General features: G+C 45.7%; 2 protein-coding genes across 7 annotated transcripts; both read left to right on the forward strand.

Annotated features, from left to right (window-relative positions):
- Positions 1-204,623: 204,623 nt before the first annotated feature.
- LOC121288199 (nesprin-1-like) lies at positions 204,624-285,710 on the forward strand. The gene is made up of 32 exons (XM_041206633.1): positions 204,624-204,698; positions 206,690-206,833; positions 209,887-210,051; positions 211,435-211,607; positions 215,319-215,472; positions 220,178-220,321; positions 223,969-224,133; positions 224,681-224,998; positions 226,401-226,556; positions 229,232-229,402; positions 230,538-230,864; positions 232,925-233,077; positions 233,656-233,823; positions 235,380-235,556; positions 236,300-236,446; positions 238,010-238,135; positions 241,186-241,362; positions 242,747-243,012; positions 243,772-245,932; positions 253,069-253,406; positions 257,710-257,854; positions 259,236-259,454; positions 261,504-261,766; positions 265,791-265,956; positions 268,446-268,601; positions 272,687-272,839; positions 275,528-275,710; positions 278,497-278,634; positions 278,776-278,961; positions 282,950-283,072; positions 284,779-284,961; positions 285,609-285,710. The coding sequence occupies exons 2-32, from the start codon at positions 206,705-206,707 to the stop codon at positions 285,708-285,710; spliced, it is 7,632 nt and encodes a 2,543-aa protein (XP_041062567.1). The 5' UTR covers positions 204,624-204,698; positions 206,690-206,704.
- Positions 285,711-285,721: 11 nt separating this feature from the next.
- On the forward strand, positions 285,722-484,543 carry LOC121275411 (nesprin-1-like). 6 transcript variants are annotated; one of them, XM_041182983.1, is made up of 56 exons: positions 285,722-285,844; positions 291,993-292,187; positions 292,575-292,709; positions 298,478-298,651; positions 301,370-301,531; positions 301,747-301,941; positions 304,762-304,935; positions 307,366-307,557; positions 308,890-309,024; positions 309,917-310,041; positions 311,976-312,138; positions 312,905-313,045; positions 313,133-313,288; positions 313,592-313,798; positions 316,402-316,503; positions 318,549-318,668; positions 319,771-319,971; positions 320,367-320,540; positions 322,750-322,881; positions 325,630-325,826; positions 330,478-330,610; positions 333,637-333,819; positions 334,741-334,890; positions 340,945-341,121; positions 343,126-343,281; positions 343,841-343,996; positions 345,114-345,284; positions 348,631-348,764; positions 353,472-353,676; positions 358,025-358,207; positions 359,153-359,299; positions 361,772-361,926; positions 364,292-364,439; positions 366,795-366,889; positions 368,472-368,709; positions 371,323-371,517; positions 394,552-394,677; positions 394,884-395,039; positions 406,805-406,963; positions 408,584-408,750; positions 430,535-430,697; positions 433,607-433,794; positions 435,917-436,067; positions 437,648-437,830; positions 442,760-442,897; positions 446,036-446,227; positions 454,137-454,470; positions 458,118-458,263; positions 460,760-460,886; positions 462,854-463,065; positions 465,166-465,366; positions 466,231-466,359; positions 470,561-470,773; positions 472,238-472,330; positions 474,720-474,778; positions 483,392-484,543. In XM_041182983.1, exons 1-56 carry the CDS (start codon positions 285,737-285,739, stop codon positions 483,633-483,635), a joined length of 9,195 nt encoding a protein of 3,064 aa, XP_041038917.1. In that variant the 5' UTR covers positions 285,722-285,736; the 3' UTR covers positions 483,636-484,543. The 6 variants fall into 6 exon arrangements, with proteins under 6 accessions (XP_041038917.1, XP_041038918.1, XP_041038919.1 ...); XM_041182984.1 differs by lacking the exon at positions 292,575-292,709 and adding an exon at positions 457,605-457,670; XM_041182985.1 differs by lacking the exon at positions 474,720-474,778 and adding an exon at positions 457,605-457,670 and having other exon boundaries at positions 483,392-483,563.
- The last annotated feature ends 3,044 nt before the right edge of the window (positions 484,544-487,587 follow it).

A 487,587-nucleotide genomic window follows, 5' to 3' on the forward strand; every position in this document is an offset into this window, starting at 1 on the left:
GGTACAGTGGTATTGTCCCTACCTCTGGGCCTGAAGCTCCGGGCTTAAGTCGCATTTCGGGACTTGATGGCCATGTTTGTAATGGGGCCAAAAAGGTTGATTATCGGCCTGTACATTCTTCCAATATGCCAGATGGCAGGTGGTAAGAGCAGGAGAGTTTCCTGGTCAGCTATACTGTAGAAGGCAGTGGCAAACCACGGTCGTAATTTGCCAGGAATAATTGTGGACCAATCCAATGGAAGTTCATGGTCGCCAATGCCCTCTTGAGTGCATGGTATCTGAAGGAGGGGGAGAATTACGCCTTCATGACCTCGGGACATCCCAAAGCACTTCACACCCGATGAACCACTTTTGGAATGTGGTCACTGTTGTAATGTAGGAAACAAGACAGCCAATTTACGCACAGTAAGCTCCCACAAGGAATAATGTAAATCTATTTCTGGGGATATTGGTTGAATCGGAGGAATGATTTTGGTCAGGGTACCTGGAGAATTCCCTGCTCTTCATCAGATAGCATTGTGGTATCTTTGACTGTCAGGGCTCTCTTTGCTTAAATATTTCATTCAAAATCCACCTCCGACAGTGAGGCATTCCCTCGGTACTGCATGGGAACATCAGCCTAGATTATGTGCTCAAGTCCCTGGACTTGATTCAGAGGTGAGTATGTTACTCACTGACGCTGAATCTTGTATTTCCCTTTCTTGCATTGCCTTGTAACATTTACAAAGCAGCAGAGACACAAGACTCAGGGATTTCATTCAAACGTGACCTTCTGACTCAGAGGCTAGAGTATTACCTTTCAACCAAATGTTTGCTGGATTATAAATATGGCTTTTTGCTACAGGCATGGGCCTGTATGAGCTGAAAGCAGGTTGCAAAGAAGATTTGAGAATTTTGGCCGGTTTTGTGATAATTGGCCTCTCGTTCTTGATCAGTAGTGGGAGCAATTGAATACTTGAGCAAGTCCAAAAGGATTACTGAACAAATCCTCGTTATTTAAAGCAATTATTGGAGGATGACAGGGTAGATTTAAAGTGTGACATTCAGATTTTAAATGTGACGCACAGATTTAAAAGTGCGACTGATATCAAGTACAATGTGACAGGCTGGATAAGCAGACTTTTAATTATGTAGGCAGTTAGACAGGCGAACAACATTGGAGCCTATTCAATGTTCCACCCATTCACTGAGATAGAGTGAAAACTGGGCAGGCTTATTACAAGTGTGTAACCCTTTCCTCTCTGTGTTAGCCCAGATGGTTCCTACCCAGCACCTATAGATGTTCCAAAGGCTGACTGCATGTACCTTTTGGCCCAGGAAAACAAAACGTACGCACGCCTTCCACCATGTATGTAAACAAAAACAGGCACCGTCCACTTGGAACTTGTCGTGGGGAATCTCCAACCCTCCCCTCAATTCATGAGAGTGACAGTGAGCAATCTTCACAAGAAAGGTCTTGAATACACAGTTACAAACCCCGTGGAGTGCATGGTGATCAGTTTACAGGAGGTCTGGGCCTGGATTTTTGCCAAGATCACTGGGATGCAGCATCGGGCTCGATTCTGAGTCAGGAAGCCGCATTTGTAAAATATAAAAAGTCAGTGTGGCTACAGCTGCTAAGTCATCAACATGGAGGGGGAATCCTTCCAAGGGATGGCCTTCCAAGGGATGGCCACAGCGATGGTCCTCTGGTACCCACTAGGAGGGGTGGGCTTCCGGAGCACTTCCTGGCAGTGGCTGGGCTCCGACCTCAGTGGGGTGTTGGGGACGGGGAGAGCTCTCCCCACTTCAATCCCGGAGATCTGGTGGCATCACCAATTTGACCCCAAGTGGAGACTTAATTGAGCTGAATTCGCTGCCTGCCACAGCTGGAGAGTAGCTAGTGCTGGTGAGATGCTGCCTTCAGCAGGATTGCTTGGAGATGTGATGGTGCAGGGGAGCTGCCCCACTGTGAGATTCTCCAGTTTTGTTCCTGCCTTTGCAGGACCCAGAAAATTCATTCACTGAGGTCTCGAGGAACCCGGTTTGATTCAGATGTATTGTTTGATGGAACCCAACTCAGTCAAAACCTATGGCACTCAGAGCCATAATTCAATCAGTCCCATCTCCCAGCATGGCAGATTTTAATGGATAGCAAACCAATTAAGGGGCAGCAACCAATCCAAATCCTTTGCTTGGTTCTCACGGAATTTCACTTGCCTCCGTGATGCCCAAGGCTCCATCAATCCTTGAAGCAGGAAGTAGCACACTTCCTTAGGGCAAAGTCCAAAAAAAAATGTCTAAATAGCAATTTTCAAAGGGGTTTGGGATTATTGCCGCTTGAGTTATTTTCTCCTGTCTTTCAGGAGGCCTCTTTCTCATGCACACGTTAACTGACCATCACATATTACGATCAACCTTCAGAGGGAGCTTATCGACTAAGGCTAGAAACACAGTCAGGGCTTAGATACTCCACAATCCCCAAATGTCTCAGTGAGTTTAGTGCTCCCTTTGGGAGTGGGATCAAGTTAGAATGAATAGTGTTACATCCCTATCTCTAATCTGTCCTTGTTTTGGACATAGATCATTGTTGGGTCAGTGAGTGAACAAAGTTATGTTCTGTTCTAACCTTGGTGAATAAGCTTCTTCTAAAAGTTGATAGCAATACATGATGGTCAGTTAATACATGCTAGAAAAAGAGTCCTCTTGAAAGACAGGAGAAAATAACTCCAAATGGGAATAATCCCTAATCCCTTTGAAAATTGCTACTCAGACATTCTTTTTTTGGATGTTGCACTAAGAAAGCATTCTATTTGCATCTCTATTGCATCTTTAACAGCCTCTGTACATCTGGAAGAACTTGCCAGCCAATTTTGAAGTGCACTCACTGTTGTAGTGTAAGAAAATATGGTAGCCAATTCGTGCACAGCAAGCTTCCACAGACAGGAATGAGGTGAATGATCATATAATCTGTTATTAGTGATGTCGGTTGAGGGGATAAATGTTGGCTGAGTTGCTGGGACAGCACCTCCGTTCTTTAAAATGGTGTTATGCGACCTTTTGCCTTGGAGGACAGAAGGGGCTCCAGATTAACATCTCACCTGAAAGACGGTAATTCTGACAGTGCATCACTCCCTCAGGGCTGTGCTGAAGACGCTGGAGTGGGGCTTGAAGCCACAACTGTGTGATTCGGAGGCAAGATTAGTACCCACACCTTATTGGAAATGATTCTGTGCAGGTTCTTTGCTGCTGAGCCCACCCTCTTCATAGGAACAGACTTGGTAACAACGTATGTGTGGTTGTTCAGAAATTGTTAATGCGCATGCATCTTACATGTATGGGGATTGGGCAGCTGTCTGTGCCAGTCTGGCAGTGCAAGGCATCAAGATAACCTCCTCTGATAGGAAATTGTAAAGAGGCAGATGTATGTATGTATCAACTGATACATGCTCTTGAGGGGCAGGGCGTTGTTAGGTTAGGTCATTGTGGTGGTGTTGAGCCTCACCACCTGTGTTTTCCTTCACCTTCCTGATTATGGGTGGGATCATAAACAGGGGCAGCTTCATAGAGTGAGCAAGACTCCATTCTGGAGTAAAAATGATCCCCATAGTCTAATTCTGGAAGGTAAGTTAGTGTAATATCTTTGCAGAAAACATCCCTCTCCGCCTGTTGTAAAAGATTAGAGGTTCTGGCACTGAGCTGCCTCTCATTCTGATACTGTGCCCGTAAATAAGAAAAGCACTGTTCAGGAAATAGAAACTGCCAGCCGGAAATGAGTTGGCAGCCGTGAGCCTTTTGAAAATCCTGTGAGCCTCTATTGGAAGGTCTCAGTGGCCATTTGTGTGCAGACTGGGAGCGCTTTGAGATTCCTGCCCTGTTAACATTGCACATAACTCAGAGATTCCAGGTAGAACATTAAGGAACGACTTCAGGGTCTCTGAGTCAAGCTACCGAGAAGCCCATGCCTACCTGCCCAACGTTCGGCACGATTCTCTGCCCACAGAGACTTACCCACTTACTTCAGTCCAGGGAGTGCAGGCTAGCTGGGACTAGACTGACCATTAGGAATTTAGTTTGCAGGAATATCTGGAGTCGAGCCGGAAGATTCCCAGCCCCTAGCAGCTTCCTGTGAGAAGGAAAGAACTTGCATTCATATAGTGCCTTTCACATTCACAGGCTGTCCTAAAGCATTTTACAGTCAATGAGGTACTTTTGAAGCTCAGTCACTGCTGGCTGTACTGTAGGAAATGTGGCAGCCAATGTGTGCATAGCAAGCTCCCACAACCAGCAACGTGATAATGACCTGATAATCTCTCTAAGGGATTTTGGTTGAGGGATAAACATTGGCCAGGACTCTGGAGGAAACTCCCCTGCTCTTCTTCCAATCGAGTCATGGGATCCTAAATGTTGACCTGAGAGGGCCTCTGTTTAATATTTAAGGAAGATTCCTCCAAAGGTACAACAGCTCCCTCAGTACTGCAATGAAGTGTCAGCATGGGTGATGTGTTCAGGCCTCTGGAGTGGAGTTTCAACCCACAATTTTCTCACTCAGATGTAAACACACCACGATTAAGCCAAGGCCATCGCATGATAGAACCCCCCCAACCCCACTCTTAAATGATTGCAAAGTTTTCACCGCCACTGCTCTATCTGCAAGGCTGTACCATGTAATAGTCACCTTGTGTGAAGAGGTACTTAATGTAATTCCTAAATGTGCTGTGTATTAATTTGACCTGCATCTCTTTTCTTCCATGACTCTTCATAAGGTTGACCGATGGAGGTGGCCATCAGTGCCAATGCCTGAGACATCACAGCATTCGTGGCCACAATAGACTCCACCTTCAGAGCACCAAGCTGCTCCACAAGTACCTATTCAGTGTCTGATCCCTGAAATTCAGCATCTGTGCCCAATGAGCAGAGCTTGGAGTGTCCTGCACCCTCTGATGGGGACTCTCCACGTCTGCTGCTGCTCACATGTGATGTGCTCCTCACCATTAGCCACTCTTTCTCTCTGTGACGCTGAACCCACCGTGGTGTGTGTATCCGCAGTGGTGGAGGGTGTGCATGTGTCATGCAGTGGTGTTTACTTAATGTTCTCCTCCTTTGAGGACTGCCTCCCCCCTGATTCAGCAGCATCCACAGGAAAGTTACGGTGTAGAAAGAGGCCATTCAGCCAATCATGTCTGCACCAGCCAAAAAAAAAAGAAGAGAAGAAAAGACACTAACCCCTCATTTTTAATCCCACTTTCCAGCACCTGGTCTGTAGCCTTGCAGGTTACAGCACTCCAGGTGCAGATCCAGATACCTTATAAATGAGTTGAATGTTTGAGTCTCAACCACAAATTCAGGCAGTGAATTCCAGACACTCACTATCCTCTGGGTGAAAAAGCTTTTCTCATGTCCCCTCCAATCCTCCTTCCAATCACCTTAAACCTCTGCCCCCTGGTAACTGACCCCTCAGCTAGGGGAAACAGGTCTTTCCTATCTACGCCCCTCATAATTTTGTACACCTCAATTAGGTCACCCCTCAGCATCCCCTGTTCTAAAGAAAACAATCCAAGCCTATCCAATCTTTCTTCATAACTGCAAATTTCCAGCCCTGGCAACATTCTTGTCAATCTCTTCTGTACTCTGGACAACCAAAAGATAACCCAGTGAGGCAGGCAGCATTGAAAATGCTTCGGACAGTGAGATGAGTGTGATGGATGAAGGTTGGTGAAACATTTACAGTGCTGGATCCATGTCCTCAGCACCACATTCCAGATGCTCACCTCCTCTGCAACCTCCAGCTGATCCTGTTTGGTGAGGCTGGCTGGCCCCCTCCTGTCGTCCCCTGGAAAGAGGACTTCTCTCAGTGCCCTGGCTGCTGTCAGCATTCTCTCCAGGGAAGTGTCCGTGAACCAGGGTGGGGGTGGTAAGGGCAGACTTTTGTGCCTTTTATCCATTTTTCTCCTCTTTAGTTATGTTAGCTGTGGCTCAATTAGTAGCACTCACCCATGAATCACAAGGTTCTAGGTTCAAATCCTACTTGAGTGCAAAAATCAAGGCTGACAATGTAGTGAGGGAGTGTTGCATTGTTGGATGTGTTATCCTTTGGAATAGGATGTTAAACTGAGGCACTGTCTGCCTGCTTGGGTGGATATTAAAGATCTTATGCCACTGTTTTGAAGGAGAGTAAGAGAATTATCCCCAGTGTCCTGGCCAATATTTATCCCTCAATGAACATCACAAAAACAGATTATTTGGTTATTATCACATTGTTGTCTGTGGGAGTTTGCTGTGTGCAAATTAGCTGCTGCATTTCCTACATTAAAACAGTGACTAGGCTTTAAAAGCACTTCATTGGCATGGAGCGCTTTGAGACATCAGGTCGTTGTGAAAAGTGCTATATGAAGTGCAAGTGTTTTTTTTTTCTGTCTCACACTAAGTGACTCACACCACACGGTGCTGTCACTGTGAGTGCTGCCGGGGGTCTCTTTAAATGGATGTCCTGCATTGCTGGTTTAGACTTGACATCCTGCCAGATCTCCCTAATTGGATGGCAACCCAGAAGTGAACTGTTAATTGGTTTGTTCTGAAAATGAGCGACCCGAAAGCCCGCTAATTGGGAATCAGGTTTGCAACACTGAAATAGACTGGCCATTCCATTGCTCCTGAGGCTAAGGCAGTAAGATTCCACACACAACATTTGTTTAACGTCTCTGACGTTTCCCTATTCCCCCTTATAATTTCTCCTGTTTCAACCTCAAAGGAACTCAAAGGATTTGGCTAATCTTTTGCTTTTTACATAGCTGCCAAAGATGTTGCAATCTGTACTTTTATATTTCTTTCTCGTTTATGCTCGTATTTGATTTTCTCCCTCTTTCTCGATTTGGACAGTATCTAAAACTCTCCCGATCCTCAGGCTTACTACTCTTCTTGACAATGTTATAAGCCTTTTTAAAAAATCTGACTTCTTTACTTATCCACAGGTGAATCACTTTTTCTTTCTCAATGGAATGTAGATTCATTGAGAAGCATAAAACGTTCATGATTGCTAATCTACCATTATCCTTTTTAATCTAATTGCTCTACCTACCTTAAGAAGCTAGCCATTCCTACCCATGTGATTGGCTATAATTAAATTCAAGACTCTGTTTCCAGACTTATGTATAGTACTCCCAAACTCAATGTGAAACTCTATCATATTATGATTGCCCTTTCCCAGAGGATCTCTTGGTATGAAATTACTAATTAACCCTGTCTCATTACACAAAGCAAGATCTAAAATAGCCTGTCCCCTGACTGGCTCCACAACATAATGCTCTAGGAAATTGTCTCGAATGCATTCTACAAACTCCTCCTCCAGACTACCTCTGCCAATTGGATTTGACCAAGCCACATGAAGATTAAAGTCTCACATGATTATTGCTTTGCCTTTGTTAAAAGCTCCTCTTATTTCTTCGTTAATACTCTGTCCAACAGTTTAGTTATTGTTGGGAGGCTTAAACTACTCCCATCATTTCCTGACCCTTATTATTTCTTATATTCACCCACACTGATTCTTCTGAGTCAAGATCCTTCCTCACTCCTGGTTTTATGCCATTCTCTATTATCAAGATAACTCTCAACTTTTCCATTTTCTCTGTCTTTTCAAAGCATCAAGTACCCTGGAATGTTTATTTCCCAACCTTGGTCTCCAAGCCATCACCTCTCTGTAATGGTTATTAGGCCAAACCCTCCTCCTACTCCTTCAGGTACCATTACCTAAGAGGACATTGGTGACCACAGACTTCTATTGGATTGGTCCATGATTATGCTTGGCAAAGTACTGCAGTGGTTTGCCATTGCCTCAGCAGTATGGCTGACCAGGAAACTCTCCTGCTCTTGCCGCCTGCCATCAGGCGTATTGGAAGGGATTACAAATCAACCTGTTTGGGCATGTTATGGACGCACATTCCATGGTCATCAAGTCCTGAAGTGGGACTTGAACCCAGAGTTTCAGGCAGGGATGCTACCATTGCACTGCAAGACCTCCTCATCGGCCATACCCATTTATCTCTCTTTGTGCCATTAATTTGTCTGTCCTGTTACGAATGCTTGGTGCATTCAGGTAAAGCACCTTTAATTTGAAATTTTTCCAATTTTTTTTCTTGATTTGGCTTGATTCACTGACTGTCAGATGTGATTATTGCTGAAAAAGAGACATGCTGCAGAAGCTTTTTGTCTTGCATTCATCAGGATAGACACAAGAATACCAAATTTCAAAGGGAGCAGCAATCTGTATTGCATCAGAAAAGATGATTGGTTGGCAAGTCAGTTCTGATTGTTCCAGTTGTTGCCATAGAGAATGCATCAAACTTTTTGTCCCTTCCTGTCAAAATCTGCATATCTGTATTCAAATTGTTACACTACTTAAAGGCCTTAAAGTTTCTCTTTATAAGTTTCCCTTCACTTGAATTTTCCCCTCACATTTTACTTTAAAGCTCTAACTACTATAGAACCATAGAAAAGTTACAGCACAGAAGGAGGCCATTCGGCCCATCTTGTCCATGCCAGCCCGAGGACACCCAGGTGCCCTTTCTAATCCCACCTTCCTGCACCCGGCCCATAGCCCTGCAGCTTACAGCACTTTAGGTGCAGATCCAGGTACTTTTTAAAACAGTTTAGAGTTTCTGCCTCTACCACCAACTTGGGCAGCGAATTCCAGACAACCACTACCCTTTGCGTAGAAAAGTTCTTCCTCATGTCCCCCCTACACCTTCTGCCACTTATCTTGAATCTATGTCCCCTGGTCTTAGAATTCTCCATCAAGGGAAAAAATTTTATCCTGTCCACTCTATCTATTCCCCTCATAATTTTGTACACCTCAAACAAGTCACCTCTCAGCTTTCTTTGTTCTAAGGAAAATAACCCCAACCTATTCAATCTTTCCTCGTAGCTACACTTTTCTGACCCTGGCAACATTCTTGTAAACCTCTTCTGCACTCTCTCCAGAGCTATTACGTCCTTCCTGTAATGTGGTGACCAGAACTGCACACAATACTCCAGTTGTGGCCTCATCAGTGTTTTATACAATTCCAACATTATATCCTTATTTTTATATTCTATACTTCTGCCAATGAAGGAGACCATTCCATATGCCTTCTTTACAACCTTGTCTACATCTCTAGTTATTCATTTTTTCCAGGACACCAGCTGCCCAGTTTAAGTGGAGCCCATCCCAACGGAACAGCTCCCTCTTGCCCCTGTACTGGTGCCAGTATCCTATCAATTGAAGCCCATGTCTCCCATACCACTCTTTGAGCCACGCAATTAATTCTCTGATCTTTTTGACCATATGTCAATTTGTGCGTAGCTTGGGTAGGAATTCAGATTATTACCTTTGAGGTCCTGCTTTTGAATCTGGACCTTGGCTTTGAAAACTCCCTCACTAGAACCTCATTCCTCCTTCACTGATTCCTTCACTGGACCCCAACAACTAAATCCTCCTTTTTTCCACTCCAGCCATGAGGAAATATCTTGAACCCCTGGCACTGGGCAGGCAATACAACCTTCCGAAATCTTGGTCGCAACTGCAGGGAACAGTATTTGTCCCCCTGACTTTATTGCACCCTACCACTATCATATTCTTTCACACCCTTTCTACTTAAATAGCCTCCTGTGCCATGGTGCCATGGTCAGTTTGCTCACCCAGCCCGCAGACTTTGCCTTCATCCACGCAGTTAGCAAGAACCTTGGACATCTTTTATAAGAGGAACCTCATCCAGCGGTAAAATCTCTAGGCACTCTGAGGACACGGGTTGGATCTAAGTGTCAGATTCCTAAACGCTGGTTCAAAATTTTGCAATTTGCGGCATGTCTGCTGGTTGGCTTTTGTGTTTTCAACCCATCAGCTGGAGGTAGCCTGGGATTGACCAGGTCAAGGATGAAACTTGGGACCTCTTTGATCTTTGTGGTTTTAAATTCTTGCTGCATACGATGACAAGTCCAGTACATCTACCTACACTCGGATAGTTCATATGGTAATGATTGAGAGTTGTGTGCTGCATGTACCATGATATACAGGGAGCTTATAAAGTCCTGGAGCAACTTTAATAACTTTGGATAGAAACAAACTGTAAGTGGCATATGAAGGCATAATTCATAAAGGTTTTTTGAATGTGAATACTGTTCATTTTGATTATGGTATTCTGTTCTGCTAGCCGTAACACACAGTCACCTTTTCTTCTAATGTGGCATTTTTAGCCCATTTCAGCATCTGAGATAAAATTAAAATATTGACAAAATATTAACAATGGCATTGACGTTAAAAAATTTGAATGAAGCTTTCATATGCCATTTACAGTTTGCTTTTCTTTGTGTGCACATTTTATTTATTCATTCATGGGATGTGGGTGTTGCTGGCTAGGCCAACGTTTATTGCCCATCCCTAATTGCCCTTGAGAAGGCCCTTGAGCTGCCTTCTCGAACCGCTGCCGTCCATGTGGGCATCGCGGACCCCTGCTCCTGAACCACCTACCTCGTAAACTTAAGATAAAAGCAAAATACTGCAGATGCTGGAAATCTGAACTCAAAACAGAAAATGCTGGAATGACTCAACAGGTCTGGCAGCACCTGTGGAGAGAGAAACAGAGAACAGAGTTAACGTATCGAGTCCGTAGGTACGGACTCAAAACATTAACTCTGCTTCTCTCTCCACGGATGCTGCCACCTGCTGAGTTATTCCAGCATTTTCTGTTTTTACCTCATTAATATCCCTCGCTTTGCATCCCACTGGGGGAGCCGCTTCAACTTTAATAAACATCCAAAGTTTATTAAAGTTGAATGCTGCACAAAGACCTTATAAACATCCTGTATATCTAAATGAAACTAAATGGGCGCGCTGACATAAATTGATGCCAAAGCTATCGATTGTTTTCTGCACTGCTCCCGGCAGATGTAGCTCTCTACAGTGACGTTTGGAGAAAGTTGCCTGTGCTTGTTGAATTGCTTGAACCCAGTGAGTCTGAGTTGGGCAAATTCCTAGTTGGGCCTCGGCACCGACTTGCCGGGTTATCCGTTGTTTCCTATGGTCCAGTGGATCAGGGCCCTGAGCAAAATCTCTTCGAATAAGCTTGGGAATAGGGATGAAACAGATGTTCATTGCTCCATCCATTCATTTCAACCACGTTGACATATGAATTTACAATGGTAAACGTTGACCAAAGGAATATAACCAAAAATTGTGACAATAGGAAGTGGGCAAACTGTGCAAGATTTTTTAATGTTTGGATGTGGGAGGTGACATTAAATGGAATTGCCACTGAACCTTATGCACGTGTGTTTTAAAAACTGCAGTGTGGGGATTTGGTGTCTGTGCCCTCTAGCGGGCAGGGGAACCATGCTTAAAGAGAGCAAAGGTCAGAAGTTCTCTGACCCTCTTGCTCCATGACATGGCTCCCCAATGGCACGTGAAGCAAGGGAAGTTCGTGAGGTAAGGGGTTTGGGAGCAGGGGTCCGCACTACCCACACGTGGAGGAGATGCATCGGGACTGCAGCCGCTTTCAGAATATTTAATAACACGATCAGACTTGGCACACTATAAGATTAACCACAGGGAGCACTTTACTTCTGTCCACGACCCCCTCCCCACCACACCTTGCAGTTCTCTTCCGTCACGTTTTGCTAAGTCTCCCTCTCTCAACTGTAGGGAAATCCTGCACTTTTTAACATTAGGTCGCCAACTCTGCTTGTGTGGATTCCTGGAGGTTTCATCACATGGCTGACCCCTCACGCTCCCACCATTGGCTCCCCATCATGGGTGTCTTCATAGTGCCCTGCCTTCCCACACCATTGAGACCGTGTTCAGACTCTGTTATCCAATTGGATGATTGCTGACTGTCAATCAACAGCTTTTTCTTCCCAACTCCAATACTTTTATAAGGAAACTGTTTTTAAAAAAAAAAATGAAGAAAAACACAACGGGCTGAGTTTTTAGGTCCAATGAGAGTGAGCAGGAAGGTGGGTGTGAATTTAAACTGCCACATGACATTCCCATTTGCCAGCTCCATTCCATGTAAATCTCCCACCCCCAACCCCCCGGCCATTTTCCCCGCGGTGGGATGGAAGGACTGTGGCAGGGCTACATGCCCCCAAGTGGCGGGTAGCCAGTTGACCTTGTTAAAGTCAGCCCAGGAGACCAGTGCTCCAGGCAGACATTGAGACCCTCCTGCCTGCTCGGCTTCAGCTGCAGCAGCAGCAGGCCCCTCACCAACACCCCCATGTGGAAGGGATTGCCCCTCCACAATGGTGGCCCAGTAACTGAGATCACCTTTCAATTTAAAGTTTAAAAAAAGTTGGAGAGAGGGTGCCTCCATTTTGGCACACCCCCTCTCTCTCACTTACCCAAAAAGGCAGCCTGCTGCTTCCTCAGTGCTGGAGAACGTACTGCTGGTCCTCCAGCTCCAAAAGCCCGCTCACCCACCCTTTAATTGGATGGCAAGAGGCCCCCCCACCCTTCCCCAAACATGGTCACCTATTGGACAATTTGGTGAAAATGACTGCTGGGTGACTTTCCCACCCCTCCCCTAACAGTGCGGGGTTTCTGGCCCCATTTGACTCTGACGGCAGCATCCTGAAGCAGGGGGCTGGGGGTTGGTGCGGGGAGGGTGTGTTGCGGGGAGGAAAACCTTCCCGATATTTTCTCCTGGCCTGCTTGTACCAGGTGTGCTGGAGACCCATCTTCAGTTGCTGGCCAATTCTGGAGGGTCAGCAACCGCACTGGACATGGACGCTGTGAGGAGTTGGTCATGTTGTTCCATTCAGTGACTCCCACCTGACCTACAACGTCCCCTACCCGTTATTGTGTGGTGGCATGGGCCAGCCGATGTAGCTGGGAACGTCAAGGGTGAAGATTGAAGTAAGAATGGGCGCTGCCCTCCTCCTTGGCTCAGTCCCACATTGATTGTGTTAGGGTGACATTCCCGCTCACTGTGGCTCATTTAATTGCAATACAGAAGTAAAGCCAACCCAAAACAATATTAAACAGGATCCCGTTTAAAAGGGCATGTCTAGACAAGTTTATTTATCAAGACCTGCAAACACAATTACAATCAGTAGGAGACCCAAATAACTTTCTGTCACTGAAGGATAGAGCAAATATAAACACATTCTTCCTTTTCTGTGCTGGCATTTTTTTTTAATATTCTTTACTCTGCAGGCATCTGGATGGGACATTGGGTGGGAATTTTTATGATTTGTGCCAAGCTTAGCTGTAGTGGGAAGAAGCCGGGCAGAATTCATTTCTTTAAGCGGGCAGTGTTAGAGGCTGAGGGCTGAATTTTCAGCAGCAGGGAACAGGAGCCGAGGCTGATTCCGGATCTCGAACCCAACCTCCAGTGATGGGGGTGGGGTAGTGGGGTTAAAGGGTCACTCTTTGATACGCCCCTTAATTGGCACGGAGACAGGTTTCCTGTGCAATTAAGGGCAGCAGGTGAGCGCTCAAAGCTGGAGGGCCAATCAGAGGTCTTCCAACTTGAGAGGAGCAGCAACCTGCAGTAAAGAGTAAATAACTGAGAGGCTGTTCCAAGATGAAGGTGTCGTCTCACCAACTTCTTTAAAAACTCAAAAAAAAATAGAAGAAGGAGCATGACCACCACTGCAGGTGGGGTGAGAGGGAATCCCACACTCACTCAGGCAAAGAGGGGCTGTAGGCCTGCCTGGAGCACTGTTGTCACCACACCCCCCAGCCTGCCTCTGACTACCCTCCTCCAGGCAATTAAACTGTCCCCCACCACTCCAGGAAACTGGAGGCTGACTGGAAATCCCTCGTCGTCTTCTTTTAACTGCCTTCAGCGAACCTAACTGCCTGCTTCCCCTAAAATGGCCAACACTGGGGCTACTGACATGCTGGCTGGCACCGCTAAATTTTGGCCTTCATTCGTCTCATTTCCTGACCTTGGCGGGGTCCAATAATTCTGCCCCAAGAGTTTGTAATTCTCTTTTTTCTTTTGTTGTTCATTAAGATCAATGCTGGAGAACTGGAAATCCTCACATTTCAGGCACCCAATGTCCGCATTGAGCGCACCCATATCTCTAATACCGCATTGATGCTGTCAATGTCTTACTCGTTTTGGGGGAACCTTCTCATTCTATTGCTGTCTATGTAAGTGACATTGTTTGCCCTGGAGAGAATGTCAGTCACCAGCTTGATACACCTGCTTGAACTGCAGATTCACGAATCTCATTGCTCCTACTGGGAGGTCTTGTGATGCAGTGGGGTAGGGCCCCTGCCCCTGAACCAGAAGCTCTGGGTTTGAGCCCCACCCCAGGATTTAATGGTGAAACCAGTTTGCAATCATCCATTTCACACGTCAATGGTGGGCTGCTTTTCCCACTGCCACAAGTCGGGAATGCATCTACATGTAATTATAAGCCCTGCTCACCGGAATCATCACCCCCCCCAACTCCACCTCACGCTGGATCATCCAGGCACATCGGCAGGAAAACACACTGGCCCAGAATGCATCTTGACAAGTGTGACGCGCAGAAGTCGGGACTTATCATTCGGGCCTTGCTCATGTCACAGACACCTGAGGAGTAGGCGATACTGGAGCCCAACAGCTACCAGACTCTGGAGGAACACGTGCTTCATGTGCTGGGTGGATTCTGATGGACATGGCTTTGCCCCGAAGCAGCTCAGGGAAGGTGGAAAGTCATCGTTGATGCTTCGCGACATCAGGGGCCTGGCCATGAGCTGCTATAGATGATTGTCGAGGGGGTGGAGAGGAAGGTCTAGGTTTGACTCGGGAGAGGAAGGTTTATCAGGGAGGGTGGGAGAAGAAGGTCTAGGTTTGACTGGGAGGGGAAGGTGTACTGGGTGGGGGAGGGGGGGGTGAGGTTGGGAGGGGAGGGAGTATGGGGGAGAATGTTTTAATGGGGTAGAATGCGGCAACTTGGAGGTAGGTGTAGGGGTTGGGGGAAGGTGTAAGGAAAGGAGTTTGGAGGGGGCAGGTGGAGGACGGAGTAAGATTGGGAGAAGAAGTAAGTGTGGAGGAAGGAGTAAGGGGGAGTGGGGGGTGGTTAACCAGGTGAACATGCAAGGGAGGCTTCTGTGGGGTTGATGACTGCCTCCTGGGGAGCGAATTGAGGATGGGCATGGCCGGAGGGAATGGTGAGTGAGTGAGAGAGGGCAGAGTGAGGCGGGAGAGTGAGGGAGCAACGGTAATGGTAGGAGGAACTGCGAAGATGGTTGGTGGGGACACAGAGGCAGACATGGACCCTGGGTAGGAGGATGTTGGGGAGAATATTGTGGATGGGGGTGGGATTCTCGGGAAGATAGGGAACGTGAACATTCATCTGGATGTTCTGGAAAGAAAAGAGTTCTGGTTGGTAGGTGACGGTGGGGAGGCAGAAGGTGATGCCGGGGGGGTCAACAGGGGAAAGGACATGGGTGATTGGGGGAGGGGAAAGTATGGGTGAGCTGAAAACATACTTTAAAACCACCATGTTTCTGACATCAAAGTGAGCAGGTGGGCACAGGTGCTGTTGGGAGTGTGATCAGTGGGTGAACGGAGATGCAGCTCAGATGGACAACTGAAAGAGAATCCCAGCAGGCAGCATTGGAAATGCTCGGGACATTGAGATGAGCGTGATGGAGGAAGGCTCCGCATGCATGAGAGAATGCTTGCACAAGGCTCCGAAAGGCCCTGACATACAGACACACAGACACACAGACCCTCCAGAATCACTTGTGGCCCGGCTACGTGCAGCTGCACTGCTAATGGTGGGGTGGGGGTTTGGGGGGTGGGGGGTTGGGGGGTTGGGGGGGGGGGGTGGAATACAGTGGGAAGACTTGCAAAGCCTGTAACTGAAGCTGAAAGACAATGTTACATATTATTCAGTGAAAGTGAATATATTTTCAGATTATCAAGTGACAAAATGTGTTCACCCATGCAACCACATGTGATCAGAATTTCTTAACTTTTCTAGGCCTACCACTTCTTTTCGGTGCTGCCCTGACATCCGCAGCAAGGGTGGAGACAGCCTGTGCAATGGTTGGCCCTGTTGCCTCTGATGATTTTGATGTGGGTCTTCTGGGGAGCCAATGTCTTTGGGTCCTAGTTTGCTTTGGCTGCCCTCCTGTGGGCCAGCAGCTCTCTCTGCGGTGACAGAGGACGAGGTTGAGGGGGTGACAGGCAAAGGGGACATGGAGGGAGAGGACAGCCTCTGAGATTCTTGAGTGGATGACCCAGGGGTGCCAGCTGCTGCTCCTCCTCCCTTTGGGTGCCCGAGGGCCCCGGCCTGACTCCTTGAGGGGAAGGAGCACCCGGGTGGATGTTGGGGTGCCTCATTTCCATCTCACATTGCCAGTGCAGGAACTTGTCCATGGCGACCGTGATGGAGTGCACGTCTGTGTGCATCTCTGTGTACTGCTGGAACAGGGTCTCCAGGGCGTTTGCCATCCTTCCCATGGAGACTCCATGTGCACACATGTGGGCACCACTTCATCGGAGAGCAGGCGGATGCACTCCTTCGACTCGCGTGCCACTCTGTTGAGGGCTTCCTACAGCTCTGCATGATGTTCCCCACCTTCTGCTGACTCTCCACAATGAGTTGGAAGTCCGACTCCAGAGGCTCGTCGCCTGACTCGGACCTCACAAATCTTTCTTCCCCAGCAGTCCCCTGAGAGTCGGGGAGCTCGGCTGAACCTGCCTCCTCCTGCTGCGGACATGTGTCCGTGTGGTGACCACCAGATTGTGAACCCGAGCCTGCTCTAGATCTAGGTCCCACCAGGGTGTGTGTCTGCATTGGTGAAGAGTGTGGGTAAGCGCTGTGACAGTCTTCCAGGCTGCTTATTTCCAGCTCTTCAATGGAGGAGGAGTCCTCTTGGCTGGAGGTGAGGACCTGGATGGAGCTGAGGGACTGGCTGGCTGAGGGTATCAGTCACTTGGCAGAGCTCCCTGTGAACCAAAGTAGAGATAATAAGTGTATGGCAGCAGAGTCAGAAGCAGGAGAGGAAGCACTTACATTTGCGTTCAGAGAGGGATGGTGTGGTGCAGGATCCTCACGTGGGTGTTCACCATCGACCTCACTGTCGTTGCAGGTGTAGTCCACATCCTCACCAGTCAGCACGATGGTACACGGTCAAAGTGAGTGAGGGACCTAATATGGGCCACTCCACCCCCGGTCTGGGACCTCTACCTACTGTTGTGAGTCAGCTTGTCCTGCATGAAAACAGATGGAGAGAGAGTGAGCAGGACACAGGGCACTGAGTGGAATGTTTGTGTGGTGAGCAGAGGCATGGACAGGATGAGGATGTGAGCTCCAGAGGATATGAGCCTAATGGAGATGTGAGGGTGTGTGTGACAGTTAGTGGTGTTGTCCCTTGAGCTGTGAGACCCTTGTGGATATGCGATGAGTTTGTGAGTGTGTGAGTTAAAGAGTGATGAGAAGAGTGACTTACCCTGGTAGAACGGTTGAGAGCATTCATCCTCTTCCTGCACTGGGTAGCTGTCCTCTTTTGCAGGGCATTGGCACTGACTACCACTGCCACCATCTCCCGTGTTGGATTAGTGACCTTGCTTGCTGGTCTTCACCCAGAGCGGGGTACTGGACTTTGCAGCAGGCTTCCAATGTTTCTTGAAGGAGGCATCACTAAATCTGGGGACAGCCTGTTTGCTCCCTTTGGCAGCTTCAGTCCCCAGCAGCTCCCTATGACTTGAAGAGTGCTAGCTCTGTGCAGGGCCGGTCTTTAAATATGGCAACTGATTTACTGCAGGCCTGAGGTGACGGCGGGGCGGGCGAATCAGATGCTGCTCCGCCAGTGACCCAGTATGTTTCCCAGGAATGCGTAATTACTGAGATAAGAATGGGACAATACGGTGTGAAAAGCTGCCATTGCAGCCCGCCCCCTACCGCACTTAGTGCAAAGCTGGGATGATTCCGCCCTTGGTGAGTTACTGCAGTGCATCTTGTAAATGGTACATATTGCTGCCACTGTGCATTGGTGGTGACGGGAGTGAATGGTGAAGGCAGTGGATGGAGTGCCCATCAAGCGGGCTGCTCAATGCCTAACAGCAGGCTGCTCCTGATACATTCAGACCCCTCTTCCAGCACACTTTTCCCCTTCTTCACACCCTATTCCAATTCTCCTTTTAACTCCCTTCTTCATCCTCCAAAGAAAGAAATCCCCATTGGGAATGCCTGTTTACAAAACTAGAATTGCAGCAACTAAAAATGTGGTAACTGAAACTATCGGGCTGAAAACCTGCCAGTAAATCCTGACAAAATCAGCATTGAAAATAACACACAACTTAAGATGAACTCCATCTTCATGTGTTCTCCTTCAACTACCGGCTGTCCCCTTTAAATTCTGACTGGCTGTCTGCTCAGAATATGTCACCCAGCCCAACCTACATAGCAGCATAGGAACCTAAGACTTAGGAGCTGGAGTAGGCCATTCAGCCCTTTGAACCTGATCCCACCATTCAGTAAGATCATGGCTGATCTGTTTGTCATCTCAATTCCATTTTCCAGCCTGATCTCCCCCATAACCTTTGACTCCCTTGTCTATCAAAAATATGGCAAACTCTGCCTTGAATAAATTCAGTGGTCTGTTGTATATGATTAAATTCACTGTGTCCCCAGTGTGAATCATAGGAAATTGGCCACATTCTCATGAGGAGGTCATTATAATAGTTTAACGTAGAACTCTCAAGGCCCAAAGGCAAGGTCGTAAAGTGACCCTCTCCCTCGTGCATTTGTTCCATTTCTGTGTTCCTAGCGATGGAAAATCAAATAATCCACCCTGCCATGGACTCTGTGTTCTGGTTTTGGGTGGGGATTTTCACTGATTAACTCTAATATGAAAATCCTCAGTGGGGATGAGATGCTTTTACACAGGAAGTCATTGTAATCTAAAATGCATTACCTGAAAGGGTTGGTGGAATGAGAATGAGATATATATCTGAAATGGGGGAAAGAAACAATTGCAGGTCTGTGTGCGCAAAGCAGAGGAGTAGGACAAATTGGGTAGCTCTTTCAAAGAGTTGGCACGAACATATTGGGCCGAATGGCCTCCTCCTGTGCTGTATGATTCTATGGTAGCTGGGTTCAACAGTTGATGCTGTTTAGAACAATCAAACTTCCAGCAAAATCTGCGTCAGTGGAAGAAAGCAAATTAATTCCATGTAAGTGACAATTATTGAATACCAAGGAGTGATGCACACACTCAGAGAACGGATTAGTCACTTTGGAGTTGCTCATTAAAAAATAAATCGTTCTTCGAATCTCAGGAGGCGGGTATTTCATTTTTCCACATTCAGGTTTCTTCTGTGTGAAACGTTTGGCCATGTTTTATTGGCTCATTAAGGGGAGCATTGCTGATGAGAGGTGCAACTCTTTCATCTTCCAGTGTTGGCCATGAGCATTCTGATGTCAGGAATGCCACAGCCAAGGTGTGGAATCCGGCTGAGGAAAGACATTCCATTCACAATCTCAGGGCAGTTCAAAGCACTTCATAGCTGATGAAGCACTGTCGACGTGTAGTCACCGTTGTCATGTAGAAAATATGCCTGCTAACCTGTTCGCAAATCCCCACAAGGAGCAATAAGATAATGATCAAATAATCTGTTTGAGGAGCATTCGTTGAGGAATGAATACTGGTCAGAAGACCATGCATTTTTTTCCCTGCTCACCTTTGAACTAGCACAATGTGATCATTTGCGTCCTTCCTGGGAGGGCAGACTCGGTTTAATGTCTCATCCAAAATACTGTGCCTCCGACAGTACAGCACTCCCTCAGTACTGCACTGGAGTATCATAGAATCAAATAAAATTGCTGGACAGAAGGAGGCTATTCAGCCCATTGTGTCTGTACTGTCTCTTTTTTATATAAACCATGCTCACATACCTGACCAATTCCGTTTTAAAATTATTTATGGAATCTGGTAGATCAATCCAGATTCTGACGACTCTCTAAATGAAAAAAAATCCTCCTCTACTTACCTTTTTGAACTTTTGTGAATTTTTTTTTTCTATGATCACTGGTTATAGACCCATTCACAAGAGGGGATAGTTTTTCTCTATCTCCTTCTTTCGGCTTCTCCCATTTCACTTAGCGTCACCACAATGCTGGTTGATCACCCTTGTCCACCTCCTCCTGTCAGTCACACATTCCTCATCCAATCCTGCTGCATTTGAGTCTCTCACCACTGCATCTTTCCATTGGGTCTTAGGCCTTCCTGTTTCCTTCTCCCTGGCAGTCTCATCTTCATCACTCACTTCCCCATGTTTCCCCTCTTCTACAACAGATGACCATACCATTTTCAAAGTCTTGTCAGTTACTGTCTTTGATGCTCCCACAAGCTTCACTGTGCCCCTGATGTACTGGTTCCTGATTTTATCCTTTCTCATTACTCCACACATCCATCTCAGCATTTGCATCTCATCAGGATCCAGTCATTGCCCCTCTCATCTTGATGTTGCTCAAGTTTCTGCACGATATAACAAGGCCGGTGTCACAACTGTCTTGTAGATTCTTCCTTTCAGTTTTAGTGATACTTTTCTATCATGTAACACTCCACTGCATTTCTCCCAATTACTCCAACCAGAGCAAGTTCATTGCTTAACTTCCACCCCATACGTCCATCTTCTGCCACCCCTGACCCCAGGTATCACTCACTTTCTCCAAATCTTCACCCATATTCTCTACACCTTAACTCTGATCATCTTCTCCAGGTTCAAACTGACCCATATATTGGGTCTTTGATCTACTGGTCTTCATACCCCTGAATAGTTTTTCTCTCTCTCCTTGATCAAAATCTCTCATCATCTTGAAAACCTAACTTTCTCTGTTCCGAGGAGAACAGTCCAAGCTTTTTCAACCTCTCTTCAAAATTTAATGTCACTTTTTATTGTAACATCCTGCTAAACTTGCTTTGTATCCTTTTTAATGTCTTGACACTGCACTTAAGCAAAGATGTACACAACACTCCAACTGAGATCTAACCAGTGGTTTACGAAGTTAGCATAATCTCCTTGCTTTCACACTCTATTCTCCTATTTATGAATCTAAGTAACCATATACTTTCTTAACTTCTACCAACTTGCCCTACTACTTTTAAGGATTTGAATGCCAAAGTCTCCATTTTCAATTGTGCCAGTTGTAGTATGCTGTCTTTCTATGTTAGTCCTTCCAAAGTGCATCACTTCACACTTCTCCACGTTGAACTCCATCTGCCACACTTCTGCCCATTTCACCATCCTGAAGTCTACAACTACCCTCATCACTATTTACACTACCAAGTTTTGCACAAACTTCACAATGCAGCTCCCCACACCTGAGTCTTAGGCCATTGATAAGAATTGAATGGAGTCCCACGGACCCAAAACTGACCCTTGGTGAACACCACTGCAAACCACCTCCCAGTCTGAAAAACATCCATCTACCTCCACGCTCTGCCTCCTGTCACTGGGACAATTCTAGATCCATACTGCCACTTCCCCCTTAATTCCATGTGGCACTATTTCAAAAGCATTCCGAAAGTCCATATATGCGACACCTACTTGATCAATCTTCTTATGAATGAATTCATGGGGGGAATGGTGGCAAGGTGGTAATGTCACTGGACTAGCCATCCAGTGGCCCAGGCTAATTCTCTAGGGTTCAAATCCCACCACGGCAGCTGGTGGAATTTAAATTCAATTAATTAATAAAAATCAATAATAAAAAATCGAGAGCTCGTCTCAATAATGGTGCCATGAAATTATCATTGGTTGTTGTAAGGTCATTTAGGAAAGGAAATCTGCTGTCCTTACCTGGTCTGGCCTACGTGTGACTCTGGATTGACAGCACTGTGGTTGATTCTTAACTGCCTTTGGAAATCACCTAGCAAACCGCACCACTCACTAATACAGATCCAGATGGACTGCAGCTGTTCAAGAAGGTGCTGATCTACCACGTTCTCGAGGGCAATTAGGAATGGGCGACAAAAGAATAAAAAGAAATAGGTTAGTCAGACATAATTTGCCTTTAGCCACTGCATGCTGGCTTACTTTGATTAACCCATGCTTTTCCAAATGAAAATTTATTTTGCCCCAAATAAAGGTTTCCAAAAACTTCCCCACCACTGACTAGGTTGACTAGCCTATAGTTTCCTGATTTATCCCTCACCCCTCTCTTGAAAAGTAGTATAACATTAACATCCCTCCAGCACTACTCCTGTATGCTTCGAGGAATGAAAGATTGCGACCACTACCGCTGCTATTTTGACCTTTGCTTCCTTTGGCCTGGATTGGGTGCTCAAAATGGGGCTTGTGCTCACAAGCACCTCATCCAGAGATAAGAGTGCTCCCTCTGAGCCATGGCTGATGCATTGAATTTGAACAGGTGGCCTGTGAAAAAGGTGGTTTGTTGCCTTGGGGCCTACATTGCTGGTCATTCTGTGGATGCCTAGTGTTATTCCTGCTCTTCCTATGCAGTGCCCTTTTATCTAAAGCGCATAAGATTACACCAAATGAGACCAAAATACCAATAAATAGTAGTGAGAGCATTGTTCTATAATCAGCCTGTAGGACTGAGCCATATGTTGACTGGACAATCACTGCTTCGTGAAGTGAGACTGTGAATATTTTCACTGCGCTCCAGGAAGTGTTTTTATTCAAACGAAAAGACTCCTTTCAATTTTTATCAATTCAGTGTCGTCCTCAGAACCTCCTGTTAGAGATGTTCTGTTCCATTCCAATAGCCCAGCAGCGAATGGAGAGATTTGTGAGGCTCACTACATTTCTCAACTACTTAGAAATTCAGGGACAGGCCCAGGTGCTTTGGCCCTCTGCAGACAGACTGAGTGCAGAGGTGTGTCTGTCACCAAGGCTGCTTTCTGCAAGGAAGCTAAAAATGGGCATTATCGACTAAGTGTTTAGTAAGCTGTTGCAACGTCAGCTTCCTTCCCCTCCCCCCTCCCCCCACCACCACCACCGCCACCACCACCACAATGGATGAGCATCTTTAATTCTTGGTAATGATGTGGAAGCCAAGCCAATCACCGCCTGCAGTTGGGAGGCATGCAATTTCTAACTGAGTTTTTAACTCAGGAAGTGAGACACTTGGTGGTAATGTGGCTCCTCCTCTGGTACATGACAGCTTCAAAGTGCTAAGCTTCCACTTCTGGACCTGCTGCACATACTCAAGGCCTGGTGCACAAGTTCAGTTTGTTAAAAGCCAGAGGTGGTTTTGCTCTGCGAGTATCAGAAGATGCTGGAAAACATTCCGCCAGTCAGGCAGCGCCTGCTGTATACGGAAACTGGTTAATGTTTTAAGGTCAATGATATTTCCTCAGGACTGGGAGATGCCTGAGACGAACAGCTTGTCAGCAATTGCTGACTCAGAGAAAAGGGGTGTGTGAAGAAAGAACAACTGGGAACGTCTGTGATAGAATGGAGGGTGGGTGTGATTAAATGATGGAAGTGATGATGGTGTGAGGCAACAGGGGCCGGTAATGGGACAAATATAGAAGCGAAGATGGGTCGAGAGGAGGTGTAAATGATTATATTGGAAGCAATAATCTACTGCACACTTACTTGATTTGGAAGCTATTCAGAGTGGCAGAAGGCAGAAAATGTGGTTCGAACAACAACAACTTGTATTTTAAATAGCGCCTTTTAATATAATAAAATGTCCAAGGTTTCATAGGAGTGTTACAAAGCAAAATTTGACACCGAACCACACAAAGCAATATTTTGGCAGATGATCAAAAACTTGGTCAAAGGGGCAGGCTTAAAGAGTGTTTTGCTGGAGCAAAGAGAGGCAGAGAGGGGGAAAGAGGGTTAGGGGGGGAATTCCAGAGCTTGGGTCCTAGGCAGCTGGAAGCATGGAAGTCAATGTATTAAAACCAAGGATGCTGAAGAAGCCAGAATTAGATGAGAGCAGATATCTTGAAGGGTTGTAAGGCTGGGGGAGATTACACAGATGGGCAGGGCTGAGGCCATGGAAAGATTTGAAATTATGGATAAGAATTTTCGAATGAAGATTGACCAGGAGGCAATTTCAGTAAGTGACAGGAGTGATGGGTGAATGGGACGGCGTAAATTAGGACACAAGCAGCGGAGTTTTGGAGGATCTCAGGTTTATGGAGATGGAATGTGGGGCAAAGAATGTGTTGCAATGGCCAAGTTTAGAGGTGTCAAAGACCTGAATGAGATGAGGTGAATGAGCTGGGCCAGTGCGAACTTGGGTGATGTAATGAAAGTAGAAATAGGTATTCTTAGTGGTAGTGTGAATATGTGGTCAGAAGATTAGGAAGAGAAGGCCGAGGCCATAGACAGATTTGAAATTAAGGATGAGAATTTTAAAGTCCAAGGTGTGGCTTAACTGGGAGGCAATGTAAGTCAGCGAGCATGGTAAGCAGGAATTAGTGCGGTTAAAGACACGGGCAGTGTGGATGACCTCAAGTTTACAAAGAATGAAAAGTGGGAGGCCAGTCGGAAGTGCATTGGAATAGTCAAGCCTAGAGGTAACAAAGGTATGGATGAGGGTGTCAGCAGCAGAAAACTAAGGTAGAGTCAGGCAATATAAGAAAGGTGGAATTAGATGGTCCTGGTGAAATAGTGCTCATCTGGAGGTCAAATATAACTTCACAGTTATGGGTAGTCTGCCTGTTACCAGGAAGGGGATGGAGTTGGTAGCTAGGGAACAGAGTTTGTAGCAGGGACCTAAGACAATGGCTTTGGCCTTCCCAATGTTTAATAATTGATCCCAGAACTGTGTGGTTATATGTATCAGGGAAGGATGAACGGGCTGAGTCTCTTTCTCTTGGAAAGGGAAGGCTGAGGTGTGACCTAATGGAGGTTTTTAAAATTATACAGCAATTTGTATTTATATAATGCCTTTAATAAAACATCCCACAGTGCTTCACAGGAGCATTAAAAAAAGTATCACACCTAGCCACATAAGGAGATGTTAAGTCAAATGACCAAAAGCTTTGTCAAAGAGGTAAGTTTTAAGGAATGTCTTAAAGGAGGCAAGTGAGGTAGAGAAGTGAGAGAAGGCTATAATGGAGCTTGGGGCCTATATTATGAGAAGTTTTGATGGAGGGGAGAATCTTTCCACTTGTGGGGAGGAGCAAAACAAGAGACCATCAATATAAGGCAGTCACCAAGAAATCCAATAGGGAATTCGGAAGAAAGTCCTTTATCCAGAGAGTGATGAGAATGTGGAACTCGCCACCACAGGGAGTGGTTGAGGCAAGTGGTATAGATGTATTTAAGGGGAAACTAGATAATCATGTGAGGAAGAAGGGAATAGAGGGTTATGATGGCATAGTCAGATGAGGCAGAATGGCAGGACGTTTGAGTGGAGCAAAAAAACCAGCATGGACTGGTTGGACCGAATGTAATTTTGCTGTGACTGAGAAAGTGGTTTATATGGAATGACATGGAAATTAAGTAAAATTTTGTAGCTGGCAAATGGACCATTGTGTCCAACAGGTCTACTCTGGCATTTATGTTCCACACAAGCCTCCTCCCACCTTGCTTCATCTCACCTAATCAGGATAACTTTGTATTCCTTTCTTCCCTACTGATACATCCAGCTTCCCCTTAGATGTTTGCCATGTGGTCCACGTTCTCACCACTTGTTTAATTTTTGTAAGGAAGTGGGGGAGATTTGGTTGCCAGCAGTGAACACCAGTTCCGTTTGATTCCATATCTTTCTACAGAATGTAGATGAAATTCAGCCTGTGCTCTTGAAAGCCTCCGATGAATCTACCACATGCATCACGCTCAGTCTCACACCTCAGTTCTGACGCAAGGTCATTCTATTGAACTGTTGGCTCTCTTTCTTGTCTCCACAGGATGATGTTTCTCTGTCTTTGCTCAATCACATCTTCTTCCGTCTGAAATGTCAACAGCAATGTACTTCCATCAGGCACTTGTTCGAGAGTTCAGATTCGAGGGGGGTTCCTAGAGTCATCACCATTCAGCGAGTTAGCAGAAGCCCTCAGCCTACATTTGTGCCCTTAACTCGGATTTTTAAAATTATGATTCATATCAAGATTGGCCATTCTCAGTGTGCCAATACTTGCTGTTTATAAATCCCTGACCCCATCTCCAATCTCACATACACTTGGAAATGTATATTACGACTGGTACGGGAGGAATTTGCGGTTAATTCTAGCCCCACTTCTCCATAGGTCATAACAATGGATGTAAATGTTTAATTCACTCACTAAACTGGCCAGTTGTTTACTTTGCTACCATTCTACCCCTCATAAAAAGACTTCAACCAGGTTTCTTTCAATAAACACAAAATAATTGATTTATTATAAAGCAAGCTTTGATAAAGCCCAGAAATTTGAACTTGTAGACTTTTAAAACAAGTTGCAAACTGGTTAACATACAATTTGTAATTTGATGTTGTAATGATTTTCCCTTTTTTTTTGAAAAAGGAATTCCAACACCTGTACAGACACACATACAAACACAACACAGGATGAGACAAACAAGGTCTTTGTAGAGGTTGGAGTGAGGCAATGTTTTAAAAGGATTAAGTTCGAAAAGGTCTCGACTCTGTAGACCTGACAGAATTCTGGTCACAGTAGATCTGTAAGTCCTTTCAGATGGATCTTTGGTGAAACCCTGTCTTTGATAACTCTCGCTTTTCACAACTTTGCAGACTTTCAAAGTACAGATGAGTTATTCTGATGAGAAGTTTCTGACTGAGGGTTAACTCAATTCAGACTGCGTGCAATACAAGGGGGAGAGTGAGAGAGAGACAGAGAGAGTCTTCCTTTGCAGCCTGCTCTCAAAGCACACACTCACCGACTCCGACAAAATAAAATGGTTAGAGGACGCTCTTAGGCCAAGTATTTTCAACCAATCAACAAGAGTCTCTAGCCTGGCAACAGCAGTTTTTCTTTACCTCAGATAAACAAAGTTTACCTTCTCTCTCATCAGGTGTCTGTTGATTAAGGGATAAATGTTCTTCTCTCCTCAGGTGTCCGGCTGGTCAGCTAGTTGTTGACCTGTGGTTTCTTGGGGGGAAGAAAGCTTGTTCACAGCCCAGAAATTTGAACTTATAGACTTTTAAAACAACTCAGGAGGGAGAGTATCCGAAACATAATGTCCTTCCAATTTTCCAAAAAGCCAGTCCCTCACACATACGACAGAAGAACCTTCCACAGTTTAAAACCATTTTACAGGCAGTGAATATAACTGGAAATGTTTTGTGCATTCACTGGGTTCCTGATTAGCTTCTAATCAGTCACCTCTTTGCTATTTCCAGCCCTGCATCACGTCCCGTCTAACATTTACTTTCTACACATAATGCCTGAGATCAAGCTGACAGAAATAGGCTTTTTTGGATAAAATGGACATGTGGGTGCTGGTGTCACCCATGGTTCAGTGGGTAGCACTGGGTCAGAAGATTATGGATTCAAGACCAGTTTCACAGATTTGAGCCCATACTCCAGAGTGACAGTCCAGTGCAGTGTAGAGGGTGTGCTGCACTGGACCAGACAATGAACCAAAATACCGACTGCACTCTAAGATGGATATGTCAGATTCTGTTGTACTAACAGAAGATGAGCAGGGAAGCTTTCCCTAGTGTTCTGGTCAATATTTACCCCATAATCAACATGACAAAACCTGATAATCAGGTCATTATCAAATTGCTGTTTCAGGGACCTTTCCATACACAAATTAGCTTCTACGTTTCCGTAAATTACAACAGTGACCGCACTTCAAAAGTACTTCAATGACTGTAAAGCACTTTGGGCATCCTGAGCGCTATATAACTACATTCCCTTTGCTTAAAGTCGGTGGGTATGTGACACAATGGCTAGATTTAAGACTCAGATACACCTGGTCTTTGGGATGAGGAAAGTAGGACCCAGAGCAGGTTATGACCCAGGACGGTGTGGGAGTAAGCCCAGTGTGGGGGCGAGCCCAGAGTGGGGCCCAGTGTGGGGGCGAGCCCAGAATGGGGCCCAGTGTGGGAATGAGCCCAGAGTGGGGCCCAGTGTGGGAATGAGCCCAGAGTGGGGCCCAGTGTGGGAATGAGCCCAGAGTGGGGCCCAGTGTGGGAATGAGCCCAGAGTGGTGCCCAGTGTGGGAATGAGCCCAGAGTGGGGTCCAGTGTGGGAATGAGCCCAGAGTGGGGTCCAGTGTGGGAATGAGCCCAGAGTGGGGCCCAGTGTGGGAATGAGCCCAGAGTGGGGCCCAGTGTGGGAATGAGCCCAGAGTGGGGCCCAGCACTGTGGCTCATCTCCTGGAAGAATTGAAAGTCAGATTTTTGAAAGTAATTGTTTAAGTGGCTCTATTCCAACAGGGCTTTTTTAAAAAATCGTTCATAGGATGTGGGCATCACTGGCTAGTCCAGCATTTTTGCTCATCCCTAATTGCTCTTGTTCAGAGGGGCATTTTAAGAGTCAACCACATTGGTGGGGGTCTGGAGTCACATGTAGGCCAGACCAGGTAAGGATGGCAGATTTCCTTCCCTAAAGGAAGTTAGTGTACCACTACAACAATGGTTTCATGGTTATCATCAGACTTTTAATTCCAGATTTTTATTGAATTCAAACTTCACCACCTGCTATGGTGGGATTCCAATCCAAGAGCACTATCCTGGGTCTTTGGGATACCAGTCTGGTGACAATACCACTATGCCACTGCCTCCCCCTCTACACTTGTCTCAGCTCTAACTTGCAAGGCGGGGTGGGGGGGGGTGGGTGGGGGGTGCTGAGATTGATATAGTTGTGTCAGATTAGGATATCTAAGGTCATGGAGCAAGGCTGTGTAGATGGAGTTGAGGTACAGATCACCCATGAGTGGTTGAATGGTCTACTCCTGTTCCTTCCATCCTGGTCTGCAGAGCTGCAGTCTGCATTGGACAAACCTGTTGTGGCATGGGAGGGGAGTCACCCATCATCTGGTGATGAAGTCTGACAGGAGATGATGCTATTCACTTCCACACCTTTGCAGCCGTGAATGAATTTACCCTGATGTTACTTAGCACAACCTTGAATCTGTGTGATGAGTAGGCGGGAGTGTTCACTACTTCTCAGGCGAGATAATTGTAGCATGCTCTGAGTCAGATCTAACAGCTATTTTCAGAAGCCTTGCCTTGTGATGAGAGAACTTAATACGGAGCGTGAGGCCCTTGATTAACATGAGGATGTGTACAACGCACTCAAACTAAATCCCAGGAGGAATTTATTTACTGTCGGAGATTAATACTCCGTGGCCTAATATATTTTTCTCTGGATTATTGAGTGGATTTTCAGCAGTGCTAACTGGGTGTGCAATCTTGTTCTGATTTAGGCTGGAGAGAAAGGCCATTTCAGTTCATCTGCCCAATGTCTCCTGGCCTGACTCGCTTTAGGTTCTTGAGTCAGTCATGAGAGGAGAGTAAGGGAGATGGTTTCCTGTTGCCTTCCTTAGAGTTTTTACCGTTGGCGTGCCTGACGTACTTCGGCTGTACCCGAGGCTAAAGATTCTCACCCACCCTTCACCATGTGGGGTGGGTTTTTTGCCCCCCCCCCCCCCCCAAACAAACGCCGCTGGGCACCACCAAGCCAGTGTTCGGAAATGCCACTATGAGCTCTGCCTGCTGGGGCGGAACGCGAACCCAATCCTGAAAATCAGAAAATGTTGGAAGCACTCAAGCAGGCCAGGCAGCATCTGTAGGGAGAGAAAACAGGATCAACAGGCTGAATTCGAAAACCCAAAAGCACTTGGGTCGGGGGGTCAGGGTCAGGTCACATGATACAATTATGTCATTCTGAAACCTGATCCCAGCTTCCTACCAACCCGCCCACATCCAGGTTTGAAAGAGGCCAGAAATTGGGAGACAGACCGACAGCCAATCAGCTCCTAGGAAGCAGGTTGGCAATTTAAATATGTTAAGGAGGTTGGCAGCCTCGGGGTTAACAGCTGCTAGCTGGCTTCACCAGGCGAGGGAAACCCAACAGCTGAAGGGAGACGAGGACAGCTTCAGGGTAAAGGTATCTTTATAGCGCTGCTTGTGGGCCAAGAGGAGCAAGAGAGCTTCTCCCTGACCCCCTCCTCCCCCACTACAGCAGCTTTCCCACCTCCCATATAAAGAGCATGGGGGTTGGGGGTTGGACTCCATCCCCCACACCCTGGGACCAAGCCCAATCCAAGATCAGGCCCATCCCCCCCCAATCCCCCCCACCCCCCTGGGGTCATGCATGGGACCTTCTGATGGCTGTGGGCTGCTCCAGAGTCCTGCTTGCCCCATGAATCCAAGCCTGTCGATCAGGCTGAGTTCTGGGAGGGGAACCTGTCAAGTACAACAGGCACATGCTGTGAAGTTAAAACTCCACAATTCCTGTTTGAAACTCTGACCCTTCTATGATACATCCCATCCTTATTAATATCCAAACCAATGGCTGCAGAACCCCGACATTGAGACCGTTTGGGGGTCCCGAGCCTGCATTTGACAACAGCGAATCTGGCAACGCAATCTTCCAGGAGATGACCTCCTAATTGGCTGCCTATTAGGATGGTAGGTGGGCTTTCGATGCCCCTGGTCCAGTCAGAGGGCCAGCAGCTATGTAGTCCCAACAGCCCCACTAGGAGGGCCGGGTGCTGCTGAGGAAGGTCAGTGATTGCGAGGGCTCATCAACATGGAAGCACACTTGAAGACATGGATCCAAATCAAAAATGATGAGGGCCAAAGCCAGTATGTTCCTCGGAACAGAGGGAGGAGCCGTTTAGGCTATAGGTGTGGCCTTTCAAGCTTGTGGCCCTGTCAATGGGGCATGGGGCCTCTGACTCCCATAGCCCTCCAGGGAGGTCACCACCATTGAGTCGTAGCCTCCGCACATAGTGGGGGTGAGCAGCCGACCCTATTCCCAGCCTGCCCCGGAATGTTCCATGATGACAGCAATATGTTGGAGAGACATCCCGATGTGGCTACCCCGCTATTTTCCCAAGTACCCAACTACCCCATCTCCATGTCCACCACTATCAGGCGAGGAAAATCCAGCCCCATGTATCAGGCCAATGACCTTTGGACTCAGAAGTGGGATCACTCCCCCTGAGTCACTCTGTCCTTATGCGCGTTCCCCACTGTCTGTCAGCTCAGTATTTACAGATCCTACTCTGCTGTCCACCTGCCAAACCTGCTTGGAGTGAGACATGAGACCTTCACCGTCTGCCCCTGAGGCAGGAATGCTACCATTAGGTCAAAGGCTCCCGCCTCCATTTATGTAACACAAGGGAAATCGGGTGCCCTTTGCTTGCAGCTGCGTGACCCTCCTTATCTGATTTTTCTGTTAACGCTTCCTCCAAACAATGTCCAACACGCAGGAATGGAATCCACCCCACCGGGCGTCTGCCAACACCTTGTGGTCCGATCTTCTCAGGGAGGGAATTCCAGAGACTCTCAGTCAATGGAGGCTTGTTTTCAAAAATTGAGACGAGGTCAGCACGCTTATGGCTCTGGGACTGCCCCGGTTTTCCTCGCAATTGCACCGATTCCCCGGGTAATTGGGAATGTTGGGAATTGAGCAAACCCAACTGTGCCCTTGCTTAGTGCTCCTACTAAGTGGAGGGTTGCCAGTCCTGCAGGCCTGTCCTTACGGTTCCAGATCCTGAAGTCTGCACGACATGTTTTAGCAATATCATGCAGCCAACAGGGAGGAGCATGAGATTGTAAAATGCACACAGGAATATTACTGCCCAGCACGTGTGAACCACTTGCACTGAAAGGTTTCGATTTAAAACAGAGATGTTCCAAGATCCTTTATTGCTCTGAGAGGGTCTGGATGGGACCTAAGCACCCGACAGACTTGAAGATATTTTTATGATTTATTTTTCGTGCTAGGTGCCTTATATTTTTTTCTTGAATTATAATGGAGATTTCCCCCCTTTCTCTTTCTTTTTAACCTCATTGCTACCAGCTTTGCTCCCTGCATTTCACTCTGCATTCTGACTGGTGTAAAATGGATCCATCTCAGCGTAACCATAGCAATGGTGGATTTACAGCCTTCTCTCCATCTGTCACTTGCTATGCTTTGAGCTGCACTGTGGGCATTCCAAGCCAGGGCTCCATTTCTTTGCTCCCCGGGCAATTTGGCCTGGGTTTTTCATCTGTTTTTTCTCTTCACCTTCCTCAGGAGGTTGTGTGTTTCTGGATCGGGTGAAGGAACATATATATGTACATATATACACATACATACACACAACGTATCGCAGTTGTTTGGGACTGGCTGGATGAACTGGAGAATGTTTTCCTGTCCGTCCTTATGTCTGTGTAAGCTATCCTATGCCAAATATTGCAGGTTTCCGATGCTGCAATGTCCGCCTTGGCCAATCTGCAGGGTGTTTTATGCCGAGCAGCAACTCCCAGATTAGGAGCAGCTCCCAGCACCCGACAAATACGCCCACTCATTTTCAGTTTAACACCCGCACGGTTTTCCTAGTGGAATTCTGTGGCCACGAGTACAGCACGGTGCTAGTGACTAAAGAAAAATCGCTCACCCCGTGCCGAGTGCCATTTCCACCTCACATGGTGACTCTCAAGAGTCCAGCCTCAGTACGACTGACTTCAGAAAACAATCCAATCTACCAGCACTCCAAAGAGGGAAGCCTGTTCTAGGGCTTGACCAGAAAATTCTGGCTGACACTGTAGTATAGTACCGAAGGAGTGCTGCTCTGCCAGAGGTGCCATCTTTCGGATGAGATGTTAAACCCAGGCCACATCTGCCTGCTCGAGTGGATGTAAAAGATCCTGTGACACTACTTCGAAAAAGAGCCGGGGAGTTATCTTTGCTGTTGTAGCCAATATTTACCCCTCAATCAACCTCACAAGGACAGGATACCTGGTCATTATCACATTGTTGTTTCTTCCCCTCCTCTCCTGTAAGTGCAGACTCATGTTAGGACACTGCTTCAAGTGGCGTTTCTCCTTGTGCGCCAGCACTGACTTTCAACTGTGGAGGAATCGCCAGTGCCCATGCTCTTTTTCCCATTTAACTGGACTGATATGGATCACTGGATGGTGAGCAGGAAGCATGATGGATTTCTCTGTCACCTCTCCACCCCCTGTTCAGGGCACTGAATTGCACTGACTTGGCTCAATTTACTCAGCACTGTTGTGAACTTGCTGCAATCTCATCTGTCTCCCGCTAACCTCAGTGGGAGTCACAATTTGCTCATCAGTATCTGTAAGTCAAGTTGCTATCTCCTTTTAGCTAGTGCAGAATGCTGGGGTGGGAAGGTAAATTAAAGGCATCTAAACTGACACGCACATGGAATCAGGTTGCAGCTTAGCTTAACGATCGATAGAGGTAGCTGCCCCTGGTTGGGGATTAAGGAGGGTAGAGTGGTACAGTTGGCTGTATTCTTGGCCCTCAAACATCACAATAGAAAGAAAGACTTCCATTTCATGATCTCAGGATGTCTCAAACATTTTGCAGCCAATGAAATAATTCTGAGATGTAGTCACCTTTTGTAACGTAGGAAACACAGCAGCCGATTTGGGCACAGAAAGATCCCACAAACAGCACTGTGATAATAATCAGATATTTAGTTGAAGTGACGTTGGTTAACGGATAAATATTGGTCAGGACACCGATTCTTTGAATAGTGCAATGAAATCTTTTACTTCCACCTGAGAGGGCCTTGGCTTAAAGTCTCATGGAAAGATGGCACCTCTGACATGCAGTGTTGCACTGGGCATGTCAGCCTAGCATTAGGAGCTCATGTCTTAGTGTGGAACCTAAACCAACGACCTTCTGATTCAGAGGCAAGAGTGGTACCAGCTGAACCATGGCTGACTCCGTTAAGTTGAAATTTAAAAATGTGCCTTTTTACTTCTTCGTGCTTCTGAGTAAAAGGGATGCTTTGCTTTGAGAAGCATCCATTCCTGAGTTAGCTGATGTCAGCTGTTAGGAGGACAAGTCCAGTCCTGTGCCTATGGGTCAGAGAGTGTCCAGGCAGGTTGCTGATGATCATGGTCCAGTGATTCCTGGGGGAAGTGTGTTTTAACATTGGGGAAGACTGGATCAGTCATGGCTTCAATGCACCTAGGCTCCTTTGACAGCACCTCCCAAACCCACAACTGCTAGCATCTAGAAAGACAAGGACACATGGGAACACCACCACCTGGAAGTTCTCCTCCAAGACAATCACCATCCCGACTTGGAAATATATCGCCATTCCTTCACTGTCGCTGGGTCAAGATCCTGGAGCTCCCTCCCTAACTGCACTGTGGATGTACCTACATCTCGTGGACTACAGCGGTTCAAGAAGGCAGTTCACCACCTCCTTCCCAAGGGCAGTTAGGGATGGGCAATAAATGCTGGCATAACCAGCGACCCCCACATCCCATGAATGAATAAAAAAAGCCCATAGTCAAACAACCTGATGACGAATGTCACAATTAAAAAATGATCCCCGCTGTGAGGCACAGGACATAGATCAGCCACTGCAGAGGGGAAAAAATTATGAAAAATATAGGAACCAACTTTTTGCTTCTAAAATTAAAGCTAAATGCTGCAGATGCTGGAGATCTGAAGTAAAAACAGAAAGCGTTGGCAAAACTCAGGTCTGGCAGCATCTGTAGAGAGAGAAGTGGAGTTAATGTTTCGAGTCCAAATGACTCCTCTTTGGAACTAGAGGGAGGTAGGAATGTAATGGGTTTTCTGCTGTTGAGAAAGATGGGATGGTCAGGTGGAACGAAAAGGAAAGGTCAATGAAAGGCTCAAGAGCAGGGGAGATTAAATTACAAAGATGTCATTGGTACAAAAGGCAAAGAGAGTGGGAATTGTAGTGGTAAAGGAACAAAGCATTGGTTCAGGGTAGGTGTTAATAGCAGAATAGAGCAAAATGGCAGAATGTGTTAATGGCAGAATAATAATTCCATCTAAACCAAGCCACCGACTTTGGGTATGAACCAATGATTATAAATGGAGAATGGTGTCGGGTTTGATTGAGTTGGGGCCCGAGGTTCACAGCCTCAATGTCTAGACTTGACCATTCCAACACTCTCCTGGCCACTTTATGCCATTTGTAAACTTGAGGTCATCCAAAACTCTGCTGCCCATACTCTAACTCGCACCAAATCTAATACACCCATCACCCCTGTTCTCACTGACCTACATTGACTCCTGGTCAAGCAACACTTTGATTTTCAAATGCTCACACTTGTTTTCAAATCCTTCCATGGCCTCACAACCCCACTCCCTTATCCTCCTTTGGCCTTCCAATAATTGTGCCCTTCTCTAATTCTGGCATCTTTCCCATCCTCGATTCATCATCGGCAGTTATGCCTTCAGCTGTCTAGGTTCTTAAGCTCTGGAACTGCATCTCTAAACCTTTGTGCCTCCCTGCCTTTCTCTTTCCTGCTTTAAGATGTTTCTTGAAACCTACAACTCACCTGCCCTAATGCCTCCTCCTTTCGTTTGGTGCCAAATTCTGTTTGATTCCACTCTGGTGAAGGATGTAATACTACTTTAAAAAGACTTGCATTTATAAAGCACCTTTCATGACCTATGGATGTCCCAAGGCACTTTGCAGCCAGTTAAGTATTTTTAAATTGTAGTCACTGTCGTAGTGTTGGAAACACGGCAGCCAGTTTTGTGCAGAGCAAGATCCGGCAAGCAACAATGTGATACTGACCCGATAACCTTGTTTCTGTAGCATTGATTGAAGGCGAAATCTTGGACAGGACATGGGGGGATAACTGTTGCTCGACATCTTTTATGGATCTTTCATGCCCAGTTGAGAGGGCATATGGGGGTCTCAGTTTAACTTCTCAACCGAAAGACGGCACCTCCAACAGTGCCGAATCCCCTCAGCACTGAACTGGAGCGTCAGCCTTGACTTTTGCGCACAAGTCCGAGAGTGGGACCTCATCACAGGCGCTATGCAAAAGCAAGTTGTTGTTGTAGGCTGTTCACCCGCCAATTATACACACACCAGTTGATCTCCTTTGGAGTTGCTTATGGGAATTAAGAGTAACTGTAGTCTTCAAATAGAGCACTGATTCAGGGCTGGGAGATCAAGGCGCAGATGTAATTTAGTCTTCATTTTAAAATCTAACATTCTACCCGTATTTTTATGGCCTGAATTTTTCAATTGGCGTGCGGGGGTGGGCCCAACACGCCGATGTGTGAAATGATGCGCGATGACATCGGGTGTGTGTCCTGACGTCATTGCGCTGTCTCGCCATGTTTTGTTCGGCAGGCGCGCACTGGAGTCGGCTGCGTGCCCGCCGATATCTAAACAGCCTATTAAGGCCATTAAGGAAGTAATTAATGTAATTGTTAACGCTGTCCCGTCCAACTTTAAGGCTGGAGGGCCGGCAAAAAGGCCAAGCGGCCTTCCCGTTTTTTTTAGGAAACCTCATCCACAAGCGGGATGAGATTTCCTAAAGCTTTTATTAATTAAATGAAAAAAAATTTCTGAAAAATAAAAATATGTGACACAGTCACATGAGGGGACATGTTTAAATAAATTTTTAATCCATTTATTTAATAATTTCGAGGGCGACACAATCTCCCTGAGGCAACTCCGTGCCTCAGTGAGATTGAAGTACTCTTTTGCGCGCATGTGTCAAAAAGCGCTGGCCCCAACTATCTCTCTTCCCTCCGCCTGCACAAGTAGCACCGAGCGCTACGGCTCGCTTCTTACCCCCCTCCCCCCGTGTAAAATGGCGGCGCGGAGCCGATTGCGGGCGATGCGACCACCCCCGCCCACTCCCACAGAGCCCGCCCACTGACTGAAAAATTAAGGCCCATACTTTCATTATAAACTTTCCTATCCACAATGCAAATTGTCACATTGTAATTGCACTCTCCCACCATTGGTGGGAGGATGTAATTACAGCGTGACCAGTTTACATCGGCGGTTTCCATTATAACATGAGGATAGGAACTTAGAAGGGGAAGAAATTGTCAGAAAATGTCTGTAGAGGTAAGATATTTGAACTGTTGTATATCTGGACATATGTGAGTGTTAAAAAGATCAAAAGTTCGATTTGGAGCGGAGAGCTCTACAAAGTATTTGTATTTTGTTTCAACGCACAAGTCCACTGAAAAGGCTGGTCACGGCTGAAGCTGAGAAGTCTAAAATCATCACTTTGGGATTGGGAAGATGTCATCTTAACCCCCCCTAGTTGCCCCTATACATTTTTAAATTAGGTTTTTCACTGGTTTTCTGGAACCTTCTTCGTGTGCACTTGGCATTGCTCATAACATTTGGCACAGGTAATAATTTCAATCTGTGGTTCCACTCAGTTCATTCTGTTACCATGTCAGCAAAAACTGATTCTTCCCAGTGGCATTGAGGGTTTCAGATGGAAATGAATGTTAAGAATAGGGACAGGAAGAATCGAGTCGTTAGGAGAACAGTTGCCATGGCGACGAGTTGACGGATAATGCAGCTTGGGTGGGAGTTTCCTTGACAAAACAGTGTTTGTTGTGGCATACAGCTTGTGAGAAGCTATGGTTACTACATGGAGACAGCCGAGGTGCTGGAAAGCCAATCCAAGTGGCCTTGGAAAGATCAGGGAAAACACACGAATTATACACATATCTGATTTGTCTTCCAGAATTGCTAGAAAATTACAGGTTCCAAACACTTAGCATCAATCAAAACAGCACGATAGTTTCAGGAAAGCTCGGGGCTGAACACTTTCTGATACAGAGAGTCGAAGCTTCCCCAAAAGTGCCTGTTAACCGGACCAAGAATAACCTCTTCCGTTCCTTTGGACTGACTGGCTTGGACTGATCATCTTGTTTGCACAGTGTACTCCTGATTGGCTGTTTCTGAAGTTAGAGGATTTTGCAAAATTGCCTGTCATGGAAAATCTCACCCCCCCCCCTCCCCCCGCCTTTCTCCCCACTCCTCCCTCTCCACCTGTCCCCCCTCCCTCCTCCTGCCGTCCTCATTCCCCCCCCCCTTCCCCCTCCTCTCCCGCTGCTGTGATGATCACTGAGATCAGGTGGTTAAAATTCATCTCTCTCGCATGCTGGTTAGCACTCTTGCATCAGATTCCTCTACATTATTTTAACAAAACTATTAAGCCTTAAAAATCAATTAGAATTAGCTAGCAGTGAAAGTTTAAACCCCCAAATTACCACAGGAGGCGATTCTCATCTTCCTGTTAAACCATGAGTGAAAGGATAGAATTGAAAAGCAGGGAAGTTATGTTAAATTTGCATCGAACGTTGGCTGGCCCACACTAAGAATAACGTGCACAATTCTGACCTTATAAAACGGACATATAGACAGTGGAGAAAGTGCCAAAATGGTTTACAAGGAGGATACTAGAACTACGAGGTTGTGCCTACTCAGGCTGGAACAGGCTGGGCCTCTTATCCCTTGAAGAGAGAAGGCTGAAAAGGTTTTGATAGGGTGGACGTAGAGAGTGTATTCCCATTTGTAGGGGCTATAAGTATGTAATCATGAAAAAAATGCAATAGGGAATTTAGGAAAAGCACCTTTACTCAAGAGCGTGGTGAGAAATTGGAACTTGCTGCCACATGGAGAGTGGTAAAGGCAAATAGCATGGATGCATTTAAGGTCATCTTAGGTAAACACATGAGGAAGAACAGAATCGAGGATGGGGTTAGATGAAGTGCGTTGGGATGAGGCTTGCGTAGAGCATATGCACACCAGCCTGAACAATTTGGGCCAAATGGCCTCTACATTCTATGTAATACAGCATCAGGAGTTAATACAGTCGTGAGCCCCAGAGCACCATGAGCACTCTCCTAAGATTAGGCTTTACTCAAAGTTGCTCTTTAAAAGTTAACCTCAGGGATGTATAAAGTTAGTTGTCCTTTGCTGTTAATCTTTAATGTGATTCTGGTAGCAAGACCCCCTCTTCAATAGACCTTCTTGCATAGAGATTGAAAGAGCAGTCACCAGTTTAACATGCCACACAATTGCTTGCTGTTTGCTCAAGTTCAAAACTGAACTTTAGTGCTGAATGATATCAGTGTAACATGAACAAAAGGCTATTGAAACGGCTGTAACGTCTTAATATACTACAACAAGTAGAAAGGGCTTGTTGTTCACTAACTGTATGGAAAAAGTGACACTCAATCTCCTGCCATTTATTCTTAGTTTCCTGTTGCTTTACCTACTTAAATCATTGTTGCACTCAGGGAGTGTTTAAGTTGTGTTCATACAGATATATTTACTTTGGAACAAAGTATTAAATGAAGGGCGCGATAAACAACTGTTCCAGACCCCCCAAGTTCTTGTTCAGAGTTGGAAATGCCTCTCCCTTTTCCATAATAATTTGGGAGGGGTGGCAGGCTGGGAGGAGGAGAGAAAGTGATGATGGGAGCAGTGCCTCTTGTGCACATACAGAAAAATAACTCCCACAGGAATAGCTCCCTGCCTACGGCTTGGTGTCAGGGTTCATTCACTCACAGATGAAACGTTAACTGAAGCTTCACCTGCCTTCCTACAGCACTATTTCGAAGAACAGGGGTGATACCTCCAGTGCCCTGGCCAATTTGTAGCCCACCATCAACATCACAAAAACGATCTGGTTATTTTGGCATTGCTATTTGGGGGACCTTGTGTGAAGTGATTTCCCTAAATTACAACAGTAACTTTGAGAGTACTTCATTTGTTGTGTATAACATTGGGATGTCTTAATGTTCTGAAAGGCTATATGAATGCCAGTTTTTCTTTTATTCAGTGTAAGAGTACAGAGTACTCCCAGGGGCAAAGTAGCTGTCAGTGATCTACAAGGCTATTCTCCTCACTGTTCAGTGTTTCTTGTTCCCCTGTCCTTCTGTTGCCATTAGCTAACGAGCCAAATTTAAAACCTCCCAGCATCTACCTGAAGCTCTAGATCCCTCACCCTTCTCACCTGAGAACCTTGTTCTTCCACCCTTCCTCCTTTAGGAATCCCATCCCCCTCCCACCCAAGGACCTTGCTCCCCACCCGTAGTCTGCCGTGAAATGTGTGATGCCACATCCTGTGCTTCTCCCAGAGTGAAGCTACAATCGGTGTGAGCAGTGGTAGGTGTGAGCAGTGGTAGGTGTGAGCATTGGTAGGTGTGAGCAGTGGTAGGTGTGAGCAGTGATAGGTGTGAGCAGTGATAGGTGTGCGTGTTTGGCATCCTGGACTTCATCCCCACTTTGGGACCTTACAAGACGACTCGTGCCAAAATTCATCATTTCCTCGACCCGACCCAAAGACTGCTCCGAGCTGCCCTCTCCTCACCTGCCAATATTCCCTATTTATCCCTTCGGGTGTTTCCGAAGGTGAAAGTTGAGAGTCCATTGGCCGAACATTCCTTCCACTTCCCCTCCCCCTTAATCATTGTAAACTTTAGAATGAACTGGGGAGAAGTTAATTATCTAGAAAAGCACAATCAATAAACCAAAGGCAGTATGGGATGGTGCATGGATGGAATGAAGAGCTGGGAGAAAAAAGCTACAATCAAGTGGATAACAAAATGAACCTAATTTATTAACACTTTTACAGGAGAGAAGAGCTTGAGGCAGAAATATGTTGACCGCGAGTCACCATGTGATATTTTTGTCTTGATCTGTCAGGATGAGGTAGGGAAAAAGCAGGCTGATTGGGACTAGTTGGTTAGCTCTTTGAAAGAGCCAGTACAGGCTCAATGAGCTGAATGGCCTCCTTTTTCTTTGCTGTAAGATTTTATGCACAGCCTGTGACTGTAAACCCCCCATCTTGGAATTGTCAGGTGCTCCTCATTCTGCAATGGCTTCTTTCACTGTGGCCCTACTCCCTATTTCCAGCACTTTCCATGAGGAAGTTGGTGGTTTCACTGAGGGGATATTGGGGTTGGGTAAACCGAGGAGCCTTGTCTTCCTCCCACCGCCGCAAAACAGGCCTGTGAGAAAGGCCAGAGGTCCTGAGCAACTTGTTGGAAAGGAGCTTGCTTTTGTGCGTCTCCTGTAATTTTTTCACAGGCCATTAATATAACAAGTAGGCGGTGGTTTGAGGATTCATGTTGTGGGCTTCTCACACCGAAGTGCTCAATAAGGAGATGACGATCCAGGCCTCCGGATGTGGGTGGGAATGTTTTTTAACACATGGGATCTGATCCTTCCCCATCTGGGTGGAAATCTGGCCTCCCACCACCCCACTTCCCTCCACCCCCAGCCGCCCCTCAACTAACAGGCCAGTAGACATCCACTCGGTGTGATACAGCTGCCCCCCCTCTCCATTACCCTCAACCCCAGGGAGAGTCTCTGAGAGCTCCTGCAATTTTCCAATGAGGCAGGACAAAGTGTCCAATTTCTACCCGTGCTTAGGCCTCAGGCTCTCCAGCAACCAGAAGGCCTCAGCACCAGTTACTAGGAGTTGATCCAGCCAGCTTGGGGGGGGGAAGGGCCTTGTGCAGAGAGTGTGTCTGGGCCTGGGACGGTGGGCACCCCACCCCTTTGGTACGCTGGGACACTCAAACTTAAAATCGGCCCCATTGCATCTCAGTGTAGATACTAACTCGGAGACAGGGAGGGCAAGCTAGCTGTCAGGTCAGGTCGGGAAATCTGGGAGAATGGGTGCTCTGCAGGTCCTGCTGAATTTAGTGGCAGGACCAGATTGAGAGGCTGGCTGGTTGTCAGCCAGCAACAGGAGGCAGCCGGCAGGCGGAGAGGAGAGAGAGAGTAATCGGAAGCCTTGGTGGTGATGGTAAGGGGTGGGGGCGGTGGGGTGATGGGGAGCAGTGGAGGGAGTGATTGGAAGACTTGGGGTTGTGGGGGGGAGACATAAAGGCTGGAAGGGAGTTTGGAGGCCTCAGGAGGAGAGTGGGGGTGGGGGCGGGGGGAAGTAGCGGTTGCTGCCTGATACAATCTTCCTCTCTGAACTGGGGACAGTTGGGGAATTGCAAGTGATTCCCGCTGGGGCTGGGGACAGGATGGCTGAACACGCGCTATCTTGCACTGTTCAGCTCATTTACTTAAGTGTCCGAATCTTGTGGCGGGGTGGACAGGAAGTTACCGTCTGCGCTGTTACCTCACGGGCTCGAGGGTCCGGGCGCCACATTTAAAGGACAACTGGAACAGCCCCGCCCCCCCCACCCCACCCCACCCCACTCAGCCTGCCTCCCAGGTCCAGCCACCGTTTTGCCCTTCCACTCCACCCAACCCCCCCCATTGCGGCCTTCGCGCTGCTTGTGCTATCGGCACTGGTAAGAGTCAAGACGTGAGCAGTCCCCAAGAAGGTGAAAGCAGCATCTCCGGACCTCACAGTTGTGGAAGAGGTGACGCTCACCCGGTGCACGCCACTTTTTTACAATTGTAAGAGTGGATGTTCCTAATTTCTCACTGACGGCAACTTAATTACTTAAATTGGAGGGGGATCTTAATCCTGGTGAGGTGGCCTTTTAATGAACGTGCATGACTTGCAAATGCCTTGTCAAAGGGCTTCCTGACACTGTTCCTCAGGAAGCTCGATCCCCCTTTAAACCTGCCTTTAAAGTCCCGGGAGCAAAATTCCAGAAGTTCACCCTGAAGTCGGGAAACTGGTTTTTGGCCTCACGCCAAATCAAGCTCCTTCATTTCGCCAAGCTTCCTGCTGCTGACGGGATTGGAAGATGCCGCCCATGTTGTGTGGGTGAAACACACATACTGGATCCGGCAGTCCTCGTCTCCCTTTAGCTGCCGGCCCAGGTAACTCAGCCGGCCAGGGTTCAACTTAAAATGCTGGCTAAGTATAAGGCACGGAGCCGCATCATAATATTTAAATTGACAACCCTCCCCTTCTGAGAGTGGGTAGACTGCATGCCCCCCTATCCTGTCTCTGTTAAAGTTGAAAGGCTGGGGGTTGGGGGGGTGGGGTGATGTTGGAGTCAGGATTCAGATTTTTAATATTCTAACATCTGCACCTGACCCAAACTCACCCATCTTGCAGGAGTTAAAACCTGCCTCTGCCCACCAACAACCCCCCACCCCCCACCGCACTATTTCTGTATATTTGGTTTGTGAAATGCTGCAAACATACCCTGGACCGTTCACCTCTGGCACAGCGAGTCGGAAGTTTAAATAATCGATCACAAGCTTTCTCGTTTTATTGAACGCAGGCAGGGTAAATGGATTTGGACTACAGTTAATCATGATCTAATTGAATGATAGGACAGGCTCGAGGGGCTGAACGGCCACCTGTTCTTAGTCTGTTAGAGCATTACAAACGTGAGGTAGAATCGCGAGCGCACAGTGAAGACAGGCTGCAAATTGCTCCTCTGATCACTATTTTCATCAGATCATTTTCTTTAACTGCGTGCTGAAGGGAAAGTGGACAGTTTGCATTCCAGTCAGTTCTAACTGTTTCTGGATTATAAACACTAACCAATACAGGGGCCCCAGTTTAAATTCCTAGTCTGTGAGCTGAATTCAAGCCTTGCGTTTGTGCCATGCCGGGTTTGGATTTTAAAAAAAAAATAGATGACAGTGCTGCATCATTTTTCTTATATGTGTCTATGTGGAAATGCATTCAGCACTCACTCTGCATTCCTGTAGCAGGAGGAGCACAGTGGAAGCTACGTGAGGGGTGAATTCTGTAGCTAATCTTCTCTGAGATGTTCTGTATGCTTGAGCGTAGCTATCACTGCAGCAGGAAACAAGTTTGCTGTCAGTCTGTGCTTAGGCTGTACGCCTGCATGTGTCTCTGTACAATGTCTGCTGAGAGGCCATCTGCTGCTGTGTTTGATCGCTGGAGCTCTTCACTCTGACTGTCACGGTTACAAGGGCAGCACTTCTTCCTGAAAGCTGGATCAGCGCCTGTTGCCTGCCAAGCTAACCCTCCACACGGGGGAAACTGCAGCAAGGTTGTGTCAGTGGGAAGACTCATGGCCCTGGCCTGCTTTGCAAGCGGTTAGCTTCACAGGGCGCACATCGTTGACAGGAGGAGAGAGCGAGAAGGAGTTGTGCTCTGGTCACGCACCCTGGGGATACTCTGCATTCTCATCCAGAGCCACACTGCACTTTCAACAGTGGAGGATATTCCCGCAGAATCAAATACCCTCAGGGATCAGCAGGACCCGCATAAAAACTGGTTCATTCCAAGATGCGTCACACATAATGGCCAGCTGCAAGGGAGTCTCTGGGAAGCAGGTGACATCGCTGAACCTAGTGACTGGATTCTTTCAGTACCTCCAAAGTAAGTTGTCAATAAAGCACAGACCCCTTTTGATGTCCGCGAATGAGCGACTTGTTTGAACGTGGTGTCCTGTCAGCTGGAGCATTGAGAGCACAGGGCAGAAATTCCCTGTTAACTGAGCACACACTGGCTCTCGCAGTTCAGTGCTGCACAGTGTTCTCTAATCAGCTGGCCTGCACCGTGAGGGCTCCAGCAGAATTGTGTTTTTGCTGTCTTAATCCGTGTCCTGGAAAATACAATACCCCATTGTGGGCTATAGATTGGGAATGGGTTGGTGGTTAATGCTGTAGCTTTGATTTATTTTATAACAGCCCCTGTCAACAGCCCGATTCCTTCTGATTGAAAGAAAAGTGCAAATTGAAACAGGAATCAGTTGTTGAAATCAGGAGGTAAAAATGAACCAGTGGATATTTTACTTCTGGGTATGGCGGTTGCAGTCATAGCTTCATGTTTGAATATAACAGAAACCTCACTAACATGGGGTGAAGGCTTTTGTATTTGTGCTTAATTTTCAGTAATTCATTGTGGTACCAGTGCAGTCTCAGAATAATCTCTGCCAAGGTGTACTGGGTCACAGAGCAGCTATAAGGTCACCTTGCTGTGTGTCTTGTAGTCACTTGTGCTATTTATATGGCGCCCCTGGACCAGGAGGATGCACTGTTTCGTTGCAACATTAAAGTATTTCTCATGTTTTAAATGAAGGGTCGGCCAGAAACCAGACTCCTTTCCAATCTCATCCAAAACTCTGCTGTCCGTATCCTAACTTGCACCAAGCCCCGTTCGCCCATCACCCCCTGCGTTCGCTGACTTACATTGGCTCCTGGTCTGACAGCGCATCGATTTTAGAATTCTCATCCTTGTTTTCAAGTCCCTCCATGCCCTGTCCTCTCCCTATCTCTGTAATCTGCTCCAGCCCTGCAACATTCCGACAAATCTGCACGCATCTAATTCTGGCCTCTTGAGTTTCCATAATTTTAACTGTTCCACCAAGGATGGCCCTTAGCTGTGGAATTCCCTCCCTTAACCTCTCCGACTGTCTGTATCTCTCTTCTTTCAGATGCTCCTGCACTAACGTCTCCCTATGTGGCTCAGTGACTAACCTTGTCTGATTTTAAACTCCTGTGAAGCTCCTTGGGATGCTTCACAATGTTAAAGGTGCTTTATGAATATAAGTTGTTGAACCTACACAGTGATGGAGCCAGGAAGGGCTGGTCATGACCCCTCCAGTAATTTTGAAGTTGACCAAATGGGTTTTTGAGGACCCCCCCCCTGCATCCTGCTCCCAGGAACCTTTGATACTCACTTGTAAAAATCTCCAAATGGCTGTGAGGAAAAAACATGTTGCTTGCTGCAGTCAAAGATCTCTGTAACAAGAATTAATTCTGGGCCTGTTATTAATATCTCCTGCTATCTTGCTGCCTTATAATCAAGGAACCCACCGGCACTTTTATTTTTTGCTTACTACCTGTGTCCAAAAGGAAATCTTTTCACGCTTCCGGTGTCTCTGTAATATATTTTTCTAATGTCTCTTTTGATCATGCATCAGACTTTGGTAGCAGTTTAGATTTAAAATGTTTTTTTACTTAAACCTTTGCTGTTTCCTTAGCATTTAATAAGCGAAAGGGAGCCAGCTCAAAACTGATCTCTGAGCAAGTGGTCAATCTATGGAACAGGCTCCCTTGGGAGACAGTAGAAGCTGATGGTGTTGATTCATTAAAATGCTAATTAGGTAATTTTCTCCCAGAAAATAGTCTTTTGGGCTACAGAATATGAGCAATTTCAGACATGACTGAGAAATAAAGAAAGAAAGGCTTCCGTTTATGTAGCCCCATTCGCAACCTCAGGGCACCCCAAAGTACTTTACAACTAATGTAGTACTCTTGAAGTGCAATCGCTTGTAATCTAGGGAAACAAGGCAGCCAATTTGCACACAGCAAGGTCCCACAACCAGCAGTGAAAAAAATGACCTGTTTTAGGTATTCTTCAAGGAATTAATATTGAACTGGACATTATTGCTCACTTTTGAAGAGTGGCGTGGGGTCTTTACCGTCCATCTTAGCTGGGGGGAATGCGGCTTGGTTTCACATCTCGACGGAAGGACGGCATCTCCGACAGTGCAGCCCTCCCTCAATACTGCACAGGAGTGTCAACCTAGATTGTGGGCTCATTGCTTTCGACTAGTGTTTGAACCCACGACTTTCCGCCTCAATGGCGAGACTGAGCCAAAGCTAACAATCTGAAGAAAGAATGCTTTTGGGTGTTCATATGGTGAGCGTAGCATGGCTTGAGAGGAGCGAGTGAGTTTGGACCTATGGTTCTCAAAGCTCGCCACCAATGGGGCTTTCCTCACTGCATGTCCATATGTCTTGTAGACTAATTGCCGTGATGAGTCAACAACTCCAGGATGGGAGAATGTGAGCTCGATGCATCTTAGTCTTTTTCACCTAGCAATTCCTTTGTTCATTAGTTCCTGCTGGTTGACCAGATTGTGTTGGAGTATCTAGAGGTGGTTATGTAGAGCATATCAGATTATTATATGCATTAATTGTATTGCTCTTCTGTTATTATTTTTGTTTTTCTTTTTGGTAGAAGTGTATAGAAATTCTAGCCCATAACAATGGGCAGGATTTTAACCATCAAGGCGGGGGTGGGGGGGGGGGGTGGTGGGGGGGGGGGGGTGGTGGTGGTGCTTGGGGGTTGGGGGCGGCGGAGGTGGGGGGTAGCCGTGTGGTGGGGTGTTGGGTCCAGGTGGGGTTTAAGGCCTTGAAAAGTGGCATCAGGTTGGGATCCCAACATGATCCTGCCCAATTCCGGATTTAACTGGGTGGGTTTACAGGCAAGTGGGAAAGCCCCATGAAGCTGCCGGGTAATGTGCATAAGTGCAGCTCCAACAACACCCGAGGCTTGACACCATCCAGGCAAAGCAGTCCACTTGATTGGCACCCCATCCACAAACATTCACTTCCTCCACCACCGACACACAGTAGCAGCAGTGTGTACCATCTACAAGATGCACTGCAGGAAGTCACCAAGCCTCCTTAGGCAGCACCTTCCAAACTCACGAGCACTACTATCTAGAAGGCCAAGGGCAGCAGACACTTGGGAACACTACCACCTTGGAAGCTCCCCTCAAAGCCACTCACCATCCTGACTTGGAAATATATCTCCCTTCCTTCACTATCGCTGAGTCAAAATCCTGGAACTCCCTCCCTAACAGCACTGTAGTTGTACCTACACCACATGGACGCCAAGAAGGCAGCTCACCACCAGCTTCTCAAGGGAAATTAATGATGGCCAATAAATGCAGGCCTAGCCAGTGATGCCCACATCCCATGAATGAATAAAAAAAAAAGTAATTTCAATATTGAAATAGCCAATTAATTGTGAATTTAACCCAGCATTCTGCTTTAACAGCCAGCTGATGAGTTTCCTGACCTGTGTGGAATTCACCTGGGTGGACAAGATGAGACCAAGGAGGTTGAGGGGATGGGGGTGGAGTTTGATGAGCCATTGATCACTGAAACCAACAGGCCAGAAAGCCTTTAAACAGTGAAACTGGATAGCTGCTGCCCTGCCTGTGTGAAAGGCTCATACTCAAAGCACTTATTCAGACAGCCAGATTTCACTGCTTCACAGGTGATTCCCACCTTTATGGCAGTCATTTCAGCTGCCTTGGATTTTACTGATCTTCCCTGTTGCCAGCGCATGGGATCAGCTTCTGCCTCTGAGCTTCAATGCCTCAGGTTTTCACAGCAGGTCATTGCTGACATCTGTAGCCTCCCAGAGTAAGGCTTCCTTCACTGTGGACCAGCTGGGTACGCATTACTAATGGCTGTGAAGATGGCTATCACTGCAAGGCCTCCCACAGTTCTGTCTCTCTCACTCTGGAGTCTTGCACTTTCTTCCACGGGGAGAGAAGCAGGGAGCTATGCGTGTGAGAAACGGATTGTAGGGAAGGGAAGGAATTGCAGCGATGGTGAAAGGTGACTGTGAGGAATGGGTGTGATGAGACGTCAATCAGATGAAGATGAGTGTGAGTGTTGGCTGTTCACAGGGGGATGTGAGGAGGTGCCTGAAGAGAGAGAGAGAGATGAGTGGAGCTGCAAAGTGTGTTGGTCTGAGTGTTGTGCAGGAGGATTCTGGGGAAGTCAGACTGTGGGCACTACTACCTGACAGTGGGATGCTACTTACCTTTGCTGCCCTCATGAGGTCCTTGAACCTCTTGTGGCACTCTCTCTAAAAGACCACATGCCTGCTGCTCACTTCCTTGGCCACTTGCATCCTCACTTGCTTGGTTGGAGAGGCTAGCCTCTCCCTCTCATTTGTGGGAGACAGTGTCTCACTTGGGTCCCTCAGATCCCGCAGCAAGATCTCCAGGGAAGAGTTGAGACCCCAGGAGGTAGCCTTTCCTCGTTTCCATCCCATATCTGTGTTTGCTGAAACTTCAGGAATCAATGTTACTGTTCAACCATTCTGAGCTCTACTGGGGCTTCATTAAGAACAAATTGACAGATGCAGGTCGGTCAGCATGCATGGCCATTATGATTGCTTGGAAATCTGAAAGTGGAATGCTAATGCCGTGGTTTGTCTAAACAGTCAAGGTAAAGGCATCTTCAATGATAAACAGGTTCTCGACCTGTTACCAGTCTCCCCACTGTGAGCAGGTCTGTTATGTCAAAGTTCCGCCCAACGTCCCTAATTTCCTGTTTCATACATTACTGCACTACAGACATTTTGATCTGTGTTGATCTGCGTGGCTAGTTTAACATGGAACCTGTAGTGTTAACTGTTCACACGCAAACAACAGATGTAGTTAATAAATGTATTGAGAGGGGGAAAAAAATGTGGTGAACCAAGATTGGCGATTAAAACAGAAAATGCCAGAAATCCATGACAGGTTCAGCAGCATGAGTGAATAGAGAGGAGCAGATTGAAGATGCATTTTAACAGGGGCCTCTGCCTAAAGCAATTATTAAACTCCCTCCTCCTTTCTCAGTACCTGTTGTGTATTTGCAGTTTATATTTTTGTTAATGCAAATTAGTTTGCTGAATTTAACTTTCCCTGCATGAATTCTTTGTTTGAATTCTCTGAATATGAATGCGTGCTAACCAGTCAGTGGTTAAATTTACAAACGGCTGTAATGTTGAGTTGTGTGTTCTGATTTTAATTTTAGTTCTGATCCATTCAGAGTGGGTGAGGAAAGGATGATTCCTCTTGTGGGAGAATCTAGAACTAGGGGGGTCAATGTTTAAAAATAAGGGGTTGTCAATTTAAGACAGAGATGAGGAGAAATTTTTTTTCTCTCAGAGGTTCGTGAGCCTTTGAAACTCTCTTCCTCAAAAGCCAGTGGAAACAGAATCTTTCAATATTTTTAAGGCAGAGGTAAATAAATCCTTGCTAAGCAAGGGGGTGAAAGGTTATCGGGGGTAGGCGGGAATGTGGAGTTGAGGTTATAATCAGATCAGTCATATATTACTGAATGGCGGAGCAGGCTCGAGGGGCCAAGTGGCCTACTGCTGCTCCTAATTCATATGTTTGTATGTTCATTCAAACAAGGATGAAAGATACGTCTATGTACTTCACATTCTGTGAAGATAGAAAGCAAAATTGTTCTTATTTAAACAGCACTTTGACACTTTCTCAGGAGACTCTGTAATCTTTCTTACATACTAGTTACCTCCAAAGTGTAGTCACTGTTAATTTGTAGGTGAACACAACAGCACAGCAAGATCCCACAAATTAGATGAATGACCAATTAAGTTGGTGGGTGAAGGATAAATATTGACCAGAATATCAGGGATAACTCTGCTACCATTCTTCAAAATAGTGCCATGGGATCTTTTTCATCCAGTTGAAAGGGCAGGTGGGGCCTCGGTTTAACATCTCGTCTGGAAGATGGCACTTCTGCCCGTGTAGCAGACCCTCAGCATTGTACTGGGAGTGTCAGTGGATTATGAGCTCCAGTTCTGCAACTGATACCTCTTGGTATATTTCCAACTCGTCACCATGGCAACGTGCATTCACTGCCCATTAGAGAAAGTATCTGATTCTCATTCCCATTGGGTGACCATTCAGCAAACTTTCCCATATCTGTGGTGGCGGATGATGGAAAAATAACTCTGGATGGTGGGGACTGGGAAGAGAGATCCCACGATTAATCTCGTTGGGAGCCCCAAAATCCTAAGTCTGCCAGTCGTGGGGAGCAGTTGCCGTGAAGCTTTCCTCTACCTTTTGCACCACACATGAACCTCATTGCAGCTCCTGCTCCCTCTTTTGTCCACCTTGATTTGCTTTGTGTGAACACTCGCTGTTTTGAAACCTTGCAGACAAGTGTCGGCATAACGGTGCTTCCTTGCTTCTGTGTAAATCTTAACAATTCCCTCCTGCATTTCTTACATATGTTCTGTCAATGTTTTGCAGATGAGCAGGAAGCTGTACAGAAGAGAACTTTCACTAAATGGATCAATTCTCATTTGGCCAAGGTAAGGAGCTTTTAATTGCCATGATATATTCTAGGGCACTCTACGCACCGTGAGGGTTGTTTTCCCATGACTTTGGGGTGCTGGAGAGGGGAGTGTGCCTCAGTAACAACCTGTGGGTATCAAGCATCCCCAAACCCTGCCAAACATTCCCTCAAAGTTTGGGTAACTAACCATGTCTGTGCTTGTATTTCCCGCTTGCTGGTTTGTCCTGGTAGAAGTTCCTGGCCTGGAAGGTTGGTTTTGGTGCTGTTGCCTCATTGATGGATAAATCCCAAATCAGAACACCATGATCACTTTGTATCAGCAATCAGCCATATCCGCAAGTTAATAAGAATAGGAGTTTAACCCGTGTGTGTGTCCCCTGAGGATCCATGGTGCGTGCAAAGCCCATGCACTCCAAGAGGTTGGACACTCCTACCCTAAGATGATTGCAGGTGTGCAGGCGGAATCTGTCTGGAAACAAATAATGTCCAGCTTCATAAACCTACAGCAGAACCATGCTCGCCTCCTTCTGAGCACCATTGGCCTCATGAGTATAGCGTTTGGAGTGAGGGGAAAATGTTACATGCTCGTCTTGTTACAATGCCGTCCCACTCAAGTGATGCATTGTTTTGCAATATGGTTTATTCATAGAATGGTACAGCACAGGAGGCTATTCAGTCCATTTTGCCTGTGTTGGCACCTTAAAAAGAGTTATCCAATTAATCCTATTCCTCCTGCTCTTTCCCCACAGCCCCCCAAATTTCCCCCCAACCACCCTTTTAAGTATTTATTCAATTCACTTTTGTAAATTACTATTAAATACAATAATCCTGGAGGAATTAAATCTGCATATAGTCCAATTGGCAAAGGTAGTTTGGAGGATGAGTTCATAGAATGCATTGAGACAGTTTCCTAGAACAATGACCGTGGAACTAACCAAGGAAGAGGCTATTTTAGATCTTGTTTTGTATAATGTGATAGGATTAATTAGTGATCTCATAGTGATGAACTTAAAGCAATTAATATCAGCACATGAAAAGATCTGGAGAGTCTAAAGGCACGAAAAGCCGACAAATCCCCTGGGCTTTATGGTCCACATCCTAGGGTTCTAAAAGAGATAGCTACAGAGACAGTGAATACATTGGTCGTGGTCTTCCAAAATCCTCTAGCTTCTAGATCAGCCCTCATGGATCGGGAGGCAGCAAATGTCACACCGCTGTTCAAGAAAAAAGGATAGTGAAAACAAGAGACCACAGGCCAGTTAACCTGACAACAATCATCAGGAAATGCTAGAACCTATAATTAAGGAAGTGTTAACTAGGCACTTTGAAACCATAGCATGATTAAGCAGAGTCAACGTGATTTTATGAAAGGAAAATCATGTCTGACAATTTTTTTGAGGATTTTGAGGATGTAACTAGCAGAGTAGATGAAAGTGGAATGAGTGGGTGTAGTAAATTTGTATTTTCAAAAGGCATTCAGCAAGGTGCCACCTAAAAGGTTATTAAACAAGTTAAGGGCTCATGGGGTTGGGGTTGATTTATTAGCATGGATAGAGGAACGGTTAACAGGCAAAAAGCAGAGAATGAGGATAAGTGGGGCATTTTTCAAGTTGGCAGGCTATAACTAGTGGAGTGCCGCAAGGATCAGTGCTGGCACCTCAATTATTTATAATTCATCTAGATGAGGGTACCGTGAGTAATGTATCTAAGTTTGCTGACAGTACAAAACTTTGTGGTAATGTAAGCTGTGAGGAGGACACAAAGAAGCTGCGAAGAGATACCGTCAGGTTAAATGAGTGGGTAATAAGGTGACAGATGGAATATAATGTGGGGAAATTTTAGGTTATTCACTTTAGTAGGAAGAATTGGAAAGCAGAATATTCCTGAAGTGATGCAAAACTTTTAATATGCATGTTCAGAGAGATTTGGGCATCCTTAAAGAAACACAGAATGTTAGCATGATTGTACAGCAAGCAATTAAGAAGGCAAATAGTTTGTTGACCTTAATTATAATGGGGATGAAGTACAAGAGTAAGGAAATCTTGCTCCTATTGGCTTTGGTGAGACTACAACTGGGGCACTGGGCACAGTGTTGGTCTCTTTATTTAAGGAGGTAGATGCAGTGCAACACTAGATTGACTTCTGGAATGAGAGGGTTGTCCTATGAGGAGATATTGAATAGATTGGACCTATACAGTCTGGAGATTAAAAGGATGAGAGATGATCTTATTGAAACTTATAAGATTCTGAGGGGCTTTGACAAGGTAGATGCTGAGTGGTTGTTTCCCCTGCCTGGAATCTAGAACTAGGGAGTGTAGATTCAAGATGAGGGCCTATCATTTAAAACTCAAATAAGAGGAAATTTATTGACTTAGAGGGTTGTGAATCTTGAGCATTCTCTATCCCTGAGGGTTATGGCTGCTCAGTTGAGTATACTCAAGGCTGAAATAGGTCTTTGGATACTAAGGGAATTATGGGATATGAGGGTTGTGCGTAAAAGGGGAGTTGAAATCAAAGATCAGCCATGATCTTATTGAACCTGGAACAGGTTCTTTGGGGCCGGATGACTTATTTCTGCTCCTATTTCTTATTTTCTTATAAAATCTGATTCCTCTATCCTTTCATGCAGTGCATTCTGGATCACAACAACTTGCTGTGTAATGTTTTTTCTCATGTCACCGCGCTTCTTTTGCCAGTGATCTTGAATTTGTGTCTTCTGTTACTGATCCTCTGCTCCGGAAACAGATTCTCTTTACTTAATCTATCCAAACCCTTTACAAGGTTGAACACATCTCTCAAATCTCCCTTTAATCTTCTCTATTTGAAGGGGAATAACCCCAGCTTCTCTAGTTTCTGCCCTTAACTGATGACCTTCATCTCTGATACCATTCCAGTAAATTTCCTCCCTAAAGCCTTGACATTGTTCCTAAAGATGACCAGAATTGCCTACAATTCTCCAGGTTTACCATAATGTATACATTTAGCGACTCTTTGTATTTAGTTCATAAACACTTCTCCGGAAGACATTATGGATCCTGTATTGGAGCGCAAATCAGGAGTTCAGATATGGAGGTTGATGTGCCTGAGTTGCCACCTGCAGTTTTCTCCCCATTAAATTGGAGAATTAAGTATCAATTCAGATGAGAGTTCCCATCACACACAAATTTGTGTGGGGAATGCTAAATGATAATAGTTACCCCGGTGCCACCTCAGAGAGTGGATTGTGTAGGATTTTGAAGGATTTCTGAAATGAGACTTTAATGCGCTGTTAAGGGTGATAGTCAAACCAAAGTTTGCACACCGCCATCATCAATGATTCGATTAGGTACTTAGACTTAGAAAATTCCCGCATCTAATGATGCACGAGACAGACAAAGCACATTTGTTTCCATGGCTAGCTTTTATTTGGAACAGGTTGTCTGACTGCTGCCAAAGGCTATAGCTTGAGGGGTTGAGGGGTACCACTCCACATCAAGCATGGCTGACCAGGGGGTCTTTCCCACTCTTACCGCCTGTCACAGATGTATTGGCAGGATCTGCAGGTTGATGATCAACCTGTTTGGCCACATTATGAAAGCACATTCCATGGCCATCAAGTTCTAGAATGGGACTCAAACTCTAAACTTTTGGCTCGGAGGCAAGTGTGCCATGAGGCCTCCACCAATTAGATACTGGCTACTTGAAAATGCAGTGACTCGGCTATTCATTGCCTTAAGCTTGATGGTATTGCAGGCAATAAATATCATTAGAAGCGAAGAAGTTGCTGGACAAAAGAAGACCAAAGTGTATTTAATAAAAACAGTAAATGCTGGAAAAACTTAGCAAGCCTGGCAGCGTCTGTGGAGAGAGAAACAACTTTAATATTTCGAATCCAGTATGACTTCTTCGGACGAGGCATATTAGACTCTAAGACTTTCCAAACAGGTTGGTTATCAACCTACAGATCCTGCCAATACATCCATGACAGGCGGTAAGAGTGGGAAAGACCCCTGGTCAGCCATGCTTGATGCGGAGTGGTATCCCTCTGGTGACAGGCTGGCAACTTGTTCCAGAAAAAAACTAGCCATGGAAACAGATGTGCTTTGCTTGCCTCATGCGTCATGCTGTCAGACCTGTTGAGCTTGTCCAGCATTTTCTGTTTTTATTTCATATTTCCTGCATCCACAGTATTTTGCTTTTGCCAAAGTCTATTTTGTTTGCTGTCTACCATCTTAGTCACGTGTTGCAACAATAATAGAGTTGTTGACTAGTCACAACAGTTAATCTCCAACAATTAGTTTATAACAAACCCAAACATGAGGTGAGGAAAATCCCCCAGAGATGGAAAGCTTTGGAAACCATAGATCCAAAGTTGCCAATTCCTCCTAAGCATGCTGCATTTACCATGTATGTCACATCTCAATTTACTCGTGCACTGTACATAACCCTCATAATTGTGGCAATTACAGAATGACAGAACCAAAAATTTTGTTTTAGACTTTTCAATGCAAGTCCAATGTTTGGAATCAGAGTCCTGATAGTTCACTCTACTCCGTGAGCATTGTCGGGTCTCGTTTTTTTTGGAGTATGTGGACAATTTGTTTAAGCCCATGGCCCCCTTATGTTTTTTGGCACAGGCCATGAATGTGACTTAAAGGTGACGACCTGTGTGCAGCATATGTGGGGCTGTGCAGTTTCAAGGAAACGTTTGTCAAGGAGCAGCTACAAAGTCAATGGTTCCCAGTCCCCTTACACCTCTGGCATTCCAAATTAGAAACCAGGAGATAATCTGTGTAAACCTGAAGGCTCCTATTTTGCATTAAAAATTTGGAGTTTCGAGTGGAAATGTTTGTTATCCTGGGGATGGGAGATATGAGATTTGGTAGGATTAACTCTCCCAACCTTTCCTGAGAAAATTCTGCACAGTGTGTCGGAACATCTCTCTTTTTCACTATGTTGCCACTTAACACAGAAATGCGTTTGTGTGTGATCTTCCACTATTGGGGTGATCATTACATAGGCTAGTTAATTAAAAACCTACAGCTGATAGGAAGTCACATACAGTACACCTACAATGTGAGAATTGTGCAGTCAAAAATTGGCATTCTTCAGGACATGAGCTAGCTCCTGGGAATCTGGGAGTTGATTAGGGTGAAGTGCAAGTAAATGGGGGAGGACTCCACTTTAAAAGATGGATTTTGCATTCAGCAGGTAAAGAGAGACTTGACAACCAATTCAGAATTGTCAGTTAACTGCTGGGCCAATACAGGTATGGGATTTATATTCTCTTGTGTGAGTTGCCATGGAAACCGTTGCCTCTGCTGCGATTGCCGTTACCGTGGAGATCATTCCCACAAGAGAATGCAGCACAGTGCAATTTTAATCTTCAAACACACCAAACAGAAAGTGGGCTTCTTGACTTAAATCTGCTGGCGTCATCTGCAATGACCAATTCAACCCTGGTTCTGATTTCCCCAAGGACATTTCTTTTGGGTTTTATTCCTCCACACCCTTTAGCCCTCCCTGCCCAATATTTCCCTTCACAACCTGAAGGTGATTGTTGCATATCTTACTCAAGGTCACCCAGATATCGAGGTTTAGTACCTCAGTTGTGCATTGACGGACCTCACAGGGTAACCTGATCATCGTCTACACATCACGCATGCTCTCCAGTTGGACAGTGGTCAAGGAGCTCCAATCCTTGCTGATGTTTACCCCACGCCCTGGTGATGTCCAGTCCAGGGTGCAGCTCAGACAAATGTAGCCCAAACATTCACGGTTTCAAAAACAGAAATATGATAATGACCAGATAACTTGCTTTGGTGATGTTAGTTGAGGGCTAAATGTTGGCTAGGGTATCAGGGAGAACTCCTCAGCCCTTCTCCCAATTATTTCAGTTATGGCTCTGTTGGCAGCACTCTCGCCCCAGGGTCAGAGGTTGTGGATTCAAACCCCACTTCAAAGACTTGAGCAAAATATCTCAGTTGACACTCCAGTGGGGGAATGCAGCTCTGTCAGAGGTACTGACTTTCAGATAAGATTTTAAACTGAAGGCCCATCTTCCCTCTCAGGTGGGCATAAAGGATCCAATTGCACTATTAGAAGAAGAGCAGGGGAGTTCTCCCTAGTGTCCTGGCCAATATTTATCCTTCAAACAATGTCGCTAAAACAGATTATCTGGTCATGATCACCATGCTGCTTGCGGGAGGTTGCTGTGCACAAATTGGCTGCTTTGGTCCCTACAGAGAGAACAGTTCAAAAGCACAGGCTGTAGAGGCCTTTAGGGAGGCCTTGCGGCCATGAAGGCTGCCATATAGACGTAAGTCTTTCTTTTAATGCCATGAGTTATTTATATCCACCCGAGGGCAGACAGCTTGGTTTAACACCTCATTCAAAGAATGTCACCTCCAAAAGTGCTGGAGTCCTGCACTAGCGTGTTTGTCTGGATGATGTGCTAAGACTCACTGCCGATTGGAAATTGCATTTTGGATGCCCCTGGTTTAAATGGCTTCAAGATACAGCAGGCATTCATAGTGCTCCATAAGCTATCAGGAAGCTAATGAAACCTCCCCCAGGAGCACCAATGGATTTGCAGGAAACTTATTCAATAGTATCTGTTGGTCTGGATCTTTTGCCTTTACTGTCACTACCTGACCTTTAATTATTTCCTTTACAGCATATTTCTCTAATTTAAAAAAAGAAACATTTATTAATATGTATATGATACAATATTAATATATTAATAAACAACAGTTTGCATTTATATAGCGCCTTTAATGTAGTAAAGCATTCTAAGGCACTTCACAGGAGCTTTGTCAAACAAATACAAAAGCAAAATTCTGCGGATGCTAGAAATCTGAAATAAATGCTGGAAAAACTCAGCAGGCCTGGCAGCATCTGTCCAGCAAAAAACGTTTGAAGAAGATGTTTGAAAGTTCATCGACCTGAAAGTTTCATTCGCTTCTCCTTCCACTGATGCTGCTTTACCTGCTGGGTGTTTCCAGGATTTTCTGTTTTTTATTATCAAACAAAATTTGACACCAAGCCACATAAGGAAATATTGGGACAGATGACCAAAGCTTGGTCAAAGAAGTAGGTCTTGAGGAGCAGCTTAAATGGGGAGAGAAAGGTAAGGTTGAAGTCTGGGGAGGGAACTCCCAAGCCGAGATCATAGACAACTGAAGCTACTGCTGCCAATGGTGGTGTAATTAAAATTGTGTTATGTGCAAAAGGCCAGAATTGGAGGAATGCTGAATTCTCAGAGTGTCGTAGGGCTGGAGGAGATCACGGAGATAGGGAGGGATGAGGCCATGGAGGGATTTGAGCACAAGGCATTTTGAAATTGAAGGGGTTGCAGGACTGGGGGCCAATGTAGGCCAGTGAGCGCAAAAGTGATGGATAAATGGGTTTTGTGTGTGAGTTAGGATAGGGGCAGCAAAAGTTTGGATGAGCTAAAGTTTGAATTTGCTCAAACCTTAAGCATGGTTCACAACCTAAGTTGCTGCCAACTTGTTGCACTTCAGTCCCCCTGTAGCCTTGAGAACAATGCTCCTCATCTGATCAGTTTTTGTTGGATTTAACACAGGGTTAGACAGGTAGCTGACCCATTGCATTACTGAGCCTCTGTGGGAGAAACCACTTAATGACCCTGTGAATAAGATGCATTCTCTCCTTTTGCAAAGTCATTTCAGGAAAAGTGGTCATTATGGTGTAATTTAGCGAGATCCTGCCCTAACAAGCAGGCCACAATCCAGCCTTTCACAAGAATGCGGGTAGGTCTTGCGGGAAGTTGTAGCCTGTGGATCAAGGCCGCTGTGCTATGCATGAAACGAACTTACATACATCTTGTCATAGAAACCTTGGCATCATCAGATGCTCCACTGGTCGAATGTAAGAGGAAGTGAGTGGTTTTGCTGCGGGCTCCGAGAATTGCCGTGGAACATTTTATTTAGCTCATGAAGGCTTGATAAATTCTAGGTGCCTGATTTATCCTGATTGCTGTGGGATCAGTCCAGCTCATTCCAGTTTTCCCTTCCAAAGACTAGTGCTGGAATTGTGTTTTATTTTTCATCGCACTGTGCAATTCCCATATGGCAGTGCTGTCAAAAAGCAATTTTATTTGGTGTTCCAAAGTGCTGTTTTTTGTCTCTCAATCAGCTTTAATCACTTCATGTTCATCCATTTCAACTGTGCAGTTGACCAGAATTGCAGAATTCCATTGAGATAATTATGAAACAACAAGCTGCCTTGATATTGGCAGAGAAGAACGCAGAGAAATAGAAGTATAGTGGAGCATTTCAGTTAAAGAGATATAATGCGCTGAATGATTCTATGTTTTTATATTAGATATCCCAGTTTAATTTGTATGTTATTACAATCACCTGGTCTGATGCTAATAAAAAAAGAATTGCGATATGAATGAGAAGAAGGGAAGAGAACCTTGAGAATAAATAAAGTGTTCTTAAAAGTACTTTAGCTGTTGAAACACTGGCTTTTGTGGAGGCAGTGGATATTGGATTCTAATTGTCAAATATTTTAAGTCAGATTCTGTATAAGGGGTGCGCTGTATACCCTTTGAATATAACATGCATAATTGTTCATTATGGGATAATGAGCCCTGAATTGTGCTTGGTGCCAGCAGTTTTACTCAAGGATTGCTTATGCGATGTTAAACAAAGCATTTGAATGCTTTACAAGAGAAGAGTGAAGACAAATAGATCCTTCTGCTGTAAAATAGATAAGATTGAGGCTGCCAGTATCGGCATCTGAAAATCTCTGGTGAAAATCTCCAGGAGGATTGGGGTTTTAAAAAATTCATTCATGGGATGTGGGCGTCGCTGGCTGGGCCAGCATTTATTGCCCATCCCTAATTTCCCTTGAAAAGGTTGTGATGAGCTGCCTTCTTGAACCGCTGCAGTCCATGTGGTTTGGGTACAACTACAGTGCTGTTACGGAGGGAGTCCCAGGTGTTTGACCCAGCAACAGTGTCACGGCTCACTGGGGACAGTGAGCTGCAATATCAAGCCCCACTGCTCCCTGAGCTGCGACAAATGTGAAAAAGGTTTGATCAACCCACCTAATTGTTTAATTTAGGTTAACAGAATACAAGCACCAGATTTATAAACTTAATAAGTAAATAACTGTTTTTTGAACAAATTGTCTTTAACCTGTGGCAAGAAAATGAGCTGCTAACTTCTAACTCTACAACCTAAACTCTACCCCTTCTTAAATACCTAAACACACACATACAAGACACACAAAGACATGGATTTTAAGGCTCGGATAAAACAGTTCAATAGCAGCAATTCCGGAGTACAGAATTTGATGGGTTGATTTTGATCGACGTCTTCCAAATTCCTTTCAGTTCCTTGTTGATGACACGAGGTTGTCTTCTAGCACTTTCAGTCTTTAGTTCACTGGTTGAGCACCTGCCTTTCAATATGTCTAACAGTGATTTTCCCCTTTGCCTCTTGACAGGGGTTTTCAGAGAGAGAGCAGGTTATAGAGACATGAGGAGAAAAAGCCAGCCAGCTATTATTGTAGAATTACTGGAATCTTACACACACAGGAAAGAGAGGTTTTAGGTCTGTTTCCTTTTAGGCTAGGAGCTATTCTCTGCTGCATTGCTCTCACACAAATCCTGGTCATCTGGTCAGGAGTCAATTAAAACATTGTTGTCAGACAGTTCCCCTTTAGACCAGACTCCTCTTCTGCACCATCCTCTCTTTCATGAAACACTCTGTTCCAGGACAGCAACATTGTATATATCCCTCACACTGTTCCAGTGGACATGTCCTTCAAACTGCAGCCATTGTAATTTTAATCCACAGTCCAACAAAAATAAAAAGATATGTTATTTACAACAGTGAAGGAATGGTGATATATTTCCAAGTCAGGATGGTGAGTGGAAGGAGAACTTCCAGGTGGTGATGTTCCCATGTGTCTGCTGCCCTTGTCTGTCTAGATGTTTGCGGTCATGGGTTTGGAAGGTGCTGTTGAAGGAGGCTTGGTGAGTTCCTGCAGTGCACCTTGTAGATGGTACACACTGCTGCTACTGTGTTTCTGTGGTGCAGGGAGTGAATGTTTGTGGGTGGGGTGCCAATTAAGCAGGCTGTTTTGCCCTGGATGGTGTCAAGCTTCTTGATTGTTGTTGGAGCTGCTCTCATCCAGGCAAATGGATAGTATTCCGTCACACTCTTGATTTGTGCAGGCTTTTGGGAGCCAGGAGATGTGTTACTCACCGTAGGATTCCTCGCTTCTGACCTGCTCTTATAGCCACAGTATTTATATGGCTAGTCCAATTCAGTTTCTGGTCAATGGTAACATACAGAATGTTGATAGTGGGGGATTCAGCAGTGGTACCGCCATTGAATTTCAAGGGGCAATGGTTAGATTCTCTCTTGTTGGAGATGGTCATTGCCTGGCACTTTTGTGGCGCAAATGTTAATTGCCACTTGTCAGCCCAAGCCTAGATATTGTCCAGGTCTTGCTGCATTTGGACATTCAGTATCTGAGGAGTCGCGAATGGTGCTGAACATTGTGCAATCATCAGCGAACATCCCCACTTCTGACCTTATGGTGGAAGGAAGGTCATTGATGGAGCAGCTGAAGATGGTTGGGCCTAAGACACTACCCTGAGGAACACCTGCAGTGATATCCTGGAACTAAGATGATTGACCTCCAACAATCACAACCATCTTCTTTTGTGCTGGTTATGACTCCAACCAGTGGAGAGTTTTCCCCTTGATTCCCGTTGACTCCAGCTTTTCTGGGACTCCTTGATGTCACAATTGGTCAAATGCGGCCTTGATGTCAAGGGCAGTCACTCTCACCTCACCTCTGGCGTTCAGCTGTTTTGTTCATGTTTGAATCAAGGCTGTAATGAGGACAGAAGCTGAGTGGCGCTGGCAGAACCCAAACAGGGCATCTGTGAGCAGGTTATTGCTAAGCAAGTGCCACTTGGTAGCACTGCTGATGGCACCTTCCGTAACTTTACTGATGATGGAGAGTAGACTGATGGGGTGGTAATTGGCTGGGTTAGATTTGTCCTATTTTTGTGTACAGGACATACCTGGGCAGTTTTCCACGTTGCCGGGTAGATGCCAGTGTTGTAGCTGTACTGGAACAGCTTGGCTCGGGTGTGGCAAGTTCTAGAGCCCAAGTCCTCTGTACTATTGCTGGAATCTTGTCAGGGCAGAAAGCCTTTGCAGTATTCAGTGCCTTCTTTTTCTTAATATCACGTGGAATGAATTGAATTGACTGAAGACAGGCATCTGTGATGCTGGCAACCTCTGGAGGAGGCCAAGATGGATCATGCACTTGTTACTTCTGGCTGAAAATTATTGCAAATACTTCAGCCTTCTCTTTTGCGCTGATGATCCTCCTCCCCTATGAGTTGTTTAATTGCCCACCACCATTCACGACTGGATGTGGCATGACTGGAATCGTTTAGCCCTGTCTATCACTTGCTGCTTATGCTGTTTGGCATGCAAGTAGTCCTGTGTTATAGCTTCACCAGGTTGACACCTCATTTTTAGGTATGTCTGGTGTTGCTCCTGGCATGCCTTCTTGCACTCTTCATTGAACCAGGGTTGATCCCCTGGCTTTGTGGCAATGGTAGGTTGCAAATTGTGTTCAAGTACAATTCTGCTGCTGCTGATGGCCCACAGCCCCTCATGGTTGCTCAGTCATGAGTTGCTAGATCTTTTGAAATCTATCCCACTTAGCACAGTGGTAGTGCCACACAGCACAATGGAGGGTATCCTCAGTGTGAAGACGGGACTTGGTCTCCATACCAAATGTAATATTTCCAAGTTTGCTGATGACACAAAACTAGGTGGGAATGTGACTGGTGAGGAGGATGTAAAGAGGCTTCAAGATGATTTAGACAAGTTGAGTCAGTGGGCAAATACATAGCAGATGCAGTATAACGTGGATAAGTGTGAAGTTATCCACTTCGGTTGGAAAAACAGAATGGCAGAGTATTACTTAAATGGTGATAGTTGGAAATGTTGAAGTACAAAGGGACCTGAGTGTCCTTGTACACCAGTCACTGAAAGTAAGCATGCAGTTGCAGCAAGCAGTTCAGAAGGCGAATGGTATGTTGACCTTCATTACAAGAGGATTTGAGTGCAGGACCAAAGATGTCTTACTGCAGCTGTACAGGGTCTTGTAAGATCACACCTGGAGTACTGTGTGCAGTTTTGGCCTCCTTACCTAAGAAGGAATGTACTTGCCATAGAGGGAGTGCAGCGAAGGTTCATCACACTGATTCGATTCCTGATACGGCAGGATTGTCGTAAGAGGAGAGATTGGATCAACTAGGCCTGTATTCACTGGAGTTTAGAAGAATGAGAGGGGATCTCATTGAAGTATAAAATTTTGACAGAACTGGACAGACTGGATGCAGGGATTATGTTTCCTCTGGCTGGGGGTGGGTGCGGTGCGGCTAGAACAAGGGGTCGGTCTCAGGATACAGGGTAGGCCATTTGGTACTGAGATGAGGAGAACTTCTTCACCCAGAGGGTGGTGAGCCTGTAGAATTCTCTACCACACAAGGCAGTGGAGGCCAAGTCACCGAATATATTTAAGAAGGAATTAGATAGATTTCTGGACTCTAAAGGCGTCAAGTGATATGTGGAGAGAGCGGGAGTACGGCATTAAGATAGAGGATCAGCTATGATCATATTGAATGGCGGAACAGGCTCAAAGGGTCAAATGACCTACTCCTGCTCCTGTTTCCTATGTTTCTATGTTACCACAAGGGCTGTGCGATGGTCACTCCTACCAACACTGTCATGGACAAACAGTAACATCTGGGGCTGGCAGGTTGGTGAGGATGGGGCCAAGTATGTTTCTCCCTCTTGTTGATCCCTTCACCACCTGCCGCAGACCCAGCCTAGCAGCTATGTCCTTTAGGATTCAGCCAGCTTGGATTATACTGACGCTACCGAGCCAATCTTGGTGATGGACATTGAAGTTCCCCCACCCAGAGTATGTTCTGTGCCCTTGCCACCCTCAGCTGTTCCTCGAAGTGTGTTCAACATGGAGGAGCACTGATTCATCAGCTGAGAGAGGACAGTATGTGGTAATCAGCAGGAGGCTTCCTTGCCCATGTTTGACCTGATGCCATGAGACTTCATGGGGTCCGGTGGGACAGGACATACCCAGGGATGGTGATGGTGGTGCCTTGGACATTACCTATAAGGTATGATTCCGTGAGTATAACTACGTGAGGCTGATGCTTTACTGGACTGTGAGACTGCTCTCCCAATTTTGGCACAAGCCCCAGATGTTACAAAGGAACACTTTGCAGGGCCAACAAGGCTGGCTTGAGGGGATTGTCAGCCCTGGTTTATTGGTAAGTACTTTCACCTTTGAGCCAAAGGGTCATGGGTTCATATGCTGCTCCAGATACTTGGGGACATCATCCTAGCTGATAGTTCCAGTGCAGTACTGAGGGAGTGCTGCACCTTTGGGCATGCCAGCTCTCAGACGAACTGTAAATTGAGGCCCCGTCTGTCCTCTAACATGGATGTAAAAGATCACATGATGCAAGTCACGGAAGAACAGAGTGGTTATCCCTGGCTGATATTTGAACCTCAACCAACACTGTTTAAAAGCGGATTATCTGGCCATTGCCTCATTGCTGTTTTGGGACCTTTCTGTGAGTAAATTGGCTGCTGCGTCTCCTACACTCCTACACTGCTTCTGACTACACTTCAAGATAAATATGTCCCTTTATTTGGCTGTAAAGCACTTCGGGATGTCCTGAGGTTGTGAAAAGTTGCCATGGAAATGTGAGTTTGTTCACTCATTCTTTTCTGTTGCTGGTAAGTTTGATATACAGAGAGCTGAGTGGTAATCGTGTCTAACGGCAGGGTGGATGAGCAGCACAGACTTTGCTGTTTGTGAGCGGTTTCCTCAGCCACTTTGACCAAAATAGGCACATTTCACGGTGACTTGGATCAAATGCTTGAATGGTTGGTGTTTATTCGAGGCTGAACAATTGACTGATGCTTGTCACCCTCCACCACTCTGACAGTAGAAGCATGTTTACTGCCAGGGTCACAGGCTGCTGCTGAAATGTTATCCTTACGTCCGTTACTCACTTGCTGTGATTCGAATTGCTTCGACGGTTCCATTGTTTCTGCTGTCGTTATGTTTCCTGTGTGATTTGAGCATGCTTAGAGAGGTGGTTCATTGCAATTGATATTGAAACCCCATGTGGTCCCAAACACATTAGATTAGGACTACCTGATCTCCTGTGGTTTTTCTCATAGGTAGGCAATTGAGTGTGGGATATGGGCTGGGGAGATTGGGGGAGCGTGAGAGGGAAGGGCAGGAGCAGGCTGTATTTAAACTGGTTTGATCCTGCCTCAGGCACTCCCTCTGGATTTGTAACTCTTTCAAGTACAAACCCGTTTCCATCTGTTTCAGATGAAGTTACATTGTTTCATAGTTTGCCATTGTGAGATTTGAACTCTTGATACTCTTTTGAGTAAACCTGTTTCCATCTGTTTCAGATGAAGTTACATTGTTTCATAGTTTGCCATTGTGAGATTTGAACTCTTGATCTTGGGGTTACAAACCCAGTACCATAACCACTTGGCTATTTAGGCCAAGCTTTACAAACATGTTTCCATCTGTTTCAGATGAAGTTACATTATTTCATAGTTTGCCATTGTGAGATTTGAACTCTTGATCTGGGGGTTACAAACCCAGTACCATAACCACTTGGCTATTTAGGCCAAGCTTTACAAACATGTTTCCATCTGTTTCAGATGAAGTTACATTGTTTCATAGTTTGCCATTGTGAGATTTGAACTCTTGATCTTGGGGTTACAAACCCAGTACCATAACCACTTGGCTATTTAGGCCAAGCCCCCCTCTGGATTTGTAGTTCCAGAAAACCAGATCAGGGGTCAATTATAAATTAATTATAAATTAATTACTGGCAGCACAATGTAATCCCTTGTTCCATTCCCCTTTGATGGAAAGCATGATCAAAGCCTGAAAGAAAAACAGCATGAGGTGACTGGATTTCTTCTTTTTTTTGTCCTGACATACTTTTTATACATTTGTTGAGACCGCTAGTCAAAAGGAAGTGTAGTCTTCTGGTTACTTTAATTATTAGTTAAACCGTGAAACATAGGGCAGTTTGAGAAGTAGAGTTATCTGTGAGTAAATTGGCTGCTGCGTCTCCTACACTCCTACACTGCGTCTGACTACACTTCAAGATAAATATGTCCCTTTATTTGGCTGTAAAGCACTTCGGGATGTCCTGAGGTTGTGAAAAGTGTAGGAGTTTGTCTCCATTACCAGGCTGAGGAGGCTGAAAGACTGAAGTACTATAGAGCCACCTATGGTGTGAAGGTATAATTGCAGTGTAACACATTTACATAGGCAGTTTCCATTATAAATTTATGGGGAGATGGTGGCATAGTGGTAATGTCACTGAACCAGTAATTATAGAGGTCCAGGCAAATTTTCTGGGGACACAGGTTCAACCATGGCAACTGGCGGATTAATAAAAATTAATAAAATCTTGGAATTGAAACCTAGTCGCAGGAATGGTGACCGTGAAACTGCCATCTGGTTCACTGAGGACTCCTGCCATCTTTACCCAGTCCCGGCCTACATGTGGCTCCAGACCCACAGCAGTGTGGTTGACTCTTAACTGCCCTTGGAAATGGCCTAGTGAGCCTCGCAGTTCAAGGGAAGTTAGGGATGGGCAACAAACACTGGCCTTGCCAGCGATGCCCGCATCCACGAAACAATCAAAGAAATAAATGTGTTAGTAGAAATTTATAATGGAGAAAAATGGGCATACTCAGTATCAGAAACACGACGGCAAGAAATATGGTTTTGTAGACCTGGGCCGGGATTTTCCGGACCTGCCGCGGGTGAGGTGGCACCCCAGCCAGAAGCCCGTTGACTTGTGGCAGCACCGGGAAGATCCCGACCGTGGGCGGGTGTGGAAAATCCCGCCATATTGTAGCTATGGATGGATTGTTTCCCTTTTGCCAGGCAATTAGAAGACTGCTTCTTCAGATTTAAGTTGCACCTTATGATTTGAAAGTGAACAGCGCCGCACCATCACATGGGAAGGGTGTCACAGGAAAGGCAAACTCTACATTTAAACAAAAGTTGTGCCATGACCACATGGCATTGGCAGCTCTCCCCTAGCTCATTTCCTTTGCCCGTACACTGTGTGTCTCCCTTTGAGCTCAGTGGACAAAGGGCAGCCGGCAACCCTTGAAAAGCTGCTGGGATTCAGTAATGTGTATCGTGAATTATGTGCCTAGAGCATCATTAAATTATATGTGAGCTGACTTGGCTTTACACGGGATTTAGGGGGCTAGTCTGTGTTAGCGCCCCTACCCAGGAGATGGTCACTAGCCGTTTGCTAATGATTATCCTGATCAACTCTTTGCAACTCGTTCATTGCAATATGAAAACCTAGCGCCAGAACTTTAAACTGCAGAAATTATTTTAAACTGAAGTTTTTTTTTGCACCAGTTCTTTTTAAGAATGATCAGTCTGTCACGCATAAAAGAAAAAGACCAGTGAGTGGCTAGGTAATAAGAATGGCACATGGTCAACAGGCAAGCTTCAGGCCTGTAGCTGCAGTGGACCCTGAGTGAACTGCTGCAGTCCATGTGGTGTAAGTACATCCACAGTGCTGTTCAGATGGGAGTTCCAGGATTTTGACCCAGCGACAGTGAAGGAATGATGATATATTTCCACGTCAGGGTGGTGAGTGACTTGGAGGGGAAGTTACAGGTGGTGGTGTTCCCATGTATCTGCTACCCTTGTCCTTCTAGATGGTAGTGATCATGGGTTTAGAAGGTGCTGTCTAAGGAGCCTTGGTGAATTCCTGCAGTGCATCTTATAGATGGTACACACTGCTGCTGTGCGTTGGTGGTGGAGGGAGTGAATGTTTATGGATGTGGTGCCAATCAAGCGGACTGCTTTGTCCAGGACGGTGTAAAGCTTCTTGAGTGTTATTGGAGCTGCACTCATCCAGGCAAGTGGAGAGTATTTCATCACAGGCTTTGGGGAGTCAGGAGGTGAGTTACTCATCATAGGATTCCTAGCCTCTGACCTGCTCTTGCAGCCACAGTATTTATATGGCTAGTCCGGTTCAGTTTTGTGTCAATGGTAACCCCCAGGATGTTGATAATGGGGGATTCAGTAATGGTAATGCCATTGAGTGTCAAGGGGCGATGGTTAGATTCTCTCTTGTTGGAGGTGGTCATTGCTTGGTGATTTTTTTGCCGTGAATATTGCTTGCTACTTGTCAGCCTAAGCCTGAATATTGTCCAGGCCTTGCTGTAATTGGACATGGACTGCTTCAGTATCTGAGGAGTCGCGAATGGTGCTGAACATTGTGCAATCATCAGCGAACATCCCCACGCCTGACCTTATGGTGGAAGGAAGGTCATTGATGAAGCAGCTGAAGATGGTTGGGCCAAGGACACTACCCTGAGGAATTCCTGCAGTGATGTCCTGGAGCGGAGGTGACTGACCTCCAAAAACCACAACCATCTCCCATTGTGCTGGGCATGACTCCAACCAGTGGAGGCTTTTCCCCCAATTCCCATTGACACCAGGTTTTTTAGGGCTGCTGATGCCACAATCAGTCAAATGCGGCCTTGTTGTCTAGGGCAGTCACTCTCACCTCACCTTAGGAGTTCAGCTCTTTTGTCCATGTTTGAACCAGTGCTGTAATGAGTTCAGGAGCTGAGTGGCCCTGGTGGAACCCAAACTGGGCATCAGTGAGCAGGTTATTGCTAAGCAAGTGCCGCTTGAACCGAACTGCCATGATTAACAATAGGGATGAAGGGCTCCCTGCCTAGACAGAGTGAGCCTCCCCATAAGTCCCATTGATCCATTTGAGCACAGACTATGGTGTTCCATGGTTTAATAGATCTGTGTTTGCTTGTGAGTCTGATAAAATCTCTATGCTCACTGCACTTGATTGGTTAAGCCTGGGTGTGGGCTCAGCGAAAAGTAAACAGACAATATAGAAAGAGCTGGAAGCTGCTGGAAGCATGGGAACAGCCATTTTAAGGTTTGTATAAAACTCTGTAAATAAAGTTCCGGCATACTTAGAAACTAGTGTCATCTCAGCATTGCCCTGACGCAAATCAAGTGCATTGAATATACAACTGAGAGCAATGGACCCCTCCTGGAGGAAACCAGCATTGGAGGGATTCTGAGCAAGTCAAAGCCAGCCATCACTGCAGGATGAAGATTTATCTCAACATCTTCATGTAGCCCCTAAAATATTTCTGGATGTAATCCTGAAGACTGCACCAGGATCATATTCTCCAGCACTGACCCTGCTAAGCTAAATCAGGACAGCAGATCGGCAGTGGACATGCAGGCGCTGTGAATTCCACAGGCTCATCGTTGGTACTTGGCTGGTTGGGAGATTGGGGACTGTCCTATGGGCCTGATCCGTGGAGTTTCTTTGACATAAATAACTTGAAGCTACTTGGGTGTCTGTGCCACTAGCTGCAGAGTGTAAACCCTTGCTCCCAGCTCTCCCCCTTGCCTGTCCTTTACCTCATAAAGGATGGATGGAGTTCTCAACCTTTGCGAGGCATTGAAGAAACATTCCAAAGTGCTTCTGGGGGCCGCAGGGTGTCTCTTACAGGAGCATCAGCCACACAATACAAAGAGATTCTCATTTTTGGCACACCATCAAAGAGGCTGCACAGTAGAACAATCTAAATTTGGTCGCATTGATTGCCTGGCCTTCAACAAAAGCCAGGGGAAGCATTACTCAAATCTGCGCAGCCTGTCTTAAACCTAACTGCATCTCCTGTCATCTCAGCACATTGTAATTCCGAAACACAGGTGATCTAAAGCTTTCCAAATTAAATTGTCAGCCAGGGGAGGTTTAATAGAGGTGTTCAAAATTGTGAGATGTTTTGATTGAGCAGATAGGGAGGGACAAAGCTGTTTCCACCAACAAGAGAGTGAGTAACCTGAGGACACAGATTGAAGGTAATCAGCAAAAAAACCAAGGGCATGAGAACTTCTTTTTCATGCAGTGAGTTGTGAGCAGACAGGATGTGTGAAAGCTGATTTACTTTCAAAAGGGAATTGGGTATACACTTGAAAAGGAAAAGTTACCAGGGTTATGGGGAAACAGCAGTGGGACTAACTGGCTAGCCCTTTCAAAAAGCACCACAGAGACAATGGGCTGAATGGCCACCTTCTGTACTGTAAGATTCCATGATTCTTTATGATGAGAATGATTCCATGAAAATACTCATACAGTATTGGCGGAAATAATACGAGGTCACAACTAATAACCAGTGTTTCAGAGCTGAAACCTCCTCGGGATTGTGACTTCTCGCAATGGTTGCACGTAGCAGTGTCATGGCTGAGAAAAACAACGCTGTACGTGGTGACATTATAGAACAATCGCATTTACTGAGCTTCCCACTAGCACTGCTGGTGGGGGGAGGTGGAGTTGTGTTAGGATGCTAAGTAGCATGTCACTGCAACATTGTAAGACTTCTCTTGCTCAGAGAATTCGAAGAAGGAATGCGTTAGGAATGACCTGACCTCCCACCCCCTGATGGGCATGAAACTGTGTTATGCAACATTGGATTGTCCTCTGTCTTAGTGGGGGAATCTGCCACGTGCCCATGTGCGCGTGTGTGTGGTGCGTGTGTACGTGTGTGTGCGGGTCCATGCATGTGTGTCTGCATGTGTGTGTGTGTGTGTGTGTATCTGCTTGCGTGTTTGTGTCATGTGCGTGTGTGTCTGCTTGTGTGTTAGTATAAATAGGGAGGTGTCCTTCAATAACTTTGAAACACTGCACTGGACCCTAACCAGTTCAACAAATGTCTTCCCCTCCCCAGACACTAATTGCCATTTAAAATAATTCTAGAGCGATGCAGGAAAATAAACCCCAAGATACATAGCTTTTTTCAGTCAAAATGTAGTGGAGACATATTTTTACATTATACGAGGGTGCTGCTCTTAAAAATTAGGCTATGGGTGGAAGAGAGACCTACTGTTAGCTTCAGTTTACTGTCAAAATTGTGCTCCTGCAGTCTCCCATTTGCATTTTGTTCAGACTTCATTATAATGAATGGAACATGAGTGCAGCGTGGGTAAGCTCCCTCTGTAATATGTATTGGAGTACCATGTACTTAACCTTTTGTAATAGGGCCTTTTATAGTTTTCTTATTTACTCACGAGATACAAAAAGTTATCATCGCTGCCCCCTAGTGCACTCCTCCTTGTATAGCCTCAGTCTTTGTGGTAATAGTGTTCACACAAACGTGAGAGCTTGGGAGCCTTCCATGATGTTGATCCAGCAATAATGAAGGAAAGGCAATATGTGTTCCAAGTCAGGATGGTGTGTGACTTGGTGGTGAACTTGGAAGTGATGTACGGCTTTTTCCTGTTAATGTAAATAAATAATTAATAAAGTAACACACATCAGATGATGTAATTCAGGGTATGTCTTCGGACCTCTAACCATGTGACCGGCTTCCTGGTTTCATCGCTACCTAAGTGACAAACATCCACGCTTGCCAAATTTTAACGGGCTGAAAATCAAGACCAAGCGACCTAGAGCTCCGTTTCCACCTGATTCGCGGCCCTCAGCGGCGACTTTTTCGCCGCCCTTGGCTGTGGTTTCCTGGAGTTAAAAGGACTCCATCCCATTCTCTCAGTTCCTTTGCCTCCGTTGCATCTGTTCCGATGATGCTACCTTCAAAAACAGTTCCCCTGACACGTCCTCCTTCTTCCTTAACCGAGGTTTTCCACCCATGGTCATTGACAGGGCCCTCAACCGTGTCCGGCCCATCTTCCGCGCATCCGCCCTCACGCCTTCTCCTCCCTCCCAGAAACATGATAGGGTCCCCCTTGTCCTCACTTATCACCCCACCAGCCTCTGCATTCAAAGGATCATCCTCCGCCATTTCCGCCAACTCCAGCATGATGCCACCACCAAACACATCTTCCCTTCACCCCCCTTATCAGCATTCCGTAGGGATCGCTCCCTCCGGGACACCCTGGTCCACTCCTCCATCACCCCCTACTCCTCAACCCCCTCCTATGGCACCACCCCATGCCCACGCAAAAGATGCAATACCTGCCCCTTCACTTCCTCTCTCCTCACCGTCCAAGGACCCAAACACTCCTTTCAAGTGAAGCAGCATTTCACTTGCATTTTCCCCAACTTAGTCTACTGCATTCGTTACTCCCAATGTGGTCTCCTCTACATTGGAGAGACCAAACGTAAACTGGGCGACCGCTTTGCAGAACACCTGCGGTCTGTCCGCAAGAATGACCCAAACCTCCCTGTCGCTTGCCATTTTAACACTCCACCCTGCTCTCTTGCCCACATGTCTGTCCTTGGCTTGCTGCATTGTTCCAGTGAAGCCCAACGCAAACTGGAGGAACAACACCTCATCTTCCGACTAGGCACTTTACAGCCTTCCGGACTGAATATTGAATTCAACAATTTTAGGTCGTGAGCTCCCTCCCCCATCCCCACGCCCTTTCTGTTTCCCCCTTCCTTTTTTTTTCCGATAAATTATAAAGATTTTCCTTTTCCCACCTATTTCCATTATAAAAACAAAAAAATACACCCCCACTAGAGCTATACCTTGAGTGCCCTACCATCCATTCTTAATTAGCACATTCGTTTAGATAATATCACCAACTTTAACTTTAACACCTATGTGTTCTATTGTACTATTGTCGTTGACATCTTTTGATGATCTGCTTCTATCACTGCTTGTTTGTCCCTACAACCACACCCCCCCCCCCTCCACCTCTCTCTCTCTCTCTATCTCTCCGACCCCCCACACACACACCTTAAACCAGCTTATATTTCAACTCTTTCTTGGACTCGAACTCAATTTCTGTCGAAGGGTCATGAGGACTCGAAACGTCAACTCTTTTCTTCTCCGCCGATGCTGCCAGACCTGCTGAGTTTTTCCAGGTAATTCTGTTTTTGTTTTGTATTCCTACAATGTTGTTCCTCATGTCCTTCTCAGTGATACCGGTCTCAGGGGAGGGAGGCACTGTTGAATCCTTGCATGTACTGACACCAGAGATTTGGGAGCTCAGTGCCTGTGCCCAGCTCCTGGTGTTTGTCATAATAAATCCTATTCTTGAAGCCAGGCAGCAAACCTGTAGACCCAATTTTACACGGGATTTACCAATGTAAGTGTGAGAACCTGACTCTCGGAGGCCAGAACACGATCAACACAATGTTGGTATCAGAGTTTATTTTTTAAAGTGGTTGCTGAAGAAAATTGCCCATCGCTTGTTGATTATCCTTGGACCAGGGCAGAACCATTCTCTCGGTTAATGGGTAGCCCACTCATCCCTGAATCAGAAGGTCGTGGGTTCAAGTCCCACTCTGGGGACTTGAGCACATAATCGAGACTGACATCCAAAGGAGAAAAAAGACTTGCATTTATATAGCACTTTTTGCAACCACTGGATGTCTCAAAGTGCTTTACAGGCAATGAGTTACTTTTGAAGTGTAGTTACTGTTGTAATGTGGGAAACGTGGCAGCCAAGTTTCGCACAGCAAGATCCAACAAACTGAAATATGGTAATGATCAGATAAGCTTTTTTTGTGTGATGTTGATTGAGGGATAAATATTGACCAGGATACCAGTGTTAATTCCCCTGTTTTCATTCAAAATAGTGCTGTGGGATCTTTTACATCCATCAGAGCAGGCAGGACCTTGGTTTAACCAAAGTTTTTATCCAACAGTTGGCACCTGACAGTGTAGCACTCCCTCAGTATTGTACTGGAGGGTCAGCCTTGACTTTTGTGCACTCGCCCTGGAGTGGGACTTGAAACCAGAATCTTATGACTCCAAAGCAAGAGCACTACCCACTGAATCATGGCTGACACTGTTGCCTAGTACTGAGGGAGTGCTGCACTTTTGGACAAGCTGGGCCTATTAAATTTAATTGGCTAAGAATTTCAAGGACCATAAAGCAAAGTCCTGTGAATGGAACTGAAATACAGTTCAGCTACCATGTAAATGAATGGTGCAACAGGCTCAGAGTGCAGAATGACCTGCCCTGGTTCCTAAGTTCCCATTGGCGGCTCAATAGGTAGAATGTGTGTGGCATGTTCCTGCCATTAACTAGTTGGCCTTGGTTGTCATGTTGGCAAGTGGATGTCTGTCAGTGATGGATTATAATATTTGAGCATTTCATCAAGGACCACAAGGTGTTCAAAGTTGTGGAGAACAGTTCAGAAAGTAACTGGACTTTTATTGGTTTGTTAAAGATGTTGGGTGATTGCCTGAAATATAATTGATAAAATCATTTGTGCTTGCACATTGCCCGTTTAGTTTCACTTTGACTAATACCTGATTTAGTATTGTATATAATTTGAGGGATACATTCCGACAAAACTTTGTTTCTCTGCCACTTAGTTGATGAGAGCACTAAATGTCTAGAAATATTTTCTAGTGAGTTTACTAGCACCTTGTTCACCTGGAGCATCTATCTCTCAGATTTGTTCATCATAAGGCTGTGTTTGGTTTATAGGTTGGTCGACTTACCTTTGCTCTGGTCACAAGGGAATGTATCAGGAAAGTGTTGGACTCTTAAAGTTAAAACTTCATACTGCATTTTCTTATTTGAAATGACATTCCAGGAGCACTTGGTGTTTAACAGAAACTGGATAAGGGGTGGGCAGCCAATCTACTCCTAGGAAGTGGGTTGGCCAGTTAAATATTTTAACAATGTTGGTAGTCTCTGAGTTAACCTGCTTTGCAGGTTTATCAATGGTCAGCTGGGTTTCCCAGGCCTCAGAAATCCTGGCAGCTCAAGGAAGACAGCTTTGGGGGAAAAGCTAAGTGACTTTACAGCACTGCTTGTGGGCCAGAAGAAACAGGAATGCCTCCTCCCAGACCAGCAAACTTACCCTCCCACTATCCTTCCCCCACCACCCCCCCCCCATGCTATAATCCAAATGTCCACCCTTTAATTGGGGATCGGACCTCCCCTGGGGTTGGAGATTGGATCCCTCTCCCTGCTATCAGATCATCCCCTGGGGTTAGGAATCAAACTCTCCTTGTGAGCCGTCCCTACCTGACTGGAAACCAAGCCTGTCGATCAGACTGACATCTTGGTTTCCCATCCAAAATCCTACCCCCCTCACACACCCCACCCCAACCCCTACCTATGTAATCCACCCCTGTTAATATCCGGTCCTAAATGTTCTTCTCTCTTATTCTTGTGTTTCAGCGCAATCCCCCGATTATTGTCAATGATCTATTTGAAGATATCAAGGATGGCGTGATGCTACTTGCCCTGTTGGAAGTTCTGTCTGGACAGAATCTGGTGAGTTTATCAGCTTAAATCAGCACGAAACTTGTGGTCTCCCATCACCCCTCCTGCTGATGGGTCAGGCAGCAGCTGAACAATGTAGATCAGAAACAATGCTAAAGTTGACCTAAAATGGGATTGTGATACGAATGTTAAAGTTAATCTCAGTGCCCCTGGGTTAAGAAGGGAAAACTCAGAATCAAACACTTAATAAGGATAGAAGGAGGCTATTCAGCCCATCACATCTTTGCCTGCTCTTTGAAAGAGCTACCCAAATAGTCCCACTGGCTTGGTCTTTTCTCACGCACATTTTTCCTTTTCAAACATTCCATTTTGAAAGTTACTGCTAAATCTGCTTCCCCCACCCTTTCAGGCAGTGCATAATTACTCACTGTGTAGAAGGATTTTCCTCAACTACCCCCTGGTTCTTTTGTCAATTATCTTAAGTCAGTATCCTCTGGTTATTGGCCCTGCTGCCTGCGGAAACTAATTCTCCCTATCTACTCTATCAAAACCTTTTTGAAAACCTAATTTTGAGCACTTCTATTAAATCTCCCCTTAACCTTCTGTGCTCTAAGGAGAACAATCCCAGCTTTTCCAGTCTCTCCACAGAACTGAAGTCCGTCCTCCCTGGCACTGTGCCAGTAAATCATCTGTGCTCTAAGGCTTTGATGTTCTTTCTAATGTTTGGCACACAAAATGGACACAGTACCCCAGCTGAGGATAAGCAGTGGTTTGTAAAGCTTTAGCATAACTTCCTTGCTTTTGCATGCTGCCTCTTTTTATATACAGAGGTGCCTCAAAGGAGATTTCTGTGCCCTTTAGCACGCATGCGCAAAAGAGCGCACTCCCGACTCAGGGAACCTCTCCCCCACCGCCCACACAGGGAGCGCTCAGCGCTTCCGGGCATGCGTCACGCTAAGGCCCGCCCACGTAAAATGGTGGTGCCCAGCCAATCGTGGGCGCCGATCGGGTCCGCACCTACCCCCTCCAACGGGGGGAACTTTCTCTCTATAAAGTCAGCCAGCAGAGCCTATCTTTTTTTTAAAAGCTTTCTCAACCTACCTTGTCACCATCAAGGATTTGTGTATATGAACCTCCAGATCTCTCAGTAGCTGAATGCCTTTTAAGATTGTACCAAAGTTCCTACACATGCTAGGCTTTCCGATAATCACCATTGGATGTACTTGCATGGATATTAAAATGAAGATATGGTTGGGTTTTGGTTGCAGTGAACAAACAGCCACTGGACGCTGGCTACCAAAGCTCATACGTGAATGATCTGGTCCTCAGTGAGGAGCTGACGCCCTCAGGAGGGATAGTGAGAGGATGGGAGAGAAGCTGTATGACAGTCTTACAGCCTAGGCTGCCGATGACTCTCTTAACTTTTGCGGGCCAATTCCACAATTAAAGGGAGTGCGACTTGTAGAGTTGGGGCAACAGACCTGCCACTGATCTATGAGCTCGGCTCCCCCTGGATTGCATAATGGCAACGAGCCCCCTTTGACCTCATTGGCATCTGATGATTGTGTCACAGCCTCATAAAGCACCGAGAAGTCCGACTTCTCAAAAGATTCATTCTTGGGATGTGGGCACCACTCTTCTGGCCAGCACTTGTTGTTGCTCTTGAGAAGGTGGTGGTGAACTCCCTCCTTGAACTGCTATAGTCCATGTAGTGAAGATGCTCCAGGGTAGGACATTCTAGGGTTTGACCCAGCAATGATGAAGGTTAGGCAATATATTTCCAAATTTTGATGGTATGTGACTTGGAGGAGAGCTTGAGGGTGGTGGTGTTTCCATGCATCTACTATCCTTGTCCTTCCAGATGATAGAGATAGTGGATTTGAGAGGTGCTATCACAGAAGCCTTGGTGAATTGTTGCAATCTGTCTTGTAGATAGGAACACACTGCAGCCATGGTACATTGCTGGTGGAGGGAATGGATCTTTAAAGGGGGTGGGTAGGCTGTCAGCCAAGTGGACTGCTTTGTTCTGGATGGTTTTGAGTTTCTTGAATGTTGTTGGAGCTGCACCTTTCCAGACAAGTAGAAAAGTATTCCATCACACTCTTGGCTTATGCCTCCCAGATGGTGGAAAGGGAGTCAGAAGATGAGTTACTCACCACAGAACATTCAGATTCTGGCTTGCTCTTCTGGCATGGTATTTACGTGGTTAGTCCAAATGAGTTTCTGCTCAGTGGCAAGTCCCTCAGGATATTGATAGTGGGGGACTTTTGGCGATGGTAGTGCCAATGACTTTCAATGAGAAATGGTCAGGCTTTCTGTTGTGTAACCAAAGGACACAGTGCCAGATTAAGGGGTAGGCCATTTAGGACCAAGATGAGGAGGATTTCCTTAAGTCAGAGGGCAGTGAATCTGTGGAATTCTCTAGCCCAGAGGAATGGAGGCTCAGTCACTGAGTATGTTCAAAGCCGAGGTTGATAGATTTCCAGCCTACATGGCCTTGAGAAGGCAGTGGTGTTCTAGTTAAATGGAGGAGCAGGCTTGAGGGTCTGAATAGCATACCCATGCTCCTATGTTCTTATGTGGAATGGGGGTTGGGTTTGGAGGATTAAGAAGAACTGATGAAAGCCACTATTTCTCCAAATGCCTCACTGTCCCAGGAGTTTGCAGAGGTGAAGAGAAAGGCCAATGACTCTTTGAACCTACTGATTAAAACATTTAAATGTACAGCTTGCAACTTAAGTATTTTGAAGTAACAGTTTGAGGGGGAAAATGTTTTTGCAATTAACTTGTGATCCATTTTTGCAGCCTTGTGAACAGGGCCGTAAGTTAAAACGCATCCACTGGTTGAGCAACATTGGAACAGCTTTAAAGTTTCTCGAGGGCAGACGGGTAAGTGCTAATATCAGTGTTACGTCTTTCTGGAGTGTCGAGCCTCTGTGTTAAATCCTTCTCTTCAGGACAGTTTTTCAGCGATCACAAGTACACCCAGTTGTGGCTAAGCGAGCGCTCATCCAAACTGGAAGTATTACCTAAAATGTAGCTATTTGGACTGGGTGTGATATTAGTGGCAATGGATAAGTTTGCGGGTGTGTCAAACATTCTGAGACCCTTTACCTAACACTCTTTGATGGTTAGTGATCTGTTGGCACAGAGACATCTCACTGATGTTCATACCTGAGGACTTTCACTTGTGTAGAGATGGGCATCATGCCAGGGCGTGGATGGAAAGGGTGATTGCTATTTTTCTCACTGGTCAGTTGGATGTAAATATCTGCCTGGTTTTGTGATAAGTCTGACATTTCGAGTAATGCTTTGCTGTTCTATTGGAGTGCGGGTGGGTGGGGGAGGACAGGTGGGGGGAGGGGTTAGGCCAGTCTGGCCAAACTGGTCGAAGAATGAATTTTATGCTGTTCTGAAGTCTTTCTTGGTACAGTTGCTAATTTCCAAATATCAGTCTCTGTGATTGAAACCTAAAGGGAATAACACTGTGTGCCCATTCTGACCTGTTGTGCATCTGCCTCAGAGTATCCTCTCCACCTTATTGGAATTCTGTCTTGGGGTGGGATGGGGTACAGGATCTGCCACACTTTCCCACTTTGGCCCGTCCAGATTCCGGCACCAGGAAGGACGAGGGATTTGAATCTTTGTGTCTCCACTGGTGTTGATTTACTGCCTCACATTGTTGGGCTTAACATTATCTTGAAGGCAGTTTCCTTGGTAACATGCTGACTATATGGAATAAATTGTGCAAAATTTAACAGATAGAAAATAGAGAAAATAACAAAAAAATGTTAAAGCGCTTTGTTCCTGTTCAGAAATAAAGTTGGGTCTTAATAATTACTTGTTAAAATTATATCAGGAATTCAAGGTTATATGACAAGCACAATAAAGCGGAATGCCAGAAATGTGCAGTGAAAACAGAAAATGCTGATTATTGACCTGAAATTTTGGGATGGACATTAGCTCGTAACGGGGGATGGAACTGGGAGCTGCTTGATGGTCGGGAAGCTGGAAGAATGGGTTTCCTGCTGAGCTTAGCGACAGGACCTGATTCCTATCATTTTGTCTCTGTTTCCTGGCCACAACCAGCCAGATGGAGGGGCTGCTTGGCTGACTGGCAGGTGGGTGGATACAAATTCAGCGTCAAGCTGTAGTCGGGGAGCAGAGAGGAGCTGCAGACGGTTGAGGCAGCCGGTGGTGGTGGTGGTGGTGGTGGGGGTGGGGTGGGAGTGGAGGGGAGGGGGTTGGATGCCAGGGGCGGGGGGTAGGGTGGGCTGTGGAGGAATATCGGAACCTGCTTCGGGGCAACATTGGGGAGGCCAGAATTGGTTTGATCGGAGGCTAGAGGCAGATTGGAGGCCGGAGAGATCGGGAGCTAGAGGCAAATCTGGGGCCAAGGGGGGAGATCAGATGCCTTGTGGAGGCAGTAAATCAACACCAGTGGAGACACAGGGATTCAAATCCCTAGTTCTTCCTAGTGTCGGTATCTGGACGGGCAAAAATGGGAAAGTGTGGCAGATCCCGCACCCCATCCCACCCAGAGACAGAATTCCAGTAAGGTGGAGAGAATACTCTGAGGCAGATGCCCAAGAGGTCAGAGGAGTGAGGGAGAGATTGGAAGGGTATGGGGTGAGGAGGGTGGCTTGGTCAATAGGAAGGGTGTTGGTGAAACAGGTAAAATAGCCTCCTGGATCCAGCAGTCCCCACCTCCCTTTATCTTCCCTATTTCCTGCAGCCCGGAAAATTCATCCGGCTTAGGTTAAATTTAAAAAGATGGTTAAAATGTTGGCAAAGCCAGAGCACGCTCCCTGGGCTCTCCACGTTTTATGTTTAAAGTCTTAACATTTTATTCTGAAGGTCAGAATGTTACAAGGGCTTAAAGGGTTAAGTTCTGAAGAAGGGATGCAGTCGCATGGCTGGTATTTCATTGTGTTGAGAAGATTGAAAGATTGATTGAGGTGTTTAAAATGGTTTAAATATAATGGAAGGGTGGATGCAGAGAAACTATTTCCTTTGGTGGGGGGAATCCAGGACAAGGGAGCATAGCTTTAAAATTAGAACTAGGCTAGTTGGCAGTAAATTCAGGAAACACACATTCATGCAAAGGCTATTGGAAATCTGGACTTTTCTCCACCAAAAGGCTGCAGCTGCTGGGTTGGGAGGAGGAGGACGGGGGTGGGGTGGTCAGTTGAGGCCTTCAAGACAGAGATCGATAGATTTTTTTGTAAGGCTGGGGAATCAAGGTGTGTGGAGCAAAGGTAAAGTAAGTTGAAATACAGGTTAACCACGATCTAATTGAAGGACAGAACAGGCCTGAGGGGCTTACCGGCCTGCTCCTCTGCTCTGCTCTTGGCTTCCTGCAGGTTAATGCAGCGCTTTTAAAGCAAACAGGTTAAGGCCTGACTTCAAATCATGGACAAAGGAATATCCTAAGAAGCCGTTAAGTGTTTGTGAGTTGACATTGCTGACAGGGGGCCATGAACTGAAAAGGTTGTAAAGTGAAAAGGCTTGCATTGCGAACTGACAGGGGTGCTCCGGAACTCACTAATTCCTATGTGAAATTTATGTTTAAGGTATAGAATTTGTAAATAATTGGGGCAGAATTGGATGGAACGGCTGACAGTTTGTGCTTTGCATTGCGTGGAAAGGGAGTGGAGCACAGTAATTAACCAAACGCAAAATTCTCTTTAATTCCTTTGTCACGCTGTCACCTCCCAGTCCTTATACAGAGGATCACCGGTCAGTAGTTTCGACATCATTAAATCTCATTTTACAGCATGGTTGTGCTTCTGTTATGTGCTGTTTGCTGATTTATACTCTCCATCTATGGAACAACATCAAGACGAATGCATTCTTTCCCTGCTCTTTGCCAAATAGAATTTCCCATGTGTGATGGTCTTTCCCAGTGGAAACATATATGTACTCTGAAATTCAGCATGAAATTTTCACTACCTACACCCCGCCCCCTGGAATTCCCTCCATAGACCCCTCTGGCTCTCCCCTCCCTCTCCTCCTTTCAGACCCCTCTTAAAACCCACCCCTTTGACCACATTTTTGGCCATGCTTGCTCATACCTCCACCTCTGGCTCAGTGTCCTATTTTTTATATTGCACTTTTGGATGTTTTTCTACTTTAAAAGCGCTGCATAAATGCATGGTTTATTGACTGCTGAGTGCACTTTCAGATATAGCTTCTTTCAACATCCCTCGCTTGATGTTGGAGCCATGTCAACAGATTCCATTAGCAGAAACAAGCCTCCTACTCACTGAGACCTTCCTCATTAATTTAATACCTTTTTTTGATTGATGCCTTCAAACAACCTAGGACACGGTGCTCTGAATTTGTGTTGTATTGGCATTTTTCCCATATTTTTATTCTGTTGATTGGAAGTAGGGACTGGAAGGCTGATACTGTTGGGAAGATGGGATATTGGAAGGTAAGTATTTTAAAAATAACTCTAGTTAGGGGATAAATAGAAAGAGCCTGTGTTTATAGGACTGGCATTTTTTACAGCACCTTTTACCACCTTGGTCCTAAAGCCAATGCAGTACTTCTGAAGAGTAGTAATGTAGCAAATGGACCAGCCAATGTGTGCATAGCAAGCTCCCATAAACAGCGATAAGATAAGGACCAGTTATCGGCTTTAATGATTGGCTGGCCAGGACACCAGTCTGAACTCCCCTTGTCTTCTTCCAGTAGTGCCAAGGGATCCTTTATATTGACCTCAGAGGGCAGGCTACCCTTCTTTGATTGTGAAGTGCTTTGGGATGCCCTGAGGTTGTGAAAGGTGCTATATAAATGAAAATTGTTTATTCTATTTCTCGACAATGGCTTGGGGAAGCAGGGCTATTTCCCACCTCCATAACAGTTTACTAGTATGTGAAGAAACTATAATGCCAAGGGTTTGCAGGTGTGGAGAAAGTTTGATAAGACTGAAGGACTGCACCATACAGTGTGTTACCAACTTGTGGATTTGTAAAACATGGAATAAGATATTGAAAACAAGCTATGCTTTTCTTACAGATTAAACTGGTCAACATTAATTCCACCGACATCGTTGATGGAAGGCCATCTATTGTGCTTGGTTTGATCTGGACCATCATTTTGTACTTCCAGGTTGTACTTCCCATCTTTTTACACCATCTGCTCTACAATTATGCAGCTGACTGTGTATTCTACTACAGCCATTGTTTTCATTGGTTTGTCTTCCGGCCCACAGATTGAAGAGCTGACCAGCAACCTGACGCTGCTCTCCTCGCTGTCCAGCAGCACCTCCTCGGTGGACAGCGTGGCAAACTCTGAGACTGGGAGCCCCCCGTCCAAGAGAAAGGTTGTCACCAAATTTAAGGGAAGTGCCAAGAAGGCTCTCCTGAAATGGGTGCAATACACTGTAGGAAAGTGAGTTCCACTTCAAACCTCCTACCAGTAAAAGAGGGCAAGATGTGCATTGGATTTTCCAACGTTTTTGCATTGATTTTGTTGTTGTGTCTGAGCTGGAGTTATGGCTCCCACTGGGGTGGGGTTCAAAAGCCATTTTTGGAGAGTTGGGATTAGGGGCTGGTAGAGCCACCTGCCTGGCAGGTAGTTGATTGACGTCAGTAATGACCACTTAAGGCCAATTAAAGGAGGCCGACTAGGGTTTTCCAGGTTCCTGCAGAGGTGGAGGCCAGTTTAGGGGCCTGGTGGTGGGCACCTGGGCTGCAAACCAAGAGACCACTGCTTCAGGTCGGCCTACAGGTGTTCCCTGCCTCCCTGGGTGCAGGAGCAGCCCCAGGCTACCATGTAGAGGGCCTCCACCACCCGCGGTGCTGGCCTTGCTGCTGAGTCATAGAGTCATAGAGGTCTACAGCACAGAAAAAGGCCCATCGGCCCATCAAGTCTGCACTGGTCAAACAAGTACCTAACTATTCTAATCCCATTTTCCAGCATTAGACCCATAGCCTTGTATGCCATGGTATCGCAAGTGCACATCCAAATAGTGCTTAAATGTTATGAGGGTTTCTGCCTCTACCACCCTTTCAGGCAGTGAGTTCCAGATTCCCACCACTCTCTGGGTGAAAAAATTCTTCCTTACATCCCCTCTATACCTCCTGCCCCTTACCTTAAATCTATGCCCCCTGGTTATTGATCCCTCCATCAAGGGGAAAAGTTCCTTCCTGTCTACCCTATCTATGCCCCTCGTCATTTTATACACCTCAATCATGTCCCCCCTCAATCTCCTCCGCTCCAGGGAAAATAATCCCAGTCTATCCAATCTCTCCTCATAACTAAAACTCTCCAGCCCAGACAACATCCAGGTAAATCTCCTCTGCACTCTCTCTGGTACAATCACATCCTTCCTATAATGTGGATTCCAGAACTGCGCGCAATACTCTAGCTGTGGCCTAACCAGCTTTTTATACAGTTCCAGCATAACCTCCCTGCTCTTATATTCTATGCCTCGGCTAATAAAGGCAAGTATCTCATATGCCTTCTTAACCACTTTATCTACCTGTCCCGCTACCTTAAGGGACTGGTGGACATGCACACCATGATCCCTCTGATCCTTGGTACTTCCCAGGGTCCTACCATTCATTGTGTATTCCTGTACCTTGTTTGTCCTGCCCAAGTGCATCACCTCACACTTATCTGGATTAAATTCCATTTGCCACTGATCAGCCCATCTGACCAGCCCGTCTATATCCTCCTGTAATCTAAGGCTATCCTCCTCACTATATACCACTCCACCAATTTTCATGTCATCTGCGAACTTACTGATCAACCCTCCTACATTTAAGTCTAAATCATTTATATATACCATAAACAGCAAGGGACCCAACACCGATCCCTGTGGAACCCCACTGGACACAGGCATCCAGTCACAATTTTTAACTACAGATTTTGAAGTGCCCTCTCTCTTCCATCAGAGCCCACTTACCCTTTTAAGCTGGAGGGCCTCTGATTGGTTCTTTAGCTTTGAGAGCTTGCCCACTGCCCTTAATTGGACGGAGAACCTGTCCCCATGCCAATTAAGGGGTTATGACTCATGGAGGTGTCCCTCTACACTTTGCTCTCTGCCTTCTGCTCCCTGCCCCACGGCCTACGCCCCATGCCCCCTGTAGGGTTCTGTCTCAGTATTTTAATATAATGTGGCTGCAGTTATGGCTTCTCATAGACACACGCTGTCTCTTTTGAAGGCGTATTGGCATCGAGGTGAAGGATTTTGGTCAGAGCTGGAGGACTGGACTCGCCTTTCATTCTGTTATTCACGCCATCCGTCCAGACCTGACAGACTTGGAGAAGGTCAGGAGCCGGTCAAGCAGGGAAAACTTAGAGAGTGCTTTCACTATCGCTGAAACTCAACTCGGAATTCCAAGGATCCTGGATCCTGAAGGTATCTGATATTGGTTGTGGGTTAGTTTTAAGAATGCTAATGTACGTTTGGCAGTGTTATTGTCATGGGATTGTCCTGACATTTGTGGTGATTTAGGAAGGACATGGAGGTTTTGAAGAGGGTGCAGAAGAGATTTATTAGAATGATTCCAAGAAGATGAGGTATTAAAGTTATGTGAATAGACTGCTTGGTAGGGTGGGGGTTGCTCTCCTTAGAGCAGATAAGGCTAAGAGATCTGATAAAATATTTAAAATCATGCAGGGCTTAGACAGAATAAATAAGGAGAAACTGTCTCCAGCAGGTGATGGTCAACCACCAGAAAGCACAGATTTAAGGTGATTGGTTAAAAATAAAACAGAGGCAACATGAGGAAAAGTTTTATCACATAATGAATAATTAAGATTTGGAATGCATTGTCTGATAAATTGTGGATGTTAATTCCACAGGAGCCTTCCAAGACAATTGGATAAGCACTTGAAGCAGAGAAAATTGTAGGGAAAAAGGAAAAGAACTGGAGAGTGGGACTAATTAGATTATACTTTGAAAGAGCCCATGCAGGTTTGATGGGTCATGGGAGCTGCTCAACTATTCTATGATTCCCCCAATCACCCACTGTGAATCCAGTGGGAGTCTGGATTCACTCGAGGGAGCTTCCAGGTGTAGTCAATGCAAGTAACTGGGGAAAATCCCTGCCGAATTTCAGGGCACTTCACTTTCTTCAAGGAGATGAGCACCTTGCCAGCACCAATATTGAGGGAGTGCTGCATTGCCGGAGAGGCTGTTTTTCAGATGAGGCATTAAATCAAGGCCCCATCTGCCCTCTCAGGCAGACATAAAAGACTCCATGACACCATTCAGAGAAAAGCAGGGAATGCCTCTCGATGCCCCAGCCAACATTCTATCCTCAACCTACGCCACCCTCCCAAAAGATGAGGTAGTCATTCATTTCTGTAGCCATTGTGGAATCTTGCTTTGCACACTTGGCTGGGACCAATGCTTCAATCCGTAATTAGTTGTCTGGGAAGTGATTTGGGATACCCTGAGGGTACGATAGATGCAGTAGAAATGCACATCCTTTCTTAAAGTGTATTAAAGGGACTTCCTTTCAAGTCCATGCGCTTTATCAAGCACTCCATATAACCAATAGTATCCATCACAACTAAAGACAGTAGATAAACATCTCTCATCCCTCACAGCTATAAGGATCCTGGGTGAAGTGGGTTTGAGATCTCACTTTGAATCTGAGTCTTCTCTAATGTGTATGGCTGACTTACAAATTCAGAGTCACCTGGAGACTTGCAGGGATTTGTGCTGATTGATTTTACATAGAATTATGTAAAACTTACAGCAAAGATATAGGCCATTCGGCTCAATAGGTCAATGTCGGTGTTTATGCACAAGTGGAAACATCTTCTCTAAACCTACCCTATCAAGTCCCTGTATAATTTTTAGCATCACTATCAGGTTATAATATCTGCTGTCCTAATATCTGCTTAGTGGCTTGGTGCCAAATCTTGTCTGGTGGTGCTCCCATGAAACAACTTAGCAACTTTAACACAGTAAAATGTCCGATGTAAAAGCAAATTTAGAACCACAGCACTGAAAGAGGCCATTCAGCCCAGTCTTGTTAGGGACATATATCCACTGTCATCAGAAACCACAACGTACACCTGCACCAATAAGTAGACCTGGAATGTACAATGACTTCGCCGACAAGCAGGACATGGCTCGCCAGTAAAAGAGCACAAATAATTGTATAGTATTTCAGAAGAGGAACAGAACCCAGTTTTCTAACAGAATTTATGTGCTTTATGTACAGATGTGGATGTTGACAAACCTGATGAGAAATCAATCATGACCTACGTAGCTCAGTTCCTGAAACATTATCCAGATCCACGGGAGACAGAAAACGAACCTGTTGAGGAAGAGGTAAGTCCTTTCAATTGTTACCCTTTTGGCTCACTATGGAATCAAAGAATGATACAGTAGAGCCATCCAATTAGTATCAGTCCCACAGCTGCATCAATTTTTTTCTCTTCAAATATTTATCCAATTCCCCTTTGAAAGTTACTGTTGAATCTGCTTCCATTATCCTTTCATTCAGCATGTTGCAGATCAGAGCAACCCACTGTGTAAATTTTTTCTTCCACGTGTATACCTCTGGTTCTTTTGCCAATCACCTTCAATCTGTGCCCTCTGTTTACCAACCCTTCTGTCACTGGGAATAAGTCCTCCTTTTTTACTCTATCAAGACGATTCATGATTACGAACACTTCAGTTATGTCTCTTAACCTTCTCAGTCCCAGGAAGAACAACCCAGCTTCTCAATTCTCTTCACATAACAGATGAGCCTCATCCTTTGTACCACCTTAATATATCTTTTTTGTACCCTTTCTGAGGCCTTGAAATCCTTCTTAAAGTCTGATGCCCATAATTGAACATAATGCCCCATCTGAGGTCTAACCTGGGTTTTGTAAAGATTTAGCGTTACTTCCTTGCTTTCTTTGTTTCAAATTGAAATGAAATTGGGAAGCCTCCTTGTCTCGGTAAATGTACCACTATCTCCCTGAGTAAATGCATCGCTATCTGCAGTGTTAAAGAAAGAACTTGCATTCGTACAGTGCTTTTCCAACTTCAAGACCTCCCAACACATTTTACATTGAAACACAGAAGCTAATTTCTGCACAACAAGGTCCCAAAAACAACAATGTGATAATGGTCAGATAATCTGCTTTAGAAGGAAGGTCTTGTGGTGCAGTGGCAGCTCCCCTAACTCTGGGCCATGATGGCCATGGTGCGTTCATAACATGGCCAGTCAGGTTAATTATCAGCTGGTAAATCTTTCCAATAAGCAGGCAGTAAGAGTAGGAGAATTTCCTGGTCAGCCAAAGTGCAGAAGGCAATGGCAAACCACTGCAGTACTTTGCCAAACATAATCATGGACCAATCTGCTAGAAGTATCTGAAGGAGGAGGAGGAGGAGGAGGAATCTGCTTCACTATAGTATGCTCAGGAACAGATATTGGCCAGGCGTCCCCTGCTTTTCTTTGAAAAGTGGCATCTCCCACAGTGTGGCACTGCACTTTGAGGTCTGCTTGGATTGTGTACTTAACGCCTCTGGAGTGGGGATTGAACCCACACCTTCTGACACAGGTGAAAGTGCTGCCACTGAGTCGTGCCTGATATTGTTCAGATGTAGGTCTCTATGCTAATTGTTGACGGGCCACCTAACTGACGGGAGCATCTTGGCAGATCCTGATCCTGTTCTTCCCTGTCACCCATAGACGTATATTTCTGCCAAAGTTACGGAAGAGCGATCAAGTCTCTTCAGTTCACATCAGGTGAACTTCCCCCGGGTGAAGAAGCTAGTTGTCGTGTCACACCAAGAGTATGATTCAGCATCTGAACCAAACCCAGTCAAGGACAGGACTGAACAGTGATAATACTAAAAATCAATCCTATGGTCACTCTTATTTGTTCCCATCGGGGCCCAGCCATATTTTAAACATATTGGGCAGAATTTTACGAGTTGGCGAGCGGGGGTGGGGCGCTCACTGATGTGTAAAATGACGCGCGGTGACGTTGGGGGAATCTCCCGATGTCACCATGCTTGATTTATATTTTCAGGAAGGCGGGAGCGCAGCCAAATCAATTGAGGCCATTGTCAGGATCAATTAAGTAATTAAAGGACCTGCACGTCCAACCTTAAGGTTGGTGGGCAGGCCAGGAGCCCCAGCGGGCAATAGGAAAAACATGAAACCTCATCCACGGGCAGGATGAGGCTTCATGTAGGCTTTAAAAAATGTAAATAAAGATTTTGTAAAAATTATGGACATGTCCCAGCCCATGTGACATTGTCACACGAGGGGACATGTCAGGGAATTTTTTTTTTCTTATTTTTAATATTTTTGAGAGCAGAGCTGATCACCCTGAGGCTGCACTTAGCCTCTGCCCGCACAGGGAACACGTAGCACTTCCCTGCGGACATCACGCTGGGCGGGCCTTCATTGGGCACGTAAAATGGATCGGAAGCGTGCCCATACACGCCTGCCCATCAACTCCCCCTCCCCACCCACACACACACACACCACCACCACTCGCCCCCCCCCCCCCGCCCAAAACCCCCACAACGGGGGGAATATTCAGCCCATTGTGCCTACCAATCTCGGCTTCTTTCATCTGTCTGAAGCTGATTGTTGATGAGACAGTTTAGAGCATTCCCTCTCTGATGTAAGCCTTAAAATCACTGCAACTGTCCAAAATCCTTATCAATTTATCTGTCCTGAGTTTTATATCTGGAGTCTAAAACATTTTATTCATGCAGCATTTTAAAAAAAAAGCTCCAACAATATTTTTGATGGTTTGGACTTGAAGTCTAAGTGGTTTATAAATGGAGCACTTTTCCACAGTTAACCTGGACCCTCAAGCTTTATACTCAAGTAGATTACTTCCTTAAACTTGAGCTTATCCAAAACTGCTGCCTGTATCCTAGCTTGCAGCATCATCCCATTCGCTCAGTACCCCTCTACTCGCTGGCCTACATTGGCCCCTGGTTTTGCACTGCCTCAAATTTAAAAATATCATCCTTGATTTCAAATTCCTTCAAAACCTTTCCCCTCCCTATTGCTGCAACCCTCTCCAGCCCAACACCTCCAAGAATTCTTGTTTTCCTCCAATTCTGACCTCAATTTCTTTCATCCCACAATTGGTGGCTGTGCCTTCAGCTGCCAAGGCCCGAAACTCTCTACCCTTCTCTCCTCTAACATTCTCCTTATAACCTACCAAGCATTTAGTCATCATTAAGTGACTTGGCGTTAAATGTTTTCTGATAATGCTCCTGTGAAATACCTTTGGGACGCTTTACTGCACTAAGGCTTTATACAAGTGCAAATTATTGTTGCTGAAGTGTGTAAGAACTTGAGCTCATGAGACTTACGGGCACCATCCTGTACTTGGCATTATTCTTGCACAGTAGCATGCAGCTTTCCAAATTTCTGGTATTATTTTTGTGTGTTTGCACTGCAAGACTGATGAATAATATCCTGTCAGAAAGCATTGATACTAAAATGTGTACATTTTGAGAATTTTTTTTCTTTCATGGGATGTGGGCGTCGCTGGCTGGGTCATCATTAGTTACCCATCCCTAATTGCCCTTGAGAAGGTGGGGATGAGCTGCCTTCTTGAACCGCTGCAGTCCGTGTGGTGTAGGTACACCCACAATGCTGTTAGGGAGGGAGTTCCAGGAATTTGATCCAGTGATAGTGAAGGAACGGCAATGTAGTTGCAAGTCAGGAGGGGAGCTTGCAGGTGGTGGTGTTCCCATGCGTCTGCTGCCCATGCCCTTCTAGGTGCAAATCTATCAAGACATGGGGCCTAAATGCAGGATCAAGCACTCTAGATGTGTCACCTGGACTGGCTTTCCTGTTTGCTGTGCCACATATGCTTAGACTGGTGCCAAGTTCTCTCGATATCTTTGATCATTCTCATTGGTAAATGTTTCTGAAATCCTCTCATGAAGTTGCATCTATTATGACAGAGCCGATGAGTTGCTCAAATCCCACAGGGAAACTTGAAACAACTGTCATAACCCATTTTTTGCAATTTGTATGTTTCGAGATGCAGGGTTTGAATTCAGTAGTAATAAGACCACCGAGTCTCAAGAGGTTTTGTATAAAACTAAATTAAACATTTATTAATACAAGAAGGATTGTAACCACATACATATGTCTACAAAATTACTGTAATAACTACATAAATCCCCTAATTAATCTGACTCTCAATTACACCCCTCGTAAGGCAACAGTAAAACTCATAGATTTAACAGACCTCTGGCAAAGCACATCCTGGACATTTGCAATCAAAATGAGTTTCTTTCAGCTCTGGGTCCTTGCAGGCAGACTTGAGGCTCACAGGCTGGAGCCTTCTCACACTTGTTGGATCTTAAAATGCCTCTACCTTACATACAATCTCCTTTCTCCTTTATACATATCTTTCTCCTTGAATGTAAATTGTCCATTGTATCACTAGGCTTTTAACTTTACTTCCTCTAACAATAACATCCTTTCATCCCATCAATTCTATTAGTAAACTGAAAAAAAAACATTGCTTGGCGTCTTCTGGATAGGTGCAAGATTTCACCCGCAGTCTTGAATGGATTCTAACAAATGCAAATTTACACTTTACCTTCTACCCTCCTTACATTTATCTAATTAGCATCTCAAAACTACCGTACATCAAAGCACCCAGACTAGCTGGTTTTAATCCAGATAAAACACACACGTGGGCACAGACCCCACCAGAACTCTATTTTAAAAAATAATTTCCAATAACATTATAGACAATAATATCTCTTCATGACAGCATCTGTGTCATTCACAATAATCAGTGAAGTTTACCTATGGCTCCACAAAAGGATTATGCAACATTGTGAATTTAGGTTTGAGTGAATGCAACTGGGAATAGACAGTAACAAAAACAGAAAATGCTAGAAATACTCTGCAGGTCTAGCAGCATATGTGGAGAGAGAAGCAGAGTTAACGTTTCAGGTTGGTGACCATTTGTCAGAACTGGGAGTGCTTTAAGATGTTTAAGCAAGTCAGGGAAAGGAGGTAGGGTGAGGAAAGAAAATGGAAAGGAAAGGGTGGAAGTCAGCAGAGATTAAGTGATGAGAGGGATGAAGATATGAGGCAAAAAGAAACAAAAGATGTGTCTAGAGGAGGTATAAATGGGAATGGCAGATTCACCGCCAACTGCTGCCACCCCAAAAAAGGGGCAGCGACTATGATCTGAAAATGCTGAACTCAGTGTTGACTCTGGAAGTCTGTAAAATGCCTAGTTAAAGATGAGATGATGTGCCTCCAGCTTATGTTGAGCTTCATTTTAACAGTGTAGGAGACCGAAACAGAGAGGTCAGAATGGGAGTGGAGTGGAGAATTAAAATGACAAGTGACCATAAGCTTGGGATCACACTTTCAGATTGAGTAGTGGTGCTCTGCGATGCTGTCACCCCATCTCTGCTGAGCCCCTCAATGCAGGGATGAGGTGGGGGGGAGATGCGGAGTTGCGGAGATGACATTGTGAGCAGCGAACAAAGTACATAAAATGGAAAGAAGTACTAGGAAATCGCCTTTTCACCTGAAAGGATTGTTTGGAGCCTTGTGTGGTGAGAAGGGAGGAGGTAAAAGGGCAGGTGTATCATCTCTTGAGTGTGCACAGAAAGGTGCCGTGGGGACGACAGAGGGTGCTGGGGCTGATTGAGGAGTGGACCAGGATGTCAGGGAGGGAATGGTCCCTTTTGAAGGCTGAGAGGGGAGGGGAAGATGCGCTTGGTGGTGGCATCATGCAGGAGGTGGCGGAAATGGCAGAAGACGATCTGTTAAATGCGGAAGATGTTGAGGTGGAAAGTGAGGACAAGGGGAACCCTATCATGATTCTGGAAGGGTTGAACATTTTGCTTCTGCCCTTGTTCAGCCTCTAATTACTTACAGCATCATCTTTCACCATTTTGTGTTCTGTCAGCGAGAGGACAGACTGATGTTGAGGGAGGCAAAAGCTTGGCTGGAACAGTTTGAACGAGACATCACAAGGATGCAAGTAGCTGAAGGAGGACTGCAGGAACGATACCGGGTGAGTTTGAATCTTCCACCCCCTTTTGAGGGGTAACCCAATCAATTCCTTTTGAACCTTGTCAGGCGAGATGGGGAGAAACAGTTTCCCCATGAGAATCCTGAATTGCGGGGGGTGGGGAGGGGGGGGGGGTGCATAACCTTAAAATTAGAGTTAGGTTAGGTGTGAAACCAGGAAGTACCTTTTCATTCGAAGGTAGGAATTTGCAACCCTCTCCCCCAAATGGCAGTGGATTTTGGAGCTCAGTTAAAATTTCAGAGACTAAGATCCATAGATTATTGTTGGGTCATGGTATCAAAGGATATGGCAGCTAAATAGAGCTGATGTACAAGTCAGCCATGATCTAACTCAATTTTGGAGAAGGCTCAAGGGGCTGAGTGGCCTCATGTCCCTAAAGTTTTTGCCAGTTTTCTCTCATTCCCCTTGATGGGTGTTATCTCCTTGCTGGGCCACAGTGGACCTTCAACATCTCCCCCCCACCCCATCCGTATGGTCATTATTCCTGTGTTTATCTTGGTGCTGAGTGTCCTCAGGTTAGTTGACCATGAGATGGGGAGAGCCATTGACAGCCACGTCTACCTGCTAGAAACTGATCTGGAGTGGGAATTCCCTATCCAAAATGTCAGCTCCTTGATCCAGGGGTTGTTGAGGACAGATGTAGCACAGCACCAGCTGAGACCAGTCAACTCAGACCAGGACTGAGCTCACTGGATGAACCCTGAAAGAACCCTCCCCTTTTCTGTACATTTATTTGTGATGGACTACACTCCACTTTCCTGTATGTGTGCAGCTGCAACAAGGCTCGAACAACTCGACATTCTCCAGGGCATAGCAATTTGCTTAGCTGACCAATTTGCCATCATAACCATTGACTCTCCCTCCACCACTAATGCACTGTGGCGGCAGGATGCACAGCAACAACTCGCCAAAGCTTCTTTGGTAGTTGATCCCAAACCCGTGATCTACATCAGCTAGAAGGACAAGGGCCTCAGGCTGATACGGACATCATCAGCTTTACGTTCCCCTCCAAGTGACATATACCGTCCAACTAGGACATATATCATTCTTGGTCAAAATCCTTGGATTCCCAACCTAATAACTCTCTGGGAGCATCTTCGCTACACAGACTGTAGTTGTTCAAGAGGAAGGCCTGCCATCACCTTCTCAAGAGTAACTGGGATGGACTCTAAATGCTGGTCTTTTCCTGAGATTGAATTTGAAACATATCCCCATCACCTCTGACCACCCAATTATTCTGCAGTGAGAGGTGTGGAGGGAGGGGAGTACGGGAGGGGTGGAGAGGTGGGAAAGGTACGGGAGTGAAAGATAGGCTTTTATATCAATGGTTGGCTGTTGCAGTTTTATTTTTGACTGGTAGAGCTATTGCTGATTTAACAAGCCAACCTTGAATAATTACAAAACCTGCTCGAGAATGGCTGCTAAGCAGGAAGTCAGACTGAGTGATCTTAGCAACTGTTTCACTCTGGATATATATTTTTGGGTATGGTATCATTGCTCTGTTTTATGTATATAATTTTGTACATATTTTTCCTTAGTTGTTTAAAAGTTTTCGAGGTCAGTATGAAGTTAAAAAGAAGCATGTTGAAGCGATAATTCAGCCCGCACAGAAAGATGGGAAACTGTCCCTGGATCAGGTTACAGTGAAGCAGATATGGGAGAGAGTGTCGGCCAGAGTAAGTTATCAGAGTGACTCTGCAAAGTCTCACTTACGTCAGTCTTTCCCTTTTTCTACTGCTTTTGTTGTATTTTGTTTGTTATGCTGTGTGATGGTTCCCCGTTAGGATAAGTGCATTAAATGTGGCCCTTTTTGAGATAGGTGTTAGTTATGTAACTCGCACCCCTCTAGATGGTCCTAGACTTTGCATACATGTTGCCATGTGAACCGCTGCTATTGAATTTTCATTCTGTCCTCACATTGGAGCTAGTTCCTGGAGTTGGATGAATGAGAAGCAGGAGTAGGCCATTCAGCCCCTTGAACCTGCTCCACCATTCAATAAGATCATGGCTGATCTGATTGTGGCCTCAACTCCACATTCCGCCCACACCCAATAACCTTTGATTCCTTTGTTAGTTAAGAATCTATCTACCTCTGCCTCAATGCCTCAAAAATATTCAATGACTCTGCCTGCACCACTCTCCGGGGGAAGAGAGTTATAAAGACTCACAACCGGCTAAGAGAAAAACATTCTTCTCATCTCTGCCTTTAATGGGAGACCTCTTATTTTTTAACTGTGTCCCTTAGTTCTAGTCTCCCCTACAAGGAGAAACATCCTCTCAGCATGCGCCCTGCCAAGTCCCCTCAGGATCTTACATGTTTCAATAAGATATCACCTCTCACTCTTCTTGAACCCACAACCTCCTAGCAAGAGTGCCCCCCACTGAGCTAAGCTGAAATGAAATTACCAGCCTCTCTGATGTCGATTGTTTAGAATATATGTGACTACAAAAGTGGGAAAGAACTCTTTCTCCCCACATTTATTTCTCATTGTGATTGAGCTTCTTCCACCAAGCAGACAGTCGGAGTTGTTCCCCCATTATTGGCAGGGCTGGAGTTTTGAAAATTCTCTTTCTCGCCGCCTTTCACATACTTCACAATGTACCTTTAGTCTCTCCCAAGCAAGTACATCTTCTAAATATCACCATGAGTTACAGCAAAGGGTTGTAGTCAGGGGCTATGTCTGCTGCCCATGGGCGACAAGGTTATACTACCTACACAGAACCAAGTCACACTTCATCTGATTGCAATGATTCATTTGATATCTAATAGGAAGCAAGTCTAATGTTTGCTTTGTCTTCCTCAGCTTCTTGATTGGCACATCATTCTGGACAAATCACTCCCTGGCCCTCTGGGCACCATTGGGGCATGGCTGCACAGAGTGGAGGCTATTCTCGGGGAAGAAATTATAATTCAGCAAGCGCACGACGAAACGGCCAACATCATCCACAGGAAACTGGAACAACATAAGGTGAGAGGGTAGTGGGGAAGGCGGGGGTGATGGTGGTGCTGGGGTGTTTGTTGGGATATGTCGCTGGGCAGTGCCAGGTCTCCCTCCATGGGAGCACCCGTCAGACAACCCGCAATCCCAATTCCCTGGTGGTTCACTACCATTAATCATAAAATCTTATCCGAACCAGACTTGTTCAGGACTTCCTGAATAATGATTGCAGAGTAATATATAGTGTGGAATATTATGGGAAAGGCAGAGCCATTCCTATTGGATATAACTGGGATGACAGTCATTACACTCTGATGAAGAGCTATTGATCAGAATTGTTGGGTTATATTTAACCTAGGGGTTTCAGGACCCCTCTGTCATGCTTAAGTGGGGGTCAGCAGCTTGCACTGTGAGGGGAACACTCGCTTACTTGTGATCTTACCCAAATTAGTCAATGGCCAAAGGACAGGCTCGCTCCCCAATTAAGGATGGATAAGACACTAGTTAGGCCTCATCTAACTAGTTCTAGGTGCCATACTTGAGGAAGGATGTGAAGGCATTGGAGAGAGCACAGAGGAGATTGACAAGAACAGGTCCAGGGATAAAGAACTGTAGTTATGAGGATAGATTGGAGAGGTTGGGACTGTTTTCCTTGGAGGAAAGAAGGCAGAGAGGAGACTTGATAGAGCCATTCAAGATCCTGAGGGTTATGGACAGGGTAAATAATGAGAAAATGTTCCCACCCAAGCGAGCATCAAGAACTAGAGGGCACAGATTCAAAATAATTGGCAAAAGAAGTAAATGTGATGTGAGGAAATCTTTTTTCACCCAGAGGGTGGTTGGAGTCTGGAATGAATTTTCTGAGAGAGTGGTGGAAGCAGGTTTGATCAAGGTATTCAAAAAAGAATTGGATTGCTATCTGAAAAAAGAGAATGTGCAAGGTTACAGGGATAAGGCAGGGGAGTGGGATTAGATAGAAGGGTCTTTCAGAAAGCCAGTGCAGACTTGATGGGCCGAATGGCCTCCTTCTGCACTGTAAAGATCCTGTGATGATGGGTGGACTCTCGAAGGTGGAGGGCCACTAGGAGGCCCTCCAGCACTGAAGCAGTAGCAGGATGCTATTCAAGGTAAGTGAGGGAGAGGGTGCCCCAAAATGGAGGTGCATCCTCTCCAGATTTTTAAATCTAAACATAATAAAAGACCTTATTCGCAGCCCGGCCACCGCTGAGGAGTTGGTGGGGTACCCTTCCACAGAGTGGCCTGGGGTTAATGCGGAAGCCAGCCAGGGAGGGCACCAAAGCTTGCCTGGAGCCTGGTCCCCCATTCTACTGCCTCAGAAACCTGGAGGTTGACTGGAAAACTCTAGCCGTGGCCAATAGGCCTCAAAAAGCCTTTGCACACTTTGATAAGCTACCTGCTACTTGTGGGTGGCTAGCCCTGCTTACCCCATCGCACCTTGGGGAAAATGGACAATTGGGGTTTAAAAATCCAATACGTTGACTCTTTTCTCTCTGCACAGATATTATGAGATCTATTGAGTATTTCCAGCATTTTCTGTTTTCCTTACATTCCACTGTTTGTGTGTATCACAGGGAATGTGAAAGTTGGGTACATTTTGTTACCAGTTGCAAGTTGGCATTGGGTTAAATTAAACTAGTACTGGCCCCTCCAGACACATTGATCATTTACACTTGGAACAACAGATCTCATGCGTTCAATCTTTGTCAGGTCACAAGACTGGATTTAAGTTGTTTTTACATCTGCAGTTTTAGATTGACGAAAATGGTTCCAGGGATGAGGAACTTCGGTTATAAAGATGGATTGGAGAAGTTAGGACTGCTTTCTTTCGAGAAAAAGAGATAGAAAGGACTTTTGATAGAGGCTTTAAAAATCATGAAGGATCTGGACAGAGTAGGTAGGGGAAAAACTGTTCCCACTTGTGAAAGGATTGAGAACGAGAGGGCACAAATGTAAATTAATTAGTAAAAGAAGCAACAATGATAAAAGGCAGCCAGTGGTTTGGATTTGGAATGCTCTGCCTGAGAATGTGATGGAGGCAGGTTCAATTGAAGCATTCAAAAGGGAACTAGACTCTTATTTGAAAAGGAAGAATGTGCAGGGTTATGGGGGGAAGGCGAGAGAATGGAACTAAGTCCGTTGCTCATTTGGAGAGCCAATGCAGACACGATGGGCCAAATGGCCTCCTTCTGAACTGTAATGGTTCTGTGGAGGCCTGTGTTGCACAGAATTTAAAGCCCAGAATCAGGCCATTCAGCCCAATAGGTCTAGGCTGATGCTAACTGCAGAGACAAAGGGGGGTGGGGCGGGGGAGGGGAAATCTGCTTTGTGTTGTTACCTCAAGTGAGCTAGTCTTCTAAAACATACTGAGAGTGCATTTTTCTAGTGGGAAAATATCACCTGATGGTCATCCCAATTGAGTCAACAGTGCAGGTGACTCTGGCTCTCTCTAGTCAGGGCAGTTCCTTTGGTAACTTTAGAGGCTGAATTTGTATTTGTTTAGAGTCTTTCACATTATCAGAATGACCCAAAGTGTTTCACAGCCAATGAATGGCTTTTGAAGCAAAGTCACATTATTTTGTAACCAAGCACAGCAGCCAATTTGTGCAGAACCAGGTCCCACAAGCAGCAGTTTAAGCTGTCTTTGGTTGAGAGATAAACCTTGGCCAGGAGGCCAGCTCCTCTTTGACATAGTGCCCTGGGGCCTTTATATTTGCAAGAACAGACTGGGCTCCAGTTTAACATCTCACCTCTGACAGTGGAGTGCTGCACTAGACTGTCATCCTCGATTATATGCTCAAGTTTCTGGAGGGGGGCCTGAACCCTCACAACCTCCTGACTCGGAGGTGAGAGTGTTATCACTGACAATAACCTCACAAAGGTCTGGAGGATCTCTCAGTTGCAACTTGAGAAGATGCTATCTGGTAGCAGTTGAAGATATTCCACTAGCCAGCGTGGAGCCCAGGTCTAGTCTGAGACTAGCCCACCTTCTTAAAGTGTAGTCACACCTGGAGTCGCATGTGGAGTCACACCTAGAGTCAAATCTGAAGCGATAGTTTACTAACAAATTTGGCAGCTGCTTGATCCTATTAATGAGAACTAATGAGTGACTATCAAATTTGTGCTTTGATAATTTCTCAGAATTAACGCACTGACTTGTATCTGTTTCCTCCCCAGGATGTGATAAAGGCGTTAGAAAGTCATAAACAAATATTCCGCCAGATCCACAGGGCAGGATCTGTGAATGGGATACCCATCCCGGTGGATCAGCTAGCAGATGCTGCAGAACGGTGAGCACAATATCAAGTTAGGTAAATCCACATCAACTCAATGGTTGAAAGCCAGTGCACCTGGTTAAATACTGGGAATCTTAACCTTCTCTTTTCAATTACTGTGGCCTTTTCTATATAAATTTCTCACAACCTGAGTGGGCAATTACACTGAAATTTCAAGTATGTTATTTACTGGGAGACTGAAGCGTGTCCTGGAGTGTCTTTGTGGAATTTGACATTTTGAACCAGCACTGTGGCTGATTTAAAGACTTTGGGTATATGGTGATAGCTAACTGATGTCTCCTGAAAAAAGGAAGGTGCGATCTTGTATAGCATGCTATAGGTCCTCAAGATGTCTCAAAGTCTCGCGACCAATGATACTTTTGAAGTGTTGTCTCTCTTGTAATGTTGACAAACACAGCAGCTAATTTGCACACAGCAAGATCCCACAGGCAGCAGTGAGATAACAGGCTGATAACCCGTTGTTTTTTTGAGGGATGAATGTTGACTCATCCAAATGATGTTGAGACAAGATGGTAGTCGGTTCTTATTTCGATTTATCCTTTGCAATATCAGCACTAGTGTAAATTGGAAACCACATCGCTCTCTGATTTAGACAGCCCATGGTGCTTCCTGGTGGCCGCTTCCTACCTACCTCCAGTGTTGGGTAGATTTTCCTTGAGGCTGGTAGGTTGAACCTATGACAACACTCTCACCTTTGAGTCTGTAGGTTGTGGATGTCGAGCCCCACTCCAGAGACTTGAGCACAAAATCTAGGCTGGTACTCTAGTGTAGTAGTTAGGGAATGCTGTACCGTCTCAGGTAGCATCTTTCAGAAGAGAATTAAACTGAGCCTCCGTCTTCCCTCTCAGGTAGACGTCAAAGATCCCACGGCACCATTTTGAAGAAATGCAAAAGGAGTTGCCCTTACTGCCCCCTGCCCTGGTGTCTTGGCCAATATTTATCCCTCAGCCAAGAGCACAAAACCAGGTGGATCTATCATTACTACGTAGCGGTTTGTGGGATCTTGCTGTGTGCATATTAGCAGCTGCGTTTCCTACATTATGACAGCAACTACACCTCAAAATGTACCTAATTGGCTGTAAAGAGATTTGGAACATTCTGAGGTCGCAAAAGGCACTATATAAATGTAAGTCTTTCTTACTTTTTCCTTTAAGAAAACAGTGATATTAATTGTTCACCTTCATGCATCTATACCATTGCCTGTGGCCTGTTTCTAGCATTAACCTCACATATGCTCCCTCTTTCCAGGTTTGATTTCATTACAACTGCATCCAAGCTCCATTTAACAAGGCTGGACTTCCTAGAGTTGAAGTATCGTCTTCTGGCGTTCCTGGTCCTTGCTGAAACCAAACTCAAATCGTGGATCATCAAATATGGCAGGAAAGAATCAGTTCAACATCTCCTCCAAAATTATATTGTGAGGAGTATTTCAGTGAAATTACATAATCAGGAATACATCAGTGAAATTATACGATCAGGAATATTTCCATGCAATTATATTATCAGGAATATGTCAGTGAATTTTTATTATGCAGAATATTTCACTGATATTGTATTAAGGGAGGAGGTCTTGTGGCGCAGTGGATAGCCTCCCTGCCTTTGAGCCAGAAGCTCCAGGTTTGAGTCCCATTCAGGACTTGATGGCCAAGGCAGGTGTGTTCATAACGTGGCCAAACAGGTTTAGTATCAATTTATGGAGGCTAATGGAATGCTATCCTTTACTACGAGAGGGATTGAACATAAAAGTAGGGATAAAAACAAAAAAACTGCGGATGCTGGAAATCCAAAACAAAAACAAAAACAGAATTACCTGGAAAAACTCAGCCGGTCTGGCAGCATCGGCGGAGAAGAAAAGAGTTGACGTTTCGAGTCCTCATGACCCTTCGACAGAACTTGAGTTCGAGTCCAAGAAAGAGTTGAAATATAAGCTGGTTTAAGGTGTGTGTGTGGGGGGTGGAGAGAGAGAGAGATAGAAGTGGAGTGGAGGTGTGGTTGTAGGGACAAACAAGCAGTGATAGAAGCAGATCATCAAAAGATGTCAACAACAATAGAACAAAAGAACACATAGGTGTTAAAGTTAAAGTTGGTGATATCTAAACGAATGTGCTAATTAAGAATGGATGGTAGGGCACTCAAGGTATAGCTCTAGTGGGAGCGGGGAGAGCATAAAAGATTAAAAAAAATTTTAAAAAAAAAAAATAATGGAAATAGGTGGGAAAAGGAAAATCTGTATAATTTATTGGGAAAAAAAAGGAAGGGGGAAACAGAAAGGGGGTGGGGATGGGGGAGGGAGCTCACGACCTAAAGTTGTTGAATTCAATATTCAGTCCGGAAGGCTGTAAAGTGCCTAGTCGGAAGATGAGGTGCTGTTCCTCCAGTTTGCGTTGGGCTTCACTGGAACAATGCAGCAAGCCAAGGACAGAGACATGGGCAAGAGAGCAGGGTGGAGTGTTAAAATGGCAAGCGACAGGGAGGTTTGGGTCATTCTTGCGGACAGACCGCAGGTGTTCTGCAAAGCGGTCGCCCAGTTTACGTTTACAGACCAAACGTAAACTGGGCGACCACTTTGCAGAACACCTGCGGTCTGTCCACAAGAATGACCCAAACCTCCCTGTCGCTTGCCATTTTAACACTCCACCCTGCTCTCTTGCCCACATGTCTGTCCTTGGCTTGCTGCATTGTTCCAGTGAAGCCCAACGCAAACTGGAGGTACAACACCTCATCTTCCGACTAGGCACTTTACAGCCTTCCGGACTGAATATTGAATTCAACAACTTTAGGTCGTGAACTCCCTCCCCCATCCCCACCCCCTTTCTGTTTCCCCCTTCCTTTTTTTCCAATAAATTATAAAGATTTTCCTTTTCCCACCTATTTCCATTATTTAAAAAAAAATTTAAATCTTTTATGTTCTCCCCACCCCCCCACTAGAGCTATACCTTGAGTGCCCTACCATCCATTCTTAATTAGCACATTCGTTTAGATAATATCACCAACTTTAACTTTAACACCTATGTGTTCTTTTGTTCTATTGTTGTTGACATCTTTTGATGATCTGCTTCTATCACTGCTTGTTTGTCCCTACAACCACACCCCCACTCCACTTCTCTCTCTTTCTCTCTCTCTCCGCCCCCCACACACACACCTTACACCAGCTTATATTTCAACTCTTTCTTGGACTCGAACTCAATGTCTGTCGAAGAGTCATGAGGACTCGAAACGTCAACTCTTTTCTTCTCCGCCGATGCTGCCAGACCTGCTGAGTTTTTCCAGGTAATTCTGTTTTGTTTAGAACAAATTCTAATTTGTTTTTATAAAAGTAGGGATGTTATGCTCCAGTCATACAGGGCATTGGTGAGACTGCACCTCGAATACTGTGTGCAGTTTTGATCTCCTTATTTAAGGAAGGATGTAAATGCATTGGAGACGGTTCAGAGGAGGTTTACTAGATTGATACCTGGAATGAGTGGGTTGTCTTATGAGGAAAGGTTGGACAGACTGGGCTTGTCTCCACTGGAGTTTGGAAGAGCGAGGGGTGTTTGATTGAAGTATACAGGATCCTGAACGGCCTTGACAAAGTGGATATCGAAAGCATGTTAACTCTTGTGAGTGAGTCCAGAACTGGGGGCACTCTTTTAAAATTAGAGGTCACCCTTTAGAACTGAGATGAGGAGAAATGTTTTCTCTTGGAGGGTTGTGCAACTTTGGAATTCTCTGTCTCAGAAGATGGTGGAGGCAGGGTCATTGAATATTTTTAAGGTAGAGGTAGATAGATTCTTGTTAGGCAAGGAAATCAAAGGTTATTGAGGGTAGTTGGGAATGTGGAAATCGAAACACAAGAAGATCAGCCATGATCTTAATGAATGGTGGAGCAGGCTCAAGGGGCTGAATGGTCTACTCCTGTTCCGATTTCTTATGTTCTTATGTTGTAAATCCTTCAAATACGCCTATGGCAGGCGGTAAGAGGGGTGGAGACTCCTGGTCAGCCATGCTTGATGTGGAGTGGAACCCCTCAAGCAATAGCCACTGGCGACAGGCTAGTGACCTGTTCTAGGAGAAAACAGCTATGGAAACAGACATATGCACATGCTTTGACTGACTCTTGAGCGAGTTGGCATGGGAAGAGAAAAGATAAAATGAGAAAGTAGATTATATTAAGGTGTAGTCCAATTGCTGACATGTACTATATAGCATTGTTAATGGCTGTGCTAATTGGATAAGTAATCATGAGTTCAGTCAGTTACATAAACTCTTGTTAGATCCTATCTGGAGAACTGCGTTCAGTTCAGGGCATTGCACCTCAGGAAGGATACAGTGACCTCGGAGAGGGTGGGGTGTGGATTCACCAGAATGATATTGGGGCTAAAAATGTTAAATGATAGGACAGATTGCATAACAACTTGTATTCTTGAGCATAGAAAATTAAGAGGTGATCTATTCAGTTGTTTAAAATCATCAAAGGATTTTAATAGGTGTTACAGACAGGAGGGGGATTAATTTAAACAGCCCTGATTTCTTCTCCTCACCACCCGTCCGGAAACAGAAAAGTGTTTTTGATTTTTGATTTCCCCCTTTACATCTGCTGGCATATTTTCCCAACCCCTCAGTTTTGCTGTGATCCAATCCTCTATTAATAACTCCACAGCAAACTCAGGGTAGGGTGAACTAAAATTAATTTTACAGCCACTCAAAAATGTGGGAGGGGCTATCACTACGTATCCCCCCAGTACATTCATACAATAAAAGAGGGATAAGGGAAAGAAAGAGGTACAGGGCAAAGACCACAGAGAAGATAAGAATTATTGTTTCACGTGAGCCCAGAGTCCAGAATCAAAGTCCAAGGGTGTATCCCTTCATAGAATCAGCCGGTTGAGGACTGATGCTGAATAATCCACTCTTCGCAATGACTTTCATGATGGGAGAGGCATGTAGAGATGAATTAGTCTTTAAGGCACTGGTACAGGTGTTCAGAAGTTCCAGTAGAAAACAGTGTAGGTGGAGAGCTAGGTATTCAAAAATATGGATACAGCCCTTTTTCTGCTGCTACCTGCTAGATGGAAAATGGCAGCCTTCCTTTTTTTAGCTCCACAAGGCAATATTACAGGTTCTATCAGCTTGGGGGTGGGGGTGAAGTGTCATGTGGCATGACTCCCACTTCTCCACCTTGGTTTGGACAAAGGATATATATTCCTGGTCTGGCTTCTTGAGATGGTTAATGTTTCACCCATTAATAAGTTCAGCAGAGATTTCCGGGTCCTTTTGCCCTCACAGAGGGATCGTCTCCATTGGTCAGGGGCCTGGTTTTAGAGATGAAAAGGGTTTTTGTACCAGTCCTGGGGATTTGATCTCCACAATCACAGAGGCATTAGGATCTCTTTAGAGATAACGAGTTTGCTGCTGTTCTAAAAGCCAAAAATTCCTTTTGTGAGAGTCAAAGCCAGCCATGTCTTCAGTCACGTTAAAGGCTTTGTCAATTTTTAAGAAAAATAATTTTATAGATTAGCCTGGATGATATATATACATATATATTTTATAAAAGTATAGAATGAGGTCTTAGACCCCTGACAATAGGGTAGATAGAGAGAAACTATTTCCTCTGGTGGAGAAGTTCAGAACAAGTAGGTATAATCTTAATATTGGAGCTAGGTCATTCAGGGATGATGTCAGGAAGCACTTCTTCACATCATGGGTAGTGGAAATCTAGGACACTCTGCCCCAAAAACCTATTGAGATTTTGCACAACTGAAATTTCATTTCCTCCCCTTTGTACCGCCTCTTGAGATAAAGGCAACAACCCATTAGTCATTTAAGACCGCATGACTCTTTTCAGAGCTAAAGAGAAGTACATACGGACTCAAAACGTTAACTCTGTTTCTCTCTCCACAAATGCTGCTGCACCTGAGTTTTTCCAGCATTTCCTGTTTCTATTTCAGATTCCCAGCATCCGCAGTATTTTGCTTTTAATCCATTAGTCATTTTTAAAATTACTTTTTGTTCCTACGACCTTTTAGTGATTTGTGTATGGACCACCCAATCTCATTGACATCTTTGATCTTTCTCTGAAGGCATTTGTCGAGGGCAACAAGTTTTTTGGACACTATGAGGTCACCTTCCAGTCTCTGAAGCAAGCGGCTGATGCCTATTTGAAAGTTGAGGATTCAGGTAACAGGCCGCTTGTTAACGTTATCCCTTTTCCTGTGCCGCGTGAATGCTCTGACAAGCGACATCCTTGCCCAATTTCTCTGTCCCACTGCTCGGGATCTTACCCTGTTATTTCTGTTCCTGTAGCTGAAGAGAGAGAGAATGTCAACAAGTTCCTGACTGACTCGATGGTCCAGTGGCGCAATCTGTCTGTGGAGGTGCGCAGTGTCAGGAGCATGCTGGAAGAGGTGGTCACCAACTGGGACAAGTACACTAATACAGTGGCAGGCCTACAGGCCTGGCTAGAAGACGCAGAGAAGATGCTGAATCAACCAGAACTTGCCAAGAAGGTAAAACATGACAATATCCTGTTAGTAAAATCTGCAGAGCTCTGATTGATACACTGCCACTGTAGAATGTAGAGGCATCCAGTTTTATAATTCTTGTTTTAAACAGCTTAATGATCAGCATCATGACAAAGTGAACTGGTACAAGGGCAATGGTGAGCTGCAGGAGGTAAAATAGTGAGAAGGCATCAGATAATGAGCAGGGGTGGGGCAATGGTGAGTGGGAAGGGTCAGTGGCGGGCTTGTATAGGGGAGGAATGAGTCAATATAGTGTTAATAGTGAACGAATGTAGGTTAATGATGAACTGGTATAGGGAAAACTGTGAGCTGGTATAAGGCAATAGTGAGCTGACAGGATAATAGTGAGCTCGTGTTGGGGTAACAGCAAGTTTATCCAGTAGCAATAGCAAGTGGATACAGGGATCAGTAAAGAATCAACTCCCTTGTACACATTGTGTGAAGTGCGTGTTGGATGTGACACATTTATGTCATGCTGGAATATATATGATGATATCTGAGAGCGAAGACTTGGGGTGAGTTTAACATTTGGAAGAGATTCAGGTTCAGTAGCTCTCACTGGGCTAAGTCAACTCATTATGTACTTTTTATTTCTGTTCAGATACCCTACAGCAAAATCAAGGACTTTGTCTGGACAGTAAACTTCTAAGGATAGAGCTTAGTTCACCCAATATCAGTCAAATCAGCTCAAAAGATTGAGATATTTCAAAGGCAAATCACTTTCAGTACAAATTGAGTTTCCACAATCTGCTTTTAAAAAGATTTGCTGGAAGCTGACCCTGCCCACAAAACTGACTGCAGCCCAGATTGAATTAATCACCATGGCGCCCAACTGTGGGCCCACAAGGAGGCTCTTCAAATTAACCTTCTATTTAGATGTGGGGACACCCAACAAGTGCTTTCTTGAAGTTTCTAAATATTCAAAACATCTAATTTCTTAAGAAATTGGTTAGTATGCACTAGTGGAGCTAATAAATATTTTCTTTTAAAGTCATTTTCCCTTATTTAAAATCAGGTCACTCATGGGTGGGGGACTCCTTCTTATTAAAAATGCTTATTTTCTTTTGTGTGATGAACTCAATTTCAGCCTAATTAATAAAACTGCACCAGTTTACCACTCTTAAATATACCAAGGAATATTTTATTGGAAAAAAATAAACAATTAAATTCTAAAAAGCAGCCCCAAGACGCTGGTTCATGGTAGATTTATGTTTGTACTTATGCAAATGAATTAGATCTGAAATTTGCACCATAACTTATCTTTGAAAAATAGACCTAAATTTCGGCACAATTTGTGCCCAAATTGGCGATTGCACCCAAAGCGAAAACTTGATCCTAGATTAAAGGAAACTGGAAACGCTTAACTAGCACTATATGGATCACTCAGAACTACCTCAATGCTCTTTAGATAAGGAATGACTTTGGACTGCAATTACTGTTGTTATGCAGGCAGATACAATGCCATTTTATGGATAGCAAGATCCCATAAATGGGGGTTTGCTGACTGACCAGTTAATCTGTTTTTGGTGGTGGTTTAGGGAAGAATATTGACCAAAGGTGAGAATTCTTTGCTTTTCTTCGAATGGGTGCCTGGGGCTCTTTAACATCCGTCTCTATCACACCGACAGAACAGTGCGTTTCTTTAGACGGACAGAACCTGAAGAATATGCAGCACATCCTTGGTAACCTACAGCTGCAGAAAACTAAGGTGTTGGCTCGAGCACTGGAGTGGAAAATTCTGACTCTCAAGTCCCAGCACCTTGAGCTGAGCTGACACTTTAAGAAGGTTATGCATTGGACCAGCTGTTGTTTCCCGTATTGTACATAAATGGCAAAGTCAGGTCGCTGCACAATTACCTCATCAAAAGCAATTGCTAATATTTAACGTTCAATGTTCCCTTCTTACATGACTTATATGTTTGTGTTTGAAGGACTTCTTCCGACACCTCCCTCACTGGATCGAACAGCACTCCATCATGAACGACGCAGGAAATTTCCTCATTGAGACATGCGATGAATTGGTCTCTCGCGACCTCAAACAGCAGCTGCTCCTACTGAACGGACGTTGGAGGGAGCTCTTCGTCAAAGTGAAACACGTAGGTTGTCCTGGGTCCAACTGTTCCTTCTTTTAGGATTGAATATCATAGAGGATCCTGGAGGCCAGCAGTGCTCAGTGCCCTGGATAAACGCTGAGGAAAGCGCACAGCACTGCTGACAGGAGCAACTTGCACGTTATTAGGACTTATGCTCAGTTGCTATGCAAAGAGAAGAGAGGCCCCATTATTTTTTTATGGCTGTTGCTGGGAAAGCCAGCAATTGTTCCCCATTCTCAGTTGCCCTGAGAAGATCATGGTGGTTGTCCTTCTTGCGACTGTGTTTCCTTTCCCAATTGAGTGGCTTGCTGGGTCACTTCAGATCACATTAAAAGCCAAGCTCGTTGTGCTGGACTGAGGTCACATGTATGCCCAATCCAGATGAGGCATGGCTGGCTTCGTTCCAGGAAAAAAGCTAGTTAGATTTTTACAACAATCTGGCAGTTTTCACGTGAGGAAATCATCTACTTCCCACCAAAAGGAGCTTTGAAAAATGATTAGGTATTGTTTTTGATCAGAATACTTTAGTGGGAACCATTTTGTTCTGATTAATGAATGCCACTGTTTAATTGTGCGCCAAGTAATCATTAAATTTAATGTTTTATTGCATTGTATGTTCACATCCTGCATATCCACAGTGATGATTGGGTGGGAATTAATATCTTCCAGCAACTTATATCTAAATAAAGGCGAGGTGTGAAGAAATTATTTCTGAGTATTTGCACATCAATGGGATGTGTTATAAAATATCCTTTGGAGCCTCCACACTAACTGGCGAGGAGGTTACATCCTGTTACTTCAGAATGGGATTGCTTTCAATAGTCCCAGCGATGCAATAATGTGTTCCTGTTTGTAGTATGCACGTGCAGATGAGGTGGACAAACTGAAGAAGGAATATCTGGATGGAGTCTCTGCTTTGAAGAGCTTCGTGGAGACTGCGAATGAGAAACAAAATGCCCCCGTGGATGTGTCTTTCCTCAACGTCAAGACCTATGTGCAAGATATAGAGGTACCAGACTCTGTTGTGATGATGGACTGTGTATGTGTGTGTGTGTGTGTGTGTGTGTGTGTGTGTGTGTCCATGATTCATTAAACTGGGGCAGGTTAATAGAGATAGTGTGCCTGTGAGAACTGAGATAAAAGGGTAAAGGTGTTAGGTTCATGCATTTGTAATGAGGGGCTATGGTGTGTTTGGGTTACAGGTAATTAGGTTGGATTTAAATTTTGCATTATAAGATAAGTAGGGACTTGGCTTTTCAGCTGTTGAATTTCAAATGGAAGAAGTGACAAAGAACTTTTACAACTTACAAAGGTTTCAAGGGTAAACAGGGGAAGGTATATTAAATTTTACTGACCCGAACAGAAAGGTAATAGGAAAACAACAGACCTTTATGTTTGGAAAAGTTGAGTTCAAAGAGGTGTTTGAGGACAATGGAATTAGAGATGAAAGGGAAAAAAGACATTTAAGGAAAAATGTTTAGCTTAGTTGATGTGGCTGTATGGGGAAATGCCTTGAAGACCAAATCTGTGGGCTGGCAAGGTGTGAAATTTTTGAATTTGAAGCAGTCACCCAGTTTTCAAGCCAGAAAAGTCTTTATTGTCAGAAATCAGTTTGTTTCTGAACCTTCTTTTTGCATTTCCACATCAGAGTGGAAGTGTTTGAGGAGTCATGTGGTATACCTTTATTAAAGTGACAATTATTTGCTTTGGGTAATATTACAGGATTTTATAGTTGAAATCTATAAGGGAGTTATTGCCAAGAAGATAGTTTACTTGTGTATTTTTGACCAAGTGGGTTTTTTGGATGTTGCTCTCTGAGACTGTTTTAACTGTGTAACTTTAATCTTATGTGCTTATGTTTTATATTCTTTTTAATAAACCTTTTAATTTTTACAGTTCTAAAGGTGCTACTGGAGTTCTATTACTTTGGGGTCAGTAGCTTTTCCTCCTCATTTTCAAAATACAAAAAGAAACGTTTATGATCAGTACGACAGGTTTTCCTCTGGGATCTGGCTTGCTCAGCAGTAACATCTGCTGTGGTCATAACACTGTACAGGTTGAGAGAGTGGGGCAGGTTTTTGACTTGACACTTGGATATAAAGCTGCATTTCAGTTGCCTGTTGGGTGATTCCACGATGCCAGTTTTACACCCGGGCAGGCCCCTGCTGAAAACCTAACATGCTTGGTGAGTGGAGGATTAGTTGTAGGAGATTTGTGAAATGTAGTGAAAACTAAAGTGGGGGAAGCAACTTTATGCTGAGGTAATTGTTGGATGCAAGTTTATTTTGCGTGAAAGGTTGGAAGTAGTAGGTAAAGAGAAATTGACGAAGAACATTCCTTAAAAGCATAAGAGCAAATGGTGCTCATAAATTTAACCCCTATGGTATTATACAAAGACAGGACTTTTTGTACAGATGCATAAAATCTCAGTGTTGACAGACTGGGTGCCAGTTCAACGCAAGTCCACAGTGATGGCTTGGGTTTCTACTGTTGATGCGTGGATATGAAAACCTTATATAAGTGGTAGTAACATTGACACCGCTGTAGCGTACAGTAAACTGAACCACAACGATTCACTGAAGCACAATGGCTGGGCTCTGTAAAAGGCCTTGCTTCAGCGACTTTAGTTTCCAAGAGCTGTTTGCTGGCTGACCTTGCTGGATTGTCACGAGCTGTTGTTTGTGTTTCTGATGTGCTTTGTAGGTTATAAAGCAAAAAGTGCCAATAATGGAAGCTCAGTACAAACTGGTCTCCAAGACAGCTCAACAGTTAACAAAAGACACACCCCAGGATGAAGTAACACAGATGCTGGCCACAATGTCGACTGTTAAGGACCAGCTGATAAAAGTAAGCATCGGCCTTTGAACGAGGGGTCGGAACCCTGAGTTGGAATCACAATAGAATTGTTACAGCAGGAGCGTTACACGGAAGAAGGTCATTCGGCCCTTTCTGCCCGTGCTGGCTCTCCTAAGGAGCAATTCACGTCCTGCCACTCCCCCGCCCCTTCCCCACATCATTACTCACCCCTCCTCTTCAAATCTGTAGAACATTTAGGAAAATTCGTCAAACCCACATTCCAAACGGAGAGTTGCAGTCAGATGGAGCCTGGATCTGAAACCCAGCCCAAGACCCAACCCTGCTCAGGGCTGATGGATTTATCCTCGCATTTAGAGGTATTTCACATTGTAACAGCTTTTTTGCCACTTGACCACTTTTATTTTCAAGCTGTGGATTTTTTAAACTTCCTCACTTGTTTTCAAACTCCATGATTTAAAAACATTTTTCCTGTGAGTTTTTCTTTTGTGTTTATCAAGACAGGGTAACGATTTTAATGTAATTTATACAGATCAGCATTGTTCAGTAAGGGGCTACAGGATAAATTCGTCAAACTCACATTCCAAGCAGGGAGTTGCAAACAGATGGAGCCTGGACCTGAAACCCAGCTCAATGGTCACCTCCGAGCCCCACACTTGATCGGGGCTGATGGATTTATCCTCACGTTTAGAGATATTTCACATTGTAAAAGCTTTTTTTAACACTTTTATTTTCAAGCTGCGAATTTTTTTCATTTCCTCACTTATTTTCAAAACTCCATGATTTAAAAAAAAACCTTTCTGTGAGTTTTTTTTTGTGTTTATCAAGACGGGGTTAAACAGTGTGAAGCACCGGGGGGGTTGAATGAGAATCCTGCCTTTCACACCACCGTGACATTCCAGAGCCATTAAATTACTTTTGAAGTACAGGTGGAGCACCTCAAATCAGGCTACCCAGAAACCAGTGGTGTCTGAAAAGTGGACGTTTTTACAATGTTTTCCAAGCATCAATTTTAATTGAGTAAAATTTTTAAAAAATGTACCAGGATAATTTAGCTAGATGCATTGGTGCAGTGTGGCCCTCTACTAGTTATCGGCTTCGAACGCCTCATTCCGAGCGATCCTCGACCTCACCTGACTTGGCTTGACCCAAACTCCCCGAACCGAAACCTGGCTGCATCTGAAATCTGGCGCTGCCTTTATCCTGAGGGTACTGGATTTGAGGTACTGTACCTGTATAGTCACTCGTTTGCAGGGCAGTGCAGCATTCAACTCCCACAAATGGCAAATGAGTTGTTACTCTGTCTTCAGCTGAGGGTTAAATATTCCAGGAGAAGGTCTTCTTCAAATAGTGCCATAGGATCATTAATTTCCACCTGAACTAGGAGATGGGACCCCCATTTTATCTCACCTGAGACACAACATCCCTCGGTACCAATCTTTGACAGTGTAGCACTCATTCAATAGTGCCCCTCTGACTGTGCATTGCACCTTTAGTACTGATCCTCTGACAGTGCAGCGATTCCTCAGTAATGACACTCTGAAAGTGCAATGCTCTCTCAGTACTGTGCCCTGACAGTGCAGCACTCCTTCAGTATTGACCCTGACCCTCTAACAGTGCAGCAGTAATGACTCTTTGACAGTACAGCACTTCCTAAGTACTGCTGCTCCAACTTTGCAGCATTCCCTCACTATCGCCCCAGACAGTGCAGCACTCCTTCAGCACTGCCTCTCAGGCAGTGCAGTACTCCTTCTGTACTGCCCCTCAGACAGTGGAGCACTCCCTCAGTTACTGCTGGTCTGACAGGGCAGCATTCCCTCAGTACTGCGCCTCAAACAGTGCAACACAGTTTCAGTACTGCTCCTCCAACAGTGTGGTACTCACTCATTACTGCACTTGAATGCCAGCCTACATTACATGTTTGAGTCCCTAGAGTGGGGCTCAAGTCCACAACCTTGAGAGTCGGAAGTGGCAAAGTCTATACTGATCTCCAAACTAACATTTATAGGAAATAAAATCGGAAAATGCTGGAAATACTCAGGTTTGACAGCCTCCGTGGAGAGAGAAACAGATGAAACATCCCGAGCTGAAACATTAACTCTGTTTCTCTCTCTGCAGGGGCTGCCTGACCTGCGGTGTATTTCCAGCATTTTTCCTTTTATTTCAGACTTCCAGCATCTACAGTATTTTGCTTTTGGATTAATGTTCAATAGGATACAGGAGGGAGAAGAGACTTTTAGCCTGTGGCTTTGGACCGTGTTTCAAATGCTAGATCAGAGATGTGAAAGGACAGTGATCAAACTCACTGTACCAATAGAAGCATCCCGTAAGCTGTTTGATTTTAAATTAAGGTCCGCTCTGATTAAGTTTTGCCTGGCTGATGTCTGTACTTGATCCTTGTCTGCTCTGCTGTGTTTTGTACAGGTTCGAGAGCGCTGCCAGTGTTTGCTCCTGGAAGCCCAGCAGATGCTAACTCCACTAGATGAGCTGGAGAAAGACATCACGGAATTCTTTGAATCGCTGAACAGAGCCAATCAGATCACCTCGCCTGGGGAAGCGGAGAGTCACTCTATGGACAGTTTCAAGATGAGACACCAGGTTGGCAAAGATCATGCTTCTGTGCAGCAGAGTTTGATGACAGCATCTTGGAACTAAAACCTCTGCTCCTTTTATTCCCCCCCCACCACCATAGGAACTGACAGCTTGCCAAGACAAATGCAGGAGGGCGGTGGTTGCAGCAGAGAGGGATATGCAGACAGTTCAGAAACTGCTGACTTGCAGCAAAGTGCTGAGACACCTGGATTCCTCTGTCCTCCAGAAGAAGCTTCTTCAGATTCAAGCAACACTCCAGGTGGATCCCCATTGTTGCTACCCCGACCCGTGTTCAAATCTTCATCGACGCTGCACAGAGTGCCACAGAGCGAGCGTGTGTTTAGACAATTTTACTCACCATGAAAGCGAATTCCTGCAATATTGGAATTATAGCACTGTGCACTGTCTGGGGAGACAGTGTTAATGTCACTGGACTAGTAACCCAGAGACCCAGGCTAATGCTCTGGGAACATGCATTCAAATTCCACTATGGCAGCTGGTGGAATTTGAAATCAGTTAATAAATCTGGAATATAAAGCTAGTCTCAGTAATGGTGACCATGAAACTATCATCGATTGTCGTTACACCATACCTTGTTCACTAATGTCTTTTAAGGAAAGAAATTTGCCATCCTTCCATGTGACTCCAGGTTTACAGCAGTGTGGTTGACTCTTAACTACCCTCAGCAATGGCCCAGCAAGAAAATTAGGGATGGGCAACAAATGCTGGCCTTGCCAGCGACACCCACATCCCAGAAAGAATTTTTAAAAATTATAGCTCAGAAGGAGGCCATTCATTCCATTGTGTCTGTGCCAGCTCTTTGTTCAAACTATCAAATTAGTCCCACTGTCCCATTCTCTCATCATAGCGCCCCCCCCCCCCCCATCAGTCTAAAACTAATCCCTCTTCCCTGTTCTCTTCCCATAGACCTCTATTAATCTCAAAATGATCCCACTGTCATGTGCTTTTCCCTTGGCCCTGTATCAGGCTCAAACTAATCCTCTGCTCTGTTCTTTCCCCATGGCCCTCTGTCAATCTAAAACCAATCCCACTGTCCTGTTCTCTCCCCATGGCCCTATATTAATCTCAAAATAATCCCACTACTCCTCGGTCTCTCTGTAGCCCTGTATCAAGTTAAAAGCAATCCCACTGGCCCATGTTTTCCCCCTATCCCTGTAACTTCCTCTGCTTCAATATTTCTCAATTTTCCCCCTAAAACACTGTTTCAGTGTTTGCCTCAAACACTCTCAATGGCAAACCATTCTGTACAACAACAACCCTTGGTGTAGAAATGACCCCTAACCTCTCTCTTTGCTCTGAGGGACAGTTTTAAATTGAATCTTAGTCACTGATACTCCATCCAGAGGAAATAATTATGGCTCTTGCTATCAAGGGAATTAAAATGGATAGCTCGACTGAAATGAGCTATACCCGTATATAATATATACCCGTATATAACATATAGTCATTTGAAATGAGCTATACCCATATATAATATATACCCATATATAACATATAGTCATTTGAAATGAGCTATACCCGTATACAGTATATACCCGTATATAACATATAGTCATTTGAAATGAGCTATACCCCTATATAACATAGTGATTTGAAATGAGCTATACCCATATATAATAAATACCCATTTATAACATATAGTCATTTGAAATGAGCTATACCCATATATAACATATAGTCATTTGAAATGAGCCATACCGGTATATAATATATACACGTATATAACATATAGTCATTTGAAATGAGCTATACCGTATATAATATATACCCATTTATAACATATAGTAGTTTGAAATGAGCTATACCTGTATATAATATATAGAGCAGCACATAGACTGCAGCTTGTTTCAAGGACACAATACATCTGGGGGTAGGGATGACACAATGTGGCTAATTATGTGTTTATTGCCCTTTGATGCTTTGTTACCTTGTACCCGAGACCACCTTCCAACCTACAAATCACCGTAGACAAAATGCGTTCCTACCCATGTAACGTTTATAGTATAGGTCAGATTTTTTTTATCAATTCGTGCTCATCTCCAGCATGGAGCTTCTGAGAGCGCTAATCAGAATACTGGGCATGGAATGCATCAGGCCACAGTGTCAGTGTGTCCTATGTTTAGATTACCACTCCCAGCGCAGGAAGTTCTATGCAGAGAGGTGCTAATTTGTAGCATCTGGCCCTACACATGCAGAGAGAAAGAGGAGATTCTTACTGATTTGTTAAAACCTGTCGCAGAGGTGAACTGAATTACCATTATACAGTGGCAGTAGATGCCAATGTGTTGTGTATGATTCAGTGAATTATGCAGAAATTGCAATGCAGGACTGGTCCTTCTCCAGTCCATGTTGGTGTTTATTCTCCACGTGCGCAATATCCTAATTCCACATTCCCATTTCCTTTCATTCCCCATTTCCTTCAATCTCTTACCTGTTCTTAAATGTTTACATGGTCTCTGCTTCAATCACTAATTCCCAAGGTGCACTACACAACCCTCTGAGGGAATGAATTTGCAAAACAGAGAGAAGTGTTCAGCACCATTCATACTTTCTTTCCCGGAGTTTCCATGGTGGTTTGGCGGATGGTGAGGTGGCTGAGTGGGAGAATTCGCTCCGGGCGTGAGGTGGTATAGACTAGGATAGAAGGCCACACAGATAGGCAAGGCTTACCATGGTGACACTTACAATGACAACTTGATTTTATATGTGGTTAAAAAGGAAATGTAAAATGTCCCAAAGCATTTCACGTGCACGATTGGGAATATTTGACACTGAGCCACATAAGGAAACAGTACGGCAGCTGACCAAATTCTTGGTCAAAGAGGTAGGTTTTAAGGATTGTCTTAAGGGAGAAAGAGAGAGAGAGAGAGAGAGAGAGAGAGAGGGGTGGAGTAGGTTTAGAGAGGGACTTCCAGACCTTAGGGCTTTGATGGTAGAGCAGCTAAAATCGGTGATGCTCAAGAGACCAGAATTGGAAGAATCTAGTTATTTTGGAGGATTGTAGAGCTGGAGGAGGCTGCAGAGAGAGGGAGGAACAAGGCCATAGAGGGATTTGAACATAAAAGGTGAGAATTTTAAAAGCGACGCATCACCTGCTGGCCAGGAGTCATTTCTCTTGAGTGTGTTCACATTACAAAATCACACCTGTTCTCCACAATTTCCCATATGCTATCCCATTGGGTGAGGCTCACCCGGAAGGGCACAACCGTAAAGCATCTTCCTTCCAACACCTCCAGAGCAGCAGCCATTTTGAGTTAGTCCAGAGAATTGAATACAAAATCTGTGCCGACGTTCCACTGCAGTGCTGAGGTAGTGCTGCACTGTCAGAGGTGCAGTCTTCGGATGTTAAACCGAGACTCTCAGGTGGGTGTAAAAGACCTCTGACGCTGTTGGAAGGAGAACAGCAATGTCCTTGCTCCCATTAATCAGTCAACCAGTGTGTAAAAGAGGTCATCTGGCCGTTTGTTTCATTGCTGTTTAGAATGAAAGAGCTTGTATTACCCAGAGTCATTCACAACCTCAGAACATCCCTAGGTGCTTCATAGGAACATAGGAAACAGGAGCAGGAGTAAGCCATTTGGCCCCTTAAGTCTGTTCCATCATTCAACTAGATCATGGCTGATCTCCTACCTCAACACCATTCTCCTGCACTATCCCCATATCCCTTGATATCCTTAATAACTGGAAATCTCTCCACCTCTGTCTTGAACACACTCCATGATTGCGCCTCCACAGCCAATAGAATGGCAGATGGATGTATAAAATCACATGACTCTATTGAAAGAACATATGGAGACTTCTGGCCAATATTTGCTTGACCTGGTGATTATCACTTTGCCATTTGTGGGAGCGTGCTGTGCACAAATTGGTTGCCACCTTTCCTACATCCCAACAGTGAGTACACTTCAAAAGTATCTCATTGGTGCTAAAACACTTGGCGACACCCTGTGATCATTGAAAGGAGCTAGAGCAATGCAAGTACTTTTTCTGTTCTTCATTAACCTTCATCTTGCACGCTGTTTTCCTACAGGACATGGTGAAGCAGGGAGCAGAGTGGATGAAGTGTATGGAAACAAACAGCAGTCTGCTGAAGAGATTCGAGGATTGCAGGAAGGAGCTGGAAGTGACCCTGCAGTCTGCCCAGACAGCCATGATAGAGGAGGGGAACCCCGAGCGGCTTTTGGCGAGACACACGGTGAGAGCTGGGGAACTTGAGTGAAGCTGACTTTAGGGTGGTCCTCTCTGGCCCCTTCACTGCCTGATCCAAGAGACAGAGTGTGCTCAAGCACCTTGAAGCTGTGAGAGCATTGTGACAGAGGGCCGTTGACTTGGAATGCCAACCTTGCATTCCTTTTTCCTCATGACGCTGCCTGATTTGCTGAGTGTTTCAAGCACTTTTTGCTAGATTTCCAGCATTCACAATATTTTGCTTTCAAGATCAGGGCTAACTTTTCCCACTGTGACGCCCCCTGCATGGAGCTGAACCATCGGGAGCCCACATCAAGAGCTTGTGGACACCGGACCCGTGATTTGTTTTGTCCAATAATAGTTTGAGTTCTTGCTTGGTTATCTATGTACACTTCCGGTACAGAGACTCTCCGTGGGGAATTTCCCAATTGGAAAATTTATCCAACAATGCACAGACTTACCCATCTCTTCCTGTTCTGTGTGGTGGTAATCGGACTCCTAAAGCAGGTTTGGCTTAGTTATTAATTACCGAGGACATGGCATCAACAATTGAAAAGATCTGTTAATCTCTGGTTGACAGCAGAGCTAGTGATAATGCTTATCTCTGTCCATGACAGCTAGGCAGGGACTTGTTGTTGAGTAACCAATCTACAAATGTTACTTAAACTGTTGCACAAAACCATTAAGTGGATATAGATACTGATTGCAATAATGCTCAAAACCCTAAAAACGGAATGGTAAAAGGTTATTTAGCTCAAAGTGGCTCATGTTTTTATTTGCTGTTTGATACACACACATGCATTCGCTTCACCCTGTCACATGCTCACTCGTTCACATTCCGACTCACTCACTTATACATATACACACACTCACTTAGACACGCGCTCACTCATTCACACCCACATTCACGAAGATTCACTCATTTTTTGTTATGCACAAAACATGCACTTCAATTCTCAATCATTTACTCGTAGATGCACGCTTATACACACATGTATTCATTCAGCCACACACTCACACAGACTCCATCTCACTCTGTCACAGACATGCAATCTGATTCTCATTCATTCACTTACAGATACATGCACACTCATTCACTCACACATACACTCACTTATGAACTCTCACACACTGTCACTGACAAACTTTGCGCCTCTGTTATTCTTTCTTTCTTTCTTTCTCATTCCCCCTCTCTCTCTTTCTCATTTCCCCCTCACTCACTCTCTCTGCCTCTCCCTGTCCCTGCTGCTTTTTATTGTTCCCTGCTATTTTGTGGATGCTGAGGTGAATCACGGAGCATCCACTAGTGCCCTAGCTGAGACTAAGAACCCAATCTACCCTATCACAACCCATCCAGGGTTGTTGAGGGCAGCTTGTAGTGTCCCTTCCATCTCACCCCTCCTGGTTGCGGTCAGTTTACTCAGTGCAGGCCTAGAATCGAACTTGGTCACCGGGTAAACTCATGCAGCTGTTAAGGGAGAGACATTCAAATTTTAAAAAATTCTTCCATGTGATGTGAACATCGCTGGCAACGGCAGCATTTGTTGCTCTCCCCTTACTGTCCTTGAGAAGGTGACGGTGAGCCTCTGCAGTCCATCTTGTGTCGGGTTACGCTCTATCCCACTAAAATAAATCTACCTTGCGGCTAATAAGTGATTGAGATTCTGTGTGTGCGCACAGCATGGGGTATAGGCAGTAAGTACGTTTACAATGTCGAGTTTGAGACATAGGCTGATTGGTGATGATTACTCTTATTCAAGACCCAATTGCTTCCCTCCAGGATTTCTTCGGCCAGTTGGATCAAAGAACGCTGAATGCCTTTTTGAAGGCTTGTGATGAGCTGACTGACATCCTCCCTGAACAGGAGCAGCAAGGCCTCCAGGAGACTGTCCGCAGTCTGCACAAGCAGTGGAAGGTTGGTGCAAATAAAACTCAGGGTGTTGGGTGGCTGGGGTGGGGGGTGGGGGGGGGGGGGGAGAGTGGTGGTGGGGTGTCCATAGTTACATAGGATAGGAACAGGAGAAGGCCATTCAGCCCCTCAAGCCTGCTCCACCATTCAACCCGGCTTACCTGCCGGGGTCTATTAATCATCAATACCCTACCTTTCAAAAATCCATTGATCTCAGTTTTAAAATTTTCTATTTTTCAGCCTTGGCATCCACAGCTTTTTAGGGGAGAGAGAAAAAAAATGAAAGATACATAATGCATTTATATGGCATTTGTATTTCCAAGAAAGGGGATCTTTATTGCATAAAACAAAATTCTTTAACAAATAATTTGAGCTTTAGTCAAATAATGTGTACATTTTGTAAATATCTCCTGAAACAGAACTTAAAATGACTCACATTTGGATAGTGTCTTCCATGACCATTGGACATCTCAAAGCTTTTACAGCCAGTGAAGTATTTTTGAAGTGTAGTCACTGTTGTAATGTCATTGCAGATTTTCTCTATGCTTTGTGTAAAGAAATACTTTCTGGCATCACGCCTTAACAGCCTGGTTCTAATTTTATTTGTTCTGTACTCCCCCATGGGAGGAAATAGTTTCTCTCTATTTATCCTATTAAATTTCTTAATTATCTTAAACATCTCAATTAGTTTGCCATTTAATCTTCACCACTCAAGGGAATACAAGTCTAGCCTATGTAACCTGGCCTCTTAATTTAACCCTTCAAGCCCTGATATTGCATGGTGAATTTGTGTCACACTCCCTCCAAACTAATATATCTGAGTATTGCCCAGAAGTCAACACTATGCTCCAGATTGAATCTGATCAAGGCTCCATACAGCTGAAGCATCATTTACCTCCCCTTCGTGTTCCATCCTCCTTGAAATAAAGACCAGCATTCCATTAGGCTCCCTTTTTTTTTGTCAATGTACACATACAGTAAGCATGGTAATAGAGCTGGGGGCACAAGGTTAGTGAGTGAAGTATAAAAGGGCTTTTGTATTATACCACTACTGACATGCTGAAGGAGTCCTGAGTTTCAGTCCTAGTGTTCCTCAGTTTACCAATCCAATGTGCAGTAAAGCCTAGTGTCACCCTGGATGTAGAACCAATGTGGGCTTAAAGCCTGGTGTCCCTCAGTTTATAAATTTGGAGGCCTAGGGCCAGATTTTCATTTTGGAGGCAGGACTTGGGGGTTGGTAGATTTCCCGACATTGCAATCCCACCTCCTGACCGGCAAAACCGGCCAACTCTATTTTTATGGTAGGGTGGTGGAAAGGGCTGGAGTCAGGCTTCAGGTGGAGACAGAGGGCGTTGGATGCAGAGGCGGGCAGGTTAAAAGGCATGCCTCCATTTGCTTGGACATCAGCACAGATCTGGAGATGGGCATAAGGTCCTCTAACCCTACCCTCATCCCCTTACCCGCATACCCTCTCGATACCGTACCCCCTCAATCCCCCCCCCATCCACTCACCCAGTATCCACCATATATGGAACGCATGAGCCCTACAATAACATTGGCAAGCCCTTGAGAAGCTCATAAATCTGCCAAAATGAACAGACAGTACTTATTGAAACAACATTGAAACATATAAGAGATACGATCCTGAGGAGATTTAATAGGGTGGATGCTGAAAGGATGTTTCTCCTTGTGGGAGAGACTAGAACCAGGGGACACAGTTTAAAAATAATGGGGTTCCCATTTAAGATGGTGATGAGAAGAAATTTTTCTCTCAGAGGGTCGTGAATCTTTGGAACTGTCTTCCTCAGAGAGCAGTGGAGGCAGGGTCAGTGAATAGTTTTAAGGCAGAGTTAGATAGATTCTTGACTAACGGGGGAGTCAAATGTTTTTAAGGGTAGGCGGAATGTGAAGTTGAGGCCACAATCGAATTAGCCATGATCTTACTGAATGGAGAAGCAGGCTTATGGTTCCAAATGACGTACTCCTGCTCCTAATTTGTATGTTTGTACATACTTCAAAATCCACTTTAAAAAACAAAGCATTATGAGTGGTTAAGAGGATTATCAATTTGACAAAGCCTATAGTCCTCTTGACAGCTGTGCCAACAACCTCTGCTGAGCCAGATCAATTGGTAAGGTTGGAACTCAGATAAACATTCATAATGAGATTCCATTGAACAGCTGTGTAAACAAAACTCCCGGAGCTGAATACATTAAAGCCTTTGAAGCCAGCCAGAAGCTCAGCCACCTGTCGAGGCTTTGAAATAGCCAAGCAGATGGCCGAGCTGACATTCAAGGAAGACCTGAATGCAAATGGGACAGTTTATACAGTCAAATCTGAATTTCAATATTGCAGAATGTAGAATTGCACTTAATCAAGTGGATAATGTACTCCAATGCATCTGAAGGCTTTCCCACTTTCACAATGCTGTTCAATTTGATGATCACTTACCATTTCAAAACAAAGCCCTTTCATCAGTCACAGTATTAAAAACATTTCATAATGACGTGTAGTTAGCAATACCTTTTGGACTTACCTGTCAAATGGCTCCCATTTACAAATTAGGATCCCCCATGGTTCAAAACAACTCTGGGCTGGTGTTATGCATGTCATCTTCAAAAGCCCCCTGACAGTATTAAAATTGTGGGGGGTCTCAAATGTCCCCTTCCACATTGGAACTGGCAATGCCGGGGTAGCTGGCTGCGGGCTCATGACCTACAGCCTTATCCCGTGCTGATCAAAACTGCCAGCGGCACAGGTTATGAGCAGTTAAGAGGATTATGTATTTTAAGATGGATTTTGAAGTACATGCGAAGCCCTGAATTTTTAATGCCCACCCAACGCGGGTCGCCCCCTCATCAGGAATGCAAAATTCAACCCCTAATGTTCACCAATATAAAGATCCAATGCTGTGAGTATTGGCTTTGATTTTAATAATACTTCTTGGATCATTTCAGGACCTTCAGGCTGAAGCTCCCTACCATTTGCTCCGTCTTCAGATTGAAGCAGCAAGAAATAAACTGGTAGAAACGGTTGAGGAGTGTAAGTTGGAACTTACTCGGGAGAATAAGCTACTAACTAGCACTAACAGTGAAGAGCTTATCACACAACACAAGGTAAGCACAGTGAAGGGTCACCTTGGCAGGCTTTGATCTGTACATAACCTGATTAGCAGTTGAGCTGCCTCCTTTTGCTTCATTTGTTCTTGGATGTGGGCGTTGCTGGCAATGTCATTATTTGTGGTCCATTCCTAAATGCCCTTGAGAAGATGGCGGTGAGCCAACTTCTTGAACCCCTGCAGTCCATCTTATGTAGATATACCCAGAGTACTCTTAGGATGAAGGTCCAGATTTTTGACCCAGTGACAGTGAAGGAAGAGTGATATATTTTCAAGTCAGGTTGGAGTGTGGCTTGGAGGGGAACCTGCAGGCGGTGGTATTCCCAAGCATCTGTTGCCCTGGTCCTTGTAGGTGACAGAGGTTGCGGGTTTGGAAGATGCTGTGAAGGAGCCTTGGTGAGTTGCTGCAGTGCATCTTGTACACATAGCTGCAACTCTACCCTGGCGGTTGAGGGAATGAGTTACAGCGGTGAATGGGGTGCTGATCAAGAGGGCTGCATTGTCTTGAATGGTGTCGAGCTTCTTGAGTGTTGTTGGAGATACACTCGTCCAGCCAAGTGGAGATTATTCCATCACACTCCTGACTTATGCCTTGTAGATAGTTTGTAGCCACAGTATTTATATGGATGGTTCATTCAGTTTCTGGTCAGCCTCCAAGATGGTGATGGTAATGCTGTTTAACTTCAAGGGGAGATGGTGAGATTCTCTCTTGTTAGAGATGATCATTGCCTGGCACTTGTGTGGCACAAATTTACTTGCCACTTACCAGTCCTAGCTTGAATGTTGGACCGGTCTTGCTGCACAAGGACATGGACTGGTTCATTATCATATGCTGCAAAAATTGAATTAGGATCTCTGACGCAATCTCGAGAAGATAGTAAGAAAGAAACCTAAAGTTTTGAAAGACAGTGCATTGAAACACCAATAAAAATGACATAACATAGCATAGAGTTTAATTAAATTACGTAAACAGGCTATTTGGTCCAATGGCCCTCTGCTTGTGCCTATGCTCCACGTGAGTGTGCCAGAGGATTGGCAACATGAGTTGGACATATTCCTGAAGATGTCATCACATGACCTCCTGTCTTCAAACGCCCCACCCCCAAACTCCTGCCATTGGTCACCCATACTTGTGGCGCCCCATCTTCTACCATCAATAGGAAAGTGATTAGATTCTTCTTGACCTGATTGATTGATTCTGGACTCTCAGTCAAATAGCCATTTTCCCCCATGTTTGATATTTTTATAACTAATGAACTAAATTAAAAACGCTAAACACAATTTTTAATGCCCCTGTGATTTTCCTGTGTTTCGTTCCCAGTGGTGTCCTGGAAGTTCATTTTTAATTCCTCCAGGGCAATCTGGGAGGGCTGGCAACTGTAATAAGCCTCCTCCCACTTTACTTCATCTGAAGCTATCAACATTTTCTTTTATTCCATTCTTCCTCATGAGTTTACCTAGCTTCCCCTTAAATTCATCTATCCTGTTTTTCCTCAGCCTCTCCATGTGGTAGCGGGTTTCATATTCTAACCATTGTCTGGGTAAGGAATTTTCTCCTGAATTCCTTATTGAATTTATTAGTGATGATCTTATATTTATGCCCCCTAATTTTGAAGTCCCTCACCTTCATTATGTCTACACTGCCAAACGCCTTCATAATATTAAAGAATTTTATCAGATTACTTATCAATTGTCCCTCTTCTAGATAAAAAAGCCCTGCTCTCGTATTATCCTTGCAAATCTCCTTTGCAATTTCTCCAGTGCCTCACTATCCTTTTTATAATATGGAGACCAGAATTGCACACACAAGTGTGATCTGACCAAGGTTCTATTTAAATTTAACTTAATCTCTCTTTAGGAATGAGTCCCAGTTCTTTGTACTTTTTATGGCCTTGTTATTAAAAGCAGCAATGCAGGCTAAGATCAAAATATTGCAGATGCAGGAGATCTGAAGTAAAAACAGAAAGTTCTGGAAAACCGGTCTGGCAGCATCTGTGGAGAGAGAGACAGAGTTAATGTTTCGAGTCCAATATGATTATTCTTCCTCCAAAGAAGAGTCATGTTGGATTCGAAACAATAGCTCTGTTTCTCTCTCCAGAAGTGTTGCCAGACCTGCTGAGTTTTTCCAGAACATTCTGCTTTTATTGCTACCTTTAATCATTAGTGAGTCTCTATCCCCTTGATCTCTCTGCTCCCGTACCCCATTTAGGCTCTTATTTTCCATGGATTGCGTGGCTTCCATTATCTTCCCACCAAAATGCATCATCCCCCACTTATCTATATTGAAACTTGTTTGCCACTTACATGTCAAATTATATAGGTTAAGTGGTTTCATTTTGCCTGATGTCTCAGATGGATTTTAAGCATATTTTGCATGCCATTGCATTCAAAAGCTTGCATTTCTTGTGGCTAAGGGACAACACCAGTCTCAAGTTGATTGGAGAATTAGTGCAACAATCTATTGTCCTGTCACTGCTGGGAGCACTGAATTTACCTCAAGTTGCACTACCCACAGCTGTGACACCATTAAGTTATGTGTTACATTTGCTAGCCATTTTGTCTGGCACTGGGTGCCATGTTCAAGAGCATTTAGGGACAGTCCCGTTGTCATATTTGTCTGTCCCGATTTAAACTGAATGTCTTGTTTGTCCTGTATTTTTAATTCTCAATTGAGTCCCTGACCATTTTTCTGTCTCCCAAGCAACCAACCAGTACTATGATTAATCCCTATTTACATCTTTGATCTGTCCTTATAAAATGCTGGGAGAAAGCTAACTTTTTTTGCACTTCATCATGATCTAATATTTTTTCCACAACACCGGTCACCCCTGCCGACTTCACCCTAACGTAGAATGAGAGATGCTTCCATGCTTGCTCATTCAGTAGCACAGAAATCTCTATCGCCTGAACCACCCAAATGTTTATCTCTATCTTACTGCCAAATCTAGGATACTCCTTTTTGATTATTGAGTATATTTTTCAATGCCTTTCTCCAAGGCTTCTCCCGTCCACTCTATTCCCCAGTCAATGTGTGTGGCTCCCCATCTGGTATTCTTCTTTATGGGGAGGTTGTGGTGTAGTGGTAATGTCACTGGCCCAATAATGCAGACGCCCAGACTAATGCTCTGGGACATGGGCTAAAATCCTACCAATGCTGCTGGTGGAGTTTAAGTTCAAGTGATAAGTTCAATTAAAACAAATCTGGAATTGAAATGGTGCCCATGAAACGACCATAACTAAGATGGGGGGCATGAAGGCATGATAGCTAAACTTGCAGATGACACAAAGATAGGTAGGAAAGTATGTTGTGAAGAGGACATCAGGAGGTCACAGACAGTTATAGATAGGTTGAGTGAGTGGGCAAAAATCTGGCAGATGGAGTATAATGTAGGAAAATATGAAATTGTTCACTTTGGCTTGAAGAATAAAAAAAGCTGAGTATTACTTAAATGGAGAACAGCTGCAGAATTCCGAGCTGCAGAGGGATTTAGGTGTTCTAGTGCATGAGTCACAAAAAGTTAGTATGCAAGGACAGCAAGTAATTAAGAAGGCTAATGGAATGCTATCCTTTATTACGAGAGGAATTGAACCTAAAAGTAAGGATGGTATGTTTCAGTTGCACTGGGCACTGGTGAGACCACATCTCAACTATTGTGTGCAGTTTTGGTCTCCTTATTGAAGGAAGGATGTAAATGTTTTGGAGGTTGTTCATAGGAGGTTTACTAGATTGATACCTAGAATGAGTGGGTTGTCTTATCAGGAAAGATTGGACAGACTGGGCTTGTTTCCACTGGAGTTTAGAAGAGTGAGGGGTGACTTGATTGAAGTATACAAGATCCTGAACGGTGTTGACAATGTGGACGTGGAAAGGATGTTTTCTCATGTCCAGAGCTAGGAGGCACTGTTTTAAAATTAGATGTGGCCTTTTTAGGACCAAGATGAGAATTTTTTCTTTCAGGGGGCTGTGAGATTTTGGAACTCTCTGCCTTAGAAGGCGGTGGACGCGGGGTCATTGAATATTTTAAAGGTGGAGGTAGATTGATTGCCTTGCCTATAAAGAATCTAAGGTTATTGGGGGTAGATAGGAATGTGGAATTCGAAGCAGAAAAAGATCAGCCATGATCTTAATGAATGGTGGACCAGGCTCAAGGGGCCAAATGGCCTACTTCTGCTCCTATTTCGTATGTTCGTATTTTATCGTTGTAAAAACCCATCTGGTTCACTAATATCCTTTAGGGGAAGTATACCTGTCATCCTTACCTGGCGTGGCCTACATGTGATTCCAGACCCACAGCAGTGTGGCTTACTCTTAACTGTTCTCAAGGGTATGAGCAACAAATGTTGGCCTTTCCAGTAATGCCCACATCCCATGAACATATAAATAAAAATGCCCATTAGTGGCCACACTAAGCTCATTTGGTCGAGCTTCTTGAGTGTTGTTGAAGTTGCATCTATCTAGGCGGGTGGAGAGCATTCCATCACACTCCTGTCTTGTGCTGTGTGGGTGGCGGAGACATTTTGGGGAGGTGCCTCAGAATATCCAGATTGAGTTCTGGGTGGACGGCTGGGTTTGAAAGCCCTCTCGTGGGGCCTTCAGCCTCTTACCAAACCCAACTAATCAGACTGATGAACCACTGATTTCTTTCAGGAATTTTTCTCGGAGACAGGAAAGTTCGAGTGGTGCAGGAAGCGGGGTAAGGTGATTGGCGACCTCTGCCAGAAGCTCCCGGAAACTCGGAAGTATGAAGGGATCAGGACAAAACACGAAATGGACAAAAAGACCCTGAGAGACTTGCAAGGACTTATTGACGCCACCTATCAGAAATTATTGGATCAGCCAGACAAGTGGAAGGAGTACATGACTAGGTAACAGTAACGCACAACATAATCACTTAGAATTTATAGCACAGGAGCAGGCTACTTCGACAAACTGGTTCATGCTAGTATTTATGCATCATCTAACCCTATCTGAATATCCTCCTTACTGAATAAGTCATGGGTGGAAATCTATGCACCTCCCATCCCACCACCCGCCATTCCCCCCACCCCACCTCCACCACTGACATATTTGAAAGCTGAGGGATAGAATTAAGGGGTGCCCAGCTCATCGCCTTCCCACTCATCCCACAACCTGTCCCCTATGTTACAGCGGATGGGTAAGGTGTCAGCCAGCCTGCCCACCCTTAGGCCTATTGAGGCCCTTAAGTGGCCAATTAATCACAGAATTGTTACGGTGCAGAAGAAGGCCATTCGGCCCATCATGTCTGCATCAGCTCTCCGAATTAGCGTTATGACACAGTGCCGATCTCCTGCCTTTTCCCCATAGCCCTGCACATTGTTTCTATTTAAATAATCATCTATTGTCTTCTTCAATGCCACGACTGAACCTGCCTCCACCACACTCCCAGGCAGTGCATTCCAGACCTGAACTGCTCGTTGTGTGAAAAAGTTTTTTCTCACGTCACATTTGCTTCTTTTGCAAATCACTTTAAATCTGTGCCCCTTATTCTTGATTCTTTCACGAATGGAAACAGTTTCTCCCTATCTACTCTGCCCAGCCCACTCATGATTTTGAACAGTTTTATCAAATCTCCTCTTAGCCTTCTTCTCTCCAAGGACAACAGTCCCAACCTCTCCAATCTATCTTCATAACTGAAGTTTCTCATCCCTGGATCCATTTTTGTAAACCGCGTCTGCACTGTCTCCAATGTGTTCACATCATTCCTGTAGTGTGGCGCCCAGAACTGTACACAATACTCCCAACTGAGGTCTGACAATTGTCCTATACAATTTCAGCATAACCTCTTTGCTTTTGTACTCCATGCCTCGATTAATAAAGCCCTGGATACTCTATGCTTTATTAACTGCTCTCTCTACCTGTCCTGCCACCTTCAATGTCCTATGCACATATTCAACCAGGCCCCTCTACCCCTTATTTTATATTGCCTTCCTATGTTCTTCCAACCAAAATGAATAATTTCACACTTCTTTGCATTGAACTTCATCTGCCACCTTTCTGCCCACTCCACCAACTTGTCTATGTCCTTCTGAAGTTCTATATTGTCCTCCTCACAGTTTACAATGCTTTCAAGTTTTGTATCATCTGCAAATTTTGAAATTGTCCTCTACACACCAAGAACTAGATCATTAATATATATTGGGAAAAGCAAGGGTCCCAATACCAACCCCTGGGGAACTCCACCATCAACCTTCCTCCAGCCTGAAAAATATCCATTAACCATTACTCACTGTTTCCTATTAATCAGCCAATTTTGTATCCATGTTGCTACTGTCCCCTTTATTCCATAAGCTATAACTTTTCTCACAAGTCTGTTGTGTGGCACTATATTGCATACCCTTTGGAAGTCCACGTACACCACATCAGCAGCATTACCGTCATCAACCTTCTCTGTTATCTCTTCAAAAAACTCCAGCATGTTAGTTAAACATGATTTTCCCTTAAGGAATCCATGCTGGTCCTTCTAATCAACCCACGTTTTTCCACATGACTATTAATTCTATCCGGAACAATTGTTTCAAGAAGCTTCCCCACCACTGAAGTTAAACTGGTTGGTCTGTAATTGCTGGGCTTATCCTTACAACCTTTTTTGAACAAAGGCGTAATGTTTGCAATCTCCAGTCCACTGGCACCTCCCCTGAGCCTAGGGAAGATTGAAAGATTATGGCCAGTGACCCTGCAACTTCCACACTCACTTCCTTCAGTATCCTTGGATGTATCTCATCCGGCCTCAGTGCCTTGTCAACTTTAAGCACTGACAGTTTGTCTAATACCTGCTCCTTATCAATTTTGGACCCTTCTAGTGATAGAGTTTCCTCCTCTGTCACCATGGCCTGGGCAGCATCTGCTTCCTTAGTAAAGACAGATGCAAAGTATTCATTTAACACCTTAGCCATGCCTTCTGCCTCCATGTGTAAATCTCTTTTTTGGCCCCTAATTGGCCCTACTCCTCCTTTTACCACCCTATCACTATTTATGTGCCTATAGACAGCCTACCCTCGATCGTCAGTAAAGTAACGGAAAGGGTCATCAACAGTGCTATCAAGCGATCAGGCGGCACTTGCTGAGCAATAGCCTAGTCACTGATGATCAGTTTGGGTTCTGCCAGGGCCACTCAGCTGCTAACCTCATCACAGCCTTGGTTCAAACATGAACAAAAGAGCTGAACTCCAGAGGTGAGGTCAGAGTGACTGCCCTTGACATTAACGCAGCATTTGACTGAGTGTAGCATCAAGGAGCCCCAGCAAAACTGGAGTTAATGGGAATCAAGGGGAAAACTCTTCGTTGGTTGGAGTCATACCTAGTACAAAGGTAGATGGTTGTGGTTGTTGGAGGTCGATCTTCTCAATTCTAGGACATCACTGCAGGAGTTCCTCAGGGTAGTGTCCTAGACCCAGCCATCTTCAGTGGCTTCATCAATGACCCTCCTTCCATCATAAGGTCAGAAGTGGGGATGTGCGTTGATGATTGCATAATGTTCAGCACCATTCCCGGCTCTTCAGTACTGAAGCAGTCCATGTCCAAATGCAGCAAGACCTGGACAATATCCAGGCTTGGGCTGACAAGTGACAAGTAACATTCGTGCCACACAAGTGCCAGGCAATGACCATCTCCAACAAGAGAGAATCTAACCATTGCCCCTTGACATTCAAAGGTATTACCATTGCTGAATACCCACTATTAACATCTTGGGGGTTACCATTGACCAGAAATTGAACTGGACTAGCCATATAAATACTGTGGCTATAAGAGCAGGTCAGAAACTAGGAATCCTGCAGCAAGTAACTCACTTCCTGACTCCCCAAAGCCTGTCCACCATCTACAAGGCACAAGTCAGGAGTGTGATGGAATACTCTCCACTTGCCTGGATGAGTGCAGCTCCCACGACACTCAAGAAGCTGGACACCGTCCAGGACAAAGCAGCCTGCTTGATTAGCACCCCCTCCACAAACACTCACTCCCTCCACCACCGACACACAGTGGCAGCAGTGTGTACCATCTACAAGATGCACAACAGGAACTCACCAAGATCCCTTGGACAGCACCTTCCAAACCCACGACAACTACCACCTGGAAGGACAAGGGGAACAGCCCGATGGGAACACCACCACCTGGAAGTTCCCCTCCAAGCCTCTCACCATCTGACTTGAAATATATCGCCGTTCCTTCACTGTTGTTGGGTCAAAATCCTGGAACTCCCTTCCTAACAGCACTGTGAGTGTACCTACATCACGTGGACTGTAGCAGTTCAAGAAGGGAGCTCACTATCACCTTCTCAAGGGCAATTAGGGATGAGCAATAAATGCTGACCTAGCCAGCGATGCCCACATCTCATCAATGAATAAAAATAGTAGAAGGCTTTGGGATTCCGTTTTATGTTGGCTGCCAATCTTTTCTCATAATCCCTCTTCGCTTGTCTTATTTGCTTCTTCACCTCTCCTCTAAACCTTCAGTATTCAGCTTGGTTCTCAATTGTATTTTCTACCTGACACCTGTCATCGGCACACTTTTTCTTCTTTATCTTAACTTCTATCTCCTTTTTCACCCAGGAAGCTCTGGATTTGTTTGCCCTACCTTTCCCTTTTGAGGTAATATACCTTGACTGTGCCTGAACCATTTTTTCTTTGAAGGTAGCCCATTGTTCAGCAACAGCTTTTCCCGCCAACCTTTGGTTCCAGTCTATCCAGCTTAGCTCTGTTCTTGCCCCATTGAAGTCAGTTCTCCCCCAGTTAATTATTCTTACTCTGGATCGCCCACTGTTCTTTTCTACCGTCATCCTAAATCTTACGATACAATGATCACCTGCCCACTTAAGGACCTCATTCTACCTCCATTGCTATAGTGCTTGTGGCTGGAGAAGGTGGATGGAAGGTGACCAGCTTGGCTGTTTTAGTGCACGAGCTAAAGGTGGGCAAGAAGTGGGGGGGGGAGCATCTCCTTTGGGGGGGATGTTCACTGTGTCCATTGGGGACATACTCCTAAGATGATACCCTCTCACCCTACGTTGTGTGTCCCCCTACCCCAGCCTCTAAAACCCGAACCCCCCCATCCCCTTCTCACCCCCCAGTGGGGTCTCCAATCCCTGTTTGACCAAAATGCCCGGACTTACCTTCAAATCCTGTACCCATGTTCTTCCTTCCTTGTAGTTCTAGCAGTGGCCACTGCTGTCTTCTGGCGCCGCTATGACTGCAGAGCTGCCAGCCAATCAGATTGACGGACAGATCGAGGGCAGAACTTCCTGTCCCTCAGGCAGAATTCCCACTTTCATCTACTTATGGCCACCCCCAGCATATTATCAATGTGGGGAAGCTGGATTTAAAGTTGGTGAGATGCTGACCAACTTGTCACACTGGGGATGTGGCAGTTGAGGCATATGACCCTCTCCCCCTGCCATAAACTTCACCCACTGACATATTGTTTGCCTTATCCTACATTTGTTTTGCCATTCTGCTTCCTGAAGACATAGGTTCCACTATTGACTTGGCCTGGTTTTCAGAGTAGGAGCGTGGAGTTTGTATCAAGAAACCTGGAAGTCCAGGATTCCCCGTATGCTGCGGAGTTTTGACTCCACAGTGTACACTTTTTTAACGTAATTCCCATTATGGAGGTCACCATGACTGACAGGCTTGGTTTGCAGTCAGGTGGGGAGGGCTCTTGAGCAGGCCACAATTGCAAGTAAGGAGCTTACAGCTACTAGTGGGTGCATGTTGTGGACGATGGAGTGGGTGGGGTGGAGGAGGGGACATCCACTCCCTGACCCTGAAGGTGTTGTGATCCCCGATGGTGTGGACCTATGGTTGGGGGGTGGTGGACAGATCTGTTGGGGTTTGTCCAATCCCAGAGATGGAGCTAAATTTGATGGACTAGGATTAAGCATTCCTGCTCCTCCTGGCCCAAGCAGTGCTATAAAGACACTTACCTTTTTCCTGAAGCTGTTCTTGTTTCCTTTCAGCTGCTGGATTTCCTGAGACCTGAGAAACCCGATCAGCCAGGGCTAAACATGTAAAACAGGCTAAATGTGAGGGTCTCAGCCTCCTTATAGCATTTAAATCACCAGCACCCTCCCTCCTGTCCTGCTTCCATTATGTTAATGGTATCTTAATTGCATTATCAAAGTTAACACAGGTGAAGGGCAATGATTGATTAAGTCCTTTGAGCACATAGAAAGAAAGACTGCTGGGACATTGGGTGTTGGCTCGGAAGGTTGCTGACATTTGTAATGTTCTGGAAATGAATCTAGTATTAAGTGAATGATTGGCATCTAGTTTCCTACTTTACCAACTGGCTTCAGAATGAGTTAACACTTTAAACCTGGAAGTGGGCAGGTTGGGGCCAGGTTTGAGATTTTTAAAGTTTTAACATCTGACTGGACTTCGACCCACCTGTCTTTTGGGGTGAAGATTATCCCCATGGGTTCAAAAACAAATTCAACTTAAATAATGGGCATGGAACTGCAGGACATTTGGGGCTCTCCTCTCCTCCCAATGCAACCACCCCACAAGAAAAATGTTGATAATCCAGATGAGCCATTGACTTTGGTTTTGGAAGGTCATTGAACTACTCCAACCTGATGTGAAAGGGCAAGGTGGAAGAAACGGGAAGGGTGGAAGGTAACAACTTGTGGCAGAGAATTTGATTGTCCCTGCTTCCCAGTATGATCCTGGACTAACGAGAGAATTTGGTGACATATTGCTTGAGATGGTCACACCCCACCTGATGGCGGACCACCAAGCAAGTTACTTACCGAGTCTGATGATCCCAAGGGGAAGATTGGGGCTGGGAACTGTGAAGGATCTGATGAGGAGCAAGGTGGCAAAAGTGGAAATGGGCCAGCTGTGGAGCAGGCTGACAGAGATAAGGGTGTGTTGGGTGGGAAAACAAGAGGAAAGGAAGATAGCCAAGAACTCTTCAATTAGGGAGCTGTGTTCAATGGGTTTCTGGTCGGAGAATGGGGCTAGTGTTTTACCCCTTCCTCTAGCTTGGGGGGATTCTTCCAAGGGTAAGGGGTAAGGGTAGAGAGATTCCTAAAGGCTGAAGTGGACAATGATGGGACATTTTTGCTGTTGATTGGGATCTGAGAGATGATGAGGCTTTGTAGCATGGCAGGTTTGAGGCTGTGGGTGGGCCAGGGAGCTAATGTGGAGGTGAGGTTGAGTAGGATAGAGAATTTGGAGGAGAGAGGGCAAGAGGAATGCAGGAGTGGGTGGATGGAATGATGAAGCATGGGGTAGCGTTGAAGTGGGGAGGATGATGAAGCAATTTCAGTCAGAAACTAACATAGGGCTTGAGAAGATTCTGAGACACTGCAGCTCAGAAGGAGACCATTCGGCCCATTGTACCCGCGGTAGCTCTTCTACTGGAGCTGCCTGCTCAAATCCCATTCCTTGCCATTTCTGTGTATCCTTCATATTTCTTTTGAAATACTCATCCAATTCTGTTGTAAATCAATCATATTATTAAGCTTCTGCCTCAATAACAACTTCGCATTTTAAATTTGTGTGGCCAGATTCCTTCTCCTTAAAATTTCCTCACTTTCTTGTAGATATTCCCAACTGTCAAAATGGCTTCTGACAAAGAACAAACAGCTAACAGAAATCAGACGTGCAGCCTCCAATCCCAAGAAGTATGGAAATTTGAAATCTGCACTCGAGGTTTGTTGACCACATAATTATCTTCAATAGGTCGAAGACTCATAAAATACTGGGTGGAATAGGAAGTACCAAAAGTTTAAAAAATCCTTGCCCCTCCATCATTAAGAGTATGATCTGAAGAATCACAGCCAATGAAGCAGGCTGACCAAGACAGACTGTCAGCTGGAAAGAGTCTGTCTGATACAATGGCAATAGATGTCTCTTAATGATGATGGGTCAGGGGAAATTCAGTGTTCCTTGTTTGGAGCTTTGCTCTCAGGGCATAACTGTGTGGTAGCCCTTCTGTGGAGTGCTGCTCCCCACTGGAAGCACTTAGGTTATCTTGTAAGTATCTCACTGGTAGCATTCTTGCATCTGAGTCAACAGATTGTAGATTTAAACCATTTAGCGTATAATCTAGCCCAGCAACAACAACAACAGCTTGCATTTGTAAAGTGCCTTCAATATATTAAAGCATGCCAAGGCACCTCACAGGACATTATCAGACAAAAATAAACACCTAACCACATAAGGAGATATGAGGATTGTTGACCAAAATCTTGATCAAAGGGTAAGTTTTAAGAAGCATCTTAAAGGAGGAGAGAGATGGAGAGTTTTAGGGAGGGAATTCCAGAGTTCAGGGCCAAGGGAGCCGAAGGAACGGTTGCCTATGGTGGAGAGAATGAACTTGGCAGAGCTCCAAAGGGAGGCCAGGTTTGAAGGAGCACAGTGACTGTGGAGACCTATGGGTGAGGCTAGACAGGGTTACACAAATGGGGTTGGTCTGAGGCCATGGAGAGAGTCGGAAACGAGCATGAAAACATGTATGTTTCTTTTTTGTATTTAGGGAATTAAGGAAGAGGCAAACAAAGAGGAACCAAACCTTTCGTGGTTGAGATCCAGACTCACTGCACTGGGAGAGATCTCTTCGGAGATTGAAGCAAAAAGAAAAGATCATGAACTGTCCAAACTAATGGCTGAATTCAACAAGCTCCTGACACAAATGGCTGAGGTAGGGGAAAGATCTGACAACGGTGACATGACGTTGAAATAGTTTCCAAACATTTATTGCCTCTTGAAACCAAGCATTAGGAGTCTTCTGACTCACTGTGAAGCCCATTGTTTAATTTGCAGCTTCATATACACATTCATTAACATCTCCTTGGCTCTATCACCCTCCCATTACAGCTCAGTACATGGTTTTTTTCTCTTAGCAAAGAGAGGCGAGGCTTAGTGGGGTCAATTTGAGGTTGAGGTGACTCCAAGAATGCTCAAGTTTATTGACCTGATACATGAGCCCAGGAAGTCCACAGTTCTTAGGTCCATCCAGTTCAGAGAGAGAATGGAGCGGGGAGATCTGTCACTGGGGCCGGGGTTTCTCCGCAATTAGCTGCGGGTAGTCCTACAACTAAGGTCCTCATGGGAAGAATTACTGTAGCCGGAGATGTGACAGGATATTTACCAGTGGTCTGTTGGATAATTTCTGTCAGCTAAGCTCCAGCTGTGCCCTTGCCCACTCAATAGGAAATGATGGGCCTGGGCTTTGCACTTAAAGTAAATGAGATGCCTCTCTAAGTGGAGAGAGTGTTGTGCTATTAGGCAAACAAAGCACGACATTGTGGAATCAGATTTCTCAGTTGCTTGAATGGGAGCCTCTAATATATGGGGCAGAGTTTTGCCCTTGTTGGGCAGGCTTGGCTGGGGCAGTCAGGAAGCTGACTGCCGCCCGCAATCAGGGCCAGACCACGGTTTCACACTGGCAGGCCAATTAAGACCCACCCAGCGTGAAACGTGTGTTTCAGCGCTCAGTGCTGCCCGTGTTGGGGGGAAGAGGAGGGCAAGTGGGGAACTTCACTCATGCCTGTGAGTGTGCACTTGAAAACCTCCCTGAGGCACAGAGCTGCCTCAGGGAGATGACCAGTTTTCAAAAGAAAAGATTTAAAAAACATTATAAAATATGTCCCCTCCTGTGACTCAGTCACATGAGCAGGGACACGTTGTAAATGAAATGTAAAATGTTCTTTTTTTATTTGCTGCTGGAAACCTCATCCCGCTCCTGGATGAGGTTTCTTAAAAAGTGCAGGCCTTACTAGGCCTTTTAATTGTTGGCAGGCGCGCTGCTGATTCCCGGGCACGCCCACCAACTGAAATATCGCACCACTGCAGGTTGACATCAGGATGCTCACCCGACATCAACTCGCGTCATTTTACACTCAAGCGGGTCAGGCGCGTGCCCGCCCACCCCCCCGAAGTAAAAATTCTGTCAGTGTAAACGAGTACTCACATGTACTCTATACCCATGTAGATGAGTACTCACATGTACCCTTTACCCATGTAGATGAGTACTCACATGTACTCTATACCCATGTAGATGAGTACTCACATGTACTCTATACCCATGTAGTTGAGTACTCACATGTACCCTATACCCTGGAAAAGGGAGGTTAATGTTCAATGCTGTGTACAGAGCCTTGGTCAGACTCCACCTGGAATACTGCATTCGGTTTTAGATACCCCCCACCTCAGGAAGGCGCGTGCGCAGTGCCAATTCGCAAGAATGAAACCAGGACTTAAAGGGTTAAATTATGAGGGCAGCTGGAATAAATTTGGCTTGTATTGCCATAAATTTGATCTGGTCAAAGTGTTTAAACTGATAAAGGATTTCATTAGAGCAATAGAAGGGAACTGCTTCCTCTGCTGGGGGAGTCCAGAGCAAGGGGATATAAACCTTAAAATTGGAGCTAGTCTCTCTAGGGGTGAAATCAAGATATATTCTTCGCATGAAGTGTAGTGGAATTCTCTGCCACAAAAATCTGGGGGACAATTGGAGCTTTCATGACAGAGATTGACAGAATTTAATTAGCGAAGAATGTCAAGGTGCATGGATCATAGGCAGGAAGATGAAGTCAAGCCATAGACTGGCCATGATCTGATTGAATAGGCTCAAGGAGCTGAATGGCCTCCTCCTGTTCCTATGTTTTTATGGTATAAACCTGCTGTTTTTGGGGTGAAATACAGAGGAGTCTTCCATCATTCATTGAGGCAGGAGTGCAGAGAGCTTTTATTTTAAGTGTCATGCTGAGTGTCATGATCTTTTTTCACAGGTTGCTGTGTCCTTTCTGTGTACATTCAGAACTGGAAGCCATCCAAGTGTTTGTTAAAACAGCAAATCATTCAGTTATCCACTTGGGTGCAGAGAGTTTGGGTTATAGTTCACCGACTGTGGAATTTGTTACCGTAGAAAGTAGTTGAGACCAAAACTTTGTATGTTTTCAAGAAGGAGTTAGATATAGCTCTTGGGGTGAAAGGGATCAAAGGGTATGGGGAGAAAGTGGGAGCAGGCTATTGAGTTGGATGATCAGCCATGATCATAATGAATGGTGGAGCAGGCTAGAAGGGCCGAATGGCCTACTCCTGCTCCCAGTTTCTATGTTTCTATGACTTGCCCAGCATCCCTGCTGATGGGATTAAGATGCAAAATGTTTATATATCCACCCAGCGTTGAGATGGGTTTGGTGCATTCAGCTGAATGGGAAGACTAAATTTGGATATTTTCTGTTCCTACTGCTTGCACTAACATTCGTTCCTTGCTTCGTCATACTCTACTTTCCCTAAGATGGGTGTCTCGCTGAAAAAGCGATGCAAATTATAAACAAGCAGGAGTATTTGTGGATATAATGTTCATGTGTCGAATAAAATATTTCCCAATCGCAGCATCTGAACTCCCAAGACAATTAGGTTTTATATTTCACATCACATCACGTGCACGCAGTGGAGCAGTTGTCTCTTTTGTATTTCACGCTATGTTAACTTGCCCACTGTTTCCCCTCAGTCCGATAAATTGCTGTCCACTGTTGGTGAATGTGTCCAGCACAGAGGGGAGGTGAAGAATGCCCTGGAGCAGCTTATTGACTCCCAGAATCATCTGCAGGAGGAGAGAGCGCGGATACTGGACTCTGACAGTCTGCAAGAAGCCCAGAAACTCCACCTGCATCACCAGGCATGGAAAAAAACATCTAAATATTTTTCTGAAGATCCCTGTAGAGAAGTACAAATGGTCCTTTTTTAACTTTTCGTTAATTGGATAAGACCTAGGCCCGTCAATGAGTCTAGTTTTGCGTATATGTGGAAAACTCCTCTGATGGGACGTTTTGGGAACCCCAGGTCCAAAGTCACTTATTCCTCCCAAGCCATCATCTTAGGCAGTCCATTGGGATTGAAGATGCTTTGATGGGTTCTGAGATGGTTGATAAGTCCAATGCGCAATGTCCAAAGCCATGCTACACGTCCCACATGCCTTGCCTTAAGTTACTCATAAACTGTATCCAAGAATGTCACTTCCTTGGAATGTGGGAAAGCCTGGAATTAATGACCTGTCCCTTGTAGGCAGGTGAAAGTGGTGGTATAGGCTGCCTTTAATCAATCACTTGTACTGTTGAGTGGCTTGCTAGGCACTCTGCTAAGATTCATCTACCTAGTCTGGAGTAGTTGTACTTAGGAAAGTTTCATTTTCCTGAGGGGCAGTTTTGAATGGAAATCTAGGATCGATCCTGGTGCCAGTCTAAAAAAAAAAATGACCATATTTCATCTTTAAGGTACTATTCCAGTAGCTGAAGTTCTGGACTCCTATTCATGTTAGGGGCTGAGTGCATGCCATTCAGTAACTAATAATGATTCAGAAGGTCACACTGCCAGCTGCTTGTAAAGAGAGACTGGCTTTTCTTTCTATGAGCTATCAAATGCAGGCTGAGGAGCATTGCGGGAAGTTACTGGTATGGAGCCATACTTTTCTGTCCATCAAACTTAATGGGCCAGGCACCTGTAACATCTGAAGGTGTATTTCCCGGTAAGCACTGCTGTCCGCTCAGAGCTCTACATTGTGCAATGACGCCTATGCTCTAGTGTTCTGAGTGTACGTCACAATATCCTATTAGAGGTTTTAGCTCCAGCACATTGCATATTACATGTGAGGCATCTCAGTAGTAATTCCAGATCCCTTTCTACATGCTGCATACACACACAGCAAGCAGAATGAACAAGCTTCATGAATTCTATATAACAATAAACTTTGGCTTCTGATGTTGAATGAACCTGGGACCATTTCTCTCAAGGTTTGAGTTTCATTCTTAACAGTTGTGGTCTGAGCTGAACCAGTTCATATAGTCTTGCCCGTGTCTCATAACTATTTATTACCCAGTTTATCTGTGCAATTCCAAAACAAAACTGGAAAATGGTTTAAATTTTGCCTGTCGCCACCCCTGCCTCAGCCCATCTGCCACTGAAACCCTCATCCATGCTTTTGTTACCTCCAGCCTTGATTATTCCAGTGCTGTCCTGCTAGACTGCCATCTTTCAACCTCTATAACTCACCTAAAGCACTGCTGACTCGTGCCAAATCCCGTTCACCCATCACTCTTGTGCTCAATGGCCTACGCTGACTCAGGGTCCCCATTCCAAAATCTCTGCGTTCCTCTATTCAGGCATCTTGTGCAAACTCCACATCCTCAGCCCTCCATTGGCGGCCATGCCTTTAGCTCCCTGGGCCCTAAACTCTGGAATTCCCTCCCTAAACCTCTCTGCCTCTCTACCACTCTCTCTTCCTTTAAGACCCTACTTAAAACTGACCTCTTCACCTATGCTAATATCTCCAGATATAGCTTGGTGTCAAATTTGGTGGGATCATGCTCCTGTGAAGCTTGGAATGTTTTACTGTGTTAAAGGCACTATATAAATGATATCGTTGCCTGCATGATGTTAGTAAAATTGTTTTGAATCCACAATTATGCAGCAACAAGTGAAGCAGTTAACAGTGAAGAGGCGCGATGTACAGCAGCAGTTAGCTCGCGGGAGGGAGTTACAGGCAGCTGCTGAGCTGCTGAAGTCCTCCCAGGAAGAACTGCAAAGCCAGGAGGCAGCACTCATCGCAATGGAGAAAACGATGGTTAAACAGGAGAAAGAACTAGAGGTAAAGTCCAGTCCTGGATACAGAACTACTGCCATGTCAGGATGGTGTGTGATTTGGAAGGGAACTTGGACTTGGTGGTGTTCCTATTGCATCTGCTGCCCTTGTCCTAGGTGGTGGGTTTGAGGGATGCTACTGTGCATCTTGCATTGCAACCATGGTGTACCAGTGGTGGGAGAATTGAATGTTTAAGTCATTGAATAGTGTTGATCAAGCAGACTGCATTGTCCTGGAATGCGTTCAGCTTCTTGAGAACTGTTGCAGCTGTGTCCACCCATCACACTTCTGACTTGTGCCTTGTAGATGGTCGACAGCCTTTGGGGAGTCAGGTGTTGAGTCACTTGCCACAGGACACCCAGCTTCCAATCTGATTTTGCAATGAAAGGCATTTCTGTGGTTGGACCAGTTGAGTTTCTGGTCAATGGTGACCCAACCCAGGATGTTGATGGTGAGGGATTTGGCAATGGTAGCGCTGTTGAATGTGAATGTGAAGGGGAGGGGGCTAGGCATGCCTGAAGGGGAGGAGGCTAGACGTGCCTGTCAGTTGTATGTGGTGAATGGTACTTGCAAATAAGAGAGTCAGCAATGCCATCATAGGACCTGATGGCAATTATAGTGAGCCGAGTTGACATTTTGCTTTGCCTCTTGCTGAAGGAGACACTAAATCAGTGGCAGTGTTTTGAAGAGGAGAAGGGGCAATTGATGGAGTTCCTGAATCGTGCCGGAATGGCCATGGATCGCAATCGTTCCTTCAGCAGCCTGGATAGCCTCAAATCGGAGCTGGAACAAACAAAGGTGAGAGTTCGCAGACTGGGGGCTGTACTTTTTTTATTAATTTATGAGTTTGGATGTCGCTGGGTAGGCCAGCATTTATTGCCCACCCCTAAGTGTGGTGATGATGAGATGCTTTCTTGGACCGCTGCAGTCCATGTGGTGTAGGTATGTTCATAGTGCTGTTAGGAAGGGAGTTCCAGGATTTTGACTCAGCGACAGTGAAGGAACAGTGATATAGCTTCAAGTCAGGACGACTTTGAGGTGGTGGTGTTCCCACGTGTGTGCTGCCCTTGTCCTTCTAGATGGTAGTGGTTGTGGGTTTGGAAGGTGCTGTTGAAGGACCCTTGTTGAGTTCCTGCTATGCATCTTGTAGATGATACCCACTGCTGCCATTTTGCATTAGTGGTGGAGGGAGTGAATGTTTGTGGATGGGATGCCAATCAAGCGGACAGCTTTATCCTGGATGGTGTCGAGCTTCTTGAGTGTTGTTGGAGCTGCTCTCATCCATGGTACACTTGGTAGCTGATCTGTAGAAATCAATGCGCCCAGTGTAAATAAATAAGCAAATGGCTTTGAAATTGTGCGTTCCATGAAAATGAAATATTGGACTCCTTTTTCTGAAAATAGAAAATTGTAAGCAATCTCTACATTTCTAAGATGCCCTGAAATGGTTTCCATAGCAGTAGTATATCCTGGGATTATGATAAGTATTAAACAATTTAGCTTTCCTCTTTCTTAGGTTATGATGATCATCTCAAGTTCCCAATGTGTTATTGTCTTGAAGCACATTCTGTGTCTTGCAGTGAGCAGTGTCTGCTGATTACTGATGGTTCTTGCATTGCTTCTGCACGCAGGCCTTTTATGGAGACAGTGAAGTCAAGGCAGCTCTGGCTGAGGACCTGTTACAGAAGTTGGAAGGCATAAAGGTTGGTCCAAAGAGTAAGCACTCCCTGCAGCAACAAACCAGACTGATGAGAGAGAAGGCTGAAAATGTGCAGGAAAACCTGAACAATGAGTATGTGATCATACTTTTATCGTTTCTTCTTATTAAGTCAATACTTAGGCTGTCCAGCTCAACAAATCCTCCACACAAGCAGTCATCACGGTTGCAAGTTCCCACCCCTTTTATTCTTTTATTCCCCCTTTTCCTTCAACCACCTATCTAATCTATTTTTAACCGTTAATGTTGTCTATGCTTCAGTCGATCACCAGCTCCCATAGTGCATTCCACAGCCTCATGGCTCCCCTGTGTATAAAAGTAGTTTCTCCCATAAATCTCTTGGTTGTGTGACAAACACCCTCCAATTATAGTGAAATTGATCTCCAGGGTTGCATCTTATAAGACATGTCAGTGGGAATGTACTTTCATGTTCACAGGATACCTTAAACTCGGAACAATGGACTTTCTATTGTCCACTGTGAGGACTACCATTTTAGCCCATTGTCCTTCATGATGGAGCACTCCCATTTTAGTTCATTTTCCACTATGATGGAAGCCAACCATTTTAGTTTATTGTCTATTACTGTAAGGTGGAATTCTATAATTTTAGGCTGTTATCCATTAGATGGAGCTCTATCATTTTTGCTCAATATTTACTGTGATGACGACCCTACATTTTAGCCCATTGCCCACTAGATGGAGACTTATCATTGTAGCCCTTTGTCCATTATGATTGAGTTCAACCATTTAAACCAATTTGTTCTAAGTTTCTGGTGTGTGTGTATCTTTTTCTAGACTAAGATTCCACTAACTTTAGGTGCAGGATCTCATTGAAGTGACATCTGTCCCTTTGGAGTGATTATCCACACATATGCACACACACGTGCACGCACACGCACACGCACACGCACACGCACACGCACACACATGCGCATGCGCACGCACAAACACACAGGGAAGAATCTTTCCGTCAGCGAGCTGAGGGTGGGGCCCTGACGTCATCCTGCCCCATTTAAATTTTTAGGAAGGCAGGGGCACAGCAACATCAACTGTCCGCCCACCGACCTGTCAATGGCCAATTTATTATAAAAGTAGGTTAATAGTGGGGTTTGGATAGTGTCTGTATGTGTGATTTAATTACCTTTTTTAGCCAAGCAGACTGCAGGTTGAAGTTATCAAAAGAGGTAAGGTGTAGAAGTGTATTTAATATGTTAATAAGTAAACATAGCTGGGGTCTTAGCATGTAAGGTGTAAAGGGAATTTGCATTTTTAGGTAGATGAAGGGGGATTTGGTTTTCAAAGGGAGCTAGGTCTGTTTACAAATAGCCAGACAAGCAAGCTGAGGAATGTATTTATTTTTCTCAAAGGTTATTGACAATATATAGTGGCAACATGAAAGATTTATATTATGAGAAAGGTAAAATTCCAAAGACATGTGGAAACAATGGAATTTATATTAAAAAGGGAGAAACATGTATAAATGAGGAAGGCATTGTAAGATCTGCCAGAAGTGTGAGAAGTCTCCAGTCTTTGGGCATTTAGGCTGCTGTCTACAGAAACCGAAGTTGGGAAAGGCCACTTTGAATTCTACTGTCCGGGGTATTGTGTTTAACTTGCTGGACCTGTTTAAAAACTATTTTTTTCACCGCTTCCTTAATGGGGGTGTAAGTGGAAGCCAGATTAATTAGGGATTTTTGGAGTTATTATTGTAGTAATTTGCAGACCTATGTATGTACTTGAAATCCATTCTTTTGTTAATAGATGTTTAATTTAGTTTTTAAAAAAACCTCTGAAGTCTCGGTGGACTGATAACTTCTGAATTCAAGGCACGCGTCTCAAAAAAATACAAATTGCAAGTTTCCCTGGTGGATTTGTGCCATATCACACACACGCACACACACACACGCACACACACACGCACACTCATACACGCGCACACACACGCACCCGCACACACTTTCCCACTGCAACCTATTCTCCCTGTGGTAAATATAGGGCAACTGGGCAACTGGCAGATATTGAAGAACCACTTCAAGTGGAAGCAGTTAGTATGATTGGGGTATTAAGCATACCACTTGACTCCTGCTGATGGAGTTATATTTTGAAGATATGCTGTGATCTGTCTGATGGAACTTGCTCCAATGGAGCAAGTCACATTTGCTCTATTTTTGTAACCACCCAATTTGGCTGAATGCCAGTCCTGTTTGATGAAAGAGCCCAAATATCCAACTGTGTCTTTGAAGGTGACAATGGATCATTCAACAAAGCAACTCAGACCTGCAGGTAAAATGGAAAGAGGAGATGATTGGCAGTGAATGATCCATAAAGGAGATTGTTACAAGTTCCAGCTCTGCTCTAGATATTCTTATGGGTTCCAGTGTCACAGGTGACTCCCTTCAACAGAACTTGTGCCTGTTACATCCTAGAGTTAACTCAACAACAGTAGCAAATTGCATTTATACAGCACTGACATGTAGTAAAACATCAAAAGGTGCTTCACAGGAGTGGAATCAGGCAAAAAATTAACAATGAGACGAAGAAGGAGACATTAGGACTTGTGATCAGAGGTAGGTTTTAAGGAGCAGCTTAAAGAGGAAAGGAGAGGCGGAGAGACTTAGAGGGGGAATTCCAAAGGGACTCTTAAAGCCTAAGGTTCTTAAGGCACAGTTGCCAAGGAGGGAAGTGTGAGATGTACAAAAGGCCAGTGTTGGAGGAATGCAGTGTCCTCGGTAGGTTGTAGGGCTGGAGCAGGTTGCAGAGATAAGGAGGGGCTATGAGGGAATTGAATATGAGGATGAGAATTTTCAAATCAATGCGCTCAGGGACTGAGAGCAGTGGGATCAGTTAAATGACCCAATATCTACCTGTATAATACCTAACCCGGGGATTTAGCGTTGTGCTCCTTGTCATACAGGATGCTGTGCCTTTCACACATTTCCCCACCTGCACTTTTCTAATCTTTGGACTGTGAAACTAATGAACACTCTGGTAAGATGAGGTTTGGAGAACCAAGAAGCTGGTTTATTTTCCTTTATCGATTTTAATTTCACTCATGTATTTCCTCTTTGCTTTAGTGCGAAACATCTGGAAGAGATCAAGAGTCTGTGGGAGAGCTTATTAGCAAACTTTGAGTCATTGGGTCACTGGATGACAGAGAAACAGAAAGAGCTGGATGAAGTGGAGGATTTGTCTATCCCACTGGAGGAAAAGCTTTCCAAAGTTAAGGCACGTCTATCCCATCCGGCGACATTCTCTTTAAACCCTGAAGCCTGACTATGAGAGATAAGCAATCATCAAAGTACAGTAATTAAAACAGAAAATGCTGGAAAAACTCAGCAGGTCTGACAGCATCTGTGGAGAGAGAAACAGAGTTAGCGTTTCAAGTCCGTATGACTCTTCTTCAGAGCTCTGTTTCTCTCTCCACAGATGCTGTCAGACCTGCTGAGTTTTTCCAGCATTTTCTGTTTTTATTTCAGATTTCCAGCATCCTCAGTATTTTGCTTTAATCAAATTACAGTCTTGTTTCCAAGAAACAACGGGAGAAAAAAAACTAAACAATCTGCTTTCTCGACTTGCAGCTTATTATTGACGCCGTTCTTGGTAAGTCAAAAGAGGTTAAAAGCTTGGAAGAGGAGTCACAGAACTTGGCCCAGTTTGTCAGCCCTGGCGAGATTGCCCGGGTCAAGGCTCGGTTGACCCAAATAACCAGGCAGTGGGAAGAGCTCCGCCAACACACTCAAGAGGTGGACAGCAAAGTGGAGAACCGAGCCTCACTGCAACAAAAGTATGAAGAGGGCCTCAAAAAGGTAATGACGCAAATACGCAATCAAATGTTTTAAAGTTATATTGTGTTCAGTCAGCATGTGAATGTCTAAGTGTAAGTAAAAATTCATGTACTGTTGGTGGATATTGAGGATCTTTAGGTCTCATTGGAGGGATACTATGCCTTCAAGAACAGTCTCATGAGCAGCAGGGTAAAGTTAGAAAAATAGCCCGATTTTTGCACATTAAAGCTTTCTTTAGGTTATTATTAATGATGAACTGGTTATGCATTATGTAGTCAAGGTGCAGGTGTGAAAGTCTGCAGAAAGGGGGAGATGTAAAGAATTTCTCCGACTTTTGTAAATAGATCCTCAAAATCTTGCTTCCTTCAATCTGAAGTAAAATGGACAAGTGATTTTATTTTTTGCTCTTTTTTTGTAGGTCCAGCAGACATTGATGGACATGGAGACTACATTGATGGGCAGGAACAACAAATGCTCCTCAGCAGTTGAGGCTAACCAACTGTTAAAGGCACATCTGGTATGAATGTGCATTGGCATAGTGTGTAAATCACATACCACAGGCACAGCAATAAATCTCTGCCTGTTGAATGGGAGAACAGCTCTTTACTATCCAAATGATTGAGGGCGTGCTTATTTTATAGCAAGAACCAAGAAACATTAAACATTCGTTATATTTTATCATTTGCACTTCTCTTTCTTTATGAAATATCTCCAATCGAGCGGTGTGTATTCAAGCCAAATCTTTTGAGAAAATTTTTAAGATGCGGCGCTTTTATTCAGAATCTCCCTCTGCATTTGAATAATTTAGTGATCCTTCCAGACGTTGCTACCCATTGAAAAACCTGTCTTGGTATATAAATAAAAGATGCGGCCACCGTAATGCATTACAGCATATATAGGACTGCTTTTCTTTCCCCCACTGGCTGATTTTCACTTTGGCTCTATCTGTATTTGACCTTCTTGCTGCTCTTTACAGTACATCAGCTGATGTACTAGGGGGCCCATTTTAACTTTCTCTGATGGTGGAAGATGGCTGAAGAACCTGATTTTCATTTACCTTGACTTCCATAGTGCTTTTGCTTTTTTTGCAAATCCCTTTCTTGTAAAAAAAAACCTCAGACTTCATGCTTTCTGATGTTTTATTACTAAAAAATCAACTCTCTGCTGAATTCTGTAGATTGAAGTGTCTGTGAAAAATGCACAATCCATTGTTTTTACTCAAATGGATTTTCTGCTGTTCTGCTCCCTCCACAGGAGTTCTGTCAGACTATTGAGCAGGTAAAAACCTCAATTGCGTCACTCTCAACAACTGCCCGTCGAGTCAGCAACAAGGACGAAGCTGTTCAGGAACTGAGCGCTCTGCAACAGAAGTATGAGAGGGTGCAAGATCAGGCCAAGGAGGCACAGGTGGTGCTGGAGAATCTGTTGTCACTCTGGCAGAAGTACGTAACCCTGTCAAATTCTCACCCATTTTGTTGCAAGAGCTTCGGTCCAGAATTAACCACAAAAATCTCACACACGTGTGCGCACGCACATACTCCATGTACACATACCACACACACACACGCCTCTCTCACACACACACACCTCTCATGTACACGCCTCTCACACACAGACACACTCCTCATGTACACGCCTCACACACACACACAGCCTCATATACACACCTCTCACACACACACACCCCTCATGTACATGCCTCTCACACACACAGCCCTCGCGTACATGCCTCTCACACACACACACACCCCTCATGTACACACCTCTCACACACACACACACACCCCTTATGTACACACCTCTCACTCACACACGCACACACCCCTCATATACACGCCTCTCACACACACACACCCCTCATGTACACGCCTCTCTCTCTCTCACACACACACACACACAGGTTTTGGTAGAATAGATCGGGAGAAAGTGTTTCCACTGGCAGGTGGGTCAGTAACTAGAGGAGACAGATTTAATATAGTTGCCAAAAGAATCAGCGGGGGAGAAGAAGGAGAACATGTGTTTTGTAATGAGCTGTTGTGATCTGGAATGCATTGCCTGGAAGGTTGCTGGGAGCAGATCAATAATAGCTTTCAAAAATGGGATTGGAAAAATACTCGAAAAGGAAACATTTTCAGAGTTCTAGGGAAATACCGAAAGAAAAGGACAAGTTAGATAACTCTTTCAAAGAGCTGGCAAGGGCACATATGATGGGCTGAATGGCCTTTTTCTGCGCTGTATGATTCTATGATGCAATGAGCCATTTGAACATTCTTGCATATTCCGCCAAACTCTGATAAGTCTGAGGAAATCCCAGGTACTATTTCTTCGCAGAAAGTCTAAACTCTCACCTTCATCAAACGATCTCAAGAACATCCATTCAAGTTCTCCACGCTGACAGAGTCTTGATATAACACAAACTGTACAGGGGCCGGGATTGGAGGTTACACAGCAAGTAGTCATGATCTGGAATGTGCTGCCTGACCGAGGAAGATTCAATAGTAATTTTTAAAGGGTAGTTGGATGTAAACTTGGCAATGGAAAAGTTTGCAGGGTTGTGGGGAAAGACAAGGGGAGTGGGACTAATTGGATAACTCTTTCAAAGGGTGAGCACAAACATGATGGATCAAATGGCCTCCTAGGCTGTAACCTATTGCAAGCTGTAACTGTAGGGCATCTATTCTTCATCATTGAATTGATGGTGACATTATTGTCTCAACATGTTGCGATGTTTTGGTTTGCTTTTTCTTGGTTTGTAAAACTTTCTTTTTGTAACCAGGTATGAGAAGGACCTGTCCAGCTTTGGCTTGTGGCTTGAAAGGCAAGAAGCAATTACACGCTCCTGGTCCCCCTACCTTCCCTCTGACCAAGCCAAGCTGCAGAATGAAGTGCAGACTCTAAAGGTAAATACCAAGCACTGCTGCAGTGTTTGCAAAGCTGTCAATGTGCGGAGACCCGAGAACCATACACTCAATTTGGGACCTAAACAGAAAGCCAGAACACAGCTGTAGGCCAGCACTCAAATTCAGAACTTCTGTCAGCACTGCCCATCATATCCACAGCTCAACTCTTGCCCTCTCACAAAATGAGTTGCTGGCTTAAGGTGGCCCTTTGTCCCTGCAAGAGGTCCCTCACGCACTGGAGTTTCTGAGATAACCATGGTTCTTTCTCTTGATGAAGAGCTACCTTGGCATACACCACTGGCTTTTGTTAACAGAGTGAGAATTAGTTGTAATAAAATTCTGAAGAAGTCCAAGGGTGGCTATCTTGCTTCCCAAGAGGAGCAGCATTAAGAACTTTCCAAACAGTTAAAAGGGAAAAAAATAAAACTTTCATTTATATGGCTCCTTTGACAACCTCAGGCTGGCCCAAAGCACTTCACAGCTAATGAGGTAACTTTCGAAGCATTATGGCTGTTGTCCTGTTAGAAACATGGCTATTAATTTGTGCACACGGCGAGGCCCCGCAGGCAGTAATGGGATAATGGCCAGATAATTTGTGACATTGAAGGAGAAATATGCCAGGACACTGAGACAAAATCTCTGCTCTTATTCAAAATAGTGCCACGGGATCTTTTACATCCACCTAAGAGGGTAGAGGAGGGGCCTCCGTTTAATGTCACATACGAAAGATGGCACCTTCAGCAGTGTGCACAGCATTGGAGTGTCAGCCAGGATTAGGCGTTGAAGTCTCAGGAGTGAGGCTTGAACTGACCACCTCCTGGCTCAGAGGCAAGCACTGTGTCACTGGATTTTTGGATAAATGTGTTTAGGGCAGACATCATTGTCTTCATAATTCTTCCTGACTGTTATGAGACAGCCTTTCGGTAAAACTGAGTTCTTTAAAAAAATCCCAGGGGGAAGCTTTAAACAGCTGTCATAACCTGTATTTTTAGTGGTATGTTTGAGATGCAGCTCTAAGTTCAGGAATCGGACCATCAGTTCTTGAGAGATTTTATATTAAACTAAATGAAACATTTTATTAAGTTACAACTTATTGAACATGTATATATAGCTACAACTTACTACTATCATAACTTTTAACAATTTCCTGGACTAATCTCCATTAAGGCAACGGCAGCCCATAGACTTTAAGCAGACACCAGGCAAAACGTTTTCACCTTACAAATTCAAAATGAGGCTCCTTTTGCTTTGCTTCCTGTGGAGCCAGTTGTAGGCTTACAGCTATTTTGATCTTACATTGCCTCTGCCCGCACACACAAAACTGCTGAAGTTATACCTAGCGCAGCTCATCGAATGTAATTTCTCATTGTATCACCAGCCTCTTTGAACAATAAGACTCCTTTCATCGTACCAATTTTATTAGTAAGATAAACATATTGCATTAGCTAGGTGTCAGATTTCACTCAACTTTCTTGAATGCTTTATTCAAAAAATGCAAATGCACTCCACCTCTCTTACATCTCAAAACTGGTACATATCAAAGCACCCAGACTAGCTGGTTTTAATCCAATTAAGACACACCCACAGACTAAACCTCTATTTTAAAAGAAAAATATTTTCCAATAATATTATATACATTAATAGCTTCATGACACTGACCTGTACATCTCCTGAAGCGAGGTCATCAGCAGTATAGTGTATCAGATTCTTGTTTGCGAAAGCTGCAGCAAATAGCTGGCAAGGACACCGTGGATGGCCTGAACAAGCTTGTTCTGTGCTCTTGGCACCTGTGGGGGAACTTTAGCGGGTGTGACAAATATCCCCATGGAGTACTGACATGTATTTCTCATCATCTCTCCAGGACCTGCAGTCTGAGGTGATGTCCCAGGAGTCAGTCCCCAGGGGTCTTGTGACGCAGGGAAAGGCCTTGTACCCAACTGCCTCAGAAGAGAATGTGAAGACAATGAAAGCAGACTTGCAGCAGCTGGATAAGAGGTGGCAGAGTCTGTCCCACACCATCAAAAAACAGTGAGATTAATTGAAACTTCTCTAAAGTGTGTTTTGAATCTGCTTGAAATTAATCTTTTTACATCAATAATTTTTCAGTTGAACTTAAGAGGTCATGTTTGCTTTCTGTGATGGATCTGTATAAAACACTGGGTCAGCCTCAACTGGAGTATTGCGTCCAGTTCTGGCTATCACACTTTAGGAAGGATGTGAAGGCATTAGAGAGGATGCAGAAAAGATTCACGAGAAAGTTTCCTGGGACGAGGAACTTCAGTTACATGGATAGACTGGGGCTGTTCTCCTTGGAGAAGAGGAGATTTGATAGAGATGCTCAAAATCATGAGGGGTCTGTGCAGGGTAGATAGAGAGAAACTGTTCCCATTGGCGGAAGAGTCGGGAAACAGAGGGCACTGATTTAAGGCGCTTGGTAAAAGGAGCAACAGTGACAACAGGAAAAGTGTTAGGCTTGGAAATGCACTGCAACCTGAGAGGGCGGTGGAAGCAGATTAATCCAGGCTTTCAAAAGGGAATTGGATAATTATCTGAAGAGAGAACATTTGCAGGCTATGGGGAAAAGGAGGGGTAATGGGACTAGCTGAGCTGCTCTTGCAGAGGGCCAGCGTAGACACAACAGGCAAAATGGCTGCCTCCTGTGCTGTAACCATTCCGTGATTCTAAGGCTGGCACTAAGGCCAGGATTTTCTGGCCCCGCCATGGTGGGACACGCTGCTGGGGATGTGGCAGGCCAGCCAAAAGTCCATTGACTTTGGGCGGGACCAGAAGTTGCCATGGTGGGCGGGGCTGGAAAAAATCCCAGCCTAAGTTGCCCAAATGTGAGGGCTCGATATGGTTAATGGCTGTGTTAGTGGACTAGTAGCCTCGAGGCCTGGACAAATTATCCAGAGAGCGAGAGCTCCATGGCAGTTGGAGGAGAAATATTCTGAATTTGTAAAATTAGGCCATTGATCATTTTTAACAGCCCAACTGGTTCCCTGATGTCCTTTTTACAAGGGAAATTTACACTCCTTACCTGTTCTGACCTCAGTGTGACTTCAGTTCCACACCAATACAGTTTGTTGAGTGAACAAAGGAGCTGGAATATTCTAACCCTGCGCTCTAATTACGTAACATTGCTTTTGTTCCACAGGATTCGTTTCCTTGAGGAGGCAATCGAAAAACATCAGCAGTTTGATGAATGCTTGTTAAAGTTTTCTTTCTGGGTTGACCGCTTTCTAAGTGGCCTGCAGTCGACTTCTGAGATCAGTTCCACTGATCTGCAACCTGCTTTGAATCACATAAAGGTAAAATTCTGAAGGTCCCTATATTTTTGAAAAAAAATGTTGTTAAGTGGGCCTTGGCGGAAGCGGGGTTCTCGACTGGTAGCTCAATTTACACCAGCTCCATTTTCTTTGTTGACAATGGAAATAGTGTTTTTTCCCCCCACTTATCTTATCAAAGCCTCTTCTGGGGATGAGGGGCTTCAGAGAGGGGGATATGTTGGAGAAGCTGGGGCTGTTCCTTTTACAGAAGAGAAGGTTGAGTGGAGATTTGAAAGAGGTGTTCAAAATCATGAGAGGTCCAGACAGAGTAGGTAGGGAGAAACATTTCCCTTGGCAGAAGGGATTGAGAACCAGAAGACACCAATTTCAGCAGAATGGCAAAGGAACCAACGGTAACATGAGGAAAAAACCTTTTAATACAGCGAATGGTTAGGCTCTGGAATGAACTGCTTGAGAGTGTGGTGGAGATAGGGTCAAGTGTGGCTTCCAAAAGGGAATTGGATAATTATTTGAAGAAAAAACATTTGTCGGTCCACGAGGAAAAGGTGCGAATGGCACTAGCTGAGTTGCCCTTGCAGTGAGCCAGCACAGACACGATGGGCCAAATGGCCTCCTTTGCTGTAACCATTCTATAATTCAATGGTTCTATAACTTTAAACTTTAAATCTGATCTAGTGATTAGTCAAGTGACATAATTAGAAAAAGTAAACAAATTACAGTGGATGCTGGAAATCTGAAATGGTGAACCGAAAATGCCGGGGACACTCAGCAGGCGGGGCAGCATCGACGGAGGGAGAAGCAGAGTTAATGTTTCAGGTTGACGGCCTTCCATCACGACACAGATACTGCCTGACCAGCCGAGCGTTTACAGCATTTTCTGTTTTTATATTTTGTGATTAAGGTGTTTGTTTGACAAAGGGACTGCCCCGTGTCTCACTGAGCAAGACAAGAGACAGAGAAACGTGATTTTCAATATGAGTTCACACTCGAGGGATGCGACGGTGGTTTCTGTTGCAGACAGATTTCCCAGACCATTTTCAACAAACGCGCAGCCTCTTAAGAACACAGTGCAGATAACTAGGGCTGTTAACATCATTGAAACGTACAAACGACTTGGGGTTCTGATAATAGAGAGGATGTTAACACAGTGGTTACATTCTCTGACCTGCGATCCAGAGATCAGGAGTTCAAGTTGCCCATAGAAGTTTGAGAATTTGAATCCAGTTTAAAAATCTGGACATGAGAAACTGGTGTCAGTGAGAGTGACAGTGCAGCTGTCTGACTGTCGTTAAAAATCCAGCTCGTTCACTAATCCCTTTTAGAGAAGGAAATCTGCCACCTTCAGCCCTACATGTGATGCCAGTCCCACACCAATGTGGTGGACTCCTGAATGCCCTTTGAAGTGGCCTAGCAAGCCACGCAGTTGTATTACACTTTATCAAGGTGGCTAGGGACGGGCAATAAATACCAGCCTAGCCAGCAATGCCCACATCCTGAGAATACATCCTTTTACATGTTTTCAAAACTGTGCAACTTTCTAGATTTATTCAATTTAGCTTCATAATTTGCCATGGTGGGATTTAAGCTCCTGACCCATCTCATGCCTGCACTGTAGCTGTTACACCAAACAATGACCCTTAGCTCAGTGATAACATGATTGCCTCAGTTTTAATGCAGACTGATAGGATCCCAATGTCTGTGCCCTTCCATGTGCAGTAGGTGAGTAGATGTACCAGCCTTGGCTCAGTGATAGCACCTTTACCTCTTGAGTCAATGTTTGTGGGCTCCAGCCACACTCCAGAGACACGGGCCAGAATCTTGTGCTCTCGCTGGTGATGAGCTTGGGGGTGGAGGGGGGTTGGGGGGGGTGGGGGGGTGGGGACGGGTGTAGGTGGTATTAACTTGGGCGGGCTGGTAGTGTGGTGGAACTCTGCCGCCTTCCCGCCTCCACCCAGAATTGAGTTCTGGGTTTTCTTTTTATTCATTCATGGGATGTGGAGGTCGCTGGCTGGGCCAGCATTTATTGCCCATCCCTAATTGCCCTTGAGAAGGTGGTGGTGAGCTGTCTCCTTGAACTGCTGCAGTCCATGTGGTAAGGGGTGGGAAGGCCTATGGATACCCTTCCGCCCTGGTGCCAACTGAGGCCTTTTAGTAGCCAATTAATGACCACTTAGGACCTCATCCCACTGCCACTGGTATGAATCCAGCTGCTGGTGAGCCAGTCACCATGCGGCGTGCTTGACAGGTCATGTGTGGCCAGCTTGTCACCTGGAGGGGTAGGAGGATGGCGGGAGTGCCCTCGACCAAAGGCACTCAGTGCCTGATCAAGGGACTGGATGTCGGGAAGGTTGGCTGGTGGCTGAGAGCCTTCCTTCCCTTGGTGCAGAGACCCATGCAGACTTCTTCCCATGACCCCCACCCCATGAAACCACGCCCCCCCCAACATTAATTACTTTTGGCCCGGGTCGCTCTGCGATCCTGGGACTCTGGCGCCCCTCCTTCCGACAGCAGCCGCTGAGCACAATAGCTGCTGGCCTCTGATTGGCTGGCAGATCTCAGTAGGTGGGACTGCCACCTTCAGGGTTGTGATTCCAGGGGAAGACCCACCGCTGGTTTGGCGGGTCCTCCCGAAAAGAGGCAGCGTGGATCTCTCGCCGGCTGTCTAGCCAGCAGGGGAGACCCCCGACGCCTCAATCAAATTCTGCCCATGATATAGCCTGATACTTCAGTATAGCACTGAGGGAGTGCTACATTGTCCAAGATGCCGCCGTTAGGATGAGACATCAAACTGCCCTCTCAGATGGATGTAAAATTTCCATAGGCACTATTTTGAAGTAGACAGGGGAATTCTCCCTGGAATCCTGGCAAATATATACCCCTCAGGCATCACTTAGGCCCAGACTATTATCCCTGGGTCGAGTGCACAGACTCAGGAGATTTCCCAGCTCGGCGAACTCGATCTGTAATATGTCCATCCACAGCTCGGAGTTTTGGTTGATGTTGGTTTGGGGGGTGGGGGGCGGGGTGCAGGGGAGGGGAAGGCAGAGTGGCTGAAGTAGGAGTTGGGGCGGGCAACCCCAAGACGAGTGCAGAGGCTGCCAGGTGCAGAGGCAGGCTGGATGCAAGGCCTGTCTCTGTGCTCTGGCACTGTGTTTAAGCACATTAAAAAAAAAATCCCTCCATCCTTCAAACTCCCAGCCAACTCCCTTTGCCCCATCCATGCCAATCTATGGCAACCCATGCCCTCCCCCAACACCACCCTTTTCCCTTACCCTCTCCATACCAACTCACCTAGTATCCTTGTACACTTCCTGGACAGCTTTGAACCTTCCTGCAAAGCTGGACTGTTCCTTGACAGCAGGACCAATTCCCTGACAGTTGGACAGTTCCTTGACGGCTGGACAATTTCAATGAGTTTGTGCGTAAAATATTGTATAATCATGTTTCATTCTAACAATCCCAAAGGGTCCCTTAGCTCTCCCGAAGGTGTCCCAGGACCCAATCCAAAGGGGTACCTTACCTGTCCATAGGGGTAATTTGGCTATTCGAATAATCCATCAAGTTCAGACCTCCTCTTACCTGGTCTGCTCTGTGCATTCCAGGATTCACGCAGCTTGGGTTCATAAATTGCAAGCCAGTGCAGGCAGCCAGTGATTTAAATGGCAAGCTTCCTCCGCGATTTGCACATATATGAGCCCCAGCCTCACTTCAGCCTCACCGGCTTTGGGACTTAAAAAATTTGGCTATTTCCAGGATCTCAGTAATGGTGAAAATCTGGGTCTTAGGTTATTATCACAATGCTGTTTGTGAGATCTTGCTATCTGCAAATTAGTGGCTGTATTTCCTACATCACAACAGTGACTACATTTCACATTGGCTGCGAAGCAGCTTGGGGCCTCCTGTGGTTGTGAAAAGTGTTACATAAATGCAAGCTAGTTATTTTTATTTTATTCCTGACTTAACTGAACGTCTGATTGCGCATCGTCCATCTGGGAAGAAGATCATGAGTTAGCACTTCTATCTTGGATGCAGCTTACAGGGCAAGATTAAGACTTATCCTATTCTCGCTTCTCCTCCTCAGTATATCCAACTTTCAAGCCTGAAACTAAAGTTTATAGCAAATTGAAAGCCCCATGAATCAAATGATGCTGGTCAGATCCTCGTGAGACTTCTTCTAATTCACTTGCCAGTTCATTGCTCTGTAAGCATGCCTAGCACAAAGGAAGATGATTGTGTTTGTTGGAGGTCAGTCACCCCAGTGCCAGGACATCACTGCAGGAGTTCCTCAGGGTAGTATCCTCTGCAAAACCATCTTCAGCTGCTGCATCAGTGACCTTCCTTCCATCATAAGGTCAGAAGTGGGGATGTTCGCAGATGATAACACAATGTTCAACATCGTTCGTGACTCCTCAGATACTGAAGCAGTCCATGTCCAAATGCAGCAAGACCTGGATAATATCCAGACTTGGCTGACAAGTGACAAGTAACAACATGCCACACAAGTGCCAGGCAATGACCATCTCCAGCTAGAGAGAATCTAACCATCGCCCCTCAATGGCATTACCATCACTGAATCCCCCACTATCAACATCCTGGGGGTTACCATTGACCAGAAACTGAACTGGACTAGCCATATAACTATGTGGCTACAAGAGCAGGTCAGAGACTAGGAACCCTGCAATGAGTAACTCACCTCCTGACTCCCGAAAGCCTGTCCACCATCTATAAGGCACAAGTTAGGAGTGTGATGGAATACTTCCCACTTGCCTGAATGAATGCAGCTCCCACAACACTCCAGAAGGACTCCAGGACAAAGCAGCATGCTTGATTGGCACCATGTCCACAAACATTCATTCCCTCCACCACTGAGCACAGTGGCAGCAGTGTGTACCATCTACAAGATGTAATGCAGGAATTCATGAAGGCTTCTTAGACAGCACCTTCCAAATCAATGACCACTACCATCTAGAAGGACAAGGGCAGCAGATAGATGGGAACACAACCATCTGGATGTTCCCCTCCAAGCCACTCACCATCCTGACTTGGAAATAAATTGCACTTCCTTCACTGTTGCTGGGTCAAAATCCTGGAACTCCCTCCCCAACAGCACTGTGGGTGTATCTACACCACATGGACTGCAGCGGCTCAAGATGGCAGTTCCCCACCACCTTCTCATGGCAACTAGGGATGGGCAATAAATGCTGGCCCAGCCAGCGAAGCCCACATCCCGTGAATGAATAAAAAAAAAAGCTTGTCTACCACTATGTGAGGTGATCTTCAGGCAACAGAACCCCCTAATGGACTGTGGACTGGATGTAATCCAACATCTCAGCACTCGAAAACCAATATTTCTGGTGAGATTGGGCCTGCCTCTGGGAGTAGGTTTGGAGTAAATGACGGATAAACTCAGTGGCCGGGTTCACTGTCACAATTATTAAAAGGTCTTTCGGTCAACGAAAAATCAGAACAAATGAATGAAATGCAATGGGACTAAGGTAAAAGCAAAGATTTAGTCCTCGTTTCTGAGGTTTGCAACTCTCAACAAAAGCCATTTTTAATTCTATGCGGTCAATTTTTAATCCGGCGTGAGATTCAGACAGGTGGTTGGTGTACTAGGAGCAAAATGCTCTTGCTGGCCTAACATCAGGCCTGGGCTTTTTTAACTGCCAGGCTTCATTTGAACACCATTGATCTACACAGAGCAAGTAGCAGGAGGACACAGAGTGATTGCTAAGTCGGGAACTCGTTAGCCACTTCCCCGGTTGTAGGTAAGTAGCAGAGAGGGGATTTCCAGGAGGAAAGCGGATGGGGAGTGCGAGGAGCAATCTGGGACAATCTGGGATCCAAGACTTTCTCTGTGGAGCCTGGAGAATCTTCCAGGCCCCTCTCAGGGATGTTCTGGTCTTACAGGTTTGTGCTCCCTTGTGTATGGAAGGCTGAGGGATGATGTGATTGCACTGTTTAAGATGATGAAAGTAGCTGGCAAGGTAAATGTTCTGGTGGGGAGCCCAGGACAATGAGACATGGCTTTAAGCTTGGAGCTAGGAGTTTTGGTTTGATGTCAGGATGGACATCTTCACACAAATCCGGAACTCTTTCCATTCAAAAGCCATTGTGGCTTGGTCAGTTGAAATTTCACAACTGTCTTTGACAGACTTTTATTGGAGTTAAGGAACCAAGGCAGGTAGATAAAGTTAAGACAGAGATCAGTCATGATCTAATTGAATAGTGGAACAGGCTCGAGGGGCTGACGGTTTCTCTTATAAAATCCTTTAATCAAATTAAACACCTCAATTTGATCACCTCCTAATTTTCTATACTCAGGGAAACACGAGCCCAATCTATGTAATCACTCTTCATCAATTTAACCCTTTTATCCCAGGTATCATTCTGGTGAATCTGCCGGCAGCTCCTCCAAGGCCACTATACCCTTGCTGGGGTGTGGTACCCAGAACTGAACAAAGTACTCTAAATGGGGTCTAGCCAGAGCTTTATATATCTGTAACCAAACTTCCACCCCCTTGAGTTAACCCTTTGTAATTCTTGTCCTGTTGTCTCAATGTGTAGGACCAGGCGGGAGCTGTAGAGCAGCAGTGTGCTGAGCAACAAAGCCTGAAGGACCAGGTGGACTATCTGTGCTCCTTGTGTGAACCAGCGGACCAGCTTCTCCACAGCAAGACCGAGGAGTGCTTTCAACTTTTCCAGGAAGCCAATCAGGTTGTTGAGCGAAGGAAAGAAGTCCTCAGACAGCTGGCTTCTTTCCTGGAGACCCACAGAGTTACAGGAAACGTGCTTCACAGGATTAGGAAGACGGTTGAGACAGCAACTAACTGGGACAAGGTGAAGACGGAGCTGCTGGATAAGGAGCTGGGTGACGTGACGCCAGACATTAAACAATTGGATTCCCAAGCTACAGCCCTTGATGCCCTCATCAGTAAAGCTCAGTGCCATCTGAAGGATGTGGGTTCTGACTCCAGGACCTCCTGTAGGGCCTTGGCTGAAGGATTAGAGGCAGAACTGGAGTTTGTCCAGAACCTCCTGGGCACCAAGCAAAGTGAGGCCGAAGCACTCAACTCCCTGTGGAAATCATTTAAAGAGCGCAAGGAGCGGTTGTTGAAGACCATTGAAGACATTGAAGAAAAGGCAGACAATGCGGGTTTGAAAGAGCCTACTCTGCCAGCTTTACAACTCAGGTAAATATACTCCAAGGGGCTGTGCTGGGTACAATATTGGACACAAATGATAAAAGCATGGTTATAAAATGAATTTATAGAATAGTGCTGTTTTTAGCTGATAGAAACAACAAAGGTCACACTGGTTTCCTCGTGGACTTTAACCACGTCAAATATTGGAGAGAAAAATGTTTAGAGTTGGAGTCATATTTGATCTACTTTAAACTCATTCTGCCATCACCCATTCTTTGTACCTTATTCTGAAAGCCCTCTGACATAAAGAGTTTAATTCAAAAGTCTATACCACTCAAACGAGGGTATTGTCATCATCCTGGTATAAACAATGAGCCCTTTGATTCTACCTGAAGTAAGGTAACAAAGGGATTCAATTATTGTACGTAACTGGAGTAATCTTTCAAAGCCAAGCAATTGAACCTCATTCAACAAGCTGGCAAACTGATTTATTTCAAGGTCTGTTGAGTCATTGAAGCAAATAGCTCATTCCTTGAAGGAATGAATTCAGTGCCAGCTTGTACAGGAATACTGTACAGACCTCACTTTCTGCTGCTATATAACACATTGTGAGTTTTATTCTGAAAGTGCTAACACACAGTTAGCTTCTAATTCTTTTAAACATGTTTATTGCTAACTGGTTCATTCTGGATTAAAGAAGGAAAGCACTTGCATTTATATCCCAATGTTTCACAAACTCAGGACAGGGGATCTGAGACTTTCTCTGTGGAGTCTGGAGAAACGCTCCTAATCTTCCAGGCCCCACTCAGGAATGTTATGGTCTTACAGGTTTGTGTCCCCTAGAGAAGGGAAGGTTGAGGGGCGATGGGATTGCACTTTTTAAGATGATAAAAGGAGTTTATAAGGTAAATTTTCTGGTGGGGAGCCCAGGACAAAGGGACACAGCTTTAAGCTTGGAACTAGCCTGTGAGATCGAGCCCCATTCCAGAGGGATGAGTACATGATCCACACTGACACTCCAGTGCAGTGTCGAGGGGGTGCTGCATTGTCAAAGACGTTGTCTTTCAGATGAGGCATTAAACCTATGCCTTGCCTTTCCCTCTCAAGTATTCATAAAATATCCCTTGGCACTTTTTGAAGAAAAGTAGGTAAGTTCTACCTGGTGTCCTGGTCAGCATTATCCCTCAACCAAAAAGAGATGAGGTCATTCATCTGATTCTCTGTTTCTGCGAGTTTGCTATGTGCAAATTGGCTGTTGTGTTTGCCAGTGAAATATAGGGCTGGAATTTAACAGCTGCAGATCAAGCTCAGATCACACACACACACACACACAGAGGAGAGAGAGATACACACACACACACACACACACACACAAACACCCAAACTGCGCGTAGTTAAGATACAGCCCGATGATGTTGGGTTGGCTATCAGACATCATCACGCCAGGCTCTGAAATCAAAGATGATGAGCAGGCGTGGAAATTGGAAGCCCTTTGGCCATTTAGAAATAACCAATTAATGAGCTGCCGATATAAGCAAAATACTGCAGGCGATGGACATCTGAAATAAAAAACAGAAAATGCTGGAAAACCTCAGCAGGTCTGACAGCATCTGTGGAGAGAGAATCAGAGTTAACATTTCGAGTCCATGTGAAGACGCTTCAGAGCTGCTATCGAGCTTGTTAAAGAGCCATTTGTCGGTAGTCTTTCATTCGCCACTCCATTTTTCAGGTGTTGGATGGGAAAATGTTTGGGAGTGATTTGCGCTAGGCATGATGAGGCAGCACAAAGGCAGAATAAAAGGCCTGCCACTGGGACCATGGCTGCATGTGGCAGCAGAGTCTGCTAGTGAAGATGGCTGCTGTCTATATGTTTTTTGACTCCATTTATTCACTTTTTGGAGGCTGCCATAAGAAATAAGGAGAGGCTGCTCAAGCAGGGGGGCCTTTAAATTGGTGGCCGTGTGTGACTTCCTGTTCACGGCATAACCCCTGACCCTCATGACCTCCCGGCCTAGATTCCCGATTGGGCGCGGAGCCCCCTTTCACATCGCTGATTGGCTGCCTTCTTGGTGGGCAGCCTTTAATCGGCCATCTGACACTTGATTTGCTGAGCTGAGATGGTTGGGGAGGGGTGCGGGGGTGAACAGACCACTCACTTTCTGTCCCGCCTCCTTCATCCCGTCGAAAAGGCAAAATTGAGCCCATAGTCAAACACTTTGGGACACCCTGTTATAGGATGCTATATAAATATAATCCCTCCCTTTAGAAAACTTTAAGATCCCACTTACAAGATTCCAGTTACAAGTAGCACTCTGCTCAGGAATCAGCTCTAAAGATCACCCAGATCCCAATGGAGATTTTCCTGTATGTGTGGTTTTGGGTTTAGGCTGGTGTGTTCACGTGTGAGCAGTTCCAGGCTCATGGGTTGGTTGGGAGGTAGGAGATATCGAATATGGATTAAGGGAGTGCGCTTTGTTTGATGGGTTGTGACAGTGGTGTTCCTTTAGGGATCTGTTTTGGGGCCTCAGCTTTTCACAGATGTGGCACTGTTCATAGTTCGTTTGCCTCTGAATCGCAAGGTGTTGGGTTCAAGTCCCACTCCCGGGCTTGAGCACAAAAATCAAGGCTGACACTCCAGTTCAGTACTGAGGGAGTGCTGCACTGTCGGAGGTGCCATCTTTTGGATGAGACGTTAATATGAGGCTCCATTTACCAATTCGGGTGGATGTAAAAGTTCCCATGGCACTATTTCGAAGAACAGGGAAGTTATCCCAGGTATACTGGCTAATAATAACCCCTTAATCAGCACCACAAAAAAAATTATCTGCCCATTATCACATTACTTTGTGGGACCTTGCTGTGCACAAAGTGGCTGCAGCATTTCCTACATTACAACAACAGCTACACTTCAGAAAATGCTTCATTGTCCGTAAAGCACTTTGAGATGTCCAGTGATCATGAAAAGCACCATATAAATGCAAGCCTTTCTTTCTCTAGTATGTATTAATACTTTGGATGAAGGAATGGAGAGTTATCTATCCATGTTTGCAGATGACACTAAGTTAGGAGATGCAATAGGCTGTGGGCAATGGTGGTGTAGTGGTAATGTCACTGGACTAGTCACCCAGAGCCCTGGGAAGATAGGTTCAAATCCCACCACAGCAGCTGGTGGAACTTTAAAAAAAAATCTGGTATTAAACAAGTAATAGTAACCCTGAAACTACTATCAATTGTTGTAAAAACCCATCTGGTTCACTAATGTTCTCCCTTTAGTGAAGGAAATCTGATCCACAGTAATGTAGTTGACTCTCAGCTGACCCCCTGCAATGGCTGGTAATTAGGGGTGGACAATAATGTGGGTGATGCCCACATCTCATGAAAGAATAAGTTAAATGGGAGCAGGCAGTTGCAAAGACTAAGTGAGTCAATGCTCATTGGAATTCAGTGTGGGGTCATCCATTTTAAATCCAAGCAGACTAGGTCTGTGGAGGATTTAGGAGCCTGTACACAAATCAGTAAAACCTACTACAAAAGGTAATCAAAAAGGCTAGTGGAATATTGGCCTTTTTCTCAATAGTGCTGCATTCATTTATTTTGAACACTGCACTTCAGGAAGGATATATATTGGCTTTGGAGGGGGTGTAGCAATGAAGAACCAGGATAATACCAAAAATAAAATAGTTAAATTAAGAGGACAGGTTAGATTCCTTTGAGTGTCTTTAATCATGGAATATAAAATGTTTAAGGGATTTGGTAGGGTAGATACAGAGAAACTATATCCACAGATTGGGGAAGCCAGAGAAGGAGGCATAATCTTAAAATTAGAGTGAGGCTGATTAGGAATGAAATCAGGAAGAACTCTTTCACTCAATACGTATTGGAAACCAGGGATTCACTGGCTCAATGGGCTGTGGATGCTGTGGGTCATTTGGAATTTATAAGATGGAGATCAATAGATTTTTGTTGGATAAGGGGGTCAAGAGATATGAAACGAAGGCAGTTACAAATCGGTGCCTTGTTGACTTAAAATATCCAAACACTTACAGTTTGAAACTCGAAGGAGAGTTGGGGAAATTTTAAAACCTGGACCTCGCTGAGATGCTTGAGCCTAACTAGAGAATTTCTTTACCTTCTGTAGGTTGAGGTTGTTTAATCAATTTGAGGAAGATCTCGGCGCCCAGCAGCATGAGCTGCAGTGGCTGATGGACAAAGCGAAACAACTGGCTCAGAGGGATAAGGTTTTAGCTGTGGAAGCTGAGAAAGAAATTAACCTGTTGGAGGTGACCTGGAATGACACCAAAAAGCTGATCAATGACATGTGAGTACAGTAATAATGAATCAGAAGAGAGGTTGCATTATCTCACTGATTCATGACTAATTCAGGTTATTTTTATCTTCAGCGTAACTAAATTCACCACATGAATAAAGATGTGCAAAACTTCAATAATTTAAATGTATTTTAAGTTGAATTAGATACTGGATGACCAAATTAGTCGCACACGGCTTAATTTTGTGTGGGCTGCCATTTATTTACACAGCCTTTATTTTGAGTATGTCACAGATTTATATTTTCTTGACTTAGCAAAATTGAATGGGAAATGCTCACAACAATGGCAGTAATACTTATGGATGGGAATAATGTGTCCTACATTATGTGGTAGAATTTTCTACAGGGGGTGGGTCTCCCAGTGCCCAGGAGGGGAATTGCCAAAGCTGTTTGCTCTGTTTCTCTGCGATTTCCACCAATTTCCACCAATGTTACTTCAGGAGATTAGGAGAATGCCGCGTGGAAACTCTACCTCAAGATAGACTACAGATTTTTATTGAAGGGCTCTCTGTGGAATACGTGAATGAGGTACGTTTATCCTCCCCTCCAGCTACATGTCGCACTGAATCACTGTTTCTTCTTTACAGTCAGGAACAGGGCTGCTTCCTAGTTGGCCTCATGAGGAACTACCAGAGTTCAAAGTCTGCTCTTCTCAAAGTGATTGAAAATTCTGAAGCTGTAGCTTTGATCAAATCAAATCTATTGGATCAGGAAGACGTAAGGAGAACGCTGTCTAGGGTATGTGTTGCTATATCCCATTAATCATCAGCTTCCATGAGTTGCCCTACAGAGTCAGAACACATTTTAACAGAATCCTAACATCAAACAGTTACAAATTCAAATAATGATTTTGGGGATTTTCACATCGCTTTCCCGTCTGTCAGTATTCTTAACTGATCGATTCAGTCTGTGGTGACCTCCATGCAGACTACATATGCTGTAACACACATTGTGATGTACTTTTCAGGTGTGTCTCTCCTTCCTCTGGTGCACAACCATTAGGAATGGGCTCCCTTGGTTAATCCAGAATTGAAATATCATTCGTAACCAGCTCTGATGTTCAAACTGAGGATCCAATACATGGTGTTGTAACCAAAGAAACATTTGCAAATTTGGTTTCTGAAGCGCCACCAGGGTTGCCAACTGTGATTAAATGTATTCCTGGAGGCTTCAGCACATGACCTGCCTCCAAGCTCCAGCTCCAGCCATTAGCCGGACAACACATCCATCCTTGTGATACACTGCCTTCCTAGACCAATTGGAAAGCAAAACGACTCATTTCCAAATGGGTGATGTTTGCATTTTTTTTCCTATTTCCAATATTTTTATATCTGGTAAAGAGAAATGTTCCAAGAAAATGACAAAGTAACAATCTTTTCAAATGTCTTGATGGTTTTACTCCAGGGTTGTACATAGCAATGTCCTGGAGACTGATCTTCAAATCCTGGAGACTCCAGGCCAATCCTGGAGTGTTGGCAACCCAAAGTGCTTGTACCCTCCTGAAGGTGCGCATTGTGCAGCCAGCTGCTTCTTTCTGGTGCAGCCTGCATTGGAAGCAATCCTGGTGTCACACAACCCTACCAGTAGATGTGAATACAGACTTGAACCGTGAAGTTCTGTTGAATTAATTTGCGCATCACTGTGCAAAAGAAAAAGGCAGTGAGCTGCAAGATGGGCCTACACCCAGGCTTTTTGAAGAGCCAGGCACTCAACTTGCAGGCAAGGTAGTTTTGAAGAACCTCTCCTGTTGCAAACTTTTGTGGAATGTTTCTAGAGGCACTGTGGTGAGCTCCTGGACTTGCCAGTGAGTGTTGCTGCATCCCGACATGGGGCAGGGAGTTGTGGACCTGTCCACACACAGGCTGCCACAGGCCTGGTGACTGCAGGTGCTACGCCTCTGGGTCTGCAGCACGTCAGGGAAATAGAGCAGAGGCTGCAGAGAGGGCAAGCTCTGTGTGATACCCTCTGCCAACTTGGAGCCACACTCCTCTATGCTCCTTGAGATTGACGGGAGACTACCTGATAGGCCGGCCAATGGACCCAGCATCTCCGTGTACGTACCCATCAACGTTCTACAGTATGCCGCCCTCTTTGAGGTCCTCGCCTGAATATTCTGCAGCAGAACACAGCTGCGATCTTGTCCTCCGGGGAGATGGCAAAAAGCAGCACCCTTTGGCCCTGGCGTGGCTGCAGCCCAGTCTTGCCTGGTTGACTCACCCTGTGCTGGTCCTAATTCTACACAAGCCTCCAAGGTCAGTACGGTTCCACTTCCTGAGCTGGAGGCTGTGAGTGTCGGATCATGAGAGAGAGCCTCATCATGAGTGTTGAGCTGGTGCTCTTTCCTCCTCCTCCTCCTCCTCGAGATGCTGTGGCTGGTCAGGTGCCAGTTCTTGGGTGTTGTAAAGCAGAAAACCAGGAGAGGAAGGTTGGTGTGAGGGAAGGGAGTGGGGTTGTAATCAAGAGGTCCATAGACTGACCATTAGCAGCTTGCTCATCAACCCAGACCTCAGGACTGAGGATGAGTTGGGAGTTGAGAAGGGGAATAAGGGAGGAACAAACAGTCACCCTCCATATTCTTCACAATGGCTGATGATAGAGGCTTTGTTGCAGCTGCCTCATGATGCTGAAAGCCATCTTCTCCTTGGGGCTCAGGAGGTGCAGGCATCATTGTTCTCTGCTGGTTCTGCTCTGCTCTCTTCTATTGAGTGCCACCTTGTCAGACAAAAGAGCAGGCAGAATGTCAGTGACTGCGTAACATTGTGTTTAAGTGATGTGCCTGCCATAGCTGAATAGCTGAAGGTATGTGGGGGCAGTGAGTAGTGCATGTGAGACTGGTAGCATGGATCGGTGCACGAGAGTGAGGTGAAGCACCTGGGTGTTTGACCTGAGTCCTGAGTGCCAGGAAGTGCTGCTGGGTGCGTAATGGGGCTGTGGTGCAGTGAGCAGCCTGAGAGGCTGGTGGAGCGGTGGGCGATGTCATGCGAAGATGCATTCTTGACCACCTGCATGAGGTCATTAGACTTTCGTGTGGCACTCCTCCCAGGTTGTCAGGGCCACACATTTCCCTGGTAACCTGTTTCCAACCCCTTCTGATGGTGGGCCTCCTGGCTGCCCAACATCATGGGCTGAATTTTGCCCTTGACAGGCGGGCGGGCCCGACTGACTTGGCGGCGGGGGGGCAGCCGATTGCTGCCGCCGAAGCGGGCCCCACTGCCCGCGTGACGCCCGACGGGAAGTGCTATGCGCTTCCTGTGTGGGTGGGGGGAGCATTCCCCAAATGCGAGAGTGCGCTGTTTTGTGCATGCGCACAAGAAAGTGCACATCCCCCTGAGGCTAAGTGCTGTCTCGGAGATCGCTGAAAGGTTGTCAAAGTGTAAAAATAGAAAAATAAAAAAATCATTAACATGTCCCCCTCATGTGACAATGTCACACGAGATGGGACGTGTTAATAAAGTGCGCAAAAACTTTATTAAACTTTTTTAAAACCGACATGAAACTTCATCCTACCGGTGGATGAGGTTTCATGTTTTTTCTAGATCCCGCTGGGGCTCCTGGCCTGCCCACCCACCTTAAGGTTGGACAGGCAGGGCCTTTAATTGTTTTAACTACCCTGTCAATGGCCTCAATTGGCCATTGACAGGTCAGTGGGCGGACAACTGATCGTGCTGTCCGACCACTTTCCTGAATATTTAAATGGGGTGGGATGATGTCGGGGGTTCCGCCTGATGTCATCCCGCGTCATTTTCACGTCGGTGAGCAGGCCCTGCCCCCAGCTCGCTGATGGAAAAATTCAGCCCCATATCTGTCACCCTGGAATGGCCTGATGTTCCATTTGCCTTGTTTTAAATTGCAGCAATAATATTCGGTGCAGCTTCCCTTTAAGAGGGTCAGACTGCCTTTAAGAACACAAGGCTGGTTGTATCATATGTTCTCAGGACACTGTTCAGGCCCTGTGCCGAAGCAGCCAGAATCACGGCAGATGGTTGGTCCTTCACTACAATCGTGGTATTGAGGTGGCAGCAGCTAATTTACATGCTGCCCACCTCAATGGAGCTGATGTGGACGCAGTTTGCGACTCACATGCCTAATCAGGATGCAGATGAATTCCATCTCACCTTACACTCCAAGAGGGCTCTCCTTAATACCCCTTTCTCCCCTCCTTCAAAAGCCACCATCTATCTCACACCACCTCTTAATATTGGGTCATTTTACTAACTTTTCTGAAGTATCTTTGGATATTTCAATATTTTGAAGATGTTGTAGGGGTAAATTTTGATCTTCACTGCATGGGCACTAATCTGACATTGTTGGTTTCTGTAATTGGTGAGGGGGAGGGTTGAGTTGTGATCTGCTAGATTACAGCCCATACTGTCACGAAGAGCACTTGTCCTTATATCGTGTACGCTGTGTTCTAGGTTCTTTATTCAGATGATGCATTGACTAGGCATCAACAAAATGAGGCACTATTTTAAAGGCTAGAAAGTTTGAGAGCATACTGCCTGATACCATGGTTCGCCTGGAATCTGCAAATTATTATCATATACTACCTAAAGTGTAGAGAGTGCAAAATATTTTACAAGGCAATAAATCTGTGAAGCTGAATAGAAAGATGAGAACAAACAAATTGAAGGTCATTGGAGAAAAGAAATTGAATGTTGTCCTTCTAGAACAAGAGGGATATGGTGAGAAAGTGGGAATAAAATGAACCAAAAACATGTGGGCTTCTTGATCCAAATAGATAGTTCCTCTTCCTGAATTTCTCATTGGAATTGTAGCACATGTTCACCATTTTCATAAGGATCATTGTTGAATGTCCTTTCTTCTGTTTGTTCTCACCTATCGTTCCAACTTCATAAAATCATAATCTGCCAAGGTGGTCCTTGAATTATTGGTTTCAGCTCTTGCTTGGTGGTTGCTCGGAGCAACAAGCTTGGACAATCCTTGGGTTGTGAGGACCATGATCCTTAATAAATCCTGGCTTGTGTTGACCATGTGAGTGAAGCCTTGATTCAACTTTGGGTGATGGATAATGATGTGGACACCTCAACATGTTGCAACCCAAGCGCAAAGAGACACTTGGCGGGATTTTCCGGGATTTTCCACGCCTGACTGCCACCGAGATCTTCCGGTCCCGCCGCAAGTCAATTCGGGTCCTGCCTGCAACTAGGCCAGAAAATCCCGGCCACTGCCTGTATTTGAAAGGCTGACAAAATTCTGCATTTGTAAATTTTTTTTGGTATTCGGTGATGCATTCACCCGCGTAATAGATTTTAAAATGCTTAAATCCACCATCACAGGTCAGTTTAGGTCATTAGAAATAATCCTGCAATGTGTCACAAAAACTGGTCACAGACCGAGGCCAGGATTTTCTGGCCCTGCTGTGTGGCAGGACCTGCTGAAGGGGACGCGGCAGCCCAGCCAAAATTCCGTTGAATTTCGGCGGGACTGGACAATCCTGGCGGTAGGCAGGGCCGGAAAATTCCACCCTGCATCTTAAATTCTCTAAAAGTCCACTTCCCCTGTTTGCCCTGTATCTGTGGATGTTCCTCCGATGTCCCAATGAAGAAAATGTGTGGCAGGTCATCTTTAGTGTTGAGATCAAGTGTCGAATAAAGTCTTTCTCTGAATCTTTTTGTCTGTTGGTCAGCATGAAGTGGCGAAGTCCGAGTTAAACGGAAGTCAGGAGCAACTGGATGGATTCACCTCAAAAGCTAAACAGATGTTGGCTGAACTGAAGAAGATTCATGGCTGTGACCCAATGTCACTCAAACACGATCTGGACAACGTCTTGGACCAATGGCTAGATGTAAGCATAATCCATTGTTCTGTTATTTTGGGCCTCTTCTGCAATCCTTTTTAATGGAAATGAGAGAGAAACTTTTCAGGCCATCTATTTCCCGCCAGCTCCCTCATTCACAGGACAGCCCAAGCATAGGTATGGTAGCTGGCATTGGATGTCTTCAACCCAAAACTACTTCCTGTCAGGGAATTGCCAGTTATTTCTATTCAGGGGAAAAGAAAATGGTCCTGAACCATGAGATACAAGTGTAATGGACACTTCATGCTTGTCGAAAAATCTCTAAACTGCTGGAAAACTGCACATTGTTAGACATAACTTACATAATCATTGGTCAGAGTCCTCATATTTATAAACTCCTGACTGTTTCTGTGTTGATAGGTTGTACATACAAAAAAATGATAGGGCTAGAAGATTTTGCTGTATATAGAATGACCTATTTTATGAACTGCTGACTGTGTACACTCTCCCCTAACAGGTATCCGAGCGACTGGATGACAACATTGAAAGGCTAAGTAAGAGCCTTGCGATGTGGGAAGATGTGCTCAACATCAGCGAAGAGGTTGATACATGGTCCAAAAGTTCTATCTCTGAACTAAATGAAATGGTTAGCAACTTGAACGACAGCCAGAGAACAGAAGCAAGACTGCTGGAGTTCCAGGTAGATGGCATGAGGTTGCTTCTGGCGGGGTGATGAAGAGCTACTCTAATGTCCTGGGTTAAGGTGTGCAATTGTCACTGTTGCCCAGTGGTCAGTTTGCTTGGGTGAGATAGGGAATCAATAATTAAATCTGGCGAACATCCAAAAAAGCATTCTTAAACCAAGACGTGAAATTGGGAATTCCTCCTGGCAATTGTGCGAGGAGGAGATGCAAGATTTAGAGTTGGTCAACTGGCACGCTTCTTTCATTAGCACGAGACAAGTGTCAGAGGCCCCACAATAAACACTTAACTGTGGGCTCCCCTTCAGTTGGACGGCCAGCTGATACCGGCAGCTGTGTGTATTCTCATTAAACGGCAATTGAGATTGTCATGTAGACTCTAAGACCCCAATTCGCACATTAAAAGGGCTAACCTCCTGATTCAGATATGTGCTTTGGCCGCCTGGAGTTAAGCCCCTTTGGAAGTGGCAAGAGTCAGAGTTACAAATAGATCAAGACACATTCTTTGGTGCTGTTAAATGCCTCGAGTTAAAATCGAAACCCCAGCAATGACTTAAGCAAGCAGATAAGCCTAACCTGCATCTCACTCAGAATCTCACCCTGTGCCCATAGCACCCTGCTTTACAATGCCCAACCTCAATGCCTCCTTAATTTTGACATGAAACTGGGCAGAACCTTTTGCCCTTTCCTAGTTCACCAGACCTTGGTGCTGGAGATATTTTAGAATGACTCAGAATTTTTCAGTGCAGAAACAGGCCATTTGGCCCAATAGATCTGTGCCAGTCTTTATGCTCTACGGAAGCCCCCTCACACCTACTTCATCAAATCCTATGAGCATACTCCTCTATTCCTTTCTCCTTCATTACTTATCTAGCTTCCCTTAAATGTATCTATACTACTCACTTCAGCTATTCCATGTGGGAGCAAGTTTCACATTCTCACCATTCTCTGGGTAAAGAAGTTTCTCCTGACTTCTTTATTGGATTTATTGGTGACTCTCTTATATCTATGGCCCCTAGTTTTAAACTCCCACAAGTGGAAATATATTCTCAGTAATCTTGCTGTTCCTGTGCTCTCATTACCTCCTAACTTGTCCTACGCGATTCTTGGTTGCAATGGAATCACCTTCTGCTTATCCGTAAAACCCCTATTTAAACTCCCTCATAAATCGTGATTGTTGCCCTTCAGTCTGTCGGTTAGACTTGATTCTGACTGGAACCTCAGCGGAATTTCCTTCTGTCCACACCTCAAAGACCCTCTTGGAACTAATTTTGCATTTCCCCGTATTCAGCTCTTTTGAAATCAAATAGTTTGACTCCATTCTCCTTTATTGCTTAATATTCCTTCAAGAACATTTCCGCTCAAAGGCCACTCGGGGCAGGATTTTCGGCTGGTCGGGCGGACATGGCAGGCGGAGCCAGGAAATGGTCCGATTGGCCCCTGATCGCGATTTCACGCTGGCTGACCAATTAACGGCCAGCCAGCATGAAATGTGCGCTGAAAGGCGGGGTGGGAGTGGGGGTGGGGGTGGAGGTGGGAGTGGGAGGAGGGCGAATGCTGAAGTCTGCACATGCGCTGGGGCAGCGCACACTGAAAGCTTCCTGAAGGCAGAGAGCTGCCTCAGGGAGCTGAAGTATTTTAAAATCAAACATAAAGATTTGGAAAATCTGAAAAAAAAAGTCCCCACATAGGCCTCACTCACACGAACATTGACATAATAAAATTTATGTCAAAACATTTTTATTTTTTAAAATTAATGTCGGAGACCTCACCCCGTCCGTGGATGAGGTTTCCTCAAAAATGCAAAGGCCGCCTGGCGATTCGCCTGCCCGCCATCCGTAAGGTTGGACGGGCAGCGAAAAATCTCTCTTTATTAATACTTTAGTGGTCTTAATAAGCCTCTTAATTGTTGGCGAGCGCCCTGCTGACTCTCGCACGCACCTGCAAACCGAAATGTCGCGTGAGCACTCGATGACATCGGGACGCTCGCCCGACATCACCACGCACTATTTCACGCCTGATTGGGTCAGGTGCGTGCCCGCCCACAGGACGTAAAATTCTGCCCTAGATTTTCCATTGACCGGATCTGACCATTAGTCGACTGACACTTCATTCTGTTATTGACTTGCAGTCTGAGGTCAAAATTAAAGGGGAGAAACTCAAGAGTCTACATTCTAAAGTCTGTGAACTGACAGAGTTATCCAAATGTCAGGAGCCACCACCTGTGCTGCAGGTAAGTGAAAGCTTTCTATATGATTCCACCCCCCCCCACCTTTGCTCTTGCTCTACGATGAAATGCAAGGACAGAAATTGCGAGGCTGCATTGCTGGGTGTGGATGCAGAGCTGGACTTGCAGTGCTGAACCTTACCTGTCCCTGTGGGGCTCCCTGAATTAATATCATTGAGCCATCAGGAAAGGATTTGAAAGGTTTGTACTGTGTGCTCCCAACCAGGATGGTAATTCAGTCACATTCATGGATCTGATCAGGGCCTATCATTCACAACAATCAGGCTCTCTAAGAGTAAGGGGCTTCACTCAAGCATCGAAAATTAAGAGGTGATCTGATTGACTTGTTTCTACTTCTTCTTTCAGCTTCTCCCATTTTACTCGGGGTTTCCACAAAGCTGGTTGATTCCCCTTCTCCTTCCCATTCCTCTTCCAATCCTGCTGCATTTAAATCTCTCACCATTCCAACTCTCCACCTGGTCTTAGGCCCTCCTCTTCTTCTTCCGGGCCATCCCATCTCCATCACTCGCCTCACCACGTTTCCTCTCTCTCTCTCCCTGCAGCATATGACCTTACCATTTTCCATCTCTTCTCGGTTACTTCCTTCGATGTTCCCACAATCTTCACTGAGCCCCTAATGTACTGTTCCCTGATTTTGCCCTTTCTCATTACCCCATACATCGATCTCAGCATCCATATTTCATTAGTATCCAGTTATTGTCCCTTTCTTCTTGATGTTGCCCAAGTTTCTGCACGATATAACAAGGCTGGTCTCGCAACTGTCTTGTAGAATCTTCCTTTCAGTTTCAGTGATACTTTTCTATCACGTAACACTCCACTGCACTTCTTCCAATTACTCCAACCAGAGCTAATCCATTGCGTAACTTCCATCCCATACTTCCATCTCCTGCCATCCCTGACCCCAGGTACTGCTGACTTTCTCCAAGTCTTCACTCATTTTCTCTACACTTTCACTCTGATCCCCTTTCCTGGACTCAAATTGACAGTCCGTAAATGATGATTGATATGAATTGAGGTGTTTACGCTGATTAAAGAATTTGATGGGGCATAATCTTAAAATTAGAGCTAGGCCACTCAGAGGCCCACTGTCAGGGAAGAGAGTGGAAGATTTGCATTTATATAGTGCCTTTCATGACGTTGGGCATCCCAAAGCACTTTATAGCCAATGAAGTATAGTCACTGTTGGAATGTGGGAATATTTCTTCTCACAAAGTAGATGGAAATCTGGACCTATCTATTCCAGAAAGCAGTGAATGATGGGTGTCAATAGGAGCTTTCAAGACTGAGATCTTTTGTAAGGGGAAGCATTTCAAGGGATGTGGAACAAGCTGGGTAAATGGGAGTTGAGGATACAGATCAGCTACTATCTTACTGAGGAGAAGAGCAGGCTCGAGGGATACATTTCCTGCTTCCGTTCTCCTCTGTGTTTTGCTGAATATTCTAACCGACCACTGTCCTACACCCACAGGCAATGGAAGCTGAGTCACAGAAGAAGCTAGAACATGCGCAGCAAGTGTCCGAGGCAGCCAAAGATACGCTGAGAGATTTCAGCGACCAGAAGAGGCAGATGGAGAGCTACATCGAGAAACTCAGCGACTGGCTACACACGGTGGAGCAGTCGCTCTCCGCTTGCACCAACAGCCGGGACACGGAGGACCTGAGGAAAGTGAAGGTATGGAGGAAATGAGGAGGCAGGAAGCGCAGCCACGTTCAACGGTCTTGCCAACTTCTTGTTGATTATCTTGTCCTGTTGTTGCAGGAACTGGACATGGAGCTGGTCAACCAGCAGAGCAGGATCGACTCCGCTCGAGAGAATCTCAACAGCCTCTGTCGTAAGTATCACTCCACGGAGCTGGAGGGACTGGGCACCAGAGTCACCCAGCTGATTAAACAGTACGAGACTGTCAACCAGCTCTCCACCAAAACACAAGGCAGGCTCCAGGAAGCATTGGAAGATCATTTCAATGGTGAGGAGAACTCTCTACTCAAGTGCATTAGAAAGAACGTATAGCACAGAAACAGGCCATTTGGCCCAACTGGTCTCTGCTGGTGTCTTTGCTCTCCCACCCTCCTTCATCCCACCCTATCTATGGCTCCTATTCCTTTCTCCCTTATTTATTAGGATAGTTTCCCCTTAAAGTGATAGAATCATAGAGAACGATACAGCACAGAAGGAGGCCATTTGGTCTATTGTTCCTTTGCTGGCTCTTTGGTTGAGCTATTTTATCAGTCCCACCCCCTCCTGCTCTTTTCCCATTGCTCTGCAAATACTTTCCCTTCCAGTATTTATCCAATTCCCTTTTGGAAATTATTGTCCAATCTGTTCTCACCAGCCTTTCAGACACTACATTCCAGTTTGTAATAGATCCAAGTCCTGTTCAGTCTTTTTTCCATCTGTTCCAAGTGCAGCTGAATTAATCTACTTTACTAAATGTTTTCCACATGACATTCAGATTGTGAAACTTTGGCCAATCAAATCCTAATTCCTTTTTTTGTCAAAGTCAACCAATCAGGTTCCAGAGCCGGGAACCAATCAGATCATTGATTGATCTTTGTAGCGCCCTATTCATGACTAATTGGTTTTAGTCGCTGTTGGTTCAGTTGGAAGTATTTTCCATGACGTGCAGTTAACACGAAAGCTCCTCAGCAAACTCACTGTATTTCCACCCAAATAAACATTTAGCACAGAGAGAGCAGGGAAATGCGATTAGTTCGGGATTGCATCAGCAAGGAGTTAGCATAAACACAATGGGCTGAATGACCTCCTTCTATGCTATAAACCTCTATGGTTCTAAATCCTCAAACAATGTGTACATAGCTATGCAAAGTTAAGCACTTTACAGAAAATTAAGTACTTTTGAAATGTAGTTACTGTTGTGATGTAGGAAATGCAGCAGCCAATTTGCGCACAGCAAGCTCCCACAACCAGTAATTTGATATTGATTAGATCAGCTGGTTTATTTTGGTGATGTCGGTTGAAAGATCAAAAAAGGCCAGGGCATCAGGGATAACTCTCCCATTCTTTGAGTAGTGCCATGGGATCTTTTACATCCACCTGAGAGCACAGGCAGGACAATGGATTAATGCCTCATGCAAAAGACAGCACCACTGGCAATGCAGCTTTCCCTCAGTGCTTCGCTGGAGTACTGGCTTAGATAATGTCCTCAAATTTCTGGAGTGGGTTTTGAACCCACAACCTTCTGACTTGTTACGGTCCCTCAGTATTACTGTTTGTTACTGTTTGTAACTATCCCTCAGTGTTACTGTTTGTAACTATCCCTCAGTGTTACCGTTTGTTACTCTCCCTCAGTGTTACTGTTTGTTATTCTCTCAATGTAACTCTTCCTCAGTGTTACTTTCCCTCAATGTTACCATTTGCTATTCTCTCAGTGTAACTCTCGCTCAGTGTTACTGTTTGTTTCTCTCCCTCAATGTAATTGTTTGTTACTCTGCCTTAGTGTCACTTTCCCTCAGTGTTACTGTTTGTTACTCTCCCTCAGTGTAATTGTTTGTTACTCTCCCTCAGTGTTTCTCTTCCTCAATGTAATTGTTTGTTACTCTGCCTTAGTGTCACTCTCCCTCAGTATTACTGTTCGTTACTCTCCCTCAGTGTTATTGTTTGTTTTCTCCTTCAATGTTACTCTCCCTGAGTGTTATTGTTTGTTACCCTCCCTCAGTGTTACCTTCCCTCAGTGTTATCAATTGTTACTCTCCCTCAGTGTCACTTTCCCTCAGTGTCACTTTCCCTCAGTGTCACTTTCCCTCAGTGTTACTGCTTGTTACAGCCCCTCAGTGTTGCTCTCCCCCAGTGTTACTGTTTATTTCTCTCCCCCAATGTTAGTTTGTTTCTGTCCCTCAGTGTTAGTTTGTTACCCTCTCTCATTGTTACTCTCCCTCAGTGTTATTGTTTGTTATCTCCTTCAGTGTTACTCTCCCTCAGTGTGACTGTTACTCTCTCTGTGTTACTGTTTGCTATTCTCTCTTGTGTTACTCTCTCTCAGTGTTACTGTGTGTTACCCTCCCTCAGTGTTACTCTCCCTCAGTGTGACTGTTTGTTACTCTCCCTCAGTGTTACTTTCCCTCAGTGTTATTGTTTGTTACTCTCCCTCAGTGTTACTGTCCTTCAATGTGACTGATTGTTATTCCCCCACATATGTCATTCTTTGATATTACTCTCTGCAAATATGACTATTGATTCTGGGGTTCCTGTTGAAATGGTTCCTGCAGCAGGAGTTACAGATCTGAGTGTGATTTACTTGCTATAATTTATACAGCGGTATTTGCCAGTTTGGCTGGACAGTATTGGTGACATATGTGATGGGAACATTTATTAAATGGTATCTTTTATTTTTGGAAGGGTTTTTGCAGGAGTTTCAGCAGTGGCTGTGTGATGCAAGGGTGTCAGTGAAGGAATGTGGAGATCAGTCAGGAGATATGCATAACATCGAGGAGAAACTGCAGAATCTTGAGGTGTGTGAATCCTTCAATGCATTGACTGTATCCTGGAGTATTTATCCAAGCCGGAATTTTAGTAAAAATATCAATTAGTGTGCCGGAGGGAAGATTGGAGCTGGTGAATGTTACCTGTTCACGAATCCTGAGGCTTTGAATGAACACCAACTTCACAAAGTGCACTCTCAGCTCAAGGTAACAGTGTAAATCTATCCCTGTCATTGCTTATTTCCCTGGATCCTGGAATGAATCATATTGTGCTGCTGTAAATTCAATGGCAAGCAAGCACAGAGAGATAATCATCGCGGCTGTGGGATAGAATGCAGCCTCTTTTCTACCTCCCACAGTCCACGTGATCTCTGTCATATTCTACAGCTCTGCCTCTTCTGTAGTTTCCACTCAGACTGGTACTTGCTGAGAGTCGATCAGCTCTCTGGAGTTGTGCCTTAGCAATCTATTCTAGTCATTAGATATGGAGTAATTTATAGGGGGAATGGGGTGTGAGGGATGGGGCGGGGGAATGGGGTGCGGAGGACATTGTGTGGGGGATGGGTTGTAGGGTTGGGGCATGGGGTGTGAGGGTACATGGTTTGAGGGGCAGGGTCTGGCGGACAAGGCATTGATAAATGGGATTAGCAGAAAGCAAATCAGGACAGTGTATTGAAGGCTACAAGAGCAGAGATAGAGTTCTAAACTTCCAGTATTTATGCGGAGCTGCCACCTTCAACTCTGTTTTCTCCGTGTTATTGCAGTGTAATTCTCACTCACTCACCCACTCCCCATTGCAATTTTACACCCTGCGGGGGAGCACGGCACCAAATGTCCAGCCCGCCAGGTAAAACCTAGCGGATTGGTGGCTGGGCAAGGGTGGGCTGCCTCCTTTTTCGGACCCCTTGTGCCTCCCGGAGGCACCCACTCTACAGATTTGTGACCCTGCTCCCTATATTCCCTCCTCATTCCCCCTAACCCCCCCAACCATTGACCTGTCACTCCCTGAACCCACCCACTTCTCCCCCCTTGCCGAGGCCTGCCAGTCTGGCCCCAGCAAGACCCGGGACTCACCTGATAGCCTAGGCTCCCTCAGTGACTGCTCTCCTCAGAGACTGTTGCAGTCCTGGCAGTGGCCACTGCTCCTAGTGGCACTGCTGGGACAAGAGAGCTTCCAGCTATTTGGTTGGCCGGCAGCTCTTTGATGTAGGACTTTCTCCCAGTTGGGGGCAAAAGGCCCGCCTCAAGCCAATTAATGGCCTGACAGCTGTTAAATGTCCATGCGGGGGAGGGCGGTCAAGTGTACCCGCCCCCCCACCCCCCAGCATAAAATTCAGCCCATTCATACCCTCTCTCACTGACTCAACTATTCTGTAAGTATTTTTTATTGTGCGTATCATGTGTTTCTTAGCATGTTGGTGGTTTGTTTTCTGTTTGCACTGAGGTTATGCAGCCAGTCACCATTTGGAGTATGTTTACTGGCTTTAGTGGAGCGAGTTTTGATCACGCACTTTTTTCCCCACAGGAGCTTCTGAGCAGGGTAAGTGTGGGGCAGAATAAGCTGGACACTGCAGTGGCTGAAGGAGACAAACTAGTCCCACATTTACCCAAACCCAGTGCTGCCCAGGTTCAACAGCAGCTGGCGAATAGTCAACAGGAATGGCAGAGCTTCTTGAATCAGTGCCAACAGAACAAGAAGACCCTGACAGACTATGCAGAAGAGTTGACGAGGTGAGTACAAAGCAATATCTTTGAGAATTAAGGCCATTTTTTTATTCATGGGATCTGGGCGTCGCTGGCTAGGGCAGCATTTATTGCCCATCCATTTTTTAAGAGTTGACATTGCTGTGGATCTAGAGTCACATGTAGGCCAGACCAGGTAAGGACAGCAGCTTTCCTTCCCTAAAGTGTATTAGTGAACCAGATGGGTTTTTAATGACAATCAATCCAGTTATTTATTGAATTCAAATTCCACCATCTGCCCCATGGTGGGATTCGAACCCTGGTCCCCAGGGGTATTACCCTGGGTCTCTGGATTACCAGTCCAGTGACAATACCACGATGCCACCGCCTCCCCTTGTAGATCACTAAGATGTCAACTGCAAGGGTCAGTTGAACTCTATCACCGCTGAATCAGAAGGTTGTGTGTTCAAGGCCCACTTGAGGTTTGAGTGCATAATCCAGGATGTCTCTCCAGTTCAGTACTGAGGGAGTGCTGCACTGCCGAAGAAGCCATCTTTCAGATGGAGTCGTTAAACTGAAGGCCTGTCTGCCCCCTCAAGTGGTGTAAAAGATCCCATGGCACCACTGGAAGAAGGGCAGGAGTGTTCTCCCCAGTGTCCTGACTGCTAATTATCCCTCACATTTATCGCAGCTCAACCACTGAAAACAAATGATCTGGTAACTTCTATTGGTGGGACACTGCTATTTGCAAATCGGCTGCTGTATTTCCTTAGATTGCAACAGGGGGTCCAGTTCTAAAGTATTGTAAAGTGCGTTGGGGCAACCTAAAATTATGATCGATGTCCTATAAATGCAAGTTCTTCATTTCTTTATGTAAGCACACAGACCAGTGAGCATGGTGCAGAGACCATGGGGGAAACATTTCTGAATTTGCTCCCCCAGGCAATGGGAATGCACAGCGGGAATCTGTGCCAGTGTTCCCTGCTTAGATACCATACGCGTGCACTCTGCCTGATGCTATATCCTGATCATTGCCTTGTGTCCCAGTGACTAAAAGTGCCCGTTTATTGCAGCTTTGAGAGCCATCACAAGAAGCTCAGTATCTGGCTGCACCAGGCTGAAGAAAGGATGGCCACGGAGTCTATTGGAGAGAACAAGAAGAACATCCCAGTGATGCAGGTGGAGGTGAAGAGGATGGAAGATTTCTATGAGGAGGTTCGGGGACAGAGGTAGACAACTCCATTAGCCTAGAGTGAAAAGATGAAGTGACGCTTTCTTTCCTTAATGGTGTTTAACAGGTAGGGTGGAATTTAATTCCCTCCCCCGAGGGCAGAAATCCCGTCCTCAAGAGCTGCCATTCTATTAGCCCTTCACTGCAGGCAGTGTCACTAGGAGCAGTGCTAGCTGCCGCCAATGCACCCACCTGAGGCCCAGGATCAGCAAGGGACTCAGGCCACAGGTGAGTGAGTGAGGGCAGGATTGGGGTCGTGGAAGGGGGGGGGGGGGGGGGGGGGGGGGTGTCGGATGCAAAGGGGGTGGCTCTGAGTAGGCCTCCGCTTCCCAATGCCAGTTTGGAAGCTGGGGTGGGGGAGGGGGAATTGGCATTTATTTGGGCAGGAGGGTGCCAGGTGGGGACCCTGCTGCGTTCCTGCCTCTGCTTCAATTAAATCCATGGCGGGAAAGCTGTGGATGCCAATTAAGGCCCCTGAGTGGGCAATTAATGTGCTGTTAAGGGCCTCACTCTGCCACTGCTGGTATTCAACCAGCAGTAGGCAGGGCAGTCACCATGAGGAAAGCCTGAAAAGCAAACCTTGGTGGCTTGCTTGCAGGCTCCTGGGGTGGTGGGGGGGCGGGAGCGGGTGGGGGTGGGGCGGGGGAGGGGAAGTTGGGGAGGAAGATCCAGTATTCAAAGGCTCTCAATGAGGCACCCGGCATCGGGAAGTGGAGGCCCAGTGAGAGTTAGCCCCTGCCATTGCATCCGACCACTTCCATGACTCCCACCTCGCGACCCCGATCCCGCTCTCCCTCACTCACCTGCGGCCCGCGTCCCTCGCTGACCCTGGGCCTCTGGTGGGTGCGTTACCGGCAGCTGCCACTGCTCTCAGTGGCACTGCCTGCAGTGAAGAGCTGCCAGGCTCTAATTGGCTGGCAACTCTTGGGGATGGAATTTCTGCCTCCAGGTCTTTGACCCTGGCGAAGGCCCGACAGCGGTCACTTAAGTGGTCACTTAATATGGTGGGCCTTCCCCAAAGAAGCACCGTAGAGGTCTCTTCAGTGCTTCAGCTGGTGGATGAGACCCTTATTGCTTCCATTAAATACTGCCCATAAAGGGCACACAATGAGAGGCAGGCGCCCAGGTAAATTGTTATAAACGTATATATATATTTATATATAGTTATGGTATGTATGGATCACAGATAGTATGTAGTATCTCGGCCCAGTGACCTCTCAAATGTGGGAACCTAAATAGTGGTTGCTCGTTTTGGGAAATCTTAACAATAAGGAGGAAAAATAATTATCAAACTTGTGATATAAAGACCAGCAGAATACAAGTAAATGGAAATAAAATGGGCATGAGTGACACCTGGAGCTTGTTCTTTCTGGAATTTTCTTGCTTTCCCAGAACACTTTTCGCATCTTTTGCATTTTCTTTCTTCCTACAAAATATCTAACGAGCCTGACGACTTCATGGAATCATTTGGTGCTGCAGGAAGCCCCTCGAGTCTGTGCCCACCCTTTGGCTAAAAAATTAAGAGAGCAACATTAAGTAAAGAAATGAACAAACCTTCTTCAAAAATGAAAGAAAATGGAATTCTAGGCAATGCCTAATTACACCAGGCCAGAATGGGGGGATTTATGGAATGGGTTCCCCCCGTGCCTGTGGTTCTCTCACAGCTTGACTCTGGCAGTGTGGAGGAAGCTTGTTTCTAAGCCTCCTGCTCACCCTTCTAGTGGGTGCACACTGGCGGCCCGAGCAGCTTGTTGCCTCTTTACCTGTGGAGGCTGAACAGTTAAGATCAGCAACGAATATTGGGGAATCAGTGGCGCAAACCCTGGCCTCTCACCGGCTGCTACAGCAGGGTTGAGCACTCAGAGTGTGGCCTGCATCTCTCCCCCTATCTGAGTGTTTCAGCTCATGTCAGATATCGATTTGTGAACGTGTACGGTGAGTCTGAAGTAGGGGAACCTTTCGTTCTGAAACTGCAGTGATACGTTTCTACAGAACCTTGAAGACAGAGCGGGAAATAATGAAACAGGGCAAGTGTCGGTTGGACGATTGTGCAAAATGACTAAAAGCCAGGTTGAACAGGTGGTGTTTCAAAAGGCTTTTAGAGATAGAGAGAGGAAAAGACTGAATTCTCCTGGCCACAGGGCAGTGGGCTAGGAGGTTGGGGGGTGGGGGTGGGGTGGGGGAGTAGAACAATACCGGGGAACCTTGTTGGGACGCCACCCTGACGCATCCCCGCCAACAGAGATGTTTCAGGAGTGGCAGCAGCAAGTGGATTTGATGGCCCCCCCTCCCCCCCATCAGAGATGGCCAGTCAGTTGAAGTAATGAAGGCCCCAGTTAGGGCAATAGTTCACACTTGCTGGCTATAGCTCCCCGCCACATACAGAGACCATGAGCTTAACGGGGTCAGCTTCCCTGAGGATGTCTGGGGGGAGCCATCAGAACCAGAGTGGGCTACAGACATCAAAGATCGCCTCCTTGGCTGTAACCATCCTAAGAGGTTTCCCACTTGATCTGAGGGGCCTCCCACTTTTCCCCCTCAAATGACTCTTTAGGCACCAAGGATGCCTCAGGTGTGATGCCCCCTCGCATTCACCCACCTGCCTCAGCAGCGCCCACCTCTCCCAGCGGGGCTGTCAAGGCTCCAGAGCTTCCAGCCCTCTGATTGGGTCGTCAGCTTCAGAGGGCCTGCCTGCGCTCCTTAATTTGACGAGTTTGGAAGGCAACCAATGAGGAGACTGCTGTCAGGTTTTGCAGCCGCCAGGCCCAGACTAGGGTACCCCATTTGGTTCCCAAAGTCCACAGGATAGCTCAGCCAAAGGGGAAAAACACAGTAAAAGCTGGGAAATAAGAGTACTGGTCAGAACTGGTCTTGTATACTGAAAATAGAATGCCAGTTCGGACCAGTACTCTTATTTCCCAGTTTTCACCGTTTTTCCGTTCTGACAGGCAGAACTCCAGAGAGCAGGGGCCAGAAATGAGAAGGAGAGAGGCACAGTAGATCCAAGTTACATAAGAACATCAGAACTAGGAGCAGGAGTAGGCAATTCAGCCCCTCGAGCCTGCCCCACCATTCAATACGATCATAGCCGATCTGATTTCGGCCTCAACTCCAACTTCCCGCCCTCTCCCCATAACCTTTCAACCTGTTACTAATTAAAAATCTGTCTGTCTCCTCCCTAAATTTATTCAGCGTCCTGGCATCCACTGCACTCTGAGGCAGTGAATTTCACAGATTCACAACCCTTTGAGGAAAGTAATTCCTTGTAAAAGTTGGGCTTGGAGGGGTCGGCAGGGATGTTGGGAGGGGCGTGGTTGTGGGTGGTGGGTGGGTGGGTGGGGGGTGAGAGGGAATGTTGGTGGGCAATGGACACGTGATAAACTACAGGCCGACAATGTATGTTTTATTTGCCTCTCCCAGGAGATTACATGTCCGAGGTGAGGAGGGCGGGGGAGCTGTGGGGCTGGTAGTGCGAAATCTCTAGTGCTCCAGCCATCATGGTGTATAAGGCAATCTTGACGGACTGGCCTGTTAATATTTCTAATACTCATGGGATGGGGTGGAGGGGTGGTGGTGGGCAGTGGGGTACCGTTAAGGGGTATGCTAGATTGATTTGGGAAAAAGCTAATGTTGTATCCTGAGTCCTTGTACCATCAGCTTTTACATGACAGATTACAGCAAGGTCGCACTATATTGTATCACCACACTGCATTTTCTTCTGGCCTGTGAAGCACCTTGGGATGTTTCCCAACGTCAAAGGTGCTATATAAAGTCAGGTTGTTGTTGTTCTGATGCCTGCTTCTGTGTTTCACCATCCAGGGATTCTTTCGATAGCTTGTGCCAGAAGGCGCAGGCACTGAACGAGCTGGGCTACGGAGATGGAGGGGCAATGCGGCCGGCCTCCCAGCTGCTGTCCCGGCACCAGCAGCTGGCCAAGACGCTGAAGGAAAAGCTGAGAGCCAGCCAGCTGGGCCTGCAGGAGCACCAGGCCTTCGAGGAAACCCTGCAGAGCACCTGGTCCTGGCTGAGGGGGGTTCAGAGTAAACTCGCCACCGTAGACTGCACCATCGGTAGCAAGTCCACACTGGAGAAACAGCTGCTTCAGATCCAGGTGTGGTATAGATACACGTGGCAGATTTACGCATACTGCTATTCATAACTGGGAGCTTTCCTAAACTGAGCTGGACAGAGAACTGAAAATACCAATATACCCCCAGACTGTCTCTTTAAGTTTATTTCCCTGCCCCTTGCCACCCAATCTGTGAGTATATGGATCTTTTTTTGATTCATTCTCAAGATGTGGGCATTGCTGGCAAGGCTTTCATTTGTTGCCTGTCCCTAGTTGCCCTGCTAATATGGTAGTGTGCCTTAGTGCCTTGTTAGGCCACTTCAAAGAGCAGTTATGAGTCAACCATATTGGTATGGGACTGGAGTCACATGTAGGTGTACTGTCTACGCCACCTAGAAAGGCAGTCACATGGGAACAACCACCACCTGCAAGTTCCCATTCTACTCACCTCCCTGACTAGGAACTATATCAACATCCCGTCTCTGTCACTGCAGTCAAAATCCTGGAACTCCCTAACAGCAACGTGGGTGTACCTACCCCACGGTTCAAGAAGGCAGCTCACCACCACCTTCTCAAGGGCAATTAGGGATGGGCAATAAATGTTGGCCTTGCAAATGACGTCTGTGTCCTAGGAATGAATAAAAACCAATATAGATCAGACCATACAAGAACATCAGGTTTCTTTCCATAAAGGACAAACTGTCCTGAATTGGGTCTGGGAAACACCAGTGATACTCTTAAGATTTTAACGGCCTGCCACACACACCTTTTCAATCTGAAGAGGGATCTCCCGAAGTTCAGAGTTATCCATGTAAAATCAGGCCTGGTGATCTCTGTTGGGAGTGCATTACTAATAAAAATTATCCCTGTGTCTCTCCATGTGCTTCACAGCATGGAGGCTGCGCCTTGTTGCAATGCCCAATCTGACCAGTGAGCAGGTCAGTCGGCAGTAGGTGTTTGAGGTTGAAAGGAGTCATCCGTAAAGGGTGCCATATTCAACCTGTACCAATCATTGGTCAGGGCGCAGTTAGAATACTGGCTCCAGTTTTGGGGCACCTTACTTCAGGAAGGATGTCAAGGTCATGGAGAAAGTGAAGACGAGATTCATGAAGGTGATACCAGAGATGAGAGGCTCTGGTTATCAAGAGAGAAAATGGGACTATTTTCATCAGAACGAGGAAGTAAAAAGGGGATCATTTTTTAAATTTGTCCATGGGATGTGGACGTCGCTGGCTAGGTCAGCGTTTATTACCCATCCCTAATTGCCCTTGGCATTTAAGTCAACCACTTTGCTGTAGTTCTGGAGTCACATGTAGGCCAGATACAATGGTTCAAAATTCTGAGGGATTTTGATAAGTAAATTTGCACTGGTTGGCGATTCAGTAACCAAGGGCAGAATCTTGTGCCCTCCCCCTTGGTGGGGGACAATTTAATCAGGCAGGATAGTGATGGGTGAGGACCCTGCCACCTTTCCACATCTACACCAACTAAGTTTGTGGCATGAAGGCGCATGGACGGGTTTCCTGCCTGGCCACCAATTGAGGTCCTTAAGTGGGCAATTAACGCCAACTTAAGGGTGTTGTCCTGCTGCCACTAGTATTAATCCAGTGGCGGGTGGTGATCTTACCATGCAGGGAACATGACAAGCAAACCTTTGCCTGTGGGGTGTGGTGGTCGGGGTCCCTTGTTCAAAGGCACTCAGTACCTGATTGAGAGATCCAGCATCAGGAAGTGGATGCTAATGAGAGCCATCTCTGTGACCTTGCTGCTGACCCCCCCCATGCCCCCTCCCCTGTGACCCCCATGCTGTGAATCTTTCCCCACCATCATTCACCTGTGTTGGGGCCCCTCAGCAATTGGAGGCCTTGGGTGGGTGTAGTACCAGCAGCAGCCACAGTCTTCCCAGCGGCACTACTGAGTACAGAAGACCTGTTAGCCTCTGATTGAACTTCTGCCCCGGGCTCCTTGCCCCTGGTGGAAGGCCCATCGCTGGCCTGTCAGGTGCCTTGGTGACACAGGATGTAGCTGGCCTTCCCGAAAAGAAGCGATGCGGGGGTTTCGTCAGCTCTCTAGCCAGCAGCCGAGACCCCCATCACCTCCACAAGATTCTGCCCTAAATGCAAAATTTAAATTCACTATCCAGGACAAAGCAGCTGCTTGATTGGCACACCATCCACAAACATTCACTCCCTCTACCAGCAACGCAAAGTAGCAGCAGCATGAACCATCTACAAGATGCACTGCAGGAATTCACCAAGGCCCCTTGGACAGCATTTTCCAAACTGAAGACCACTAATATCTAGAAGGGCAAGGGCAGCAGATAGATGGAACACCACCACCTGGAAGTTCCCCTCCAAGCCACTCACCATCCTGACTTGGAAATATATCACCGTTCCTTCACTGTTGCTGGGTCAAAATCCTGGGACTCACTCCCTAACAGCACTGTGGGTGTACCTACACCACATGGACTGCAGCGGCTCAAGAAGGCAGCTCACCACCACCTTCTCGAGGGCAATTAGGGATGGGCAATAAATGCTGGCTTAGCCATGAAATCCCACATCCTGTGAATGAACTAAAAAAAAAAGACTGAAGGGGCGCGTAGGAGGAATCTCTTTACACAGAGGGATTGTTAGGACATGGAATGTCGACCACAAATTTTTGAAAACCAGATCTTGCTGGAAAGATAAGGTCAAGTTCAGAATACACATCATTATTAATAGGCAAATTGGCTATCAAATTCAGGGGATTAAGAGAGACAGTGTGAGTTGTAAATCTCCAGAACCTGCTGGTCAATTTATGGCACTCCACTGTTTACTTCAAGCAAACAGTTTCTTGCCCATAGCCTCACTGAAATTTTTAAGAGCTTATGAATTTGCACACTAGTTGCCCACCAAACATGCTACAAAAATTGAAGTCCAGAAGATAAGAGTGTTAATACCCTTTTAATGATGCGTTAATTGCTAATGCAATGCTAATAAATCTCTATGAACCAGAAGGGGAAACAGAAAGGGGGTGGGGATGGGGGAGGGGACTCACGACCTAAAGTTGTTGAATTCAATATTCAGTCCGGAAGGCTGTAAAGTCCCTAGTCGGAAGATGAGGTGTTGTTCCTCCAGTTTGCGTTGGGCTTCACTGGAACAATGCAGCAAGCCAAGGACAGACATGTGGGCAAGAGAGCAGGGTGGAGTGTTAAAATGGCAAGCGACAGGGAGGTTTGGGTCATTCTTGCGGACAGACCGCAGGTGTTCTGCAAAGCGGTCGCCCAGTTTACGTTTGGTCTCTCCAATGTAGAGGAGACCACATTGGGAGCAACGAATGCAGTAGACTAAGTTGGGGGAAATGCAAGTGAAATGCTGCTTCACTTGAAAGGAGTGTTTGGGTCCTTGGACGGTGAGGAGAGAGGAAGTGAAGGGGCAGGTGTTGCATCTTTTGCGTGGGCAAGGGGTTGTGCCATAGGAGGGGGTTGAGGAGTAGGGGGTGATGGAGGAGTGGACCAGGGTGTCCCGGAGGGAGCGATCCCTACGGAATGCCGATAAGGGGGGTGAAGGGAAGATGTGTTTGGTAGTGGCATCATGCTGGAGTTGGCGGAAATGGCGGAGGATGATCCTTTGAATGCGGAGGCTGGTGGGGTGATAAGTGAGGACAAGGGGGACCCTATCATGTTTCTGGGAGGGAGGAGAAGGAGTGAGGGCGGATGCGCGGGAGATGGGCCGGACACGGTTGAGGGCCCTGTCAACGACCGTGGGTGGAAAACCTCGGTTAAGGAAGAAGGAGGACATGTCAGAGGAACTGTTTTTGAATGTAGCATCATCGGAACAGATGCGACGGAGGCGAAGGAACTGAGAGAATGGGATGGAGTCCTTACAGGAAGTGGGGTGTGAGGAGCTGTAGTCGAGATAGCTGTGGGTGTCGGTGGGTTTGTAATGGATATTGGTGGACAGTCTATCACCAGAGATTGAGACAGAGAGGTCAAGGAAGGGAAGGGAAGTGTCAGAGATGGACCACGTGAAAATGATGGAGGGGTGGAGATTGGAAGCAAAATTAATAAATTTTTCCAAGTCCTGACGAGAGCATGAAGCAGCACCGAAATAATCATCGATGTACCGGAGAAAGAGTTGTGGAAGGGGGCCGGAGTAGGACTGCAACAAGGAATGTTCCACATACCCCATAAAGAGACAGGCATAGCTGGGGCCCATGCGGGTACCCATAGCCACACCTTTTATTTGGAGGAAGTGAGAGGAGTTGAAGGAGAAATTGTTCAGCGTGAGAACAAGTTCAGCCAGACGGAGGAGAGTAGTGGTGGATGGGGATTGTTCGGGCCTCTGTTCGAGGAAGAAGCTAAGGGCCCTCAGACCATCCTGGTGGGGGATGGAGGTGTAGAGGGATTGGACGTCCATGGTGAAGAGGAAGCGGTAGGGGCCAGGGAACTGGAAATTGTTGATGTGACGTAAGGTGTCAGAGGAATCACGGATGTAGGTGGGAAGGGACTGGACAAGGGGAGAGAGAAGGGAGTCAAGATAACGAGAAATGAGTTCTGTGGGGCAGGAGCAAGCTGAGACGATCGGTCTACCGGGGCAGTTCTGTTTGTGGATTTTGGGTAGGAGATAGAAGCGGGCCGTCCGAGGTTGGGCAACTATCAGGTTGGAAGCTGTGGGAGGGAGATCCCCAGAGGAGATGAGGTCAGTGACAGTCCTGGAAACAATGGCTTGATGTTCAGTGGTGGGGTCATGGTCCAGGGAGAGGTAGGAGGAAGTGTCTGCGAGTTGACGCTCAGCCTCCGCGTGGTAGAGGTCAGTGCGCCAGACAACAACAGCACCACCCTTGTCAGCGGGTTTGATGACAATGTCAGGGTTGGACCTGAGAGAATGGAGTGCAGTAAGTTCAGAGAGAGACAGGTTAGAATGGGTGAGAGGAGCAGAGAAATTGAGACGACTAATGTCGCGCCGACAGTTCTCAATGAAAAGATCGAGAGAAGGTAAGAATCCAGAGGGAGGGAGGAACAATTTAGCTTGTTCAATCTCATCCCTGCAAGAAGTCAATTGTTGTTGCAGATTTTAAAAAAATCATCTTCTTCCTTTTCCTTTCTGCCTCCTCTCTTGACCCAAACTCACCCTCCTTCTCCACTGTTCCTCCATTACTTCCTCAGTCTTGGAGTTTTGTTGTTTGAAGGGATAAACTTTGATGAGCTGAATGGTGCAGGAAAACATTTGATGATGTACTCCCTGAGATGCCCCACTCCAGCAAGATCCAGCTCAATAAATTTAGCAGGGTATTTGGAAAGGAGAGTGAATAAGATTGAACTTTTCAGAGAGCCAGTGCAGACATGATGGGCTAAATGGTCCCCTTCTGTGCTGTAAAATTCCATGAATTCTATGATTTGTAAATTCCATAATATTACCAACTTAAGTTTGAAACTATCAGATGTTTATAAAGTGAAGAGATATTTGTGATAAGGCCTTTTACTCAAACTGCTTAAACTACAGCCAGGTGTAGCATATAATACAAAAGCAAATCACTGCAGATGCTGGAAAACAGAAATAAAACCAGAAAATGCTGAAAACGCTCAGAAGGTCTGGCAGCGTCTGTGGAGAGAGAAATAGAATTAATGTTTCAGGCTGATGACCTTTCCTTTAAACAGTTCTGATGAAAGGTCACAGACCTGAAACATCAATTCTATTTCTCTCTGTGCAGATGCTGCCAGACCTGCTGAGCGTTTCCAGCATTCTCTGGTTTTATTGTAAAATGTATCATCGTGCTACTTCCTGCAACGCCTGATGGGAGACTTAACAAAATGGTGTCGTGGGTTGTCTTGGTGCCACCAGTGATTGTTTTAAACTTGCTATGTTGTCTCGTCCAGGAGATCGTGCTGATGAAGGGGGAAGGGGAGGTGAAGTTGAACATGACGATCGGCAAAGGAGAACAGTCCCTGAAGAGCAGTAACCAGGAGGCGGGGAAGGTCATTCATAACCAACTTCAGGCACTCAGGGAGGCCTGGGTGGAGGTTGTCACTAACTCTGTGAACTGCCACAGGTACAGCCTGCGTCTGAAACAACTATGGTCACAGTTTCCAATGCTCTAAACCGCCTTTTCAAATTCTTTCTGGCATCAAGTAATGGCTAATTTTAATGATTATTTGATAAATTTATCATTGGAATTTGTGATCTATCGTTCATTTTTTAAAAAACATTTAGATAATATGGGCTGAATTTTAGCCTTAAAAGAAGGGGCAGGTTTTGGTCAGTTGGAGGGTTAAAGTCTGAAAAATCTGTTTCCCGACCCAAACCTGTCTCCAACCCAACCGTTTCCTGAGGCTGGGTAGGTGGATAGACAACCAACCTGCTCGCTCTACTTATCTGCTGCTATACTCTTCACTGGTCCCCCACCCGACTGAAGGCATAGCCTTTCAATCAGGCCGAAATCCAGTTGGTGCCACTGCAAGGCCACCTCCAGCTCAATCCTGGGCTCTGGCCTCAGGTGGAGTCCAGCCACCATCTTGAAGATCCTGGTGATGGTGGTGTTCCAGCCCCATTGGGCCAGTAATGGGCCTGATCGACTGCCTGCTGCTGTTGGGTGAGCATCCTTTGCTGTATTCACCCTGCCTCTGGCAAGACCCCTTGGAAACTGCTGGATAGCTGACCTGACATACTATTTTCCCATTTTTTTCTCCCGGTCCTGCCTCCCGAGAAAATTCAACCTGCTGCATCCATAACATCCCGAATTTCGGGATCGCCACAATCCTCTGACCTGCAAATGACCAGATGTATCGAACCCCAATTCAGAGTTTACACTGGGGAGATTTGAACTCTCTGCTTCTCTGACCAAACTCTCTCTCTACAGGCCCAGTAAATAAAAACTCCCTCCTATAACTTAACAGTCCACCCCCCCACCCCCTCGCTGGTCACTGACTGATGCTGAGCCAGACTGTTTGCCAAATCAGTGTCCCATTTCCACCTGAGGTGGGCTCGTGACCCCATATCCTTGTCACCATCAAAACTGCCCACTTCCACCGCTGTAACATTTCCTGTCTCTGCCCCACCTCATTCCGGCCCCCGCTGAAGTCTTCACCATGCCTTTGTTCCCTCTAAACTCAGCTGTCCCAGTGCTTCCCAGGTCTCCCAAGGCTCTTGAATCCTCCATAAACTGCAGCTCATCCAAAGCTCTGCTGTTTGTATCTTAACTTGTGCCAGTCCTGTCCACACATCGCTTCAGTGCTCCCTGACCTATATTGACTCCTGATCCGCCAATATCTTAAAAATAAAATTTTCATCCTTGTGTTCAAGTCCCTCCATAACTTCATCCCTCCCCACCTCTGTACCCCCCTACCCCTCCAGTCCTCCAACCCACCGAGATACCCTTCCACTGCCAAGGGCCTAAGCTGAGGAATTCTCCCCCTATGCCTCATCACCTCTCTACTCTTCTCTCCTCCTTCAAGTTAATCCTTCAAAACCTATCTCTTTGACTGAGATTTTGCATGGCTGCTTGCATATCTCTTAATTTGACTTTGGTCTCAAATCCTGTCTGATTACACTCCTGTGACGCGCCGTGGGCTGTTTTGCTGCATTATAGGCACCATATGAATACGAATTGTTGTTGTTGATTTTAACTAATTTTCTTTGGAATTTGGTGAGGGAGAGTAAATGTGCCTAAATTTGAATATTTACCTGTGATTAAGAGTGGGTGGGAACGTGAAAGGAAGTGCTGTATAAAAGTGTCACAAGACAATGCATGCTGCAAGTTAGACCTTTAACATGTTCTAGATATGGATGGAGGGGTAGGCACCCTGTCAACTGAGGCAAAGATAATACTTATGAATGGTTCTAATTATTTATTTGTCCTCAGGATTTGAGCAACAGTGGGGAGGCTACACTTATTGCCTGAGCGCATTACGAGTCCAGCGCATAGTACAGGATGGGAATTACATGTAGACCAGCTACCTAGACTGGGGGCAGGTTCCCTCCTCTGAAGGGCAGTAGTGAACCAGTTGGGTCTTCATGATCAACCCAACAGTTTCAAGGTCACTTTTCAGTTGTCAGCCCTGCAAATGACCAGATTTATCGAACTCCAATTCACAGCTTGCCCTGGCAAGGTTTGAACTTGCAACCTCTCAGATTGTTAGTCCAGGACCAGAATCATTGGGCTGCCAAATGCGTCACGGGATCGCCATGGCTTAACCATGTGGGGTAATGCCGGGGGAGGGCAACAATGTGCAGTTAAACAGTACGTTATGTGACCTTCCCTCTCCACACTTGCGTATAATCTTGTTCTTAGTCTGTTCCCTTTAGTGCTTCCCCGTTATTGTCAGGGGTCCTTGGTTTCTCACCCTTTGAGTTACAGTGAGCAAGATTTTAATTCACTTGAAGCCCATCCACTTGCCTAGAGTTAAAATTGGGCCCTGCGTTGCTTTCCCTCATCGGTGCCTCTTCAATAACTCTACATTCTGTTGCTCTTTTCCCTTTCAGCCAGCTTGAGTGGGTGGTGGCGCAGTGGAATAGTTACCTGGAAAGTAAGGGGCAGCTCCAGCAGTGGATGGAGTCCACGGAGCAGGAAATGAGCCAGGACCTGGAGCAGCAGCCCGACCTGAAGGACAAGCTCTCGCAGCTGGAGCGACACCAGAGCCTCTTGGCTGACATCGAGAAGCACTCAGTCATGCTCAACCGTTTGATTGAGAAGGCCAAGGAGCTGCTGGAGAGAACGGGTGATGCGTCTTTTACAGAAGATGCACAGCTGGAGATGAGAACCCAATTTGCTGATATTGTTGTTGTTACCAAGGTAACCGGCCCTTCCTGTTCATGTCCGATTCTCCAAAGTTATAATGGAAATATTTACAGCAACGGCGAGGTAGTGTAATGTGGGAGTTGCAACATTAGTTGCCGTTGCTGGCTTCTGGCTGAAAACCCTTCCTTTGCAGAATGTAGTTTGTGTACCAGCATACACATAGGAAGAGAACAACTCTGTTAATGTTGACTGAGGAGATAACTCTGTAACTGTAGGGAACCACCCTCAATTCTTAATGGACGAGTGGGAAAAGACACTGTCCTGCGAACTGTCCAGACTCAGTCCTCACACTCAATTACAAGTCTACACCAACCCGCCCAACAGTTGGGCCAGTCGTCTTGGTGATAAGGTTATGGTTGTATGTTTATGGTGAGCAGGTTATGGTGATTCGGGGGAGAATTTTAATCTCCAAAAATGGGCGGGTCGGGGTCGGGTTAGACATGAAAAGCTTACAATTCTCAAACCTGACCCTAGCCCGCCTACAACCCGCCCACTTCTGGGGCTTAACAGAGGTGGGACAATGGAGGGTGGACAGCCAACCTGCTCCCAGGAGGCGGGTTGGTGTTTTAAATATGTGTGTTTCTGAGGCTGGTAGCCTCTGATGTAACATGCTTTGCAGATTTAATGGCAGCTGGTCTCAGGAAACCCAACAACTGAAGGGTGGTGAGGGCAGCTTTGAGGAAAAGATAAGTGCCTTTTCAGCACTGCCTATGGACCAAGAGGAGCAGGAGTGCTTTGCCCCCACCCCTGGTGATCCCACAAACTCCCCTCCTCCATCAACCCCCCACATTCCATGCAAAGACACACCCCCCCTCCTAACAATCAGAGATCGGACACTCCCTGGGATCGAATGCCTTTCCAGGATTAGGGATCAAACCTACCTACTCCTGTAGCCTGCACCTGAGCCCTCACTGGAGACTAGCTCAAGCAGGCCAACTTCTGGGTGGTCAAGGTGTAGAACTGAGTGGGGAAACCCAGACTTTCTGGTTTCCCATCCAAAATGCCATGCTTCCCATCGGCCCCAAGTCCCTCCCACCATTAATATCCAGGCCACAGTTGTGGCGCTGCAGTTACACCAATACACTTGACCTCTTCGCTCAGGGCAGGGGTGTGGGAAACTAGCCAACTCTCTCATCGTTCTGCAGGTGTGGGGTGACGTTAGGGTCCCAAATGTCGGTGATGAGCTTCATGCCGAAGTAACCATTATCATCGCTGAATCCCCCACTGTCAACATCCTGGGAGTTACCATTGACGAGAAACTGGACTGGACTAGCCATATAAATACAGTGCCTACAAGAGCTGGTCAGAGGCTAGGAATCCTGCAACGAGTAACTCAACTCCTGACTCCCAAAAGCATGCCCACATCTACAAGGCACAAGTCAGGAATGTGATGGAATACTCCCCACTTGCCTGGATGAGTGCAGCTCCAACAACATTCAAGAAGCTGGACACCATCCAGGACAAAGCAGCCCGCTTGATTGGCACCACATCCACAAACATTCACTCCCTCCACCACTGATGCACAATAGCAGCAGTGTGTACCATCTACAAGATGCACTGCAGAAACTCACCAGGGCTCCTTAGACAGCACCTTCCAAACCCACAACCACAACCACCTAGAAGGACAAGGGCAGCAGATAGTTGGGAACACCACCACCTGGAATTTCCCCTCCAAGCCACTCACCATCCTGACTTGGAAATTTTTCACCGTTCCTTCACTGTTGTTAGGTCAAAATCCTGGAACTCCCTTCCTAACAGCACTGTGGGTGTACCTACACCACATGACTGCAGTGGTTCAAGAAGGCAGCTCACCACCACTTCTCAAGGGCAACTAGGGATGTGCAATTAGTGCTGGCCCAGCCAGCGAAGGCCACATCCCATGAATAGGCAGGAGGGTGATGGGCCCCTAGAATCATAGGTCAACAGAAGTCACCACCTTCAGGAGAGGTGGGGGTCTGGGGGTGCAGGGGTTATTGGGTATGTATGATCCAGTGTGGAACACATATGTTGCGGTCATAACAATATCAGTAATAAACATGATGACATTTATAGCTCATTTGGCTTTGATTCTAGGGGAAAGTCAAAAAGCTGGAGGATATGGTACAGGACCATCAACAGTATAACAGCGCCGTGCAGGAACTGACCAACTGGCTGACCTCAGCTAAGGAGGAGCTCCACCGCTGGTCGGATTTATCTGGAGACTCAACCGCTCTACAGAGGAAACTGAAGAAAGTCATGGTGGGAATAATCACCCCTTATCTGATCTTCAGAAGTTAGGCAGCAGGAATTTGTAAGGAGGAGTGATAAATCTACATGTGATGTCAGCTGAGACTTAGTGGGTAACATTCTTGCTTTGGAGTCATTAAATTGTGGGTTTAAGCCCCACTCCAGAATCTTGAGCACATGACCCAGGCTGACACTCCCAGTGCAGTACCGCGGGAGCGCAACAATGTTGAAGGTGCCGTCTTTTGGATGAGACATTAAATCAAGGGCCTGTCTGCCCCCTCAAGTGGAGTTGGAAGATTCCATGGCATTATTTTGAAGAGCAGGGGAGGTAACCCTGGTTTCCTGGCCGGTATTTATCCCTCAACCAACATCTAAAACCAGATGATCTGGTCATTGTCACGCTGCTGTTTGTGGGAATTTGCTGTGCTCAATTTGTCTGTCACATTTCCTACATCTTAACAGTGGCTATACTTCAAGCAGTACTCCATTTGCTGTGTCCCACTCTCAAGAGGCAGGACGCTTCAGTAGATACTTAAAAGAGGCTCTAACAGTGCAATTAGATGCCTGACTTACAGTTTCCACGTGGTATTCCCATGGCTCAGGAAACCTGGCAGCGCATTGGAGAAAAAAGCTTCTGGAGCCGAAGGTAAATGTCCTTTGAGAGGACTCCTTGTGGGCCAGGAGAAGGTCACCAGTCCCTGAAGGAAGTCCTTTGGCTTCCTGCCCACCAATCACGGCCTCTCTCTCCTCATTGCCACTATCAGTGGCCTCATCCCACTCTTTTCCCCGATCTGTAGCCCCTGATTGCTGGGGACAATCCCCAAGGACCCTCATACTTAACAGTTTTATCCCCGCATTTCTGTGCTGCCACGCCCTCCTTACCTCCCCATAAATATCAGGCCTATGGTGTTTTGTAAGAAATAGTAGTGTTATCACTCTGTGTTTTTGATTGTAAACACTATCCCCGTAACCTCCTTCTGCCTTACAATGCTCCAATTCTAGCCTCTTGTACATCCCAGTTTCTTTTGAACCTCGGTAGCCATGATTTCAGCTGCCTGGGCCCCTAAGCTCTTTAAATTTCCTCCCTAAATCTCTCTACCTCTCTATCCTCTCCTTCTGTAAGGCGCCTCTTAAAACCTAACCAAGTTTTTGGTGCCTAGTAGAATCACTGCTTTATACAACGCAGAGGGAGGTCATTCTGCCCATCATTCCTGTGCTGTGTCCTTGAACAAGCCATCCAGTTAATTCCCCTGCTCTTTCCACACAATCCTGAAAATGTTTCCTTTTCAAGTATTTATCCAACCCTCTTTTGAAAGTTACCATTGAATTGGCTGCTACCATCCTTTGATACAGTGCATTCCAGATCATAGCAACTTGCTGCATGAAAACATTCTCCCCATCTTTGCATTGAGTCTACGATGCATTGGAGAAAAAAGCTTATTAAGAGCTTTTTGAAAACCCAACTACATTACATCTACTTCATTACCCTTGTCTACTCTTACGTTATTTCTCCAAAGAGTTCAGTAAGGTTGAAACCTATGCTGATTACTCTTTGTCATACTTCTGTTTTCTAGATGTCTTCCCATTATATCTTTGAGTAAGGATTCCATTATCTTTTCTACCACCAATGTCAAGCTGACTAGTTCATATTTCCCTGAACTTCTATTTTCCTTTTAAATGTAGGAATACATTACCTGCCCCTGGTCCTCTGGCAGTATTCCCTTTTCTAATGAATTCTTATATATGTGTAATAGTGCCTCTGCTAAATCTTCCCTAATTCCTCTTTATGTGTGCAGACGTGATTGATGCAGACCATGGATTTTATTCTCTCTAAATTTGATTAGTTTATCTGATTATCTCTCTCTATCTTAAATGTCTTGATGGGTGGAATTTTTACCTGGTCGGGCGGGTGCATGCCCGACTCACTCGAGCGTGCCCAACGTCAGCGCGCAGCTGCGCAATATTTCATTCAGCGGGTCTGCACAGGAATTGGTAGCGCGCCCATCGACAATTAAAAGGCCTATTAAGGCCATTAAAAGCATAATTGACTTAAATTTTTCACTGACCGCCCAACCTTACGGTTGGCAGACCGGCGAAAAGGCCAAGCGGCCTTTGCACTTTTTAGGAAACCTCATGCATGGGCGGGATGAGGTTTCCAACAGCAAATAAAAATAAAAATACAACATTTTGTATCTCATTTACGTGACAGAGTCATCTGAGGGGACATGTTTTATAACTTTTTTAAAACCTTTATTGTATTTTTTGAAAATTGCTCACCTCTCTGAGGCAGCCTCTGTGCCTCGGAGATTTTCGAGCACCCACTCGTGCGCATGCCCGAAGTTCGCACTCGCCCTCCTCCCCCTGCCCGCACAAGCAGTGCTGAGCGCTGCTGCCCGCGTTTCATGCTGGGCGGGCCTTAATTGGCCCACCAGCATGAAATCACGGTCCAGCCCCACCGAACTCGCCCGACAAGGGCAAAGCTCTGCCTGATGTCTATTTTGATCTCTTCTTTTACTATCCTGTATCCCTTGTTAGCCTGCCTGGCGATTACTGAGGCAGTGTACTTATTCAGTATTTCTCTAATGTTGTCACTACCTGTGTGGTTGTTGTGTGTATCCCGTAGGGCTCAACCCCCAGTCTTGTTTTTTTCCTACGTTCCCTGCTCCAAGGAGGACCCATCCCGGTTTCTCTAGTCTTGACATATAACTGAAATTCTTCAACCAAATAAACCTCCTCTACACTCTCTCCAAGGCCTTGACACCCTTCCTAAAATGCAGTGCCCAGAAGACCAAACTGAGGCCCGGTCAATGAGTTAGAAAGAAAGAAAGACTTGTGTTTATATAGCACTTTGCATGACTGCCGGACATCTCAATGCACTCTACAGATAATGAACTACTTTTGGAGTGTAGTCGCTGTTGTAATGTAGGAAACGTGGCAGCCAATTTGTGCACAGCAAGCTCCCACAAACAGCAAATATGATAATGGCTAGATAATCTGTCTTTGGGATGTTGATTGAGGGGTAAATATTGACCAGGGATACCTCCCATGCCCTTCCTCGAAATAATGCTGTGGAATCTTTTATATCTACTCTAGCAGGCAGATGTGGCCCTCAGTTTAACCTCACATCTGAAAGGCATTGCCTCCAACAATGCAGCACTCCCTCATTACTGCATTGGAATGTCAGCCTTGATTTTATGCTCGGGCCATGCAATAGCACATGAACCTGGGACCTTATGAGACTCGGGCGAGACTGCTACCAACAGAGCCATGCTGGCACACGATGCAATATAATTCCCTTGCTTCACAAAGGCTTGCTTTAGAGGTGTTGAAATTTTCCTTGGGGTGAATTTTTCAGGGTGGGCTGTTCGGGAGCGGGTACGGGTGGGTGCAGAGCCGATCACCGCCTGCAATTGGCTGCATGCTGCCACTTTACGCGGGTGGGCCAATTAAGGCCTGCCAAGTGTAATGCGCAGCCGGAAGCACTCAGCGCTACCTGCGCGGGCGGGGGGAGAAGGGAGAGCTGGGGCCTGCGCTCTTACGCGCACGCGCACGCAAGAGCGCTACAATCTCCCCGAGGCAGCTCCGTGCCTCAGGAAGATTAAGTTGATGAAAAAAATTTGTAATAAATAAAATCAAAAATGATTTAAACATGTTCCCTCATGTGACAGTGTCACATGAGCTGGGACATGATTGTGAATGTGGAAAAATTGATTAAATTGTTTAATAAAACCTTCAGGAAACTTCATCCCACTCGCGGATGAGGTTTCCTGAAAAATGCAAAGGCCGCTTGGGCTCTTTGCCTGCCCACCAACCTTAAGGTTGGACGGGCAGCGTTGTTCGTAAGCTTAATTACTTTTTTAATGGCCTTAATAGGCCACTGACAGTTTGGTGGGCGTGCAGCCGACTCCAGCGTGTGCCCGCTGAATGAGAAATCAAAATGACGTGATGACGCCGGGAAGCACGCCCAAAGTCATCTCGCATCCTTTTTCGCGTCGGCATGTCAGGCCTGCCCCTGCACATCGACAGCAATGTTCCGGCCCTTAATTACCTCCCAAAATCTTACAATACAGGGTCAATGTTACTAAAATCTAACTAGATGCAGAGTGTAACAATTTTATCACATTCATGATCTGAAATTTTAAATTGCCTCTATTTACAATGCTAAGATCCTTGTTCACATTTTAAACAGTCTACTCATGTGGCTCGGTGTCAGTGTTTTGTTTGATGCTTCTGGGATGCCTCACTGTTAAAAGACATCTCATAAATGCAAGTCGCTTTTGAAAATAAGCGCCGTGTGTCGTCAGATTTGCAAAAATCAGCAGATACAGCTGCCCTTTATCAGGCAGAGTAAGGGTTAATATTTTCTGCAGGATGTTACGCAGCATTTGTTCAACTATGAACTTTCACGAGGACTTATATAAACAGTTATGACAGGGCTGGTAACGGTGTATGTTTTCCATTCCCAGGAACTGATAGTTTCCAGACGGAATGGCAGAGAGCGTTTAAACAGAGTGGAGGCTCTGGCTGGGGAAGTAAGACAGCACACAGCAGCCAGTGGGCGTGAGGCAATAGGCAGGGAGCTGGATGCCCTGCGGACTGACTGGCAGCAGTGGGAAGAGAGCACCCTGCAAGCACAGAACGGCCTGGAGAACATGCTCAGCCAGACCACCAGCTCCGAGCAGGAGTTCGAGGCGCAGGTCGCTCAGCTGGACAAGGACCTGCAGGACTTCAGTGCCAGTCTCGGGGCCTGTTCGCACAGCCTGTCTCAGTTGCAGGACAAAACCACAGATGAAGAAGTCGTAGAATGTTGGCAGAAAGCAAAGGTTTGCCTGGGGCTCATAAAGGTCCAGTGGGGTCTGTGTAGGGGAGCGGAAAATCAGTAAGGAAAGCAAATTAGTGTCGGGTTGTTTTGGCTCTGGTAATGCTGAATGTTAATAGGGCATAAAAATAACTCCTTCCTAACAGATAATTGTACACCATTCACATCAGCATAGTTATATATTACTGAAGTGAAAGAGCTTTAACTAGACTCAGTGACAGAAATTTCATCTTTGAAAGCTGAAACTTCAGCCGTTTTCTGGGCATCATACAGTACTGGTGAGTCATTAGACTGATGACTAACTCGGTGTCTCACAACTGAAGGAAAATGCTCCATTAGACTGTAAGACTTATCCAGACTAATATCACACTCTATCTTGCATTTAATTTAGTACAGAATAGATCGCTTTCAAAATGTAAATAGTTTGACAATTTTAAGTGTTACTAGTTGCATAGAACAGAACTCCAACCAAATCAAAAATAGCTCATGTTCTGCTACACATGCACTACCTCTCCTACGCACAATCTCTGGTAGTCCCTCCAAGCCAGGAGGATACTTGGGGCGGCTGTTGCACTGCAGCTAGCACACATGGGATTCTGGCTGACCAGGAGATTCTCCCACTCTTATTGCCTGCCATTGATGTGTTGGAAGGATTTGCAGGTTGATAATCAACCTGTTCTCCCATGTTGTAAGCTCACCTTCCATAGCCATTAAATCCTCGAGTGGGACTCGAACCTGAATCTTCTGGTTCTAAGGCAGGGGCACTACCTATTATGCCAGAAGACTTCCATGTACACGCATTATCCCCTTGACCCACACGATCCCTCTGACATGCACAATCCCTCCGACACGCCCCATCCTCTCTGACATGCACCATCCTCTCCGACACACATTATCCACAAACTACCCCTCCAACGCACACTATCTCTCCAATGCACACTATCCACACACTCCCCCTTCGATGCATGCCATCTTCTGACATGCACTATCCCTCCAACACACCTCTCTGACATACAGTGTCACTCTAACCCACAGTGGTTTGGATATTAACAGCCCTCTGTGAATGGGCTGGAAGGTTGGGGTCTTGTAAAATGACGAGAGGAGTTAGGGTGTTGGCCTGCCCGTCAACTTCCTACCATCATGCCAGTGGTGGGGAAGGTAGAAGACAGCACTCCTGGCCAGAGGCCAATTGTTTCACTTGAGTAGCCAATTGAGGGCTTCTCCCCACTGTCACTGGCATTTTACCAGTGGTGGTTGGGCCTCCGCTATGTCGGGGAAATGCCTGGTAAACCCTGGCAGGCCTCCTTACAGGTTTGGGTTGAGGTGCTGTCAGATGCCCTCCTATTTGGGCACTCTTAGACCCAGGGGGAAGCCCCTTCAACAACGGCACTGCCTACCTTCCCCCTCCCTGACCCCACCCACCTCCTGGGCCTGCCTGACTGGCCCTAAATCCCACTTACTTGCAAAGGCGGCCTGCTTCACTTTCAGTGTTTGGCCCGCTTCCATGGCATTCTCTTTCTCCAGGTGCAGTCCTAGTAGCGTCCACCACTTCCGGTGGCGCTGCTGAGCTGCTGCACCTTGCAATTGGCCTGCCACTCCTGGGAGCATTGGCTGTCCGTAACAGGGACGGCAGCCCTGGCATCAACCAGTTAGTTGCCAGGATCCCTGCTATGAAAATAAAATTTCAGCCAGTGTCACTCCTACCTACACACAATGTAATTCCTACATGGTATCCCTTTCATGTAATAATAATATGTAATATTCTATGATTGTACTTTGTGAAGAATGAATGTCATTGTAATCTGTGGCATCTCCTCGGTGATGCGGTATATAACTCTTGTTTCTGATGCAGGAAACAGAAGAAGCTCTGAAAGAGGCGGAAAGCACAAGCGAATCACTGAAGACTCAACTAAATGACCTCTGCAGGTTTTCCAAGGATCTGAGTTCACATTCCGACAAAGTTTCTTCTTTGATCAAAGAATACAACAGGTAAATGGCTGTCAGTCTGCTTTGTGCCGAAGCATTGTGTTTCTAGCCTGGGTTTATTGAGTAGTATTCTCACACCTGAACCAAATGGGGGTGGCTCCAAATGCCTCCCGAGGCATTGAAATCTACAACCTAGGCTGCTGCATGGGTGTAAGTACTGAGGTAGTGCTGCACTGTTGGAGCTGCAGATTTTTTTGGAGGAAGCCTTAAACTAAGGCTCTATTTACCTGATTGGATGATCCCATGGCACTTTTTCGAGAATAGCATGAGGGTGTCCAGCAGACTAAACTTGGAAGCCTTTCCATTCAAGTTTAGTTCCTCTCCGAGGGGACATATTGCCCTGACTGTTGCTCAAATTGATTTCTAAATTTCTTGGCATTTCGGTCTGTGCGGCCTGCTCCCACCTAGCCAGCAGGACAATGCCAAAGCTAGAGTCAAGCACATGTGACCTTGGAGGAATGGATGATATTGTCAGATGCTCAGCACAACACAGTGGCCGAAGGGGTTCATTTTCACCTTCAGCTAACTGGCAGAGAGGATTGCCCCACCTGCTGTTCTCTACTCAGAGAGTAGTGAGAATGCACAACTCTATACCACAAAGAGTGCATAGATGCACCTGTGGAAAAGCCAAATGAGGGGAAAGGAATAGAAGGATGTGGTGATAGAGTTAGATAAAGGAAGGTGTGAGGAGCCTCGTGAAGGATAAACACCAACATAGGCTGAATGGCCTGTTTCTGTGCTGTAACATTCTCTCTAACTCTATGTTATGGAAGTGACCCCATTTGGGTTCGATTGATTTTGATGGAAGTCATCCTGATTAAAAGTGCCATGCGAGTCATGTCGTGGGTTGACTTACACTGGGCCATGACTGTCTGCAATGACACAGCTCCTCATGTCTCCAATGGCGGCTGGGTGTTGGAGCTGCCTTGGTATCGCATGACATTGAAGCAAAGGCCACGGTATTAACAGTGACCTGTCTGTTGGTCTAAGGGAGTCCTGAATGCTACTTGGTAAGAAATATCAGAACCTCAGGCGGTGACCTTGTGCTAAAAACAGAACTTGCTGGAAATCCGCAGAAGTTTAGGCAGCCCCTGCAAAGGGAAAAGACTGGCCACGGCATTTCTGATGCTTAACCCTTCATCTAACTTCTTGTCCCCTTGTTTCTTGCTCACCGCAGCCTTTGTTTACAGACTGCGAAACATTGTCGGAACAAGGAAAAGGCATTGGAGCAACGATTCCGTACAACTTTCAGAGAGTTTCAACAGTGGATGATCAACACTAAAATTACCACCTGCTTTGATACACCTCAAAATATTGATGAAGCAACTGCAATCATACAGAAACTTCAGGTAAACAGCTCTCAGAACACAGTTATGACAAGAATAGTAACTGTAATAAAACAAGAGATGTGTTCAAAAGGAAAACATCTACAAAAATGCAAACTAATTGAAGGGGGAATGAATAGTTAGAGAACTTCCAGTGTACTTTGTTCCTCTTGGTCTCTTAACTCTTCAGCTATGTTGTGTGATAATAAACTTGCAATAATTTGTATTTGAATTGGGGATATTGCAGGGCCCTGTTTGTATTTGAACTGGGGATATTGCAGGGTGATGTTTATATTTGATTTGAGGATATTGCAGGCTGATGTTTATATTTGAATTGAGGATATTGCAGGGTGATATTTGTATTTGAATTGGGGATATTGCAGGGTGATGTTTGTATTTGAATTGGGGATATTGCAGAGTGATGTTTATATTTGAATTGGGGATATTGCAGGGTGATGTTTGTATTTGAATTGGGGATATTGCAGGGTGATGTTTATATTTGAATTGGGGATATTGCAGGGTGATGTTTATATTTGAATTGGGGATATTGCAGGGTGATGTTTATATTTGAATTGGGGATATTGCAGGGTGATGTTTGTATTTGAATTAATAATACTGCAGGATCATGCTTGTATTTCACTTGAGTGCTGTAGGATATTAGTATTTGAACTGAAGATACGGCAGGGTGGTGTCTATATTCGAATTGAAGATATTGCAGGGCCAAGATTGGGGTAAGGTTGCACAGCCTCAGTGTGTTTGCCATATACTTGCCCAACAGTGACAGAGGAATTTCTTCACAGTTCGTGTTTCTCTATTTGTGTGCTGGTGTTTTTTTTCAATTAGGTAGTGCTTAAACCATGTGGGGAAGGCAGGATCTGGGAGGGGATTCATACAATTCAACACTTGGCAGTGAACCTTTATGAGAAGAGAGATGTTAGGCCTTGTGTTAGTAGTAGAGGGTCCACTGGTCTCATTATCCTACAGAGGAAAAATTGGTAGAGTTAGCATGAAGCACATTAGGAGGGAGGAGTGAAGGACACAAACCCCATGCAAGAAGCACAGGATATCAGTGAAGCCTTTTATCGGAATGTGCGAGTCGTTGACATTTGCTGCCTTGAGAAGGTGGGGATGAGTTTTCTCCTGGATGCAATTGTGTCACATGCTTGCTTGCTTACTCACCCAACAGGAGAACGATAAGAATCAACCAAGTAGGGTGGGATTGGAGTCACATGAAAGCCAGACTGGGTAAGGATGACAGGCTCCCTTCCTCGAGGGGCATTGGTGACCCAGTTGGGTTTTTGCAACAACTCGGCAATTTTTGTTGTCACTTTTCATGGTGCCAGCCCACATTGTGTATCCCTCGAGTTAAGGCGCTACGTACAAAATGAGACTTAAACCCCCATTACCTTGGGGTCCAATGCACTTGTATTGTTATTGTTACTGAGTCATAGGGTGAATGCATTCCACGCTAATACTGCCTTTTTGTTACACTCCAGCTACGGGTAGCCTTACATCCTACACCAGAAGTTCAATCAGGGCCTCTAGGGTCATGAGGATCACAACAAAGCACTGCCAATGCCACACATTAACACCTGCCAGTTCATTCTAGGACTGGGAGGACTGAGCCCTCTTGTCAGAATTTAACATTCAGGGCTGTGTAAATGCACTAATATTGTGGTGCAAGATTTTGTCTAGCAGTGTCAGCTGTGGCTCAATGGGTAGCACTCTTGTCTCTGAGTTAGAAGGTGGTGAGTTCAAGTCCTGCCCCACTCCAGAAACTTGAGCACGTAATCTAGGCCAACACTCCAGTGCAGTAACAAGGAAGTGCTGCACGGTCAGCGATGCTATCTTTTGGATGTGGCCTTAAACTGAGGCTCCATTTGCCTGTTGAGGTGGAAATGAAAGAAAGGCCTGTATTTATATAGTGCCTTTCACAACCTCTGGATGTCCCAAAGTACTTTATAGCTAAGGAATTGTAGTCACAGGAATTGTAATCTATGAAACATTGTAGGATCCCATGGGTGGAATTTTACACCAGCAGGATTTTATGGTGCCGCTGGAGTCCATGCAGTTTGGAACTGCTCGCCGCGTTTTCAGGCCCTGACATCGCTACGATGAGGCTGTAAAATTCCGGCCCACGTCACTGTTCAAAAAAGGAGCAGAAGCTTTTCCTGGTGCCCCAGCCATTTACCCCTTAGCCAATACATGCAAAAAATTTAACTGGCTATCTCATTTATGCATAGAAACATGCTGAAAGTAAAACCCAGAAAGAGATTATTTGACCCAACCAGTGAGTGCTGCTATTTTTTATCCACATGTTTGACCAACCAGTGAGTGCTGCTATTTTTTATCCACATGTTTGACCAACCAGTGAGTGCTGCTATTTTTTATCCACATGTTTGACCCAACCAGTGAGTGCTGCTATTTTCTCTCCACACATTTAGAGTCTCTAATGGCTTTCCATTGCACCTGCCTATCTTTCAACAGTGATGGTAAATCATTGGTTCTGATGAACATTGGAACATGTAGAGGACATGATAAGATGTTATATAAATGCAAGTTCTTCCGCTGTTTAATTGCACACTGGTGCTGTAAGTTTCACCTTACAATGTAAACGTGACAAATTCACAGCAACTGCTCTCTTAACACCTTGCTCCAAGTGGAACTGCTTCCGTGATGTAGACATGCTGTAGGCTGATCTTAGCTGATGTCAGCTGTGAGCCAGTGGTAGCATTCCTGTCTGAGTCAAAAAGATGTGGGTTCGAGACCATAATCCAGGCTCGCACTCCAGTGCAGTTGTGAGGGTACAAAGCACTATTGGAGGTACCAAGTCTTTTGGATGCATAAGGTCTAGGCTTCATCTGCACTCTCAGGTCGACGTAAACGATCCTAAAATGCTGCTTTGAAGAAGAGGAGTGGCGTTGTCCTGTTGTCCTTGCTAGAAGTTAAGTCCTCAACATCACTGAAAAAGAGCAGAGAATTTGGCCACTGTTAGATTGCTGCTTCTGGGAGCTTACTGTGCGCAAATTAGCTGCCTCGTCCTCTGCATGATTTCACTTCATTGGTTGTAAAACACTTGGGAACATCGGAGGTATTGAGCTGCTGTATAGATACAAGTTCTTCTTCCTCTTCTACTGATGGCCATTTTGTTTCTGCTTTTAGGATTTCCTGTCAGAAAGCGAGACCTGTCAGAGCAAACTAAACACCCTGATTTCCAAAGGTGAGCTGCTGAGCAGAATTCTCAGCAAGGAGAAGGCCGAGGCCATCCAGGCCAAGGTGTCCACCGCCAAGGAGGACTGGAAGAATCTGCTCGCAAACCTTCACCAGAAAGAAGCTGCCTTACAGGTTGGAAGCCGCTAACAACAGCTGGTTAATCAGTACCCAGGAAACTTAGAGGAATGGATAAATCCTTTATAAAGGGAAATTTCTTTCAGAGATCTAGTACGGACACGAAAGGGCCAAGTGGTATCCTTCTGCACCGTAAAAATTCACAGCTTATTCCTGGTCTCCACGTCTTTTCTAATCTTATAGTTTAATGGGCATTTTCAGGGACATAATTCTTTGGGGCTGTGTATTGAGTGATTCTGCGGGGACTGTGTATTGAGTGATTCTGCGAGGGCTGTGTATTGAGTAATTCTGCAGGGGATGTGTATCGAGTGATTCTGCGGGGCTGTGTATTGAGTAATTCTGCAGGGGCTGTGTATTGAGTGATTCTGCGGGGGCTGTGTATTGAGTGATTCTGCGAGGGCTGTGTATTGAGTGATTCTGCGAGGGCTGTGTATTGAGTGATACTGCGGGGGCTGTGTATTGAGTGATTCTGCGAGGGCTGTGTATTGAGTGATTCTGCGGGGGCTGTGTATTGAGTGATTCTGCGAGGGCTGTGTATTGAGTGATTCTGCGAGGGCTGTGTGTTGAGTGATTCTACAGGGGCTGTGTATTGAGTAATTCTGCAGGGGCTGTGCATTGAGTGATTTTTGAGGAGGCTGTGCATTGAGTGCACTAATCACTGATCCCCTATCACATGTCATTGTAACTATTGATAAAAACAAAAAAACTGCGGATGCTGGAAATCCAAAACAAAAACAGAATTACCTGGGGCCAGGGGTGGGGAAGTGGTGCACAGGCTGGGGGTAGCAGGGAGTGGTCCCTCCCGTTCAGGTGTCCTTTTTGCAATGGAAGGTCCCAAGCCCGGCAGAAAGGGCCACCCCCACTTGAACCGCAGCCCAACCCCCCAATAGTTACATTGTAACTATTGCCTGATAAAGGGGTTCTTTTCAAACCTCCCCTTTAATTTCTTTTCCAATTATCTTGTGTTTCTGCCCTCTTGCTGATGAGCAGAACCAATCCAATGGCCTATACCTGCCATAATCTTCGTTTTATAGGTGTTCGTTTTTAAAAGCCTATTATAATCATCATTTTAAAGGGGCTCAAGTTTAGGATGAGGTGGGGGCCATGTCCCACCGTCTGAAAAGTCAGGTTGAGCCCTGCTTCCGCCGTCTCTGTTAGCCACAAATGATTTTAAGCCTGAGGTTGTGGCGTCCGCCCCCACGTTGGAGGATGTCCCGCCTCCGAGAACTGCTGGCCAGTCAGGTGGTCGATGGCTCTCCAACCCCAGCAGCACCACGGGAGCAGTGGCCACTGTTGGTACTGCGACCCGAGCAGGAGCATCTCTGGAGGCCGGAATGGAAGGTGTGCAGTGGCTTCACTGGGACAGTCAGGCTCCAGCAAGGGGCTGGTGGAGCAGCGATTGGGAAGTCGGTGGAGTTGGGGGGGTTGGGCTGCGGTTCAAGTGGGGGTGGCCCTTTCTGCCGGGCTTGGGACCTTCCATTGCAAAAAGGACACCTGAACGGGAGGGACCACTCCCTGCTACCCCCAGCCTGTGCACCACTTCCCCACCCCTGGCCCCCGGCACACAACCAGACTGCCAGGGTTTACCTAGCAGCCTCACCATGTGGCATGGGGAACCCCACCCCCACCACTGGCAACATACTAACGGCGACGGGAAGAGATCCTTAAACCACCACTGAGATCTTCAATTGGCCTAAGGATGGGCAGGCTACCTACCCTGCTGCTGGTCAAATGCCTGTGGGAGCAGAAAGGCAATGGGCACAGCACCCTCTGGCATCCCACCCAATTTTACACCCTTCCCCCACCCTCCTCGGTTGCTAGCTCGCTCCTGTGGGGGTGTTGGGGGGGGTGGTTAGCGGTTGGGGTCCGTAAATTCCGGTGTCACTTTTTAAAGGGCCGCCATAATCATTGGTTCGGAGGTGTTGTGTTTGAAATGGTCTCCACCACCAACGCTCGGTATTCTTTCTCCCCCCCATCACCGCCCTCAGAACTTGCAATCACAGATGAAGGACTTCGAAGCTGGCGTTGGGCCTGTGCAGGAGTGGCTGGTCGCCACGGAAGCAGCTGTGCAAGGGAGCAGCAGCCAGCTGCCTGACCTGCTGGCGAAGAAAAACGAGCAGTTCAGAATGCAGGTAGATCACTCCATTGCAAACACCGGGCCGAGAATGTCCCTGAACACAACGCGTCTTGCTACACACCCCGTGTGATTCACAAACCAGCTGCGGCTTATTTCTTTAAGCGGGACAGTCACCTTCATCACCAAAATATAACCTCCTCATCACCCACTCTACTCTGCTGAACTCATAAATTAGGACCTCCATTCTGTTTATCCTGTAACTTGGTGCTTGCCTTATTGTTTGGCTGTGTACTGTGTCTCTTTTGTGTCTTTAACAATTAGTTATGCAGGCCAAATGCTTTTAATGTGCTTTGTTTCCAGTTACCCACATGGTAGCATTCACACTCTTCCTGTTCCTCAGTCCTGCCAAATATGATATGCACTGTAACATGTGTTTTGTTTTTTGCGAACCTGCTTGTGCCTTCCAGTCTGTCCTAGAGGATATAGCCTGCCGTGAACCCCAGCTAAACAAGCTGAAAGAGAAAGCTCAGCACCTATGGGAAGAGCAAGCATCTAACAAAAGCTTTATGCACAGAGTGTCTCAGCTGTCTGCTTGGTATTTAGCCTTAAGTAACTTAGCCAAGGTAAGGCCTAGAAGTGAATGTGTTCTGCTCGGAAATCAAAAACCAATCAGATCTGTAACTTTCTAAACACAAAACTTTGCAGTAAATTCTTGGATTTTCCTCTGTTTTTCTGTACCTGCTTACAGGAAGTGACTAGTCTGTCATTTTCTCAAAATCATGTGAAACTCCCTGGTCTGGTTGTACTGATAGGATTGATTTATTTATCACCCCCACCCCACCCCCAGCTCCTGCTCCCATGGAAAACCCAGCATAAAGACCACATGGATGGAGTGTTGATGTTATAATATGGCAGGTGGTAATTGCCGGGTTGACCAAATCCCAAAGAGAATCTTGGCCAAGCTATCACGACAATTTACAATTTGTATTTTATTGCGAGAAGGTATGTGCACTGAAGTCAGAAGTAAAGATTCCCACTACCACTTTTAGAGATTTTAAATATTAAGTAAAAACATTTATTAACAAAGGAAAGAAAACTTAATGCACAAGATTACAGTTACATAGTTAAATTTAGTCTTACCAAATTTCCCTAAAGATTTCTATTTAGCTAGACTCCCAAATAACCACCCTTTTCCAGGCAACAGTCCAAATAGATTCCTAATCTATAAAACATCCAGTAATGTTACCATAAGGCACCCACTGTTGCTATAAGGGAGGTATTCCACAGGGCTTCACTCCCCTCTCCCTCTCACTTGACAATGGAAATCCAAGGCTTGTAGCAAAACCTTGCTTTCTGGAACAAACCAGCACTTCTCTGGGGCGGCTAGAGGCTGCTTTTTACATGTTTGTCTTTGCACAGCCCACATTTCAAAGATCTCACATGGCCACTCACCTCATACAGCTTTCAATCCTTCTTTAAATACGTTTTCTCCCCTTTTATCTCTAATCTCATTGTTCTAAACTTACTTTGGAAGTAACCTTTCCCGGAATATTAAAATCTTTCATGTTGTTATTATGGCCAGTACTTTCTGGAAGAATAAACTTAATAACTTTGTCATATTTATTTACAATCTTTGCCAGTTGTAAAACTTCCTGTTATGCCCCCTTGAAATTCAACAGCTAACAATTCACTCCTCACTTATCTCTGAATGCAAACTCCATTCATACTGTATGTACTGGGATCTTATCTTAGCTTGTCCATTTCCATTTCAAAATGCCTGCTTTTTCTTAAACCCTTCGATGATTTAAACCTTGCAGTCCACTGTCTTCAGTTTAATTAAATTAGTCACACACACCCAACACACACACAGCTCCCACAAGCCTGCTTCACAGCATCCCACAGTAATGCTGGAAAAAAATAATATTTACACTGACATCAGTAAATGTGCCTCAGGTTACAAAGCTTCCACTCACTGTTAATGATCTTTTTCAAGTTACTAACACCCTTGAAGTACAGTTCTCGAGTGACTGTTTCTGAGTGGCAGAAGTACAGATGAACAAGAAGACCTGTGAGAGATTTGTGTGAAGTTTGAAAGCATTCAGAGCCACTTGTTATCCAAGGAGTTGATTCACTATCACCTGGTTTCGGTTCCAAATGGTTGCACTGTGTCGTGACACTCTCATGCTAGGCAATAATATTTTGAAAGGAAGCAGGGTATGCACCATCAGTGTATTCCCATTGAATATTCCAGTTACGCATTTAAGGGTAAATCGTATGAACTGGTATTCCCAGAGTGCAGCCTTGCCACATGGGAACACTCCCATTATTTTCAGGATACTGCGCCCTTAGTTTCTAATTGCTTTACCACACTCGCCCACCCACATAGACCAACTGCGTGTCTACCTGTAGGTTGTTGTAGCCATGCTTTCTGTCCGCTCACCGCAAAGCTATCTGCCAATGTTTAGTAACCCTACAGCCTGACCATTAACAGCTGCACACTCCTCTTTGCTATTGTCTTCTTTGGTGGGGTCACCATGAACTAGTGACAATGGTGAAGGAATGATGGGGGCTCAGGAGGTAAGTATGCTACTTGAGCTCAAGAACTATGCACATCAGCACCAGGCCGTGAAACAGGTACATTCATACCAGTAGACGAAGCTCTCTGTTGGAACTGACTTCAGCTCCATGGAGAGACTGGAGAAGGGTTTGTTCTCCAGATGTAACAGAGAGTTTTTCTAAAATGGAGAGGGCTTTGGGAGAGTAAATAAGGAGAAACTGTGTTTATTGATGAGAGGTGGGTCAGTAGCAAGTGGGCACAGATTTATGGTAACTGCCAAAAGAACAGGGTGGATCTGAGAAACCTTTTTACACAGTGGATTGTTCTGAATTGAAATCCACTACCTGAAAGGGTGGTGGAAACAGATTCAATATTAACTTTCAAAAGTAAATGTAGCATTGTTAGAAAGAACCCTGATTTGTCCTACCGTTTCTCGCTGGCTTTGTTAGTTTGGAAAACCCTCGGCCCAATTACTTGTGGAAAGATAAAATGTAAAATTGTACTGGGAAGTATTTTTGTGATGGTTGCATCTATCTCTTTATGGATTCCAGGAGAAGGCTTTACGAGTTCAGCGAACTGTGTCAGAACATCAACAGTTCTCGCAAGGACTGAAAGAGCTACAGGACTGGCTGGCCGATGCCAGGCATATGCTGGAGTCCTACTGTGCTCCCACTGCCGATAAAAACCTGCTGGACAGTCGGATGGCAAAGGTTGAGGTGAGTTCAGTAAAGCATGTTTATTTGTCACTGGGCTGGTTTTCCATGTTTACACTCCTGACCTGGAGCCTTCATCCAGGGGATGAGCAGCTTGGAGTTTAAAATTCTCTGCCCATTAAAAGTTGGTCAGCGCATGGGGGAAGATCCTCCCTCCCCTTCTTCAAAATTGTGCCATGGCATCTTCTCTATCCGGCTGAAAGTGTCAGCCTGCATTAGGTGCCCAAGCCCTATGTTGTTTATACAGTAAGTGATTCATGTGCATGACATGTCTCTTTCAACGTTCTTCACTATTGCAGCTTTCCAGCAGTTTGCTGCCCAGTGGATTTTATCGAACAGAAGGGTTTGTAACACTGTAAAGCTCGTTGATGTTGCTGTAGAGGTTCAGGAATCCAGATAAATATGAAGGTTGAAATTTGCAGGAGCTCTTGAATGTCATATAGCAGAGAAGGTATTGATTCTACTTTATGGAAAGTTATAGAAGGTGATACACGCAGAAAAAAACTGATTTTTGGGGAATGTGGCTACTCTTTGGTGTCACATGACGCAAAAAGGAGTAGGAGTTTGTGGTGGTCTGGCAGAGTAGAGAAGTGAAAATGATGGAATGTCCTATGAAGCAAAGGTGACTCTTTCTACTATGCAGGAGCAGGAAGATGAAAACCTGTCCTGTATTCTTTTATAGGAATGGCAGATATTGGCATCTTTTAAGGAAGATTCTAACCACCTTAATGCGAGAAACATACCTGTTTCTCAGTGCTATTTTGCTGCCCCACTTTCTCATTCTTGTATTACTCTGTTCTCATTCCCCCAAACCACTGGACTGAGCAATCCGCTTCCAGATGAATGCAATTAAATTCCTAACATGCATGGGCAAAATGCCACAGGCCACAGTGGTGGACAGAGTTATTCATGGCCTGGCAAACCATGACACATATTCTAAACAGACATCAACTCCTCCATGGTTAGGATTTCACAACCAGTATATCCCACCTGAAGTGTGCATTATTTACACTGCAACAACTCACCAATGCCTTTTCAGCCAGCACCTCCCAGACCCACAAACTAGAAGGAGAAGGGCAGCAGGTGTTTGGGAACACTGTCCCTTCCCACATTCCCCTTCAAGACTCACGCCAACCTGACTGGGAAATATATGTCACCATTCCTTTATTGTTTTTGGGTGAAAATCCTTCCCTCCGAAACAGCGTTGTGGGTGTACCTTCATCACATGGACAACAGTCATGAAGAATACACAAGTGCAGCTAGGCAATAAACGCCAACCCTTTCAGCGATGCCCCCATTCTGAGAATGAATTTTTGAAAGGCTCCCCTCTATGATGAGTGAAGCTGACAGCCTCTATTAATTGGAATGGAACTGTTCTTTCAACAGGCTCTGCTAGCCCTCAGACAGGAGAAGGAGATTCAACTGAAGATGGTGCTGACTCGCGGTGAGTCTGTTCTAAGGAGCACCTCTCCTGAGGGCACCGCCGCTATTCGAGAGCAGATGGAAGATCTGAAAGATTCCTGGGACTCTTTGCTCTCCTTTTCCATTCAGTGTAAAAGGTCAGTCCCTGCGATAGAATCAGGGGAGCATGTCAAACTCAGCCAAGGCTCTGCAGTGCCAGTAATACGACCATTACTGGTTGAAGCTACAGGGCTGAATTATGTGGGGTGTCCTGGGCACCCCCCTCCCCTCCCCGGCTAAAAAGTCAGGGGGAGCCCACCGAGGGGAGCCCCACCTGCCCTGTAGCCATTTAACAGCCATAACAGCCAAAGAATGGAGACTGGATTTCCACCCCTCAGGGACAGGAAGTCCCACCTCTTGTACCAGTAGTGCCAGTGGAGGCGGTGGCCACTGCTGGTACTGCACTTGGTCGATGAGGAGGCAAGCTGTGATGGATTGGAACTTAGAAAGTGGTCGGGGGTCGGGAAAGGGGGTTTAAGATCCAGGTAGGGCCTTGAGAGGCCATGGGGAGAGGGGAACCTGGGGAGAGGTTACGCCTTGGGAAGGACCAGCTAAAGAGGGAACCCTCGCCCACCACCAGCCTGTGCAGAGAAACCAGTCAGGCGGGTTGCTTGGCATGGGCCTCTCAAGCCACTGGTTTAATCCAGATGGTGGTAGGAGAAAGCCCTTAATTTGGCACTAACTGCCCACGTATGGGCCTCAATTGGGCCATGGGCTGGCGACCCACCCAGCCCCTCATAAAATCCTGGTGGCGGCAGATAGAGAGCATGCCGCTGACAGCCTGGTCCCTTAATTTATGGGTCTACCTGCCTGCAGGTGGCCCATATAATTCAGCCCAGCCTACCTATGGCAATTACTGTGTACTCCTGAATGAAGAAATACCTGCAGGTCCAATTCTGAGCCTAAAATTTGCCTTGTGTCCCCATTACCATCATGTGTGTTTGTCTAATGCATAATCAGCTAACTGGTGCTTGGCATTGTTGGTTAAGGGAGGAGTGTTAGCTGAGATATCAGGAGAACTCGTTTCGCTCTGAATATTGCCATGACCATCTTTTACATCCGCCTGGGTGGGCAGATGGGACCATAATTTAATGTCTCATCTGAAAGATGGCAACTCCAACAGGGCAGCACACCCTCAGAGCACTTTGTAAACAGAGTGCTAATGTCAGGATTTTGGCGCAAGGGGGTGGAGGCAGGTGCTCCTCTTTATTCTTCTTATTTTGTGTCCAGTAGCTAGTGAATTTTCTCAACTTTGTCTCTAAGCTAGAAAACTGTAATATGCTCCTACTTTAAATCAGTAACTTGTTAGCTAATCAAATAAATAAGGTTTATAGACTTGGCAGGGTGGGTCATGTGCTATAACACAGCAACATGTGGGAGTTTGTGGAGAGCATTATATTCCCAGACAACCACGTCTGCGGTCAGCGTCTGCAGCTCGAGCAACTTTGGTTCGGAGCTGTTGAATTGGGGTCCGAGCTGCCAACATTGCAGGACGTCAGAGGGGGGAGAGTTACCTGGACACTTTCTTCCTTGAGGCAGTCACAGCCTTACGGCATGTGGAGTTGATCAATTGTCAGTGATAGCAGAGTGTGGCTATGGCCAGAATTTTCCAGTCGGTGATTTGGGGGCGGGGCCCGCTCACCGATGCAAAAATGACGTGGGAGGAACCCCCGATGTCATCCCGCCCCATTTAAATTTTCAGGAAGGCAGGCCCGCAGCGAAATCAGCTTTGTGCCCGCCGACCTGTCAATGGCCAATTGAGGCCATTGACAGGATAATTAAGACAATTAAAGGATCTGCCCGTCCAACCTTAAGGTTGGTGGGCAGGCCAGGAGTCCCGGGGGCTTCTGAAAAAACATGAAACCTCATCCACCGGCGGGATGAGGTTTCATGTCTGTTTTAAAAAACTTTAATAAACTTTTAGTCATATTTGTTAACATTGTCACATGAAGGGGACATGTTAATAATTTTTTTATTTTTCTATTTTTAAACTTTGAAGCACGGTCAGTGATCTCCCTGAGACAGCGCTTAGTCTCAGCGAGCAGCGCGCTCTTTCGCGCGCATGTGAAACAGCGCACTTTGACCATTGGGGAATCCCTCCCCATCCCCGCACAGGAAGTGCATAGCGCTTCCTGTCGGCCAGCCCACCCACTTTAAATGGCGGCAGGGCCCGTTTTGGCAGCGGTGATTGGCTGCCCGCCTGCTGCTGAGCTGGTGGGGCCCGCTTGCCCATCAAGGGCAAAATTCTGCCCTATGAATCAGGCAGGTTTGAGGACCCAGAATATAGTTACGGAGGAGCCTTGGTCCTTGACTTCTACCCAGCAGGTATGAGGTTGCTACCTGTATGGATGGGGGCAAGGACTGCAGGGTGGATGGCCAAACTGACCATAGAACCATGGTACAGGAAACCATTCTAGTGGGGGAGTGAAAAGCAATGTGGTCGTGATGAGGGACAGGATAGTCAGCGGATAGATGCTGTTCCTTGCAGCCAAGAAGTTCTGAAGTTTGTGATTCCTTCGCAGGCTATTCCCTCTCAGCTGGAGTGGGAGGAGGAGGATCCAGTTGTTGTGGTTCATGTAGGAAACTAGGAATAATGATGTGGTGAGAGAGGTTGTGGAGTTGGGGTCCAAATTAAAAGGCAGAAGAGTATTAATCTCTGGATTGTTACCTGGGCCACACACTAATTGACATTGGGTTAAACAGATTAGAGAATTATTCGCATGGTCAAAGAATGGTGTGGGAAGAAGGGCTTTTGCTCTCGGGGGCACTAGCATGAGTACTGGGGAAAGTACTGTTGGGATGGGCATCTACTTAAGCTAGGATCGGTGTCCTAGGGAATCATATAACTGGGCTTGTGGATAGGGCTTTAAGCTAAAACTAAAACTTGAAAGGTAGACACTGAGAGTTTGTTTCCCTGACTGGGGAACCTAGAATTCAGGAGCACAGTCTCAGGGTAAGGGGGTGATCATTTTAGGCTGAGATGAGGAGAAATGTCTTCACTCAGAAGGTTGTGAATCTTTGGAATTTTCTACCCCATTGTTGAGTATATTCAAAGCTGGGGTATGTAGATTTCTGATCTCTGAGGGAATCAGGGGATACGGGGAGTGGGTGGAGCTGAGGCAGATGATCAGCTATAATCTTATTGAATGGTGGAGCAGGTTCGAGGGGGCATTTGGTCTATTCCTGCTCCTATTTCTAAAGCACAGCACTGGAATGTTGGCCTCGATTATGTGCTGAAATTTCAGGAGTGGGACTTAAAACCATGACCTCCTGATGCAAAGAATACTGAGCCAGGAAGCGATCAAAAAAATGTTTTTTTTAAAGTTCTAACAATTTTCCTAATTTTGCCTTACATGGTGATGAGGCTCAATGCACGCGTTCGCTCTTTGCCATTGCTATTTGCTATTTTCAGTTCGTTGCTCCTTCTGATGCACTTTATCGCAGAGGAGGACTGACCGAAGTGATGGATTTTGAAATGTCCTCGCACAGTGCCAAGCGTGGCTTCAAAAATCAGAAACCACTTATTCCTCATTGTAACGGTCACATCGCATATCAGCCCCTGTTCTTTCAATGACTGAGCGACACTGTCCCATGACCTTCACAACATGTTAATGATCCCCCAGTTGAAATAAGGTGCAGTCACACAAAGTGCTTAAGTGTCAGTCAGGTTGTAAGTGAAATTTTCCCGGGCAGAAAACACTGCAACAATTTCAGTTGAAGGCTGATTCCCGACGGTGGGAAAGATTTTATGAATTAGCCACTCAGATATATCACACTGATATAACTTTCTTTCTCAATTCGGTGTCCAGTCAATTGGAAGGTGCGTTATCGCAGTGGACCAGTTACCAGGATGATGTCCGGCAGTTTATGAGCTGGATGGATCGGATGGAAGGAGATCTGAAGGCCTCCGAACGACAATGTACAGAACTTAGGGACAAGGCAACAGGACTGGGCAAAGCCAAGGTACGTAGAGGCTAGAGATGGATAAAACCTATCATCTGGCAAGACAGGATGAAGTTCAGTCGACTTAGATCAGTGATATGCTTCTATGTGCAACTTAACTCAGAACTCCCAAAGCGCTCCATGCCTAGTGGGTTACTTTTGAAATGCAGCCAAGCAAATCTTTGAAGGAGGCAGGACAGGTTAACAAAGCTTTATAAATAGAGGCATAGGGCAGGATATTCTGGCCCTGCCCACCGCGAGACTGGCAATTCCTGCCCGACGTCAACAGGTTTTTGGCTGGTCCATCAAATTTTCCATCCTGCCTGCAACAATTCCCGTGGCAGCAGGGACCGGAAAATTCCACCCATGGAGTGTCAAAGTCAGGAGGTTATGCTAAAGCTCTATAAGCCTATATAAAAGACTAGTTTGGCATGAGCTGGAATGTATTCTGTTCAAGTTAGGGTGTCGCATTTTAGGAAGGACTTGAAGGCTTTGGAGAGCGCACAGAAGAGCTTTGCTAGAGTAGTCCCAGGGATGAGGGTATGCAGCTACATGGATAAACTGAAGAAGCTGGGGTTGCCCACCTCAGAGCAGAGAAAGCTGAGGTTGAGGTGATTACAATCATGACAAATTTAGCTAGAGTAAGATGCACATGTACGCCAAAATGAGTAAGGGCAGCAAATCTCCTTCCTTAAAGGAACATTAGTGAACCAATTGGGTTTTTTTGACAATCTGACAGCTTCACGGTCACTTTTACTGATATCAGCTTTTTATTTCCATATTTTGTTGAACCACATGCAAATTCTCAAACAGCTGTGGTGAGATTTGAACTTATGGTTATTCCAATTCTCTGAATTACTTGATAAAAGCAAAATACCATGAATGCTTGAAAATCTGAAATAAAAACAGAAAATGCTTGAAAAACTCAGCAGGTCTGGCAGGATCTGTGGAGATAGAAGCAGAGTTAACGTTTCAAGTCTGTATGACTCTTCTTCAGAGCTAAAGAGGAGTAAAAATGTGATGGATTTTATACTGTTTAAGAGGGGATGGAGCTGGTGGAGCAAAATAGAAGGTCAGGGATAGGTAGGAGCTAAGGAGAGATTGGCAAACATGTCATGGACACAAGACAAAGGAGTGTTAGTGGTAGTGTTAAAGACTAAAGAAGGTGCTGATAGTGGCATAAAGGTAAGATAGCAGAATGTGTTAATAGCGGAACAAGGGTCAGCTCTCTGTGAAAGCAAAACATCGAAACAAGTGACAGATGGCCCTGGGGGTTGCAGGAGCAGTGGGTGTTAGGGAAAAAGGATTAAACAATTAAATCAATAAGTACATAAATAACAATAAATTTTTAAAAAAACTTAGATTAAAAAGGGGTAAAGATGGAGGAGAGAGCTCATGGTCTGAAGTTGTTGAACTCGGTGTTAAGTCCAGAAGGCTACAAAGTGCCTAATAGGAAGATGAGGCGCTGTTCCTCTGGCTTGCGTTGGGCTTCACTGGAAAATTGCAGCAGGCCAAGGAAGGACATGTGGGCATGAGAGCAGAGTGGAGTGTTGAAATGTCAAGCGACAGGAAGGTCTGGGTCATGCTTGTGGACAGATCGAAGATGTTGCGCAAAGCAGTCACCCACTTTGCACTTAGGCTCCCCAGTCTAAAGGAGACCACATTGGGAGCACCGAATACAGTAGACCAAATTGAAGGAGGTGCAAGTGAAGCGCTACTTCACCTGAAAGGAGCGTTTGCGTCCTTGGATGGTGAGGTGGGAGGTGATAAAGGGGCAGGTGTTGCACCTTCTGTGATTGCATGGGAGGGTGCCGTGGGCAGGAGATGAGATGTTGGGGTGACGGTGGAGTGGACTGGGGTTCACGGAGGGAACAGTCCCTGTGGAATTCTGACAGTGGGGGGTGAGGGGACGATGTGTTTGGTGGTGGCATCATGCTGGAATTGGCGGAAATGGTGGAAGATGTTCCTTTGAATGCGGAGGCTGATAAGGTGAAAAGTGAGGACAAGGGGACCCCATCATTGTTCTGGGAGGGAGGGGAAGGAGTGAGGGCAGAGATGCGGCTGAGGGCCCTGTCAACCACAGTGGGTGGGAAACCTCAGTCAAGGAAAATGGGAGACGTCAGAATTGCCGTTTTGGAAAGTAGCATTATTGGAATAGATGCGTTGGAAGCGGAGGAACTGGAAGAATGGGATGGAGTCCTTACAAGAAGCAGGGTGTGAGGAGCTGTAGTCAAGGTAGTTGTGGGAGTAGGTGGGCTTGTAATGAATATTGGTGGCAGTCTATCACCAGAAATGGAGACAGAGAGGTCAAGGAAGGGAAGGGAAGTGTCAGAGATGGACCATGTGAAGGTGAGAGAAGGGTGGAAATTGGAAACAAAATCAATAAATATTTCTAGGTCCAGGCAAGAGCATGAAGCAGCACCAATACACAACTCTTTTCTTGGTACACCAATGACTGTATCGGTGTTGCTTTATACTCTCGCTTGGACCTGGAAAAATTTATCAATTTTGTTTCCAATTTCCACCCCTCTCTCACCTTTACTTCCCTTCCCTTCTTGATCTCGCTGTCTCCATTGCAGGTTATAGACTGTCTACCAATATTCATTACAAGCCCACTAACTCCCACAGCTACCTCGACTACAGCTCCTCACACCCTGCTTCCTGTAAGAACTCCATCCCATTCCCCCATTTGCATCTGTTCTGATGATGCTACCTTCCAAGTCGGTGCTTCTGGCATGTTTTCCATGTTCCTTAACCGAGGAAATACACCCCCCCGCCCCCCGCCATTGTGGTTGACAGCGTCTTCAACTGTGTTTGACCTATCTCCCGCACCTCTGCCCTCACCCCTTCTCTTCCCTCCCAGAACCATGATGGGGTCCCCCTTGTCCTCACTTTTCACCCCACCAGCCTCCGCATTCAAGGGACCATCCTCCGCAATTTCTGCCAACTCCAGCATGATGCCTCCACCAAACCCATCTACCCCTCACCCCCCACTGTCAGCATTCCATAGGGACCGTTCCCTCCGTGACTCCCTGGTCCACTCCTTCATCACCCCCAACTCCTCATTCCCTATCCACGGCACTACCCCATGCAACTCATACCCCTTTACCACCTCCCTCCTCACCATCCAAGGCCCCAAACACTCCTTCCAGGTGAAGCAACATTTCACTTGCATCTCCTTCAATTTTGTCTACTGTATTCGCTGCTTCCAATACGATCCCCTCTACATTGGGGAGACTAAATGCAGACCGGGTGACCACTTTACAGAACACCTTCGGTCAGTCCGCAAGCATGACCCAGACCTTCCTGTTACTTGTTCTTTTAGTACACCATCTTGCTCTCATGCCCATGTGTCCATCCTTGGCCTGCTGCAATATTCCAGTGAAGCCCAACTCAAGCTTCTACAAGGTACTTTACAGCCTTCCGAACTTAACATTGAGTTCAACAACTTCAGACCATGAACTCTCTCCTCCATCTTTACCCCTTTTTAATACAATTTTTAAAAATTTTTTTTTAAAATGTATTCATTGATTTAATTTTTAAATCCTTTTCTCATCCTTTTTCCTTAACACCCCCACACCCAGCCCCCACCACGGCCATCTGTCACTTGTCTCTATGTTTTGCTTTCACAGATCGCTGACCCTTGTTCTGCTATTAACACATTCTGCTATCTTACCTTTATGCCACTATCAGCACCTTCTTTACTCTTTAACACTACCATTAACACTCCCTTTGCCTTGTGTCCATGACATCTTTGTCAATCTCTTCCGAGCTCCCTGGCCTTCAATTTTGCACCACCTGCTCCACCCCCTCTTAAACAGTATAAAATCCATCACATTTCTACTTCTCTTTATCTCTGAAGAAGTCATACAGACTCGCAATGTTAACTCTGTTTTTATCTCCACAGATGCTGCCAGACCTGCTGAGTTTTTCTAGCATTTCTGCTTTTATCTCTGAATTACTTGCCCAGTTCTCTAGATTACTGATGTAGTACTTGGATTATTGACCCACTTCTCTGGATTACTGACCCACTTCTCTGGATTACTGACCCAGTTCTCTGGATTACTGACCCAGTTCTCTGGTTAATGACCTAGTTCTCTGGATTACTGACCCAGTTCCCTGGATTACTAGTCCAGTCCCCTGGATTACTAGTCCAGTTCTTTGGATTACTGACCCAGTTCCCTGGATTACTAGTCCAGTTCTCTGCAATTCTGACCCAGTTCTCTGGATTACTGACCCAGTTCTCTGGATTACTGACCCAGTTCTCTGGATTACTGACCCAGTTCTCTGGATTACTGACCCAGTTCTCTGGAATACTGACCTAGTTCTCTGGATTACTAGTCCAGTTCTCTGGATTACTGACCCAAATCTTTGGATTACTGACCCAGCTTGAAATGCCTTCCATGAGCTGATACAATACACGAGGGGAGAATTTCCTGCATCTGCACCTGGGGCAGTGCGTCGCCTGGGTATGGCAAATATAAGAAAATCAAGATGGCTGCTTTGCATGTGCCATTTCTAATTGCCCAATTTTCCAATATTCATTGTGTCCAATGACCTGGTACCACTGGGTTCAGACTTGGGACAGGTCCCTCCACCTCGCCTCACTCCTGTGACCTGCTGTATCTGAAAGGTAGGGCAAGTTTTACTTTGAAAGATGCATGAATGCTTTAACTAGGGGTTTCCCTTTTGTGTGATGAGTCAAGTGTGGATTCTGCTGTTTCAGTTGCTGTATGAGGATACTCTGAGTCACAGCCGCCTGCTGGAGACCATCCAGGCTAAAGGTGAGAGCATGGCCCAGCATTACGTGACACGTTTGGAACTGCAAGAGCTTCAGGAACGCTTTAAAAATCTGAGTGAAAAGGCAAAGGTATGCTACACTGAAATAATTCAGTAAAACGAAAGGAAAAATTTAGTTTTATAGCACCATTCAGAATCTCGGAGCATCCCAAAGTGCACTGAAGCACTATTTGAAGCATAATCACTGTTGTAATGTAGGAAACATGACTACTGAATTGTGCACAGCATGATCCCAGAAACGCCAGTGTGATGGTCATTAGTAATGTTGCTCAAACATTAAGTATTGGCCAGGACACTAGGGTGATCTCCTGTGCTTTTCTTTGAAATAGTGCCATGGTGTCTTTTACACCCACGTGATTCAGCAGTAAGGACAATGGTTTGATACCTCATCCTAAAGATAGCAACTGTGACAGTGCAGTGCTCCCCCAGGGTGCGATTTTCTGGCCCCGTCCACTGGCGGTACCTTCTGGTCCTGCCGAAGTCAATGGACATGTGGCTGGCTCGCTGCATCCACTGTGGCACAGCCCGCAAATCCTGGCCCAGGTATTGCACTGGAGTGCCAGCCTAGATTTTGAACTTAAATCTCTGGGAGTGGGACTTAAAACTTCTGACTCAGAGGAGAGACTGCTACTAGCTGAACCACAGCTAACACAAGCATCTATTTATTTTTGTCATTGTGCACCATATTCTGTTAGTGCAATCTAAAGTTGTCTAATGCCTGCTGATGGAGATACATGTATGGTATATGGTATAATGGGTGACATGAATGACACAGGCTGCATGCAGGAGGCCTGTCTCATAACATAGGTGGCATATTAAATAGTACAGGTGGGAGCAGAGATTTACAAGGGGGCATTGATAGATTTTTTTATTTTGCATACCTTCGCACACTTTATTCTCTTTGGAGACTAGCAGGGAGGTGGTGGAAGGATTCTCAGCTGTTTATTTGTCCATTGAACCACGCCATGAATGTTCCTTCTGTGACCAGCAACTTCTAGCGTGGGGCTTGAGCTTTGAGCCTCTGGCCCAGGGGTAGTGACACTACCACCACCCCACAAGACCTCCGTTGTTGATAGATGAAGTGATTGGGCAAAACCATGGCAATGGAGTTCAATGTGGGGAAGTGTGAGGTCATTCTCTTCTGATCTAAGAAAGATAAATCAGAATACTTTCTAGATGGTCAGATGCTAGGAACTGTGGAGGAACGGAGTGATTTATGGGTCCATATATAGAAATTACTAATAGCTAGTGGAGAGGTACAAAAATAATCAGATGGGATTGGCCTTTCTCTCAAGACAGCTGGAATACAAAAGGGTGGAAGTTATGTTACAGCCGTTCAGAGCTCTGGTTACAACCATTTAGAGTACCGCATTCAGTTCTGAGAATCACACCTTAGGAAGAATATGTTGGCCTTGGACAGGGTGGAATGCAGATACAACAAGGGATTAAATTATGAGGATAGGTTTCATAGACTAGGCTTGTATTCCCTGATGATAGAAGAGTAAGGAGTTGATATGATTAAGGAATTTAAGATGATTACAGAGTTCGTTGGGTAGAGAGAGAGAGAAAAATGATTTTCTCTGGTAGGGGAGCCCAGAACAAGGAGGCATAACCTTAAATGAAGAGCTGCATGGTTCAGGGGTGATGCCAGGAAGTACTTCTTCATACAAATGGTCGTGGCATTCTATCCTCCCAAAACTGTTGATGTTTAGGTTCAATTGAAACTTTCAAAACTGAAATAGATTTTCATTGGGTAAGGATATCAAATGATATGCAACCAAAGCTGGTAAATGGAGTTGACGTACAGATCAGTCATGTTCTGATTGGCTAGCAGAACAGGTTTGAATAGCTGAACAGCCTACTCCTGTTCCTGGCCTATCCTATTTATAGGAGATGACTATAATCATACACTTGGCTGTCCCTCCTGTTATCATGTGGCAGGTGAAGTGTGCCAGGCAGACCAAATCCACAAGGGAAACTTGGTCACGCTATCACAATGGTTTTGCAATTTGTATTTATTATGAGAAGATTTGGGCACTGAATTCAGAAGTAAAGAGCCCACACATTAGAGATTTTAAAAAAATAACTAAAACATTTATTAACAAAATAAAAGATTTCAAGTGCATACATAAGATTATAGTTACCTAATATAACAAATCCCAAAATTCCTAATTAAACTGACTCACAACTACACACCCCCTTTAAGGCAACAGCCCAAAATAGATTTTAAATTTAAATAGCAAGCCAGCAAATTTACCACAGCACCCACTTGACAGTGGAATTCTAAAGGCTTTACTCCAACTTTAGTTACTGGACACAGCAGACTTTTCAAAACATGGCTAGAGGCTTTCCCTGAGGCTGTTTTACACACCCATGTTAGTTCTTATATGGCCCCCGAACATCACCTTCCTTCCTTCTTTATATATGTTTCTCTCTCTTTAATCTGTAAGTTCCATTGTTCTATATATCTTTGGAACTTTGATTTCCCATAATATAAAAATCTTTCACGTTGCCAATATGGTCAGTACCTTTTGGGAAAAATAAACATAGGCCAGAATTTTACCTTCGGTGTGTGGTCGCTCACCTGACATGCTGGAATGTAAAATGATGAATGGTGAAGTTGGGTGTGCGTCCTGACGTCACTGCGCACCATTTGGCGGGCGAGCACCGGAGTCGACTGTGTGCCCGCCAATAATTGAAAGGCTTATTAAGGCCATTAACAAGGTAATTAAATTGAAGTTTATGTTGGCGGGAGACGAAAAGGCCAATCAGCTTTTACATTCTTTAGGAAACCTCATTCACAAGCGGGATGAAGTTTCCTAAAGCTATGACAAATTAAATAAAAACTTTCTTTTGAAATTAAAAACATGTCCCACCTCATGTGACACAGTCATGAAGGGGACATGTTTCACTGAATTTTTATTGCATTTATTAATTTTTTCAAAAAACACTTTAACCTCCCTGAGGCAGCTCCATGCCTCAGGGAGATTGAAACGCTGTTTTGTGTACATGCATGAACTGCACACTAGACCCAACTCTCCCTTCTCTCCACCCCCCAACCCCCTCTCCTGCCTGCACAGGTAGTGTGCTACCACTCACAATCCACGCAGGGCAGGCCTTAATTGGCCTGCCCTAGTGAAATTGCGGTGCGGAGCCGATAGCAGGCAGCGTCCAACTCCCTGACTGCCCCTGCCCGCTCCCGCCTGATGCGGGAAAAATTCAAGCCATAATAACCTTGTCCTATTTATCTTGTTAGTTGTAAACTTCCTACCATCCCTTTGAAATCCAAACAACCCTTTCACTTATCAAAAAATGCAAATTTCCTCCAAACCCTACATACTAAGATCTCATTCATGTATTAGCATTTCAAATGCCTTTTACCCCTAACTTCTTTTGATAATTTCAGGCTTGCAGCCTATCTGACTCTAATTTAATTAAATCACATAGACAGAACCATCTACATTCACCCCCATAAACCTACTTCCCAATAAACCACAATAATATTATGAAAAATATTAGAGCTTCGTGAGAGTTCTGTTTAAGGGTAAATGCTGGCTCCATCATCAGCTGCTACCCCTCCATTTTCAACACGACTCATTTGGTGCTTTGTTGAGCCTACAACTTAACTGGTCATCCCTATTGTGTGCTCAGAAAATGACACCCAGGGAATAGTTCTGCTGTTTATGCAGATGTGAAACCGTTTCCTTTGGTTTCCAGGAGGGCACCCGGAAGGCTGAGGAACTGGTTCAGCTCCACCAAGAGTACCAGCATGGACTGAAATCATTTGAGGAGTGGCTAGAACAGGAGAAGGAGAAGCTCTGCTGCTGTTCGCACCTTGGGAATGACGTTGACACCCTTGAAAGTACACTCCGAGCGCTAGAGGTAATAAGAAACTTCCTTTGGCACCATTCGCAACCTCAGGACATTCCAAAGCAATTCACAGTCACTGATGTGCATTTTTTGAAGTGGCAGGCACTGTTATAATGTAGAAAACATTTTAGCAACATTGCACACACCATGAGGAGAGTTAAAATAAATGACCAGATCACCTGTTTTAGTGATATTAGCTGAGAGACAAATATTAACCAGGAGAACTCCCCTGCTCATCTTCAAAATAGGCCGATGGGATGTTTCATTCCATGTGAGAGGGCAGAATGGGCCTCAGGTTAATATCTCACCTGAGAGATGGTATCTTTGACAGTGCTCTGTGCCCACTCAGCCCTGCACTGAAGCCTAGGTTAGGGTGAGGTTCCTGGAGTGGGGTTTTAACCCATAAGCTTCTGAACCAGAGGCAAGAATGCTCCCACTGACCCAAGCCTGATCTTAAAGACAATTAAATGTAGATTATGCAGTTCATTTCATGAATATATTCCAAGGAGCTGCCTTACATTGTATTAATTGAGTCCAATATGATCATATTGTTCCACAGGACTTGGAGAGGCACTGCTCCGAGGGCCAGACTTTAATGAGCGCTGTCCTTAAGAGCCAGGAAAAGATGACCCTGTCTGGGTCTACATACATGGAGGATCGCATCCTTGAATCTGCTCAAAGAGACTGGCACCTGTACCAGCGGAGGCTTACCGAGTCAAAGGAGAGGATCAATGCCACCCTGAACATGCTGAGGCGGCTGGAGAAGATGTTCCAGCAGGTGGACACGTGGCTCTCTGACCTTGAGAGCAAGGTCAACCTCCGGACAGGGAGAAAGTCTGACCGAGGCACTAAGGAGACTCAGCTTCAACAGTTACAGGTGTGTTCAGTGTAAGCAGCAGCATCACATTGCTCTGCAGTGCTGCTGACTGGGACTTATTCCATCAATCCATTCCTTGTGTTGCTGCATCATGACTAAAGCTTGCCTGACTGACTTATCCAACCCATGTAAACATCACACTCGACAAAGGTTTTATCTGAGGTTGAAATAACATTGGCTGTTGGACTTGGGAACAAGAGTAGCTATTCAGCCCTTCTAGTCAGTTCCATTGTTCAGTTAAATTTTAACCCCATTTAACCGCCTTGGTTCCATATCCGTAATACCCTTAACTAACAAAAATATATCAATCACATGCTTTGCAATTTTCAACTGACCTACCCTCAACAGTTTTTGAGGGCGAAAGTTCCAGATTTCCACTACCCTTTGTCCGAAGCAGTGCTTCCTGACATCAGCCTGAATGGTCCAGCTTGCATTTGATGGTTATATTCAGCTGGCTCTGGACTCCCGCATCAGAGGAAACTGTTTCTTTCTATCTGCCCTACCAAATTCTTTAACCATCCAAAACACCTCAATTTAATGATCCCTTAATACTCTATACTTAATGGAATACAAACCTAGTCCATGCAACCTGTGCTCATAATTTAATCCTTTCACCCACGGTATCGTCCTGGTGAATCTGCATTGCACCCATTCCTAGGTCAGTGTATGCCCCTGATGTGCAATGCCTAGAACTGAGTGCAGTACTCTAAATAGGGACTAACGGAATCTTTATATAACAAGCACATTCTCCACCCCTTTATATTCCAAGACCCTGGAAATAAAGATCAGCATTCCATTTTTTTCCTTTTTAACCCTTCTTAATTATTTGGTACAAATTATGTTAGTTTCTGGGTTATGTTGCATATACACCACCACCCATATTTTCTGCTGATAATCAGCCTCCCCTAAGCAGAATTTCCATGGAGATCTCCTCTCTGACTCTGTCACTAAGGCTATCACAATTGGAAGTTTCACTTTTTAAAAAAAATCCATCCCAGCTGAGTTTTCTTATATAGCAGAGCTTTGGTACCTGAGGTTTTCAGTGAGAGATAAAAAGAAGGTACCAACTAACCATTGGGAGATAGTTCTGCACTTAGTACAATGGTTCAACTACCACAAGTTATGTTTGGTTCCCCTTTCTGTAATCAGTCACATTATTACTCCTTTAGGGAAGGAAATCTGCCCTCCTTACCAGGTATGGCCTCCAGACCCACAGCAATGTGCCTGACTCTCAACTGCCCTCTGAAATGGCCTAGCGAGCCATTCAGTTCAAGGGCAATTAGAGGTGGGCAACAAATGCTGCCATTGCCAGCAACTCCCACACCCCATGAAAGAATACATTTTTAAAAGTACCTTATTAGTTAGATTTAAATGACATTCATTTTCCCTTCTGCCTTATTAGAAATGGAATGAAGAAATCCTTGCTCGGAAGGACGAAGTGGAGAGCGTCGGTTTGCTAGCCCATCAAGTCCTGGAGGAGAGTCACATCAACAGCAGCGTGGGAAGTCAAGCTACCCATCTTGCAGCCCGATACCAGGGCATTCTGCTTCATGTGGCGGTATGGAACCAACAGCTCAAAAATCAAGATCTGTGCTAAACTGGCTACTGGTCTCTAGGTGCTCGACCTTTCAGCAGAATTTCCCATGTGCACTTGGAGGCTTTGTATTCTTTCAAACGTGGTGCCCTTTCAGTCATCACTGTACCTTTGTCAAAACAGTGCTATTCAGTCAGTGCGGTCCGTTCCCTGGGATATTGCAGGGGTGAGGACTTATAGTTATGGTTATTTTTCTCCGCTAGTGATGAGAAAGGTAAAGGGTGACCTGAATATTGTGAAGGATTATAGCGCAGTAAATCGTGACAAGCTGTTCGCACTGGTCAGACAGATGGTATTAAGAGGGAAAGCATTTAGGGCTGTGATAAAAGAATTAAAGGGGAGGGAAGAAAAAATGCTCCTTTACACCAAGGGCGATTAGAACGTGGAATTCCCTGGCACAAAAGTAATGCAACACAGCCCATAAATTCTTTTAAAAGGGAATTAGTTGCTTGAGAACGAGGAATATTAAAGGGAGAAGTGAGAGAGTGGGATTAGACTGAATGGGACATTAAAGCGCATGGAGTCAGCAAGAGAGTGGGATCAGACTACTAGGGATATTAGTGTGTATGGAGATTGAGGAGGAAGTGGAATGAGGCTGAGTAGAATATTTAATGGCATGAGGAGCGAGCAGGAGAGTGGATGAGACTGTTTGGTTCGTATGGAGAAGATAGCGGTACAGACATGAGGGGCTAGGTGTGCTGTTTATGTACTGGAGGATTCTCTGATTCAATCTCTGCTCTGGATCATCCATGGACAGATATGTGACACAACAGCCCGAGAGATGACTCTGCCGAGTGTTCCAAATCTAGAGGCAATCAAATCCAGAAGGAGTAAAGCTAAAGTGGGGATTAAATGCTGCAGTGGAGCCAAGATTGGGGGAACAAATATGAGGGGGACCAAAGCTGGGAGCTTCCAACTCTCTTCAAAACTCATTCACAAGAGGTGGTTCCTTTAAGTCAACATGAAACCCATTGGCATTCTAGTACATGTGTGTGGATTTAGAAGCTCACCATGGGACTATGGAAACTGCCCTATTCTCTGACAAATATTCCCCTCTCATAGGGCCTACCTGCTCTGACTGAACTGTTCCCTCACGGCACAGACCAGAGTGCCCAGTGTAGGCCTGCAATACTTAACTCCAGCCTGACTGGAGGATTGGGTCCCTGTGGCACTCTGATTCACTGCATTGGGATTACTTCTGGTTCGAGCAGGGAGAGAAAGTTCAGCTTTCATGTTGCTGCAAAGATCTTTCCATTTTGATGTCCAAATGCCAGTAACGATTTTTGATTTTTCACTTAACAGTATAAGAATATTTACTGTAAAGTGCTTATGACAGAAAGAACTTACATTTATATATAGCACCTTACATAATCTCAGGGCATTCCAAAAGCGCTTCAAAACCAATGAAGTACTTTTGAATTGTAGCCGGTGTTGAAAAGTAGGGATTTGCACACCATCAGGCCCCACAAACAGCAATGTGGTAATGGCCAGATCATCTGTTTTTAGCTGTTGGTTGAGGGCTAATTAATGGCCAGGATACTGGGGAGACCCCCCCCTCCTCTTCAAAATAGAATCTTGGGATCTTTTATGTCAACCTGTGAAGGCAGACAGGGCATCAGTTTGACATCTCATCTGAAACATGGCACCCCTAACAGTGCAGCACTCCCTCTGAGTGAGTCAGCCGGGATTCTGTGTTAAAGTGGGACTTGAAGCCAGGAGCCTCGGACTCAGAGGTGAGAATGTCACCCACTGAGCCTTGTTATAACAATAGGGATTAGCAGAGGTGGTGTTATAACCGAGCAGTTGGTAAAAGCTGAGTTATTTAAAAATCCCAGAGGGAAGCTTAAAATTATAGGTTATGACAGTTGTTTAAAGTGTTATGTTTGAGATGTAACCCTAAATTCGGGTATCAGACCACCAGTTCTCGAGGTTTTACATTAACCTAAATGAAACATTTTATTAATTTACACAGGTTAAAATATATATACACACAGCTACAAATTACTACGATCATAACTTTTAACAAGCTCCCAAACTCATCTCTATTAAGGCAACAGCACCCCATAGACTTAACCAGACACCAGGTGAAGCACTTTCACCTTACAAATTCAAAACTAGGTTCTTTTCACTTTGGTTCCTGTGGAGACAGTGGTAGGCTCACAGCTGCTTTGATATCACATTGCCTCTGCTTGCACACACAAAACTGCTGAAGTTATACCTAGCACCGCTCATTGAATGTAAATTCTCATTGTATCACCAGCCTTTTTGAACTCCACTTTCAACAATAAAACCCCTTTCATAGTACCAATTTTATCTCTAATGTAAACATATTGCTTGGTATCTGCGAGCGAGGTGGTAGTTTTCACCCCACTTCTTGAATGCTCTGTTCAAAAAATGCAAATGCATGCTATCTCAAATCTCAAAACTAATACACATCAAAGCTGGCTGGCTTTAATCCAATTAAGACACACCCACAGACTAAATCTCTATTTTAAAAGAAAAATATTTTCCGATAATATATACATTAATAGCTTCTTGACAGGCGGGTTGATATTGCTGTGTCGCTGTTCTGATATATCAGCCTCCTGAATGTTATGGGTGAATGTCACATCCCACACCGAGCAATCTATTTCTCATAGGACCAAACGAAGTTGCTGAGAGAGGAGCTGAGAGCCTTGGAAGAAGCTGGCTCAGCGCTGAGCACCTATACCGACTGGCTCAGGGCTGCGCAGAAGAACTTTAAAAACATGGCTGTGGCTTTGAGTGTGGTGGACAAAATCGCCATGGAAATCAAAATTAAAAAGTTTGAGGTAAGAGAAAAGGAAATGCGTGCACACAGCTGGGTTTCTTCATTTCAAGAGTTAAAGACTTGTGCATAAATCTACATGTGTATCTATAGCAAGCTGGATCTAGCACATCAGTGCTCCCAAAGCTGTACATAATATGAGCACATATCGGGAATTTAAAATGTTGTCAGGAAAAAGTGGGGTAATGGGATTAGTTTTGGGGTTAATGGCTATGAGGAGAGAGTGGGACAGTGGGATTAATTTTGAGATTGCTACTGAACTATGGGGAAGAAGAGGATATTAAGATTAGTTCTGGGATTGATACAGGTTTATGAGGAGTGAGCAGGGCAGTGGGATAAGTTTTTGCGACTGATGGCTGAGGAGAGAGTGGGGCAGTAGGATTAGCTTTGGGATGGATACAGGATTATGAGGAAAGATTGAAGTGATTGGACCTATATTCCCTCGAGTTTAGAAGAATGAGATGTGATTGGGTAGATGTAGCAAGGATGTGTCCCCTGTTTGGGGGGTCTAGGACCAGGGGACACAGTCCCCGATTAAGGGATAGGCCATTTAGGATGGAGATAAGGAGGAATTTCTTCAGTCAGAGGGTGACTTTAAGGGATACAGGGATAGTGTGGGAAGATGGCATTGAGGCAAAGATCAGCCATGATCTAGTTAAATGGCAGAGCAGGCTTGAGGGGCCGTGTGGCGTACTCCTACTCCTGTGTTCCTATGATGTGGAGAAAAATGGGCGTTGGGATCAGTTTTTGGATTGAAATGGGGCAGTGGGAAGAGAATGCGGCAATGGCGAAGGAGGCGAGGAGAGAATGGGGCACTGGGAAATTATTTTGGGATTGATACTGGGCTGCGAGGTTCATGTGGTGCATGTTCTGCAGCCTGAATACACTGGACATAATTTCCAGTCCAGTCTGTCTTCTTGGCTTTATTAAAGTCCACAAGAAGCTGTGAGACCAATCACTTAACTTTGGCCAGCCCCAAAGCACCATGGGATCTTTTAGATGATTAGTAAAGAAAAGGCGTATGAAAACCCTTAAAGTGGAGCTGACCATAAACCTGGAGGTTTCCTGACTAACATTGCGGACAGACTTGGCCTCTTGCCATAGCCTTTCCTTTTCAGAGACACTGTTTTCATTTTTAGGGCCTGCACAATGACATTGACATGGGGAACAGCTTGCTGAAGATGATTCTTGAGAAGAGCGAGAAGGCTATTGAGTATCTTGAGGGGCCGGAAGCTCAGAGTCTGCGGGAGTCAATGGATGGTCATATTGGCCAATTGAATGAGTTGACCAGCTCCATCAGGAGGGAGCGCGGCAACCTGGAGAAATGTCTGTACCTCACCAAGGAGTTCTTAGATAAGTACCAGAGCCAAACCAAGTGGCTGGCAGAGTATCAGGCCATCTTACAGATCCCGGTGGATCCAAAAGTGGAACTGTTTGAAAAGAAGGCCCAGCTAGCTAAGTACAAGGTAAAGGAAACTGAGAAAATAATGCAAAAGCCAAATACTGCCGGAAATCTGAAATAAAATCAGAAAATGCTCAGCAGGTTATGCAGCATTGTGGAGAGAGGAAACAGAGTTAATGTTTCAGGTTGATGGCCTCTCATCAGAACTGAGCAAAGATAGAAATTTAATAGGTTTTGAGCAAGCAAACAGGGGCGGTCAGGGGTGGGGGGGAAGGAGGAACAAAAAGGAGGGTCTGCAAAAGGGTGGAGTGCTGGACAAAAGGTTTCATGGAACAAAAGCTAAAGGGAGTGGCAAAGAGAATAGTAAAGAAACAAAAGACATGTTCAAATGAGGTGTGAATGGCTGGATATCAGCCGTCCGAATGCAAAACGAAGGAATAAAGAAACAAAAAAAAACTGAACCAGCAAAATACAAAAAGGAACAAAATGGAGGCAGAGGCTATGATCTAAAATGGTTCAACTCCGTGTTGATCGTCGAGTTGAAAGATGAAGCGCTGTCCCTTGAACTTGCGTTGAGCTTCATTGGAACACTATAGCAGGCCAAGAACAGAAAGGTCAGAGTGGGAACGAAGTGACAGGAAGCTCAGGGTCATACTTACTCAGGGTCAGGAATGTGACTGAATACTCCCCACTTGCCTGGATGAGTGCAGCTCCATTTTTTTTTATTCATTCACAGGCTGTGGGCTTCGCTGGCTGGCCCAGCATTTATTGCCCATCCCTAGTTGCCCATAAGAAGGTGGTGGTGAGCTACAATACTGAAGAAGCTGGACACTGTCCAGGACAAAGCAGTCCACTTGATTGGCACCACATCGACAAACATGCACTCCCTCCACCACCAACGCACAGTAGCAGCAGTAACAAGGTGCACTGCAGAAATTCGCCAAGGCTCCTTAGGCAGCACCTTCCAAACCCATGACCACTACCACCTAGAAGGACAAGGGCAGCAGATAGATGGGAACACCACCACCTGGAAGTTCCCCTCCAAGTCACTCACCACTCTGACTTGGAAATATATTGCTCTTCCTTCACTGTCGCTGGTCAAAATCCTGGATCTCCCTTCCTAACAGCACTGTGGGTGTACCTACACCACATGGATTGCAGCGGTTCAAGAAGGCAGCTCACCACCACCTTCTCAAGGGCAACTAAGGATGGGTCATAAATACTGGCCCAGCCAGTGAAGCCCATATCCTGTGAATGAATAAATAAAATACTTGAGGATTGAACATAAGTGTACCACAAAGCAGTCACCCAATCTGAGAAACTGGCTTTATAAAAATAACCAGAATTACTGTATGGTGAAAGGTTTATATTTAAGTAGCCCTTCATGACCTCCAGAAGTTTCAAAGCGTTTTCCAGCCAATGAAGTACTTTTGGAGTGCAGTCACTTTTGTAATGTAGGACACGCAACAGCAAATTGTAGCCTAGACCTCCTATCATGCTGGGGTGTCAAGCTTTCATATTTCCATGCATTTCATAGTAACAGTAGTGTATTCATTCTTTTACTTCAATTGGATCTGAGTGCAAGGGAAAGAGGTGATAGGACCGAACAACAGCAACTTGCACTTATATAGCACCTTTAATGTAAGCAAAACATCACAAAGCCAGGAGCACTGACAGGCAATGTTTGACATCAAATCACATGAGGAGATCTTAGGACAGGTCACCAAAAGCTTGGTCAGAGAGATAGGTTTGAAGAAGCATCTTAACGAAGGATAGAGCAATGGACAGACAGGGAGGGAATTCCAGAGTTTAGTGCCTAGACAGCCTAAAGCATGAGTGTCAGCGTCGCAGCTAAAGAAATTCAGGATGTACAAGGTTCACCTGTCCAAATGTATGAAGTATCTTAGCCTGAGCCTGTTATAGCCCAAGACAGGTAAAAGAAATAAACCCTAGGCTACTTTCTCGTGTTCTACTTCACTTCACTTTCTATCTACTTTGCCCTATAATCATTGAAATTGTTCTCATTTTGCAGTCTCCAATTGATGATAATTCATTTTAAAACACGAGTGTTGCGGAGTTGCTGACTGTATAATGCACAGACCTAACTTCTTCTGTTTGTCTCAGGCCATTCAGCAAACGATTGTGTCCCATGAACCGGGAATTAAGTTGGTGATTGAGAAGGGTGAGGCTGTCTTCGAGCTCATTCACGACCCTGCCGTCAATGACAATCTGAAGAGGCTGCTGTCAGATTACCAGGAGCTGTGCTCCACAGTAATGGTAAGGGCCTCAAGGTCTGGGTAAGTGCCCACAGTGAGGGTATGGGCCCCAGGGTCAGGATAAGTACCCACAATGAGGGTACATGCCTTGGGGGCAGGGTGAGAGCTCCAGGATCAGGCAATGGGCCGCAGAGTAGGTGCTGGGCCCCACGATCAAGTTAAGGGAAAAAGAGTCAGGGTAAGGATCCTGAATCTGGATAAGTGACTAAGGGTCAGAATAAGGGCCCCCGGGTATGGTAAGGAACCAAGCTTCAGGGTAAGAGCCCAGGGTATGGACAGCAGGAGGCGTTCCCAAACTAAATACAAACAGAACTGATGGATTGATTACCATACAGGAAATTTTTCTGGGAGTATATGAGACTCCACTCCATACCGATGTGGTTGACTCTTAACTGCCCTCTGAAGTGGCTAACAATGCCCTCAGTTGTATCACCATCTTCTCGGGGCAGCAAGAGATAGGCAAAAGTGGCGGCCTCACAACATTCACATCCCAGGAATGCATTTGAGGAAAAAATCACTGACTGTTACTGGGCTCCTGCAAGCAGAATAGTTAATTTGTTGCTGCTCTTTCTTTTCAAGGTGTGCATGCAGAATTTGGAAGAGACAGTGAGGGAGCATGAGGATTATAACAGTAACCTACAGGAGGTAGAGAAATGGCTGCTACAGATCTCCACCAGACTGGTGGCTCCTGACACCACCCAAAGCACCAACCTGGAGATGGCAACCCAGAACCTGGCAAGACACAAGGTGCAGAACAACCTTACATTTTATGCAAATTGCTTTTATTAGGAAACTCTCGAGATCAAGATTGTGTGGGTATTCCTCCGCACTGGGTGCACACAGGAACATTGGAATGCGTGTCGATCATTCAGCCGCTTGACCCAGTTCCGCCATTCAGTTGGATCATGGATGGCCTGTACCTCAATCCACTGTACCTGCCTTTGTTCCATATCCCTTAATACCCTAACCCAAAAACTCTATTGATCTCATTCTGGGAAGCTCCATTTGCTCCTGCGCATCCACAACCTTTTGGGGGAAGAGAATTCCAGATTTTGTGACTCTTTGAATGAAGAAGTGCTTTCTAACATCAATCCTGGATGGCATGGCTCAAATTTTAAGGTCATGCCCCTTTGTTCTGGACTCACACCAGAGGGAATGGTATCTGTCTGTCTGTGTGTCTACCTATCTATTCATACATCTATCTCTCCCTGTCTCTCCTTCTGTCTATTTTTCTATCTATGTATCTTCTTTTGCCTGTCTGTTTCTCTGTCTGTTTCTCTGTCTGTTTCTCTGTCTGTTTCTCTGTCTGTTTCTCTGTCTGTTTCTCTGTCTGTCTCGCTGTCTGTCTCGCTGTCTGTCTCGCTGTCTGTCTCGCTGTCTGTCTCGCTGTCTGTCTCTCTGTCTCTGTATCTTCCTGCCTCTCTAGCTCTTTATCTCTCTGTCTCTCTCTCTCTCTCTCCCTGTCTCTCCCTGTCTCTCCCTGTCTCTCCCTGTCTCTCCCTGTCTCTCCCTGTCTCTCCCTGTCTCTCCCTGTCTCTCCCTGTCTCTCTCTGTCTCTCTGTCTCTCTCTCGCTCCATCTCCCTCTACCTCTCTATCTCTCTCTATCTTATCAGTTCCTTTAATCAAACAGTCGTTTGGTCGTACAGAACTCCAACATTGTTGAAAAGAGAGACATCTTGCTGAAGTTTTTCATCTTTGCACTCATCAGGACAAATGCAAAAATGCCAAATTTCAAACCATCATAATAATTTATACTATAGGAGAAAAGAGTGCTGATTGGTTGGCAAATTGTTCAGGTTCACTGGAATGATACCAGACTGAAAAGGGCAGGTTGTGTAGACTTAACTTGTATAGAAGATGAAAGGATGATGTATTTAAGTGTTCAGGATGATTAAAGGAGTTTGTAGGGTAATTGGAGAAAAGTTGTTTCCTCAGGTGGAGGAGTCCAGACCAACTGAGCACAACTTTAAAATGAAAGCTAGGCCGTTCAGGGAGATGTCAGGAAACACTTCTTCACACAAAGGAAAGTGGAAATCTGGAACTTTCACCCTCAAAAGGCTGGTAAGGCTGAGGATCAATTGAAAATTTCAGAATTGTGATTGATGCATTTTTGTTAGGCAAATGTGTTAAGGAACCAATGCAGGTAGGGAGTAAAGGCATGATCTAACTGAATGGCAGAACAGGCTGAAGGGGCTGAATGGCCTCCTGCTCCCATGTTCCAAGTAGCTCCTCAGTTATTGTCACACTGAGCACGATGTCTGTAGGATGACTCGAACTGACCCGGTTTTTTCTCTCCTAACAGCCAATCATGGAGGAGATAGCTGGTTTCGAACATGCCTTAGCAAGTCTGAGAAGCAAGGGGGACAACCTGATTGCCAACTGCACGGAGGAGCTTCAAGGGAAGTTTAAGCATCAGATCCAAGGTCACCTGCAGGGAATTCGGGACAGTTATTCTGCCATCTGTAGCACAGCTCAGAGAGTAAGGAACAATCCCCAAACTCACAAGTGTACTTGTTCTTGCCTCCTGCCTCTGGCGGGTAGATTTTACATGGAGACGTAAACCAGGCAGTTTCTTAACCTGGTGGGCAAATTGAAAGTCTAACTCTGCACCTTGCTCTGTCAGAATGACATTCTTGCCTCCTGTTGAACTTCTGAAACCTGCATTATTTGAATAAGATACCTGAAAGGCCCAATGGCATTGAGCCAGGTTTGAGTTGCCAAGCAAGATAATGAGGGCACCAAGCAGCTGGAACTATTCAGATGCAAGGGGTGCTTGCACCATCCTGGGGCCAGTCCCTTCTCGTGCCCTGCAGTCTGAGCGAGGCTGGTCACAGGGCAGGTTGGTCCTCAGCACTTCTTCAAATTCTGTTTTTGTTTTGGTCCTCAGCACTGCTACTTGATAGGCTTCCATCCAGCGGTTCCATGAGGTAGGAGCTTCTTTACCATTGCAGCTGCCTCCTTTAAATGTAATATGAATGACTGTTCCTGAGCAGTGCTTAGCATTCCACCCTCTCCCCACCCTTGGTTGTGGGAGGGAGGCCCAGAGAAATGGCCTGTCAAATCTTTTGCCCTGTTTCCGATGTGGCTTTGCAGAAGAAGAATGCCCCATTGTGGCCATTGTTGTTGAAAGGTGTACAGCGAGCTCTGAACTACACCTAGTTCATGTTAACTAAGCCTGCAGGTTGCTAACTCTATGTCTCTGTCTGACCTGTTTTGCCCCAGCTGTACCAGAGTCTGGAACGTGAGCTGCAGAAGCACGTCAGCCACCAGGACACGCTGCAGCAATGCCAAGCCTGGCTCCAGTCCGTGCAGCATGAACTGGAGCCCCAAGCTCGACCGCCTATCAGCCCACAAAAATCACTCAAACAGGTAACAGCGCAAGCGCCTGAGCCAAACCCTGACAGCATTCCCGAAGGGGTAGAGTTATCTACCATGGACCTGCATCACCTCTGGAGTGATGCCGCATCCAGGTTTCTGAAGCCTTTTGCACAGGTTACATTCAAATGTAGCATCAAGGGTGACATTTATGAATCCTTGTATATTTTGTGGGAACTGCTTGTGTGAACGCTAGGGTATCTCCATCTGTAAGTGCTGAGAGCTTACCTTTATTAAAATCCACTTGTGAGATGTTAGCATCACTGGCAAGGCTGACATTTATTGCTGAGCCCTAATTGTCCTTGAGATGGTGGTGACGGGCTTTCTCCTGGAAGCGCTGCTGTCCATGTGATGTAGGTGTTCCCATAATGCTGCCAGGATTTTGACCCATCAACAGTGAGGGAACAGCGATATATGTCCAAGTGAGAATGGTGTGTGACCTGGAGGGGAACTTGCAGGCGGTGGTGTTCCCATGCACCTGCTGCCCTTGTCCTTCGAGGTGGCAAAGGTCACAGGTTTGGAAGTTACTGCCGAAGAAGCCTTGTAAGGTTGCTGCTGTGTATCCTGCAGGGAGAATGCACTGCTCCCACTGTGCGCTAGTGGTGGAGGGAATTAATGTTTAAGGTGATAGATTGACAGCCAGTAAAGCAGGCTGCTTTGTCCTGAATGATGCTGAGATTCATGGTCATTGTTTGAACTGCATTTATCCAGACAAGTCAAGAATATCCCATGGCAATGGTAAATGTGTCTCTTTTAAGCTAATTTTTAGAAAATTTTGGAAAAAAATTCTTTTCATTTCAGCATATTCATGAAGTCATTCATGAACATTCTGTTGATAGAGGATATGGGATCTTTTGCTTTATAACTAGAAGTATAGGCTCTGATAGCAAGGAAGTTATGGTAAACTTCCATTAATCAGGTGGTATATTGTATCCAGTTCTGAGTACCACTCCGTCTAGACCCTTCATGCTCTTAACCACCTCTATTAAATCTCTTCTTAAACTTCTCTAGGTAGAACAGCCTCGCTTCTGCAATCTAGCCATGTAACTAAAATCCTTCACCTTGTGAATCTTTGCTACACCCTCTCCAATATCTTCACACTCTTCCTAAAGTGTGAAGCACAGAATGGTACACAGTGCTCCTGTTGAAGCTGAACCAGTGTTTTACAAAGGTTCATCATAACATCTGTGTTTTTATGCTCTGTCTGTATTTATAAAGCCCAGGATCTTGTATGCCTTTTTAAACTCTTTCTCAACCTGCCTTATCACCTTCAATGATTTGTGCACTTATATTCCCAAGTCTCTCTGCTCCTGCAGCCCCTTTAGAATTGTACCCTCTAGTGTATATTACCTCTGCTTGTAATTCCTTCCAAAATGACTCACCTTGCACTTCTGTGAAATAATTGTGATATAGTCTACACTGCATACTACCTCAGTCTTTTGTTTTTTGGATGTACTAAAATTGTTAGCACAGTGAGTGTATTGTACATGGAAAGTTATGTGTGTTGTATGATGTAAGGTGTTACTGCTAATAACCCTAGGCTCCACCTTGCTGCAGGTGAAGCACTATCGGGCTCTGCAGGAGCAGGCGAGTACTTACCTGGAGCTGCTTTGCTCCATGTGTGACTTATCTGACGACACTGTGAAGAAGGGAGCGGCAGACATCCAACACACCAAACAAGCGGTAATCCATCTGTCTCACTTCTTTGGCTCCTGGACCTGCCTGCTCCAGACATTCTATTCCATTGCCAATTTATTCCTCACCCAAAACTATTCAGCCCAAGACCAAAATAAGTGGTTAAAAAGGTCTTTAGCTTTCAATCTTTATGGACTTTTAAAACCCGATTTACAGAACCAAAATATTTGTTCTTACTGATGTAATCAACCTCTGAGTTTTCATACCCTTAACAAAGAGTAATTGACAATTCAGGTTTTATGTATCATCTTTTATACTTAAAAGTTAAATTAATTTCTTGCTTAGTATGACCTTTAAGGTTTTCAGTTAGCCATGAGGGAGAATAAAAAGCACAACAGAGCATACACAGAGGCCAACATTTTCTCCCCATCGGGGGGGATTTGTGGGAGCGGGCGCAGGTGGACGAGTTCCTGATTGGCACCCCTATTTCACATGGGTGGGCCAATTAAGGCCTTCCCAAAGTGACATCTGCCAGGAAGCTCTACGTGCTCCGTGTGTGTGTGTGTGTGTGTGTGTGTGTGTGTGTGTGTGTGTGTGTGTGTGTGTGTGTGTGTGTGTGTGTGTGTGTGTGTGTGTGTGTCTGTGTATTCCCTGAGCTGGGAGTGCACTCATTCGCGCATACGCATGAAAGAGCACACAGATCTTCCTTAGGCAAATTGCTGCCTCAGGGAGGCCAGCTCAGATTTGAAACTTCAAGACCCGTAAATTATTATCCAGCTCAATGGTGAATAAAAGTCTCTGGGCAGAATGTTCTGTTCGGCTAGTGGGGGCGGGGGCCCGCTCGCGGACATGTAAAATGACGTGGGGTGACGTCAGGACCCTGCGTCATTTAGATTTTCACCCACCGACCTGTCAACGGCCTATTAAGGCCATTAGAAAACTAATAGAAACCATTAACGGACCTGCCCATCCAACCTTAAGGTTGGCAGGCTGGCCGGGAGCCCTGGCGGGGTTCTGAGAAAGCTTGAAACCTCATCCATGGGCAGGATGAGGACTTCAAATGAAACTGAGAGAAAAATTTCCCTGCCATGTCCCCTTTCGCAGTCACATGAGTTGGGACATGTCCATAACTTTTATTTTGAAATATTCTGAGACCCTTAACTTACTCATGAAACCTCATCCTGCCCGTGGATGAGGTTTCATGCTTTCTCAGAACCCCGCCAGGGCTCCTGGCCAGCCTGCCAACCTTAAGGTTGGATGGGCAGGTCCATTAATGGTTGCTATTAGTTTTCTAATGGCCTTAATAGGCCGTTGACAGGTCGGTGGGTGAAAATCTAAATGACGCAGGGTCCTGACGTCACCCCACGTCATTTTACATGTCCGCGAGCGGGCCCCTGCCCCCACTAGCCGAACAGAACATTCTGCCCAGAGACTTTTATTCACCATTGAGCTGGATAATAATTTATGGGTCTTGATAGCACACAGAATAACGGAGAATGTCAGGCTTCGTAGGTTCTTGCAGATATAGATATAGAGCATCATAAGGTTCAGACTACTGTTGGGTTACTAATGTGCTGGAGTCCAAAACTCGAGTTATAAATATAAGATGGTCACTAATAAATCTGAATAGGAATTAAGGAGAAACCTCTACTCAGAGAATGATAATAATGTGGAACTCATTGACACATGGAGTGGCATAGATGCATTTCTGAAGAACCTAGATAAACAAATGAGAGAGAAAGGAATAGAAGGATATGCTGATGCAGTGAGATGAATTAGGGTGGGAGGAGATTCATATGGAGCATAAACCCTGGCACAGACCATTTCAACATAATATTCTGTGTAACACCCGTCCAAAATGTCAAGAGGAAAATGTACGGTATATCTCTGCTTGTTATAGTATGAGACAGGCAAAAGGAATAAACCCTGGGGCAATTTCTAGAATTCGACTTCACTTCAAACACTGTTCTCCCAAAATTCATATCTACTTTGCCTGATAATCGTCTAAATTGTTCTCATTTAAAGACGATGGTTGATGAGGTTTAATTTTGAAATATGAGTTGTGCCTCTTTGCTGGTAGTGTGATGCTCAGACAGGGTTGGAATAATGATTTGTGTGTTGGGCGGGTGTTTGTGCAGGTTATTGCTCACATCTCCTCCAAGTACCAGCTGGCACAAATGGTGGAGTGGTTTTAAAGCACTGATGGGTGGTTAGAGAGATGGGTGAGGGCTTCATCTTCAATGGTTTATCTTCTTCCCGACAGACTCCTCTCTGTCAAGTCCAAGTGCTGAACCAGTCAGGTTCGAAGCGCATCGAAATCCAGGTTAAGCAGGTTCCTCACCAAACATTACACTGCTCCATTGTGAATTAGCTCCAGCTGAGGCAGGTCACCAGTTCCTTCCTGGCGATTCTTATCTCCCACCACATAAAGCTGTCTTTCTTTTTCCTAAAATTTTGCCTGTTGAGACCTTTGATGAGCAGCCTTTTCTAAACAAAATTTTGAATTTTACCCCCCAAATTTTGCAAAGCAGAAAAGAGGGAATAGAAAAATAGGGAAAATTTGGAAGGATTGCATTTATTATAATATCATTCAGGACCTCAGGATGTCCCACACCCAATGAAACACTTTTGAATTGGTGTTGCCATAGTAACGTTGGAAATGTGGCAGCCAATTTGCACACAGCAATTTCCCTCAAACAGCATTGTGATGATGACCAGATAACCTGTTTAGAGATAAATATTGGCCAGGACGCTGGAGAACTCCTCTACTATTCACTGAATAGTGCCATATGGGATCTTTCTTATCCACCCGAAAGGGCAGATGAGGATTCAGTTTAACATCTCATTTGAAAGGTAGCATCTTAGATAGTACAGCACTCCCTCAGTACTGCACTTGAAGTGTCGGCCTATATTTTGTGCTCAAGTCTTCGACGTGGAGCTTGAACCCACAACCTTCTGACTCAGAGGCAAGGGGGCTACCCACTGAGCACCTCAACCAACCCAACACCGTCTCTCGACATTCTCCTGATGCATGATGGTGCGGCCCTCGTGAGCTAATGTTTGTCTGTGAGCTGAACCCAGGCTGTGCTGTGTTTCAGATTGAGCAGCACCTGGTCAGGTCACAGGAGCTGGCCCTCGGTTGGGAGGAAATAAAACGACAGAAGGCAGAGCTTGTGGCTTACTTCCTGGACACCGAGCAGCAGCTCCAAAGCCTAAAGAGGAGGCCTGCGGAAATGGAGCTGAAAATTGCACAGAAGCAGTTGGCCCAGGTGCAGGTAAGAAATAATCCCAGTATTGACAGAGAAGTATAGAACACTGAGATTGTCAGATCATAAAAACAGGAATGGGCCATTTGGCCTCTTGACTTCAGAATGATATAAATATTCAATAAAATCATAGCTAATCTGTACCTCAATCCCATTTACTCCCCCCTCCTTTGCTCCTTATCCTTCAATACCCTTAATTAACAAAATATTGTCGCTATCAATCTTAAACTCCAATTGACACCCCCACACCCCCCACCAATGATTCACAGCATTTAAGGGGAAGGAGTTCCATATTTCCACTACTCTTCTTGATCTCCAGTGAATGACCTGACTCTAATTTTTAAGGGAATGCTCCCTTGTTCTGGATTCCCTTACTAGAGGAAATAGTTCTTCTGCACCTTCCCCATCAAATCCCTTAATGATTTTAAACACCTCCCGATTAGATCACCCCTTCTAAACCTTCTAAACTCAAGGGAATACAAACCCAAGTTGATGCAACCTGTCCTCATAATTTAACCCTTTATGCCGATGGTCCTGATGAACCTGCATTGCCTGCCCCTTTCCCGCCCATGACCAATGTATTCTTCCTGTGGTCTGGTGCCCATAGCTGAACGCCATACTCCAGATGGGGTCTGAAGAGCACTCTGTATGGCTGAGGACTGTCTTTACCATTTTCTAAGTTGTACCCTTCCACTTAAGTTTTAAAGCCCAGCAGGCTCATCGCATTCTGAAGTTTGCATTGTCTAAACTCACTTTGCACCAAAGAGAAGGACCTGTGGCTTCCTCTCAGACCTTTGCTGGTTGCCCTTTTGCCCCGTGGCTAGCAGGCACCAAGGTTGCCCTCCCCAAGGTGGATTACCCTATCTTCTTTCCCTTCTCCCTTGCAAGAGCATTGCTGTAGCCTTTGTGCCTCACATCAGGGAATTGACTGGATTGACCTCCCATTAATTGACACTGAATGGCTGAGTTCGGGTACCCAGTATAGCAGTTTTAACCTTTCCTATTTAACTTTCGGGTATTCATACTGTTGTGTTAAAGGCCACAATCCTAAAACATATCAGAATTGTCTTGGGTGCAGTTTCACTTTGAATCGGTCAATGGGAGCTTTGACACTTGATTCAGATTCCAGTTAGATTGCAGTATGCTGCCAGATGTTACAAAGGTTTAGAGGTTTTCCATGTTTCATTCAGTTGAATCTGGGACTGAACAAGCCCAGGTCCAACATCTTAAGGAAGTGAGCAGCAACTTGGAGTGAGTTTTCTCACCTTTGACCCGAATGGTCTTTTGCTGATGAGGTCATACTCACATTTACCAGCTAAGTCCAGAATTCAGATTAATAAGCTGTTGGCATGTTAATACATTGAAAGATTCTGCATTTCTTTCTTCTATTTAGGAACTGGGTCATCAGTTCCAGTCCAAGCAAGCTAACATCACTGCGCTCACAGAGAAGGTCAGTAGTCTGACAGAAGGCCATGAATCACCAGAACACTCCGAGATCGGCCAGTTAAGCAACCAGTGGCTGGAGCTGTGTCACCAGATCAATGCTCTTCTGTCAATGAGAGAGGAGGACCAGCAGAGAGCAAGAGATTATCACGATCGAATGAGTATTGTGGAGGTGCTTTTGGACAAGTTCACAAAAGAATGGGACAACTTAGCCAGGTGAGTGTTTGGTTGGACAGACAGATTTATCCTATCTATCAAGCCTGTCTATCTATTAAGTTCTCCCATTGCTAATTGATGGGGTCTTGCTGTGTGTACAATGGCTGCTGCATTTTCTGCAATACAGGAATGACTACACTTCAAACAATACTTAATGGGATATGAAGCACTTTGGGCTGTACTGAAGATGTGGCAGATACTACATAAATGTAGCTTCTTTCTTTTAGCTGTTTCTCCAAATATCTTGTCTCTCTATACCTAGTAATCTTTATCTGTCTGTCTGTCTGTCCATCTGTCCATCTAGCTATCTGTCTAGCTACTTAGCTACCCATCTATCTATTTGTCTAGTTATTTGTCTAGCTACCTTTCTCTGACCTCTCTGTGTAATTTCTGTATCAGCCATGTGTCAGTGCAGCAGGAAGTATCCATAAGTTAGGACGTTTTGTGACGTCTTTACATTGTCGGGAACAGTTGCCGCTTTTGGCCTGCAGCAGGGAGGCCCACTCACTGAGAGCACACGATGGAAATCTCAGCATCCGCTGCTTATCACCTTCTGTCACCAATCCACAATAAGAGATCACACATAACACTCCAGATTCCCAGCGTGTGCTCCAAGTAGGTGAAGGGACCCTGCTTCAGAGCGGAGTCTGAAAATGATCCCTCTAATTAAACCAAAGAAATTCACTGGGAGTAATCGTTGTCACTCTTTCGGGCAGAACACGGCACATTCTCATTCTGCTATTGTTTTATTTGTTACAGAACTGATGCTGAAAGTACAGCTGAGCACCTGGAAGCTCTGAAGATGCTGGCGAGCGTCGTGCAGGCTCAGAAATTTGTCCTGGATGACCTGAAGGAGCAGAAGCAAAAACTAATGGATCGCTTGAACCCCGAGGATAAGGAACTGATCAAAGAGCAGACCAGCCACTTTGAGAAGCAATGGGCCCACTTAGAGGACCTGATCGAAAAGAAAATTCAGGCTTCCGTCCTGACCTTGGAGGAATTGAGCCAGTGCCAGGCCAAGCTCGATGACCTACTGGACTGGGCGGATGGCCAGACCCACCTCTTTGCCGAGGCCCTGAGATGCAGCCCACCGGCAGAGCTGGCGCAGACGCTCCTCCTGGACCACATTGCCATCTGCAACGAGCTGGAGTCCCAGCAGCTGACTCATGGAGCGCTGACGGAGGAAGCTGAGAAAATCCTGGCCCGCTTGGGTCTGGACGAGAGGCAGCGGCTGCAGAGGGCCCTGAGCGCGCTGCACGGGAAGATGAACTCCCTGAGTGAGGCGGTTGGCCAGCGGAGGAAGTACCTGAGCAAGGCCCTGTCGGACCGCACGCAGTTCCTTATGGCCGCCAGCCTCGCCATCAACTGGATCCAGCAGAACGAGAGGGTGGCTACATCCCAGAAGCACGTGGCTCTCATGCCCCTCGATGTGGGCAAGCAGATCCGAACCTGCAAGAACATCAGCAGCCGCCTGAAGGAGTATCAGGCGGACGTCACGGCCCTGTGGGCCCAGGGCAGGGAACTGGCGAAGGAAGCGACTGAGGAGGAGACGGCTGAGATCATGACCCAGCTACAGGAGCTGCAGAGCATGTATGACTCTGCCCTGCAGCAAAGCGCCCAGAGGCTGCAGGAGCTGGAGAAGATCCTGGTCTCCCGGAAGTATTTCAAGGCGGATTTGGATAAGGTGTGCCACTGGCTAAAACAGGCGGATATTGTCACCTTCCCACAGATCAGCCTCATGAGCAGTGATGCAGAGCTGTCCTCCCAGCTGAGCAAGTACCAGCAGGTTCTGGAACAATCCCCCGAGTATGAAAACCTGCTCCTGCTGGTGCAAAGGGCGGGGCGGGAATTGCTGCCTTTGCTGAGTGAAGCTGATCATTCCTTCTTGGATGAGAAGCTGAATGTTCTGCCCAAACAGTTCAACTGCATCGTAGCCCTGGCCAAGGAAAAGTCCGACAAGATCCAGGAAGTCATTGCGGGCCGCAAAGAGTACGTCTCGCTGATTGATTTAACCAGCAAGGCACTGAGCGAACTGGAGGACCAGCTGATTCAGATGGGCAAAGGGCATCTGAGCCTGTCCTCAAAGGAGGTGGCTCTAGTGCAGAGCGATTACAGAGCCCTCCTCAGTGAGGTGACCGGCCTCGGCAGGGCGGTGGATGACCTGAACCAGAGGAAGGAGACCTTCCGCGGCTCCGGCCAGCCGTGGCAACCCGATGAGATGGCCGGCCTGGCCAGCCTCTACGGCCGCCTGAAGCGGCAGATTGAGCTGCGAGTGGCGCTGCTGGACGACACCATCGCGGCCCACCAAGACCATGAGGCCGCGTCCCTGCAGCTGGAGGCGCAGCTTCGGGCTCTGGGCCAAGAGCTTGTCAAGATCAACGAGGAGACCCTCTCCATCGAGGAGAAGCTGAAGAACTACCACGCCTTGGCGGGGGGCATGCAGGATGCCAGCTCCCTTTTGAAGAGGTTGGTTGAACAAGTGGAACAGCTTTCACCCGAGCTGGACAGCGGAGCCCATGAGGCAAGGAGTCAACAGATACAAGCCTGGAAAGAGGAGCTACAGTCGGCCCAAGGAACGATCAGTGCGAGGATAATGGAATGCGAGAGCAGACTTATTCAAAGGATCGACTTCCAGACTGAAATCCAGCACACCCTGGACTGGCTGCGGCAGATTAAGGGAGACCTCAGCGCAGCCTCGAACCTGGACATAAAGCTTCAGAGCATCCAGGAAGAGGTACGGAAATCCCAGATCCTTGAGGAGGAAGTGCAGTCAAGTCTTCGGATCATGGCGGCCTTGAGCAGTAAAGAGAAGGAGAAATACACAGAGTCCAGGGAGCTGATGCCTCCACAGGTGGAGAGCAACCTGCTTGAGCTCTCCAAACTCGAGACCGAAGTCCAGGAGACATTGAGCATCAAGAAGGTTAGTTAATAGGAACTGCTAAATAAGAAGAGGCCAAATCCTATCCAGTTGACCTTCTACCATCCTGTTAGTCATATGATGCATCAGTAATGGAGTTGTTGACTAACCATAGCAATCAATTTCTTTCAAGTTAGTCTGGAACAGGCCCAGTCATGAGATGAAGAAAACACCAGTAGTGGAGAGCTTTAGGAGCCATCGGCCCAAAGTCACCTGCTTCTCCCAAGCCATGCTACACTTACCACAAGTCATGCCTCAATTTACTCATAGACTGTATCCCAAAATGTTATTTTCTGAAAGAAATCTATACCATCTCTTTCCACCCTTTGGAACCTGTTCATCACTTGCTCACTGAAATAATGGCCCAGATCTTGCTGGAAACATAATAGTGTGTTAATGACAGATGCCGTTATTAAGGAAATCAGCCTGCAAGTTCAGAGGAATAAGAGATACGCCTTGAATGGCAAATTTCCAAACTTTCTGGTTGATTTCCATTTCCCCAACATTTGTTCTGCACAGACCTCACCCTTTAGCCTCCATCCCAATTTTAAAAACTTGCTGGACTTGCAAGTTAAACTTGAATCAAACTCACCACAGAATGATAAGGGTGGTACCCTGTTAACAAAGCAGTAATTATTAATGCCATTCAACCTTTCTGACCTAGAGAGGTGAACAAATTAAACTATTCCACCCCATCCCTGCAAGAAGTCACTAGAATCACAGAGTTGTTACGGTTCAGAAGGAGGCCATTCAGCCCATTGCGTCTACACTGGCTCTCTGAATGAACAACTCACCCAGTGCCATTCCCTCGCCTTCTTCCTGTAACCCTGAACATTCTTTCTTTACAGATGACAATCTAATTCCCTTTTGAATGCTTCAGTTGAATCTGCCTCCACCACTCTCAGGCGGCATATTCCAAACCCTAACCACTCGCTGTGTGAAAAAGTTTCTCCTCATATCACTTTTGCTTCTTTTACTAATGACCTTAAATCTGTGCCCTCTCATTCTCGATCCTTTCACGAGTGGGAACAGTTTCTTTTTATCTACCTCTGCCCAAACCCCTCAATATTTTGAACCTCTATCATCAAATCTCTCCTGAGCCTTCCTTTCTCTCAGGAAAACGGTCCTAACTTCTCCAATCTACCTTCATAACTCAAGTCCCTCATCCCATGAACCATTCTCGTGAATCTTTTCTGCACCCTCTCCACTGTTTTCACATGCTTCCTAAAGTGCGGTGCCCAGAACTGGATGCAATACTCTAGCTGAGGCTCAACTGGTCAACTGTTGTTAGAGATTATAAAACAAATGTAATTTTTAAATTTTTATTTACTTTTCCTTTCTGCCTACTTTTATCTTTCCTTCAGTCAAATCTTTCTTGCTCTTCAATGTTCCGTGGTGGGAGTTGCACCTGTGCCTGGACTCTAGATTACTAGTCCAATAATATTACTGTTACACCACTCCCTCCAGTATTATAGCTCTCTTTCTGTTATTACAGCCCTCTCTCCAGTATTACAGTTCTCAGTCTAGTGTTACAGCTCTCTCTATAGTATTACAGCCCACTCTCTCCCATATTACAGCCCTCTTTCTCTCCAGCATTATAGCTGTCTCTCTGCAGTATTACAGCCCTCTCTTTCCAGTATTATAGCCCACTCTCTCCAGTGTTGCAGCCCTCTCTCTCCAGTGTTGCAGCCCTCTCTCTCCAGTGTTGCAGCCCACTCTCTCCAGTGTTGCAGCCCTCTCTCTCCAGTGTTGCAGCCCTCTCTCTCCAGTGTTGCAGCCCTCTCCAATATTACAGCCCACTCTCTCCAATATTGCAGCCCTCTCTCCCCAGTATTACAGCCCTTTCCCTCTCCAGTAGTGCAGCCCTCTCCAGTATTACAACTCTTTCTCCAATATTTCAATTTTATCTGGCACAACTCTTGCATAGAAAATTAAGGGACAGGCAAGTATCCTGGCACGGGGGTCCGTCTGAGCAGGGGGTAGGGCGGGGGGGTGTGGTGCCAGAGATGTGAGAATGTGTAAACAGGAGAAGATTGGGTACTACTCATCAGTGAAACTTAGAGGTTGGGGAAAAAAAGCGTCCCGGCACCATGCAGCCTTGGACATGGGACGGTTAATTCTGATATGGGATGACCTCGTAAAATAAGGGACGGTTGGTCACCCTAACCTGGTACTACAGCCCCCTCTCCAGCACTAAAGCTCTCTCCATTATTATAGCCCTCATTCCAGTATTACAGTTCTCTTTCTGGTATTAAAGCCCTCTCTCTCCAGTATTACAGCTCCGCTTCAGCATTACTGTCCTCTTTCCAGTATTACAGCTCTTTCACCATCGCTACAGTTCTACCTCCCCAGTATTACAACCCTCTCTCCAGTATTACAGCCCTCTCTCCGGTGTTACAGCCCTCTCTCCGGTGTTACAGCCCTCTCTCCGGTGTTACAGCCCTCTCTCCGGTGTTACAGCCCTCTCTCCGGTGTTACAGCCCTCTCTCCGGTGTTACAGCTCTCTCTCCAGTGTTACAGCCCTCTCTCCGGTGTTACAGCCCTCTCTCCGGTGTTACAGCCCTCTCTCCGGTGTTACAGCCCTCTCTCCGGTGTTACAGCCCTCTCTCCGGTGTTACAGCCCTCTCTCCGGTGTTACAGCCCTCTCTCCGGTGTTACAGCCCTCTCTCCGGTGTTACAGCCCTCTCTCCGGTGTTACAGCCCTCTCTCAAGTATTACAGCCCTCTCTCAAGTATTACAGCCCTCTCTCCAGTATTAAAGCCCTCCCTCCAGTATTACAGCCCCTGTCTTCAATGTTGCAGTTCTCTCTGGTATTACAGCCCTCTCCCAATATTACAGCTCTTGCTCCAGTATTAAGTCCTTTCTCAAGTATTACAGCCTTCTCTCCAGTGGTGTTGTGCTGTCAGAATGCACCAGAGCGCCAGTCCAGTCTAGCAGTTCCAACCAGGGCCCAAGAGATGGGGCACCAACAGTTCCAAACACTGGGCCTAGGTGGAGGGGGGGCTTGGGGGCAGGGGGTGGGGGGGGGGGGGGGGGGGGGGGGGGGGGGGGGGGGGGGGGGTGGGGGGGGTTGGGGGTGGGGTGGGGTTGGTGGGGTAGGGGGTGCTTGGGCTTAGGACCTGACAGACCAGTTTTAAAAAAATTGCAACTTTCAGGTTGAGAGTTTGGATTTTTTGAAATGGGTCTGTCGGGTCAATTTCACTCATCGCTGCGCTGCTGCTGAGGAGGTTGGGGAATTGGGGAGTGAGGAGGAGGGGTGTTGGGGGGTGGAGAGGGGCATTTGGATGATGGTGAGGGGGGGATTGGGGGTTGTTGGGGGAGGGATGTGAGGTTGTTGGGGAGGTTGGGGAGAGGGGTGTGAGGTTGTTGGGGAGGTTGGGGAGAGGGGTGTGAGGTTGTTGGGGAGGTTGGGGAGAGGGATGTGAGGTTGTTGGGGAGAGGGGTGTGAGGTTGTTGGGGAGGTTGGAGGGAGGGATGTGAGGAGGTTGGGGAGGTTGGGGGGAGGGGTGTGAGGTCGTTGGGGAGTTTGGGGGGAGGGGTGTGAGGAGGTTGGGGAGGTGGGGGGGGCAGGGTGTGAGGAGGTTGGGGGGAGGGGTGTGAGGTTGTTGGGGAGTTTGGGGGAAGAGGTATGAGGAGGTTAAGGAGGCAGGGGGAGGGGTGTGAGGAGGTTGGGGAGGCGGGGAGGGGTGTGAGGAGGTTGGGGAGGCGGGGAGGGATGTGAGGAGGTTGGGGAGGTGGGGGGAGGTGTGAGGAGGTTGGGGGGAGGGGTGTGATAAGTTTGGGGGAATGGGTGGGGGGTGTGAGGAGGTTGGGGGGAGGGGTGTGATGTTGTTGGGGAGGTTGGGGGGAGGGGTGGAGAGGAGGTTGGCGGCAGGGCAGGGGCATGGTGATGCCAGAGCACATTGGACCGCCACTCCACCTCCAGTTTAAAGGCTTTAATATTCACCGCTCAATGGCAAACTTCCCTTTGCTGATTGGCCATCTGTTATATGCCCCACCTGGTTTTTCTTTCCATTGATCTCAGTGGAATCCACTCTATTAATTGTCTGACTGGATTGTCAATCTGTAAGATTGCTGTTGATTTTAATCCTCACCACCTCCAATATTGAAGCTACTTGTTTCCAGGAGTGTAACTCTTTCGAGTACAAACCCGTTTCCATCTGTTTCAGATGAAGTTACATTGTTTCATAGTTTGCCATTGTGAGATTTGAACTCTTGATCTTGGGATTACAAGCCCAGTACCATAGTCACTTGGCTATTTAGGCCAAGCCCTCCATGAGTGTAACATGCATGGGGGGTGGGGGGGGGGGGCGGTGGTGGTGGTGGTGGTGGTGGTGGTGGTTTGCCTCATTGATGGAAACAATCAGAACTGGAAGGAAATCCTCTCACAGCCACATGAGGCTGCGAGACTCGTAGGCGTGGCTGGCATGAAGACCATGTAGAGTGAGTTCTACCTGCATTATTATGTGGGGCGCAAGGGCAAGTTTGGCCACGAATTCCTGGAGTTTGAGTTCAGGCCGGATGTTGAGAGTTGACCGGAATGTCCAGAGCTCGCGGTGTGGCTATGCATCCGGAGCCTGTGGAGGTGAAGAGGTGGCGGAGGGAAGGGCCCTGGACCTCATCCTGCTGCTGCTGAATGTTTCTGAGTCAATGTTCAGCAGCAGCAACAGCAGTGACCCTCCTGTACAGCCCTCTGATTGTAAAAAAAAATACAAACCTTACAACTCCCTGCACACAGCTTTCTCATAAACAGACATTTCAGGAGCTTTATAACTCAAGGTTCCCGGGATCTAAACCAGCATCAGTATCCCCAGACACCCTGCTGCATTTGCCTTCTGAACATCAATTCCTTGGCTGTGAAGGCCTGAGGATGTGAAATGCAATATACTGTATGTATTTCCTGCTGGCAGTTTTACATGGAATTTACAGCACAGAAACAGGCCATTTGGCCTACCTTGTCTATGTTGGTGTTCATATTCCACACAAACCTCCTCCCACCTTTCTTGATCACACTCGGGGTAGCCTTCAGCTTCTTTCTTCCTCATGTGTTTATCAAGTTCCTTCAATGTATCTATACTAGAGTCATAGAATGGTTACAGCAAGAAGGAGGCCATTCAGCACATTTTCTCTGTGTCAGTTCTCTGCAACAGCAACTCAGCTAGTCCCACTCCTCCAACTTTTCCCTGTAGCCCTGTAAAATCTTTTCTCTTCCGATAATTATCCAGTTCCCATTTGAAAACCGCATTTGAATCTGGCTCAGGTCATGCATTCCAGATCTGAACCGCTTGTTGCATAAAGAAGTTTTTCCTCATGTTCCCTCTGGTTCTTTTGTTAATCACCTTAGAGTTCTTGACCTTCTGCCGATGAGAATAGTTTCTCCTCATTTATTCTATGCAGACTCCCATGATTTTGAACACGTCTAACAAATCTCCTCTCAGCCTTCTCTTCTCCAAGGAGAACATCCCCAGCTTCGCCAACCTATCCACATAACTGAAGTCTCTCATCTTTGGAACCATTCTCGTAAATCTTTTCTGCACCCTTTCTAAAACTTTCACATCCTTCCCGTTGAGACTGAACCAGTGTTTTATGCAGGTTCATAACTTACTTGCTTTTCTATTCTGTGCCCCTCTTTATAAAATCCAGGATTCAGTATAATTTATTAACAGCTTTCTCAACCTGCCCTACCACCTTAATTGATTTATTCACACATACACCCACGTCTCTCTGTTCTTGCATTTCCTTTAGAATTGTACCATTTATGTTATGTCACCTTTCCTCATTTTCCTGACCAAAATATATCAATTCATACTTCTCTACATTAAATTTCATCTACCACGTGTCTGCCCATTCCACCAGCCTGTCTATATCCACTTGAAGTCTATCATTATGCTCCTCACAGTTCACAATACTATCAGGTCTTGCATCATCATCAAATTTTGAAATTGTGCCCTATCCACCCAGCTCTAGGTTATTAATATAAATCAAGAAAAGCAGTGGTCTCTATATATACCATCCCCAGTCAGAAGTAAGTAAAGTTTTCTGTAATTCATGTTTTTAATAGGCTTGAATAAAATAATTAAACTGCTGCATAATGAAGTTCTAGCTATGCTAAAGATAATGTTTCAAAATACTACATGGTTGGAAATAAAATGCTACCGGCACTAATATTTAAAAAGCATAGCCTTACTGACGTTTAGGGACTCAAGTGACTAATACATAGAAAAACAACATAATAGTAGATTCAGAAATGATATGGCCAACACGTTTCCTTACAGCTCCACCTCAAAATTTGGTACTACACTCCTGCCTCTCTCCGGTATTATCGCAGTTCACCCTCCAGTATTAGAGGCTTCTCTCCAGTCGTATGGCTTTCTCTCTGGTATTAACACAGTCCACTCTCCAGTATTACAGCCTTCTCTCCAGTCGTATTGCAGTCCGCTCTCTGGAATACAGCCCCCTCTCCAGTCTTATAGCTTTCTCTCTGGTGCTGCTATCCACTCTTCATTATTACAGCCATATCTTCTGTATTAAAATTCTCTCTCTCTCTCTCTCTCCAGTATTACAGCCCTCTCTCCAGCATTATGGCTTTCTCTCTGGTATTACAGCCCTCTCTCCAGTATTACAGCTTTCTCTCCAGTATTATGGCTCTCTCCAGTACTACAGTCCACACTCTGGTATTACAGTGTCACTCTTCGGTATTACAGCCCTCTCTACAGCATTATAGCTTTCTCCCTGCTATTATTGTCCACTCTCGGGTATTGCAGCTCTCCCTCCAGTGTTATAGCTTTCTCTGCGGTATCACAGCCCACTCTCTGGCATTACATCCCTCACTCCAGTATTATAGCTTTCTCTCTGGTATTACAGTCCACTCTGCAGTATTATAGCTTTCTCTCTGGCATTACAGTCTACCCTCCAGTCCAGCATTGCTACTAAGTGGGAACTCTCCTTAGGCTATTGTCCCTCATTGGCAGGGAAATGAGATTTGTGAATCTTGTGAAAAATATTATGAACAAACCTAAGGAGTGACAGGACCCCTGTTAATTTTACTGTTGGAGACTGCTCAGGTTAAGTAGTACTGCCTTGTCGATGTGACAACTGTTTCGACAGAGTGATAATGGTAATTTCTCTTCCCCCTCCAGACATCCCTGGACAAGGTGCAGGGTCTGATCCAGCGGTATCAGCGGGCAGCTCAGTCAGCTGGTGACTGGTTGGATGATGCCAGTGCTCTCTTGCAGCAGATGGGTGACAGTCTGGATGTGGAGGGTTCAGAGGAGACCTTGAGGAGGCACGATGAATTCTTCGCCACAGAAGCAGACCTAGCCAGCCAGCTGGTAGAGTTGGAGGCATTGATACCCGACCTACTGCCCTCGATCAACGTGGCAGGGCGAGAGCAAGTGGAACAGAGCTTGGCCTCATTACGGCAAAGAAGAGTAGACACTGAGCAACAAGCTCAAGGTCAGCAAGACATTCTCCAAAGGTAAATTCCTCAAATAGGGTCAATATCTTTACATAAACAATGTGAGGCTGCAGTGTCATTGAGTTGGTCATCAATGATACAACATGGGGCAGATTTTCAACCAGAACTGGCTTGGAATACAGTGCCCAGTTCTTTTCTCCATATTACAAAAAGAATATAGGAGATTGGAGAAGATGCAAGAAAGACTCATAAGAACACTGGTGTGTTACAGTTCACTCAGGGAGTCCAAATTGCTGTGGCAACAGGCGTGTTGTAGTCTGGAGCTATGGATAGTGATGGTAGAGGCTCTAACATTCTTTCCATAATATGGCTGGCCAGGAATCTCTCCTGGAAGTTGATTCGCAACCTGTTTGGCCACATTACAAACACACCTTCCTTGGTGGGATTTGAACCCAGAGCTTCTGGTTACAGAGGCAAGGGTGCTTCCCACTGCACCACAAGATCTTCACTGTATGAGTGGTGCTAGAACTGAAATGTTACAAGTATCAGGAAAGACTGGAGCTTTTTTTTTAGAAAGAGAAGGCTGAGTGGTGATCTGGTGTTTAAATTGTAAAGGCATTCAATGAGGTGAGTTTAGAGATGACATTTTTGATTGTGTGGATTCCAAAACTAAGGGTAGAAGATAGTCACTAATAAACCTAATAAGAAATTCAGGACAAACTCTTTACCCAGAGAGCCACTAGAATGTGGAACATGCTACCATATGGATGGCTGAGATAATAAGCACAGGTATATTTAAGGAGAAGCTAGATAAGTACATAGGGAGAAAATAATAGAAAGATATGCTGACGGGATGAGAGGAAGCACATGTGGAGCATAATCACTGGCATGGATCTGTTGACCTTTTTATGTCTTATAAATTCTGTGTAATTAAGTTCCATTAAAATCTTGGAAAATCTGTTCAAGCATTGAGCGAACATTTGCAGGAGGAGAAGTTGTGCAATAGTTTTATGATTTAGCCCGCCAAGCTCTGTCTGACAACCTCACACATATCTGATTGTCAGGCATCGAGGGGCACACACCCAATTTGCAACTCACCTGGTTTTCCATCCATTTGCCTACCACTGGCCTAGCTTGCTCACTCTTGCCACTGAGTCAGAAGGACGTGGGTTCCAGCCTCATTGAAGAGGTCTGAGCATAAAATCTAGGCTGACACTCTCAGTATGGTACTGAGGGAGTGCTATTCTGTCAGAGGTACAGATGTCTTTCGGATGAGATGTTATACTGAGGCCCTGTTTGGTGGATGGAATGATTTAAAGAGCATGGAGTTCTTCTGGTGGCCTGGCCAATTCTCCTCCCTTAACCAAATAGAAATTGACTTGTCATTCTTGTAATTTACGGTTTGTGTGATAGCTGTGTATAATTTGATCCATGATCCATTGAAAATTGACTGCAAAGGTCAGGCTGAATTTGAGCAGTTGCTTCCATTTGTCATGTGAGTGACCAGGTGAAGATTTGATGAGTTCTTCGCACTGATGGACCAAAGGGTCTGGAATCACCAAAATTACAGAAGGATGCCTTTCATTCCTTCTTGCCTGGGCCGATGTTAGCTCCTCAACTGAAGCTGTTCATCCTAGGCCTATTCTACATCCTGAGGCCCTGCTGGAGTGGGCATAATGACTGATTTATCCCATTGTGAGGCCAGAATTTTCCCTGAATTGCACCAAGTGTGGTGGCAGGCATGAAAAAAGATGTTTTTCCTTCCAGCTGCAAGAGCGGATTTTTGCACCGTATCATCCACTGCCCACCTCATTAATAAGGCAGCCGTAGGAAAACATGCTGTTTGTCTGGCGGGCAGCTTCTGAATCGCCTGCCACGCCGTTACCTCATTGTTTCCTCACTCTGGGTGCCATGTCTAAACTGCAGCCGATCACACAATTCTCAACACGTGCAGTCCAGGACTGCTCCAGTCAAGACATGCCCCAAAAGCCAAGAAGAGTTCCGTGACCTGTCCCTGGAATGCCTTTCGGAGGCCCGCCATGATGTCCCCTATCCCTACTCTGGTTGCAGGAGGTCCAGCAATCTCACCACTCCAGCTTGGGAGGCGATGGCAGTGGTGGTCAGGGCCAACGCTGCACAGAAGATGTTGGCCATCCAGTGCAGAAAGAGGATGAATGATCCCATCCATGTTGCCATGGTGAGGCAACTGTCTCATCACTCTAAAGTCCCACACGCAGTGAAGTGATGGATGGGGTCATCAACAGTGCTATCAAGCGGCACTTGTTTAGCAATAACCTGCTCACTGATGCTCAGTTTGGATTCTGCCAGAGCCACTCAGCTCATGACCTCATTACAGCCTTGGTTCAAGCATGGACAAAAGAGCTGAACTCCAGAGGTGAGGTGAGAGTGACTGCCCTTGATATCAAGGCAGCATTTGATTGAGTGTGGCATCAAGGAGCCCAAGCAAAACTGGAGTCAATGGGAATCAGAGGAAAACTCTCCGCTGGTTGGACTCATACATAGTACAAAGGGAGATGGTTGTGGTTGTTGGAGGTCAATCATCTCAGTTCCAGGACACCACTGCAGGAGTTCCTCAGGGTAGTGTCCTAGGCCCAACCATCTTCAGCTGCTTCATCAATGGCCTTCCCTCTATCATAAGATCAGAAGTGGGGATGTTCACAGATGATTGCACAATGGTCAGCAGCATTCGCCACTCCTCAGATAATGAAGCAGTCCATGCAGCAAGATCTGGACAATATCCAGGCTTGAGCTGACAAGTGGCAAATAACATTCGCGCCACAAGTGCCAGCAATGACCATCTCCAACAAGAGAGAATCTAACCATCGTCCCTTGACATTCAATGGCATTACCATCACTGAATTCCCCCACTATCAACATCCTGGGAACTACCATCGACCAGAAACTGAACTGGACTAGCCATATAAATACTGTGGCTACAAGAGTAGGTCAGAAGCTGGGAATCCTGTGGCGAGTAACTCACCTCCTGACTCCCCAAAACCTCTCCACCTACATGGCACAGGTCAGGAGTGTTATGGAATACTCTCCACTTGCCTGGATGAGTGCAGCTCCAACAACACTCAAGAAGCTTGACACCATCCAGGACAAAGAAACCCGCTAGATCGACACCACTTTCATACCCTCCATCACTGACACAGTAGCAGCAGTGTGTACCATCCACAAGATGCACTGCAGAAACTCACCAAGCCTCCTTAGATAGCACCTTCCAAACCCATGATCACTACCAGCAGACACATGGGAACACCATCCCCTTGAAGTTCCTTCACTATCGCTGTGTCAAAATCCTTGAACTCCCTCCCTAACAGCACTGTGGGTGTACCTACACCACATGGACTGCAGCAGTTTAAGAAGGCAGCTCACTGCCATCTTCTCAAGGGTGTTTAGGGATGGGCAATAAATATTGGCCTAGCCAGTGGCGCCCACATCCTGTGAATGAATAAAAGATAACTCTCAAGGCCATTGCACATTCACTGGTATCTCACTCACTGCCAGCTCAAGGGACATCACCATTCACTCTCTCTCTCACACCCTCACATCTCCATCTGGCCTCATCGGCTCTAGAGACTTCCTCCTCAGCCCTCACCATCTTGAGGCCACTGACACAGATAAACTTGTGCCCCCACACACTCCCTGGGATACCCCTCTTCCCCAAGCAAGCCCTAGCCCTGCAGCCATTGAAAGCAACCCCCATCTTACCGCTGGTCTGGTAGCCCCCCCCTAAAAGTGATGTGGTGCTGCCTGTGAAACCTGGTGCTATGACTGTAAGCAAGGGAGGTAACTGAATCTCGAAGTCCCGAGTGAATTGCAGGTTTCCAGGTGCATGTCACTCATGTACCATTATGAAACATGTTGGCGTGAGTGAGCTCATGATCCGGCATGGGGGGGATGATTCCGACGAGCAGGGTTTATAATGAGATGCTAAAGTATTGAAATGAGGTTCCTGACCTGTGGCGGTGGGAAACGTGGCCCTGCCATTGACAGGTGGAGCAGATGACCACAAGCTGGTTTTACAACGTAGTGAAACTGATTTTTGCGATTTCCCAATATTTTCTGCTCCCGCCAACTATGACACCGGCTGCAAACGGGAGCGGAAAATCCCGGCTTCTATTGCTGCTTGAAAATAAATACCATTTCTCTCTTTTCACTCATTAAGTAAACTGCCTAGTTTTTGCAACATCTTGGCACAGTAGAGTGTCTTTGAATTACAATTGCTAATGGTAATGTCAGCGCTCCATCGAATGCATCCAGATCAGCACTGCTCCAGGGAGTGTTGACTTTTTAAAAACAAGAACTGACTTAAGTGTGGTTCCGGCTTTTTCCCTAGATGTGTGACCCAGTGGCATGACTACCAGGAGGCCAGGCAGCAGGTCATTGCACTGATGAACCAGGCGGAAAAGAAGTTGTCGGAATTCTCTTCAGCTAAAGCAGCAACTAGCCATGAAAGTGAAGAGAAGCTGACTCAGCATAAGGTCAGTATGGCAACAGTAACTGGCTGATAATAATAACTAGCTCACATCAATAGCTAGCTCACACAATAACTAACTCACATCAATAACTAGCTCACAATAACAGCTAACTCATTAATAGCTAGTTCATTGCAATAACTAATTCACATCAACAACCAGCTCACATCAATAACTAACTCACATCAATAGCCAGCTCATGACAATAACTAACTCATATCAATAACTAGCTCACATCAGTAACTAGCCCACAACAGCAACTAACTCATCAATATCAAGCTCACTACTATAACTAGCCCACATCAATAACCAACTCCCATCAATAGCCAGCTCACAACAATAATTAACTTATATCAATAACCAGCTCACTGCAATAACTAACTCACATCAATAACTAGCTCACATCAATAACTAACTCACATCAGTAACCATCTCACAACAATAATTAACTCATATTAATAACTAGCTCACAACAATAACTAATTCACATCAATAGCCAGCTCACAACAATAATTAACTTATATCAATAACCATCTCACAACAATAATTAACTCATATTAATAACTAGCTCACATCAATAACTAATTCACATCAATAGCCAGCTCACAACAATAACTAACACACAACAATAACTAGCTCACAACAATAACTAGCTCATAACTAGCTCCTTCTCTTTTTCATTCTCTCGTTCATTTTTATTTTTTCAGTTTTTATGAATTCCAAGAATTGAAAAGTAGGAGACCACGCTCCCGGTACTGTGTACGGTTCTGGAATTATAAAAAGTCCGTATTTTATAAAAAGGATATCGAGGCAGTGGAGAGGGTGCAAAAAGGTTTTACAAGGACAATACCTGAATTGCGATATTATACCTGTCATGAAAGTATGACCAGGCTGGGTGTCCTTCTGTAGAAAAGAGAAGACTGGGGGGGTGGTGGTGGCAGTGAGGAGGTGATCTAATAGATAGCATTAAAATTATAAAAGGTTTTGATAGAGTGGATAAAGGGACAATGTTTTTAATTGTGGAAGAATTGATGTCATCAATATAAATAGTCGCCAAGAAATCTAATAGGGAATTCAGCAGAAACTTCTGTATCCAGAGAGTGGTGAGAATGTGGAACTTGCTACCACAGTGAGTAGTTGAAGTGAGTGGTATGGATGCATTTAAGGGATGGCTAAATAATCAGATACGGGAGAAGGATTATGGTGATATAGTTGGATAAGGAAGGAGGAGGAGGTTCAAGTAGAGCATGAACACTGGCATGGACTGCTTGGTCTGAATAGCCTGTTTCTGGGCTGTATATCCTAAATTCTAAGTTTTATGTGTTTGTGAAAGCGTCACATTCTAATTTAATCCACACGTTTCACCAGTATTTCTCTCCACTCCCAGTCCTTGCTCTCTGTGGTGAACTCCTTCCATGAGAAGATCACAACCCTGGAGGAGCAAGCCTCACACCTCGAGAATTTGGGGAACGACGCCAGCAAGGCCACCATAAGCAGGTCGATGACAACCGTGTGGCAGCGTTGGACGCGACTCCGCACTGTAGCTCGGGAGCAGGAGAAAATGCTGGAAGAAGCTGCACGGGGCTGGAAAAACCTCACCGACAAGGTACAAAGCAGAGTGAAAGACATTGCTCCCAATAGAACAAAAGCTAAGAAATTTTCAATAAAAGCAGAAAGCATTGGAAACACTCAACGGCTCAGGTAACACCTGCGGAGAGAGAAAAATGGAGTTAATGTTTCAGGTTGATAAATTTTCACCAGAACTGGGAGAAGTTAGAAACGGAAGGCGGAAAATTTGTTTGTGTAAGGCCATGTAGATAGCGTTCCACACTGTTGTCTGTCTTAGGGAATTGACATATGTCTGCATGGCGTGGGTGGACATGGTGCTACATGAACAAATTTCTTCCTCCGAGGAGTTTTTAAGCAATTCAGAGCCGGGGAAGAGCAGGAAAGAACGATAGGAAGGCCTGTGATAAGGCGGAGGGCGGGAGTGATCAAATGACCAAAGTGATGACTGGGCGAGGCAAAAGGGGGTTGATAATGGGGCAAGTAACAGAAACAAAGGATGGATGGAGGAGGTGCAAATAGTTACAACAGAACAGCAGAGGGCGGGGGAAGCATGGAAATTCTGGTGAGGAGGAAATGACAGCCCTCCTTTCCACCCTATCACGGACCTTTCCCTTTGTTCCTTCCTTCCCACTCCTTTTTCCCTGGCTCTGCACTTGCTCAAGAACTCTTCATTGCTAACTTCTAATAAAAGCTCTGATGAAAGTTGATCGAGCTGATATGATAACTCCATGCCTCCCCCAGCTGTTGCTGCCTGACCTGCTGAGATTTTCAGTCTTTATCCCCCTTCCCGTGGATTTGGTTGAAGGTGTCATCTTTCCAAATAAGGGAAAGGTTACATCCATGACACAAGGTCAGAGCCCGCCTAAAACCACTTGCAACACCTGTACTCTGTACATCCTGTTATAAGCTCATTGGTTAATGACTATATTTTCCTCACTGTGTTCGTTTTTACAGTAGAAATATGAAGGCCCAAACAGGGATCCCAATGATTTGAAGAACGAAGGAGCTCTTGGGCTGTTTGTCATGAAGCAAAATTGGGATGGGGGTGAAGGACTGAAAGCAAGGACTAAAATGGATTTTCTCCTTGTGCTTGGGCAGAATTCTAGAAGGGAGACTGGATGCAAGAGAGAGATCATACAAAAAGTAGAAGTCTGGGTCAGGATGGTGTTAATTGCAGGACCACAAGATAATGATGATCCCGTCAACCTAACCCAACTCATCCATCTAGAGAAATCCAACAACAATGCCCTGTCCACCTGATGCTTTATTGTTCCTTGGCATTTTTACAACACCATTCGGAGGTCCACTCTGTGTGGGTCAATTATTGCTGATTTCAATCCTAAATTTGCCCTTTGACCTGCTGGAATCTGTGTCTCCTTGTCCCATTATTATGGTTTAATTTTAAATTCGGTTCCCAATTTACTTATTCTCTAACAATTTATATCCATAAAGTTCCCCTCAGTTGATCCTTTCAAGTTTGAAAAGCCCAAGTTGCCTCACGCAGCCCTGCAGTTCAGTGGTCTTCCATTCTGATTGGGTATGTCAAGGCCAACTGCATTAATACCCACATATCTGTTTCAGTTTTACCCTTTGCTTGGGTGTGGGAACAAAGCCAGCAAATATCAAGGGTTGGCAATGTGAACACAACTTTCATTATAGTGTAAGTTGTCTGCACAGAATTACTATGTAATTTAATTGTAATGCTGTTTTAGCATTCTGCTCTATTGTCGTTCCTACGCTTTGTGTTTTGCCTGAATTTGGAATCAAGACCTAATTTTTTGAGTGAGTTACCACGATCCCATTTCCCCAGCATTGTAACTCTCATCTTTGGAGTTACACAAGGTGGGGAGGCGGTGAGAAGACAGATTATTCCTGATGTCACTGAATGGTGGAACAGGCTTGAGGGGCTGAATGGCCTTGCCCTGATCCTATCTCCTGCCTCTGATCCTCACTCACTCCTAGCAATGTGGTGGAGTGAGGGCGGAGGGAAGGCGTGTATTCACCCGAGTGTTTTCTGTCGGTCACGTGAGTTATTTTCATGTTAGTTACTCTATTCCCCCGTGTTGGGATTGACTTTGGTTCCCAGATCGAGACAACCACTGTTGTAGTGGACCAGCTGCAGGACCGGCTCCCCGACAGCTCGGTTGAAAAGGCGAGGAAGACCGAGCTGCTCGAGCTCCTGGAGTACCATGATGCCTTCGCGCAGGAAGTGGAACGGGAGCAGTCCACTCTGACCGTGCTCCGACAGCAAGCGCTGAACATGCTCCGTGATGTGGCCATGCCTTCCACCTCTGTCGAGGACCTGCCTGTAATGCATGAGATCAAAGCCATGCAGGACAGATATGACAAGTAAGTGGATTGGATGGGCGGCTGTTGTTTACCCTTTAGAAAAGGGGCTTCTACCTCCCTTGAGTAAGGGGGGTAAATGAGTGATTTACCAGTGGGGAACTTTGACAATTGTTGTGAAGGGCTTTCTTAGTTAAGGAAAACAACAACAAGCAGGTCGTACTTCAGGAGATGTTTGGTGTTCAGGTGACTTTTGCAAGATAATTACAAAAAGGGCCAACTAGGGTCCATCCATCCAGAAAGATCCAACATTCCTACCCCATTGGAGTTTCCAATTGATTCTAGGGTTTTTCCCTCCACTATACCACACTGGAGTCCATTTCATGTATTATGTGAAGAAGAATTGCCCAATGTCAATCTGAAACTTGCTTTTGTTTGACTCCTTGTCCTACTGTCACAAATTAATATAAAGCCATTTCCAGATGTTCCTTTTCCATTCTATTAATGATCTTGTTGACCTATGTGGCCTAAAATGAAGCAACTGAACTGAAAATGCAACTTATATTTTGGTGCGCAGTTTAGATCAGTGAAGTTAGAGCCGCCTTGCCTGTGCAGCTGTGTGAACAATCCAGATGTACACCTGTTACGTATCATGAACGCACATCTAGCATCCGGCTTGCAGTGAGTAACGAGTGTGCAAACTCACTGCTCAGTGTCAGCCTCCTTCACTTGAGCCCGGCTCTTTGTGACTGCCACTTATTACCAGTTCCCAGCCACAAGCTTTCAACCCCAATCCAGATACACAGCCTCATTTCTCCCATTTAATTACTATTTATTCACCAATAGGTGCCTCACCAGGCTCGGGCTGCTCATAGATGGGTTGGGATTTTTCAAAAGGAATAACAACAAGCAAGCCACAACTTGTGTGATGTTTGACACAGAGTAATATCTTGTGCTATCATTATAGAATTATTAAATCAATATAAAAAAAAAAACTGCGGATGCTGGAAATCCAAAACAAAAACAGAATTACCTGGAAAAACTCAGCAGGTCTGGCAGCATCGGCGGAGAAGAAAAGAGTTGACGTTTCCAGTCCTCATGACCCTTCAAAAAAAATCAATATGTTGTTTATGTTATTACAAGTACCATGAAGGAATGACCACCACAGCGCCAACCAACATTTTACAAGATGGAAGAATGCCACCAAGGCCCATGTACTATAACATTAGAAAATAACTCTGTAATGTTCCCAACAGCACATGGCATGGTTCATTTTGTAGTTTTCTCTTGACTTTCTCCCCACTCTTCCAGGTGATCTCAAGCTGCGATGTATTTCCATCATGGCCATCATAGAAATTACAAGCAGGAAAGGGGCCATTCAGCCCATTGCATCTGTACAAGCACTGCCCCTTAAGCTAATGCTGTCTACTCTACACCTATAAGATTGCAAGATAAAGTTGCTAGAAAAAGTAGCAAGCCTGAGGATTGGGAGCATTTTAGAATTCAGCAAAGGAGGACCAAGAGATTGATTAAGAGGGGAAAAATAGAGTCTGAGAGTAAACTTGCAAGGAACATAAAAGCAGACTGTAAAAACTTCTATAAATATGTAAAAAGAAAAAGATTATTGAAGACAAATGTAGGGCCCTTCAAGTCTGAAATGGGTGAATTTATAATAGAGAACAAGGAAATGGCAGAGCACTTAAACAACTACTTTAGTTCTGTCTTCATGGAGGAAGACACAAATAACTTCCCAGAAATACAAGGGAACCAAGGGCCTAGTGGAAGGAGGAATTAAAAGAAATTAGTATTACTAAAAAAATAGTGCTGGAGAAATTAATGGGACTGAAAGCCAATAAGTCCCCAGTGCCTGATAATCTACACCCAGGGTGCTAAAGGAGGTGGCTATGGAAATAGTGGATGCATTGGTTATCATCTTTCAGAGTTCTGTAGATTCTGGAACAGTCCCGGCAGATTGGAGGGTGGAAAATGTAACCCCACTATTTAAAAAAGGAGGGAGGGAGAAACCAGGGAATTACAGACTGGTTAGCCTAACATCAGTGGTATTGAAAATGCTAGAGTCTATTATAAAGGATGTGAAAATGGGACGCTTAGAAAATATCAACGGGATTAGACAAAGTCATTATGGATTTATGAACGGGAAATCATGTTCGACAAACCTACTGGAGTTTTTTGAGGACGTAACTGGCAGAATAGGTAAGGGAGAACCAGTGGAGGTGTATGTGGATTTTCAGAAAGGTTTTGATAAAGTCCCACATAAAAGGTAAGTGTGCAAAATTAAAGCACATGAGATTGGGGGTAATATATTGGCATGGATTGAGAATTGGTTAGCAGACAGGAAACAGAGTAGGTGTAAATGGGTCTTTTTCAGAGTGGCAGGCAGTGTCTTGTGGGGTACCGCTGGGATTGGTGCTCGGGCCCCAGCTATTCACAATATAAATCAATGATTTAGATGAGGGAACCAAATATAATATTTTCAAGTTTGCTGATGGCATGAAGCTTGGTGGGCACGTAAATGGTGAGGAGGATGTTAAGTGGCTTTAAAGTGATTTGGACAAGTTGAGTGAGTGGGCAAATACATGGTAGATGCAGTATAACATGGATAAGTGTGAAGTTATCCACTTCAGTAGGAAAAACAGAATGGTAGAGTATTATTTAAATGGTGATAGATTGGGAAATGTGCATGTACAAAGGGACCTGGGTGGCCTTGTACACCAATTACTGAAAGCAAACATGCAGGTGCAGCAAGCAGTTAAGAAGGCAAATGGTATGTTGGCCTTCATTGCAAGAGGACTCAAGTACAGGGGCAAGGATGTCTTACTGCTGCTGTACAGGGCCTTGGTGAGACCACACCTGGAGTACTGTGTGCAGTTTTGGTCTCCTTACCTAAGAAAGGATATGCTCCCCATAGAGGGAGTGCAGCGGAAGTTCACCAGACTGATTCCTGGCAGGATTGTCATATGAGGAGAGATTGGGCCGACTAGATCTGTATTCACTGGAGTTTAGAAGAATGAGAGGGGATTTCATTGAAATGTATAAAATTCTGACAGGGCTAGACAGGCTGGATACAGAGATGATGTTTCCTTTGGCTGGGGGGACTAGAACAAAGGGTCACGGGATAAACCATTTAGGACTGAGATGAGGATGGTGAACCTGTGGAATTCTCTACCACAGAGGGCTGTGGAGGCCAAGTCACTGAATATATTTAAGAAAGAAACAGATTTCTGGACTCTAAAGGTGTCAAGGGGTCTGGGGAGAGAGCAGGAGTATGGCGATGAGATAGAGGATCAGCCATGATCATACTGAATAGCGGAGCAGGCTTGAAGGGCAGAATGACCTATTTTCCTCATCCTGCTCCTATTTTCTATGTTTCTATTTCCCTAACCCTTGCACTCTATTGTTTCTTATTCATCTTTTATCAATCCTTATCCAGTTCCCTTTTAAGTGACGTTACAGCCTCTTCTTTCATAGTCCTTTTTCATACAGCATCCTCTAGTCTAATAACCCTCTGTGTGAAAACATTTCTCCTGACTTCCCCTTTGATTCTCCCAGTAATAATCCTCAGTTCATGCCTTATCACCAATTCACTAACTAGTGGAAATATTTTTTCACTGTTTATCTGCCAGGGCCTTTCATTAGGCCCACAGTATCTCATCCAGTTGGCCTTTTCTTCGCATCTGAATGCATAAAGCTAGACATTCAGTGACAGCAGACTTCAACCAGACTTCATCACCTAACCTCATCCAACATCCCTGCAAGATCCCTCAAATAGCGAGTGCAAGAAATTACTAGTTGCTCTGTTTTAATAGTGTTGGTTGAGGGATAAATGTCGGGCCGGGTCAGAGCCTCAAATGCTTCATCAATAGACAAACTTACCAAACAATGGTTAAACATTTCCTACTGATAGTTATATCCTCATAATCTTATTTGAACCTCATCAGGTTTTAAAAATGCAATGCATTTTTGTCTTGAGGGTGGATTTTGTTCCATGGGCCCAATTTCCTCATTGGGTTGTGCAAGGTATGCTTGTGGTGAATACTGAGAAAAGTCTCTTTTTTTCCAATTGAAGTGTTCGACAGAAGATAAGGAAGAGCAAGAAAATGGTCCAACAGGAGCTGAAAGAGCGGGAGGAGGTGGAGAGTGAATTAAATGCTGTCAAACAGTGGCTCCACGAGACAAGAGAGTATCTGCTAAATCCTACCTCCGATGCAGTTACAGAGCTTCGGGAGTTAAAGGTATTTGTGTGTAAGGGGTAGCTGCTAGTTAATAGAAAAGAAAGAAAAGACATAAAGTAATACAGCATCTTTCATGACCTCAAGATCTCCCAAAACACTTTCCAGCCAGTAAAATACTTTTGAAGCGTAGTGACCGTAGGAAATGACCTGGAACCCGCTGCCTACAAGGGAGGTGGAAGCGGAAACGATCAATGATTTCAAAAGGAAATTGGATGGGCACTTGAGGGAAATTGATGTGCAGAGTAACAGGGAAAGAATGCAGGAATGGGAATTAACGTGGTGCTCCACAGAGAGTCAGCATGGGCCGAATGGCCTCATCCTGCTCCGCTATGACTCTCTGAAACGCAGCAGTCAGTTTGCACACAGCAAGCTCCCACAAACAGCACAGTGATAGTGGCCAGATAATCTACCTTTGTGATTCTGGCAGAAGGATAAACATTGGCCTGGGCACCAGGGACAACTTGCCTGTTTTTCTTCAAAATAATGCCTTGGGATATTTTACAACCAGCTGGGAGGGCAGACGTGTCCTCAGCTCAACATCTCAGTCGACAGTGCAGCACTCATTCAGTACTTCATTGGAGTGTCAGCCCAGATATTGTGCTTAGCTCCCTGGAACAGGACTTGAACCCATCACCTTCTGACTCAGAGGCAAGAGTGCTGTTGAGCCCAGGTTGACACCCAATGGGCAAGTATTGGTGGCAGCTAAACGGACACTGGAGCAGATTTTTGCTTTTACTACCTGGGTATTAAATATTGACCGGACGGAACGCAGAATGGAAAACCATCAATGACAACAGATTGTGTCGACCAGGCCTGTATTCACTGGAGTTTTGAAGAATGAGAGGGGACCTCATTGAAACGTATAAAGTTTTGACAGGGCTGGACAGATTAAATGCAAAGATGATGTTTCCTCTGGCTGGGGGGGGGCAGTCTAGGACAAGGGGTCACAGTCTCAGGATACGGGGTAGGCCATTTAGGACTGAGATAAGGAGAAGCTTCTTCACTCAGAGGGTGGTGAACTTGTGGAATTCTCTACCGCACAAGGCAGCGGAGGCCAAGTCACTGAATATATTTAAGAAGGAAATAGATAGATTTCTGGATTCTAAAGGCATCAAGTGATATGTGGAGAGAGCAGGAGTACAGCGTTGCAATGGAGGATCAGCTATGATCATATTGAGTGGCGGGGCAGGTTCGAAGGGCAAAATGACCTACTCCTGCTCCTATTTTCTATGTCTCTATAAAGAGACGCACCATCCCCCCCACACCCCACTGCCACCCCCAAAACACCCACCACATCCTCCAGAACCTGCCTGATATTATTTTCATTAATTTCTGGAAAGATCCATTTACAATTCTTACAATTCTCCCAGCTGGAGTATACATTCTGTATTATGTCCAGGTGTTGCCAATGTCATGCCTGGGTGGTAAACAACAACAAATTGCACTTATATAGTGCCTTTAACATAGTTTAAAACACTCCAAGAGGTTTCATAGGGGCATTTTCGGACAGAATTTGACACAGAGGCACTTAAGGAACGACAAAAACAGATGGCTGAAAGATTGGTCAAAGAGGCAGGTTTAAAGGAGCATCTTAAAGGGAGAGAAAGAAAGACCGGGAGCTGTAGGGAAGGAATTCCAGAGCTTTGGGCTTGAGCAACTGAAGGCACATCTACTAATGGTACGGCATTTAAAATCAGGGATGCACAAGAGGCCAGAAATGGAGGAGTCTTTTCATTTACTCTTGGGATGTGAGCATCACTGGCAAAGCCGGCATTTGTTTCCCATCCCTAATTGCCCTTGATCTGAGTGGCTTGCTAGGCCATTTCAGAGGCCTGTTAAGAGTCAACTGTGGGTCTGGAGTCACATGTAGGCCAGACCAGGTAAGGATGGCAGATTTCCTTCCCTAAAGGACATTTGTGAACCAGATGGGTTTTAATGACAATCCCGTAGCTCCATGATTATTATTAAAGAGACTTTATAATAATAAACTTTAAAGAGAGCATTTTATTTCGGATTTAGTAACTAATTGAATTTAAATTCCCCGAGCAGCCATGGTGGGATTTTAACTCATGATTCTGGAGCATTAGTCCAAGCCTCTGGGTTATTAGTCCAGTAACATCACCATACTCCTGTCCCATATAGATAGTGTAGCTGTCTCAAAGGATTTTGGGGCTGGGGGAGATTACAGAGACAGGGAGGGGTGAGGCCATGGACGGACTTGAAAACCAGGATGAGAATTTTAAAATGGAGGAGGTAATGGATCAGAGGCCAGTATAGTAAAAATGAAAATTTGCCCAACTGAATTCTCACCCGGGCACCAGGGAGATTTTAATTGTACAAAGTGAGTCTTGTGGTTGTGGAATGTGGTAGTGTTTATCCAATGGCAAAGGTGATTTGTACCTTCCTCCATTGTCTTTGCTGATTGGTTTTTTTTAATCAAAGGAATTGGGAAGCCTTTCTCTCACTGTAAAGCAATATCTTGCGTTTAGGAACTGCACACCGAGGTAGCCGCTCGACACCAGACAGTGGAACAACTGGCAGATCGACAGCGCGATAAGTACCTGGAGCTTTACACCATTCTGCCCTCTGAGCTCTCCGAACAACTGGCTGAGGTCACACTGGCCCTTGGAGCCATTGAGGAACAGGTAAAGTCTGTGCTCAGTTCCTTCGTGATCTACTTTTCTCAGGCAGTCCATCTAGCGCCACAAAATATCCACTTTCTCCACTACCAGTGCGCTGTGAGTGCAATGTGCATCATCTCCAGGAGACACTGCAGTAACTTGCCTAGACCTCTGCAATGACACCATCCAAATTCACAGCCTCCATCCTTTAGGAGGGCAAAGGCAGAGGGCACTTGTGAACACCATCACCTCCAAATCACACTTCACCCCAACTTGGATGTATATTGCCATTCCTTTGTGGCCACTAGGTCAAAATCCTGCAACCCTCTCACTTAACAGCATTCTGAGAGCACCTTCACTACACACACTGTAGCGGCACAAGAAATAGACCCCCCCACCCACTCCCGGCATCTTCTCAAAGGCAGTTTGGGATGGGCAGTAAATGCTGGCCATGCCAGCGGCGCTCACAACTCAAGAATGAACTTTAAGAAGTGATTCTCTATTTTTTGTACTCTTTGTACATAGACTGAATAGCTTAGAGTCTTTGACATTAGTTAGAAGTGTGACATTTAAGCATTTATAGTTTTGTATTTGAGGAAGTAATAATCCTGTCTCACCCAGCAATATTTAGCGGGAAAAACTAAAATACCTGGAAAAACTCAGCAGGTCTGACAGCATCTGTGGAGAGGAGCACAGTTAACGTTTCGAGTCCGAATGACTCTTCTTCAGAACTTCACCAAACATTAACTGATGCTGTCAGACCTGCTGAGTTTTTCCAGGTATTTTTGTTTTTGTTCTAGGTTTCCAGCATCCGCAGTATTTTGCTTTTAATATTTAGGAGACTTTGGGAGATGGTGATGATGCACCCTGCCCACTACCACCTTATGAAGGACAACTAAGGACAGGCCATCAATGTCAGCCTTGCCAGGGATGCCCATACCTCAAGAATTTATTTTTAAAAAGACTTCTAATTTAATGAAACCACTTCACTACTGCCATTACCTTTTATTCCGACTTAAAACATTCACATTTTTTCGAAAACAATTTGGAAAAAGCAGTTCCTTTATATTTTATTTTTCCACAGTAGGGTTTCCATTTCTTCTGCATGGATAGTGCGGTCACACAGGTCTGGGTTGATCACCAGAACTGAGTATTACCTGAGAGTTTCTCTCTCAGCTGTGTCAAGTCAAGGCAAGGCACCTTGGGTCTCTTGGGCGACTGCTTAGTGCTCCAGTCTTAATCTTTAGAGAGCACCAGAAAGTTTGTCCCCACGGTTATGGTTGCTAAGACTCAAGTGGCTTGCATCCACTTGAGATGAGTCTCTGTGGGAGAAGCAAAGCTTTGCAATTGGGATAGATGGCTGTGATATTTACCTGGGTTTCCCCCCCTGCAGAAATATTTGTAGTCCTGACTGTCTTACCCTTTTTTATTATTAATCCGTTGGATGTGAGCATCGCTGATGAGGCCAACTTTTGTTGTCCATCTTTAATTGCCCTTGGGAAGGTGGTGGTGAGCCATCTTTTTGAACTGCTACAGTCCATGTGGTGTAGCAACACCCACAGTGCTGATAGGGAGGGAGCTCCAGGATTTTGACCCAGTGACAGTGAAGGAACGGCGATATATTTCCAAGTCAGGATGTCGTGTGGCTTGGCGGGGAACTTGAAGGTGGTGGTGTTCCCAAGCATCTGCTGCCCTTGTCCTTCTAGGTACTAGAGGTTGCGGGTTTGGAAGGTGCTGTCGAAGGAGCCTTGGTGAGTTGCTGCAGTGTGTCTTGTAGATGGTACACACTGCTGCCACTGTGTGTCAGTGATGGAGAGAGTGAATGTTTAAGGTGCTGGATGATGTGCCAATCAAGCGGGCTGCTTTCTCCTTTGGTTGGTGACAAACAGGAGACTGTTGTTTGCAGCAAAGAATGTATCATATTTCACTGAGACTTCAGTGCACAAAGGGGAAAAAAATGGGGCAAACTGGGTGACAGTGAGTGGATATCATTGGAACAGAACAAAAGGGACTTGTTTCATGTCAATACACAATGAATTTTGGAAGGAAGGATGAAGAGAAGCAGTATAAATAAATGATATAATATATAAGATTTACACAAATCTTTGGAGGTGGCAGGACAAGTTGATAAGGCTATTTAAAAAAGTATATATTCTGTAATTTATAAATAGAGGCATGGATTACAAAAGCAAGGAAGTCATGTCAAACATCCTGGTTTGGCCTCAGTTGGAGGATTGTGTCCTTTTTTGGGCTCCTCAAATCAGGAAAGGTGTCAAGGCATTGGGAACAATGCAGAGGAAGTTTCCTGGAGTGGTAACAGCGATGAGGAAATTCAGTTACACAGAGAGACTATGGAAACAAGGATTGCCCTCCTTAGAGCAGAGAAGGTTCAGGGAGATTTCCTGGATTCGTTCAAAACTATAGTGGGCTTTGAAAGAGGAAATGAGTTGTTTCCAGTGGCTCGGTTGGTAATTGAGGACACAGATTTGAGGAAGTGAGAATTTATTTAACACAGTGAGTTGTTACAACCTGGAATGAATTACCTGAAAGGGCGGTGGAAGCAGACTCAATAGTAACTTTCAAAAGGGAGTTAGACAAATAGTTGAAATGGAAAATGTTGCAGGTTCATGGGGAAAGAGCATGGGGTGGTGAGTGGGAGGGAGCGATGGTGTTAATTGGAGAGCTCTATCAGAAGAGCAGACACCGGCACAAGTGGACGTCAGGCTTCCTACTCTGCCTTAGGATTTTGTGATGCTGAGAGGCAAAGCAAGTGTGAGGAAAATACTCATTTGGTGAAACAAGTTAATGCAATTTCTTTATCTCAGCACCAAATGGTCTCTTCTCTCCCAACACTATACCCGCTCCTCCTCCACCACCCCCCCATAACTCCTCCTAGAAAAGAGTGGACATAGTTTTCAATTGTAAACAGGAAGGATAGTGCAGACTGTGTTGACTGTGAGCTGTGATTTTCATTTGCAACGTTCCATGTGTTAATGTTACATTAATTGTATTGTTAAAGTTAAGGATAAACAGCTGGAGGGAATTTGATTAAGTATCTTCAGCATGTATAAAAAGGGACTAGGGGAAGTCTTGTAGTGCAGTGGGAAGCATCCCTGCCTCTGAGCCAGAAGCTCTGGGTTTGAGTCCTACACTAGGACTTGATGGCCAAGGAAGGTGCATCATAATGTGGCCAAACAGGTTGAGTATCAACTTGTAAATTCTTCCAACGCAAGAAAATGACAGGCAGTAAGAGCAGGAGAGATTCCCGGTCAGCCATGTGATGGAGAGAAAATTAGAGCCTCTACCATCACTATCCATAGCTCCAAGCCATAATGTGGATGTAAAAGTGCATGTTGCCACAGCAACTCAGACTCCCTGAGTGAACTGTAACATACGACAATACCAGAATCTCCAAATCTTGGTCCTCTTCACCTCCTTTAAGAAACAAAGCCCTGAAAGCACTATTTTAATTTAATTTGATAAGTTTCCTTTGAAAGTTTTGTTTTTTCGTTGCAGTGCCCCTTGAAGGGGCTTTCAATTATTTTTTAAATTAGTTCATTTGTTAATTAGTTTATTTTATGAGTAGCAAAAGAGCATATAAAAGGGGGCTGTTGTGGGAAGTGTGACTGGGTGGCTATGTCCCTGGGTTCCAGTTGTGCAGGTTATAACTGCAATTCCTATTGGGCTAAGATTTATATTCACTCTTCCCTGGTGGTCCAGTGGTTAGTATTCTGCGCTTTTACCATCACGGCCCAGCTTCTCTTCAAGGTCAGGGAAGCACTTTTGTGTTGGCCTTCCTTGACCGGTGCCTGGGGTGCATCATCAGCCCCAGGAACATTATTTTAATTTGATAAGTTTCCTTTGTGGATTTTTTTCTTAGTTATGGTACCCCTTTAAGGGGTTGTTATTTAGTTTATTTGTTTAACGTTTACTCAAAAGAGTATAAAAAGGAACTGCTGGGACATTGAGTGGTTGGTCAGAAAGAGGAAGACACGTGTAATGCTGCATTCTGTGAATAAACCAACTATCGAGGAAAGAATTCCTTGTCTAGTTTCATTCTCCACCATCCGGCTTGGGATCCAGTTAACGCGATGCTCCCATTTTTTTAGGTGAATATGAAAGAGGGAGAGGCTCAGCAAATGCAGGCGGTGACCCTGGACTTTAACTGCAGGATGCAGCAGATCTCTGATGAACTGAATGACATTTCCAGAAAGCTGAAAGAGAAAGGAACCGATATTGTACAAGCCAAGATTGAGCATAAGGTGAGGGAGTAAAACAATGGCCAGTTTATTCCATTCAATGTTTGAGACACCAAAAGCAAATTTTACTGTCTTCAGTTCACAGCACCCTACAATCAATAGCGTCTGTATTCTACATCTATATATCCAAGGATTGAGGTATGTTCTGTAAGCCACAGAGCCCGTGTTCGTCTTGCCCTGTTACATAAAGAGACTTTACTATCATTCTTACACCAGTTTGGAACAGGAACAAGAGGGAAAGGACTTTAGCTAATACAGCACCTTATCAGGTCTCCCAGAAACTTCCCCATGTGCTCCAAATGGAGTGAGTGGCTCATACTGTAGTTACTGCCATTGTGTACACAAGTGCTTCAGCCGAGTCTCACGAACTGTCTTCAGACAGATGAGGAGCTTTGCTTGGTGGTGTTGTTGAGGGAGGATTGTTGGCTGGTATTCCGTTATCCAAACAGGACCACGGGATCTTCAGTGCTTGCCTTAGTCACCACGACAACTGAATGAGACCATAGGGTTGGATATTACAATGCGCCGTATTCTTTGAACCTCCCCCCATAACATAAAGGTGGGTTGAGAGCCCACCCATGCAAAAGCTGGCTGCCAGTCAGTGGGGACTTCACTTGGCTGTGTGAGACTTCTGCCCCCCCTCCCCACCCTGCAATCCGGGGAGGAAACCTCACCTTAGAGAGCTGCCAGCTAATGCAGTTGGCTGGCAGCGTTGTAGTCCTAACAGCACCAGGTTCAAGTGGTGGCCAGAACCCAAAGAGGAGGAGGATGTGGAGGCATGACTGAAAGTAAGTCCCGGTTATCGGTTGGGCCTGGCTGGCAGGCCCCAGCTATGGGGGTGGAGGGCTGAGTTTCAGAGGCTGGGAAGGTGTGGGGGGGTGGGGGTTAAAGGTGGAGGGATGATCTTGTCGGGGGAGGGAAATGCCTCCGATGGGTACAAGGGACCCCCAAAGAAGGTCCCCCACTGGCCAAGGAAAAGCTGCCAGACTAGTCGCCTGGCATAGGTCTCGCCCACCGCGGGGAAAATAATGGCAGGGCAGGGACAGGGCGAGACACTTAAGTGGCCATTAATAGCTTGGCCCAAGGGCAAGCGGGCTGCCTAGCTCCTGCACTGTAACCACTCCCCAGGTAAAATGGGAGACAGGTCAGTGGGTGGGTCGGGGGTGGGTGGGTGGGTGGGGGGGGTGGTGTGGAGGCAGCGGGACCTGCTGGATTTTATGAGCCATGCCCCCTCCCTCAAACACGCTGGCAGGGGACCAAGCGTTAAATCTAGCCCATTCAAAAGTCAGCACCCCCAACAGTGCAGCACTTCCTCTGTGCTGGGAATGTCAGTATGGATTATGTGCTCAAGTCTCTGGTGTGAAACTTGAACCCATGGCCTTCTAAAAGTGACAAGATTGCTGCATGCTTATTTTTATGTATTTCTCTTGCAATTTTCTGCTTCCTAAAAATCACAGTTGACATTTGGGAAGTTTCAGTCTTCTGTGGAACATCATTCTGTTGAGAAACCTTTCTTTTGAGTTCCCAAGTAATGGTGAGTTATCAGAAAGCCAGACAATTCCAATGAGAAAGGCTGTTTGGCCCATTGCAGATCATTGATGCAGGAAGACCCGACAGTGCAGCATTCAGTCCATTCTTAAAAGGTTCCAGCGTTTTTTTGCTTTTATTACTCCATGTTCAGCCTGAAGCTCCACAGGCTGTTATCAAGAATAAAAATTTCAGGATAGGCTATGAAGAAACGCCGACAGTTCTCCAAGGGAGCATCTGTTCATTCTTTCCTTTGTTTCAGAATCATCTGCGGGATCTTGACCTTTTGGTATCCATGACCATACTGTCCATTTAAAACGCTACGTAGCTTGCTACTTGCTGCTTAGACATGACCCCTCCTTTCCCCTCAACACCACTCCCATCTTGGTGTTACTCCTTGCTCAACCACAATTTGTAATTTGTCACCTTTCCAACCCTGTCCCTACTCTTGACTAATCGATGGTCACAATTGCTGAGAAGGCACTGCTTCCTGATCTTTGCCACGTGCAGATCTCTGTGGCTACACCTGCTCTGTGTCTGTTAAACCAGGGGAAAGCCAGTTGAAAACCCTACCCTAGTTATTCTTCGTGATGGTAAAGAAGGAAGAACTTGAATTAATACAGCATATTTCACAACCTCAGGATGTCTCAAAGCGGTTTACAACTAAGGCAGTATCTTTCAAAACATTGTCACTGTTGTAATGAGGGCAATGCAAGAGTCAATTTGCACACAGCTAGATCCCACAAACAACAATAAGGTAACAACTGGATAACCTGTTTGTAAGTGATATTAGTTAAGAGATAAACGATAGCAGGATAGCAGGGAGAACGTCCCAGCTCTTCATCAAAATAGTGGGATCTTTCATGACCACACAAGAGGGCAGTCAGGACCCTCTGCTGCTTAATGTGTCACCTGTAAGATGGGACGTCTAACAATGCAGAACTCACTCAGTACTGCACTGAAGTGTCAGCCAAGAGTCTGGAGTGTCTTGAACCCACAAACGACTGATTCAGAAGCAAGAGTCCTACCAACTGAGCCATGGTTGACACTGAATAGGCCTGGGCAATAGATTTTCTATTACACCCTAAGTTTAATAATTGGGCCCTGGGGGAACTTGCATTACACGGAGGAATGGATTTATTGTGAGGGGATTTGTATTTGTAGAGACTCTGGGATAAGCTTGACTGCTGTAACGTGAAGCTTGTGGAACTGGACGCAACAATGCAAGATTTCACAGAGCAGAACCCTCAACAGAGCAAGTGTCTGGCAGACGACATGACAAAGCTGTCCAGCCTCTATCAACAGGTCTTCAAGGAGACTGAGTACAGAGCCTCTAAACTCAACAAGGTAAGCCATGCCAGCTGTGTACACACCTCAACATTAGCCCTCTTTACGTCATCACAATGTATTTTAAAGTTTCAGGACATTATCCCAGCCCACTTCTGCTTATCTTACCTGCAATGAAGCTTAAAGGATTAGATTATAAGTAGAGGTTGCAAAGTCTAGGCTTGCATTACCTCGAGTATAGAAGTTTTAAGAAGTGATTCATTTGAGGTATTTAGGATGATTAAAAGACTTGATTGGGTAGATAGAGAAATACAACTATTTGTGGGAGAATCCAGAACAAGAGGGCATAACCTTAAAATGAGAGCAAGTTGCTCATGGTGTAGTCACAGTCATTGTGTACACTGCAGTGAGATCCCACAAACTGTTGTGTGTTGTGTTGGTGCATGTGTGTATATGTTGTATGTTGCGTTGGTGCATGTGTGTATATATTGTGTGTTGTATTGGTGCATGTGTGTATATATTGTGTGTTGTGTTGGTGCATGTGTGTATATATTGTGTGCTGCTTTGGTGCTTGTGTGTATATGTTGTGTGTTGCCTTGGTGCATGCGTGTATATGTTGTGTGCTGCCTTGGTGCATGTGTGTATATGCTGTGTGTTGCGTTGGTGTGCATGTGTGTATATGCTGTGTGTTGCGTTGGTGTGCATGTGTGTATATGCTGTGTGTTGCGTTGGTGTGCATGTGTGTATATGCTGTGTGTTGTGTTGGTGTGCATGTGTGTATATGTTATGTTGTGTTGGTATGCATGTGTGTATATGTTGTGTGTTGTGTTGTGTCTGTGTAAATGTTGTGTGTTGTATTGGTGTGTCTGTGTAAATGTGTGTTGTGTTGGTGTGTCTGTGTAAATGTTGTGTGTTGTGTTGGTGTGTCTGTGTAAATGTTGTGTGTTGTGTTGGTGTGTCTGTGTAAATGTGTGTTGTGTTGGTGTGGCTGTGTAAATGTTGTGTGTTGTGTTGGTGTGTCTGTGTGTATATGTTGTGTGTTGTGTTGGTGTGTCTGTGAGTAAATGTTGTGTGTTGTGTTGGTGTGTCTATGAGTAAATGTTGTGTGTTGTGTTGGTGTGTCTGTGTGTATATGTTGTGTGTTGTGTTGGTGTGTCTGTGTGTATATGTTGTGTGTTGTGTTGGTGTGTCTGTGTGTATATGTTGTGTGTTGTGTTGGTGTGTCTGTGTGTATATGTTGTGTGTTGTGTTGGTGTGTCTGTGTGTATATGTTGTGTGTTGTGTTGGTGTGTCTGTGTGTATATGTTGTGTGTTGTGTTGGTGTGTCGTGTGTATATGTTGTGTGTTGTGTTGGTGTGTCTGTGTGTATATGTTGTGTGTTGTGTTGGTGTGTCTGTGTGTATATGTTGTGTGTTGTGTTGGTGTGTCTGTGTGTATATGTTGTGTGTTGTGTTGGTGTGTCTGTGTGTATATGTTGTGTGTTGTGTTGGTGTGTCTGTGTGTATATGTTGTGTGTTGTGTTGGTGTGTCTGTGTGTATATGTTGTGTGTTGTGTTGGTGTGTCTGTGTGTATATGTTGTGTGTTGTGTTGGTGTGTCTGTGTGTATATGTTGTGTGTTGTGTTGGTGTGTCTGTGTGTATATGTTGTGTGTTGTGTTGGTGTGTCTGTGTGTATATGTTGTGTGTTGTGTTGGTGTGTCTGTGTGTATATGTTGTGTGTTGTGTTGGTGTGTCTGTGTGTATATGTTGTGTGTTGTGTTGGTGTGTCTGTGTGTATATGTTGTGTGTTGTGTTGGTGTGTCTGTGTGTATATGTTGTGTGTTGTGTTGGTGTGTCTGTGTGTATATGTTGTGTGTTGTGTTGGTGTGTCTGTGTGTATATGTTGTGTGTTGTGTTGGTGTGTCTGTGTGTATATGTTGTGTGTTGTGTTGGTGTGTCTGTGTGTATATGTTGTGTGTTGTGTTGGTGTGTCTGTGTGTATATGTTGTGTGTTGTGTTGGTGTGTCTGTGTGTATATGTTGTGTGTTGTGTTGGTGTGTCTGTGTGTATATGTTGTGTGTTGTGTTGGTGTGTCTGTGTGTATATGTTGTATGTTGTGTTGGTGTGTCTGTGTGTATATGTTGTGTGTTGTGTTGGTGTGTCTGTGTGTATATGTTGTGTGTTGTGTTGGTGTGTCTGTGTGTATATGTTGTGTGTTGTGTTGGTGTGTCTGTGTGTATATGTTGTGTGTTGTGTTGGTGTGTCTGTGTGTATATGTTGTGTGTTGTGTTGGTGTGTCTGTGTGTATATGTTGTGTGTTGTGTTGGTGTGTCTGTGTGTATATGTTGTGTGTTGTGTTGGTGTGTCTGTGTGTATATGTTGTGTGTTGTGTTGGTGTGTCTGTGTGTATATGTTGTGTGTTGTGTTGGTGTGTCTGTGTGTATATGTTGTGTGTTGTGTTGGTGTGTCTGTGTGTATATGTTGTGTGTTGTGTTGGTGTGTCTGTGTGTATATGTTGTGTGTTGTGTTGGTGTGTCTGTGTGTATATGTTGTGTGTTGTGTTGGTGTGTCTGTGTGTATATGTTGTGTGTTGTGTTGGTGTGTCTGTGTGTATATGTTGTGTGTTGTGTTGGTGTGTATATGTTGTGTGTTGTGTTGGTGTGTATATGTTGTGTGCTGTGTGTAAATGTGTGTAGGGGGTGTGTCTATGTGTATGTTATGTTGGGTGTGTGTCTGGGGTGTGTCTATGTGTATGTTGTGTTGGGTGTGTGTATTTGTGTTAGGACGTCTGTGTAAATGTGCACTGATGGTGTGAGTGTTGTATCTGTTCTACGCTAACCTTCTACTCCTCTCATTAATCTCTTCAGGCTGCTTCACAGTTGGAGGAATACCATGAAATGCTTGACTTTGTGCTGAAGTGGTTGGAGAAAGCGAAGAATCTCGGGTACAGTGCTATCAACTGGCACTCCGCGGCTCAGCTCAATGACCAGCTCATTACCTACCAGGTAGTAGGCAACGCTTTAACCTGCTGCTTTAAACTATTAGCACAAGTTAATATTTGACTGCTCAGCTATTGGCAACTCTTGATGTTCCCCCAGGAATCCCAAGGCCCAATGTCAATCCCAATTCTTCATTTCCCCTTGTAGGCCACACTGCGTGAATCTGAGGAAATCCAGAGTGATCTACAGGCAATGAGTGAGAAGTTAGACAGCGTCAGTGATGTGTATCAGACGGGTGCCATGTCTCAGCATGTGAGCAATCTCCGCCAACAGACAGAAGAGCTCCAGCAACTTATGCGAACACGTTTACAAAGCCTGCAAGATGCAGCCAAGGTAAACCTGTGATCACTTTATGTAAAGCTCGTCTGCTGTCCATTCTTACTGAAACATTTGGCAGAATTACAGTGAGTTGAGTGGGAACAGAATGCTTGGTAATGAACACTCAACGTAGCAATGTTGCTGATTAACACCAAAGGCTAGCTAGGGTACCAACATTTGCATCAGAAAGTTGGATTAGATTCACACATTGCAATGATCTTGATAGAGACCAGTAATGTGTTTATTTATTTTTATTTGAATCTGAAATCCCAGGTACTTATTAAAAGAATAAAGCCATAAGTTTACAGTTTAAATCAAAAGAATTTTACTGCACCGACGTCAAAGAACATGAATACTAATAGCTACACTCCAACTTAAATAGTCAGTTACATTAAAGCTACTAAAAGTACAATGAACAGATGCTTATACTTCTAACCAAACTTCTTAACTCAACTTTCCTTCTACACCCATTAGGCTTACAACCTCAGTAACTCAAGTCAGATACTGAGTGGAGATTGGAAAATGAACCACTTGGTCTGAGTAATATCTCAAAGATTCGTATAAGGGTTGAGACTTCTTGGGCCTTCCACGTACCTCCGGCAAGGTTTTCCCTTCAAACCTCCTCCAACAATTACTCAGTTGTAGACACCCAATTCAACAGGGGTGGCACTAATGACTTAAATGCTGCCACCTCAGGTCAGAGGTCTCCTGGTTCAAGTATTCGTTAACTCTGGGGTGTTATGTCTAAAACTCACTTTCTCTTCTCAGCTTAACTATCCCAAAAGTTCACTGCTGGGTGAACTCACAGGTGAGTTACTAACTCACTGTTAGTGGACTCATTCAGTTAACAAGAGTTTTGAATTCTTTTAGCAACAGACAGACAGAATTTTAATTGAATTCTGCTGTAAAGAGATGTTTCCTAAACTATGTGCTTGAAAACAGAACCATACCCAAGGACCTACTTGCCCCTATAATTATCTTCTTGTTGACCTTTTTTCTGTTGTTTTTCTCCCAGGCAACTTGGTCACACGATCGGTTCCTGGAAGCAAGGTGCTTTACAAGAAATCTTTCAGTGAAACCTAGCTCTTAAGGGGACCATCACCCAAACATAAAACATAAGCTTTTCCTTTGAAAGAACATGGGCCATCACAACCCAAAAGAAAAATTGTGAATTCTTTCTGTGAAAAATGTCATACTTTAATTTAACACTTGAAGCTGTAACTCATGTAATAGGCCGCATAGTATTTAGAGCACAGAAACAGGCATTTGGCCCAACTGGCCTGTGTTGGTGTTTATGCTCCCCCCAAGCCTCCTCCCGCCTTCTTTCATCTAAGGCTGTCAACAAATCCTTCTATTCCTTTCTCCCTCATGTACTTGTCTAGTTTCTCCTTATGTACATCCATCCTTTTCACCACAACGACTCCTTGTGCCAAAAAATTCCACTTTCTCACTACTTCGTGGTAAAGAAGTTTCTCCTGAATTCCTTATTGCGTGCTGACTCCTAACTGTGCACCTGAAAAGTGCAACTTTAAATTAAGTAACATTAAGCAAATCAGATTTTCCCATTACAACCAATTTAAAAGCATTGGTTAGGTTCTGTCAGTAATTTCCAGTCAGAAAAAAACCATTAAAATGTTACTGTGCAAGTTGAAATACAGGTACGATACATGCCTAAATTCCTACATTTGTAAATTAATTAGCTTCTAAAATAAAAAAACATATTTTAAAATATGAATGAAATACAGTACAGATGTAAATAAATGTAAAGATAAAGATTACATTCACCATCCTCCTGGTTTTGGAGTGACCGACTCCACCTAGTGGCAGAAGTTGATCAGTTCAGTGATTGCTGAGGGTGGGAACAGGAACAAGGGATAAGAGGAGCAGGTGAAGAAGTCCCCAGTGGTGGCAGTGGACACCAGGGACTTAAAAGGCAAGAACAGAAGGTGGGAACGGAGCACGGGGAAGAGGGACTTCAGCGCTGAGGGTGGGAGTGGGGACAGGGAGAAAAGAAGCAGATGGAGAAGTCCCCCGAGGTGGCAGCAGAGTGATGTCTTTGTCCTTTGGGGTATTTCATTTTCCCCCTCTGCAAGGAACTATTAAACAGTGATATCCCTTCTGTAAACATCCCATCCTAAGAAACATGATTGTGTGAGAAAACACACATGAATCAGAATAAAATGTTCCTGCTTGTGAGAGATGTCCAAAACTAGGGACCGTAAATATAAGATAGCCACCAAATGCATACAGTTAATCAATGTTGTTTTTCTATAACATTGGGCTAAATATAGGGACTATATAGCTGTTTAATGTTGCAACATTCACTATAGTGTCATTTGCCACGGGTTTCCTATTCTGTGGCCTGCACATCCCATGTGCCATTTTTCCCTGCATTGTTGGGGTTAGTGCACCACCACTGGGGATCTGGGACCTCTTATATTGCTCCTCTTCCCCACTCCCCAATTCCTCCACCCCCCCACCCCCAACCTCCTGCTATTGCAATCCAAGTGCTCTCTTCTATAATGACTGTCACTTTCTCAACCAGTCTTGCCATCTTCCATGATTCATGCATGTATATGCCCAGGTCCCTCAGTTCCTGCACTCCCTTTAGAATTGCACCTTTTATTTTATGTTGCCTCTCCTCGTACATCCTATCAAATGTTTCACTTCAGGCTTTGCTGCATTAAATTTTATCTGCCAATGTCCACCCACTCTATGTCCCTTAAAGTCTGTCACTATCCCCTCACAGTTCCCAATACTTTCATGTTTTGTGTCATCTGCAAATGTTGAAATTGTGCCCTGTACACACAAGACAAGGTCATGAAAATATATCAAAAAAAGCAGTGGCCCTGGTACTGACCCCTGGGGAATCCCACTGTAAACCTTCCTCCAGTCCTAAAAGCAACCGTTCACCACCACTCTCTATTTCCTGTCACTCAGCCAATTTTGTATTTGTGTTGCCACTGTCCTTTTTATTTCATGAGTTTCAGCTTTCCTGACAAGCCTGTTATGTGGCACTTTATCAAATAGCTTTTGAACGTTCACATATACCACATCAAGCACATTACCCTCACCAACCCGCTTTGTTACCTCAACAAAAAACTCAATCAAATTCGTTAAAAATGTCACTTGTCCCATTGTGAAGCTGAGTTAAGAGAAGCACATATTCAGTTCTTAGATAATCGACTCAGATTGGATGGGCAAGGCCTTTGTTGCTGGATTGTTCTTCGTTGCCCCCAGCTCGTCTTTAAAATAGTGCCTTGGGAATTCTAGAGCTTTGGACCTAGGTAGCTGAAGGTATGTCTGCCAATGGAGGGGCAAAGGAAATCAGGGATGCCCAAAAGGGAAGAATTAGAGGAGCACAGGTATCTAGGAGGATTTGAGGCCAGAGTAGGTTACAAAGATAGGGAGTGTCGAGACCATGGGGTGATTTGAAAAGAAAAATAAGAATTTTAAAATGGAGGTGCTGCTGACTGAGAACCGATGCCGGTCTACAAGCACAGAGATAATAGGTGAATGAGCCTTGATGCAAATTAGGATATGGACAGCAGAGTTTTGGAAGAGCTCAACTTCCTGGAGGATGAGAGGTGAGAGGACAGCTGGGAGAGCTTTGGAATAATAAAGTCTGAGGTAACAGAGACCTGGGTGAGGGTTTCTGCATCCAAAGAGCTGAAGCAAGGGAGCAGATAGTTGATGTTACATTGTTGCAAGATGGCAGAAACCTCTTGAGATATGCCCCCTTGACGTTGAGATTAACATTACTAAGAGAACATCCCATGAGGGTAAAAACAAGATGCCTTTCCAAGAGTCTCGGGCTCTGTCCATTTTTCCCATCTTTGAAACACAGGCAATTCTCTTGGTCCTGTTAGATATTAAAAGTGTTCTGTCTGAATGGTATCGGGAAGGACAGCTGTGTGGACACATCACCGCGAATAGGGAACGAGTGACCAGGCGACGCAGGTAACTAGCCGACATTCATTGATCAACTCTGTGTGTCTCACAGGATATGGAGCAGTTTGAGACTGAGGTGAAGAGCCTGCAGGCGATGGTGAAGCAGGCCCAAGTCACTTTGACCTCCCCTGAACTCGCACGGCTGTGCCTTAAGGAGCAACTCTTTCAAAGACAGGTATCAGATAATGTGTCAAATCATAGAATCATGCCATGGAGAAGGAGGCCATTTGGTACATCGTGCTTGTGCTAGCTCTTTGAAAGAGCTGTTCAGTTTGTCGCACACCTCTGCCCTCCTGTCAGAGCCTGAAGTACTTATCCATTTTGAAAATTATCAGTGAATCAGCTTCCACCACCCTTTCAGGCAGTCCATTCCAGATCATCATCATAACTAAAAACATAGCTCCCCTCTGGCTAATTGCCAATTATCTTAAATTTGTGCCGTCTGGTTACTGACCCTCCAGCCAGTGGAAGAAACTTCTCCCCATCCACTGTATCCAAACCCCTCATAATTTCAAACGCTTCCTTGAAACCTCTCCTCAACCTTCTCAGCTCTATGGAGTACAATCCCAGCTTCTTTAGCCTCTCCACTAACTGAAGTTCCTCATCAATGGTACCATTCAGAGACTCCATGTGAGAGCCTCCAGAGTGAGACTGGAGCCCACGACCTTTTGAGCAGCCAGTGAGAGCTTCTGCGCGTATCCACCACTAAAGCATCGAGGCGGGTCTGTGCACCCATGGTTTGATAGGGCCTCGACAGCTCAGGAAGGCCAAACTGCACACTAGCAAAGGTAGGAGTGAGAGAGCGACTCACTTAGTCTGCTTTGCGCTATGATGGAACAACACCATACCATCTAGCTCCAACTTTAAGAAAAGCCAGGTCCTGGTGTTACTGGTGGCCTGCTCCCCACCAGTGCATGGGGTAGGATGGGAGTCTCGAGTCAGAGAGCCCATCCCAGATTCCAGAGCAAGGGGTGGCTAATGTAACGCACAAACTAGAATGTCGGGGTGGTCCCAAGATGCAGACGGATTACTTTCCGGAGGGATCAAATCCCTTTGCTGTTAATTACTTTCCCCCAGTAAAACCTTGGAGATTCTTAACGACTTTCACCATCTCAGCTGATGAGTGCTGGTTTATTGCACATAAAGGTTCGCACTTCTGGGGTTTCCCAGAACTCTCCTTCAAACACCACCCACCCCTCCCCTTCCCCCAACATTGCCCTCGTGAAACACCCTCTCAATGTAGAGAGGACAAGGGTAGGAAGGTCCTTCCGATGGGAATTTGAAGTACCAGTTAGAGAGGATGGATCCTATCAAGAATTGGGCTCCACCCTAAATTCTTGCCCCCTACCCCACCCCCTCCATTGGCTTTCCACTCTCCTCCTCCTCACCCCGAGGAATTATGTGGAGGCAGTGAGATAGTGGCATGGTGGTAATGTCACTGGACTAATAATCCAGAGGCCCAGGCTAATGCCCTGGGGACATGGGTTCAAATCCCACCATGAGATCAAACCCCTTCATTTCAGAAACCTGGAATATGAAACTAGTCTCAGTAATGGTGACAACTATCATTGATGGTTGTAAAAAATCTATCCGGTTCATTAATGTCCCTTTAGAGAAGGAAATCTGGCCTGACCTACATGTGATACTAGACCCACAGCAATGTGGTTGACTCTAAACTGCCTTTTGCAATGGTCTAGGAAGCCGCCCAATTCAAGAGTATCTAGGGATGGGCAACAGATGCTGGCCTAGCTGCTGACAGTCACATCCCATGAAAGTATAAAGGAAAAAATGTGGAATTCAATATTTAAATGCCACACCTGACACACTATCCAGACGGTGACATGACTTTCGCAATTGATGGTGTGATTTCTGTCTTGCTAGAGGTTACTGGCCGACATGGAGAGCTTCAAGCAGAAGGTGCAAGTCGTGCACAGGTATCAGGCTGCTTTGCGAATTCCTGAGGAAATTGTCACCAACCTCCCCATCTGCCAGACGGCACTGAGGCTGCAGGAGCAGGCAAGCCGCTTGCAGCACACTGCGATCCAGCAGTGTAACATCCTACAGGTAAGTTATTGGGGGGGCTTCATGTCTGGCCTGATTTGAAGTCTGCAATGCCACACTGTTTTTATAGTACATTTTATTGGGGAGGTGGGGGTGGGGGGTGGGGGGTGGAATCATTTGGGGCAAAGCTCTTTATTCGTCCACTGTCTTTCCACTGGAATTAATGACTGCTCCCTTCGACACTGACGCACTTGTGATGGCGCTGCAGCAACTTGCCTGGTTCCTTCCCCAGAATCTCCCAAACCAGCGACCTCCACCAATGAAAAGGATAAGGCAGCATGTGCATGGGGCCTCTGTCATATCCATGCTCCCCTCCACACTATCCTGTCTTGGGAGTAGGTTGCCTTTCCTTCATCGCCACTGGGTCAAAATCCTTGGCTGCCCTGCCTAATGGCACGGCAGGAATATCTTCACGCGGGCTGCAGCAGTTCACGGAGAAGGCTCAGTGTCTGCTTCTCAGGGTCACCGAGAAGGGGCTTCCCCGCTGAGAGGGCAGAATCAGAAAATTACCCCTCTTGATGTTTGGATACAAACCGAACCATCCTGAGCTGAGTGCTCGACGAATGAAAGGGCGTCCTCGCAATGGGTGCTCAGTTCCAATTCCAAATGAAGCCGCAATTTCATCATTTACCTCGAATAACGTTTGGCAGCACAAATGGCGACGGGCTCAGCGATGGTGTTTGCAGGCAGAGCAAGCTTGCCAGATAATAGGCGTTTACTTTGGGCATGCTTGGCATTACAGGAAGCAGTGATCCAGTATGAACAGTACGAGCAGGAGATGCGACACCTCCAGCAGCTGATTGACAGAGCGCATCGCGAGATCCAGGAGAAGCCGGTATCTACCAGTAACATCCAGCAGCTGCAGGCCCAGATCTCCCGGCACGAGGTAAAGACAGCGATTAAATCTCTCATTTCATCTGGTGCAAACCTGGAAGGGACAATTCGACAGTTATCACAAACCTTGTGGGTCCCAACAGCACCAAATAAAGAAAGTCCTGACATTATTATAGAGCCTTTCACATCCTCAGGATGTCCCAAGGCAATTCACAGCCAATGAAATACTTTTGAAGTGTAGTCGCTGATGTAAAATAAGGAACACAGCAGCCTACTTACACAGCAAGATCCCACAAACATCAATGAGTTTTTTTTAGTGGTGATGGATAAGGGATAAATATTAGTCAGGACGCTGGGTTGAACACCCCTTGCTATTCTTCAAAATAGTACCATGGGATTTTTTACGTTCACCTGAGAGGGCACATAGAGCCTCGGTATAACATCTCATCCGAAAAGATGGTACCTCCCACAGTGCAGTACTTCCTCAGTGCGGGGACCATCAGCCTGGATTTTGTGCTTAACTCTCTGGAGTGGGCCTCATACATGTCCTTCTGACTCGGAGGCATGATTGCTACCACTGAGCCACTGTTGACACATAATAAGTGTATGAATGCGGTGTGTGGGGACAGGACAGGAGTGCGGTGCGTGGGGACAGGACAGGAACGCGGTGCGTGGAGACAGGACAGGAACGCGGTGCGTGGAGACAGGAACGCGGTGCGTGGAGACAGGAAAGCGGTGCGTGGAGACAGGAACGCGGTGCGTGGAGACAGGAACGCGGCGCGTGGGGACAGGACAGGAACGCGGCGCGTGGGGACAGGAACGCGGTGCGTGGTGCTTAGGGACAGGACAGGAGCGCGGTGCGTGGGGACAGGACAGGAGCGCGGTGCGTGGGGACAGGACAGGAACGCGGTGCGTGGAGACAGGAACGCGGTGCGTGGGGACAGAACAGGAACGCGGTGCGTGGAGACAGGAACGCGGTGCGTGGGGACAGGACAGGAACGCGGTGCGTGGGGACAGGAGAGGCACGTGCTGCGTGGGGGCAGGATCGCGCTGTGTGGGGCCAGGACAGGAGCACGGTGCGTGGGGACAGGACAGGAACGCGGTGCATGGGGACAGGAACTCAGTGCGTGGGGACAGGACAGGAACACGGTGCCTGGGGACAGGACAGGAACGCAGTGCGTGGGGACAGGACAGGAACGCGGTGCGTGGGGACAGGACAGGAACGCGGTGCGTGGGGACAGGACAGGAACGCGGTGCATGGGGACAGGACAGGAACACGGTGCGTGGGGACAGGAACGCGGTGCATGGAGACAGGAACGCGGCGCGTGGGGACAGGAATGCGGCGCATGGGGACAGGACAGGAACGCGGCGCATGGGGACAGGACAGGAGCGCGGCGCGTGGGGACAGGACAGGAGCGCGGTGCGTGGGGACAGGACAGGAGCGTGGTGCATGGGGACAGGACAGGAACGCGGTGCGTGGGGACAGGACAGGAGCGCGGTGCGTGGGGACAGGACAGGAACACGGTGCGTGGGGACAGGAACGCGGTGCGTGGGGACAGGACAGGAACGCGGTGCGTGGGGACAGGAACGCGGTGCGTAGGGACAGGAACACGGTGCGTAGGGACAGGAACACGGTGCGTAGGGACAGGAACACGGTGCGTGGGGACAGGAACGCGGTGCGTAGGGACAGGAACGCGGTGCGTGGGGACAGGAACGCGGTGCGTAGGGACAGGAACACGGTGCGTGGGGACAGGAACTCGGTGCGTGGGAACAGGAACGCGGTGCGTGGGGACAGGAACGCGGTGCGTGGGGACAGGAGCGCGGTGCGTGGGGACAAGACAGGAGCGCGGTGCGTGGGGACAGGACAGGAACGCGGTGCGTGGGGACAGGAGCGCGGTGCGTGGGGACAGGACAGGAACGCGGTGCGTGGGGACAGGAGCGCGGTGCGTGGGGACAGGACAGGAACACGGTGCGTGGGGACAGGACAGGAACGCGGTGCGTGGGGACAGGACAGGAACGCGGTGCGTGGGGACAGGACAGGAACGCGGTGCGTGGGGACAGGACAGGAACGCGGTGCATGGGGACAGGACAGGAACACGGTGCGTAGGGACAGGAACGCGGTGCATGGAGACAGGAACGCGGCGCGTGGGGACAGGAATGCGGCGCATGGGGACAGGACAGGAACGCGGCGCATGGGGACAGGACAGGAACGCGGTGCGTAGGGACAGGAACACGGTGCGTAGGGACAGGAACACGGTGCGTAGGGACAGGAACGCGGTGCGTGGGGACAGGAACGCGGTGCGTAGGGACAGGAACGCGGTGCGTGGGGACAGGAACGCGGTGCGTAGGGACAGGAACACGGTGCGTAGGGACAGGAACTCGGTGCGTGGGGACAGGAACTCGGTGCGTGGGGACAGGAACTCGGTGCGTGGGAACAGGAACGCGGTGCGTGGGGACAGGAACGCGGTGCGTGGGGACAGGAACGCGGTGCGTGGGGACAGGAGCGCGGTGCGTGGGGACAAGACAGGAGCGCGGTGCGTGGGGACAGGACAGGAACGCGGTGCGTGGGGACAGGAGCGCGGTGCGTGGGGACAGGACAGGAACGCGGTGCGTGGGGACAGGAGCGCGGTGCGTGGGGACAGGACAGGAACGCGGTGCGTGGGGACAGGACAGGAACGCGGTGCGTGGGGACAGGAGCGCGGTGCGTGGGGACAGGACAGGAACGCGGTGCGTGGGGACAGGACAGGAACACGGTGCGTGGGGACAGGACAGGAACGCGGTGCGTAGGGACAGGAATGCTGTTTGGCGGAACAGAAACAGGCTGGGCTGCAATGACATTGATATGGGGCTCCTGAGGTGGTTCAGTCCTTGCGCTGACTCATTCTGTAGCTGGGGGTTGTATCTGTTGTAATGTTTGAAAGTTCCACTAGGATCCAGACACACCTGACTCTCACAGCTACCTGGACTACACATTCTCACATCCTTCTTCCTTTAAGGTCTCCATGCCATTCTGCTGATTTCTCTGCCTATGTCGCATGTGCTTATGGTGATGCAATCTTCTGTACCAGCACTTCTGATAGCCTTCCTTTTCTCAGCCAATGACTTTTCCCCCACCCCCCCCAAAACCATGACTGACAGGGCCGTTGACTGTGTCCACCCCGTTTCCCACACTTCTGCTCACACCATTTCTCCTCCCTCTTGGAACAATAACAGTGTTCCCCTTGTCCTCACCTTCCACTCCAGCAGCCTGTCTCTGTAATCTCCTCCAGCCCCACAACCTTCCACGATATCTGTACTCCCCTGGGTCTTGCGCATTCCCGATTATAATTGCTTCAACAGCAGTGCCTGTGCCTTCAGTTACTTAAGCCCCACGCTCTGGAATTCCCTCCCTACATCTCTCTGCCTCACTTTCCTCCTTTAAAAATCTTCTTAAAACCCATCTCTTTGACCAAGCTTTTAGTCATCTGACTTAATATATCTTCTGTTGCTCAGTGTCACACTTTTTTTTATAATGCTCCTGTGAAACACCTTGGGACATTTCATTACAGTATATAAATATAAACTATTGTTACCCCTGCCACAGTAGGTGGACAGAGGTCATGTTTTCGATCTTGTTTTTAGTTTCTTTGCCTGTGAGCAATATATCTCAAACACTAATGGACGGATTTCAACAAAACTTGGTACACAGTTTGGGTATGGCCCAAGGAAGAACTAATTAGTTTTTGGCGAAGATGCGGATCCAGATCCTGGAATTTTTGTTCAAAGAACCTGTTAACATTGGGAGTTAGGGTGAATTTATAGAATAGTGTGGGTTATTTGTTTAGAATGTTGTGGATTGTTTCAGAATGTTGCAAATTGTTTTAGAAAGTTGTGGATTGTCTCAGCTGCTGTGGTGAAATTTGTCACAGCTGTCAAAATGTGAACAGAGTTTTCAGAACAGGTTGTTGGATGTGTGTTAGACTCAAGTCTTCTCAGTGAGCTGGAAGCTTTTGGTAAACTGATTTCTTTTTTCAGCTTTGTAGTTACAGGGCATCAACCAGGCAGGGAAGAGCTGCGTAGTTACAATAATGTTGAGTTAGCACAGTGTGGCAGCGGTATGCGCTCTATTGAGTGCTCTCTTCACTTGTTGTTCTGATGAATGGTTGTTGACCTATATCACTATATCTCTCTCCCTCGATACTGCATGGCCTGCTGAGTTTTTCCAGCATCTTCAGATTTTATTTCAGATTTTCATGATCTGCAGCATTTTGCTTTTATCCACAGTATTTTGCTTTTATCCACAGTATGTTGTTTTGGTTTTACAGATTTTAATTATTGTTGGAGATTTAAAAAAATACTTTTTCTTCTTTCTATATTTCTTAATCATTCCCTCACCTTCTGTACATGATTTACCACTGAATTCACTATTCTAATTCACATTTCCTGGTTTAAACTCTGCTTTGCTTATGAAGGATCCATGAATCTGATTGAAGGGGGGGTTCACAGGTCCAAGGGAGGGTGTTTTGGATTTCTAATGACTGCAAATTCCAGGGCCAAGTTCTGTGGAACGTGGAAGTACTGCCAATCAGGCAGAAACAAATTATCGGGAGTGGGCGTCTGTTTATAGTGGTCAGAAAGTAACTGTGGTTGTAATGTGTACGTTCTCCTGAGCTGCTTTCACAGAGTGGGCCATGGGCCCCCAAAGCTGTACCATTAGTGTGGTCACATTGCAGTAGTTTATTCCAGACTCTTTTTTTATTATTCGTTCGTGGTATGTGGGTGTCGCTGACCAGACTTGCATTTATTGCCCACCCCTAAATGCCTTTGTTCAGAGGGCATTTTAAGAGCCAACCACATTGCTGTGGGTCTGGAGTCACATGCAGACCAGACCAGGTAAAGATGGCAGATTTCCTTCCCCAAAGGAAGGGCATTAAAACCGGATGGGTTTTTACGACAATCGGCAATGTTAGACCTTTAATTCAAATTTCACCATCTGCCCCATGGTGGGATTTGAACCCGATCCCCAGAGCATTACCCTGGGTCTCTGGAATACCAGTCCAGTGGCAATACCACTATGCCACAGCTGGAACTGGAACTGAGCCGGAGTTTTTGTGCATGCTTCGACACTAGATCAGTGTCGGTGAGCGTCAGTGTATCCTTCAAACCAGTATCATAACTCGCAGAGAGTGTAAAGTGGGTATCAAAGCCTCGACTGGGTTGAGAAAAGCATCTCCGTCTGCTTCACTTCAACGCCTGGTTCTAATCCTGACTCCAAGTCCAAACTAAATGCTGCAGCATTGCTGCAAAGCAAAACCATTTGACAACCGACTCTGGGATTGCAGGGAGAACCTGATCATGATTAGTAGACCAGGAAAGGGGGACTGAGTTCCTTTGTGCAGCTTTTAACAAAAAAAAAACCACATGATTCCTTTTTTCATCAGTGCACACCTACGCAGTGATGGGGCCAGTACTACCGGATACTTTAAAAAAAAAGCACACACACACACACGCACTCTGGGCTGATTTCTCAAACGGTAAGGTTTTGTGGAAGAGAGTTGAATAAACTGTGCAGCAAGGATTTGGCAGAATAATTAGATTGCATGGGTGCTTTAATATGCTACAGTTTAGCCCCAATAACGGGGCCAACTGGGAGAAAATGCTGTAAGCTTGAAGCATTGAACAGACCGCTGCATGAAGCTGTTAGGCTGCAACTGATTGGAGAACTAACACTGAACCTAGCATTTCTAATCAGCCCCATCACCATGTGACCCAGATATTTAGCAGTCAGCCATCTGTTTCTCCGTTCACACAATGGAAAGACATGGATAGATTGCCTCTTTCCTCCTTTGCTGGTTCAGATCTGTGTGAAACCGGTAATGCAGGAGCTGCTTCTGTCAGATCTGTGTTTTCTGCACTGGGGGATGGGAGAGAGCCAATTACTCAGCTCATTTCCTGTTTTGTGCAGTGCAGATTGCCTCTAGAGGTTGTGTGGTAGAGATCCTGCTTTGCTATCCTCTCGCTCTCTCTCTTTCTCAACCGCTCTCACATACCCTGAAAATCGGAGTACAAGGCTCGCTGTTGATGCATGGATTTGGTCACAGCCCCGGCTCCTCACCCATTGGCTGTTCCAGCAGAGAAGAGGGGCCAGGCTGGAGTGAATGTCTGAGGCGTTGGATGAAGCTCTGACCTATTCTTTTGTCCCATCAACAATGTCTCAGCAGGATTTCGCCCAGAAGATTAAGGGGTACCAGGAGCAGATTGCTGCACTGAATACCAAGTGCAAGATGCTGACCATGAAAGCGAAACATGCCACGATGCTGCTGACAGTCACTGAGGTGGAGGGACTCTCTGAAGGGATGGAGGAGCTGGATGGTGAACCTTTGCCCTCACACACGGCACACCCTTCTGTGGTGATGGTAAGATTCCTGGCTTTCTCCCTCTAATCATTGCTCACCGACTGGTGCTAACATAATATCACCCATCCTCCTGCTTTAATCACCTGCTTTATCTCATTGCCTGTTGTTTGTGAGTTAACCCTTTCCCCCCCCCCACCAACCTTGGAATGTTTCCCCCAGTTAACACTGTGATGGAGATTTCTCTCAGATAGTCAGCAGGGGGGAATGGGTTAACGCTAATTTTTCTTGCCTTTTTTGAGTTTTTAATTCAGGCCTGTTTCACATTACTAAAGAAAGTTGTAGTATTTTCGATGATTTGTGCCTTACAGTGTGATTTAATGTAACCCCTGTCCTGATCTCTCTCTCTCTCTTATTGAACCGTGCTCCCTCTGGCTTGGTTTGTATCAGATGACAGCTGGGCGCTGTCATACGCTGCTCTCACCTGTCACTGAGGAGTCTGGGGAAGAGGGAACCAACAGTGAGCTTTCCTCTCCGACCGCTTGTCGCTCTCCCTCACCTAATGCTGATGTGTCTGGTAACCAGGTACTATCTTCTGCTTAATCCTTTTCACTGTTCGCATGCTTAATCAGTAGTTAGACATCGCATTACTCTGGTATATCTGGCCACTGCTCCCTCAAATTCATGAGAAGGGCATTATCCTGTAAAATGTATATTGCTGAATAATGTACTTTGCCTCCGAAGCTCATCATGTATCAAGGTGGTTAGAAATAAATTACCGATCTGGATACAGCCCTGAGCTGATTTGTCACTGTTGCACATTGGAACATTCTGCTGAAATTCATGAGCGAGAAAAGACCATTTGTTCGTCCTGCTAGTGCCCTGACTTGTACACTGAAGCTCATCCCTTCAGCCCCCTGCCTCATCTACTGAATGTCACGCCTCTTGTTTACTAACTCTCTCCCAATGAGAGTTACTCACGTTGTAAATCTTCATGCTGCCATTGGTGCTCCTCCAGGTGCGTTCTCCTCCTCACAATGGCAGCCACACTGCGTTCCCACCTCGCAGAAAGCCCCTTACCTGCTGCCGCTCACTGGATTACTTTAGACCATTTCTGGTGGCCATTCAGAGGAGGTCGCGCTCTGTTCCGTACAGCTAAAAGCTGGTAATCTGAGTTCCTTCCCCTCTCCAAGTTTCTGGGTGGAATTTTCCATCCTGGAGACTAAGTCTGGTGGCGGGCGAGAAAGTCAGCACAATTCCCGCCGGACGGGTGAACACAGGCGATCTTATGCTTTTGAGCTCACCAATTATGCATCAGTGAGGAGCTCGTGAATCTCATGGTGGGGCGGGCAGGAAGTCCCCTGCCCCGCCATTACCTCGTGGGGTCAAAGGTCCTGGCGCCATATTTAAAGGCACCCGGACACACATTCACTCATTGCAGGCCAGGAGCTCCGTATTACTCCTCCAGAGTCGTTGTGGCCACAGCTCATACTAGAGAAGCTGGCAGATGTGAGCAACCACATCCCGGGACATAAAAGGGCACCTCTGGCATTGTCTTTCGCTCATTTCTACGTAAGAGCACAGCCCGCGGTAGACCCATACTCAGACAAGTTGCAGTGGTCCATGTTTGCCAGCCTCTTGACCTCCTAGAGGCCCCATTGCCTCTTGCTGCTCAGACCCTTGCTCCTCCTCGCGCTGTGCCAACCGGCAACGAGCCCTCACCTGGGTGAGAGCTGTCACCAAGGCAGGGTTGCCTGCAGCTTGCATCATCAGCGCCTCAGTGGATGTGTGAACGAATTGAAGTGATACATTTAGTGAGCACATCTTTTGCAAATGCTAAGCCCTTCACCTGGCCTCTGTCTAGACATGGTGTCCCCACCCCACCCCTTCCAGGTAAAGGACATCCTGGAGGACCAGAGATGAGTGTTCCTCGTGTTCATACATAAATGCGTATGGAGACATTGCTCTTTAACTAGGCTGATGAGAGCCAGGTGCAGGAATCCTCACGCAGACATTTTTCGTTTGTCTCCAGTACTCTGGAAACTCTGTAGAGAGACCATTGCCTTGGTAGCATAGAAAGACGAGCCGCATGATCCTTTGTCAGCCATGACCATTCACCCGGGAGGATGACTGTTTGGAGTCACAGGTTGGCTGCCCTCCACCAGCCATGACCCTTGGAGGCATCCACCTCCCTTCGTCCCTTCATCCCTGCCTCTGACTGCAGCCGATAGCAAATGGCACAGGATGAACGGCAGCTCCACTTGCTGGGATCTCGATGTTATGCGACCCATGAGTCAGGAACAAACCTGCTGCTGTGCAGGTTCACCATAAAGAGGAGAACACAACCGAGCATCTTTGACATCCAGTGGCCTCATGATTATTAGGGTGTCCCTTTAGTCGACCACTTGTGCTGACCTTGAACCCCACCCACCTGAAAACTCTCCTCCCACTTGGAGGGATCTTACTGACTGACTAACTCTTTGGTCAAAGTCAGTTTGGAGAAATGGTCCACGTCACCTTTCAAACTTGCTCCACACTTTCTACCCTCCCCCTGTCACCCACCAACTTCAACCCATTGCCAGAAACCCACCCAATATCACCATTCCTCTCCACTCTTGTCACCCATAAACCTCCTACCGTTACCCTGGAGCCTATCACCATCCACCCCCATATGCCTTTCCTCGTCTCAGAACCGAAACCCGTTACCATCCCCATGCCCATGTGGACCCTGTCTCCTCCTGTTATCACCTGTCTAGTACCCCTCCTTGACACATCCTGACCTGCCATCCTACCACATCACACTCCCACCCCCCACTGCTGGTCCTTCCTATCACCTCAGTATCCTGAGCTCTCCCCTCACAACCCCACCATTGACACCAGCGACCACGTCCTCTAGGACACTCTGTTCACTCTTTCCTGGACATTACCACCACCCTCCTTCCCTGGACCCACTTTGCCCCCCTGCTCCCCAAACATTCCTCCCCCACCCCACTTCCTCAGATACTTTCCCCACCCCCTTTCCCCTGTAAGCCTGCCTCCACTCTGCCGTCCTACCCTCCTCCTTCCAGCCTTCACCTGCTTCCCTTATCCAGCCTTGGCGTGGTACGTGCTACCGGCACTTGAGTGAATTTATGCAAAGTCTTCAAGAAAGAGCGAGCAACACGTACGCACTTTAAACTCATGGAAGAGGTGAAGCTCAGCAGGTGCACGCCACATATACACAGTCATAAAACTAAATGGTCTAAATTCTCGCTGGCAGATAACTCAATTTGGAGAGGAAACTTAATTCGGGCAAGGTGCCAGGTTAATGAGCGTGCGTGAGATGCTAATGCATGAAAATAGGGTTCCTGACATTGCCCTTAACCTGCCTTGAAAGTCGGGAGAACAAAATTCCAACAGTTTATCCTACCATTGGGAAACAGATTTTTTGTCTCCTGCAAAATTAAGTGCCCCCACCAGCCACGATTCCCGCTGTTAGCAGGAGGGGAAAATTCCGCCTGTGATTGTTGCTCCTCCGATTATTCCACGCTCTCCCGGGAAAGTCTCTGCAGTCCCGTAGGGTCCCACTGGCCCCATGCTGAAAGTCGCAGTTCAGTCAGATAAACTCAGTTCATGGGATGGATATGTCCCTGGGCTATATTTTGCCCATTCCTACTCTAATAACTTAACTCTTATTTTTAGAGCCATGCCCCTAGTTTTCTAATACCCCCAGAGACGATTGTCCCTCTACTACAATATTACCCATTTATACCATCCCAGCTACAATTAGGATGATTCCAGTTGTTTTGTCCCTGCTATCTAATCTGGATCATAATTCTCTGATGACTGAAGGATTGTAACCATTCCTCCACACATCTCTTGATTCTGATGTTCTGTACAGTGTATTATTTGCCCCAATTTTCCCCTATTTCCTCCTTGTTGGCCAACGGCATATGCTCCCACATCAGTGTTCCAGAGCGAATGGGTTGTTCCAAATGTGTGATGGGCTGGCCTGTTAGTGCTGTCAAGCTATTCTACAATGGATGGCATCGCTTCAGAGCCACCAGGGAACCCTGGTTGCGCCCAGGAACCACAGATGGGCACTATGCGGGTTTCTGGATAGCGAGCATGAGTTGGCCTTGCCTGGGTTTCAGACCTGGAGCCTCCTACTTGAAAGCCACACCGTCAGCAGTTCATGTAGAGAATGTACAACATGTAATAGGCATTCCCCTTCTTTCCTCCACACCCGCAAACTTTAAAAAAAAATCCTTGTCCTGTGCTGACAGACCAACAACTTATGTTTATATAGTACCTTTAATGTGGTAAAACAACCCAAGATGATTCACAAGAATTTTATCAGACATAATTTAATACTGAGCCGCATAAAGAGATATAACTTCAGGTGACCAAAAGCTTGGCCAAAGGAGAGTCTTAAAGGAGCGAGATAGAAACACAGAGAGGTTTTGGGAGGGAATTCCAGAGCTTAGTGTTCAACTTCCGGAAGTTGGTGAAGGATAGTACTGGAGCCAATCTTTACTCAGTCTTACATTTATTTACAGAGTTAAACATTACAAGCATACACTTCTGAACTCCACCCCCTTCACAGTTTCAATAAGTGTCCTCACTGTGTGCTCATGTGAAACCCCAGTTAATGCCCACCACCTGCGTATAATTAAACACAGTTAATACACAATTAACACTTAGGCCTGAGCAGCAGAAGGCACGGCCAGCAATAGTGGAATGGTGGAAACCAATGACATCCAATAGGCTAGAATTGGAGGAATGTAGCATTCTCAGACAGTTGTGGAACTAGAAGAGATTACAGAAAAAGAGAAGGGGGCAAGGTTATGGAGGGATGCAATATTGAGATCCCATCCACTGGGATCACCATGTTTACCTGAACGTTTGTGAGACATACGAGATGCAAATGTACAGGAATGTTACTGGTTCCGATGTGCAGTGGCCACAGAAGGTCAGGGCGAATGACTAACTTTGCTGTAATTGGGGATGAGGAGAGGGAGACTAACCTATGGGAATAAAAATTATGAGACAGCTTTACCCCTTAAAGATCGTGGGGGTCAATTTCCTCCTTCGTCACCCAGCTTTTCTCCTGTAACATCAGAAGGGCAAAAAAATGACAGACCGACAGGCGAACACACTGGAAATTCATTCCCCTCACTCCCCACCCCTCCATTAATTTAACATGCTGTGCTTATATTAAAAACATTATCTTCCTGTATGGTTTTTGTGAAAGCCAACCTTGGCTATGTTGGTTTGAGGTGACGGCACAGGCAAAAGGGTGTTGGTAATCGGGTAGCCAATAGCTCATCGGACAGGATTTTGACGCCGGCGTACCGGCGTGGTTGACGGGCCCGGGAGCGGCCAGGAAACGCTCAGCGCTGCCGGGGCGGGGGGAGGGTGAGCGTTGAAGTCAGCGCGGTCGTGGGGTAGTGCGGAAGGAAAGTTCCCTGAAGGCAGTGAGCTGCCTCAGGGAGCTGACCAATTTAAAATCAATACAAATAATGTAAAATCTTGAAAAAATGTCCACGCATCAGAATGAGTCACCGCAACATAGGGATGTTTAAAATTGTGGCCACGCATTTTGATCTTTTTTCTTGAATTAAACTCGGAAACCTCATCCTGCCCTTGGATGAGGTTTCCTCAAAAATGCAAAGGCCGCCTGGCCGATTTGCGTGCCCGCCAAATGTAACGTTGGACGGGCAGCGAAAAGCCCCCACTAATTGAAATTTTAATGGCCTTAATAGGCCTCTTAATTGACAGCGGGGTGCACGCTGCCGACTCTCGCCCGCGCCTGCCGACCGAAATATCGCACGCTTTTTTAGGCTCGAGCGTGTCGGGTACCTGCCCGCATACCGAACGAAAAATTGTGGCCATTATGTGGAAGGAGCATGGTGAGCTGGCCTGCCAGCCTGTTAATCAACCTGTGAATCTTTCCACTGCTTCACACTACCCGCAAATCTAGAAGCTGCAAAATGGCTGTTCCTTGTGCTGTTGCTGCACTGGTGGACAAGCCCGAAATCGGAGCACCAAGATCTGTTAGCATCGGCAACTCGAGATGGAGGGGAATTAATGGGAACAGGGATTTTACCTTGCATGAGGTGCTGTGAGGCTTGTGTGGGGGGGAGGGCTGTTGGAAAATTGGAAGCCTGATGGATACAAGGGAAGAAGAAAATGAGGAGAAACCAGATTTGCTTGTAATACTATATCATAAAAGTTATTAGTGATGTTAACTGTCCATGTTGGAGTAATCTCAAGGCCTGACTTTTCTAACCCCGTAGCATGTATAGATACAGCTTATAGTCACTTGATCCTCTGTAGTCGTGAGTCTCAGTTCTAAATGTTTATGTTTCTAGGATAGTACTTATTACGCAACATTATCTGCGGACGAATTGCAGATAGCAGCTCCTGACGCTCAGGACATGAACATTGCAGCATCTCTTCAAGAACCGTTTGAAACCACGCTGGGCGACGCGACCTCCTCGAAGCTCGATGACCTGCAGCGTTCCTGGGAAACTCTAAAGAATGTGGTGAGCTGGTGACTGATGAATAATCTTCCTCCATAAATAATCTTCCTCTTTATCTGTTTTCTTCCCCCGTTTCCTTCTCTTGCTCCTCTCCTTTGTCCCGAGCTGCTGATTCCCTCCTGTAGCTCTGATCGAATTTTGTTCATTCTTGGGATATGGGTGTCACTGGTGAAGGTGGCAATGATTGCCCATCTCTAAGTTGCCCTGAGAAGGTGGTGGTAGTGGTGGACCTTCTTTAACCACTTGCTAAATCTGAAGGCTTGGGACTGGAGTCACATGCAGACAAAAACGGGTATGGAAGGCAGGTTTCCTTCCCCAAAGGGCATCTGTGTGCCAGCTGCATTTTTACAACAATCCAATAGCTTCATGGTAGCTTCTGCTGACCCCAGATTATTTTTAAGCTGAATTCAAATTCTCAAAGGGCTGTAGTGGGATTTGAGCTCATGTTCAATGGATTGCTGGCCCAATAACATGGCCACTGTGCTGCTGTACCCCAGAATCATGGTTATGACAGCAGCACATAAGGAGAGCCGTTCTGCCTTTTCAGATAACAGTCTAATTTCCTTTTGAATTCATCCCATTGCACCTGAGCTCTACAATTGGAGCTATCGGAGCTGACCTTCCTCTCGTGTTGCCACCCGGGAGTGCTCAGTATGGAACACACGTGTGGTTTGTCCCACTGTGCTGCATTTTGCATTCTGATCTAATGAAACAGGAGCGTGAGGGGGCACGGGGCCAATCAGAATGAGTGCAGCTGAGAACTTATTGACACTGTTGCCATCAAAGGGGGTAGCTGCAATGAAAACCCCATGACAGACATATAAGGATTTTGAGTTTTACTTGTAGGATGATAAGGCAGGATTATTAACTGGACAAGCTTTCGATGAGGAAGGGTAAATAAAAAAAAACTTTCATTCTTTCTCACGCTTTTCACAACCTCAGAACGTCCCAAAGTGCTTTGCAGCCAGTGAAGAACTTGTGAAGTGCAGTCCCTTTGAAATGCTGGAAACAAGGCATCCAGATTGTATCCTGGAACTCCCTCCCTAACAGCACAGTGGATGTACCTACACCACATGGACTGGAGCGGCTCAAGAAGCAGCTCAGCACCACCTTCTCCAGGGCAGTTGAGGGATGGGCAAAATTTGCTAGTCTAGTCAGCGATACCTATATCCCACCAATAAATAAAAAAAAATGTCCAGACTATCTGTTTTAAAGATGTTGGCCAGGACACAGGGGAGAATTCTCCTGCCCTTCTATGAATAATACTATGGGATATAATGTCACTGGGCTGCTAATCCAGAGGCCCTGGCTGATGGAACATGGGTTTAAATCCCACCACAGCAGCTGGTGGAATTTAAATTCAATTAATTAATAAATCTGGAATTATAAAGCTAGCCTCAGTAATGGTACCATGAAACCATAGTCGATTGTTGTAAAAACCTATCAGGCTCTCGAGTGTCCTTTAGGGCAGGAAATCTGCCATCCTTATTTGGCCTGGCCTACATGTGACTCCTACAGCAAAATGGTTGACTCTTAGCTGTGCCTGATATGGCCTAGTAAGATACTCAGTTATACCAAACCTACAGAAAAGTTGGTCTGCAGCATTTCAAGAAGGTGGCCCACCACTACCACCTCGAGGGCAATTAGGGATGGGCAGCAAATGTTGGCCTTGCCTGCCATGCCCACATCCCATGAAAGAAGAAAAACTGAGAAGGTAGAAGGAGCCTTAATGTCTCATCTGAAAGCCAGTACTTCTGACAATGCAGCACTCTCTCAGGTCCGCACTGGTTGTATCAGCCTGAAGCATGTACTTCAAGTCCCTTGGGTGGGGCTTGAACCCACAAGCTCCTGACTCAGAGGATAATGCTACTACTGAGGCATGGCTGACTCCCAAGGAAGTATGGTCTAAAGAATGATGGCACGAGAATAGGAGGAGAGAGCTGATTTGACTGTAAATCTTATTATGGGGCAGATGCACAATTTGGGAGAAGAAATATTTAGTGTTTCACGGTTGAACAGGTTGGGCCTGTACCCATTGGAGTTTAGAAGAATGAGAGGTGATCTTATTGAAACACCTAAGATCCTGAGGGGATTCGATAGATGGATGCCAGAAGGATGTTTCCTCTTGTGGGGAAGACTAAAACTAGGGGACACTGTTTAAGAATAAGAAATCTCCCTTTTAAGATGGGGATGAGGAGATACTTTTTCCTCTCTGAGGGTCGTTAGTCTGGGGAATTCACTCCCCCAGAAACCAGTGGAGGCTGGGTCATTGAAGGGTGAAATAGATAGGTTTTTGATGATCAAGGGAGACGAGGGTTATGGGGACAGCAGACAGGAAGTTGGAGTTGACACCACAACCAGATCGACCATGATCTTGTTGAATGCTAGAGTAGGCCCAAAGGGCTGAATGGCCTACTCCTGTTCCTAAGTCCTATATTTCTATGTTCAAAATTTATGTTTAAGCTTGTGTGTAGACTGAAGAAGCCTGAGATTTTAATGAGTGTGAGTGCACGTGCGTGCGAGTGCACATGTGTGCATGTGAGAGTGTATGTGTGTGTGTACAAGCTTTTGTTTTCTCCACCAGTCTATACTTTCCGGGGGAGGTGATGCTGGTCACATGGGATGTGGAGTAAATTCTTTTAGACTAACATGCATGATAACCAGCTATCTGACAGAGTTTGCTGTGTAAATATTTGCCCGCTAAACCCTCTCCTGTTGCAGATCAGTGAAAAGCAGCGCACTCTTTATGAGGCCCTTGAACGACAGCAGAAGTATCAGGATTCCGTCCAGTCAGTCTCAGCCAAGATGGAGTCGATCGAGGGGAAGCTAGGTGAGGCGCTTGATGCGGGCAAGAGCCACGACGTCCAGATGGCCGCACACCAGGTATGGCTCTTGAGGAGTGTCATTGATTAGCTCGTTACTGCTATCAATGAACTCTGATTTTCCCCCAGGCATTCGTCTCTCTGACGCACAGACAGCACTGGTTTCAAAAGAAGCCAGCATTGCCCTCCACGCTTTGATCACAGTGACTGGTAACCTTTGAGTCTTGAGGTTTGTTAGATTTGGATTAAGGATATTTGTGGTTTTGTGTCTCCCAGGCACTGATGGATGAGATTGTGACGCTGCAGGATGAGATCAATGAGCTCCAGATCTGCTTTGCTGAAGAGCTGGTGTCCGACACTGTGGACACAGACACTTCTGACCAACTGGCTATGCAGTCCACGCTAACAGTCCTCGCGGAGCGCATGGCCACCATCAAGATGAAAGCACTGGGAAAGAAACAGCTTCTCGAGGTTTGTAGACTCTGAATTCTCCACCTGCTCATGTTCTTAAAGGATTCTGCCTTTTAGGTGTTTTCCATTCCGTCTTTGTCTGATCATTCAATGCTGCTGTCGTTATGTGTTGTTGCTAACTATCTATCAAATTCCAGAAAGGAGACTTGTGTGCACCTGGATAGAATTAGCCCTTGGAAGAGATACTTTACTTAGGAAAATTGGGGCTCTTTTCATTAGAGTTGAGAAGGTTAAGAGGGCTGAATGGGCAATGGGCTGGGTAAATGGTGCTGTGTAGTGATCTTTCAGACAGAGGGCACATGCGTGATGGACTGAATGGGCCAAGGGTAGGTGATGGGACTGAGGGACGGGTTGGCGGGAGGTGCAGATACTTGACGGTGTACAGTAACAAACGTATGTAAAGGGAGCTGACTGTAGTCAGAGCAAAGTTAAGCATCCAGTGACCTTAAGTGTTCATTTTGGGGAAACCGATTAGAGCTTCCTGTGATGGAAAAGGCACAAAGTTAACGGGAAGCCTTGAGAATAAAATGTATAAGAATTGGCTCAAATCGGTGTTCTTCTCATTGCAGAGAAGACGGGGGGAGGGTAGAGGGGAACATGGCTGACGTTTTCAAACTAGTCAGTCTGCGTGATGTAGAGGATTGGACAAGGCTCTTTGAATTGGTGTGGGATAGCAGAACAAAGGGGGTGAAGTGCAAAATGGGAAGGACTGGACTTGGCAGGACTTGAAACACCTATTTCACTGAGAGGATGGCCGGCTTTTTAAGTGCTTACCAAGAGGGGTTGGCTGGGCAAAGAGCTTGGGATCACTCCAGCAAAATTGGACAAGTACTTTGAAGAGAAGTTCATTATTGGATACAGGTGCTAGGACACCAGGAAGGTTGACTAGCTGGGCTGATGATATTTTCAACCCTTACGATTTTCCATGTTTTTACTTTGGGTCACCAAGTGCACCTCAAAAGACACCCCTAAAAGATATCCAGTTTTTTGACGCCTGTAATGTTCTTGCTGGATTAGCCTAATATTCTCAGCTGTGGGGAACTATCTTACTGTAGCTGATGAATATCTAAATAAATAAGCCTTCAAAAAAGAATATTCCTGTGTGACTAGTTGACGAGCATATTGCCTTGTCTTTTAATCACTCGTAGGCACTCATTGTGCAGCAACATTATTCTACAATTCAAGTGGGACAAAAGCAAGCTTGAAGCAGTTGGGACTCATCCCAGCAGAGCTTTTGATGCACGGCACCTATTCTAGCAGCACAACAAAATATTGCCTATTAAAACCCATCTCACCCATTTAGCTCTGTGACCATAAAAGACGAAAATGCTGGAAATACTCAGTAGGTCGAGCAACATACGAACCTACGAATTAGGAGCAGGAATAGGGCACTCGGCCCCTTGAGCCCGTTCCAGAATTCAATAAGATCATGGCTGAGCTGATTGTAACCTCAACTTCACATTCCTCCTACCCCCGATAACCTTTCACCCTCTTGCTTATGAAGAAGTTATCCAATTCTGCCTTAAAGATATTCAAAGACTCTGCCTCAACCACCTTTTGAGGAAGAGAATTCCAAAATCTTTTAATCCTTTGAAAAAAATTTTTTTCTCATCTCTGTCTTAAATGAGTGACCCCTTATTTTTAAATAGTGTCCCTTACTTCTAGATTCTCCCACAAGAGGAAACATCCTTTCCACATCCACCCTGTCAAGACCCCTCAGGATCTTATATGTTTCAATCAAATCACCTCTTACTCTTCTAAACTCCAGTGGATACAAGCCTAACCTGTTCAACCTTTCCTCTTAAGACAACCCATCCACTCCAGGTATTAATCCAGTAAATCTTCTCCGAACTATTTAAATCTTTCCTTAAATAAGGAGACCAACATCTGTGGAGAGGGAAACAGAGTTAATGTCAGAACCAGAAGATCTTAGAGATTTAAGAGCTTATAAGCAAGCACAGAGGCAGGGAAAAGTGGGGTCGTCGGCGGAGGGAGGAAGGAACAGAAAGGAGGTCTATGATTGGGTGGGAGGCAGGAGTGATTAAATGACAAAAGGGATCAGGGTGTAAGGCAAACATGGGATGGTGATGGGACAAGTAAAGAAATAAATGTGGGCCTGGAGGAGATGTAAATGGTCACAGCAGAATCATCACAAATAGAAATAGTGACCCTGATCTGAAGTTTTTTCTCTGTGTTTGAGGTCAGAAAGTTGTAGTGTAGCAGGCCAAGAATTGAGAGGTCAAAATGGGATGGAGTTTTAAAGTGGCAAATAACTGAATGAATGTCACACCTGTGAGCTGACTGGAGTGTTCAGAAAAGCGATGGCTTAATCTGGGGAGATGTTAGCATGGTGGTAATGTCATTGAATTAGTAATCGAGAGGCCCAGGCTAATGCCCTGGGGGCAAGGGTTCAAATCCCACTAGGGCAACTGTTGGAATTTAAATTCAGTTAATAAATCTGGGATATAAAGTTATTCTAGTAATGGCGACTATGAAACTATCATTGTTGTAAAAATCCATCTGGTTCACTAATGTCCTTTAGGGAAGCAAATCTGCCATCCTTACCTGGCCTGGCCTATAAGTGACTCCAGACCCACAGCAATGTGGTTGACTTTAACTGCCTCTTGAAATGGCCTAATAACCCACTCAGCTCAAGGGCAACTAGGGGTGGGCAACAAATGCTGGCCTCACCAGCGATGCTCAGATCCCATGAAAGAATAAAGAAAAATAAAATCTACATTTGGTTTCCCCGATGTAGAGGCAACTGCATTTTGAGCAGCGAAGGAATGCATAAAAGTGTTGCCTTGATTGCTTTTTCAGGAGAGGCTGAATGAGCAGGTGGAGGAACAGCGCCAGGAACAAGCTCTTCAACTATATCTCAGTGAGGCTGACGAACTGGACAATTGGCTTCTAATTACAAAGGCCACACTGGACGCTACACTGAAGGTCCCTAAGGAGCAGATGGACATGGAGGAACAGCTCATTGACTGTCAGGTATTGGCTCTAGCTCAAAGAAGTACAGATAAAAAAGAATTCCCTTGCATGTTTAGATTTTTATCTGAGATGAGTTGTGTCATTAAATAGCTTTTGTATAAGAACAAAAATGTTGGATTTGTATAACATAAGAACAACATACATAAGAACATAAGAAATAGGAGCAGGAGTAGGCCATTCAGCCCCTCGAGCTTGCTCTGCCATTCAGTAAGATCATGGCTGATCTAATTGTGGCCTTAACTCCACTTTCCTGCCTGCCCCCTGTAACCCTTGACTTCCTTGACAATCAAAATCAGTCCAACTCAGCCTTGAATATATTCAATGACCCAACCCCCACTGCTGTCTGTGGAAGAGAATTTCAAAGACTAACGATCCTCTGAGAGAAGCAATTCCTCCTCACTTCTGACTTAAATGGGGGATCCATTATCTTGAAACTGTGCCTTCTAGTTCTGTATTCCCCCACGAGGGGAAACATCCTCTCAGCATCTACCGTGTCAAGTCCCCTCAGAATCTTATATGTTTCAATAAGTTTATCTTGCATTCTTCTAAACTCCAATGAGTATGAGCCCAACTTGCTCAACCTTTCCTCATAAGACAAACACTTCATCCTTGGAATTAGCCTAGTGAACCTTCCCTGTGCTGCTTTCAATGCATGTATGTCTCTCCTTAAGTAAGATGACCAAAACTGTACACAGTGCTCTAGGTGTGGTCTCATCAATGCCCTATACAGTTGTAGCAAGACTTCCCTACTTTTATACTTCTTGACCCTTGCAATAAAGGGCAGCATTCCATTTGCCTTCTTAATTCCTTGCTATACCTGCTTGCTGACTTTTTGTGATCCATGTACAAGGACACCCAGATCCCCCCATACTGCCGCATTCTGCAGCCTTTCCCCATTTAAACAATATTCTGCTTTTCTATTCTCCCCGCCAAAGTAGAGAACCTCACATTTTCCCACATTATACTCCATCTGCTAAGTTTTTGCCCAGTCACTTAACCTATTGATATCCCTTAATATCCTCCTCACGACTTACTTTCCTATCTAGCTTTGTATCGTCAACAAATTTGGCTACAATACAATTGGTCCTTCTATCCCAAGTCACTAATATAGATCATAAATAGTTGAGGCCCCAGCACTGATCATTGCTAGTTTGTTTGTCATCTGAAAATGACCCATGTATCCCAACTCTCTGTTTTCTGTTATTTAGCCAATCCGCTATCCATGCTTATGTATCAGCCCCAACACCCTGTGTAGTGACGTTTTATGTGGCACCTTATTGAGTGGCTTTTAGCAATCCAAATATACTACATCTATTGGTTCTCCTTTATTCACCCTGCTTGTAACATTCTTAAAGAGCTCTAATTTGTCAAAAACAATTTCCCTTTCACAAAACCATGTTGACTCTCCCTAATTGTATTATGATTTTCAAAATGTCTTGCTACTACTTCTTTAATAATGGATTTTAGCATGATATCTGATTACACCCAGAAATGCTTTACAACCAATGAAATACTTTCAAAACATGTAGTCACTATTGTAGGAAACCTGGCAGCCATTAGGGAGGAGGCTCCTGCTCTTCTACTATTGAGTGTTGTGAAATCTTTTCAGCCCACTTGGCAGGCATCTCATCTCATCTCATCTGAAAGATGGCATCACCGGTAATACAGCACCCCTTCAATGCCATATTGAGAGTGTCAGCCTAGATTTTGTGCTTAAGTCTTTGGAGTGGGACTTGATCTTTTGACTCAGGCTACCACTGAGGCAAGGCTGGTACTGATATGTGCACGTATGAGTTTTAGATGGCCATTTAGCATAATCACCAAATGCTGGCCGCTGTGGAGGAACAGTCAATGGGGTAGTGTTGATAGTTTTTCTATTGCTAGAATTTTCCCATAAGGAACACCTAATCATTATCTGTCGTTGCTACAACAAACCTTTCCCGGCTAGGTCTGCTGAGTATCTGCTGCAGCTCAATGGAAGAAAAGCAAACTTGCATTTATATAGTGCCCATTATGACCTCAGAATGTCCCAAAGTGCTTTATAGTCAAAGCAGTTACTGTTGTAATTTACAAAACATGGCAGCCAATTTGTGCACAGCAAGATCCCACAGTCAGCAATGCAGTAATGTCCAGGTAATCTGTTTTAGGTGTTGGTTGAGGGATAAATGTTGACCAGGACACACAGTCAATAACCTGTGCACCAGCCATGTGAAGTAGGATGTTTTTGCAAAACAAAAGTGTTTCAGACTTTTAGATTCTGAACTATTTACAGAGTAGGTGTCTTGAAGAATCAGATTAACTGCTACTTATGATAAATATATGAGTCTAAATATATGGGTCTTCCCAGACGTTGTGGTGTGTGTGTGTGTGTGTGTGTGTGTGTGTGTTGGAGGAAGATTTGAGTTGATCTTGCTGTTTTTGCTGCAACAGAACATGTTGGTGGAGATCGAGCAGAAAGTGGCATCCGTTTCTGAGCTCTTCATGAACAGTGAGAACCTGCTCATAGAGGGGAAGCCCCAGACCCGGGGGCAAGCGGAGCACCTGACCGAGAAACTCCGGAATCTAAAGGGGAGTTTGACGGAACTGCAGAAAATGCTGCAGGACAGAAGAATCACTATCAAAGTAAGGTTTTTACTCTCATCCTCTTGCTAACTGCATTGTTCACGTCGGAGCACTCTCATTCCATTGCAATGTTTTGTGAGGGTATGCTACATTTTTAAAAATTCTCCCCCCTGCCCATCTCTTGCAGATGAAGGGGCAGGTGTGGAGTCACCTGGTTCCAAGCAACTTTCTATGTTGTTTTTGTGCTTGTTCCTTTCCTAATATAAACCCCCTCCCCACCCAAACCTTGGGGATGCATTGGCTTATTCAATGCCAGACTGAAGCGATCTGGCAGTTGAACATAAGTCCCATCATACTTTGTCTGGCTTCATTGCTACAACATTCTGTGCCAGAGCTGTTGACTTATATTATTTGCAATGCAGAATTTATTTTCTTCCAAAGACTGATTGACATCAGTATAATTCTTAAACCCTTCTGTTCTGTTCCGAAGCAGAGTCATATTGGACTCGAACCACACACACTCACACATGCAATCACACTCAAGCGACAGGTACACACAAACACACATCACACATACACATGCACATGCATGACAGACACACACACACACACACACACACACACACACATATACACACACACACACAAGACCGACAGACACACATACCAGACACATACATGACATATGGACACACAGGCATACACAATGCACACATCACACATACACGCACACACACATACACATGACATACAGACACACATACCACACACACACACACACATGTGCGTGCGCACATACCACACACACACACATGACAAACAGACACACATGCCACACAAACACACACACATGACAGACAGACACACACATACACATACATACATACACACACACACACACACATACACACACACACAGATTTTTGGATACAGAGGGAATCTAGGTCCTTCCCTCCACCTCTCTCATTAATCCAGTGAACGTGAATCCAAATCCCACAGTGGAAAGTAGAGAATTTGATTTCAGTTTTAATTTGAAAAGCCTGAAAATTAAAAAAATTGATAAGAGCCATGAAGGTTGTTGGTTTGCTGTAAAAACCTAGCAGGTTTATTCGTTAGAAAAGGTACCAGGCCATCCTTACCTGGTCTGGCCTATAGTTATGAACTCACACCAAAGTGATTGACACCTAATTGCCCTCTGAAGATGTCTCGCAAGCCACTGAGTTGCATCAAACTTGGGGCAATGGGGAAGGGCTATAACTATCCCGCTTTCAAGGTGCCCCTTCTTAAATGAATTTTTTTTATTTGTACCAAAAGAGCATTAGGTGGGAATTGTTGCAATTGGTGATATAATCCCATCAACTAAGCATATGCTTTGTTTTCTGTATGGTAAAGCACGGTGTGGTGCAGGAGAAGGAGGACACGGAAATAGATTCCACATTCCACTCGAGCCCCAGTGTCCAGGAGTGGCTGGTACAGGCTCGAGCCACTCGCTATCAGCACCAGCAGAACAGCCTACTGAGACAGAAGGCAAGTGGGCCATTCGCTAATATTTAGCTCATAGATCAACACCAAGGATGAGTTTCTCATTACAATAAAGGCCAGCATTTTACTTTCCTTTGCAACAAAATCCGACCGGTTCACTAATTCTCCTCAGGGAAGGGACTGTTGTCACATTCCCCTAGTTTGGCCTACAGGTATGTTCTCACTGTACGTGGATGATGCCTTCTGAAGTGGCCCACTCCTTACAAGAAAGCAATGGCGACCCACCGCCTCCTTCTCAGGGCGAATACGTTTGAGCAATGCATGCTATCTTGTCAGTGCTGATCACATCCCAAGAACACTTTTTGTTTTAAAAAAAGTAAATCAATTAGCAGAAGGAAAAATGCGCTGGAGATGTGGCATCAGTGTAAGAAATAAGAAAGAAATAAGGTGCTTCTCAAAGTCAATTGGGAAGGAGCACAGAGCGTTCCTTCAAGCAGGAATCCAGCAGAAAATGCAAACCTGACTAAAATTCTTCTTATTAATTACTTTAAAAAAATGCTGAAGACTGAGGAGCTCAGGCCTTCAACCATTTATCCATTCCACAACAGGTTTGTTGTGAGCCAACTTCCCTTTGCCTGCACTCTTAACATGTTCAATATTGGAATGAGTTCAGGCGTTGTAGAAAACAGTAAACCCAACACGAAGTTTAGCTTCAAGCGCAAAATGCAGGTTTTGCAAATCTGAAACCCCAGTGAAAATGCTCGAAACGCTCAGTGGTTCAGTCAGCAAGGTGGGATGAGCTAGTGATTCAGCAGTGAAGCTATCGTGTGAATCGGACGCAGGGCTGGCGCTAACGCTCACTGGTCCGTTTCCTTCGTAAATGACAAGGGTTTTGTTTCACCGATCTGTTTCGATTGTTTTCTCAATCTGTCTCCAGGAGTTGGAGCAGCAGCTTGCAGAGCAGAAGAACCTTCTGCGGTCAGTTGCCAGCAGTGGAGAGAAGATCATGACACAACAAAGCAGCATGGAGACTGTCGGTGAGGAGCAGAGGCCGCAGGCTGTGTGAGTACCCAGGCTTCCAGTTAAAAGATTGGGTGCCTCTTCCCAGCAACAGGGAAGCCTTGACGTTATTAACCTTGTCGGACTCAGTTTTGCCTGTTTCAGTAAATCCTCTTTGCCCGTTGTGCAAGCTCCAACCCTGTGTTAGCCATCAGTTGGCGGCTAAAGGTTAGAGGCTTTGTTCAATTGGAAACCTGCTGAAATCTACTTGCAGTCACCAACACAGACATTGCTTTGAAGTATAGTAAAAGAGAAAGACTTGTGTTCGCATGGTGACTTTCACTATCTCAGGATGCCCCAGAGCACTTTACAGCCAATGAAGTACTTCTAGAACTGTAATGTAGGAAAAGCAGCAGCCAGTTTGGTACACAACAGCATCCCACAAACAGCAATGAGATAAATGACTAGATTATCTGTTTTAGTGATGTTAATTGAGTGGTAAATATCTCCGGAGGGAGCCTTGAACCCATGATCTTCTGACTCAGAAGTGAGTGCAACCCATTGAACCACAGCTGACTATTGGGATATAGCCTTCCTTCCTGGGTCCAATACTGGGAAGCCCAAAGGATATTTTGTGTCTGGCTCCTTGATATTTGTGGCTGTTAGGTAGAGCTCCCAGTCAGCAATCCAGCCTCATAAAGTGGCCTCTTGTATTTCCTTAATTTACTTTACAACTGCATTCACATTCAATAAACCCACCTAAAGCCAGGTTTGTGATAAATACCTTAGGACAGAGGCTGGTGAATATCCTTGGAGGTTCTCCCATTCCTCCTGCAGGACCGTGGTTTCCATCGAGCTTAAAGGAGCTGAAGATGCCCTGGGGAAGTTCTACCATTAGAAACGTCTAGACTGAGGCTCCTGCACCCTAGATTTACTGGCTTATATAAATAAACCTCAGTAACTCAAAGGGAATGAGGTGGAGAGAGAGTCCTCTGTGTGCGTGTGAGCCATACGCACTGAGATGGACCTGAGTCTGTGCTGAGTTACCCGACCTCACGGTGGTAAGCATGCTCCAATTGGCTTCAGTGCCCCCGTGATATTAACAGTAATGTGAGTCCTGGATTCTTGCCCCCGAGGGTTATCTCACCTTCTTCCTCCTGCCCCGTTAAATGGCAATCTCAGATATGGTTAGGTTCAATGGCAATGCCCATTGTGTGGCAGAATAACCTACTGACACTCGCTTGACCAGGATCACATAGCAGTGACTTGCAGAAGGCAGCTGGTGCACATGGCACAGTACCCCAGAAAGGAGTTGGCACTTTTGGGATCACAGGGAAGAAGCTGGGCAAGTAAAGATAATGACCGGGTCAGGATTTTCCATTGGTCGGGCGGACTCGGCGGGAGCGGGCAGGGCCGCCTGTGATCGGCTCCACACCATGATTTTCCATGGGCAGGCCAACTAAGGCTTGCCCTGTGTGGATTGCGAGCGGTGGTGAGCGCTACCTGTGCGGGCGGAGGGAGGAGGGAAAGTCGTTTCCAGCGCTCTTTCACACATGCATGGAGCTGCCTCAGGGAGATTGAAGCTCTTTTTTAAAAAATAAATAAATACAATAAAAATTTAATGAAACATCCGCTTGTGGATGAGGTTTCCTAAAAACGTACAGGCTGCTTGACCTTTTTGCTGCCCAAAAGGTTGGACGGGCAGCGTGAAATTTAGGTTAATTATCTGGCTAATAGGCTTAATAGGCCTATCAATTATTGGCGGGTGCGCAGCCGACTCTGGTGCACGCCCGCCGAATGAAATATCGTGCGACTTCGCGATGACACCTAACATCATCGTGCGTCATATTTCGTTCTGGCATGTCGGACACGCGCTCGCACACCAAATAGAAATTTCTGCCCTGGGTGTTTTTCTGCCAAAATGACTTGACTGGCTTGTCATTGGTTGGGGAGGCAGCATTACTGACATTTAGGTTTTTTTTTTGGGGTTTCATCAGTGAGACAGCCCGATCTGAAACTTTACCGCAGGAGCTTGGTTTCGAAGGGGAGAAGCTATTTGCCTTGCAGCAACTGAGGATCAAGTGGCAGAACCTCCAGAAAGAGATCAGCACCAAGCAGAAGATGTTCAAAAACACATTGGAGCAAAACCAGGAGCAACAGGTAACTGGGTAACTGCTGGAACATATAGCCCCCATCCCACAGTGTGTCGACCTTCACATAAATGAAGTTACATTAATACTGTACAGTGCCTTTCAGAATGCCAGGACATCCCCAAGTGCTTTGCTACAAAGTACTTTGGAAGTGTAGCCGCTGGTGTAATGTAGGAAATCCAGCAGCCAATTTGCGCACAGCAAGCTCCCACAAACAGCAATGTGATAATGACCAGATAATCTTTGATGATTGCGGGATAAGTATTGGCCAGGATACCGGCAGAATGCTCTTGCTCTTCTTCGAAGAGTGCCATGGTACTTTTTGTCTCCAGCTGAGAATGAGTCGTGGGTTAATGTCTCATATGAAAGACGGTGCTTCTGACAGTAGAACACACACTCAGTACTGCACTAAAGGGTCAACCTGGATTATGTGCTCAAGCCTCTAGAGTGGTGTTTGAACCCAGGACCGGACTCGGGCAAGAGTACTATTGACTGACACTTGCAAGCCCTATCTCCAACCCTCTGTCCCTGTGGTCATGGCTTCCTGAAAGGTGTTCAGGATCAGAACCTTTGACCTGACCTTGTCCCAGGGGGCTAGCAATGCCAGCCATTGCTATAAATATCCATTTATGATAGGGATTTGCTAGTGACTAAAACAACACAGTGGCCTGGCTGTTAATTGCACTCACCAATAGACTGCAGGATTGATTGGCCTTTGAATGAATGCAGTCTGTGCCTAACAAGCACTTTTGAAATGATTCTCTCTTTACTGTTAGCAGGTTTATAGTCTGTCCAGTGCAGTGTCAAGTGGTATGGCTTTATTTAAAGGGGAAGCTCAGACATTGGACAAGTCGGTGCAGACAGCCAAATCCCTGTTGACTGGCCTGGGCCAAGCTATAGGAAATGTTTCCCCTCAGGTATAATGCACGCTTCCTTTCTCAATTTTATTTAAGTTTTTGATTGAAGCAGTCAAACAAGCGGGCTCACTTTCCATCTCTGTGAAGGGTAAAGATGCTGAGGAGCAAAGCCTCCCCCTGGAGCAGAAGTTGTATGATGCGGCCTCGGTTACCTCCCACTGGCTGGATGGTGTTGAAGATCACTTATTTGCCAGTGCAAGTTTCCTCCCGGAAAAGGTTGAAGCACACTTGTATCATGACGAGGTAAGAAGCCATCAGTGTCATCCATATTTAATGACGTTAACGTGGAATTGATTCCACCTCACGGTTCGTTATTAAGGATGTATTTGCGGATTGTAGTAGAGGGACCGGAGCTGTGTTTGCATTGAGACTGTTGTACGCCTGAGTGCAGGTGTTAGGGAAAGGTGAAGAGTAAAGACCAAGAATTTCCTCTTAGTCAATCAAGGCAATCTTGTAACTGGGGATAGGTGACCCAGCTTCTCTAGTGTGTGCTGCAGGTCAACTCAACAGTTTGATGCCAACTGCTCTTTTTTTTTTGTTACCTAGGCCCTTGCAAAAGATATCGAGGAAGTGATTGATGAAGTAAACGAGAAGAAGGATGCCTTCTTCCATATTGTCCCGGAGCCCAAAAACCAGGATGTGATTGAGGACGCCCTGAGCTGCCTCCAGGAGAGGCTGAGTGTGCTGGGGTTAACGGTGAAGCAACAGTGTGAGCACATGAAAGACCAATTGCAGCAGCTGATGGAGTACCAAGTAAGTGGTGCTCTGTATTCAGGATTCATTTCGTTTTACTTAACCATACTGGAGGATTAGCATGGAGTCCGGTTAGAGTGCTCACTGCTTGTAGTGCCCCAGCAGATGTACTTTTCCATTTCCAAATTTTAAAAGTATAGAGTATTATATCTGTGAGTGCACATCTGCACAGAGCACTTGCTGCACGTCACCAAGTACTACTCAAAAATTGCAGGATTACTTTTAGTTAACATTTTAGCTCATGATAATATCAAATTAAATAACAAAATGCAAGGCAGTTTGGAACAATTTAAGAAGTGGAGTGGATTGGCAGAGTGGAGTTACCCTGCAGTGCGGTTAAAATATGTAAAATTCGGGGACTAAGGTGTCACCACTGATGGGAGAGAGTAACTACTGTCTGTACTAAGGGAGTAACAGTCTGATCAGTTTACATAGAGAGTCCTTAATGTATAAACGGTCAGAGGATTTTATAATGCTGGAGGTTGATAGGAAGATTTTTAACGTATATAGAAGTTAAATATTAAATTTCTATAATATGTGCTTTGATTGATTAAAATTGTGCTACAATCGTACTTATCTGCCAAATGTTAAATATGTTTGGCAGGTTATAAGAAGAAACCGTCAGAAACAATGGCCTGAATTTTACCTTAGGCAGGTGGGCCTGGGAGCAGCCAGGGAAAGGACCCCAGCTGTAATCGGCCCCCGACCATGATTGCATGCTGGCTGGCCAATTAACCGCCCACCAGCATGAAAGGCCCACTGAAAGGCTGAGCGCTGCCGGTGTTGGGGGGTGGTGGGAGGAGGGCGAACGCTGGGAGGTCAGCGTGGGGAAGCGCACAATGAAAGCTCCCTGAAGGTAGAGAGCTGCCTCACGGAACTGGAAGCATTTAAATGCCAAAAATAAAGATTTTAAAGACTAGGAAAAAATACCTACACATCAGAATCGGCCACCCGAACACATACCAGATGAAAATTCTGTTCACACGTTCTTATTTTAAAAAATTTAATAACAGAAACCTCATCCCCCACCACCCCCCCTCCCCATTCCTCCCACCCGTGGATGGACAGGCAACGAAAAATCACAGCTAATTACTACTTTAATGGCCTTAATAAGCCTCTTAATCATCGGCAGGCGCATGTAAGAGTCGGATGCGCGCCCACTGACCAAAATATTGCGCGAAGTGCACGGTGACTTCGGGACGCTCGCCCGACATCATCAAGTGCTGTTTCACACTCGAGTGGGTTGGGCACACACCCGCACACCGAGCGAAAAATTCTGCCCAGCAAGTGATTCAACGTGGGGCTGAATGATGAAATGTATCTGAAAACTGTTGGTGATTCTTTACCGCTTAGGTCTGGTATGCCTGTATTACTTACACTGTGCTGTGGATAATCAAGACCAAAATGTATATGGAACAACTAAGACCCATAATGGGCACTGCAGGAAAGGCTGTCTTCCAGTGCAGTGTGGCTAAATTATGCCAAGGTCTGGAAACAGCAGTCAGAAGTTGGAGCGCATAGTTTGTGTAGAACAGCAGCATTAATCGAGCACACCTGGCATGGAAGAGCCTTTTCAGCATTTTGCAAGAGGAGGAGGAGGGAAGTGAAGCACCATATGGGAAAAACGGGAGAGAGCTAACAGTATAGTCGAAGGGAGATGGCTGATAAGGGGAGAGGGCTAAGGGGAACTGACATTTCTGCATCTGTTCATGATGCTTTCTTCACGAGAAAATGAGATAAGTGAGGTGTGAGTTGGAACTTCCTGGAGATGCTGGATTATGCTACCTCCACACTAATCAGACAGGTACTCCTTGCTCACAAAGCAGCACTCGTTTGCTTGCATTGTCCTTGCCTGCCTAACTCATACAGTAGAAAGGAGTGCCCAAACTGTGGACCATCTTTGACTCGCAAACCATGACAATCTAACCTTTCAAAACCAGAATATTTAGTTTACACTTAATTCCCACTTTCTGGTTTGTTCTGTTTGAGTTTGTCTACCTGGAGGTTTTGAAAGGACTGTTTGTGGCACTGCAACCTAATTGATGGATAAATCACAAGTCAGAACAAGATATCTTAGCGTCAGCAACCTGGAATATGTACAGCTTTGTGGGAACATAAAAAGGAGAAAAAAACTTGCATCTATATAACACCTTTCATGACCTCAGGACATCTCAAAGTACTTTACTGCCACTGAAGCATTTCTTAAAGTGTAGTCACAGTTGGAGGAAATGCAGCATACAGTAAGATCCCAGAAGCAATGAAATAAATGAATAGATAATCTGTCTTAGTGATGTCGGTTGAGAAATATTTATTGCCCGAGACGTTGGAGAGAGCTCCCGAGCTCTTTGAATAGAGATGTCAGATATTTTACATCCACCTAAGAGAAAGGTGGCACATCCGACACTGCAGCACTCCCTCAGTACTACAATCTGTCTACCTTAGGCTAAATTATGTGCCTGAGACTCAGTGCCTGGAAGGTACTTATGATTGTGTTTGTAGATCAGTTTGATATACAGTACAGTACTTGATGTGCGTCATTGCTTGTATGTCTCATAGTCGAAGTTTGACCCTATCAAAATCTCACTGGTGTTCTCTGCTTGTAGACTGAGTTGAAGCTGTTGATTACCTCCCTGGCTGACAGTAAATACGTGGTCCTACAAAAGCTGGCCGAGGCTTTGGAGCATACTGTCACAGAGCAACTGCAGGTAAAGGTAATTTCTGTTGGATGAAGCTGCCATGTCAGTCATTCCCAGTTCTAAGGGGTAGGATGGAATTCCAAGACAGATATTGGAGGGAAGGGAAGCAACTTCTAAGAAGATTGCTTTTGTCCCTTTGAAGAGTTTGGGAATTTTTGACTTGCCGCTTGGTTCATGATTCTTGTTTTGTTGCTAGTACTTCCACTGGATCTGTTTACTCTAATCCAGTATCCATTTGTCCTTTTTGTATCCATCCTTTCCAAATATCCATTTTCCCTTTTAACTGATGTTATAGTGTCTACCTCACCAGCCCTTTGTAGAACCCTCTGTGTGAAAACATTTTCTCTCGCTTTCCACCTTCATTCTTCCAGTGATAATCTGCAAGATTAACCAACCAGTGAGAAACAGTCTTTCACTCTTTACCCTCTCAAATCCCTTCACCTGACTTTATCTAACCTTATAAAGGGCGGAATCTTCCGCTCTGGGATTAAGTCTTGTGGCGGGGCAGGAAGCCTGAGGGACTCATGCCGCAGAGCGTAAACAGGTAAAGGCACCAAATCGGGCAATGTTCAGCTCATTAATTATGCAGCCGCAAGGTTCACGCCAAATCTCGTGGCGTGTCAGGCAGGAAGTCGGCTGCCTCACCATCATGTCCGGGCGACATATTTAAAAGGCATCTGGACACGTCCCCTCCCCCAGCCCCTTGCAGAGTGGCCCTTTCCCCGGACCCCACCGCCCCCTTGGACCTCATCTCCTGACGCCCCCTTTCTTCATGTGTTCCAACTCCCCCTCCCCCCACCCCCCTCCTTCGTGTGCATGCCATCTGCTGCGTGATAGGCTGCCAGCCTCAGGAGAAGAGGGGTTCCAATGGCAAAAGCCGTGCCCAGTGGCAGGTAAGTGAGAGATCTCCCACACTGGGGGTGCGCGCCCCGTTTACAGACCGGGTAACAGAACGGCCCGATTTCCTACCAGTGGGGCGGAAGAATTCGCAGGGGGTGCAAGATCCCAGCCTGTAGCCCTGGAGCATTCAGGATCTCGACATTCACCAGGGGGAAAGGCGACCCGTCATGAACCCGCCACGAAAGCTCCGAGGGGAAGATTGCAACTTGTTTTCCTGCTGGCGGATTTTCGCCTTCTGGCCTTACTCCAAACCTTCCGATCCCACCCGCCACAATTCCCGCTGACGGCAGGGGACTGGAAGGTTCTACCCAAAGTATTGTGCTATTAAACAACCATAAACATTGGCTGCTGCCCCGCTATTAATGTTCCCTCTGAACTGCGCGGCTACATTTCAATCTAAAATGGACTGCACGGTGCAATAAACAACCGCCATCCCTCCTCAGATACACACAGCCATGCAGCTCTCTGCAATACATCATGCAGAGCAATAAACAGATAGCACACCAAAGGGAACATTGCCTGAAGTTGAAACCTTGGTGCACTTATAGATTAATTATGTTTATCCCTCCATTTCATGGGCATGTGATTAAGTCAGGTTCAATGTACAAGTACTTATGTCATTGCCCAAGACCAAATGACGGTATTATGAACCGAAATACCATTCAAGTCCTCATTTTCCAGAAACACTAATTAGAAAATGCTTAGGTGATATTTTGACAGGAGTATCGAACCTGACAGCGCAGAAGGAGGTTATTCAGCCTGTCATACCCATGCCAGCTCTTTGAAGGAGCTCTCTCATTTTTCCTTTTCAAATACACATTCAGTTCTCTGTTTGGAAGTTACTATTGAATCTGCTTCCACCATCCTTTCAAGCAATGCTTTCTGATCAAAACAATGCATGGAGGATGAGTACACAGGATCATAACCTATCTGCCCAAGCAGTCGAGTAAATTATTAATAAGGCTGATCAAAGTTACACAGAGGTCCAGCCATTAAAGATTGGACCACTTTTCTCTCATTATTTGTATGCTAGTGGAGGATGTAAAAGAGACCTCCCCTTACAATCTTCTCATCTCTCCCAACCTGAGGTGGTGGGGCTATTGTGAGTGTGTCCATGTGTAGGCTGCATTAAGATTTGTTATTTTCATTCACAGGCTATTTTGCAGGCGGAAGATGATCTGAGGGAATTTGAGACGCGAATTGGCCACTTAAAGGAGAGAGGAGAGGAACTGCAACCAGATCAGGCTATTCTGCTGGACCTTTCTAAAGTCCAGGTTTGGAGTCAATTACTGTAGAAATTTCTCGGGGAAAGGTCGCTACCAAGATCAGCTCGACCATTGACTGAAACATCTTTTCTTCACAGAAACAGACACTTTAGTGTGGGGGAGGTGGGGGGAGGGGCTAATTCTGGCCTGTGCTGAATTTGGGGCCCCTTTCAGGAGCTGGTTTTACAGAGCCCCATTTTACTGTTTTCTTCTTAATAGGATTCCATATAGAAATCGTAGTGCCCGAGGTGGGTGTGATGTGTGTGGAGGTGCGGTTGTAAAAGTAATGTAAAAAACAAAAAACTGCGGATGCTGGAAATCCAAAACAAAAACAGAATTACCTGGAAAAAACTCAGGAGGTCTGGCAGCATCGGTGGAGAAGAAAAGGGTCATGAGGACTCGAAACGTCAACTCTTTTCTTCTCCGCCGATGCTGCCAGACCTGCTGAGTTTTTCCGGGTAGTTCTGTTGTTGTTTTGTAAAAGTAATGTGTTGTGTTGGTTGGTTATGTGTTTGGTTATATATGTAATGGGTTGGTTGATAGGTTGGTCTCTGTGATGTATGTGACTGTGGTTAATTTATAATACTGATGCAACATTTGGCTTTGGAAATAACTAACACAGATTAACGTGGATCTCCATGGATGTTAACATGGATCTCCATGGATGTTAATAACAGTATTGTAGGTTAGATAGTGCACTCCTGCAGATCCTGGGTACTGTGTGTGACCCTGCCTGAATGAACTGATAAGGCAAGGTCAGCCCCTTAAGTATCTCCATGGCATTATCGGCAAGTAGCACTACATGGGTCATGAGAGCACGGGTGACTATTAGGCACCAGCAGGCAGAACAGAGTTGCTGGCTATTCTTACGATGTTGGCAATTTTTTTTCAAATCCCTTCTTGGGGGTGGGGAGAAAAGGATTTTTTCAAGAAGTAGCCAAGCAAAGGCAGAGGCAGAAATAAAGAGGGTCACGTGGGGAAAAAATTCAAAAGGTGAAATTGGGCCTCCCCTACAATATTGTTTGTGCCAGTTGCATTCAATAGTGTAGCTGATAGGCAGTCAGTGCAGGAGATCCTGGTGCATTTCATAACGCTTTCCATCCTCTTAAAGGATATGTACGAAGAGTTGACGATGATCATTGGGTCCAGCCGCAGCTCTTTAAACCAGAGCCTGGCACTGAGGAGCCAGTATGAACAAGCCCTGCAGGACCTGGCCGATCTGACTGACACAGGCCAAGAGAAGATGTCGCTGGATAAGAGGATCCTGGTCACCTCCAGGGAAGACGTCAAGAGCCTTCTGGAGAAGCACAAGGTGAGCATGGCACGGAGGATTGTAAGCTGTTGCCTATACCCCGCGGATGTGAGGACTGATGACCAGAGGTACGTTTCGGAGGCACAGCGAGTGCTCCATTTAACCAACCATCAGTAACAGCGTCTTGATCCAAGCATCCAGTTCTCCCTCCCTAACCCACTCCGTCTTGCTACTTCTCTTCCTGCTTTCTTTAACCTGTCTTTTTGAATGTGCTTCCAGCCACCCCCCTCTAATACTGGTCACAGTTTGTTCCTTCCATATGGTGTTAAAGGTGCTAAATTATTGTTATCTGCAAAGTTCTTCAGCTGAAGATTCAAAATGAGTGGAGTAATCACAGTGAAGTCTTTCCTGTAGATTGCTTTCCAAATCAGTCAGGTGTTTGTATTTTTTCACAGGAGTTTTTCCAAGGGTTGGAGTCTCACAAGATCCTTACAGAAACACTTTGTAAAAAAGTAAGCACCTGTATCCACCAAAAAGAAACCAGCTCCCAGCAGGAGCTGATGAGCAAGACCTCGGCCTTACTGAAGAAGGCTCACAAGAGAGGTGTGGAACTAGAAAGCATTTTTGAGGTAAGCTCTTTGACACGGGGTTAGAAATGACAGCGGTTTGTCGAGATTTGCAATGCATCACCCATAAAGGGTAACACAAAAATACCCCATTGGTGCCCATGTTGGTCCCCAACCATATTTTCAGGATTCAGGATAATTGTTAGAAGTGAAGTAATCTCAGTTTGTGACTATCACGCTGTAAAATACAAACACATGAATTAAGAGCAGGAGTAGGCCACTGAAGCCTCTCTGCCATTCAATAAGATCACAGCTTGATCTGATTGTAACCTCAATTCCACATTCTCACCTACCCTTGGTAACTTTTCACCCTGTTGCTTATCAGAAATCTATCTAGCTCTGCCTTAAAGATATATCAAAGACTCTGATTCCACTGTCTTTTGAGGCAGAGTTCCAAAGGCTCACAACCCTCTGAGAGAAAAACCTTTTCCTCATCTCTGCCTTAAATGGACATCTTATTTTTAAACAGTGACCCCTAGTTCTAGATTCTTCCACAAGAGGAGACACCCTCTCCACACTCACCCTGTCAAGAACCCTCAGGATCTTATATGTTTCAATCAAGTTGCCTCTTACTTTTCTAAACTCCAAAGGATATAAGCCTAGCCTGTGCAACTTTTCCTCATTAGACAACCTGCCTATTCCAGGTATTCATCTAGTAAACCTTCTCTGAATTGCCCCAACGCATTTACATCCTTCCTTAAATAAGGAGACCAGTACTGTACACAGTACTCCAGATGTGGTCTCACCAGTGCCCTGCACAACTGAGGCACAACCTCCCTACTTTTGTATTTAATTCCCCTCACAATAAACGATAACATTCTATTAACTTTCCTAATTATTTGCTGATAATCTAATATGCACGTGGAACTAATTCCCAGCCACATGACAGAGAAATGGCCCCCAAGCTGATTTAACCAGTTGTCCTGGGCTAAATGTTTCTATTACAATCTCGCGGGAGTTACGTACAGGCTGTTGTAGCCTGCAGGGTGATTTAATAAAATCTCCCTGCTTTCGGACCTGACTAGAACCTATTTGGGGCTTTTTCAGGCTCTGAAAACATGTGTTGGTTCATGGTGTTGCTTTGTGGCACAGCTTCTGGAAGTTTCTACACTTTGTGAGCCTCCCTGGATTTGCTTTATTTTTCCCCCACTGTGTTGAATTTTTAACTCGTTAGAAATGGCACAGGATGGATAATGAGGACTACGCTGGGTATGTCTCAAAGGAGCAGCCGTGAGATCAGAGACCAGGGGCACTGTCTAGAGTGGGCAAAGTGTGAATGGTTGGGGCGTCTAAGGTACTTAATTAGGTTAAAGGACCTGAGATTTCACATTCTGTGGCAAGTATTGTTTGTCATGGGAATAGGGAAATGTAACCTCTTGTAATTAGTTTCTTATTTCCCTGGATTCTAGTCAATGCTTGCTGTCCAAGCAACAGACAGAGTGTGTGTTAAAGATTGTGTCAGCCAATAGACAAGTTGGTCCAGTTATGTAAGCATTTCACAGTTTCACAGTTTAAGAAATGAACTTATGTTTTAAAGTCCGTGTACAAAGAGAGAGCAAGGGGCTCAAGTGCATGACTCGTTCCCTCTCTGTGTCTGTCAACAGTGAGCTTCTCTTGAGTTTCCCTTCATAGCCTGGGAAACATCTGCTATAGGGCTGGGCTGGACTGCAGAACTGGGATGAAGGGGCCGGAGATCTGGGATAACGGGGCCAGAGACTTGGAATAACAGGGCCGGAGATCCTGAGAAACGGGGCTAGATATCTGGGATAATGGGGCCGGAGATTTAGGGCAGTGGCTACCCTCGATGCTGTGAATAGAGAATTCTCTTCTGTTTTGTAGCTCTCAATAGTCCTGATTTATTTAGTAAATTATCTGTTAGCTTAGAGCCCGTGTCTCATTTTGAGTGCATATTCAGTCTGCTTTTGAGAAGAGAATCACTGATACATTTCTGTAGTCAGTGTATAGAGTGAAAATTATCTGTTTTGATTCCTATGTCTTGAAATAGTTTACCTGAATATTGGGCTAAAGAAGGGCACAGTCCAGTTTGCAGGAGACACAAGGTCCGTTCATGGGATTGACCGGCAGCACTGAACCTAACATAATATCCAACGGGGAAAAAACCTGAAGTTGTCACTTCCTTTCAATAATTCTCAGTCTCCGCTAGCATTTGGAGCCGTGATATCTGAGGTATTCCACTGTGTCTCCTCTTTAGACCTGGACTAATCTGGCGAAGGATTATGAGGCTTTGTACAGGCAGCTGGAAGGGGTGGAGAGCAATATCCCCGGAGCTGGACTCGTGGAGGAATCTGAGGAGCGCCTCACTGAACGGATCACTCTGTATCAGGTTGGTTTGTGTTTCGATTACCGCTCCTTAGGAACGTAGGTACAGGAGGAGGCCATTCAGCATCTCGGGCCTGCTGCGCCATTCAGTTGGACCGTGGCTAATCTGCACTTCAACACCATTTACTCACCTTTGCTCCAAGTCCTTGATCCCCTTGTGTAATAACCTAGCAATCTCAATCTCGAAAGCTCCAACTGGCCTCTGTCATCCACTATCTTCTGGGATCAGAACTACCAAATTTCACTAACCATTTCTAATTTCACTCCTAAATGATCTAGCTCTAATTCTAAGATTATGCCCCCTTGTTCTGAATTCACCCCACCGAAGGAAATAGATTTTGGAACATAAGAAATAGGAGCAGGAGTCGGCCATTCGGTCCTTCGAGCCCACTCCACCACTCAATGAGATTGTGGCTGATCTTCTACTTCAACCCCATTTTCCCACATTATCCCCATGTCCCTTGACGTTTTAACATGTGGAAATCTATCGAACATACTCTTGAACATGTCTTGAACATACTGAGCCACTAAGCCTCCACTGTCCTCTGGGGGAGAGAATTCCAAAGATTCACCACCCTCTGAGTGAAGAAATTTTCTGCGTTTTCTCTGTCTTACCCTAATAAATCTTTTAAAGTTAAGTTTTAAGCACTATGTTCAGATCACCCTTAATTTCCTAAACTGGGGCCTTTAAATTTCTTATTGAGTCTTTTTCCTCATTCTAATATCATCAAACTCTATGTGTAACTGTAAGAATGCTAAAAGGTTCAAGGAAAATTAGTCTTGAAAGGCGTAGGACAGACCTAGTGCTGTGTTTTGCCTGAAAGGCCCAGTATATCAAGCTTTGTCCTTGCTAACTTCCAAGTGAATCAACCACGTAAGCGCTCAATGGCTTTACCAAAACACACAGTACTCCAACTATAACCTATATTGCCATACACTTGCATTTCCAGGGAATTATGGATTTGAATCCTTAGTTATCTCCCTTCATCCACATACTACAGTGTCTTGCCTTTGAATCCTCCCACATTATATTTCACCTGCTACCACCATCTCTAACCCATTTGATTTCCCCCTGAAGTTTGTTGACAGTCCTTCTTGAAGTGTGACCAACACTCTTTCAGCCACATTGCTACGTACTGCCTGAAGTGCGTTTTAAGCTGTTTGCGACAAACCCTGGCCTTTGTAGAGTCCAGTCTGAAGGTGTAAATCAGCATTTCCGATTCCTGCAGTTCAGCGTTCACACTTCTCGTTACAAGTTTAAAAGAAAATTGTCGTACCATTTACAAACACAAATGATGTAAATGGTGCCACACGTGTCTAGTACAAGACTTAATGATGCAATAGTTCATGTTGAATCACAGGACACTTAAAAGTGAGAGTGTTGATAGCGAGAAATAGTTTTCATTGGCATGAAGGTTAAAGCAAAAAACTGCAGATGCTGGAAATCTGAAACAAAAACAAAAATTGCTGGAAAAACTCAGCAGATCTAACAGCATCCGTGAAGAGAGAAACAGAGTTAACGTTTTGAGTCCGTATGACCCTTCTTCAGAGCTAAAGAGGAGTGGAAACATGTTGAAATTTATATTGTTTAAGGGGGTAGGCCAGGGGTAGGTGGGGACAAAGGAGGGATTGATAAAGATGTCATGAACTAAAGGACGAATGGAGTGTTAATGGTAGTGGTTAGTGCTAAAAAACGTGCAAATAGTGGCATAAAGGTAAGAAAGCAGAATGTGATAATAGCAGAACAAGGGTAGCACTGTGTAAAAGAACAACATGGAACAAGTAATGGATGGCCTGGGGTTGGGGGGAGGGGGCGGTGGTAGGGAAAAAAAGGATAGATAATGGGATAGAAGGAAGGTTAAAAATGGGAATAAAACCACAGATAAGTGAGTAAAAATAAAAATAAGTGGGTAAAAAATAATGAATGTGGAAAAAAGGAGATTAAAAAACGGGGTGAGGATGGAGGAGAGTGTTCATGGTCTGAAGTTGTTGAACTCATTATTCAGTCCGGAAGGCTGTAAAGTGCCTAGTCGGAAGATGATGTGCTGTTCCTCCAGTTTGTGTTGAGCTTCATTGGAACATTGCAGCAGGCCAAGGACAGACATGTGGGAATGAGAGTAGGGTGGAGTGTTGAAATGGCGAGCGACAGGAAGGTCTGGGTCATGCTTGTGGACAGACTGAGGGTGTTCCGCAAAGCGGTCACCCAGTCTGCATTTGGTCTCCCCGGTGTAGAGGAGACCACATTGGGAGCAGTGAATGCAGTAGACCAAACTGAAGGAGGTGCAAGTGAAGCACTGCTTCAACTGAAAGGAGCGTTTGGGCCCTTGAATAGTGAGGAGGTAAAGGGGCAGGTGTTACACCTTCACTAGCATGGAGCTGGATTCATTCGTAACTTTCTAAAGATAAATACTTGAAAAGGAAATATTTCAGGGGTGTGGGGAAAGAGCAGGGAGAACTGGGACTAAGTGGGTAGCTCTTTCAAAGAGCCATTATGGACACAGTGGACTGAACAGCCTCCTCCTGTCCTGTATGATACTATGATTTAAAATAAAGGTGAATGCTTGATGGTGGCTGTTTTTCAGATAACAAGTCAATATTTATGGCTTCAAGTTGTGGAGAGAATGGGATGCTGTATAGCTGGACTCTTTGCAGGACTGCTTGGTATTTAGTGCCTGTGCTTAAAGAAAGAGAATGTTTCCTAGGTTTACTATAAGATTTAACAAATACATGTTCTGGCATCTCTCCATTTCAGCGGTTGAAAGGCAGCTTGACTGAGCATCAGCCACAGTTGTACCAAGTGCTGGAAGATGGGAAGAGGCTCCTGATGTCCATCAGTTGTGCAGACCTGGAGGTTCAGATAGCCCAACTGGGTGAGCACTGGCTCTCCAGTACTACCAGAGTGAGCAGGGAGTTACATCGGCTCGAAACTGTCCTCAAACACTGGAACAGGTAAAAGGGAGAATTTTTCCGTGAAACTAAAATGTCGCTCCAGTGCCAAAGGTTCAACCTGTGATGTTTTCTGGAATAAAACGCTTTATAGCATCTTTCATCTCGGGATCTGGGGACTTCAGGATCTCTCAAAGCACTTCACAATCAAGTGCAGTCACTATTGTCATGTAAGAAATGCGACAGCCAATTTGCACACAGCAAACTCCCACAAACAGCAATATGATAGTGACCAGATAGTCTGTTTTTGTGGTGCTTATTGAGGGATAATTATTGGCCAGGGCGCAGTGAATAATGCTCCTGCTCATCTTTGAGCTAAAGCTCTGGGATCTTTTACATCCACGAGAGGACAGGCGAGGCCTCAGCTTCAACCTCTCATCCGAAAGACAACACCTCCAACATTGCTGAACTCCTTCCGTACTGCTTGAAGCAATGACCACCTGACTTAGAGGCAAGGATGCTACCTGCTGAGCCAAACTTGCAGCCATTCATTCAAACCGATGAAGAAAGAGCAGTAAAAATAACCTTTTTACCTCATCACTATGCCCTGGTGGCTTAGGAATGGCTGAACTGTGTCACCTAAGCCAGTCATCCTTCAGGTGTGAGTTTGGAGCGAGAAGCTCAACAGGCTATTCAACTATAGAGTCATCACAACCGTTTCTGATCCTGCCCTCAAATAAAATGCCCAAACGCAAGCTCACTGGATGGTGACCAAGAACAGGCATCCTGGCTCACTGAGGCCAGCCACCAACCCTAATGCCACAGAGGTTAAAGGCTGCCAAGACAGAACCTGTCCCTCAGATAACCTTATCTTCCTTCAGGTACCATGCCCTAAGAGGGCGTGGGCAAACGTGGACTTCCATTGGGGTTATGCTTGGCAAAGTACTGCAGTGATTTGCCGTTGCCTTCTGCCGCATGGCTGACTAGAAAGTCTCCCGCTCTTAGGGTCTGCCAATGCCTGAAAGGATTTGCCAGCTGATAATCTACCTGTTAGGCCATGTTATGAACACGTCTTCTAATGACTAGTGGGACTTTTAAACCCAGAGCTTCCGACCCAGAGGTAGGGACTCTCCCTTTGCGCCACAAGACTTCCCCCTCAGATATAAAGTTGCCTTTTACCAGCCGATTGATAAGGGGCAGTGAAAGTGTTTTTCCTGAAACGAGAGCCACTCCTGCAGAAAGATCCAACTAGTTTATGGAGGCAATTTGCATCATAGGGCAGAATCGCCCGGTCCCGTTGGCAGTGGGCATCATGGTGGGCATGAGTGGACACTGTGGCGAGAAGGCCAGAAATCAGTTTTACACCGTCGTGAAGCCGGCTTGCGATCGTTCGCTCCACCCGTCAATGGCAGGGCTGCGTTTCCCATCTCCATCCGTTGGGAACCTAATTTCAATACTTTAGCATCTCATTACAAGCCCTGCTCACCAGAATCATCTCCCCCACGCTGGATCATCCGATCACGCCAATGTGTTTCACAACTGTACACAAGCAATGTGCACCTGGCGAGCTGTGCTTCGCTTGGGTCTTTGAGTTTTGTTTGTCCACCTTGCTTCGGTCAGCACTCGCAGTCATCAGCGCCAGGCTTCACAGGCAGCACCACATCACTTTTAGCGGGGCTCACGGTCAGTTCTCTACCTACCAGACCATCCACAAGTCGGGGTGACTTTTCAATGGCTGCTGGGCTAGGCCTTGCTTTGGGAAGGGGGAGAAATGGTTTTCGGTAAGGGAAGAGGCTGCAGGGCGAAGTCTCAACCGGGGAAGTGGGATATCCCAAGGTGTGTGTGTGGGGGCTCATGTTGATCTGTGCAAGTGGCCTCAAAATGGCGAGGGCTGAGGAGGCAGTCTCCAGAGGAGATAAGGCCAGATGAAGATGTGAGGGTAAGTGATGATGTCCCTTGAACTGGCAGTGAGTGAGATGCCTGTGAATGTGTCATGGCCTTGTGAGTTTAAAGTGATGAGATGGTTGCCTTACCCTGGTGGCAGGGATGAGATCATTCATCCTCTTTCTGCACTGGATGGCCAACCTCTTGTGTGCAGCATTGGCACTGACCACCACTGCCACTTCCTCCCGAGCCAGAGCGGTGAGATCGCTGGACCTCCTGCAGCCAGAGCGGGAGTGGAAGACATCATGATGGGCCTCCAAAAGGCATTCCAGTGACAGGTCACTGAACTCTTCCCGGCTTTCAGGGCCATGTCTTCACTGGAGCAGTCCTGGGGCTGCAAGCAGTGAGAACTGTGTGAGCGGCTGCAGTTTAGAGATGGCACCTGGAGTGAGGAAACAGTGTGGTGGGCGATTCAGAGGCTGCCCGCCAGAGACAGAGTGTTTCCTGTGGCTGAATAATTAATGAGGTGGGAAGCAGACAATAAAGCGCGAAAACCCACCATTGCCACTGGCGGGTAAAACGCCATTTTTCGCACCCATTACCGCACTTGGTGCAAACCTGGGACGATTCCGCCCAGAGAGTTTGTTATGGAAAACGTTGATATGTGCCTGCAGGTAATCATTTTCACCTGTGCTTTTGTGATAACCACTTTGCACACTTCCTGCGGCTTCATTTGTTTTATCTGGCTTTTAAAACTGAGGAAGCATGGAGCTTTGTCTCATTTCCATGACGATGAGTTCTTATGCGAGTCAGCTTACGGCCACTTTGTTCTTAAATGAGGCATTTTGATGTAGGCTTTGACCAACTATTTTTACATTATTTTAAATGTGGCTTTTTGATCACTAAGTTCAAAAATCTACCACTTTGTTCTTTTAAATGGTGGAAATTCATGTTTTCCCGGGCTACTTTTCATCCCCCCACCCTTGCTGTGTTTACCTCCGTGTTATCCACAAGATTTTACAATGTTCTCTGTTCAGTCACTTCCTGCTGGTTTGTTACATTGCAGTTGGAAATCGTTCCTTTGCGTGGGATGTTTTTGTTTGAAATAAGATTTGATTTTGTTGGATACTTCATCCCAATGTAAAATGTTAAGATGGGAGTGAGGTGGGATTTATGCTGTGCTTTTTCTGTTAGTTTAGGGTGTGAACCTACTGTCCTTGAATCAGTAGGGGAGGTGGTAGGGTGATGGATATGGGGCATATTTAGTTAAGAGTATTAATAGCCCAGAGGTTGGGAGTTCAAATCTTACCAGAGCTAATTACGAAATTGAACACAGTAAACCTGTTGGATTTGTGAGGTTGTCAAATTGTAAAAAACCCAACTGCCTTCACTATTGCCCTTCAGGGAAGGGAACCAACCACCACTCCCTGCCCTGAGCAAGTGACTCCACATCCATATTATATGGCTGACTCAACCCACTGGGTGGTCAGGGCAACTAGGGTGGGCACCAGACACAGCCTTGCTAGCACCACCCACATCTCAAGAACAAATAATAACAAAGAGACCATGGCCTAAGTTCCCTGAGTACGAGCCAGCACGAAGGAGCTATGAGAAAACTGTAGCTGTGAAAAAACTTTATGGCAGGACAAGGGAAATCAGGGATGCGCAAGAGGCCAGGGATGGAGGGGCGCAGAGATCTCAGGGTTGTGAGGCTGGCGGAGGTTGCAAAGATCGTGAAAAATAGGAGGAGGAATAGACCACATGACTCCTTGAGCCTGTGCTGCCGTTCGATAAGAATATGACTGACCTTCTACTTCAACTCCACATTCCTGCCCTATGCCCAATATCCTTTGATTCCTTTAGTGACCAATAAGTTAATCATCTCAGCCTTGAATATACTTAAAGACTGAGCATCCACAGCTCTCTGGGGTAGAGAATTTCAAAGTTTCACAACTCTCTTAGTGAAGAAATTTCTCCTCATGTCACTCGTAAAATGGCCAGCCTCCTACCCTGAGACTATCACACCTGGTCCTAGGTTCTTCAGCCGAGGAAACAGCCTCTACCTTTCAAGCCCTCTAAGAATATTATTGTGAGGGGAGAGGCCTTGAAGGGATTTGAACACAAGGATGAGAGTGTTGAAATTGAGATATAGCTGGATCAGGACCCAGTGAAACTCAGTGAACACAAGTGAACGGGAGTTGGTGTCAGTTAGGACACAGGAAGTGTAAAAGACAAAGTGAGGATTGCTTTCGTACACCCCACCCTATCCCCGCACCCAATTCCTGGGGTGCACCCGATGTGCGCTACTTCACCTTATGTGACTTGAAACTGGCTGGATTTCCTAGGACAGAACCGCCTCTAGCCTCGCAGTGGTGGTGGTCGCAAGTCAGCGGCCTGAAGCCATGCAGACGCCATGCTTACTGTTTGGTTGCTGGCAAAGGAAGACTCTTTATCTTTGAGCCTCCATGCTCCTGGCAACTGCCCCCTCTGGTTGCCATGCTGGGAGAGAACTGCAGTCCTTACTGGAGGGGGTGAGGGAACACAGGCCTTGGGCAGTAAGCAAATAAGCAATGCAGGGTTGTAGCCTTAGCTTGCTCATAGTTGAGATGATACATTGTTATCACGTTCCGAAGAAACCAAGTACGATTCCAATCAGAGCTGAGAGTTCCCTCAGGCTCCAGAGACAAATAAATCCAGGTCTCCGCCCCCTTAAATTTGCCCATATGTTTCGCCACAGCATTGTTTTCAAAGTCCGTGTAGCTTTATCAACCTGATCAATTGCCTCATTTCACTCGGATTAACTCTTCTTCAATACCTTGCTTCCTGCCAGGTACCAGGCAGAATATGCTGAGCTGAATCAATGGCTCCAGTCTGCAATGGAGCGCCTGGAGTTCTGGAAGCTACAGTCAGTGACCCTCCCGCAAGAGCTAGACACTGTCAGGAACCATCTTAGCTCGTTTCTGGTGAGTTGACACCCACTTCACGTCCTGATGTTTGCTATCTTTGTGGTAAATATCTCAATATCTGCTCGTTCAGTCATGATGTGCCTGTGCGCGACCTTACTGAAATCTCCCGAGGCCACTAAGGGTTACGATGAGGTAACTGGTGAAGGATGGTTGCTGCTGATCAGTGAGAGGATTCATGCACCTTCTCCAGGTTAGGGATGAACAATGACTGATACCCACATCCCATGAACGAATAAAATTTTGTAAAGCAGACTTGAAGGGGAGGAGAGAAAAGATGCCCTTACCTAGTTGGAATGTGGGAGCCTCTGCAATAAACTGTTGTTGATGCAGAGTCCAGAAATTGGAAATTAGATAGTTGCTTGAAAAAATAAGAGGAAAGTGGGATTAGACTTGAGAAGCAAGTGGAGAAAAGCACCAGGATAGACCTGATGGACGGAGCAGTCTGTTTCCTGATAACTCAGTGTTGTTAGCTCGGCAGACTTGTTCAGAGTGAAAAGAAAATGTCTGACCAATCAGGTAGACAGTGAGCTGTCCCTCCCCGTGGTGCAGGACCTGTAGCTTAGGCAGTTGTTTGTGTTTCCCAAGTTGGTAAGAACATGGGCCAATTTGATGTAATTATCCTGACAAACCTGCTCTGTAGTATTGAGCTGAAACTAGCAGAGTATTATTCTCCCTAAAGGTCATGTTACCATGTGTAAAAGGCACCAACAAGTTCCTAAAGTCTCTCATGGCCTCCCACCTCCGCCAAGAAAGGATTTAACTGTTTAAAGGCACCCCTACCTCTTGAGTATTGTCAGATCCAGCCAGTAACCCACCCATCATTAGGTAGGACAATTTTAATTTCCACAAAGAGCCTGAGATTCTAAATCTGAATCCTTCACTCCTAATCATCATCCGTTTGAGTGAACAAGTAATATCTACACTTCCCCTGCAATCTCTCCCTCCAGTAATAATAAAATGTAAGAGTTGCATTTATTTTGTGCCTTTCATGACCCATGATGTCCCAAAGTGCTTTACAGCCAAGGAAGTACTTTTGAAGTGTAGTCACTGTTGTAAAGTAAGATATTCAGCAGCAAATTTGCACACAGCAATGTGATAATGACTGGATAATCTTTTTTATTTCTTTATTCTTTCATGGGATGTGGTTGTCAGTGGTAAGGCCAGCATTTGTTGCCCTTGAACTGGGTGGCTTGCTAGGCCATTTCAGAGGACAGTTAAGAATCAACCACATTGCTGTGGGCTCAGAGTCACATGTAGGCCAGACCTCGTGAGGACAGCAGATTTCCTTCCCTAAGGGCCATTTTATAACAATCATTTCATAGTCACCATTATGGAGACTAGCTTTCAATTCCAGAGTTTATTAATTGAATTTAAATTCCACTAGCTGCTGTGGTGGGATTTGAACCCGTGCCCCACAGCATTAGCCTGGGCCTCTGGATTACTCATCCAGTGACAGTACGGCTACACCACCATCTCCCTTTCCAGTATATTTTTGTGATATTCATTGAGGGATGAATATTGGCCAGGGCACTGGTAACTCCGCTGCCCTTCTTCAAAATAGTGGCATGGGATCTTTTAAGTAAACCCAAGAGAATAGACAGAGCTTCAGTTTAACATCTTATCTGAAAGGTGGCACCTCTGGCATTCCCTCAGCACTGTACTGGAGTACTAGCCTGCTTTGTTGTGCTCACATCCTTGAGTGGGCAACTGTCCAGCTCAGGGACAAGCATACTATAAACTGCCCCGGCTGAGTCAGATGTTTCTTGTTGGAGGGAGGTAGCTTTTCATTACCTTTTTATAAGTCATTTTTGTCATTGTAATGCTTAGTATTTAAAAATTTCACGTGGCAGTTTTATTGATTTAACTGATCAAACAATGTTTCTTGAGAGGCTCCGGGTGTTGGAAAGGGTGCGGATGTTTCCCAGATTGGTACTGTGGATGAGGGACTTCAGTTACGTACAGACATTGGAGAAGCTGAAATTGTTCTTGTTGGAGCAGAGGTGGTTAAAGGGAGATCTCATAGAAGCGTTCAGAACGATAGAGGTTTTAATTGGGGGTGATGGTGGTGTAGCGGTAATGTCACTGGACTAGTAATCCAGAGGCTCAGGCTAATGCTCTGGGGACATGGGTTCAAATCCCACCATGGCAACTGGTGGAATTTAAATTGAATTAATGAATTGAAAGCTGGTCTTGGTAACGGTGACCATGAAACTATCATCAATTGTTGTAAAAACCCATCTGGTTCACTAATGGAAAGGAAATCCGCCAGCCTTACCTGGTCTGGCCTACATATGACTCCAGACCCACAGCAATGTGGTTGACTCTTAACTACCCTCAGTTCAAGGGCATTCAGATTTGGGTAACAAATGCTTGCCCTTGCAGTGATGCCCACATCCCTTGAAAGAATTTTAAAAAATAAGGAAAAACTGATTCCACTGGCAGGAGGGTTGATAGCCAGAACATTCAAAATAACTAGGAGAGAGATGAGGAGAGCTTATTTTACACAGAAACAAAAATACTTGGAAAAACTCAGCAGGTCTGGCAACATCTGTGGAGAGGAGCACAGTTAAAGTTTCAAGTCCGAATGACCCTTCAACAGAACAGATATTTTTATCCAGGTATTTTTGTTTTTGTTTTGGATTTCCTGCATCCACAGTTTCTTGCTTTTATTTTACACAGAGTTCTTATGATCTGGAATGCACTTCCTGAAAAGATGTTGGAAGCAGATTCAGAAGGGAATTGGATATATACTTAAAAAGGCGAAGCTTGCACGACTATGGGACAGAGTGAGATAGTGAATGGTTCTTTCAAACAGTTGCCACAAGCACACTAGGTCTTCCCCTGTGCTGTATGATTCTAATAGCACACGTTTTGAATAGGCTGATTTATGTTTTTTTTCCCCATGTGGTGAACCATTAATAACTAGTTCTAATAACACAACTAGTTCTTTTAATAATGGTCTGGCTTAGAAGTAATGCTCGAGCAATTGTGCAAGCGTTCTCCTGACTTGATTCTTTTTCCAGGAATTTTCTAAGGAGGTTGACACCAAGTCCTCCCTCAAGTCCTCAGTGTTGAGCAGAGGAAACCAGCTCCTGCGGCTCAAGAAGGTGGACACAGCAGCCTTGCGATCCGGGCTGGCCCAGACTGACAGTCAGTGGACAGAACTCCTTACTCAAATCCCATTGGTCCAAGAGAAGCTGCATCAGGTATTGGAGGGATTCATGTGTCACCTGTTCAAGGGGATCTGTTCTGAATCTAGTGTGCATGAAAAATTTAGTTGACACAGGTTTCCCAGTAGGAATCTCCGTTCCATAGCAGGAGAGAGAGAACCCACGGATTCCTTCCTTCTCATGTTCTTTATGGCATCTTGTTCAGAAAGACACAGACCTGTAGGGAGATATTGAGACACAGCGATTACTTTTGGGATTGATTCAGTTCCTTGTGGGGCTCTGGGATTAGCTTTGGATTGTTCCAGCAATGAGCCAGCACAGATTCAATGGGCTGAATGGCCTTCTTCTTCTGTACTCAAAAGGTCTGTGGTTTGTAAGCCACTGCTGCTGTTGTGTGAACTTATATGTGAGTGTCGGCAAATGTGTGACCACAAGGCACCTCAACCAAGCTGAATCTAGTCTTCAACTCATGGGTTTCCTGGCTGCTTTCCCTTCCCACCCACCCTCCCCCACCCCACAACACCCCAGTGACATGGGTACTGTGAATAACTGTAGCAGACAGACCCCTAATCTGCTTGTGATTGATCATTGGGTATTGAAGCACGGCTGAGGAAGCAATCCCAGGACCTTCTGGTCTGTGTGGCTTCACTCACTGGACCATCCGAGGAGCCAACTAAGGCTAACGTCACCCATTCACACGGGAACTAACTGATTCTGTGAAGGTATTGGTTTGAGAGGTTGGACTCAGCAGTAAATATTAATCTTCTTGCCTATGTTTCAGCATATAGACATTTATCTAAGATAATTTACCCAAACCCACATGCCATCTTCTGTGGGTTTTATCATGCTGTTGATTGTGGCCCCTATTTTAATTTAAAGTATTAAGCCCCTGCTTAAGTGTCAATGTGCAACATTGATGTTGACAGTGGAGGGGGTTGAAAATCTTTCATTTCTCAGCTTCAGATGGAGAAATTGCCTTCACGTACAGCCATCAATGAGCTCATGAACTGGATCTCACTCATGGATCAAATCATTGAAGAGGATGATGAGAGGATAAAAAGTGCAGTGGGTTCACAGATGATAGAACAATGCCTCAAAAAGTACAAGGTAAGGAAGAAAATGTGTCATAGGCTTGTATTCCCTCGAATGTAGAAAATTAATTGAATTTAACGTGATGAAAAGATTTGATAGGGTTGGTGAAGAGAAACAGGACAGTGAAAGAGATAAGGAAACCGAGTTCCTACAATGTGTACAAGCTTCCTTTCTAATTCACTATGTATAAACCACAACAAGGGAAGATTCACTATAGGCTCTAGTAATTGGGAATGAACCAGAGCAGATAAGAGAAATAAAAGTAGGGGAGCATCTAGGCAATAGCGACCATAATATAATAATGCTTTAAGATGATGATAGGACATAAGTATGATGAAAACCAAGTTAATCGATTAGTGAAAATCTGATTTGAGAGACTGAGAATAGTACTCGGGAAAAATAAAATGGGGAGCATTGTTGGTAAACAACAATGTAGGAAAACAATGGGAAACATTTAAAACGGTGTTCAGCAGAACGCTCTGCTAAAAGGAAAGAACAAACTAAACACTAGTGAGACTCCATAAATGAATAAAGATGTAAGGGGGCACGGCTGAGGGTTTGAAAAGGGACAGTTGTTAAGTACATAGGCAGCAGGGGAATGCAAGATCAGAGAGAATATGAAGTGACTAGGAAAGAAGTTAAAAAAAAACAATTAGGAAGGCAAAGAGGAACTATAAAGTTAAATTATCAAGGAACATAAAACAAAATAGTGATGTATTTTACAGGTCCATCAGTAAAAAAAGGAAGGCTGTAATGAGAATGGGACCATTAAGGGATAGATAGAATAATATCACAGGTAACAATAAAGCAATAGCAGAAATGTTAAATCATTATTTCACTTTGGTATTCATTGAGTAATGGGATGAGTAATAAGATAAAATAAAAAGGGAATTATTCAATAAACTAAACCAATTCAAAGAGGATTAAGCCCTTGGTTGGAATAGATTGCATCCATGTACTTTAAAAGAATCTAAGGGATAGAAGCATTACTACACATATTTAATAGTCTGTTAGAAAAAGGTGTAGTGCCAGGGGACTGGTGGATGGCTAATGTAATGCCTATATTGAAGAAGGGGAACAGAACATTATCAGGGAATTATAAGCCAGTTAGCATAATGTTGATGGTAGGAAAAATAATTGAATTCCTTCAAAAGGAGAGATTAGAAGATCATCTAGAAATGAAATATAATAATGAATAGTCAGTATGGATTTCAAGGGGGAAAATCTTGTTTGACCAACGTCATTGAATTTTTTGATGCGGTAACAGAGAGAGTAGACATTGGTAATGCAGTAGATGTAATTTATTTGGATTTTCAAAATGCCTTTGATAAGGTGCCCCATAATAAACTAATGAATAAGGTCAGAGAATGTGGAGTCGGGGGCAAGTAGCAGAATGGATTGCTAGCTGGCTTCAAGACAGAAAACAGAAAGTGGTGTTCCACAAGGATCTGTGCTGGTACCACTGCTGTTCGTATTTTACGTTAATGATTTGGACTTTGGAACCAAAAGCACAATTTCTAAATTTGTGGATGACACCAAATCGATTTGGGAGTTGAGGGTTGGGGGCTGGTGGATAGTCAAACTGAGGAGGACTGTGACAAATTACAGGAGGATATTTATAAAAGTGCAGAATGGGCAAATAATTGGCAAATTAAGTTCAATACATATAAATGTGAGGCAGTACATTTTGTTAGAAAGAATAGGGAGGTCAGTTATTACTTGGAAGGTACAATTCTTGGTGGGGTAGAGGAACAAAGAGATCTCAGAGTTCAAATACATCAATCACTAAAAATTACACCATAGGTTAGCATAGAGAAAAAGCAAATCAAGCACTAGGCTTTATTTCTGGAGGGATACATTGGAAAAGTAGAGAAATTGTGCTGAATCTGTATCGAACCTTGGTTAGACCACACTTAGAACACTGTGTGCAATTCTGGTCTCCATATTATAAAAAGGATATAGAGGCACTGAAAAGGGTGCAGAGATTTACAAGGATGATACCAGAGCTGTGTAGGTATACATATCAACAACGCACTGACCAGGCTGGGTCTCTTCTCTCTTAGTAAAAGATCTTTAAAATTATGAAAGGTTTTGATAGAGTGGATACAAAGAGAATGTTTCCTCTTTTGAAGTGGACATCAATATAAAATACTCACCAAGAAATCCAGTGGGGAATTCAGAAGAAACCTCTTTGTCCAGAGAGTGGTGAGAATGTGGATCTTGCTACCAAAGGGAGTGGTTGACGTGAATAGTATGGAATAGATGCTTGTAAGAGGAAGCTAGACAAGCACAAGATGGAGAAGGAGAGATGATTACGATAGTAGATTTAGATGAGAAAAGATGGCAGAAGGCCCAAGTGGAACATAACCACCAGCATGGACTAATTGGACTGAATAACCTTTTTCTGTGCTCTATATCCAATGTAAACTCCTTTGTCTGGTGAAAGGGTCCAGGACAAGGTGGCATAACCTTAAACTTAGAGCTGGATCATTCAGAGGTGATGTCAGAAAGGACCTCTTCACACCATGAGTAGTAGAAGTTTGGAACTCTCTTCCAAAAAGATGTTAAGGCTAGGGGGTCAATTGAAAATTTCAAGACTGAGATTGACACACCTTTGTTAGGATAAAGGTATCCAGGGTTACAGAAGCAAGGCAGGTAGATGGTGTTAAGATACAAATCAGCCATGATCTAATTGAATGGTGGAACAGACTGAAAGAGCTGAATGGCCTCCTCCAGTTTGCATGATTCTAAAAAGTAGAAGGTAAAGATGAACCTGTATTTATATAGCACCTTATCAGATTCTCAGAACATCCCAAAGTGCTTTGTAAACAATGAATTGCTTCTGAGGGTGGAATTGTCCCAGATTTGCACTCAGTGTGGTAGCAGGCGAGAAAAAAGTCATTTTACCGGCCGGCTGCGATGGTGGGTTTTCAAGCTGTATCGTCCCATGTCCGGTGCATCGCACCTCATTAATAATGCATTCACGGGAAACATTCCGGATCGCTGCCTGCCCTGCCGTCACCTCAGGCCATCAATAACCTGGGCGCCACATTTATTTAGACACTGCCCCTGCACAGTGCAGTCTTTGTGTTCCATTTGGCTTCAGTACCATCACAGTAGGTGAACTTCAATTGCTGCAAGCCAACTCAATAATGTCATTCCTGAGCATAAATTCAATTTCGTTCTGCACTTGAGATAATTTTACTGGATTCAATCTATAAAGATGTTGCTTGATTGGAACAGAATTCCCCACATTTACATCATGTACAGCCACCTTTGTTTTTCCCAATTTATCCCTGCACTTAGTTCTATGTGACCGCAATAACTCTCTCAAGTCACTTCGATTCTTATCTGGAAGGTAACTCAGTATCTCATTCAAATTCTTAAGCACTTCCTCATAGTCCAATTGAATTCAAGGAAAGTCAATTTCAGAATCTTCCTTTTCTTGATACATCGCTACTAATACTTCTTTTTGACTGTCCTCCCTATTGAAGTATTTTTTGAGCATATTTATATGACATACCATCTGGATTTTTCTTCTATCTGGAGTGCTTACCAAATAACTCACTTCACTTAATTTCTTTTCAATTTGGTAAGGCCCACTAAACCTGGCTTTTAATGGTTTGCCTGATACTGTCAAGAAAACTAACATTTTTTCCCTGAGTCTTTGCCCCCCTAACTGCTTCTGTCTTCATTATCAGCTGTGATATTTTTAAATGTTCTTTAGCTAATTCAAATACTGTGTTTAATCTTTCCCTGAACTTTGATACATAGTCCAAGAATGTGGTTTCTGAATTCTTACTCACTAACTTCTTCTCCTCCATTCTCTGTTCCCGAACAATCTTATCAAAGACAGTATCAGCTAATTGCACTTCAGTCTCTTTGCCCTGTCTTCTAGACCCCTCTTCCTGTCTCAACTTATGCATCTGTGATTGTGTTACCACACAGTCTGGAAACAAACCAGGATATTCTTCCTGCAATACTGATTGCCTTTCCACAGGCTGTTCAACTATAGTAGGCATCACCAACATATGTGAACCAGCTGCATAATTTCCTAAGATGAATTGAACCCCAGAAATTGGCAATTTCTCCACTACTCCTACAATCACTTCATCTATTTTCAAGCTACATTTCAAATTCACCTTGCACAATGGAATTTTTTTAGTTTCTCCATGAATTCCCCTTACTTTAATATCTTCTCCTGCAAAATTCCCTCTGGACAACAAATATCACTATCCCATATCATTAAGGACTGACTGGCTCCTGTATCCTTTAAAATCTGTATATCTTTGCCAACTCCACCTTGTACACATGAAAAGACTTTTCCCTCACAGATGAAATCTTTAAACATGTCTGCAATCTGCCTTTTGACATTCCTTTGAATAGGCTGTGAACCCATTTTTACACCTTTGGTTAATACTTGTGCTTGCTTTTCTACAATCCTACTAGTTTGTCTTGTTCTAAAGCCACTGACTTTACAGCACCTTTTGTAGTTCCTCCTACTCCACAAGGTTTCCCACGTAACCCCCAGCACATTGACTTCACATGGCCAATCTTATTACAAAGAAAGCATTTAAGCTTTCTTACATTCCTTCCACTCAGCACCTTTCTTCCTAGTTTGAGGTGAAATCTCCTTAGAATCTCCAGCTGTTCCTTCTCTTCCTTGACTACCTACCTTCCTCTCATTTTCCCATTTACTATCCCTCTCAGATTTAAAAGGGTGTAGATAAAAAGGTTTTGATTTATGGACCAGCTCATAATCATCTGCTATCTCTGCTGCCTGCCTAGCAGTTTTAACCCTTTATTCCTCCACATCGGTTCTTACTACTGAAGAAAGTGAATCTTTAAATTCTTCCAAAAGAATTACTTCTCTAAGGGCTTCAGAGGTTCCCTCTATTTTAATGCCCTTATACACTGTCAAAATTACTTTGTTTGACTCTTTCAAACTCAATATAAGTCTATCCAGACTGTTTTCTCACATTTCAAAATTTCTGTCTGTATGCCCCTGGAACCAACTCATAGGCACTCAGAATAGCCTTCTTCACTGCATCATATTCACCAGATATTTCTTCTGACAGTGATGTATATAACTCATTAGCTCTACCCACCAACCCAGGCTGTAATAGCAATGTCCAGATTTCTTTTGGCCATTTCATCTGTTTAGCTATCTTCTCAAATGAGATAAAGAATGCTTCGACATCTCTTTCTTCAAACTTTGCAAGAGCTTGTACAAATTTAAAAATCTCCCCACTGGGCTCTGTTAAGTCCTTCCTCACCTTCTGGTGTCTCTTTTTTAACTGCCAGCTTTTTATGCTGGAATTCTCTGTCCCTCTCTTTTTCTCTTTCCTCCATTGCTAATTTCTTCAGTTCCAATTCCCTTTCATGTTTTCCTTCTCTCTCTCCTGCCTTTCTGCCTGTTCCTTTTGAAATGCTTGTTCTCTTTCCTCCAATTCGGTTTTTTTCATTTGCAACTGAATTTGAACCCATCCCAATGACTCGTCCCTTGGAGAGCTCAGTCTCTCGGGTATTCCTTCCAATTTCAAATGCTGTGCTATGCCTTCAATTATGTCTGATTTCCTCACCCCTTTCACAGCATCTACAAAACACATTTAATGTAAGTGGTTGTTGTTGTTGGGTTAGAGCTTTGACATTGCTTTGGTGGGCACCCTATTGGAGCCATCAGTCCATTACTGTGTAGCAGTAAAGGGTGTACAGGGTAAATTTTGCACTGAGTTCATAACCTCAGGTACAAGGCAGAGAAGCTGAGCAGATGCATGAGGAAGAGAGTCGATTCTGAGCAGGGTGTCCTTTTCCTTGTTACCGATCAGTTGAGAAATGTCGATTTTGGGAGCTGATTTGTTACTGATGGCACACTGGCTCGGGAAAATAGGAAGACTGGGTGGGTGGAACAGAGATTGATGCTGTCAACAATCAGTTCAAAAATGTAAATTGCAATTACTTCAAACCTAAGCCTTGCATTTGTCTAATTGGTTATCTGTAGATCCCAGGTGCATTGAGCTCTGTTGAACTAATTCATGGTTCTAATTATAATATATTTGTATTTTGCAGGCTTTCAAGATTGATTTAACCTGTAAGCAGCTGACGGTGGACTTTGTGAACCAATCAGTGTTACAGATCAGTAGTCATGATGTGGAGAGCAAGCGCAGTGACAAAACAGATTTTGCCGAGCGTCTTGGAATAATGAATAGGAGGTGGCAACTGCTGCAAGGGCTCATTACTGAGAAGGTAACCGATAGATTCACTCATTATCCTGGACTGATTTCGATCTACTCAAGAGACTTGGAGAGGAATTTTCCAGATTACTTTTCTCCCTTTGTGGCCCTGAGTTTCTTGCTATTTGTTTTTATTTTGCCTCTCTCAGGAGATTACCTGGCTGTGAAAAAGGCCAGGATGTGTCCAGTCCTGGTGCTCCAGGCATCATGAGTTGGGGTGGGCTTTATGGACCAGCTGGACTTCATTGTTGAGCGAAACAATACCTGGATTAATGACATTAGTAACAAGCAAGAATTGTTGAACTGGAGTGCCATGTGCAGCCATCGTAAGAGGCACCTTTGTCACTATGTAATGCTTGTGGCATTAAACTCCTGCCAGTGGAGTTTGCTGATGACAAGTTTGGTGGCACAATAAATAGTGTGGATGGGAGCAAACAATTGCAAAGAAACACTGATGGATGGCATGAGTCGACAAAACTGTGGCGGATGGAGTTCATTTTGGTGAAGGTCATTGAGTGTGATCATCCACTTTCAGCCAAAGAAAGTTGGACTAGATTATTTCCTAAATGGTGAGCAGCTAGGAATTGTGAAGGAGCAGAGAGTTCCAAGTATAGGAATCACGAAAAACTAGTTGGGCAGGTTCAAAAATAATTAAAAAGGCCAGTGGAACATTGCCCTTTACCCCTAGGAATATAAAGGTGTGGAATATATTATTATATAAAGCTCTGGTTAGGCCACATTTAAATTACTACATTCAATTACTTGCACCGCAGCAACTCACCAAGACTCCTTCGACAGCACATTCCAAACCCCCAAACTCTACCACCTAGAAGGACAAGGGCAGCAGATGCATAGGGACATCACCACCTGCAAATTCCCCTCCAGCCACACACGATCCTGACTTGGATATATATTCCTTCACTGTTGCTGGTCAAGATCCTGAAACTCCCTCCCTAACAACACTGCGTGTGTACTTACGCCACAAGGACTGCAGCAGTTCAAGAAGGCAGTTCACCACCACCTTCTCAAGGGCAGTTAGGGATGGGTAATAAATGCTGGCCTAGCCAGTGATGCCCACATCATGTGAATGAATAAATAAAAAATATTTCAGTTCTGGGCACTGCATCTCAAGAAGGATATATTTGTCTTGGATGGGGTGTAACGCAAATTCACCAGAATGATACCAGGCTTAAATTGAGGACAGGTTGCAGAGGATAGGGGTAAGATTTTAACTCACTAAAAACCCAGTCACTTACATCAAGTTAAAATTGGGCTGTAGGCTTTGTGTTCCTTTGAGCAGAGAAAATTAAGGGATGACCTGATTGAGGTGGTTAAAATGATTGAAGGAGTTGACGAGACAGATAGAGAGAAACTATTTCCTCCTCTGGAGGTATTCAGACAAAGGGACATTATCTTAAAAGCCGAGCTAGGCCGTCAGGGGCAAGGTCAACAAAGGGGAACCTGGGATTCTCTCTCCCACAAAAATGTGTTGAAGCTGGGTCAATGGAAAATTCAAAAAGGGAGATTGACAGAGTTATGTTAGGAAGGATATTAAGGGCTATGAAACCAAAGTGGATAGATGGTGTTGGGGTACAGATCAGCTATCTGAATTGAATGGTCGAGCAGGCCTAAGTGGATGAATGACCTACTTCTGTTCCTATATTCCAAAGTACCTATCTCTTACACAGCTGACTAAAACCCAGTAGGATAATCTGTTGATGTCTCGTGAACAAGAAATGGCCTATCGCAGCCCCTGAGAGTCCCAGTGGGTTTTACACAGTGTGAAATGTGTGGCATGACCCATAATCCTGACCTGTTGTCAAAGTGCAGCTGGGTGATTGTCCCTTGTTCCCAGACAAGAGGTTGATTTCTGTTGTCTCTGTGTGAATGCTAAACAAGATCCGCTGTCGTTTCAAAGGCACTGTAGTTAAACCTGTCCACCAAGATAGAGGTCACTAATTTCTCATCAGCTGTGGTTTAATGACTGACTTGTAATAAATTGAATTTATATTGACAGATAAGGTCATTAGAAGGCTCACTGGAATCATGGACGGAGTATGAGAATAGTGTTGAGTGCTTGAAAACTTGGTTCGAAACTCAGGAAGACAAAATGAAGAAGTGGCACTCTATCAGCGACCTTGCCTCTGTCCATACTGCACTGAAGGATTGCCAGGTACAGAATCAAATGCAAACCTCATTACTTCCTCAATTCTTTGGCGTCACGCCGGCCCATACCCTCTCATCAAGAGGTCACTGTCCCAGCTCCCAAATTGATGGGAGTCATGCTAAGTCTTCTTGCGTAATGGGAGCTGCATTCATACCTACTCAACTCTCAGGAAAATCTCAGGGCTCCTGTCTCTAGAAAATGGAAGGGTGAGAGGAGGTTAGGATTATGAAGGACATCGATAAGGTCGATGTAGAGAAGAGGTTGCCTCTTTTGAGGAGTCCAAAATCAGGGGCAATGAATACAAGACAGCCACAAATAAATCCAATAAGGAGAAAATGTTTTCCTCAAAGACGAATGAGAATGTGGAATTTTCCATCACATGGAGCGGTTGAGGCACGTGGATAGACATAGAACAGGAAATTGGGAAAGCAAGTGAGGAAGAAAGGAATAGAAGGATACATTGATGGGACAGGATGAAGTGAGTAAAGTGGGAGAGGCTTGTGCGGAGCATAACCATCGGCCTTTTTTCCTGGTGTTGTAAATTCCATGTAATTTTATTCCTTAGGAACTGGAAAGTCTGATCCAAGTGAAAGAAAAGGAAGTAGAGAAGGTTGAACAAAGTGGACTGCTCCTGATCCAGAACAAGAAAGAGGAGGCGTCCAGCGATGTTAGGGAGACACTCCGAGAACTCAATCACTCCTGGGCTCATCTGGACCGCTTGGTAATCATGCGTGAATGATGCAGGATGGGCTGTGTTGCATTATAGAGAAATGGCAGTAGACTGTGTTTGCATTCGCCTTTGCTGTGTTATGATTGGCTCAAAGAAGTGCTGTAGTTACTTTGCCTGAATCCCTGGCTCTTACTTTGAAGAGAAGGAAACGAATCACCCATCAGCTATCTTTTGGTGAATGTGCGGATAATAACAGTGCAGTGCCCTTAGACCTCATGTGCCCAATCAAGCCGAGCTCACTCGCTCCATCACATAGAATTGGATGGTCCTCAATGCTTAGGGCACGTTGGCCTAGTGGTTCTGACACTGGATCAGGAGCCCAGATGTTGTCATTCTAATCCCACTAGTTCAAGAAATCTGGTTATTTGTGGCCTGGCAAGAGACCTTGGAAGCTGTTGGCTTGTTGTAAAAGCCCAACAAGTTGGTTAATGCCCTTCAGGGAAAGGAATCTGTCACACCCTCACCTGGTCTGGCCTTACATGTGACTCCAGCCCTGCACAATGCAGTTAACTCCTAATGAGCTCACAGGAACCAGAGTTGGACAATAAATGCGGCCTTATCCCTGCTATAAATATCCCATGAAAATTTGTGTTGTTTGCTTAAAATAAAGTGTATTCAGGGTAGGATTTCTTGCACCAAAACCATGCCAGCAACTGCCAGCATGTTTAAACACCCTTTTCATAGAATCTCACAGCACAGAAGGAGGCCATTTGGCCTTTCATGTCTGTGCTGGCTCTTTGTGAGACCTATCCAGTCAGACTCACTCCCCTTTCCCCTTAGCCCCGTGTCGGGGTGCAAAAGGAGAGCAGGAAGCGAGCAAATTCATTTTTGGAGGCCCAGTGGTTGAGATGAAGCTCAGTTGAGATGGATGATGCCAGAGAAAGGTAAGAGTGAGTCAGAGAATAGGAAGGACTTCCCCTTCAGTGGCTGCTAGTGCAGGCATTTATTGTCACAATACTTTTATTATGAGGCAGGAAAAAGATACCGTTAATCAACTCCTTTTAGCCTAGATAGTCCCGAATACGTTTTCTTTGACTTCATCTGAGAGTTCCACGCATGTTGTCTTTCCTAATCAGAATAATTGGTGCTCAATCTTGCTATGTTCCAGGTTGTCCAACTAAAGATTACTCTGCAGTCGGTGCTGGACCAGTGGAATATTTACAAGGAAGCCTCTGAAGAAATTAATGGCCACTTGATGGATGCCAGATACTCCCTTTCACGTTTCCGTTTGCTGACTGGCTCTCTGGAAGCTGTAAAAATCCAAGTGGACAACCTACAGGCAAGAGCTTCACCTTAATACTCTTTGTGCACTTGTCCGGTCAGCGGGAGTGAAAGTTAATGAACACCACCTCAGTTGAATCAGACTACACTCCCTTATATACTGATGATCTAGTATCCTTTGCAACTTAAATGTTAGCGAACAACATCTGTACGGATGTTTCCAGGAAATCAGCAACGATGCTCTAGATTAGAATTGTATAGAATTCACATCACAGAAACAGGCCAGGTCTATGACAATGTTTTTATGATCCACATGAAACCTCGTGTGCCTTACTTATCCCATATTCTTCTACCCCTTTCTCCCTCATATTATCTAGCTTCCCTTTAAATGTATCTATTCTATTCGCCATTGAACCTGTCAGAATAGCACTTTGGCCGGAATTTTCTGGCCCTGTTGCGGGTGGGACCTGCCTCAGCCAGAAGCCCATTGACCTGCGGCGGGACCGGAAGATCCCAGTGGCAGACGGATGCAGAAAATCCCACTCTCTGTGATTAGAAATCTAACATCCCCCTTAAGTCCCCCTAGTAGTATAAAGCAGGCGCTGTCAGCTTTTTTTGCTTCTGAGGCCTCCTTCCCATCTTGTAAAAGATGCAGGGACCCCCTACAATACAACACAAGTATTATTTCTGTATTAACATTAGTTATACAATTAAACATATTTTTATTTTACTTACTACTTGGCTGCTAACTTCCCGTCTTTCCCCTTTTGGCCTGAAATTCTCTCTTACTCCACACTCCAAATGGCCAGGAGCATCTCACGCAATTCTCCTCCCAATTTCCAAGTTCTTTGTACCTCAAACAAACATTTACAAAAAAAGCAGGGACTGTTTAAATATGATATTGGGCACAATTCTGATTCCTAATGGTACAGCAGACAGTAACACCCTTCGGAGGGGAGAGTGAAATCTCACACGCGCACACACACGTGCACACATCATGCACGCACAGACACACCAAACGCACACACACACCAAACGCACACACACCAAACACACACACACGCACCAAACACGCACCAAACATGCACATACCGCACACCAAACACACACCAAACACACATGTGCGCACACACACCCCACACTCACACACACACACACACACACACACACTGAATAAAAAACAGACACTGCAGAATCTTGCTGAGTGATTTGATGCATGTGATTGTCACTGTCACTGAGGAAAAGAGAGTTGAAGCTTTAAGTCTGTCATTTATGCGCACTCTCTCGTGTTCTGCCCTCTAGCACAGCTTGGCAATGTTGTTCACTGGGCAAAGACTGAGGGTGGATTCCAACGGCAGGAATCGTGGTGACGAGGGCACAAAATTTGGCATGATGGAAAAAGTTAGCTTCCCACCAGTGGGAAAGTAGTTTGGATTTTTGTTCTCCCAACTTTGGCGGCTTAAAGGCAGGTCAAGTTTCCTGCTGATCCATGTCTGGAACCATATTTGCATTTATTTGCATCTCATGAATGCTCATTAACAGGCCAACTCACCAGAATTACATTCCCCGTCCAAATAAGTGCCCCGCCAGCGGATAATTAGAATGGTCTGTTTCCTGATTGTATATAAGAGGCGTGCACCTGGCTAGCTTCACTTCATCCTTGACTTTGAGGTCCGTAATGTTGCATTCTCCTTCACAGGGATATTGCATAACTTCATTCATATCGAGTGCCAGTAGCAAACACTGCACCAAAGCTGGACATGGGAGGGGGTAAGGGAGAAGGAAGGGTAGAGTGAAGACTGGACAAGGGATGCAGGCTTACTGGGGAAGGGTGGGGAAAGTGTCTGGGGAAGGATGGGGGGAATGAGTGTCCAGGCAAGTGGGGGGAAAACAGTGTCCCGGGATGGGGGGCCGGGGGGGTGGTGGAAGAGTGTCCCAGGAAGGGGGAGGGGGGTGGAAGAGTGTCTGGGGAAGGGGCGGGGAGGAGGGGGGGGTGGTGGCGAGTTGGAGGGGTGCGGGGAAGAGTGTCCAGGGAAGTGGGGGGAAAAGAGTTTCATAGAGGGCTAGGTCAGCCATATTGATGATGGGGTTCTCCCCCCCAGGATTCCAGTGCGCATAGTGATAGGGAGCATAACAGTTCCAATTTGTAGAAATGAGAACGTAGGTGGAAGTTGTCTGGGGTGGACATCTCCCCAGGTTGTCTTACGATATATGTTCTCCAATGAATTACACTTTTTGGACTTTGCATTTACACTGCGTCTTTTGAAAATTGAGAGAGGGGAATGTGCAACGAGACCTGGGTGTTCTTATACACCAGTCGCTGAAGGTAAGCATGCAGGTGCAGCAGGCGGTAAAGAAGGCAAATGGTATGTTGCCCTTCATAGCCAGAGGATTCGAGTACAGAAACAGGGATGTCTTGCTGCAATTGTACAGGGCCTTGGTGTGACCACACCTGGAATATTGTGTGCAGTTTTGGCCTCCTTATCTGAGGAAGGATGTTCTTGCTATAGAACAGGACTAGACAGAGTAGATGCAGGAAGGATGTTCCCAATGGTGGGGGAGTCCGGAACCAGGGATCACAGTCTGAGGATATGGGGTAGAGTATTTAGGACTGAGATGAGGAGAAATTTCTTCACCCAGAGAGTGGTGAGCCTGTGGAATTCGTTACCACAGAAAGTAATTGAGAACAAAACATTGTATGTTTTCAAAAAGGAGTTAGATATAGCTCTTGGGGCTAAAGGGATCAAAGAGTAAGGGGAAAAAGCGGGAGCAGGCTATTGAGTTGGATGATCATAATGAATGGCGGAGCAGGCTTGAAGGGCCGAATGGCCTCCTGCTCCTATTTTCTATGTTTCTATGAAAGGGGAGGAGCGTGAGGAGGAGGGGGAGGAGGGGGAAGAGGGGGGTCAAGTCTCTGTTTTCAGTTAAAAAAAAGTCTCAGTTTTCAGTCCCACTTTCTCGACAGCTAAAGGACCGCTAAATTTTGAAATTCACGCATGCGCGACCCTTCCGATGTCACCATGCTCGTATGCAGGGTCGGATCTTAGTCATGCATGTGCGTGATGTCACCGTGCTAGAACATAATGACCTCAGAATGTTTGTACATCATCAATGCATGTGAAGCAGTCTAGGCGCAGTTGAGTGAGATCATTGAATTTCCGCACATGCATGGACCAGTGTGCATGCACAGATTGCTGCCATCTTGCATTGGCAGGAGACACAGTGTTAGCTAAAGGACTCATTTGGTTTTAAGCACAAGATAGTTGCTTTCATTGCCTCAGTTGAGCTAGCTGAAGGCCAAAGTCAGTTTCTGCCAATCAAAATTAAAAATGTGACCTATTTTCCTCTAATGTAAATGTTACCTGTCGTAACTTCATCAGCATTTACTCCAACTTTATTGACAGCACTTGCAAGAGGAGCTGGAGAGATCAGAGTGCAGCCTGCGGAAGTTTGATTCTGTATCCAACCAGCTGCTAAAGGAGTGTCACCCGCCAGTTAACAGCTTGCTGACGACTAATCTGAATGAAGTTAATACGGGGTAAGGATTCTGGGGAGCACGGCTCCCGTTGTTTAACAATAATGCAGCTTTGCAACAAGCTCATGGATAAAAGCCGCAGTATGACTCATAATGAGCCAGTTAGCCTTTTACATCATGATATGTCATCGGGTTTTACAGCATAGGAGGAGCCCATTCAGGCCATCGTGCCTGTGCTGGCTCTTTGACAGAGCCATACCATTAGGCCCACTCAACTCTCTTAACCCTGCATACCCTCTTAATATTTTTTTTCAAATAATCTATTTTAAATTCTACTTCCACCACTGCTTCTGATCGATGATTCCATCTCATAAATCCTCTGCCCAATAGAAAGATTGGCCTCCACTCGCTGCTCCTCTAATCACACATTCCCTCTCTCCCACGCTCGCTGCTCCTCCAATCACACATTCCCTTTCTGCTGCACTCGCTGCTTCTCCATTCACAGATTCCATCTTTCCTGTGCCCATTATTCCTCCAATTGTAGATTCTCTCTCTCCTGTGCTTGCTGTTCTTCCAATCACAGATTACCACTCTTGCGCACTCTCTGCTCCTCCAATCACAGATTCCCACTCTTGCGCAATTGCTGCTCCTCCAATCACAGATTCCTTCCTGCCCGCATTTGCTGCTCCTCCAATCACAGATTCCCTCTGTCTTGCACTCGCTGCTCTTCCAAACACAGATTCCCTCTGTCTTGCACTCGCTGCTCCTCCAATCACAGATTCCCTCTCTGCCGTACTTGCTGCTCCTCCAATCACATATTCCTTCCCTCCCGCATTTGCAGCTCCTCCAATCACAGATTCCCTCTCTCCCGCACTTACTGCTCCTCCAATCACGGATTCCCTCTCTCCCGCACTCTCTGCTCCTCCAATCACAGATTCCCTCTCTGCTGTACTCGGTGCTCCTTCAATCACAGATTCCCTCTCTGCCATACTCACTGCTACTCCAATCACAGATTCCCTCGGTCTTGCACTCGCTGCTCCTCCAATCATAGATTCCCTCTCTCCTGCACTTGTTGTTCTTCCAATCACAGATTCCCTCTCTCCCACATTCGCTGCTCCTCCAATCACAGATTCCCTCTCTGCCATACTTGCTGCTCCTCCAATCACAGATTCCCTCTCTGCCGTACTTGCTGCTCCTCCAATCACAGATTCCCTCTCTGCCGTACTTGCTGCTCCTCCAATCACAGATTCCCTCTCTCCCACATTCGCTGCTCCTCCAATCACAGATTCCCTCTGCCTTGCACTCGCTGCTCCTCCAATCACAGATCCCCTCTCTACCGCACTTGCTGTTTCTCCAATCACAGATTCCCTCTCTCCCGCACTCGCTGCTCCTCCAATCACAGATTCCCTCTGTCTTGCACTCGCTGCTCCTCCAATCACAGATCCCCTCTCTGCCACACTTGCTGTTCCTCCAATCACAGATTCCCTCTCTCCCGCACTCGTTGTTCCTCCAATCACAGATTCCCTCTCTCCCGCGCTCGTTGTTCCTCCAATCACAGATTCCTTCTCTCCTGCGCTCGTTGTTCCTCCAATCACAGATTCCTTCTCTCCCGCGCTTGTTGTTCCTCCAATCACAGATTCCTTCTCTCCTGCACTCGTTGTTCCTCCAATCACAGATTCCTTCTCTCCCGCACTCGTTGTTCCTCCAATCACGGATTCCTTCTCTCCCATGCTTGTTGCTCCTCTAATCGCAACTGCCGCCTCTCCTGCTCTCTCTTTAATCACTAACATTTTTACAGGTGCCGTTTGATGTTTAACCCTCACTCTGGCTTGTTGTTGTGAACAGCCTGTTTATTTCAATGCACAGTACATTCCAGAAAGCGGTGTGCACATGCACCTTTCATTGGAGTGTTGGTCCTGTAGTAGCAATTTCTAGTTGCTGTACCTCAGTACAATGGCAGTTGCTTTATTAAATTACTATAATCTATAAATACAGAATTTCCTGTTTGGAACAATCCCTTGGCATGTTGTGCAATGATCTCACTGGTCCTTGACCGCTCTGGGTGTGGTTTCCACAATTTCCTATTCATGTGAGGGTCTTTTCAGAGATGTTCCCCTCTATTTTAATGAAACATGTTGATTCTAGCCCTAGTGGTTCTGGGTCTGGATACACAACACGGAGGTCATGAGTTCAACTCTCATCATGAAAAGCTGGATTCAACAAATTTTGTCATTTGTGAGCGGGCTGCAGGAAGTTAGCCTGAGAAATGGCTGAGTTGTCGTAAATGCCCAATTGCTTCACTGATGCCCCTCAATGAAGGGAAACTTTAAGGGATATCAACATGACATCACTAGAAGGGAAGTGTGTCATGTGATCCAGTTTTAATTTCACTTTTGCTTTGAGCAGAGCACACAGACACAGCTCTGATGCCTTCAAGCTTTATTCTCGCATACAACTGTTCTCATGTGCTTAGTCTTCATTAATGAACCCACAGTGTGCTTACCCAATCCCCTATGAGTGATTTGTGTCTTGTACGGTAAATAAGCCCAACGTATTATATCATTATAATAACACAACACATATTACCTAGTTGAATCTTAATACCCTCAGGGCAACTGGGAATGGGTAATAAATGCAGCCTCACCATTGTCATCCACATCCAGAGAACAAATAAAAATAACACTTTTATGTTCTCCATTATTCTACCACCTATGCATGAGGCGGATTGTCACCAGCTGTCCCCAATACCAGCTCATGCTCTCCAGAGATTCTTAAATGTCTAACAGCATGAATGACTGGGATCAGCTTCAAGGCTGTGATCTCATGGGTCACTTGAGTAGCGCACTCAGTTCCCAGTGCCCCTTGAAGCTTTTGCTGAGCTTGGTTATGAATGATCACTGCTGAGAAGTTCAAAATGTCAGAGATCCCCAAAGATGAGATTCCAATCTTTTAATCACTTGGGTGCATCCGTTCTTTTTATTGTCTCTTATACATCGGTAAAATGGGACATTTTATCTTGATGTCCTTTTTCCTCAGGGTTAGTGCTCCCAACAACAAGGAGCTGCAATTGTATAGCAACTAGTAAACTTCATGGAGGCAGGAGCTGGAGATGGCATTGCAAAGTGAATGTGAGAGAAAAGAAAGACTTGCTTGTATATAACACATTTCACAGACATAGGATGTCTCAAAGCGCTTTGCAGTCAATAAAGTATAATTGAAGTCGAATCACTATTATATGCAGCAATCATATTATATGCATAAATAACGACCAGGACAGCACAAGGGAGAACTTTCCTGCTATTTTTTTGAATAGTGCCAGGGGATCTTTAGCACCCACAGGAAAGGACAGATGGAGGCCTCAATTGAACATCTCACCCAAAAGACGGAACCTCACCAGACCAAGGAGGACTTGGGTGCCATTTGTGGAGGTCATTGATGATATGGATAAAGATATGGGCTAGGGTCTCTTGCTTCAGTGCCTCAGTGTGCCATGCTTATAATGTAGTTTTGGCTGAAAGCCCAGACATCCATAGAGTACGAAAAGACCTGAACCCCAAGGAAACATCGCTTGATTGACAGCTCTGTCTCTCTGATCTATGCTGCCAGTTGCACACTGTTTATTTATACAATGTAAAGGAATTTGAGGTGCTTGCAGTTTCAACTATTGATACACGAAAGGGTCTGGATGATTGACATTCTTGTTGGCCTGTAATAAAAAGGATTTTGTTTTAAGGAAGTGGAAAGTTATCAATGAATGACTTTTAAAAAGCTTTTTTTAACACATCCTGCTGTCACTATAGGGTTTATTGGTTCTATATGGTGTAAAGTGAGTGAATGTACATGGAAGTGCCATTGCTTGGCATGGGGGGGCATGAGGGGCCATAGGGGGTGAATGGTGGGCATGAGCTTGCATGGATGGGCATGGGGAGTGTGCGAGGGTTGAGGGAGGGCTGCCTGTTTTTATTATAACTGGGACAAAGTCCCACAGCACTGAGGGTGGGCCTTTTAAACAGCCTGTCTTGACACCTGGTGGCTGCCCCCGAACGTCTTCCTGGGTTGGCTGGTCCGACTCCAGCCTGCACCCGCGCCCCCACGATGAAAATCCCGTCCTTTTGAGCACTTTCTTCAGAGGCAGACCAAGCTGGGAACTTTCCCCGATTCCATTATCAATCTCGAGGATGAAAATTCAGCACATTGTATGAGAGGTGGGGAGGTGGCAAAGGGATTGAGTGGCAATGACCCATTTAGAGCCTCGGAGTTGACTGGAGGTTTGGGAATGGCCTCGTTGATGAAGAGCCAACATTTATATCGACCCTGGGATGCTTTGCTACATTAGAGATGCTGTAACAATGCAGGCTATTGGTGAGAATGGAGGGGGCTGAAGGATGCTATGAGGGGTTTCGGTGATAAAGATGATCTTGAATGGTGGTGGAGGCGAAGGAGGAAATAGTTGAGGAAAAGGAGCAGATGATTTTGGTGAGCGTTGAGTTGAAGGGGCAGATGGTACAGCTCAAGGAGGCGAGGAGCCTGAGGGAGGTTAGGGGAGGATGCGACAGAATTTGGGGTCGGGTCTGGGTTAGGTGAACTGGGGTGAGAGAAGGAGCAGCCCGAGCCACTTGACTCAATTTTGGGTCAGGGGAAATTCATGGATTTGGCGGTACGTGGTACCATCCAACCCCAAAGTTTACGTTCTGTTGCTGTTTGTTGATCCAAAATTAAATGATTTACCCGTGCCTCTTAAATGACCTAATTTCGTTTTCACGGCCTCAGCTGGAATAATTTGCTTCAAGACATTGTGGAGCAGCTGCACTCAAGCAAGGTCCTGCTCCAACTCTGGCAGAAGTACAAAGATTACTCGGGCCAGTGTTCAGTCATAGTGCAACAGCAGGAGGAGAAAAGCAATGAGCTGATGAAGAAAGCCGCAAACAGGGATATCGCTGAGGAGGAGGTTACAAAATGGATTCAGGACTGTGACGTGAGTATGATAGACACGACAGCACGAAAGTAAAGCCGGAACCTGAATTTGCTTTTAACCCTTTAAAAAGATAAAACCGCAGTGACTTAGTACCATAGGTGCCCAGTGAACCATCGCACAGGGATTTCATGGCATCTATTTATTGAGGGGCGGGGATAGGGACTGGGGAGCAGAGTTGAAGTGTGTTGAAGTATGAGAATTTGTAAAAGGTAATTCCCAGTTTCTTTTCATGCCTATAGAGATATTAGAATGGAACAGCACAGACGAAGGCCATTTGGCCCACCAGGTTTGTGCTGGCTCTTTTGAAGTGCAACCCAGTTAGTCCCACTTGTCTAATCATTCCCCGTAATCCCTGTAATTTTTTCCTCCTTCCAAGTGCTCATCCAGTTATCTTTTGAAAGCTACCATCAAATTTGTATCCATTGCCCTATCAGGGATCCCATTCCAAATCTTTACTACTCATTGCATTTTTAAAAAAAAATCCACATGTTGCTTCTGGTTCTTTCGCCAATGGGCTTATCCATCGAAAACTGCTTTCTGCCAAGTAAAGCTGCTGGTATAATTGCACTCTTCTGAGTTGAAGTTTTAACACCTGCAGGGTATGGCAAGGTATCTCAACAGTGACTGCAAATTTATTTTCCTTTATTGAAATCATTGCAGGACATTATAAAGGGGAGATGGTGGCATTAGCGGTTATGCCACTGGCCTAGTAATCTAAAGGCCCAGGCTAATGCTCTGGGGACATGGATTCAAATCCCACCATGGCAGCTCATGGAATTTAAATTCAATTAACTAAAATCTGGAATTGTAAAGTAATCTCAGTAATGGTGACCATGAAGCTTTCACTAAGTGTCGTAAAAAAAAAACCTATCTAGTTTATTAATATCCTTTAGGGAAGGAAACCTGCCATCCTTACCCGGTTGGCAATGTGGTTGACTCTGATATGGCCTAGCAATCCACTGAGTTTAAGGTCAATTAGGGATGCGTAACAAATGCTGGCTTTGCTAATGATGCCATGAAAGAATAAAAAAGAAAACACACAATTTCTGGAGTAGAATTCTTGCTCAATTACCTTTCTGAAGATAGATCCCCTCATCTACCTAGCGTAAGCAATCAGAAATATAGCAGAGGATTTCCCCCCTCATTGAGCGGTCACAGTGGACGGGCCCAGGAGTGGCTGCTCCGTGGTCTAGCGCCTGCGATTGGGCCCTGACCACGATTTCACACTGGCTGGCCATTAATTGGCCAGCTAGAGTGAATCGTGCGCTGAAACGCTCAGCGCTGCCTCGGTCGGGGGCAAGGGCGGAAGTCAGCGGGTGAGCTCAGTGATAGCTCCCTGAAAGCACAGAGCTGCCTCAGGTAGCTGAAGATTTTTAACTTTACCAATAAGGATGCTAAAATTAAAGAAAACATGTACCCGCTGATGTGACTCTGTCACGTGAGCAAGGACATGTTAAAAGTGAGTTTTAAAAGTTTTTATATTTTTTTTAAATCACTCTTTGAAACCTCACCCCGCCTGCAGATGAGGCTGCTTGGCCTATTCGCCCACCCACCAACAGGCAGGGAAAAGTTGAATTTAATTAATTTATTAATGGGCTTATCAGCCCTCCTAATTGTCGGCAAGCGTGCTGCCTATTCACGCGCGAGTATGCGATGACATTGGGGACGCTTGCCCGACATCATCACAAACTATTTTTCTCCCGTTCGGGTCAGGCCCGCCCAATGAGGCAAAGATTCTGCCCATAAACTTTTCTACCACCACATGCAGAAACTAAAATGCAGAAACTCCAGGACTATTCCATTTCTTATCTGTTAGAGGAGCATCCAAAACCAGTCCTCGTGGACAGATGTTACATCTCACACCATCTTTCGTGTTTCCCCTGCGCCAATCATTAGGCTGCCTGACAAGTATATCGCTGTGGAAGTCGCTGCCACAGTGTGCGGTGGAGGCAATCAGCACAGACGTGTTTAAGGGGAAGCCAGACAGGCACATGAGGGAGAAGGGGACATGCTGATAGAGTTAGTTGAGGTAAATGGAGAGTGGGAAGAGGCCTGTGTGGATCATAAGCCTATAGACCAGTTGGGTTGAATGGCTTGAGCTTCATGCTGCATTTCCATGTACTCTCGGGCCTGAACTCAGACTCCGCAGTGGAAATGCAGGTTGAATTAGATTCTGTGAGACTATTATATAACAAAACTTAGGAAGTGAAGACCCATCTAGCCCCGCCTTCACATATAATAGAAATTAGGATTGTCAAAACATTTTGAGGCATTTAAAGTTTATCTTTAAAACTCACCCAACTCAATTTCACACCAAAATATACTGATGCCACCAATGGAAGATGGTGCACATTTTGGCCTAGAAAGCCCATTAAATCTTTAGTGTGAAAACAAAAGCACAACATTAACTAATGAACTGAAATCTTCTGCAACTTGAAATTTCTTAAGTCGATCTTTGTGCCAGATCATACAGTGATACAGCACAGGAGGCCACCCCCAGCACATCGTGCCTGTGCCAGCCTGTCCCAGAAAGAGCCATCCAATCAGTCCCCATAACTCTGCCAATCTCCTCACATTCAAGTATCAGGGTGTGTATGTGTGTGTGTCAGAGAGAGGGGGGGGTGGCATAGTGGTATTATCAGTGGTCTAGTATTCCAGAGATCCAGGGCAATTCTGTGGGGACCTGGATTTGAATCCCACCACAGCAGATGGTGAATTTTGAATCCGATAAAAATCTGGAATTGAAAATCTGACGATGACTGTGAAACCATTGCCAATTGTCATAAAAACCCATCTGGAGCATGAATGTCCTTTAGGGAAGGAAATCTGCCGTCCTTACCTGGTCTGGCCTACATGTGACTCCAGACCCACAACAATGTGGTTGACTCATAAATGCTCTCTGAACAAGGGCAATTAGAGATGGGTAATAAATGCTGGACTAGCCAGCAACACCCACATCCCATGAACGAATAAAAAAATCCCTCTCTCTCTCATACACACATTCACCCCCACTCACTCAACCATCCTCACCCACCCACCCTCACTCATTAACCCCACTGACTCACCCACTCTCATTTACTCACTCACCCACCCTCACACTCACTTACTTACTCTCACTCACCAAATTAGCTGCGGGGATTGGGGGGGGTACAATGAGAGCAGGAGAGAGGCCTGAGGCTTAGCAGCATCTGAATATGGGTGCCCACCAAGGGGAGCACTGAGGGCCTGTTGAACGCGGGGAGGAACCAGGGGCGAACGCGGGGAGGAACTAGGGAGAAGCAGGGGGGAATGCGGGGAGGAACCGGGGGAACGTGGCTGGAGAGCTGGGCCAAAACACGAAAAGCCAGGTTGGGGTGGGAGGGGAGCGTGATGAGTGGAGGTCCTGTGCGCTCCAGAGTTGCCGGTCTCTGCTATTCCACCATGTTTGCTGCTGATAGGCTCACTATTGAACCGGGAGCAAAACAGGCCGTGATTGGAGGAGCAGCCCCCTGCAGGTATCTTCAAACTCACTGACCCATCCTACTGGCATTTTCAATAGACTCACTGGGGGCCACATGGAAGGCAGGCTGTGGGCTGGACAAGCCTGGTTTAGAATACTTTCACCTACCTGTTGATTGAGACCAGAGTCCAGCCCAGATTGGGTGCGTTAAAAGCTTGTTTTATTAGACAGCACCTTCAGCTGTCCAGTCAGTGGTTATGAGCCCAGTGTTGTTTCGAATTTAGACCTGGTTGCCACCAGCTTGACAACCCCGATTACAAGAGATTTATGCAATGTCGGAGAACTGGAAATGCTGTGATCTCTGGGTGTGTCTTGCTGAACTGTACCATTTTTAAACTGAGTGACTCTCGTTTCCACAATCTGCGACAGCTCCTGCAGCCATTTTTTTTACGCCTTTCCAATGGTCCCATGACACCGCACACCATGCTGCCTTTTTCAGGCACGCTCAGTCCTAGTCAGGCCTGTAGCATTGGAAGCTAGATGAGGTTTAAAGAAACTTAACGTATAAGCTTAAAATTACAGTAGGTACCTCTTTACGCAGAAGGCAGTGGGAATCAGGTACTCTCTTCCCCCAAGTGGCTGTTTTAGGTCAATTGAAACATTCAAAACTGAAATGGTTCGATTTTTGTTAGGTAAGGTTATTGAGGGTTACAGAACGAAGGCAGGTAAATGGAGTTAGGATACAGATCAGCCAGGATTTGAGGCACACAGGATGGCAGAAGGCTGGAGTAGGTTGGAGGCAGGGTTGTTGAATGTGAGGCGAAAACTCTCCAGTCCTTTTGAACCTGCCAGACTACAGCGAGCCCTGTCCTTAAGTGAAACCCTCTCTCTCTCTAATTCCCACTGCAGGTGCTGCTGGAGGATTTGGGAACAGTGCGAGATTCTCTTCACGTTCTCTCGGACCTTGGAGAAGAGCTGAGACAGCAGGTTGACTCTTCTGCAGCGGCTGCTATTCAATCTGACCAGCTGTTCCTCACCCAGCGACTGTCTTCTCTGGAGCAAGCTCTCAGCAGGCAGCGGAATGTGCTACAGGTACCTCCGACAATTCGGTTCCTATAACTAATTCATCTGACAGTTGGACTTTGCTTTAGCACAATTAGTTGCAACTTTTTTCTCAAGCTACTTGGGTAACAAGTCAGGCACAATTTTCATTTATTCTCAGAATGCCTACAGAACTCAAAATTCAAAGTATAGACAGTTTACAGACCTTCTGTATGGCAGCTTCCGAGAGGAAGAAAGATCTTGCATTTATAAAGCACCTTTCATGACCTCAGCATATCCCAAAGTACTTCACAGCCACTGAAGTACTTCTGAAATGTAGCCACTGTTGTAGTTTTTAAGTGTGGCAACTAATTTGTGCATAGCAAGATCCCACATGCAGCAATGAGATAAATGACCAGACAATCCAATTCAGTGGTGAGCATTGATTAGTGAGCGCTGGACTAGACAGCTTCAATAATATAGCAGTCCCAGCACTCTGCTCCTGTCAGCAAGTATCATGTTTATCCGTATTACAATAGCCATTTCGTTCCAAAAGTACATCACTGACTTTAAAGCACTTTGGGATGCCCTTAGGTTGTGAAAGGAGCTATATAAATGCACCAACTGATTTGTGTACAGTAAGATCCCAGCGAATAATGAACAAGTCTGCTTTTGATGCTGTTGGATGAGGGATAAATACTTGCCAGGACTCTTGGAAAATTCCCCTCCTCTTCTGCCAAGGGACCTTTTACATCTCTCAAAGAGGGCAGATGAAACCTCTTTAACTTCTATGAAAGATGGCATCTTTGACAGTGCAGCACTCCCTCTGTACTGCAGTGGAGATCTGACTGGGTTATGTGCTCAAGTCTTTGGAGTGGGGATTGAACCCAGGACCTTCTGACTCAGAGCAGGATGTGCTACCGAACGAGCCAAGGGGTCTGTAAAGGGAAATGCTGTGACTATAAAGCCTCTCACTGGGAACATTTCGCACCACAGGCTGGTGTTCAAGATTATGAGGCGTTCAGCAGGAGACTGGAAGCCCTGGAGAAGTGGATTGTCGAGGCCGATGAGGTGCTAAAATTGCAAGATCCCAACCGATCATCTGACCTGACCCTAATCCAGGATAGGATGGAGGAGCTGAAGGTAAGATTGTTGTTTTGTTTTCTGGGTGAGATATTAAAGGGACATGAATGCATATGTACCTCTATTTCCTGTTGGTTTGGATTTTCATGGTTTCTTGCTGTGCCTTCATCCTCCCATTGCTGTCCTGGCATTCTCAGGCTTTAAATCAAGACGAGGGGCACACAGACACATTTCACCAATGCCTCTTTGTTGCTGCTCTGAGCCAACCTGTCATTAATGGATAAATCTTCTCAATCCACCTCCAGTTGCCTAATACAAGGACACATGGCCTGGCCACTTGGTTACGGTTCCTTCTTACTGTCCACAATGCATCTCGGACAGAGTGGCCTCTCACTCTACTGTATTCCCTTTTAAAGCTCCCAATTTGCAGCAACACCACACTGCTCCTCAGGAATTTGCTGGAAAATTTAAGTTGGAAATGATGTCCAGCCTATTAACCAGGGAGAAATTGGCTTTGGGCAGGGTTGAGTCACCCTGAAGAGAAAATCAGACTGGGTGTAACATGGGTTGCCAATTCACAGTTGCCCGTTTGTCGTTACCCACCCACCGCCGCCCCATCATGTACCTTCTTTAATTGGGACGTAAGTTGAATGATAGTTTAAAGTGAAAGGATTTTGTGTATTTGTCCCAGCATAAATGAGGTGAATGCATCGAACTGTGTGGATTTTTACAGCACAGAAAAGGCCCATTCAGTGCAACTTCTTTGTGCTGGTGTTTATGCTTTGCATGAGCATCCTCTCACCTCACCCTATCACCATATCCTTCATCCTCTCACCTCACCCTATCACCATATCCTTCTATTCCTTTCTCCCTTAAGTGCATGTGTTGCCATTTACCTCAATCCCTTCGTGTGGGTAGCGAGTTCCAAAGCCTGTTCAGTCTTTCCTGGTCCTTGTACCACCCCCGCACCCCCCAAATCTGGTATCGTCCTTGTAATTGTTTTTGCATTTTCTCCAGCGCCTCTCTATCCTTTTTAAAATATGGACACCAGAACTGTGCACAGTACTCTTAAATGTCGTCTGACTCAGGTTCAATACAAGTTTAACACAGCTTCTCTGCTTATGATATTCTATTCCTCTAGAAATTTACCCTGCCGCATTGTTCACATTTTTTGTGACGTTGCTACATTTAATGATTTGTGTTTCTGTAACCCTAGACCCTTACTTTGCTGCAGAGTAATATTGTAATGGGGGCAGAGATGCTTAAGTCTGGACGTAGGAACAGAGGGCTCTGTGTGCCCTGAGAACGGGAGTGGATTCTAATAACACAGTCGGTGATCGCATGAATTGCCAATGAAACCATCCTACTACCTGTTCCTGTTTCAGTCAGTCTGCACTGTGGGGTGGGGGTGGTGGGGGGAATTGGGCTTTTTATGGTCCCTGATTGACGGGGTTGAATTTTCGGCTGATTCTTTCAGACCAGGTGGTTCAGATGTCACACCAGGATTTCCCCTCGCTGTGAGAAGGTTTGATCTCAGCAGTCCTGGCAGTGTCATTTAAAAGGAGCCTGCTTTATCAGTGGAATTGCTGTTTTGTTTTTGTTATTTCCCAGAAGGCAGACGTTCGCTCACAGGACAGTGCATAGTCGGACATGAAGCAGACCAGTACAAGTTGCAGGCATAAAGTCTATTGTAACTCTTTTCTCAGGTTTTTATCCATCCAGTCAGGTTTGCTTGTGAACTGGAAACGTGCTGAGAATTTAGATTTTTCTTTCCTTTACAGTGCCTGCAAGACAACAGGAAGAAATTGTATTTATATAGAACCTTTAACTTAATGAAAGGCCCCAAGATGTATTATCAACCAACATTTGACACACAAAGAGGCAGTGGAACAGATGACAAAAAGACTGTTCCAGGATGTAGGTTTTAAGGAACCTAAATGGAAGCGAGAGGGTAGAGAAGCTGAGAGGTTTTAGTGTGGAATTTCCAGAGCTCAGGGTCTAGGCAGGTGAAGGGACAGCTGCCAGTGCTGCAGCATTGAAAACTAGGGATGTGTAGAGCTGCAGGAGGGTACAGAGATAGAGAGGGGCGAGGCTGCAGTGGGGCTTGAAACCAAGACATCTAGCAATGTAGCATAAAAAGATCACAAAACTGAAAGTGAGAAGGGAACATGAAGGTTTTTGACATTTGTGAAATTGCGGGATTACGTTAGAGGGTAAATTTCTGGGTGTAGAATGAGGGGAGAGCTTCCTAGTCCAGGGTGTGGAGCTATGGTCATATCTGGGCCTAGGCAGTACAGGAAGATCTGATGATGCAAGGAGCTCCCATCCATGAGTAAGAAAGTGAATGACTTCCTTCCGTCCTCAATATTCCTGTGAATTGAGGGTCCCCTCTGGAATCATTGAATGGACCCTGGTCATTAATTTTTATTCAAAGTGACCAGTTCAGAAATTCAGATTGGTGTTTAGGAAGCAACCTGCAGTGTTCCAGACTGAAGGTGGGGTGATAACAGTGGGTTATTTTGCACTTCACAGGTCCAGATGCTAAGGTTCAGCAGTACGGTCCCTGACCTGGATCGTCTGAATGAATTGGGCTACAGGTTACCCCTGAACGACAAGGAGATCAAACGCATGCAGACATTGAACAGGCACTGGTCCTCGATTTCCGCCCAGACCACCGAGAGGTTTAGGTAAGTCCGCAACTTACTGCTTGTGAGCTACATTCAGTGGAATACAGTGTCAGACTGGTAAATCATTGCCAAATGTACTGAGGCTAAACATTCTGCATCACTCAATTGTTCAGAGAGAATGTGGCCCCTGGTTAGAAATGTGAATGGGTCTAACTGGATCCCAGTGATGCCAAAAATTAAGGAGTTTCTATTGGCGGAACTTGCACTGAAATTTCCTTTGGTGCTTTTTTCCCTTCACCAGAACATAACTGGGTCAAAACTGGCAGTGAACACAGTGCCAACAATACGGGGTAACAACGAGTGATCTTCTGCCCTGATCTCTCATTCCTGCCCCTGCTGCTCTTCTTCCTGTTCCATTGTTATTGAGAACAATGGGGAGGCGTTGGGAATGCGTGGGAGGAAGGGGCAGAGGGGGCCTCTGTTGAAATCTCGGGTGCATTGAGACAGACAGCAATTTGGAAATATAGCTCTGGTCTCAGTGAGAACAATTACAGGGGTAGCACCCTCATCTCTGAGCCAGAAGCCTGTGGGTTTGGGCCCCACTCCAGAGACTTCAGCCCATAATCCAGGCTGATATTCGTAGATGCATTGGGCAGAATTTAATGCCCTCCCTTGAAGGTGAGTTTGGTGGCGGGGGGGCAATTAACCAGGGTGGAGGGTGGGGACCCTGTCACCTTCCCACCTCTACCCCGATTAAGTCTGAGGCAGGAAGGCCCATGGACAGCATTCCTGCCCTGCCACCAATTGAGATCCTTAAGTGGGCAATTAATACCCACCTAAGGACCTCTTCCCACTTCTGCTAGCATTAACCCATCTGGGAAGCTGAAATGCAAATAAGCAAATGATATTGGGGTCGCTTTTGGGCTTCCGGGGTGTGGAAGGGTGGGTTGTAGTGGGGGGGGGGTGTCCCTCAGGCAAAGGTACACAGTGCCTGGTCAAGGGACCTGGCATCAGGAAGGAAGGGGGCCACCGAGAGCCCTTGCCCTTGCTGCCAGCCCCCAGCCCTCCCCCGTGACCCCATACCACCTTCACTTACTTGTGGCCTGGGTCCCTCAGCGATCCTGGGCCCCGGGTAGGTGCATTAACAGCAGCAGCCGCTCACCCACCCCGCCCAGTGATGCTGCCAGGAGATGCACAGCTGCTGGCCTTTGATTGGCCAGCAACTCTTGGGAGGCACAATTTCCACCCCAGGGCCTTTGATCCCGGGGAAGCCCCACCACTGCCCAGTTAAATGCATGATTGGCACTTAATTCAACAGGCCTTCCCGAAAGGTGGCAACGGGGGACTCTCCAGCTAATGGGCAAGACTCCCATCGCCTCCATTAAATACTACCCATAGAATAGTACAGCACAGATGGTGGCCATTCAGCCCATCGAGTCTGTAACAGCTCTTTTGAAGAGCAACCCAGTTGGTTTCACTCCCTTGCTCTTTCCCCATATTCCTGCAAATATTTCCCCCTCCACATATTTATCCATGCTAATATTGAATCTGTATCCACCACCTTTTCAGGCAGTATATTCCAAATCCTAACCACCCATTGCATACAAAGTTTTTCCTTGTGCAGCCTCTGGTTCTTTTGCCAATTACCTTAAATCTCTGCCCTCTGGTTATCAACCCTTAAGATACTGGGAACAGCTTCTCTTTATTTACTCAATCTAAAACCCCTCATGATTTTAAGTACCTTTATCAAATCTCTTGGCCTCCTTTGCAGTGAGGAGAACAACCCCAGCTTCTCCAGTCTATCCATATAACTGGAATCCCTCATCAATGGAACCATTTTAGCAAACCTCTATGGATCCATCAAAATTTTCACATCCATTCGAAAGGGTGGTAGCCAGAATTGGATCCAATACTTCAGCTGGGATTGAACTAGTCTTAATGTATGGTTAGCTTAACTTCCTGGCATTTGTAAACCTGTTCAACCATATTCAAAGATTTATATAATCTCTCTCTTCCTCCCAGCCTTTTAAGATTGTACCATTTAGCATCTATTGTTTCTACCCATTCCCCTGATCAAAATATATTAGCTGTCACTTTTGGCCTTGTTAGCTCACTACAGTAAATATAACATAAAGTTAATCGAACTAACTGCACTGGGCCAGGGGGACATTTCCAGGTTCCACAGGGGAACAGCTGTTGTGGTTGCACCCATTGATCAATATTCTCCATTCATAGAATCATACCGGACTGAAGGAGGCCATTTGGCCCATTGTGCTTGGGTCTGTGTAGCATGATTGGCAGTTCAGCTTACTCCGATAACTAATTTCTGTGAGCTTGGTGGATTGACTGATTTTTCCTGGACTCTTGTGGTTTCCCTTTTGTTAAACCGACTGAATTTCCCACCTTCCCCCCTCTGCTCTTGCAGTAAACTGCAAGCGTTCCTGCTTCAGCACCAGACGTTCCTTGAGAAATGCGAAACCTGGATGGAGTTCCTGGTCCAAACCGAACAGAAGCTGGCCGTGGAGATATCCGGAAACTACCAGAACCTTCTGGAGCAGCAGAGAGCACACGAGGCAAGTGGAGATTTGGATACACACACATAGCAATAGGAACACCTTCACCTCCAAGCACTGTTCTGATATGTATATGTAATCACTGACGCTGGGTTAAACTCCCTCATTAATCAGCACTGTGGGGATGCCTTCAGCACACAAGCTGCAACGGTTTAAGGAGACCAACCGTTGGCTCTGGATTGGCTTCCTAAGGCAATCTATGGATGGGAAATGAAGGCCAGAATTCTCAGTGATGCCCCACATTCCCGGATGAAATGAATAAGAAATCATTAGACAACATGGACTAGCAGTGGACAATATGACCACTGGTAGGGGTCTTCAGCTAAGCACATTGTGCACTGGTTATGAATGTCTTGTTGGATTTTTTTTTTTAAGTCCTGCTGCATTTTTGTGTCAAAGAACTAACCCAGTGGTTAGTTATTTAATCCAGTATTATAGACTTATCAGTGACCATTCTATTTTGTGATTGCTCTGCCCAAACCAGCCCCTTGGCTGATTGCCTGCTGCTTCATCCTGAGCAATTCCCTTGGCTGTTTTTTTACCCCCAGAGATGGTTTGCCATTGCCTTCCACGCTCAGGGGTAGGACGAGGAGGCAGGTCCCAAGTCGACCTCAGCTGGAACGGGAATGGTCTCTGGTGTTATTCTGAACCACACGATAGCCATCTGGCCAACTGAGCTAACTGCACCACCCCTTATCAGTGACCATGTCGCCAATAATGAGTTCTGTTTTGTGGGGATTTGCACTTCAGATTGTTGACCATTTGAACTGGGTAGAGTCTAAACTCTGTATCTGAGGAAATTTCCACTAACTTTGATCACACCTCTGCCATGACAAGGCATGAAATTGAGTTCAATAAATTCAATAACAGGTGGTTTGGCACCAGTGAAATGATCGAGAAAACTCCAGGATGGTCATAAAAAGCCCAACTGCCCTTCAAGAAAAGGAACCTGCTGGCCTCGCCCAGTCTGAACTACACGTGACTCCAGTCCCACCCTATGTGATTGTCACTTAATGCCTGCTGGGTAGATAGGGATGGGCAATAATTACTGGCTTGCCAGTGTTGCCCACATCCCAAGAACAAAAAAAAAATCCCCTAGCTGAGTGTATTAAGCTAGAGGACAGCTAAGGCTGAATGTGACAAGCATACTCCTTGGGTAGAACCCCTTCCATCAGGAAATTGAGAGCACAGGCCTCTACCATTTTCGGGCACTAAGTAGGAATTGTTATGGCCTGCACCCACTCTCTCCTGATGAATGCTGCTGTGGATGAAGTTGCACAACTGGAGAGTACATAAATTATACGAACATGCGAAATAGGAGCAGAGGTAGGCCATTCAGCCCCTCGAGCCTGCGCTGCCATTTAATAAGATCATGGCTGGTTTGTTTGTGTTGAGTTCCACATTCCCATTTAACCCTGATAACTTTTGATTTCCTTGCCTAGCGAGAATCTATCTACCTCTACCTTAAAAATATTCAGTGACCCCCACCTCCACCTTCTGAGGCAGAGAATTCCAAAGTCACACAACCTTTTGAGAGAAAAAAATTTCTCCTCATCTCTGTGCTGTAAGGGTGACCCCTAATTTTAAAACAGTGCCCCCTAGTTCTGGATTCACCCACAAGAGGAAACACCCTTTCCATGTCCACCTTGTCAAGACCATTCAGCATCTTATACACTTGAATCAAGTCTCCACTCAGTCTTCTAAACTCCAGTTGAAACAAGCCCAGCCTTTCCTCATAAGACAACCTACTCATTCCAAGTATCAATCTAATAAACCTCCTCTGAACTGCCTGCCCAAGTTGCCCTTGTTGTCAACCTAATCAATGTTTAAAAAAAACTGGTGCTTCAAGGATGATATACAACAGCCTTTGGGTGTCTGTCCACTGCTCTGGGTACCTATCCTTGGCTCAATTGGTAACACTCTCTGCTCTCAGTTGGAAGGTCATGAGTTCAAGACCCACTCCAGAGATTTGATTGCATAACCTGGGCCAACACTCCCGTTGCAGTACCTAGGAAGTGCTGCATTGTTGGAGGTGGCATCTTTTGGGCAAGACATTAAACAGAAATCCTGTTTCCCTCTTCAGGTGGATTTGTAGAAGAGCAGAGGAATTTTCCCAGTATCCAGGTCAACAAACACCACCAAAGACAGATTAGTCAGTCATTTATCTGATTTGTTAAATATTGGCCCAAATGTGACCACACTAAAACTGAACTGTTTACCTACTTAACATCAGTACCCACTGTTCAAAAGTAACTCATTGACTGCAGTGACCTTTGGGGCATTCCAAGCAGATGCGATCAGTCATGATATAACAGCAAATTCATTCCTTCTCACTGCTCCTCCTCTCTGGTACAGCTTTTTCAGGCGGAGATGTTCAGCCGTCAGCAGATCCTGCACTCCATCATCAGTGATGGACAGCATCTACTGGAGCAAGGCCAGGTTGACGACAGGTAAGACCCTCGTGGTCAGCATTCACTCTGAGGAAACTGGTGCACGGCCACACTGTAGTCGAGAAGGGGACTGTGCGCAAGAAGTCGATCCCTTTCAGGTGCGCGGATGTGCAGGAACCATGCAGTGCGAGAAACATGCAGTGCACTACAAAAGAAAATTAGAGGGAACATTGCTCACAGTCCTGTCATGTGTCCAAGGGCAGTAATTCTGTCTTAGAGAGTCCATTATTTCAAAAGAATAAACCTTCTTTATGAATTAATATCTGATTAATTTTGGTGTAATAAAAATTCACTCAGTTCAAAAGAAATTCAGATGGACATATCAAATCAGGGTGGAATTTAAATGATTTTGACCTGCAAGGCCCATTTATTCATCATCCAGTCTTTGCAGGCCTCTACTGGCTACCCATGGCCTGGAGAATTGACCAAGTTCCTGTAGCTTATCTGTGAATCCCTCCATGTATTGCCTATCCCTACTGTCATGATCTGCTCAATATCCCTGTGAGCACCCTCTGATACCACCTTAATTCTCCACTCCAACATCAGGGGGTCCTTCAGCCAATTTGCCCTGCTCTCTGGAACTCACTCCCTTAGAATGCTATCTCTGCCCCTGCTCCCCTGGCCTACAAGTGCCTCTTGGAGGCCGTGAGTTACAATTTAGCATGTAAAGTGTGTGGATTGGCTTCAGATCACATGTTAATATTTTTACAAGATGAACCCTGATCCCAATAACCCACTTCTGGGTTTTACAGAGGTGTGGGACAAAGGGCAGGCAACCAACACATTCCCATATTCCTTTGAGGCTGGCAGCCTCCAATTTAATCTGTTTTGTAGATTTAACAGAAGCCAGTCAGGTCATGTTTCCCAAGCATTGGGAAAGCCAAGAGCTGAAGGGAGGCAAGGACAGCTTCAGGGGAAGGTGAGTGCCTTTATAACACTGCTTGTGGGCCAGGTGGAGCAGGAACATAAGCATGTCAGCTTAAAACTAGAGCTGGGCTGGTCAGAGGTGTCATCAGGATGCTCTTCTTCACACACAGCATTGTGGAAATCTGGGACTTTTTCCACCAGAAAGCTGTTAAGGCTGGTGGGGGTGGGGAGTGGTCAATGTAAAAATTCAAGGCCGCAATGGATAAACTTTTGCTTGGTAAGGATATTAAGAGATATGGAGGAAAAATGCATAAATGGAGGTAAGATGCAGATCAATCATGACCTAAATGAGTGACAGAGTGGGTATAAGACCGAATGGCCTCCTCCTGATCTTATGTAACAGATTTGAGGAGCTGAATAGCCTCCTCCTATTCCTCTGTAACAGGTTTGAAGAGTTGAATTGCCTCCTCAGACTTCCATGTAACAGTTTCAAGAGTTGAATGGCCCCTTCCTATATAACAGGTTTAAGTGGTTGAATGTCATCCTCCCATGTAACGGGCTCAAGGGGCTAAATGGCTTCTTGTGTTCCCAGATCAGAAGTATTTTACCACCTGAGAAACGCATAACAGATCCTGATGATGGAGACCGGGGGGGCGAGCAATAGCTTGGCGCTAATAAAACACTTAATTTAGTTATCTTTTGTTCTCCCCCTCAGGGATGAATTTAACTCAAAGTTGGCCATGCTAAGTAACCAATGGCAAGGAGTGATTCGCCGTGCGCAGCAGCGGAGGGGGATTATTGACAGTCAGATCCGGCAGTGGCAGCGTTACCGGGAGATGGCGGAGAAGCTGAGGAAGTGGCTGTTGGACGTGTCCCAACAGCTTGAGCGGAGGTGGAGTAGTGCAGCTCCCATCGCCCTGCAGCAGGCCAGGGCTCTGTTGGATGAGGTGCAGGTGAGCGCAACAGTTACCAAAGTGAATCCAACATCACCGTCATATAGCCGTTTCATTGTCAGAGGGCGCAGCAAATTAATGGGATGTGCACTGGAGAAGAGTAATCCAGAATTTCTGTTATGTACTATTATAGACTATTCCATGGTATAGTCCCAGTGTTCAATCCTGCTTTACCGTATCCATCTCCTGTCCCACGTTACAGTCCCTGTCTAGTCCCCCATGCTGCTGTATGTGCACTCAGTCCTCCCTGATTCTGCTTCTGCACCCATTTCTCTCACGTTGTGTGCACATCTGTGCCCATTCCCCTGGAGTCACTGTGCCTGCGCCCTGTTTCCTCCACTGCTGCTTCCACGACCAGTACCATTGAGGAAACCTTCCCTTCCTCATCTCCTTTGCTTCCATTTCTGGGAATAGGCTATCAACCAATATTCACTACAAGCCCAATGACTCCCACAAACACTGCACTTCCTCACATCCTGCTTCCTGTCTACTCTCCCAGTTTCTCTGTCTCTATTGCACCTTTTCTGATGATGTAATCTTCCATACCAACGCTTCAAATATGTCTCCCTTTTTCTTCAGCCGAGGACCACCCCCTAACTGTGGTTGACAGGGCCCTCGACTGTGTCTGTTCCATTCCCCCCACTTCTCCTCTTACTCCTTCCCCTCCCTCCCAGAACCAGATGGGCTTCCCCTTGTCCTCAGCTTCCACGGATCATCCTTCCCTATTTCCAATGTTTTTCCTCAAATAGCCAGCCGGTGAAGGATAAAACCAGAGCCTAAACTTTACAAACTTGAAGCTTTTATTCAGATTGACACATATTACAAACATGCACCTCCAAACCCAACAGCTGCAGCTTCAGTCTGTTCCGATTATGTAGGAGCACAAGTGAACCCCCCTCCCCCCCAGTTAATGTCCACCACCCTGAATACAAATAAACTCGAATTAACTTCTGCCACCTCCTAATCTACGATTAGCGGGGTAAACAGGAAAGTAAAGGCCGCAATCAGATCAGCCATGATCTTATCAAATAGCAGAGCAGGCTCAAGGGGCCGAGTGGTCTACTGCTGCTCCTAATTCATATGTTCATAATCTGATGCCACCACCAAACACACATTCCCTTCATAATGTTCACTCCCTGAAAACCTGGTCCACTCCTCAATCACCCCCAACACCCAATCCCCAGCTGCAGACATCTTTCCACGATAGCATAGGAGATGCAATATCTGGCCCTTTACCTCCTCCCTTCTCATCACTGCAAGGTCACAAACTCTACTAGGTGAAACAGTGACTTACTTGTACTTTCAAGTTTAGTATACTGGATTCACTGCTTGTGATATTGTCTCCTCTATATTAGGGAGACCAAATGCAGATTTGGTGACTGCTTTGTGGAACATCTCTGTTTAGTCCACAAGTGTGACCCTGAGCTTCCGATCACCTGTCATTTTAATTCTCCATCCCAATTCCACTCTGACCTCTCTGTCCTCGGCCTCCTACTCCGTTCCAATGCAGTTCAACATAAGCTCGAGGAACAGCAGCTCATCTATCAGTTAGGCGCTTTACAACATTTTGCACTCAGCATCGAGCTCAACAATTTCAAGTCTTAATGATTGCGCTCTTTAGTTGTTTAATTTTGTTTTGGATGGCATCTGTTGATGATGATTCTGTTTTTCTCATTCACATGTCCACTGGGCCCGTCTTTTGTTTCTTTACTTTTCTCATTTCCATCTCCTTTCTCCTCGCACCATCTTCCCTTTTATCATTCAATCTCTTTCGCCTTCCATTCTATCACACAAGTCTTTTGTTCTTTCCTCCCTCCCCCTTTCCCTACCCCTGGATTTGCTTGAAGCCAATTACTCCTCTGACTATGCTCAATTCTAATGGATGGTCATTGACCTGAAAAATTATCTCTGCTCCTCTCTTTACAGATGCTGCCTGACCTGCTGAGCAGCATTTTCAGTTTTTATTCCGGGTTACTGTATCCTCACCCAATTCTGTCAGACTGTGACACTGCCCACTCCCTTCAGGCCATGGCAGTATTCAATCCTGTCTCGCTGTATTAGTGTCCAATTCCATCGCGCCATGACACCACCCAACCCTGTCGCGCCGTGGCAACATCCAATCCCATTGCACCGTGTTTTTGTCCAATCCCGTCGTGCCGTGGCAGCGTCCAATCCCGTCGCGCCGTGGCAGCGTCCAATCCCGTCGCGCCGTGGCAGCGTCCAATCCCGTCGCGCCGTGGCAGCGTCCAATCCCGTCGCGCCGTGGCAGCGTCCAATCCTGTCGCGCCGTGGCAGGGTCCAATCCCGTCGTGCCATGTTAGTGCCCAATCCTGTTGCATTGTGGCAGCATCTTCTAGCGTATTAATTTCTTACCGTGTCTAACTCATTAATTACTGCACTGCTTAAAGTCAAGAGTCCAGAAGAAATTCTTGCATGGTCAGCAGCTCTGGTATTTCGTAAGTGTGACCATTGCTGCCAACACTTTCTGGCTCTGGCCATCTTGACTATCATCCTAATTCAGAGATCAGTCTAATGTCTTGTGTCTCGGATCCCAACAGACCATCCCTTCAAGACATTGATGAATGTACTCTTCACCTTCTCTCTCACTTGCAGTTGAAAGAGAAAGTGCTGCAGCGTCAGCAGGGGAGCTACATCCTGACAGTGGAGGCGGGGAAACAACTCCTGCTGTCTGCTGATAGTGGGGCCGAGGCTGCCCTCCAGGCTGAGCTCACCGATGTCCAAGAGCAATGGAGGGCAGCCAACATCCATCTAGAGGAACAGAGAAAGCAACTGAATATTTTATTAAAGGTAAGTATCGACTCAATTACTCTGGTGATGTTACGTTGTACAATTGGCCATGTTGTAATGTGTTGTGTAGCATCTAAAACATCCTGAAACACTTCAGAGGAAGAAACAAATGAACATTGAGTCTTTATTGGAAGGATTTGGGGAGTCAAAAAATATTGTGACAAAGGGGGTGCAGAATGGGGGCTAGGAACAGAAGGTGGGGAGGTAGCAGGGTGGAAGCTAAAAGCTGTAACGGGTTGTAGAACATTAGAGACTGAAGAGTTTGGGCACATCCTTCAAACACTGGAGGATCCACTGAACACTGTAGAAAAATAGGAGTCCTGTCACTGATGGTCAGTGAAGAGAGTTGGGAGCTCGTCTCTGTCACTGATGGTCATTGTAGAGAGATAGGAGCTTGTCTCTCTCACTGATGGTCAGTGTAGAGAGATGGGAGCTTGTCTCTCTCACTGATGGTCATTGTAGAGAGATGGGAGCTTGTCTCTCTCACTGATGGTCAGTGTAGAGAGATGGGAGCTTGTCTCTCTCACTGATGGTCAGTGTAGAGAGATGGGAGCTTGTCTCTGTCACTGATGGTCATTGTAGAGAGATGGGAGCGTCTCTCTCACTGATGGTCAGTGTAGAGATGGGAGCTTGTCTCTCTCACTGATGGTCATTGTAGAGAGATGGGGGCTTGTCTCTCTCACTGATGGTCAGTGTAGGGAGATGGGAGCTTGTCTCTGTCACTGATGGTCAGTGTAGAGCGATGGGAGCTTGTCTCTCTCACTGATGGTCAGTGTAGAGAGATGGGAGCTTGTCTCTCTCACTGATGGTCAGTGTAGAGATGGGAGCTTGTCTCTCTCACTGATGGTCATTGTAGAGAGATGGGAGCTTGTCTCTCTCACTGATGGTCAGTGTAGAGATGGGAGCTTGTCTCTCTCACTGATGGTCATTGTAGAGAGATGGGAGCTTGTCTCTGTCACTGATGGTCAGTGTAGAGAGATGGGGGCTTGTCTCTGGCACTGATGGTCAGTGTAGAGCGATGGGAGCTTGTCTCTGTCACTGATGGTCAGTGTAGAGAGATGGGAGCTTGTCTCTCTCACTGATGGTCAGTGTAGAGAGATGGGAGCTTGTCTCTCTCACTGATGGTCAGTGTAGAGAGATGGGAGCTTGTCTCTGTCACTGATGGTCAGTGTAGAGAGATGGGAGCTTGTCTCTCTCACTGATGGTCAGTGTAGGGAGATGGGAGCTTGTCTCTGTCACTGATGGTCAGTGTAGAGCGATGGGAGCTTGTCTCTGTCACTGATGGTCAGTGTAGAGATGGGAGCTTGTCTCTGTCACTGATGGTCATTGTAGAGAGATGGGAGCTTGTCTCTGTCACTGATGGTCAGTGTAGAGAGATGGGAGCTTGTCTCTGTCACTGATGGTCAGTGTAGAGAGATGGGAGCTTGTCTCTGTCACTGATGGTCAGTGTAGAGAGATGGGAGCTTGTCTCTGGCACTGATGGTCAGTGTAGAGCGATGGGAGCTTGTCTCTCTCACTGATGGTCAGTGTAGAGATGGGAGCTTGTCTCTGTCACTGATGGTCAGTGTAGAGCGATGGGAGCTTGTCTCTCTCACTGATGGTCAGTGTAGGGAGATGGGAGCTTGTCTCTCTCACTGATGGTCAGTGTAGAGAGATGGGAGCTTGTCTCTTTCACTGATGGTCAGTGTAGAGCGATGGGAGCTTGTCTCTGTCACTGATGGTCAGTGTAGAGAGATGGGGGCTTGTCTCTGTCACTGATGGTCAGTGTAGAGAGATGGGAGCTTGTCTCTGTCACTGATGGTCAGTGTAGAGAGATGGGAGCTTGTCTCTGTCACTGATGGTCAGTGTAGAGAGATGGGGGCTTGTCTCTGTCACTGATGGTCAGTGTAGAGAGATGGGGGCTTGTCTCTGTCACTGATGGTCAGTGTAGAGAGATGGGAGCTTGTCTCTGGCACTGATGGTCAGTGTAGAGAGATGGGAGCTTGTCTCTGTCACTGATGGTCAGTGTAGAGATGGGAGCTTGTCTCTGGCACTGATGGTCAGTGTAGAGAGATGGGAGCTTGTCTCTGTCACTGATGGTCAGTGTAGAGATGGGAGCTTGTCTCTGTCACTGATGGTCAGTGTAGAGAGATGGGAGCTTGTCTCTGTCACTGATGGTCAGTGTAGAGAGATGGGAGCTTGTCTCTCTCACTGATGGTCAGTGTAGAGAGATGGGAGCTTGTCTCTGTCACTGATGGTCAGTGTAGAGAGATAGGAGCTTGTCTCTGTCACTGATGGTCAGTGTAGAGAGATGGGGGCTTGTCTCTGTCACTGATGGTCAGTGTAGAGAGATGGGGGCTTGTCTCTGTCACTGATGGTCAGTGTAGAGAGATGGGGGCTTGTCTCTCTCACTGATGATCAATGTAGAGATGGGAGCTTGTCTCTGTCATTAATGGTTATTGTGGAGAGATGGGGGCTTGTCTCTGTCACTGATGGTCAGTGTAGAGAGATGGGGGCTTGTCTCTGTCACTGATGGTCAGTGTAGAGAGATGGGAGCTTGTCTCTCTCACTGATGGTCAGTGTAGAGAGATGGGAGCTTGTCTCTGTCACTGATGGTCAGTGTAGAGAGATGGGAGCTTGTCTCTCTCACTGATGGTCAGTGTAGAGAGATGGGAGCTTGTCTCTCTCACTGATGGTCAGTGTAGAGAGATGGGAGCTTGTCTCTCTCACTGATGGTCAGTGTAGAGAGATGGGAGCTTGTCTCTGTCACTGATGGTCAGTGTAGAGAGATGGGAGCTTGTCTCTGTCACTGATGGTCAGTGTAGAGAGATGGGAGCTTGTCTCTCTCACTGATGGTCAGTGTAGAGAGATGGGAGCTTGTCTCTGTCACTGATGGTCAGTGTAGAGATGGGAGCTTGTCTCTCTCACTGATGGTCAGTGTAGAGAGATGGGAGCTTGTCTCTGTCACTGATGGTCAGTGTAGAGATGGGAGCTTGTCTCTGTCACTGATGGTCAGTGTAGAGAGATGGGAGCTTGTCTCTGTCACTGATGGTCAGTGTAGAGAGATGGGAGCTTGTCTCTGTCACTGATGGTCAGTGTAGAGATGGGAGCTTGTCTCTGTCACTGATGGTCAGTGTAGAGAGATGGGAGCTTGTCTCTGGCACTGATGGTCAGTGTAGAGATGGGAGCTTGTCTCTCTCACTGATGGTCAGTGTAGAGAGATGGGAGCTTGTCTCTCTCATTGATGGTCAGTGTAGAGCGATGGGAGCTTGTCTCTGTCACTGATGGTCAGTGTAGAGAGATGGGAGCTTGTCTCTGTCACTGATGGTCAGTGTAGAGAGATGGGGGCTTGTCTCTCTCACTGATGGTCAGTGTAGAGATGGGAGCTTCTCTCTGTCACTGATGGTCAGTGTAGAGAGATGGGAGCTTGTCTCTGTCACTGATGGTCAGTGTAGAGAGATGGGAGCTTGTCTCTGTCACTGATGGTCAGTGTAGAGAGATGGGAACTTGTCTCTGTCACTGATGGTCATTGTGGAGAGATGGGAGCTTGTCTCTGTCACTGATGGTCATTGTGGAGAGATGGGAGCTTGTCTCTGTCACTGATGGTCAGTGTAGAGATGGGAGCTTGTCTCTCTCACTGATGGTCAGTGTAGAGAGATGGGAGCTTGTCTCTCTCACTGATGGTCAGTGTAGAGATGGGAGCTTGTCTCTCTCACTGATGGTCAGTGTAGAGAGATGGGAGCTTGTCTCTCTCACTGATGGTCAGTGTAGAGCGATGGGAGCTTGTCTCAGTCACTGATGGTCATTGTAGAGATGGGAGCTTGTCTCTCTCACTGATGGTCAGTGTAGAGATGGGAGCTTGTCTCTGTCACTGATGGTCAGTGTAGAGAGATGGGAGCTTGTCTCTGTCACTGATGGTCAGTGTAGAGAGATGGGGGCTTGTCTCTGTCACTGATGGTCAGTGTAGAGAGATGGGAGCTTGTCTCTCTCACTGATGGTCATTGTGGAGAGATGGGGGCTTGTCTCTGTCACTGATGGTCAGTGTAGAGAGATGGGGGCTTGTCTCTCTCACTGATGGTCAGTGTAGAGAGATGGGAGCTTGTCTCTCTCACTGATGGTCATTGTGGAGAGATGGGGGCTTGTCTCTGTCACTGATGGTCAGTGTAGAGAGATGGGGGCTTGTCTCTGTCACTGATGGTCAGTGTAGAGAGATGGGAACTTGTCTCTCTCACTGATGGTCAGTGTAGAGAGATGGGAGCTTGTCTCTGTCACTGATGGTCAGTGTAGAGATGGGAGCTTGTCTCTGTCACTGATGGTCAGTGTAGAGAGATGGGGGCTTGTCTCTGTCACTGATGGTCAGTGTAGAGAGATGGGGGCTTGTCTCTGTCACTGATGGTCAGTGTAGAGAGATGGGAGCTTGTCTCTCTCACTGATGGTCAGTGTAGAGAGATGGGGGCTTGTCTCTGTCACTGATGGTCAGTGTAGAGAGATGGGAGCTTGTCTCTCTCACTGATGGTCAGTGTAGAGATGGGAGCTTGTCTCTGTCACTGATGGTCAGTGTAGAGAGATGGGAGCTTGTCTCTCTCACTGATGGTCATTGTGGAGAGATGGGGGCTTGTCTCTGTCACTGATGGTCATTGTGGAGAGATGGGGGCTTGTCTCTGTCACTGATGGTCAGTGTAGAGAGATGGGAGCTTGTCTCTGTCACTGATGATCAATGTAGAGATGGGAGCTTGTCTCTGTCACTGATGGTCAGTGTAGAGAGATGGGAGCTTGGCTCTCTCACTGATGGTCACTGTAGAGAGATGGGAGCTTGTCTCTGTCACTGATGGTCAGTGTAGAGAGATGGGAGCTTGTCTCTCTCACTGATGGTCAGTGTAGAGAGATGGGAGCTTGTCTCTCTCACTGATGGTCAGTGTAGAGAGATGGGGGCTTGTCTCTCTCACTGATGGTCAGTGTAGAGATGGGAGCTTGTCTCTGTCACTGATGGTCAGTGTAGAGCGATGGGAGCTTGTCTCTGTCACTGATGGTCAGTGTAGAGAGATAGGAGCTTGTCTCTCTCACTGATGGTCAGTGTAGAGAGATGGGAGCTTGTCTCTGTCACTGATGGTCAGTGTAGAGAGATGGGAGCTTGTCTCTGTCACTGATGGTCCGTGTAGAGAGATGGGAGCTTGTCTCTGTCACTGATGGTCAGTGTAGAGAGATGGGGGCTTGTCTCTCTCACTGATGGTCAGTGTAGAGAGATAGGAGCTTGTCTCTGTCACTGATGGTCAGTGTAGAGAGATGGGAGCTTGTCTCTGTCACTGATGGTCAGTGTAGAGAGATGGGAGCTTGTCTCTGTCACTGATGGTCCGTGTAGAGAGATGGGAGCTTGTCTCTCTCACTGATGGTCAGTGTAGAGAGATAGGAGCTTGTCTCTGTCACTGATGGTCAGTGTAGAGCGATGGGAGCTTGTCTCTGGCACTGATGGTCAGTGTAGAGAGATGGGGGCTTGTCTCTGGCACTGATGGTCAGTGTAGAGAGATGGGGGCTTGTCTCTGGCACTGATGGTCAGTGTAGAGAGATGGGGGCTTGTCTCTGGCACTGATGGTCAGTGTAGAGAGATGGGGGCTTGTCTCTGGCACTGATGGTCAGTGTAGAGATGGGAGCTTGTCTCTGTCACTGATGGTCAGTGTAGAGAGATGGGAGCTTGTCTCTGTCACTGATGGTCAGTGTAGAGAGATGGGAGCTTGTCTCTGTCACTGATGGTCAGTGTAGAGAGATGGGAGCTTGTCTCTGTCACTGATGGTCAGTGTAGAGCGATGGGAGCTTGTCTCTGGCACTGATGGTCAGTGTAGAGATGGGAGCTTGTCTCTGGCACTGATGGTCAGTGTAGAGCGATGGGAGCTTGTCTCTGGCACTGATGGTCAGTGTAGAGAGATGGGAGCTTGTCTCTCTCACTGATGGTCAGTGTAGAGCGATGGGAGCTTGTCTCTCTCACTGATGGTCAGTGTAGAGCGATGGGAGCTTGTCTCTGGCACTGATGGTCAGTGTAGAGAGATGGGAGCTTGTCTCTCTCACTGATGGTCAGTGTAGAGAGATGGGAGCTTGTCTCTCTCACTGATGGTCAGTGTAGAGAGATGGGAGCTTGTCTCTGTCACTGATGGTCAGTGTAGAGCGATGGGAGCTTGTCTCTGGCACTGATGGTCAGTGTAGAGAGATGGGAGCTTGTCTCTCTCACTGATGGTCAGTGTAGAGAGATGGGAGCTTGTCTCTGTCACTGATGGTCAGTGTAGAGCGATGGGAGCTTGTCTCTGGCACTGATGGTCAGTGTAGAGAGATGGGAGCTTGTCTCTCTCACTGATGGTCAGTGTAGAGAGATGGGAGCTTGTCTCTGTCACTGATGGTCAGTGTAGAGAGATAGGAGCTTGTCTCTCTCACTGATGGTCAGTGTAGAGATGGGAGCTTGTCTCTGGCACTGATGGTCAGTGTAGAGCGATGGGAGCTTGTCTCTGGCACTGATGGTCAGTGTAGAGAGATAGGAGCTTGTCTCTCTCACTGATGGTCAGTGTAGAGAGATAGGAGCTTGTCTCTCTCACTGATGGTCAGTGTAGAGCGATGGGAGCTTGTCTCTGGCACTGATGGTCAGTGTAGAGAGATGGGAGCTTGTCTCTCTCACTGATGGTCAGTGTAGAGAGATAGGAGCTTGTCTCTCTCACTGATGGTCAGTGTAGAGAGATAGGAGCTTGTCTCTCTCACTGATGGTCAGTGTAGAGAGATGGGGGCTTGTCTCTGTCACTGATGGTCATTGTAGAGAGATAGGAGCTTGTCTCTGGCACTGATGGTCAGTGTAGAGAGATAGGAGCTTGTCTCTGTCACTGATGGTCAGTGTAGAGAGATGGGAGCTTGTCTCTGTCACTGATGGTCAGTGTAGAGAGATGGGAGCTTGTCTCTCTCACTGATGGTCAGTGTAGAGAGATGGGAGCTTGTCTCTCTCACTGATGGTCAGTGTAGAGAGATGGGAGCTTGTCTCTCTCACTGATGGTCAGTGTAGAGAGATGAGAGCTTGTCTCTCTCACTGATGGTCAGTGTAGAGAGATGGGAGCTTGTCTCTGTCACTGATGGTCAGTGTAGAGAGATGGGAGCTTGTCTCTCTCACTGATGGTCAGTGTAGAGAGATGGGAGCTTGTCTCTGGCACTGATGGTCAGTGTAGAGAGATGGGGGCTTGTCTCTCTCACTGATGGTCAGTGTAGAGAGATGGGAGCTTGTCTCTCTCACTGATGGTCAGTGTAGAGCGATGGGAGCTTGTCTCTCTCACTGATGGTCAGTGTAGAGAGATGGGAGCTTGTCTCTGGCACTGATGGTCAGTGTAGAGAGATGGGAGCTTGTCTCTCTCACTGATGGTCAGTGTAGAGATGGGAGCTTGTCTCTCTCACTGATGGTCAGTGTAGAGAGATGGGGGCTTGTCTCTGTCACTGATGGTCAGTGTAGAGATGGGAGCTTGTCTCTCTCACTGATGGTCAGTGTAGAGAGATGGGGGCTTGTCTCTCTCACTGATGGTCAGTGTAGAGAGATGGGAGCTTGTCTCTCTCACTGATGGTCAGTGTAGAGATGGGAGCTTGTCTCTGTCACTGATGGTCAGTGTAGAGAGATTGTGGCTTGTCTCTCTCACTGATGGTCAGTGTAGAGAGATGGGAGCTTGTCTCTCTCACTGATGGTCATTGTGGAGAGATGGGAGCTTGTCTCTCTCACTGATGGTCAGTGTAGAGAGATGGGAGCTTGTCTCTCTCACTGATGGTCAGTGTAGAGAGATGGGAGCTTGTCTCTCTCACTGATGGTCAGTGTAGAGATGGGAGCTTGTCTCTGTCACTGATGGTCAGTGTAGAGAGATGGGGGCTTGTCTCTGTCACTGATGGTCAGTGTAGAGAGATGGGGGCTTGTCTCTGTCACTGATGGTCAGTGTAGAGAGATGGGGGCTTGTCTCTGTCACTGATGGTCAGTGTAGAGAGATGGGAGCTTGTCTCTGTCACTGATGGTCAGTGTAGAGAGATGGGAGCTTGTCTCTCTCACTGATGGTCAGTGTAGAGAGATGGGGGCTTGTCTCTCTCACTGATGGTCATTGTGGAGAGATGGGGGCTTGTCTCTGTCACTGATGGTCAGTGTAGAGAGATGGGGGCTTGTCTCTGTCACTGATGGTCAGTGTAGAGAGATGGGGGCTTGTCTCTGTCACTGATGGTCAGTGTAGAGAGATGGGAGCTTGTCTCTCTCACTGATGGTCAGTGTAGAGAGATGGGAGCTTGTCTCTGTCACTGATGGTCATTGTGGAGAGATGGGAGCTTGTCTCTCTCACTGATGGTCAGTGTAGAGAGATGGGAGCTTGTCTCTCTCACTGATGGTCAGTGTAGAGAGATGGGAGCTTGTCTCTGTCACTGATGGTCAGTGTAGAGAGATGGGAGCTTGTCTCTCTCACTGATGGTCAGTGTAGAGAGATGGGAGCTTGTCTCTGTCACTGATGGTCAGTGTAGAGAGATGGGAGCTTGTCTCTCTCACTGATGGTCAGTGTAGAGAGATGGGGGCTTGTCTCTCTCACTGATGGTCAGTGTAGAGAGATGGGAGCTTGTCTCTCTCACTGATGGTCAGTGTAGAGAGATGGGAGCTTGTCTCTCTCACTGATGGTCAGTGTAGAGCGATGGGAGCTTGTCTCTCTCACTGATGGTCAGTGTAGAGAGATGGGAGCTTGTCTCTCTCACTGATGGTCAGTGTAGAGAGATGGGAGCTTGTCTCTCTCACTGATGGTCAGTGTAGAGAGATGGGGGCTTGTCTCTGTCACTGATGGTCAGTGTAGAGAGATGGGGGCTTGTCTCTGTCACTGATGGTCAGTGTAGAGAGATGGGAGCTTGTCTCTCTCACTGATGGTCAGTGTAGAGAGATGGGAGCTTGTCTCTGTCACTGATGGTCAGTGTAGAGATGGGAGCTTGTCTCTGTCACTGATGGTCAGTGTAGAGAGATGGGGGCTTGTCTCTGTCACTGATGGTCAGTGTAGAGAGATAGGAGCTTGTCTCTGTCACTGATGATCAATGTAGAGAGATAGGAGCTTGTCTCTGTCACTGATGGTCAGTGTAGAGAGATGGGAGCTTGTCTCTCTCACTGATGGTCATTGTGGAGAGATGGGGGCTTGTCTCTCTCACTGATGGTCAGTGTAGAGAGATGGGAGCTTGTCTCTGTCACTGATGGTCAGTGTAGAGAGATGGGAGCTTGTCTCTCTCACTGATGGTCATTGTGGAGAGATGGGGGCTTGTCTCTGTCACTGATGGTCAGTGTAGAGAGATGGGGGCTTGTCTCTCTCACTGATGGTCAGTGTAGAGAGATGGGGGCTTGTCTCTGTCACTGATGGTCAGTGTAGAGAGATGGGGGCTTGTCTCTGTCACTGATGGTCAGTGTAGAGAGATGGGAGCTTGTCTCTCTCACTGATGGTCAGTGTAGAGAGATGGGAGCTTGTCTCTCTCACTGATGGTCAGTGTAGAGAGATGGGAGCTTGTCTCTCTCACTGATGGTCAGTGTAGAGAGATGGGAGCTTGTCTCTCTCACTGATGGTCAGTGTAGAGATGGGAGCTTGTCTCTCTCACTGATGGTCAGTGTAGAGCGATGGGAGCTTGTCTCTCTCACTGATGGTCAGTGTAGAGAGATGGGAGCTTGTCTCTCTCACTGATGGTCAGTGTAGAGAGATGGGAGCTTGTCTCTCTCACTGATGGTCAGTGTAGAGATGGGAGCTTGTCTCTCTCACTGATGGTCAGTGTAGAGAGATGGGAGCTTGTCTCTCTCACTGATGGTCAGTGTAGAGTGATGGGAGCTTGTCTCTGTCACTGATGGTCAGTGTAGAGAGATGGGAGCTTGTCTCTCTCACTGATGGTCAGTGTAGAGCGATGGGAGCTTGTCTCTGGCACTGATGGTCAGTGTAGAGATGGGAGCTTGTCTCTGGCACTGATGGTCAGTGTAGAGAGATGGGGGCTTGTCTCTGGCACTGATGGTCAGTGTAGGGAGATGGGAGCTTGTCTCTCTCACTGATGGTCAGTGTAGAGAGATGGGAGCTTGTCTCTGTCACTGATGGTCAGTGTAGAGAGATGGGAGCTTGTCTCTGTCACTGATGGTCAGTGTAGAGAGATGGGAGCTTGTCTCTGTCACTGATGGTCAGTGTAGAGAGATGGGAACTTGTCTCTGTCACTGATGGTCATTGTGGAGAGATGGGAGCTTGTCTCTGTCACTGATGGTCATTGTGGAGAGATGGGAGCTTGTCTCTGTCACTGATGGTCAGTGTAGAGATGGGAGCTTGTCTCTCTCACTGATGGTCAGTGTAGAGAGATGGGAGCTTGTCTCTCTCACTGATGGTCAGTGTAGAGATGGGAGCTTGTCTCTCTCACTGATGGTCAGTGTAGAGAGATGGGAGCTTGTCTCTCTCACTGATGGTCAGTGTAGAGCGATGGGAGCTTGTCTCAGTCACTGATGGTCATTGTAGAGATGGGAGCTTGTCTCTCTCACTGATGGTCAGTGTAGAGATGGGAGCTTGTCTCTGTCACTGATGGTCAGTGTAGAGAGATGGGAGCTTGTCTCTGTCACTGATGGTCAGTGTAGAGAGATGGGGGCTTGTCTCTGTCACTGATGGTCAGTGTAGAGAGATGGGAGCTTGTCTCTCTCACTGATGGTCATTGTGGAGAGATGGGGGCTTGTCTCTGTCACTGATGGTCAGTGTAGAGAGATGGGGGCTTGTCTCTCTCACTGATGGTCAGTGTAGAGAGATGGGAGCTTGTCTCTCTCACTGATGGTCATTGTGGAGAGATGGGGGCTTGTCTCTGTCACTGATGGTCAGTGTAGAGAGATGGGGGCTTGTCTCTGTCACTGATGGTCAGTGTAGAGAGATGGGAACTTGTCTCTCTCACTGATGGTCAGTGTAGAGAGATGGGAGCTTGTCTCTGTCACTGATGGTCAGTGTAGAGATGGGAGCTTGTCTCTGTCACTGATGGTCAGTGTAGAGAGATGGGGGCTTGTCTCTGTCACTGATGGTCAGTGTAGAGAGATGGGGGCTTGTCTCTGTCACTGATGGTCAGTGTAGAGAGATGGGAGCTTGTCTCTCTCACTGATGGTCAGTGTAGAGAGATGGGGGCTTGTCTCTGTCACTGATGGTCAGTGTAGAGAGATGGGAGCTTGTCTCTCTCACTGATGGTCAGTGTAGAGATGGGAGCTTGTCTCTGTCACTGATGGTCAGTGTAGAGAGATGGGAGCTTGTCTCTCTCACTGATGGTCATTGTGGAGAGATGGGGGCTTGTCTCTGTCACTGATGGTCATTGTGGAGAGATGGGGGCTTGTCTCTCTCACTGATGGTCAGTGTAGAGAGATGGGAGCTTGTCTCTGTCACTGATGATCAATGTAGAGATGGGAGCTTGTCTCTGTCACTGATGGTCAGTGTAGAGAGATGGGAGCTTGGCTCTCTCACTGATGGTCACTGTAGAGAGATGGGAGCTTGTCTCTGTCACTGATGGTCAGTGTAGAGAGATGGGAGCTTGTCTCTCTCACTGATGGTCAGTGTAGAGAGATGGGAGCTTGTCTCTCTCACTGATGGTCAGTGTAGAGAGATGGGGGCTTGTCTCTCTCACTGATGGTCAGTGTAGAGATGGGAGCTTGTCTCTGTCACTGATGGTCAGTGTAGAGCGATGGGAGCTTGTCTCTGTCACTGATGGTCAGTGTAGAGAGATAGGAGCTTGTCTCTCTCACTGATGGTCAGTGTAGAGAGATGGGAGCTTGTCTCTGTCACTGATGGTCAGTGTAGAGAGATGGGAGCTTGTCTCTGTCACTGATGGTCCGTGTAGAGAGATGGGAGCTTGTCTCTGTCACTGATGGTCAGTGTAGAGAGATGGGGGCTTGTCTCTCTCACTGATGGTCAGTGTAGAGAGATAGGAGCTTGTCTCTGTCACTGATGGTCAGTGTAGAGAGATGGGAGCTTGTCTCTGTCACTGATGGTCAGTGTAGAGAGATGGGAGCTTGTCTCTGTCACTGATGGTCCGTGTAGAGAGATGGGAGCTTGTCTCTCTCACTGATGGTCAGTGTAGAGAGATAGGAGCTTGTCTCTGTCACTGATGGTCAGTGTAGAGCGATGGGAGCTTGTCTCTGGCACTGATGGTCAGTGTAGAGAGATGGGGGCTTGTCTCTGGCACTGATGGTCAGTGTAGAGAGATGGGGGCTTGTCTCTGGCACTGATGGTCAGTGTAGAGAGATGGGGGCTTGTCTCTGGCACTGATGGTCAGTGTAGAGAGATGGGGGCTTGTCTCTGGCACTGATGGTCAGTGTAGAGATGGGAGCTTGTCTCTGTCACTGATGGTCAGTGTAGAGAGATGGGAGCTTGTCTCTGTCACTGATGGTCAGTGTAGAGAGATGGGAGCTTGTCTCTGTCACTGATGGTCAGTGTAGAGAGATGGGAGCTTGTCTCTGTCACTGATGGTCAGTGTAGAGCGATGGGAGCTTGTCTCTGGCACTGATGGTCAGTGTAGAGATGGGAGCTTGTCTCTGGCACTGATGGTCAGTGTAGAGCGATGGGAGCTTGTCTCTGGCACTGATGGTCAGTGTAGAGAGATGGGAGCTTGTCTCTCTCACTGATGGTCAGTGTAGAGCGATGGGAGCTTGTCTCTCTCACTGATGGTCAGTGTAGAGCGATGGGAGCTTGTCTCTGGCACTGATGGTCAGTGTAGAGAGATGGGAGCTTGTCTCTCTCACTGATGGTCAGTGTAGAGAGATGGGAGCTTGTCTCTCTCACTGATGGTCAGTGTAGAGAGATGGGAGCTTGTCTCTGTCACTGATGGTCAGTGTAGAGCGATGGGAGCTTGTCTCTGGCACTGATGGTCAGTGTAGAGAGATGGGAGCTTGTCTCTCTCACTGATGGTCAGTGTAGAGAGATGGGAGCTTGTCTCTGTCACTGATGGTCAGTGTAGAGCGATGGGAGCTTGTCTCTGGCACTGATGGTCAGTGTAGAGAGATGGGAGCTTGTCTCTCTCACTGATGGTCAGTGTAGAGAGATGGGAGCTTGTCTCTGTCACTGATGGTCAGTGTAGAGAGATAGGAGCTTGTCTCTCTCACTGATGGTCAGTGTAGAGATGGGAGCTTGTCTCTGGCACTGATGGTCAGTGTAGAGCGATGGGAGCTTGTCTCTGGCACTGATGGTCAGTGTAGAGAGATAGGAGCTTGTCTCTCTCACTGATGGTCAGTGTAGAGAGATAGGAGCTTGTCTCTCTCACTGATGGTCAGTGTAGAGCGATGGGAGCTTGTCTCTGGCACTGATGGTCAGTGTAGAGAGATGGGAGCTTGTCTCTCTCACTGATGGTCAGTGTAGAGAGATAGGAGCTTGTCTCTCTCACTGATGGTCAGTGTAGAGAGATAGGAGCTTGTCTCTCTCACTGATGGTCAGTGTAGAGAGATGGGGGCTTGTCTCTGTCACTGATGGTCATTGTAGAGAGATAGGAGCTTGTCTCTGGCACTGATGGTCAGTGTAGAGAGATAGGAGCTTGTCTCTGTCACTGATGGTCAGTGTAGAGAGATGGGAGCTTGTCTCTGTCACTGATGGTCAGTGTAGAGAGATGGGAGCTTGTCTCTCTCACTGATGGTCAGTGTAGAGAGATGGGAGCTTGTCTCTCTCACTGATGGTCAGTGTAGAGAGATGGGAGCTTGTCTCTCTCACTGATGGTCAGTGTAGAGAGATGAGAGCTTGTCTCTCTCACTGATGGTCAGTGTAGAGAGATGGGAGCTTGTCTCTGTCACTGATGGTCAGTGTAGAGAGATGGGAGCTTGTCTCTCTCACTGATGGTCAGTGTAGAGAGATGGGAGCTTGTCTCTGGCACTGATGGTCAGTGTAGAGAGATGGGGGCTTGTCTCTCTCACTGATGGTCAGTGTAGAGAGATGGGAGCTTGTCTCTCTCACTGATGGTCAGTGTAGAGCGATGGGAGCTTGTCTCTCTCACTGATGGTCAGTGTAGAGAGATGGGAGCTTGTCTCTGGCACTGATGGTCAGTGTAGAGAGATGGGAGCTTGTCTCTCTCACTGATGGTCAGTGTAGAGATGGGAGCTTGTCTCTCTCACTGATGGTCAGTGTAGAGAGATGGGGGCTTGTCTCTGTCACTGATGGTCAGTGTAGAGATGGGAGCTTGTCTCTCTCACTGATGGTCAGTGTAGAGAGATGGGGGCTTGTCTCTCTCACTGATGGTCAGTGTAGAGAGATGGGAGCTTGTCTCTCTCACTGATGGTCAGTGTAGAGATGGGAGCTTGTCTCTGTCACTGATGGTCAGTGTAGAGAGATTGTGGCTTGTCTCTCTCACTGATGGTCAGTGTAGAGAGATGGGAGCTTGTCTCTCTCACTGATGGTCATTGTGGAGAGATGGGAGCTTGTCTCTCTCACTGATGGTCAGTGTAGAGAGATGGGAGCTTGTCTCTCTCACTGATGGTCAGTGTAGAGAGATGGGAGCTTGTCTCTCTCACTGATGGTCAGTGTAGAGATGGGAGCTTGTCTCTGTCACTGATGGTCAGTGTAGAGAGATGGGGGCTTGTCTCTGTCACTGATGGTCAGTGTAGAGAGATGGGGGCTTGTCTCTGTCACTGATGGTCAGTGTAGAGAGATGGGGGCTTGTCTCTGTCACTGATGGTCAGTGTAGAGAGATGGGGGCTTGTCTCTGTCACTGATGGTCAGTGTAGAGAGATGGGAGCTTGTCTCTCTCACTGATGGTCAGTGTAGAGAGATGGGGGCTTGTCTCTCTCACTGATGGTCATTGTGGAGAGATGGGGGCTTGTCTCTGTCACTGATGGTCAGTGTAGAGAGATGGGGGCTTGTCTCTGTCACTGATGGTCAGTGTAGAGAGATGGGGGCTTGTCTCTGTCACTGATGGTCAGTGTAGAGAGATGGGAGCTTGTCTCTCTCACTGATGGTCAGTGTAGAGAGATGGGAGCTTGTCTCTGTCACTGATGGTCATTGTGAGAGATGGGAGCTTGTCTCTCTCACTGATGGTCAGTGTAGAGAGATGGGAGCTTGTCTCTCTCACTGATGGTCAGTGTAGAGAGATGGGAGCTTGTCTCTGTCACTGATGGTCAGTGTAGAGAGATGGGAGCTTGTCTCTCTCACTGATGGTCAGTGTAGAGAGATGGGAGCTTGTCTCTGTCACTGATGGTCAGTGTAGAGAGATGGGAGCTTGTCTCTCTCACTGATGGTCAGTGTAGAGAGATGGGGGCTTGTCTCTCTCACTGATGGTCAGTGTAGAGAGATGGGAGCTTGTCTCTCTCACTGATGGTCAGTGTAGAGAGATGGGAGCTTGTCTCTCTCACTGATGGTCAGTGTAGAGCGATGGGAGCTTGTCTCTCTCACTGATGGTCAGTGTAGAGAGATGGGAGCTTGTCTCTCTCACTGATGGTCAGTGTAGAGAGATGGGAGCTTGTCTCTCTCACTGATGGTCAGTGTAGAGAGATGGGGGCTTGTCTCTGTCACTGATGGTCAGTGTAGAGAGATGGGGGCTTGTCTCTGTCACTGATGGTCAGTGTAGAGAGATGGGAGCTTGTCTCTCTCACTGATGGTCAGTGTAGAGAGATGGGAGCTTGTCTCTGTCACTGATGGTCAGTGTAGAGATGGGAGCTTGTCTCTGTCACTGATGGTCAGTGTAGAGAGATGGGGGCTTGTCTCTGTCACTGATGGTCAGTGTAGAGAGATAGGAGCTTGTCTCTGTCACTGATGATCAATGTAGAGAGATAGGAGCTTGTCTCTGTCACTGATGGTCAGTGTAGAGAGATGGGAGCTTGTCTCTCTCACTGATGGTCATTGTGGAGAGATGGGGGCTTGTCTCTCTCACTGATGGTCAGTGTAGAGAGATGGGAGCTTGTCTCTGTCACTGATGGTCAGTGTAGAGAGATGGGAGCTTGTCTCTCTCACTGATGGTCATTGTGGAGAGATGGGGGCTTGTCTCTGTCACTGATGGTCAGTGTAGAGAGATGGGGGCTTGTCTCTCTCACTGATGGTCAGTGTAGAGAGATGGGGGCTTGTCTCTGTCACTGATGGTCAGTGTAGAGAGATGGGGGCTTGTCTCTGTCACTGATGGTCAGTGTAGAGAGATGGGAGCTTGTCTCTCTCACTGATGGTCAGTGTAGAGAGATGGGAGCTTGTCTCTCTCACTGATGGTCAGTGTAGAGAGATGGGAGCTTGTCTCTCTCACTGATGGTCAGTGTAGAGAGATGGGAGCTTGTCTCTCTCACTGATGGTCAGTGTAGAGATGGGAGCTTGTCTCTCTCACTGATGGTCAGTGTAGAGCGATGGGAGCTTGTCTCTCTCACTGATGGTCAGTGTAGAGAGATGGGAGCTTGTCTCTCTCACTGATGGTCAGTGTAGAGAGATGGGAGCTTGTCTCTCTCACTGATGGTCAGTGTAGAGATGGGAGCTTGTCTCTCTCACTGATGGTCAGTGTAGAGAGATGGGAGCTTGTCTCTCTCACTGATGGTCAGTGTAGAGTGATGGGAGCTTGTCTCTGTCACTGATGGTCAGTGTAGAGAGATGGGAGCTTGTCTCTCTCACTGATGGTCAGTGTAGAGCGATGGGAGCTTGTCTCTGGCACTGATGGTCAGTGTAGAGATGGGAGCTTGTCTCTGGCACTGATGGTCAGTGTAGAGAGATGGGGGCTTGTCTCTGGCACTGATGGTCAGTGTAGGGAGATGGGAGCTTGTCTCTCTCACTGATGGTCAGTGTAGAGAGATGGGAGCTTGTCTCTGTCACTGATGGTCAGTGTAGAGAGATGGGGGCTTGTCTCTGGCACTGATGGTCAGTGTAGAGAGATGGGGGCTTGTCTCTGGCACTGATGGTCAGTGTAGAGAGATGGGAGCTTGTCTCTGTCACTGATGGTCAGTGTAGAGAGATGGGAGCTTGTCTCTCTCACTGATGGTCAGTGTAGAGAGATGGGGGCTTGTCTCTGGCACTGATGGTCAGTGTAGAGAGATGGGAGCTTGTCTCTCTCACTGATGGTCAGTGTAGAGAGATGGGAGCTTGTCTCTCTCACTGATGGTCAGTGTAGAGAGATAGGAGCTTGTCTCTCTCACTGATGGTCAGTGTAGAGAGATGGGGGCTTGTCTCTGTCACTGATGGTCAGTGTAGAGAGATGGGGGCTTGTCTCTGTCACTGATGGTCAGTGTAGAGAGATGGGAGCTTGTCTCTCTCACTGATGGTCAGTGTAGAGAGATGGGAGCTTGTCTCTCTCACTGATGGTCAGTGTAGAGAGATGGGAGCTTGTCTCTCTCACTGATGGTCAGTGTAGAGAGATAGGAGCTTGTCTCTCTCACTGATGGTCAGTGTAGAGAGATGGGGGCTTGTCTCTGTCACTGATGGTCAGTGTAGAGAGATGGGGGCTTGTCTCTGTCACTGATGGTCAGTGTAGAGAGATGGGGGCTTGTCTCTGGCACTGATGGTCAGTGTAGAGAGATGCAGCTTGTCTCTGTCACTGATGGTCAGTGTAGAGATGGGAGCTTGTCTCTCTCACTGATGGTCAGTGTAGAGCGATGGGAGCTTGTCTCTGTCACTGATGGTCAGTGTAGAGAGATAGGAGCTTGTCTCTCTCACTGATGGTCAGTGTAGAGAGATGGGAGCTTGTCTCTCTCACTGATGGTCAGTGTAGAGCGATGGGAGCTTGTCTCTCTCACTGATGGTCAGTGTAGAGATGGGGGCTTGTCTCTCTCACTGATGGTCAGTGTAGAGAGATGGGGGCTTGTCTCTCTCACTGATGGTCAGTGTAGAGAGATGGGGGCTTGTCTCTCTCACTGATGGTCAGTGTAGAGAGATGGGGGCTTGTCTCTGTCACTGATGGTCAGTGTAGAGAGATGGGGGCTTGTCTCTGTCACTGATGGTCAGTGTAGAGAGATGGGGGCTTGTCTCTGGCACTGATGGTCAGTGTAGAGAGATGGGAGCTTGTCTCTGTCACTGATGGTCAGTGTAGAGATGGGAGCTTGTCTCTCTCACTGATGGTCAGTGTAGAGCGATGGGAGCTTGTCTCTGTCACTGATGGTCAGTGTAGAGAGATGGGAGCTTGTCTCTCTCACTGATGGTCAGTGTAGAGAGATGGGAGCTTGTCTCTGTCACTGATGGTCAGTGTAGAGAGATGGGAGCTTGTCTCTGTCACTGATGGTCAGTGTAGAGAGATGGGAGCTTGTCTCTGTCACTGATGGTCAGTGTAGAGAGATGGGAGCTTGTCTCTCTCACTGATGGTCAGTGTAGAGAGATGGGAGCTTGTCTCTGTCACTGATGGTCAGTGTAGAGAGATGGGGGCTTGTCTCTCTCACTGATGGTCAGTGTAGAGAGATGGGAGCTTGTCTCTGTCACTGATGGTCAGTGTAGAGAGATGGGAGCTTGTCTCTCTCACTGATGGTCAGTGTAGAGATGGGAGCTTGTCTCTCTCACTGATGGTCAGTGTAGAGCGATGGGAGCTTGTCTCTGTCACTGATGGTCAGTGTAGAGAGATGGGAGCTTGTCTCTCTCACTGATGGTCAGTGTAGAGAGATGGGAGCTTGTCTCTGTCACTGATGGTCAGTGTAGAGAGATGGGAGCTTGTCTCTCTCACTGATGGTCAGTGTAGAGATGGGAGCTTGTCTCTCTCACTGATGGTCAGTGTAGAGCGATGGGAGCTTGTCTCTCTCACTGATGGTCAGTGTAGAGAGATGGGAGCTTGTCTCTGTCACTGATGGTCAGTGTAGAGAGATGGGGGCTTGTCTCTGTCACTGATGGTCAGTGTAGAGAGATGGGAGCTTGTCTCTGTCACTGATGGTCAGTGTAGAGCGATGGGAGCTTGTCTCTGTCACTGATGGTCAGTGTAGAGAGATGGGAGCTTGTCTCTGTCACTGATGGTCAGTGTAGAGAGATGGGAGCTTGTCTCTGTCACTGATGGTCAGTGTAGAGAGATGGGAGCTTGTCTCTGTCACTGATGGTCAGTGTAGAGATGGGAGCTTGTCTCTGTCACTGATGGTCAGTGTAGAGAGATGGGAGCTTGTCTCTGTCACTGATGGTCAGTGTAGAGCGATGGGAGCTTGTCTCTGGCACTGATGGTCAGTGTAGAGATGGGAGCTTGTCTCTGTCACTGATGGTCAGTGTAGAGAGATGGGAGCTTGTCTCTGTCACTGATGGTCAGTGTAGAGCGATGGGAGCTTGTCTCTGTCACTGATGGTCAGTGTAGAGAGATGGGGGCTTGTCTCTGTCACTGATGGTCAGTGTAGAGAGATGGGAGCTTGTCTCTCTCACTGATGGTCAGTGTAGAGATGGGAGCTTGTCTCTGTCACTGATGGTCAGTGTAGAGCGATGGGAGCTTGTCTCTGTCACTGATGGTCAGTGTAGAGAGATGGGGGCTTGTCTCTGTCACTGATGGTCAGTGTAGAGAGATGGGAGCTTGTCTCTCTCACTGATGGTCAGTGTAGAGATGGGAGCTTGTCTCTGTCACTGATGGTCAGTGTAGAGATGGGAGCTTGTCTCTGTCACTGATGGTCAGTGTAGAGATGGGAGCTTGTCTCTGTCACTGATGGTCAGTGTAGAGAGATGGGAGCTTGTCTCTGTCACTGATGGTCAGTGTAGAGAGATGGGAGCTTGTCTCTCTCACTGATGGTCAGTGTAGAGAGATGGGAGCTTGTCTCTGTCACTGATGGTCAGTGTAGAGAGATGGGGGCTTGTCTCTGTCACTGATGGTCAGTGTAGAGAGATGGGAGCTTGTCTCTGTCACTGATGGTCAGTGTAGAGAGATGGGGGCTTGTCTCTGTCACTGATGGTCAGTGTAGAGAGATGGGAGCTTGTCTCTCTCACTGATGGTCAGTGTAGAGATGGGAGCTTGTCTCTGTCACTGATGGTCAGTGTAGAGAGATGGGAGCTTGTCTCTGTCACTGATGGTCAGTGTAGAGAGATGGGAGCTTGTCTCTCTCACTGATGGTCAGTGTAGAGAGATGGGAGCTTGTCTCTCTCACTGATGGTCAGTGTAGAGAGATGGGAGCTTGTCTCTGGCACTGATGGTCAGTGTAGAGAGATGGGAGCTTGTCTCTCTCACTGATGGTCAGTGTAGAGATGGGAGCTTGTCTCTGTCACTGATGGTCAGTGTAGAGCGATGGGAGCTTGTCTCTGTCACTGATGGTCAGTGTAGAGAGATGGGAGCTTGTCTCTCTCACTGATGGTCAGTGTAGAGAGATGGGAGCTTGTCTCTGGCACTGATGGTCAGTGTAGGGAGATGGGAGCTTGTCTCTGTCACTGATGGTTATTGTGGAGAGATGGGGGGCTTGTCTCTGTCACTGATGGTCAGTGTAGAGAGATGGGAGCTTGTCTCTGTCACTGATGGTCAGTGTAGAGAGATGGGGGCTTGTCTCTGTCACTGATGGTTATTGTGGAGAGATGGGGGCTTGTCTCTGTCACTGATGGTCAGTGTAGAGAGATGGGGGCTTGTCTCTGTCACTGATGGTCATTGTGGAGAGATGGGGGCTTGTCTCTGTCACTGATGGTCAGTGTAGAGATGGGAGCTTGTCTCTGTCACTGATGGTCAGTGTAGAGAGATGGGAGCTTGTCTCTGTCACTGATGGTCATTGTGGAGAGATGGGGGCTTGTCTCTGTCACTGATGGTCAGTGTAGAGATGGGAGCTTGTCTCTGGCACTGATGGTCAGTGTAGAGAGATGGGAGCTTGTCTCTGTCACTGATGGTCATTGTGGAGAGATGGGGGCTTGTCTCTGTCACTGATGGTCAGTGTAGAGAGATGGGAGCTTGTCTCTGTCACTGATGGTCAGTGTAGAGAGATGGGAGCTTGTCTCTGTCACTGATGGTCAGTGTAGAGAGATAGGAGCTTGTCTCTGTCACTGATGGTCAGTGTAGAGCGATGGGAGCTTGTCTCTGTCACTGATGGTCAGTGTAGAGAGATGGGAGCTTGTCTCTCTCACTGATGGTTAGTGTAGAGAAATGAGAATTTATTCCTGTCACTGATGGTCAGTGTAGAGAGATGGGAGCTTGTCTCTGTCACTGATGGTCAGTGTAGAGAGATGGGAGCTTGTCTCTCTCACTGATGGTTAGTGTAGAGAAATGAGAATTTATTCCTGTCACTGATGGTCAGTGTAGAGAGATGGGAGCTTGTCTCTGTCACTGATGGTCAGTGTAGAGAGATGGGAGCTTGTCTCTCTCACTGATGGTTAGTGTAGAGAAATGAGAATTTATTCCTGTCACTGATGGTCAGTGTAGAGAGATGGGAGCTTGTCTCAGTCACTGATGGTCAGTGTAGAGAGATGGGAACTTGTCTCTGTCACTGATGGTCAGTGTAGAGCGATGGGAGCTTGTCTCTGTCACTGATGGTCAGTGTAGAGCGATGGGAGCTTGTCTCTGTCACTGATGGTCAGTGTAGAGTGATGGGAGCTTGTCCCTAATGTTGGGACCAAGCCATTGGAAAAACACCTTCATAGTGAATATTAGAATGAGGTCTGTTTGCACTTGCTGGCTATTGGTTATTTTTAATGACAATGCACCCACAAAGTGACAGTGGTTGCCTTTGTTACAACTCTGGAGTATAGAGAGACAAGAGTTTGTTCCTGTCATCAGTGACAGAGACAAGCTGCCATCTTGCTACAAAAAATTGCACTTCCAAAAGCTGTCTCTTCTCTTGTGAAATGTGAGCTAATGCACAAAGTAAACTGAGTTAGCGACCCAGTAACCCTTGGGTACACAATGATAGTCCAGGTAACAATTTAGTCCTCTCAACAGACAAATGTGGGTTTTAAAGTCAGGGGTCCTGACAGGGGTACTGATGTATTAATTTTCACTGCTGTTTTATTCCCTAACTCCTATTTATATCACCATTAATAGCCTTGTATGCAGTTCAAACTCCAGAAATATTATAGTTACTTCCTGTTGCACTTCAGTACCATTGCTAATGTTATATCCTGTGTCACACCTTGTGCAGTGCCACAGGCAATCTGCTAGTAACATAATAAAAGTCTTGTGTGTGTATACGTGCTGCCCATTACAAACAATCCCTGTGATGCTCACTCCCCCATTACCTTTTCCCCGTAGCAACACCATTGTTATAAAATGGTGGCTTTAATATAACCCCCACTCTTGGCAGGTGGGAGGGCTGTTGGCAGGATGAAGATTAAAATGGGAATGAAACACTCTGTCAGCATATGCCTTTTCCCTTTGTTATAGAGACAGGTTTCAGGGTGTCCGACTGACCCAGCATGGAGAGGTGGGACACTTCATTAAATGTTTCCCAGGGATGGGAAAATCCAGCAGTGGACCAGGAGCAGGAGCGGCAAGCTCCAGCATTTATTGCGGACCGAGAAGCGGAGGAGCCCATTGAGCCCTTGTGCTCGCCTCCTGCTGATCGTGCTTTCTTGCTCTCCCTCTCTTCGCCCTACTGCAATTGCTGGCCTTCCCCCACCCGCTCCCCCTATTCGCACCCTCCCTGAAGCAGATGACTGGGAGCTGCCCTGGAGGGTCGCCAGCTGGGCCCTCTGTCGCTGGTGTTCTTGCTCTGCCGCTGGCCAGGCTAGCTGGCTGCCGGATGGAAAACGGAAGAAAATGTTGAAACTTGCCAAAGCTTCCCCCGCATCACCGGACTCTCCAATAACCCCCCTCAACCCCCCCCAAATATCGGGGCTGGTGTGTCCTCCAATTCTTCGTGAGCAATGTCAAGGGGGCTGATGGCTTTGGAATGCTGTTTTAAATGCTTATGTTGTGCACATTAAATAAACACCACATTCGCACGGGTCTGCATGTTGTTAAACGATTTGATTAGGCGTTTGAACAACATCAGCATCTTATCTAAAAAAAAAAGTAGACACGGCCATACTAAAATGTCTTCTGTGTGAATTGCCAAGTGCAGATGGTAGCTCTCCCTCCTTAAATACTGCATTATGTCTGGCCAACAGAGCTCGGCAGTTTATTGATTGAACACTACCCCTGCAACCCTATTGAGCAAGAGTATGGTTGAGATGAGATCTATCATTCAATTGTACGTGCTGAATCAATCCTTTTAAAAAAGTTTCTAATTGATATCATTGATCCCTTTTAAAGGACTGGGAGCAGTGTGAGAAAGGAATCGCAGATTCTCTGGCCAAGCTGAGATCCTTCAAGAAAAAGCTTTCGCAGCCACTGCCTGATCATCATGATGAGCTACACACGGAGCAGATCAGATGCATGGTTAAGTTATATTTCCTGTTTTGTTCTGTCCAAATATTATTTTGAAACTATCAATTCTCTGCAGTTCCCGTCCAGCTAGCTGCCCTACCGGCAGCTAAACCTAACGTGATAAGCTCTGTGTTAGAGTAGCCACTGATTGTGTGCTTCCTGCTGTGGTAACATATCCACCAGATCTCAATGAAAATGGTTTCATTCTCTCGCTGCAGGAACTGGAAAGTTCTTTTGAAGGGTGGACTGATGACCTTGCCCACCTCTCCTTTCTGAAGGAGACGTTGTCCAGCTGCATTCGTGCCGATGACATTTCGCTCCTGCAGGAACGGATCGAGCTGCTGCACAGGCAGTGGGACGAGCTGTGCTATCAGGTAATGGAATTGCTGCTAACTGCGACCCTCATGCCCCTGCTACTGTATTGATATCTCCACTGGTATGTATGACTTCATTAGCATCTCAGTTCAGCTCTCTAGTGGTATCGTGGTGTCAGTGCTAATCCAAAGATCCATCATGGAGTTTACACTTTGATTCCTTTTTCTTGTAAATCCGATTCATTTGTTTTCCTTACAGCGCTGCTATGCTCACTATGGAAATCCCATTTTGTGACTGCTGATAATAATGACTGATTTTTAGTACCGTACCACTCTGTGTTGCTTCCTCTCTTGTTTAAGTCGTGTAAAGTTTCTATCTGCTAATGTGCAGAGTGTGGAGCTTGACTCTAAGTAAATCCTATCATACATGACAGTTTATGTTTTTAAATATAATTTTAGATGTTTTTCGGTGGTTCTAAATCCCGACCATACCAATGTGGCTTTACCTGTTAATGTAATAGCTCTGGCTAAATTGGTACCACTTCCGCCTCTGAGTCAGAAGGTTGTCTCACTCCGTAGACTGGGGTGCATAAACCAGCCTGATGCTCCAATGCAGTATGGAGGGAGTGCTGCACTGTTGGAGGTGCTATCTTTTGGATGAGATGTTAAACTGAGGCCCTTTCTGCCCCCTCAGATGAGATTATTCATAGGAGAACAGGAAAATCCTCCCCGGAGTCCTGGCCACTATTTATCCCTCAACCACCATCGGTAAAATCAGATTGCCTGGTCATTTAACTCATTGCTGTCTGTGGGGATGTGGAACATAGGACTTAAGAGCAGGAGTAGGACATTCAGCCCTTCAAGCCTGCTCTGCCATTTGATAAGATCATGGCTGATCTGATTGTGGTCTCAAATCCACCTTCCTGTCTGCCCCTGATAACTCTTGACCCCCTTGTCTATCAAAAATGTATCTAACTCAGCCTTGAATAAATTCAGTGACCCAGTCTCCATTGCTTTCTGGGGAAGGCATTTCCACATGCTGACAACCCTCTGAGAGAAAAAAACAATTCTCTTCTCTGCCTTAAAAGGGAGACCTCTTATTTTTAAACTGTGTTTCTTAGTTTTAGTCTCCCGCACAAGAGGAAACATCTGCCCATCATCCAACCTGTCTAAATGCAGGATATAAAATGTAGCGAGACAAGGGATCAAACAGAATACCTCTTTAATGATATACTGGTTTTTGGCTCTAACGTGCCCTCAGCTGATCATAACTTTGGAAGGCCATATGCTGAGTGTCTCTCTGGCTGATCTCTGTTGGCTTCAGACCCAGTCCTAACCAGACAGGCTCAGAAACGGTTTCCGAGATATACTGTGACAAACCAGCTATGTGTAGAACACTCCCCAGTAAAGTGCTGAGGTTTCATTTTCTAATCAAAGAAGAATGTCCTGGATCTTCCGAGTCTTCATTGGATTGCTGCTCCATTCAAACTTTCCCCTGCTTGACACTGCTGGACATTTCTTGCCGGGTCTCGTAAGCCTGGCTTTATCAGAGATGCTGAGTGTAGTGTCCCTCGGAGAACTCCGCCACAGCAGAGTAGATTCGGGGGAAGACAGGATAAGCCCCCTAAGCCTAGAGGTCCAGGTTGAATGTTAGTGAGATGAATGAGTGAATAGATAGGGTTTTAGGGTGGGTGATATGAGTGGGTAGGGTGGATGAGGTGGCAGTCAGGTCGGGGGGTGGGGGGGAGGTAGTTGGATGGTTAGGGGGGATTGATGGGTAGTTGGGGGATTGGGGTGTGGCCAAAGGGGTCAGTGGGGTGTCAGTTCTGGATTACTTAGGAGTTAGACTAGGTTTTTTTCTGTCTAATATTTCCTAGGTATTCAGGTATGTATATCACAACTGTGAAGTTTCAGACTCTAACTCAGAATTGGAGGCATTCGTGGAGGGTGCTGGGAAGCAGGGGAATGGCCCATTGGAAGTTGACACTTCGGCAGGTAATTCCCACGTAGGTCAGCGTGTCAGTACTTCCGCAGGCTCCCAACACCCATCTCCAGCCATACGTCTGGTCTGTGACCATCCGGCGACTGGAAGATTTGGGCCAAATTCACTTTGCACTCCACTCACATTTTGTTGCAAATTGCAACGACCACTAATGTAAATGTGGTCAGTTATTTGAGCGAGAGATCAAGGAGTTCCTTGAGCAACATCAAAAACTGATCAGCTGGCTGTTCATCTCACTTTGTTGTTGGAGAGCCCTTTGTGAATTAACTGCGCCATGACTTAAATCTGTCTGTTTTCAGATTTCCAAAATGACCCTTTTGGTCAAAACATGAAGCAATAGTTAGCAGGTTAAGTCGCATCCACCATGAGAGTAAAAATCAGTTGATATTTCGGGCTTGGGCTCCGACCTCAAGAAGTGGAGAATGCTGAGCATCTTAAAAGGAACAGAACAAGGGGGAAGGTTAAAAACGCAACAGTACACATGATCTGGAATATGTATCAACCTTCCTACAATATAACAGTGACTGGACTTCAAAAGTATTTGGTTGGCTGTAAAACGCTTTGGCATGTCCTAATGGTTGTGAAAGGAAAATGCGGCACTGTCTTGTTTTTTACTTTCAGACATTTTCGCCTTAAGATGTGCTAATGCATCCATGTTAGCGATGGCGCTTCCTGACGAGTGTCTCCCAGCGCAGATCTTTCCTAAACCAAAACATTCAGTGTTCCCCAAGACCCATTGCCAGGGAGAACTCTGTTTTGTCCACCGGGAGTCAACCTTAGGGAATCCCTTAAGATTTGGCTCCGGGGGAGCAGCTGGCTGTGCAGTATCTGTATATCAATATCTGCCGGTGTAAACAAGCTTTAGGTAGGCTGGTGAAACAGTTTGGAGAAGATGTGAACTGGATTCAATAGTTGCTGGTTTAAGAATATAGGAACAGCCCTGACCAATCAGCCCTTTGAGCCTGTTCTGCCATTCAGTGAGATCACAGTTGTTCTGAATCTTAACTCCAACAACCTGCTTTAGCTCCATAACCTTTAATATTGTTAACTAGCATTAGTCTATCAATCTCAGATTTCCACTATCCTCTGTATGCAGATGAGGCTTCCAGGCATCACCCCTGAATGGCCCGGCTCTAATTTTAAGGTTATGGCCCCTCGTTCTGTATCTTCCCAGCAAAGGACATAGGGAGAGATTTTGCTGTCCTGACTCCAGCGGGCATGGGCACGGGCAGGAGAGGAGAACTGGAGAGCCGTTGGCTTTTGTTTTCCCATTCCACCCACGACGATGCCCTCCAGTGTCGGGGCCACAAAATCCCGCCCCGTGGTTTCCCCCGATCTACACCATCAACTCTCTAATCACCTTAAAGACCTCAATTAGATCATCCCTTAATCTCTCACACTCAAGGCATTACAAGCCGAGTCTCTGTGACCTGTCCTTACAATTTAACCCTTTTAGTCCCAATATCATTCTGGTGAACCAGCGTTGCATTCCTTCCAAGGCCAATATGTTCCCACTGAGGTGCAGTGGCCAGACTGGAACGCAGTACTCTAAATGAGGTCGAGCCAGAACTTTAAACCTGTAACATAACTTCTGCCCCTTTTATATTCCAGACCCCTTGAGATGAAGACCAACATTCTTTAAAATTATTTTTTGTGCCTTTTCTCCCTCTAAATGAGCCTGAAAAGGGCAAAGGTGGCATAATGTTGCATCCCAAGTACCTGATGATGAGAATGTTTTCTTTTTCTTTCTTTGATGTAAGTAAATGCTGCCTGCTTCAGTGGTAACTCCTTCGTCTGCGGGTCACAAGGTTGTGGGTTCAAGTGTCAATCCAGAAATTTGAACACAATCTAGGCTGATGCTCCATTGCAGTGCTGTGGGTGTGCTGCACTGTTGACGGTGCTGCCATCTTTCGGAAAAGGCCTCATCTGCCCTCAGCACTATTTCAGAGACGAGCAGGGAAATCCTCTCAGTGTCCTGACCAATTTTTGTCCCTCAACCTATATCTAAAACTAATTACCTGATCATTATTGAAGTGCTGTTTGTGAGACCTTGCAGTGCACAAAATGGCTGCAAGGATTTTCCCGACACTACAACAGTGACTGTGGGCGGAATCTTTTGCCCTCTCTGATGGTGAACTTGGAGGCGGGAAGGGCCTTTAAATAGGCAGGATGGTGGCATATCTGAACCCTGCCATTTTCCCGCCTCCGCCAGAATTAAGTTCTTGATAAGAAGGCCCATGGTCGCTCCTTGCCAATTGAAGCCTTCAAGTGACCAATTAATGGCCACTTAAGGACCTCACCCCACCACTGCTGGTATAAACCTAGCTGACTCACAAGAGTTACATCTTCTTATAAACCTAGCTGCAGGCAGGCACACACGACAGCTACAACTGAGGGGGCTGCTTTCGAGCTCACGGTGTGGGTTGGGGGTTTCGTGTCAGGTCCCTCAATCAAAGGCACTCTGCTTAATTTGGGGCTTGACATTGAGATGGGGGAGCCCACTGAGAGATGCTCAACTCCCCTTCCCCCCCAACGCTGCAAAATCGCACTCCGCCCCCCCCCCCCCCCCCCCCCCCCCCCACCCACTCCCGGCCCAAACCCACCCACCCACTCCCGGCCCCCGCCACATTACTTACCTGTGGCCTCAGTCGTTCCACAAACCTGGGATTCTGGTGACTTTTCTTTTCGCAGCAGCCACTGTCCCCTCAGTGGTGCTGCTGAGTGCCAGAGGCCGACAGCTCTCAGCGGAGGAGACGTCTGCCTCCAGGGCCTTGATTCTAGGGTAAGACCTACGGGTGGCCTCACCACCACCTGATTGGCTTGTGGTTCGGTGGGCCTTCCCAAAAAGAGGCAGCATGGGTCTGTCAACAGCTGTCCAGCCAGAAGGCAAGATGCCCCAAAACCTCAACAAGATTCCTCCCCTCACTTCTAAAAGCACTTCATTGGCAGTAAAGCCCTTTGAGATGTCCATGGATTATGAAAGGCATGATATAATAATGCAAGTTCTTTTGTTTTTGCTAATATATTTTAATCCCTCTTAAAGCTGTTTTAATCAGTGCTATCAAAATCGTTCCATAAAATAATGCACCACATATGATTTCTTCACTCTAGTTTTGAACGGTATTGGCTTAATTTCTGTGCTTTGGCGCTGGAACAGCCCTTACTCCTAATTCAATAATTAGCACACAAGTCAGCTTCAACTGTAAGAATGCACTGCCTGAAAGAGTGATGAAAGCAGATTCAGCGGTAACTTTTGGAAGTGAATTGGATCGATACCTGAAAGTGAAGCATTTTCAGGACAATGGTGAAAGAATCGGTATGGTGGGGTGGAGTGAGACTAATTGAATAGCTCTTTCAAAGAGCCAATACAGATGAGATGGGTTGAATGGCCCCCTTTTGGTGAGTTTCTATGAATGAGTTGTGACTACTGTATGATGTGTTGTTGAGTGTAATCCATATTCTAATACATAGGCTCACTCTTCATTGGAGTGCGTGCCTGGAATGCATCCCTGCTTAGCTGAGCAAGTAGTGAGACATTTAAGAGGCCTTTATGATGGTGTTTAAGTCTTCATGGATGCTGAGTTATGTGTGCGATGGACATTGCCCCTGCTTGGCTGAGTACAACTGGAAGTGTCCCCAGGCCGGAGGAGAAGGGGATTGCAGTCCATCCCATGGCTTATCAATATTACCCAATGGTCAAGCTACAAAGCAGTAAAGGTCTGGTTAACCCTTTCTTCATACATGGTGGTAGGAATGGGTTCAACTTTGTGGAAAAATTAAGGTACTTCAAAACAAAATGCCAAAGCATTTGTTGAGAATTTAACACATTTTAGCTCTGAGATAATCCATTTTTGCTAAGACCTTTTTAAAACTTTTGCAGTAGGAACATGGGATCAGGAGTAGGCCATTCAGCCCGTTGAGCCTGTTCTGCCATTCAATTGACTGATCATCCTCTTCAATGCCTTTTTCCCACACCATCCCCATATCCCTTTATGTCACTGGTATTTAGAAATCTATTGATCCCTACTTTAAACACACTCAATAACTGAGGTCCCATGGCCCTCTGGGGTAGAAAACGCCAAAGATTCATAATCCTCTGAGTAAAAACAATTCTCCTCATCTCGACCCAAAGCGGCTCCCTCCTTATTCCGAAATTGTGCCCCCAGGCAATGCTTGATGATCAGAGAACATACTACAAAGAAAGAAAGAACGAACTTATGGGCCACATCTTCCGGTCGACGAGTGGGGGGGTGCGGGGTCCTCTCGCCGATGTGTAAAATGACGTGGGGTGATGCCGGGCTGATGTCCCAACGTCAACCCGCGTCATTCACGTTTTTAGGTTGTTGGGCGCGGAGCCGAGCCCGTTGGCGCCCGCTCCTGCACAACCCCACCCGACACTGGGGGAGGGGGAGAGACCCTGCCTCCACATATATATAGTATCTTCCAAGACCTGAGAACATCTCAAACTGTTTTACAGCCAATAAAATAATTTTTAATAATAGATTTTTTAACAATTAAATTTTAAAAAGTTATCATCTTAAGATGGAAGCTGTATTGGAAAGGGACAAGCGAGGCCTCGAAAATAAAAGACTAAATTTAAATGCGACAAGGGTACTCCGAGAGCTAAAAGCCCTTCGCATTCTATCAGGAAGGAATGAGTGATTTTTGACTGCGAGTTTCTTTCGGTTAATTCTCCCCCAGATTAACAGTCTCCATATAAGGTGAGAAGAAGGAGGAACAATTAAATTGCACTTTTTCTAACCACAGGATGTTCCACAGCACTTTACAGTCAATTAAGTACTTTTGGAGTATTGCCACTGTTGTAATGCAGGAAACATAGCAGCCAAATTGCACAAGGCAAGGTCCCACAAACGGCAATGTGATAAATAATCAGATAATCTGCTTTTAGCGATGTTGGTTGACTCTCTGAAGCCAGGCTTGAACCCGTAACCTTCCGACTTTGAGGCAAGCATGTTACTGTTGAACCAAGGCTGTTACTTCAAGAATTTATTCAGAGGTAGAATTGATTCTTAGAGGAGAATTTAAAAAACCTTGGTTAAATCTCTGCACTGTGATTTGTCAAACACTGTGACAAGCTGTGTGACATCACACCGTTAAAATATCCCTGAAATGTGAATCGCCTTGCATGCAAAAAGCTCTCCAGTTTCCAGCCCCACTCTGGTATAAATAAAAATTTCTAAAGTGATTGGATAATAAAGTCATTAAGAGGTTTTTAATGAGAGCCAAATTTGCAGCGTCATCCCCTATCTGCCTTTCTGAATGTCGGCAGCAGAGAATTCTGTCACCTCAGTTTTACTCTGGTGCAGTATTTGCATCAAAACAGACCACAACAGGAAGTGTGTTAATCTCTGAACCTGAGGCAGGTCACCTGACAGCAGATGGTAGGAAGCAACGTGAACAGGTTCGTCTGGAATGCTTTTGTTGTGCAGTTCAGCTTTTACAATGCAGAGCCTGTTGAAATAATTAAATGTTGCAATTAGGGCACGTACCTTGCCCACCTTCTAAATAATGAAGCTCCAGTGATGGGGCAAGCCTCCAATAGTGAGCCTTTAAGATGAACGGGTGATGCAGATAGCTGTTGCAAGTATGCTTGATAGAGTGGCACCCAACTTCCTTTTGGGTTAAAAATGAGTACATGTATAGATGTCTATACTTCCTGTCAAATGCTTGAGATCCGTGTACAATATGTCTGATGACATTTAGTGTCTCGGTGTGACATTTTAAATCCGTACGTACATTTAATTTTAATGAGAATATGCATCCATAATTAATGCAAACTGAGTAGCCCAGGCAGATTTTTTATTCCCCAACAGTCAAGCTGTCTTTCTAAATAAGTCTCTTGCTTTTTTGGATGAATTGAACAGATTAAAGTTAACTCTGTATTGTATGTAAACCCGCTGGTCAGTTGCATATTGGAAACATAGGCTTGTTGCGCATGAGACCTGTATTGGATTGTGTTGCCACAGTTGAGGAGGCAGGACTGGGCACCCAAATGCACACTTCCTGTGATATCAGTTACTCTCAAACTGATTTGGAAAGAAATTCAGTTTGTCTCTCCCCGAAACCAAAATAACCCCAATTAAATTCATAGATGACCTCTTTCTTAAAAAATGTTTAATGTGCCTCTTGATGGAACGTTTGAAATAAGGTACAATAAAGTCAAGTCTCCCGATACAAATATGTATTTTTTATAATGAAGTAATGCTGTTCCTTTTAAAATGTGCTTCGACGTTTTTGCTTTAGGAAGCTGAATGATATCGAAAACCGTTGAGACTATCACCAGGGCAGAATTTTTAGTTCGGCGTGTGGTCGGGTGCCCGACCCGATTGGACGTGAAATCGTGTGAGATGATGTCGGGTGAGCATCCCGATGTCACCCTGCGCTTGAGCGATATTTCAGTCTGTGGGCGAGCGCGAGTGTCGGAAGCGTGCCCGCCGACAATTAAAGTTGTCAAAGTTCCAGTTGTCCCCAACTTTTTTTTTGTGGTCTGTCCAACCTTACGGTTGGCAGATGGGCGAATCTACCAGGCAGACTTTCTATTTTTGCTGAAACCTCATCCAAGGGTAGGATAAGGTTTCCATTATTAAATTTTTAAAAATACGGACAGAATTTTCATCATGTACGTGTTCAGGTGACTGATTCTGATGCGTGGACATTCTTTTCCAGATTTTAAAACCTTTACTTAATTGATTTGAATGCTATGACACAGCAGTTGGTAAAGGCTGAGTTGTTTAAATCCCAGAGGGAAACTTGAATAACTGTCATAACCTATATTTTCAATTGGTATGTTTGAAATGCAGCTCTGAATTCAGTAGTAATAAGACCTCAAGTCTCAAGAGGTTTTTTTTATAAAACTAAATTAAACATTTATTAATACAGGAAAGATCATACACACTTACATGTGTTTACAAAATTACCACTATAATAACCACAAAAACCCCTTAGTTAATCTGGCTCTCAGGTACACCCCCATTAAGGCAACAGTAAAACTCATAAATTTTTAAAACCCCAGGCAAAGTGCATTCGACCCTAAGAATTCAAATGAGGTTCCTCACACACACAGTTGCAGGTGTACAGGATGGTTAGATCTTAAATGCCTCTGACTTACACACACAAACTCCTTTCTGTTTATATTTAGCTTTTGCTTTGAATGTAAATTTTCCATTGTATTACTAGGTTTTTAAAATTTATCCCTGCTAACATTAATCCTTTCATTCCACTAATTTTATTAGTAATATAAACAGAATGCTTGGTGTTTTCTAGCGAGGTGCAAGGTTTCATCTTGAATGGTTTATTCAACAAATGCAAATGTACCCCTTGACACCTATGTTTCTAAACTTCCCCATGTTTACCTAATTACCATTTGAAACCTACTTCTTTCTACACATCAAAGCATCCAGACTAGCTGGCTTTAATCCAGTTAAAACACACACATAGACACATGCACATAGACGCAGACCCTACTGCAATTCCAATTTAACAATAATTTCCAATAACATTAAAATCTCTTCATGACATGAAGCCTTCAGCTCCCTGAGGCAGCTCTCTGCCTTCAGGGCGCTTTCATTCAGTGCTTGCCCATGCTTACGTCAACGCCCGCCCTCCTCCTGCCCCCACCTCGGCAGTGCTGAGCGTTTCAGCCCGTGCTTCACGATGGCTGGCTGGTAATTGGCCAGTCAGCGTGAAATTGCGGTCAGGGGGGCTGATCATGGGCGGAGGTCCTTTCCCCGGCTGCTCCCAGGCCCGCCGATCATGCCCTCACGCTGACCTAAAAATCCTGCCGCAGGAGTTCGCTGAGGGGGTCTCCTGATCACTCTATGCAACTTCAGCAGGTGGCCAACAGATGGTACGGAGGAGCTTCACTAGAATATACCAGGGACTATGGTTATGTGGAGAGACTAGGACATTTGGAATTGTTCTCCATAGAAAGGAGAACGTTAAAGGGAGATTTAATAGGGGCGTTCAAAATGATGAATAGTTCTGAAAGATGGGGCGAAACTGTTTGTACTGGCAGGCAACCAAGCAACGAGAGAACACAGATTTAAGTTAACCAGAGAAAAACCTGAGAGAGAAATGAGAAGGAGGGAAATGAGTCTTTTTTTCTTGTGCAGTGCATGAGTTACAATGATGTGAATTTACTGCCTGAAAGTGTGGAGGATATTTTAGTAACCTTCAAAAGGGAGTTGGAAATATAGATAAAAAGGAAAGGTTTGCAGGACTATGTGGAAGTGCAGGGGTGTTGGACTAACTGGAGAGCTTGTTCGAAGAGCTAAAACAGGTAATGTGGGCCTAGCAGCTGACATCAATGCTGCAAGATTCTATGATGAAGGTCCATTTACACATCTATCAGAATTTTGATTGATGAAACTACGGTGACCAATATGGAGGGCCCCGCACCCACTGAGTGGAAATTCTAGATGTATAATCTTATGCTCCCTGTCACATCAAAACAACTTTAAACCGACTAAAAAATGTTTTTTTTTTCTCAATGGAGCGGACAAGTGTCAACTGTGGCTCAGTGGGTAATGTTCTTGCTTCTGAGTTGGAAAGTTGTAGGCTCAAGCCCCACTTTGAAAATTTGAGTCTGTAACCTGAGTCAGCACTTCAGTGCAGTGGTGAAGAACTATTTAGAAGGGCGATATAGTTTTCATGAAATGCCTCGATCCAGTGAAGGGATGAAATGTGGACACTCTCCAGTCTCTGGCGTATCTGGTGTTGAAATCTATTTATAGCCAATTATAAAGGGGACACAGCAATTTTCTCCTTAAGCTCAATTTGTAGTCCTAACTCTTTTTGTCAGAGTTCAACCTTCATAGTCAAACGGCAGGTAATGTGCATCACGGCCATCTCTGAAAGCTTCCCCAAAGACTGCTGGAAGAGACATCATTTGTACTTCCCTAAAATCCAAAGCCCTAAATGTTACATTTGCAACAAGGACACCAAGCCCACTTCATGCCAATGTAAAGACTGCAAGAACCAGTGAATCACTTTTTGAGTTCATTCTTGGAATGTGGGCGTCCCTAGTTTCCCTTGAGAAGTTGCTGGTGAGCCGCCATCACGAACTGCTGCAGTCCATGTGGTGAAGGTGCTCCCACAATCTGTTAGGTCAGAAGTTCTTGGACTTTTTACTCAGTGGCAGTGGAGGAATGGCGATATATGTCCAATGCAGGAGCAGTGTGACTTGGAGGCGATGCTGTTTTCATGCGTTTGCTTGTAATTACTCTGCTAGGTAGCGGAGGTCATGTGTTTGGATGGTGTGTTGAAGGAGCCTTGGCGAGTTGCTGTTGTGCATCCTGTAGTTGGTACACACTGCTGCCACTGTGCACTGGTGGTGGAGGGAGTGAATGTTTAAGGTGATGGATGGGGTGCCAATCGAGTGGACTGCTTTCTCCTGAATGGTATTGAGCTTCTTGAATTTTATTGGAGCTGCTCCCACCCAGGGCAAGTGAAGAGTATTCCAGCACCCTCCTGATCTACAAATTATGGGTGGTGAAGAGGCTAATCACCGCAGGATACCCAGCTCCTGACCTGCTGCCGTGTCCAACACTGGCCTAGTTGAGTTCCTGGAAGAAACTTGGCTGAATGTCAGACAAAATGGTGCAAGACAGGAGATTTGAATTTTTAATTCAGCAGCATGGGTCGCTCATGTTTGTAGGTGTGGGAGCATTGCTCTGCTAGCTCAGTGTTGAATTGTGCCCTGTTAGCCGAATGCTATATTGGCAAATGAATATTTTATGCGCATTTTGAGGTTTCTTTTCGTAACGTGCATTAACGTGATCCTCCTGCTGTTGTACATCCCCAGGTCTCATTACGCAGACAGCTGGTAACAGAGAAATTGAACAAGTGGGCGCTGTTCAATGAGAAAAACAAGGAGCTGTGCGAGTGGCTGACCCTAATGGAAAGCAAAGTGTCGCAGAATGGAGACATCAGCATTGAGGAGATGATTGAGAAACTGAAGAAGGTAAATCCTGAAACTCCACCCGAAATGTTTTTGGAACGATTATGAGACCCCGTTATTTAGAATGCACCGGCCCACATTTCCCTTTCTCAGTGCAGAGTTACAAGCACTATATTCCCCATCTGGTCTTCAAACGATTCGGAACTTCCTTTAACGCCCCAAAAAAAATAAACGACTGCATTATCCAGGGGAAATCTGCAAATTGAGAAACTGCCTGGTGCACGCTCGCTCTAAACCTCGCACCGATTTTAAAATAGAGCTTTAGAATTCCGAACAGGCCCTGTCTCGGCCCAAGGTGGGGAAATAGGTTAATATGGTTTGGATGGGGCTCCCTTTGTCAGAGAGATTTGTGGGTCAGTAACGTTATGCCTCTTTTGTAAGCAAAATTAATATTCCGCCTGGTAACTTTCTCTACTGGGACCTGCTTCAAAATTTATTTGGAAAGGAGGGGAAAGAGCAAGAAATCAAAACCATGGGCTGGATTTTACTGGGCACCACAGTCCTCACCAGCTCACCAGGCAAAAAGGCAGGGGGAAACCCTCCCAAGATTGCGTTGGTTTCCCCACAGCAAGTTAACACGAGGAGCAGCAATAATTGCTTTAAGGCAAGACTCCCATCCCTATCTCAAAGGAAGTCCCGCCTTAGAGAGTTGCAGGCCAATTGGATACCAACAGCTCTATAGTCCCAGCAGCGCCACTAGGAGTGCTGGCCACTGTTGGGACTACAGGTAGTCCCACCACACCGAGGAGTGCAGGTGAGTCCAGTGTTGGGGATCTTGGCAAGGGGAGGTCTGATGGGCCCAGGGGGCCGGCAAAGGAGGTTTCCCAACTCTCTGCCCAACACTAGCCAGTGCAGCTAATGCTGCTGGCCTTCCCACATTGTGGGGTCCTCCACCCTCTCTGGGTAAAATACCAGCAGCAGTGGAATACCTTAAGTGACTATTAAATGACCATTTAAGGGCGTCAACATGGCCAAGAGCGGGTGGGCCACCCAATGCCTCCCCTGTACCCCCATAAAATTTCAGACAGGTCCGGTGTGGGGGGGCTAGGCAGCTGGAAGGGCACCTGCTTAATTTTACGTGCTCCCCCTGCCTTCAGATCTGCTGGTGTAAAATCCAGCGCCAGGGCATTTTGGGCTTTATGTGTGCACAGAGCATGGATGCACTCTGCACGGGGAGAGGCTGGTGAACTGCATGGCGCCTCAAGGTTACCCTAGCTGACTCCATTAGGGGTCATTTTCATCCGCGCACTCTCTTACTAACCTGGTGGAAATGATCACCAGCCTCTTGTAGAACCAGCCCGCCATTTTATCCCATTAAAGCCAGCAGATTGGGAATTGAGAAGGCTTTACAAAGGATGGGTGATTCCTCTCCCAGATTACCTCTCCGGCAGTGGTGCTGAAAATTTCCCTCTTCCCCAGTTGATCCAAGCACAAGATCCCTGTGAATCCTCCCCTGCGGGAGAAGACCACCTCACCAAAAGAGGAGGAGCTTGCAGATGACGTGTGTGGTCTTTGGCCAGTTGAACTGGTTGCTAATCGAAAGCCTTTTCCCTTCCGATCACCCGAATGATCAGCGCCAGCTGAGTGCAAACCTCTAACAGGAGCCTCCCACATTGTTCACAGGACTATCAGGAGGAAATCACAGCAGCGAGGGAGAACAAGATGCAGCTGCAGCAGATGGGCCAGAGGTTGATCCGAGCAAGTCACGAGAGCAAAGCGTCCGAGATCGAATACAAACTGGGCAAGGTTGATGACCGTTGGCAGCATCTGCTGGACCTGATTGGTGCCAGGTAAGTGATGTACGGTGACCTGTTGGACCTGTTTGGTCAATGACGTGTACATACCTATTAGATCCGAGTGACACTTGTCAGACATAACACTCCATTTACATGGATGCTGAATATTGAAGGTCCTTTTAAGTTTGAGGTCTTATTGTCTTCACCGACTAAATGAAAGATGTCAATGTGTCTACAGATCTGCTCCTTTCTGGTTTGTCTTTAGATATAACTGGGGAAATTCCAACAAGTTTATTTTTTTGGGTTGACTCACCAACTACAGGAGATCAGACGGTCAGAAAGGGTTATGTTATGAGGACCATTTGCATCGACTTGGACTTGTGTTTCTGTGAGTGTAGGAGATAAGGGGTGAACTAACTGAGGTGTTTAAATTGATAAAAAGATTTGATAGATTCAATACAAGGAAACAGTTTTCCTAAGAGGGAAACTATGCTTTGGGAAGGATATCAAGGCCTGAGAGTGGGTACACAGCAGATCTACTAGAATTGCAACAGGAATTAAAGATTTCAGTTACGTGGAGAGACTGGAAAAACTAGAATTGTTCTCCTCAGAGCAGAGAAATTAAAGGGATAGAGTAAATATGGAGAAACTGTTTCCATTGGCTGAGGGGGGAGTAACCAGAGGACGCTTATTTCAGGTGATGGGTTAAAGAACCAGAGGCGGGGGGGGAAAGAAATTGCATTTGCAAGTTATGACCTGGATTGCAATGCCTGTGAAGGGACGCTGGAAGCAGATTCAATCATTACTTCCAAAAGGCAATGAGATAGGTACTTGAAGAGGAAAAGTTTGTAGGCCTATGGGGAAAGAGCAGGGGACTGGAACTAATTGGATAGCTCCTTCAAAGAGCCAGCCCAGGAGCAATGGACCAAATGGACTCCTCCTTCCCTGCAGTATCATACTATGATTTTATAGTTTTAATTTGAGAACCAGGCCAATTGAGGAATGAAATCCAGAAGCAACATCCAAAAGAGCAGTGGAACCAGAACCCCCTTCCAAAAAGGTTACAGATGCAGGAGATCAGTTGGAACTTTGAAGACTGAGATTGATAGGCTTATATTGGTTAAGGTTGTCAAGGGATTTGTATCAAAGCAGGGTGTCGGAGCATAGTGAGTGTGTGGTGTCAGAGCATAGCATGGTGCGGTGTTGGAGCGCAGCAAGTGTGTGGTGTCGGAGCGTAACAAGCATGTGGTGTCAGAGCGCAGCATGGTGTGGTGTCAGAGCGTAATGTGTGTGGTGTCGGAGTGCAGCGCGGGTGTGGTGTCGAAGCATAGCAAGCGCAAAGTGTCAGAGTGTACAGTTGAGATGCAGGTTGGCCATGATTAATTTGAATGTTGCAGCAAACCTGAGAGGTTGAATGGCCAAAGAAGCGAGCATTAATTCCAGATGTTGTATTATCGGAGAGAATTAATAAAATCATCATGTCTTGAGGAATTGGCAACTCAACTTCATGCCACAATTGGCCAATGCACAACACAGCCGAAGAATCAGACCTAACACCTTCTGGTATGTGTTGCACAGTGTCACATGATTTCCTTTGCCCCTCTTTTTGTTTCACCCAATGGGGCAAGAGTGTAGAATGGGTGATATTCATTGGATGACTTTATATTTCCTGCTCAGTTGACTTCAGTTTCTCGTTTTACACCATCAGCCAAAGTTAACGTTACTGTGCCCCTTGTTGGGTACAGTTCCATGGGTGCCACTTAACTTCGATACCTCTTCACAGGTGAGCTCAGGTAGCCCTACCTGGACTCACCCCCACCTGAAACGTATGCACAGATGTTTCCAGCAGGTCAAGCTTAGTTAATGCCCTGCAGACTTGGGGATCTTTCTGGTCTCTAGCTTCTCACTGATCCCTAGATACTTCCATACGGAGAAAGATTTGGATTAATGCCCAAAATCTGATCCCCACACACTCAATTGTGAGGCAAGCACAGAACTGAAGTTGGCCTTGAGGCATACCCATTGCCAGTGGATAGCCAAGCTCCTACTTTTGATACATCTTGGCAGTTCTAGCTTTAGCTCAGTGGCGGCATTCTTACCTCTGAGTCAGAAGGTTGCATGTTCAAACCCCACTCCTGATGTTCCTGCACATAATCTAAGCCAACATTCTAGTGCAGCATAAGTTGATTTTATAACATTAGTTTTCCCCAGTAACAAAATCCATGGGGTCTGATACACAGACGCAAGTATGGAGTCACATATAGGCCAGACAGTAAAGACAGCAGGTTTCCTTCCCTCAAGGACATTAGTGAAATTGTTGAGTTTTTCCAACAATCTGACAGCTTTGTGGTCACGCTTACTGATATCAGCTGAATCCAACAGTTTTCTTCAGAACAGGACAATAGTAAACTGGTTTCAAAGATTTGAGGATCACACATCATGGCCGACCCCTTTTTATTAAAGAAAATGGCCACAGCACAGGGCAGCCTATAGTTGCTGCAAGAGATCTCCACTCAACCTGCCGGAGCTGAGCCATCTGGAGAAATCCTTGATTTTTTTTCTTTTCGCAACCATGAAAATCAAACGATAATCTGCTGTTATGTAATAAAACAGCTGTTAGATCCTTAAGCAGCTGCTTCTGCCATTTTGACAGCTTTCCTTTCATGTAGTTACAAAGGAACTCTGTGTTGTACTGCACATCTGTCTCCCCGTGAGTTGGATGCAGGGCTCCTTTAACATCAGCTGCTGCACACACTGCTGCACTTGTCTTTGGGACAGATTCGTTGGGCGGTCAGCTGTTCAAACGCTCACTGCACGTCGTTTTGAGCCGGAACCCCAACATCTGGTTCAAACGCAGGTCCTGGGCCTGCACCTAGTTGGGAGCAGTCACCCACCATCGCTTTTCGCTGGATTGGACAGTTAGTGGCCAGAGGGCTGGCTCACTGTCCAATTAAGGACAGCCAGTGGACTCTCGCAGCTGTTGGGTCAAGAGGAGGCCCTTTGCACAGAAGGAGCTGCAGCCTGCCAAGGGAGAGAGACGCAACACCCCTGTCTTGAGACTCCCTCAGCACTTTTAAAAATATTTGAAATAAAAAATGGCTGGAACTGCTGGACCACCATTCTGGAATGTAAGTGGACAGGTAAGTGGGGTAGGGGGAGAGGGCCTTAAAGTCATCCTAGAGCCCTGGTCCCTTGGCCTGCCATTGGGAGGCCACCTCCAGACAGCTGCCAAGCTCCTGACACCTCGGGGCAACTAGAAAATTCTGATTCGTGGCCTTAATCACATGGCCTTTGAATTACCTTAAGCTACCTGCTGTTTGTGGGCGGGTAGCAGTTTCATGCCCTATCTGGCCTTCCCAAAAATGGCTGCAGGGCTGGATGGTGGAAAACCCAACATGTCGGCTGACAGTGCCAAATTACATGCCCCCCTGCCCTCCCCGGTTCTGCCCCTTCCCCCACCAATCAGCCTCTGAAAATCCTACCCAATGTTTCAATTTGGTGAGGGGGTGTGGGGAGGCTGTGGCAGTATTGTGGTGGGGGTGGGGGGGTGTGGGGGTGGAGGAGCGTTGTTGGAGAGAGTAAAAGATGCACATCAAAGCAACAGTAGACGACAGCCAAAGGAGCACCCCCATTGGCTGTATTCTGAAGCATTTCCTAAGTTAGGAGTTAGACATTGCCCTTGATGTATTGGTAAAAGCCCAAACTGCATCTGTGGAGAAATCCCCAGTGAATCCCCATCTTCACTAATAGAGGGCTATTTGTTTCATTGTTGCTGATGGTGTTACTCTTGTGCCCACTGTGACAGTGCAGCTCATGATTGGTTGGCATGATATATCACCACAAGTGCACTGATCAACAACTTCGTTACCATGGTCGGATTAATTTCTTTCATTAATACAAGCTGAGCTGTTCGAAAAGAAAGAGCTTTGCACTTAACTTTCATGACATCAGGATTTCCAAAAGCATTTCACAGCCAAAGAGATACTCCTGAAGTGTCTGAAGTCACTGTTGTACTGTGGGAATCCCACAGCAGCCAATTTGTGCACAGAAGGCTCCCATAAACAACAATATGATAATGACCAGATCAACAGTTTTAGTGATGTCGATTGATACTGCCCAGACTAATCTAAATTTGTTGCTTTTCTCTATTAGTACAAAAAAAGAGTGAGATACATTTTTAATATTGTTTGGCATGTTTGATAGGTGGTTTGTGATGTTTTTGGCTGTGTTGGCTCAATTGTTGAACTGTTAGAATGAAACCAGGAGACTGGTCCCATGCAGCGTAGTCCAGAATTCACCTTACTCTGTTTCATGGAGTTCACCCTGGCTGGTCCCAGCATGAGCAGCATGGATGAAAATGGTCTCAGGAGATTTCAAAACCCTCAGTACTACATGTGGGATTGTGCCATGCTTTGGCGTTATTATGGTATGCCGGGTGGTAATTGCTGGGCTGACCAAATCCCAAAGGGAAACTTGGTACACTACCACAACAGTTTGCAATTTGCATTTTTATTACAAGAAGATATGTGCACTGAAGTCAGAAGTAAAGAGTCCACGACCACTTTTGGAGATTTTAAATATTAAAACATTTATTAACAAAAGAAAAGAAAGCTTAGCATAAAAGATTATAGTTAATTTAGTAAATTTAGTCTTACAGCATTTACCAAACGATTTCTACTTAGCTAGACTCCCAAATAAACAGTCCAAATAGATTCTTAATCTATAAAACATCCAGTAACATTACCACAAGGCAATCACTGTTACCAAAAGGGAGGTATTTCACAGCTTCTCTCTCCCTCTCACTCAACAATGGAATTCCAAGGCTCGTAACAAAACCTTGCTTTCTGGTAAAAGCAACCACTTCCCTGGGGCGGCTAATGGCTGCTTTTTCACAGGTCTGCCTTCGCACAGCCCACCTTTCAAGATCTCACATGGCTACTCCGATACAGCTTTCAATCTTTCCTTAAATATGGCTTCTCCCCCTTTTATCTCTAAACCCATAGTTCTAAACTTGCTTTGAAACTCAAACTGTTCCAAATATAAGACCTTTCATGTTTCCATCTCGAGATTTTCCCATGCTATCTCCATATCCCTTAATATAACTTGTCTCCAGAAACCTGTCGATTTCTGTTTTGAACATGCTCAATGATTGAGCTTCCACTGCCCTCTGGGGTAGAGAATTCCAAAGATTCATTATTCTCTGAGGGAAGAAATTCTTCCCCATCTCAGTCTCTCAAATGGTCTACCTCTCATTCTGAGACTATGTCCTCTAGTTCTAGACTCACCAGCCAGGGGAAACATCCTACCTACATCATTCCTGTCATACCCTGCAAGAATTTTGTAAGTTTTAATGAGATCACTTCTCGATTCTTCGATACTTTACAAAATACAGGCCTAGTTTCCCCAATCTCTCCTCATAAGACAATCCCGACAGCCCAGGGATTAGTCTGATCAACTTCCGTTGCACTCCCTCTTTGTCAAGTATATCCTTCCTTAGGTAAGGAGGCCAAAACTGCACACACTAATTCGGCTCCTCAAGCCTGTTCTGCCATTCAATTGAATCTACATTGTAGCTTTATCTACTCTTAATATCATACAAAAATCTCTCAAAAATCACATTTTTGACATTTTCAAATGGTCTTTGGCCTTAAAAGATTTTTGATGGAAATGGCACCTTTCTCAATCTCAGGCTATCCCAAAGGGCTTTACAGCCAATAAAATTCTTCTAACATGTTGTCACTGTTGTAAATTGTGGCCAACAATTATTTGCCCTTTCCTCATTGCCATGAGGGTATTGAGTTAACTATGTAGTGTAGGACTGCATTCACATGTATGTGGACTGCATAAAGGTACCAGGTTCACTCCTCTGAAAGGCTTTAGTGACCCCAGCTGGCTATTCACGATAGTTGGACAGTTTATCATGGCCACGTTTCCTGCTGTCAGCCTACAAATCAGAGTTATTGAATTCACGTTCATACCTTGTCCAACTGGGATTTGAACTCATGACCTCTGAGCTGGCCATCTAGTACCAGAACCTTTCGGCCTCTGCGCCTTATCTATGTTGTAATAGGGAAGTGCAGCCTTATTTCTGATCATTCTGTTGCTTTGTTTAGAGAGCGGTGATTGGATAATTAATAAAGATTTGATAAAGGCCAGAAGTGTAGCTCGATGTTGAGCAAAGTATGCTGGCAGCAATGTGTTAAACAGCTCTGATTCACTTACTGTTTGTGTATGATGAATGAAGACAAAGAGAGCACAGTACTTGAACTATAATTCTTCTTAAAGAAATTGTGCTCAGCAACGTTAGCCCTGGAGAATGGAATGTTTCCATTTCAAATGCCCATTGTTGGCATTAGGCACTCCCGGGTGTGGTACATAGCAGGCAGAAGCTAGAGCAAAGCACTGAAAAACACCCCTCTGCCCCAGACTCAGAGGACCACCCTCTATTGCATCATTGTGACCATTTTAATTGCTTCCTACATCTGAGTAAGAAAGATTCCCCATTGATGCTGCATCAGGGTCACTACACCTGGTGCCACATCCAGGCAAGACCAGTTGGTGCCAAATTTGGAGCAGTTCTTCACAGGTAGCATGTGTCCAACTCTTTTCACAAACAGCCATTACAGGATAACAGAGGAGCCTCTTATCCAAGCAATGTAGGCTGGATTTGAACTCTGCTCACTGCTGTAAAAGGCTAATATGCAATCCATCGTTCCCCTTAGAAAAACAATGACAGTTTGTATTATATAGTACCTTTAACATAGTAAAGAATGCCAAGGTGCTTTAAGGATTATTACCAGACAAATTTGAAACTGAACTGCACAAGAAGCCATTAGGAGAGGTAACCAAAAGCATGATCAAAGGGGTAGGTTTTAGGGAGAACTTCAAACGGGAGAGAGATATGGAGAAGTTTAGGGAGGGAATCCCAGTTTAGGATAAGGGTTACAACTTGCATTCATATGCTAGAGGGAGGACCCCCAGCTCCCAATGCTGGATCTCATTGATGAGCGAAGCAGCCTGGCCTGTTATATTGCAGGCCAGCATGGCTGGGGGCTGGGATTATTGAGACTGCCTCAGACAATCAGCTTGGTGTTAAATGCTTAGCCCTGTCATGGTGACTTGCTGACCTACTTCTGAAGAAGTTGATGATTAGACAACAGGCACAGTTTGACCCCCTCCTCCCCCTTCCCTGGTCACAGTGGAGATGTAGAGGCTCAGGAGAGAATTCCAGAGCTTTGGACTGAGGCAACCAAAGGCACTGCCACTAATGGTCGAGCGATGAAAATTGTGGATGTGCAATAAGTCAGAATCAGAAGAACACAGAGATCTGGAAAGGGTTGTCAGCCTGGAGGAGGTCAGAGAGATTGGAAGGGCTGAGGCCATGGAATATTTGAAAATGAGAATGAAGCTTTTAAAATCAAGGTGTTGCTTGATTGGGAGCCAATATAGCGAGCACAAGGATGATGGGCGAAGAGCCCTAGGTACGAGTTAGGAGACAGGCAGCAGAGTTTTGGACGAGCTCAAGTTTACGGAGCAAACTGAGTATTGAAACAGCCAAGTCCAAAGGGAACAAAGGCATGGATGAGGGTCTCAGCTGTTCATTGGCTGAGGAGGGGAGTGAGGCAGTCTTAAGAACATAAGAAATAGGAGCAGGGGTAGGCCATTCAGCCCTTCGAGCCTGCTCTGGCATTCAGTGATATCACACTGATCCACTTCAGCACTATTTTCATCCACTATCCCCGTATCCCTAGATGTGTTTAATATGTAGAAATCTATCTATCTCAGTCTTGAACATACCCAATGACTGAGCCTCCACAGCCCTCTGGGGCAGAGAATTCCAAAGATTCACTACCCTCAGAATGAAGAAATTCCTCCTCATCTCAGTCCTGAATGGTCTGCCCCTTATCCTGAGACCATGTCCCCTGGTTCTAGACTCACTAGCCAAGGGGGAAACATCCTTCCTGCATCTACCCTGTCGAGCCTTGTTAAGAATTTTGTATGTTTGAATGAGATCACCCCTCATTCTTCGAAGCTCCAGAGAATAAAGGTCTGGTCTGTTTAATCTTGCCCTGGTGATAGTGATCGCCACAATGATTGGAAGCCTGGGTGAATGAGAGAGGAAAGTGAAATTTCTGGAATCGTTTAAGAAGCAGCTGGATGGGGGCGGGTCCAATGGCGCCAAACTGAACGGATGAACTATGATTGCCTCAACAGCCTTCATCATCTGTGGCTAATGTGTGTGTGACAGTGTATTTCAAATAAAATACACAAATCGTCCGTAAGCATCCTGACTGCCAGTTTGGAACTGAAACAGAAAAACAAGCTGAAATCAGAAGTAGATTGTTATCCCGTGAACTTAGTAAAGCCCCATGAACGTGTGCGCATTTGGGAACTGGAGAAATTGGAATTCAGATCATGGTTTTGCTTCCATTTGAATCTGACCCCTGGACATGATGCCCTTTTAACGGGATTCTAGCCCCGTCAGTGAAGAGAACAGGAGCTGGAACGAGAGGCTTTTTTAAGCAGCTAAAATAATTAGCCGTGCGGACAGGAAATTCCCTTGTACTGTGCTATCTTAATGCGTAGGGGCCCTTTAGAGAGATAAGGATGTGTCCTGTCGATGGGGGGGGCTTTTCATCTAAGTATCCCTATTGGCACCAATTCCAGCTGCTTTGGGTCTCTCGCTAAGCTGGATTGTGGGAGGCTGAACAAAAGAGGGTTTGTTTGCTGTGAAATAAAATTGCTGGATTCCAAACGGGCTGAGCTAAGTTTGAGAAGCTGCCGCTGGCCCAGGCCTCGAGGGATTGTTACTGCATTCTGACAGTGTCTGGCCAAGCTGAGCAGCACATATAAAACAGAGCGAGTCAGTTTAACTCCTTTTATGCTGGAACTTCCTGAGCGACGCTTCGAGTACTCCAGCTCTCTGTGGGCCCCACATCCTTGGATCTGTTGCGACTTGGTCGAGAAGCCACATATTCACTGGAGCTGATTTATGCTCGACTTTGCTGCTGCTTTTAATGAGAAGGGGAGGCTGCTGGATTTTTTTTTGCAGTTGCTGGTAAATGTATATGAGGCAAACTCTTGTGAACGAGTTTCTTGAGCTTTTTCAAAAACCAATATGTTTTGTGAATGAAGCAGTAATTTTCCCCGTCTGGCTAGCTTGAGCATTAAACTCATTTGTCCTTGGGTCTGGGCAATGCTTGGATTTTATTCAGCTCCTGCCCTGTTTGCTTTCATCATTTTCCCTGCTTTTTTGTGAAGTCGGAGCTAGGATTGTGGGTCACAATGCCTGCGTCTTTGTTAATGTGCTTTGCCATTATACTGATACTTAATTATATTCAATGCTGTCCTTTAAGTCAATTTGTTTTATGACTTGAATTTAGCTCCGTTACAGGCACTGTAAGGCTGTTATGTCAGAATAGAAAGACTTGCATTCATATACTGCCTTTCTCAACCTCAGGACATCACAAAGGGCTTCACCGCTAATGAAGTGGGTCAGAGACTAGGGCCGGGATTTTCCGTGTCCGCCAGTGTCGGCCGTGTCCGGTGGCATGAGTGGACAATGTGGTGAGAAGGCCAAAAATCGGGTTTCACGATGTCATGGAACTGGTTTGCAATTGTCTGCACCGCCCAGCGATGGTGGGCCGCGTTCCCCACCATCAGACATCGGGAACCTCATTGTAATACATTAGCATATCATTATAAGGTCATCCTGCCGGAGTCACCCTCCCCCGCCGGATCGTCTGTCCGTGTCGGTGGGAAAACACGCCGGCATGTTTCATAACAGCATTTATAAGAAGTGTACCTGGCGGGCTGCACTTCACTTGGGACTTCAAGGTTTGTTTGCCTACCTTGCTTCGGTCAGCACTCGCAGTCATCAGCGCCAGGCTTCACAGACGGCACCACATCACTTTTAGGGGGGCTCACGGGCAGGTCTCTATTTACCAGACCAGCCACAAGGCGGGGGTGGCTTTTCAATGGCTGCAGGGCTCGGGCTTGCTTGAGGAAGGGGGAGAAGTGGCCTCAGGCAAGAGAAGAGGCTGCAGGACGAGGGCTGTACTGGGGAAGGAGGGTATCTCAGGGTCTGCATGAGGCACATGTTGATCTGTGCAAGTGGCCTCAAGATGGTGATGCCTGAGGAGGCAGTCTCCAGGGGAGAGGAGGCAGTCTGCAGAGGAGATGAGGCCAGATGGACATGTGAGGGTATGTGTGTGAGAATGGGTGGTGATGTCCCTTGAGTTGGCAGTGAGTGAGATGCCAGTGAATGTGTGATGGGCTTGAGTGTGTGAGTTTAGAGTGTTGAGATGGCTGCCTTACCCGGGAATGCATAATTAATGTGGCGATTTGGCGGGGAAACCCGCCATAGCGGCCGGTGGGTAAAATGTTGTTTTACTTGTGCACTGCCACACTTAATGCAAATCTGGGATGATTCTGAGACTGGGAGTCGTACGGCGAGTAACTCACCTGCTGACTCCCACAAGCCTGTCCACCATCTACAACGCACAAGTCAGAAGTGTGATGGATTGATGAGGTGCAGCTCCAGCAACACTCAAAAAGCTCAACACATCCAGGACAAAGCAGTTGCTTGATTGGCACCCCATCCACCACATTCAACATTCACTCCCTCCACCACCAATGAACAGTGGCAGCAGTGTGGACCATCTACAAGATACACTGCAGCAACTCACCAAGCAACTTCAACAACACCTTCCAAACCCATGACCTCTACGCCTAAAATGCCAAGAGCAGCAGATACATGGGAACACAACCACCTGGAAGTTCCCCTGCAAGCCACGTGTCATCCTCACTTGGAACTATATCGCCACTCCCTCACTGTCGTTGGGTCAGAATCCTGGAACACCCCTCCTAACAGCACTATGGGTGTATTTACACCACATATACTGCAGCGGTTCAGGGAGGCAGCTCACCACCACCTTCTCAAGGGCAATAACTAGGCAACGACGTCCCCACCCCGTGAAACAATAATAAAAAAAAAAGTACTTGTAAACAATAGTCACTGTTGTAATATAGGGAAATGCAGCAGCCAATTTGTCAATCAGGTCCTGCATTACTCAGTTCATGATAAGTAAGACTTAGCACACAATATTTAGTGTGGATGCCCAGAAATTCCAGCTAACTGGCATGTTACAAGCTGCCCTCCACAGGGTCCTTCCACGCTGAGGGGGATATGTCCATCAGACAGCTTATGAAGCAATTCAGAGCTCTGCTGCCCAAATCCTAACATGCACCTACTCCCAATCGCCATCATCTCAGTCCTTGCTAACAAACATTGGCTCCTGGTCTTCTCAATTTAAGATTCTCATCCTTGTCTTCAAATCCCTCTAATCTCTATAACCTCCTTTAGCCCTGCAACCACCCACGAACTCCAACTCTGGCCCCTTGCCCACCTCTTGCTTGCTTCATCCCAACACTGATTGCTGTGTCACCTTGGTGCATTGTTCTGGAATTCCCTCTCTAAATCTCTCTGCCTTTTCTGCTCCCTCTCCCCTTTGAGACCCTTTTTAAAACATAGCACATTGGCCAGACCTTTGGTCACCCTTCCTAACAGCTACTTCTTTGTTTAGCTGTAGATTTTTTCATTGACGATGCCTCTTTGGAAGTGCATTGATGTTTTTCCACACCCTGGGCGCTTTCCAAATGCAAGTTGTTGTTGGTGAGGCCTAGGGCGGGACAACAGCTGCTGGAAGTTGCTAGCCGCGGCAGGTTTAGGGGAACGTGTCTTGATGGATCCAGGGCTCAGTGCCTGCCTTAGTTGGGTAGCAGGCGGACAAACGACTGCGGCTGACACGCAGTACCTTGAACGAATGGAAATAATGCCTGAGGGTATTTGGTGTATATCTCTGTTGTGTTTAAGGGAATGGTGGCAGGACCCACTCATGTTTCAGGCTGGGCTCTGCTGCTCGTTGGATCTCATGTGGAGTTCCAGATGTCCACTGTCTGACCAACGAGCGCTCTTAACCTGTGCTTGTGGATTACCTAAAGATTAACCAATCGCTGTCCTCCTTCAGGAGCAAGTCGGCCGGTCACTGTGGGATCAGATGTTTGACGTCGAGCCAATCGTCTGTGACAGGCTCATTAAGCTGATCCCCGGACCAGGCCAGCCTGTGGCATGAGAGGTCTGCTTGGCTTATTCATACGATGAAGTTGAGGCTGTCTCTGGGGGTCCCTTTCCTCCAAGATGTAGAATAGCACAGCACAGAAGGGAGCCTGTATGTGACCATCAGTGCCAACTGCCGATTCTTTCAAAGAGCACTTCAGTTCGTCTCCTCCCAGTCCTCCCCCAAGATGTGATGTATGCTTTCTCTATCGGCCAAGCGAGCTCGGTTTAACCTAGTTTCCCCAATTGCTCGGCAAGGAGATTCCCGGGTGTTGCAATGTGTCTTGCACACAGTGGGCCCAGCAGGAAGAAAGCCTTAATAAAGATCAGGCTGTGAAGCAAAATCTAGAGCTGAAATTCACAGCTGCAGGGGATTTCATTGCCCATTGTCCCAGTTCTTGGCAAAACACGTGCAAGAATTCAGAGTTACACAGTTCAGTGAGCCTCTGGCTAAGATGGGATTGCCAGAGAAAGATGACCAGTTGAAAACAGCTGATTGTGAGCGCACAGTGAACATTGTGAGAGAGGCTGTCCTTTTTTGCAAATCTGTGTTAGGAGGGAAGTGCTTTTGTGGGATAGGGGAGGGAGAGAGAAAGACAGCTGCTGCTGTGCTTACAGCTTGTGATTTGCCTTGCTGGCTTCCACACATCCCAGTGGAGAGACGTCATAGTTTAGGAATAGTTCATAGTGTTTGCCTGCGTCTGCTGCAGCAAGGCACCAGATAAGTCTCTGCATTGAAGCCAGCGCTGGCCTCTTAAAACTGGGATCCCGGGTGCTGGAGAACTGGGTCTACTGTGCCGAGATTGGGTGCCCCCGTTCGGAAGGAGCTGTGCTTGGATGTCGCTGGCCTGATGCCCCAGGAATGTGAGCCGCAGCAACACATGCCGATGAGTGTAAGTTTTTATTTAGAAACCTGAACACTTGTCACTCCATTGTGCCAGTTGTCAGGCTGGCTCTAATAACATTTGCTGAGTGTGACAACTGGCAAATGATTTGCTGGGCCACTGTCTGCTGTATGATGGTCTTGGTGTGCACTGTACTGAAGTTCTTCAGGTCTTGATAGCGAGAGGTGGTCTCCTATCTCCTTGTCACTGCAGTCGCCCTGGTAGAAGCAATGGCTGAGTGCTGCGATACAGACCCTGAGCTCCCCGAGTGTCACTGTGACGTTAACAGGCAGGTCTTTGCTTCTCCTTTTCAGTCGCTTTCTGCTGTTGCATGCTTGGTTAGAGACCCCTTGTGCAGTTGACCCCCACAGACGTTTGCCCGCCCTGGTTGCTCCGGCGTTGTCTCCAGGTCGTGGTTATTTGTGGCTGTTCCTTTACCTTGCTTCTGAAAAACCTGATTGCACATCCTGTTTCCTTCCTGTGCAAAGCCAAGTGCCACACTTCTTCATTCTGAGAATAGCACAAAGGGACAGCAGCATCCAAATAATTCCGTCCAAGCGAGGTCACAGTCTGCCAGCTGTCTGCACACTGAATTACTGTCACTTAACTTAAGGAGGAATCTCTATGCGAGGTGCAGGCAAATGGAATGTGTGTGCTGAACTCCTGCTGTGATCTGTGATCGCAGAACAAGTAGTATTGTTTGGAAAAACTCAGCAGGTCTGGCAGCATCAGCAGAGAAGAAAAGAGTTGACGTTTCGAGTCCTCATGACCTTTAACAGATCAGTTCTGTTGAAGGGTCATGAGGACTCGAAACGTCAACTCTTTTCTTCTCCACCGATGCTGCCAGACCTGCTGAGTTTTTCCAGGTAATTCTGTTTTTGTTTTGGATTTCCAGCATCCGCAGCTTTTTGTTTTTACAAGTAGTATTGTTATCTGCTCAGGACTCAGGATATCCCTCCATCAGAGAACATCTCGTCTTTACTGATACCATCTGACCCAGAAGGAAAAAACAGTAAAAACTGGGAAATAAGAGTACTGGTCCGGACTTTTTTTTTTCTTATGGGGAATGGGAAGTTTATATCTAATTAGCTAAGTGAGCACTTAAAATTGGGATTATCAATTTAATCTTTTCTCTACTGTAGGGAGTAAAACTGCTTTGAATGAAACAAGGACCTCGATTTTCTTTTGCAGTTTGTGGTGTGTGCTATTAGTTACCCTATCCTAAACCCACCTATTCAAAAATGCCTTGCTGTGTAAATTGTTGGCAGTGTGAATGCTACTGAGGGCAACAGGGCATCTGGGATCTTCATGAGCAACAGGACAAATAATCTATTTCCATAACCAATGAGATTTATGGTTTGAGAAATTAACAGAGGAAAGACTGAGAAAGAGGAGGAATTAGAGTGGGCGAACTTATTGTCAATTCAGGTACAGCAAATGCAACAAAGAGAGGGATGTGGAGATTAGATTAAGAGAAGAGGAAAGTAAGAAAAATGTATAAATTTAAAATTTGATGTTTTCTAAAATCTCCTTAACAATTGATGATCTGAAGGAATGCGGCTCCACCCTTTTAACTGTTCACTTTCAGGGAAAGAGGTTGATTGCCAGTAATTGACAACTACCATCTCGTTAGGTGGGTACCTACACCATTAATTAATGGACTTAACTTTCTGTGGCATGTTTAATGGACAACTAATGTGTAAGTGCGGCAGTTCCATGAAATGCATGGGGGAGGTTAATGGCGAGAGGCCATTTTGCAAAGCTGACGAAGGAGCACCATTGTATGCTCCAGCAACTTGTGCCCATCCACGTTTCATGGGGTAGCCCTTCCTCGCCACAAGTTGCAGGAAGGTTTGCATATTAATAACAGTGTGTTTAGTTCACAAAACATTACTTTATCAGCAGACTCTGTGACAAGAGATTTTGAGGAACACAACATGACTTTTTGTTCATCTTAAGACAATCTTAAATACATGCACAATGAAGTCTTCCAAGTTCTAGAGGTGTTTTTGCCTGCGCAGCTTCCTGAACCACACCTGTGAGCCCTTTCATAAATGACGGGCATTCAAAGCAATAAGACAGTCCATGGAGCAACAAGTTGGTAAGGGATCTATAATTTCACAAGGAGTTAACGAAGGATTTGGCCAAAGATGAGCCTGGCATTCTTGATCCAAATTGGTTGTAAACCTAACCATCTTGACCCCAGCTTCTGCCATTGCATTCCCAAGTGCCATTAGTCAGCGTGTTCTGTTTGACAGTCTGAAGCGGCTATTGGTTACTGTTACTGCGTACACTGTGCCATTCATTTGTATCCTCTTCCTCACGTCACCTCACTTTGTTGCAGTTTTTGTGGTTTTTATCTCCATCTAGTAAGCTTGCAGATCTAAAACAACATTTTCCACTACTTCAGGACCCTTTACTTTTCTGAAGGTGATAAACACAAGAGAGTCTCTCATAAACCCTGTAGGGAATTCAGGAGAAGCTTCTCACCCAGAGACTGATGAGAATGTGGAACTCGCTACCACGTGGCATAGTTGAAGTGAATAACAGATGCATTTAAGGGAAAGCTAGATAAGTACATGCGGGGAAAAAGGAATGGAAGGATGTTTTGATCAGGTGACTTGAAGTAAAGTGGAATAGAGGCTTGTATGGAGCAGAATCACCAGCCTAGACCAGTTGGGCTGAATGGCCTGCTTCTCTGCAGTCTTCTTAGGCAGTCCCTTGGGATCGAGGATGACTTGCTTATACCCAGTTCGATGGGTTCTGAGATGGTTGATAAGTCCAATGCACGATCTGCAGACTCTGCCACATGCGGGGCAGATGGTGCTTGAAGGGTTTGGGTAGACTGGTAGTTTGGAGGTTTGCGGACTCCCTCCGACACCTCAGCTTCGCCTCTGCATGTTCCCGACCAAGTCTCTCAATGTGTTCAGTGCCTTTCCCAGGGAGCCTCCTCCATTTTGATCGGTCACAAGCCGGGGACACTCATGAGTCAATGGGTATGTCTGACCTCTTCAAGGGTGCTCTGAGGACATCCTTAAATCGTTTCTGCTGTCCTCTTGGAAGTCTCCTGCCATGACTGAGTTCTGAGTAGAGCAGTTACTTCGGGAGTCTGGTGTCAGGCAAACGTACGCCGTGTCCTGCCCAGCAGAGCTGGTTTTGAGTGTTAATGAATGTAAATTCTCTGCTGCAAATTCTATGCAAATCTATGCAACAGTCAGCAAGAGTACTAAACCGTCTAAATGGCTTTAAAGCTCTGTCGCAAGTCACTTGAATTAGTTCATTAATTATACTTTTTTAAGTATTGCTGTCCTCTACACACGTCCCTTTGAAGTATTGGCTGCTTTGTTTGTTTGTCGGAGCAGTTTTTTGAGCAATGAGCTTAAAGACTTTTAATTCATTGCCATTTAGGTGGTAGTTTTTTTTCGTTAGATGTAGGATAGTTTACCAAAGCTGAATTGATCTATGAAAGCTGGATTCTATTCAGCGTATTCTCGACCTTGCCCAGTTCAGATCAGCAGAGACTGGCTATCTTAGAAAGAAAAAAGAAAACCCCTGTATTTTTATAGCACCTTTCCCAACCTTGGGATGTCTAAAAGTGATTTACAGCCAATTAAGTGTAGACATTATTATCATGAAAGCGCAGTAACCAGTTTGCATACAGCAATCATATTCTCACAAACAGCAATGTGATAACGACCAGATAATCCCATTTTTGTGTTGTTAGTTGAAGGATAAACATTGGCTAGGTCACCAGGGAGAATTTCCCTGCTCTTCTTCAAAATAATGTCTTGAAATCTTTTACGTCCATCTGAGAGAACAGACTGGGCCTTGATTTCATGCTTCACCAGAAAACCTGCATCTCCAACAGTGCAGCACTCCCCGGCTGATGCAGTGGTGTGTTGACCTGCATTTTCTGCATCAGCCTCTGGAGTGAGACTATCCACTCTCACTAACTCAAGAGGACAGAGCGCTACCACTAAACTAATATAAAAACAGAAAATACTGGAAATACTCAGCAGCCAGGCTGCTGAGAAAGGCATTGTTAACATTTCAGGTCAATGATCTTTCATCTGCTAAGCCATGGCCGACACCAGTTGAGGTAAATACACTTGAGAATTTTCAGTGCATCGCGTGGCCTAGAAAAATCTGGAAATGATGGCAAAAAACACCCCTAAACTCAAGGGGTGAGTTGAAGAGCAGGAGGTTCCAATTTGGTAGAGGTTATATCTGGGATAGATTGCAGTTTACATTCATGACTGAAATGCAGGGAGATTTAACTTTAATAACTAACCTTTCATAAGGCAGCTTTTAACAGTTGGTGTTGTGGGAGTTCTTCAGTCTGAAGGCATTCCTCAAGAACAGTGAGCTATAATTAATGCAACATTAAAAGCATAAGGCCATCAGCTTTACAGAACACAGATATTCTTTTCTAAGCCACTGCTCTGCTTGAGTTTGGCAGCAGTTAAGTGATGAGTCATATATACGACTAAGTTGGTGACTTCTGCCTTGTGTGAATTATACGAACATACATTCGAACAAACTAACAAGGAGCAGGCCATTCAGCCTCTCAAGCCTGCTCTGCCATTTAATAAGATCATGGCTGATCTGATAATAACCTGAAATCTGCATCCCACCTACTGCCAATAACCTATCACCCCGTTGCTTACCAAGCATCTATCCACTGCCTTAAAAATTTTCAAAGACTCCTTCCACCACCTTTTCAGGAAGAGATTTTCAAAGACACACGACCCTCTGAGTGAAAGAATTTTGCCTCATCTTTGTTTTAAATGGGTGACCCTTAGTTCTAGATTCTGCCACAAGAAGAAACATCCTTTCCATATCATCCCTGTCAAGACCCCTCAGGATCTTATATGTTTCAATCAAGTCACCTCTTCCTCTTCTAAACTCCAGCAGATACAAGGCTAACCTGTCCAACCTTTCCTCATAAGACAACCCACCCATTCCAGGTATTAGTCTGGTAAACCTTCTCTGAACTGCTTCCAATGCATTTACATCCTTCCTTAAATAAGGAGACTAATACTGTACACAGTACTCCAGATGTGGCTCACCAGTGCCCTGTGCAACTGAAGCATAACCTCCCTACTTTTGTATTCAATTCCCCTCACAATAAATGACAACATTCTATAGCTTTCCTAATGACTTGCTGCACTTGCATATAAGCCTTTTGAGATATTGAGTGAAAATTTAAAAATATTTAATGAGGAAAAATGCTACCTGAGCTAGGACTGCCCCAGGACAGTAAAACTAGGATCATACAACCTTACAGGCCAGAAAGGGGCCATTCGGCCCATTGTGCCCATGCTAGCTCTTTGAAAGAGCTATTTAATTAGCCCTGCTCTCCTGCTTTGTCCCCATAATCCTGCACTTTTCTCCATTTCAACCTGGAAGTTCTGCTAAGGGAGCTATCTTAAATTGTTATTGAATTGTCCATCCGTCGTGATCATTACTGACTTAGAGATACTTTTTGGCTAAAAAGTGTTAACCCAGCTGACCTTTTACAGTATTATGCCCTGTCAAATAAATGATCTGCTAATTAAAAATAAAGTTATAATATTCTAAGTTAAGTTTTGAATTTCTACTTTGCATGTGATTTCCCCAAGGGCTCTGTTTGAATTAACTGCTAGGTTAACTGGATTTACCTGTTTTGTTGCCGCATGCCATCTTGCTGTTTTTGTTATAAGCATGAATCTCTCCATCCCTCCCAGTCTCTCTCCCTTTATCCATTCCTCCCTCCCTCTCTCCCTTCATCCCTCATTTCCTCCTTCACTTCATCGCTCTGGTGATTTGGACAGCATGACTTGTTTCTATGTGACAGCCCAGAAAACAATCCTGAGGGGGTGGGAAGATAGTTTTCTCAAGGTGCCTACGGAGTGGTTTAATCTCTATCACAATAATGCCTGTACTTTCTTGGGATACCTGAAGTGCATGAGTTGGCACCCAGCTCTCATCCACTCATTGTAAATGGGATAACTTTTAGTTGGGGCCCCACCATGAGCTCTGAGTCAAATGGGTTTTTTGACTTCCTCACTCAGCGATTCACTTATCTTGACTTTCAACATCTGTAAGCCATTGTACAAACTACACAGCATGTACAATGTCCAGAAAATCTCAGCTTCTCTTTCCATGCAATGCAATGCTTAGCTTCAGCTTAGAACCGTGAACTGCAGTTCACTAAGTTGTTTCTCTACCTTCTTCCCCTTTTATGAAGTAAAACTAAACCATGAGTGTGAGCAGATGGGTTGAGCACAGAGAGCATCACAACCCAGCCTGATTTCGCCCTCAGCTGACGTCATGTTCATGCATGTTCCAGCTTGGAGGTGGTAGGGGTGTTTTTCTTCCCCTCCTTCCAGTCATGGGGTAATGAGGCCAATTGGAGATCCCCAACCCCCCATCTCACCCCGTCCTTTCATTACCCTGATTAATGCAGCAATTCCCAATAGTAGTATTTTGCAATGCAACATTTCCCAATGGTGGTATTTCCTGATGCAGTGTGCTGCAATGCAGTGCGGTTCCCAGTGCAGTGTGCTGCAATGCAGTGCGGTTCCCAGTGCAGTGTGCTGTGTTGCAGTGTGGTTCTCGTTGCAGTGTGCTATATTGCAGAGTGATTCCAAGTGCAGTGTGCTGCAATGCAGTGAGGTTCCCATGCAGTGTGCCACTTTGCAGTGTGATTCCCATTGCAATGTGGTTTATGGTGCAGTGTGCTGCATTGAGTGTGGTTCCCAGTACAGTGTTTCCCACTGCAGTGTGGTTCCCGTTGCAGAGTGGTTCGTAGTGCAATGTGCTGTGTTGCAGAGTGATTCCTTGTGCAGTGTGCTATGTTGCAGAATGGTTCCCAGTGCTGTGTTGCAGTGTAGTTCCCAGTGCAGTGTGCTGTGTTGCAGTGTGGTTCCCAGTGCAGTGTGGTTCCCAGTGCAGCACACTGTATTGCAGAGTGATTCCCAGTGCAGTGTGCTGTATTGCAGTGTGGTTCCCAGTGCAGCACGCTGTATTGCAGAGTGGTTCCCAGTGCAGTGTGCTATATTGCAGAGTGATTCCCTGTGCAGTGTGCTATATTGCAGAGTGATTCCCTGTGCAGTGTGCTATATTGCAGAGTGATTCCCTGTGCAGTGTGCTGTGTTGCAGAGTGATTCCCTGTGCAGTGTGCTGTGTTGCAGAGTGGTTGCCAGTGCAGTGTGCTGTGTTGCAGTGTGGTTCTCGTTGCAGTGCGGTTCCCAGTGCAGTGTGCTGCATTGCAGTGTGGTTCCCAGTGCAGTGTGCTGTGTTGCAGTGTGGTTCTCGTTGCAGTGCGGTTCCCAGTGCAGTGTGCTGCGTTGCAGTGTGGTTCCCAGTGCAGTGTGGTCCCTGTTGCAGTATGGTTCCCAGTACAGTGTGGTTTCCAGTGCAGTGTGCTGTATTGCAGTGTGGTTCCCGTTGCAGTGTGGTTCCCGTTGCAGTGTGGTTCCCGTTGCAGTGTGGTTCCCGTTGCAGTGTGGTTCCCGTTGCAGTGTGGTTCCCGTTGCAGTGTGGTTCCTGTTGCAGTGTGGTTCCTGTTGCAGTGTGGTTCCTGTTGCAGTGTGGTTCCTGTTGCAGTGTGGTTCCCGTTGCAGTGTGGTTCCCGTTGCAGTGTGGTTCCCGTTGCTTTGTGGTTCTCTTTGCAGTGTGCTGCATTGCAGGTAGTTCCCATTGCAGTGTGGTTCCCGTCGCAATGTGGTTCCCGTCGCAATGTGGTTCCCGTCGCAATGTGGTTCCCGTCGCAATGTGGTTCCCGTCGCAATGTGGTTCCCGTCGCAGTGTGGTTCCCGTCGCAGTGTGGTTCCTGTCGCAGTATGGTGTATTGCAGTGTGGTTCCTGTTGCAGTGTTGCTCATTGCAGTATGGTTCCCAGTGCAGTGTGCTGCCCATTGCAGCGTGGTTCCCAGTGCAGTGTGCTGCGATGCAGTGTGGCTCCCAGTGCAGTGTGGTTCCTGCCACGGCATTGTTTTATTCCTTTATCCCAATTTGGAGAAGTTTAGGGATGAATTTTCTCTTGGTGAAGCCTCACTCACTTGATGTGGCCTTTGGAATTTTCCACTCATTTAATCTAAATGGGGAAGAATGCCGTTTTCTTGGAGCGTGCTCCCAATCGGTGAGCCTGCGCACTTTGAGAAATGTTACCTTTTAAAGACCATGAACCTGTCCATTGCTAAGATGCCCCGTTCATTTGAAATGTAATGTGACAATCTTTCAACCGGTCACAATAGAGTCAGGTTGGGTATAATATCTGTTCAAAGCTCCAGTGACCAGAGTTCTAGGACCACAGGGACAGGAGTAGGCCATTCAGTCCCTCCTGCCTTTTCTATCACTGAGCTGTACCAGAATTCCGTTTACATGTACCTTGGTTTTTTATCTCTTAATACCCTTCCCCAACAAAACTCCATCAATCCGAGTCTTGAAAGTTCTAATTCACCCTCAGTTTCCACAGCCTTTTGGAACCACAGTTTCTAGGTTTCTCCTGTTCTTTGTGTGAAAATGTGTTTCTTGATTTCACCCATGAACTGCTCAGCCCAAATTTTAAGATTGTGTCCTCTTGTTCTGGACTTCTCTGCCAATTTCTCTCTATTGAACCCATTGAGTCCTTTAATCAAATTAAGCACCATGATTAGATCCCGCCCCCTGCTTACTCTTCTAAATCCAAGCCAAGTTTATACAGTTCTCCTCACAGTTTAACCTTCTAAACCCTGATATATCATTCTAGTGAAACTGTACTGCCCAGGCAAATACATCCTTCCTGAGGTGCAGTGCCCAGAACAGGAGTCTGGTTTTTTGCTGACTATTTCTCACCTCCTCTTCCGTTTCAGAGTGAAGAAGCTGAAGGAGACACTGGTTGCCGTACAGCAGCTGGACAAGAATATGAGCAGCCTGCGATCGTGGCTTGCCCAGATTGAAACCGAGCTATCAAGACCAATTGTCTACGACTCCTGCAACTCCCACGAAATACAACAGAAGCTCGCGGAGCAACAGGTAAGCGAACATTCGTGCTTTGCTGCTCTGGGAAATACTCAACTATTACCAGTGGAGGGGAAATCGACCATGGATCAGTGATGACACTCTCACCTCTGAGTTAGAAGGATACTTATTCCAAGTCTCACTGTAGAGACTTGACCACGTATTGCAGTACTGAAGGAGTGCTGCACTGTCAGAGGTGCTGCCTCTCAGATGAGATGTTAAACCATGGCTCCATCTGTTTTCTCAGGTGGATGTAAAAGATCCCATGCCACTTTTCAACAAAGAGCAGGGGAGCTCACCCTGGTGTCCTAGCCAATATTGTTATGATCCCAGCTGATGTTACTATTGGACAAGCCGGGGGCGGGGGGGGCGATCCCGGCTTGCTAGATCCTAACTTTTATTTTTTGTTCAGGTACGTGGAGAGTAGGTACTGAACAGAGTCACAGGAGTCAGCTGGTGAACTTCTAACAAAATAATAAAACATTTGTTAAACAAGAAAAGATGAACTATATTACAATACTCCTTCATCCACAACTATACCTTTACAGATATATACAGATTTGCAAGGATAACACAAGTTACAAAAGCTATCTTATACTCTAATGTTCACAGTAAGTACACAGTCCATGTAAAATAATAGGCGACCTGTGGTCGGACACACCACGCTCTGGAACCAAGTGACAGATGCCACCTGAACAGATGCTATGGATCTCTCCTCAATTCCTCCCAGACACTTCTCACATCAAGAGCCAACCGGTCTCACTGAACTTCACAAGGGTTTCCAATCTTCGCTCTTAAAGGACTCGCTTTGGAATCTTCTCCCAAGCCAATGCTTTCTCTCAAACGTCTTCCACAAAGGTCCACCTCCAGGGTTTCGAGCTCTCCTGGATCACCACGTGCATTCAAGCTTCCTTCCATGCACTCTCTCTCTCTCGCTGATTCAGCCATGCCATCAGAACACCACTGCTTCATATCCCATAGTAAAGAGACACAGACCTTCAGCTGTCTCCTTGGGTCTTCTGGTTTCTTGCAAGACTATGTTGCTTTAAATCTGCACCTTGCAGTTTCTCCCTTTAAGCTTGGACCCTTTCTCTGCTCCTCACTTTTAACCTCACTTAACAGGACCTTTTCCAGATTCCTATTCGTTCCCTTTGACTAGAAGGTCTTCTTGGGGCCTTCCTCCTTCAATTCTTTGGGGGAACCTGCTTCCTGAAGCTCCCTCCTGTCCAGCTTCTCCTGGCAACTGATTTCAACTTTAGCTTGGGACTTGCTATCTGTCCCTCTTCTATCCTGCTTCTGCTGGCAACTCCTTTCAGCTTTAGAACACACTGACCAACTGAACACAAACTGCTTTCGGTTTCTGTGTGTGTATGTGTGGCCTCCCTCTCTGGACTCCTGTTGCTAGGCAACAGCACAGTTTTTTTCTACCTTGATTGTTTTAACTTCCCTTCAAGAGTCATAAAATCTCATTAAAATGCAGGCATCTTTCAAAGTGAAACCAAAGCTCAGCTTTCATCCTTTTAACCACAAAATACAGAAATACAAATTAAACTTAAAGATATACCTTATTCTTAACACACCCAAATACACATATAACCCACTTAAACCTTTCTCTATTTTGTAACAATGTTTATTCCTCAACCAAAGCCTAGTACAAGCATTCAGAGCATTATCACATCGCTGTTGCTGTGAGTTTGCTGTACACAATTTGCCTTCTGTGTCTCCATCATTACAACAGTGAATATACTTCAAGAACTTCATTGGCTGTAAAGCACTTTGGGATGTCCTGAACTGTGCTTTCTGTTTGTGTCTCATACCTGCTCTATCTCACACTTTTTTCATGCTTCCCCTTTCACTTCCTCTCCCTCTCCTCTATATTTTATTTCCTCTCTCTCTCTCTCTCACTCTGGTTGTGGAACACCCCAGTCTGCTCTCTCCCATTTCTTATTGGGAGTGGGCAGCATTTGATGCTCAAACTCTTCAGGAAAGAAGGGCCACAAAGCAACTTCCTTCCTTTATTCTTTCATGGGAAGTGGGTGTTGCTGGCAAGGCCAGCATTTATTGTTCGTCGCTAAATGGCCGTGAGAAGCTGGTGGTGAACTGTCTTCTTTAGCTACTGCAGTCCATCGAGTGCAAGCGCACCCACAGTGCTCCTGCAAGTTCCAGGATTTTGATCCCACAACAGTGAAGGAACGACCATATCTTTCCAAGCCAGGATGGCGTGTGACTTGGAGGGGAACTTCCAAGTGGTGGTGTTTCCATGCATCTGCTACACTTATATCTCTAGGCAGTGGTGGTCGAAGGAGCCTTAGTGAGTTGCTGTAGTGTCTCTTCTATATGGTAAACACTGCTGCCATTGTGTTTGTGGATGGAATGGATGTTTAAATTGGACGATAGGCTGCCAATCAAGTGGACTGCTTTGTCTTGGATCATGTCAAGTTTCTTAAGTGTTGGAGCTGTACTCATCCAGCTAAGCAGAGAGTATTCCATCACCTTCCTGACTTGTGCTTTGCAGATGGTTGACAGGTTTTGGGGAGTCAGGAGGTGGGTTACTCGCCCCAGAATTCCCAGCCTCTGACCTGCTCTTGTAGCCACACTATTTATATGGCTGGTCCAATTCACTTTCTGGTCAATGGTAACCTCCCAGGATGTTGATAGTGGGAGATTCAGTGATGGTAATACCATTTAATGTCAAAGGGGAGATGGTTAGATTCTCTCTTGTTGAAGATGATAGTTGCCTGGCACTTGTGTGATGTGAATGTTGCTTGGCACTTATAGCCCAAGCATGAATGTTGTGCAGGCCTTGCTGCGTATTGCTATTAGCCGCTTCAGTATCAAATGTTTAAAACTCATCCTGAACAATTATAAGGTGAAATGTGCTTTCCTTCTATGTTACACTAAACTCTATGACTTTGTTGTTGCAGGAGTTGCAACGGGACATTGAGAAGCACAGTACAGGCGTGGCCTCTGTCCTGAACCTTTGCGAAGTCCTGCTCCACGATTGCGATGCCTGTGCCACGGAAACGGAGTGCGACTCAATCCAGCAGGCAACTCGCAACCTTGATCGCAGGTGGAGGAACATCTGTGCCATGTCTATGGAGAGGAGGCTGAAGTAAGAGCTCTTGTTTCATGCCGGTGGGAGGTGATGCCACATGTAGAATGTTTTAAAAATAGACAAGCGGCCTTCAAAAGAACAGCTTTAGGGAAATAAGTCATTCCGAGGGGTGGAGATTTGACCACACAAAATGTGCAGTTGACCCTGATCTGAGCATTCTAATATCCTCTCCATTACCAGGGCCATCTAATTCCACCTCTGGAATATTAAGCATCTCAACTCCTACCTCAGCCCATCTGCTACTGAAACCCTCATCTATGGCTTTGTTGCCTTCAGACACGAGTATTCCAATGTGCTCCTGACCGTTCTCCCATCCTCCACCCCTTCCACTAACTTGAGACCATCCAAAACTTTGTTGCCTGTATCCTAACTCGCTCCAAATCCTGTTCACCCATTACGTCTGTGCTCGCTGACCTACATTGGCTCCTGGATCAGCAATGCCTTGATTTTTAAATATTCTTGTTTTCAAATCCTTCCCTGGCCTCACCCCCGCTGCCTCTAACCTACCCCAGCCCCATAATCCTGCAAGCTCTCTGCGCTCCTCCAATTCTGGCTTCTTATACATTCCTCGCTCCCTTGGCCCAACATTGGCAGCTGCACCTTCAGGCCCTAAACTCTGAAATTTCCTCCCTAATCTTCTCTCCTTTTAAGAACCTTTTAGTTAAATGTTCCAATATCGTCGCCTTTGGCTTGGAGTCCATTTTTGCTTGATAACGCTCCGTGAAGCCCCTTGGGATGTTCTACTATGTGAAAGGTGCTACATAAATGCACATCTGAGCGGAGCTGGTGCTAAGTTTGACAATCCTGACCATGTCGATGTTGGGACCCCGAACTGGACCTTTGCAGGGGGTCTGTGCAAGGCAAAGGTCACCCCTCCCCTCCACTCCCCCATGCAGCCCTCCACTCCCCCATGCAGCCATTCTGTGCTTTGGGTTTAGCAGTACGAGATGTTGAAGGTTTTAATGTAGGGTTACTTACAATAACTTTTTGGAAGTAAACTGCATTGATCAACAACTGCTATCTGACTATTGCCCAAGGTGTATCCTTGTTCTATAGCAGGAGGAGGTGGTGGTGTAGTGGTATTGTCACTGGACTGGTAATCCAGAGACCCAGCGTAATTCTCTGGGTACCTGGGTTCAAATCCCCCCACAGCAGATGGTGAAATTTGAATTCAATAAAAATCTAAAATTAAAAGTCTGGCAATGACCATGAGATGAATTTAAAAATCCAGAGATAGATTCTAAGCAGAGTTTTGATGTATTGGTCTGGTTCCTATGATAAATTTATTAAAATTTATTATTTATATAGCACCTTGAATATAGTCAACAGCCTGTGATGCTTCACAGTGGCAAGAAAGGATATTGTAGTAATGGGGGAGGGGTTGGGGGGAACGGGGTAGCTGAAGGCCTGGCCAGAGATGTCAAGCCTTGGGGTAGCAAGACAGGTGGCTTGGGTCTGTTTTCCAAAATGTTGGGTCAAGGCGGACAAAGGCGGTGCCACGAAAGCTGGAGTGGAGAAGGGGATGCAAAGAGTTGGAGACCAGAGGATACACACTGCACTGTAGGACTGGGAGTGGTTTCGGAGTGAAGTAACTCTATGGTCCCACTCAGCTGTTCCCCAGCCTGGTTCCATTCTCCTGAACCATCACTAACTGTCCTTGCTGCAAGGACCCACACTGTGCTTAGGACTGATTGGCCCCGGGTAACCCTGCTGTAAATTCTCTCGTAGCCTACTGTGATCATCTCTGGGGCAAGACTCTACTCTCCCGACCTTGCAGTTCTTCTCCCCTGTTCACGGGGAGGTTTATGCTCAGGACTAGGCCAAGTCAGGGAAGAAAGTCAGAGGAGGCAGAAAGTGCAGCTCAGGTTTGAGTTACCTGTCCTCTCTAAAGTGGCCTGGCAGTTGTATCTAACTAGCTTGAGTGGTTTAAGATGTAGGCCCACCACTATCTGCTCACAGAACTTAGAGCTTGGGATCAGCCCATTTAGCCCAACCGGTCTCTGCTGGCGTTTATGCTCCACTGGAACTTCCTCCCACTTTACTTCATCTCAGCCTATCAACATATCCACAATTTCATCGTGTCTTAATTTCCAACCCCCACCATTTTTTTTTCTCTTAGAATTGAGGAAACCTGGAGGTTGTGGCAGAAGTTTCTGGATGACTATTCTCGCTTCGAAGACTGGCTTGAAACATCTGAACGGACAGCAGCGGTGCCCAATTCCTCGGAGGTCCTCTACACAGTCGCCAAAGAGGAACTGAAGAAGTTTGAGGTGCTGTGATAAGTTGCAGAGCAGTTGGTGCTGTATGGCCTCAACAACACAGCGGCTTAAAGTGGCCACTGTCTCCTGCATCTTCTTGCTGGCGCATATTTGTATGCACTGTTCCTGGCTGTGTTGCTGATAATTACAAACAAAAAAACTGCGGATGCTGGAAATCCAAAACAAAAACAGAATTACCTGGAAAAACTCAGCAGGTCTGGCAGCATCGGCGGAGAAGAAAAGAGTTGACGTTTCGAGTCCTCATGACCCTTCGACAGTTCTGTCGAAGGGTCATGAGGACTCGAAACGTCAACTCTTTTCTTCTCCGCCGATGCTGCCAGACCTGCTGAGTTTTTCCAGGTAATTCTGTTTTTGTTGCTGATAATTAACTGGAATTAGGGAAGTCCCTTCAGCAAAGTTTACTCAAGGTGGAATTGGTTGAATTTACATCTATAATGTCTTAAATATTTTAAATCTGTAGGCACTCTCTATTGGTCTTTTCCATTAGAAATCGCAATGTCCACGTTTAAAATGGGAGCTGCCTATGTAAACTTGTCACGCTGCACTCTGCTGCTAGTGGGGGATGGGGTGCTGCAGCACACTCTGTTGACAGGAGCAGTTAATTACAATGTGAGCTGTCAACGTAGACACAGAATTTGTAATAGAATCACTGAAAGGTCTAACTTTGAAAAGATGACTGAATTATGTCTACATGCCCTGGTGCAATTATTCCCCACCCTATAACCCAACTCATCTGTAGTCTAAACATATTCTCAATCGCCACCATCTCGTCTATCCTGAACCCCTAAACCCAGAGGTAATTTCGACAGTGCATAAATAAACATTGCGAGATTTGTCAAACTGGCTGCCAACTCATTCTAACCCATTTTACACTGTAGTGCAAAAGTTAAGCTCTACCACCCCTGCCCCCTTTGCACTGCTGCAGGAGATGACAACAACAACTTACATTTATTTATCACGTTAACGTAATGAAATGTCCCAAGGCCCTTCACAGGATCACGATAAAACTAAGTAGGACACCAAGCCACACAAGGAGCTATCAGGTCAGATGACCAAAGCTTGGCCAAAGAGGTGGGTTTTAAGCAGTGTCTTAAAGGAGGAAGGTGAGGTGAGGTGGAGAGATGGGGAGGTGCAGGGAGGGAACTCCAGAGCTTGGGGCCTAGGCAACTGAAGACAGGGCCACCAATGGTGAAGCAATTAAAATCGGGATTGCACAAGAGGCCAGAATTAGAGGAACGCAGATATTTGAAGGCTGGAGGTGATTACAGAGATGGGATGGGGACGAAGCCATTGGAGGGATTTGAAAACAGGAATGTGAATTTTAAAATCAAGACGTTGCTTGACTAGCAGCCAATGTAGATCAGTGAGCATAGGGGTGATAGGGGGAACGGGTCTTGCTGCAACTCATATTAATATTTTTGGCTTAAATAAGTCATCCTGTAGTTATGTAGTTGCACAAGACACTAGCTTAATTTTGCAGTGTTTGATTTTTTTTTTAAATGTGCTTGTAAATGCCTTCTGTGTATAAGGAATTAGTGAGAATGTTCTGCTTCTCTGCGTCCTGTCCTCAGGCATTCCAGCGGCAGGTCCACGAAAGCCTGACCCAGCTAGAGCTGATCAACAAGCAGTATCGGCGCTTGGCTCGTGAGAACCGCACGGACTCGGGCAGTAAACTCAAGGACATGGTCCACGAGGGAAACCAGCGCTGGGACAACCTACAACGCCGGGTGACAGCCATCCTCAGGAGACTGAAAGTAAGGCCTGAGCACCAGGGGGTAACTGTAGGGGACTCTCTGATCCAGACCTTTATATCAGAGCTTCAAAAACCGGTGATACAAATTACACTTGTATCATGCTTTTAGCATAATTAAGTGTGTCAAAGCACTTCACGGGAGTGGTCATCAGACAAAAATTTGGCACCAAGCAGCATTAGGAGATATTAGGGCAGCTGGCCCCTAAGCTTGGTAAAAAAGGCAGGTTTTAAGCAGCATCTTGAAGAAGGAGAGAAAAGCAGAGAGGTTTAAGGATGGAATTCCAGTGCTCTCAGATCTTGGCAACAACAGAATTTGTAATAGAACCATTAACTTTGAAATGGTGACTGAATGATGTCTACATGCCAAGGAACAGCCAACAATGGCAGAACGATTAAAATGGGGGATGGTCTAGCAGTTAGAATTGGAAGAGCTGCGATATCTCGGAGGGTTGGGGGCTGGAGGAGATGAGGGAGTTGGGAGGGGCGAGGCCATGGAGGGATTTGAGCAGTTTAAAATTGAGGCGTTGCTTAACTGGGAACCAGTGCAGGTCACCGAGCAGAGCCGCAATGAATTTGACAACTTAAGCTGGTAGGATGAGAGTCTCCTTTATTTACTGACCATGAGTTGAGTTTGGGAAATTTCAACTTAATTCCTAGCAGACACAGGGCCTACAACATAAAATTGTCCACAGTTTGTAATGACTGACAATATCTCCCTGACCAGCCTAAAGGTGGCTTGTGGGAGGAATTGGAAAACTTGCCACACTGTGCACAACGTGGAACCTCTCAACGTTTGGCCTAGGTGCTTTGCTGGGGCAGATCAGAGGGAGCTTAACTCTGCATCGTCCTGTGTAGCAATTGACCGAGGAGTGCTTGATGCTGACTCTGGGGTGCCTGAAGGGGGAAGAGTTTAATTCTTCAGGACTAAACAGGACCCCCACTTGATGGAATAAATAATCAAAAAAAATCTTCATGAATGCCAATAGAATAAAATGAATCACTGTGGGCACTTTTAATTGTTTGATTTGATTTCCTCTTTTTGAAAAAAATGTTTAGGGGTCTATGTGCCAGAGAAATTTTTGTAGCACAGATCGTAATGTTCATTAAATATCAGCAAAAACGACAATACTGAGAAAAAGCTCATCACTCAGCACTCTACAGAGCAGAGGAAAATAAAAATGGACGCTGAGCTAAAGAGAATAAAAGGAGATGATGAGGGGTAAATGGAAGAGTTTTTGGAAACAGCAGGGTGGTGGCTGTGACATAAAATGCTATGTGTTTTTGTAATCTATGGTGTCTTTTTGCTTTAAAAAAGTTGCTATCCTTAGGTCTGAGCTCGGTAGGCGGGCATGATCAGCGGGCCTGGGATCAGCCGGGAAACTGACTGCCGACTGCAATTTCACGCTGGCTGGCCAATTAATGACCAGCCAGCGTGAAACACACGCTGAAGAGCTCAGCGCGGGCAGGAAGAGGGTGGGCAATGATGTCAACGTGGGCGCCTGCCAGCACTGACAGAACACTCCCTGAAGGCAGAGAGCTGCCTCAAGACCTGAAACAGTAAAAATAAATGTTTCAAAAGCTGAAGAAAAGCGTCCATTGCTACCTAGTGGCGAAATTAAAACTACGAACGGGATATTGTGATTTTGGTGAAACCCTGAATGACATGCTGAGGAATCGTTTGGTCTGTGGTGTGCAAGATGATGCTACTCAATGAAGATCGCTGACTGAAGTGAATCTAGATTTTAAGAAGGCATTAGAAATAGCGTTTGCGATGGAAAGCGCTGTAAGGGATTCACAAGCGATTCAAGGTGTGCAAAACGGCACCATTTTCCTAGTTGGGTGGAAATGGTCAGCTGATAGTGGTGTGAAAAGCTGGGACTCCTCCACAAAGCGGGAAATGGCCCCTGCTACCTAAAAATTTAGATGAAACAGCTTAGCAGCAAATTCAAAAACTAATTTTTATCGGCACGGAAACAATCACACTCCTAATGATTGGCAATTTAAAAAGGTGGAGCGTTATTTTTGTCACAAAAATGGGCATACCTGGAAACATTGCAGAGCGAGATTAAAACAGGCTCCCAGGCAACAAATGGAGTCCAATGAAGTATATTGTGTGGAAGAGCCAGAAGCAACCAATTCTGACATTTATTCCTTTTTCAACATGAAAGTTGGGAAGACAGAGCCAATTACTGTCACATTGCAAATGAATGGTAAATCATTAAAAATGGAAGTAGGTATGGGTGCTTCTACCACTGTAATAAGGAGAACACGCTTTCAGATATTTAAATAAAGGTGATCAACAGTTAAATTTGGAACAAACCTCTGCCAAGTTGAAAACAGACGTAGGCGAAGAAACCCAGGTAAAAGATATCACCCAGAGTAACTGTTAATTATACACACCAACCAGCACAACTACCAGCAATGGTGGTAGAAGGCAGAGGACCAAGTCTTGTAGGTTGAAATTGGATGAGAGAAATTAACCTTGATTGGCCAGTGAGATTTCAAAAAGAAGCAGGAAGAGTTCCTGAGTTGGAAAAGGAACAAGGCAAGGGACTTCAGAAAGAGTCTGGAGAGTCCAAGGATCACAACTGGATGAGAAAGGATGCAGGAGAGAAACCTGAGGAAATGAAGACTTATGTTAAACAACAACATGGAAGAATAACAGAAGAAACTCAAGCAGTCTCTGTTGAATTACAGAATTCAAGGTGAAGTGAGTGACCTTCGCAAAGAAATAGAGAACCCATTGAAAGACCTTCACACACTACATGGATCCCTCAGGTCAAAGTTTGTACCTCTGGAAAATTACAAAGAGAAACAGGAAGAATTTAACGTCACTCTGAACAAACTGAAGAACCAGTTGGCAGAGAAGATGCAGCAATATTCAAATTTCCAGGAGGATGCCAACAGATACAAGAAGGAGACAGAAGAGCTGAAGAATCAGCTGAATGAAGCTAAAGAGGCTTTGAAAGAAAAAGTCATAGAACTTACCAAGATGCGAGTCGATAATGAAATCATGGGTAGTTCAACTACTGAACTAAGACAAGTTGAGATTTCACTTGAGAGAAATCTGGCTGACAGTGAAGTCAAAAAGAAGGCCGAGACTAAACTCTGTGGCAGAAAAAAGACAACAAAAAGGAAGAAGGCTCTGAAAAGACAACAAAAAGTGGGAATGTAAAAGTTAGCAGGCGAATCGTTGGAAGCTAAACTTGCTCGTTTCCTATTTCACTACAGAACAAGCTCCCACACTACGACAGGTGCAACACCTGGGCCAGGATTTTTCATTGGTCAGGCGGGCTTGGCAGGAGTGGGCAGGGGTATGGGGAACCCGACTGCTGCCCACGATCGGCTCAGCACCGCCATTTTACACGGATGGGTAAATTAAGGCCCGCCCAGCATAGTACATGAGCGGTAGCGTTGAGCACTTTCTGTACGGGGGAGAAAGAGTTGGGTCCAGCGCTGTCTCGCGCATTGCTTGTGAAAGAGCGCTTCAATCTACCTGAGGCACGGAGCTGTGTCACCTGAGAAGGGACATGTTTTTATTTTTCAGAAAATGTTTTTATATAATCATTATTAGCTTTAGGAAACCTCATCCACGTGCAGGATGAGGTTTCCCAAAAAACGTAAAGGCCACTTGGCTTTTTCGCCTTCCCACCAACTGTTAGGTTGGACGGGCAGCATAAAATTCATGATAATTACCTGTTTAATGGTCTTAATAAGCCTATCAATTATCAGCGGGTGTGCAGCCGACTCTGGCATGTGCTCGCCGAACGAAATAACGCGAGACAGCGCTTTGATGTCGAGACGCACGCCTGACATCATCGCGTGTCATTTTTACGTTCCAGCGTGTCAGGCCCGCCTCCGCACACCGAATGGAAAATTCTGCACCCTGCAGAATTATTGATGAGGGTTACAAAATTAAGCCCGATACTTGTCACTTTGGAGGGGAAGGTGGAGAAAAGTCAAGGGAGCCAAAAAGCGACTCATGATTTGCATAGTCGTGAGCGACAATTTACTGTTGGAGAAGCAGCTGTGTTTAAGGAATTTCAGTGGAGGACCGAAGCGGTTATCTGGTAAAGTAAGCACTGTGATCGGACCATTGTCAAACCACATGGAAGTGGAGGGCCGGATCACCCATAAGCATGTGGATCATTTAAGAAGAAGGGAGGTACCCCAACAAAATGATTTTCTACTTGTAGCCATTGTTGAACCTGTTGTTCCTGTTGAAGTTGCTCAATCAAGGACATACATTCCCAAAGTCTTTGTCGGAACAGACGACAGTGAATTGCCTCTGCCTAATGAGGTACCTGATGTTAATGTGATTGAATGTGCTTCCTGCCAAAGAATCAGAAGCCACATGAATCAGGAAACCGTCTAAAAGACTAAACTTGTAATTTCATGACCTGTGTAAATATTGTAATGTTATGCGGTAAGTATCCTTATAAATACAAAATGTACAGAAAAGTTAAAGGGGAGGAATGTAGTAATTATAATTTTGATAAACGTAGGATTGTAGCTTTAAGAACAATCCTGTGTTGTAAGATCACATGATTTATGTAAAACAATGAGTTGGCAGTGCGGAGAACCTTTAGGAGAGAGTTCTTCTTTAGTTATAGTGATAGATGCACACGTGTAGCTGCTGTTGCTGTCTTGTAAATAAAGCTCCTTGTTTCCAACAAGAAAAGTTGCCTAGAAGATCAACTCTTTATCAAAACTATAATTATCAGAGGTTAGAAGGTAAAACCTGTTTAAGGTTCCAGGTGGAAAAGGGAAAGAGGAAAAAGGCATGAGGTAATAGTATCCTCCTGACTTCTATCACAGATACTGTTAAGCATATCTGGTTTGGAAGAAGTCACAGAGCCTTGTATGTGGAAGTGATCTTCACATGAGTATGATTGGATTTACAGTGAGCTTTTTTGTCTTGTTTGTACAGCACTTTATTGGTCAGCGAGAGGAGTTTGAAACTACACGTGAGAATATATTGGTATGGCTGACGGAGATGGACCTGCAGCTGACCAACATCGAGCACTTCTCTGAATGTGATGTACAAGCCAAAATCAAACAGCTAAAAGTAAGTCAAATTACTCAGCTCTTAAGGGGTGACCTTCAGCCTGGGCAGTAGCAAATTGTCACCCCGTTTGGCTCTCGAGGGGATTTATTTTCCCCACTTCCTCATTGTCTGAATATTAAGCAGCTGGCTCTGTTTGCTTTTTCTTATTGAAGTACTGGATAGAACAGAATTAGCTTCCTTGGTCAACTCTATGGCCGAAATTTTCCAGCCCCTCACGCCGTTGGGATCTTCTGGCCCTGCTGATGTGAACGGAGATTTCAATGACTCGCCGGTCCTGCTGTGGGGTGGGGGGGAGGGAGGGGGGGGCTGGAAAATTCCAGCCTATGAGTATGGTTCGCATCCATTCTAGAGAGGAGTGTCTCACCCAGTTTAGTACCCAAGAGACGCAGTCGAGTCTTTATGATTTTAAAAATGTTAAGTCTCAAGATTTTTTAAAAAAGCTGTGTTCACCCTTTCCCAAAACCTTCGTGGCATCTAAACAAAATAATGAATTCATTGTCATATTCAAAAGTCTTAATCCCTGTAATGCTAAATACTGAAATATAATCCATTGTGTGCGGATTTACCTTGGTTTATTTCTGGCTTATTTTTTGGTCTATAGTTTGTTTTTTTTGTCCTGATCCTGATTTTAACATCCTTCCAAAGCTCTGAGGCATTGCCTTGATTTCCAGGGAGAGAGAACACTGATTAGGACATCCCTTCAGGATGATGTGTCAATAATCGGTGGCAGTTTGTGGTGATTTATTTATTTTGATAATAGTTGTCACTGTGGCCTAATTGTTGGCAAGGGGAAAACAGCTTTGCCTCTTGTGTGATGTATTGGACAGTTAAATAAATCGCTTAAAACATTGAGTCAATGGGAGTTCTGGCCTAGATTGTGAAACAGAGTGAAGAGACAGGGGGCAGGATTTTGACCTTTGAGTTGGAACACCGACACTGGGGTCACAACCCCACACTGTGGGGAGCAGTTACCTGACAGTAATTTTCCCCGAATTGCCCAATTATCGGCAAGAGTGGGCTCAATGTCCAATTAAGGACAGCAGCCAAGCTTTCAAAGCTGGAGGGCCAATAAGCTGTGGCTTACAGCTCAAAGAAGAGAGAGAGAGAGAGAGAGAAAGAGGGCACCTCTATTTTGAGGCATTCCTGCTCCATGTTCTTAAATTTAACTGTCTTCAGCAGCTGGGCCAATGTTGTGTAGGGGAAACCCCTCTACAGCACGGCCTACAACTGCAGGCAGGTCTGAAGGGCTCTCGGGATCACTGGACCTCCCCCAGTCTGCTGCCAGGTGGCCACCTCCAGCCAGCTGGCATCGTGCCCCATGCCTTTGGGAACACTGCGGCCGACTGGAAAATTTCAGCCTCTTCTGACAATGTACCTTAATAGCTAAAGATCCTTATTTGGCCACCCGCTGTTTGTGGGTAGGTGGCTGCACCAACCCCACCGCCCCATATTCCACCTCCTGGAAATAATGCCCACTCGCCTCCGTTCTCGCCCTTATCGGGGCTTAAAAATCCTGCCTAGGGTCTTCTGTATGGTGCACAAATTCTAAACCGAATGCCGGAGAATATATGTTAACCTTTAAGTGATGTCTGCCTCGGTTACACAAAGTGTCAGTTTATTTTTAAAAACCATAACAGTTCACTAATGTCCTTTATAAAATAAAACTGTGAACCTCACCCAGTTTGGGTCTATTAATACCAACATATGAATTTGGTATTCATTCGGCCCCTCGAGCCAGCTCCGCCATTCGGCCCCTCGAGCCAGCTCCGCCATTCGGCCCCTCGAGCCAGCTCCGCCATTCGGCTCCTCGAGCCAGCTCCGCCATTCGGCCCCTTGAGCCAGCTCTGCCGTTTGGCCCCTTGAGCCAGCTCCGCCATTCGGCCCCTTGAGCTAGCTCCACCATTTGATAAGGTCATGGCTGATCTGATTTAGCCTCACTTCCTGTCTACCCCCTATACCCCTTAACTTCCTTGTCATTCAAGAATCTGTCCAACTCAGCCTTAAAACACTCAATGACCCAGCCTCCACTGCTCTCCGGGGAAGATAATTCCATAGACTAATGACCCTCTGGGAGAAAAGATTTCTGCTCATCTCCATCTTGAATGGGAGACCCCTTATTTTTAAACTGTGTCCCCAAGTTCCAGTTCTTTCCCATAAGGGAAAACACTCTCTCAGCATCCACCCTGTCAAGACCCTTCAGGGTCTTGCATGCTTCAATATGACCCCCTCTCATTCTTTTAAACTCTAATGGATACAGGCCCAGCCAGTCCAACCTTTCCTCAAATGGCAATCACCCCCAGTTATCAGATGAGTGAACCTTACTGAACTGCTTCTAATGCAGTTATATCCTTTCTTAAGTAAGGAGACCAAAACTGTACTATAGATACTATAGATACAGTCTCACCAACGCCCTGTACGACTGTAGCAGAACCTCTGTACTTTTATATTCCATTCCCCTTGCGACGAGTAACAACATTCCATTTTCCTTCCTAATCACTGGCTGCACCTTCATATTAACTTTTTGCATTTCAAATGACTCTGCTCCCACACCAAGGTGGTTGAATATTTACTGCCCACCCATCCCCCACCCCCGCCAAAGTAGCCTCACAAGCCATTCAGTTGTATGAAGTCACTCAAGAAGGTGGCCCACCACCTTCTCGGGGAAACCAGGCATGGGTAATAAATACCAGCCAGCCTTTCCAGCAATGCCCCACATCCCAAGAAGGAATTTTAAAAAAGTTACAAATAGCAGTCACCAACCAATCAGAAGAGTGAAGTGTTCAACAAATGCCCCCAGGCAGCTCACAAGTAGCATTAAGGTAAATGTAGATTTTGAGAATGTTTTATAAAGAGGGGAGATATAGGGAGGAAGATCTGGGAATTAGAGGTGAAGGTTGCGTCCCCACTGTTGGGATGATGTGGGCCATCCTTATTCTGGGAATATGAAACAAGGGAATTGTTTTAATTGTCGGGTTAGAACCAGGCATCTCTAACAAAAAATAAAAGCACCTCTGACTTTCAAATTTGGCTCATGTTCGAGAACTAAACCAGAAGACCATCGTTGGTCTTTGTAACTTCCCTTTCTTCACTGTGGCTGCTTCTGTCTCTGAGCATTGACTGGCCTCTTCCAATCTGCAGGCCTTCCAACAGGAGATATCCCTCAACATGAGCCGAATTAACCGACTCTTTGTCGACGGAGAGCAGCTTATTGAGAAGAATGAGCCTATGGATGCGGCAATAATCGAGGAAGAACTGGAGGAACTTCGCCGTTACTACCAGGAGGTCTTTGGCCGGGTGGATCGCTACTACAAGAAGCTAATGCAGCTTCCGGTACGTGTAACAGCAGTTCACCTTGCACATTTGCTGCTTTTCTCAATACTGTGCCAGGCCCCGACAACTGGCTTTCCACAATGCCTGACCCCATGGGGATTATTTCACTTTGCAGAAATGTATCACTGAATGCTAATAGGGATGCTCTGTTTCAAGGAGACTTTGAATGTATTAATTTGATGTTGTCATGCTTTTCCCTTGTATGATGACTTTTCAGCCGGAAGCAGTACAGTAATTTGTAATTTATTTAAATTGTCTGTGGAATTTGTAACTGTGTTTAAGAATGTTTGAAAAGGACTTTTAAGAGTTTGCATCAATTGTAATGTTCTTGGATAATAAGAAATAATGGTCCATGTGACCTGGCAACCCTTGACCTGAAAGCTGTACCAACAGGAAGGAGGTTAAGAAAGAAGCCGTGTGGCTGGCAGACACAAAGAAAAGCTACAAGCAGAGGAGCTGGAGCGTTTAGGCACAGAAGCAAGCACAAAGAGAAAGTAGACAGAGACAGAAAGAAGAACACACTGAATTCTTGTGAGGAGAAGGAGCAAATCTCAGGGAAGGTGCAGTTTTTCTGTTTAGCAGGAGACCCGATCTCTTGGAGTACTGTGCAAGCTAGCTAGAAAGGGCAAAAACCTGGAAAGCTGTGTGAATAGCTCAGAGACGCTAAACAGCTTGGTGTTTTCCCAGAGATGGCCAAACTATGAACCGGGTTGTTATTGGTTGGTTGGCTGAAAGGTATCTCTGGAAAGGCACACCATCAGCACTGTCATGGCCTAAGGGAGAGAAGCTTTGTAGAAGTGGGTCTTGGTGGTGATAATCCTATCTATGAAACTCAAAGGTGAAAGCTGTTGTCAGGTAGGTCTCCTGACCTACCCTGTGTTATTAGAGAATAGCATATTGTGGAAGTGTGCCTAGTTTGCGCAGGGGGTGGTGCGGCTGCTTGTGGCTATATAAGACATGTCTTTGTTGCATCGACTATGTAAAGTGAAATTTACCTTTATTGTTGAAGTATCATTTGCCTGTTAAGTCATGTTTAATTTGCATTGGTTCTGATTCATGATAAAGTAAAAGTTACAGAAGTTGAATTTTGTTGGTAATTTCTTCATTTGGAGCTCGTTTGGTAAATTCGATTATTTTAGCTTACGGTTCCCCCGTAGAGGTCGTAAGACTTGCCACAGTTGGTAGATGAATGGACCTGAGTCATGCAATGGTGACTATATAATGTGGTGAAACATGGGGCAGAATCTGCCTGTCGGGTGGGCCGCTCGGGAACTGGCAGGGGCGGGCATGGAGCCATTCGTTGCCCGCAATCAGCTGCGTGTTGCCATTTTATGTGGGCGGGCCAGTTAAGGCCCACCCCGTGTGACACGCACCCAGAAGTGCTCAACACTACCTGTGCGGGCGGGGGGAAGAGGGAGAGTCGGGCCAGCGCTCTTTTGCACATGCATGCCAAAGAGTGCAGAAATCTCCCTGAGGCACGAAGCTCATGAGTGTCACATGAGCTGGGACATGTTTATGAATTGTGAAAATTTTAAAACATTTATTTAATAAAACCTTCAAGAAACCTCATCCCGCCCGTGGATGAAGTTTCCTGAAAAACGCAAAGGCTGCTTTGGCTCTTCACCTGCTCGCCAACCTTAATGTTGGGACGGGCAGCCCTGTCAATTATCTAAATTGGTTTATTACTGGCCTTAACAGGCCTTTGACATTTCAGCGGGCGCGCAGCTGCCTATGGCCAGCGCCCACCAAACGAAAGATCAGAATGACGCACGCCCAACGTCACCGTGTGTCATTTTACACGTCGCTGTGAAAATTCTCCCCATGCTAGAAAGTGTCACCTTAATAGGAGTTAGCACCTAAACAATTCAATTAACAGGAGTAAGCACTTGAGTGATTCAAGGGGGAAGAAAGTGGATACGAGTAGCACATAGGTTTACATTTTTGTTTATTTGGATAAGTATTTACTTAAAGTGACTCACTTATGTGGAGACATTTGTCCAGTTAACAGTTGATGCAGAGATTGTTTCGTACACTGTACATTGTGAATCTGTTACACTGAGGTAGTTGTCCATCAGGTTGTAAAACCTTTGACTAAAGTCCAGATTTTTGGAGCCTCATTCAATGGGCATTAGGGTAACAGAGTTGGTGCTGCAGCATCTTCTGTTACAGTGCCAGTTATCTGTGCTCCTATCATTTGAGACCCCATGTTCTAAAATCTATCTTAACTAAGATATGTTCAGACTGTTCTGCTATGCTTTAGCCTTACGAACGTATGAAATAGGAGCAGAAGTAGCCAATTCCATCCCTCGAGCCTGCTCCGCCATTTAATAAGATCATGGCTGATCTCTTTGTGTTTCGAGTTCCACATTCCCATCGACCCCTGAAAACCTTTGATTTCCTTGCCTAACAAGAATCAGTTTACCTCTGCCTTAAAAATATTCAATGACCCCCCCACCTCCACCGCCTTCTGAGGTAGAGTTCCAAAGTCGCACAACCCTCTGAAAGAAAAAAATTTTCATCATTCCTGTCCTAAAAGGGCGACCCCTAATTTTAAAACATTGCTCCCTAGTTCTGGACTCACCCACAAGAGGAAACATCCTTTCCATGTCCACCTTGTCAAGACCATTCAGGATCTTTTATATGTTAATCAAGTTACCCTGACTCTCCTAAACTCTAGTGGAAACAAGTCCAGCCTGTCTAACCTTTCTTCATAAGACATCCGTTCATTCCAAGTATCAATCTAGTAAACCTCCTCTGAAATGCCTCCAATGTATTTACATGCTTCCTTAAATAAGGGGACCAAAACTGTACATAGTATTCAAGGTGCATTCTCACCAATGCCCTCTATAACTGAAGCATAACATCCTTACTTTTATGTTCAATTCCTTATAATAAAAGATAGCATTCCTTTAGCCTTCTTAATTACTTGCTGTCCCTGCAAACTAACTTTTTGTGACTCATGTACTAGAACAACTAGATCCCTCTACACCTTGGAATTCTGCAGTCGCTCTCCATTTAAGTAATTCTCGCTTTTTTATTCTTCCTGCCAAAGTGAACAACCTCACATTTTCCCACATTATACTCCATCTGCCAGATTTTTGTCCACTCACTCAACTTATCTATATCTGTCTGGAAACATTTTGTCTTCTTCACAACATACTTTCCTACCTATCTTTGTGTTGTCTGCAAATTTAGCTACCATGCCTTCATGCCCCTCATCTAAGCCATTAATGTAAATTGTAAAAAGTTGAGGCCCCAACACAGGCCCCTGCAGGACTCTACTCGACACACTCTGCCAATCAGAAAAAGGCTCATTTATGCATACTCTGTTTTCTGCCAGCCAGCCAATCTTCTATCTGTGTTAATATGTTACCCCCTACTCTGAGTTTTTATTTTCCACAATGACTTTTAATCTGACACCTTATCAGATGCTTTCTGGAAATCCAAGTACAGTACGTCTACAGGCTTTCCTCTATCCACCGCACATGTTACTCTTTCAAAGATAAATTTGTTAAACATGATTTCCCTTTTATAAAACCATGCTGACTCTTCCAATTACCTTGTGTTTCTCTAAGTGCCCAGCTATAACCCCTTTAATGATCGACTCCAACACCTTCCCCACGTTAGACGTCAAGCTAACTGGCCTATAGTTTCCTGTTTATTGCCTCCCTCCCTTCTTGAATAAAGGGGTTATATTTGCTAGTTTCCAATCTGATGGAACCTTTCAGAATCTAGGGAATTTTGGAAACATAAGACCAATGCATCTACTACCTCATTAGCCACCTCCTTTAAGACCCTAGGGTGTAATCCATCAGGACCTGGAGACTTGTCAGCCCACCGTTCCATCAATTTGCTCAGTTCCGTTTCCCTGGTGATTGTAATTCCACAAGTTCTTCTCTCCCCTCCACCTCCCAATTTACAGCTATAACTGGAACATTTTTTGTATCCTCTATAGTGAATACAGAAGCAAAATATATGTTCATTTCTTCCACCATTTCCTTATTATCTACTATTAACTCCCCATTCTCACTCTCTAGAGGACCAGCACTCACTTTACCTATTGTTTCCTTTTTTAAATACCTATAGAAACCCTTGCTATCAATTTTTACATTTCTAGCTAGCTTCCTCTCATACCCTAATTTCTTTCTCCTGATTAACCTATTAGTCATTCCCTGTCATTCTTTAGATTCTGACCAATCATCTGACCTGCCACTCATCTTTGCCCAGTTATATGCATTTTCCTTAAGTTTGATGCTTTCCTTAACTCCTTTAGTTAACCACGGGTGATGTGTCCTCCCTTTAGAATTTTTCTTTATATCAGGGATATACTTATTCGGAGTATTCTGAAATATCCCCTTAAATGTCTGCTACTTCTTCTCTTGCCCAGTATCCCAGTTCACTTTACCCTTGCTATATCTGCATGTGGGTTAGGCTGTTAGAAAGTGTCCTGTCTATTCCCTCTGTTTGGACACCAGCCCTGTTGCGATTGTCATGCATTCCTGATCCTTGCTCTTCTCTTCATCTTGCTGGAAGGCCTGTTAAATGCTCATCATCCTATGAAAATATACGACAGCAAATAAAAGATTTGATACAGTCCTATCTCACAGCACAATCAGCATGAACACGTCCCTCTTGTAACCAGGGAAGCTAAGTTATTTGCGTATAGATGTTGTACAGTAAAGGACCTACATTCTATAGCACCTTTCACAGCCTCAGGTTGTCCTAAAGCACTTTACAGCTTAAGCACATTTTGAAGTGTAGTCACTGTTGTAATGCAGGAAATATGCCAGCCAATTTTCACACAGCAAGCTCCCACAAACCTCAGTGTGATCATGACCAGATCATTTGTTTTTAGGTTTGGTTGAGGGATAAATATTGGCCTGGACACCAAGGGGAACTCCCCTGCTCCTCCTTGAAATAATGCCATGGGATCCTTTGATTCCATGTGAGAGGATAGACGGGGCCTCGCTTGAACATCTCATCTGAAAGATGGCACCTCTGAGGACCGCATCGCTACCTCAATACTACACTGGAATGTCAATCTGGATTTTATGCTCAAGGCTGTGAAATGAGGTTTGAGAGCACGATTCCCCACCACCTACCATCCCCCGTCCCCCACCCTCCACCGCTTCATCCCATCCTTCTGACTGAGAGGCAAGAGTGCCACCATTGGGCAGTGATTGGCACCTTTATTGCTGTGGGGCTGATTTTCCCCAACCAATGTTCCCTGAGATCGGCACTCCTTGTTGGTAATCAGGGAATGCCCCCCTGTATCTCTGAGCAATATATATCTTCCCGATAATGCAGATTTTCACCACTTGGTTCATTGTTTAATGGTCTGCTCTAAGCAACTGCAGGTTATTGGCCATGTGACCTGGTTACGATGTCAGCAGGCTGATTGCGTGTGTGTATCACTGTAAACCTGTGCACTGCTGCTATAGAACCATTGGGGATTAGTCGCTATCTCTAGCACTGGGTATATTTGTGGCTTGGCATCAACCTGCACTGCAGTTTTATATTACAATTCCAACAGTCTAAACGTGTCTGTGATCAGAAGGAAATATCTGCAGATGTCGGGGCTATTTATAGAGTGCATTCTGAGTGTTGGTATGAAACATGTTGAGATGAGGCAAAGCAAAGCTGGGAATGAGCCCTTGACCAAAAAGATGGAGGTGCCTTGTAACTCTCACTGGTTTCTATGTGTAGTTATACATTCTCTAGATATGTCTACTTTTTACTGTATCAAGTTGTGCAAACAGCATTTTACGTAAAACATTTGTATTTATACTGGTGTTTAGATTGCCTGCGCTCTGTCAAAGGGTGGCTGGGGGATGGGCTCTCTCCTTCACTGTTATGCGGTTTTTCATCGTGTCTGCAGCCTACCCCACATCATTCCATCCACTTAAGTGAACAAGAATTTCTAAAAGCTTAAACAGGAAAATTCAAAGCCTATATGCAAGCTGCACGTTGCTGTGTCGAGGTATAATACTGGATTAGGCTTGCAATGCTAACATATTTTTTCCTCCCTCCCAGACACACAGTGAGTCTCAAGGAGCTGCCAAAAAGTCAACAACTCTTCTTCCTGTCTCTCTCTTTTTCTCTCTCTCTCTCCTTCTCTCTTTCTCTCCCCCCCGCCCTTTCTCTCTTTTGATTTCATTCTCACTTTTTAAAAATCTTTCTCTCTCTCTAACTCCCACTTTGTCTCTTTTTAATACTGTTACTCTCTCATTCACAAGTCACTGCGGCCTGCTCCTGTAGGCTTGTTGGCAGTCATGTTTGGATCAGTTGCCTTGGGTGATGCATACAGCGGAGAGACCAACTGAAGGAGGAACGTGTTAGAAATAAAAATTGCAACAAAGGGAGAATGCCATCCTACAAAAAAATAAACAAAACCCTTGCTGTTGCTCAGTTTGTATGGATCCTTTCTTCTGTTCAGTCTTTTTGTTGTAGGCCACACTGAGTGTAAAAGGTAATCTCTCAACTGTTCAATTCTACACAGGGAATGAATGCCAAGAAGACCTCCCTTGACCTATAACAAGACAAATTAAATTTTTTAAAAATCCAAATACTGGAAATACCCAGCAGGTCCATCAAAATTGATGAAGAGAGAGGTCAAATTTACAGAGGATATATGGCACTGCAAGTGACCAATCAGTTCATGCTGGAATTCATGCTCCACTGAAGCCTCCTCCCATCTTTCCTCACCTAAATCTACTATCATAATTATCTCCCCTTCTCCCTCATATGCTTATCTAGCTTCCCCATATATGCGTCTACACTATTAGCTTAAACCACTCTTTGTGGTAACAAGTTCCTCATTCACACCACTGCAGGGTGAAGAAGTTTCTTCTGAATTTCCTATTGGATTTCTTGGAGACTATTTTATATTGATGGCCTCTCATTAGGCTCTTCCCCACAAGAGGAAACATTCTCCCTGTATCCACTCTATCAAAACCTGTCATAGTTTTGAAGACCTCGATTAGTTTATCCCTCAGCCTTCTTTTTTTCAAGAGCAAATAGACCTAGCCTATTGATCCTTTCCTGATACACATACCCACGCACTTCTGTTATCATCCTTGCAAGTTTTCCCTTCCCCCTCTCCAGTGCCTCTATATCCTTAGGTTAGACGTTTTGACAGAACGATCTGACAACAGAAATGTTGACCTTTTCCTTAGACAAACGTTGGCTTACCTTAACCCCATGGTGCACCCACATTCTGTTCTCATCTCAGGTTCCACCAAGTCCAATGTGCAGAACCTTTTTCTCTGCGAGAAGGATTGGGGGTGGGGGAGGGCAATGGTCTAGGTGTAGTCGGCTGGAACACCCGTTGGGTTTGAGTTACCTGCAGCATCAGAATTGTGGATGCAGGCCTTTGCACAAAAACAATGAAGTAAATATTTCCACGTTTTAGGGTTCAATGCTTGCTGCTCAGAACTCCACACGATGGAGTCCTGACTTACAACCAACGTGATATATCAGTCTCTATCAAGTGCAGCATCCAAATCTGTCACTGGCCTGATCTTTGCTCCTGTTGTGGCGATTGTTCCAAACCCTGGGGATCACCCACTTCTGTAGTGCACCCATACAGAACGGAAAGGAGGAGGAACTTAGTACCACATGGAGTGGTCGAGGCACAAAATACCAATGCATTTACGAGGAAGCTAGAGAAGTACATGAGGAAGAAAGGGTGAGATGAAGTAAGGTGGGAGGAGGCTTGTGTGAAGCATAAGCACTGGCATAGATCAGTAAGGCCAAATGGCCTGTTTCTGTACTGTAAAATTCCATGTTATAATATGCGAAGGGCAGATGTCATCTGTGTTTTGCGTGCAGTGTCTCTTTAGCTTTGCTTAAGTCTGGATGATTGTAGTTGCAGAGATCGTAATGTTCCCTTCTCTCCCCCTCTGTTTAGTTGACAGATGATGAGCTTGAGGTGTCTGACCGGGAAGTGGAAATGGACGATAACATAGAACTCTCCAGCATGCAGTGGCTCGACAGGGCTCCAGACAGTGCAGCAACCCCTCCGCTATCGCTGAGTAGGGGCACAGGTCTGCAGCAGCCCAAGGACACCCGGTCGGGGCGTGATACCCCGGCCAGCGTGGACTCTATCCCCTTGGAGTGGGACCACGATTACGACCTGAGTCGAAACTTGGAGAGTGCCGTGTCACGAGCGCTGGAGGGTGCGGAGGAAGATGCGGGAGATGAGGACAGCGATTTCTACCTCAAGGGAGCAGCCGAAATCACCGGTGAGCTGCCGCAGAGAAAGCCGCCATGAGTGAGGGGGCCCTGGGGGAGCGATGGAGCCCAAATGGGCAGTGGGTGTGGAGGGAAGTGTGCAGGTGTCCTGGGGTGGGGGGGGCGGTGGGAGGAGGTGAATGAGGGAGCTGGTGAGGTGGGAGTAAGGGAGGCTTGTAGAGGGATGGTGGTGTGGGGGAGTCATGCTGCAGTAGAGATTGGTGCCATCTCGTACCTGAGAACGCGATTGAAATATTTATTGGAATGAAATTCAAAATGTTAACTTATTGTTAATCGATTCCCTCTGCCTCATTAACTGTTTGCTTCACGACAGGGATTGCTAGTCCAGTAGGCTTGTTAGTGATTGAGAGGGACATTAACCCCCTCAAACGCTGCTTGTGACTCTGTGTTTGCCAAAAATGATGTCTTAAATTGAGACTAGCAACAGCAACAAAGAGGAGATAATGAGTTACATATAGCGCCTTTTGCATCCTCACTTCACAACCAGTGTGTTCTGCCTGATTCAGTCCTTTTATACCGCCCTTAAGTTTTTTCCAGTGCGTTCTGGGGGATTGGGTGAATCAGTAACTGATGCCCATCACCTAATCACCCTAAGAAGGTGGAGCCCACTTCAGGGAACTTTGAGTCAGCTTTGCTGTGTGACTGAAGCCATGTGTGGGCCCAGACCTGGTAAGGATGGCAGGTTTCCTTCCATGAAGTGAATTAGTAACCCAGTTGGATTTTTACGACAATCCGATAGCTGGCATTGGTTATTTGTTGCCAGCCTAAGGATGACCAGATTTATCACCTTCAGTTTTGAATCCCACCTCATAACCACGAGGCTAATCAATGATTTTATACGTTCAGAAATCGATCTTCTGCATTTTCTATTAATGATTCACGAGTACTAGAAGAAGGCACTGAAAGAAAACAAAAGCAATTGCATTTATATAGCTCCTATCACAACCTCAGGATGCCCCACAAGTGTCTTACAGCCAATAAAGTACCTTTTGAAGTGTAGTTGTTATGGTAATGTAGGAAATATGTCTGCCAATCTGCACACAGCCCGCTCCTACAAATAGCAGCATGACAATGGCCAACTAATCTGTTCTTTTTTTGTCTAGTCGTATTGGTTGAAGGATAAATATTGGTCAGGACCCCAATGCGATGCTCTTGCCCTGCCATGAGATGTTTTACATCCACCCGAGTGGGCATACAGGGCCTCATGTTTAACATCTCATCTGAAAGACTGCACCTCTGACCGGACAGTACTCCCTCAGTACTGCACTTCTCACTAGTGCCCATGGACAGGGCAAATGATAAATAAAGCACCAGAGAGAGAGGGGAGCTTCGTGAAGTAAAGTTCCCAGAATGGGAGGTTGACTAGAAACTAGGGAACCCTGACAGTGATGGGGTTACTAAAATCCCTCACTCAATAGGAGGATGGCAGTGTGACAGTCACAAAGTAGGTGAGCTTGATTTTTTCTGAATGGAGTGCACTATTCACAAAGCTGCAGAGGGAGGAAGGTGGCTAAAGAGTTTGAATGGAAACAAGAATTCACAGGGCAGGAGGGTGGCCATTTTTGGGACACCCTTCTCCTAGTGCCAGACTTATGGCTCCACTTTTATGAGGGAGAAGCAGTGACCAGTGTAAACCGAGAGACGCTGATGCAAGGTATGTGCTCTCTGAGAATGAGAGGGAAGCTAATGGACAGGCAAGAAAATATAATTTCAAAAGGCTGATAGAAAATTAGCTTTTATCTCAAGTGGGCTGGAACAGGAAGGAGTGGAGGTTATGCTGTATTTGTGAAAAGCTGTGGTCAGACATTATCTGGAATACTGTGTTCAATTCTGAGTATTGTATCTCAGAAAAGAAATATTGGCCTTGGAGGGATTGCATCAGAAGTTCACCAGAATTATACTGGAGTTAAATAGTTTAAATTCTGAGGACAGGTTGCATAGACAAGGCTTGTATTCCACTGTATATAGGGATTAAGGATGGATAGAGAGAAATAGTTTGCCCTATTGTAGTAAGAAGGAAGGGAGTCCAGGACACGGGAGCATTAACTTCAAATCAGAGCAAGGCCCTTCAATAGTGATGCCAGAGGGCACTTCTTTACACAAAGGAAAGTGGGAAATTTCGAACTCTGCCCCCCCAAAAGGCAGGGTGTTGATTGAAACTTTCATAACTGAGGTTGAAGCATTTTTATTAGACAAAGGTATCAAGGGCGAAGGAACTGAGGTGGGTAGATGGGGAATGACACAAAGGGCTGAATGACCCAGCCTCTGTTTCTGCGTTCCTTCCTAGAAGCAGGGCCTGTGTGGTGGCTGCGTAGGGTGTACAGTTTAAAAATGTCACGGCTGTGTTGAGAGTACACAACCAACGTGGGCAACCTGCAGCCTGAACCACCTTCAGAGGTTGCACAGCTTGAAGTGAGAGCCAGGTTGCCAACTCAGGTCGGACATATTCCAGAAGGTTCTATCACATGACCTCCAACCATCCCACACCCACTCTCCTGCCATGGATCAGCCAAATGTCCATCCTTGCAGTATAAACTGTTGGCTTATAATTGGGTGGTTCTTGACTATCGGGTAATATTCAGCCAAACAGCCTCACACCCCCCCGCCCAACCCCTAATATAACTGATAAATAAAGGTATTCAAAGAAGATAGCCCTATAATTTTTCTCCTGGGAAATTAATCTTTAATCCTGGAGGTTCCAGGGAAATTGGGGAGGGTTGAGGTTTAATTTTAGACACTGTTACAATGGTCATTTAATTCCGATTCTGAGCACCAGGAGTGTAATAGTGTTAAATAAAGAGAGCCTGATTGCAGAAGGTAGGTTTCCAAAAATCCAAATTCAGATGCTTTTTAGTTAATCGTATCACTGTATCTTCAAGGATTGCTTCTCAAACTGCATAACCAGTCTGTACTCAGTACTCAGCATTTTATTTTAAGGATCATATGAAGGTCAGGTTTTTGACAAATGCTTGATGTGTCAGGCATGATGGATCCATCTGCCGACATTAGGAAGAGCATAGCAGGGGGTGGGGGTGGGGGGGGGGGGGGGGGGGGGGGGGGGCGAGAATGGCCATCACCCGATACTGATTGTGTAGCTGTTGAAATTGTACTCTTATTTTCACAGATGTAGTGATCCCAGAAAGCCCCGAGGCCTATCTAAAACTGACAGAAAGTACATTGAGATCCACTGGTAGGCATTCAACGATCCAAGCATGTTCTGGCTCACAACATCAAACCCTACCCTTAGTCATCCATCTTAACACTGACCTTGCATCACCCCTACCTGACCTCTCACTTGTTTGTGAAACACAAATCCAACTCTGAACTGATTAACCTCTGGCTAACCCTGTTGAATCTCTTGGGCCAGTCTAGTGGCCAGTGCATGCTCACCTACTTGGGGGTTTGGCGTCGGCCTTGTACAGGTAGGTATTGGTTAGTTAGAGTTGCATGCACCTCACTGTCAAGTTCTGCAGTGCCATGACCGCTGGGCTGAGGCTTGGGCAGCCTCACGACTGAGCACCAAGCTTCAATTCCCTCAGCATCGATTGGATTTGCACGTGATTGTGATTAGTTAGCAGCAGCCGGTTCATTGAGGCTGAGATCCCTTCATTCACTTGACTTTGTCTCCCGTCTCCAGCAGGGGAGCCCGGCCACTTGGAGACGCAAATCCGCCAGCTGGACAAAGCCCTTGATAGCAGCCGATACCACCTGCAACAAACGGAAAATGCCATCCGCAGCAAGACGCCCACAGGCCCTGAGTTGGACTCCAGCTACTGGGGATATGTGAGTCCTTTGTTTGGGGCTCGGGTGGGGTGGCGACAGGGGTGATGAGGGTGACGGTTGGGGGGGGTGGTGGGGGGGTGGAGGTGGGGTTGGTGGGGTGTCTCGTTCACCAAGACTGTGGGTTGGAGAACCGGGCTCCAATGTCAGAAACCGGTCTTCAGCCCAGAGGAGATGGAATAAATCCTTTATAACCTGAATAAATTTATAGCTGATTGTTACTCATGTGTATGCAGCTCAGGAAGGATTTAAAACTGGGGCACACGCTGGTTTGCTGGTAAAAGCTGTGGAGCTTCCCATCATAGGCAGAGAACGAAGCCATTCAGTCCCACAGGCTTAGTTCGCCATTCAGTTCAGTCATGGTTGATCCACTCCATTTAGCTGCCATGGTTCTATAACCCATAATACCTTTGCCTAACAAAAATCCAGCAATTTTGGTTGAAATTTTCAATTGACCTCTAGCCTCAATAGATTTTTTGATTAGAGTTCTAGATTTTTACTACCATTTGCATAAAGACCTGTTTCCTGACATCACCCCTGTACGGCCTAGCTCCAATTTTAATGTTATACCCCCTTGTTTGGGAGTCCCCCACCAGAGGAAACAGGGTAGGTAGGAACAATGGGCGGGGGCAACGGACTTTTCGATGGTCTGTCAAATTATCTGTCCTGCCCACTATGATTCCCCCAGCAGGCAGGAACAGAAAATTTAGTCCAATATCTTTTGATCATCTTCAAGACATCAGTTAGATCATCCCTTAACCTTTATACTCAAGCGAATACAAGCCTATCTTATGCGACCTGTCTTCTAATTTAACCCTTTTAGTCCTGATATTCTGTTGAATCTGTACAGCATTCCCACCAAGGCCAATATATCCTTCCTATGTGCAGTACCCAAAACTGAACACACCACTTTTCTTTAATGGAAGAAAAGCCCTTTGTCTCAATAGCCATGATCCTTCTGCCAATTGACCGATTGGGAATCTGTTGGAAACAAGATCCCAGTCTGGCCTTAAGATGGGGATTCCCATCAGGCTTTTGGGTACGAGGCCTCTGCCGATATCTTGCTCTGTGACCTCCTGTGTAAAGAGGAGTGCGGCCAGTGAGGGCACAGACCCAGCCCTCAGTGAGATGGCAGAATGCAGTTATCTAGTTATCAATGGGAACTGGATGTTCTTCCTGGTAGGTTAGGGGCAGGGAGGTCGTGGGGGTGGGTGGGGTGTGAAGTGACAGGATCCTCCCGCCTCTTTAGCCAGCGAGCATCCTAGAAATGCCTCGAGTGGCATGGTCAGCCTGCCTTTGGCGGGATTTTGAGGAGCCTGCCCGCCACTGCACTGGTGCCAGTGTCTGAGGATCCCATCGGAATCACCTCGGAAATTAATCCAGCAATTTTACGTTTAGCTCATTCTGGTGACATGGGCGATGCTGGCAGTCATTGCCCAACCCCAGCTGTCCTGAAAAGGTGGCAGCGGCCGCTGCCTTAAATCACAGGTAGTGAGTTAGATGCAGCTGAGTAGACCTCTTCAGAGGGGAATTAAAAGTCAGCGTTGGCATGGAAATTGGAGTCATGTTGAGCCAGGTAAGGACAACAAGTTTAGTTCCCTGAAAGACTTCAGTTGACCAGTTGAGTTTTTGCGATTATCAAGCATCTTCATGGTCACTTTTGATGATACCAGCGTTTTACTTCCAGGTCCCTTTTTTAAACTAAATTCAAATACCCATTTTATTTAATGGGATTCTTGGGTTTTTAGGGGTGAAACCCATGCCTCCATCCATTTTTCCACAAGAAATGTAAACCAATGTTTCTGATGATTTCTATTCCACTGCGGTAGCTGTGAATGATGGATCTAATTAAATGGGGAAACAGGTTTGCGGGGCTGAATGGCCTATTCCTGTTCCAGTCCTCCATTAACAAGGTGAAGGGAGCGGCAAATATAGGGAATCCACACCTTGATTTCTCAAAACATGGGTTTTCACGGGTAACCAGGAGCTGCTGTTCTAAACTAAATGGTTGCATTGGGTTTGATTCATGTGGTCAAAGCCCTGTATAAGATCTAAGATAAAAGCAAAATACTGCAGATGCTGGAAATATGAAACAAAAACAGAAAATGCTGGAAAAGCTCAGCAGGTCTAACAGCATCTGTGGAGACAAAAACAGAGTTAACGTTTCGAGTCTGTATGACTCTTCTTCAGAGCTGTCTGAAAAAGAGTCATCAGGACTCGAGACGTTAACTCTGTGTTTTTTCTCCACAGATGCTGTTAGATCTGCTGAGCTTTTCCAGCATTTTCTGTTTTTGTCCCTGTATAAGTTCTGTTATCTTTGCTTTGTTTTCTGTGTAAATTAAATGCTGCTGGTGGTTGGTTGGTCATCAGCTCCACCAACAAGAGGTGCTATGCTCTGTTGGCTAAGGATTTGCCCAACGCACCACGGCTGCCTGTTGAAGTCCTGCATCTGCTTAATCTTCCCCCACCCCTGCCCCCCACCACTGTTCTGTTCCTCAGATGAAGCTGTTATCAGAATGCCGCGGTAGCATTGAGACAGTGAAAAGAGTGGGACATAAACTCAAAGAGGAGGAGGACAAGCTATCTGGCTTAATCAACCTAACTAGCACAGAGACACAGACTTCAGGTGAGTGAACGTTGATTTAATTCTTGCAAGTTGGCGTCAGTTCCACAGTACAGCGTACGTCTTAATTTTGAGGCATAACATGATAAGTGTTGCACGCTTGGGAGGAACTTTGGACCTCTGGTTCTCAAAGCTTTCCACCACTAGGGCTTTTCTTCACCTCCTATCTGGGCCTGTTGTAGATGAACTGGTTGATTTTGATTGCTATGGTTAGGCAAGGACTCCATTATCATTGTAATACATTAATACCAGAATGGTAAAAGGTGAACTGGATGGACCTTGAAGAAAGACTTCTAAACATGATATTTATAATTCATGGTCATGTGTCAGAATGGTTCCTCATGTTCGTAAAGTCAAGACAGACCACATTTCTGTTCAGTGTTTAATTTCAGCGCCCTCTTTATTGGATTAATGAACTGTAAAGAATTACATAAAATCTACGGCACAGAAACAGGCTGTTTGGCCCAAATAATCTAAGCAGTGTACAAACCTCCTTTCACCCAACTTAATCTTACTTTATCAGCATATCTGCAGCCTGTTGGAGGTGGGGCAGTGAATGGTCCTGTTTGAATGTTAAGTATACCAAAGTGTAACTGGCCTGCATTCCCTTCTTGTTCTAGTGCTCCAAAATGGCCACAATCAGGTGGTGAGGTAGATAGACTGAATATCCTTCCTGGTCTGGGCTTGAACAGCTGTACTGTTTGGGAATTAAGCAGCAATATTTCCCTACTAAACGAATGAAGAGAGGCCTCACAAATCCCGCAGACGTTGGGAATCTGAAACAAAGAGGGTAAATTCTGGAAATACTCAGCAGGTTTGACAGCAGGTTTTAGGTTGGTGACCATTTCCTCAAAATGGCCATTTTCACCTGCCTCATCCTTTGAAAATTTGCTGCTAGATCACCACAGGATTGCAAAAATGAAATAAGCTCAACATCAAAAGTTTGGGCTACATCTTGTAAATTGCATCCAGTGAGTGCGCAAGAATCGAAATATTCACGCTAGGTAATGAAAACACACCTGTGTGCAATAGCTGTCGCTGAGGGTGATCCTCAACACAGCTGGAATTTGAGCCACCATGAATTTGAACAAGAGAATGTATATTTGAATGGGGTTGGGGGTGGTGGGGGCAGTAATGAGGTAATGAATATGGACCCAGCCGGTGTAGAACACATCCATTTTGTATCACATTGGAATTATTGGAATATAACTTGGGCAGATTCTACACCAAGTTTGACCAGGTTGCTCACTCAACTGTCTGGGCTTCCTGCCATTCAACACCTGTTTGGAGTGGGCACTGAGTGGTGATATGTACACAAGCCCCTGGCTTAAAACACCCAGGGCCTGAAATTTCAGTAATGGGTGACTTTCACACTCGCCCTGTCCCTACCAGCCCCATAACTCACTCAGATTTATAATCCATGTACTATTTCTCTAACTATGGTTAATTGATAATGGATCCCAAGCCAGATGGTGAAGTATGAAACTGGATGCAAATCTTTTTCTTGAGAGTTTATTTATTTACAAAATTCAGCATTATTTATGTCTGGCCCCTAGCTACTAACCCAGTGTCCCAGCAGTATCTCTTTATAAGTACTCTAGGCACTTTAATAAACAGTGCCCTACACTTGTGTACCATAGCAATAGAATTAACTTACCATTAACATCAATAACAATGATGATTATCAGGGAAAAACTGAAATAGACTGCTGCCAATTCACCTCCCTGATATCCATCTAAACTCTTTGTGTGATAATGAAATCTGTAGGACACTTGGTCCTATGTGAGGCTGAATGCTTCACTAATATTACTATGTAACGTGGGGAGGAGTTCAAAGTTCAGGTGTAAGAAGGATGCTGCACGTTAGTATAATTTGAACTAATCCTGCAGATGATTCGATGATTGATCAGAATTGCTCAGCCGGTAGACCTGAGCTGACTTGTTACAGAGCTCTCTTGTTCCACTGTGCAGGTGTGATCGAACGCTGGGAGCTGATCCAAGCCCAGGCTCTCAACAAGGAGCTGAGAATGAAACAAAACCTTCAGCAGTGGCAGCAGTTCAACTCTGACCTGGACAGCATCTGGGAGTGGCTGAGTGAGACCGAGGAAGAGCTGGAGCACCTCAGCAGGCTGGACATCAGCACAGACATCCAGACCATAGAACTGCGCATTAAAAAGCTCAAAGTATGTCCCAACTTTCTCCTCTGTTGAGCTACAAAGTGATAGAGGCCCATCATTCCCATAATAAATGAGACAATATTCTCCCCATCGCCAAGACTTCCTCCTTCCACCTCCATAATATTGTCAGTCTCTGCCCCAGCTCATCTGCTGTTAAAACCCTCCTCCATGCTATTTCCAGACTCAACTATTTTGATGCTGACTTGGTCAGCCTCCCACTTTGCACACTGCACAAACTTCAATTCATTCATAACTCTGCTGCCCATATACAAACTTGCACCAAGTCCCATTCACCCACCAGCCCTGTGCTCGCTGATTAAATTGGCTCCATTTCCAGCAGTGCCTTGACTTTTAAAGATATCCTCATTCTGTTCAAATCCATCCATGGTCTCACCCTTCCCTAACTCTGGCAACGTCTTCCGGCCCTCCAAGACGTCCTCCAATTCTGGCCTCTTCCACATTCCCTGCTCCCTTTGTTCCACCATTAGCAGCTGTGCATAAATCGGCACACTCCCCTGTGTATTAGGATTTTGGGTGTGGGAGTCAGCACACCCATGTACTCTGATCCCCGTAGGGATGTGAGAGCTGAGTTTAGGAGGTGACATTGTGGGCTTGTTTTGGAGTGTACCATACAGCTTAGAATATTTACTACAGAGATGGACATGTGCCAAATCTAATGATGGATACAGACCTTAACAGGAGTCTGGCCCTTAGTGTAGGTTCACTAGTCCTGTACCATCCAAGATGGATAATTGACACTAGCCTGTGCTATGATCCTGTCCTAGTCCCAAGCTCCTCCCAGTGTGTTGGTGACTTTACCCTGGTACCTTGCTTGGTTTGACTTGGCATTGGTCTAGTAATTTAATTGACATTCAGCCAGCGAGCAGCAGATGGTGTTTTGGTGGCTTAATTTTAAAAAGAATATTCAATCAAGAAAATGGGACCACTAACGTCACTGGTAAAATTGCATGCTGTGAAGTGGAACACTCCTATTGTAGTCCAGCTCTGTGTGAATGAGTAGATACCAATGTGATCAATCACCTCTATCACAGCATCTCATCACTGATGTACATAGAGTTTGAAACACTGTGGACTTGGGACAGAGCCAAAGGGTCATTACATTTTTACCTTTAAATAGACACAGCCACAGATCAGTACTGATGCGTGAAGTGCATTTTGCAAAGAAGTCTATCCAGAAATTGCTGAATAGTCCAAACAACACAAGTAATTTATACCTCAGTAAGATTAAATTGAATATTAAATTTGGATTTATATGAAGTTCCACATCATCTTGTATGATGAGATTATTGATTGGACCAAGCTTGTATACAAACCATTTTTGACTGGTCACCACAAAAAACGTTCTGTATTTGGTAAGTCAGTTGACTGTTTTAATTGTAATTCACAGTGATGGTTTTCTTGGCACTTTTTCGTGAGGTTAATTTTATTTGGATTGGTTGAAGGATAGGAGTTGCTGGGAAAGGCAAAAAAAAGATGCTGCCCCCAGTGGTAGGGAGGTGTGACTGCAGAGTAACACATTTACATTGGGCATTTGCCCAATATTAAATTCAGCAATGATAACTTGCATATATAAAGCAGCTTTAATGTACAAAAAAGGCCCAAGGTACTTTACAGAGTCACAGTTGAAAAATTGGATGCTGAGCCAAAGGAGATATTGGGAGGAGTGATCAAAAGTTTAGACAAAGGGATGGGTTTTAAGGAGAGTGTTAGATTTGGGAAGCAGAGAAATAGAGGACCTGGGGAACACAAAACTGAAACATTCAGCACCACTTCTGGCCGTTGGCTGTAATTACAATGTGACAAGTTTACATAGGCAGATTCTTTTATAAGTGTTGACAAATCAATGGTGAAAGTTGGCAGAGGAAATGTGGGCAGGTGTTAAATTTTTAAAATTTATTAGATGTATATTTTATACCCTCTCCCAATCATAATCAGTCTTGATAACATCTTGCGCTAATGGAAGGAGATAGACTGTGGGATGCTTATATCCTCCATTCATTCAGTAGTGATGAAGGTGGCGGCTCAGCTACCTGTTCTGGAGATGAACGCGGTCACTTTCAGGTTGTTTCCTTGTGTCTGTTTCAGGAGCTGCAAAAGGCAGTTGACAACCGCAAAGCCATCATCTTGTCCATAAACCTGTGTAGTGCCGAGTTCACCCAGTCGGACACTAGTGACGCGCTGGAACTCCGGGAGCGCTTGAGTCAGATGAACAAGCGGTGGGACCGGGTTGGCAGCCTGCTGGAGGATTGGCGGAGCACTCTTCAGGATGCCCTCATGCAGTGCCATGTGAGTAATACTGTGGGGACCCCCACAGAGCTTTTTAACAAAGTTGCACATCATCTCATTTCTTCTGGACAAGCGTCTTGGACCAAAATAAGGTGTGTGATCATGAAGGGTATCAAACAATTTTGTTTAACCCAACAAATACAATCTACAGATCCCAAGGAAGGACAGGAGATTAGGTTGTTGACACTCACTGTGTAGTTTCTTCATACTTTTTTCAAAAATACAGCCCTAATTGTTGAACAAGTGCTGTAAGAGCTCTGAAGAGATGTAACTCATTAATACCTTGTGTGATGTACTTGAGTAACAAAGAAAAAAAGAATTTGCATTTCTGTAACAATGTTCATGACCACAGGATGCTTCGAAGCACTTTACAACCAATGTAATGCTTTGAAGTGTAGTCATTGTCATAGTGCAGGGAAATACGGCATCCAGTTTTTGCGCAGCAACCTCACAGAAACAGTAATAACCTGACCAGCTAACCTGTAACATTGCTGTTGGCTGAGGAAATAACGTTTGCCAGCACTCTGGGGAAAACCCCCCAGCTCCTCTTCAAACAGTGCAGTTTTTGCATTCACCTCCGAGGGCAGACGGGGCCTCATTTAACTTCTCGCCAAAAGATGGCACCTCTGACAGTGCTACAGTCCCTCAGCACTGTACTGGGACTGCCAGCGTAGATGATGTGCTCAAATACGTAGAGTGTGGCCTGAAGCCCCGACTCTCTGTTTCGGGTGTATTAGCGCTGAGTTGAGATGGATGCCTGGATAGCAGGTCGCTGGCGTTGTTTCTAAGTAGCTTCCTAGTGCTTGGAACTGGCAGATGCGCTGTAACCCATCCGAGGTTGGCTTTCCCTTTCTGTGCCTGCAGGATTTCCACGAGATGAGCCATGGCCTACTGCTCTGGCTGGAGAATATAGACAGAAGGAGGAATGAAATTCTCCCCATCGACCCCAATCTGGATTCGGACACCCTGCAGGACCATCACAAGACATTGATGGTGAGAGCTACATTGGAATCTCATTCTCTGTTATTTATTTCGTTCATATATCATTGTTCTTTATGGATCGACTTAACTCTCATGTCCAGTGAGAGGAGGGAATATGATGTTAAGGATTGGAGGGACAGAGGATAATGTGAAGTAAAATGGAGTTTCCTGAAATTTAGCCCCTTTTCACCTTCCTGCATGGGTTGATGTCCAGCAGCAAACCTGAAGCACAAATTGCATATCACTAGATATCCCATGCACACCCAACCTTAGACCATAGCCATTGCTAATAACTTAACCTTTTTTAAATCCTTTCTCCTGCAACACAGCCAATCTCAATTCAATCCTCATACATCTCCATCTGCATCCCCAGTTCCAGCAGTTCAGCCCCCGCCAACAATAGCGATCAGGAGTGAGATCCTAGCTGAACGCCTTCCCCCTTTTTCTGGTCCTCCCACTCCCTTCTCTCTAGCACTGGGGACCGTAGACCCCAGGAGGGAAGCAGCGCTCCAACCAGCTAACCTAACAAAGACAGAGGGGTCAAACCTGCAGCCAAGTGACTAAGCTCTTGCCAGAATCTGGTTTTCAAATTAGAATTTCACTGCGATCTTCACCAGATGCACACTAGATGGCACTGTACCTCACTGTGTGATAAACCGAATAAAAGAGATTGTTGGGCAGAGAGAATCCTCTCACTCGGGCACTAGCTCATTCTTTCCATCTGGGATGTTCCAGGCCATTCATTATTGACATGTGCAGTTTCCGTCTCTTTGTATGTTTTTAATGCTCTGTGTTCATTTCTATTTCTTTTTCTCTACCTTACTTTCTCTCTCGGTCTGCCTCTCTCTTTATCTCTTTTACTTTTTTCCCCCCTTAGTCTCTCTCCAATTTTGAGGGTAGCGCTGAAGGAAGGAGTGGAGGATCAGAGGGAGGGGAAATGAAGAGGGGGGGAGGGTGGGGGTGATGGATAGGGAAGGGATGGAGAGTAGGACAGAAGGAGGGTGTGGTGTAGGGGAGGCAGGAGGCGAAGGGTGGGATGGGTGTTATGGGTAGGTGGGTGATAGGAAGGGGAAGTGAGGGAATGATAGGGAGGGGGAGCGAAAGGATGAAGGAGGAGGGGAGGAATGGGTGGGACGGAAGTGCAGTTCCGGTGTGGTGGTTTAACATTCATTTCACTGCATTCAGACTCGAACAGGTGTTGACACTGTAATTCAGGATTGTTTTTTGAGTTATGGGTGAGTCAGTTTTACTCCCACAATCAACAAAGTGGCTGCTTTTCACTGTCTCCCAGCTATTTCCTGCCAGCACTATAAATGTTGCATCTACGTCAGTACAATCCATCATCTTTATCACTTTGACCTCCTACCATTTAATTTGAACTTGTGAAGTAATTTGGGTGTGTTACTATTTAACAATTGGTCCTAGTTGGCAACTTAATTTTAGTGAAAACCAGATGCCACTTTTGATCATTAAATATATTTTTAAATATAGCTCTGCACCTTATCCAGGCTGAGGTTCTGGTGCAATACTGAGGGAAGGCTGCACTATCGATGCTGCCATCTTTCAGATAAGGCATCAAACCAAGACCTGTCTGTCCCCTTAAAATGGACACAAGAGAGTCTATGGCACTATTTAAAAGAAGAGCAGACAAGATCTTCCTGGTGTCAGGTCAACATTGACCTCTCAGCCAACACTAATAAAAGAAATAGTGTTTGATCTCATTTCTGTTTGTGGGGTCTTATTGTACTCAAATTGGCTGTCACAATGATGTACAAACACAGCAGTGATTAGACTTCAAATTTTGTCCATGAAGCATTTTGGATGTTATGAAGTTACTGAAGGTGTGTGAGTATTTATATTTATTATATATATGGGTTTGAACCTAAAAATAGGGAAGTTTAAAAATAGGGAAGTACAGGGTGTTAGTGAAGCCGCACCTGGAGTACTATGTACGGTTTTGGTCCCCATATTTAAGAAAGTATATACTGGCATTGGAGACAGTTCAAAAGAGATTTACTAGGCTGATTCCTGGGATGAAGGAATTGACTTATCAAGAATGGCTAAACAGGTTAGGCCTTTATTCATTAGAGTTTAGAAGAATGAAGGTAGATCTTATTGAAACGTACAAGATTCTGAGGGGGCTTGACAGGGTAGATGTCGAGAAGATGTTTCCACTAGTGGGAGAATCTCAAACTAGGGGACATAGTTACAGAATAAGGGGACACTCATTTAAAACTGAGATGCAAAGGAAATTCTTCTCTTAGAGGGTAGTGAATGTCTGGAATTCTCTACCTCAGAGGGTTGTGGAGGCTAGATCACTGAAAGCATTTAAAGAGGAGGTAGACAGATTTTTGAAATATCAGGGAGTTGAGGGCTATGAGGAGCTGGCACGAAAGAGGAGTCAAGACCTGGAGCAGATCAGCCATGATCCTATTGAATGGCAAGGCAGGCTTGAGGAGCTGAATGGCCTACTCCTGCTCCTATTTCTTCTGTTCTTATGTTCTAGTCCACACCTTCAACCTCCCTGGTTTATGTTTCAGTTGTAACATTATAACGGGTAGTATTCTCCCACATGCTGGCCTAACCAGGCTATTTTAGTTCATCAACCCAGAAAGATCCTAACTGGACCCCTCTTTGTGTCTATTAATGGCCCCATTATGGACCTACAGTTCTCTGTAAACAGCTTTACTGTCTGGATTTATCTACCTTAATAATCATTGTGACCTGCTCTACACTGTAATACACAGCAAAGCATAATACACAGGTCTTCACAAACATTTAAAAAATTCAATTAATTTTAACTTGGTCTCCCACAGAAATGTCAATTTGGCTCTTTGCTGCACCTCAGAACTGACTGACTGAGGACAACGCACAAAGCTGTCAATGTCGGAAAAACCCCGGCTGTGAAATCTTCGCTCATCGGCCCTCAGTTAAAGTTTGCCCTTTCCCTCCAGTTTTAAAAGAACAAAAGACCAGCATTCATTGTGGTGGCATTTGGGATCGCAGGATGAGCCAAAATACCTTACAATCATTTTTAAGGACTTTCGGAGCAGAGTCACTGTCATCATGTAGAGGAATATAAGAGCTAATTTGTGCACAGCAAGATTCCACAAACAACAATGAAATAAATGACCACATAATCTACTTTAGTGATGTTGGTGGAGGGATAAATGTTGGCCACAGCATTGGGAAGAGCACCCCTTTACCATTTGAAATAATGTGCTGAGGGGGCAGACAGCGGCCTCAGTTCAACATCTCACCAGAAAAATGACATTTCTGACAGTGCAGCTTTCCCTCAGGACTGCACTGAGAATGTCAGCCTGGATTATGTGTTAAAGTAAAAACAAAAATACCTGGAAAAACTCAGCAGGTCTGGCAGCATCTGTGGAGAGGAACACAGTTAACGTTTCGAGTCCGCATGACTCTTCAACAGAACTAAGGAAAAATAGAAAAGGGGTGAAATATAAGCTGGTTTAAGGGGGGGTTGGAACAAGAAGAGCTGGATAGAGGTGGAGATAACCAAAAGATGTCACGGACAAAAGGACAAAGAGGTGTTGAAGGTGGTGATATTATCTAAGGAATGTGCTAATTAAGGGTAGAAAGCAGGACAAGCAAGGTACAGATAGCCCCTAGTGGGGGTGGGGTGGGGTGAAGGAATTGAAATAGGCTAAAAGGTAGTGTTAAAACAATAGATGGAAATACATTTAAAAATAATGGAAATAGGTGGGACAAGAAAAATCTATATAAATTATTGGAAAAAACAAAAAGGAGGGAGAAAATTGGAAAGGGGGTGGGAATAGTGGAGAGAGATCATGATCTAAAATTGTTGAACTCAATATTCAGTCCGGAAGACTGTAAAGTGCCAAGTCGGAAGATGAGGTGCTGTTCCTCCCCTCTCCACAGATGCTGCCAGCCCTGCTGAGTTTTTCCAGGTATTTTTGTTTTTGTTTTGAATTTCCAGCATCCGCAGTTTTTTTCTTTTATCTTATGTGCTAAAGTCTCTAACCCTGCGACCTTCTGCCTCGGAGTCGAAAGTGCCACCACTGTCCAAAGTAAATAGATTCTAAGTAGCTGATATGTATAAGGCTCATTGTTTGATTCCCAGCGTTTGATAGTGGTAAAATAATTGTTAGTAAGGGAGATTATGCAGTGCATCCCATAATACTGCAGTTATAACTCCAATGTGAGTCTGTTATTTTGTACATTGATTTAGCAAATCAGACGTGAGCTGCTGGAGTCCCAGCTGAAAGTAGCATCACTACAGGACATGTCCAGCCAACTGCTGGTAAACGTGGAGGGCAGGGATTGTCTCGAAGCAAAGGAGAAGGTTCATGTCATTGGCAACCGCCTCAAGCTTCTTCTGAAAGAGGTCACCCAAGACCTAAAGGAGTTGGAGAGACTCTTGGACAACTGTGGCAGTCAAGTGGTATGTCAATAGAATAAGTCCACATTGTGTAAAATCTATTGTGCCTAACTCGACACAAGTAAAGGCAGCACCAGCTTCTTGAAACTGTCTGGCTAACTTTCACCTGGGCTGAGATGGCTAAGTGCTTTGTGTTTGTAATATTTGCTGGATGTTACACAGTGACGTGTATCTTCTGATTTCTAGTTTGTAAACAGAAGCAGCAATTTTCTGACCTCTTCAGGACAATATTCCTATTTTAAGGGGAGATGGTGTCCTGGTCGGATTCACTCACACTATAATTGTGCGTTCAGTGCTAGTTGGTGTTTGTTCATACCATAATTGCGTGTGTTGTGTTACTCAGGGTCCACTGACACTGTGTGTGTGCGCGTTTGTGCCCGTGTGTGTAACCTGTCTGTGTGTGGGTACAGCATGTGTGTGTATGGTCTGTGTGTTGGCGCGGTGCGTGTATGGTCTATGTGTGGACGCAGTGTGTATGGTCCGTGTGTGGGTGCTGTATGGTCTGTGTGTGTGGTCTGTGTTGTGTGTGGTCTCTGTTGTGTGTGTGTGTATGGTCTGTGTATGGGTGCGGTGTGTGTGTTGTGTGGTATTGTGTTGTCAATCAGGTCTCATTCAACTAGAACAGCATGTTGTTGCATTAGGCAGGGTCCATTGACAGTAATTGTGTGTTGTGTTTGTCACAATTCATTTGCACTATAATTGTATGTTGTGTTAATCAGGATCTGACTTTGCTCCAATGTAAGTACAGCTTCTGTCTGGATTGGAGACCTTACCTCACCCCATGGAGGTATTCTCCTTCCACTGCACCAGAGTCACTTTGGTTGTCACATCCAATTTAGACCTGAGGAGCTGATGAAAGCAGCAGTTTGTGCCATTTTCTCCTGGATTCCTGCCCACAGACAGACAGGGGCTCCTTAAAATCTGGGAATATCAGCTTGGAAACCCTGGCACTCGATGAGGCTTCAAATGATTTTGAGGTGGAGCTCCATCAAATCTAATCCAGGTTGACCTCCTTGTCAATAAACATGAGGGCGAATGAGTTTGTGCTTAAAACCAATGCATTCAAGGCAGAATTACTAAGCAAATAATACAAAGAATATCCTGCAGTATAGAACTACAGCTTCCTGTGATTCCTTACAATGGGAGCACAGAGGTACAGAATTCAATTAAGCAACTTTGGAAAATTGTAATGACCTGGTTATGTGTACTAAATGTTAATTAGTTGCATATAACGTTGAATACAAATAACATTGAATAACTGTCAGGTTTAGAATTAAATATAAGTTGATAAGGCCTTTGGATGGCTACTTCTGTTCTTGTGTTTTTTCCCCTCGCTATTCACTTTAGTCTGGCAAGTACATGCGCACCAAACCCTGGTACATAACTCCTAATGCTTGCATTTGTTTTCTTCCAAATAACGTTAAGTCCTTGTTGAGCGCTGGTTCAAGGATCTCTTCTTCCTTTCAGGATCTGGTGTCATGGTCTTCAGCCGATGATTTGGACTCCTCGGGCTCCCTCAGCCCTGTGTCTAGTGGAAGCTTGCCCGTTCGAGCCAGACTGGTAATGCACTTCCACCAATCTCTATAACCAACATGGTAGGACAGTAACAAGTATTCAGCCCTTGCATCTGACAGCTGGTGCCATGATATCATACCAAAAAGAGTTCCCTGAACAGGATGCACAGGCCCTGCACCCCCTTCATGCTCTCCCCTGCTTACCTCCGCCCACCCCCATCTCCCCTGCATGGAATTGAGAAAAATTGTAAATTTTACTTTAGTTAAGTGTTTCCTTTGACTGTTTGTTCTTTTATTAATTCAATTTTTCTGAGTCCTGACCGATATGTTTATTGTTTGTTCCGATATTTCTGTCTTGTTAATCAGCCCTAGTTCTTTGAATTGATTTTTCTCCATTCGCTAATGGTAGCTTCTCAAAAGGAATACTGGCTTTCCATCGCAGTTCAGACTCCCAAGGCCTGGGCCGCTAACACACACAACACACTCATGCCCAGCATTGCATCCTCATTTTCCACCCCACCACACCGCAATCAATATTTAACCGCCTTTCTCATATTTTTAACTGATCTGAAACCAAACACGATTATCTTGTGAAAAATTTGCACTACAGTGTTTAGCCTGGTGGTAATGTCAAATCAACAAGCTAAATAGGAATGGCTAGTCACCACCCCACTCATGGATAAGTGTGCCTAGTGATACAGAGAGTCAGTCACACTGGGACCACCCCAGATTTGGTCCCTGATCACTGCTGACATTCAAACACCTTGGCTAGTGTGTAGGGTAAGGGTTAGGGGCAGCACATTTGATCCCTGATTGTTACAACAACTTGCGTTTATGAAGCGCCGTTTGACATGGTACAACATTCCCCAAGGCACCTCAACAAAAGCATCAAACAAACTTTGACAGCGAGCCACATGAGTTACTTAGGCTAGTGGCCAAAGCTTGGTCAACAAGGTAGGTTTTTAGATAGGTCTTAAAGGAGGAGAGTGAGGCAGAGAGACTGAGGCGTGTGCATTACAGGGAGGGGAGGTAGCAGCCAGCCAGTGTTCCCTATAATCTGCACTCACAAGTTGCCCCTTTTAAAATACCTAGTGTGCACGGCTGTATAGAAAGATTTATAGATGTAGCGTATTCCAAAGCACAGGCCACATTCAACAAGGTTGAGGGAACATTGCAGCCAGCATACCCTAGCTGGGCGGTGGAAGGACTGGCCTCCATTCTGATCAGACAGCCCCCACACTCCGCTCGCATGTAGCAGAGTTGAGGATTGGAAACTCCAGAGTTGAGACAGCATTGGATTGCCTTCAGATGGAGGTTGCTGATGATCTTAGAGCGAAGTTATTTCACCCCTGTCCATGTCAGCCCGTGCGTGGGACAAGCCCCGCCTATTACCTGATGTACTCACCTGGAGGTGGCAGGAGATTTAAGTCCAGAGTGAGAGGCTCAAAGTGTCTCCTTGTTGCCAGCTCATGTGTCTCAGCATTTGCACTGTTGCAGGACCCTCAGCTTCCTGTCGTTGAACTAACTGACCCGAGCCACAGCTCTGTGGGGTGGGGGAGTCACAAATGATTCTGGTGCTTATGGGTTAGTGAGAGGGAAAATGGCCAGGGTCCCTATCCCCGACCACTCAGTGAGCTCTACTCAACGTCCCCGAAGACCGTGGAACCTGATGTGCTTCATGTGGTCAAATAGTGCTGATGCTCACCATTGAGACTCACACCCGACCAACTGGCACTGGGGCAAGATCCAGCAGGGTGCCAGTGCCATTTAGGGGTGTTAACATTATGAAGCGTTAGCACAGGATTGAAAGAAACTGACTTTTCCTCCAATGGTTGAGAATCTAGAATTCGGATGTGGATATAGGATTAAATGTAAGAAATTTAGGCCAGAGACAGCAGAAAACTTTTTTGCATAGTGCATCTCACAGCCTCACAGCCCTCTAGTGATTGTTAGTGAGTGAAGCAGCAGAGATACGAGAACAGAACGGACACATGAGATCAGGATACTACTGAAGTGGAGGACAAATTGCCCAATGCGAACTGTTTCCATCTTGTTATTTCTATGTGGTCATTCTGTAAGGAACTGACCTTTTTGGTAGAAGAAGGGTTCGGGAGACGGGAATTTAGGATTAAGGAAACCACATTAGTTGCTGAGTTAAACAGACACCAGATAAACATTACAGTATGCATACTTATCCGCAGTAAACTCCTTCCAATAACACAGTGGAGCCCATTGATTAAACACACACAAAAGGACACTGCAGTCGAGCAGCTCAATAAAGACAGGAGGAAGAGCCAGTTTCCTTGTTATCATGGATATTAGTCGCCTCATCTGATTTTTTGCTGCACTTTTTTGTGTTCTGTCATCAGTAGCTTTGCCTTTATTTGCCTGGACTGAACATTCTCTTTCTTTACCCCTTGGTTCATTCCAAACAGCCACGAGGCAAATTTAGCCTCTCCCAGCCTGGAGCCTCTGTCAGCAGCCCACACAGCAGGTACCTTATTCTCCTGGTTACTACAGTTTACCTCTAGACCGCAGAGAGGATGATGGAAACTTCTAGAAAGCATCCAGCGTGCGAAACACTGAGGAGGAACCAGAGTAGAACCTGAGTAGAATTTGCTTTTACAATGTGCAACATTCCCCCAGGTTCAATCTTGTGTTAACGTGACAGCAGGATTTGACTGTTGCTTTACGCACTTAAACTCCAATTCGAAGGGCATGCTCCAATGTGCAAAATGTAAAATTTGAAGTAGAAATACAGAACTCTGACCCCAGATTGCTTCAGAGGTATGCATTTAACAGATTTCTGAAGTATCTTAAACTGCCTTTTACAAAAATGAGTCGGGCATTTCTATCACTCCAGAACATTGGATCATGTGGAGTCCTGATTTCAAATGCGAGGTACGGTTTTAACCTCACTCCAGCTGTACATATTGGGAGACAGCTGTTCATATTGAACATCCTGCTGTATGATATCCCATCTTATAAGCTTCCATCATCATCTTTGATCCTAGTCTTTAAATGAAGCTAGTTATTAGGTTTTGCAGTAACGCAGTGCTTTATATACTCTTCAGACACTTAACTTGAATGCTTTCAATGCTGATTAACAGGAAACCTGACTGGCTTTGCCTCTACCCATTCTACTTTGCACAACGGAGAGCGCTTGTATCCTAACTCGGCCACAAGAGGGCAGAACTGCAGCTGCATCCTGCTTCCTTACATCTATCTCATTTCTGATTGTGTCTCATTGCCCTGTGTGTCCAACCCTTCTGTTTATTCCTGTAAATGTCGCCCACCCTACTGAAACCCCCCACCTCCCCAACCGCTCGGGCTTTCTTACTCACTGCTAACACAAAATATGAAGAAATTCCGAATGCACCCTAGACTTAGCAGCCAGGGAGCTCTGCGTTGACTAACCTCTGTACTAGCCTACACTGCTTCAAGCAGCATTGATGCAACACACTATTTTTAACAGCAGCAGCTCAAGCAGCTGGCTCTAAGTCACCTAATAGCACTTGAAACTTGCTGTGCAACTCACAATGAAAAGCTAATTCTAGCTGTGGCAATACCATAAGGTCAGTGTGCTACTGCCTAGTTATTGTTATTATTATGGTTCTTGTCTGTGTACAATATTCAATTTGTTACTTTGACAAGCAGTGATATAAATCAGTTTTCACTGAATAGAGGAATAAATCAGGCACACAGGCCTGACAGCTTGTGGTCAGTGTGCCTAGGTATTATAAATGTTTGATCTCGAGCCTTATGGGCTATCAGCATTTGTTCTCCGATCAGAATGCTTTGTGTTTGATCTCACAATGCATGAAGCAACCACAATCATGTGCAGTCTGGAATGAATGTTAAAAGCCGCATTGTTTCTGAAGTTCTGCAGCATGAGTTTCACTGGCGAAGGAATGGCATGCGCAAAAACGAAGGGAGGGGAAAGGGGAGAGGTACAGTATGAGGGGAGAGGCCCTGGATGAGGGGGGAGGAATGTTGTGATTCTAATCTATTCGTGGCAAGAGTTTGGGGGCTGCCATTTCTTTTTCACTGGTTTTTGCAACCAGCCAGCCCACAGTTGGAGTTTAGTGTTAGCTGCAGCCAGGAGCTTTGTTCTTGCAGAGCGAAGGTTCTCTGCTAGTGCACAACCAAGTGACTGTGCAGCCCCCCCACCTTAGCCAAGAGGGTGAACTCTGAGGAGGAGTCAAACTCTCTGGGACAGGGGAAATTCATGGGCTGGAAGGGAAGGAGACTCATGTCAAGACGTGAGCCTTGGGATGAGGGGTAGAGCTAACTGGATGTCTTGTGAATGTCTCCTGTAGACTGAGACTAGCTCTGATCTTCCGCAATAATAAAGAGAGGGAGCTTGTGCCTTCAGTGATGTTTCCATCTTTCTCATCAGGCCTTCAGATGATTGGTTCAATCGAATCTACTGTCCACTGATGAACCAATCAAACTGCATTGTTTTAAGAAAGTGGCCAGTCAAACTATTATTTTCAATCACAAACCAGTCAGATATTGTCTTTATGAGGTTAACAAGACATCTTTGCAGTAAAAACAACCTAACCCATCAAACTGTTGGTTTTATGAAACAAACCAATCAAATTGTGTTATTTTTAAGAAATCTCCTGGCGTGGTAATAAACAGTGGCAGATTCCACTGGGTTTTGTGATTTTAAATGAGGCACAAAAAGGATAGAGAACTTGCCCAAACCACATTATGAACAAAATATGGTCTCCCCACCTTGTCAACGTTTCTTCATGGCAGCAACTTGCAATGACAGAGCACCTTTCAGGAAAAGACACTTCAAAAGGTTCCAACATTTGTAGAGGGGACATTGGGCCCATCCCAATGTGAAGTGAATAACTCTCGCCAAGCCCAGCCTTGTCTTGTGAAATACTGCAGCATAAACATCGTGTCGTCTTGTGTGTGGAGTTTGAGGAAGTTCACATTTTACATCACAAGCCTGCCTCACATGTGGACCACTCCACTGGGCATTAGAGACAAAGTTAGGGAGACAATTCTGTTTGCAGTGTGGGGCTGTTGTTGCTGCTTATGGCTGGCCTCATCCTTCAGTGTACAGTGAAACCCAAAAATAGATCTGGGATTCATATAAAGGTGATGCATGGCAGAGACAAAGGGAAAGATTCTCCACCTATGGTGGAGCTATATTTGGTTTAAATGTTTAATTTTAATAAAACAACCTGTTGGTGTGTGATGAGGCACTGCTTGTTCCTGTTGTGCCTTTTGCATTTCATTAATTCCCATTATTGGCATTCTCAGACAGTCTGAGGTAATGTATAATGGGATTTCAGTAAAGGAACACTGTGATGCTGTTTAATGTGCCATGACTTTACAGGGCTGTAATGGACTTTTGGAATGACTGGGAACGAAATCATATCTGTAAACTAAATCCTGGAGCACTGATGCAGCCCTAGTCACCCTCAGTTCTAGAGGTTACCCACTGCAGCAGCAATCGAGTGTTATGCAGGTTTAGCAGGTCTATTTACTTATGTGCTTGCAGCTGATCACTTGTGTAAGTATACGTGATATCAGTAATTGTACTCGGGAATCTGAATGAACCTTGGGAGTCAGGTTGGAAGGGGACAGAACCTCAGTTAAGACAACCCTCCTGTATTCTGGAGGTTTTAAGGTCAAACACTTCCTAAAAATTCATATTTTAGAATGCAAAATCAAAACACCCATGATAACGATATGTTAAAAGAAGGTAATGCCGAGGTAAGGGGGGTGAGCCAGGGTCTGACTGAATGCTGGAACAGGCTGAAGGGGCTGGATGATGTACCCTGCTCCTAAAGTGTAGGCTGTTCAGCCCCTCCAGCCTGTTTCGTGATGTGTGATGATGGTGGTGTGTTACTGTTTGCCCAGAATCCAAGTGGCTGTGGCAACATGCACATTTTACATTCATGTTGGAGCCCAGAGCTATTGATAGTGATAGTCGAGACTCCAATGAAAGGATATACGTCCCATAGAGGGAGTGCAGCGCAAGTTCACCAGACTGACTCCCGGTGGCAGGATTGTCATATGAGGAGAGATTGGGTCAACTAGGCCTGTATTCACTCGAGTTTAGAAGAATGAGAGGGGATCTCATTGAAATGAATAAAATTCTGACAGGGCTGGACAGACTGGATGCAGGGATGATGTTTCCTCTGGCTGTGGGGGTCTAGGACAAGGGGTCACTGTATCAGGATACAGGGTAGGCCATTTAAGACTGAGATGAGGAGAAACTTCTTCGCTCAGATGGTGGTGAACCTGTGGAATTCTCTACCACAGAAGGCTGAGGAAACCAAGTCACTAAATATATTTAGGAAGGGAATAGATAGATAAATTTCTGGACTCAAAAGTCATCAACGGGTATGGGGAGAGAACAGGAGTACGGCGTTGAGATAGAGGATCAGCCATGATCATATTGAATGTCAGAGCAGGCTCGTAGGGCTGAATGACCTACTCGTGCTCCTAGTTTCTATGGGCAAGATTTTCAGGTCAACGGCCAGGCACGATATCACCTCTCATTCTTCTAAACTCCCGAGAAAATAGAGCCAATTTACTCAGCCAAACATTGGACTGTCTGATTCTCATCCTTCCAAGTTGTGCATTGGTTTTGAGAGTGAGTGGTAAAAGTGTAAGTGTGCAGTGGAAAGTGAGGATCCCATCTACACGCTGGGGTTTGGGCACCTACCGTTTCTGGTGTGAAGCCCCCGGGGGCCATCGCAGGAGCAACAGGTCACGTCCAGTGCTTCAGTCACTACTGGTTTGCAAAACAGGGCCAGCTAAAAGAAAGAAGTTGAATTTATAAAGCGCCTTCACAACCTTAGGCTCCTAAAAGTGTTTCCCAGTCAGTGGTGTACTTTTTAAGTGCAAGCATTGTTGTAATGCAGGTAACACAGCAACCAATTTGCACACAGCAAGATCCCATAAACAACAGTGTGGTAATGAGCTGATGATGGAATCTGTTACTTTCTTCCAGGCATCCTTGGCCAATATTTATCCCTCAACCAACATCATTGAAAACATATTATCTGGCCGTTATCACATTGTTGATATTGGGACCTTGCTGTGTGCAAATTGGCTGCCATGTTTTTTAAGTTACAACAGTGACTATACTTCAGAAAGTGTTTTAATTGCGATGTCCTGAGGTCATGAAAGGGTCTATATAAATGGAAGTTTATCCTTGTGGGAGATGATGGAGGAAGAAGAGACTGTGGAACGAAGTTCCTGAAGCAAATGAGAAATGTTGGAAATGGACTATAAACAAATGTTGTCAGAGAAAACTGAACTGTGAGGATAGGCTTTCTCTTGGGCTCTGCAGCTGGTGGGTTTTGAAGGGGGAACTGCCAGGAACTAGTGAAAAATGCCTCTGCGTAGTGAGCCCAAGGGATATGTGTGCCTTATTCAGCGTTCGTTCAGGTCATATGATACACCCTTCCCCACACACTTTAAGTGGAGCAAAAATAGGTAGTTGAGCAGGAATGGTGGCTGTTGAAGTATTGCAAGAGCCCAAACTCCCTCTCTCTCTCTCCCTCTCTCTGTCTCTCTCAGCTGATACTTGGGTTCTGCTGCAATAGGGAACTGGAAGGGGCTACATCACCATTTCATTAAACGTCTAAGACAGGAGCCACCAGATTCTGCTTAAAAAAATTTAATTAGAAAAGACTCTCACTCTCTCTCAGAGCTGACAGAAAAGAGCAAGCCGTGATGTTTACTTGAATTAAATTCTTTCAACTACACTTTGGACCAGACCAAGCCCTGGTAGCTGATAAAGATCCCAACACCACTAACCATTCAGCATGCAGGGTAACTATAATGTTCTGGACAGGCGTCCCACTGGGAAATTCTGTTTGTATTAGCACAGCAGGCAGTCTTGGGCAGCACTACTTTTTTAAAAAAACATCTTTCGTTATATGTCCACAAAGCATTCCTGAGGCACTTGCTAAAGGCTGACCCAACTTGTTCTATGTGGAGCAGAGAGCAGAGTTAATGCACTGTCGTGGTGACTAAATAATTGGCCAACTTTTTTAAGGGTGGAAATGGCTAGGGGTTATGGTTATGGTACTGGGCTAAGAACTCAGAAAGTAAGAGGTTATGCCAACGCTGCCAGTTGTGAAATTGGATTCAATAATAATGGGCAACATGTCCAGAAACATGAACATGAAAGCTCAACTGGTTCACTAATGTCCTTCAGGGAAGGGAACCTACTACTCCTTAGCCAGCCTGGTATACATGTGACTCCAGTACTACACAATTCATTCTTAGAGTCCTTGGGGCTACTAGGGATGGACATCAAATGTGGCCTTGCCTGTGGTGCCCATGTCCTGTAAACAAATTTAGAAAGGGGAAGAGGCTAAGGATCTGAATTTCATTTTTGCTGTAATGAGTACAGGCGAAGCATTGGTGTGTTCCAGGGCAGTCCACATTATTTAATTGTGCATTTGTAAAGGAGCGGAAGGTGTCCACAAACTTTGTCAGACCTGACGCACACATTCTCACCCAAAACTGGTTACTTTGAAAATACCAGCTCCACCGCAATGGTGTAGGTGGGCCTGAGTTCCTTTTTGTAGCTAATTGTGTGCAATTGGATGGGAGAGAACATTAACATCCATATACTCCCGTACAGAGAAATAATGGAGTCCTACAGAGGGAGGAAGCCATGGTTTGAAATTCCATTTCATGGATAAAACCAAATTGAATGGTTGAGAAATCTGCTTTGCTCCACCTGATTGCACACAGCTACGGAATTACGGGCAGGATTCTCAGGTCGGCGTGTAGGCACGATCGGCGGGCCCAGGAGCGGCCGAGGAATGGACTGCCGCCCGCGATCGGCCCCCAACCCGCGATTTCACACTGGCTGGCCAATGAAGCGCGTGCTGAAATGCTCAGTGCTGCTAGAGTGGGGGTGGGAGGAGACAGGAGCTGACGTAAGCGGGGGCACGGTGGGGAGTGCGGAATGAAAACTCCCCGAAGGCAGGGAGCCGCCTCAGGAAGCTGAAGCCTTCAATACTATCACAAAAAAAGAGATTTTAGAATCAGAGCACAAATGTCCAATCATCACAAACCGTCACGTGAACATATGCATTATAAAAGTGCTGTCCATAGATTTATGGATGCTCTTGGACGAGGTTTCATGAAAAATGCAAAGGCCGCCTGGCTGATTCACCTGTCTGCCAACCATGAGGTTGGACGGACCATGAAAAATCGGGGACAATTACAACTGTACTGAGCTTAATTGGCCATTTAATTGTCAGCGGGTGCACTTCCAACTGTTGTGCACACCCACTGACCAAAATATCGCGCGAGCGCAGGATGATGTCAGGACACTTCCCCAGCGTCATCATGCACTATTTTACACTCGAGCAGGTTGGGCACGCACCCACATGCCAACCTGGAAATCCTGCCCTATGTTAATTTGGATTAAGGAATTTGTCTGGAAAGTGTCACTGAATTTCAATCTAAATCTACTAGGCACTGACATAAACCAGGAGAGGGCAGTTTAAAGATTGCAAATCGCTAAAACTGCAGAGAGTCAATATAGAAAAGACTGGCTGAATGGCCATTTTCTGTGCTGAAACCTTTCTACGATTCTCGGTGATGCAGAGTAACTGCATTTTCAACGTTCCAATAAGAGTCTGACAAATGCTGGGAGAAAGGTATCAATTTAGCAACCTTATAGCATTCACCAGGGGAATGGTGGAGTCTGAAAGGTACAATATGTGATTCTGAAGCTGCTATGATGGGACTTTTGTTATTTAAACAGAGCTACGTGATGTCATTAGTTGCCTGAAGTGGAGACAATTTTGAATTGTCCTATAATTGCTGAGGGAGATATCTCCACATTTGCTGGTGTCTCTCAGTTGTTACTGTGCCTTGTGTTGTGATACAGTACATAGAAAATTGACGGGCACAAAAAGAGCCCATCAGTCTATCGAGCCTGTCCACATGCTGAAGTCCTGTCTAAGCACCTCTTCCCCACCTCTTCCCCAATCTACGCTGTGTCCTGGAGCTTGAAGCCAGTGCAGTTCAGGCCCGTTTGTGTATCTGTTAATTTTTTTTTCTTTATTCTTTCATGGGGTGTGGGCGTTGCTGGCAAGGCCAGCATTTGTTTCTCATCCTTAATTGCTCTTGGGCTGACTGACTTGTTAGGCCATTTCAGAGGGTGGGTAAGAGTCCTCCAGTAGGTCTGGAGTCACACATAGACCAGACAAGGATGGCAGATTTCCTTCCCTAAAGGGGCTTTAGTGAACCAGATGAGTTTTTACGACAATTGATGACAGTTGTCATGGTCACCATTACTGAGACTAGCTTTATATTATTTTTAAAAATTAATTTTATTAATTGAATTTAAATTCTACCAGTTGCCATGGTGGATTTGAACCTATATCCTCAAGCATTAGTCTGGGCCTCTGGATTACTAGTCCAGTGAGATTACCACAATGCCACCATCTCACAATGGGTTTGTCTTTGCGCCAGGAGCACTGCCTTCCTGCAGCCACTTGGGAAGCTAATTGGATTAGTCTTGACTGTTAGTCTTTTTTCCCCATTTCCAACATTTTTATAACTAATAAATTAAAGCCTTCAAAGAAAATGAAAAAAGTCACAATTGTATTTAAAGCTCTGGTGATTGTTTCCTTGGCTGCCCTGCTTGAGTGTCCTGAAGGTGAATCTCAAACTCCCGAAGACTATCCTGGAGTGTTGGCAACCCTAGGTTTATCCTCTTTGAATTCAATGGCTATTTGGAAAGAGCTGTTTTTAAGAAATACCGCCTCATTGTTGAGTCACTCTAATCTAAGGCATGTCAGCAGCTTGAGATCAGTGGGGACATGGGGTTAACTTTACATATGGTCCCTGAAGCTCCATAATAAGGAGGTCCACAAAGACATAAAGCGTGGTGCTGAGGTCAGCCGTGGAAAAGTAGATTGAGAGCTAGATGAAGTTTCATTTTCTCAACAAGTTATTGACAGCAAAGTATGCCAGGTTCCTTTAGTTAGTAGTTCAAACGTGAGATGAGGGCCAGAAATCTCTAAAGAGGTTTTTGTTCCAAAGGGATCTTTGCCTTGGCTGTAATTTTTAAAAATATATATTTATATTATAAATACAGGCCCCTCAAAGGAAGCCAAAGAGATTCTTCCCGTTCTAAGGAGCAGGGAGCCCAGAAGAGTCCATCCTTCTTCCTGCGAGTGATCCGAGCAGCATTACCCCTCCAGCTACTGTTGTTGCTTCTGATTGCTTTGGCCTGTCTGGTCCCCATGACCGAGGAAGACTACAGCTGTGCCACGTCCAACAACTTTGCTCGCTCCTTCCACCCTATGCTGAGATACACCAATGGCCCCCCTCCAATATGACCGGTCAGAACGCACTGAGGAACAGAATCATCCGCGGAAGGACTTCACATGGAGGATGAGGTGGGAATGGCTCCTGTTAATGCTCTCCCCCAACGTGCCATTGGCTGGTCTGTACACTGTCCTTCGAAACCACTCAGGTGAAACCTGTATCAAGATGGGCCTGAAGCAACCAACCCAAGCTCCCGGGTCCCAGGATTTAAAGAGGAACGTGTAATATAAAATTTAAATAACTTTATAATGGTCATTTATTTTTTACAGTGTTTGCTTTAGGCATGGTCATGTATAACTTGAGCTTTCGAAATTAACCCTTTGAATGTCTGAACGATATAAATCTGGAAGGGACTCTGTGCAGGATGAAAGTGAGGTGTAATTAAGATTTCTGGTGATGTTTACGAGGCAATTATTGGATGTAAACTAAAATTGAACAGATTATTTGTGTATAGATTGTTAAAGCTATTTTATGTTTTAATATTACCCTTTGCATTTAGTACCTATGCTGATCATTTTTACCCTGAATGCTGCTTTTCAGAAACGTGCACAGAATGAATACTTCCCTCGATTTTTTTTGGGGGGTGGGGGGGAGACCTGGATGTGTACATAATATATTAATATAAATCCTCCTGCAGACTAAATCTTTTCCTCTGTCCAGTTGGTGTGACACATGTTTGAAGCAATCCCAACGTGAATCGGGAGATGTGATTTGGAACCAGGAAGGCCTCTTGAACAGTGTCACCCCTTTTAACTACTGTCATTGTCTAATAGTGGCATGTTCAGATAATGGTTGAATTGCAGCATGTTTTTCTATACAAAAGCAGCCTCGTGTGTCTACAAGTAAGAATATGGAAAGCTGGTTCTTTTTGGTGTACAGCGGAAAACTGGGTCTCCAATTAAAAGACCTATTTCTTTCATTCTTAGTCTTTGTGTCATCACTGCTGTGTTCCTGCCTCATCCTGTCACCTGTCCCAGGTTCTGCCACTTTGGACCTGGACTTGATTCAATATATTTTCTTTGCCCCCTACCCACCCCACCTCCATGTAAGGGAATACAGGTGATTAACCCCTCACCTGATAACATGGGCACATGGAAAAATGAAACTTTAGTTGGGAATGACCCATCATGGTCAACCCAAAGGACCACAGAACCATACAGCACAGGAGGGAACCATTCAGCCCATCATGCCTGTATCAGCTCTTTGAAAGAGCTATTCAATTAGTGCCACTCTGCTTTTTCCCCATTGCCCTGTAAAATGGTTCCTTTTCAAATATATATCCAATTCCCTTTTGAAAGTTATTACTGAATCTAATTTCACTGCCCTTTCAGGAAATGTATGCACCTTGCTTTGTATATTTTTTTTCATTTTTCTCATGTCGCCCCAAGTTCTTTTGCCAAGTACCTCAATCTGTGTCCTCTGGTTACCAGGCCTCTTGCTGTGGAAACAGTGTCTCCTTATTTACTCTATCAAAACCCCCTCATACATTTGTATCCCGGTTAATTCTCACCATGATATTCTCTGCTCCAAGGGGAACAACCCCAACTTCTCTAGTTTTTCTCCATAACTGAATTCCCTCAAACTGATGCCATTATAGTAAATCACCTCTGCAGTCTCTCCAAAACCTTGGCATTTTTAATCTACGGTGCCCTGAATAGGTCAGCACATTCCAGCTGAGGCCGCACAACCAGTGATTTATAAAGCTTTAGCTTAACGCCCTTGCTTTTGTACTCTCGCCTCGATCTTTAAAGCCCATATGCTTTTTTTCGCTTAACGACTTATCAACTTGTCCTTGCGCCTTCAAACATTGTGACATCTCCTGTCTGTTGATGCACTGTGCTCTCTTCCTCAACTTTTTTTTACCAAACGTGCGGCTGTGCATACAGCCCTTCACTGGTCTGAGCCTGTTCCACAGCAGTAGTGATGTAGTAATGTGAAGTGACTCCACTACATTGTGCTGCTCCGCCCGTACATGTAAATCTGGGGTCAAAGCAAAACGCAGTAATAGGTGCGTTAGGTCACTGTTTTATTTCACCCATTCAATATGCAAATAAAATCATTCTACATGCACGGGATTTCCTAAATTAAATCACACAAATTACAAACATTATCAGCTGGTATAACATATTAGGAAAGAAAAAAAAAGAAAAGTCCGTTACAAAACACTTTCTTGGTGCTACAAAGTGCAGACCCTTCGGAGGTTGGGAGAGGAAGGGTCACTATTCGTTACTAGGTAGTGCATTGCAATAGGTAGTTCAAACAATTCATTAATGTAGGTAGCGTTCATATAAGGTAGAATGTGTCGTGTGAAACATGAACAAGGGGGACTTTGGCATTCACATTACTGGATAAGCAGTTAATGCATCCCTGCTCCTGAGATTATACATCTTCATTTTGGAAAAGGATAATTCTGCCCTGTTGTTTTCACGCAAAGGTTTAACCTTGAGCAAAAAACAAAAAACTACGGATGCTGGAAATCCAAAACAAAAACAGAATTACCTGGAAAAACTCAGCAGGTCTGGCAGCATCGGCGGAGAAGAAGAGTTGACGTTTCGAGTCCTCATAACCCTAGTTCTGTCGAAGGGTCATGAGGACTCGAAACGTCAACTCTTTTCTTCTCCGCCGATGCTGCCAGACCTGCTGAGTTTTTCCAGGTAATTCTGTTTTTGTTTTTAACCTTGAGCAATTGGCTCTCCTGTTAGAATTCCATGACCATGACAACGGGCGGGGTGTGAGCTGAGAAATCTTCAGCCGCAGCAACACATATGCCTCCGTCAGCTTCCCATTATAACTGCTGCATCTCCGCATAATTCTAGTGGGAAATCCCACAATGAAATTGGCAATAGTGGTTCCCATCTCAAGAGGAGGTGGCTTCATGGAGGAAGGTAGCAAATGTCCTGCAGCAACATGGGAAACCAACCACGTGCTTTTACGGACATCATTCACATTTCACAATGCGTGCAGGTCGCAACACAAGTATGTAATCAAGTATTTTGTGAATGAGCCTTAGAAATGGCTTGCATGTTCTAATTTACACACAGCATACAAGCTAGTCATTTGCGGACCTACATTTCATATTAGCAGCACTTAGTTCTGCTGCTTAAGACACCATTTTTTTTATACAACAAGCTACACGCGAATAAAAAAAATACACACTTTTCTTTGGTTATAAAACTATTACTCTTTGGGATTGTGCTGAAGGGAGAGTGGGTTTGTCTGAAGGGAATTGGGTGGAGTGAGATCACCTAACCAATTATTAATGAACAAATTTACAGTACATTTTCACCCCTAAAATCCCCTGTTCTCACATTACATTCAACCTAGATCTTGTATCCATGTACACAGGCAGAATTGTATCACATACATGATGAGCAAAGGAAAAAGGAATTTTAAGCTAAAATTAACAATGAATGTTTACATTTTAGAGTAAAAGCCAAGCATACAGTTCATCAGCTTTCCTCCACACTGCTTAGCCCAGACACGACTGTGAAAGAAAGAATGATGCAGGAAAATAACTTTGTTAACAAAACATTTGACTTTTAGATCATTGCCAATGCTGACCTGTAATCAGAACTGTACCGCATTGGGTAGTTAGAACAAACGAGAATCAAGCGTATTCAGCAATTAAATATAAAAGTAGATATAGTACACTTATAGGCTCTTCTTAAACATCACTGTAGACATTTTTCTTCAAAAGTTGTGAGACCAGTGGAGTTGATGGCACAATAGAATCACTGGAACTCGCTCGCAGTGTGTGAACACATTATGGGTTTGATTTGGTTGGTGGCTGGGTCACACCTGCAGATTGTACACTCGCTGAACTTTAAACCCAATCGTAACGGGGTGAAGTCGCTATGAAAAACACTTTGGCCAAATACAAACGACCTCTCCAACTGATGGAATCGAGGTCTGTGAAATTTTTGGACAATTTCAGTCTATCACCACTGGTGCTCACTACCTCTA

Source organism: Carcharodon carcharias, chromosome 2 (assembly GCF_017639515.1).
Source record: "Carcharodon carcharias isolate sCarCar2 chromosome 2, sCarCar2.pri, whole genome shotgun sequence".
NCBI lineage: Eukaryota > Metazoa > Chordata > Chondrichthyes > Lamniformes > Lamnidae > Carcharodon > Carcharodon carcharias.

What these genes read in the sequence shown, in the direction of transcription:
- LOC121288199 (XM_041206633.1), top strand. Translation starts at nt 206,705, where the DNA reads ATGAAGGACTTCGAAGCTGGCGTTGGGCCTGTGCAGGAGTGGCTGGTC. An exon ending in AAGCCAAGATTGAGCATAAG is followed by an intron (nt 272,840 to 275,527) that starts GTGAGGGAGTAA and finishes TTGTATTTGTAG; the next exon opens with AGACTCTGGGATAAGCTTGA. An exon ending in GCCTGCAAGATGCAGCCAAG is followed by an intron (nt 278,962 to 282,949) that starts GTAAACCTGTGA and finishes TGTGTCTCACAG; the next exon opens with GATATGGAGCAGTTTGAGAC.
- LOC121275411 (XM_041182982.1), top strand. Translation starts at nt 291,930, where the DNA reads ATGTCTGAGGCGTTGGATGAAGCTCTGACCTATTCTTTTGTCCCATCA. An exon ending in AACAGCTCATTGACTGTCAG is followed by an intron (nt 304,936 to 307,365) that starts GTATTGGCTCTA and finishes TTGCTGCAACAG; the next exon opens with AACATGTTGGTGGAGATCGA. An exon ending in ACCATCTTAGCTCGTTTCTG is followed by an intron (nt 330,611 to 333,636) that starts GTGAGTTGACAC and finishes TTCTTTTTCCAG; the next exon opens with GAATTTTCTAAGGAGGTTGA.